Source organism: Myotis nattereri (genome assembly GCF_964212035.1).
Source record: "Myotis nattereri genome assembly, chromosome: 2".
Classification (NCBI taxonomy): Eukaryota; Metazoa; Chordata; class Mammalia; order Chiroptera; family Vespertilionidae; genus Myotis; species Myotis nattereri.
The window spans coordinates 169,401,975-169,940,740 of NC_138076.1; the positions used below are offsets into that span (position 1 = coordinate 169,401,975).

The 538,766-nt window shown below is 40.2% G+C and overlaps 2 protein-coding genes and 1 long non-coding RNA gene across 3 annotated transcripts; 2 read left to right on the forward strand and 1 right to left on the reverse strand.

The window, feature by feature from the left end:
• The first annotated feature begins 5,016 nt into the window (after window positions 1–5,016).
• SCAF11 (SR-related CTD associated factor 11) lies at window positions 5,017–93,262 on the forward strand. The gene is made up of 15 exons (XM_081084768.1): window positions 5,017–5,247; window positions 44,199–44,280; window positions 48,463–48,620; window positions 59,413–59,490; window positions 63,811–63,911; window positions 66,055–66,110; window positions 77,930–77,988; window positions 78,147–78,256; window positions 79,198–79,299; window positions 85,028–85,134; window positions 85,796–88,750; window positions 89,812–90,158; window positions 91,421–91,639; window positions 91,995–92,114; window positions 92,367–93,262. The coding sequence occupies exons 2-15, from the start codon at window positions 44,220–44,222 to the stop codon at window positions 92,511–92,513; spliced, it is 4,620 nt and encodes a 1,539-aa protein (XP_080940894.1). The 5' UTR covers window positions 5,017–5,247; window positions 44,199–44,219; the 3' UTR covers window positions 92,514–93,262.
• A 7,417-nt stretch (window positions 93,263–100,679) lies between these two features.
• On the reverse strand, window positions 100,680–298,238 carry ARID2 (AT-rich interaction domain 2). The gene is made up of 21 exons (XM_081084769.1): window positions 298,018–298,238; window positions 297,817–297,910; window positions 296,610–296,707; window positions 188,808–188,941; window positions 178,825–179,043; window positions 176,854–176,921; window positions 171,664–171,730; window positions 171,321–171,571; window positions 170,894–170,990; window positions 170,375–170,584; window positions 169,345–169,512; window positions 163,974–164,055; window positions 159,765–159,899; window positions 158,905–159,101; window positions 155,818–158,669; window positions 147,915–148,063; window positions 118,605–118,743; window positions 118,432–118,517; window positions 114,235–114,358; window positions 114,056–114,147; window positions 100,680–102,265 (listed from the first exon to the last, which is right to left on the reverse strand). The coding sequence occupies exons 1-21, from the start codon at window positions 298,107–298,109 to the stop codon at window positions 102,121–102,123; spliced, it is 5,499 nt and encodes a 1,832-aa protein (XP_080940895.1). The 5' UTR covers window positions 298,110–298,238; the 3' UTR covers window positions 100,680–102,120.
• Window positions 298,239–301,526: 3,288 nt separating this feature from the next.
• Window positions 301,527–301,997, forward strand: LOC308512958. The gene is made up of 2 exons (XR_013995501.1): window positions 301,527–301,649; window positions 301,848–301,997. It is a non-coding gene; the product is annotated as an uncharacterized lncRNA (long non-coding RNA).
• The last annotated feature ends 236,769 nt before the right edge of the window (window positions 301,998–538,766 follow it).

Genomic DNA, 538,766 nt, shown 5'->3' on the forward strand with positions numbered 1-538,766 from the left:
CGGGCCTCTAGTGTTGATAATAAAGATCTGTGTATAAATGGACCCATGTAGTTCAAATCTGTGTTGTTCAAGGATACGCTGTATTTTGTTCAGATTTGCTTTTATTAAATTGTCTTTGGTCCTTTTTATAGTCTCTCCCTCATTTGACATCCCCTACCTCACTCAACACTTTGTTTTCATTACTTTTATAACATTTATATCATCCGTAGTTTGCTTTTAGACTTGTCTTATCTACTAAACTGTCTTTGAAACAATATTCATTCACCTATAATCATTTCACAGTACCTCCCAGATTGTAGGCACCCAACTGATTGTTGCTGAAATAAATTTAATTACACAAAGAAAACAACTGGATGATAATCAGTATAATCCTGATTAAAATTCTTCACAGATGTGAAAACAAAAACCATTGGCTTTTAAAAATTCCTGTAAATTAACTTTTCCTAATAGCATGCATTTTTCATTCCTTACTAAGATATTGTATATTTGGTTAGATTTTGCTTAAACTGAATTCATACGTTTCTGTTATAAAAGTGCAACAAAGATCATTAAAATAAAAACTTGTAATAGATATGGAAACTCAGGATCAGAAAAATTAGGTGATTTGTTTCAAAACTGCAAAGGTCTTAAATGACAGAGTCCATATTTGTTTCCCACTTAATCTAATGTCTTTATACCTTGACTAGAGGCTTGGTGCACGAATTCATGCATGGATGGGGTCCCTCGGCCTGGCCAATCAGGGCCGAGGGAGGTTGGCCAGGGGAGAGGGGCCGGAGGGAGGTTGGTCGGCTGGGGGAGGGACCTTGGGAGGTTGGCTGTGGGAGGGCACTGACCACCAGGGTGCAGCTCCTGCAGTGAGTGTCTGCCCCTTGGTGGCCAGTGGGTGTCATAGCGACCAGTCAGTTGCTTAGGCTTTTATATATATATAGACTAGAGGCCCGGTGCACAAAAATTTGTGCACTCGGGGGGGGAGGGGGGGGTCCCTCAGCCCAGGCATTGCCCTCTCGCAGTCTGGGACCCGTCGGGAGATAACGACCTGCTGGCTTAGGCCTGCTCCCAGGTGGCAGAGGGCAGGCCCAATCCCTAGGTGCAGCCCCTGGTCGGGCTCAGAGCAGGGCTGATTGGGGAGTTGGGGCGCTGCCCTGTCATGCACAGAGTAGGGCGGATCGGGAGGTTGCAATGCCACCCCCAGTCACGCTCAGGGTAGGGCCCATTGGGGGATTGGGGCACCGCCCCTTGTCACACTCAAGGCAGGGTCGATGGGGAGGTTGTGGCGCCACCCCCTGTCACGCACAGAGCAGGGCCAATCAGGGGGGTTGGGGCACTGCCCCCTGTCACTCACAGAGCAGGGCCCATCAGGGGGTTTGGGGATCCGTACCCTGTCACGCACAGAGCAGGGCCGATCAGGGGGTTGAGGAGCTCCTGCCTGTCACTCACAGAGTAGGGCCGATAGGGGAGTTGGGGCACTGCCCCATCACACACAGAGCAGGGCGGATCAGGGGGTTGGGGCGCCAACCTCTATCACCCACAGAGCAGGGCCGATCAGGGGGTTGGGGAGCTCCCCCCTGTCACTCACAGAGTAGGGCCGATCAGGGGGTTGGGGCACCGCCACTGTCACACTCAGGGCAGGGCCGATGGGGAGGTTATGGCTCTACCCCATCACACACAGAGCAGGGCCCGTGGGGTTGTGGCGCCGCCCCCTGTCACACACAGCGCCACAGGGCGATCAGGGGGTTTGGGCGCTGCCCCTGTCACGCTGATCCCGGTGCCGGGAGGCCTCGCGGTTCCGTTGATCCCGGTGCTGGGAGGCATATTACCCTTTTACTATATAGGATAGAGGCCTGGTGCACGGGTGGGGGCCAGCTGGTTTGCCCTGAAGGGTATCCTGGGTCAGGGTGGGGGTCCCCACTGGGGTGCCTGGCCAGCCTGGGTGAGGGGCTGAGGGCTGTTTTCAGGCTGGCGGGTGACTGAAGCTCCCATCTGCTCCTTTTATTCTTTTTCTTTTTTTATTCTGGGCCAGCTTTAGCTCTGGCTCCAGCTCTGAGGCCTCTGCTGCTGAAAGCAGGTATCTGGGGTTTTGTTTAGCTTCTATATTTGTAACAATGTTTCAAACTGCAAGCTCAGAGGCCGGCAGCAGCAGGTGGGGAACGTTGGTTTCTTCCGTCACTGAAGCAAGCGAGCCTTATGTTAGCTTCAAGCTGCCTCGCTGCCGGCCGCCATCTTGGCTGGCAGTTAATTTGCATATTGCCCTGATTAGCCAATGGAAAGGGTAGCGGATGTACGGCTAATTACCATGTTTCTCTTTTATTAGATAGGATTCTCCCTCTTAATTTGAATTTTATTTTGTATTCAATTCATAATGGTAAATTAAGAATAGCAGTTATTTCTGATAAAGCTGTCAAAATCAATACACTGATTACCCTTCATTTTTAAAGATGCCACTATATGTTTCTGTTGCTCTGTGACAGGTTTGATATTTTAAGTGTCGGTTAAACTGCAACACACCAACTGGGCATTCAGTTGAATCTTGTTTTATGATGCATATCATCTGTGTTTTTTAATGGTTATAATCAAAACTAAAATATTGACGGTTATGATTGGTATGTCAATCTTTACTCCTGTATTTTATATTTCATATTTTATTTATTTAATCTGTATTTCTTTAATATAAGTAAAAATATTGAAACAACAGTGAAGATAATCAATAAATCTTCATCATGAAAACATAATTAGAAGAATGCTGCATGTACAGAAATATATATGGTCTTTTCCCTGGGGAGGCAAGAGGTGGTCTGTTACAAACCACCACCCTCTTCTATTTCCACATGAAAGTAGAAACTATTAGTACATGATCATTAAGAGCATTTTTTCTTTCAAAACATGCTCACATAATACCTAGGAGGCCAACTGTAAAAAATGAAAAATGTATGATCTGCCAGTAAATAAATATAAAAAAAGATTTGTATTGTTCAGTTTTGCTGAAACAGTATACTGTTAGTTTCAATTTAAAAATCATAGTTTTCTATTTGGCAAAAGTTATCATTTGACCTTTTAAGTTTTAAGACAGGACATTTCCCCCCAAATAGATTTTTATGTAAAATAACACAGAAGAATGCTGCAACAAAAGTCTCTATGTGGCCCTAGCCAGTTTTGCTCAATGGATAGAGTGTGGGCCTGCAGAACGAAGGGTCCCCAGTTCGATTCTGGTCAAGGGCATGCACCTGGGTTGTAGGCTCAAATCCCGGCCCTGGTTGGGGCAGGTGCGGGAGGCAGCATGTCAATGTCTCTCTCTCACATCTCTCTTTGTTTCTCCCCCTCCCTCCCACACTCTCTAGAAATCAATGGAAAAATATCCTCCGGTGAGGGTTTTTTTAAAAAAGTCTCTATCTGGAGTTACACTCCGAAAGGTCTGATTCCCTAGGATGAAGGCATCCATGCATCCAAAACAAAGCTATACCATAGTGTTGGATAGCTCCTAACAGTGTTATTTTTTATCTGGTTCTATCATACAATTCTTTGAACAAAGTCCTCAGGGATTGTATTATTCATCCTTGAAAACATTTCTTATAAATGTACTGCTTGCTCTCATAGTGACAGAGAAAGGCCCTTCATAAGAATTTCCTCCTGCCATCAGAAGAAAGCATTCTCACTACTCTAGATCATTGCTCAAATATCCCAAACACAGGAACGCCCATCTAAATGCCCACACCTCGTATCCAAAACGATACACTGTAAAACCCCAAAGACTTTGAAATAGAAAGAAACAAGGCTGCCACTCCCGTATTCCTTCAGCAATTATTTACCAAGTCATTGAGTGACAGGCACTGATGGTACAAGTGATGAGACACCCTCCCGGTGCTCACACCGTGAGACAGACAGGCCCGGGGCAGACCCAACACCACGCACCGGAGGGAGGGAGATGCCGGTGAAGCCGGCTCCCTCTTCAGGGCGCAGGGCGCCGGGCAGCAGGCCTCAGCGGGGCGAGTGCGGCCGGGGCGGGGTCTGGAGACCGTGGGAGGACAGTCCCCCTGGGCAGGGCTCAGTGAGGGAGGGAGGGGGCCGACGCAGGAGACGGGGCGAGCGGCCAGGCCGGCTGCAGCGGAGGCCGGGAAAGCCACGTGGCGGGGCGGCTGGCTGGACGATGGCATGGGCTGGGGGGCTGGCAGGACCACCCGGTAGAAGGGGCGGACACCGAGGGCAGAGAGAGCCGTCGGGAGCTTGAAGAAACTGTCCAGGAGAGTAAACATGGAGCGAAAGAGTCAGGGACTCTGCAAAAGTCTGGAGAGGGGCTTCCGAGGTAAGACGAGATTGGACCGCCCGCCGGGAAGCAGTAGGCGCAGGCAAATGATTGAGTGCATCATCATAAGTCACTAACCTCGACTCGGGAATTTTTTAGAAATGCCCACCAGATGGGAAGAACGAGGAAGGCTTACAAGTTACACAGACTTCAACCTTCGCGCAGAATGTATTTCAGGTGGGAAGGCTGCCGGGTAAAAACTCAACCCACCGCCAACACCTCATTAGCGCCCTTTTAACGTCGGATTACCATAACAATAGGGTAGCTAATGCCGCGCGAACCCTTTCACATCCAGGTCCCCAAGAGCCTCCTGGATTGTCTGCTGCCGCTACTCCGCCAAAGCAGGTTCCACGCCAGCTGTCCACGCAGGGCGCATGCGCACGCGCACAGCCCGCAGCGTGGAGGCGGGGGGCGGGGGAAGAGGCGGGACCGGGAGTGTTTCCCAGAAGTCCTCGCTGCCTGTCTCCTTCCAGCTCTCAGGCCGCGTGACGTGACTCCGCCCGCCACGTTCCTGTGTCGCAAACGGTGGTTTGCTAGCGCCCCCGTGAGGTGCTGTCTAGCGCTGCAGCGGCGCGCGCGGAGCCAGAGCTAGCGAGCAGGGGGAGTGCAGCGCGTCCAGCGGCCGCCGTCGTCACCGTAGTGTGTCGACTAGTAGCGGCGCGGCGGCGCGGAGCGGAGGGAGGGGGAGAGGGGGCCCGGAGGGAGGGAGGGAGGAGGCCAGACGAGGCGGGGGGAGGGGGAGCAGCGGTGGCGCAAGCCGCGCGGAGCAGCGCAGCTCGGGTCCGCTCCCTTCATTGCCTCCACCGCCTCCCGACCCGGCGTCCCCCGAACATCTCCAAGCGGACTAAGGAGTCCATGTTGGGGAACTTGGCAGCGGCGTGACGGGGACCTAAGGACCTGCCGTGGAGCCGCCGCCGCCGGCGGAGCCAGCGCTTCGACCTCGGCCTGAGGTAAACACGGGCCGACCTCAGGGCTGGATGGGCTCGCGCAGCTGTCGGGACGAGGTGGGGGTTACAGGCCGGCGGCGGGCGGGCGGACAAAGTTTCGGGACCTCGCGGGGCCCAGGCGACGTCCTGCGCTTGCAGGAAAGTTGGAGCCGCCTCTCGAGGCGGGGGAAGCGGCGGCGAGCAGGGGTTCGCTTCCCCGCAAGGGAGGCCCCGCTCCGGGCGCCGCCTGGCCGCCGCCTGGCCGCCGGCTCCCCGTCCCATTTCCTCCTTGTGGCCTAGCCAGCGCCTCCGCCGGCCCGGCCTGTGGCCGCTGGGCGCGGGGTGGGCAGGGGGCTCCCCCGCCGAGCCCGCACGCACAGCCTCTCCCCGCCGTGGAAACGTGTCCCGCCGGGCTTCCGGGAGCTCCCCGACCCCGGGTCCGCTTTCCCGGGGAGCCTGGGCTTTGTCGATTGCGCCCGAGCCCGCAAGTGAAACCAAACTTTACTGCGCCGTGACCTCTCCGAGCGCACGAATGGGGACGAGCCGGCGCTTTCTTCTCCACGCCGGCGCCTGCCCCGGGCTCTGCGTGTCAGACGGTTCTCCCGCCCCCCAAAGTTGAAATCCGTTTTCTGGGCTGACAACAAAAGGGTCAGGGGACCCAAACTTAGCTTCATCAGCCGCCCCTCCTCCGGCCCAGGGCTTTGGAACCATTAGAGACCTTCAGATCGCTGGCGGGCTTGCCCACCTACACACACATTCTGAAAACTTGTTTTTTAAAGTAAACACTTGATTCTCAAAGGAGTTGATTAAAACATTCACAGGTTCAAATGTTGAATTTTAAAATACTCCCAATATAGTGCCGCTAGAGGCCCGGAGCACAAAATTCGTGCATGGGGGGAGGGTCCCCCCCCCTCACCCCCCCCCCTCCCGCAGGCCGGGTCCCTTAGGGGGATGTCGCCTGCCTCAGCCCAATCCTAAGCCGGCAGTCAGACATCCCTCTTGCAGTTGGGACTCTTGCAGTCCGGGACCCCTGGCTCCTTTACTTCTGTGGAGGTAGGAGAGGCGCCTGCCATCGCTGCTGTGCTCCACAGCCATGAGCCCGGCTTCTGGCTGAGCAGCTCACCCTGTGGGAGAGCACTGACCACCAGGGGTCAGCTCCTGCGTTGAGCTCTACCCCCTGGTGGTCAGTGTACGTCATAGTGACGGTCCTTTTGCTGTCCAGTCGATTTGCATATTAGGGTTTTTATTATATAGAATAGGATACCACATTACGTACAGTGTCTCTGAGTTGTGTATTTTTCATTCATTTTTGGATTACATTTTTACTAACATCTTCATCATACTACCAGTGAACTATTTAAGCAGAAATGATCAGAAAGTTTTAAATATAATGCTTTGGCTAGTAAATGCTGATCTTAAATTTTCCCAAATTGGGTATTTTCACTGAATTTTGGAAAAGGCATTGAAATGTATTTTTCTCTTTTTAAAAGAAAGGTTAATTCATACAAATAACTACTTAACTTGGTAGCAGAATATTGAAAGCAAAACATTCTTAAATAACAGGTGGTTTTTTTATTTTACTGGTAATAGTATTCAAATTTTGATGTATAAGGAAGTTTCTTTATAGATCATTGCTTTCTCCCTCCTGCTTCTTTGGCAGTTGGCTTTATCATCTCACTTTTTTGTTATTGGTTAATAGCTGCAGTAAAATGTTTATGAGCATTTTGTTTTTGTTGTTACTTTAATTTACTGGGCAGAAGAAATTTTGAAGTTATCTTTGGATATTTCTATTTCATACTGCCATATCAAAAATAGTCTGAATTTACTTTATATTGTTTTTATGCGCTATGAGGTTGTGTGTGTGTGTTTGTTTTTTTAAAATTAGCAATTCTTATTGCTGCTGCGCTTTTTCACTATTTTTTTTTGGTGCTTGCAAGTATATTAATCACTTCGTTTTACATTCAAATAGTGACTGTACCTCAGTGAGAGTGGTAAAACCTAAGTAAAGAGAGAAGCAGGCATAAACGTAATACAAAGTCATACATCTCTAGCATATTCATTATAACTTATTTGGCAAGCTTTGCTATACTTGCTCTTGTCTTTTAGTGATGTAAATTGGATGTTGACTCGTGAAATAAAGAAGCTTAAAACCTGAATTTCTGTTTATATCCTCTGACCCAAAGAATAAGTTAATAGCCTTACATCTTGTTGCATCTGAATGGTGGTAACTGTTAGTAGCACAGAGTAGAGCTCAAATTTAAAATAGCGAGTATCATCTGTTGCTATTCCCAAAAACTAACTCATCTTTGCATTATTCTCATAGTCTTTTTTTTTTTTTTTAAGTTGTGGCTTTGTTAATTCCTAGTGCTTAGGCACATAAAGTTTCAATATAAAATGTGAAAACAAGAGAATAAAAGAAAAAACAAACAAACAAAAATAAAATGTGAAAACACCATCATCATCTCTCACTTGTGAAATAGCTTCATAAAATGTCTCACTGATCTTTGTTTACCTAGTCTCAACAGCCAGAGTGACCCTGTTAAAATTTGTTAGAGCTTGTCACTTCTTTTCTCAAATGGCTTCCTTTCTCAGCCATAGTAAAGTTCATAGTCCTATTATGGCTCAGCGTTTTGTGCCTCTTCTTCCTCTCTAACTTCATTACCTCACTCTTTTCTCCAGCCACACTTCTGTTGCTACTGAGGTTTTCTCTGACCACTCTGTATAAGACAGCAGGCCCTCCTCCCACATTCCCTTACCCTTTTAAGCCACATATTTCTCTGTAGCATTTATTACTTTCCAATATACTGTGTAATTTACTAACTTAAGTTCATTGTATTTCTTCATTCTAATGCAAGTTCTGTGAGAATAGTGTTTATCAATTTTGGTTACTATTTTTGGTTACCTGAACAATGCCTGACATATAGTAGGTCCCTAATATACTTTTAATGGGTTAACACCTTTCAGCTGGAAACATTTTAAAACTAACAATAGTCATTATGGTTTGAAACTTTAAACTGTGCAAGTCTCAGTTTTTGCACAAACTGCTAACTTCTCTCCATGCATTATGTTCAGGGGAAGGGGGTCCACATTTTTAGGGATTATGACAGCATGTGACCCTGAAACAGATTCAGGATATAGAAGGAACTAAGAATGCTTAGGTAAGAGTACAGTGGTGTTACTATCTTAACTGTTTAAAATGTTGTTTAAAAGCCAAACTAGACTGAATTTTGATAGTCTCAGAAGGCAGAACTAGTATTGTATTGTGTTGTGTATTGAAAGGGAGGAGAGGCAATAAGAATGGATGTGGGAAAATTAGTTAAAACTTAAACATAGTAGTCCAGAAGAGATGAGAATAGCTTGAATTAGGATGAGAAATGTGGAAATGGGCAACAGTGATTTAAGATCAGTAGCTCTCAGTTGAAGGATTGAAGGTGAGGGAGAGAAAAATTTCAAAGATGACTTCTGAGTTGATGGTGTTACCAAGTAAGAACCATGGTTCTTTTGATTCAGACATTGGGTTTGAACATAATTTTGGAACTTTCAGGGTGAAATGATTGTAGGCAATTAGATATATGGTTCTAAAATTCAGACAAAAGGTATGTTATAGAAATAGAAAATTGAAGTCTCTTACATAGGTATTTGAAACTATAGGTGGAATTGCCTAGGGAAGGGAATATAACTTGGAAAAAAAGAGGTGCTAGAATGCAATCATAATGGCCTCTAACATAAAAAAAAAAAGTTTGCAGGAGGAATATGAGCTCCCAGAGAATACTGAAAGTCAGAGAAGTGGGAAGATGAGTATGGTATTACAGAACCAAAGGATAGAGTAAAGCTCATTTTAATGCGCTTTGCTTACTTGCACTTAACAGTAGTTTCTTACAAATTGAAGGAAAAGACCCCCCCATCAACAAAAAGATTACAGCTTGTGTTTTTGCTGTGGTCTGGAACTAAACCTGCAATACCTCTGAGGTATGCCTGTATTTCAAGGAGAGAGTAGTCAATAGGGCCAGTGTTGATGAATTTAATAACATGGAGCTCATTGGCCTTTTGAATAAGCAGGATAGTAAGATTAAGAAATTATCCTCCCACATTACAGAAGAGACCTGATGTTTATCAGATATTTACTGTGTGCCAAATGCTCTGTCTTAGACATTTTACATACATTTTCATTTGATCTTTTCAGCAGCCTTGCAATGTTGGGTGTATTAGTCCATTTTATAGAAAGGAGTCTCAGAGTCTCAGGCTCGAGAGAAGTTAAATGACTTCCTAAGAATCTATACCCAAGTCCATATGACTCTTTGGCCTTAGTAAATTGACCTCCCAAACTCCATATCAATGTTATCTAGTAATAGAACTTAGTGCGTTTTTGGAAGTATTCTATATCTATAGTGCTTAATAGAGTAGCTGACAGTGACAGGTGGCTTGAAATATGTGTCCAGTGCAATCAGAATAATAGTTACATTATTTGGACAGTATAGATATAGATCAAAAGTCATTAAGAATCCTATAAATAATAGTCTCTTCTTATACAGTAATCCCCCCTTATCCGCAGTTTTGCTTTCTGTGGTTTCAGTTTCCTATAGTCAACTGCGGTCCAAAAATATTAAGTGGAAAATTCCAGAAGTAAACAATTCATAAGTTTTAAATCTCATGCTTTTCCTCTCCGTCCCACCTAGGACATGAATCATCTTAACGTATTCACACTGTATATGCACTACCAGTGGCTCGTCACTTAGTAGCTGTCTTGGTTATCAGATCAGTTACAGTATCACAGTGCTTGTGTTAAGTAATTCTTATTTTACTTAATAATAACCCCAAAATGCAAGAGTAGTCATATGCCGAAGAATATGACAAAGAGAAGCCATGAAGTGCTTCCTGTAAGTGGAAACATGAAAATTCTCGACCAAGTAAGGTGAAAAAAAATTGTATGCAGTAGGAAAGAAAAATAATTGTTTGCTAAGGTTGCTAAGGTCTACAGTAAGAACAAATCTACCTGTGAAATTGTGAAGAAGGAAAAATAAATTAGTGCTCTTTTGTTAAGAGGGAGAGAGACCACATTCATAGAACTTTTATTACAGTATATTGCAATTGTGTGTGTGTTTGTGTGTGTCTTTAAATTATATTAACTTGTTTCTGCCCTAGCTGGTTCCGACTGTGCCTAATGTATAAGTTAAACTTTATCATGAGTATGTGTATAGGAAAAAACAGTATATAGGGTTTCGTACTATTCATGGTCTCAGGCATCCACTGGGAATCTTGGAACATATCCTCTGTGGATAAGGGGTAACTATTATACCAAGAAGAGGAAACTTATGTATTCTTCATTTGAAAGGAGTACTGTTTTGCTTATATGCTAGTTTTAGCTGCTGTAAGTGAATATTGTAGGTAATCTTTTTTTTAAAAACAATCTCAAAATTTTAGAAAAGTTCCAAGTATAATACAAAAAACTTTTCCCCCTCAATCATTTGAGAGTGAGTTGCAGACAACATCTTCTTAATTCCCAAGTACAGGTACAAAAAACTCCCCCTTCCAACCATTTGAGAGTAAGTTGCAGATGTATTTGGACAAGGACTTTTTGTTACATAAACTATATCAAAATTAGGAAATTGACATTGCTATATTATTACCACCTAATCTTAAGACTTCCTTCAAATTTTGCAAGTTTCCACAGTAACTTCCTTTGTAACAAAAGGATCTAGTTCAGAATTCTGTTTTGCTTTTGTCTTAATGTCTTTTTACACTCTTTCAATGTAGGACTATACCTCAGTCTTTTCTTGATTTTCCTCACCTGGACACTTTAAAATATTACAGGTTAGTTTTGTTGTAAAATGTCTCTCTATTTGGATTTGCCTGATATTTCCTTACTAGAGGCCCGGTGCACGAAATTCGTGCATGGAGGGTGGTGTTCCTCAGCCCGGCCTGCACCCTCTCCAATCTGGGACCCCTCGGGACATGTCTGACCAGGCCTAAACTGGCAGTCTGACATCCCTCTCACAATCTGGGACTGCTGATTCCTAACCACTCACCTGCCTGCCTGCCTAATTGCCCCTAACCTCCTCTGCCAACCTGATGACCCCCAACTGCCCTCCCCTGCAAGCCTGATGGCCCCCAACCGCCCTGCACTGCCAGCCTGATGGCCCCCAACTGCCCTGCCCTGCCAGCCTTATGGCCCCCAACTGCCCTGCCCTGCCAGCCTTATGGCCCCCAACTGCCCTCCCCTGCAGGCCTGATGGCCCCAACTGCTCTCCCCTGCTGGCCTGATGGCCCCGAACTGACCTGCCCGGCCCCCAACTGCCCTGATGGCCCCCAGCTGCCCTGCCCTGCTGGCCTGATGGCCCCCAACTGCCCTGTTGGCCTGATGGTCCCAACTGCCCTCTCCTGCAGGCCTGATGGCCCCCAACTGTCTTCCCCTGCCAGTCTGATGGTCCCAACTGCCCTCCCCTGCGGCCTGATGGCCCCTAACTGTCTCTGCCTCGCCCCCTCCACTGTGGTTTTGTCCAGAAGGAAGTCGGACATCTGAAAGATGGCTGGTCACCCGGTCTAATTAGCATATTACCCTTTTATTAGTGTAGATGGTTGGATTGAGGTTGTGCCTTTTTTGGCAGGAGTATTACAGTAATGATGCTATGTTCTCATTGTATCCTATCAGATGGCATACAATTTCTGTCTCATTGCTGATATCCACTTTGATCACTTGATTAAGGTAAAGTCTCCCAAGCTTCTTTCCTGTAAAGTCCCCCCCCCCCCTTAGTAATTAAATAAGTGTGGGGAAGTATTTTGAGACTGTATAAATAATCCATTCTTTATCAAACTTGCTATTTATACATTTTCAGATTGTCTCAGCTTTGGCCAGTGAAAGTCCTTTCAAGGTAGTTTCTGTGTTCTTTTGACTTGCTTTGAGTACTTCCTTACTTTTTTGGCACAAGAAAATGTTCCAGGCTCACCTGTACTTTTCCTGTCACTACCCTAGAATCAATAATTTCTTCAAGGAAATTTTTTTTTTTTTTAGTGGAGAAAGGTATTTAGAAACCAAGATTTCGGTGCTATATTCATTTATATATTTGTATAGAAAAACCATGAGTTGGCACCAGTTTTGATCTACAGTGTTTATAATTTTCTCCCTTTCCAAATTTATAATTCCCTTCTCTTACAAGGAGCTACCTGGCTCTCGTTACCCTTAGTTTATTTGCTTACATGATCAATCCTCTGTTTGTAGCTATTTTCCATTGGCACTGTTGCTCTCTCCATGTTGTGTAACATTTTCACTCTACTTAGGCTCTGGTACCTTGTGCCAGGATTCATGTCTCACTCCAGACTTCTCATATGTTGTGGTAAGGATCTCACATTTCTGCTTGAATTCCTCATTCTGGGTTTCCTCACCATCCTTATGGCATTTTGCTCATGAATTTTGCTCGTGTGTGTGTGTGTGTGTGTGTGTGTTTAAATTATATTAACTTTTTTCTGCCCTAGCCGGTTTGGCTCAGTGGATAGCGCTTCAGCCTGTGGACTGAAGGACCCTGGGTTCAATTCCGGTCAAGGGCACGTATCTCTCTATCCAGCCTCAGTTGGGGCAGGAGGCAACCAGTTGATGTGTCTCTCTCATACCCATGTTTCTCTCGGTCTCTCCCCCTCCCTTCCACTCTCTCTAAAAATCAATGGAAAAATATCCTCAGGTAAGGATTAACAAAAAATAAAAACAGGTTATATTAACTTGTTTCTTTTTAAAAATATATATATATTTATTGATTTCAGAGAGGAAGGGAAAGAGAGAGAGAGAGAGAGAGAGAGAGAGAGAGAGAGAGAGAGAGAAAGAGAGAGAGAGAGAGGGAGAGAGAGAGAAACATCAATGATGAGAGAATCATCGATTGGCTGCCCCCTACTGGGGATGGAGCCTGCACCTGGACATATGTCCTGACTGGTAATCAAACCAGCGACCTCCTGGTTCCTGGGTTGATGCTCAACTGCTGAGCTACACCAGGCCAGGCTAACTTGTTTCTTATAGAAGGTTATTACACCAAAAATTTTAGTGAGAATTGGTGATGAAATATGTTTTCAACTTTACTTATTTAAACCTGAGACTCTTCTGTTAGTGATAAGACTAATCTTTCTCCTTTTTCTCCCTTTTATCATTGGATTTCTCAGTCTTTTTAATATAATTTTGACAATAAGATAAAAATTAGTTCACTTTTTTTGTATGTAGGCTTTGGAGTCAATCAGACCTGGCTTTGAATTCTGGTTGTCCCATATACTGATTGTCACCTTTATAGGTGACTTAATCAGTGTCCCAAAATTCTCATCTATTTTAACTAAGTACGTTTACCTAAGTCCAGTGGCAATAGCAGCTAACTCTTTCTCTATGTTTCATATCCTTGTTCCATTTAGTGAGTAATTTTCAAGCTTTTTAAATGTGGTGTTCTAGTGTTCAATGTTGGTGGTATCATAGTTTTTGAAATATACTGTGGTATGGAATTTTGAGGATTAAACATGCAAAGGCATGCAGTCATTACCTGATATGAAGTAAGCACTCTCTCAACCCATAATTCTGTATTCCAGGTTTGTTGATTATCTATGTCTGCAGGCCTTCTTTATTGTTCCACAGTGTTCTTTCCATATTTTCCTAACTCATTTTCTATACTTTCCTCTCTTCCCCCACTTTGTGCTGCTGCATTATCTTCAAAAGCCCCAATTTAAACATCTCAGGAACCGCTCCAAAATAGGTAAATGGGAAAGGGAGATTTTTCCTTAGTGATTCTCTGCTTTTTACAAAACAGAATTTAAGTCCTACCTTGGACTTAAAGTTTCTTTACATGGGCTTATAATTATGTCTTTGGCCTTATCTTCTATTGCTGTTTCAAATGAATTCATTCTGACTAAATTAATCCTGAAAAATGCCTCTACCTCATATTTGGTATTTAGCATATGCTATCTTACTGTTCATCTTTTGTATCCTATTTCTCCAACTCTACTTTTTTGCACCAGGAAGGGGTATAATATTTTAATAGGGCTTTTTGTGTGTGTGTAGTTAAAAAAAAAAAAAGTTTTATTTTTAGAGATGTCACCTTCGGCATTTAAAATAAGCAGTATATTCATTAGAGAAATTTTTTTACATTACAGTAATTTTAAAAATATTTCTCTGTGAAATGTTTTTCATTTAAAAAATACTTTAATAATTCTAAAAATTATTTTGGGAAGCATGGGGAGGAATGAAGGAGGTAAATTATTTTAGGGTCCCTGATTAGTGCTTTTTGTCCAGTTCAGTAATGTAAATAAAGGTTCATAAGGAAAATGTTTTAGGAAACAAAGGTGATCAAAATAATGCTCAGCCTGAAATCATACCATCCAGGAAAAAGAAAGATTGAGAAAACAGCTTGGAAAAGCGAGAGTAATATAATGAAATTATAATTCATTAGATCCCATTCTTAGTAGCAGAAGCACTTAGGATATGCAACAAAAACATAATTCTTACATTTATTCAATACCTGTCATTTGCCAGGCACTGTGCTAGGGTACTTTACAATCATGATTTCTAATTCTAGAAACTATTCTTAGGAAGATAGTTAAAGTTGTCTTTTTTTTTTTTTTTTTTAAACAGAAGAAAATGAAGCTCATTAAAATTTAATGACTCCTCTGAAGCATCATAGAGCTGGTAGGTATTAGAATTAGATTTAGAATCCAAGTTTTCTTCCACACCACACAGCACCTGCCATAAGGAAAATAGGCAGAATAAATTGCTCTTAGTATTTTATCCAAATTTTATTTGTACTGTTAAAATCCTGGACATGGCCTACTATTCTGATACAGCAATATCTGTCTTTCATAGTATTAGTAAGTACGAATACCTATTGTATTCTTATCATGAGTGTGGAAAACAGTGTTTCAGGTAACAATAAGCTATTCTTGTCCTCAATTCCAATGATTTAGAACCTTTTACTGAAAATAAGAAGCCCTATTTCAAATATAAAACACAATATTCTATATGGTAACAAACACAAAAACTCCATTTTTGACCTAGCCTGTATTTATCCATAATAGAGAGAATATTAAACTAAGAAGTCCCTAGAGAGGTCACAGTGTTGACAAAATTCAACATGATGGTGGAGCCTACACAGACACAGGAAACAAAGCTAGGCACATCCACAAAACCATAAGTCCTTGCGATTATTTCATTTTAAGCCAATGTCTCTTCATGTTGCACATACTAGTATTCCCCAGTGTCTGCTTGATGAAATACCACAATCGCCATGGGGTCTACTTTCCTGCAGTCTTGTGTAGACTTTGCTGCCTGCCAGGCTCAATATCCTAACCGCAGTAGTAGTTCAGCAGCTTAAAGTAAACAAGAACAAATATAAACTTTAAAGAGAGCAGTCACAGCAACACTGTTTTGAAAGCTGTTGTCAGTGAAACAGCTTACAAATGATACATGATCTGTTAACATAAATATAATTGTAACACTATTTTGTATGCCTAGATGGCCTGTGAAGAAATTATTTCTTTAAACTACTGTTTGAATGGGGAATAAAATATTAATAGTTTTAAAATTTGTAAGCTATCATTCACCTGAAAACCTTGTCATAGAAAAGCCTTCAGATAGGACAGCTCTGTTGCATTAGGCCATACTTCTTTAGGAACTGTTGTACATGTCCAGTTACTTAGACACCAGATATGACTAATATGAGGCAGATGCATGAAGCAAAATAATTTTATTGTTTCAAAACTGCTATAGAACTAGATAAAACTAAAATTGAAGGTGGAAAAACAAATCCAATCAAGCCCTTAAGAGAAGCTTAAACTGTATCTCATGTTAATATAGCCACTCCCGCTTTCTTTGATTATTATTTGCCTGGCGTATCTTTTCCACACTTTTACTTTTATCTGTCTGTGTCTTTATATTTAGTTTCTTGTAGACAGAATGTAATTTAGTTTTTAAAAAAATATATATTTTTATTGATTTCAGAGAGGAAGGAAGAGGGAGAAAGAGATAGAAACATCAATGATGAAAGAGAATCATTGATCAGCTGCTCCCACATGCCCCCCAGGCATGTGCCCTAACTGGGAATTAAACTGTGACCTCCTGGTTCATAGGTTGATGCTCACCACTGAGCCACGCTGGCTGGCTGGCCTGGCTAATTCAGTCTTTTTAAATACCAATCTGACAATCTCTCTTTTACTTGCTACTATGGGAATTATTATCTTCTATCTATCTACACTAATAAAAGAGAGAGATGCAAATTGAAAAAGATGCGATGCCCACCAGCCAATCAGGAGTGAGTATGCAAATTAACCCAACAAAGATGGTGGGCTAATTTGCATACACAGGTGCTGAGCTGCCTGGGGCAGGGCAGGATGCAGGCGTTCTGCGCCACCCCAGCTGCTCCGGGCCTCTGGGCAGCGAGGGAAGGTGGAAAGGCAGCTCTGGGCTGGAACGAAGGCAGAAAGGTGACTCCAGCTGGAGTGAAGGCAGTGCCGACAGCCAGGGGAAGGAAGGCCCATTCTTGCATGAATCTTCATGCATCGGGCCTCTACACTGAGTGGCCAGATTATTATGACCACCTGACGTTTGTAGGCAAATTAGCTATAATTTTGCGCTGAAGTTACTAGAGGGCCAGACCATTATAAATAGGGAAGCAGGTTGTTTACCACAACAGTAGAAGTGATTTTTTTTCTGAAGATATGGATAAACAACGTGATTTAACAGCCTTTCAATGTGGGATATAATATGTAATACACACACACACACACACACACACACACACTGAGTGGCCAGATTATTATGACCACCCCATCAGTACTTCGTTGGGCCACCTTTTGCCTTCAGTACTGCGGCGATTCTTCTTGGCATTGATTCCACGAGATGTTGAAAGGTGATGCGAGGAATCTGACACCATGCCTGATGAATAGCACTGTCCAGTTCTGTGAGATTTGATGGTTGTGGAACTAGCTGCCTGATGGCTCTTTTAACTTCATCCCACAAATGCTCAACTGGATTGAGATCTGGTGATTGTGGGGGCCACCTAAGCAAGGTAAGTCTCCCTCATGTTCTTGAAACCACTCCTGCACAATACGAGTACTGTGGCATGGCACATTGTCTTGTTGGAGGAAGCCATGTCCATTGGGATACACCATCAACATGATAGGATGAACTTGATCAGCAATGATACTTAGGTATGTTGTGCTATTCAGACGTTCCACACGAATTAAAGGGCCCAAATCATGCCAGGAAAACATGCCCCAAACCATAACACTGCCCCCACCAGCTTGAAGGGTTGTACTCATGCATGTGGGGTGCATGCTTTCATGCTGTTTCCGCCAAATTCTCACTCTGCCATCTGCATAATGCAACTGGAAACGTGATTCATTGGACCACATGACTTTTTCCCAATGCTTGACTGTCCAGTCCTTGTGTTCTGTGCGAGTTGGAGACGTTTTATCTTCGTAGCTGCAGACAGCAAAGGTGTTCGAACAGGCCTTCGGCTGTTTTGCTGATACTCGCTCCATGGCTCTGAGCGCCAACAATCATCAGATGTTCAAAGGCTGTTAGCTATTAAATCACGTTGTTTACCCATATCTTCAGAAAAAAATCACTTCTACTGTCGTAAACAACCTGCTTCCCTATTTATAATGGTCTGGCCCTCTAGCAACTTCAGCGTGAAATTATAGCTAATTTGATACAAACGTCAGGTGGTCATAATAATCTGGCCACTCAGTGTATATAAAAGGCTAATATGCAAATATCACCTTGGGAGTTCCACTGAGAGACTGGGAGTTGGTTCACTCACTATGATGTGCGCTGACCACCAGGGGGCGACGCGGAATGAAGGAAGGCTCTGGCCGGCAGCCGGAAGGCCCCGATCAGCCCTGATTGCCGCCCCGGCCTAGGGACTCTACCCATCCATGAATTTTGTGCACCAGGCCTCTAGTATATCTATACCTAATATTCAGTCTACTTAATATTTACCACTTGAAGTAAATACCCCCCAGTGACCTTTATGTTATAGTTGTCACATGTACTACATATACATGCAATGAAAACCCTATAAACAATTATATAATTTTTACTTTCAGTAATCATACATTTTAATGAACTTATGAGAAAAATAATCTCATCTATTTCTAGCTGTTTACTATTTTTCTTGTTCTTTGTTAATGAAATTTCAGGTTTCTCTCTGAAATTTTTCTTTAGCCTGAAGTTTATTAGCATACTAGAGGCCTGGTGCATGAAATTTGTGCATGGGGGGGGGGGGGGAGAAGGGTCCCTCAGCCCAGCCTGCGCCCTCTTGCAGTCTGGGACCCCTCGGCAGACATCCCTCTCATAGTCTGAGACCCCTTGCTCTTTACCACTCGCTTGCTTGCTGCTCCTTACCGCTTGGCTTGCTGTTCCTTAGCACTGCCACTGCCACAGAGGCAGGAGAGGCTCCTGCCACTGCTGCTGTGCTCACCAGCCGTGAGTCCGGCTTCTGGCTGAGTGGTGCTCCCCCTGTGGGAGTGCACTGACCACCAGGGTTCAGCTCCTGCGTTGAGCGTCTGCCCCCTGGTGGTCAGTGTGCATCAGTGACTCGTCGGTCTGCCATTTGGTTGATTTGCATATTAGGCTTTTATTATATAGGATCTTTTATAGTAGCCTTGCTGATAAACCTTTGTTTTTCTTAACCGGAAATGTCTTTTCCACTTTCATTTCTGATAGATTGCTTCACTGGATATAGAATTCTAGGTTAACAGTTCTTTTCTTTAGCAGTAAAGATGTCCTTCTGTCTTCTTGGATTCCATTGTTTCTGATGAGCAGTTTGCAGTAACTTCCTCTGTGTGTTGTGTTTCTCTACCTTAAAGGTGTTTTTGTTTTTTCTTTATTTTTGCTTTTCTGCAATTGATTATGATTTGTTAGGGCATGTTATCTTTTTTGAGTTATTCATATTTTGTATATGCTGAACTTGGTGAATTTTTAAATTTGTGCTTTCTCCAAGTTTGGGAGATTTTAGGGGCCTTTTTCCTTCAAATATTTTTCTGTACCTGTTTCTCCTCTTTTTTCTGGAACTCAGATGATATGAATAGAACTTTGGATGTTGTCTACAGGCCCCGAGACTCTTCATTTTCTTCCAGTCATTTATTTTTCTGTTCTTCAGATTAGATTATTTCTATTGATGTATTATCACATTCACTGAGTTTCCTTTGTATTTGCATTCTTTATTGAAACCCTATTTCAGACATGGTATTTTTCAGTTCTAAAATTTCCATTTGTTTCTTTTTAAAAAATATATTTTTATTGATTTCAAAGAGGAAGGAAGAGAAAGATAGAAACATCGATGATGAGAGAATCATTGATTGGCTGCCTCCTGTACCTCTTCTACTGGGGATTGTACCCTCAACCTAGGCATGTGCCCTGGCCTGGAATTGAACCATGACCTCAGTTACTGAGCTACACTGGCTGGGCGGTTTCTTTTTTTTTATAGTTACTGTTTCTCTGCTTAAAACCTTTGTCTTTCCATTCATTGCAGAAGTGTTAATTTTTTCCCTATGGAGCGTGCATGTGTGTGTGTGCGTGCATGTGCGTGTGAGTGTGTGTGTGTGTAGTTTAGAACCATGACCAAAAAATGTTCTGAGTAAATATTACCTATGGTTGTTATACATAAATCATTCATTCAGAACTATTTTATTGGGCACTCATTTGAAGACATGGTCTTCAAATACTCTAAGAGCTAAATTAGAGAACATATTATGTGTCAGAAGTAATAGCTAAAAATAGTTATAAAAGTATAACCAAAAATTCTGCTCTTGGGATGGTCAAAGCATTTGTAGTAACACTAGAGGCCTGGTGCATGAAATTCATGCATGGGGGTAGGTGCCCTCAGCCCAGTCTGCACCTTCTCCAATCCCGGACCCCTCAGGGGATGTCCGACTGCTGGTTTAGGTCTGGTCCCCGGGGTTGGGCCTAAACCGGCAGTTGGACATCCCTCTCACAATTCTGGACTGCTGGCTCCTAATCACTCACCTGCCTGCCTGCCTGGTCGCCCCTAACTTCCCCCCCTGCCTGCCTGATCACCCCTCACTGCCTCTGCGTGTTGGCCTGGTCACCCCCAAACTGTCCCCCCTCTCCCCTCTGGCCTAGTCGCCCCTCGCAGCCTGCTTGTTCAGTCGTTTGGTTGTCCCTCACTAACCGCCCTGCCGGCCTGGTCACCCCATGCAGCCTCCTTGTTCAGTCGTTTGGTTGTCCCTCACTAACCCTCCTGCTGGCCTGGTTGTAGGCAGCCATCTTGTGAGGGCATGAGGGTTAATTTGCATATCACCTCTTTATTAAATAGGATTATATTTAGGCCCGGCTGGTGTTGCTCAGTGGTTGAGTATCAACCTATGAACCAGGAGGTCACTGTTTGATTCCCAGTCAGGGCATATGCCTGGATTTGGGGCTCCATCCCCAGTAGGAGGTGTGGTGGAGGCAGCCAATGCCTGATGCTAATGTAGAAGAGTGTTGTTGTTTCTTTTTAAATAAGTTTCCATACTATGTAATAACATATTCCCAGATTAGAATATGTAGTAGTGTTTCATAGTAGGAGTAGAATTGTGAAATACCTCTTTAAATTGTGAAATATTCATTTGAGAACACATTGATTATATACTTATGTAACAAAATTGTATTTATCTCTATCTGAGAAAACTATCTAGGATGAGTTTAAGAAATTCAGATAATAGGCATAGCTAGAGTAAACAGAGTGGAAGCCCTATGTTCTGTACAACACAATTGCTTTTTATTTTCAATACTAGAGGCCCGGTGCACAAATTCATGCATGGGTGGGGTCCGGCTGGCCCATCCCTATCGGGGCCAATAGGGTTGGGCTGGTGGGGGGAGGGGACTGGGGAGGTTGGCGGGCTGGCCCCACCCCTAGATGAACTCTGGTCAAACTCTGGGTTGAGTGGATTATTTGTATATTACCCCCTTTTTTAAAAAAAAAAAAAATATATAGGATTAGTTTTGCTGTAGCAATTTGTACCAATTTAGAAGGGATTAGTGCCAAGAAAGTGACATTTCTTGAGGTACCAGTCAGAGTGACATTTAGCATTTGTGCAAAAAAAGACTAATTTCTAGAGTTGAAATTCTATAATGTAAAATTTTTAAAATTTTGTTTAAGCACAACAGCAATATTTCAGAAGCAGTGTTTTGAACATTGTTCTTTTTTCTCTGTTGTCATAGGTAAAATCCATTTCTATTTCTCCACAACAGGCATTTGCATGTGGTCATTAATTGTCACTAATTCCTCTCCTTTAATTCTTGGGATTTGTTTATTTGCAAGTGTTTCCTATGCCTTGCCTAATTTCCTCATCACCTTTTTGGGAAGGTTGGTAGACAGGGATTGCCTTTTCGGTTCATGAGTCTTGGCAAGGTAGACCAGGGTGAAATTAAAGACAGAGTTGAAAGTTTTTTTGTTTTGGTTTAGAGAAAAACGATACAAAGACACCATTTCTTTCTCTATTTCCATATATCCATCTAGGATGCCTTACTCCTCCTCTTGGCTCTTCTTATGAGGGTACAGTGCTCTTGATCCCAGGGGTCCTGTAGCCTTTTCAGGGCTTTTGGTTGTGAGATGAGTCTCCAATGCCTCACTGTTCTTTTGCTTTTTGTTTCTAATAGGCTTAATCTTTTAAATGTACACTTTTCCACACTTATAACTCTTTCCTTCAAGTGACCCATAATAGACATTGAGGAATTGCTGATGGAAAGAAACTAAAATGTAAGAGCTTTAGGTTTGCCTCTTTATCATTTAACTTAGTTATGTCATAATTCTTTAGTAAATGGGAATGAGAAAATGGAGATGAGAATCTCTAGGACAAATGAAGATGATGTAATCAGCTCCTCCTATTCCCTCTTTCATACCTTAAGCAGGAGTGGGATTATTAGAGAAGAATTACATAAATATACATTGAAATTATTGGAGGACATATAACATGCTGCCCTATAATTTTTTCATTTGGAGCAATAGTGGGAGCCTTCATATATTATGACTTCTCTGAGACTCGTTATGGTAATGTTCAGGAACATGAAAGGCAATCTTTTTTTTTTTTTTTAATGAAGTATTGCATTGTAGGTATGTTCTTCTCATAGAATGGACAACTGTTACAGAAGAGTATAACCCAAATGGAAGCCATTTGTAGTGCCTGGCTTCCTCCAAACAATGAAAAACTGGCCAACCCCATGCCATCACTAAAGTCTTTAAATTGACCTATTTCTACAACTATGGCTTAGAATTTAGTGGGGTTGTAAAATTGTGCCTATTGCTTTTAATCTCTGTCTCCACAGGCTGTTGATATGTATTGTCTGTCAGACCTTTTAGTGCTATAGGAATGCCAGGAACTGGAGATAGAAAATTCAAATATCTCTTCTCAGTCTTACCTGTGTTGATGTAATTTGGGTGGCCTCAATGTGCGGGAGGTGACCGGATGATCAGAGAAAGGCCCCACCCCCTCCACCCCACTGCTGCTGCCACTGCTGGCTTCAGTGTCTGTGAGGCCTGAGCCCTGGGCCTTGTAGCCACCAGGGCTCACGGCTGCCTGAGCCCCGGGCCTTGCAGCTGCTGTGGCTTTGTCTGGATGGATGTCCGGACAGACGTCCCGAAGACATCCACCCTAATTAGCATATTATCCTTTTATTAGTGTAGATGTTGTGATCACCACACTAAGTCTAGTAACTGTCACCATAAAAAGTTATTATGCTACTAGAGGCCTGGTGCACGAGGTGTGTGCATTCAGGGGGGTCCCTCACCCCAGCCTGCGCCCTCTTGCAGTCCAGGAAGAGTGGGCCTAGCCGGCAGTTGGATATCCTTAGTGCTGCCGTGGAGGCGGGAGAGGCTCCCACCACCTCTGCAGTGCTTATCAGCCAGCTGTGAGCCCGGCTCAGGGCTTCTGGCTGAGCTGTGCTCCCCCTGTGGGAGCACACTGACCACCAGGGGCCAGCTCCTGCATTGAGCATCTGCCCCGTGGTGGTTAGTACGTGTCATAGTGACCAGTCAGCCCATTGTTCAGTAGATTTGCATATTAGCCTTTTATTATATAGGATTATTGACTGTAATCCCCTATGCAGTACATTACATCCCTGTGACTTAATTCTATAACTGGCAGTTTGTATTACTATAGTTTAGTTTATTTTTATTGAATCCAGTATATCAATTATTTACCTTCTTATACTATCTTCATTTGTTTTTGGTATCAGGGTAATGCTGAACTCATAAAATGAGTTGGGAAGTGATTATCTTCCATTTTCTGAAAGAGAATATATTCAATGGGTGTTATTTCTTCTTTAAATGTTTAGTAAAATCCACCAGGGAAATTATCTGGGCCTGAAAATTTCCTTTTTGGAAGACTTTTAGCTATAAATTCAATTTCTTTAAATACTAGTAGGGCTATTCAGTGCTATTCTACTTAATCAGTCTTGCTAGAGGTTTACATTTTATTGATCTGTTGAAAGAGCTTTTAGTTTCATTGATTTTTTTTCTATTTTTCTGTTTTCAATTTCATTGATTTCTGCTCTGTTTCCTTCCTTTTGCCTGCTTTGTATACATTTTGCTTTTTAGTTTCTGAAGGTAGAAGTTCAGCTGATTGATTTGAGACCATTTCAGATATAAACTCTGTAATGCTACAATGCTTTCACTGTATCTCACATATTTTAATTATTGGTACATTTGTGTTTAGATTTATCATTTTATTTTCTGTTTGCTCTCTCTGTATTGTTCTGTAACCTTTTTCTTTGGGTTTTTGAACATTTTTTAGTGTTCCATTTTATTGTATTGTGTTTTTGCCTATAACATTTTAGTGGTTGCTAGAGCAGTGGTTCTAAGCCTTCCTAATGCTGCAACCCTTTAATACGCCGGGTACTCGTATGTGGGCCTATCTGCATGTGGGCGTATCTGCATGTGGGCGGACCCGCCTGGAGACGGATAGAGGAGCGATGTCTCGGTTCCTAAGACCATCGAAGATATGTGTTTTCCGATGGTCTTAGGCGACCCCTGTGAAAGGGTCGTTCGACTCCAAAAGGGGTCGCGACCCACAGGTTGAGAACCGCCGCTCTATGGATTATAACATATACTCAATTTTCATCTTGAATCAATATTTTACTAATTCAAGTGAAATACAGAAATTTTACCACCATATAGGTTCCTTTCCTCTACCCCTTTGTGTTGAAATTGTCTTGTATTACACCTGCATGTATTAGAAGCCTTATTAGAAAGTGTTATATTTGCTTTTAATTGCCAATCATATTTTAAAGAACTTAAGAGCCGATAGTTAATTATTTACCCAGATATTTACTACTTGTGTCGCTCTTTCATTGTTCCTCATGTTCCATTTCCTCTTCTGAAGAACTTCATTTAGAAGTTCTTTTAGAGCTGGCAACTGAAAACAGAGCATGTGTCTTAGTCCATTTGGGCTGCTGTAACAAAGTATTGCAAAACTGGGTGGCTTACAAACAACAGAAATTGATTTCTCAGTTCTGGAGGCTGGAAATCCAAGGTCAGGGTACCACTGTGGTTGGGGGAGGGCCCTCTTCTGGGTCGCAGACTTCCCCTTGCATCCTCACATAGTAGAAGGGGCTAGCATTTCTCTGGAGCTTCTTTTCTAATGCATGAATTCCATTTATGAGGATTTCACCCATATGACTTTTAAGTACTTCCCCAGGCCCCACTTACTAATAACCATTAGAGGTTAGGATTTCAGCGTATAAATTGGGTAAGTGGGGGGATAAAAACATTTAGAACTTAACATCATGTAAATGATTCCATTAAAACAAAAATTGAAATTCTGAGTTTCATATCCATCTCAGTTTTATTATTGGTTGGTATTTATAAAGTTGAGTGCAATGAAACTATTGGTAGAAATGAAAGTTTTGCTATTTTTATAAATGGGTATCGTAATTTACTGGTTCTCCATTTTGCTTCCTGATTAAGAATTTTATTTTTACGTGAAAAAAATCTGATGTTGAAAAATACATAATAACTGTGATCATGAATAGAGAGAACTTGGCGTGTTGAAGGGACAAATATTTTGCTTATTAAAGACCTATGTTTGTGTTTAATTCATGGCGTTCAGTTAGATAACTAATATACTCATATAATTTGTGAAAATGTACTATTTTATAAAATTTGAAGAAAAAAAAGAAAAGATACTTCTCTCCACCAATAAATTTGCTCAACAGTTAGTCTGATAAACTTTTTCTGGCCATAGGCCTTTATGATGTGGAGTCAGGCACATTTGCCTACTGGCCATTTCCATAGAGGAGGTCTAAAATGGCCACAACATTAACTGACCTGTGTGCTCTCATGTATCCTACCTTTCCTTTGTTTTGAAAATTAAAATCCTCAATATCATGTTAAAATTGACAATTCTAGTTCTGAGTCGTTTAGTGCTGGAAATTCTGTAATGGGAGGGGAAATAGTTAGAAAAACACATTTTTAATCCATTTGGTCTCAGTTGGGAAGTCTTTTTTCCAAACACACATATCTTGAATTTGGTGCTTATTGTGTGCTTCTGTAGTATCTTGTGCTATCCCCATTACTGCACATGCTATCCTATAATGTAATTATTGTTTTTTGTTTTTGTCAGGTGTGCCAGTGCTTAAGGCCTAGTGGTACTTAGAAAAAAGGGACCTGACTAAATATTTATTGAATGAATAAATAAGAAACAGACTGGAGAAATGTGGGGAGTCTGGTATAGAGCCGGTTTGGATAAAGAAAAGTGATGACGGGTTAAAGATACTTAAGATCGCCAGAGCCGGTTTGGCTCAGCGGATAGAGCGTTGGCCTGCGGACTGAAGGGTCCCGGGTTTGATTCCGGTCAGGGGCGTGTGCCTGGGTTGCGGGCACTTCCCCAGTGGGGGATGTGCAGGAGTCAGCTGATCGATGTTTCTCTCTCATTGATGTTTCTGGCTCTCTGTCTCTCTCCCTTCCTCTCTGTGAAAAATCAATAGAATATATATATATATATATATAAAAAAGATACTTAAGATCGTTATTTTAGCTCAGGAAATAATTTGAATTCTAATAGTTGAATTTCTGGATGTTTATCTTCTGTGTATTTTTTTCTAAATTGCCGTCTATTTGTTGGGATATTTTTTTTTCTAGTTTTCTGTTAGTTTTTTTTCAATTGACTTTTTCTTATATGCTGAAAGTGACTTCTTGTGCTTCTCCCTCAATGAATAGAGTATTTCCAGATAAACCAGAATCTTGATAAATATCAGTGTAGAATATATATATATATATATATATATATATATATATATATATATGAAGAGCCAGGGTCTGTAACATCCAAAACAACCAAAGGCTTGACCGAATGCCAGGCTGCACATGCAGCGGGCTCAGGTGGGAGAGGTCTGGCAAGTGGGCTGAACTGCTGACCTCTTGGAGAGAGAGAGGTGGGGCTGATCAGCAGCCAAGCCTCTCTCTCTCTCTGAGCCGCCTGGGGCGGCTACTGATCAGCCCTGCCTCTCTCATCAGGCCCGGAGATAGCCCCGGAGATGCTGACTGGCATAGGAACCGACCAGTCAGAACCAAATCTGGGTGAACTTCAAGGAGCCAATGGCTGCCTAGGAGGCGGAGCTTTTGATGCTGACTGGCATAGAAACCAACCAGTCAGAACCAAATCTGGATGAACTGCGAAGACAAAACATAAGGTGGGAGCTGAGGAGGGGTTTTAAGGGCAACAGCTATTTGGTGTAAGATGTAAGAAAGCAGTTCAATTTTTTAATGACCAGTTTGGCAGTATAGTGCATATGGCTGGCTATCAGTCCAGATATAGGGATGATGTATTTTTGTCTGCCAAGAGCATCTCCTCCTGCTGAAAAAGGCTCCCCACCCCCCCATTTAAGCAATCTTATCCTATATAATCTATCTATACTAATAAAAGGGTAATATGCTAATTAGGCCGGGTGGACTGGCCATTTTCCGGATGTCCAACTTCCTTCAGGACAAAGCTATGGTGTTGGGGGCCGAGGCAGAGGCAGTTAGGGGTGATCAGGCCAGCAGGGGAGGGCAGTTGGGGGTGAGATCAGGCCTGCAGGGGAGGGCAGTTGGGGGTGAGATCAGGCCGGCAGGGGAGGGCAGTTGGGGGTGAGATCAGGCTAGCGGGGAGGGCAGTTATGGGTGATTAGGCAGGCAGAGGCAGTTAGGGGTGATCAGGCTGGCAGGGGAGAGCAGTTAGGCGAGAGATTAGGCTGGCAGGGGAGGGGAGTTAGGGCCATTCAGGCAGGCAGGCAGGTGAGTGGTTAGGAGCCAGTGGTCCCAGATTTTGAGAGGGATGTTCATCTGCTGGTTTAGGCCCGATCCCACACCCGATCAGCAGCCAAGCTCTTCATATATATATATATATATATATTCTACACTGATATTTATCAAGATTCTGTGGGATCGGGCCTAAACCAGCAGTCAGACATCCCCCAAGGGGTCCCCGATTGGAGAGGGTGCAGGCTGGGCTGAGGGAACCTCCCACCCCACCCCTGTGCACGAATTTTGTGCTCTGTGCCACTAGTAAAGTGAATAATTTATGTTTGTACTATAAGATCTGTTTGAAAACTATTTGACAATTTGAATTTTGTGAACTTTTTACTCATACCATTTTTTCTGGATGTGATATTCTTTGAAATACAGGAGTTTTCTTTGTTTAATAATGAAAACCTATTTTTGGAGTCCTAGATTCATCATGATATACCTAAAATCCATTTGGGGTGGGGAGGTTTTCATGTGTTTGTGCATGTATGCTAGTTGAGGACTTTTGTGTTAAGCATTTTAAATGGATTATGTAGTTTAATCTTTTTAATGACTGAAGTCGTTACTACTATATCTCCATTTTATAGATGAGAAAACAGGCTTTAAAGAGATTAAAGCGTGAAGTTTGAATCCAGAGTTTTTTTCTGAACCCTGTGCTACAGGAATATTCCTGTAGGAAAAAACAAGTATTAAAGCTCCAGCACCAAACATGCATGTGAAGGATATTCTAGAGCAGTGGTTCTCAACCTTGGCTGTACATTAGAATCACCTGGGAATCTTTTTAAAATCCTGATTTCTGGGCCTCATCCTCTGGAAATTTTTTTGTTTTGTTGCTAATGTTGTAGCCCCACCCCATAACAAAGAAACAGAATTTCCGGGGGATGAGGCCCAGAAATCAGGATTTTAAAAAGATTCCCAGGTGATTCTAATGTGCAGCCAAGGTTGAGAACCATTGTTCTAGGCCAAAATATGTCAGAATAGCCCACTTGAAGCAAAGAAGTCTGCTTACAAAGTCTGACAAAATTGTTATAAGGTGGAAATCAAGTAAGAAAAAAAAAAAAACTTTGTGAGCATTCTGCAAGGAATTAAAAAATCGATAGTGGAATATCAGAAGCAGGAGTCCCTTGATTTACATAGCAAAGAAGCTGGAAAGGAAATCAGACTGAAGGAGTTAACTGCCTTCACCTTACTCTGAAGTGAACAAGTTGAAGACATTAGAGCAAATATTCATGATAACTTAAGCTGGATTGATAAAATAAATTAGATAAATCAACAAAATTACATAGCTTTCAGGGGAATTTTAAAGAAAATCAAAGACAGCATTGCAGAACCATTGACTCAAATGTGTAATAAATAGCTGTTGTGCTAGAGTACAGATTGATTACAAATGTGACTAGATGCCTATACTTGGTGTACCAGTTAATAATGCGGATGTTTTTCAATAGATGGAGTTACACATATGTGATATATATGCGATTTGGTATGTATGCTGTTTTGTTGTATTGACAGCAAGCTTCAAAACTTCATATGTCAGATTTGCTGAAGGTGTTAACATCATAGATATTTTTACGTTTAAAAATGTCGAATTTCGTGCCAAAAAAGAGCATTTGCGGGAAGTTTTAATTCATTATTTTGAAGAAAAAGTTGTCGTATACTTCAGGAAGCTTATGGTGAACATGCTCCATCTCAAGATACTTATGAACGCTGGTTTAAACGCTTTAAAAGTGAAGATTTCGATATGAAAGACAAAGAATGTCCAGGTCAATAGAAAATGTTTGATGACCAACAGTTACAAGCATTATTGGGTGAAGATGCGTGTCAAACTCAAATACAACTTACAGAAAGATTAAACGTTGCTCAGCAAACAATTTCTGATCGTTTACAAGCAGTGGGAAAGATTTTAAAGGAAGGAAAATGGGTGCCACATCAACTGAACGAAAGACAAATAGAAAGCCAAAAAGTCATCAATAAAATGTTGCTTCAACGGCACGAAAGAAAGTCTTTTTTGCATCAAATTGTGACTGGCGATGAAAAGTGGATTTATTTTGAGAATCCAAAATGCACAAAATCATGGGTTGATCCAGGTCAACCATCAACATCGACTGCAAGGCCAAATCGCTTCGGAAAGAAGACAATGCTCTGTATTTGGTGGGATCAGGAAAGTGTGGTGTATTATGAGCTTCTAAAACAGCAGTTCTCAACCTGTGGGTCGCAACCCCTTTGGCGGTCAAACGACCCTTTCACAGGGGTCGCCTAAGACCATCCTGCAGATCAGATATTTACATTACGATTCATAACAGTAGCAAAATTACAATTATGAAGTAGCAACGAAAATAATTTTCTGGTTGGGGGGTCACAACATGAGGAACTGTTTTAAAGGGCCAGAAGGTTGAGAACCACTGTTCTAAAACCAGGTGAAACTGTTAATACTGATCGCTACCAACAACAAATAATCAATTTGAACCTCGCTTTGACTGTGAAACGACCAGAATGGGCCAGAAGACACGGCAAAGTAATTTTGCTTCAGGATGACGCACCATCACACACTTCAAAACCAGTTAACGTTAAAAGATCTTGCCTGAGAAGTAGTAACCCACTCGCCATATTCACCAGACCTTGCTCCTTCAGATGACCACTTGTTCCTATTGATGGCACATGCACTTTCTGAGCAGCACTTCAAAACATACGAAAAAGTGGAAAATTGGGTCTCTGAATGGTTTGCCTCAAAACAAGAAAAGTTCTATTGGGACGGTATCCACAAATTACCTGAAAGATGGGGGAATGTGTAGCTAGGGATGGACATTACTTTGAATAAAGCACTGTTGATGTTTCTCTTGAAATTATCGTGTTTTCTTTGATTGCAAAATCCGCCATTATTAACCGGTACACCTAGTACTTAAGAAAGCTTGAGTAGCCTTCTATAATGAGAGACTGAACCACATCTCCCAAACTAGGCAATCTTCTATAGTCTTTAATAGGGTTGGCAAACTTTTTCTAACATGGACCAGATTGTAATTATTTTAGACTTTGCAGAGTTATATGGTTTCTGTTTCAATTACTCAATTTTGTAGTGCAGAAGCAACCAGGCAATATGTAAAGGAATAAGCATGACTGTGCTTCAACAACATTTATTTATAAAAATACTCAGCTAGTTTTTTGACCAGTATAGCCTATAATAATGGATAGAATATCTCCCTAGACATCATTAAAATATAGCCTTGTTTGTGGTTTCTCCAAGGGAAAATAACATACTTATAGGTAGGATCAAATTTTTGAGTAGATAATTGGGAGACACCTAACGGTTTTATTTTAAGACGGGTTGGGTGGAAGATTCTGCATTAATAGAAATGGACGGTTCGGTGGAAGATTCTGCATTTGAATGGTTATTATTCCTAGACAATGTCATAAGCACAAGTTTGCCCGACTCCAGTGTCCAAGTCATTAATCGCTGAAATACATTGCTTTGAGTACCTTCCTGAATGCCCCCTCTATTTTAATTGAAATTTTTTGGACAGAGGGTTGAATTTGGGGACTGATCTTGGATAAGAGATTAGAAAAAAAGAATAAAGATGAGTAGACTGTCTATGAGAGGTTCTGAGAATCATTGTGGATTCTCTGAATACTTTAGCCATACAAATCAACATAATGTTTAGTATTTTTATGAAGTGTGCTTGTCCTTAGTTTAAGTGTGCCCAACATAGTGACAGCTCTTACTTTTTCCCAATATCCCTTTCATTCAACCCTGGCTCCCATTTACTATTTCAGTGCCTCTCTATGGTAGAATCTGTGATGACAGGATTGGGTTTGGGAAGTGGGAAATAGAATTAAACTTCCTCATGGCCATTCTTATGCCCCTCTTCTGTCTTTTTTTTTTTTTAAATTAAATCTTTATTCAGATTATTACAGTTGTTCTTCTTTTTTCCCCCATAGCTCCCCTCCACCCGGTTCCCACCCCAGCCTCCGCCCTCACCCTCCACTCCCACTGTCCTCATCCATAGGTGCACGATTTTTGTCCAGTCTCTTCCCACATCCCCCACACCCCTTTCCCCCCACAAGAATAGTCAGTCCACTCCCTTTCTATGCCCCTGATTCTATTATAATCACCAGTTTATTCTGTTCATCAGATTATTTACTTGATTTTTAGATTCACTTGATAGATGTGTATTTGTTGTTCATAATTTGTATCTTTTCCTTTTTCTTTTTCTTCCTCTTCTTAAAGGATACCTTTCAGCATTTCATATAATACTGGTTTGGTGGTGATGAACTCCTTTAGCTTTTCCTTATCTGTGAAACTCTATCTGAACTTCAATTCTGAATGATAGCTTTGCTGGGTAAAGTAATCTTGGTTGTAGGTTCTTGGCATTCATCACTTTGAGTATTTCTTGCCACTCCCTTCTGCCTGCAAAGTTTCTGTTGAGAAATCAGCTGACAGTCGTATGGGTACTCCCTTGTAGGTAACTGTCTTTCTCTTGCTGCTTTTAAGATTCTCTCTTTGTCTTTTGCTCTTGGCATTTTAATTATGATGTGTCTTGGTGTGGTCCTCTTTGGATTCCTTTTGTTTGGGGTTCTCTGTGCTTCCTGGACTTGTAAGTTTATTTCTTTCACCAGGTAGGGGAAGTTTTTTGTCATTATTTCTTCAAATAGGCTTTCAATATCTTGCTCTCTTTTTTTTTTTTAAATTGTTTTATTGCTTAAAGTATTACAAAGAGTATTATATCTTGCTCTCTCTCTTCTTCTGGCACCCCCATAATTCGGATGTTAGTGCGCCTGAAGCTGTCCCAGAGGCTCCTTACGCTATCTTCGTATTTTTGGATTCTTTTTTCATTTTGCTTTTCCGGTTGGGTGTTATTTGCTTCTTTGTATTTCAAATCTTTGACTTGATTCTTGCGATCCTCTAGTTTGCTGTTGGAACTCTGCATAATATCCTTTATTTCAGTTAGTGCTTAATTTCTAGTTGGTCCTTTATCATAACCTTGAGGGTCTCACCAGACTTTTTGAGGGTCTTACTAAATTTATCGGCAGTTCCTAGAAAGTTCTTGAAAAACCTTAAGAGTGTGGTTTTGAACTCTATATCCAGTAGTTTGCTTTCCTCCATTTCTGTCATTTGTGTCCTGTTTCTTTGTCTCCACATATTTTATGCTTCCCTGTGTTGGTAGAGTGGCTTTGTGTGCTAGGTGTCCTATAGGGCCCAGTGGCTCAGCCTCCCCAATTACCTGAGGTGGACACTCTTGGTGCACCCCTTTGTGAGCTTTGTGCACAGTCTTGTTGTAGTTATGCCTTGATTGTTGTAGGTATCACTGGGAGGAATTGACCTCCAGGCCAGTTGGCTGTGAGAATCAGCTGTGTCTACAATGGGAGGACTTCTGTGCTGAAGACACCGTTCTGGGGCAAGACTCACTTCAGTGGGGCTTTGGTGCTCACTGAGTCTGCCCCCTGCATGTGTCCCTTATGGATCTGAGGAGTTGTGATCTGGATGGTCCCCCTCTGACCACTGGGCACAGTGGCTCTTGGATCTAAGGAGGTGCTAATTTAGCTTCTGCCTGAGGCTACCTAGCAGGAGCTACGAAGAGATCTGTAGATTCCCCTTCCTTGTTTGGGGTTTGGAGGTGCCCAAATGAGGCCCAGCTGTGAAGCAATGCAAGCTGCTATAGGGCCTTGGGCCTTCTCTTGGAAGTTCTTGGTCTGTCTGGCCCAGCTGCAGTTTGTTAGGTAATTTTCAGATTGCAAAGCCAGGGCATTCATATGCAAAAGCCTCTGCCTCAGCTTGGGTGGGGTGTGGTCTCATGGGATCAACAGGGCGGAGCAAGCAGCTATGAATGATCCTCAGCCCTGCCCTAAGGGGCCCTGCATCTCAGCGTCCCGGTAATGGCTGCAAGCACCTCCGAGAGAAAGCTGCCCTCAAGTTCTGAGTTCTGCCCGCTGCCAGACCGTCCAGTCTCTTCCCGCATGAGTCTGGGTCCCCAGATACTTCCCAGAACCAGAGTTCAGAGCAGTCGGGAGCTTGTGTCTCCCTCTTGATTCAAAAAGACAGCCACATCCTCAGTCGCCAGCCCTTGCCGTGTGCGCCTCCGTACCTCTGCACTCCACCTCTGCACCTCCTCTGAGTTTCAGTGTGCTTTTCCTTTTCCTTCTAGTTGTAGAATTTCACTCAGCCAGCCTTCCTGTACTTCTGGATGATGTCCGTTTTGTCTTTTAGTTGTATTTTTGAATTTGTTCCCTCTTCTGTCTTTGTACCCAAAGGATCTGATTGTACCCCTTTGACAAAATATTACTAGACTGTGAGCAGTTAGTCAGAAATGTTGATTTGTATTTTTTCAGTCCTATGTTTGCCTTTTGTCTTTCACTTTTGTCTAGGGAAAACAAAGAAATTGGGCGAACAACAATTTTATTACCCCTCCTTATTTTTCTATTCTTACTGGCAATGATAATAATAACTGCCATTTATTACTTGGCAGAGGAGTTGGGATTTTTATCTAAGTCTGTTGGACTCTAATATTGTAGTCATAACTAGAATGTTGATATTTTTAGATACTGTGGGATTGCTTGAAGAACAGGAGGAAGCAAGAAGAGGGAGTTTTGAAGTGAACTGGAAAGGAAAAGAGTTCTTTGTGTAGTGGATGGAAGGAAACAGACTTTGGAAGAGGAAAAGATGGGGAGAAGAGAAGAAGGATAGGAATTTTAAATAGAGCCAGCCAAAACAAAAAAGTTTAGTTTCTATTACCAGGAACCTCTTCTTCTGTATGATTTTTTTTGAAGCAACCCAGCAACTGCTGCAGTAGAAAATACATCGTTGGCATCGCTGGTATAACTTGAAGCAATTTCGTTTTATAGAGCATGGTAGTTATGTCCTAGAGCTGTGTTGTCTAACATAGTAGCCATTAGCCACATTAGACTACTTAAGTTAATTAAAACTTACATAAACAATTTAGTTCTTTACTTGCCACATTTCAAGTGCTTGATAGAACAGTTCCCTGTGGGGCAGCACTGTTTTAGAGAACTGAACGGTCTTATATGTTACTGTTTTTGAATGCCCTGTAATGGCTGGCCTGAGACTCTCACTTCCATGTATTCCCGGGTTTGTGTGAGAAAATTAGTATTAAGTACCTGAAAACTGTTTTATGTTAATGCCTTTTCCATTCCATATTCTAAAAGTTGATGGCTTTTATGATAAATAAAATTTTAAGGTTAGGTCATTTATTCTTTCCAAACTGTTTTATGAACATATTTGGAATACTGTTTCTAGTACATAACAGAGGCAATAGAAAAGGGCAACTTGGAAGGTAGAAGCACTTTAAGATCCTTATATTAGAGATAATAGACTTGAAAGATATTTTACTTGGAAAGGTAGACCTGGGAAGAGACATTATGAAATTTGCAAATTAAAATAATCTGAAAAGTTTACCTAAAATCTATATTGAATATCCATTCTTAGAAATTCATTTGAGGTAAGACAAAATTAAAATTTAGTTTCACTGATAGATATTTAACTTACAGAACTTATTAGCAGAACTAATAAGTAGCCTAGGTAGGCTATGACTTACAATTATAGCATCATAAATGATCATGAAATCAGGTTATTTCTAACTTTTAAAAAAATATTTTTTAATTGATTTCAAGAGAGGGAGAGAGAGGTAGAAAGAGAATTGTTGATCAGGTGCCTCCTGCACACTCCCTACTGTGATGGAGCCCAAAACCCTGGGCATGTGCCCTGACTGGAAATCAAACCATGACCTCCTGGTTCATAGGTCTATGCTCAACCATTGAGCTACACCAGCCTGGCTATTTCTAATTTTTCCAGAAACCACAAGGAAGGATAGCCCTGGCCACACACAGCTTATTTCTTAGGTCGTTTGTTGACCACAAATTACTGGCTAAGACCAGAAGTCTGTACTGTATTCCTATATTCCTGTTCCTGGAAGTTCAAAACAAAGCTGGTATTAAAAATCCTGGATTCTTAGATTAAAAAGTGGAGTCCAGCTGAACCGGTTTGGCTCAGTGGATAGAGCATCGGCCTGCAGACTCAGGGGTCCCAGGTTCGATTCCAGTCAAGGGCATGTACCTTTGGTTGCGGGCACATCCCCATTGGGGGGTGTGCAGGAGGCAGCTGATTGATCTCTCTCATCGATGTTTCTGGCTCTCTATCCCTCTCCCTTCTTCTCTGTAAAAAATCAATAAAATATATTTACAAAAAAAAAAAAAAAAAGTGGAGTCCAGGCAGCTAGAACAGGTAAACATGAACAAGTTGCAAGTTGTTGAACTGAAATTTATGGCTTTGATTTAGTGAAATGCTAAGACCCTGTCATTTTGAATGAATAAACTGGTAAGGTGGCATAATTGTTTTTAGGTCTGGAAACAGCTAATGCATGAAAAATTGCACACAACTTCTCAAAACTTGGAACACTCAAACAGCTTTTTAAGCAGATTTCTAACATATAAGGAAAGGCAGTCTGTAACTTGATTGAAGTACAGTGATAATGTACTTCACCACATGAGTTAAAAAGAGAAGACACTATTTATTGTAAAATTATCCTATATAATAAAGAGGTAATATACAAATTGACCATCACGCCCTTGCACAGGATGGCCGCTCCCATGTGGTCACAATATGGCCGCCACAAGATGGCTGGCAGGGGAGGGCAGTTGTGGGTGATCAGGGCAGCAGGGGAGGGTAGTTAGGGGTGACTAGGCCTGCAGGGAGAGCTGTTGGGGCTGACCGGGCCTGCAGGGGAGGGCAGTTGGGGGCAATTGGGCTGGCAGGGGAGGGCAGTTAGGGGCATCCAGGCCTGCAAGGGAGGGCAGTTGAGGGGGGAACAGGCCTGCAGGGGAGGGCAGTTGGGAACGATTGGGCTGGCAGGGGAAGGCAGTTGGGGTCGACCAGGCCATCTGGGGAGGGCCGTTGGGGGTGACCAGGCCTGCAGGAGAGGGCAATTGGGGGCAGTCGGGCCAGCAAGGGAGGGCCCTTTGGAGTGATCGGGCCGACAGGGGAGGGCAGTTGCGGGGGATCAGGCCGGTAGGGGAGGGCAGTTGGGGGCGATTGGGCTGGCAGGAGAGCAGTTAGGCATTGATCAGGCTGGCAGGGGAATGGTTATTGGGTGATCAGGCTGGCAGGCAGGCGAGCAGTTGGGAGCCAACAGTCCGGATTATGAGAGAGATGTCTGACTGCCGGTTTAGGCCCGATCACATAGGGATCGGGCCTAAACCGGCAGTCAAACATCCCCTGAGCGGTCCCATATTGGAGAGGGTATAGGCTGGGCTTAGGGACAAACCCTCCTCCTCTCCCCCCCCCCCCCTCCAGTGCACAAATTTGTGCCCCGGGACTCTAGTAATTTATATATTAATGTATTAATACTATAAGCTTAATATTCTTTTTTTTAGAGTGCACGTGTTTCCTTTAAAAAATTTTTAAATTGATTTTAGGGGCAGGGAGAGAGAGGGGAACATTTTGTTGTTTCACTTATTTGTGCATTCATTGGTTGATTCTTGTATGTGCCCTGACTGGGGATTGATCCTGCAACCTTGGTGTATCCTGATGATGCTCAACCAACTGAGCTACCCAGCCAGGGCTAACCTTAATATTCTAAAGGGAGGAAATATGAAAACATGTAGATTTAATTATTCAATGGGGCATAAATTATTTAGCTACATGAAAGAATGGTATATTTTCTGAAAATTTCCTAGGTTTTAAAAATATTGTTAATTTTCAAATTGACATTTTACCACATTGAATTAACTTGAAGTTAAATGTATTGTTATTTTTAGATATTTAGGATAATGGGGGAGAGGTTACAGTATGGCTTTCTCTAAATAAAGAATTATACTCAATAATAGACTTTCCCCAAATAAAGAATTACGATCAATTATAGATCATACAGGAACACAAGATGACTCTAAAATCAACTAAATAGTCAAGTTGTCTAGTGCAGTATTTCCTACGCTTCAATGTACATATGAATCATGTACAGATCTTAATAAAATGCAGATTCTTAGTCACGAGATCTGGGGCAGTGCCTGAGGTATCCTGCAGTTGTAACTAGTTCCCAGGTGATATAGATACTGTGGTTCTGAGTGAATATGAAGTAGAGTAACTTGTGACTGAATATTTTTAAAGTAATCTTCTGTCACAGCAAGTTCGTCATTTCTAGTTGCTCAGGTCAGAATACTTGGGAATTATCCTGGATTCTTGCTGTCTAACACATATCCCACATTCAATCTTGTCAGCAAATCTTTATGGCTGTAGTTTGCAAACACAGCTGGAATCTGAGTACTTTTCATCACCTTTGCTACTACTCTGGTACAAGCATTGTCATATCTCCTCTAGATTATTACAGTAGTCTTCTTGCTGGCCTTTGCTTTTCTCTTTGCTACTCGTCTGCTTAAAATCTATAAGCCCATCTCACTCAAAGAGAAAATGTATTTACCTGTCTTTAAGGTGTTGCATGACTTGATGTTCTATTACCTTTCTGTCCTCATCTGCTTTTCCTCTCTTTCACTCTATTCTAACTACGTTAATTTCTTTTTGTTTCTTGAACACACCAGACATCCTCCCCACTGCCTTTGAACTTTCATATTTGCTGTTCTTTTTGCCTAGAATACAGTTCCCACCTAACTCTCTCCCTTGCTTCTTTCAGATTGCTAATTCACATGTCACTTTATCAGAAAGGCTTTTTCTAAATACTATGTATGAAATAATAGCTTCTCCGCTTTGTCACTTATTAGCCATGCTAATTCTATGGCTTTAAAAAATCGTATTATTTCTTTTTCTCCACAACACTTCTCAACATCTAACATACCAGATATTTTACTTTATTTATTTTATCTTCCCCACTAGAATATAAAGGCAGGAATTTCTGTCTTAATTAGTTCTGTACTTAGGGCATTGCCTAATAGTATGGCTATAGCACTCAAATTTTTGAATTGAAAAAAAATCCCACAATATGTCATTGAGCCTATGTTTGAATACCTTTATTGATAGATTATTCTACCTCCCTTCAGAACAGCCCATTTCATTTTGAGATAACTGCTAACCTTCTCCTTAATCTTTAGGTTCTTACTGCCCTACCTTTCTGCATATGATATGATTTCCAGGACTGCCACCATTTTAGTCACCTTCCCTGGACATTCATTATTTTGTTTGTCCCTAAAGAACAGCACCAGCACTGAAACAGATGTTGCACATGTAGGCTGAGTGCAGCATCTTGTTTTTGACATTTAAGGTAGACTGTGATTGAATTAACTCTTTTTAAGTAACTCTAATCCTAACTCATTTCAAATTTTCCACTAAAACCTTTAAATTATTTTTATATATGCTACTAAATTTTTTATCTTCTACTTTACAGTTAGTTTTTTACCCAAAATCAGTCCTTTGCATTTCTTCTTATTTAACCTAATAGAAAATTTTCCTGGACAATAGATGTAGAAACTAGCATGTGTAAATTATTTAGGAAACTAATTATCCAAAATGTATTTGAATAGTTCATTGCAGTCATATCTTGCATCAATTCAAGAAAGAATTCTGAGTTGATTTAAAAAACAATATATACCTCATGCATTTGTCCCCCAAGATTAACAAATTAATTCCCATTCCCACATTTCTCATTTGCCTCTTGTAGTCACCATTTTTCTAGATCTCTAGGCCAGAATACTCTTTGATTCCTTCCCTGTATTTATTTGGTCATCATATCTTAGAAGTTTTCCAGCTCTTTACTTTCTTGCTTTTCTGTTCATTTCACAGCCAGTTACCCAAGCTATGCAAATCTCTTGGCTTCTAATATCCCCGCACTGTAATCTATCCTGTGCTTTGCTGGCAGATCATTCTTTTAAAATAATTATTCACATCACTATATCATGTCAGTTTTCTTCAGGGGAATCTATAAGATTGAATTTTTTAAAATTCTTTATTGTTTAAAGCAGTGGTTCTCAACGTTCCTAATGCCGTGACCCTTTAATATAGTTCCTCATGTTGTGGTGACCTCCAATTTCATTGTTACAAATTGAACATAATTAAAGCATAGTGATTACTCACAAAAATAATATGTAAATTATATATGTGTTTTCAGATGGTCTTAGGCGACCCCTGTGAAAGGGTCATTCGACCCCCAAAGGGTCGCAATCCATAGGTTGAGAACTGCTGGTTTAAAGTATTACATATTACATATGTCTCCTTTTTCCTCCATTGACTTCTTCCTGGCCTCGCCCCCCTAGTGTCTGTGTCTCTGTGTCCATTGGTTATGCTTATATGCATGCATACAAGTCCTTTGGTTGATCTCTTCCCCCCACCCTCCCACACCCTCCCTTGCCTTCCCTCTGAAGTTGGACCGTTTGTTCGATGTTTCTCTGTCTCTGGATCTGTTTTTGTTCATCAGTTTATGTTCATTATATTCCACAAATGAGTGAGATCATGTGATATTTATCTTTTTCTGACTGACTTATTTCACTTAGCATAATGCTCTCCAGGACCATCCATGTTGTTGCAAATGGTAGGAGTTCCTTCCTTTTTATAGCAGTGTAGTATTCCATTGTGTAGATGTACCACAGTTTTCTAATCCACTCATCTGCTGATGGGCACTTAGGCTGTTTCCAAATCTTAGCTATGGTAAATTGTGCTGCTATGAACATAAGGGTTCATATGTACTTTCTGACTGGTATTTCTGATTTCTTGGGATATATTCCTAGAAGTGGGATTACTGTGTCAAATGGGAGTTCCATTTTTAACTTTTTGAGGAAACTCCATACTGTTTTCCACAGTGGCTGCACCAGTCTGCATTCCCACCAGCTTTGCACGAGTGTTCCTTTTTCTCCACATCTCCAGCACTTGACGTTTGTCAATTTGTTGATGATAGCCATTCTGACAGGTGTGAGATGGTACCTCATTGTCATTATGATTTGCATTTCTCGGATGGTTAGTGACTTTGAGCATGTTTTCATATGTCTCGACCATCTGTATGTCCACTTTCGAGAAGTGTCTATTTAAATCCTTTGCCCATTTTTTGATTGGATTTTTTACCTTCCTTTTATTAAGATGTATGAGTTCCCTATAAATTTTGGAGATTAGGCCCTTATTGGATATAACATTGGCAAATATGTTCTCCCATGCAGTAGGCTTTCTTGTTTTTGTTAATGGTTTCTTTCGCTGTGCAGAAGTTTTTATTTTGATGTAGTCCCATTTATTTATTTTCTTCTTAGTTTCCATTGCCCTAACCGTGGTCGGCAAACTGCGGCTCGTGAGCCACATGCTGCTCTTTGGCCCTTTGAGTGTGGCTCTTCCTAAGCCTTAGGAGTACAGTGGGGCCTTGACTTACGAGTTTAATTCGTTCTATGACGGAGCTCGTAACTCAAATTACTCGTATGTCAAATCAAAAAGTGAACGGGTGAGATACGTGATGCTGGGCTGATGTTGTGGCGGTCGCTGTGACGTTCGCTGCGCCAACTAGCAGTGGGGTATCTGAAGCTGGCTTGTAACCCGAATTTTAGCTTGCACCTCAAAGCAAAAAATCGGCCGAGAGACGGCTCGTATCTCGAAAAACTCGTTAATCGGGACACTCGTAAGTCAAGACCCCAGTGTACCCTAATTAAGTTAATAACAATGTACCTACCTATATAGTTTAAGTTTAAAAAATTTGGCTCTCAAAAGAAATTTCAATCGTTGTACTGTTGATATTTGGCTCTGTTGACTAATGAGTTTGCCGACCACTGCCTAGGAGCTGTATCAGTAATAATATTGCTACGACATATGTCTGATATTTTGCTGCCTGTGGATTCCTCTCATATTTTTGTTTCCCATCTTATGTTTAAGTCCTTTATCCTTTTTGAGTTTATTTTTGTGTATGGTGTAATAAGTTGGTGGTCTAGTTTCATTTTTTTTGCATGTATCTGTCCAATTTTTCCAACACCATTTATTGAAGAGACTATCTTGACCCTATTGTATGCTCTTGACTCCTTTGTCAAATACTAATTGAGCATAATGGCTTGCGTCTATTTCTGGGTTCTCTGTTCTATTTCATTGGTCTATATGTCTGTTCTTGTGCCAGTACCAGGCAATTTTGAGAACAGTGGCTTTGTAATGTAGCTTGATATCTGGTATTGTGATCCCTCCAACTTTGTTCTTCTTTCTCAAGATTGCTGTGGCTATTCTGGGTCTTTTTGTGGTCCATATGAATTTTTGGAGAGTTTGTTCTAGGTCTGTGAAATATGCCATTGGTATTTTAATGGGTATTGCATTAAATCTATAGATTGCTTTGGGTAGTATAGCCATTTTAATGATGTTGATTCTACCAATCCGTGAACATGGTATATTCTTCCATTTGTTTATGTCTTCCTCTGTCTCTTTTTTTCAATGTCCTATAGTTTTCCGATTTACAGGTCTTTTACCTCCTTAGTTAAGTTTATTCTAGGTATCTTAATTTTTTTGGTGCAATGGTAAATGGGATTGTTTTTGTTGTTTCTCTTTCTGTGAGTTCATTATTGGTGTATAAAAAAGCCATAAAATTCTGGGTGTTAATTTTGTATCCTGCTACATTGCTGAATTCATTTATTAAATCTAGTAGTTTTTTGATGGAGTCTTTAGGGTTTCCTATGTACAATATCATGTCACCTGTGAATAATGACAGTTTTACTTCTTCTTTGCCAATTTGGATGCCTTTTATTTCTTCTTCTTGTCTGATTGCTATGGCTAGAACTTCTAGTAGTACTATGTGGAACAGGAGTGGTAAGAGTGAGCATCCCTGTCTTGTTCCTGTTCTTAGGGGAAATGGTTTTAGTTTTTGCCCATTGAGTGTGATGTTGGGTGTAGGTTTGTCATATAAGGCTTTTATTATGTTGAGGTATGATCCCTCCATTCCCACTTTGCTGAGAGTTTTTTATCAAGAACGGGTGTTGGATTTTGTCAAATGCTTTTTTTCCTACATCAATTGATATGATTATGTGATTTTGATCTATCAATTTGTTTATGTGATGTATCATGTTTATTGATTTGCAGATATTGTACCATCCTTGCGTCCCCGGAATAAATCCACTTGGTCTTGGTGTATGATCTTTCTAATGTAATGCTGGATCTGATTTGTTATAATTTTGTTGAGGATTTTAGCATCTATGTGTATCAGGGATATTGGTCTATAATTCTCTATCTTTGTAGTGTCTTTATCTGGTTTTGGGTTTAGGGTAATGCTGTCTTTAAAAAAAGAGCTTGGGCCAAAACCGGTTTGGCTCAGTGGATAGAGCGTCGGCCTGCGGACTGAAAGGTCCCAGGTTCGATTCCGGTCAAGGGCATGTACCTGGGTTGCGGGCACATCCACAGTAGGAGATGTGCAGGAGGCGGCTGATCGATGTTTCTCTCCCATCGATGTTTCTAACTCTCTATCTCTCTCTCCCTTCCTCTCTGTAAAAAATCAATAAAATATATTTAAAAAAAAAAAAAAAAAAAAAAAAGAGCTTGGGCTGAACCGGTTTGGCTCAGTGGATAGAGCGTCAGCCTGCGGACTCAAGGGTCCCGGGTTCGATTCCGGTCAAGGGCATGTACCTTGGTTGCGGGCACATCCCCAGTGGGGGGCGTGCAGGAGGCAGCTAATCGATGTTTCTCTCTCATCAATGCTTCTAACTCTCTATCCCTCTCCCTTCTTCTCTGTAAAAAATCAGTAAAATATATTTAAAAAAAAAAAAGTAAAAAAAGAGCTTGGAAGTGTTCCTTCCTCTTGAATTTTTTGGAATAGTCTGAGAAGGATAGGTTTTAGTTCCTTTTTCAATGTTTGGTAAAACTCCCCTGTGATTCCGTCTGGCCCAGGGCTTTTGTTTGCTGGAAGTTTTTTTAAATACTGCTTCAATTTCCTCCATAGTTATCAGCCTTTTCAGATTTTTTTTATTCTTCTTGATTGTGTTTTGGAAGGTTGTATTTTTCTAGGAATATGTCCATTTCTTCTAGGTTCACCAGTTTGTTGGAATATAGTTATTCATAGTAATTTTTTTCACAATCCTTTGTATTTCTGTGGGGTGTGCTGTTATTTCGCCTCTTTCATTTCTGATTTTGTTTATTTGGGTCCTCTCTCCTTCTTGGTGAACCTGGCTAGAGGTTCATCAATCTTGTTTATCCTTTCAATGAACCAGCTCTTGGTTTCATTGATCTTTTGTATTTATTTATTTATTTATTTATTTGTATAAGATTGAATTTAAACTTACTAGTAAACCATTAGTGATACCTCTATAATCTAATTCTACTTGATTTACATTGCTCTGCTTATTACTCTCATTACCCCTCATTGTAATCTTTCTGATGAACTTCTTGGCATACATGCTCATCCTTCCTCAGTACATACACACACGCACACTCACACTCTCTCAGTTTCACTTATTCACTCTTGTTCTTGTCAGATTGGCCTAGTAAATACTATTTTTTTCCTTTATACTATGTTGTTTCTTTGTTGCCTTGAACTCCTTAACATATATAACCTATCACCTTCAATGAAAAATCTAGTCCAAATTGAAATCTTTTTTTCTGTGTTCCAATTGTATTTATGTCTGACCACACAATTTATCATTTAGTCTTTGTTGGTTAATACTTATGTAAGGCTTTTCCTTTCAGTGTACTTGATGGCAAGGAGTATAAAAATGTACTGGATTATCCACAAAATTTACCAGCTTGTACTATGTTCTCTTATGTGTAAAATAATTTCTTATAGTGTTGGGTCTTTTTTTATATTATTGGGAGAAGGCATACATTAAAAGTCTCTATTATAATTCATCTTATAGGCAACCCCTTTTCAAGGAGAAATGAAGAAGAAAACTGTCTATACCTTAAATGTGGGAGATCAGGAGTATGAAGATATGGAAGGTAAATTTTCATTTTTATAAAGCTTATATGTTGAAAGCAAACTTAGTGTTTTCAAACTGTTCATTTTTATACATTTCAAAATACACAAGAAGTTTTTATTTTATTTATTTTGTTCTTAAATTCTCAAATAAGCTGCCTGAATAAGGAGTGTACACATTCTCTCCTTCTCCCTCATATCTTATTTTCAATTGATCAAGGGTTTTGGTTTCTTGACCTTTTTCTTCTTCTTAAATTTTTGCTCCCTACTTTTTTAGGAATTACATACTTTCTTTGTTTTGTTTTTAAAATAGCATTGGTATTTTCCTCTGTTTCTAAAGTTAATCTTTTAACCTTAGAACACTTAACTCTGATCGTCCTACTCTAGATTTATAGGTGATAGCCTCCATCATTTTGGTGTCTTGTGTTTATTTTTTTCAAGACATCACAAATTAAATGATATTTGATACAGTTAGTATTTGAAGGGTTTGTTTTTCTCTATTTCTTTTCTTCTGAAAAAACCTTAAGTTCCTTTTCTGCAAAGTCTAATGGTGATCAACTCTTAGGTTTTTGTATTTATTTTTTTCTCTTCAAAACTATTCAAAGATAGATATACAATTCTGGATTGATAGTTTTTTTACCCCCCCCCCCCTCCCCCCAGCACTTATTTCTTTTTCTTTTCTTTTTTTTCTTCTATTAGCCATTTTTTGTTTTCTTTCTTATTGTCTAGAAATCTCTTTTTAGCCTCAATTGTCATTCCCTTTTAGATAAACTGACTTTTCTAACTCTTTGCTTTTAATATTGTTTTCATCTTTAATGTTGTACAGTTTTACTACATTGTTTCTAGGCATGGGTTATTTTCATTTCTCCTGTTTAAGCATACCTTGTATATCCTTTATCTGTTGGATTGTGTTGTTTTTTGTTTAATTTTATGATTTTCTAGTCATTACTGCCTTAGCCATTGCCTCTCCTTTATTCTTTTCCTCTGGACTTCAATTAGTATGTTAGACTTTGGTCTGACCTCATTTCCCAACCTCTCTTTCACAGGTTACATCTCCTTGTCTGTCTCTTACAATCTTAGGTCGTTTCCTGAAATCTTTCTTCCAGTCACAAATATTATTTTCTTCTAGGTCTAGTCTGCTGTTCAAGCATTCTCTGTAGTAGTTGAAAATTCTTATATTTAAAGCCAGTGTGTATCTAAATAAATCCTACATAATAAAAGTGTAATATGTTAAGTGTCCGACAGATCGGACACTAAGTGACCATTCAGTCAGCCGCTTGACCAGTCACTATGATGCACACTGACCACCAGGGGGCAGACGCTCCGACCGGTAGGTTATCTTGCTTCTGGGGTCTGACCCATTGGGACTGGACGAGAGGGTCGGACATGCCCTGGAGTCCTCCGGCTGTCCCTCCAGGCCAGCTGGCCCCCATCGGCCCCAATTGGGACTGGGTGAGCCAGCCCTGATTGCCAGCCAGGCCAAGGGACCCCACCAGTGCACGAATTCGTGCACCGGGTCTCTAGTTTATAATAAATAAAGATAATATTCCTATCTAATAAAAGAGAAACATGGTAATTAGCCATACATCCGCTACCCTTCCCATTGGCTAATCAGGGCGATATGCAAATTAACTGCCAGCCAAGATGGCGGCCGGCAGCCAGGCAGCTTGAAGCAAACATGAGGCTTGCTTGCTTCAGTGACGGAGGACTCCAACGTTCCCCACCTGCCGCTGCCGGCCTCTGAGCTTGCAGTTTGAAACATTGTTACAAATATCGAAGCTAAACAAAACCCCAGAAACCTGCTTTCAGCCCGCCGGGATATCAGAGCTGGAGTTGAAACAGTGTTTCGATTATAGAACCCAAACAAACCAGATACCTGCTTTCAGCAGCAGAGGACTCAGAGCTGGAGCCAAGCCTCAGAGCTAAAGCTGGCCCAGAAAAAAAAAGAAAAAAAGGAGCGGTTGGGAGCTTCAGTCACCCGCTAGCCTGAAAACAGCCCTCAGCCCCTCACCCAGACTGGCCAGGCACCCCAGTGGGGACCCCCACCCTGAAGGGTTTGTGGCCAGCTGCAAACAGCCATCATCCCCTCATCCAGGCTGGCCAGGCACCCCAGTGGGGACCCACACCCTGATCCAGGACACCCTTCAGGGAAAACCAGCCGGCCCCCACCCATGCACCAGGCCTCTATCCTATATAGTAGAAGGGTAATATGCCTCCCAGCACCGGGATCAGCAGAGCCGCAACGCCTCCCGGCACCGGGATCAGTGTGACAGGGGGCAGCGCCCAAAACCCCAGATTGCCCTGCGGCTCTGTGTGTATCAGGGGGCGGGGCCACAACCTCCCTATCCGCCCTGCTCTGTGTGTGACAGCATGCAGCGCCCCCTGTGACAGGGGAAGGCGCCCCAACCCCCTGATCAGCCCTGCTCTGTGCCTGAAAGGGGGGAGCTCCCCAACCCCCTGATCGCCCTGCTCTGTGTGTGACAGGGAGCGGCGCCCCAACTCCCCTATCGGCCCTACTCTGTGCCTAACAGGGGGGAGCTCCCCAACCCCCTGATGGGCCCTGCTCTGTGCGTGACGGGGGAGCTCCCCAAGCCCCTGATCAACCCTGCTCTGTGCGCGTCAGGGTACGGAGCCCCAACCCCCCTGATGGGCCCTGCTCTGTGAGTGACAGGGGCAGTGCCCCAACCCCCTGATTGGCCCTGCTCTGTGCGTGACGGGGTGGCGCCGCAACCTTCCCATCGACCCTGCCTTGAGTGTGACGGGGCGGTGCCCCAACCCCCCAATCGGCCCTACCCTGAGCGTGACTGAGGGTGGCATCGCAACCTCCCAATCTGCCCTGCTCTGTGCATGACAGGGGGCGGCGCCCCAACTCCCCAATTAGCCCTGCTCTGAGCCCGACCAGGGGCTGCACCTAGGGATTGGGTCTGCCCTCTGCCACCCAGGAGCAGGCCTAAGTCAGCAGGTTGTTATCTCCCGAGGGGTCCCAGACTGCGAGGGCACAGACCGGGCTGAGGAACCCCCCTCCCCCCAGAGTGCACAAATTTTTGTGCACTGGGCCTCTAGTATAAATATAAAAAATAAATAAATTATTGTTTCTGCAGATTCTTACTCAAGGCAGTTTATTTTCTTGGGTTTGGTAATGTTTGATTATGAACTAATATTTGGTAAATTTAATCTGTGGACTCCTGGAGGGCTAAATTAGGGATGCTTCCTCCAGAGGTTGTATTTGTTTTCCCTTAACCCATTCTGGAACCACTAGCACCATTTGAGGGTCTTTGATTAATATGGGAGTTCTCAGAAACAGTTTCCCCACCTGGGCTGGTCCTAAGGTTTAATCTCCAGTTCTGAACACTGGTGTGGACATTTGCTCCCAGGACAATGCCAGATTTTCCATTTGTGTGATGTATACTTTTCATATTTCAGCTGACCATTTCTTTATTTTTGTTTTATTTTATGTTGAATCTTGGTGTTTCCTGTGTTTATTTTGAGTTAGCAATGTGTAACTTTGTATGTTGGTTACATGGCTGGCTGAGTGTTTAAATTAGTGCAAACTGTAAGGGGTATAATTTGGTGTATCTATTCAAATTAGAAATGTACATACATACTGATCTAACAATTTCATTTTTGTGAATTTAATCCTATGTACTATTAAAAACGTAAAGTTTTTAATGACAGAGTTTTTTGTTGCAGCATTGTTACAATAGCCAAAGGTTAAAAATAAGTGAACATTCAATAGGTCAAACAAACAAAAGCAGACGGTGTGTTATTGTGATCTAGCATTTGTATGAAGGAGGTTTGAAAGAACATGCATTAGGATTTGCTTGTCTATGCATTAAAAAAAATCCTTGAAAGGATAGAGAAGAAACTTAACAGTTGTGAAACATTGGGTAGAACTGGATGGTTAGATGTAGATATAAATGGAAGATTTGTCACTAGAAGTATAATCTTTTTTTTACTTCTAAATTTTTTAACCATGTCACTATTATTTTAAAATTAAATGAATGAAAAATTATTTTTACTTCCTTATTAAAAAACATAAATTAATATTGGGGATATTGTGCTCAATGAGTATATTTACTGTAATGTATCTAGATTGAATTACTTTGTAGTAGAAAGGACTATTACTTTGTAGTCCATGATACTGACACAGATATGTCATTTGGTCTGGAGAACTTGAAAGCATATATGGCTGCTTTACTTTACAGGTGAAGAAGACAAAGATAATACTGCTACCGCTGGTTTGTTGTACAGTGAAGCTGACAGATGTCCAATATGTCTTAATTGCCTATTAGAGAAGGAAGTTGGTTTTCCAGAAAGCTGTAATCATGTCTTCTGTATGACCTGTATTCTTAAATGGGCAGAGGTGAGTTTTAAATATTAAATGTTAAATAAATATTAAATGTGATTATATTTTAGTTTCCTACCATGATTTCATTCCACCTAATCTAAAATGACATTGCCTTTCATAAATTATTTCACAGTAATATGTGTTCCCCTTACTTTGGGAAAAAATTCCCTGTATTATTCTAATTCTGTCAGTATATTTTCTTCCTTTTATTTTTTTATTCAACTTTTTGTTCTTTTATTAAAAAAATTAAATGCATATCTTTAAAAAAAGAAATTTAACCTTATAAGCATAACAGATTATTTCGTTTTCTGTTAGAATACAGTAATTCATCTTCAGTGTAACTTGACCATCTTGGGATAATAACTGTTTATTACTAATAATCACATCTTCTGTCTGCTTTGTGTTTTATATTTTTCAGAGAATTTTTACATAGATTATTTGATTTCTTCTTTATATCAGCCTTGTGGGATAACCAGAGCAGATGTAATAGTGTCCTTCCATTTTACAGATGAGGAAATTTGGATTTTTGCATTCTATAACTTGGCCAAGGTTCATAGCTTAAGGTGCAGAAACGAATTTAAAACTTCACTTTCTAATTTAGTATGAACTAATTTCAGAATCTGAGTTAGAGATATTTCTGAATTTCTTCATAGATTTTAAATGATTAAAAACCAGAACATTTCAGACTTTAATGTATTTATTATGTTGACTCCGTTTGGGCCTACTTAAGTAGATCATGGTACTGGTACATTGAATATTCATTATAAGGCCCATTGTTATGGATTGTGAAATAAAAGTTTATTGTCATACTAATAAGGCTGTTTTCAGAATTGGTTATTTGTCAGTGTGCACATATTAGTAAAGGAGGCAGATCTCAAAAATATTTTTAACATTAGTTACATTCAAATTGTTTGATGTCCCTAAGCACATTGGAGTTAATCACTTATTTCATAATTGGGATTCCAGAGTTCTATGATTTACTTATATTTTCATTAATAGTGTGGAAAGGAGAATATAACTGAATACTGACTATGGCTGAGGTTTGGGAGAAGGAAAAAAGATTTGTACCAATTGAATTCATAATAGTATACTTGGAAACAGTTCTGTTTAGATTAAAACCTAGACTGGTCTTTGGCAGAAAGGGACTGAGGATAGGTGAAACGGTAGTTTGGGAAACAGTATTTTTAGTTTAATTATTTTATATAATTATAAATTTCTGTTTGCAGAAGCATTGACTAACGAAATAAGAATGCTTGTTTTTCTATGCCACTCAACTAAAGATTTCATCTGTGATGAGTTCAGTGCATCTTGGTTTGCTTTGTGATTACATTTTTTTAAATAGAGATTTTTGCTTCCAGTAGAGAAGCAGTATTACTGGATGGGCAAAAGGCTTCAATTCAGTACTTTTCATAAAATTGTATTCAGTGATTACATAATTGTGAAGTTCAACACATAATCTGAGTATGTGTTTTTCTCTATGAAAAGTACAGTTTATAAAATAGACACGATTCTCCATTCTTCCTTACACTCCACATGCATCTTTCACACAAACATAAGCTTTATTATAGTGTATGTGTTCTAGGTTTCTCTAGGATATGTATCTAGAGGTGTGCACTATCTACATAGTGAACCCTACTAGACAGTGCTAAACTTACCTGTGTTTTTAAATTGTTGACTATTTTAAAGTTGAAAATACTTGCTAACATACATAGTGTTACAATCAAAACCTTTCTTGCATGTAATATTTTCTTTTGTGTTACTTCTTTGGATATAAACATTTTGTTGAAGCCAAATTGCTTTTAAAAGACAGTACTTATCTGCTGTATTACCATAAATTGTGATGAGGGTGGGATGGAGGTGTCATGGTATTGTTTAAATAAAAGTAATTAACCATGAAAGTGGAGCATAAATAGAATATTCTGAATTATTTTGTTGTCCCTAATGGGGATAGCAGCCATCAAATCAGTTAAATAAACCATTAAATAGAGCATTAAGAAGAGCACAATCTACTAATAAATTATTCATTGTATATAATAAATTAATACTGGTTAACAAAATTACTTAGTCTTTGAACTAAATTTTTAGTTTGAATCTTTTATTGGTCTGTTAAAAATTAGATGTGTTTCAAAGTATATATATGCTTTGACAAATAGAATCAGATTTTAGATTTGTTAGTGGGTTTGCTTTTTTTAAACTTTATTTTTATTGATTTCAGAGAGAGGAAGGGAGAGGGAGAGAGATGGAAACATCAGGGATGAGAGAGAATCATTGATCTGCTGCCTCCTGTACACCCCACACTGGGGATCGAGCCCACAACTTGGGCATGTGCCCTGACCAAACTGTGACTTCCTGATACTTGATAACATACGTAGTGTTACAATCAAAACCTTTCTTGCATGTAATATTTTCTTACTTTTGTGTTATTCCTTTGGATATAAACATTTTGTTGAAGCCAAATTGCTTTTAAAAGGTTCATAGGTTGATGCTCACCCACCGAGCTACGCCTACAGGGCACTAGTGGGTTTTTTTTCATGACTGTTTGTTATTAAGGTCTTTCTTCTCATTTTCCTAAAACTCCTCCTGTTTTTAAAGAGAAGGCATGCAGTTTACTTTGGATTTCAGGATTAGGAAATAAATGTCGATATTCAGAGTCTCCTAATTGGCCTGGCCTTATGCTAAGGCTTTCCTATATATTCTTTCATTTAAATCACTGTGTCAATGTTTGTCTGATATAAGACATGGATTCTGAACGCTAATTTGTTTCTAAATACCTCAAGGGATAGTCTGAAGTTAAAATAATTTTTAAAAATTGATCCATAGTTTAAAATTTTGCTAATGTTCACGTTTAATAGGAAAATAGAAATCAAAGTGAGATTTACAGCAGTTGGAAATATACATAGTAAGAAAACAGTACAAAATGTATTCAGGATCATCTTCCTAGTCTTATGTGTCTTTCAGAAATTCAGCTGAGCTATTTCAAAGTTTGTACTAAAGGTTTACTGAAATATTCAGAATGGATATCAAGAACCAAAAAAGAAGGACTCATTTATTTATCTTCACGTTAACATTTTAGGCATTGAAGAAGTTGTGCTCTGTAAGGAACAAGTAAAGTTAAGGTATATAATAATCTAGTATATTTGTTTTGGACACATTCCTGAACTTTTTTTATGCTCTTAAAGTATCTATATCCAAAGTCAAAGTTAGTTTCAATCTCTTCATGGTCTAAAATTTGGGTTTATTGATTATTTAAAACAAAAGCCATGTAAGGACTTTAAAGTGATTAACTTAGTCTTTAGGTATTTCATAGAATCCACTTTACCTGGGTCAAAAAGATTCAGGATAATGGAACCTGTGGTGGCCTAAATGGCCCATAACCTAATTGCTTGCCCTTGAGGAAACTAGAACAAATCCAGGTTAAGAATATTCTCTATAACTATGTTTAGTTTCAATGAATTTATAATAGGTAAGTCTGTTGGTTTATAAAATTGTAGAAATAGAATGTTGAAGTAAACAAAGACATAGTATTTGACAAGTAATTAAGGAAAGTTGAAATATTAGTTAAAGCATCAGTATTAGAGCTGAGAATCTGAAACTAAATAAAAGATAGCCTTTAAACTAATGAAATATGTATAGAGCCAATACACCTCCTAAGTTTATTAGCCACTCAGAAAGTTACTTATTTTACCCATACTGTGAGCCAAAACACAGTCTAAATATATTGAGAGTTTTTAATTTGCACACAAGTTTATCTTAGCACATTTTAAAGTTTAGTTATGCACTGCATAATGACATTTTGGTCAACTATAGACTGTGTATATGACAGTGGTCCCATCTATATTTATAAAAGGCTAATATGCAAAGTGTCCCCTTGGGAGTTCGACTAGGAGACTGGGAGTTCGGTTCCTCGCTTGACCTGCGCTGACCACCAGGGGGTGTCGTGGAACGAAGGAAGGCCCCAGCCAGCAGCTAGGGAAAGAAGACCCCGGTCGGCAGCCAGGGAAGGGAGGCCCCGGCCAGTATCTGGGGAAGGAAGACCCCAACCAGCAGCTGGCAGCCAGGAAAGGAAGGCCCCGGCTGGCCCTGATCGCCGGCTAGGCCTAGGGACCCTACCCGTGCATGAATTTTGTGCACCTGGCCTCTAGTAAGATTATAATGGAGCTAAAAAGTTCCTTTTGCCTTCAAGTCATAGCCATCATAGCATTGTAGGACGATGCATTACTCACATATTTGGGGTGATGCTGGTATAAACAAACCCACTGTGCTGCCAGTCGTATAAAAGTATAGCACATACCATTATGTACATAATACTTGATAAGATAAATAACTATGTTACTGGGTTATAATTTACTGTGCTATACTTTTAATTGTTATTTTAGAATGTACTCTTTCTACCTATTAAAAAAGTTTGCTATAAAGCAGTATGCTGTGTTGAACTGGCAGCAGTATCATATATATTGTGAATATCATGTTTCTTGAGTGCACCATTTTATCTTGTGCTCGATTTAATCTCTGTCGTTTTGTATAGTCATATGCTGTACAGGCTTACAGCCTAGGAGCAATAGGCTATAACATAGTGTAGGTTTTCACAACAGTACAGTCTCCTAATGATGCAATTGCACTTTTCAGAATGTGTCCCCATTGTTAAGCGGCACTTAACTGTCAATAATTAGGCGAAAGCTAGAGAAGTCTGACACATGGCTATGGTAGTGACAACTGATTATAATTATGAACCCCTACAGACAAGAAGATACCCCCTTGACACACATACTAGTTAAGAAAATAGGGTTTATGATTTGGCAGGTTGCCAAGAAGTGGTTAAAATTTTGGCTCTTAAGAAGGTAAAGTTTGAGAACTTGGAAACATTTCATGCTTGAAGTGTTCAAGAGTTTTTACTGTATTTAAAGGGACATGCAATAATATATTGATTATGAGATTCTTGATATCCACCAGGGTTCTTTTCTCTTTTAAGAAATAAAAAATATTTTCTTATCTTTTAAGTAATTTTTGAAATGTCATTAGCTTTCTTACTATAAGCAAATTACCTTCCCTCAATTTATTTATCTCAGCCTTCCATTTCATATCAAATGCTAACAGCTTCAGTTTGAGAAAGTAAGGTTAATGAAATAAAAATTGGACAGTTGGGAAAAGTATGTTTTCTCTCATGAGACTAGAAATGAAGAAAGTCTTACTATGGTGACGTACCGTTCTTGAAGATGTCAAACAACAGTATTCAATGCAGACAGGTGAGGAGTATATTCTTGAATTAATATTAAATACCAAAAATCAAAATATGACTGACATATCTTAATTAGTGATGTATTTTATATACAGATGTTCCTTTATACAGCAAATATAAATCTACACATCATTCTGGTGATTAGATTATTTTTCAGTTACAAATTCAGCAAAATTTTGTCTGAATTTTTTAAATCAGTTTTTCTTAAAATGTATATTTTTCTTTATTCCTGAACCTCTCGGTTGTGTAGCACTCTGTAAATAATAATTTAAACATACCTGTGGAGTGCTACTGTTAGTCCTTACCTTTATCATTTATAAAACATTGTCAAATACATTATTTCGTTTAATATTACAAGTTGTGCAATCAATAAGTGATTTAGGGCTATCTAATCATCATCCTTAAAGTGGGTTAGAGAGGTTGCTAGTTCTGTTTTCACCAAAACTTGAAATGTGACTAATTTTTACAAATCCCCCATTGTTTTCACCTTGTAGATTAATCCTCTGGTAAAACCTTTGGTAGAACAAAGAAAATTTTTACATTGTGAACACTCATTACCTGTGTAATAGACTTTAACTTAATAGTCTATTTTCACCAGTTGGGTAAATTAATGTGTATTTCTGTATAGCCTAATTTTAAATGTCAGAGTTTGTAAAATGATTTATACAGGTTGTTTACAGAATTTTGTTTTTATATTAGAAAAAGTCTTAACTATTAAATGTCAAAAGAAATTAAGATTAAAAGTAATTCTACCCAACTGTGGTAATGTATTTTTGAGAACCCGAAAGGATTTTCTTTGAGTAGTTAGATAAAATGCTTTCTTGTGTTAATTTTCACTGATAGCCATTGTCCTTTAGGAATACATTCCTGAAAGCTGTTATAAAGAACCACAGTTTCACTAATGAAAGCTGTTATAAAGAACCACAGTTTCACTAATGTGGAATGATGAGGACTGTCTCCAGGACTGTCTTGACAGAACTGTTTAAGTGTGGTAGGGAACATGCAGGCTGACTACAGGTGAGCACTTACTTTGGAGGTCCAGGCTAGGTATCTTGGAACCATCAACTTGAAAGGATAGGTCCTGGTGAAAAACTTTAAAATAAGCATCAACCTGTAATGGTGAGCATTTCTAAATCATCTTTATTTGATTTTGAACTAAGTTTTATATAATGTATTGTATTTATTAGTAGGAGAGATAGATGTTCTAGAGATTCCCATGAACAGACAAACCTTGATGTTAAACATAGATACTGAGCTTTAGTCTTTAAGCACTTATCTTTAACACTTGCTTCTCTCTCTCTAGGAGGGGCTATCTGTAGGCAGCCTTTGTGATTGAGGATAGAGCAGCAGCAGGAAGCAAGAAATATTAGAAATCAAGAATCCTGAATTCCCAAATAAGGAAGGTTTCCTGTTCTTACATTTAAATATGGGTTTGTCTGAGCTGGGAATTTACAACGCTTCAGAATACTAGGGTATGTTTTACTGAAATCATTAGGAAGATTTTTTTTTTCTATCAAAATTGCCTCCTTAACTGATACAGAGCATTCACAGTAAAATGTAAATAAGCTCTGTTTTTTAAGTACACATTGCAATGTAAAGCAGTGATCAAATTCTATTATATTTACTAGCTGTATCACAGAGTTGAATGATGATATTGGACTGCTTTGATTATGAAACTAATTAAATTAGATACTTTAAAAATTATTAAAATGAAAGCCATGTTGATTTAAAAGCTGAATAATTAATGAAGAATATGTTTGTTGTATATAAGGAATCAAGATGGTGAATTATCAAGGGGTATTTATTTTTGTTTATAAGTAAAACAAAATTTGGGATAATTTTCCAAAACTAAAATCATCTTAAGCAGAAAGGGCAGTTCTGTTAGTTAAAAATATTCTACATTAGTTTTAAATGTGAATTTTTAAAACCATATAACCAAAAATTAAATTAGTTTAGTGATACAAACTCTGGAAACAGATTAAATTGTCTTTGAATTTTCCAAATCGGTATCTGCTGGATCTAAGGGTGAAGTACCTTTGGAAATGCCTTAAAATTAGGGCAGTACAAATAATTTAAAAAATCTATTTGTAAAACTTTTCTAATATAGCTATTTGATCATCACATTATATATGTAATTTTATGCTTTACTATCTAGTAATGATGGTGTCTTTGAACTTTGTGTTGAAATAGCTTATATTTTTCTTACAGTATAAATGAACAAAAATTGAAGATCTGCTTAATTTTTAAATATCTGTTTTAATTTATTGAAGTATGCTATGAAGATTTACTCAAAATAACTGAATTTCCTTTCTGTTTCTCCTTTGAAATGCTTTGCTAAACTGTTCTAAGGTCAGAAATGGATATCATCATTTCTCAGTAGCAATAGCAAAGATATTTTATCTACCCTAGGAAGCTTGTTCTCTGAGCTATTTACTTTTGTTAACTTGGAGACGATAACTTGGTTTTAAGAAATTTTTCGGATTGACTGAGCCTGAACCAAAGAAAATCTATTAACTTATTTTCTAGTGTTGACTAGATTGTTTTTAGGAAATGTAAGTATATGCAGATTGTGATAATAGATAGCAATGTTTTTCCAACTACTGCTTTTTCTTCTGTTTTCTTTCTTTTTTTTATGTGATAGCAGTAGAACCTTTCAAGTGAAATCCATAGATAAATTCATGGCAATTGTGCATAAGGAAAAAAGAATAAAAACAAAATCTTACTCAGAACCCCATTATTCAGAACAGATAAAAATGGAATGGCTCAGATTATCAGTTTGAACATTGTAAAGGAAAAAGTGCCATTTAGCTGATGTCAACAGAGGACATTTAATAAAGAAAATGGGATTGTGTAATTTCAGAGTTTTTGAAAGATTCAATACATCTGATATGGAATACATTTTTTGAACACAGAGTGGCTTTCTTTGGATCTTAGGGTTATATATTGAAATAGCTATAATAAAATGATAAAGTTTAATTTTCATGTCATGAATTTTGCAAATTCCAATAAAAAATTATTAAGGACTCATGTCTCTTACAAGTACACAGGTGGACAAAGAGGGTTTACAGTTGTTCATATGGAAAAAGATGTGCAGGTATGATTATCACAATAACTTTATTAACTCTTTTTAACATACTCACAACTGTAAACCTGCTTTTGCCCACCATGGTATATATACATCAGATTGTGGTTTATTAATGGACCAAGCTATTTTGTTGCTAGTCCAATAAAGCTAGTTGATGGGCTTTATACAATACTTAATATATGCCACACACTCTTCTAAGATTATTAATTCCTTTTTCCCCCCATAAACACCTTAGGAATAAGTTCTATTAGTATCTCCATTTCACTAATAAGGTAACTGAGAAACAGAGAGACTATGTTATTTGCTCAAGGTAATACCCAAGGACAGGCTATGAAAATAGAATATAAATCCAGAGCCTTTACACATCTTAATATTTTTTTAATAAACATTGAAGGGAACATATTTTCATTTATTATTTTATCTTTTTAGGAATGTTAATGAAAATTTACCTTAAAAATAGAAACAAAAATATATTTTGAAACTTTGGTAAAAATAAGTACTTGAAAGTTTTTACTTATAAATATTCTTTGGAATTATAAATGTACTAATATTACCTAGACTAACAATTACGTACAGTAAATGCTAATGTGGTAAATAACAATCACATTCATGATGTTGAGTTCTTTGAACTAGAATTGCTACTGGTTGTGCATTATTAAAAATATGTGGACAGCTTTGTCGCCGCTTGTAATAAAGCTTCTTAAGGTTAAGCTTTCTGTAGGGAAAGTAATAGCATCCTAAACCCATAGTACTGAGAAGTAAGCTGAGCTTACTTCTAGCAGTCTGAACCAATTTAATATAGTAAAATCACATTTCCTAATTCAGAATGTAGTAAAGCATTTTATAAAAGCCTACTTACTTAATTTTAACAGAGTAATAAGAGTAACACAATTTATATTTTGGTTGCTCCCAAAGTGAGTCTCGAGCTTTGTGAAAATGTATTATATAATCAAGGGCTGCACATAGTCTGGCCTATGTGTACTTGTACAAGCATACCTTGATGTGTGCCGAAGTCCAGAATGGTAAAAATCACACTTTTTTCACTGGGGAATATAAGATAATTTATCAAAATTCCATTACTATCTGTGGTCTTTTAGACTATTACTATTAAATTGTTAAAATCTTGTTTTACTTTTTGAAATACTTTTTTTAAGTTTTTTAAAAAATGTATGTATTTATTGATTTCAGAGAGGAAGGAAGAGGGAGAGAGAGATAGAAACATCAATGATGAGAGAGAATCATTGACTGGCTTCCTCCTGCATGCCCCTACTGGGGATCGAACCTACAACCTGAGCATGTGCCCTTGACCGGAATCGAACCTGTGGCCCTTCTGTCTGCAGGCCGACGCTCTATCCACTGAGCCAAACCGGCTAGGGCATTTTTTAAGTAATTAATAAATCATAGGTATTTATAATATCACCTTTTAGTATTTTCTTAATAGACTACTGAGTTTTTACCCTTCTACTCTAGTAGACAACTCCATCTTAAATTGTTTAGATAATATAAAAGAAACTCTTAATTATAGCTGATGTACATTAATTTTTAAGGTATAGGAAATATATTTACATCAAAATAAAGTTGACTTAGAATCACAGAGTGATTAAAGGAAAATTTTTCTTAATCTATAAAGAATGCCTGCAATTCCATTTGAAAAAGACAAGCAACCTAATAAAAAAAGCTAAGCAAAAGGCATGAATAGTTTTTAAAAAAGCAATTTGAATAGCTCTTAAAAACATGAAAATATGCTCAATCTAACTCATAAAAGGAAATATAAAATTAAAACTGTTGTGGCATACTATGCTGTTAAGAATGAGGCAGCTTTGAAATAGTAATATGAACTAAAGTATATAAGTAAGAAAAATAAAATTCAATCAGCATATGAATTAGATATATTTTATATTAAAAAGATACATACGTATGTATATGCATTGGTTATCTCCAAAAGGATATGTAGGAAACTACTGAAGAGAGCATCTAGATGGCTGCTGGGAGTAGAGGAATCCTTCATTTTCTTCATATTATTAAAAAATTTGTATTGCTGTGGCTTAACTACCTATTCAGAATAATTCATTTTTAGAGACAATATTGTCATAGAATACTAAAATCTGTAAGGGACCTGTATCTGCCATTCCTTTTACAGCTGATTTCGAGTTGCCCAAGAACTTTCGATCATAGAGCTGTTGATTTCAGCCCAGTAGTTATCACCTGGACAAGCAGGTCTTCCTAGGTATACAGAGATCTTATTTCTCTTCATCATTGTATTCCACTTACCTAGCATACAGTAGATGCTCAATAAGTATTTGAATGAATTCAACAAATTTAAGGTATTTATTACTCTGTGGCATGGTACTGGCAGAAAGTATTTCATCTTCACCTTTGAAAGAAGAAAAAAAAGTTTCTGTTTCCTGTTCAAATGTGTTTGTTATATATTAATTTTTATTCTAAAGAAACATTTCTGAAGTTATAAATTGTTAATCATTTTTCAGACACAGGCTTCATGTCCCATTGACAGAAAACCTTTTCAAGCAGTGTTTAAAATCAGTTCATTGGAAGGTTGTGTTAAGGTAAGGCTTAGATTTTATTTTGCAACATGAACAGTATAAATTCAAACTTAATTCAGTTTTGTTTTAAAAGAGTTCCAGTTTGAATAAATTTGTGACTTGTTCAACTTTAGCTTTAATATGTGATTAAAATTCCCCCTTAGTATGACAAACCCAGACTTTTCTACAAGAATTCAGAAATTCTCTTTTTTTTCCTTTGCCCGCTAAAGAGGATATATTGATGGTAGTCACATTATATTTTTCTACAAAATATATTAGATTTCTAAAAGAAGCTTCACATTAAGTCATAGTTACAGAATATTTTAATTTTTAAAATATTTTTAGTGTGAGGACCTTTATTTAAAAAACATTTACTGATTAATTATTTAGTGCTTTAAATATATTTTTATTTTATTTTTTTATTTCAGAGAGGAAGGAAGAGGGAGAGAGAGATAGAAACATCAATGAGAAAGAACCATCAATGGGCTGCCTCCTGCACAGGGGATAGAGCCCACAATCCAGGCATATGTCCTAACTGGGAATTGAACCGTGACCTTCTGGTTCATAGGTCGACACTCAACCAGTGAGCCACACCAGCTGGGCTGAATACATTTTTAATTGAAAAATATTTGAAATGGACTATTAGATTCAAAGGCCAACCCTCACAAAAACTTAAGTCCAAAATACCTGAAAAGTATGTTTTCATAAAAAAAAGCAATGTTGAGAAGAGTAAGCCAGTAAAAGTAAATATAAAGTGATGTCTTTGTTTTTAAATTCTGGTGTTTGAAGAAAAATGAGTAATTGGAGAAAGGGGGGTTTGTGGAGATTGAGAGGGACTTTTCAGTTTCATGATTGGCATAGGCAAATTAGTTTATTCTTTTATTAAGTATAGTTTATTGTAATGCTTAATCCTAATCACATCTCTGAGATGCACATACCATACATACCTCATTGATGTTAATTATTACAAACCATGATTATGATTTGTGTTTGCATTTTTGGCTTACAAGTAAAAGACATAGGAACATATTCCTGAGTTAATGAGTAAAAGGTGAAAAGAGAAACGGGCAGTAAGTAGTTAAATAAAATCTATAAGAAGGAGATTTTTAAAATAATTTATATATATATATATAATTATAATCAGATGTTACCATTTGTTCCAAGAATGTCCCTTATAGCAAAAGAAAGTCTGTAATCATGTGTTGCATTATGTCTCATATCTTTTAATCTGGAACATTTTCTTAGCCTTTTTTTTCATGACTGTTTTTAAGAGAAAATTATTTAATTTTATTGACTTTATTGAGATGACTTTGGTTAATAAATTTATATAGGTTTCAAGTGTGCAATTCTATAATACATCATCTGTATATTGTATTGTGTGTTCACCACCCAAAATGAAGTCTCCCTTTTGTCACCATTTACACTCCCTTTACTCTCTTCTACCTGCCTCACCACCCTTTCCCTCTGGTAATCACCATATTGTTGTCTGTGTCTGTGATTTTTTATTTTCTTAATCCTTTCACCTATTTTACCCAATCCTTTTTAAAAAGTTTGTTCTCTATGAGTCTGTTTCTATTTTGTTTATTTATTTTGAACATTTGATTTCACATATAAGTAAAATCATATGGTATTTGACTTTAAGAAAGAGATTACTTGAGGTATCTCTAAGAAGTCACAAAGGATATACAACTAAAAATGGGAATACTCAATATATAAATATGATGTCATTGATGTGAAAAAACTGTTCCTAGGTAGCATTATAAGTCTATGATAGCTTTGTTGCTCTCCGTGTGAGTAGGGAGGGAATGGAAGCAATGTACAACTATGTAAGCATTAGATGCTCTCATTGTAGGTATTTATAATTTGTTTTGAGATATATATATATATATATATATATATATATATATATTTAAATATATTTTATTGATTTTAAAGAGCGAGGAAGGGGGAGAGAGAGAGAAACATCGATGTGAGAGCGAGACATCTATTGGCTGCCTCCTTTGACCCTCTATTGGGGATCAAGTTGTGTGTCCCTGATCAGGAATCTAACCCGCGACCCTTTGGTGCATGGGTCAACACTCAACCACTGAGCCACACCGGCCAGGCTGTTATATTTTTAGATGAGTCTCAATATACAAATAAGACTGTAATTCAAATAAAAAGATACATGAAAAATTAATTTGCTTGTTTTAATTATGTAAGTCTGCACATTTAGGCAAATTAGTATATATTTTGGAGAAAAGATATAATTGTGTAATATTATAATCAAAATTAAAGCATGACTTCTCTGAAAGACGTTCTCCCTTTTTGTAGAGTATATGTTATGTTGCTGATGATTCATTAGCATGAGCTAGTTTCCAAATATATTTTCTTGTAAAATTTTGTTCTTTGGCTTCATGTGAAATTTTGTTCTTGGAATAAGAATTTGTTTTATTTAATGAGGCTTAAAAGTTTGGTGCACTATTCATCTAATTTTGTGAAACTTAAAAAGGTATTTCTTATATGTGATATTATCCTTGTACTCGCAATATTTTCCTTTGCTTCTTTTGAATCTTCACTTATTATCCTTTCCCCTTTATAGCTGAACTTGAATGAGACATCTACATTTACTTCATTTTTTCAATTCCCCAGTTCCATTACTAAAACTGTCCTCACTAAGGGCCAGAATAATCTCTCACTGGCCAGTCCCATCCTTTCTGCATGTAATGCTGTTGAGTACTTTTATTTCCTTTGGCTTCTAGGTTTACTTCTCTTATGGGTATATATGTAAGAATGTGTGTATGTATGTATGTTTGTTTCTTTTACCGACCTTTTACAACCTTCTTTGCCATCTCCCTGCTCTTCTTACCTTTTCTTAAGTCATTGGGACTCCTCATAGGATCTTCCTTTCAATTCTCTAGGTATACCTTCCCCTTAAGTCTTCTCAATACTTCAGTAGCTGTTAGTACTATCTATATTTATATAGCTCCTAAAATTCTGTTACTAGCCTAGATATTTTTCCTTAGAACCAGACTTGTATTTTTAACCACTTGTTGGATATCTCCATCTATAATACAAAAGGAATCAACATTAACAAATCCAAAAAGTATTGGGAATTTTCCTTTTTTTTTTCTCTGCCCATCCATCTTTTCCTATTCCTTTTGCTCAATTTCTTCTTAAATTTGTTTCTTCATGTCTCTGCTATTAACTCTTAGTAGGTTGTCATGCTGCCATCTAGACTGGTTCTGCCAATGGAAATATACAAGCCAACCTGTAATTTAAAAGTTGTTTTTGTAAAAATATATTTTTATTGATTTTTTACAGAGAGGAAGGGAGAGGAATAGAGTTAGAAACATCGATAAGAGAGAAACATTGATTAGCTGCCTCCTGCACACCCCCTACTGGGGATGTGCCTGCAACCAAGGTACATGCCCTTGGCCAGAATTGAACTTGGGACCCTTCAGTCCACAGGCCGGCGCTCTATCCACTGAGCCAAACCAGTTAGGGCTGTAATTTAGACGTTTTAATAGTGATGTGAAAAGAGTAGAAAAAACCAAATTTTTATAATATGTATTTAATCCAACATAACTATTTCAGCATGTAATATTTTTAAAGAATTGTTATTGAGAGATTTTCCCTTTTTGTCGTTGTCCTAAGTCTTTGAACTCCTCTGTATATTTTACACTTAGAGTGCATCTCAATTCAGACAAGCCACATTTCAAGTGCTCAATAGCCTTATGTGGCAAGTGACTATTTTCTCAGCATAAATCTAGACTATGCATTGTAAGAGCTTCTGGTTTTCATAGTTTCTCCTTATCTGCTTCATTCTTCACATTACTGCCAAAGTTAATACTAAAAAAAGAAATTATTTGATCATCTCATTTACTTGCTTTAAAAACCTCACTAATTCTCTGATTCCTATAGAATTGTTTTATTATTCAAAGCTCTTTATGATCTGGTCCTATACTTTATATCAACTTCCCCATCTGCATTGGCTTCTTTCCTTAATTTTATTCCTTAGACAAATTTTACACATTCTGTAAGGCCAACTCATAAAGCATCTATTCATTAAAGTCTTTTCTAGAGTTAATTTTCAATCAATGTATCTGCTGATCCTTGTTTTTATCTCTATTATGAGCACTTAATCTGTTTACATGCCTTATTTCCCCGTAATTTGTTTCCCCAGAGCTTAGCATTTATGTTAAGTTTATAATTTAGCATGCTTGAATGAATAAGCATATGTATTTGGGCTAGAGTTTCAGACAATTTTGTTTAATTTTTTTTTTCAACGGAGAATTGAAAAATAGGTTATTTTTTGTGATACTGCATTATCACTCTAAATAGGTCATTTTGCTTTTCTCATAGGTTCAAGTAAAAAGACAGTTGAGAGAAGCAAAAGACAAGATAAACGAAAGCTCTTTTAAGAAACAGCTCTCCTGTCATGAAAATTCTAAAAGCTGTATGAGGTTAGTAATGAACTTTAGAAGTGGAATCCAATGTGTAGAATCAGAAGGTAGCTAGTAATAAAAATGAATATATTTTTTTAATGATGTGGGTTTAAATATATTTAATTACTTCTTTTAAAGCATGTACTTGGTAATGTAAGGAATGACCAACTGAAATCTGAGAATATAATCTGAGCTCTATCTTTTATTAATATGTTTTTTAAAATTAATTTCAGAGAGGAAGAGAGAGAGAAAGAGAAATAGAAACATCAATTATGAGAGAGAATTATCGATCAGCTGTCTCCTGCATGCCCTCTACAAGAAATCAAGCTTGCAATCCGAGCATGTGCCCTGACCAGGAATTGAATTTTGACCTCCTGGTTCATAGGTTGATGCTCAACCACTGAGCCACACCAGCCGGACTCAGCTGTATCTCTGAGGAATTGGTTTTCTTAGTTTTTTTTTTTTTCTAATCTGGATTTAGATTGATAGTTTTATAAAATAAAAATGTTACAGCAGTGTAAAATTTTCTGAATGCTTATTCATTTTTGTACATATCACAACCAATAATGGAGAAGCACTGGTGCACAGACCACATTTTGAATAGCACTGCTCTAGTGTTTAGGGACAAAAAGTAGAAAGTTACTAATGGTATAACTCACCATACTTCATGAGACAGTTATAATTCAAACTACTTATTATTTTTCTCATTGTGCTTCTTTGTATTTTTGCTACCTAATATAACATGTTTATGTTTTTTAAAAAATTTAACGTTTGTATTTGTTTCTTTAATTGCTGTTGGTAAAACGTAATTGCCTAGAAATACAGTGCTTAGTATTCCAGTTTAATAGGTATCATATTTTTTTTCCAACTAAATTGTGTTAGTAATGTACTGGAAATTAATTTATTCTTCATACTTAAAATAACCTCTTCTGGTACATGTAAAATTTAAGCCCATTTTGATCTGAAATAAAGAGCTATCTAAAAAAGATTAAGTCAATATACTGTCAGATTCATAATTAAATTTATAATTCATTAGCATATTTCATCAGAATGCTAATTTCTTAAGAGAGTACATTTATTTTGTTACCAAAATAATTGACAGTCGTCCCTGAGATGTATTAAATCATGCAACTAATTTATAATATTATAGCTCTCTAGGTCTTAACTTTTGGGAATTTACAGACTTCTTTGGGAATTTGAAGAAAACTGCAGACATCTTCTAGAAAAACATGTCATAGAACTTACTTACAGACAAAACTTTGTGTAAGATTTTAAGGGGTTCATGAAACATCCACTGTAAGAACCCACCCATAAACCCACATTAGCTGAATTAGAGTAGATTTTATTTACATTTTCTTTTAACTTTATTAGAGTCAGTTTTGATTTATGTATATATGTTTTCATAGTAGGTAGCAGCACACTTTTCCTAGGAATAATGAAGAAATACCTTTGCTACCTTCATTCTTAATATAGCTGCTATCACTGGCTGTGACAACGTCATGGATATATATTTTTGTGTTTTCTCTGAATTACCCCAATTCTCTTAGCTATTGCTAAGAGTGCAGTGGTCATCACTATATGACCTATAACAAGGTTGCACAATGGGGCTAATTCAGCTGAGGTCGTCCACATGCTTAACTGCTTTTTCTCTTGGATATATGGTGGGGGGGATGGTGTATGGAAATAATATATAAAATAATAATTTGCTTTTGTCCAACAAGTCAGACCCTTAATGATTTCTCCCAAGGTGGAAAATCTCTCAGCTATTGGATATTTACAGTACATTTTTTAGAGCCTTTTGGAAGTTTTTTAGCATTCCTCCCATTCAGCCTGAGGTTTACTATCCATTCCTAGTCTCTTAACCACTTCAACAGTGTCAGTGTTGTTTCTCCTTTCTAAAGCGGTAAAACCCTGACAGAAACCCTTTCTTTCTGATTATTTCTGCCAGTTCTAGAGAAAGAGATTGCAATGATATTTTGTTTCTTGGTAGTAAACCTCCATTGTCAGTCACTGGGATGGTGAGGGGCAACTAGTTATATTTTCTTTGCTAGAATATAAAACTCTGCCTAATAAATTTCATTTTGGTGGGCAGGGCATTGAAAATAAATGAGCAAAATGACAGTTTTGTCTTAATTATTTCACCTTTTTTTGATGTTTACAGAAAAAACATAGGAGAAGATCTATTAAGTGCAAAGCTTTATGACTTGAAGATGCATAGTAAGTGAATTTTACTTTTGTTTTCTACCTTTTTTTGTTTCTTACTTTAGTACTTGTGCCAGAGTTCTTAATAGTAACATTTTGGTTTGGAAAACGGTCATGCACAGAACTCTACTGAGCTCTGTACATTGTTAAATCCTATATAAACTACTTTCATGGAGTTATTTATGCTGTTCCCTACCCATTTTGTGTGTTTTTTTATGCTCATCTTGGAGGAAGGGAGCAGGAGGAAGAAAGAGGGAGAGGAAAAGAAGAAGGATATTTTCAATTACTTGGTGGTTAGCAACCTCCATTACAGTCTTACTCCACTTATAAAAGCAGAAGAATTTAGGGGAGATGGGATAAAGTACAGTAAGCTGTAGCAAGGGAAGTTTGTGACAGTGAAGTTATTTCACAGTTCCCAGAGGAAGTGGTGGTTTGGTCTCTAGCCATACTTCTAATTTAAAACTTTGGAAATAAAGCACCTCTTACATATTTATCTACATGAGCAGTTAAATATTCCTGTCTTTCGATCTAACCTAGTACATAGTTGTCCAGTACAGTAAAGGTTTGGGGCAGGGTCTGAGAAAAATGATACCATAGTGCCCTGTGATTCCTCCTTGGAGCTCAGGCTGTGTATTCTATTCTAAAGAACAACTTACTTTTAACTGTTTGTAAGCGAGGAGGTGAACATTTAATTTCCAGGCTAGGTTACAATGAATTTTTCTTTATAGATATAAAGAATTAATGAATTTATTATTCTTAAAAGTTATCAACTTCATTGTTTTACATTATGAATACCAAGTTTGGTTGTTATTATATTTATGATTTGAATTAACATGATCACTTATGTCTATAGATCTCATATTTATAGGTTAATAAGTGCTCTTTTCTGCCTTTGATTAGTTGCTTTTAAAATGAAATTGTATTAAAAGGATTTAACTGATTAGATGAGCATTTTTCTTTTGTTGACAAACCATAGATATCAAACTTGTTTGTTTTTCTATGTCATTGCTGTTGATGAACATCCTTTTTTAATGGATGGACTTTGGTAACTCTAGGATCTGATATAAAATTTACTGTTGAGAAAGATTAAATGATGTGATAGATTTCTCTAGATAATTTGGCCTGCTCTCACTATGTTTATCTTAGTTTTAAGTCTACTATAATTTTCTTTAAGTGTATATCTCTTGCCTGGACTAATTTTAGAGAGAGAGACATGGGCAGATCTAACCTCAAGTGCTTCACTGTAGTGAAGACCATTTATAAGACTCTATGACTTATATGGATTTGAGAATTTGTTTTACTATTCAGAATATGGAATACTGAACAAGTTTTTAGTGACTATCCTAAGCTAATTTAATACTGAAAAGCTAATTTTAAATTATAGTTGTTAAAAAAAAAGTTTATTTATGCCAGAAAGTTAACATTGTCCAAGGCCTGTAACCTAATGTGTCTGCTTAAGTGAAGATGTCTGAAGTCATTTGTGTGGTTTAGGATAGGCAGAAATACTCATTTTAGTTTTATATGTAAGTTATCAAGGTAATTATGTGGAAATGTTTTAATTGAACAAGTTTGGATTCATTTGTGGGGTACTGGATACTTATTGATTATCCATTTGGTTCATTTTTCTATGATGTCGCTTTTTACTTGGAGAGTTTAATACATCTAACTTGGCCAATTTTTTTCCCCTGCATTGAAATACATTATATACTTAATGAAATAGTTTGTATTTAGGTATTATGTTTAATGAAATTACTCAGATTTAAATAAACATAAAAACTAATGGGTCTATTTTGGAGGATACTAAGAATTAACTCATTGTTAAACTGGTACATTTATAAAAGAAAAGACTCAAACATCTGTCTTGCCTTTCCTAAGTAAACTACACATCAGAATAATTGAACAGGTAGTAAAAGATAGTTAAATATTTTTAGAAGTATTTCCGCAAATAACTGAAGATAAAAGTATAGAATTTGAATATTAGCATTTTGTACACTAATGAATTAATGGATCTAGGAAGTGATCAGCAATGGCTGTTAGCATCACAAAAGGTGAGACAACAATACATTAAAAATACTCCTTGCCCTAGCCAGTTTGCCTCAGTGGATAGAGCATCAGCCTGTGGACTGAAGGGTCCTGGGTTCGATTCCGATTAAGGACACGTATCTCGGTTGCAGGCTCAATTCTCAGCCCTGGTCAGGGTGTGTGTGGGAGGCAACCAATCGATGTGTCTCACATAGATTTTTCTCTTTCTGTCTCTCCCCCTCCCTTTCACTCTCTAAAAAAAATTACTGGAAAAATATCCTCAGTGAGGAGTAACAAAGAAATTTTTAAAAAAAATATTTCTTTATGGAAGTAAATAACAGCAAATATACAATAGTGTGACCAAGAAAACCTGAAAGCCAAAACAAATAAACCTGCATTGTATTAAGAAATCTAACTACTAATTGACAAGATGTACAGAGTCAGAAATGTATGTTAAGTGACAAGGGGATGCAATCAGCAAATTTAGATCACAGACAAATGACCTGGTTTCTTTAGTCAAAAAATTCCAAGGAGTTTAGTAAAGGATGGAGCAGAACCTGTAGATTAAGAGACAAACATTCAGCCAGTCAGAGTATATGGATCTTATTTGGATCCATATTCTGACATGTTATAAAAAATAAAACTTTATGGACAACTGGAGAAAATCAAACATTGGTTATTTGATATTAAGGAATTATTAAAGTTAAAAAAATTTTTTTTACTTGGAATAATGGTATTAAGGATTTTCTCCCTCAAAGAACACTTATCTTTTAGACTTATATACTGAAATTAATAGATTAAGTGATCTGATGTCCAGAATTTGTTTTAAATTATTGCCTTATTCTTATGGCTTTGTTTGGATGCACTTTTGAGTTAAAAAATAATTCTTAATATAAAATTATCACTTTGATAACATAGTGTCTGCTCCCTACTTAATAGACCAACTAACCTTGATTATTTTGACTTATCTTTCAGAAATGTGATCAATATCAGTCTTTTTTTTTTTTTAGGCTAATGTTTATAAAGTTGATAAACCATAGAATTTTAACCTTTAGTTTTCACATTTCTTATGAGATTTCTTACATATTATTAACAAATGACCTTATTAGAAGACTGCGAGAACCTGTAAATGTTACTTATAATGGTCTCAAAGTTTAGGGAAAATGAACTAATAAGCAGAAAAATCATCTTTATTTACTCAAGTTACACTGAACAGGAATCATGGTGTATTAAGGATAATTTAAATATCTTTTTATAAAAGAACATTTTGAGAAAATGATGTCTCTTTATCTAGGATCGCTTGGCTATATTTTAGAAGAACTCAGTTTTAGCTTTTTAAAAAATATATATTTTTTATTGATTTCAGAGAGGCAGGGAGAAGGAGAGATAGATAGAAAAATCAATGATAGAAAGGATCATTGATCAGCTGCTTCCTGCACGCCCTCTATTGTGAATCGAGCCTGCAACCCGGGCTTGTGCCCTTGACCAGAATCGAATCTAGGACCCCTTCAGTCCACAGACCGACGCTCTATATCCACTGAGCCAAACCCACTAGACCAATTTTAGCTTTTTTAATTTCTTAAAAGTTTTTTTGAAGCAGGAAGGGGCTGTCTTTGAACATTTATGTGTGACTTCATTTTCTACCTGAAGTTATTTATATTACACATAAACTAATGAATAGAACATATGACATTGTGAATGAACTTCTTTTATCTGGATTAGAAATTATTAGTAGAACATTAGTTAAAACTTAGCAGGCCTACTAGATAATCTTATTGGAAGTTGGCCCTTTGAGTTTAGTACTGGTTTTTCCATTAAATCTATGACTCTAGGAAAGCTATATAAATTGTTTAGTTTTTTCTTTTAATGAAGATGGTGTTGCCTTACTAAAAAAGGTTAGCATACCTTTTGGCAAATTTGTTAAGGAAATGTCACTTTCATTCTTCAGCTAAATTTTTAACCTCCCTTATGTGCTTTGTTCTTTGGGCTAAGAGTTTATAATTATTGTAAAGTATAAAAGTATCCCCTTTTCATGTGTTTGTTAATAGAGTACTTCTTTAAGTACATGCTAAATCCTTTTAATTATACCTTTATTAACTTTTAAATAAATTAATCAAACTTTCATTGGGTGCCTGCCAATGACAGGGTTCTGAGCTATATGGGGTTATATTATAGGAAAAGACGTTTTCATGAAAACATCTTTTGGGATTAGTGGTTCATGAAACATATGTGAGATATGCTGAATTCAAACAAATAAGACAAGCTTTCAGTTAAGTATAGTGGATTGAGCACCTGTTTAATTCTCTAATCCCTCCCAGAACCCTACTAAAATGACAGAGGAAAGAAAAGAAAATTTTTAAGAGAACTGGAGAGAAGAGACAGCAGATAAGAGAATCCACAGTATAGAAGCTTGAAAGTGATTGTACAAGGTGAATGGTAATCTCTCTTAGCAGAAAGCTGGAACAAAAATCTTTTCATGGGGTGAATAGATCCTTAGACTGTCCTGGGTCTGGAGGTCTCCATTATCTCTGAAGGCAGGGATATAGGGTGGTGTAAAAAAAAATAGAATTGATTAAAAAATTTTAAAACAGTTTATCCTGCAGATTCTTGGTTAAATAGGGTAGGGGAAGGAGACTACCCAGGCAAAGATTGGAGACTTACTCTCTAGAGCAATGGTTCTCAACCTTCCTAATGCCGCTACCCTTTAATACAGTTCCTCATGTTGTGGTGACCCTCAATTTCATTGTTACAAATTGAACGTAATTAAAGCATAGTGATTAATCACAAAAAACTATGTAATTATATATGTGTTTTCCGATGGTCTTAGGTGACCCCTGTGAAAGGGTCGTTCAATCCCCAAAGGGGTCGCGACCCACAGGTTGAGAACCGCTGCTCTAGAGTGAGTAGTTGAACCAGATTAAACTATAGCACAAATGAGAGTAGAAGAAACAACAGAGTAAAGAGAGGGAAATTAAATATTGAGGTCTCTAATTCTCTACTTGTGCTCATTATTCAAAGCATTGGCAATCTTCCTTATTCCCAATGTGGGAGAAAGTTGGCATCTTCTGGGATATTCTGTTACTGAAGAGAAAAGACTTGTAGATAGTGATTGTTGGGCGTCTCTGAATGAAATAGCCAAATCTCTGCATGATCACTCTATGAAATACATTAGTTACAAGAAAATGATCACCCATTCACACCATTAGCAGTTTAGCATTTAGTGTCCCACAAATAACCAAGGATCACGAAATACTTGAGGGGAACCTTGGTCCAATATACTAGAGATCAAAGCAGAAAGAAAAGGAACCTGATGGAAAAACGCAGTGCTGGGAAACACTTTAAGGGAAGAACTTAAAAGTTAATATCCTCAGAGAGAAGAGAAAGGTTAATTCATCAATGAAACAAGACTAAAAGAAGAAACTTTTGGAAATTAAAAATATAGCAGAAATTTTAAAAATTCAACAGACCTTAAACTGAGAAATCTCAAAGTGGGATGAAAAGTACTAAATATAGAAAGGAGAAATAAAACAAAAGGCAGAAAGTTATCAAGAAAACTACTAGAAAGGAAAATTTCTCAGAATAGTAGTATGTAAGTATTAAGATGAAGAATAACCTAACACCTAGTAGATGAGGAAAGAACTACACTAAGTGCTTAATAAAATTACAGAACCTGCAGATCATAATATCCTAAGAGCTTCTAGAGAGAGAAAACAGACTATGTATAAAAGCATATTATGAATAAGAGATGGAACAGTGGGGCAATGCCTTAAGAATTCTGGGGAAAATAATTACTAATCTAGATAATTCTATACCCTGCCAAACTATCAATCAGGTGTTAAAAACATTCTCAAACATAAGAGCTCAAAAATTCATTCTCATGTACCTTTTCTCAGAATTGTACTGAAGGTTATGTATGCTTGACTAAATGAAAAAGTACTGAAGGAACAATGAGATTCATAAAATAAGTTCCAACTCAGGAAAAAGATGATAGGAATAATAGAATAATGATAGAGGAGTCCCGGAATGACAGTTGAACAGCAGCTTTTAGAGAGTTACCAATTCAGATTAGAGCAAGAAAAAGGAATGGTATTTCTGAGAGAGTGGGCAACAAACTTGATGGATGAGTTGATATGCCTGAGTGTATTAAGAGATTTATTTTTTGTTTTAGAGTTAGGTAAATTAATGATAGATAACATAAGTATGCAAGGAAAAGAGAAAACAAAGCAGTTGTTAACCCTAGGAAAAACAAGAATTTCTACAAGAACAGTAATAATTTAGCATATGGTTCAGCTGTGGATAATCCTATATAATAAAAGCCTGATATGCAAATCAACCAAATGGCAGAACGACCGGTCACTATGACGCACACTGACCACCAGGGGGACAGATGCTCAATGCAGGAGCTGCCTCCAGCCCGCAGGCCTTAGGCCAGCCAAGGTGGGTGCCAGCAGAGGTCCCTGGTCACCCTGCCAGTCGCCCCACAGACCGGTCCTGATCACCAGCCCGGCCTAGGGACCCTGCCTCTAGTGTTTATATAGTTATTAGAGGACCGGTACACGAAATTTGTGCATGGGGTGGGTGTCTCTCAGCCCAGCCTGCACCGTCTCCAATCTGGGACCCCTCAAGGGATGTCCGACTGCCCATTTAGGCCCGATCCCGGTGGGCCGTCAGACATCCCTCTCACAATCCATGACTGCTGGCTCCTTGCCGCTTGCCTGCCTGCCTACCTGATTGCCCCTAACTGCTTCTGCCTGCCAGCCTGATCACCCCCTAACTGCTTCTGCCTGCCAACTTGATTACCCCCTAACCGCTTCCCTCCTGGCCTGATAGATGCCTAACTGCCCTCCCCTGCTGGCCTGGTCACCCCCAACTGCCCTCCCCTGCAGGCCTGGTCGCCCCCAACTGCCCACCCCTGCAGGCCCAGTCACCCCTAACTTCCCTCCCTTGCCAGCCTGGTCACCCCCAACTGCCCTCCCCTGCAGGCCTGGTCGCCCCCAACTGCCCACCCCTGCAGGCCCAGTCACCCCTAACTTCCCTCCCTTGCCAGCCTGGTCACCCCTAACTGCCCTCCCCTGCAGGCCTGGTTGCCCCCAACTGCCCACCCCTGCAGACCCAGTCACCCCTAACTTCCCTCCCTTCTGCCTTCCCCTGCCAGCCTGGTTGCCCCCAACTGCCCTCCCCTGCAGACCTGGTCACCCCCAACTGCCCTCCCCTGCTGGCCTGATCGTCCCCAACTGCCCTCCCCTGCAGTCCTGGTTCCCCCCAACTGCCTTCCCCTGCAGCCCTGGTCCCCCCCCAACTGCCCTCCCCTGCTGGCCTGATCGCCCACAACTGCTCTCCCCTGCAGGCCATCTTGTGTCCACATGGGGTCAGCCATCTTGTGTGTTGGAGTGATGGTCAATTTGCATATTATTGCTTTATTATATAGGATAATGCAATATTACTTATATCAAGTGTTGATATATCAAAAAGGACATTAGGATGGAGACAGAAAAGGATAGGCCAGTGGTATAAGAGAGAAGTCTTTATCTTCTGTAGCAGCAATTTTCAATTGGTGTGTTGCAAGAATTTTTAAAGCATGTAATACCTGACTATTTAGTCAGCAGCACTGACCTCTTTTCCCTTAGATTGTCAATTAAAAGATGATAACAGCCAACAGAACAACAGCTGCCAAGTGTGAATGAATCAAAATTATACCTGTTATTTTTTGTCAAGTTGGCAAAAAATACAATATTTTTTGGAGTGCCACAGAATTTTGGTGATTAGTTTATGTGTGCCATGAAATAAAAAAGGTTGAAAATGGTGGTTGTAAGTAAAAAGAAAAAAAAAATTAGAAAATATCTGAAACAAAAACCCCAAAGTAGAATAGTAGTATAAGCATGTTATTTAGAAATAAAGAGATAAATATTAGAAGAAACAGCTAAAGGATTTGATGAGTGCTTTATGAAATAAAATCAAGAGTGTGGATTTTTGTAGTTTTTCTTTATAAGCCTAGCAGTGCTTTTTTTTTTTTTTTTAATGTTTTTATTGACTTAAGAGGGGAAGTGAGAGGGAGAGAGAGAAACATCAAAGATGAGAGAGAATCATTGATTGGTTGCCTCCTGCATGCCCCCTACTGGGGATTGAGCCTGCAGCCCGGGCATGTGCCCTGATCTGGAATCGAATCATGATCCTGGTTCATGATTTGACGCTCAACTATTGAGCCATACTGTCCAGACTAGAAGTGCTTTTTGACTTCTTTTATTTTATACTTTTAAATATTTTTTTATTGATTTCAGAGAGGAAAGGAGAGGGAGAGAGAGATAGAAACATCAGTGATGAGAGACAATTATTGATAGTGACGCTCCTGCATGCGTCACTTAGGAGGTCGAGCCTACAACCTAGGCATATGCCCTGACTGAGAATCGAACCGTGACCTCCTGGTTCATAGGTCAAGGCTCAACCACTGAGCCATACTGGCTAGGCAACTTTTTGACTTCTTAATGTATGTGTGTGCATTACTTTGATAAATATTAAGTGAAAACACATATCACTGCTGTCCAGAGGCATATAGATTAGTAAGGTAGATTTGTGAAATGATCTCCAGGAAACCACAATTTAGATAAATCCACACTTTTGATTTTTATTAGAGCTGCTCAGTTATTACTTCAAAATTACACAGAAATATGTGAAATACCTTTTGGACTAGATTTTCACACTGCATTGGCCAGAAAACTAACAGTTCTTCTCATAGCTTTTTGTCTAATGCTGGCTTCTTAAGATAGGTTTCCAAGTGAAGAAATGCTATGTAAACAGTACATATGCATTAAGTATTGAGTGAATGAAAAGAATTCAGCACCCTTAGGGCATAAAAGACACTCTGTAGGTACAACATTGCAATTCTTTGTCTAACTAAGGAAAGTTATTTCTAAGAAAGTGGCTGGTACCTATCACACATTTTTATTCTGGCTTCTTTAAGCAATTTAAAAAATCTGTATCATCTTTTATTTTATTTTATTTTATTTTTTTATATATTTTATTGATTTTTTACAGAGAGGAAGGGAGAGGGATAGAGAGCTAGAAACATTGATGAGAGAGAAACATCGATCAGCTGCCTCCTGCACATCCCCCACTGGGGATGTGCCCGCAACCCAGGTACATGCCCTTGACCGGAATCGAACCTGGGACCCTTCAGTCCACAGACTGACGCTCTATCCACTGAGCCAAACCGGTTTCGGCTGTATCATCTTTTAAATACACATCAAAGGGTAGGAAAATAAGTTCTTGGAACTCAGCCAGTATCGCTCTCTCCAATGTTGAAATTGTATTTGTTACAACGGTTCTGGGTGGGACATGTGTGATGGATGGGTAATAGCATAACCAAACAGCTGTTGTATAGTAATTTAAGAGGAAATTTGTGTGCTATTAAGTAGAAAGTAGGCTGTAACCACTGGGGTGACAGAAGAAACCCCAAATACATATGGTCTTCTAATAGCAGGAAACAAGGCTTCTAGTTTAGGTGATTTATTTTGAACAAAGTCAGTAAGCCCTTTGTGAGGTAAGAAAGACTGAAGAGTGAAAGACCAGTTGTCATTTGCACTATAGACTTTTTCCAGAGTTTTGAGAAGAAAGCAATGACAGTACCAGCAATAGTTTATTGCACACAAGTGTATTGATAGGTATAGATGACTAATAATGTAGACTCAATGGTAAAGAAAAACTAAGAGCAGTAATCTATAAAAGTGCTAACAGTTTTTGTCGTTAGCAGAAGCTATCCTTTATCATTCTTAACCTGGAAGTATCTATAATAATAAAAGCGTAATATGCTATTTAGACCAGATTGCCGAATGACCTTCCAAACGTCATTCTGGACATCCTTGTGGACGAAGCTGCGGCGGCAGGGGCCGAGGCAGAGGCGGTTAGGGGTGATCAGGCAGGCAGGTGAGCTGTTAGGGGCAATCAGGCAGGCAGGCAGGCGAGTGGTTAGGAGCCAGCAGTCCTCGGTTGCGAGAGGCATGTCCAACTGTCGGCTTAGGCCCGATCCCAGAGGGCCTTAAGCAGCAGTTGGACATCCCCGAAGGGCTCCTGGATTGTGAGAGGGTGCAGGCCGGGCTGAGGGATCACCCCCTGCTCCCGTGCATGAATTTCGTACACCAGGCCTCTAGTGTATCCATAGAAATAAATTTACAGATGGGACAGGTAATGCCAAAAAATACGTCATAAGCAGTGTAGCCAGAAACATTTCTATAACAGAAAGCTGTTTGACTCAACACTTCTATTTTTCCTAATTCTAATTATAAAGTTTGAGGAGGAAAGAGAATACTTATTTGAAGATGGTGCCAGTGGTTAAATGGTAATTTATGATTGTCAAGGGCTGATGGACCTAGTTCCCTCAGTCAGCTCTTATTTGAGGTGAGCTAACAGAACATGTTTTTTAGGTCATAGCTGAAAAAGGATATATATGAAGAGCATTATTGATGTTAACACATTGCGGACAGATCACGAGAATTCTCACTTAGTATTACACAGTGTTTTACAAAGTGTACTTTAAAAAGATATTAGCTTGTAAGAACATGTAATAAATAACTTCAAAATGCAATGGGGATTTAATTTTAAAGCGTGACTTTAACATTTATGTAAAAACATTTTTTGTACTCGTTCAGTAGAAACTAATCTGACCACTGGGTAAAGCTAGCAATAAAAGTACTGGTCTACAATGTGTTAAGTAATTCGAAATTATATATATATATATTAGAGGCCTAGTGCACAAATTCATGCACAGTGGGCCGGCTGGAGAGAGGCGTTGCGGGAGGTTGGCCGGTCGGCCCCGCCCCCATTCGGGCTGGATAGTCAGATAGTGAGTTAGTCGGCTGCAGTGTGTGTCATAGCGACCGGTCATTCTGGTCTTTCCGGTCGTTCATATTTCTCTCTCTCTCTCTCTCTCTCTCTCTCTCTCTCTCTCTCTCTATATATATATATATACACACACGTTGTTGTTGTTGTTGTTGTTACAGGGTGGTTTAAATTTTCATAGGGTGCCAGAAAATGTTGACTAGAATTCTAATGCTCATGCACTAAGATAGCAGTATTACATGCTTTACCAGTTTTCTCTATTGTGGTCTCTTAACATTTTTCATATATCTGTGGCTTAACGAGATAAGATAAAATTAGCATTTGGAAAATTTATGTAAATGCAGCTATTTTTTATTTTGTTTTTTTGTGTGTGTTTGTTAATCATTATCGAGGATATTTTTCTATTGATTTTTGAAGAGAGTGGAAGGGAGTGGGAAAGACAGAGAGAGAAACATTGATGTGGGAGAGACACATTAATTGGTTGCCTCCTGAACAATCCTGGACCAGGGCCAGGGATAAAGCCTGCAACCAAGGCACATACCCTGACTGGAATCGAACCTAGGACCCATTACTCCATGGGCTAATGCTCTATCCACTGAGAAAACCTGCTAGGGCTTATTTTATTTTTTTAAATATATATTTTTTTTATTTCACAGAGGAAGGGAGAGGGAGAAAGTGATAAAAACATCAATGATGAGAGAGAACAAATGATCAGCTGCCTCCTGTACACCCCACACCAGGGATTGAGCCTGCAACCTGGGCATATGTCCTGACCAGGAATGGAACCATGACCTCCTGATTCATAGGTTGACGTTCAACCACTGAACCACGCCAGCCGGACCAGTACTATAATTTTAAATGCAACTTTTCTACATATTTTAACTTTCTTTTGTCAATGTGTCAGTATCAGTACTGGTTTTACAACCTTTTAAAATAAACGTTAAGACAAGGTAACCAAGCCTTTTTGTGTCTTTGTACAGGAAAAACTAAATACAGTGAAATGGGAGGAAAGAAAAATGCAACAATGAAGATAAAGAAGGTGTGTTGAAAAATCTTTTTCTTAGATAATTTTATGGTTTTTAGTACATAACGTTAGTGCCTCCGGTATATAAAAGTCTTCAATACAACTTTTACCTACTATTTATATTATGGAGGTTTTTTGTTTGCTGTTTCACTAACCTGTTTTTACTTTTATAGCTTCGAAGATCAAATCAGTGTACAAGTCAGTCCTTCAGAAATTCTTTCTTCAATATGTTTTCTTCTACTAGTCACACTGGAGACTCTTCTTTTACCTGTAGAGCTTACTGGTTAGTATTTTCTACTTTTAATTTATGCTTTTTTCTACTTGATGTTTTAGTTATAATTAACTTTTGGTAAAAATTTAAACTTAGGCTCAGCAAACATTATGAAAGCCCACCTTGATTTTTGCTTTTGTTCCTTTGGAAAATAAACTAGTTCTAGCAAAGAGAAAACCTTTCATTTTGTGACATTCTCTGTTATGCAATGACTTGCCTATGCTAGTGGGCTTTGTTTTTATTAACAATAAATTATTCTACACAGGCGTTTTGTTGATAGAAAAAAGTAGGCTAGCAGTAAGCAGAGCCCTTTCAGAGTACATCCTTCTTTGAATCCATAGTGATAGGTGGAATTTGAAAACTAAGTGGGACTTTTAAAATCGCATAGAATTGGTTGAACTAACAAGACAGATTATGATGGTAGAATTCAATTTACGAGCTTGATTTACAAGAAAGCACTTACGTCTGAGTAGTCTTTGAAAAGCTGAACTATACCCTTTTTTCGTTATGTTTTGTTAGAGTAACTGTATCTTCTTTGATTTTCTTCTTTTTTCCTCTGCTTAGTTTCAGGTGGAAACTATTGCGCCTACAATTGCTGGAACTGCTTGCTGTAGCTTTGGTTCATGGGATAGAAATAGTGTTAGGGTTTTTTCTCTCTATAATGAGGATATTAGTCTGAATTGACTTTTTAAAAATTCTGTCCTTTAAATAGAAATTCAAGCATTATTTTATGAATCAGATAAACATAATTTTGTTTTGTAATATAAATATTTTACTGACTTTTAGGAATTAGTTCATTTTTAAAGTATTTAAATAGAAAAATGTTCTTATCCTTATAAATGTGATTTATAATGCTAGGTATGAAAACAACTGCATATATATCATGAACCCAATTGTTACTCCACACTTAAAATTTTTAGAATTCTGATGAAGGTGTAAAATTTATCTTTTAGTACAGAATTTATAGAAGTCAATGAAATCAGTGCATTAATTAGACAGAAGAGACAGGAACTGGAATTGTCATGGTTTCCTGAAACATTACCTGGAATTGGAAGGTAAAAAAATTGTTTCTGAAGTGTTTAATTGCTAACATGAATATAAGATATCATTAATACTTAACTACAAATGTATCTTATTTCGTGAGTATGTTTCTAAGAAAGTTTTGTGCAAATTATACTTTGGTGCTTCAGATGCCTAACAAAGATCGCTATTTAAAGAACCCCTTAAAGAACTTTTAATCTGTTTAATAAGTATGGACATTTGATTCATTTAAAAGGGATAGTGCCTAAATAATAAGATTCATTATTATTATTATTTTTAAAAAATATATTTTATTGATTTTTTACAGAGAGGAAGGGAGAGAGATAGAGAGTTAGAAACATCGATGAGAGAGAAACATCGATCAGCTGCCTCCTGCACATCTCCCACTGGGGATATGTCCGCAACCCAGGTACATGCCCTTGACTGGAATCGAACCTGGGACCTTTCAGTCCGCAGGTCGACGCTCTATCCACTGAGCCAAACCGGTTTCGGCTCAGATTCCTTATTAATAATAGCATTCATATCTGTCATTCTTCATCTATTCTTTTCCCCATTCCTGTGTGCTGTTAGCTGAATCACTACTTTTATCATGACATTTCCTCTCCAAAATGTTCTTTTTTTAAAATATATTTTATTGATTTTTTACAGAGAGGAGGGAGAGTTAGAAACATCAACGAGAGAGAAACATCGATCAGCTGCCTCCTGCACACCCCCTACTGGGCTGTGCCCGCAACCAAGGTACATGCCCTTGGCTGGAATCAAACCCGGGACCCTTCAATCCACAGTCTGACGCTCTATCCACTGAGCCATACCGGTTAGGGCCTAAATGTTCTTTTAAATAACTTTTGGATCAAACCCCCACTCTGCCCTGGCACTCATAGCTTTCAATAATCTAGCCTTTTCTTAATTTAAGTTCTAGCACATTGCTAAGTATAAGATATATACTTAAATCAAGCTTGTACGTAAAGATCAAGGTCATTTGTTGCCTATAACTTGAACTTTATTTTATACTAGTAGCCTGGTGCATGAAATTCGTGCACATTAAAAGGGAATTAATTAGCAGAAATATTTTAATATTGCTATTTGCCCTTCCTCTATAATAGAAGTGTGAAAGATGAAAGGAAATTAGTAAAATGTATATGAAAATAATATATAAATTTATTAATAAATAAACAGTAACAAAAGGATATAACAACAGAGGCATGATATAAAAACAACAAAAACATATGAAAACAACAAAAACATGATATAAAAACAACAGGGATGCAAACAATGACTGATAAAGTGATTAAACTTATTCTAATACCTCCCTGTATACCACATTAAGACTAAAAACACTTTCAGAGTTCTTGACTAATTTCCCTTGTGATAAAGTATTTAGAACTTTAATGTCACATGCTCTTCAAACTTGAGAGAAAGCAACATGTAACTGACCATGTGTGAAAACAGGTTTAGGTAGGAATGTTCCTACTCTGTCTAGAGTTTGTCCTTCTGATTTATTAATAGTCATCACAAATGCTGGCATCACGGCAAACTGTCATTGAAGAAATTTAAATGGGAGGCCAGTGTCAGATGGGGACAAATTCTTGGAATCAGAACAACCTCTCCCTCTGCAGATCATGTTAATACTTCAGCTTTGATAATGTTAGGTCCTAATCTTTTGATAATAAATCTGGTACCATTACAAAGACCCCATTTACTATTAAGATTTCTCAATAGCATGATGATAGCACCCACTTTCAATTTTAATTTGACATGGCATTCCCAAAGGAGTAATATGTAAGTAATTCGATGGGAAAATTTTCCTTTTCAGCATCATCTGTTGAATCAATTAAATCATCACTCAAAAATGTGTGAAAATCTCCGTTGAGTATATCCAAAATTTCTTGATTGAATTTTTGAACATGCTCATTTTTTGGACAAAGAATTGCACATTTAGATATATTTTTAATATTATCTATAGATACAGCATTTCCAAAGGTAGCTTCAATAATAGATCCATTACAAGTCATTTCACAGGGGGTTTCAATAATATCCATTCCTAAACGAAAACTGCTATCAAGTTTGCCATCTCCAAGTTTTACTAACCATCCACTATAAGCAGAATCCTCTGATCTCATTTGTTGTAAGAGACAACTTTTTGAAACACCCCCAAACATTGCAGTACTTTAAACTCGTTTGTACTATGACCGATCACATAGCATGTGGTACAATACTGAGACATTGTCGAAAATCTCCTCCAAGAAGGAGAACTTTCCCACCAAATACAACCTTCAAATTTCTCTTAGTAATCTGTCTATGGCGTTTATAGCATGACTGGATGCCATGGTGCATTCATCAGTAATGAGAAGGTGGGCCTTTTTAATAGTTTTAGCAACTTCACTGTTTATATCGAGTCTAGAAATTGAAGTGAAGTTTCATTTAACCCTTTGCGGTCATTTGTCTAAGCCACCAAAGCTTTTTTACCGTTCCGGTCGTATGTCTGCTCTCATCCATCACAGCAAGGAACCATACGAATCTTAACTCTATTCATTCATGTATCAGTTCATAATTTCTCTGAAAGCTCTTAAGTGTCTAAGTGACCTTGTCATGAACCAAAACATTGCCCCAACAAATCGGAGATATCGAAACTCAATATAAACAAATGCGGTTGTTCCACACTCGCCATGCAAAATACCGTGGCGAGTCAGTCGCCTTTTGAGAGCGAAGAAATCGACAAGCTTCGGAGATACTTCACAGAATTTCAAATAAAGCTTTACAAATTACATTTAACTGTAATTAGGCATTCTCACTTGTTAAGATACTTCAAAATAATACTCCAAAATGGCAAAAAGAAAGTTACCGAAAGAAGTGTACTGCGAATCTGAAAGTAACGATGAAGAGTTTTATTTTGGCACCTTGAATACTGACTCTGACGTAGAAAGGATAACGTTTGTAGTGATTCTACTAGTAGTGACGTAGTTCCAAAAAAGAATTAATAAATCTTGTTTATCCTTCATAATCTTAAATGTTATGTATCACTGCTCTTTCAATGGAAATTAATTCCGACCAGTACGACACCCATTTCCAAATTTAATATGACCGCAAAGGGTTAATGGAATCGGTAATTTATATTGGTAATGAAAGGTGCTTCCACCAAGAAGTAAATTTGCAGCAATTCCTATAGACGCTGTGGGTAAAACAGTACCACCACAACCTCTAATATAATGTATTAAAACTTTATACAGATATGCAGATGAATAGGATTCCTAGCTGGCAGGCCCCTGACAGCAAGCTGGCCACCTGTGGATTCCGTGAGGAATGGGGCTCCCTCCTCCCTCCTGTCAGGGTCCAGGGTGCAGGTGAATGGGGTTCCTGGCTGTCAGGCCACTGACAGCAAGCTGTCCAACAGCAGATTCTGTGAGGAATGGGGCTCCCTCCTCCCTACTGTCAGGGTCTGGTTTGAAGGCCGACCATGCCCCCTATTGGGCCAGACCCAGAGTTCTACCACGCCGTGGCCTCCTCCTCAGCAACTTAGGATTGACTGCTGCTGGGCGCTCCTGGCGCTCCAAGGGTGGGTTCTTCCCTCAGGCCTCGCGGGAAACAGCTTGGGGAGGGCACAGCCCTTGGCAGAGTGACCCAGGACTCAGTGGGGTCCACGCTCCGAGGCCGGTTCCTGCCTCAAACCTCGCCCTTGCCGGAAACAGCTCCGGGAAACAGCTCGGGGAGGGCACAGCCGTGGCCAAGACAACCCCTGTAGGACTGACTTCCTTCCGGTTGGTCGAGCCTCAGTCGTGACATTACACCCAGGATTTTTATATAAATAGATTCCACTGTAATGTAATTCTGCATAGGGTCCTTCACACTCTAGTACAAGCATGTCAAACTCAAAGGCTAACACAGGCCAAATAAACAAGGTTTAAGTTTATATGGGCTGCAAAAAAACAAAAGCTTCAATTTTCATAGAAACGTAGGTTTTTTTCGATAGAGACATGCTGAATACAAAGGGCTGAAATAAATGAATAATTGTTAACATAAAATAATAGAACATTTTAATAAAAATTAATAGTTTTTTGAACACTAACTTACCAGAAGCTGAATAACTGCACAAATTAATAAGCATAACGCAAATAAACCTATTTTTCTTGTTCTCCAAAAGCAAAATATTTCCTTTTGTGCATACCAAACAAGTCAGTGCAAGACTGATGATGTGGCAGTCAGCTGGTAAAATATTCGCTGCTAGTGTTAGTGGAGAGAAATGGTGTGCCAGTGCATAACGCACGTAAGGGAAATGAATGCAACGCGATTATAGTAATCGGTTATTCGTGAACTTTGCAATTTGTTATTATTAATTATGTATATAACAGGATATTGTAAAAGTTAAGTTACAAAATTTTTATTAAAACGTTTCTTACATACCGTTATATTGGCTGGGTCGCAAAAATATTCGTTGTGGGCTGCATGCAGCCTGCTGGTCGCGAGTTTGACATGCTTGCTCTAGGAATAATGCAACACAAATAGAAGTAAAATCAGGAAGCCCAGATGAAACTTTTTCTTAGTTATATATTTCTGTACATATACACTTTTTTTTTTTTTCCAAGCTTCTCTCCTCCTACTCCAGAATCTCAACTTATATTGGATAAAATAGTATTGTTAGGAGATTTGAAATGATGAGCAAATATGAATCAGAAAAGAAGCAGCTAACAGTGGATTGGGTTTGGATGCAGAAACTTCAGGATCTTAGCAGGTCCTTGTTGACACAGGGAACGTTGAAGAGTCATCATCTTTAAATGGAGGAATTTAAAAATATAATATAGCAACAGAAGCCAGGCTTTTCAAAAAGTGACATATTTTGATGCTTGGGGTCTTGAAATATGTTGTAAAACAAAGACATGTAACAAAAACTAATATCATCTATGAAATACTTCAGAATTCAAATAATAGTTCTGTTTCCAATATTTAAATTTGTTTTTGTTTCTTTTGATTGATTTCAGAGAGGAAAGAAGGGAAGAGAGATAGAAACATCAATGATGAGAAAGAATCATTGATAGGCTGCCTCCTGCACGCCCCCAATTGGGGATTGAGACTGCAACCCGGGCATGAGCCCTGACCGGGAATCAAACCGTGACCTCCTGGTTCATAGGTTGATGCTCACCCACTGAGCCATGCTGGCCAGGCCAATATTTATAATTTTTATTAACTCATGGACTGATTTCCCTTTGACCCTGCTAATTTCTTTAAAACCTTGATTTGAGTAATTCGACAAAATTATCTCTTCCGTTGCCTGAAAAGGGGATGGGGTGCCAGGGGCATGAGGTGCTTTCTGGAGTGGTGAAAATTATTATTTTTTTATTGGAGTTGTGGTTACACAGATACATATAGTGATCAAAAGTCATCAAACTGTACCCTTAAAATCTTTGCATTTTATTATTCAAGTGACTTTTTTTAGAATAGCAAAAAACGAATAACAACTAGAAATCTTGATAAAATATTATTTAAAAGAGAAACAACTATTTTATATTTACCTAGATCTCCCTTTACCATAAATTTATCTGAAAAACATGCACTTAGAGGTTTTTTTCTTTGCAGCCAATTGCCATCCTTGAACAATGAGTAATTTCGAATTTACATTTTTAACTATTTGGGCAAAAAATAATTAAAGCACCCTGTGTTTTCATATTGCAAACCTGATTTGGAAAGTTGCTGGTTTAATTTTTTAAACCTTTTAAACAAAAATGTTTTTATTTTGTTTCGAATTTACAGAATTGGTTTTATACCCTGGAATATTGAAACAGAAGTCCTTCCTCTCATCCCTTCTGTGTTGCCGAGAACTATTTTTCCAACAAGTACCATATCTTTACAGAATTTTGGTAAAGTTTGTGAAGTTCTTTTCTACTTTTAAAAAAATATGAGCTTCTTTCAATCTCATAAACTGTGTGTTGGAAAACTGATAAATAAGGTTTAAATAGTAAGTCTAAATATTTTTGTAAATATTTGGTCAGTGACTTGACTTTATAATTGTTCAAACCAGAAATTCCTTTTACTTTAAGAAATTACAAGTTAATGTTTTCGAGGACTGATTTGAAGTCTCCCTTCTATTTAGGGCTTCAGTGTCCAAACCATACATCTTTAGAAGTAGCATCTCATATCCCGTTAATTATAAACAAAGAATTTGAGTCTGTATTTGTGACAACTTGTTTTCTATTGCATTTTGCCAAGGTAATAACAATTCATAAAGCAAACAGCAGTTATCAGACCAAATGTATTTTCTTTTGTGTTTTTTCTCCCTATAAAATTGCCTACATTGATTCATATCTTGTGATAGCGTATTTCAGTAGCATTAAAAGAAGCTGGTAAATATCTGATATTACTCAGATATTAATAGCTATACATTTATTCATAATTTGATTCATAAGTATATTTTGTTTCACTCTGTTATAGATGTGTATTTTATGCTAAAATAAGCTGAAGCTAAACTATTCTCATTTATTGAAACATATACGTACTTTTTACTCTTTAAAAAAATATTAGGTACTTCTTGCAAGGGATATGCATTAGCACATACTCAAGAAGGAGAAGAGAAGAAGCAAACTTCTGGTACATCAAACACCAGAGGATCAAGACGAAAATCTGCAGCAGCAACTCCTACAAGGAGATCTACACGTAACACAAGAGCTGAAACAGTCACTCATTCTCAGAGATCCCCGGCATCAAATAATTCTGGGTGTGATGCCCCAGATAACAATAATCCATCTCTAAGTGTTTCTTCTTCAGCTGAGTCAGAAAAGCAAACAAGACAGGCCCCCAAACGGAAGTCTGTAAGAAGAGGAAGAAAACCACCTTTACTGAAAAAGAAACTTCGAAGCTCTGTACCTCCTTCTGGAAAAGCATCTTCCAGTGATTCAGTAGATGAAGAAACAGCAGAATCTGACACACCACCTGTGTTAGAGAAAGAGCACCTATCAGATGAAGAAAGTAGAAACACTTGTACTGTGCAGACAGATGTAGAAAATAAGTCTGCTAATGGCTTGAAAAGTTGCAGTGAGCAAATAGAAGAAAGTGAGGAACATACAGAAAACCATGACACAGAGGAAAAAGTAGAATCTTCATATTCTGAGTCTTGTATCCAAGATCCTCCTGTTCTAGTTGGAGAGGAGGAGGACATTCAGAAAGTTGAGAATACGGGTATTGAGGAAGTTCAAAAAGTTGAGAATGCAGGTATTGAGGAAGTTCAAAAAGTTGAGAATACAGGTATTGAAGTTCAAAAAGTTGAGAATACAGGTATTGGGGAAGTACAAGAAGTTGAGAATACAGGTATTGAGGAAGTACAAAAAGTTGAGAATACAGGTATTGAGGAAGTTCAAAAAATTGAGAATACGGATAATGAGTCTAATGTTTTTTGCTTAGAAAGTGATATTTCTAAAACTATTTCTGAAGAAGGAGGTGATGCATTAGAAAATGAAGACCAAATATCTTTACCTTCAGAATCAGAAGTAAAAGCAGATATATGTACAGATTATCCTCCAAATGATTCTCTTACATGTTCAGCATCTGAAATTGAAGTAAACCAACCTGTACCAAGCCTAGATGACTTATCTGAGAATGCAGAGATAGTTATGGTTAATGAAGAAAAAGTTGTAGAGGTCAATGAAGAAAAAGTTACAGATGTTAATGATCAAGAGGTTATAGAGAGTCCTATAGTAGAAATTATTGATCATAATGATTCTACAGTAGAAGCAGAACAGGTTGTAGACAGCCCAAGATTAGAATCTTCTGAGGGTGGAATTATACAAACAGTGGACAAAACCTCTATTGAGATCTCAGAGATTCAGTTGCCTGGGCATGTTGAAACTGGAGATACAGAAGTAATGTGTGATACTTCAGGGAATGAAAATTTCAGTAGTATTCAAGACTCTGAAAGTAATTTATTAAAAAATAATCTTAACACCAAATTAGACACATCTTTAGAAGAAAAGGCTGAGTCTCTGGTTGAACAACCCAGATCTACAGAATTGCCTAACACACACATTGAACAGATTCAGAAACATTTTAGTGAAGACAATAATGAAATGATACCCATGGAATGTGATTCATATTGCAGTGATCAGAATGAGTCTGGAATTGAACTGTCTGTAAATACTGATGCTAAACAACTGAACAAAAATTCTGCAGAGCACAGTTCTCAAAATAATATGCCATTTTCTGATCCTGTAAGTGAAAAAGTTGAAACTGTATCTCAGCCATTTGAAAACCCAATAGATGTGATAGATAAAGCCAAAAAGCCTCGTACTCGAAGATCTAGATTTCATTCCCCATCTACAACTTGGTCTCCCAACAAAGATACTGCGCGGGAAAAGAAGCGGTCTCAGTCTCCTTCTCCCAAAAGAGAAACTGGGAAAGAAAGCAGGAAGTCTCGGTCACCATCTCCCAAAAAAGAATCAAGAGGACGGAGAAAATCTCGTTCCCAGTCCCCAAAACAGGATATTGCAAGAGAAAGAAGGCAGTCACAGTCTCGATCTCCAAAAAGAGACAGCACAAGGGAAGGCAAAAGATCAGAGTCACTCTCCCCAAAGAGAGACACTTCTAGAGAGAACAGAAGATCTCAGTCACGAGTGAAAGATTCCTCCCCAACAGAAAAATCCAGGTCCCGGAGCAGAGAAAGAGAAAGTGATAGAGATGGGCCTAGGAGAGAGAGAGAAAGAGATAGAGAAAGGAGAACCAGAAGGTGGTCTAGGTCCAGATCTCGTTCTAGGTCACCATCAAGATCTAGAACAAAAAGTAAGAGTTCATCATTTGGTAGAAATGACAGAGATAGCTACTCTCCTCGGTGGAAGGAAAGATGGGCAAATGATGGTTGGAGATGTCCACGAGGAAATGATCGGTACAGAAAGAACGACCCAGAGAAACAGAATGAAAATATAAGAAAAGAAAAAAATGACATCAGTCCAGATGCTGATGATCCAAATTCTGCTGACAAACATAGAAATGACTGTTCCAGTTGGGTAACAGAAACAATAAATTCTGGACCTGATCCAAGGACCAGACATCCAGAAAAGTTAAAAGATTCCCCTTGGGAAGAAAATAGAAATGAAAATTCAGGGAATGCTTGGAATAAAAACTTTGGTTCAGGTTGGATGTCTAACCGTGGCAGAGGTAACCGGGGCAGAGGCACCTACAGAGGTAATTTTGTCCATTCAGATCAAAATGAAAATCGGTGGCAAAACCGAAAACCCCTCTCAGGGAATCCAAATGGTTCAGGGAATGAGTCTTTCAAGTTTGTGGAACAGCAGCACTATCAGCGGAAAAGTGAGCAAGAGTTCTCATTGGATACACCAGCAGATAGGTCCGGGTGGACATCTGCATCTAGTTGGGCTGTGAGAAAGACTCTTCCAGCAGATGTGCAAAACTATTATTCACGACGAGGGAGGAATTCCTCAGGCTCACAGTCTGGATGGATGAGACAGGAAGAGGAAACACCTGAACAGGGTAATGTATTCTGTTTATTAACACTTTCATTTGAGAAAAGAGACTATAAATTTAATGCCTTATTCATTTGAATTGAAATGATCTGTCTTTATAGTTTTACTAGAGGCCCGGTGCATGAAATTTGTGCACTTGGGGCGGGGTCTCCTTCAGCCTGGCCTGCGCCCTCTCGCAGTCCAGGAGCCCTCCGGGGATGTGTGACTGCTGCGGAGATGGGAGAGGCTCCCGCCACCGCTGCACTCGCCAGCTGTGAGCCCAGCTCAGGGCTTCTGGCTGAGCAGTGCTCCCCCTGTGGGAGCACACTGACCACTAAGGGGCAGCTCCTACATTGAGCCTCTGCCCCCTGGTGGTCAGTGCACGTCATAGTGACCAGTCGTTCCACCATTTGGTCAATTTGCATATTAGCCTTTTATTATATAGGATAATGTTAATTGAATCCCAATTGTTTACAGGTCACTTTATATTTTAAATAAATATATACACATTAGTATTTATTTTCTTCTTTCATTCTACCCCTACCTGAAACTTTGCAAAAACTTTAATATTTTAAGTATAATTTACTACAATAGAAAAATTTGGAATGTTTCTATGCAGGATTTAACTTCTATTTATTTTACTTCAGATGTGTACACTTGAATTATTTTGATGATTGTTCTCATATAAATCACTCTTTTAATAAAGATTTATCTTTCTTGGCTTTTTTTGTTAACAATGTGAGAAAAACGTTGTTGAAGATTAAAAGTTGATTAACTTTTCTTCTAATTTAGTAAACGAAATGAATTTGTATTTATTTCCTTAGTAAATTTCTTGAGCTACTTATTCTTTGCTCATATTGATGGATGTTATCATGTAACTCTATTCTTAAAAATTATTTTAGTTGCATGTTTTCTTTTAGAAAATCAGCCCACATTATTTAGAAATGACAAGCTTAAGCCAAATAATTGGAGATTGGTTTAGATGTTCTGAATCTGTTCATTGCTATTTAATTTTACTATAACCATCAGTTCTTTGCTTCTCTAAAGAAATTTGTAACATATTTTTCACAAGCCTTTTTCTTTTGATAGATTCTAACCTAAAAGACCAAACAAACCAACAAGGTGATGGTTCTCAGCTACCTATAAATATGATGCAACCACAAATGAATGTAATGCAGCAACAAATGAATGCACAGCACCAGCCTATGAATATCTTCCCATATCCAATGGGTGTTCATGCTCCTTTGATGAACATCCAACGCAATCCATTTAATATTCATCCTCAGCTACCCTTGCATCTGCACACAGGAGTACCTCTCATGCAGGTAGCTGCTCCGACCAGTGTATCTCAGGGACTACCACCACCCCCACCCCCTCCCCCACCATCCCAACAAGTCAACTACATTGCTTCACAGCCAGATGGAAAGCAATTGCAGGTATGTTTTTAGCAACTCAAGTTTAATCAACATAGCCATTGTAAACATTTAGCTGTTAGGGACAGATATTCAAGAAAGGGCTTCCTGTCATCCAAAACAATTATTTATTTGATTAGGTTTATGAAGCGATTTTCAACCTTTTTCATCTCATGGCACATGTAAACGAATTGCTGAAGTTTTGCGGCACAACAAAAAATACATACTTTGTCGATCTCACAAAAACAATAGGTGTAAATTTGATTCATTGACACTGGACAGCTATTGTTGTGTTAGCTGTTATTTTTTTATTTGACAATCTAAGGTCAGTGTCCCTGATTAAATCATCAGGTATTGTATGTTTTAAAAATTCTTGTGGTACACTGGTTGAAAATTGCTGGGTTTATGGTAAATCTTCATAACCCCTCTTTCACAGTTCTTCTCCTAAATCTCCCTCCCCACAAGTAAGAAACTGAATTAAATACTTATTACCAAGTCTACATATACTGTTATTAAATTCCAAACGGGTTTTTTCACATTAAGAGGACCAGATAATAATGAGCCAAACTAGAATTGTCGTGGATGCTTTAAATTTTTCCCTAATTTATTGGACTTGTTAGGGGGTGGGAACTTGTGATAAAGTACTGTTAATGAAGCTTGTATTGTCTTGTTTGGTCAGACGCCAGTTAAAGCTATTCACTAGCTATTACTGTCTCATTTTCACAAATTTACCATGCTAATAAGAATGAGGTGCCTCTGAGGCATACAGATCATTTGAATAATTTGTAAACATTGTGTTGCTTATAGTTTTATGTCTACATTTCAAAAATTCTAGAATCCTGATGGCAAGATATAGTTGGAAGAACAAGGGAATGGGATTCCAGAATATGGGATCTTAAATCTTTTTCTGCTATCTACTCACTGCAAGCCATTTGACTTCACTGCCTCATTTCCTCTGATCTTTAAAGGGGGGCACTTCAGTTAATTTCCATAAAGAACCTTGCAGGAAAGATACTATTCTTTAAATGCTCTTCTTGTTTTTAGTGTTGGTGTCAGAACATTACAATAAACATGCATAATTTAAAAGTCAGGTTGACATCTTTAACTAGGGCTCTGTTTTTAAGAATGTTACTCACTTTTCTTCATAAAAGACCTGAAATATGCATTTCTCCTAAGTACAAAGATTGAATTGCTTTGAATTTTTAAAATGTTATTTCTAATATGTAACTAAAAGATTTCTATTGAGTACAAGTAATTCATTAATTGATGATAACTCTTTAAAACAGGGTATTCCTGGTGCTTCTCATGTAACTAATAACATGAGTACACCAGTCTTGCCTGCTCCGACAGCAGCCCCAGCAAATATGGAAACAGTTCAGGGACCAAGTTCTGGTAATGCTTCGTCATCAAGTCACAGCAAAGCCTCTAATGCTGCTGTAAAATTGGCAGAAAGCAAAGTAAGTGTTACAGTGGAAGCCAGCGCAGATAGCTCGAAGACAGACAAGGCAAGTTCAAGGTTGAGAGCAACCTACATAATTTTGTTTCTGATAAAGTTGAAAAAATCACAGCTTTCTGTTGTATAAGTGGTAAAGGGAATTTATTGATAGTCTTAAATATGAATATTATTTGAAGGGTCCTATCTAGATATGTTGATGCCCAATGAGTTGCTAGTAATATTTCATAATTATTTTTAGAAATGTTTGATATGTATGTTAGTAAATAAATTTTGTGTTTACAACATATTTGAAGAGCTCCTTCTAATAATGCAAATGCACAGTGCTTTTAATTTTATATTTTTAAATAAAGTTTTTGGAAGTATTTAATTGGGCAAATAATAATTATACATTTTCTTCTTATTAGAAATTGCAAATTCAAGAGAAAGCAGCACAGGAGGTAAAACTGGCCATTAAGCCCTTTTACCAAAATAAAGATATCACCAAGGAAGAATATAAAGAGATTGTACGAAAAGCAGTAGATAAAGTAAGTTATAGCTTTAGTGTAGTTCTGTATGTATTGTTTTGAAATATCTCTATTTTAATAATGGGATGCTTAAGTCTAATTAAAATAATAAGAGCTACCTTCTAATTCTTGTCTGCTTTTTTAACTTTTGAATAAGTTCATATAAGATATGAAGAAACATGGAAAAATGTCTGGTTTGGGTTTTTTTTTCACAAAGCTTTCCATTTTATTCCTTTTAACTATGAAAAAAAAATTTCCCTCATTTTTTCATAGGTTTGTCATAGTAAGAGTGGAGAAGTCAATTCTACTAAAGTCGCAAATTTGGTTAAAGCCTATGTAGACAAATACAAATATTCACGGAAAGGAAGCCAAAAGAAAACTCTGGAAGAACCTGTGTCTACTGAAAAAAACATAGGCTGAAAGGAGAGCAGGATAAGGACACTGTCAAGATATCTGCAAAGTGCAATTTCAACATATACCTTTAACTGAAAATCATACTTAACTGTGATTGAAATTTGGTTTTGATAAAATTATTTTTTTTAACGTAGGATATGTTTTGTTCAAAATAAATAATAGTTCTGCACTGTAACTTCTATATCCTTTCCTCCCCCACCCCCAAATAAGAGAAATTCAAGGGAAACTAAAGGGGTTAAGGAATGCATTACTGCTAGGACTGTTGCAGTGTGGATGTGGAAGATGTACATACAGCTTTTTATTTCAACAATGGAGTGCACAAATTAGAAATTTCTAAGTGCACTGGTTTTGGAAGAGATATATATATATATATATAATACCTTTATTCTGTCAGGCTAAAAATAAAGTATGATCTATATGATTTTCCCCTCTAATTATAGAAAGTTAAGTAATGTATTACCATGAAAAATATTTCTAATAAGAGAACATACCAATTGCAGGATACCTAATCTGTATTTTTAAAAGCACACATCTGAATAAATTGCTTTGCTAGAAAACAAGTGATCACATGAGTAAAACTCAGTGTTCAAAACTTCGGAACACTGTTGACCTATTGTATCACCAAATAAAGGGTATGCTGCTTGTTTTTCTTTGTGCCTTTTTTTCCCCCCAGTTGAGATGAAGCTAGATTTACATTTGCTAGATTTACAGCTTTGGCAGTCTAAATTCTTTGTTGAATTTAGAAGATCAATGTGAAAAAGAGTGTTGACTTTGTAAAAGTTTTTTTTTTCATAATATTTCCTATCGATCAGAGATGATAAATTTTCTGTGCCAACCAGAGGCCTGCAGTAAGTGGTGGCCACGATCCTCTCTTTCTTGGGACTACGGTAGAATTGTGAGACTCACTTCAGTGGCTTTCCGGTTGTTGTTCATTTGTCTGTTCATTAATGAAATTCTTTTCACACTTGAGATATCCAAATGTTTTACAATGAATGAAGTGTTAATTTGGTGACCGTATGATGGCCATTAAGCATGTTGTAAAAATCTAGACATTCAAATCTGTGTTTTGGAAAGGGAGAGGAATTAAATAATGGAGTTTGGGTTAGGCCTTCAGGGACTAGGGATTTGGTTGTTTTTTTAAGTATTAGAATATGTTAATTTTTATAAAAGGTAAGTTAAAAGTATTAATAGTACCATTATTTTAATTGGCATTTTGGAAGAAAACAAGAGTTGTCTCCATGATAATCTGTCTTTAATTCTAGTAACAATTTTCAGTAGATACCAAATAACTGGAAAGTTATTCAGACAAAGATAGATATATGGCTCAATGAAACAGGCTGACCCTTTTACTAGCTAAACTAGCAAGAGCAATACTCTGTGGGACTGTGCTTTTCTGAAATAAAGATTGTGTTTCTCAGTTTTATGTGCATAATACTTTCCTGGTGCTAGCTTTGATAGGCAAAATATTTTGAAATGATGGCCCCAATAGTGATTGTGCTAGTTCATAATCTTTAATAGATTATGAGTATAATCCCAAAAAGTATTAGAAATATTTCCAAGCAGCTTTTGATCTTTATTCTGCATTTTTGGGCATTTGTAATATGGTATTCTACTGATTTATATATATATTTTTAATTAAAGTTTGTGTTTAGATTATGGGAAAGTGTAGAAGTATATTTCTTCTAATAAAATATTAAGACAGTATTTTAAATATCAATGCACACATCCTCACTTGTTTCAGTTTTGAGCTCTAGAAACAACTGTGTTAACTTTAAATCTATTTTGAGTTAAAGCTGTTTCACACTTTGAAAATTTTGTAGCAAATTGCCTAAGCCAATTAATCACACAATGCCTACTTTTCCTTTTATTTTCAGTGACTTTTGGGATTCTGGTGACATTTTAAAATTTGCTTTACTATTTATCCTTTGAAAACATGCTTAAAATAAATTTTAAAGAAAAACTAGGTGGCGTGATCAAATCTCAGATGTTTGGCAGCACTGTCATGAATTATTTCCACCTTTCCTGAAAATAAGGTGTAATCCATATCTGGTTGGCGTACTGGTTAGAACGCATTTAGAATAGCTAATGAAGAATGCTACTGCATTAGAATTCAAACTTTTAAAACTTTGAAATATTTGAGAACGTATTAGAAAGTGCATGCTTTATGTTAAAAAATACATTGCTTTAACATTCCCCATTCTTGGTTTTTCAGAAATTTATATTAATTTTGCATGTGTGCATACTTAAAAATATTTTGTGGTGTTACAGATTTCTCTTATTTATGAAGATTCAGTATTAACTTGACCTTTGAAACCTTGTCCCTTTAACTTACTAGTCACATTGACCAATGTTTTAAGAGGTAGGGATGTCTAGAATTTTGAGACGGAAGGTAGTTATTATTTGAACATTCCAAAAGTTTTGTGATTTCTTTTCCCTGGTAATTACCACATTTTCTTCATCATCTTCCTTTAAATGACCACAGTCTGTACTGCTTGAATGTTCATCAAAAAGGTGTAGTTTCGGGAGCACAGGGGTGGTTGCCCATGGTCCATGACACATTGTAGTGTGAGGATGGAGTGCTGTCTACTGAAACAATGCTCTTAAACAGATATGTAGTATGTAATATTTTCTAATAAATTCTTTTGATAAACAAAGTAGTGTCTTTAACATTTTATTAAGATTCCTGGGAAATGGATTTTTATCTCATAACTCTTTCCAAACATTTGTTGAAGTATTTCTTGGATTTGCACCAAAGTAACTAGCATCATAGTTACTTTAATGTCCAAGTTGTAAAGCAAGCTTTGAGTTAACTACAAGCATCTGTTTTAACAGCATTTTTCCTAATTACATAATCATTACAGGACATTAGAAACACTTAGAAAATAAAAAAATCCAGAAAGACAGAAGAAACGGAATAGCAAAAGGAGAAAAATCGCCTGTGATTGTACTGATCAAATTGCACATAATTGTTCTAAGTCCTCCTTTTCACTTAAAGATGTATTGAAAAGTTGTTTTAATAAAAATTGTAGAGTGTGATTTTTAATGGCTATATAGTGTTCTATTATATAGATATTAGTGGTCTGGTGCATGAAATTTGTGCACGGGTAGGGTCCCTAGGCCTGGCCAGTCGGGGCCTTCTGGCTGCCGGCCGGGGCCTTCTGTTTTGTGCTGACCCCTGGTGGTCAGCACACGTCATAGTAAGCAATAGAACTCCCGGTCAAACTCCAGTGGGGGCTACTTTGCATATTAGCTATATATATATATATATATATATATATATATATATATATATATATATATATACCTTAAACAGCCTCTGTTAGATATTGTTTTTACTAATATAATTAAATTAGTAAAATATAAATTGTACTAATATAAATAAGACTGATACAAACATCTGACTATATAAATTGTACCCATTTCAGATTGTTTTCTGGGGATTAACTCCTAGAAGTAGGATACCTTGGTCAATCAGTTTTTATTTTCCCATAAATTTTAAGATGTAATTATATACATACACTTAATATATAATTTTTAAAAGGTCAGTTATAGTCAGTATAAAACTCCATTTTCCTAAGCTGGTTTTCTATCCAGAGAGAACCATCAGAAAGATATTTTTATGTTTCCATACTCTTAAGCACATTTACAAAAATACTTTTTGAGATTCCGGGATAGTTACCCCAGCGCATAAATTATATTCTGTAAACTGTTCTACATCTCTTGTCCCCTTAAGAAATTGAAGATAGCCCTAGCTGGTTTGGCACAGTGGATAAGAGTGTTGGCCTGTGGACCAATGGGTCCAGGTTCAATTCCGGTCAAGGTCACATACCTTGGATGCAGGCTCCTGGTCGGAGCTCATTCAGGAGGCAACCAATTAATGTTTCTCTCCCATCGATATTTCTGTTTATCCCTCTCTCTTCCACTCTCTAAAAAAAAAAAAAAAAAATTAAGATGTAGTCTGTCACCCATGTCTATGTTATAATGGTTCTCTTGTTCTTTGGTTGATGAGTAACCTTTGGCTATTAGAAACAATGTTAATGAACATCCTTTTTGTCTATGAGGTTACATTGAATTTCAGGATATTCACATTTTAATTTGGATAGATGTCAAATTGCTCTCTAAAAGGAATATACTAATTTATAGTTCCACCACAGTTCCTGAGCTTTATAAAGGGGACATATGTAGTAATTTCAACAGATTTTTTTTTTTTTTTAATCCTGAAAACGTTGAACAAATCTGGCCAAAGAGTCAGCTAACAAACTATACACTAGCATGGATAGTAGTTGACTGGAAGCTGGTTTCAAGTTAGCATAACCTTCTGCCTAAGAAATGTTCCGTCTTTAAGGGAATTCCCAGAAAGTTTTGTTGGCTCTAAAAAGTGGAGTGATGTCAAATTAATAAATGAAATACGTGGAAAATAAATCTGAGGAATTATGGAAAACTTTAGAAAGATGATAAAATGCACAGGAAGAAAATACTTAATGGAACTAGTGAAGCAAATACAAAAATAATGATTGGCACCCAAAATTGGTGTCTTGTATGTACTAGCAACCAGACTCCCCATGGAAAGAATTCTAGTTTTTCTCTATAATTGGGCTCTGTGTGTGCTGGTGAAATGGCTCCACTTAACTTGGCATATGACCTTAGTCAAAGTACTTACTATTCTAAACCCTCCATATCCCACTTATAAAACAACTATTACATTGGGTTGTTAAGACTGATATGATACATGTAAAAGGCTTAACAGAGTGACTGGCAGAGGGAAGTGCTTAGCAAATGTTGGTGACCAGCATAAAGTGTGGAAACCACTTAAATGTTCATCAATAAGGGGTCTAGTTAAATAGATAATGGTACACCCATAAAATGGAGCTCTTCATACCAATATGGAAAGATCTTAAGATTTTCAGTTTTTAAAAAAGTACAGCAGTGTTAATGGTATGAAATACTTTGTGTAAAAATGAGAAAATATCCTAATTGCTTGTATGTAATCAATACCAGAGATGTACCACAGAGATATGATCAGTGGTTATCTGGCAACGGGGTGGGATCCAGCAGGTGGGGGAGGGCTTGGAGGGGGACTTCTCATTGACTGTCTCTTGAACTTTTAAAAAATTTATTGATTTCAGAGAGAGAAACATCAATGATTAGGATCATGGTTTGGCTACTTCCTGCATGCATCCCACTGGGGATCAAGTCTGCAACCTGGGCATGTGCCCTAATCTGGATTCGAACTCTGTGACCTCCTGGTTCATAGGTTGATGCTCAACCACTGAGCAACACCCGCCAGGCCCTCTGGAACATTTTGATTATTGAATTGTATGGTTGTTATCACCTACTCACAAAGGATACTTTAAAACAGTGGTTCCCAACCTTTTTTTTGGCCATGCCCCACCTAAGCATCTCTCAAATTCTGATGCTCATTCCTGTGACATACAGTTCTTATTATTCAAAAAGTGAACTCCTATTCACATGGAGGAAGCCTAAAAGGCCATTAACTTGGTCTACATAAGCTTCCAAAGAATATAGCATCCATGAAAAAAAAAAGAACAAAAGGACAGTTTAAGTACTGAGGAAGAATACTAGGAAGTGATATGAAAAAATAGCAGTTTCAAAACATAATAGAGAACCAAAATGCATAAATGTCACAATATATATTTATACACTGTATATGAGGCCCCTAGAATCATAAGTGCAAAAAATTCAGTTAACTCATTCTCAAATTGCCCCCCTTAAAAATCAAATCGTCCCCCTTTGGGGCTTGTGCCCCACATTGGGAACCACTGCTTTAAAAACTTCATTTCAGACTGAAATCCACAGGAACCAGGACTTAATGGCAGGTTTTTCACTTAATATTTCAGTAGGTCCCCAAGTAATGTTTTGAAATGCTGTAGGAACTTGTTTTTATTAGCTTGTGGTAAACTGGTTTCGGTATACACGTCGTTTCACCCCAGCTCCTAGAACCCATTAACATTGAGGACTTAACTGTAGTCTTAGAGCAGTGGTTCTCACCTTCCTAATGCCGCGACCCTTTAATACAGTTCCTCATGTGGTGGTGACCCCCAACCATACAATTATTTTCGTTGCTACTTCATAACTAATTTTGCTACTGTTATGAATCGTCATGTAAATATCTGATATGCAGGATGGTCTTAGGCAACCCCTGTGAAAGGGTCGTTCCACCCCCAAAGGGGTTGCAACCCACAGGTTGAAAACCGCTGTCTTAAGAGGAACCGAATCTGCTCACCTACCTATGTGACAATGTGCCTCAGCCTTTCTAAGTTATGTATAGTGCAATCCTATAACTAATTTTTAACAATAGAAGCACTTGCTCCTTATGAAGTGAGGATTCACAAATGCAACTAGTTTTGCAAATATCAAGGTAGTAGAAAAAGCCATGGCTGTAATGTAACTAGCAAGTTAGTACTGTCTTCATTTGTTTTGCTGCCTTAAGAGAAAGTCATTAAAACTGAGTATCTGACTACATTATGTTCTATGAAGAGTTAAAGTAATATGAGTGATTGATAAGCCAAATTTTCCTTGGATAAACACTGGATTTTTTTCTCAAATACTATTTGATGAAAATGATCCCAGCATCAAGCGCGAGGTGCCCATGTGGTTAATGCCATAGCTGTGCTCCTGCTGCTTCACCGCTTCTGTTTTGTGGAAAAAGTCTCACCATGCTTCCTTGGTGTCTAAAACTCAATCACAGTGATCAAGATCACAACAGAAGTCACTTATCCAAAACATTCTCATTTTAAAAATCATTTTTATTGTCATTTTATGGTTAAAAAAACATACATGGCATGACTATAAAGTAATGAGACAAGTTTCCATGTGTGGCTTGAACTACTGAGTCTCATTAGTATATAGTCACATCCTATCTCGAACTTGGAAGAAAAATATGCCTTGGCTATATGATTACCAATTTTGTTACTTAAAATTTATTGAGTGCCAACAGAGCACTAGGCACGTATATAACACAGAATTGTACAGTCTCTAAGTTGTAGACTATATAATTTACATAGATTTCTTAAAGATAACATTAAAGCATGTATTTACAGAACTTTAGACAAAAATAACAATACTGGAAATCAGCAAGTTTCTGTCTAGCGAGGAGCACCTTTTCATGAATGAGAGGGTTACGCAGAACTTGTGCGTGAGCACTTTAATTCCATTACCCAGCAAGTCCATGTTATCTCGTTATATAGTTATATAAAGCTGTAAGAAGAAAAGCCTAAGTGGAAAGCCATCACTGGTTTCTTAGGTCAAATACATATTTAGAAAACTCTCTGCTGAGACCAATGCTTCAAGGAGACTACAGACGTATTTACACATTATAGCACAAAAGCTAGAACTATGGCATGCGATTCCAATAAGGTGGAAGAATGGTGAACACGAAAATCATTTTTCTAAACCTGGTTTCTTTTCTATTAATTTACCATAGCAGTCTTAATTTGCAAAGAAACGTACCTTTAAAACAAACGATGTTACACAAAATTATTGATGTTACACAAAATTATGTTGGAAAAATTCAAGAGATTTTTAGGTAAATACAATGAATAGGAAATTCTCCAACTGACATCCACCATTGGTAGCCTTGTAAGTTTTGGGGGCTTGAGAGTGATTGTAGTGTTAACCACAGCATCTCCGGTGTGTCTATAGGCAGCCCTAATATTGGGAGGTGAGCCAAGAATAAACCCCACAACTCTAGGCAATAATTGTGACCAATGTTGGAGGAAAGGTTTCCTAAGCATTCATTAATTAATACATGGCAGAGTGCCAGGGAGCCCTCTTTAGGGAGAAATGAGGTTCTCCTTTGCTAATAGTTGAATCAAAATAGTGAAAAATTTTTTAGATCCAAACTAAGGCCCTTTTACTCTCAGAAGCTGCTCCCAAATTCAAGTTGAGTACTTGGATGCACTGTGGTTCTGAATGATTTGTCAAAGAAACAGTGTCAAACTATAATCCGGGTTTGCCTTGCAGTCTAATGGAAAATAAATACTCTCAATCTCCTGCCTATCTCCTGCACTCTCTCAGTAAAGGAACTCTCTTAGCTGTTCTCTGTTCAATGTATTATAAATCAACGTACATCAAATAGGTGACTGGCCCTTGCCTTCTGCTGAATTTTTAAAGAATGTCTTAAACCATACTCAGAAATGAAGGACTCAAGAAAATGTTCAGTCTTTTATTTAAAAACTATAAACAGTCACCAAAGTAAATAAAGCCATTCTATAACATAACTGTTAGGTCTCTATTTTTACTGCACATCCTAATGACACAGCAGAAATGGTGGCTGGAGGCCTTCCACACTTTTGGGTGCTAATAGAACAGGCAATAGGCAGTTATAAATGGATACATGTCACGCTGAGGAGAAAAGACAATTTAATAAGGAAGTGAGCAGTTTCTGAGCAGGAATGTGATACAGTATTAAGAATGGAAGAATAATACAATAAAATTCCACACTATATTAAGATAGAAAAAGTAGTGAAGAAAATATCATACCTGCACATAATGCATATATAACACAGGAGAAAACCTGTATAAAATTCCATGTATTTAAACCAATTTACAAATACAAAAAAATTCTGTCCAAGCTTTGAGCTTGCACATGACAAACGTTTACAGTGGATACATGTTAGGGAAAACCAAAAAATACCTTCAAATAGTTTTTCTTCTACAAAAATGACATGAGATATATTATTCATTACTCTTTCAGCCAGCAAAATGAGTTCTAACAAGGTGTATAATACAAAAAAAGAAAAGGAAAAAAAAAAAAATCACAGTTCCACAACTGTTTTGACTTTACAGCATCAGTACCTTTGCAGAAGTATTTACACAAATTTAAAGAACATTCATCCACTGCATAGAATATATCACAATTACTTACAATTGACAGGAAAGTCTAGAAAACTTTAGGACCTACCAGTAATGCTTCTAGGACACCACAGAATGTATTTCCAGTGGCTGCAGTGGCATGAAAGGTGTTCATTCTATTCACAAATATTTACAGGATCTATTCAGACTGGTAAATTTTTATGATAATAAATAAGTGAAAATATATTGGCTCAAGTAAGAAAACCAAGCTACTGATTTCTAAACAAAACACACAATCCATATCTAGATATTAGTGGCCCCCTTGGAGATATGGGGTATAGGTGTGCTGAAACTTTTTTTTTAATTATTCAAACCAGCTTAAACGGTTTTGTAAATATAAAAATGTGCTCCTTTTTGGATATAGATAAAAATATTTAATGCTTCTATTTCATCTGCTCATGTAGGTTTTACAATATTCCATGTATATTCCAATGTGGATGGTACTGAATTCTGATCATACCAGTTTCCATCAGGATTTATCAGATCTGAGAGACATCCTGCAGATAAGCTGGTTGACAATCCCACAGCAGTTTTTTTTTTCTTTTTCTTTTTAGATTTTTTTTAAAACAGAACAAAGGGATCACTCAGGGATCAGAATACGAAGCTTCCTCTCAGCATCATGGGAGGAGATAAAATAATTCATTCTATGGTCTCTGCTCCATTAAGACTTGGTGCTTTCTTCAGTAACATGTGAAATGTATCTGACTTTGAGTTCCCCACTACGAAGTGGAATTATTTTTCACTGCAGCATCTCTGAGTCTTTTTCTTGTTCTTTACTCTGAACTGTAAAGTTAAGTTCGTAAAGGCATTTGGCAAGGGTGGAGGACGCTTCCATGTTACTAATGGCTAGCACTGATAGGTTGTTTTCATGTCTCTTTAACAATCTGGAAGAAAACAAAGAAGTTTATCAGCATCCAAGGTCCCAGAGATGATTCCTTGTGGACTATGCAAGTTTAAAAACTAAAATTTTAAACGACATAATACAGAGTCCCACAGTAAATGTAGATATAAAATTGCTGGAAGATAAAAAGGAATTTGGGAAACTAGTTAAACCTATTCAATTTACAAAGTAAACTGAGGCATCTCAAATGGAAATGACTTTCTAGCTACTTAAATAGTAGTGTCAGAATTAGGCAACTTCTTGGCTTGTTTTCCTTCATGGTACCTTTCTAAATACAGGACACCACGTAGAATAATTTGCATTAATCTCCATTCATGCTTCTAGAAAATTCAGGCAGTATCTCTACAAGAGTGAAATTCATAGAATCAAAGAGTGGAATGGTGGTTGCCAGGGGCTGGGGGGAGATGGAAATAAGGAATTACTAATCAATGGGAATAAAGTCTCAGTTAAGCAAGATGAAAATCTCTAGAGATCTGCTGTACACTTTGTACCTCTAGTCCAGTGGTTGCCAACCTTTCAAGACCTCATGGACCTTCAGTGGTCCATGGACTACCGGTTGGCAACTGCTACAGCAAGAATGTATTGTACACCTAAAAATTTGTTAAGAGGACAGATCTCATCGTAAGTGTGCTTAACTCAATAAAAAAATTTAAAAAATTCAGATCCTGTCAGAAAACAGTTGTAGGGAAACAAAATGGTTGCTTTTAAGAGATTAATTGAAAATAAAAATTAGGTCCTAGTATGACAGTTTCTTTCTCTTCATTAAGTGAAAACATTTACCTTAACTATTATTTGAACACCACAATATTCCATAAAAGAAACTGGTTTTTAAAAAATTTACAAACCTACTGCGTGGTTCCACTTATATGCAATAAAAACTGTAAATATATTTTTTTCTTTATTATTTTCTTAATTTTTCTTTTCTCTAGTTTATTATAGGAATATTGTATTGTATATAACATATAAAATCTGTGTTAATCGACTGTTTATGTAAGGCTTCCAGTCAACACTAGGCTATTAGATTTTTAAAATATATATATTCCTATTTATTTGAGAGAGGAAGAGAGGAGAGAGGGAGACATCAATGATGAGAGGGAATCATTTATCAACTGCCTCCTGCATGCCCCCTACTGGGGATCAAGCCTACAACTTGGACATGTGCCCTGACCAGGAATCAAACCATGACCTCCTGCTTCACAGGTCAACGCTCAACCACTGAGCCACACTGGCGGGACTATTAGATTTTTGAGGGAGTCAAAAGTTTATATGCTGATTTTCAACTGTGCAGGGGAGGGGGGAGGGAGACCAGGGGGTTTAGGGGTTGTGCTCATCGTTCCTAACCCCCACGTTGTTCAAGGGTCAACTGTATTACTAAACTATCAATGGTAAAAGCTAGGTGATTGGTATATACTAGTTAAGTGTTCACTGCAAAATTATTCCATGTTTGCCTTATGTGTGAAAATTTTCACATAACATGTTAGAAAACAGCATGAGATTATTCAAGAACTTTCAGTGCCTTCATTAAAATAATCCTGGGTAAAAGGAACTGAAAGTGAAAAGGAGGGAGATGAAGACTTCTAAATTTTGAATGACAAACATTATAAGGAAGCAATAAATGGGAAAAGACAGAAATTCAAAGCCACAATTTTAACATGTGGGAACTGTAGTAATTTTTACCATAGCATAGCAAAGCACAGCAAAATAACTATAAAAAATTTGAGATTCACGACTAAGGAATTGAGCATTTTTCTGGCTATTTGCTTTTATGTAGTTTCCATATATAGATACTCCATAGACTGAAAAAAAAATTACTAAAATTAAACATTAAAATTATAATATCAAATATTGATCAGTATGTGGAGTAACTGAGACTCATACATTGCTGTAGGGAGTGATAAAACCTCTGGAATTGTTATGTACTAAAGTTCCAGTATCCTATGAATCACCAATCCTTCATAAAAGCTCAATAGAAATAAGTACATATATGGCCAAAAAACATGTACAGAATGTTCACAGCAGCATTCTTAATAGCCTCAAACTGGAAACAACCCACATGCCCATCAAAAGTAGAATAAAGTAAATTTGAGTATATTTATGCAATAGAATTCTATACAGCAATAATATGAACAAAGTACAGCTATATGCACTAACATGAATAAGTCTCACAAACAATGCTGAGTGGGAAAAAAAGTAAGAGAATATATACTATATGATTCTACTTATGTAAAGTTCAAAATCAGGCAAAACTCATCTGTGGTGTTTACAGATGAAGTGATACTCCAGGAGACGATGGGATTAAGACTTGCGGGGATTCAAAGGGGCTCTGTGGTACTGATACTGTTCTATTTCTTTTTTCTTTTTTCAAATATATTTTTATTGATCTCAGAGAGGAAGTGAGAGGCAGAGAGAGATAGAAACATCAATGATGAGAGAGATTATTGATTGGCTGCCTCTTGCATGCCCCCTATTGGAGATCGAGCTTGGGCATGTGCCCTTGACCGAAATTGAACCCGGGACTCTTCAGTCTGCAGGCCAACGCTCTGTCCACTAAGCCAAACCAGCTAGTGCAATGCTGTTATATTTCATAACTTGGATGGTTGGTTATAAGGGGGTTCATTCTGTGATAATTCATTGGGCTTTACACTTCTGAGTTTTATACTCTTCTTTAGACATAATGTATTTCACAAGTTTATTTAACAACTCTTTAAATGAACTATGAAATTTCTATGAAAGAAAGTCATAAAAATCTTTATTTAAAAATAGCATACAAAGTAGAATCAAAATATTTCGCCTTTATAAATTAAGACACTTTGACAAAAAAAGAACATTGTTTCAAAATCTTAAGATCATATTTTCCAAACTGACAGTCGCGTATTAAAAAGTATTCTTTGTTTTATTTTTATGTCACATGTATAAAACTAGAAAGACTAAATTTAAGTCACCAGGATGACTTTAAGGTAACAATTTCACTTAAATTTTTTTTTTTTTTTTTGATTTCAGAGAGGAAGGAAGAGAGGGAGAGAGAGAGAGAAACATCAATGATGAGAGAGAATCACTGCTTCCAGCACACCTCACACTGGGGACTAAGCCTACAACCTGGGCATGTGCCCTAACCGGGAATCAAACCATGACCCCCTGGTTCATAGGTGATCCTCCAACCACTGAGCCACACTGGCTGGGTACAATTTCACTTTTTATATAAATTAATATCTTTTATTTGGGGAGGCTTTACACAAATTAAATAAGCACTCACTAGATAAAAAATGAAATATGTCTGTTTTATTGTATAAAATTACACTTTCACTTTCATATTTCAAAAGTTCTTTTTGATATGTTTAACAAAGCATAAACATTGTGTCACTTTAATGCACTTAATAGATAATGTGAAACAGTTTTAAGTAGCATTATTGAAGACAATTTAAGTCACGAGTCAGGAGTTTGAATACAAGTGTATCTCCTTTAGCTTCCAAAATAAATAAATTTATTTTCTGGAGAAACTAAACTAGAAAGGCTTAAAGCTCACAGTGACAGACACTGGGAAGGTTAGGAGGTGATCGACTGGACAAAACCTGGGACTGGGTGAAAGTGAACACACATGAATACAGGGATAGCTTCCTGGCCCCTCCCCCTTTCTGTTTCCTGAATGCAGGATCTCACATTGACCCTCATCCAAACTGCCCACCTCCAAAGGCAAGAAAATCAGAGATTGTTCTCTGTAGAAACAATCTCTCTACAGAAACTGACATTTGGGGTGGAAGTGGGCTTCTAATAAACCAACTGGTTTATCAGGGGTCACCCTAAAATAGCAATCACTAGTGACAATGGAGGTCACACACCCAGAGGGCCCAATTGATTTTTAAAAATATTTTATTCTTATAATTTAATGAAGCCAAGGAATTTCAGACATTCAAGGAATTTCAAGGAAATGGCAACTATACTGCAAGCAGATGAAATTTCAAAAATACTAGAAATTAATATCCTCAGAGAGAGAAGGCACTCTCTTCAACATATGAACAGAATGTTACAAGACAGCAATAACTGGCAACTCAGAAAGAGCACTTAGAAATTAAAGCAGAATAGCTAAAGTAAAAATTCAATAGATTGATGATAAAGTCAAGAAAATTTCCAGAAAATAGACAAAAATTAAAGCTGAGAGAGAAAAGAAAATTAGAGACTCAATCTCTAAGGCTCTAGCATCCACAAAACAGAAGTTCAAGAAATGGGAACAGAGACAATGCTGCTTTTAAGCCTCTCTTTGCCTTTAAACTTGGCCATTTTAATTAGGATGTATCTTGGTGTTGGCCCCTTTGGGTTTATTTTGTTTGGGACACTGTGCTTCCTGGACTTGAATGTCTATTTCCTTCACCAGAATAGGAACATTTTCACTTACTATTTTTCCAAATAGGTTTTCAATCCCATGCTCTCTCCTCCTCCAGGTACACACCTACGACGTTAGGCTTGATGTTGTCCCAAAGGTCCCTTAAACTATTCTATTTTGGGATTCTTTTTTTTTGCTACTCCAATTGGGTGTTTTCTGCTACTTTGTCTTCTAAATTGCTGCTTTGATACTCTGCTTCATCTAATCTGATTCCTTCTAGTGTATTCTTCATTTCAATTATTGTACTCTGCATTTCTGACTGGTCTTTTTTATGGTTTTGTCCTTTTTTAATGGTGTTGAAGTTCTCACTAAGTTCCTTGAGTATCCTTGTAACCACTGTTTTGAACTCTGTATCTGAGTTGCTTACCTCCATCTCTTTCTTTTTTTTAAATCTATTTTTATTGATTTTAGAGAGGAAGGGAGAGGGAGAGATAGAAACATCAATGATGAGAGAGAATCATTGATCAGCTGCCTCCTACACGCCCCCTACTGGGGATTGAGCCTGCAACAGGGGCATGTGCCCTTGGCCAGAATCCAACCAGGGACCCTTTAGTCCCCAGGTGTCTGCTCTATCCACTGAGCCAAACCAGCTAGGGCTGCTTGCCTCCATTTCTTCTGGAGATTTCCCCTGTTCTTTTATTTGGGACATTTTTCTTTGTCTCCTCATTTTGGCTGCCTCTCTGTTTGTTTCTATGTATTAGGAAGATCTGATATATCTCCCACTCTTCATAAGGTGGCTTTATATAGTAGGTGTCTTGTAGGGCCCAGTGGCTTGTAAGGCCCAGTGGCACAGACTCCTGGGGTCTAGGTCCCCACTCCCCAAAAGTGGAGACTGTGTGCAACCTCCTATTGTAGTTGAGCCTTTGTTGTTGGTGTGTCAATGGGAAGGATTGACCCCCAGATCAATCAGCTATGAGGACTGGCTGTAACTATAGCAGAGGAGCTATGGTGTAAGGGCCAACCCATGGAGCAGGACTCACTTCAAGTAGGGTCCTGGTGCCTGCAGAGCCCACCCCTTGAGTGTGTCACTTGTGGAGGTTGTTGGGTGGTACTCTAGCATGGTTGAAGCTGGCCACTGTGTGAGCTGGGTCTGGGGCTTCCTGGGAGATGCAGGCCAAGGCCGGCTTCTGACTGTTCCCTGCCTGGGGCTACCAGGCATGAGCTACAGATTGATATGCAGATGGTTATCGCTTATGCTGGGCTTGCAGGTTCCCAGGGGAGGCCAAGCTGCAAACCAAGGCCAGATGTTGCTAGTGCCAAGCCTAGGGCCACTTAGCAAAAGGTATGTGGGATGCTGAGGCCAGATGCTGCTTGTTTGGGGTTTGTGAGCCTTTGAGAAAGTTTAGGAATGTCCGCAGCATGAGCTAAGACAGGCCATTTGTATGGAAAAAAACATTGGAAATGGCTTGGAAGAACCCACAAGTTGGGTGATGTGGGTCTCTCAAGGAATCACCAAGGCAGGGCAAAAAGTTATTAGCCAGAATAATGGAGACTCAGATTTGGAGGAACAATGGCCTCTGCCAGCACTTCTGTCTGGGATAAAGCTGCTCCTCCGGCCCTCACCCTCCTCATATGCCCCTGGTGCCTATCAAGCTACTACCCCAGTGCTGGAGCTCAGCATGAATCTGAGTAAATCGATGTGCAAGTTCTTTAAGATAAATGGCTGGGATTCCAGCAGCCCTCTGTCTCACTCAGCTGCAATCTTGCTGGTATTTACAGCTAGAAGTTATGGGGATTTCTCTTTTTGGTACTAGAACCCTAGACCAGGGAGCCTGGTGTGGGGCTGGGACTCCTGGCTTTCAGGAGAGTCTTCCACAGCTGAGATATCCCTCATGATGTTTAACCACCACACGTGGGTGTGAGACCAGCCTGTTCTGCATCTCGGTCCCACCTACCAATTCTTAAATGAGTTAGTACCCATAGTTATAGCACTTCTGTTCAGGGGTGGTTCTCAATGATGGCTATTCTGTACTTTAGCTGTTAGTTGTGTTTACCTACTCCATATTGACCAGAAGCTCTCATTCTTTTTAAAGGCTGAATAACATTCCATTGTATATACACACAAACCACATTTTAGTTATTCATTCATCTATTGATGGACGCGGGTTACTTCCACCTTCCAGCCAAGCTGCTATGAACAGTGGTACGTAAATATATGTTCAACTACCTGCTTTCAGTTCTTTTGTGTATGTACCCAGAAGTGGAATTGCATAGATAATCCTATGTTTAATTTTTAGAGGACTGCCATACCATTTTCATAGTGGCTGTCCCTTTTTATATTTCCACCAGTAATACACAAGGGTTCCAATTTTTCCACATCTATGCCAACACTTTTTGTTTTGTATTTTAATAATAGTCATCCTAATGGGTATGAAGTAGTATTTCACTGTGGTTTTGATTTGCATTTCCCTAATGATTAGTAATGTTGAGCATCTTGTCATGTGCTTATTGGCCATTTGTTTATCTTATTTGGAGGAATGTTTAAGTCCTTTGCTTATTTTTAACTTGGTTTGTTTGTGGTTGAGTTTTAGGAGTTCTTTATATTTTCTGGATATCAACCCCTTTATCAGATATATGATTTACAATTATTTTCTTCCATTCTATTGGTTGCCTTTTTATTGTCAGTAGTATCCTTTGATGCACAAGTTTCTAATTCTGATGAAGTTCAATTTGTTTTTCTTTTGTTGCCTGTGCCTTTGGTGTCATATCCATATATCTAAGAACTCATTGCCAAGTCCAATGTCATGAAGCTACAAAGTTTTAACTCTTACATTTACGTCTTTGATCCATTTTGAGTTAATTTATGTATATAGTGTTTGCTAAAGGGTTAAACTTCCTTCTTTTGTATGTGACTACCCAGCTTTCCCAACTCCATTTGTGGAAAAGACTGTCTTTTCCTTCTTGAAGCGAGAATTGGCACCTTATTGAAAACCACTTGACCATGTATGTGAGATCTCATGTCTGGGCTCTCTATTCTGTTCTTTTGGTCGGTATGTCTGTCTTTTCCCCAGTATTACAGTTTTGATTACTGTAGCTTTGAGTAAATTTTGAAACCAGGATGTGTAAGTCCACCAACTTTCTTTTTCAAGGGAGTTTTGCCTCTTTAGGGTCTCTTGAGATTCCAAATTTTAGAATGGATTTTTCTTTTAAAAAGAGTCATTTTGATTATGATAAGAGTTGCATTGAATCTGTAGATTGCTTTGGGTAGTACTGACATTTTAACGCTATTAAATCTTCCAAAAGGATATTTCCCCATTTATTTATGTCTTCTTTAATTTCTTTCAGCAATGATTTATAGTTTTCAGTATATAAGTCTTCCATATTCTTGGTTAATACGATTTCTATATATTTTATTCTTTTGATTTATTGTAAATGGAATTGTTCTCTTAATTTATTTTTTGAATCATTCATTATTAGTGTATAGAAAAGTACCATTTGATTTTTATTTATTTTTTTAAAAATATATTTTATTGATTTTAGAGAGGAAGGGAGAGGGAGAGAGAGATAGAAACATCAATGATGAGAATCATTGATTGGGTGCTTCCTGCATGCTCCCTACTGGGGATCAAGCCTGCAACCCAGGTATGTGCCCTTGGCCGGAATCGAACCTGGGACCCTTCAGTCCACAGACCGACGCTCTATCCATTGAGCCAAACCAGCTAGGCACCATTTGATTTTTAAATAAGACCCCGGTATTACACTGATACAAAATAAATGCATCAAAAGGAAAAGAAATACATTGCAATTCTCCAGTGCGCATGCTTAATCAGAATGGAGATAAACTGCATTTAAACATCTTAAACTATTCAAGCATTTTGAATTTCAAATTTTAAAAATACTGACATTTCATGTTGTTCAGTATGATGTACTGTAAGAATAAAGGTAAATATCCATGTATCTTCCTTTTGTGCTGCAGGGGTTTTTTTACTGCAAATAGAATTTGCTTTAGTCTAAGAAAAAAACAAACCACAACCAGTAACTTATTTCACCAGAGACGAGAAGTATCATCAGAGAACTATCTTGTGCAGCTATCTGATTTCCTACACTCTCTTCCCCACATATATATGTTTTGCCAGATTCTCTTTCAGTATTTTAACTCAAGCAAAACTCCTCATCAGTATAGATGTTCTATATGGGGATTCCAACCTGGACTGGGAAGGTAAATGGAAAGAATTTAGTGGATTGTGTTAATTCTTTTGCTTCTGCCATATTAAGATAAAAAAAACTGAAGATGCCAGAAGACATTTGGGAGGTTCAGAGTTAAATAAAATAACAAAATCAACAACAGCATAAAAACAGTAAAATGAAAACTTTTGGCCCAATAATTATATTCAAGCCAGCCAAAGTGTCATTGCTGTAAGCTTAAGAATGTGTAATGTGGCCCAGCTGGTATCGCTCAGTGGCATCCATGCACCAAGTCACTGGTTCGACTCCTGGTAAGGGCACATGCCTGGGTTTTGGGCTTGATCCGCAGTTAGGGGGGGCATGCAGGAGCCGATCAATGTTTCTCTATCACTGATGTTTCTATCTCTCTCTCGTTCTCTCTAAAAGTTAATAAGAACACATTAAAAACAAAAAGAATCTGAGGAAAGTCTGCATTCCCACCAGCCGCGTATTAGGGTTCCCTTTTCTCCACATCCTCGCCAACACTTGTTGATTTGTTGATGATAGCCATTCTGACAAGTGTGAGGTGATATCTCATTGTTGTTTTGATTTGCATCTCTTATGATTAGTGACTTTAAGCATTTTTCGAATTCTCTTGGCTTTCTGTATGTCCACTTTGGAGAAGTGTCTATTTAGGTCCCTTGCCCATTTTTTAATTGGATTGCTTGCCTTCATTTTGTTAAGTTGTATGAGTTACCTATACATTTTGGAAATAAACCCCCTTATCAGATGAATCATTGGCAAAGTACACTGCTGGTGGTAATGCAAACTGGTGCAGCCACTGTGGAAAACAGTATTATGGAGTTTCCTCAAAAAATTAAATATGGAACTCCCATTTGACCCAGTGATCCCACTCCTAGGAATTTATTCTAAGAATCCTGAAACACCAATTAAAAAGAATATATGCACCCCTATGTTCATAGCAGCACAATTCACCATAGCTAAGATTTGGAAACAGCCCAAGTGCCCATCAGCAGATGAGTGATTAAAAACCTGTGGTACATCTACACAATGTAATACTACCCAGCTATAAAAAAGAAAGACCTCTTACCATTTGTAACAGCTTGGATGGACCTGGAGAGCATTATGCTAAGCAATATAAGCCAGTCAGAAAGATAAGTATCACATGATCTCACTCATGTGAGGAATCTAATGAACAAAATAGATCCAGAGACACAGAAGCATGGGACAGACTGTCGAATTGCAGAGGGAAGACAGGGAGGGTGGGTAAAAGAGATCAACCAAAGAACTTGTATGCATGTATGCGTAACTCATGGACAAAGAAAGTAGGGTGATGAAGGCCTGAGGTTGGAGGAAAGGACGGGCTAGAAGTTAATGGGGGAAAACAGGGGACATATGTAATACTTTCAACAAATAAAGATTAAAAAAAAAAAGAATGTGAGGAAAAAGCCCTAAGAAAAAGTTTAAAATTACTTTTGTAATTCTAATTGCCTACACAAATTTCAGACAGATTCTACGAAAAAGTTAATTTGTGAGACTTCTTTTCTTCCATCTGTCTATCAATCAAATACTTACTGAATCACTATTACATTCCCAACAGTATGCTAGGCACTAAGGACACACACACAAAATAAATGTTCAACCCCTGCTTTCAAAGAACTCAGGTGGTAACAAGCAACGTGTGCAGTGGTAGAGAGTACCTACTGCACCCTAGGTCAGGAGTAGGTTTGTAAGAAAGATGTCAGGAAAGGAAGAGGTCACCTTGAGTTGAATCCTAAATATGAATAGGAAGTAGAGATTACCTATAATGTATTGGGCATTGTGCTAGGTGTTCAGGCTACAAATATTAATCAGAGAAAAGTCAGAACTTAGGTCAGTAAGAGAAAAAGGTAATATCAAAATGATTTACAAAGTAATATTAAATGTTGTGAGACAGAATGTTATAAAAACAGACAACAACAAACTCGGTGGGGAAGGGGAACATGGCATAAGAAAGGTGGCAGACAGAAGCTCATGTCTCAGTTGAATTATGAAGAGTCTGCAGATATTTAATAGGCAGGTATCACAGGGAGCAGGGTATTCCAGGCAAGGGGCAATAAACAATGAGCACTGGAACAAATGGACAAAAGTGTAACATGAAAGTCTAGCATGATTAGGAATTTGCATGTGACTTAGTGTGGCTGAAACTTAAACATAGGCTATGCAGCAAAAAGAAGAGTGGGAGGGCAAAACAGTGAGAAAGGTAGGAAGAAATCATGTTATAAATTAAACAGGAAGACACCAGTGCTCTCATGTGGTTACTAAACCTTCATATTTCTTTTGAAAAGCTTTATTTTTTAAAAATTCGAATATTAAGAATTTTTCATACTCATCTGAGAATACTTGATACACTAAATATAGTAACTTTTGTCATTGCAAAAGTTCTTTAGCTCTAAGAGTTTTAGTCATCTTCAATTTATAAAAGTTTTAAAATTTGATATAGTCAAATTCATTGCTTTCTTTGGTAATTGATACCATTGTTTTTATGTTTGGAAAATCCAGTTGCAAGGTTATTGCAAGAAATATCATAAAAGGCAAAATGAGGAGAAGGAAGGAGAACTAAGGTAGAATCAAGATATATTTAGGGAATAGGAATGTGAGAGAAGAGAGACTCAGTGAAAAAGTCACTATCTTCACTATCTGGAAGACAAGATGCCTTAGAGGACAACTTTTCAATAAAGAAGCTTGAGATATGGGAGGAATACTAGAGAAGCCAGTTAAGTTTCAAGGGAGACAAGGTCCAAAAGGCATCAAGAGAACATTTCATCGTTCAAGGACCTACAAAATCCCGAGTTTTCTCTTGGTTAAGTCCATTAGCAAGTAACTTTTTTTTAACACTTTAGCAATATCATAGTAAATGTTAACTTTGATAGCTTCATTAAAATGCCAATTAACAAACTGAATTTTATTCTAATCCCACATAATTCAAATGATTAATTCCTCCCTCCCTCCCTAAGTTTTCCCTGTAGCAGATATACTTTTTACTCTAAAGTCTATGGCTACCAAGAAAATTAACATAATAAAACAAGTTAAAGGAACACCTTTTGGTAGTTTCAACTTCTATTTTTTGGCTTTTAAGAGATCACAATGGCCTGACCTTGGCATAAGCTTTTTGACATACAAAGTTCCTGAGAAAAACAGTGAATAAAATATAGATATCTAATTTCATTACCTTATAAGAAAAGTAAAATAATCTAAATTCATTTCGGCTATGGAAAACAGATTACTCACCTGCGACCACATTCTGAATATTTACCAATGTTTTTTAATATTAAGGCAGCTGTTAGTCGGATGTGTTTAGTTATTGGTCCCTCTTTTTCATCCTTAAAAAGAAAGGAAAAGAAAAGAATAAAGATCTAAATCACACAGTGCTCACACCTTTACAGGAAAGGCTTTCAAGGCTTGCTTACTGTAAAATCTCGAAAGACGAGGTTTCTTGATCCTCTCCTTAGAGCCATAAGGGCAGCACTGGGATGATTCACAATGGCCTTTTGTGCTCTAGGAGTTGAGCTTGTGCCCCCTACAACTGGCTGCCTAAATTGTCAGACAGAAAAAGAGACTGTTAACATGATGCTGCAGACTGACCATAACCAAGCTGCCAACTCCAGGTGGATACAGGATGAATAAAATCTCCCATGGCCCAGCATTAATATTTATTCTTTGTGTCGCCTAGGCAAAGGGGCTCTTAGTTTCAGGTGAAATTTCAAGTGTTTTATTTTCCAATTTACCAATTTTAAAGCAAACAATAGATGTTCCAGCATAATCCATTTTTAAAGTTACTGTGCTAGTAAACATACAGTAAAAATAAATACAACATAAGTCAGATGGAAAAGGACAAAAACCATGATTATATTCATATGTGGGATATGAAACAGAAAGCAACAAATGGAAAAAAAACAATAAAAAACAAACTTATAGACACAGACAACAGTATGTTTGTTTTCAGAGGGGGAGGATGAAGAGGGTGAGGGGGCTTAAATATATGGTGACAGAAGTAGAGTGACTTTTGGGCAGTGAGCACACAATGCAATATACAGACGATGTATTATAAAGTTGTACACCTGAAACTTATATAATGTTATTAACCAAGGTTACCCCAATAAATTTAATTTAAAATTACACCATAGTACCAAAGTTTGTGGAGTTTACATCATTGAATGTAATGTGAAGATGTTAACAAATAAAAACATTGTCTGCAATTTGAGCTGCAAATTATTTTGGCTAAACAATACCAAGACTAAAATAATATTACCTAAGAATGTATTGACATAGGTATGGGTGATCCAGAAAAAGATAACCTAATATAATAATACTAGAGGCCCGGTGCACAAAACTTTGTGCACTCGGGTGGTGGTGGTGGTGGGGGGAGGTATTCAGCCCAGCATGTGCCCTCTCACAGTCTGGGACCCCTCGGGGGATGTCCACCTTCTGGCTTAGGTCTACTCCCCAGGGGATAGGGCCTAAGCTGGCAGTCAGACATCCCTCTGGCAGCAAGGGAGCCCTCGTGGGATGTCCACTTGCCAGCGGGAAGCAGGCCTAAGCTGCAGTCAGACATCCTTAGAGCTGCTGAGGAGGCAGGAGAGGCTCCCACCACCACTGCTGTACTGGCAGCCGTCAGCCTGGCTCGTGGGTGAGCAGAGCTTCCCCTGCGGGAGCACACTGACCACCAGGGGGAAGCTCCTGCATTGAGTGTCTGGCCCCTGGTGGTCAGTGTGTGTCATAGTGACCAGTCATTCCCAGTCGTTCTGCTGTTGAGGTCAATTTGCATATTACCCTTTTATTATATAGGATAGTGGACTGGTGCATGGGTGGACTACTGCTTTGCCCTGAAGGGTATCCCAGATCAGGGTGGGAGTCCCGCTGGGGTGCCTGGCCAGCCTGGGTGAGGGGCTGATGGCTGTTTGCAGGCTGGCCATGCCCCCCCCTGCAACCCAAGCTCCCAGCCTCTCCTTTTTTTCTTTCTGGGATTTATTTATCTTCTATAATTGGAACTTTGTAGCCTTGAGCGGAGCCCAGGACCAGCCAGGGCAGGCGGGAAGCTTGGCTTCCTCCATCACCGGGGCAACCCAAGCCTCCCGCTCACTCCAGCTCTGTGGCTGCCGCCATCTTAGGTGGGTTAATTTGCATACTCGCTCCTGATTGGCTTGTGGGCGTGGCTTTAGCATAGCAGAGGGGCGGTTAATTTGCATGTTTTTCTTTTATTCTATAGGATGAAATTATGTTAAACACCATACTTCAAAGTATTTGTTATATAATCTTATTTTCCACCATTATTTAATAACTCTAATCAACCCTTCCAGAATAATTCTAACATCCTTTTTAAAACTCAGACTGAAGGAATGAATTTTACCTAAAATTAGATTCAAGCGACTCTAGATTTCCTTGGCCAAGCAGAAAATTGCATTAATAGCTTTTGTATTCTGCCGAGGCCATGGTGTAAAGAGCACTGACTTGCATGTGGGGAAATCTGTCTATTTCTGGCACAATAACTAGTTGTATGACTTTGAATATTTCAGTTTGCCCCTCTATGCTTCAGGTTTCACATATGTAAAGTGGGGATATTTCTGGCACTTTTTTACATAAGTAAACTAATTCTGAATATTAAGTTAATGTAAAAGCAATCTTTGAATTGTAAACCAGTTTATAACTACATATAGTTGTCAAAGGAAAGAATATCTACATATTTACTGTTATTAGATTTTATGTGTAAACTAGAGGCCCGGTGCATGAAATTCATGCACTTGGGCGTGGGGGGGCCTTCAGCCCGACCTGCACCCTCTCGCAGTCCAGGAGCCCTCGGGGGATGTCTGATTGCCACGGAGGCAAGAAGAGTCTCCCACCACCACCACTGCGCTCACCAGCCATGAGCCCGGCTTCTGGCTGAGCGACGCTCCCTCTGTGGGAGCACACTGACACCAGGTGGCAGCTCCTGTGTTGAGTGTCTGCCCCCTGGTGGTCAGTGCGCATCATAGTGACTAGTCGTTCCGCCGTCGGGCCAAAACCGGCTTTCCGACATCCCCCGAGGAGTCCCAGATTGTGAGAGGATGCAGGCCAGGCCAAGGGACTCCATTGGTGCATGACTGGGGCCAGGGAGGGACGTGGGAGGTTGGCCAGCTGGGGAGGGATCGTGGGAGGGCTCCAGGGTGTGTCCGGCCCATCTTGCTCAATCCCAATTGGCCGGACCCCAGCAGCAAGCTAACCTACTGGTCAGTTTGTCTGCCCCCTGGTGGTCAGTGCATGTCATAGCAACTGGTCGACCGGTAGGCTGCCTGCCCCCTGGTCAGTGCACGTCAGCGAGCGGTGAGTGGCCTTAGCATTCATTAGTATATTACGCTTTGATTGGCTGAACATCTGACAGGACGACTGGACACTTAGCACATTAGGCTTTTATTATATACAATGACAAAGATTTTCGATTGATTGTAATCAACACATCAAATATCTCTTCCTCCAAACTTGAGCAAAACCAAACATATTCTAACATATTCTTATAAGCTACATAATATATACAAATTAAAGACAGTGAAAATTATAGGAAAAGATACTTGGCAGAAAAATGACTTTCTATTGCCTGTAGGATAAAACTCAAACTCATGATTATAGCTTATGAGACCTTCTACTATTTACTCCTTATTCTTTGGGTCTCAGTTTGGAGCTACTTTCTCTCAGAAAGCCTTCCCTGGATTAGTTTAGGTGAGCTCTCATAGTATCTTGTGCACCTTCATTTTAGTACTTTAATACTATATAGTAAGAATTACCTACACCTCTCACTGATGGATCTCCAGACACTTAAGAACAGCAAAATGTATCGTGGTCATGTATACCTCATTCTATACCTTAGTGTCTAGCACATAGTAGATGCTCATTAACAGAACTGAATAAAGTATATAAGCAGATTCTGTACTCCCATATTTCTAGTTCTCTTTCTAGAATATCAGCTCTAAAGTTAGAGACTATGTCTTATTCTTAGAATTCCCTAGGTCGGGCACAATGCCTAGTATATTGCAGTATCTTAGTAAGTGGTGGCAAATTAATTTTCACATTTTCAGAGTTAAAAATATTATTCAGGTTACAGAATCTACAACTAAGGCCCTCAGAAACAGAATAGGAGATACTATATAAATCTAATAAGGAACTTACAGAAATCTGCAACTTAGAACTCCACTACATTCATTACAAGTATATGAATTGTAAGAAGAAATCTCTTTGCCATTATCAAATACATGTTCAATTACTCTCAAAGAATAAAAAAAAAGGGGTGGGAAAAAGTAGGTGTACAGTTGTGAATGTGATAGTTTATTTTTGTATTAGTTATTAATTATTGCATTATTTTTCATTCAAACAACTATAAACCTACTTTTGTCCACCCCTGTATATAGTTACAGCTTACAAAATATTTCTCATATAAATATGAAAGTGATGCTTAGAGTAAATACTCTAAGCAATTTGAATAGGGTCACAGAGCTGGTGAATGGCAGAGCTGGACCAGAACTCAGGTTTCCAGTTTCCTACTATGCTAAAGTTAAATTTCATTGTTAATAAGTTTTGCCTACTTTCCTGATTTTTCTTTCTGTATATACAACAGGAAGTAAACTCATGTTCCTTACTTGGTAGAAGGTTTTTGACTTCCTGCTTGTCCTGGTTCATCTTGTTTTAATCCTGCAAGCAGGGCATCCTTTGAACAGTGCTTATCCTTTTTGAGAAAGAGGAAGTAAAAGAATATGCATCAAAACCTTTATTGCAAAAGAGTTACTGACCAAACAGTATTAAGAAAGTGTACCTGTAAGTGGGTAATAAAAGAAAACCTTTGTCGCTGAAAAGGCTCACAACCTTCCCACAGACATTGCCCTGGATATACATCTTTTCCTCCATGTTCAGTCGCGGCATGGTAGAAAACCTGTGAGGGTGTCTGAAACCACCTGCAAAAAATAAAAGTAACAAATTTTCTGACACTGAATATAGTCTTTATAACAGAACACTTGCTCTTTTAATACAAAAGCTCCAGATCAATATACAGAAATATTAAGAAAAATAGTGCAAGCAAATTTCAAGTTCATTTCATTTCAAAGAATATTTTGAAACTATTTGGAAACAAATTTCTCTGCATATATGTCCATGTTTCAATCATTACCATGAACACTTTCGGTCATTTGTTTTCAGTTTAATATGTTTCATTAATTCCCTACCTTCAATGAAGGTCAGCTAAGAATCTCTTGAAAGTAAATGAAATATCATTTTAAAACACAATAGAACATGCTTTTATATACAAATACCATACTCCATTGTACTTTTAGGAGCTGCTCAAACATTTACATATAATAAACTCTAGCATATTTAATTTAACAATCTAAGTGCTAAACATCTTGGTAGGTCTATTTTTTAGTTGAACTCACATTTTGTATGTTTGTCCATGTCTTGAATTTCTCCAACATCAAACCCTACTCACTCATATACCCTGAGGCTTAACGATACAAGTGTCTGAGTGAATGAATAAGTGGCCAAGTATACAAACGTGAAGCATGTCAGATACTATTTCTCTCATTAATTAGAACACATAGCAATGAGAGAGAATACTGGGATGCAAACAGCAAAGAATACATTGAAAGGCTTCAATTACTAAGTAGTAACTCAAATATTTGCACAATCCATATCTTTAAAGTTTATGGCAGAGCTCCCTTAGGATTTAATTTTTTTAATGTCATATAAACACACACACACACTATAAATAGAGAAATTTCATTGCAATGGTTCCTATTTTGTGTGTGTGTGTGTGTTCTTTTTAATTAATCCTCACCCAAGGATATTTTTTCCTTTCATTTTTAGAGAGAGAGGAGGGGAGGGGGCGGGCAGGGATCAAGCCTGCACTGAGGTAAGTGCCCTTGATCTGAATCAAACCCGCGACCCTTCAGTCCTCCAGCCAATGTTCTAAGCACAGAGCCAAACCAGCTAGGGCTAATAAACATGTATATATTTGAACCAATTTTTGATGTACAGTATCTATACAATATTTTAATCTAGTAATAACTTTAGGAAATAACTGACATATTAAAATAAATTTTAAACAAGAGTAAATACTGAATTATAAAAGACAATGTCAAAAATTAATATGAAGATTACATATTTCATATCATTCATATTCATTTATATAAATACCTACCAAAAGTTTATTGTGAAACTATAATGGGTTGGAAAATTAGTATTATTAAAATGTCCACAGTACCCAAAGCAATCTACAAATTCAATATAACCCCTGTTAAATTCCAATGGCATTATTCACAGAAATAGAACAAACAATACTAAAATTCGTATGGAACCACAAAAGACTCCAAAGAGTCAAAGCAATCTTGAGAAAGAAAACAAAAGCAGAGGCATCATGCTCCCTGATTTCAAACTATAAATAAAAAAGCTATAGTAATTCAACAGTATGGTATTGGCATAAAAAGAGAAATATAGATCAATGAAACAGAACAAAAGGCCCAGAAATAAACCTATGTATTATCAATTAATTACAACAAATGAGCCAAGAATATACAATAGGAAAAGGATAGTCTCTTTAATAAATGGTGAAGGAAAAACTGGATAGCCCATACAAATTAATGAAACAGGACAACAATCTTACACCATACACAAAAATTAACAAAATTAACTCAAAACTGATTAAAGACTTGAATGTAAGACCTGAAACCATAAAACTCTGAGAAGAGAACATAGATGGAAAGCTCCTTGATACCAAATCAAAGGCAACAAGAGCAAAAATAAACAAGTGGGACTATATCACATTAAGAACTACACAGCAAAAGGAACAACAAAATGAAAAGGCAATCTGCTGAATGAAAATATTCAGAAAGTTATAAATCTGATAAAAGGTTAATATCCAAAATATGTAGAGATCTCATATCAATTCAATAGCAGAAAATCAAACAATCCAATTTTAAAAATGGGCACAGAATCCTTATAGAAATTTTCCTAAAGAAGACATACACATGGCCAGCAGGTATATGAAAAGATGTCCAACATCACAATTCATCAGGGAAATGTAAATTAAAAAAAACAAAACAATGAGAGAGATTAAAAATGGTGGCAGAGTAGGAGGATGCTGCATGGTAATGTTCCCAGGAACAAGCTGGAATTACAACTGAAATACGAGAAGGCTTCCTGAATAATCAGTGGAAAATTCACAGGAGAGAACCCTGATACCCCAGGACCAAAGGTGGAGCCAGCATAGAGACTGTAGGAGGGGCAGAGACGTGACCCACAGAGGGGAACTGAAGTCCCAGAGAGATATCTCAGCCAGTGGTTGAGGGGAGGGAGGTGCCACAGAGAATTCTGGGATCTAATCCCAGAGCTGGGCACCCCAGCAGAGAGCACCAAGCTGAGGAGGGTATCCACATAACATCAAGCTGTGAAAAGCAGTGGGGAGCTGTCTGCCAGGGAGTGGCAGCTGAAAGTTCAGGCACCCTCTTAAAGGGCCAAGGCACAAACATTCCCTGTGGAGCCACCCACCTTGTGCTCTGGCAGAGGGAGGGTGAAGTGGACTGGAGCTGAGAGAGCAGAAGCCAACACTGGAGATTCGGGGGACAGAGCTCAGAAGGCAGACACCCCAAGTCTCCTCGGCTCAGTCATTCCCTCACACAGCCACATAGACATCTGTCTTGCCTGGGGAGATAGACATCTGCCTTGCCTGGGGGGAAGACAGTTGACACACCCTATTGGAAAACACCTTGCCCTGAGGCTGCTTAAGAGATTAAAAGTAACAATTCTAAGGGGTAGCAGTTGCTTGTGTAGTGCGCCCCCATCCAAGAAACAGCAGCCTCCTGATCACCACAACCTCTGTCTGAGGAACAGCAGCTGTGTGTGAAGCCTCCCCCCACCAGCCAGAGGCACCACCACAACTGTGAACAGCACCCACCAGAGGAGCTGCTACCAACTGAGGAGCAGCTGCTACCACAACCGCCCAAGGAACAACCGCAGCCTGAAGAGCCACTGCCATCCAAGGAGCAGCCACTGAACGACTCAACATCTAGATATGGCAGTACGATAAAACATGGGTAGACAAAGAAACCCCCAAAGGAAAGAAAAGGAGGACTCGCCAGAAAAACAGCTAAGTCATACAGAGGCATGCAACACGACAGAAAAAGAATTCAGATTAAGGGTTCTAGAGTGCATAAACCAGATGGAAGAAAAAATCAACAACTTATGCAAGAAGCAAGAAGAAACAGATGAAAAAATCAATAAATTCTGTAAAAACCAAGAAGAAATGAAGAGTGATATAGCTGCAATAAAAAACACCACTGAAAGTTTCAACAGTAGACTAGAAGAAGCAGAGGACCGAATTATTGAATTAGAAGACAGGGAAACAAAACACACCCAAACTGAACAGCAATTGGAGAAAAAAATTAAAAGACAGGAAGAGAGCCTAGGGAGCTATGGGACAGCATGAAACGAAACAACATACGAATAATAGGGGTGCCAGAACAACAGAAAGAGGAACAAGGGTTAGAAAACCTATTTGAAGAAATAATATCAGAAAACTTCCCAGAGGTGGGGAAGAAAAAAAATCACACAAGCACAGAGAGTCCCAAACAAGGTGAACCCGAAAAGACCCACACCAAGACACATCATAATTACCATGGCAAATGTTCAGGACAAAGAGAGAATCTTAAAGGTTGCAAGAGAGACAGAAAGTTACATTCAAGGGATCTCCTATTAGATTATCAAATGATTTCTCAACAGAAACACATCAGGCCAGAAAAGAATGGACAGAAATTTACAAAGTGATGCAAAGCAAAGGACTGAATCCAAGAATACTCTATCCAGCAAGGCTATCATTCAAAACTGAAGGGGAAATAAGAAGCTTCACAGACAAAAAAAGGCTAAGGGAGTTTATCACCACCAAGCCAGCAAGGCAAGAAATGCTAAAGGGACTGGTGTAAAAAGAAGAAATTAAAAGCTCAGAAAGAAAACAGCTACACAAAAAAAGAAATGGCTACAAACAAGTACCTTTCAATAATAACTTTAAATGTAAACGGACTAAATGCTCCAACCAAAAGACATCGAGTGGCTGAATGGATAAAAAAACATGACCCATACATTTCCTGTCTACAAGAAACCCACCTCAGAAGAAGGAACTCACACAGACTGAAAGTGAAGGGATGGAAAAATATCTTTCAGGCAAATAGAAATGAAAAAGAAGGTGGGGTAGCAATACTTATATCAGACAAAATAGACCTCAAAGTGAAGGCCATAACAAGAGATAAGGAAGGCCACTTCATAACACTAAAGGGATCAATACAATAAGAAGATATAACCCTGATAAACATATACGCACCCAATTCAGAAGCACCCAAATACATAAAAAAAATCCTGGAAGATATCAAAGGAGAGATTGACAACAATACAATCATAGTAGGGGACTTTAATACACTACTGACATCATTGGATAAATCCTCTAGACAAACAATCAGCAAAGAAACAGCAATCCTAAATGACTCACTAGATCAGATGGAATTAATTGACATCTTCAGAACACTTCACACCAAAGACACGGAATATACATTCTTCTCGGGGGCTCAGGGGACATATTCAAAAATAGACCACATATTGGGTCCCAAACAAAGTCTCCCCAAATTCAAGAAGATTGAAATCATACCAAGCATCTTCTCAGACCACAAGGGCATAATATTAGAAATAAACTACAATAAAAACAACCCAAAATACTCAAACACTTGGAAGCGGAATAGCATGTTATTAAATATTGATTGGGTTACCAATGAGATCAAAGAAGAAATTAAAAACAACCTGGAAACTAATGACAATGAAAACACAACAATCCAAAACCTATGGGACACAATGAAAGCAGTCCTGAGAGGGAAGTTTATAGCTCTACAGGCCTATCTCAAAAAACAAGAAAAAATGATAGTAAATCATCTAACTCTACAACTCAAAGAATTAGAAAGAGAGCAACAAGAAAAGTCCAGAGTGAGCAGAAGGAAGGAGATAATAAAGATTAGAGCAGAAATAAATGACATAGAGACCAAAAAAACAATACATAAAATCAATGAAACCAAGAGCTGGTTCTTTGAAAGGATAAACAAGATTGATGAACCTCCAGCCAGGCTCACCAAGAAGCAAAGAGAGAGGACCCAAATAAACAGAATCAGAAATGATAGAGGTGAAATAACAACAGACCCCACAGAAATACAAATGATTGTTAAACAATACTATGGACAACTCTACTCCAACAAATTAGACAACCTGGAGGAAATGGACATATTCCTAGAAAAATACAACATTCCAAAACTCAATCAGGAAGAATCTAAAAATCTCAACAGGCCAATAACTATGGAAGAAATTGAAGCAGTCATCAAAAAGCTTCCAGCAAACAAAAGCCCAGGACCAGATGGCTTCACAGGGGAGTTTTACCAAACATTCAAGGAAGAACTAAAACCTATCCTCCTCAGACTACTACAAAAAATTCAAGAGGAAGGAACACTTCCAAGCTCATCCTATGAAGCCAGCCTCACCCTAATACCAAAACCAGGTAAAGACAACACAATGAAAGAGAATTACAGGCCAATATCCCTCATGAACATAGATGCCAAAATCCTCAACAGAATCTTAGCAAATCGGATCCAGCAGTACATCAGAAAGATCATACACCATGACCAAGTAGGATTTATCCCAGGGATGCAAGGATGGTACAATATCCAAAAATCAATAAATGTGATCTATCACATAAACAAATTGAAAGAAAAAAACCACATAGTCATATCAATTGATGCAGAAAAAGCATTTGACAAAATCCAACACCCATTTTTGATAAAAACTCTCAGCAAGGTGGGAATAGAAGGATCACACCTCAACATAATAAAAGCCATATATGACAAATCCACAGCCAACATCATACTCAATGGACAAAAACTAACACCATTTCCCCTAAGAACAGGAACAAGACAGGGATGCCCACTCTCACCACTCCTGTTCGATATAGTACTGGAAGTATTAGCCATTACAATTAGACAAGAAGAAGAAATAGCCGAAACCGGTTTGGCTCAGTGGATAGAGCGTTGGCCTGTGGACTGAAGGGCTCCGGGTTCGATTCCGGTCAAGGGCATGTACCTCGGTTGTGGGCGCATCCCCAGTAGGAGATGTGCAGACGGCAGCTGATGGATGTTTCTCTCTCATCGATGTTTCTAGCTCTCTATCTCTCTCCCTTCCTCTCTGTAAAAAATCAATAAAATATATTAAAAAAAAGAAGAAGAAATAAAAGGCATCCAAATTGGAAAAGAAGTAAAACCGTCCTTATTTGCAGATGACATGATATTATACATAAAAAACCCTAAAGACTCCATAAAAAAACTATTAGACTTAATACAGGAATTTGGCAATGTAGCAGGATACAAAATTAACGCCAAGAAATCTATGGCATTTCTATACACCAATAGTGAACTTACAGAAAGAGAGACTAAAAAAACAATCCCTTTTACCACTGCACCAAAAAAATTAAGCTACCTAGGAATAAACTTAACTAAGGAGGTGAAAGACCTCTACTCAGAAAACTACAGGACATTGAAAAAAGAGATAGAGGAAGGCATAAACAGATGGAAGAACATACCATGTTCTTGGATTAGTAGAATCAACATCATTAAAATGTCCATACTACCCAAAGCAATCTATAAATTCAACGCACTTCCCATTAAAATACCAACGGCATATTTCACAGGCCTAGAACCAACTCTCCAAAAATTCATCTGGAATAAAAAAAGACCCCAAATAGCTGCAGTGATCCTGAGAAAGAACAAAGTAGGTGGGATCTCAATACCAGATATCAAGCTGTTTTACAAAGCCACTGTTCTCAAAACTGCCTGGTATTGGCACAAGAACAGACATATAGATCAATGGAATAGAATAGAGACCCCAGAAATCGGCCCGAACCAATATGCTCAATTAATATTTGACAAAGGAGGCAAGAACATATGATGGAGTCAAGACAGTCTCTTCAATAAATGGTGTTGGGAAAATTGGACGGATACATGCAAGAAAATGAAACTAGACCACCAACTTACACCATACACAAAAATAAACTCAAAATGAATAAAGGACTTAAATGTACGACAGGAAACCATAAAAATACTATAAGAATCCAAGGGCAATAAAATCTCAGACATATGCCGAAGCAATTTCTTCGCCGATACAGCTCCTAGGGCATTGGAAACTAAAGAGAAAATAAACAAATGGGACTACATCAAAATGATAAAAAGCTTCTGCACAGCAAAAGAAACCATCAACAAAATAACGAGAAAACCCATTGTGTGGGAAAACATATTTGCCAATGTTATATCTGATAAGGGCCTTATCTCCAAAATTTATAGGGAACTCATACAACTTAACAAAAGGAAGATAAACAATCCAATCAAAAAATGGGCAAAGGACCTAAATAGACACCTTTCAAAAGAGGACATTCAGAAAGCCAAGTGACATATGAAAACTTGTTCAAAGTCACTAATCATCCGAGAGATGCAAATCAAAACAACAATGAGGTACCATCTCACACCTGTCAGAATGGCTATCATCAACAAATCCACAAACGACAAGTGCTGGAGAGGATGTGGAGAAAAAGGAACACTTGTGCAGTGCTGGTGGGAATGTAGACTGGTGCATCCACTATGGAAGACAGTATGGAGTTTCCTCAAAAAACTAAAAATGGAACTCCCATTTGACTCTGTGATCCCACTTCTAAGAATATATCCCAAGAAACCAGAAACACCAATCAGAAAGGATATATGCACCCGTATGTTCATAGCAGCACAATTCACCATAGCTAAGATCTGGAAACAGCCTAAGTGCCCATCAGTAGATGCATGGATTAAAAAACTGTGGTACATCTACACAATGGAATACTATGCTGCTGTAAAAAAAAAAAAAAAAAGGAACTCTTACCATTTGCAACGGCATGGATGGAACTGGAAAGCATTATGCTAAGTGAAATAAGCCAGTCAATGAAGGAAAACACCACATGATCTCCCTCACTCATGGGTAATAAAGACCATTATAAACTTATGAACAAAACTAGATACAGGGGCAGAGGTGCCTCAAATAGATTGTCAAACAACACCGGGGAAGCCGGGGAGGATTGAGGGGCGGGGGGTGGGGGTGGGGTTAGGAGTGGGGGGAGGGTAAGAGATCAACCAAAGGACTTGTATGCATGTATATAAGCATAACCAATGGACATAAGACACTGGGGGGTAGGGGAGGCCGGGTGATTGTTAAGGGTGGGAAAAAAAGGAGACATACGTAATACTCTTTGTAATACTTCAAGCAATAAAACAATTTAAAAAAACAAACAAAACAATGAGATACCACCTCATACCTGTTAGAATGGTTTTATCAAAAAGACAAGAAATAGCTTGGCCAGTGTGGCTCAGTTGGTTGAGCATCTACCCAAGCACCAAGAGGTTGCCAGTTTGATTCCCAGTGGGGCACATGCCTGGGTTTCACTCAATCCCTATTAGGGTGCATGCGGGAGGCAGCCAATCAATGATTTTCTCTCATTGATGTTTCTATCTCTCTCTCCCGCTCCTTTCCTCTCTCTATAAAAATAATCAATAAAAACTTTTTTTAAAAAAAGATAAGAAATAACAAGTATTGGCAAGGATGGGGAAAAGTAGGAATCCTCATGTACTGCTAGCGGAATGTAGATTGGTGCAGCCACTGTGAAACACAGTATGGAGTTTCCTCAAAAAATTAAAAATAAAAGCAGATCATATAATCCAGCAATTCCACTCTTGGTTATTTATCAAAACAAAACAAAAAAATTAACTCAAAACGTGTATACACCCCTATATTCACTGTAGCATTATTTACAATAGCCAAGATTTGGAAACAACCTAAGTGTCCATCAATAGATGAATGGATAAAGAAAATGTGGTACATATAGACAATGGAATAATCTTCAGCAATAAAAAAAGAATAAAATGTTGCCATTTGGATGGACCAAGGGGTCATTAATGCTAATTGAAATAAGTCAGCCAAAGAAAAATATTGTATGACCTCACTGATATATGGAATCTAAAAAAAAATAAAAATAAAAAAAACCCTCTCAAAGCAAAACCCCAAGCTCCCAGATAAAGAGAACAGATTAGTGGTTGTCAGAGGTGGGGATCGAGGTCTGGGCAAATGAGTAAAGGGAGTCAAAAGGTACAAACCTCTAGTTATAAAATAAACAAATCATGGGAATGTAATACAAAAAATGTTTCAGGTAAAAGTAACATTACTAAGCACATTTTTGGTTTTGGAATTTCTTTTAATTTTCAGTACCATTGTCCCCTCCTTATCCATGATTTCACTTTTCACAATTTCAGCTTCCTATGGTCACGCCATTCTGAGTAGTATCATGAAATCTCGTGCCATCCCGCTCCTTCCTACCCAGACATGAATCATCCCTTTGTCCAGTGTATCCATGCCCTATACACTCCCTGCCAATTAGTCACTTAGCAGCTGTCTCAAAGTTATCAGATTGTCATAGCATAGCAGTGCTTGAGTTCAAGTAATCCTTATTTTACTTAATAATGGCTCCAAAGCATAAGAGTAGCAATGCTAAAAATTCAGCCATTCTAAAGAGAAACCACAAAGTGGTTCCTTCAAAAAGGTGAAAGTTCTCAACTTTATTAAGGAAAAAGATGTATGCTGAGATTGCTAAGATCCATGGTAAGAATGAATCTTCTATCCATGTAATTGTGAGGGAGAAAAAAAAATCCTGCTAGTTTTGCCGTTGAACCTCAAACTGAAAAAGTTACAGCTACCGCATGTGAAAAGTGCTTAGTTAAGATAGAAAGGGCTTTAAATCTGTGGGTAGAAGACATGAACAAAAAATATGTTCCAATCGACAGCAATGTGTTGCATCAGAAAGCATTGAACAAGACTTCAGCAAGTGATCCCGGAAACAACTGACAGCAAGCTATTTTACTGCAACTGCAAGTAAGGGATGGTTATGCAAATTCAGGAATAAGTTTAACATCCTACCATCTTAAAACATCACAAGAAGGGTGAGTCAGCACAATAATATATTTGAGAGAGACTACAGTCATATAACTTTTATTACAGTATATTGCTATAATTGGGAAAGAGAAACATGGATCTCATTCGCACTGGACCAGCAACCTGGGTATGTATGTGCCCTGACCAGGATTGAACCTGCCACCTTTTGGTGTATGGAACAATGTTCCAACCAACTGAACCACACTGGTCAAACTGTGCCTAATTTTTTTTTTTAATCCTCACCCGGGGATATTTTTCCATTGATTTTTAGGGAGAGTGGAAGAGAGAGGAAAAGACAGAGAGAAACACTGATGTGAGAGAAACACATCAATTGATTGCCCCCTGCACGACCCCCAACCAGGGCCCAGGCCAGGAAGGAGCCTGCAAACAAAGTACAGCATGACCTTGACTGGAATTGAACCTGGGACCCTTCAGTCTGCAGGACAACACTCTATCCATTGAGCCAAACCGGTCAGGGCTTTGCCTAATTTTCAAGTTAAACTTCATTATAGATATGCATGTAAAAGCAAAAACATAGTGTACCGGCATATAGGGTTTGATACTATCTGTAGTTTCAGGCATCCACTGGGAGTCTTGGAACATATTCCCTGTGGACAAGACAGGACCTACTGTACTCACAATGCTTCTTTAATAGTATGAAATAAATAGACTGGAGTTGTGCTATATAAACTAACAATTGTCACAAAAAGGCACTTTTTATTGAGTTTTTACAATTTTTACCTAAGTGTTATTAGATTAAAAAGGTAAAGCTGTTTATACACACACTCACACACACATAAATCAAAACCCAAATGTACTACTAGTAGTCACTAGTCCAAATGACAGCTACTTCTAAATGATTTTCCAATATATTAAATTAATCAAGTTTATTTATAATAAACAAAATTAATGAATTTATCAGACACAGGAAAAAAAGAATAAAGTTTATATTTCTTTAAGTCCATTTTAATTACTAAAATATACAACTCTGTGCATATGATTAAGACAACAGGGATTTTAAAGTACTTATTACTTTGCCTGCCCAACACAAGAGTCTATTATTTCCCTCTTACTTACCTTTCCCCTCATCCTAAGCCTATTTTCTTTCTATTTATCTAAACACTAAAGTGATTACAAACCATTCAAAATGGTGCAAAGTGAAGTTCTAATATAATAAATGAAGCTGGTTGCAATGATCATAAGAGTGGAAACAAATAAAGATTTCCAAATCCATTAAATAAAATATCTGAATTTAAAACATCTTATATAATAAAAGCCTAATATGCTAAGTGTCTGGTCATCTGGTTGGCCATTCAACCAATCAAACCGTAATATGCTAACAATATGCTAAGGCCACTCAACCGCTCACTATGATGTGCACTGACCACCAGGGAACAGACAACCGGTTGACCAGTCCCTATGATGTGCACTGACCAACAGGGGACAGATGCTCCGACTGGTAGGTTAGCTTGCTGCTGGGGTCCGGCCAATCGGGACTGAGCGAGACAGGCTGGACACTCTCTGGAGCCCTCCCACGGTCCCTCCCCAGGCCCTATTGTGCACTGGTGGGGTCCCTCGGACTGGCCTGCACCCTCTCACCATCTGGGCTGAGGGACACCACCACCACCCCACCACACACACACACACCACCTCCACCACCACCACCATCACCACCACCACCACCACCAACAACAACAACAACCCCAGTGCACGAATTTTGTGCACCGGGCCTCTAGTTTAAATATAATTTCAATGCAAAACAGATGTTGAGTTTTCAGAATTTTATGGATTCTTCTGGGCTGGAGTGGGAGAAAAAGAGATGAGGTGGGATGCCACTATTGCGTATTAGTATCTAAAACAATTTCTTACTACTATCCTTCCATCAATAACCTACCCAACACCCCACACAACAAACATGTTCATTTAAAGAAATTGGAAAAGTTCAAGAGTATCCACATGAAAATAAAAATTTCCTGCACCCAGCCAGTGTGGCCCAGTTGGTTGAGTGTCCTCCTGTGCACCAGAAATGTTGTCCAGTGCCGGTTTGATTCCCGGTCAAGGGCACATGCCCAGGTTGTGGACTAAATCACTGGTAGGAGGTGTGCATGAGGCAAATGATCAATGTATTCTCACAGCGATATTTCTCTTTCTCTTTCTCTCTCTCTCTCTCTCTCCCTGTTCCTTCTTCTCTTTCTAAAAATCAATAAAATATTCTTTAAAAATTTTGAAAATATTAAACAGTAATTGATGAATTGATGGAGGCCTAGTATGGACTGTCTTGAAAACTAAAAACTCCTGGTGGGTCACTCTCTGCAGAGAAACCATACTTTTTTGAGTTTTACTTCAAGGAACCCTACAAGGTTTTCATTGTGAAGACTGAAGAAAAACTCCCTAGCATTTCCGGCAAGGGGAGGGAGAAAATAATCATTAAAATACATGTCCAGAGTGTTCTTTTCTCCTTAATATAGGCCTGCCCTCCAAGAAAACTTCTTTATTAGAACCTTATCTGACCTAGGGGAAGAGCAACTAGTTAACTCCAGCTCCCTTATAACTCTGAATGTCAGAGGGGGCAGAGGAGGAGAGGGAAAAAAAGCTAAGAAACTCTTTTCAAAGTCACAGCCCTTAGAATCAAGGCCACTAAAACAGTGACTAAATCATAAGATTATATAATGCTTTCCCTCCCCAATCCCTTATCACCACATCAATAGGTCTCCAATATAACTGGGTTACAATGGAGAGACCTGTAAGATACATACTCTATTTAAAAAGAAGTTTCTAAGGAATCCCAAAGACAACAAGGGAGGGCAACACACACACACACACACACACACACACACACACGCACGCACGCACACACACACACACACACACACACACCAAAAAAACACACACACCAAAATACTAAAGGAAACTGAAGCCTCTGACACTTACAGTCACAGCAAACATTAAACACAGCAAACTCTAGCCAGGTAAACATAGATCCTCACACTGAAGGTCTATTCACCTCAGTTCCTATTAACTGATACAACATTTCTAGCTTTCAACAAAATTTGTAAGGCAAGTTAAATGTAAAACAAACAATACAACACAATAACAAAAAAACAAACAAACCAGAGTCTGAAGAGATAAGGCAAACATCAGAACCAGACACAGGTATGGCAGAGATTTTGGAATTAAAAATAAGTATTTAAAATAATTATGATCAAAATGCTAAAGCTCTAATGGAAAAGTGACAATCTGCAAGAGAAGGCTAATATAGGCAGAGATATGGAGACACTAAGAATCAAAAGGAAATGCCAGGAATAAAAAAAACTATAACAGAAATAAAGAATACCTTGATGGGATCATAAGTAGACTGAACATGGCCAAAGATAGAACTGGTAAACTTAAAGATATGTCAATTAGAAACTTCCCAAAATGAAGAACAAAGAGAAAAAAGAAGGGGCGGTGGGAGACAGAATATCCAAGAACTGTGAGACAATTAGAAAAAGTGCAATATACAAATAATGGAAAGGGAGAAAGAGAGAAAAAACAGAAGCAGTAGTTGAAGAATGGCTGATAATTTTCCAAAAAGTAATGATACACTAACTAAATCACAGAACTAGGAAACTCCGAGAACACTAAATATGACAAATGTTAAAACACACACACACAAACACACACACACACACACACACTACACCTAGGCACATCATATTAAAACTGCTGAAAATCAAAGACAAAATATCTTGAAAGAAACCAGAGGAAAAACACACCTTACTGATAGAAGAGAAAGGGTAACATTATACTGATGTCTCTTGAGAACCCTGCAAGCAAGAAGAGTAGAGTGAAATATTTAAAGTGTTGAAAGAAAAACATCCACCAACCTAGAAGTTTGTGTCCATGGAATTAGTTTTCAAAAGTGAAAGAATAATAAACACTTTCCGAGACAAACAAAAACTGAGGGCATTTGCACAGTAGACTTGCCTTAAGGGTGTCAGAGAAGGAATAAATGGATTTAAAAGAAAATATTTTATTTTTCTTACTCTTAACTGATCTAGTAAGTCAAGTTTCAAAATAATAGCAACAATATATTTGGTGATTATAGCTTTTGAAGAAATAAATGACAGCAACGGCATAAGGGAAGGAGTAAGAATAGCTGCATCACCCATGAAGGGACATTGATGTTTGAAAGTAGACTTACATTAGCTGTAAATACATATTTCAAATTCTATAACAAGCATAAAAAATGTTTTAAAAAAGTAAAATTGATATGCCAACAGAAAAAATTAAAACATAAAACAAAGAATGCAGAATAACATGGGAAGACAAAGGAGGCAAAAAACAAGTGAAATAGACATTTAAATATATGATATTCATGCAACTGTATCGATAATCATTTTAAATATGAGTGGATAATAAAAACATCCAACTATGTGTGGTTAAATATAAAGACAGATTAAAATTAAAGGGATGGTGAAAGATATACCATGCTAACACTAATCAAAAGAAAGTTGGGAGTTATTATATTAATTACAAAGCAGAATTCCGAGTAAGGATATTATGAGGGATAAAGAGGAATACTACATAATGATAAAGAGGTCAATTCTTCACAAAGACATACAATTCTTAAGGTATATGCTCCCAACACAAAGCATCAACATATGAGTCAAAATCTGATAGAACTGCAAGGACAAATAAAGAAATATTAATACGTAAAACTCTATCAGTAAGTGACAGATCCACCAGGCAGAAAATCTGTAAAGATAGAGATGAACTGAATAGCACCATGAATCAATTGAATCCAGCTGACATTTATATAATGCTTCAACAGCAGCAGAAAATACAATCTTCTCATGCCCACTTGGAACATTCACCAAGATAGACCACATTCCTGGATGCAAAACACACCTTAACAAATTTAAAAGAATAAAAATCATATAAAGTATGCACTTAGATCACAATGGAATTAAACGACGTCACTAACAATAAGATAGCTGGAATATCCCAAAATATTTTGAGATTATACAGCACTTCTAAAATATTTTTAACTAAGTGAAAATGAAAATACAATTTATAAAAATTTGTGGAATACAGGTAAAGCAGTATATAGAGGGAAAGTTATAGCATTAAATACATGCATTAGAAAATATCTAAAATCAATAACTTAAGCTTCCACCTTAAGAAACTAGAGTAAGAAGAGCAATATAAGCTCAAAGCAAACAGTAATAATAGAAGTTAGAGCAGAAATCAATTAAATGACAAGGGAAGCAATAGAAAAAAATATCAACCAGATCAAAAGCTGGATCTATGAAAAGATCAATAAAATAGATAAAACTCTAGTCAGCTTATCCAAGGGAAAAAAAAAGGGGGAAAGTCACAAATTTTAATATCAGTAGCTCTTGCTATTAAGCCCACAACATTAAGAGATAATAAAGGAACATTATGAATAACTCTATGCCACAAATATGGTAACTTAGATGATAGACCAATTCTCAAAAAGACACAATCTGCCAAAACTCACACAAGGAGAAATAGATCATCTGAATAAGCCTATGACTGTTAAAGTAAATGTATCATTGATTAATAACCTTCTAAAAAAGAAACCACCAGGACAAGATGATTTTATTGGTGACTTCTACCAAACATTTAAGGAGGAAATTGTAATAATCTATCTATGTCTATAATAATGAAAGCATAATATGCTAATTAGACCAGATAGTCGGACGTCCTTCCGGACGACCTTCCAGACAAAACCACAGTGGTCAAAGCCCCTTACCCGAATTTCATGCATTGGGCCTCTAGTTTTCTTAATTCCTAACAGAAAATCATGGAGTGAACATTTCCTAACTCACTATATGAAGCCAGCATTACTCTAATACCAAAAGCAAAGTCAGGAAAACTACAGACCATTATCACTCATGAACATAGGTGTAAAAATACACACAAAAAATTAGCAAGTTGAAGCAAACAATGTATAAAAACTGCTATGTAACAATGAAAAATGAGGATGCACTGTGTCACTGTATGCCACAACCTTGCTCAACTACCCTTTTGCTGAGCCATTGAGGCTAACTATGAGAGCAGTGAATAAATATCTTAAGCCAAGCTAAAAATTCATTCATTCATTCATTCACTCATTCATTCATTCATGCATTCCAGGTATACAAGATTATTTCACCATTCAAACACTGATTGATGTAATCCATCACAACAACAGGCTAAAAGGAAAATCATATGAACATATTAATAGAGACAGAAAAAGCATTTGACAAAATCTAATATCCATGGATTACTAAAAACTTAGCAAAATAATATCTTTTATCACCCCATCAAAGGTAATTTATAGATGGTAAATAAGCATATGAAAAGATGCTCAAGATCTTTCATCAAGAGGAAAACCCAAATTAAAACAAATATGGTGCACATCTATTAGAATGGCTAAAACCTAAAAAACTGACAATACCAAGTGCTGATGAGGATGTGGAGCACCAGGAACTCGCCTTCACTGTTGGTAGAAATGCAGTGGTACAGCCACTTTGTAAAACAGCTTGGCAGTTTCTTACATGCTAAACATGTCTTACCATAAGATCAAACAATTGTTATACTAGGTATTTACCCAAATGAGTGGAAAAATTGTGTCCATACAAAAACCTGCACACAAACTTTTATAACATCTTTATTTATTATTGCCAAAACCGAGAAGCAGCCAAAATGTCAACAGGTAAATGGATAAGTAAACTGGTACATCCATACAAAGAAATATTCAGCAAGAAAAAGAAATGAGCTATCAAGCCAGAAAAGACATGGAGAAACTTTCATTATATACAGAGTGGGGCAAAAGTAGGTTTATAGTTATTTGTATGGAAAATAATACAATAATTAATAAATAATAGTGGAAGACTAGAACTATGTTTCATGTACTCACAACTATACTGCTAGTGAAAGAATCCAGTCTGAAAAGGTTACATACTGTATGATTCCAACAATGTGACATTCTGGAAAAGACAAAACTATATAGAAAGTAAAAAAATCTGTAGGGTCTGGAATGGAGGTAGTGAGAAGAGATGAATAGGTGAAACAAGGGAGGGTGGTGAAACTATTCTGAGTGATTCTGTAATAGTGGATACATGACATTATGTATTATCAAAATCCATCTATCTATAATAATAAAAGCATAATATGCTAATTAGACCAGACCTTCTGGACGAAGCCACCGTGGCGGGGGCCGAGACAGAGGTGGTTAGGGGCGGCCAGGCAGGCAGGCAAGCAGTTAGGGGCAATCAGGCAGGCAGGTGAGTGGTTAGGAGCGATCAAGCAGGCAGGCAGAGTGGTTAGGAACTATCAGGCAGGCAGGCGAGCAGTTAGAGGCAATCAGGCAGGCAGGAAAGCAGTTAGGAGCCATCAGGCAGGCAGGAAAGCAGTTAGGAGCCATCAGGCAGGCAGGCAAGAGGTTAGGGGAGATCAGGCAGGCAGGTGAGTGGTTAAGAGCGATTAGGCAGGCAGGAAAGCTGTTGGGGCGATCAGGCAGGCAGGCAAGAGGTTAGGGGAGATCAGGCAGGCAGGTGAGTGGTTAAGAGCGATTAGGCAGGCAGGAAAGTGGTTGGGGCGATCAGGCAGGCAGGTGAGCGGGTAGAGGTGATCAGGCAGGCAGTCAGGCAGAGTGGTTAGGGGCAATCAGGCAGGCAAGCGGTTAGGAGCCAGCAGTCCGGATTGCCAGATGGATGTCCTACTGCCGGTTTAGGCCCGATCCCAAGGGCAGTAAGACATCCCCCAAGGGGTTCTGGATTGCTTGAGGGTGTTGTCTGGGCTGAGGGACCACCCCCCTGCCCCCGTAAACGAATTTCATGCATCGGGCCTCTAGTATATATAAAAAAGCAAAGCGACCAGAACAACAGGTTGCTATGATGTGCACTGCAGCTGGCCAACCTCCCGGGGCCCCTCTCCCTGGCCAGCCTGGCCCCGATAAGGGCAGGTTGGCTGGATCCCACCCATGCACAAATTCGTGCACTGGGCCTCTAGTTGAACTATATAACACAACGACTGAAACCTATTGGAAACTATGGACTTTAATTAATAACAACATATACTAGTAAATATTACTCATCAATCATAACATATGTACCACATTAATTCAAGATCAATATTAAAGGAAACTATGCAGGAAAGAGGCAGCATATGGATACTCTGTTCAATTTTTCTATAATCCTAAAACTGCTTTAAAAAATAGTCCACTAATTTTTTTAAAAAGGTAAGAATAAATACTATCACTACGAGTATGTAACTGCCTGGAAACATTAGATATTACAATTGGATGAGAGGATAAGCAGTATTAATATAGAAAACAACCACCAGTTGAAAAACATAATAGAAGCTAAGACCATTTATGACAGCAACAAAAAGAAACACAACTAGCAATAACCTTAATAAAGTTGCATAATATACACTGAGTGGCAAGATTATTATGACCACTTGACGTTTGTAGGCAAATCAGCTATAATTTCGTGCTGAAGTTGCTATAGGGCCGTGGTTGGCAAACTGCAGCTCGCAAGCCACATGCGGCTCTTTGGCCCCTTGAGTGTGGCTCTTCCTAAGCCTTAGGAGTACCCTAATTAAGTTAATAACAATGTACCTACCTATATAGCTTAAGTGTAAAAAATTTGGCTCTCAAGAGAAATTTCAATCGTTGTATTGTTGATATTCGGCTCTGTTGACTAATGACTTTGCCAACCACCGCTATAGAGCCAGACCGTTATAAATAGGAAAGCAGGTTGTTTACCATGACAGAAGTGATTTTTTCTAAAGATATGGGTAAACAACATGATTTAACAGCCTTTGAACATGGGATACACACACACACACACACACACACACACATTAAAGCTCTACTCAGGTAAATAAGACTATAATACCATGGGTTCATAGGTTTTACTTGTAAAGGAAAAATCAATATTGGGAAATGTTCACTATTAAGCACAAACAAAAAATACCTATTCATTAAAAGCAATTAAAATGAAAATCCCAACATGCTTTTTTGGAGGATCTCTAGAACCATTCTGAGGTTCATTTGAAATAAGAAATATCTATGCAGGTACCAACTTTGAATTATACATCATTCTAATTTCAAAAAGTAGGCCCTGGCGGTTTTTCTCAGTGGTTAAACAGCACCAGCCCACAGACCAAAGGGTCTGGGGTTCAATTCCCGGTCAAGCGCATGTACCTCAGGTGCAGGTTTCATCCTGGCCTTAGCTGGGTGGGTGCAGGAGACAACTAATCGACATCTCTCTCTCTGTCAATGTTTCTCTCTCTCTCCCCCTCTTCCCTCCCCTTTGCACTTTCTCTCTCTAAAAAAAGGAAAAATATCCTAAGGTCAGGATTTACAAACAAAAGCAAACCAAAAAGTAGCACAGTGCCTGGTACAAGATTAAGTGCTTGAAAAGATAATGGAAATATTCTGAAAAAAATAATTAAGATCAGGATCTTGCCATATCTAACATTAAAATTTACAGTGAAGGTATGATAAGGATACAAACCAGTGGAATAACAAATAATCTATATATAAAAAAAGAGCCAAGGTCCATAACGTCCAATACGACCGAAGGCTCAAACGAATGCCAGACTGTGCGCAACAGGCTCTGGTGGGCGAGGACTGGCGAGCGGGCTGAATTGCTGACCTCTCAGAGAGAGGAGGGGCTGATCAGCAGCTGCCTTGCCAGCAGCAGAGCCTCTCTCTCTACAAGAGATCAGCAGTTCACCCCTCGCCAGTAGCCTGGGGGAGCTGCTGATCAGCCCCGCCTCTCTGATCACGCCCAGAGATAGACCCAGAGACGCTGACTGGCATAGAAACTAACCAATCAGAACCAAATCTGGGTGAACTGAGAGGAGCCAATGGCTGCCTAGGAGGCGGAGCTTTTGACGCTGATAGGCATAGAAACTGACCAGTCAGAACCTAATCTGGGTGAACTGCAAAGACAGAACCTAAGGTGGCAGCTGAGGAGGGGTTTTAAGGGCAGCAGCTGTTTGGTGTAAGGTGTAAGAAAGCACTTCAATTTTTAAATGACCAGTTTGGCAGTATAGCGCATATATATGATTGGCTATCAGTCCAGTATAGGGATTATGTATTTTTGTCTGCCAAGAGCATCTCCTCCTGCTGAAAAAGGCTTCCCCACCCCTCATTTAAGCAATCCTATCCTATATAATCTATCTATACTAATGAAAGGGTAATATGCTACTTAGACCGGGTTGACTGGCCATCTTCCGACGTCTGACTTCCTTCCGGACAAAGCCATGGTGGTGGGGGCCGAAGCAGAGGCAGTTAGGGGCGATCAGGTCGGCAGGGGAGGGCAGTTGGGGGGCAATCAGGCAGGCAGAGGCAGTTAGGGGCGATCAGGCTGGCAGGGAAGAGTGGTTAGGCACGAGATGAGGCTGGCAGAGAAGGGATGTTGGGGGAGAGATCAGGCCTGCAGGGGAGAGCAGTTGCGGGCGAGATCCGGCCTGCAGGGGAGGGCCATTGGGGGCGAGATCAGGCCTGCAGGGGAGGGCAGATGGGGGTGAGATCAGGCCAGCAGGGGAGGGCAGTTGGGGGCGATCAGGTAGGCAGAGGCAGTTAGGGGTGATCAGGCAGGCAGACAAAGAGGTTAGAGCCAGGCAGGCAGAGGCTTTTAGGGGCAATCAGGCAGGCAGGCAGGTGAGCGGTTAGGAGCCAGTAGTCCCAGATTGCGAGAGGGATATCTGACTGCCAGCAGTCAGACATCCCCCAAGGGGTTCCCAATTGGAGAGGGTACAGGCTAGGCTGAGGGACCCCCCCCCTCCATCCATGCATGAGTTTCGTGCACTGAGCCACTAATCCAGAAATAAAAGCATACAGCAATTTAGTATATATCAAAGGTGAAAATTCAAATGCCCAAGGGAAAGATGAACTAGCTAACATGTTAGTCATTTGGAAAACAATAAAGTTAGATACATGAAACTAAATTATAGATGGAACAAAAAGTTAAAATATTAACCCCTAGAGTGCCAGGGAGTGCGATCGCGCTCCTCCTGTCTTTCGCCAAAAGTGCCAGGAGTGCTATTGTGCTCCTCCTGCAGTGTCACTATTAGATGCTAGTAGTTCACGCTTTATTGACAGATGGCACCTAAGTGCAGATTACTTATGATGCTGAATGTCTGTAGTTCTAAAATTGACCACTGGCATTTATCTGCCTAATTTTCATAATATTTTTTCTAAACTGCTGTAAAATCAGCAAAAATGCCTTGGCAATTTTAGCATAGTTCCTAGGAGATTGGTTGGCACTCAAAGGGTTAAAGTAGTGGAAGGCAATAAAATGTGTATTTTATGATCTTAGAGTTGAGAAGGTCTTTCTAAACATGAGATAAAAACCATTTATTTTTCTAGTCTGTCAACTGAAAAGTCTTTGAAGCAATAACCAACTTAAAAGTGATGAGAAGGAGCTTAAATACCATTTCTTATTAAAAGACACCAGATGTCCTTGTAGAAATACTTTATTCCAGGTATGGGGCAGGAAATGTACAAGAGAAGCCTGAAACATTCTGTCTAACAGAAAGGAAGGAAGCTATCAAAAAAATTATATTAAGATCACAACCAAAGGGACTTAGAATCCAGCTTGAATAGGCCTTCAGTGGCCAAAGATACCACAATTGCATGGAACATCAAGTAGTACATAACTAACTGCAATGGATTAAAACACCTCAAAATGTTTAAATTAATTTCGTTTATAATGATACTGAAATAAAAAACCACCAACCAACCAAACCTCATGGTCACCTTTGTATAGTGTTAGTAAATAACTCGTTATTTTAAAAATTGGTAAATAAGAGAAATAAAAAACAGATCTAACCTTTTCTCTAGAAACTACTTCTCAGAGAAATCAAAGTGTTGATAAAAGAACTTTTACATTTTAAAACCCTTAATGAAATAATGGATCTATGCAATGATTCTAATGGCTGTTTACCTCACAAAAATAGAAACAAGATATTACATATCTCCTGATGGAAGTACCCATGTCATTTCTAAAATGATGGAAGCAAGGAACAGAGTGCCGAATCTCAGAGGGAAGGCAGGGGAGGGTGGGTGGGTGGGAGGTAATCAACCACAGACCTTTAATGCATAAGCCATGGACACAGACAATAGGGTGCTGAAGGCCTGGGGAGGGGAGGGGGAGGACTTGGGCGGGTTGGAGGGGGTCAATGTGGAAAAAAGGGGACATATGTAATACCTTCAACAATAAAGAATTATTAAAAATAAAATGGTTTATAAAAATCAAACCAAAATCTGATCAAATAACTAGATCTAACTACCAACTGACAGAAAATACAGGGTCAGAGTAATATGCCAAACAATACCAGCAAAATCCAGATTGTGATGCTGTACAGGACAAATGAACTGCTTTTATCAATGAAAAATTGCAAGGAAAACAATTGAGAGAGAGAGAGGGGGGGGGGGAGGAGATAATCTACAGATTAAAAGAGATTTAAAGGACTTTAGCAACCAGCGGTAATCTTGCATACCAATTTAAACTCTAAATAAACGAAAGAAATGGAGAAATGTAAATACTGACTCGATACATTTAGAACTCAATAGAGTGGGCCAAAGGTAGGTTTACAGTTGTGAGTATGAGAAATAGTCATTAAGGATTTTGCATGCTCACAACTGTAAGCCTATTTTGGCCCACCCTGTATTGAAGGGATTAACATTCTTTTTCTGTAGAGGTGTAGATTATGTTTAAAGAGTGGGGGGCAGAAAGGGGGGGTCGTTTCCATTTTTTCAAGATACATGCCTGCAGATGAAAAACACAATCCTAGTATGCACTGATACCATGGTATAAGTGTGGGTGGCTTATGAAAACAATCTATATAATATACAGAAAAAAGAATTACAAATACAAATAGTCTCTGTAAAGTATGATCATACCACAGATACGATCATAAATACAGGTTAAATGTATATTCAAAACCACTTTAATTCTATGAAAGCAGTAAAGCATATGATTATTTCAACTTTAAATAGTAAGAATTTCACAATAAAATATCAGCAAAGGAAATAATTTTAGTTAGAAATCTTATGGAAACAAGGAATGTTGTTACATGTTTTTGATGTGATATTAGAGCACAGCCACTTAGTGGACAATATAGCTATGATGTATTTTTCCATGTGGAATTGAAACTAAATATGAATAATAGCCATTTCTCACTCTCTTCATGTGCTTATGCTCTTGGCATCCTAAGCTTCTCATAGGTCTCTGGGTGTACTAGTTCCTTAAATAATTCCCTACACTTGCTATTCGGATTAGAATTATTTTTGCTTAACAAACACCTACTCACTTTTCAAGACCCAATTCAAAAGTAATGTCTGTAGTGAAACTTTTCCAACTATCTCAGCATTATATTAACTGTCCATTATTCTTACTGGTACTGTACTTTATTTGTCTGGAGTTTTCTGGATCTGCTTCCTTAAGGACTGAGAGTGATCTCCACATTTCTAGCTCCTAGCACATGCACCCTCCATAAATATTTGCAAAATCAAACTGAATACTAATGAGTATCTAAAACTGGCTTTAAACATGGTTTTAAGAGGCTTGTTGAGTCTGTGTTATTCAGAAAAGGCTTGCAAAGAAAAGTTACATCATCAAATTTTGAAATATTGATCCAACTAGCAAGATAGAAAACTGTGCTGTGCGTTCACAATTCCAGTAAAAAAAAAAAATTATTTTTTTAAATGTACTGACAGAGAGAAAGAGAGAGAGAGAGAGGGGAGATACGTTGTTCCACATATTATGAATTCACTGGTTGATTCTTATATGTGCCCTGAATGGTGATTGAAACCGAAACCTTGGCATATTGGGGCAACACTAACCAACTGAGCTACTTGGCTAGGGTGATTTCTTAAAATACTCTAATACTTCAAGTAAAGCAGCTATTATTAAACTTTTTAGTCAACAAATAGTACCTATTCAGGAAGCTACACACACACAAAAGATATATGGCTGAATTAAAAGAATGAAAAAAAAAGTAATCAGAAACAGCCTAAAGCACTAATTTTTAAGCAACCTTTAAAAAAATTTTTTTTAAGAAAGAAAGAAAGAAAGGGAGAGAAAGAAACATCAATCAATTGCCTTTCCTACACATCCTGACTAGGGATCAAACCTGCAACCTAGGTATGTGCCCTGACTGGGAATCAAACCCAAAACCTTTCAGTGCATGGGACAATGCTCCAACCAACTGAGCCACACCAGCTAGGACTAAAGGACCTTTTTGACAAACATATTATACACCATGATCTAGCACACACACATATATATGTAATATACATATATAACTGGAAACAATACTTCCCCTTACTAACATGAATAGACTCTGATATATTTTATTCATTTTTAATTGCAAAGGAAAGAGGCAAAAACTCACTGGTAGAGACTGAACAAATGATTTCATGACCCCACTACTAGGTTGAGATTTTAAAATGAGAAACACTGTCCAAAGAAATTTTTCATACTGTTAACAATCCCTGGGCTATATTGATAGCCGCAATCATACAACAATATATGAAGTTCACAGTGAAATACAAAGTCTAAAGATAAATATTATGAAGAGCAAATATAATTTTTAAAAGGATCTGATTTCTGCTATCAGTTAGAAAAAGTGAAAGAGCATCTTTGATATCTAAAAGATGAGAATATTATTTCATTAAGATAAGTACATTAGTCTTAGAACTCTAAAGTGTGACATGGCAAAGGTTCTTGGCTGAGTATGTTAAAGGAACTAAGATTCTGTTTTAAACAGTATTATTTTCAAGTTTTCCTTCAAGTCGAAGAAAGCCTTGTTTAAGAAGTTCAGTTCTACTCATTATTCATCTTAGTTATTAAACTGTGAGATCTATGGCTTTAAAAAGAAGTTTCATGGGTTTTCCATCCCAAATTCAAATTTAAGACAAGTCATTTTTCCTAACAGATTATTAACTTTAAGTTTCAATATATAGAAATTCTTCAGTGTCCACTAACTTATAGTCACTTTAAGAAAAACTATCTCTTTTCATAGCCAAACAAAAAAATCAGATTCTCTCGTTGAAATCTAATACCTGGCTTCTAGTCAAAATGGTGATGTAGGTAAGTGCAGTACTAGTAACCTCCCACAACCACATCAAAATTACAACTACACTACAGAACAGAAATACTCATTTAAAAATATAGAGAATAGCCACATTGAGACTGGTAGGAGGGAAAGATATGCAGAATGGGCTGGTCCCCAACCCACCTGTGGTTAAAAAGTTGGAGGGATATCTCAGCAGCAGAGATCCTTCCTGGGTAGACAGGGGTCCCAGACCCACACCTGGCCCTGCCAAGCCCAGGGTTCCAGTGCTAGGAAGAGAAGTCCCCGTAACTTCTGGCTGTGAAAACCAGCAGAGATTGTGGCTGAGACAAAGTGCTGCTGGAATCCTAGGCATTTTTTTCTTTTTAAAATGTTCTTATTGATGTCAGAGAGGAAGGGAGAGGGAGAGATAGAAACACCAATGCTGGGAGAGAGCACTGAAAGACTGCCTCTTAAACATCCTGCACTGGAGATCGAGGCTGCAACCCAGGTATATGCCCTGACTGGGAATCAAACCTTGACCTCCTGGTGCATAGGTCGACATTCAACCATCGAGCCACCCCAGCTGGACATAAGGCATTCTTTTTAAAGGGTGCAGTCAGATGGACTTGGGCTGCATCTGAGCTCCAACGTTAGAAAAGCAGCTCAACTGCCACTGGGGACATATGGGGAGGAAATGAACTGTCTGGCATCAGGTCAAGAGCTGGAGGGGCAGCTTTCTCCCAGACAGTGGTGCTGGCAGAGGCCATTGTTCCTTTTCTGAGCCCTTCCCCCAAAGAACCCGAAGGCAGGCGCTATATCTGATTCTCCATCAACCTGATTAATTTAATAGTTAGCCCCACCCTGATGATTGCCTGAGACCCCACCCAACCCAATTTTCGGGCCCACCCAAGCCCTTCAGACTTTTTCATACAAAAGGCCTGTCTTGGCTCGTGCTGCCAATTTTCCTAAAAGACTTTCCTAAAATCTCTCAAACAAGCAGCATCTGCCCTCTGCATAACTATACCTTTTGCTAAGTAACCCCAGGCCTGGCACTAGCACCCTTGGTTCACAGCTTGGCGTCTCTGGACACCTCCAAGCCCAGCACAAGTAGTAGCCAAATGCAGATCATTTTGAAGCTCATGCCCAGTGGCCCTGGGCAGGGCACAAGCAATGGCTGACATTGGCCTCTACCTCCCAGGAGGCACTGATCCAATGTAACCAACAGACAGCTTCAGACCATAGTGAAACACCACCTACTACCTCCATGATCAACAAACTCAGTAGACTCATTGGGTATCTGAGACCTGCTAAAGTGAGTTCTGCTCTGTGGGGTCAGCCTGGGGGTAAATCACTCCCATTAATGTACTAACAATAATCAAGGCACAACTACACTAGGAGGGTGCACACAGCTCACATGGAGAGCACACTTGGAGCACCCAGTTCAGGAGACTGGGGAGGCTGGGCCACAGGAACCTACCGGACACCTACTACATAAGGTCACTATACCAAGACTAGGAGCCATAGCAGCTCTACCTACACATAGACACAAACACAGGCAGGTAACCAAAATGAGGAGACAAAGAAATATGTCTCAAGTGAAAGGAAAGAACAAATCTCCAGAAAAAGAACTAAACAAGATGGAAACAAGGAATCTATCAGATGCAGAGTCAAGAGTTCAAAACATTGGTTATAAGGATGCTCAATGAAAGTAGGGGAAGAGTAGATGAACTTAGTGAGAACTTCAACAAAGAGATAGGAAATAAAAATGGAGATACAAAACATTAAAAAAAAGCACCCTTCAGAAGCAAAGAACACAATAACTGAAATGAAATTACAGAGAATCAATAGCAGAGTAGATGAATCAGAGAATCAAATAAATGATTTGGAATATGAGGAAACAAAAAACACTGAATCAGAATAGCAAAAAGAAAAAAGATTCCCCAAAAATGAGGATAATATAAGGAGCTTCTGGGACAACTTCGAGTGTATCAACATTCACATCATGGGATGGCAGAAGGAGAAGAGAGAGGAGCAAGAAACTAAAAACTATTTTTAAAAATTACAAGAAAACTTCCCTAACCTGGTGAATAGAATAGAGATACAAGTCCAATAAGCACAGGGTCCAAAATAAGATGAACCCAAAAAGATCCATACCAAGACACATCATAATTAAAAGGCAAAGGTTAAAAAGACAAAAGAGAATCTTAAAAGCAGCAAGGAATAGCAGTTAGTTACCTACAAGGGAGCTCCCATAAGACTGTCAGCTAATTTATCAATAGAAACTTTGCAGGGCAGAAGTAATTGGCAAGAAATATTCAAAGTAATGAAAAGCAACCAAAATTACCCAGCAAAACTATCATTTAGGATCAAAGTACACATAAAGTGCTTCCTAGATATGAATCTAAAGCTAACGGGATCCATCACCACCAAACTCGTGTAAGACATATTAAAGGGTCTCATTAAGAAAATGATTAAAAATATGAATAATAAAATGGCAATAAATGCGTATCTATCAACAATAACTTTTTTTACTGATTTTAGAGAGAGAGAGAGGAATGGAAAGAGAGAGACACACAGGGAGAAAAACACCAATTTGGTTTTCTACTTACTCACTCACTGGCTGCTTCTTGTATGTACCCTGACCAAAGACTGAACCTGCAACCTTGGCGTATCAGGAGAACACTCTAACCAACTGAGCTACCCAGCCAGGACAACAATTACTTTAAATGCAAATCAAATGGATTAAATGCTCTAAAGACACAGGGTGACTGAATGGAAAAGAAAATGTAACCTTTACATATGCTGTCTACAAGAGACTCACTTCAGATGGAAAGACAAAGACTGAAAGCAAAGAGATGGAAAAAGTCATTTCATGAAAATGGAAACGAACAATAAAAAACCAGCTGGGGTAGCAAAACTTACACCAGACAAAATAGACTTTAAGCAAAGACTATAAAAGAGAAAAAAAAGGTTCAGGAATTCCACTTCTGGGTATTTATTCAAAGAAACACAAAATACTAAATCAAAAAGACATATATTTATATGTTTATTGTAACATTTTTTACAATAGCCAAAATATGGAAGCAACTTAAGCGTCCATCAATACACAGATAATGAAGTGGTGCATATATACAGTGGGGCAAAAGTAGCTTTATGGTTGTTCATATGGAAAATAATTAGTAAATAAAAATATAAGAATAAATTGTTTTGCACACTCATAACTGTAAACCTACTTTTGCCCCACCCTACATAATGGAATATGATTCAGCCATAAAAAAAGAATGAAATCTTGCCATCCACACAACATGGATCCACAACAAGAGGGTACTGTGCTGAGTGAAATAAGTCAGACAAAGAAAGACAAATGCCAAATGATTTCACTTACATGTGGAATCTAAAAAACAAAATAAACAAGCAGAACAGAAACAGACTCATAGATATAGAGGACATTTTGTGGGTTATCAAAGGGGAGGGAGCTTAGGGGATGGGTGAAAAAGGTAAAAGGATTTAGAAGTACAAATTGGTATAGAATAGTCACAGGGATATAAAGTACTAATATAATATTGTACACCAACTATAATTTAAAAATAAAAATATAATGAAATGAAATGAATTAACAAAAGCAAACAAACATACTAATGACTTTCTGCAAATTACTTTGTTAGAACCTTGGAAATAACATGACTCACATCTGGTATTAACATATGTCAGATGCTAGGACAAAAAAAGCAAAACAAACAAAAAGAGCTAATATCGAAACACATTCCCTAACAGCCTACCATTGAATCTCTTTCTGACATTTATATAAATTTCTTAGCTTAGGTGCCACTGGATCTACGTAAGCATCACTCTTAAATTAACATAAAATATTTTTGCTAAAAATGGTTTAAAACGAAAATTTTCATAAACTATAGAGGACAGAAATTGGAATGTAAAAGCATTCTAAAACAAAGAACATTTATGTATATTAAATAAAATTGCCATTTACTTTTTACAAGACTGCCACAGACACATGAAGTTGTGTCCAGGTTTTCTCACTGAATCCCCATGTTGACTAGATGCACTGAATGGAGAAGGCTGAGAACTGTTAGGCTGGCTCTGCACTTGTACAGCTGGTGAAGGCGTCATAGGAGTGTTCTGTGGAAAAGCACAACCGCATGATTTGTGAGATGACATTAGAAAACATTCATATTTTATAGTATAAGCTTCTAAGTTTGATTATGTTGACAGTTGTGCACTTCTAACATGAAATTTACATTTGTAGTTTTAATGACTATCTTTTAAAAATATTTTTTTAAATTTAAAAAATTATTTAAGATAGCTATTTTTACAGAAATATTTAGGAAGTCAGATTCCTTTATTTCATTTGACCACAGAGGCAAGATCACATTGTTGTTATTGTTACAGAACATATGTTATTTAGAATTAAGATTTTTTATATTAATAAATTAGGTAGCAACACACAATTATAGATTAAAATGACTATAAATGCACCCATTTGATTTACTTACGCATATTCTTCACAAGAACAAATCAACTACAAATTATTATTTCTTTGCATATTTCCTTTTAGATTTTGTAATAAATGTGACATAAAGCAGTGCACAGGAGAAAGCAAAGAAAATTTCAGAGTAAAAAAAATAATGTAACCATTTAAGTAAAATGTTGTCAATCTTATTTTGCAGTAAGATGTTTTAACTAAGAACTTTATTTTTTAAAGTTGCTCAGTTATAAATTTTGATGAATAATACAATTGAAAGGATTCTAATAGTAAGTAGTAGCCTTTTAAATATAAGGTGTCCCCCCCCCCTTCTATATCCCTCTCTCTCTGAAAAATACATAATTATAATGTAGCTTAAAACAATTTGAGGCAATACATTTTCTTTGAATCCTTAACTTAGATTTCACTTATAAAATGACAAAGGGAAAAATACCGACTTTCTCCTAGAAATGGTGGCACATTTTCAAAGCATTCTTTAAAGACAATAAATTTAAACTTTGAGAAAATATACGTGTTCATTTATAAGAAAATATTGAAAATGGTTGGGTAAAGTTTAGTTTAAAATTTCTGAAAGTCTCAGATTAAAAAGTCATAATTTTTTTAAAAAAATAGACAAAACACAAACATATAAGGCTACATAGCATAAAAGTTAGGAATAAAATAAAATGCTGAAAAAGTTCTCAGAAGTGTAAATTCATACAATACTGTGAGTTCCAAGCTCTAAGGAGAAACAATCCACTTTTGGGATATGATGAAATTGTTTCTATAATAGGATCCCACCCTTAAGAATGCATGAAAAACATGCATGTTAGGGCAATGCAGGTGTGTCATGGATAAGATGTGAACTTTCCAGCTTGACAGGTCAAGACTCAAATTTCAATATGCCTTTTTTTTTTTTTTTACTATATTTTATTGATTTTTTACAGAGAGGAAGGGAGAGAGATAGAGAGTTAGAAACATCGATGAGAGATAAACATCGATCAGCTGCCTCCTGCACATCTCCTACTGGGGATGTGCCCGCAACCCAGGTACATGCCCTTGACCGGAATCGAACCTGGGACCTTTCAGTCCACAAGCCGACGCTCTATCCACTGAGCCAAACTGGTTTCGGCTCAATATGCCTTTTTTTTCTTTATTGATTAAGGTATTACCTATGTGTCTTTATCCCCCCATTGCCTCCCTATCCCACTCCCATTCATGCACTCACCCCCCTGGTGTCTGTGTTCATTGGTTATGCTTATATGCATGCATACAAGTCCTTTGGTTGATCTCTCCCCTTATTCCCTCTCTCCCCTACCTTCCCTCTGAGGTTTGAGCATCTGATCGATGTTTCTCTGTCTCTGGATCTGTTTTTGTTCATCAGTTTATGTTGTTCATCAATATGTCTTTTAACTAGCTTTGTGACCTTGGGCAACCTGCTTATTCTCTCTGATCCTCGGTTCCCTCATCTATAAAGTGTAAGCAATAAAATCTGCCTTATGAGATGATGGGAAGACTAGAGAAATTATACATGAAGAGCCTAGCTCTAGATTCTCAATAAATGGCAAGTGTTACTATTACTGGTATTCTAATAGAGAAGTCCAGAAGGGAAACAAAATTTTGGAGGAAAGATGATTGATTTTGCTTTGGGGACAGTGACAGATCACCAACTACAAATGTCTATCAACACAAATTAATGCTGGAAACATGTATCTGACAATGTATTGTACTGCATATTTTTCAAAGTACAATTTAAATTCTGTTTTAACCCTTTTCGGTCCAACCTCGAGGCTGGCTCGACAGACCAGGCGCTAGGAGCAGGTCCAACGTCAAGCAATAATAACATTAAAAAGTTCAACATTCAATCCCGTCATTTAATTTGGACCAGACTGTTTGAATTCCAAAAATAACATTGGACCACAAAAGGTTAAGAAGTAGGTCGTTTACATAAGAATGCAAAATATATTTCTTTCTGGATATAAAAGTTTACTTTTTCTTTACATTCTTGTTTGCAGTGACTTGCCAAATCATTAACTGTATCCCTAACTGAAATGTAAATGTAAAGTAGATTTCCAAGAGATGTTTTTTGGAATGGTTACTCTCGAAGAATATTCTATATCAATGCTCTACTCTATTGAGAAAGAGCTAATTTTTACTATTAGTTTTTTCTTTTAATCAAGACAGAAAAGGCACACCTCCCACAGTGAGTGACCAGAAAAGTAAAATTACACAACAGATTTGTAACAATTCTGTGATTTTCGTGTATGTAAAATTAACATAAAATGTTAATGTAGCAGGTGTGTTGTTGTTTTTGGCAAACATATTGCTCTTTGTTAAAATGAGAAATTATAATCTTGCTTTCCTTTATCACCTTTTCAAGAGTAAATTATGGCTGAAAATTCTCGTTTACACTATTTCCTGATATAAAACTTGGAATCTCAGGCTCTTAAATCCTTATTTTCTTATTAATTAATATTAAACTTTAAAGACCTTAAAATAAATTTAGATTATTCTAAAACTTAAACATTTCAATCTGTTAGAAAAACTATAGCCATATCTATTTTTCTCAAAATCATTTTTATTAAATAATAAATTTTTCTTTGTTCAATTCTAAGCACACATTTTGAAATCATTTATAAAATGAAACTGGTTGAGGTAAATAAGATGATGAATAAACCAGACACCAGGATATCTAAGATCTAACCGAAGGAACTGGGAAAGTGCATTTTAATGACGAAGTAAGAAGAGAAAGTTCTAAACACTTGTAGAGAAGAAGAAATAGATTTACTCTAACTTTGTCTAAATGTACAGATCTTCAGACAGAATTAAGACAACAATAGAAATCATGGGAAACCAAATGTTCTTTATGTAGGTGGGAAATTTACTTCAACACTTAAAAATGAGGATTTTGTACAAGATAACATCTCAGGCTCTTCCTGCTTTAACATTCCCTCATTTTCTTAAACTATGAAGTTTTTTTCTCTTGTTAAATATAAACCAAGTTAATACATTCCAAGCCTCTCTTGTAAGAACACACTGAGATGTAAACAAAAAAACTGTTTAGTGGTAATGTCTTCCTTAGTTATGTACTTCTGGTCTACAAATTTGAACACTAGTACTCTAAAAAAAAACCCAAATCTTATTCTCCCGATTCTTGCTAAAGGGATCTATGCTGCCCCTTTAAGGCCACAGATCTGCTTGCTGATGGGTTGAGTAACTTTTTTAAGCTCAAATTTCTATATGCCAACTAAATACCAATTTTAGAAATAAAGAATGGTGCTATTTTCAATAAATTACATTCTTGATGAGAATACATAGAAGTTTAATACACAAAGAAAGGAACCAGGAAGATACCAATATTCACAGTTTACACAGTACCATTTTAGGAAAGATTCATGTGTGAAGGACAGGGAACTGGGAGCAACATATAAAAAATACTTTAAATAGGCACATTCTTAAGTAAACTGTTTTTACATACAAGAATTTGGCATATCATCAGACCATGAAATTAATAAATACAGGCATGTTCAACATGTGTTTTACATGCTCCTGAGAAAGACAAGTCTTTAGGTAAGTATTTGTAAATTAAAATGTTTCGTTTTTCAATTCATTTTTCCTTTTTCTTTATAACTTCAGAAGATATCAATTCCTAAAGAGTGGAAGAGGGTAGGATTTTGAGAAACAGTATCCTGTATCTTGCACTTTAACTAGCAAATACAACAGAATGAAATTAAGTAACTACGAATAAAAAAACTTGCCTTGAAGTAAATATAATTTATTTTGCATTTATATAAACTACTCATTTAAAATACTACTGAAATACAAAATCTATGATCATACAATTTACTTTCATATATTGTTCTCTCTTGCTAAATTTTTCCTGAAATTAAATTAATGCAGCTGATTAATAGGAGAAGGAATAAACTCAAAAAAATGAAATAACTATGATATTAGAAAGGATTAGCTGTGGCCATTCTCAGCAGGGACATTTCCTGTAGACTTTCTATACCCGAGCATTCTGCAAGTCTGGAAACCCCTTCTTGGGGTCCAGATGCTCCTTAACATCTCCAGATCCCTTAAACTTGTGAAAATAATGTTTGGCTAAAAAAAAAAAATAAAAAAAAAAATAAAATCACATTTAAAATCCTCTATTTCATCTACTCTTTTAAGGAACAAATTCAAATGTAAAATGGTGTTAAACCGTGGTCTAAAATGCAACTTTAAGAGTATATAAAGTAATTTAAAGAATCTGGGCAACAATGAAAATGGTTTTCTCTTAGCAGACTCTTTTTAAAAAATTTTATTGATTGATTTTAAAGATACAGAGAAGAAAGGGAGAGGGAGAGAGAGGGAAACATCAAATTGCTATTCCATTTATTGGTTGCTTCCCATATGTGCCCTGACTGAGGATCGAACCCACAACCTTGGTGTTATCAGGATGATGCTCTAGCCAACTGAGCTAGCCAGCCAGAGCTATTAGCAGGCTCTTAAGAAGGCCCAACAGTCTACCGTTCAAAGGAAACCTATGATGTCATCTTTAACAGTATCCTATACAGGAAGACAAAATATTACCTGCACCATAACTATGTAGCAGGCACTGTGCTAAGTACTATACATAAGAATGCTGGTTTTTTACTCTCATTCTCAGAGACACCATGTATACATCTCTTTTTCCTAGCAAATATTTAAATTTCTACATGCCAACCAAATGCCAATTTTAGAAATACACTACAATTTTAATACCCAGATTAGGAATAAATGGATGACTTTTATGGCTCAAATTAGATGCATATAAGTCCAATGTATTAAGAGTTTTAGCATTAATGTTCTAAAATTATCATTTAATGGTACTCACATCCTAAATCATAATAGTTCAATTAATGAGTATGTTAGATATAAAAGGGCTTTCTAGAATTTAAAAAGGAACCTTTTAGAATAATGGAGAAATAAGTTTTGGTTTCAGATACACACCCAGGTTTCAGTCCTTGTACCACTTCATATTTGTGGTGATCAATATGAAGTCAACATGTTGGTGACCCTGGATGACTTATTTACGTCCTGGGACCTCATCTCTAAAATATAATTAAAATTTTTACCTAATAGAGTTGTGAAAATTAAATGAGAAAATGCTTTAATACAAAGTTCCTAGCACAGGTTGTTGTATTAGCTAGTATTATTGTTTTTGTTACTTAGATATCATTATGGAATATAACCACATTGAAAGTTTAAAGATACAAAAAATAAGTGTTGAAACAATTCCACAGTAATGCAGTTTTTCTCTAATTTGGCTTACTTTATAGTAACTATTTAGGATTATAAAGGAATATACAGGGAATAAACAGCAGGCACATAATCAAGATGAACTGGGAGATTATTAAATATAAGAAAATTATAAAAACCCGACTAATTGAATGTTTATTACATGCTAGACATTGCACTAACATTTTTTTAGTGTTTAATAAAAAACTCAATTTGTAGAAGTTTGAGTAAAGATGATTTAGTATTTTCCATCCAAACTCAATATTAATTATTGCCATGTTCACAACATCCACTAAAGAATACTTAATGTATTTAGGTACCCTGAAATACATCTAAGCCATACTAACATATGGATTACAATCTCATTATGCCCCCAGAGCAGCATTGTCCAGCTTTATCCATTCACATGAACAAAGATATATATTATGGATGAACTATTCTGAAGCAAGGGATCCTCTGTTCTTTCATCTTTTTAAAAAATATATATTTTTATTGATTGCAGAGAGAGGAAGGGAGAGGGGGAGATATATAGAGACATCAATGATGTGAGAGAATCATTGATTGGCTGCCTCCTGCACGCCCCCTACTGGGGATCGAGCCCAAAACCTGGGCCTATGCCCTTGACTAGAATCAAACCTGGGACTCTTCAGTCCGCAAGTAGACGCTCTATCCACTGAGACAAACTAGCTAGGCCAGTGATGGCGAACCTTTTGAGCTCGGCGTGTCAGCATTTTGAAAACCCTAACTCTGGTGCCATGTCACATATAGGAATATTTTGATATTTGCAACCATAGTAAAACAAAGATTTATATTTTTGATATTTATTTTATATATTTAAATGCCATTTAACAAAGAAAAATCAACCAAAAAAATGAGTTCGCATGTCACCTCTGACACGCGTGTCATAGGTTCACCATCACTGGCTAGGCTGTTCTTTCATCTTTTGTTTGCTTCCTCTCCTTTCCCCACACCTAGGTTTAGTACTAATGATAATAACGACCATTGATCTGCTATCATCACCATAAGCACAGAGAAGAAACCCAAGCCAGGAGAGTGCTAGTTGAGTTGGCAAGTCACAGAAGGTTCTGGCTATGTGGTAATAATTAAGAAAGAAAAGAGTGAAGGAGAAGTGATCCAGGAAATAGGTGAGACACAACTGTTAAGTGAATCCCTAGTTTCAGTAGAAGTAGCTTATAGGATTGTCCTTAAAGTCTTTATAGGCTAATTGAACCCTCAATATAGTAGCACTGACCTAGAAAACACATTTCTTTACAAAGGCATGCAAACAGAATAGAAGATATTAAAAAGGAAGAGCAGAAACATGACAGTAGAGCAAAGGAATAATAAACACAAAATTAAAATTATCAAATAGTTGAAACAAATTGAAATTATACTAGTAAATAATATTTTTTAAAAAAACAAAGGCTACTGATTCAATACATAAATATAACAAGAACACACTTGATAATTCTTATGGCATTCATCCTTTTTACAGAAGTACTATGAAAAGAGCTTTAAAAAAGCCCACACATGTCAAAATCAAATACAGAATTCCCTTTTGGAATACTCTTAGGAGCAACACTATGCCACCCCAAACTCCAAGAGACAATTACATTTCAAAAATTCTCCAAAAGATTAGATTACAAGTGCTTCTCCACCTTGGGTCTACAGAATTACTAATTTGGATTTATAACAAAATAGAGTCCTTAAACTATATGCTAAGTCAGCGATTTTCAAACTCTTTCATCTCATGGCACACATATACTAATTCCTAAAATTCTGCAGCCCATTTGACAGAAGAATAGTTATAAATTTGATTCATTCACACCAGACGGCTATTGTGTCGGCCGTTGTCATTTTTTTATTTGATAATCTAAGGGAAAAAGGGTCGGTCCTCCTGACTAAATAGTTAGGTATTACAAGTTTTAAAAATTATTGGGGCACACTAGTGTCCCTTCTTGTGGCACACAGGTTTAACAACTGAAAAATGTTCAGCATTACAAAAAAAACAGAGAAAAACAACAGCTTGAGTACATTGATAACCTGACAGTTAACACTTCAAGGTGAGACAGAAAAATAGTACATTTTCCCCTAAAATAATATTTCCAGATCAGAATTTTTAAAAGAGCAATGTAATAGTAGAATGACTTACCTGTGGGACCACATTCTGTATGTATGATGATGGCTGCTGCTGCTTTTGCTGAACAGCACTTTCTATTGCTACTTTAGCTACAGTGCTTGGATCTGCTCCTGCTGGCACAGCAACCATTGTTGCACTGCAGCCAGCATTGTTGGGGTCACTGATTGTAACAATTCTAACACCTACTTTATTTGGAATTCCTGTGACTGTTTCCCTATCATTATCCTCTGCTGGCCTCTTTACAGTTTTGCATTCTGCTGTGCCATTTGTAGACCGAACATCAGATGGTAGGGCAGGAGAATGGGACACTCTTGATCCTGAGTGGGGAACTATGATTTGATGCCCCTGTATGACAGAGGTTGTAGAATGTGGTGAGACAACCACACTTGGGCGTTGCTGAGGCACATCTGAATTCAAACTTGAAGTTAGAGGTCCATTAGGCAAATCAGTACCACTAAATTGCTGTGTTGCCACATTTGAAGTCTCCTGTATACTGCTCACAGATGGTGAACCACCCAAAGTTAATACAGGTCCATTAGAAATTCTTTCTAGTTGATCACCTTTGGCAGTATCTTGCTGAGTGGCATCTAGTGTCCCTTGTGGTTCCATTGGAGATATCTCACCATTTCCTACATGATTGGAAGTTTTGTGATTTGGAATGTTTTTGCTTAAATGAGAACCATCTCCTTTATCAAAATCACAGATTCCATTAACTAAAGGTTTTCTCAAATCACTTTTGATATCCTGCATGTCCACTTGTTCTGAGTTCTGTTTTCCAGATGCTCCATTTTCACCTAATTCTAATGATGGCCCATTACTAATTAGTGAGCACTGATTAGCCTCACTTTGAATTTTCCCTGAGTTTGAAGGAGGTAGACTTGAGTCACTGTACTTTCTCCCATTTAAAAGACTTCCCACCTGCATTTCATTTTCTTTTGTATCCCCATTGCTGGTGTTCATGGTTCCTCGTCTGCAGGACGGGTTCTCCATGACTTCAATTTTACGTTCATGAACATGTAAACCTGTTGCTTCTTTTGCTTCCTCCTCCTTTTGGCAAATTATTTTATCACCTTTGAATGGGGGAGTAGCAGTAGTACAAGATGATTGTCCAGCTGGAGATGCTTGACTGGCTGGAAGTGTTTGCACCTGAAGTCCAACTCCTGCCTGGGTCCCGCTCATGGTAATTCCTGCTGGAGCAATTAGCTGAGTTCCATTTCCCTGACTCACAGTTGCAGTTGCAAAACTTGTATTTGGCACAACTGTTATGGTTACCTGGTTGCCTGAAGTCCCTTGGAAAATGGTTGCTGGGCTATTTGAGATCAGTGGACCTGGCAATATTTGTAAGTTCGAGATGGGCACGGTTTGCACTCCCCCTGTGGATGGCATTGCACCTTGGACCAACTGAACATTTTGCTGCCCAACTAACAGCTGCTGTGCTGGAGTTTGCCCCTGCATTCCAAAACCTGCTGCTTGGTTATTGGCCACCTGGTATACCACCTGAGGGCTAGGCGCTCTTGCATTATTAGGGGGAGGAACCTGTGGAGCTGGGAGAATAAGCTTACCACCTGGAGTTGAAGGACCACGTTTTGGAAGCAGCAACTGTTTTATTAGGCTTGACTCACCAGAAGCAGGCTGACCAACTGCATTTGTTTGCTGTGGTTGAACTTGCATCTGTACTTGTGGCTGCTGAACTTGTACTTGTACCTGCTGAGGTGGAGGTGCTGGTGAATGCTGCTGCTGCTGTCTTTTCACAGATAGCATTTGACTGACAGTAGGAGGTGGTCCCTGTGATTGAGGGGTGGAAGAAGATGACATGACAGTAGGGACTTGGTTATTAGAAGCTGGGACAGGTGATGGTGAGGAAGATGGAGTTATGTTTGGTTGTCCAGTTAGCTGAACTGTCTGACCAGCTGGAAGAGCTGCTGGATTAGCAAGAACAATTTGGTGAATGGCTGGTGCATAAGTCTGACCTTGTTGAGCTGGCTGGCTTACAATCACTACACTTTGTTGGGTTGGCTGCTGTGGTTGTTGAATAGGCTGTTGTACCACCGTTGATGAAACTTGCTGAGAAGGGAGAGGTTTTGGTGCAATGTTCTGAAACCCTACCCTTGAGGGTTGTGGACTTGGGACACCAGCAATAGTAACCATTTGTCCTGTAGCTACCTGAAAATTCTGTACTGAAGTTGCTGAGACAATATTAGATGCAGAAGTTGTTACATACTGTGGGGGTGCTATGATAACAGTGTCTTGTGGCTGGCTACCAGCTGATGTCTGTTGAGATGAAGTTTGCACAGGTTGGGGTGATGTGGTGATCAACTGTTGACCCTGTGAAACTGTAGAAGTACATGCTGGCATGGTCTGTACTCTGCCAAATATATGACTCTGTGGGACAGTTTGTTGAATTACAGTAACAGGAGTGCCAGAAGGTATCTGACCTGGTACCACGGTATGTAATGGAGACTGTTGTGGAATTACAGATGGATGATGAAGCAATGTCTGGGAATTTACAACTGTAACAGGCTGTGGCCCTGTACTATGATTCTGAACCACAGAACTCTGTGCAGCTCCTCCTCCTACAGCAAGACTAACAGGAACTGCTGTCTGGGGTATAGAATTCTGGATCATTGTAGCCTTAACAACTTCACAAGGAATTGGAGCTTTATTTTGAATGACAGTCACCGGAGCATTTTGTTGCTGGTGGGTATGAACTGAAGGATTTGGTGGAATTCTTGAAACAGTCTGTGCCATAGTATGAACACCTTGTACTGGAAAAGACATTTGTGTTGCAGTCAAATTTGAAGATTGATTGGTAACAGGAGTCCTCTGAAAATGGTTTCCTACAGTTTGTGGTCCATGAGGGATTCCTGAAAATATAGGGAAAAGTCAAACTTTATAATGAAATGACTGGAAAGCTGCATGTAGGAATTGTTTTACTTAAGACAAGAAAATAGTTTTAAGAAATTAGTATCTAACAACTTTGCATCATATGATTAAATAACAGAAAATGCTACTGGAAAAACAAGGAAAAGCTATACATTTTAATGTATACAATATACATTTCATTAACTTGGTAATATTTAAAACAATAAAAATTATTACCTGCAGGTGAAGGACTTGTAGATATATCAGGAACAGAATCAACACGAACAACAGGAGTAGAAACCGGTTGCTGCTGATAGTACATCTGAATGGGAAGTGGTATAGCCCTCCGTTTTACTCCTACCACATGAATATGCGCCTGCCCACTATTACTGGAATCCTCCACTCTCTTCACTGAATGATTTGGAAACACTGTTCTGTAAAGTACACAATACTCAGTTTTGATTACTAGCACACTAGCAAAAAACACTAACTTCTAACCATGTTTACACAACAGCAGCAATCTACTCACTGCTACTTAGGTATAAATCAGTGTGATTCAAACAGCTATATTCTGCAAGGGTGGGAAGCAGAGAAAGAAATATAAAAGATCAATTCTCCAGTTTTTAAAATAACTATTAACATTGTTGGGTTTTAAACAGTTCTACTGCATATATAATTAACAAAAAAGCTGCATCTAGGCAATGCCTATTTTATGAATTTTGTAAAATGTCAAAGAACTTTAATATTTGAAGAGTGTTAGTTATAGCTTATTATTCAAGATTAGAAAGGGCAAAAGTCATGTCTTTAACAAATAAAAGTAGGCAGAAAAAAAGCAAACTCAATTTCTTCCTTCGTTTTCTTTGATAAACCTCATAATGTTCAAACATAAACACCAGATGTGATGTCCAAAATTGCCCTGTATTTAAACTTCCACCATACTAACAACGTAATTCTATGAAATTTTAAGTAGTAGAGGTATTTAAAACTATATATATATATATATATATATATATATATATATGGTATTTTCTCAAGAATAAGAAGGGTTGTAAGTGATGTAAACTAACTTTACTTAAAGTTAAGAACGTGAATCCTACCTAAGACATTTATAAAATCCAGTTGATGTTAGGATTCCACCACGAGCTAATTTACTGCAAGTTGAGAGGTACTCAGAATACATTTCTGCTCGAGAGACAGAACAATCTGGATTTACTTCAAAATGAGCATTTAGCCTAAAAGAGGAGAAAAATAAATTGCATTATGCAATACACTATAGGAGAGTCTATATTTAAGTGTGCTACTACCATATGAAGGCAATGTATTATAAACTAATAATTATGCCTAGTCAAATTTTACTGCTTCATATATTATTAGCAAAAATACATGCTATCTTTTAGACAGACTAAATCAAATAAAGAGATTAACTATTTAATCATACTTATTTTAGTGTAAACATCATTAACAACAAAATAAAAACTGTGTTCATATTCCAGCAAGAACAGATTTGGTCTGTTGGCAACAAATAGTCTGCAACAAAAAGTTTTACTTAGTGAATAAATAAAACTCAGGTCCCTGTCTTGTAATATTCAAAATATAACAAGTTCTCAATTATGAGCTATTGCTATACACTCTCATTCCCCACTTCAGAGAAATCTATTCTTATAGATTATTTCAAACTTCAGTTTGAATTGAAGGCCTAGTTACCCTTATAGGACTCTGTCTAGGACTGATACATATAACAGGCCAACTTACAACTGTTTCTTGTAAACTGCATCAAATAATAAGTACGATAAAATAATGGCAAAATGAGTCTCTCCCCTCCCCCCAGAAGTGGCAGAAATGTGCAACTGAGATTTATAAGACCAAATTTATACCTAACACCACACATTTTACAGTGGATATGGTATATACTTTTTTTTTCTTTTTTTGAATTAAATCTTTATTATTCAGATTCTTACAGTTGTTCCTCTTTTTTCCCCCCATGGCTCCCATCCACCTGGTTGACACCCCACCCTTGCACTTACCACCGCCCCCCCCCCCACTGTCCTCATCCATAGATGTACGATTTTTGTCCAGTCTTTCCCCGCACCCCCCCACTCCTTCCCCCCCCAAAAAATAGTCAGTCCACTCCCTTTCTGTACCCCTGATTCTATTATATTCACCAGTTTATTCTGTTCATCAGATTATTTATCACTTGATTTTTAGATTCACTTGTTGATAGATGTGTATTTGTTGTTCATAATTTGTATCTTTACCTTTTTCTTCTTCTTCCTCTTCTTAAAGGATACCTTCCAGCATTTTGTATAATACTGGTTTGGTGGTGATGAACTCCTTTAGCTTTTTATCTGTGAAGCTCTTTATCTGACCTTCAATTATAAATGATAGCTTTGCTGGGTAAAGTAATCTTGGTTGTAGGTTCTTGGTATTAATCACTTTGAATATTTCTTGCCACTCCCTTCTGGCCTGCATAGTTTCTGTTGAGAAATCAGCTGACAGTCGTATGGCTACTCCCTTGTAGGTAACTGACTGTTTTTCTCTTGCTGCTTTTAAGATTCTCTCTCTGTCTTTTGCTCTTGGCATTTTAATTATGATGTGTCTTGGTGTGGTCCTCTTTGGATTCCTTTCGTTTGGGGTTCTCTGCGCTTCCTGGACTTGTAAGTCTATTTATTTCACCAGGTAGGGGAAGTTTTCTCTCATTATTTCTTCAAATGGGTTTTCAATAGCTTGCTCTCTCTCTTCTTCTGGCACGCCCATAATTCGGATGTTGGTACGCTTGAAGTTGTCCCAGAGGGTCCTAACACTATCTTCATATGTTTGGATTCTTTTTTCTTTCTGTTTTTACAGTTGGGTGTTTTTTGCTTCTTCATATTTCAAATCTTTGACTTGATTCTTGCGATCCTCTAGTCTGCTGTTGGAACTCTGTATAATATTCTTTATTTCAGTCAGTGTACGCTTAATTTCTAGTTGGTCCGTTTTCATAACCTCGAGGGTCTCACTAGATTTCCTGAGGGTCTTACTAAATTTATCGGCGGTTTCTAGAAAATTCTTGAAAAACCTTATAACCGTGGTTTTTGAACTCTATATCCAGTAATTTGCTTTCCTCCATTTCTGTCATTTGTGACCTGTTTCTTTGTCTCCGCATTTTTTATGCTTCCCTGTGTTGACAGAGTGGCTTTCTGTGCTAGGTGTCCTATAGGGCCCAGTGGTTCAGCCTCCCCAATTACCTGAGGTGGACACTCTTGGTGCACCCCTTTGTGGGCTTTGTGCACAGTCTTGTTGTAGTTAAGCCTTGATTGTTGTAGGTATCCCTGGGAGGAATTGACCTCCAGGTCAATTGGCTGTGAGTATCAGCTGTGTCTGCAGTGGGAGAACTTCTGTGCTGGAGACACCCTTCTGGGGCAAGACTTGCTTCAGTGGGGCTTTGGTGCTCACTGAGTCTGCCCCCTGAGTGTGTCCCTTATGGATCTGAGGAGTTGTAATCTGGATGGTCCCACTCTGACCACTGGGTACATTGGCTCTTAGAACTCTAAGGAGGTGCTAATTTAGCCTCTGTCTGAGGCTACCCAGCAGGAGCCCAACTGTGAAGCAATGCAAGCTGCTGTGGGGCCTTGGGCCTTCTTTTGGAAGTTCTGGGTTTTTCTGACCCAGCTGCAGTTTGTTAGGTAATTTTCAGATTGCAAAGGGCCAGGCCTTTCAAATGCAAAAGCCTCTGCTGCAGCCTGGGTGGGGCAGGGTGCCTGGGGAATCAACAGGGCGGAGCAAGCAGCTATGGCTGCTCCTCAGTCCTTCCCTAAGATGCCCCGCTTCTCAGTGTCCCCTTAATCGCTGCAAGTACCTCTGAGAGAAAACCACCCTCAAGTTCCGACCGATGCCAGACAGTCCAGTTTCTCCTGTATGAGTCTGAGTCCCCAGAGACTCGCCCAGAACTGGAATTCAGAGCAGTCAGGAGCTTGAGACGCCCTCCGGATTGAAAAAGACAACCGTGTCCTCAGCTGCCAGCCCTTTCCACGTGCGCCGCGTCCTCAGCTGCCAGCCCTTTCTGCATTCGCCTCCATACCTCTGCATTTTACTTCCACACCGCACCTCCTCTGAGTCTCAGTGTGCTTTTCTCTTTCCTTCTAGTAGTAGAATTTTCACTCAGCCAGCCTTCCTGTGGTTCTGAATGATGCCCATTTTGTCTGTTAGTTGTATTTTTGAAGTTGTTGTGCGAGGCAGCAATTTCCAGTGTTTACCTATGCCGCCATCTCGGTTTCTCGGTACATACTTTTTTCAACTTTCATAAACCTTTTAGTACAGAGTTTTCAAAACAACTAGACACAAAAAACTTTTTTTGTTTTCAATGTAGAAGATAAACATTTCCAAACATTATTGGAAGAGATTCATCAAGTATAAAGGGTCATGATATAACTATATAGAACGTGTGGAAAGCAAATAATTAGAGATATTTAAAAACATAAACCTGATTTAAGTAAAGTAGAAAAGTCTAGAGAAAATTGTCATAGGAACAAAGATATGAAAGCACCAAAAATATGGAACACAGAATGACAGAGTATGGAATGGAAAACAAATAATGTTGGAGAATAGAGATAGGTATCAAGGAAAGAATGTTTTAAAAGTAATACTTTACAGGAAAATAACCTTCATTTCAATCTGTTAACCTTCTAAATAAATTAAGTTAAAATTCATAAATAATGTAGAGGCAACTATCCAAGACAAAATGAAATCGAACTTTTTTTTTCCTTCAGAAAATGGCTGAGATATAACTACTCAATCTTCTCAAGAAAATATTATTTTCAAAGTTGCTCATTTCAATATAGACAAACTGCTAGTCTATCATTTGGTTAGTTTCCCCTTACTCACAAAAAGAAAAAATTAACTAGCAATGAATAAGAAGTTTTGCTTTTGATGAAAAAGATAAGACACTTAACAAAATGTGGTTTTATTTTCTTAATGTCAGTCCAATTTAGTTTAATAAAACCTTAATTTGAGAAAAACAAATTCTACAATCTGAAAAACTTTATTTTCTACAAAGTCAAAGAAAATTTTTTAACACAAGTTTTACTCTGAAATTAGGTGGTGTAATTTAATACAATTCTAGTCAAAGACTATTATAATTCTGAAGATTCTAATAAATATTTTTCTTTCAAATAATTCCAAAATATAGGTGAAATAGTTTTATATTGCCCATTCTTCGTATAAATGATATTCTATTCTAATTGAAAAGGATGACTGCTGAAATACATTTCCTTTTCTCTTTTGCTTTATTCTTCCCAAAGATAAAGCCTTAATAGAAATAAACCACTTACCACTGACAAGCAAACTTCTCACTATCTATTTCCACTATTCCTGGAGGTGGAGCAACATGCTGTGCTACAACTGCTCTGGAAGCTAAAGAAAAAAATACATTTACATCATTTTTAAAAATTTAGTCATTATATGACATATTTAGTTCATGGATACTGAAGCAATTAATATTCACAATGAATAACTTTTAAAAAGGTATATAAACATAATGAAAATGTCGAATTTGAGAAAGAAACTTATAATGGAGCACATATTATACCAAGCACTGTCTTAGATGCTTTATATGAACTATATTTTTTAACCTTACCATTATTAAAATAATAACAATAATATGGATTATATCGCTAATATAAACTTTCTCCCATGGGTCAGTCACTAGGTTAAATACTTTACATACATTATCTTTCTTAACTCTTTTGTGAGATGAGTACAAATAAGGAAACTCAGACTCAAAGTGATTACAATACCTAACCCAAAGTCACAAAGCTCAGCTTATCAGTAAATAAGTACCTCTTACTTTAGTTACAGAAGCAGATTGTATCAGAAATTACATCTCTTTTGAATTTAAAAGATGAATATTGACTCTATTAGTGGCATATATAAAATTTCTGAGATATGATTAACTTAAAGCTGAAATGCTATGCTATATAACAAAGGAAATAATAAAAACATTAAAAATATGAGTTAATATAAACATGTTATATATAATATGAATCTCACATATTTGTATGAACTATTTATATTATACTATTTCACCACTGAATCAGCATGATTTTATAATTTTTAAACTTATAAAATAATCCCACTTTTTGGCAGGTGACATTTTAGCAAAACTTCTCAGAATCCTCAAACAGAACAAATGCATTTCTAAGTTACTGGAAGTAGAGGCGCTCCATAGCAAAGCCAATCTGTGAATGATCGAAAGCAATTCTGACCTTTGTTTGATCAGCCCCCGCCTCCCCACATTAGAGTAGCAGCTAATAGCAGTCATTTAGTGAACATTTACTCTGTAATAAACCACTTACATTATTTGGTTCACTATTACGTATAGGTCTAAATTTAATTATCCCCATTTTGCAGATTAAAAAATTAAAGCTCAGAGACTAAGTTTACAAAGGAACACATGATAGAAAACAGCAAAGCTGGTGTAGATGAAAAGCCTTCTTTTAGGAGTGGTGGATTTGAATCCAGGTTTATTACATTTCAGAGTTTATACTGTGATATGCTGCTACTTTTTTTTTTTTTAATGGACTGATGGGGGGGGGGGGAGAGAGAGAGAGAGAGAGAGAGAAAGAGAGAGAGAGAGAGAGAGAGAAGGGAGGGGAAGAGGGAGAGGGGGAGAAATATCTATTTGTTGCTCCACTTATTTATGCATTCATTGGTTGATTTTTATATGTGCCCCGGGCAAACCTGAAATGGCGGTATATGGGGACAATGCTCTAACCAACTGAGCTACATCACCAGGACAATATGCTGCTTCTTTTTTTAAAATTTAAAAATTAAAATATTTCCATCACCTTTTATCCCCTCTATGCCATCTTCTACTTCCACCCATCCCCTCCAACCCGCAATCACCACACTACTGTCCATGTCCATGAGTTCTTTTTCTTTTATTTTTTGCTCAATCCCCTTCTCTCCCCAGCTGTCTGCCTACTCTTTATCTATGAGTCTGTCTCTATTTTGCTTGGAAGTTCAGTTTGTTCATTAAATTACACATATGCGTACAATCATATGGTACTTGTCTTTCTCTGACTGGCTTATTTCACCTAACACAATGTTCTCCAGATCCATCCATGCTGTCACAAGGGTAAAATTTTATTCCTTTTAATGGCAGAGTAGTACTCCATTATGTAGATGTACCACAGCTTTTTTATTTACTGATGGGCACTTGGGCTGCTTTCAAATATTGGCTATTGTAAATAATGCTGTAATGAACACAGGGGTACATACATTCTTTTGAATTAGTGTTCTGGGTTTCATTGGATAAATTCCCAGAAGTGGAATTACTGGATCATAAGGCTGCTGCTGCTTTTTTTTTTTTTTAAATATATTTTATTGATTTTTTTAGAGAGAGGAAGGAAGAGGGATAGTTAGAAACATCGATGAGAGAGAAACATTGATCAGCTGCCTCCTGCACACCCCCTACTGGGGATGTGCCCGCAACCATGGTACATGCCCTTGACCGGAACATCGAACCCGGGACCCTTCAGTCCACAGGCCGATGCTCTATTCACTGAGCCAAACCGGCTAGCGCGAAGCTGCTTCTTCTTAATAGAACATAATTAGAACCAAAATTACTTTCCTAGTGCAACCTCAGCTTATCTCTTCTTCTCCTCCTAACTTGAAAACACTGTTACAGAAAATACCTTTCTAGGGCCTGAACCTATGTAGAAATATTCCTTTTTCTTCACCAACTGTACATGAGAGTATAACCTACTTAGACTAAAATATACTGAATCAATTAACAATTGCATGAAACATTAAAAATTATGTTAGTATTATGAGAAACTTTACAAACATATTTAAGGAAGAATGATGCAGCCACAGTTAAATTAAGAATATAATCTGGAAACAGAATTACTATGAAAGTGGCTACAAACTGAGAAGCATTTTCCTCAGGATACCTGAAGACCTTTCAAAGGATACAAAGGTGCTTATACATTAAAAGCATATTTTTTAAAATATATTTTATTGATTTTTCACAGAGAGGAAGGGAGAGGGACAGAGAGTCAGAAATATTGATGAGAGAAACATCGATCAGCTGCCTCCTGCACACCCCCCCACTGGGGATGTGCCCGCAACCAAGGTACATGCCCTTGGCCGGAATCGTACCTGGGACCTTTCAGTCTGCAGGCCGACGCTCTATCCACTGAGCCAAACGGGTTAGAGCAGAAAGCATATTTTTTTTTTGCAAATTTTTTTTCTTTATTGATTTTAGAGGAGTGAGGTTTGGGGGCAGGGGGACAGGCTGCTCCACCTATCCATGCATCCATTGGCTGCCCCTTGCACATGTCCTATCTGGGACTGAAGGCACAACCCAGGCACACCGGGACAACACTCTAATCAGCCAAGCCTCCAGGCCAGGGCAGTAAGGAACTTATACTTTAAAAGGAATCAATTTACAGATACTCAACTTTTGTATATATTCTTTCCTAAAACTGTGTTGCCTGAACACATCACCTCCTCTTTGATAACTGCTCTTCTCCAACTTTGGAACAGAAAGTTTTAAATCTCACCCATTCTTAATAATACTGTAGGATTATGGAGAAGAAATTTAGATGTCAACCTAAAAATGGGTGAAAGATTACTTAACTTTTCATAGTGATGAGAGAAAGTGAGGGAAAAGTTTGCAGATGACCATTCCCTAAGAAAGCAGTATTAAACTAGGGGGGCAGAGGTGAAGGGTGTACACAAAACTATAAATGGTAACTAATCAAATAATTAAAAAGCTGTCATTCATAATGAGCAAGTAATAAAGTGCTCACTAGATCAAAAATGAACTCTTTTAGTCCTTAGAGACCTATTCACACCTTCTATAAATGAATGACTATATAAATAAACAAACTCAATGTTTAATTTCATCCACTTGTCAAATGAGGACCAAATCTTAGTGAGTTCATTCATTAAGGTCACAGGTTAGTGACAAGGCAAAAAAAATAGCAGCGTTCATCGAAAATACCCCTGAATATTTTTCAAATAGTCCATTATGACTCTGTATCACTGGTAATTTATTCCTTTCTTGGTTGGACAGTTTCTCTATGGCCCTCAATTAATTTAATCTTCAGTTTCTTTGAGGATAAACATAGACCTCCACCACTTTCTTAATTGGCAATATGAAGTATTTCACTTCTTTTTAAAGGTTGAGAAACCATTAATATTCTGACCACTGATTCCCCAATATGCACTGCCTATTTGACATCTATTGCCTGTGGGTGAAAGCTCATTGAATAGATTAGTAGTCAAAACTACCTATTTTTTTTTCATGCCTTCTATTATTTGTCCAGTCTGTTGGTTGAATTCAAATTACATGCACATGTGATACAACTCTACCATATATTTCTGAAGAACATAATGGAAATATGTGACATATTACATACTTTGAGTAAATACAGCATATAATCTTGATTCCATCATAGTAAAATAGAGATTGGGACCACAATTAAATAAAAGGGGAACAAGATGGCTGGAGAGGTATGATTAGAGTCTGAACTGAGTCATAAGCACTGATAATTGAAGAGGTCCAGGTATTTAGGAGACTCAACAAAATCTGGTGATTAAATGAATATTATAAAGATTAAGGATAATGAGATTTTGGTTTTAAGGGTAGTGTAGGAGGAGGTTGAGAAAGATCTTAATGTATTTCTAGCCTGAAATGAAGAAGCAGGTAAAGAGAGAGGTTAAGGCATAGGAATGAGAAAATGGGAAAGACTGGTATTTAGAGCACAGCTTCAGAAGAAGTTAACATGTCTTCCTATGACAAGGGGAAGCTGAAAGAGAATAAAGTTCAGATGACAACAAGCTTGTAAGTGAAGGATTAAAAAGTTTGAAGAAATTTATGCCACACAGCATGCATACTACCTGCAAAGTCAGAGGTAAGATCAACTGAGAAAATGAGCACCCTCCATTAAAAACAAAATACAAGAAAAGAGAAATGTCTTGGGAATAGTGAGAGGTGGGAGAGCAGGTAAAGTAAAAGATGGATTGTTTTTTATAGGACAAATGAAGGTGGAGAGAGCACTCTACAAAAAGGCTGAAAGTGGTAAAATATAATGACTGAGCCAGAAGAAAAAAATCCAAGGAGAATATTAGTTATTAGAGAGGTCTGAATTTTAATGAAAGATATTTGAGTTAAACAGAATTTACCCAAAGGACTCTAGGAAGGGTGTAGAATGCCAGTATACATGCTTGTACATGTGTTTGTGTACATATGCACATGTGAGTGATCCTAGGCTCTGGTTCTGTGGTGTTTGGGCCACGATTTAGAAGTATTAGGGGGGTACTGTCCTGATGTATTCTGATGACCACCTGAGAAAATTATAACATAATATATGATTAACCCATTCTTAGTTTATCAATTTCCAATGACCAAAATCACATGAAGCCCACTTGTGGCACTTCTTATTGCTCTCACAATTGTGAATCTAATCCTTAACAATCCTCAAAATGCCGCTTAACTTCATCTCTCTATTATATTATTATATTATACTGCTCCTGGAATGTATAACTAAGAAATTAAAGTACATACTCAAGTTCTCCTTTAGTCTACTCTACTATAAAATCTCAGTTCCCCAAAGTGCACATCTAAAATTATCCTTAGTATTAAACCTTACACACCAATAACCACACTGAAAAAGAATACGTAAAAACACTAACCTGGGGCAGCTGCTACATGGATCTGGGTTTGAACTTGCTCTACAGCTTGTGTCCTAATTTCAGATAAAACTTGATGACTGGAACTTGGATGTTCAACGAGTTTTACTGCAGCTAGTGCATCAGGGCCAAACATTTGAATATCCATAGAAACTAGACATACTAACATGTCTAAAATAAATTAAAAAACCAATAGTTATCAATCAATAATATTATTTTAAAAATCATACTGCTTAAAACCACATGCTGTACAGAATACTACTTCTCAAATCCAGTCTATAAATTGTTGTACATTAGACTTATTTGTGGATCTTTAAAATAAGATTTTAGGCTCAGTCTCTAAATAATGATTAGTAACTCTGAAGTGGGGGTTAGGTTTCCTTATTTTTAAGGAGCTTCCCAAGTGATTCTGATGTGTAGCCAGCCTCAGGAACTCTTATATGGAAAGTGACACAATATCTCCAAAATAATTTCATTCAAAATCTTTAACTCTGATTTTAAAATTTATATAAAAGAAAGAAAACATTGGAATCACTGAGTAAAATGTTAACATGACATACTTCATTTAGTAAGTATATTTAACACTCATAACCTGCCATGGAGGTGAGTTCACTGGTTTTAAGGATAGTACCACTATCAGCAACTTCTAGGGACAAAAAGAAGCTTGTTTTACTTAACTTTAGTTGCTTCATAGTAACAGCTGACCATCTGAACTAGAAAGACCTATTGCCCAGGGAGTCAAATATAGCAGTTCTGTTGATTTCAAATTTCACATACTAATATAGTAACAGCAATAAAGAGAAGGAATAGGGATTACTAGTCACATACATCCTGGACTGTATTATGATAGAAGTTTCTTGCTCATCTAAAATAAGCAGAATGAATAATACAAACAAATGTGTCTGAAAGGATGACTCCTCAAAATAAACAGTAAACCCCAAATATCAATTGTGATTTCATATAGCACATTACATATTTTCATCTCAATTAAAAAAACACACACAACTTACATGTGTCTTTGGTTTAGTCTTACCTATGCTCTTTTCTACTTTAGCAATTTTTGTACAAGCTACATCTCCCATTTCTGTGAGCATATATAGCACCTCGAGTGTTGAGATTACGAGCAGTACATCAGGTAAAGTGAGATGACAAATGATCTCTCTGTATGAGTCCTGATCGACATATTCACAAATCAAAACACCATTATCTTCTGCTTTGCAAAGATTTCCCAAAATTTCCATGCCTGAAAAGCATACACATAAAAAAATGTATTTGGGTTTTTTTTTTTATCCTCATCCGAGGACATATTTTTAAAATTATTCTAATTGATCTTAGGCAGGGGGGAACATCGATGTGAGATATATCGGTCAACTATTGCTTCTTGAACATGCCCAACTGAGGATCAAATCCACAACACAGGTATGTGCCCTGGCTGGGAATCAAACCCAAAACCTTTTGGTGTAGGGGACAGCAACCCAACCCACTGAGTAGCCAGACCAGGGCTATACTAGTATTTGTTTTTTAACAGATGATAAAAAGTTTGGGCACTTACCCCTCATCTTTAAAAATCTATCCCTTGACATTAGGCATTTTGTAACAGTATGAAACATCAGATGAGTAGTTTTGAAATCAACAGGATCCAATAAAAGCTGGTAAAAGAAAGGACACTATTATTGAGGTAGGCCTCTTCCAATGTAGTATATTTCACATTTAATAAAAGTGAATAGAATAATATTGCATAACTTTAAAAAATGTAATTACTGTGAGCACAGCCACCACTACATTTGGAGCATCAATTCAAATATTTCTTTTACTCAAAAGTGTGTGATACTTCTACAATACCATTTTAGGCACAAACTATATGTAAGCATTGAATACTCTATAAATATGGCAAATATAATAATGCCACATCCTGAAAATTTAAAGGAAATATTGTCACTAACTATTAAAACTGTTTCAAGTTACTGTCACATGCTTACCTCAGCTGCAATATTTCCTAATGTGTCAAGGCCTAATTGCCTTAGGGAAATAAAATGACTATGTGCAGAAAGTAATAGGAAACGAAGACAGGTACGATTAGCTGCCAAGAGCTTAACATTTCCCTCCTCAAAAGAAAGGTTTCGCAAAATCACTGCAATCTGAAGTACCCGCTGTCCTTCAATATCATTAATGCCCAGCTTTCGAGGTGGATGAAATAAAGACTCCCAAATCCATTCTCCTGATGTACCTTCTACAACAGAAAATATATATTATACTCATTAATATTTCATTTGTTATTATTGATATTTCAAAGTAATTTAAATTTTTTTCTTACTGACTTACCATGAGACTTGTTTCTATCAGAAATAAGGTCACGGACTTCATTATCATCAACAATGTCTTTCCAAAACTATAATGAGAAATTGTTATGCTTAATTCTGACAATTTCAAAGAACTATTCTATTACTTTAAAAGTAGTCACACATATGATAAAACTTTTTTTAGTTCATATAGGTATCACTATATTCTGTGTATTTAATTCATTAACATAAAAGCTTGATTTTCTATAGATAAGGAACTTATACAATACAGTATCATTCTGAACCAGGGGGTCTTGGCTTGGGATCCACAGATCCTTAAAAAGTCTGTGAAGGAAATTAGGGCATATATGAACTTGAATGAGTGGGGAAAATGACATGTTCATAACCTCTAACTAAAATTTAGCAGTTCCTTAGCATTTTCTTCAACTCTAAATGTTAGACAAACCATAGTAATATTAGCAGTACCTGTGACATTGTCAACAATAGGAACCAGATATTTTCCGATCACTTTATAGCTATGAAAAATATACAGAAAGTGTTTATGCTCATTAAAATTATAAGTCATTAATCCCACTAGTAAATTGCACATTATCACTGTCTTCCTGTTTATAGACACTCCAGAGACACAGTTACTGAGTAAATCAATATCTAGAAGGAAATCAAACAGCAAGTGGTGAAGTTATGTGTTCCTGAATTGGTAACCCAGATATTGAAGTTGCTTTCCAGTATTATGTATCTACAAACTATTTTTTTTAATCCATATGTGAGAGGAGATGAGTCAAAATCTCTTGTTTAATGTTCTTTTCCAGGCTAAGAAACAAATGCTTTTATACTGATATGTCTATACAAAATGACTGATATGTCTATACAAAATGAATTTCAATTTGTCTATGCCATTTAACTGCATTATCTTGTTATTTCTGTACCCAAAGAAGTACATGGGCTATTCACTTTTTATTTCTAAAACTTCTCAGATGTATGTTTCAAAATAATTGCATTTTACTTTGGGAAATAGGTTCTTTTGCAGTTAAAGTCACTAGTCTGAGAGAAAGTCCACCACCAAAAGGACCCCCAACCAAAAGAAAACCAAAACCCTCATGATTAAAAAATGTTAAGCAACAATAAAAAAAAGAACTAGGAATATGAAGAACAGAGACAATGTTCAATAACCAAGAAAAACAGGGCCACAGGAAATTCAAAGAAAGGTATCAAACCTGAGGCTGGTGCCATTTTTGGGCTCAGCCCATCTGTTTTGCAGATGACTTAATAAATTTATAAATCTTTACCAAAAAAAAAAAAATATTAAACATGAAATTTTAAATGACCATGGATAAATAAAAGCTGAGTCATCAAGAAAATATAACAATCCTATACATATATGCAACTAATAACAGAGGCTCAAAATACATGAAGCCAAAAATGACAACTGAAAGGGGATGTAAATATTCATAATTATAGTTGATAATTTCAACACTCATCTCTCAAGAAATCATAGAATAATTACATAGAAAAGTAATAATAATAGAGAACTCTTGAACAATACTATCAACCACCTTGATTTAATTGATATCAATAAATACTATATCCAACAATAGAACAAACACTCTTTTCAAGTCGCAGGAAACATTCATCAAGAAGACCATATACTGAACCCTAAAACAAGTCTTGATAAGTTTAAAAGAACTGAAAACATATAGAATATGTTCTCTGACAATAATGGAATGTGATTAAAAATCAGTAATAATAATGACAGTGAAAGCTATTTTGAAAATGAACAGTCAGAAATTAAACAGAATACATCTATATAACCTATTAATCAAAGACAAAAATCACAAGGGAAATAAGACAATATCTTGATTTAAATGAAAATAAAAAGTCAACATAAAATTTTGGGGACAAATTAAAGCAATTTATAGAGAATTTATAGCTTTATACACTGATATTAGTCAAGAAAAGTTTAGAACCAATGGTCTAAGATTCTATTTTAAGAAACCTGAAAAAGAGCAAAGTAATACATAAAAAAAGTAGTATGTAAATCGAAGTCAGTAAATGGAGATGGAGTCATTCCACTGTCCCTGAATTATTTAAAAAGTGTACAGTAGTAAAAGTACTAATTTACTAAATTAGTTAAGAATTTAACTATAATCTCTAGCGCAATCAATGAGAGAACAGAATACGTGTACAAATACCAAACTAAGAGGATGGAAAATTAATTAATAAACAATATTCATTCAAGTAAATTGAAAAAAAGGTAAGAAGGAAAAAAAATCCAAAAACTGAACAGGCAGAATGTATAGAAACCAATGCAAAATATGGTAAATTTAAATATAATAATACAATTACATCAAAATTACATTTAAGGTAAATGGAATAAATACACTAATTTAAAAACCAAGTTTTTCACACTGGAGAAAAATTTTTTTTTACAAAAAGTCATCTAAAAAATTAAGAATAAGGTTGAGCCCACCAGGTGTGGCTCACTGGTTACAGATTCTATTTCAGGTGGGGGAACATGCCCAGGTTGTGGGTTCTATTCCCAGTAGGGGGCATGCAGGAGGCAGCCGATTGAGGTTTCTATCTCTCTCTCCCTCTCCCTTCCTCTCTCTTTAAAATCAATTAAAACATTATATTCCACAAATGAGTGAGATCATGTGATATTTATCTTTCCCCAACTGGCTTATTTCATTAAGCATAATGCTCTCCAGGTCTGTTCGTGCTGTTGCAAATAGTAAGAGTTCTTTCTTTTTTATAGCAGCAGAGTATTCCGTTATGTAGATGTACCACTGTTTTTCAATCCACTCATCTGCTGATGGGCACTCAGGCTGTTTCCAAGTCCTAGCTATTGTAAATGTTGCTGCTATGAACATAGGGGTACATATATTCTTTCAGATTGGTGTTTCTGATTTCTTGGGATATATTCCTAGAAGATTACTGGGTCAAATGGGAGTTTCATTTTTAATTTTTTGAGGAAACTCCATACTGATGAACAAAAATAGAACCAGAGAATAGAAGCATCAAACAGAGGGAAGAGAGGGGTGGGCCAGGGGAAGTGGTGGTGGTGGTGGTGGGGGAGATCAACCAAAAGGACTTTTATGTATGCATATAAGCAGAACCAATGGACAAAGACAGTAGAGAGGTGAGGACCTGTGCGAGGGGGCAGAAGCGGGCAGGGAAAGGTCAATGGAGGAAAAAGAAGACATATATAATATTCTCAATAATAAAGAGTTTTTTAAAAAAATCAATTAAAACACACACAAAGAAAGGTTAAAAGTAAAATATGAACTATATAAACATCTACCAAATGAAAGTAGACATGGTTATACTGGTATCAGACAGGAAAAAAAAAGTAGATTTAAAGGCAAAAAAATATACTTTAGAGTATGTACAATAGACTAGAAAGCTATAACTATAGTGAAATTCAGTTAGATATTAATAAGAAATAGAAAACTAAAGAAAAAATTCATATGACCCTGACCGATGTGGTTCAGTTAGTTGGGCATTCTCCCATACACTGAAGGGTTGGTGGTTCGATTTCCAGTCAGAGAACATGCCCGGTTTGGGGCTCCATCCCCAGTTGGGGCATGCAGGAGGCAGCTAAATGCTGTTTTGCTCTCACATTGATGTTTTTCTCCCTCTCTCTCCTTTTCTTTCCCCCTCTCTCTAAGAATCAATATAAAGATATTTTTTTAAAAGTCCTATGTTTTTGAAAATTAAGAAAATCCCCTTCAACTAATCCATGTACCAAAGAGTAAAGCATAATGGTAATTAGAAGATATTTTAAGCAGAATTAAAGATGAAATATTAAAATGGAAAGAATTAAGTTAAATGTGTGCTTATAGGGAATTTTATGGATTTAAATGTATTAGAAAAAATAAAAACAAAAATCAATGATGTAAACACCAGATTAAGAAGTTAGAAATTGTGTAGCAAATTAAACCCAAAGAACATAGTTTATCGAAAATAATATAAACAGCAGAAATCAATAAAAAAATACAACAGAGATGATCATCTAATCATTCTTATTTATGTCTTTCTGATTTCATGTGATTAGTGATTATAATGACAGCCCCACTCTCCTTTGTGATTGCATATGTAAATATGTAAATAAACATTTTGGACATCTTATACTTAATTACTAATATTCTGAGTTAAAGAAAATTATCTGCTTAACTACAACCAAGAGGCTTAGATTTTAATGGGTAGGGTGAGGAGAGGTCTTTGTGTCGGCTTGTGAAGTGGAGATTTTGAAATGCAACTTCGTATCATGTGAGAAATGTGAAAGTCTAGTAACCTCAAAAGAAGGGAGATAAAAAAGATTGTCTCTACTTGAGCTTTGAGTTAAAAAACAATCCCCTAAATATTTCACTACTAGCCTGCTCTAGAACCCGCATGGGTTTTGTTTTACTATCAGAGTTATTTGAAAAGCTCCACTAAAGAAACTATTATAAAGTCATTCTGATCAGCATTTCTTTTCAGTTTTTTGGCAAGTGCAATACAGAAGTGGAGAAATAAACTCTCCATTTAATCTGTAAAAAGAGAAATCCCACATAAACAGGTCTGCTGAAATTTATAAACCAACATTATAAAACACAAAAGTAGAGTAGAAAGAGTTGCAAGAGGCTTAGCTATCAGAATTATCAGATATACATGTTTGTGTGTGTGTGTAATTTACAATTTATATATAATATATATTGTTTACTTATAATATGCAATTTATATATTAATAAATTTTATCTTTTTAATATACTTTGAATATATATAAATTAAAATTATTAAAAACATTAAAGGGCTACTTTGGAAAATTACAAAATGAATTTCTAGAAATTAAAACAATCACTAAAATAAAATTTAACAGATGAGTCAAGTGGAATATTAGACACAGCTAAAGAGTCATTAAACAAACTGAAAAACAGCCATTAGGAAATTACACTGCTGCTCAGAATCCGGGTTTCCTCAGATTTATTGTTTTATTAAAGATTTATCATTTTCAGAAATCAATGTTTACTAGAATAAGAACTTTATTTCCATTTATTAGCTATTCTAAAAGCACTTTATGCAACTTAATCACAACTTTTAAGTAGATATCTCTATGTATTGCGATAAAGATTAATGTATAGGTAGTATCATGTAAATAAATGATATATACATGATATTGGCCCTTGGGTACATGAATACAATGATTCAATATTTTAAAAAATGTATTCAAAATTACCTTAACAAAATCTCTATCAGTCTTCTCCTTCCATTCTTCTCCAAATACAGTAGAAAAGGATCCTAAAGCTAAAAGAATAGTATATTCAATAGCATGGAATTATTTTTATCACTTAATTCCTTAATAATAGGTAGGTGTAGAAAAATGGTAAAAACACATTTTAAGATATCTTCTTGTTCACTAAAAACTGTTTCATAGTAAATGACAGAAAGTCATAGTAATCTCTTTTGAAATAGTATTTCAAATTATGAAAACAAATATTAGATGGAAAATTAATTTTTTGTTACTTTTATTATATGTCTTCAAACACAAAGTGTACCAACATTCCACATTTTCAAAGGAAGTGGCAATATATTTATCGCTCAATTAAAATTCCATTCCTAAAAAATAAATCAAAACCTTCAAAAGCCTAACCAAATCAAATATACCCACAATTCTCAAATTCAAATAAATCATTTTCATAATGTTAAAACAGTGTTTTAAGTATGGGGACTTCAAAAAGTCTCTGTACTCTGGAATGCTAAACTTCTGACTTTCTTAAATTGCATTTTCTAAATTATTAATGTTTTAGATTGCTACACTGAATAATTTATTCTTTTAGGTAAATAAAAATGCTTAAAGAATGGAAGATAAACTGGGTCTAAAAAATATCATACTTCAGTGAACCAAAACTGTTAACATTACTTCTATCAAACATAATGTTTAATCCTTATTCAGTGATTAAATGATAAGACTTCAAAAAAGATTATTCTGGTTTGAGAATATTCTTTCTAAAAACATCATTTTAACGTTTCTAAAAATGTGGAACAATTTTAAACTTCATTCAATATTAAACGCTGAAGGTTAAATCTTTAAAATACCAAAATAACTAATTAAAAATAATACTGAATGCAAAGTAATTGAAAAATAAAATTTAAAAATAAAGAAAATATTAGGAATCAAAGAACATAAAATTGAGATGGAAATCACCAAATTTAGATCTTAAAAATTACGATATAAACTGAGAAGTACTGATCGCTGTCCCTTCCCCATGTAACCAAGAATAAGAATCGTTAAGTAAGAAACTAATTCCCACTATTGTTTAAGCTAATTTTGAAATTGCCTTCATATAAAATAAGTACATGTCAAATTTTAAGGAATCCTACTTAGATGATCCCTATAAATTTATGTTTGAAAGTATACTACTTGACACAAATCAAATCACAGAAAAAGAAACCAATTTGCAAACATGTTGCTATTTATAGATTTAAAAAATCGTGAATCTATAAAGTATTACAAGAAATTCTCAGGCTGTGTCAATTGTGCCATGTATATATATACATATACATATACATATACATATACATATACATATACATATATATATATATATATATATATATTTCCTATATGATAAAATCATTTCATCGTAAGTGAATACTTTACCTTTTAATAGCATATACTTCTGGAAAAAGAAGTTACAATGGTGTTGGGGTAGGAGGGTTGAGGAGCAAATAAATATTTGTATCAATAATATTCAGCTAACATGGATATTTTAAAAAGAAAAACTTTGAGCAAGAAAAGATTTCAAAAGATATTATCTCAATCTCTATTAAGCTATTACACTACAAGTAGAGAACTGAACTATTTGGTCTGAAGAAAACCTAGATTTAGTAAGAGATTAATTTCACAGAAAATAAAAAACTTGATTTATGAAAACCTATACCTCTGTAAACATTACAAGTATAAATGATATGAAATATTTGATAAATCCTATGTTGATTATTTAGGCAGCAAATTTTAAAATGCACTGATCTAAACTGTTTAGTTAAAAATGCAAACATTTATTATTTTAAATACATTTAAATAAAACAAATAAAAAATGTTATTATATTGACTAATAGAAAGTACTTTTCTCCTTAAATAACTTAAAAACAAAACCTATAACACCTTTATAGAATGATCATTCAATGTGTTCAGCTTAAAACTTACTGTCGTCAAACACCCCAGCATTAGCAAGTAATAAAGTGATGATTTTAGGGTCTTTTTCAAGTTGCATGACATGTTTGCTTTCATTTGACAGAAGAGTGCATACATTAATAGCAAAATCCACTTCATTTGGGAGTCCAGATAACAGTGAAAGCACCAATTTGTTATAATCATTTGGCGAATTGAAGTCCATAGATAGCCCATAACTTTGACGAAGATAATCTAACAAAGATAAAAACAAAAACACCTTATGTTTATCAAGGAATAGAAACCATTGTTGTTAATATCCGCTGAATAAAAGATAGTTTGTTGTGTGTGTTTTGAATATAAACTAAGTGAATTAAAGAATTCAACTTTTTTTAAGAGTTCAATTTTGTAAACTTCCTAAATTAAAATTATATTCTTCAGAAAGTATTAAAATAGAAAAATGTATGTGCCCTCTTGGATATAACTATCAAATTATTATTGGGTCGTTATTTTAATTGGTCTATACTTTTTATAAACTTGCATTTCAAAGGACTTATTCTGATTTTTATATAAGTATACTATAAATCTAGTGGACTGGTTCCTTTAAAATTTTTAACAATATCATGATTTTAGACACACTGCCTATCTTCTTTACCAAATTGTAGAATTATTTCTTTTTTGTAAATCGTCACCTGAGGATATTTTTTCCATTGATTTTTTTTTTTTTGGAGAGAATGGGAGGGAGGGAAGAGGAGAGACACATCCAAATGAGAGAGATCATCGATTGGTTACCTCTAAATGGGGGTCAGGGATTGAACCTGCAACCCAGGTATGTGTCCTTGACCAGAATCGAACCCGCAAACCTTCAGTGTGTGGGCCAACTTCTTAACCATTGAGAAACACAGGCCAGGGCAGAATTATTCCCTTTAAAGTTAGATTTATTATGATATAATTAACAAAGTAAAATTCATAACTTTTAGTTCTATAGTTATGAATTTTGATAAATACAGTCTTTTAACCACAACCACAACGAAGATATAGTAATTCAATCACCCAAAAAGTTTCTTTAAATGCTCCTTTGTAGTCAAATCCCTTATGCTTTCTACTCACAATCACTATCTCCTTTCTGTTCCTGTAACTTTATTTCAGAATGCCAAATAAATGGAATCATACAGTAAGTGTGTCTGATTTATTTTTGTTTTAATCCTCACCCAAGGATATTTTTCCATTAATTTTTAGAGAGAGTGGGAGAGAGGGAACGACAGAGAGAAATATAAATATCAATGTGAGAAAAACACATCGACTGGTTGTCTCCTGCACATGCCAGGGCCCGAAGAAGCCTGCAACCGAGGTATGTGCACTTGACCGGAATCAAACCCAGACCTTTGGTCCGCAGGCCGACGCTCTATCCACTGAGCCAAACTGGCTAGGCCTGATTTATTTTATTTAGCAAGATGCTTTTGAGGTTAACTGCCATGTTGATTTGTATGTCAGTAGTTTGTTCCTTTTTACTGTTATAGTATGGGTTAACAAAATCTGTTGATCCATTCCCCAGATGAGGAGCATTTGTACTCTGTCCGCTTTTGGCACTTAGGAATACAATTAGAGGCCCAGTGCATAAAATTCATGCACGGGTAGGGTCCCTAGTGGCTGCCAGCTCCTGGCTGGGTACTCCCTCCCTTCCCCTGTCACCTTCCCCCAGCTGGCCTCAGAAGAACTCCGGTTGAGGGGACAATTTGCATACTATGCTTTTATTATATAGGATTGCTATAAACATTCACATACAGGACCTTATGCAGACTTTTTCAAATTTATTTCTCTTAGGATGCTGAGTCATACAAAAGTGTATGTTGGCTCTAACATCTTGCCTTTCTACCACCAATGTGGAGAGTTCCTGTTGCTCTGCATCCTTGTCAGCACTTGATATTGTCAGTTTTAAATATTCTGATGAGTCACTTATTTGTTTTGTAAATATTTTTCCCAGATAATGGCTTATCTTTTCATTTTCTTAACAGTATCTTCAGAGTACAAGTTTTACTTTTATGAAGTCTGATTTATACATTTTCACCTTTACACTTCGTATGTCCTAAACATTTTTTTCCTAACCCAAGGTAAAATTTTCCGCAAGGGAATTAATTTCAAACAATTTCAGGATTTTGAAGATAGGGAAGATGGGGTTACAGAATGTTTAATCATAATATATGCATATAAGATGATGTTATATTTCTAGAAATACTGACTCTTAATTGGGGCAGTTTAGTCCTTGAAAGCTATGTCCTAAGACATCTAACTCAAGTATATTTTTCATATCTATAAAAATAAAAGCATAATATGCTAATTAGAGCAGACATACTTCTGGACAAAGCTGCAGCAGGCAGGAGTTGAGGCAGAGGCGGCAGAGGCCTCCGGCCATGGTGGTTGCAGGCAGGGGCCAGGGACAAGGACCTTGCATGATTTTTGTGCATTGGGCCCCTAGTCTATATATAGAAAAGCCTAAGCAACAGGTCAACCATTCAACCACTAGACCTATCATTATGATGCGCTCGACTACCAGGGGGCAGACACTCAATGCAGTGGGAGCGCCGATCACTGAGCTAATCCGAGCAGCGATGGCAGCAGGTGCAGTAGGGCCGGGATGAGTGGGAGCAGCGTGGGACCCACCCCAGGCTTGGGCTTCTCCCCGGCCACCTGCCACTTCACCACTACTACATCCCTCGGGGGATGGTCGGACTGACGGTTTCAGCTAGATCCCCGCAGTCTGACATCCCCCAAGGGGTCCCGGATTGCGAGGGCGCAGGCCAGGCTGAGAGACCCCACCAGTGCATGAATCCGTGCACCAGTTCTCTAGTAAGATATAACTAGTTAAATGGGAAGAGGCAAAAAGACAAGTTAAAGTGATTCTAGATAAAACATTTCAGAAACATGGATTAAGAAAAAACTAGAATACAAAGTAGGGATGCATTGCCACAACATGTCACTGAAGAAAATCATGTAGGTAAAGAAATTTATTTTCCAATATAGACATTTGAGGAGACACCTCTTCAATTCTAAAATATTCTAAGAATTTCTCCAATAATATAATAGTGAAGAAGTCCCACAATATAGTTATAACTAGCTATAAATAGATTCTTTACCATATTTAAGGTTGAACAATAACATGCTGTTCATTTTGATAATCTATACTAATAAAAGGGTAATATGCTAATTAGACCGGACATCTTCCAGACGTCCTTACAGACAAAGCCACAGTGGTGGGGGCTGGGGCAGAGGTGGTTAGGGGTGATCAGGCTGTCAGGGGAGCAGTTAGGGGGCAACCAAGCCAGCAGCGGGGCAGTTAGGGGGCAACCAGGCTGACAGGGGGGCAGTTAGGGAGGAACCAGGCTGACAGGGGGGCAGTTAGGGGGCAACCAGGCTGATAGGGGCAGTTAGGGGGTGACCAGGCCGGCAGGGGGGCAGTTAGGGGGCAACCAGGCCAACAGGGGCAGTTAGGGGGTGACCAGGCCAGCAGGGGGGGCAGTTACGGGGTGACTAGGCCAGCAGGGGGCAGTTAGGGGGTGACCAGGCCAGGAGGGGGACAGTTAGGGGGTGACCAGGTTGGCAGGGGGGCAGTTAGGGGGTGACCAGGCCTACAGGGCAGTTAGGGGGTGACCAGGCCAACAGGGGCAGTTAGGGGGTGACCAGGCCAGCAGGGGGGCAGTTACGGGGTGAGTAGGCCAGCAGGGGGCAGTTAGGGGGTGACCAGGCCAGGAGGGGGACAGTTAGGGGGTGACCAGGTTGGCAGGGGGGCAGTTAGGGGGTGACCAGGCCTACAGGGCAGTTAGGGGGTGACCAGGCTAGCAGGGGGACAGTTAAGGGGCGACCATACTGACAGGGGCAGGTAGGGGGTGACCAGGTGGACATGGGAGCAGTTAGGGGGTGATCAGGCTGGCAGGGGACCAGTTAGGAGGCGATCAGGCTGGCAAGCAGAGGCAGTTAGAGGTGATGAGGCAGGCAGGCAGGCGAGTGGTTAGGAGCCAGTGGTTCCGGATTGCGAGAGGGATTCCGGATGAAAGAGGGTGCAGGCCAGGCTGAGGGACCCCTCCCCCCACCCAATGCACAAATTTCGTGCACTGAGCCTCTAGTCTTGAAATGAAGTATTTCATAAATACCAGAAAATAAACACCTGTGAAAAAAATTAACAAAACTTCTGTGTAAAAGGAATAGATTTTGTTATTTCTATATTACATATGGTCACTGATTATAAGAACCCAAGTCTCAGCAAGAGTTTTTAGATTCCATGAAACCTTTAAACAAATCTCTTCAACAGAAAAAAAATTGGAACCTACATTTATTGTCTATCAAGTTTTAAGTGCTTTCAATAAGATCTTAGAATTGTTCTGTGACATCTGATACTCAATTCAATACATCCTTACCTGAATAACTTTGCCAAAGACACCTCCAATCAAAACAAAAAAATACCAAAATATTTAAAAATTTAAAAAATTAGAAACAACACAAATAAATAAATAATTATGAACAGTCCTTTAATTATATCAGGCTTGGTAATGATTCCTAAGATAATGTAGGAAAAAATGCTTATAAGGCCGAAACCGGTTTGGCTCAGTGGATAGAGTGTCGGCCTGCAGACTGAAAGGTCCCGGGTTCGATTCCGGTCAAGGGCATGTACCTGGGTTGCGGGCACATCCCCAGTAGGAGATGTGCAGGAGGCAGCTGATCGATGTTTCTGTCTCATCGATGTTTCTAACTATCTCTCTCCCTTCCTCTCTGTAAAGAATCAATAAAATATATTTAAAAAAAAATGCTTATAAGATTTGAAGAACCTCCCCTTTTTCTACCCAAGGAGATATGATCCAACAGCTACAGTTTTATACTCAAAATGGGATTGGAAATTATTTTCAACACTAGAGGCACGGTGCACGAAATTCGTGCACAGTTGCAGTCCCTAGGCCTGGCCAGCGACCGAAGCGCGGCAGAGATACCACTGCCACCTGCTGCCAGCGCCACATTGCCAATGTACACCATGTTCTGCACCGCCCCCTGGTGGTCAGCGCACATCATAGCGAGCGGTCAAACTCCGGGTCACCCAGTCAAACTCCCAGTAGAACTCCTGGTCGAGAGGACAATTTGCATATTAGGATTTTATTATATAGAATTCTTGACTCAAACTTTATATAAATGGATCATGGCTGACAAACTTATTAGGCAACCACATCTCTTTGTTTTCGGTTTAGAGGAAAAGGAGAATTGTTCCTAGAGAGCTTTCTTTCCATTCATAGGACAGTGATTGTTGTAGTGCAAATGTCTGTTAGAATATGAGACAATTAAGGGAAAATTTTTGCTCAAGTACAACTTATAGAACTAAAAAAACTAAATCTTCCAGTATGAAACTTTCCCAAATTTAAATACCAAAAATGTAAATGGACAGGGTACTTGGTCTTTTTTTATCAAAATAACTGGATTGGATTAAATAATCACTAAAATCATGGTTAGCTCTGAAACTCTATAGTTCTATTATTTTCAATATTTTTATCTTTCAGTTTTGCCTTCCATAATTTTTCTACTAAAGACATTGCAAAGAAACAATTTTATTTTAATTAAAAAATTGAATTTTAATTTTAAAAAATGTAAGAAAAGATGAACAAAACATCCTTAATAATTTTACTCTACAGTTCTGCAGAACTGACTGTATTGAAATCAATACCAAGGGGCAGGGAGGAGGGGAGGATAGAGAAAGAGGAAAGCCAAAGGATTAGGTGTTTATGACAAGAAAAACGATGCAAATAAATGATACAACCACATGTACTGATGCCAAAGTTGAATAATCCTGAAGTTCAAAGCAAAATCTTCTCAATATTTTTTGTCATTTAAAGTCATTGGGCTAAGGTAACCATTATCCTTAAAGGAAAATTTGGTCCCATATCAATGTACAGTATTCCATTTATTCTCTCAATTATGAAAATTATAAATAGAACTACACTTTATACCAAATACCCTGGAGGTAACTGCCAATCAAAATCTACTATTCAAAATATTGTTTTAGAATAGTTTTTTTTAATATCAACAATAAGTATCTCTAGATAAATACACTTACCTACCAGGAGAGAAAGGCTGTATAATCAAAGATGTAAACCCAACTCTTTTATAGGTTTTAACTAAAATTTCCTAAAAGCTCTTAAGCTATCACTATGTAATTCTGTTTGGGTGTTTATTTAAAAAAAACACACACACACTTTATTTTTCTTAATGATACTTAAAAAGAATCATCAATGAATAATTTATTTTACAAAGTGATAATCATGTTCATTTTTAGAACACTGTCATAATGTTGCTATGGCTCCTTCTAGAAAAATAAAAAGCACCTTAAAATTCATAAATGCTGCCCTCAAACACTACAACTTTTCAGTTTAAATTAAAAATATTATAGTTGGATATTCACCAGCAATTCCTAATTCCTAGTGTCTTTCCTTTCATGAGTTCCCAATCCTGATTTTATCAATCATGCAATATGTTACATAACTGCTCAGATTAGCCTTAAAAAACAACCACCGACATATCACACAGCCTATCAGAAAGAAGTTATAACACCCAGTTAAGCAATTCTGTCATTCCCTTAACTTGTATAGCTCTATAGATAATTTCCATTAGACTTGTGAAATACCAGAAATATTTTACATCTTGTTTCTTGAAGTAAATCTGTTTTAATTAAAGGAGGAAAAAGAGAACCAGATCCAGAAAAAAAATTCTCTTTAAACAACATCAAACATAGAAGTGGATCAGTTTAAGGATCTGTAAAAGCAAACATCAAACTCTTTTTAAGCTACAATAATGGACAGTAATGCTATCCTATCTAATAAAAGAGTAATATGCAAATTAACCATCACTTCTAGACAAAGATGGCGGCACCCACTGCCAATGAAGGAAGGAATATGCAAATTGACATGACAAAGATGGCGGTGCTGACCAGAACCACGGAGCCAAGCCGGCCGAAGAGCGGGCGCAGGAGGCCTGGCTTCCTTGGTTGCCCCAGCCAACTGGACAGCGGGCGCAGGAGGCTTGGCTTCCTCTCCAGCTGGCTTGGCTTCCTTGATCATCCCAGCCGGCTCCGTGGCAGCTGCCCAGACAAAGCCATAGTGGCAGGGCCGAGGCAGGGTCAGTTAGGGGCGATCAGGCCAGGAGGGGAGGGCAGTTGGGGGTGATCAGGCTGGCAGGGGGGTGTCAGTTGGGGGCAAGCAGGCCAGCAGGGGCGGCAATTGGGGCAAGCAGGCTGGCAGTGGGGGGCAGCTGGGTGTGATCAGGCCAGCGGAAGGGGCAGTTTGGGGCAAACATGCTGGCAGGGGGGAGAGTTGGGGGCAAGCAGGCCAGTGGGGGGGAGGGGGCAGTTGGGGCCAAGCAGGCTGGTGGGGGGTGGGGGGTGGCAGTAGGCGGTGAGCAGGCCGGCAAGGGGGCCATTGGGGGTGATCAGGCCAGCAGGGGGGTGCAGTTGGGGGTGATCAGGCTGGCAAGGGGGGCAGCTGAGGGCAATCAGGCCAGCAAGTTGGGGCAGCTGGGGGTGAGAAGGCCAGTGGGGGGACAGTGGGGGCGAGCAGGCTGGCAGGGAGGTGAACGGTTAGGAGCCAGCAGTCCCAGATTGTGAGAGGTATGTCCGACCGCTGGTTTAGGCCCAATCCCCCAAGGGGTCCCAGATTGGAAAGGGTGCAGGCCGGGCTGAGGGACTCCCCCTCCCACATGAATTTCATGCACCGGGCCACTAGTTACTTATAATATAGGAACCACAGAGTCATGAAGCTGAAAATGGTCTTAAAAGTCATTAGCACAATGACTCGTTCAATATAAGAATACCTCTATAATATCCCTGAATGAGATAATTAATGGCCACTAACCCTTGTTAGGATCAGGAAACATCACCTAACAAGTCACCCCATTTAATTTTCAACTAAACTATTAGCAAGATCTTCTACATGGTGACTTAAAATGTTCTTTAATTTTGGTTCTTCAGGTAATGACTACTCATTAAAAATGAAGCTAGACTTTCTGAGACAATGCATATCAAAGGATCGCTTTCTTTACCCTCATGCTTGAAAGACAACTTGTTTAAGTATAAATATTTTAATTGTTTTTTTCTTTAAATCTCTTTAGATGTTTGTTTCTCTGTTGTCTTGGAAAGGTGTTGTTGAGCAGGCATGCAAAGATGGCTTTTTGTTCCTTTCCATAGAGCCTACCTCGTTACTTCTGAGACATTTTTTTTAGGTCTTGACATCATAAATGTAGACAAATTTGGGTTGTATACCATTGATAGTGAAAAATTAATAGTTACTTTAACAAACATATTGACGCATTTCTGAGATTAGGGTAAAATATGGAACAATGGTATAATCAAAGGTTCTTTGAATCAAATACAGATGGTCTTGCTTAATAATCTGTCCTAATTAAAAGATGTCTTAATTTTTACATTGGCTTTTCTATGGAGTCAAAGTGAGGTTATAAATTAAAGGCATGTAAAAAGCTGGAAAAAAAAATTAAGGTAGGTTTGGTTTGCATTCATCACCATCTACCCCAATTATATAAAACCATCTCATATATGAAGCCTCTTCTGAAGGAGATCACAGATTGTTTCTTCAGTTTTTACTGATTGGGGAGAAAAAGGGAGTCAAATTCAACATGGAAGAAACTTTGAAAATAGATAATAGAAAATGAAATTTGAAAAGTACAAATAAAGTGTCAAAAATAAAGTAAAAAAAGAAACGTACATCTTCACTATGGAATACACAACTATTAAAAAGGATAAATTAGAGGGAGAGGTGTCCATGATACATTATAAAGTTTAAAAAGGAATTTATTGTATGATGTTGCTTCTATAAAAAAGAAAACCCTGTTATAAAAATACACAATAAAAAGCACAAATGAGTTTAAGGATTACCTATAAGAAACTGGGACTAGCACCAACAAAGAATAATAAATATCAGATCATTGTATATTTTATAAAGAATATACCCCTGTAAAAGACATTATCTCCTCTTTTTTAGGCCAAATGTTGGTAATTAAAGAAGACATGTTGCCGAAACCGGTTTGGCTCAGTGGATAGAGCGTCGGCCTGCGGACTGAAAGGTCCCAGGTTCGATTCCGGTCAAGGGCATGTACCTGGGTTGCGGGCATATCCCCAGTGGGAGATGTGCAGGAGGCAGCTGATTGATGTTTCTAACTCTCTCTCTCTCTCCCTTCCTCTCTGTGAAAAATCAATAAAATATATTTAAAAAAAAAAAAAAAAAAGAAGACATGTTTATCTCGTCAGAGCTTTCTTCCTAGTGATCACATTCTCAACCTCCAAACTCACTAAACACTAGAACTTCCATCTACTCTGCCTCAGGAACCTCTTTATTATTAGACTCCAACCTGATTATTTCCAACTTGAGTACTGTTCTTTTTAGCTGCAGATTCCTCTGTAACTATTACAAGAATGACTTAAATATAGAAAGAAAATCTTATTACTGGTACCACACCAAGAAAATAGTTGAATAGTTAGGAACATTTCTGAGGAATTCTGGTGCTGGAAATTTCAATAATTGTAGTAAATCTAGTAGATGCTATCTAAGTATTCTTGACTTCTCTAATCCTAACTGAATCTTTCTCTTCTCATGTTAGTAACTATTAAGGTTAAACTGATTATTAGCCAAAGAAGTAAGAGAAAAACTTCACTTAAAAGTATCGGCATTTGGTAGGGAGGTGGAGGTGGGGAGATAGGGATGGGGGGATGAAAAGAGAGGGGCAAAGGAGGATAATGGAAGATATCTGTAATACTCTCAACAGTAAGATAATTTTTTTTAAAGTAAAGGTATTTGTAAGTCTGGAAAATGCTACAACTAAAAACCTCATGAATCCTATGATAGAAAGGCCTTAATACCAATTAGATGTTGATCTTTGAACGTTATATTAAGTCTTTAATTAAGGGATTAAGTCATTGGATAATATTTATTTTCCTAATTCAAAACTGTGGACCTATGCCCTGTCAATTTCCAATTTACCTGATACGCTGTGTTGCTGGTAATTGTAGGAAGATGGAATTGCACCAATAGGAAGCTGTGGCTTTGGATTGCCTGGTGGTACTTCATCATCATCCTCCCCAAAATGATGAACTTTCTCGTACTTTTCTAGGTAACTGAAATAGAAAAACAGCACAGTAGAGATTTAAAAATAGATATACATCTTACTTTTGAACTCCTACCTTATATATGTTTTCCTTTTCTAGGTGCCCTAAATTTTTAAAAAATATTAGCATACTACAAAACTCTTATATTGTTGAATAACCACTTCAACAATAATACTGCAGACAAACTCAATTCAGTGATTCCAAAAGTGTGGGGTTTTTTTAAATTTATTTTAGAAAGAGGAAGGGAGAGGGAGAGAGAAACACTGATTGGTTGCCTCCTGGAAACACCCCGACTGGGGATCAAACTTGTAATCTAGGTTGTGTGCTCTCACCAGAATCGAACCAACAGCCTTTTAGTGCATGGGATGGCACTCCAACCAACTGAACCACCAGCCCAGGGCTGTGCATATTTTTATTTAACATATATTAGAAAGCTAAGCATGTTAATACATACAGTACCAGTTTAGTCTTTTTAAACAGCTGTATAATACTTACATGTATTGATATACATAATTTAATTGGTCTCTACAGATACATTTAACTATTCTGTTTTTATGCAGAAATAAGCTCAATCTGTGCACTTCTTCTCTGAAGAGGTTTTTGGAAATGAAATGCTCATTTTAAACAGCGGCACAGCCAACTTCACATCCAAAATTCATGTGCCTATCCCTGGCTGGTTTGGTTCAGTGGTTAGAACGTTGGCCTGAAGACTGAAGGGTCCCAGATTCAATTCCAGTCAAGGGCACATGCCCAGGTTTAGAGCTCCATCCCCAGAAAGGGGTGTGCAGGAGGCAGCCAATCAATAATTCTCTCTCATCATTGATGTTTCTCTCTCTCTCTCTCTCTCTCTCTCCCTGCCTTCCTCTCTGAAATCGATAAAAAAAAAACAATTTTAAACTTGTTTAAAAAAAAAATTCTTATGCCTAATACATTTTGACAAATTTATGAGACAGTTCTCATATCTCCTACTGTATTACCATTTCTGAGTAATTATCAATCTTCCTAATATTAATTAGAATTAAATTCACAATTTATCATCACCTACCAATTTATAATTAAGTTCTCAAGTAAAATTTTATTTTATTATTTTTAATTTATTCCAGAAAGGAAGGGAGAGGGAGAGATAGAAATATCACCGATAGTGAATTATTGATTGGCTGCCTCCTGCACGCCCCCTACTGATGATCAAGCCTGCAACCCGCACATGTGCCCTTGACTAGAACCAAACTTGGGACCCTTCAGTCTGCAGGCTGACACTCTATCCACTGAGCCAAACCAGCTAGGGCTCAAGTAAAATTTTAAAATGGGGAAACAACTGGTCATACCTCTCTGTCAAAGACAACACTGTAACAAAGTTGTTACTATACTTCACAAATAAGTTGATTAATACGATTTCTTATATTTATCATAGAAAAGTTCTAGATGTGGTTATTTTACAGATCTACCCTTCTACCATTCCTAATCCAGGCAGGTACTAAGTCCATTAGTAGCTATTTTAATGTTCCAGATCTTTGCTTTTTTAAATAACAGACATCTGAGATGAGGGAGGAGTGTATCAACAAACCATAGGATGAACTCAGAAGTATTATTTTGGTTTTAATACCAAATCTAAACTTTCAAGGTAGGATGAGTGGAAACTAAAACTTTACAAATATAAAAACTAATGACATGGAAAATCATTACCATTCCCCATTTTTCCCTTTTAGTTTTACAAGGTACAATAAATCACATCTTTAAAACATAGGGAAAAATTGAACCACCCTTTCATTCCTTCAAAGTTCTCCATATAAATTCAATTAGAAGAAGGAATTCTTTTCCTAGCTGACAGCTTGACAGCCAATGAGTCTAACACTTTTGTTTACTTTTAGAGCTACAGCATACTAAAGCAGGGACATACACACAGATACAACCCTTGAGCATTGAGTATGCAGCTGCACACATTTCACCCGATCCTGGTGATGTCCTCCAGCAAATAGCATTTACAGCCCAAAAAGATAAAACAAAAGGATGATTAAAGAGACGTTCTCTCTCCAGTATAGACTTAAATAGGTAAATAAATCAGGCCTCTTCTTTTTTAATTCCTAATGCAGGTATCATAAAAAAGAACAGTATATAAATTTAGACAAAAATAGCTGCTCAAAAATTATGTGACCCATTTTCTGTAAATGAAGGATCACATGAAGTCATTCAGGCAATATTATTGACAGAGGTATTTTAGAGAGTATGGTTTTTCAGAATTGAACTCACTGTGCAATGGTTCAAAACAAACTAAAGATAATCCTTATTAAATAAGTTTTAGCCAAACATAACAAAAACAACAATGAAATACAGAATTTTAAAATCAAAATCTTACACTAATAATATTTTTACAATGTTCTTTATAAATCTGTTACTCATAATTGAACACAGTAGATTTAAAATTTGTGTTTTTTATTACAGCTGAGAGAGAAAACATTACTAGTAAAGAAAGACAAAGCCCTAGCTGGTTTGGCTCAGAGGATATAGAGCATTTGCTATGGACTGAAGGGTCCCAGATTTGATTCTGGTCAAGGGCATGTACCTAGGTTGCAGGCTTGATCCCCAGCCCAGTCAGAGCGCATGCAGGAGGTAACCAATCTATGTGTCCCTCACATCCATATTCTCTCACTCTCTCTCTCCCTCTCCCTTCCACTCCTTCAAAAAAAAAAAAAAAAAAAAAAAAAAAAAAAAACGAAGAAGAAAATCAATGGGAAAATATCCTTGGGTGAGGATTAAAAACAACAAAAAAGACCATAAATATTGTATTTTCCCTCCTATTACACCCCAAATGGAGCATAAGTAATATGGAGTGACTGACAGCAACACAAGTACTATCCTATATAATAAAAGCCTAATATGCAAATCAACTGAATGGAAGAACGACCAGTCACTATGACTTGCACTGACCACCAGGGGGCAGACACTCAACACAGAAGCTGCCCACAGCCCAAAGGCCCCAGGCCAGCCAAGGCGGCTGCCAGCGGGGAGCCCCCTCCATCACCCCACAGTGGGGGATGGGGCTAGTGGGCAGGCAGCACCAGGTCGGCCAAGGTGGGTGCTAGCGGGCCCCCGCCAAGATCACCTTGCCGGTCACCCCACAGATCAGCCCTGATTGCTGGCCAGGCATAGGGACCCAACCCGTGCATGAATTTCGTGCATCGGGCCTCTAGTACCCTCAATAAAGAGAATACACTATATATATAAAAACTTTATAATTCAAATTTTCATAAAATTTTAAAAATATATGACTTCTGGTCCCTTGGAACATTCTAACCTAATTCCTTCAAGCAGGTTCTTTACATAATTCTAATCCCCTGAAATTTATGGTTTGTTTATTCAGATTGTTATGATTTGTGAAATTTTTATTTACCTGGCTTGAGGGCCAGTACTTGTTCTCATTGTCATAGTAAATATTTCCAATTGAGACTCAACCTTTCTTAGTTCAACTAAGGTTTTCACATCTAGTTCTGACCTCTTGTCCCTCTTAATAAATAAACACAGTCTGGCCAGGTGCAGTTCAGTGGTTGAGCATCAACCTATGAACCCAGAGATCATGGTTCAATTCCTGGTCAGGGCACATGCCCAGGTTTTGGGCTCAATCCCCAGTGTGGGGCATACAGGAGGCAGCTGATCGATGATTCTCTCCCATAATTGATGTTTCTGTATCTCCCTCCTTCTCTGAAATCAATAAAAATATATTTTTTAAAAAATAAAAAGCGTAAGTGTGACTAAAATAATCAGGAGTGGGGGAAAGAGTACATTCAAAATAGCATCAAATAATATGGGTAACACTGTTACGAATGTGGGAAATTTTAACCTCTAGTTGTATGACAGATTAAGAAGACACAAAACAATTTAGGTTATAGAAGATTTGAATATAATCACCAATAAGATTAATTTATTACACATACAGTGATTTTCCTTTACTGATCATTTTATCAATTCAAACAGAAAACAGCAAATATTAAGATTAACTATTATATAAGGCACATTCTCTCATTACAATACAACTCAAAAATTTTTTCTAAAATAGAAAGTAGGCAGAACCGCCCCTACCCTCCGTAAGTTACATGAAACAGTTGAACTAGGCTTGACTTCACTTCAAACTTAATTCCTAGATGATAATAAACAAATATCAGACTTTTGAAGAGAAAAGTTATTTCCTTTGATTAGAAATTCATACCCAATCATGTTGCTCAAATAAGAAAACAGAAATTCACTTTCAGATATGTAATGACTCAGAAGAAATAAAGCCATACAGCTCTCTAGAAAAAACAACAGTCAAATAAGTATTCTAATTGGTACGTATTAAGGAATGATTAAAACAGATAATTGATGATGTGCACAGAGACCATTTAAACTCAAGACATTAGTCTCAACCATAACTGTTACATTACAAAGGAGAATGCAAATGTCATTGGTAATTACAAAAGGAGAATGTAATAAAAATGTAAAATTATTAGTTTGAAAATGATACTCCTGATATGAAGTTAAAGAACTTTTCCACAAAAACAAAGGAGAAGGCAGTAGTAGTAAGAAGAATTAAAACTGTACACTGTGTTATTTATACAGAAAGCAAAACAAAATGGTTTCCTCTCATAGTTAATATTAAGGAAAATTTATTGTTGGCAATGTTGCTAATTTTTTTCATGCTTAACAGCAAAATTAAAATTTGGATAATTACTTTCCAAATCAATATAGGGAAATAAAAATATTAATGTACATAATAGGCAAAGAAAAGGAAAAAAACAAGAATTCCCTTTGATGTAGCAATTATACTCTTATGCATACCATCTAATAAAGAGGGAATGTGCAAATTGACTGTCACACCAGCACAAAGACGGTGGCACCCATAGCTACAAGATGGCGGTGCCCAGTCCCCTCAGCCCTGCCAGAGTCCCCCAGTCCTTTCAGTCCCACTTGGGGGAGGGGTGGCAGGTGCAAGGTGCAGCCGGACCCGCTCTCCGCCCCTCAGCCGCCCAGTGCTGGCCTGAAGCACAGGCAAGCCTTGGATGTCAGCTGCCCAGCCGCCCAGGATTGGCCAAGGCTCAGGTAACCAGGGCCAGCCAAGGCTTGAACTGCTGGCAGTGGCAGCAGCAGAGGTGTTATGGGCGTGTCACCTTCCCCTGATCGCTGGGTCATCTCCTGCCCCTGAGGGCTCCCAGACTGTGAGAGGGGGCAGGCTGAACTTAGGGACTCTCCTCCAGTGCATGAATTTTCATGCACCAGGCCTCTAGTATACTCTATAAAACTGAAAACAACTGACATATTCATAAATGATAGCATAAATAAAACACTGGGGCATATTCATGCAATGAAATATTATATGGCAGTGAAAAAATAAACTAATATGGAATAATGACAAAGGGCAATCAATAACAAACTTAAGTGAAATAATCATTTCAGAAAAATACATTATGATTCCATATATATACATGTATATATATATATATATATATATATATATATATATGTATAGATAGATAGATAGATATATGTATATATATCAAAAACAAGCAAAACAAATTTAAAGATGTTTATTAATAGGCAAGGTTGTAGTAAAAACACAAAGAAAAGCTAGATAATAATTATCACCTAGAAAATAAGCATGCAATTAAAAACTAAACAAAACAAAAAAAACCCTGGCTGGTGTGGCTCAGTTGGTTAGAGTGCTGTCCCATACACAGAGTGCTTGCAGGTTTGATTCCAGATCACGGTGTGTATAGGAAGACAACCGATTAATATTTCTCTCTCACATAGATGTTTCTCTCTCTAAAATCAATAAGCACGTCTTCAGATGATAATTTTAAAAAAAAGAAACATAAAGGGCATCAAAGGTATTAGCAGAGTTTTATTTTTTCTTATTTTGGTGTAAGCTTGTATGTATTAAGCTTTTGTTGTAAGTATATTTGATAATGTAAAAAATTTTAAAATCAGAAAAATAGTGACCATCTCAAACTTTCAAAAAAAAAAAAACCCCAGACATTTCCACTATGTAAAATGTTTCCAATTACAGAAAATATTAGAAGCCCCCTAAAAACAAATCTAGCAATACTGATAAATTTCATTAAAATTGCAGTTAAAAAACATTACATAATACTAGAAAAAACAACCTATTGATATATATCTTAAACACACATACAAAAGACTGAAGATTTTATTGCATAAATCCAATGAGAGTTCAGTATTGAAAATTTCATAATATTAAACTCACCTGCAGATTGAAGAAAATAATGATTTTATCTAAACAAAGGATGTCAAAGGTTATTTAGTCATAGTTATTTAATAAAATGAAGTATCCATGCCTAATTGAAAGAAATTAATTTATAATAAACAATTACAGAATATTTCTACTTTTGGATCTGCCCTATGGCCCCTTGTTTTGCCATGCATAACAAAGAATTCCCAATCTATCTCTTTTACCAATATAGGCTTTCTCAAAACATTACACCTCAACTTAATCCAGGGTTCTTGCTTCTGTAGAGGAATAACCTTCAAACTGGGTACACACAAAAGATACTCCAATAGGAAAAGACATTTATGGATTGACACTGCCTCCTCCCTCACTCAAAATATCAGGCACTCATATGTGAGACAATGTGAAAGGGCTAATAGTGGAATTCTCATTCATCCATTAACTTTTGACCAGTGGAACCTTAATAATTCATTAGATGCCATGGCTGTTAATGGATGTCCAGCTTTAGTGGATTTAAAGATAACATCTTATTTAACTCAGGTATCCTTCACAGAAATGATAAAAATTTTAAATAAATTCCTTCATAGAAACCACAGTGTGAATAATGCAAGCAAAAATAAACAGGAAAATGGCAGAGCTTACATTTCTCACCTAAACTCTTTATCAACAATACTATGAAGTAACAACAATGGCAATGGAATCAGATATGAAAGTAGTAGATCAAAATATTTCTAAATTACCAAATTATCTTAATTGTAAATTTACATGCCCTGAAGCTGATGAGGAACCTTGTCCTAAGCTAATGCTATACTGATTATGTTAGTGAAGATAAGTAAGATCTAAACATCTGGAATGTGAAGAAAAACCTCTACATTTTTCTCATCAGAATTTTTTAAGGCATTGAAACTTAATCAAAACTTCATCAAGTGTAAAGATATAGATTATTTCAAGTAAGTGTATTGATAAATATTTACAGGAGTCTTTCAATGGCTAACTTTTGATCACTGGGGAAACATTTCATTTTCTCATAAAAGTGGCTAATACATGGAAAATATGCCAAGAAAACAAAATACTGTTGGCAAATGATTAAAAAAAACAAAAACACTAAAGAGTTGAAGAAACAAGGATTCAAGCACATTACACTAGGTGGGAGGTTTTCTATATAGATGAACTCAAGTACGGATGTTTCTAAGATATCCAGGTTTAGAGTATTTACTAGACAGATTCTCTTTCAAAAATTTAATTCATGAAGAACTACTTTTTAGTGAGTCATTAAAGGAAAGATGTACCAGAGCAGATAAATTCTCATAAGCAGATGGCTTTTATTTTTTTAAAAAATATTGTTATTGGTTTTAGAGAGAGGAAGGGAGAGGGAGAGAAACAGAGAAAAACATCAATTAGTTGCTTCCTGCATGCATCCTAACTGGGGATCAAATCTGCAACCCGGCTATTAGCCTTGACTAGAAATCGAACTGGTGATCTTTCAGTGCACGGGAATATGTTTAACTAACTGAGCCACACCAAGGCACAAATGGCTTTTTTAGAAAAAGATTTTTCAGAAAAATATGTTAATTTTACTTAAAGCCACAATGACACAGTGCATGCTTGTAACTGGAAACGGAAAGCCATGGAGGAGGGGATAGAGGGAGATGAAAGAGAATGAGGGGTGGGGGGAGCAAAAGAGGTAAGGTGGAGGGAAGAGAAGGCTATAAAGTAAGTTTAGACATGAGAAAACCTTGACTGCATCATTAACAGACAGAGTAATATAGCAAAGCAGTTGAAGACAGAAGTACCAAAATACTACAGGATAATTTCAATATTGTCAATTGTATAAAATCAAAGTCTTTGAAATACGTTTTTCATAATGAGATGTGAAGTGACTAAAAAATATTTTGTACCACAGAGACTGAATGGCTATCTTATTAAAGAGTACTTAAAAGAGCTGGCAATCTTGGTAAGTTACCAATCTTAAAAGCGGGAAGAGAAAAGCAGTTAGTTACCTACAAAGGAGTGCCCATACAACTGTCAGCTGATTTCTCAACAGAAACTTTGCAGGCCAGAGGGAATGGCAAGAAATACACAAAGCAGTGAATTGCAAGGACCAACAAACAAGATTACTCTACACCAGTGATGGCGAACCAATGACAGGTCCCCCCCCCCACGCACCTCCTGGTGGTCAGCACATGTCATAGCGATCGGCTGCTCTGCCGTTCAGTCTATTTGCATAATAGCGTTTTATATATATAGAGGCCCAGTGCACAAAAATTTGTGCACTGGAGGGGGGGGGGGTGTGAGTGTCCCTCAGTCCCACTTGTGCCCTCTCACAGTCTGGGACCCCTTGGGAGATAACGACCTGCTGGCTTAGGCCCGCTCCGGGTGGCAGAGGGCAGGCCCAATCCCTAGGTGCAGCACCTGGTCAGGCTCAGAGCAGGGCCGATTGGGGAGTTGGGGTGCCGCCCCCTGTCATGCACACAGCAGGGCCCATCAGGGGGGTTGGGGCTCCATACCCTGTCACACACAGAGCTGGCCGATCAGGAGATTGGGGAGCTCCCCCCTGTCACGCACACAGCAGGGCCGATCAGGGGGTTGGGGAGCTTCCCCTGTCACGCACAGAGCAGGGCCAATCAGGGGGTTGGGGAGCTCCACCCAGTCACGGAAAGAGTAGGGCCGATAGGGGAGTTGGGGCACCACCCCCTGTCACACACAGAGCAGGGCCGATCAGGGGGTAGGGGCACTACCCCCTGTAACACTCAGGGCAGGGCCGATGGGGAGGTTGCGGCTCCACCCCATCACACACAGAGCAGGGCCCATGGTGGGGCTGGGGCGCCGCACCCCGTCACACACAGAGCAGGGCCGATTAAGGGGTTGGGGAGCTCCCTCCTATCAGGCACAGATCAGGGCTGATCAGGGGGTTGGGGCGCCTTCCAATGTCACGAACAGAGCAGGGCGGATAGGGAGGTTGTGGCCCCACCCCGTCACACACAGAGCCATAGGGTGATCAGGGGGTTTGGGCACTGCCCCCTGTCACGCTGCTCCAGGGGCCAGGAGGCCTCGCGGTTCCGCTGATCCCGGTGCTGGGAAGCCTCGCGGCTCCGCTTGACACAGGGGCAGTGAGGCCTCGCTGCTCCGCTGATCCCGGTGCTGGGAGGCCTTGCTGCTCTGCTGATCCTGGGTTGTGAGGCCTCGCGGCTCCGCTGATCCTAGGTTCGGAAGGCCTCGTGGCTCCGCTGATCCCGGTGCTGGGAGGCATATTACCCTTTTACTATATAGGATAGAGGCCTGGTGCAGGGGTGGGGGACGGCTGGTTTGCCCTGAAGAATGTCCTGGATCAGGGTGGGGGTCCCCACTGGGGTGCCTGGCCAGCCTGGATCAGGGGCTGATGGCTGTTTGCAGCTGGTCACACCCCCTTCAGGGTGGGGTTCCCCACTGGGGTGCCTGGCCAGCCTGGATGAGGGGATGATGGCTGTTTGCAGCTGGTCACACCCCCTTCAGGGTGGGGGTCCCCACTGGGGTGCCTGGCCAGTCTGGGTGAGGGGCTGAGGGGCGTTTTCAGGCTGGCGGGTGACTGAAGCTCTCAACCTCTCCTTTTGTTCTTTTTTTTTTATTATTATTATTCTGGGATTTATTTACCTTCTATGGCTGTCACTGGAGCTGAGAGCCGGCTTTAGCTCTGAGGCTCAGCTACAGCTCTGAGGCCTCAGCTGCTGAAAGCAGGTATCTGGTTTGTTTGGGTTCTATAATTGAAACACTGTTGCAACTCCAGCTCAGCCGGCTGGCTGAAAGCATGGGGTTTGTTTAGCTTCTGTAATTGCAACATTGTTTCTTAGACTGCAGCTCAGAGCCCAGTAGCAGCAGGTGGGGAACCTTGGCTTCCTCCTTCACTGGAGCAAGCAAACCTCCTGTTTGCTTCAGCTGCCTGACTGGCGGCCGCCATCTTGGTTGGCAGTTAATTTGCATATCGCCCTGATTAGCCAATGGGAAGCGTGTCGGAGGTACAGTTAATTACCATGTTTATCTATTATTAGATAGGACTAGAGGCCTAGCACACAACTGAAATTGCGCAAAAAGGTTCCCCGCCTCCCACCGTGTGAGGAGGCACTCCACAGGGTGCCGGGACCCGTACCTAACTCGTGCAGCACCGGCCGCCATGGGAGTCAGGCTGGATGGTGCCACAGGCGGCCAGGAGTCAGTCCACCATGTGAGGAGGCACTCCACAGGGGGCCAGGACCCAAGCCTGTCTCGTGCAGGGCTGGCCGCTCTGGGAGTCTGGCTGGATGGTGCCCAGGAAGCCGGGACCTGCGCCTGACTCGCGCAGCACCAGCTGCTGTGGGAGTCAGGCTGGATCAGTGCCATGGGAGGCTGGACTGGTGCCGTGGAGGGCCAGGACCCACGCCTGACTTGTAGCGTCCCCTGGCCCCCCTTCCTGTGTCTGCTCCGGGGCCACCTGAGCCACCATGATGGCTCAGGCAGGCCCCCCTGCCTCTGTCTCGTCTCCGCTCCAGGACTCACCTGTGCGAGCAACCTCCTCCTGTCTGGTTGTGACCCGTTATGGAGTCCTGGCCTAATTTGCATATATTAGCTCTTTATAATATAGATTATTTATACTTTGCAAGAATATGTAAGCTTTATATATTACTAGAGGCCCGGTGCATGAAATTTGTGAACGGAGGGGTAGGGGAGGAGAGAGAGGGGGTTCCTCAGCCTGGCCTGTGCCCTCTCACAATCCAGGACCCCTTTGGGGGATGTCAGGCCTAAACTGGCAGTTGGACATCCCTCTCGCAATCTGGGACGCGGCATGCACCAGTGACCATACTTTTCATACAGGTGAAAGGCATCTTGCTCTCATATGGGCAACTACATTTTTTTGCCCTGATTATAAAAAGTAGTACATAACACGACCCTTCGGAGGCAGTAGTACCATTTTCGCCACCTTATGGGTGGATAAACTGAAGCAGAGAGAAGTTAAGTAATTGGCTGGTCACACAGGTAAGTGTCAGAATCAGGGCTGACCACAAAATGTGCAAGCCAGAGGCCACACATATCATCGCTGCATCATCCTGTTTTTCAGTGTTAGAGTAGCCTTGCCAGGTTTTAATTTTTAAATCTAAGAGACTGTTCCCAATATATTGGGTAGGGTCCCTAGGCCTGGCCGGTGATCAGGGCCATCTGCAGGGTGACTGGTGGGTGGGGCAATTGGGGGGGACCCGCTGGCGCCTGCCTTGGCTGGCGGCCTAGCATCGCCTGCTGGACAGCCCCACCCCCCCGATCACCGCTGCCAGTCATCTCCCTCTCAGGGGACAGACACTCAACACAGGAGCTGCCTCCAGTTGGTAACAGCTCCTGCATTGAGCGTCTGCCCCCTGGTGATCAGTGCACATCATAGCAACCAGTCATTCTGCCAGTCGTTCCACCGTTCAGTTGATGTGCATATTAGGGTTTTATTATACAGAATTCTTTCACTTTTGTTGCCACCTATATTTCAGTCTTAGATCTATAGTTAAATATATTTAATACTCATTATAAATTCTTTGATGTTTTATTAGTCAATTAATAGTTGGATAAAGATCATGCTCTAGTACAGCAATCACCACCAGTGGTGTGCAGACCACCGTGAGATCCAAAAGGTTGGCGACCAATGATTTAAGGAAACCTTTGGAGCAGCAGACGCCAACCAGTGGTGGTGGTCCATGAGATCCAAAAGGTTGGCAACCACTGCTTTAGGAGTTTCCTCAATTCATGTGTATAGAATTCCGAGTTTCGCATGTTTAAGTCCTTTTCTATTATTGATATTTGAAAAACAGTTTTACAGAGTAGGACAAAAATAGGTTTACGGTTGTTCATATGGAAAATAATACAATAATAATACAAGAATGAATTCCATATTTCCCATACTCACAATTATAAACCTACTTTTGCTCCATCCTGTATGTAAAATTCATGGCTCACGTTCTTTATCCCTATAGTTTCTTGAAAACACTGCTCCATTGTTACTTTGCTTTGTATGTTTTTATTTAGAAGTCTATGCCAATATAATTCTCAAGCCATGTAGGTTCTTTGGTCTTTTTACCCCACTGGAGGCTCTCGGAATTTTTTCTTTACCTTTAAAGTCTAACAATTTTACAAGGATGTGACTCAAAACTGACTGCTTAATATCAATATCCCCGAGTATCCTACAGTCCTTTCAATATGTAGATGTGGGTTTCTTTTTTATGAAAAAAACAAGTTAATTATAGTTTTAAATATTTCTGTTCCTGTTGTAGTTTTGTAATTTTATTATACATGTTTTTTTTGTCTCATTTCCATCTCAACCACCTTCTCTTTTACCTGTTTTACTTTATTTTTTCTTCACCATTTATCCCCCATACCTTCTTGCAGCTCCACCCTTTACTTCTTTAATTCATTTTCACTTTCTATGATTATATTTTTGCCTTTCTTCAATGCCCTTCTGTAAGTTTTCAGTTGCGTCCACTCTCTCTTGGGCATCTTAAAATTTAGAATATATGTCTAAGATGATCTTTGTCTTCGTCTCTTTTTGGGGGGTTCAGTCAATTCTCCTATTTCAACCTAGAATTCATTCTAATTTTGTGAGGGTTTTTTTGTTTTAGAGATAATTTCTTTAGTTTTAAAAATTATAATTCTAGTTGGTTTTTCTTATCTCTAAATGCTTGTTTTACATTGTTTCAAATCTGAAGATGAGTTATCGTTTTCTTCTGCTCTTTTGGTTGTTTTCTTTTGTGGAGGAGGGTTTCATTTGCTGAGATAAATTTGATTTCTTCTTATGGTAGCTTTCCATAAGTTTAGGAAGAATTGAGAAATTGTGACTTTGAATTTGGGGTGGTTCAAAAGATTTCTGTTTTAAGAACCTCCACTTTTGTTAGTGTAGCAAGTATAATTTCTTTAATGGATGACTATTTCTTGGTGGCAATGGTAAGGAGGGACACTGTGTGTTCTCAAACTTGGAGGAAGGAGTTACTATTTTATATTGCTAGACCTTACATTTTCCCCCTTTTGCTTCTTTTTCCTTCACCAGCCAATCTCCGAAAGGTACCTTTCCTTGTCTTTAACTTTCTTCTCCATCAGAAAAAAATATTTTTCCAGATAGTTGAAATTAGAAAAATTAGAACTTTTAAGCCCAAGACCCATAACCAGTGCTCTGATAAACCAAGACTCTTTTGTATTTATGGTGTAGCTTCTATTTCTGATGGTGATTTTAGAACAATCCTAGTTTCCTCCACAGTTTTTCAGAACTTTCATTGTTGTCTATAAATGATTGTGTCAGGAGAGGTAGATTTCTATTCTGGGATTTGGTGCTTATTTATTCTGCTTACAGGAAACTTTAGAATTTGTAACATTCTGTCTTCTAGCTTTCTTGACGGTATGGATTTTGTAGTTTTATTTGTTGTTCTTGTTGATCTTTACTGATATTGGAGGATATATGAAGAGACTTGCATTTATCCTTATCTATCATTCTCAATACTTGCTCAGAAATTGGTATGAATCTTTTCTAAAAAATGTAAAAACGTGACAGTGTCCAAAAATTTGCAAGAAAAACTGATCTCAGGCCAGATGAAAAATATTTTAAATTTCAACAGAAAAACAATTGCATACTGACAAAAGGAACTGAAAAAAGGAGGATCATGCCCTGGCCAGTGTGGCTCAGTTGGTTGGATATCATCGAGCACAGACGGAAAGGGTGTTGGTCCTATTCCTAGTCAGGGCACATGCCCAGGTTGTGGGCTCAAACCTCGGTAGGGGGCATTCAAGAGGAAGCTGATCCATGTTTTCCTCTCACATGGATATTTCTTTCTCCCTCCCCCTTCCTCTCTCTCTAAAAACTAATTTAAAAAGGGAAGATCGTGTTTATTAAGAATAAACAATGATGCAATTGTTTCATTTTCATCCACATTTCATTCTTCCACAACAGAAAAGCAAATACCAAAATAAACTGAATTTAGAAACACTTCTGAATCAATGTATGACAAACCATTAAACTGACAATTTTGCCCTGCCCAGCTGACTCAGTAATTAGAACGTGGGCCCATGGATTAAAAGGTCTCGGGTTTGATTCTGAGACAAGTGCACATACCTAGATTGCAAGTTCCCGGCTCCAGTTAGGGCCCATTTGAGAGGCAACCAATGACTGTATCATTCTCATATCAATGTTTCTCTCCCTTATCCCTCTCCCACCTCTGTCCCTCCCTTCCACTCTTTCTAAAAACCAGTGGAAAAAAATATCCTTGGGTGAAGATAATAAGTAAATAAATAAATAGACAACTTTTTTTTTAAATTTAAAGCTTACTGCTCTCATAAAATACTATTCAGTCAGTAATTCATCAAATACTGATAAAGCATTCGCTGTGCATCTGGCATCATTCTAGATGCTTGAAATATAGACATTTATTAGGTATTTGTCTTGAGCACAGACAAATATTCCATCCAAACAGGGCTAACATTCTCATAGGGGAAGTCAAACAATGAAACTAATAATATACTTTTTCTTTAAATCACAAAAGCTTTATATTTGGCTAATAATAAAATTTTATATTTCACTTGTATTACCCTACCAAAAATTTTTTCTGTATTTCTATCTAACTATATTTAAGTTATATCTTGGGGAATATGCCTGTGATTTCCCATTGTTAGAAATATAATTACACCAATGGCCCAGTGCATGACATTCGTGCACATTGAAAAGGAATTAATTGAAGGATGTGAGCATTAGGCAGTCTGCGTTTCTGAAATTCAATGACATGAATTTTAGCTATTCCTTTGCCAAATAAATGGAATTTACAGATATGATTTAAAAGAGCATTCACCTTAATATTAAAAACTCGGGCTACCAAGTCAGGTCTCTTTTAAACTTTTTGCCAGCGTTGTAAATTGTTTGCAATAACTGCCCATTTGGGGTTGCATGTCATGGTTATGAATAAACTGGGCTTGCCATACTTCGTTACAATTGCCATAACATCCTGATATCGCTGCTGCATATTTCTGGGACTACCCTCAAAAGATGATGGAAGTATTATAATTTACCAAACGGCACATTGTCATTTTCAGATCTAGATTTGAGATAATCCATCAAATCACTGTGTTTTCAACTCTCAACTTAGATTTGTTTGCATTGATGAAATTTATCCTATTGGACTCCATTTTTGAAGATGAATCCACAATAAAATGTTAATTTTCCTGCATTTAAAATAGGATTGCGAGAAACCAAGATGGCGGCATAGGTAAACACCGGAAATTGCTGCCTCGCACAACCACTTCAAAAATACAACTAACAGACAAAACGAACATCATCCAGAACCACAGGAAGGCTGGCTGAGTGGAAATTCTACAATTAGAAGGAAAGAGAAAAGCACACTGAGACTCAGAGGAGGTGCGAAAGTAAAGTGCAGAGGTACAGAGGCGAATGTGGAAAGGGCTGGCAACTGAGCACGCAGTTGTCTTTTTCAATCGAGAGGGAGTCTCAAGCTCCCGACTGCTCTGAACTCCAGTTCCGGGCAAGTCTCTGGGGACCCAGACTCATACAGGAGAAACTGGACTGTCTGGCATTGGTCGGAACTCAAGGGCAGCTTTCACTCAGAGGTGCTTGCAGCGATTACCGCAGAACACTGAGACGCGGGGCCCTTTGGGTAGGACTGAGGATCAGCCATAGCTGTTTGCTCCGCCCTGTTGATTCCCTGAGACCCCCACCCCAACAAGGCTGTGAGCAGAAGCTTTTGCATATGAAAGGCCTGGCCCTTTGCAATACGAAAATTACCCAACAAACTGCAGCTGCGTCAGAGAGACCCAGAACTTCCAAAAGAAGGCCCGAGGACCCACAGCAGCTTGCATTGCTTCAAAGCTGGGCCTCATCTTGGCACCTCCAAACCCCAAACAAATAAGAGGAATTTGCAAATCTCTCCATAGCTCCTGCTGGGTAGCCTCAGGCAGAGGCTAAATTAGCACCTCCTTAGAGATCCAAGAGCCAGTGTACCCACTGGTCAGAGTGGGACCATCCAATTATAACTCCGCAGATCCATAAGGAACACACTCAGGGGGCAGACTCAGTGAGCACCAAAGCCCCACTGAAGCAAGTCTTGCCCCAGAAGGGTGTCTCCAGCACAGAAGTTCTCCCACTGCAGACACAGCTGATTCTCACAGCCAATTGACCTGGAGGTCAACTCCTCCCAGGGATACCTACAACAATCAAGGCTTAACTACAAAGAGACTGTGCACTAAGCCCATAGAGGGGTGCACCAAGAGTTTCCACCTCAGGTAATTGGGGAGGCTGAACCACTGGGCCGTATAGGACACCTAGTACACAAAGCCACTCTATCAACACAGGGAAGCATAAAAAATGCGGAGACAAAGAAACAGGTCACAAATGACAGAAATGGAGGAAAGCAAACTACTGGATATAGAGTTCAAAACCACGGTTATAAGGTTTTTCAAGAACTTTCTAGAAACCGCTGATAAATTTAGTGAGACCCTCAAGAAATCTAGTGAGACCCTCGAGGATATGAAAAAGGACCAACTAGAAATTAAGCATATACTGACTAAAATAAAGAATATTATACAGAGTTCCAACAGCAGACTAGAGGATCGCAAGAATCAAGTCAAAGATTTGAAATATGAAGAAGCAAAAACACCCAACCGGAAAAACAAAAAGAAAAAAGAATTCAAAAATATGAAGATAGTGTTAGGAGCCTCTGGGACAACTTCAAGCTTACCAACATCTGAATTATGGGCGTGCCAGAAGAAGAGAGAGAGCAAGCTATTGAAAACCCATTTGAAGAAATAACGACAGAAAACTTTCCCTACCTGGTGAAAGAAATAGACTTACAAGTCCAGGAAGCGCAGAGAACCCCAAACGAAAGGAATCCAAAGAGGACCACACCAAGACACATCATAATTAAAATGCCAAGAGCAAAAGACAAAGAGAGAATCTTAAAAGCAGCAAGAGAAAAACAGTCAGTTACCTACAAGGGAGTACCTATATGACTGTCAGCTGATTTCTCAACAGAAACTTTGCAGGCCAGAAGGGAGTGGCAAGAAATATTCAAAGTGATGAATGCTAAGAACCTACAACCAAAATTACTTTACCCAGCAAAGCTATCATTCAGAATTGAAGGTCAGATAAAGAGCTTCACAGATAAGAAAAAGCTAAAGGAGTTCATCGCCACCAAACCAGTAGTATATGAAATGCTGAAAGGTATCCTTTAAGAAGAGGAAGAAAAGAAAGGTAAAGATACAAATTACAAACAACAAATACTCATCTATCAACAAGTGAATCTAAAAATCAAGTGAATAAATAATCTGATGAACACAATAAACTGGTGAATATAATAGAATTAGGGGCATAGAAAGGGAGCGGACTGACTATTCTCGGGGGGGGGGGGCGGGGTATGGGGGGGTTGGGGAATGAGACTGGACAAAAATTGTACACCTATGGATGAGGACAGTGGGGAGAGGGGGGTAAGTGCAAGGGTGGGGTGGGAACCGGGTGGAGGGGAGCTATGGGGGGGGGGGGGGGGAGAGGAATAACTGTACCAATCTAAATGATACAGATTTAATTTAAAAAAAAATAAAATAAAATAGGATTGAATGTGTCACGCACAGAGAGATGAAATCCGTAATGCTGCATTTGTTTGACTTGTGTCCTTACATTTTGTCTAGAATTATTGTCGATTACAATGTTGTCTCTGAGTCTTAATGCAATTATCTGTTCCCTAGCCTTTTTCACCATGTTGAAAAAGAATAGGATATGTCATTGCATCTAATGTAGGAAACAGGATATTGATTTGTTTCATTTTAGTGGCATTTCGATTATTGGGATCTGGTTTACAATGAATGAGCAAGTTCCTTTCAAAAGGAGGTTCTCCATCTTTGTTTCTGAATATGACAGCAACCTCGGTTACACGGGGAGAATTATATCTACCTGGGTCACTGTTATGATCGTATTTAAATTGCCATTGTTACTTCTGTGGGAGCAATACGTTTTGCTGCTGCTTCAGATTGGGCTTTCTTTTCTACCTCATGTAGCATCGTCTACAATTTTGTTAATTCATTTATTTCATGCATGAGGTTGTTGATGTTGATCATGAGTCTTTCTGAGCATTGCTAATCTTTTACTTGTAGCTTTGGCTGTATCCAAAATATAGAGTTGAGCAAACTTCCGAGAAACACCATCCAAAGGATGTAAAGTTTCAGTACGGTGATAAACTTGTCCGTGCATTCTAAAACAGTATGGCCCATATCCTGATGGCGATGCGATATTTGCACCCACGAAAGCAAAAGCAAAAGAACTATTTATGGGACAAGTATTTTCCATGAAATTTTTACTGTCAGAATCTTCGTTTGTTATTACTCTTTTTAAATATGCCGGGTAATCTGGAAAATGTATATCATTTGGACAGACTTTCCCTTTGCTACAACATCGAGTAAATTTCCCATCGGATGGTTTTTCATCTGAGACATTTAGTGGCAGGCAAAATTCACATCGAACAGTCATTCCACCACAACTATGTTCGAGAATTGCATCCTCGTGTACTCCATTATTGCTGACAAGGCAGTTCCTACCAGAATTGGTAGTACTTGTTGATGACTGTTCTTTAGACATATTCTGTCGTCGCCACCTTCTTTCAACTTCAAAGGCACATTGGTTTTTAGACATTTTCTGTTGATGACGCTGGTGTTTTCGGCATCAGCGCGACGTTTTTCCAATAGCTGGTCTTCAGATACATTCTGTCGCAGGCACCGCCTTCTTTTAAGATCAGACACACGTTGCTCTTCAGACATTTTCTCTCAATAACACTGGCATCTTTCGGCTGCAGAGCTGCTACGTTGTATCAACAGTTGTTCTTTAGACATAGTCCCATCTCTCTACTGTCACTGTCTGAGATGCAGGTAAATGAGAGTCCTGGCTCTCAGGCCACTCAGAGCTGTCTGACCAATGGCTGATTCTGTGGGGGTGGGAATTCCTCCTCCCTGCTGTCAGTTTCCACAGCTGTGATGAGGAAGCTGGGGTGACAGAGGGAGCCACGCCCTCCAAGCCACCCTCTCTCTCGCTCTGCTCTATATCCAGCCGCCTCCTGCTCTGCCAAGTCTTCCAAATCTCCCGCTTTCCCGCTCTGCTCTCCACTGGTGAAGGTTCCCGGAGCCCGCAGGAGTGGCTTGGAACGGCCAGCCTCACCTCCAGGGGCCGGCGATGGTCCCAGGAGCCCATGGGCATGGCTAGGCGTGGCCGGTTTTGCTTCCCGGGGCTAGCAATGGTCCCAGGAGCCCGTAGCCACCATTGCCTCCCGGGGCGCTTGACACCTGTGCATGCAAATTAACCCATCATCTTTGTCGGGTTAATTTGCATGCCCACTCCTGGTTGGCTGGTCGGCGTGGCTTGTGGCCATCGTGGAAGGATGGTCAATTTGCATCTTTCTCTTTTATTAGTATAGACTAGAGGCCCGGTGCACAAAAATTTGTGCACTAGGGGAGGAGGGGGGTCCCTCAGCCCGGCCTGTGCCCTCTCACAGTCTGGGACCCCTCGAGAGATAATGACCTGCTGGCTTAGGCCTGCTCCTGGGTGGCAGAGGGCAGGCCCAATCCCTAGGTGCAGCCCGTGGTCGGGCTCAGAGCAGGGCCGATTGGGGAGTTGGGGCGCCGCCCCGTCACACTCTAGGCAGGTCGATGGGAAGGCTGCAGCGCCACCCCGTCACGCACAGAGCAGGGCCAATCAGGGGGTTGGAGCGCCGCCCTCTATCACCCACAGAGCAGGGCCGATCAGGGGGTTGGGGTGCCGCCACTGTCACACTCAGGGCAGGGCCGATGGGGAGGTTATGGCTCTGCCCCGTCACACACAGAGCAGGGCCCGTGGGGGGGGGGGGGGGTGTTTGGGCGCCGCACCGTCACACACAGAGCAGGGCCAATCAGGGGGTTGGGCCGCACCCTGTCACACACAGAGCCGCAGGTGATCAGGGGGTTGGGGAGCTCCCCCCTATCAGGCACAGAGCAGGGCCGATCAGGGGGTTGTGGCGCCTTCCCCTGTCACGAACAGAGCAGGGTGGATAGGGAGGTTGTGGCACCACCCCCTGTCACACACAGAGCCTCAGGGCGATCAGGGGGTTTGGGCGCTGCTCCCTGTCACGCTGATCCCGGTGCTGGGAGGCCTCGCGGCTACGCCGATTCCGGTGCTGGGAGGCATATAACCCTTTTACTATATAGGATAGAGGCCTGGTGCACAGGTGGGTGCCGGCTTGTTTGCCCTGAAGGGTGTCCTGGATCAGGGTGGGGGTCCCTACTGGGGTGCCTGTCCAGCCTGGGTGGGGGATGATGGCTGTTTGCAGCTGGCCACACATCCTTCAGGGTGGGGGTCCCCACTGGGGTGCCTGGCCAGTCTGGGTGAGGGGCTGAGGGCTGTTTTCAGGCTGGGGGTGACTGAAGCTCCCAACCGCTCCTTTTTTTCTTTTTTTTTCTCTTCTTTATTCTGGGCCAGCTTTAGCTTTCAGGCTTGGCTCCAGCTCTTAGGACTCCGCTGCTGAAAGTAGTTTTCTGGCCTTTGCTTACAATGTTGCGATCCTGCTGGCTGAAGCCCGGCGGACTAAAGCAGGTTTCTGGGGTTTTGTTTAGCTTCTATATTTGTTACATAGTTGCTTAGAGTTGCAGCTCAGAGGCCTGCAGCGGCAGGCGGGGAACGTTGGAGTCCTCCGTCACTGAAGCAAGCAAGCCTCATGTTAGTTTCAAGCTGCCTGGCTGCCGGCTGCCATCTTGGCTGGCAGTTAATTTGCATATTGCCCGGATTAGCCAATGGGAAGGGTAGCGGTCGTACGCTAATTACCATGTTTCTCTTTTATTAGATAGGATTCTTCAGGACACAGATGTCTAGATGTCTAGAGGACATAACCAAGAAGAGGTCCTGGATTTAGAAATAGCTTAGGAAACATCAGGTTTTCTCTTCTTGGAGAGTGCATAATAAGTGGTACATTTATGGGTGTAAGAGGAATCATCCCAATTTATTAGCTTTCATTGTTTCAAGTATGTTTAGGTGTGAGAAGAAGAGTTGTATACAGACTTTAAGCAGCCAAAATAAGAACTATAGTAAATGTTTTTTGGCTGATATCCAGCATTCAAGTAGCCTCGTATTTTGGGAACTTCCCAAAGTGATGAGTAGCAGAGCCTGGCCTCAATAAAGACAATAAAAGAATGGAAAAGTCTTCTCTCCACTTCATGGTAGCCACAAGAAGAAATACAAATCATTTTCGTCCAAATGTGAATCTTTGAAATTTTAGGAAATAACAAAAATAGGTTAGTTATAGTAGTAGCAGTAGGAGTTGAGAAACTTGATTTTACAGACTTCTTGTAAATTTCTTTTCTTCAGAAATTAGCCAGGGCTGAATTATGTTGCTTGCAAATGACTACAATTTGTAACAGTAATTCCATTTCTAAACATTTGCCCTATTATTGCATGTTGGCAAAAAATAGGATAAGGATTATAATAGTTTGTAATAACAAAAGACAGAAAATAATCCTACATGTTAATAGGAAACTATTGTTATAGACCAGGGGTGGGCAAACTTTTTGACTCGAGGGCCACAATGGATTCTTAAACTGGACCAGAGGGCCGGAACAAAAGCATGGATGGAGTGTTTGTGTAAACTAATATAAATTCAAAGTAAACATCATTACATAAAAGGGTACGGTCTTTTTTTTTTTTTTTTTTAGTTTTATTCATTTCAAGTGGGCCAGATCCGGCCCGCGGGCCGTAGTTTGCCCACGGTTGTTACAGACACTTAAATTGGATAACTATATAAATGAAAAAAGTGAGTTAGAACTGTATATGCTGATATGGAATAAAAAAGAATGTAGAACAATCATGTATATGGTATATTTCTACCTATGTAATTTAAAACAGATCAGCTGTATTTGCATATGAACAAAATAATTATAATAATGAGTGCCTTTGTAGGAGAAACTTTCTCATTTTTTATGTTATTTAAAAAAATGTTTTTAAACAGAGCTCTTGCCCCACTGGTGTGGCACAGTAGTTGAGCATCAACACAGGAATCAAGAGGTCATTGATTTGAGTCCCAGTCAGGGCACATGCCCAGTCTGCGGGCTTGATCCCTAGTAGGGAGGTGCAGAGGCAGCCTATGGATCTCATTGATGTTTTTCTCTCTTTATGCCTCTCCTTTCCTCTCTCTCTAAAAAAAACAAAAAGCAAAAAACCTCAAACAGTGCCCTTGATTACTTTAATAAAAAAGGCTAATTATAAATAAATCTATTAAAGGGTACAAGATTTGTCCTGACCAGTTTTTCTCAGTGGTTAGAGCATTGAACTAAGTGTCACAGGTTCAATTCCCTGACAAGGGCACATACCATGGTTGCAGATTCCACAGTCCTGGTAGTAGCATGCAGGTGGCAACCAATTGATGTGTCTTTCTCACCTCCATGTTTCTCTCTCTCCCCATCCTCCCTCTCTTCCATTTTCTGTAGAAATCAATGGGAAAAATGTGCTAGGTGAGGATTACAAATAAATAAATAGGATTGAAAGTGGAATGCGGAGATAAATTAATGAAATAGAACAGAGAAAACCATTATCTAACATAAAAAGGTAGCATTTCAAGTGTAGGAAACAAATTGTAAATAAATCATTAATTGTGGGATAACAGATTTATTATTGGAAAACAAGACCAATTAATTTCCAGGAAAGTTAGAGATTTAAATGTAAATTTTAAAAGAGCAAAGAACAAGCAAACACAACCAACAAAAGTAAATACACATTAATGTATTTATAATATTAGAATAGGAGAAGGCCCTTCTCAGCATGAGAGGAATCACCCACAAAGGAAGAGTAATATATTTACCTCATAAAAATTTTAAAAATTGTATATGGCAAAAAGTAACATAATACTAAATGATAAAAAAATAACCTGGAAAAATATTTCATATATATGTGTATATACATATGTATGTTATATTTTAGAGCATTTTAAGTCATTGTGAAAGGCACCAATATTACAATATTTTTAAAGGAGCAAATTATATAATTTGCAAAAAATGAGGAAATACACTGCTACAACCTTTTTTGAGGGAAATTTGACAATATGCACTAAAAAATGATTTTCATTTGATCTCAAAAATCTTTCCTCTAATCATTACCCTAAGGAAATAAACAAGTTATCCAAAGATATATTCAAAGATATACTCAAAAATTTACAAACCAACAACGAAACAAAAAAACTGTCCACTGCCATTTATATGATGAAAAACAACGTAACTATCCATCTGAGAACTGGTATACTAAGTTTTATGCAAAAGAATTCTATGTAGCCCATAAAATAGATGTTGCAAAAGAATACTAAATAACATCAGGCATATTTGATATCTATAATAATAAAAGTGTAATATGCAAATCGACCAAAAGACTGAACAGCAGAACGACTGTCTGAACAACCTTCCGGATTACCATGCTATGATACCCACTGGCACCAGGACAGCCAAGGCGGGTGCAATGCAATTGGTCAGAGGCCCGGCCATCACCCCATGATTGCCCTGCAGAGGGAGGCCCAGGCCACCAGCTCACAGATCAATGGGGGGGCTCCACAATAGCCCCAAGGAGGAGGCCAAGGCCATCAACCGGTGGGCTGTGGTGGGTGGGGCCTACCTCTTTGGGGCGATCGCGAGGCTCCTGGGCTGTGAGAGGGCACAGACTGGGCTGAGGGACACCTCCCACCCCCTCCCCAAGTGCATGAATTTCATGCACCTGGCCTCTAGTATTATAATAAAAAAATTTAAATATAATGGAGAATATTATTCTCTTTATTTAAATATACATCTCATAAGTAAATATATATAAATAAAAGTCTTAAAGCTATATAACAAAATGTTTGACAGCAATTAGCTTAAGTAGTATGTGATTTAAAATTGTTTAAATTTATAGTTACTAATTTTCTACAGTAACTATGTTTTATTTTATTAAGAAAATATAGAGTACAGGTAGAGAAGTTATTCCTTCTGAGTCTAGCATGATAAAAAAAAAACCACAAGTTAAGATATAGATAAGGTAGGAAAAGTAGTGCAACAAGAAATCATATATGTCCAACCTATGAGGGAAGGCGGGGGGTGAGGGGGTAAGATCAACCAAAGGACTTGTATACATGCATATGAGCATAACCAATGGACACAGACTGGGGGTGGGGTGGGGGAGGTGGTGAGGGCATGTGCTGGAGGGTGGGGATGGCCAGGGAGAGGTCAATGAGGGAAAAAGGAAACTTATGTAATACTTTAAACAATAAAGAATTTAAATTAAGAAAAAAAATCATATATGACAGTTTCTATTCTCTTAGTATATCAGAAGAATATATAAAAAGAGTACAGAAGATAGGAGTGGGAATTGCAGAAGTTCAGCAAAGTGACAAAACTTTAAAACAGTTTTTTTAGAGAAGGAGAATGTGATCATTTCTTGAGATGGTACGTAGGTAGTAGCAGTGTTATCTGGAGAAAGAGAGATTGTAGTTTAAATTGGAAGGAAAAAAACTGGGGTAGACAGGAAGTGGATACGATGGACAGAGAGGGGAATAGACAGAATTTAAAGGGGAGAGGAAAAGAAAGAAGGAAGAGAAGAGAGAGCAAAGAGGAGATACATGATAAAGAAAATGGACCGAGAGGAAATAAATTGGGTAGTATAAAAGAGGAAGTGGGAGTAAAGGCATAGGAAAGAAGAAAAAGAAGACTGGGGAGGAAGAAAGCAGAGTGCTCTAAGAAAATATTGAGAATATGAAAGTTCATTACAAAAAAAAAAAAGGGTTACCTAGAGACTGCAAGTATTATGGTTAGCTAGAAATTAGTGACTGCATTTGAGGTGGTTGTACAGTGAGTAGAAATATATTATCCTTTATACCATGAGGGTCCTAGATATAACTTTGTTACTGGCACATGTAGGGTCCAAAAGATGTGATGTAATATCCCGATACTAAAATATACCCTTCATATGTGTGTGGATTTATTTCATATATGTGTGTATTATAAAAGATAACATCTACTTATATTTCTTAAATAATCTAAGAATTCTTCCCGGTTTTAAAACTTAATAAAATATAGAAACACCAAGAAAAAAGGACAAGAGTGTAAAATTACAAGAAAGTTAAGCTTCAAGCTGAAATAGAAAAAAGAATGGCACTTGTGATAAAAAGACTTCTGGAGAGCTGAGAAAAGATAGGGCAAATATTATCATGCTAAATTACTCAAGACAAAAAACATAGCTAACTAGGCAGAATATTATGGAATTCCCTTTCAGAATCAGTTTTAACAGACCACATAATATATGTTTCATTACTAAATAAGCTGCACTTTTTCTAACGTCAGACAGTAAAACTGAAGGCTCTGACCAAATGAGGAAGAAAAATCTATGACCCTCAGGGGAGCTGCTCTTGTTTAACCTGTTAAAGTACACAGGACAAAGGCCCTCTATCATTAAAATAACACCATCAGAACAAAGAACACACTTGGAGCTCTCCCTGGTGCTGCAATTGGCTCCAGCTGTTAAAGACTAGTTTTTCTAATTATGAATCCAAGTTTACTAATTCTTTGCTCACCACTCTGCCTAAATTCGCATTAGCCTTATTTCAGCAAACTACACACTAACCCATGCCTCTGTAAGTATATTCTCTCAAACTTTATTAGGAAATGCGTAAAATATAGAGATAGAGCAATGGGTCTATAAAGACATTTTCTTTGTATTTTCCAATAATTTAAAAAAGTAATTAATAGACAAAAAATAAAATCATAGTACCAAAGAATCCAAAAAAAAGTGTATGTGCATACACACACACACACACACACACACACACATGAGATGCACTAGGTTAATCATATTCTATATGGTCAGCTAAATATCTCTAGCAAGTAATCTTCCTAGAAAAAATATTGACTATTGAGCTTACTTCATTTTACTGCTCTATCAACTCTTATAAAATACTAGAGGCCCGGTGCACAAAAATTTGTGCACTAGGGGGGGAGGGGGGGGTCCCTCAGCCCAGCCTGTGCCCTCTCGCAGTCTGGGACCCGTCGGGAGATAACAACCTGCTGGCTTAGGCCTGCTCCCGGGTGGCAGAGGGCAGGCCCAATCCCTAGGTGCAGCCCCTGGTCGGGCTCAGAGCAGGGCCGATTGGGGAGTTGAGGCGCCGCCCCGTCATGCACAGAGCAGGGCAGATTGGGAGGTTGTGATGCCACCCTCAGTCACGCTCAGGGTAGGGCCAATTGGGGGGTTGGGGCACTGTCCCCTGTCACACTCAAGGCAGGGTCGATGGGGAGGTTGCAGCGCCACCCCGTCACGCACAGAGCAGGGCCAATCAGGGGGTTGGGGCGCTGCCCCCGTCACACACAGAGTAGGGCCGATCAGGGGGTTGGGGCGCTGCCACTCTCACACTCAGGGCAGGGCCGATGGGGAGGTTATGGCTCTACCCCATCACACACAGAGCAGGGCCCGTGGGGGGGGGGGGGGATAGGGAGATCCCCCCTATCAGGCACAGAGCAGGGCTGCTCAGGGGGTTGGGGCCCTGCCCCCTGTCACACACAGAGCCGCAGGGCGATGAGGGGGTTTGGGCGCTGGCCCCTGTCACGCTGATCCCGGTGCTGGGAGGCATATTACCCTTTTACTATATAGGGTAGAGGCCTGGTGCATGGGTGGGGCTGGCTGGTTTGCCCTGAAGGGTGTCCTGGATCAGGGTGGGGGTCCCCACTGGGGTGCCTTGCCAGTCTGGGTGAGGGGCTGAGGGCTGTTTTCAGGCTGGGGGTGACTGAACTCCCAAACGCTTTTTTTCTTTTTTATTCTGGGCCAGCTTTACCTGGAGGCTTGGCTCCAGCCCTTAGGCCTCCTTGCGGCTGAAAGTAGGTTTCTGGCCTTTGCTTCCAATGTTGCAAATCTGCTGGCTGAAGTCCGGCAGTATTTGTTACAATGTTTCTTAAACTGCCTGATCAGAGGTCTGCAGCCGCAGGCGGCGAACGTTGGTTTCCTCCAAAGATCCTCCTTCACTGAGGCAAGCAAGCCTCATGTTAGTTTCAAGCTGCCTGGCTGCTGGACGCCATCTTGGCTGACAGTTAATTTGCATATCTCGCTGATTAGCCAATAAAAAGGGTAGCGGTCGCACACTAATTACCATGTTTCTCTTTTATTAGTGTAGATGTTAATCTTTAGATGTTTTTCTCCCTTTCTGATCTATAATAGACAATTATTCCACTGCCTAAATAGTATACATTTTATTGTATACTTACACATCTTGAAAAAGTCATATTAACAATCCTTCCAGAATCTAAGCACCTACCATGAACTAAGGAGGATAACCAGAATTCCCTAAGTCACAATGTGTAAATCACCAAGAGTAAATGTTTTGAATTTAGAAAATGGCTACTACTTATTTAGGGGGAGAGGAAGATAGAAGGTACTTTTCCATTGCACTTCAGAGTGTGCAACAAAAGGAAAACCCACAAAGAATCAAGATAATGCAAAACTTCGTTTGAATAACTTGGGCATTCCAAAAGATACCATGATTTTAATAGAGTTTACAGTAAAAACCATATTAAATTAAGCCATTAGTAAAATCATTAAGTTTGCAATGGAAACAAATATGAATAGGTTTAGGGAGGATTGTTTAAGTATATCAGAAAAAAAGAATTCTCATCAAATGTATCATTTTAGTTCAAATGGCCTACTAAGTGATTTAATTTTCCTCGGAACTGGTTGGTCCTTTGAAAAAGAGGTGATTCCTCTCATAAAGAGTTTAATCTGAGAAGTTCATCCATACAGTCAACTGTTGAAAATCTATTTGTCTAAAAATATTTACAATAAATACTACACTTCTTATACTATCTAGTGATCTAAAAATTATGTCAGAATAGTTTTGGAAATTTTTGACCATGTTTCTTATTTTTATTTGTTCCTGTTAAGACAGAGGGAAGAAGACATAACATAACAAAACTCTTTCTTGCCTGAAAGGATGGACAAGTAAAAGGAAACTGCTGGAGAATCCTGTCCATTTCTCCTATCCCAATACCATCTTCTTTGTGGCCTAAGGTATCTTTCCAAATACTTATGAGCTCTAAGTCTGAATACTTAATAGCTCTTAGAGCAGTCTGAACACTACTGCTTTAAGAATAAAATATTGAGGCTGATTATTGACATAACATCTACACACACACACACACACACACACACACACAGAGAATATGCTAATTAGCCAAGCATCACGACCACTCAGGAGGAGGCTGCATCTCGACTGCTCAGGAGGAGGAGCTTGCGCGCGCGCAGATGGGCGGGAGGGGACCCCATGCTACCCCCACCCCAGTGGCCACGAGGAGGCTGGGGCTGGGGGCGGGCCAGAGCAGAGACACAACACACAGAGAGGCTGGGGCTGGGGGCTGGGGGCGGGCCAGAGCGTAGACCAACACACAGGAGCGCCTCTCCCCACCCCAGCAGGGGAGTGCTCAGAGCAGCCGACCCGCAGCTCGAAGCACGCCCCCACCCCAGCGTACACAACACTGTGGCCGGCCGGCACTATGCGGGTCAGGCGTGGGTCCCGGCCACCCACAGGGTGCCTCCTCACAAGGTGGGAGGCAGGGCACCTTTTCGCGTGGCTGAACCTCTAGTTGTTTAATAAATCAGAACAAATTAGAATCAAAGATGATTAAGCATGTAATGTTGAAAAGCAAAACACACAAAAAAACAAAAAAAGTCCATCCTTAACCTTCCTAATTCTAAGAATTAAAATTCTGTTAAATGGTAAAAAGCTATTGTAAGAAAGTTGCTGATCTAATTCAGTGATTCTCAACTGAAGGCAGTACTATACCAGGGATAGTTTTGAGAAGTGTGGAGCCAGTTTTGCTTGTCACAATAACTAAAAGAGCCCTACTGCTAATCAGGAGGCAGGAGCCAGGGATGCTAAACATGCTACAGTGCACAGATAAAGATTTGTACTATCTCAAATGCCAACAGTATTCCACTGAGAAACACTGATCTCATCTATATATATATAAAGAGCCAGAGTCCATAACAACCGAAGGCTCGACCTAACACTGGAAGTCAGTGCTGGTTTGCCATGGTGGTGCAGCACTGACTGCAGCTGGTGCCAGGGCAGCAACCCAGCCAGCACTGACTGTGGAGGGGGCTGCGGATTAGGCCTGGAGAGAGGCCTGGAGAGAGAGAGGCAGGGTCTGATTTGCAGCCTCAGTAGCAGCTGTTGATCAGGCGTTGCCTCTCTCTTTCTCTCCGGGCTTCACCAGCAGCCTCAACTCTGTTTCTCTCCAGGCCTCCACGGGGCTGCTGATCAGCTCTGCCTCTTTGATCAGGCCCAGAGATAGGCCCTGAGACACTGACTGGCAAAGAAACCGACCAATCAGAACTAAATCTGGGTGAAGTGCCAGGAGCCAATGGCTGCCTAGGAGGAGGAGGAGCTTTTGATGCTGACTGGCATAGAAACCAACCAACCAGAACCTAATCTAGGTGAACTGCGAAGGCAGAACCTACGGTGGGAGCTGAAGGGCAACAGCTGTTTGGGGTAAGATGTAAGAAAGCAGTTCAATTTTTTAATGACCGCTTTGGCAGTATAGTGCATATGGCTGGCTATCAGTGTTTTTGTCTGCCAAGAGCATCTGCTCCTGCTGAAAAAGGCATTCCCCCTCCATTTAAGCAATCCTATCTTTTTTAATCTATCTATACTAATAAAAGGGTAACATGCTAATTAGACCAGGTCAACCAGCCATCTTCTGGACGTCTGACTTTCTTCCTGACAAAGCCATGGTGATGGGGTACCAGGCAGAGGCAGTTGGAGGCGAAATCAGGCCAGCAGGGGAGGGAAGTTGGGGGCGAGATCAGGCCGGCAGGGGGTTATGGGCAATCAGGCCAGTGGCGGTGGGGGTGGGGGGGGGCAGTTAGGGGCAAGATCAGGCCGGCAGGGGAGGGCAATTGGGGGCAACCAGGCTGGCAGGTGAGGGCAATTGGGGGCAAGATCAAGTCAGCAGGGGAGGGCAATTAGGGGTGATCAGGCAGGCAGAGGCGGTTGGGGGCAAGATCAGGCTGGCATGGGAGGGCAGGTGGGGGCAAGATCAGGCCGGCAGGGGGGGTCAGTTAGAGGCGATCAGTCAAGCAGGCACCAGCAGCTAGGGGCCATCTGGCAGGCAGGCAGAGAGGTTAGGGGCGATCAGGCAGGCAGGTAGAAGGGTTAGGGGCACTCAGGCAGGCAGGCCAAGGCAGTTAGGGGTAATCAGGCAGGCAGGCAGGTGAGTGGTTAGAAGCCAGCAGTCCCCGATCCCTATGGGATTGGGCCTAAACTGGCAGTCAGACATCCCCAAGGGGTCCCCGATTGGAGAGGATGCAGGTTGGGCTGAGGGAACCCCCCCCCCTTCCCCTGTGCATGAATTTCATGCACCGGGCCACTAGTTCAACTGCGAAGGTAAACATTAAAAATTTCCCATAAATTTCCAATGAACTGGGAAATTCCCAATGAATATTTTAAAATATATTTTATTGATTTTTTTTTTTACAGAGAGGAAGGGAGAGGGATAGAGAGTTAGAGACATTGATGAGAGAGAAACATCGATCAGCTGCCTCCTGCCCACCCCCAACTGGGGATGTGCCTGCAACCAAGGTACATGCCCTTGATTGGAATCGAACCTGGGACCCTTCAGTCCGCAGGCTGATGCTCTATCCACTGAGCCAAACCGGTCAGGGCATGAATATTTTACTCATTCTACAAAAGACCTCAAGAGTCCTAAGGCCCTGTCTCCAATGGAAATTAAAGCCCTAGAATAATTGAATTATACCATCTAGAAAATGACAATACATTATTTTATGCAGAGTTTAACAAGAAGCTGCTTCCTACAAGTATCTCTTGCCCAACCCAACCAACCAACAAACAAGATAACAAAACAAAAACCCCCAAACATTCCATAATGAATAAAGGGAGGAAGAGATGTTTGTAGAAGAAACTTACATATTAAAATATAGTATCAATTTCTGATTACTTTGCTTCAAAGTAGTAAAAAAAAAATTAAATCCCATTGTTTCCTTACAAGAAAGTATTGAAATGTTAAATCATTAGAAAAAAATGCACTTTGCTAAAATTTGGATTGCCAATCAATTTATAATTTTTCAAAATTATAGTAGGGCTTGGTAAAAGAAACCACTAAAATGAACATATGCTATTTCTACTATTATTGTTCTACACATTAGACTTCTTTAAAGTAAGATAATGAAAGGACACATTAAACTGGAAGTTTCAGGTTATTTTATCAGAAAATGTGTGTGTGTGTGTGTGTGTGTGTGTGTTTTAATTTTAGAATTTATTAAGAAAGCTGTCAATTTGAACAGGAGGGAAATTCTATTTTTAAAAAATAAGATCTACAGGAAATAGTCAAAAAGGCACAGCGTGCCTGTTAAGCCCCCCTACATCAAAAAGTGCCTGGAAAGACAACCTGGGAGAGACCTCATATGCCGGGAGCCAGTCCATGCTTGCTGTTTCAAGGGACCTGGCATATATGGCATACTGTTCTTAATATGTTTGCTCACCTTCTTGGCACTATGTGTTTTAATCAAGGTCTCTGAGAAAGGTTGTTTCCCCAGGTAGGGATTTTCCCCTGAAGTTAGGGAGGGAATAAAACCTCTTAACTAAGTGCCAGGTGGGAAATTAATCACTTTAACTACGAATAATCATGCTTAAGCTACATAATCTTTACTCCCTGGAATGGAGATAAGAAACGCCCTAACCTTTGGAATAGAGATTGATAGGATTGGAATCAACTGGTATAAATACAGTTGAAACAAGACAACAGCAGACAGAACTTAGGAGACAGAGAGAGAGACAGAAATTGGCACAGAACCTACACAGAACGTTCTCTAGAGACAGAAGAACTTCGCTGGAGAGAACATGGCAAAAGATCCTGGACAGAAACTGGCCTCAGAACCTAGAGACAGAATCTAGCGAGAGAACATAGCAAAAGATCCTGGACTGAACCTGACTACAGAAATTGGCAAGAGAACCTGACTAGAACCTGGTGACTGAACCTGGCTGGAGAACCTAGCGAGGGAACATGGCTACAGAACCTGGCTGGAGAACCTGGAGAACCTGGCTGGAGAACCTAGCAAGAGACCATGGACACAGAACCTGGCTGGAGATCCTAAACAGAACTTCGCTGGAGATCCAGACCAGAACTTGGCTGGAGATCCTGGCTAGGCTGCTGATCAACTGAACACTGTCTCCGTGTCATTCCTTCTTCGCCGACTCCATCCACACCTTTGGGGACCCCTGGACCCGCTGGGGTTGGACCCCAGCACTCATACTAACCCAGGAATGCTTTGCACGTCTTCAGAATTCCTGAATTCTAAACTTCATTATATTAAAGGCCAAAAACACTTTTTCAAACCCCGGAGGCTCCTAAAGAGGTGAATTTAGACGGTTTCAGTGTGGAATCTATGGCGACCTTTGTCTCTGCAGGAGAATAGCAGCATCTGCCAGGTGGGGTGTCCACACTCAGGCCATCAATCACAAGAGCCACCCCTGTGAAGGCTGCAACAGTGGACTGGGCTAGAAGGGGCACTGAGCAATGGCAAAAAGGCATGAGTCCCTGTCCAAAGCAATCATCTGAGTTTTGACTCATGTTTTTCTTTGAGGCAAAACTTCAAGGATGATGGATTGAATTTAGAATGAACGTTCTGGAATAAGAACGGATGACACACATCATAGAACTGTTTTCAAGTTCAGTAACTTTAAAAAGTAGGTGGCTTTTACACAAATGTCTCCTAGTAGACCACCCAGCCTCTATAACAGCAGGAAGTTCACCAGGAAGGAAGGGCTGCACAGAAACCTCAGGTGAGACTCTTCACTACAGAGCTGCTCCTCGTTGGGACTGGCTAATAATACTGATCTAGGTCATAAAATTGGTATCTCATGATAAATATTTTTACTGTGAAGACTGCATATTTAAAGACACAATGGCATTTTAAAATCCAGTAAGTCGTGACTTCAGGATGTAAACAAAGCTGCAAACTAGAAGCTTCTCAAAATTCCTCCTTGTCTTCTTTAATTTCACAAATTCTGTCTATAGATTTAAGGATTTCAGCAATAGGTTCAGCGTTTCAGCTCCAGAAACCAGCTGCTTTGTGGGGGCTGTGTGGGTTGTTCATGACCATGTGGGGGTCCTGCAAGGCCATATCCGTGTTCTGCTTGATCATCGTAAGACTGGTGCCCTGACCCGGCTTCCCTCTCGCACTTGAAGTTGGAAACCTGTGCCTGGAGCAAGTTTTATGTTTCATTACTTGATTTTATGCATGTTTGGTCATCAGTTCCAGGTTCTGCTTCATCTGCTGAACCACAGATTCCAGGTCGTGGTAGTCACTCTCCTCCTTGATTTTTTCTTATAATTTTCACTCAAGCATCCTCATCATTTTGGTTTGCGTCTCAGAGAAGCTCTGAACCTCGGCTAGCTTTCTTAGCTTAAAATTCTCATCTTTCAGTGCTTTGTAACTTATCTGCAGCGTTGGAAGGTGCCTGACCCTGAGATTATGCGAAGGCCGCAAAGTCTGTGCTGGGGCTCCCCACTGGAGAGACACGAGAGTCAGAGTCACTCAGCGTCCATGGGGGTAGGAACTCGGCCTTCCAGTGAAAAATGGCTGCTGGTATTCCTGGCCGAAGTCCACGGGTTGAGAGGTCGGAAGCTGCAGTGTAGTCCCAGTGAGTGCCTCATGGTTTCCTTTGAATGAAGTCTGCTGTGTTGGCTGTCATCTTTCATCAGGCTGAGGTTTTTGGTTTCTGGAAACTCATGGATTTGCCTCTTCGAGATCTCCAAGTTTATCTTTTCCAAAATGTGTCTCCTGGGTCCCTGATGCATCTTGCTTAGTGCACTTCCTCTATCTGTGCAGACAAAACCCTCTGGAATGACTACGCTGCTGGCCCAGGACAGCCAGGTAATGCCTGGGCAGCATGTAGCCCGCCATCGCAGCAGGTCTGGGGGGGTCCCCTTCCTAGCCCAGCAGCCTGGCCGTGGACCCAGGCCAAATGCCTTCTACTGCCAGAGATCCCGCTCTCATTACCTGCAGCTGGACCACCACTCCCAGCCTCTGACTGAGGCTTCTGCCCTAGAAAGTATGTTAATTGAAGTATAAATGAAAAAATTTAAAAGGGGTGTGTGTGCTTAAAGAAACACCAATCTGAAATTGTATTTTATTTCCAAAAATGGCATAACAGGTCATTTAGATCAATGCTCCCTTCTACTGAGAACCAAGAAATCTGAAAAATAATATATTCATTTTTTAAGTTGCTCAAAGGCATTAAAGAATGAGAATATAGAGAAAACTTATGGGATTAAGAGATAAGATAGAAATCCAGAAAGGGAAATTTAGCATGTGGGTTCATGTTTGCTCTGAGGGAATTGTAGCAAAGTTGGTTTGAGGCTAAAAAGTATGTTTGACAGCTAGAAAGCCTAGGGAGAAACAAACAAAAACAACCATTTCTTTTAACTTTTTAAAAAAATATATTTTATTGATTTTTTTACACAGAGGAAGGGAGAGGGATAGAGAGTTAGAAACATCGATGAGAGAGAAACATCGACCAGCTGCCTCCTGCACTCCTCCTACTGGGGATGTGCCCGCAACCAAGGTACATGCCCTTGAACGGAATCGAACCCGGGACCCTTAAGTCCGCAGGCCAATGCTCTATCCATGGAGCCAACCCGGTCAGGGCAAAAAAACAATCATTTTTTATTGTGATCCTGAAAAATTCCACTGTAGGAGTAAGGTGAACAAGAAGTAAAAGAATTGACTGATTTGGAGTCATCTAGGTAGCTCAGAAAATTCTAATCCCTGAAATTGGATTAAAGTGATCCTAGACTGCTAATGCCCCCCTGAGTACTGTCATAAGTAAACTATTCAAAATAAATTCTGAAGAAAAAAATATAACCCCAGGTCTCAAATTAAGTCTGCAAATGGTTTTCAAGTACAGTCCAGTATACAATCAAGAGACAACCAGAAAAATCAGGAAGCAATAGATACAAGAACCAACAAAAACAAAAGACAGTAAAAATACACTACAAGGAGATCCAGATATTGGGATTACCAAACACAGACAGTATTTTAAGAAATCTATACTTGATTTTTCCCATGTAAAATTACTTAAAACCAAAGATAAAAAAAATTTAGTAAAGACAGTAAGAAGAAAAACAGGACAGAGTTTCTTAGAAGTAGTAAGATAAGAAAGGCATTCAAGCATTCATCAGAAACAATGGGAAGTAGAGGTAATAAAATGAAATTTTTCATTGTGTTTTAAGAAAATAGCTGCAAATTTAAATTTGATAACCAAAAGCTAAATTTAATAATAATTCTATTTATAAATATCCATCAACTCTTGCCAGCCATATTACTTTGAATACCAGAGATGAATTATATAATAGTATTGTTCACCTATATAAAAATTAGGGGAAAGAGACTTTTGAGATTAAATCCCAAATTTAATCCAAATAAAAATTCCTATATTTTTTTTAACTAAAAGAACGTGACACAGTGAATCGATATGACACAAAAACATGTAATCAAAGTTATGGAATGATAAGAAAAAAAAGGTGGAAACAATCATCTTGTTTCCATCTCCTTTAAAATGTCTGTCTTATTGCTTCAAAACAAATATGGTGGTGGTCAGAATAGAGGAAAATGTTAACTCAGCTAAACTGAATTCATCCAGTCAGTAATTTTTCCTGTCTATATCATTTCCACTAAATTGTGCATCTTACTGATACTCTATGAAATTGATTTTCAACCTGTGTGCCACAAGAATTTTTAAAACATGCAATACCTGGCTATTTAGTCAGGGGTATTGACCTCTTTTCACCCTTAGATTGTCAAATGTTGTCCAGTATGAATGAATGAAAATTATACCTTTTTAAAATATTTTTTTGGAGTAATGCAGAATTTTAGTAAATTGTTTAAGTGTGCTATGAGATGAAAAAGGTTGAAAATTGCTTCTCTCTGGTTACAAGGGGGCAGGGCAGTAACATTCTGAACACACAGTTGGTGGTCAATAAATGCTTGCTGAGTACACAAATTATGTTTTAAAGTTTATTTTCTAGATTTAAAAATCTCCCATTTCTCTAGGTTTTCTTCATGTAGTTTAATATGCAAACTTTGATCCTTTTTGGATTCATTAGAAACTCCCCTGATAACATTTTCATTCTCCCCAAATTAGATCATGTATCAGCACTGGGGGATCTAAATTTAAGCTATCACAAACACAAGATAAATGTATTAAGAAATTCTGGTATTTTTATTCTCCAATAAATACAAATACTATCGATAAATCCATGCATACTTCCATAAACAGAATAGTGTCAATAGTGTAATCCATTGCCTAACAATAATACATACAAGTAGAAACAAGAAGAAATAAGGTATTGCTTTATACTTTCTACTAGAGGCCCGGTGCACAAAAATTTGTGCACGGGGGTGGGGGGGGGGCGGGGAGAGGGGGTCCCTCACCCCGGCCTGGGCCCTCTCGCAGTCTGGGACCCCTCGGGAGATAACGACCTGATGGGTTAGGTCTGCTCCCAGGTGGCAGAGGGCAGGTCCAATCCCTAGGTGCAGCCCCTGGTCAGGCTCAGAGCAGGGCTGATTGGGGAGTTGGGGCGCCGCCCCCTGTCATGCACAGAGCAGGGTGGATCGGGAGGTTGCGATGCCACCCTCAGTCACGCTCAGGGTAGGGCCAATTGGGGGGTTGGGGCACTGCCCCCTGTCATACTCAAGGCACGGTCGATGGGCAGGTTGCGGCGCCACCCCCTGTCACGCACAGAGCAGGGCTCATCAGAGGGGTTGGGGCTCCGTACCCTGTCACCCACAGAGCAGGGCCAATTAGGGGGTTGGGGAGCTTCCCCCTGTCACTCACAGAGTAGGGCTGATAGGGGAGTTGGGGCACTGCCCCCTGTCACACTCATGGCAAGGCCGATGGGGAGGTTATGGCTCTACCCCATCACACACAGAGCAGGGCCCGTGGGGGGCGGTTGGGGCGTCGCCCTCTATCACCCACAGAGCAGGGCCAATCAGGGGGTTGGGGCACCGCACCCTGTCACACTCATGGCAAGGCCGACGGGGAGGTTATGGCTCTACCCCATCACACACAGAGCAGGGCCCGTGGGGGGCGGTTGGGGCGTCGTCCTCTATCACCCACAGAGCAGGGCCGATCAGGGGGTTGGGGCGCCGACACTGTCACACTCAGGGCAGGGCCAATTGGGAGGTTATGGCTCTACCCCGTGACACACAGAGCAGGGCCCGTGGGGGGGAGGGCGGGGATTGGGGTGTCGCACCCTGTCACACACAGAGCCACAAAGCAATCAGGGTGTTGGGGAGCTCCCCCCTATCAGGCACAGAGCATGGCCGATCAGGGGGTTGGGGTGCCTTCCCCTGTCACGAACAGAGCAGGGCGGATAGGGAGGTTGTGGCCCCGCTCCCTGTCACACACAGAGCCGCAGGACAATCAGGGGGTTTGGGCGCTGCCTCCTGTCATGCTGATCCTGGTGCTGGGAGGCATATTACCCTTTTACTATATAGGATAGAGGCCTGGTGCATGGGTGGGGCTGGCTGGTTTGCCCTGAAGGGTGTCCTGGATCAGGGTGGGGGTCCCCACTGGGGTGCCTGGCCAGCCTGAATGAGGGGATGATGGCTGTTTGCAGCTGGTCACACATCCTTCAGGGTGGGGGTCCCCACTGGGGTGCCTGGCCAGTCTGGGTGAGGGGCTGAAGGCTGTTTTCAGGCTGGCGGATGGGTGACTGAAGCTCCCAACCACTTCTTTTTTTCTTTTTTTTAATTCTGGGCCAGCTTTAGCTCTGAGGCTCCAGCTCTTAGGCCTCCTCTGCTGAAAGCAGGTTTCTGGCCTTTGTTTACCTTCTGTATTTGAAACAATGTTGCGATCCTGCTGGCTGAAGCCCGGCGACTAAAGCAGGCTTCTGGGGTTTTTGTTTAGCTCAGGGGTGGGCAAACTTTTTGACTCGAGGGCCACAATGGGTTCTTAAACTGGACCGGAGGGCCGGAACAAAAGCATGGATGGAGTGTTTGTGTGAACTAATATAAATTCAAAATTAACATCATTACATAAAAGGGTACGGTCCTTTTTTTCAATAGTTTTATTCATTTCAAACGGACCGGATCCGGCCTGCGGGCCATAGTTTGCCCACGGCTGGTTTAGCTTCTTCATTTGTAACATAGTTGCTTAGAGTTGCAACTCAGAGGCCGGCAGCGGCAGGCGGGGAATGTTGGAGTCCTCCGTCACTGAAGCAAGCAAGCCTCATGTTCGCTTTAAGCTGCCTGCTGCCGGCCGCCATCTTGGCTGGCAGTTAATTTGCATATCGCCCTGATTAGACAATGGGAAGGGTAGCGGTCGTACGCTAATTACCATGTTTCTCTTTTATTAGAGAGGATTTTAATTAAATACTAGAGGCCCTGGGGGAGAGGGGGTCCCCTCAGTCCGGCCTGCACTTTCTCGCAGTCCAGGATCATTCAGGGGATGTCTACCTGCAGCTTTTGTCCCCTTCCAGGGGGATCGGGTCTAAGCTGGCAGTCAGATATCCCTCTGGCAGCCCGGGAGCTCTCGCCAACCGCTGCACTTGCAGCCGTCAGCCCAGCTTCTGACTGAGTGGAGTTCCCCCTGTGGGAGCGCACTGACCACGAGGGGGCAGCTCCTGTGTTGAGTGTCTGCCCTCTGGTGGTCAGTGCACGTCATAGCGCCCAGTCATAAGCATAATTCTTTTTCTCTTCCTTTCCTTAAGATCACCCACCAAGGTGGCTACTAAAAATGACCAGCAATAAAATAAAATAGCCAAATACAGCATACAAAAATATCATTATTTTCATTTTCAAATGAAAATCTTTCAAAGGTTCTTGAGAAAATAGTTACTAGCAAAATATAAACTCTTTCAATAATACATCTAAAGAATTTGTTCATAAACCACCAAATGCTAAACTATAAAACAATTTTACAAGTATATTTGTTTCATTCTAGAAGAACCCTATATTAAATTGTAAAATTGTTTATCTATATTACTAGATACACAGATGTGTAGACAGACACACATACATACATACTTGTGCACCTGCACAATTATGCACTAGGGCGGCATTTCATAAAATGGGAAGAAGAAATTATTTGGGGATGACAGAAGGTCAAGGCAAAAAATGAACAGATTTGTTCTCTTTACTTTCAAATACAGTTATTTAATAAAGGATCTAACATAAAGAAAAATATTAAGGAAATAAGAGTAAAAGTGATATCATAAAAATGCAGATGCAATTCTTCCCAGTAACAAAACCCTCAAATTTTCACTGGGCACATGCCATCAGAAAAAAGAATACATTTCACAGGCTTCTCATATCTAGGTATGGCCATGTGCCTAAAATTGGACAGTTTAAGATCTAAACAAAGTTACCTATGACAGCTTCCAGAAACCTTTCTTAGAAGAGAGCTAGCATTTATCCTCTCAGTCTTCCTCTTCTTCACTCCTTTTTCATTCCTGGTGATTAGAATACAGATGATGGTTGAAACTAAAGAAGCCATCTAGTTTTGTAAGGTGACCTTGGCAATGAAGGCTTATACATAGCAGAATAATGAGATAAAAGGAAACTGGCTCCCTGAATACTCTGTTTAACAGAACTACTACTACTATACTAGTCCTTTTTCACCTACTTCCAGACTTTTAGGTGATGCCAAAATAAACTATATTTTTTAAATCACTGTTATTGGATGTCTCTGTTATTTTAATCCAAATCTAACTCTAACTGCAAAATATGAAAAATCTTGTCAAAAAGGTATGTGAATGACTGAAGTTGGAAAACAATGAACTAAGGCACTGGAGTCCTCAGGATAAATTACTGTCAGTTAGTCTCTAGAATTGATCAAGCGATCCACAAATCTCTAGCAGTTTGAGAGGGAAAAACAGATGTGTACATATATATTATAAATTTGTATTGTAAAATTATTATTTCCACAGAAATTATATTATAGTTCTTAAAGGTTGGACACCTTACAAGAACTAACATTCAGTTCATCTGGACTATATTCAGAGTTTAAAATTACTATTTACTTGGTTAAATTTGTATTCTTTTGTTTTCCCATTGTTTCATCATGTCCCCTATTCACAAAATTAAATGGCCATCCAAAAAGCAATTCACTGAAGTGTAAAAATGTTTCTGAAAACAGTACCAAACACCACTACAGATTGAGATAATTAATGTGATAGTGAATGACTCCAATGATAGAGAATATGAATATTGTTGATACACACAAATCTGTAAGTCTGATGATTTCACACACATCAAAAAAGAAAAGCACAAAACAGAAGGTACAATCACTGTCATGTATTAGATAACATTTAACTGACTTTCATATGTCCCTGGAGCTCACTGTGTGGTCAAAATAAGATTTTAACAAATGGTGATATAAGGCTGCTAAAACCCTTCAGTTACTTTCAAAGAAAACAGTGACCTCTTTTTTTAATCTTTATTGTTGAAAGTACTACAGATGTCCCTTCTTTTCCCCAATTGACCCCTTCTAGCCCGCCCCTACCCCCCGCCCAATAGTGACCTCTTTGATACAACAAATGAATTTCAACAAAACAATTTCCCACCCAAATCCTTTCCAGATGGAAATTAGCAAATTTTGTCCAAAAAATTGAGGACAAACCAAGATTAAAGAACTTTTAACTTATACTCCTCAGTACAGAAACAAGCACAATTTACTCAATTGCCAAGAAGCTTATAAACTAAGCACAAACCACTTCACAAATTTTATGATTGGGAAAAGTCAGAAGAAACTATGGGCAAAAATCTATCAAATTACAATGCATAGTGTCATATAGTATCAGTGACATGATTTGGAAAAACAACTACCATCCCAAATGCATATCTGTAGATACTTCACATTGATACGCAAGGTATGAATCAACTCAATACATAGAGAACTGTTTATGAAAGAGAAATTTACTCAACACATTTAAAATCCATATATTGTTGAATATTTCTTTACTTTGTTTAGCAGGCTGAACACCATTTAACTTTTTTTTAAATATATTTTTATTGATTTTAGAGAGGGACAGAGTGGGAGGGAGATAGAAACATCAATGATGAGAGAGAATCACTGATTGGCTGCCTCCTGCACATCTCCTACTGGGGATTGAGCCTACAACCTGAGCATGTGCACCCTTGACCAGTATGAAACCCAGGACCCTCCAGTCCGTAGGCCAACGCTCTATCCACTGAGCCAAACCAGCTAGGGCAGGCTGACCGCTGTTTTAATGGAACATTATCCTCAAGTACATCCAGAGAACTACACATGAATTTAGTTCCACAATCTACTTTCTTTCATAGGATCAATTAGAAGCTAACAATATGGCTTTTAAAAATTATTAACATTCTCAGCCAGTGTGGCTCAGTGGCTGAGCGTCAACCCTTAAACCAAGAAGTCACTTGGGGGCATGCAGAAGGCAGTCGATGGATGTTAATCTCCCATCGATGATTATATCTCTCACTCTTCCCTCCACTCTCTCTAAAAAATCAATAAAAATATATTTTTAAAAGTTAACATAAAGCTCATGTAACATAAAATTAACCATTTCAAGTAAACAATGCAGTGATATTTACAACAATCCCAACACTACACACTACTGCCTCTAATTCCAAAATATTTATTACCAGAGGAAACACTGCACCCATTAAACAGTCACTACAATTCCCCTTTTACCCTTGCCCCTGGCAACCACTAATCTGCTTTCTATCTCTATGGATTTGCCTATTCTGGATTCTTAACACATTGTGTATCGCATAGAAATCTCTAAGACATACGCGAGGGACTGCACGTTTTTGGGCAAACTGCACGTTATTTAAATCATCATAATGCACTTTAGGTGTTGTTTTTCAATAATTATAGCATTTTTATTTACAAAAACAAACAATTAAAGTTCCTAGTACTTTTTTAACATATGGTACTGCGTAAAACATTTTCCTCTATGAAGAGGGACCAAACAAAATTTACGTAACTATCTAGATTCGCTCCTTTTTCCATGGGAATAAAAAGGAGAACACTCGTGAGCAGTCCTTAACAGATGGTGCGCGAAACACGAGAAAACTCCTGAGCGGTACGAAATGTGTTAATATAACTCAAGTCATACAACATATAACCATTTGTGTCTAGCTTCTTAGGCATGTTTTCAAGATTCATCCATGCTGCAGCATGTTATCAGCACATTGCATTTTATGGTCAAACTAGAGGACCAGTGCACAAAATTCATACATGGGTAGGGTCCCTAGTGGCAGCCGGCTGCCGGCCAGGGCCTCCCTTTTCTCCATGCCACCCCCTGGTGGTCAATGCACATCACAGCAAGTGATCAAACTCCTGGTTGGTTGAACTCCCCAGAGGACACTTTGCATGTTAGGCTTTTATATATATACTAGTGGCCCGGTGCACAAAAAATCGTGCTCTCGGGGAGGGGGGGGAGGGGGGTCCCTCAGCCCGGCCTGTGCCCTCTCACAGTCTGGGACCCCTCGGGAGATAACGACCTGCTGGCTTAGGCCTGCTCCTGGGTGGCAGAGGGCAGGCCCAATCCCTAGGTGCAGCCCCTGGACGGGCTCAGAGCAGGGCCGATTGGGGAGTTGGGGCGCCGCCCCCTGTCATGCACTGAGCAGGGTAGATCGGGGGGTTGGGGAGCTCCCCCCTGTCACGCACAGAACAGGGCCCATCAGGGGGTTGGGGAGCTCCCCCCTGTCACGCACAGAGCAGGGCCCATCAGGGGGTTGAGGAGCTCCCACCTGTCACTCACGGAGTAGGGCCGAAAGGGGAGTTGGGGCACCGCCCCCTGTCACACACAGAGCAGGGCGGATCAGGGGGTTGGGGTGCCGCCCTCTATCACCCACAGAGCAGGGCCGATCAGGGGGTTGGGGCGCCGCCACTGTCACACTCAGGGCAGGGCCGATGGGGAGGTTATGGCTCTACCCCGTCACAGAGCAGGGCCCTTGGGGTGGGGGGGTGGGGTTGGGGTGCAGCGCCCTGTCACACACAGAGCCACAGGGTGATCAGGGTGTTGGGGAGCTCCCCCTATCAGGCACAGAGCAGGGCCGATCAGAGGGTTGGGGTGCCTTCCCTTGTCAGGAACAGAGCAGGGCCAATAGAGAGGTTGTGGCCCCGCTCCCTGTCACACACAGAGCCACAGGGTGATCAGGGTGTTGGGGAGCTCCCCCTATCAGGCACAGAGTAGGGCCGATCAGAGGGTTGGGGTGCCTTCCCTTGTCAGGAACAGAGCAGGGCCAATAGAGAGGTTGTGGCCCCGCCCCCTGTCACACACAGAGCCGCAGGGTGATCAGGGGGTTTGGGCGCTGCCCCGTCACGCTGATCCTTATGCCGGGAGCCCTCTCGGCTCCGCTGATCCTGGTGCTGGGAGGCATATTACCCTTTTACTATATAGAATAGAGGCCTGGTGCATGTGTGGGTGCTGGTTGGTTTTCCCTGAAGGGTGTCCTGGATCAGGGTGGGGGTCCCCACTGGGGCGCCTGGCCAGCCTGGGTGAGGAGATGATGGCTGTTTGCAGCTGGTCACACATCCTTCAGGGTGGGGGTCCCCACTGGGGTGCCTGGCCAGTCTGGGTGAGGGGCTGAGGGCTGTTTTCAGGCTGGGACTGAAGCTCCCAACTGCTCCTTTTTTTCTTTTTTATTCTGAGCCAGCTTTAGCTCTGGCTCCAGCTCTGAGGCCTCAGCTGCTGAAAGTAGGTATCTGGTTTGTGTAGGTTCTATAATCGAAACTCAGTATCAGCTCCATCTCTGAGATCCCAGCCAGCTGAAAGCTGGTTTCTGGGGTTTTGTTTAGCTTCTATATTTGTTACAATGTTTCTTAAACTGCAGGCTCAGAAGCCGGCAAGGCAGGCGGGGAACGTTGGTTTCCTCTGTCACTGAAGCAAGCAAGCCTCATGTTAGTTGCAAGCTACCTGGCTGCCGGCCGCCATCTTGGCTGGCAGTTAATTTACATATAGCCTTGATTAGCCAATGGGAAGGGTAGCGGTCGTACGCTAATTACCATGTTTCTCTTTTATTAGATAGGACTAGAGGTACGGTGCACAAAATTCATGCACAGGGGGAGGGGTTGTGTCCTTCAGCCCAGCCTGCACCCTCTCGATTCTGGGACCCATCAAGGGACGTCCGACTGCACGTTTAGGCCCAATCCCGTGGGCACTTGGAACTCCCTCTCACAATCCAGGACTGCTGGCTCCCAACCGTTCGTCTGCCTGCCTGCCTGATTGCCCCTAACCACTTCTGCCTGCCAGCCTGATCACTCCCTAACCACTCCCCTGCCAGCCAGATCGACACCTAACTGCTCCCCTGCCGGCCCAATTTCCCCCAATAGCCCTCCTCTGAAGGCTTGGTCGCCCCTAACTGTCCTCCCTTGCAGGCCTGGTTCTCCCCAACTGCCCTCCCCTGTTGGCCCAGTCATCCCTAACTTCCCTCCCTTGCCAGCCTGGTCGCCCCTAACTGCTGCCCGCCCCTGCTGGCCTGATCACCCACAACTGCCCTCCCCTACAGGCCTGGTTCTCCCCAACTGCCCTCCCCTGCAGGCCTGGTTGCCCCCAACTGCCCTCCTCTGCAGGCCTGGTTCCCCCCAAATGCCCTCCCCTGCAGGCCTAGTCCCAACTGCCCTACCCTGCAGGCCTGGTTCCCCACAACTGCCCTCCCTTGCCGGCATGATCCCCTCAACTGCCCTGCCCTGCAGGCCTGGTTGTCCCCAATTGCCCTGCCCTGCAGGCCTGGTCGCCTCCAACTGCCCTCCCCTGCAGGCCTGGTTCCCCACAACTGCCCTCCCCTGCAGGCCTGGTCCCCTCAACTGCCCGCCTCTGCAGGCCTGGTTGCCCACAACTCCCTTCCCTTTCAGGTCTGGTTCCCCTCAACTGCCCTCCCCTGCAGGCCTGATTCCCCCCAAATGCTCTCCCCTGCAGGCCTAGTCACACCCAACTGCCCTCCTCTGCCAACCTGGTCACCCCTAATGCCCTCTCCTGCTGGCCTGATCGCCCACAACTGCCCTCCCCTGCCAGCCATCTTTGACCACATGGGGCGGCCATCTTATGTGTTGGAGTGATGGTCAATTTGCTTATTACCTGTTTATTAGATAGGACATGGTAATATTCCATTGTATGTTTTACCATATTTTGTTTATCCATTCATCAGTTGATGGACATTTGAGTTATTTACACCTCTTAGCTGTTGTGAATAGTGCTCCTATGCACATTTGTGAACAAACTGTTTGAATATTTGTTTTCAATTTTTATGGGTACTACCTAGGAGTGGGATTGCTGAGTCATTGGGTAATTATTTCTATGTTTAACTTTTTGAGGAACTGTAAAACTTTTTCTACAGTGACTGAACAAAATGCTTCTTGATCTCAAATCTCTATTGAGGAAAATAGTGAAAACAGTAAATCTGATCAACTTTTATCATTCAGTATACATTATGCCAGAATTGTTTTAATAAAATGGCAATGAATAAAAGAATTTGCTTTTCTAAATTGAAATGTAATCTAGCTATCAAGGGAAAATATGTTTAGTTTGGAAATAGCTAACAATTATTTAAATTCCATGATAATCATATCTGGAAAAATAATTTCTGTGGTTTTACAGACTGTTCAAGTATCATACCTTGAGTGATACATTTACTATTTTGAAATGTCTAAGAATTACTTCAAGGCTGAAATACCATGATTTTTAATGTTAAGGTAAGTTATGACATGTTAAGAATATTAACCTAGGAACTCTGAAAGATAGCTAACGTAGTTCTAGGTTAGAAGTAAGCCAACCCAAAACTTTTTCCAAGAAAATGCCTCAATTTGGGCAACCAGATTTTCTGAATAAAATAATGATGATGATGAAGATGTTATACACAAAGACCACCAAATACAATACCATGAGTGCTCATCAACATAAACAATAACCAATTCATTATAATAAAATATAAAATAAACACGCAGAAAACACTTAAAGAAATGTGGAGTCAAAGTAGTTAAAACCCCACAAAGCCAAAAATAAAAAAGAAAGAGAAAAAAATCTTAAAAGCAGCCAAAGAGGAAATGCAGATCACCAACAAATGAATGACAATTAGGCTTCAGCTGCCCATCACCAATAACTTAAAGCAGTAGATGTGGAATAATGTAATCAAAGTTCTATTAGAAAACAAAACTGTCATAGAAAATCATGTCTTCAGCAAAACTATCTTTCAAGAAAAAGGATAAAAAGAGGATTTTCATTCCAGCCCCCATGGCTCAGTAGTTGAGCACTGACCTATGAACCAGGAGGTCACAATTCTATTCCTGGTCAGGGCATATGCTTTGGTTGATCCCCAGTGTGGGGCATGCAGAAGGCAACAGATCAATAATTCTCTCTCATCATTGATGTTTCTGTATCTCAATTCTTCTCACTTCCTCTATGAAATCAATAAATATACATTTTAAAATTTTAATTTAAATAAAGGATTTTCAGACCAACACATACAGTTTATCCCAAAAAGACGTATACTAAAGGAAATGCTAAAGAATGAACTTCAAAAACTAAGAAAATAACAGGAGGAAGGTCTTAGAGGGCCAATAAATGGTAGACAAATTAACTGGTAAAACTGCAAGTAAATATAAAAAAATTCACATGTTGAAATAAAAATAAATGGGAACATTTGGGTAATGGTTATACCTGATAATAATTCATTAAACTGTATACTTATGCCGTGAGTACTTTTGTTTATAAAATGTTTATTGACAAATGTTTGCTCAAATGATTGAATATTTCCACCAAACCCCACATTGTTCAAATAAAATAATGAAGATAATTATAATCTCTTTTTTTAAAAAATATATTTTTATTGAGAGGAAGGGAGAGGGATAGAGAGTTAGAAACATCGATGAGAGAGAAACATCGATCAGCCGCCTCCTGGACACCCCCTACTGGGGACATGCCCGCAACCAAGGTACATGCCCTTGACGGGAATCGAACCTGGGACCCTTCAGTCCACAGGCCGATGCTCTATCCACTGAGCCAAACCGGTCAGGGCAATGTCTTTTTTTAAAAAAAAAGAGTACAGCAGAACCGGTTTGGCACAATGGATAGAGCGTCGGCCTGCGGACTGAAGGGTCCCAGGTTCTATTCCGGTCAAGGGCATGTACCTTGGTTGCAGGCACATCCCTACTGGGGGGCATGCAGGAGGCAGCTGGTCAATGTTTCTCTCTCATCGATGTTTCTAACTCTCTATCCCTCTCCCTTTCTCTCTGTAAAAAAATCAATAAAATATATTAAAAAATAAAGAAAAAAGAAGAGAACTGTCCAAAAATAACAGCATTAAGATCCATTCAAAAACACATACATACACAAAAAAACTATGATCAACGATCTGAAAGAAGACTTAAGAGTGAAAGTGTGCTATGGTCCTTTTATTGTTCAAGAGCAGATGAAGTTATAACTTGAAGACTGTTAATACATATGGCAACATTTCCAGGGATGCCTGAAAAACAACAGACATAAGAGCATACAATGTCTAAGTTAGGTGTTTATAAATGAAATAAAACATGATTAACCAAAACATAAGTATTTCTGTTAATCACAATCTAAAGCAGGAAAAATGAACAATTTAAAGAAAGGTAGTAAAAAAAAGTCCAAATATACCAGTAATCACAAATAATAATGATATTAAAGAACTCAAGAGTTTACAGCCAGATAATTAGATTGGATTAAAAAACAAAATAGAAGGATATGGTCCTATACAATAAAAGCTTAATATGCTAAGTGTCCAGTCGTCCGTTCAACCAATCAAAGTGTAATATGCTAATGATATGCTAAGGCTACTCAACCGCTCGCTATGACGTGCACTGACCACCAAGGGGCAGACACTCCAACCAGTAGGTTAGCTTGCTGCTGGGGTCCAGCCGATTGGGACTGAGCAAGACCGGCCAGACATGCCCTGGAGCTCTTCTGTGGTCCCTCCCTGGCTGGCCAACCTCCCACATCCCTCCCGGCCCTGATCGTGCATCGGTGGGGTCCCTTGGCCTGGCCTGCGCCCTCTTGCATTCTGGGACCCCTCGGGGGATGTCAGAGCACTGGTTTCGTCCCAATCCCACAGGCTAGGCCGAGAGACCCCACTGGTACATGAATTCGTGCACCAGGCCTCTAGTCCTATCTAATAATAGACAAACATGGTAATTAACTGTACCTCCAACACGATTCCCATTGGCTAATCAGGGCGAAATGCAAATTAACTGCCAACCAAGATGGCGGCCGGCAGCCAGGCAGCTGAAGCAAACAGGAGGCTTGCTTGCTCCAGTGAAGGAGGAAGCCAAGGTTCCCGCCTGCCACTGTCGGCCTCTGAGCTTGCACTCTAAAAAACAATGTTGCAATTATAGAAGCTAAACCATCCCCATGAGTTCAGCCAGCCGGCTGAGCTGAAGTTGCAACAGCATTTCAATTATAGAAGCCAAACAAACGCAGATCTGCTTTCAACAGCCGAGGTCTCAGAGCTGGAGCCGAGCCTCAGAGCTAAAGCCGGCTCTCAGCTCCATTGACAGCCATAGAAGGTAAATAAATCCCAGAATAAAAAAAAAAAAAAAAAGAAAAAAAGGAGAGGTTGGGAGCTTCAGTCACCCGCCAGCCTGAAAACGGCCCTCAGCCGCTCACCCAGACTGGCCAGGCACCCCAGTGGGGACCCCCACACTGAAGGGTGTGTGACCAGCTGCAAACAGCCATCATCCCCTCATCCAGGCTGGCCAGGCACCCAGGCGGGACCCCCACCCTGATCCAGGACACACTTCATGGCAAACCAGCCGGCCCCCATCCGTGCACCAGGACACTATCCTATATAGTAAAAGGGTAATATGCCTCCTGGCACTGGGATCAGCAGAGCCGCAAGCCCTCCTGGCACCAGGATCAGCGGAGCAGCGAGGCCTACTGGCCCCTGGAGCAGTGTGACAGGTGGCAGCGCCCAAACCCCCTAGTCACCCTGCGACTCTGTGTGTGACAGGGGGTGGGGCCACAACCTCCCTATCCGCCCTGCTCTGTTCGTTACAGGGGAATGCGCCCCAACCCCCTGATCAGCCCTGCTCTGTGCCTGATAGGGGGGAGCTCCCCAACGCCCTGATCGGCCCCGCTGTGTGTGTGACAGGGTGGAGCCGAAACCTCGCCATCAGCCCTGCCCTGTGTGTGACAGGGGGGAGTGCCCCAACGCCCCTGATGGGCCCTGCTCTGTGCATGACAGGGGGCGGTGCCCCAACCCCCCAATCGGCCCTACCCGGAGCATGACTGAGGGTGGCATCGCAACCTCCCGATCCGCCCTGCTCTGTGCATGACAAGGGGAGGCGCCCCAACTCCCCAATCTGCCTTGCTCTGAGCCCGACCAGGGGCTGCACCTAGGGAATGGGCCTGCCCTATGCCACCTGGGAGCGGGCCTAAGCCAGCAGGTCGTTATCTCCCGAGGGGTCCCAGACTGTGAGAGGGCACAAGTTGGGCTGAGGGACACCCCCCTGCCAGTGCACAAATTTTTGTGCACCGGGCCTCTAGTCTATATATATAAAAGCCTAATATGCAAATTGTCCCCTCGGGAGTTCAACCGGGAGACCAGGAGTTTGATTGCTCGCTATGATGTGTGCTGACCACCAGGGGACAGCACGGAATGAAGGAAGGCCTCATCTGGCAGCCGGAAAAGGAAGGCCCCAGCCGGCAGCCGGAAGGCCCTGATCAGTCCTGAATGCCAGCCAAGCCTGGGGACCCTATTCGTGCTTGAATTTCGTGCACCGGGCCTCTATAGTGTTATTTATAAGATACCTAATTCTTAAGTATAGAGAAAGATTCAATAGTTATAGCAGTTATATGCTAACCACATAAATTGAGAACTGCTGTATCGGTAAGAGAAAAAATAGGTTTAAAACAATAATATTTGGTTTAAAGAGGGTCAGTAAACAATGATAAAAGTTTCAATTTACCAGAAAGATACAATCGTTTTAAACTTGTATGCATTATAAAATAACATCAAAATATTTAAAGCAATAGTTGTTAGCATTTACAAATTTCAAACAGAATTTACAAATCTACCACTATTGTGGGAGATTTTAACACATCTCTTTTATTTATTGATAGTTCAGGAAGACAAAAAAATTAATAAATATATAGAACAGTAAAGTGACTATCAAGCTTAACCTAATAGAAATATTTAAATTAGAGAATACGCATTCTTCTCAAGCACATGGAAGAATATTTATAATAATTGACCACATACTAGGCCATAAAAAGTGTTTTCAACAAATACGAAAAGCAGGATCACATGAACCACATCTTTTGACAATGCTATTATATTAAGAAGTCAATAACAAAAGATAAACAAAGAATTACTGGCCCAGTGGAAAGGCTATAAATCAGAGGAATCAGCCTGAGACCCCCATGTCCTAACTTCCATTTAATCTAAAATGCACCAGCCTTCCACTAGGCAAATAAGAAATTGACTTTGCACATTATTCTCAGGGAGGGTATCTGAAAAAGGAAGATGGTGTTCTACTTTGTTTATAAAATAGTCACATGTTGTCAAGTGTATTTTACAGATGAGGAAACAGAAACTTAAGGTAGTGAGTTTTAGAGTTAGTAGTTGAACACTACTTGTCTATTTATTGAACCTATAACTTATACACTATTTTAAACTTTGTAGTAGGCATTTAATAAATGTCAAATGAGTGAGTAACAGGGTATCACACTTGCTTGAGTATCAGATCAGATCACTGAAGACAAATGAACAGAATAGTTACAATTTTGATGTGTGTTTCTCTGATTAAGTTTTTAGGTTGGAAAAGTCATTTGGATACACATATATACATAATCCTTTCTTAAGAGAAAACTACTTTACGTTAGGTGACTATCAATCTGGACTCTCATAAAAGATTGTCTTTAAGTTTACATTTATTTTCCACAAAGAAAAATCTTAAACAGCACCGAGTGTTATATGCTTTAAATAATATATATATATATTTTCCACGCGCCGCCCCACCCCCACCCCCCAATCACTTCTATCACTGCTAAAAAAGAAAGAAAAGACTCGTATGCTGGAAAATCTTCAGATTGAAGAACACAAAATAAAAGAAATTTCCTCAAATTATTTCATTATTATAAATACCCATACTGTAAAGGAGAAAAACAATAAACAAAGATAATATCCCATAAAAATGTTAACTAGAGCTTCATCTATATGTCTTTTTTTGAAACTTTTCAGAGATCCTAAAGTTAGTCGACTGTTCTGATATCATAGTAAAATACCTCTTTAAAAGAAAGGAGGGAAGAACTAGATAAAAGCATGAATTTTGGTATATGCCAAATAGCAGCATTGTGATAGAAAGAAATTTCTATAAGATGCAAGGCATGGCATGAATCAATACAATCTTCTTTCCAGGTATTACTGGAAAGAGAATTCTAGGCATTAAAAGATCCATTAGAGATTTATCTGTAGTCAATGCTTGATCCTCATGAGTGCTATTAATGGTATCTACATTTTCTAGACAGTAAATATAGGTTTCATAAAATAACTCAAAAGCTATTCTTTCCTCTTTTATTACATAAACAAATATTAAGGAATTCTTAAGGAAACTACTGTCGATTTTCTAAGGAACATAAAATGTCTCTGAAGCTAATGAGACTTTTCTTCCAAAGGAACCAGAGTGATGCACTGTTCACATTCCTGTACATTAATAATCAAGCAGGCAAATGTTAGCTTTTAGTCTTTTTCCTGAAGGCAAACAAATTTAACTTCAAATGGCAGATCACAAAGTAGTTTTATTTACTTATTAAACTAAACAAACTCAAGCACTAAAATATAGTGTAAATGGACTTAGTACTCAATTTTATAGTTCTTAATCAAGAACAAAAAAATTTCACATGAAAAGATTTATATGAGAAGATTCTATCTATTGTTCCAACTCCTAAGAACTGTAATCCATTTGTCATCCTTTTTCTAATAGTTCATTGTCTAATCAAATTCTAGTTCATTTCCCTGGCATGTGTGTGTATATGTATATATATGTATATATATGTGTGTCTGTGTGTGTGTGTGTATATATATATATATCTACACTAATAAAAGAGAAAAATGGTAATTGGCGTACGGCGATACCCTTTTCATTGGCTAATCAGGGCTATATGCAAATTAACTGCCAACTAAGATGGCAGTTAACTGCCAACAAAGATGGTGGCTAATTTGCAAATGTAGGCACAATGCAGGGAGGCGAAAGGGAAAGCAGGAAGAAGCCCCCTGACACTGACAGTGATCGGAAGCCCAAGGGGGAGCTAAGAGCTGGGGGGCAGGGAAAAGGCGGCCCTGCCCCCCAGCCATGATCGGAGAATCAGGCGCCTTTGCCGCCCTGGCCAGTGATAGCAGGAAGTAGGGGTGGAGCCAGTGATGGGAGCTAGGCACGGTCGAAGCTGGCAGTCCCGGGAGCTAGGGGTCCCTTGCCTGGGCCTAAAGCGGAGCCCACGATCACGGGGCCGCTGCAGCTGCGGGTCCCCGCTGCCCGAGCCAGATGCCTCAGCCAGAGGCGTCCTGCAGGGGCAGGGGTGGAGCCTGTGCGATCGCGGCGCCCCCCCCACCCCCCCCCCCCGCTGCCACTGCGGGTCCCCGCTGCCCGGGCCGGATGCCTAGGCCGGACGCCTAGGCCAGAGGAGTTAGGCCTGGGCGGGGCGGAGCCTGCAACCGCGGGGAGTTGGGGGTCCTCTCCCCAGGCCTAATGCCTCGGCCAGAGGCGTTAGGCCTGGGCAGGGGCGGAGCCTGCAACCGCGGGGAGCTGGGGATCTCCTGCCCAGGCCTGACACCTCTGCCGGAGGCCTCAGGCATGGTCAAGGGGCCGATCCGGTGTTTGGTGATCGGAGGGTGATGAGGGTCAACTCCTCTGGCTGAGGCATCAGGCCTGGGCGGGGAGCTGGGGGTCCCCTGCCCAGGCCTGATGCCTGGGCCAGAGGCATCATGCCTGGGTGGGGGGCGGAGCCGGGGATTGGGGGGATATGATGGTCCCCTTGCCCAGGCCTGAAGCCTGGGTCAGAGGGGTCAGGCGTGGGCGGGGGGTGGAGAAAGCGATCAGAGGGAGATGGGGGTCCCCTGCCCAGGCATGATTCCTGTGCCAGAGGCCTCAGGCCTGGGCAGGGGTCAGAGCCAGTGATCGGGGGGAGATGGGGGTTCCCTGTCCAAGCCTGACACCTCTGGCGGAGGTGTCAGGCCTGGGCAAGGGGCCGATCAGGCGATTGGAGGGTGATGGGGGTCTACGCCTTTGGCTGAGGCATCAGGCCTGGGCAAGGGGCAGAGCCAGCAATCAGAGGGGTCTGGGGGTCCCCTGCCCAGGCCTGACGCCTGGGCCAGAGGCATCAGGCCTGGGCTGGGGGCAGAACCAGTGATGGGGGGAAATGAGGGTCCCTTGCCCAGGCCTGACGCCTCTGTCAGAGGCGTCAGGTCTGGGCAAGGGGCCGATCCTGCGATTGGAGGGTGATGGGGGTCAACGCCTAAGGGCTCCCAGTATGTGAGGGGGCAGGCTGGGCTGAGGGACACTCCCCTGCGCCCCACACCCAGTGCATGAATTTCGTGCACCGGGCCCCTAGTATATATATAATTATTAACAATTTTTTGGAGGGCTACTTTATGATATTACCCAGGAAGACACTGCTGAAAGAAAAAATTAAGAAATTTTCATATGGCTTATCTTCTGAAAGATTTAATCTATGATAATAAAAGCGTAATATGCTAATTAGACTGGCATGCATTTCCTTCCAGATGAAGCTGGAGCTGCGAGGGAAGCCCGGGTCCCGGCTGCCGGGGGAACAAAGGCCTACTCTTGCATGAATTTCATGCATCAGGCCTCTAGTTTCTCTATAAAAGACATACTGTTTCCAAAAAAAACTGCTTAAATACAGTATGAGTTATGAAGTTAAACCTAGATTTGAATCTCAATGCTAATTATTAGATATATGAACTTGAGGTACATAACTTATCTCATGCTCAGTTTTCTTATATGTAAAACAGATCTATTACATAGTATTGTTGTAAAGGAGACTGTGCATTGAGCTAAGTACATGGTGTTTTGCATATAAATATTAGCTGCTAATATTATGTAATGTTCTCAGTGGTATCTAATAAAGTCATGTTACTTTGTTACAGTGATATCTAATCAAAGCTACATGCTCTAGATAAAGTTTCAAATTTAAATGCTGTGTACACTATAAATGCTTGATTGGATTAGAAAAGCAAGGTGAATGGAAATCTAATAGGCAGGGTCAAAAAACAATTATGGAATAAGTTAAATCTTGTTTCAAATTCTAGTTCTGTCTTTTAAAAGTTTTATGACTTTTGGTGCACAGGAAATGTGGGGATAATAATTCATAGCCCATGATGATTTTGAAGCTTTCATCAGGATAATGCAGGGTGAGGCAAAAGTGGGTTTACGGTTGTTCATATAAAAAGTAGTACAATACAATAAACTGTGTTTCACATACAACTATAAGCCTATTTTTGCAACAACTGTATATCCTAAAAGCCTACCTTTATGACTATCCATTTAAAATTTTTCCAGTTTAAAGAGAAAAAATGTACTTCAGGGAGTATATTAACATCCATCATCTCACTGGAACTTCATATGTGGATATTTTTATTTTAGTGATAATAAACATAAGCCCTACCAAGCAGTGGTTCTTCTAACAAAGCCCTTGCACTTAGGCCTTCTGAATCAAAAATCATTTCTCTTTGCTATCACATAAATTAGCAAGTTACGATTATTTTCCTTCATGCCAGGGGTAAAGGCAAAAATTCCTGTGCCTCTGACAAAGAAACTCAATTCTAAGGAACACTCTCAATGTAATTCATAATGATGACAATGACACTAATTACCAACTATGAAACACTAACTATGAGGTATGTGTAATGAGAAGCATTTAATAAGTTAGAAAACTAAGACCTAAAGTTAAATAATTTGTCCAAGGTCAAAATTAGTTAAGTCATAGAATCAGGACTTAAAGTTGTTTAACTTTAAAGCATTCTAGTGCTCTTATCACTATAGTTTACTGCCTTCATCTCATCTTCTGTTACCTCCCATTCTAGCCAAGGAAATCAAGAAAAAAATAGAGAAGATGGGCTTCTTAACAGTCTGAAAGACTTACAGGAAATACTCTGATTATAACAAAGTTTTCCTTTCTTATGCTCATTACAAATTTCAGCTGTTTACTCATAATTAGGTAATTTATTACAATGGGAAAATTAAGGCTCCAGCTTTTAAAATAACTAGTTGTAGGGTATTTTTACACCTCCCACCACTGATCATTTGTGCTAAGGAAGCAGCAGTGCTTCCAAAACTGGTCCACAAAATATTTGCTCCTCAAGATCTTAATACTCAATAAAAAGGATTCCATGGTTAATAACTTTGAGCAATACTAGGTTAGTTTTCTTTAGGCTAAGAACACAGTATGTTTAAGGTGCATAGTGAATTTCTAAGTAGGATACAATAGGCAGCTTTTCTCAGATTCACAGATCCTCTGAAAATCTCCACCCCCAAACCAACTTTATGAGACAGTTTGTGAAATGCTGCTCTGGGAAATTTCAAGGCCTGAAGGAGATGAATCATATTAAATCAGCAGAGATCACCTCAATTTTTAAAAGCCTGAAAACCAGAATTATGGTTTGGTCCTTTAAACCAACCCAAGGTATAAAAGAACTTCTAAGAAAAATCAGCTTACAACAGATGAAGTGAAGGTACCTTACCTTGTCTGAAATTACATCCCTTAATTTTGTGATAATTGGTATTTAAATGGAAAGCTGGCACAAATAATGATTACTGGTAATCTGAAATTTTTCTAAAATATAAAAAATAATTTATACTTTAAAGATTTAGTTTTATTGAGCAAAAATATTCAATTTTGATAAAATTTGAGACCTAAGAGTTACCCTTAATTGAAAAAAACATTCCAGAGAAAAATCGGTGAACTTCAACTATATGAATTTTATTATTTAATGTGTGTTCATTAGGAAATCAATGAAGCCTCAAATGAAATATTCTCACCTAGAAGTGGCCTAATTTGTGATTTTGGCACTCAGGTATAAAAGCTCCAGGAAATATCATGTAGACCTTGAGGGGCTGGACAATACTCACCCCTAAATTTTGTATCTCTTTATTTCAGTTTCATGCCTAGAAGAGTGACTCTTTGATATACCTTCAATGAAGTATTTATAAGTGAGTGATTTTCTTATATACTTACAAGTAGATATACCTTAAAAGGTACCTTTCCTAAATACCACAAGTCCTTCCATAACAGTAGTAGTACAAGGTGCAATCAGGAAAATATTTATTTTATTTTAATGCTAGTCGCCCGGTGCACAAATTCATGCACCAGTGGGGTCCCTCGGCCTAGCCTGCGGGATCAGGCTGAAACTGGATCTCTGACATCCCGAGGGGTTCCAGATCGCAAGAGGGCGCCAGCCAGGCCAAGCGACACCACCGGAGCACAATCGGGGCCGGGGTGGGACACGGGAGGTTGGCCAGCCAGGAAGGGGCCAGCAGCAAGCTAACCTACTGGAAATTAATTAGAAGAAATATATATTTTTAGCAGCCGGGGAGGGACTGTAGGATGGCTCTAGGGTGTGTCCGGTCCATCTTGTGCAGTTCCTATTGGCCAGACCCCAGCAGCAAGCTAACCTACTGGTTGGAGTGTCTGGCCCCTGGTGGTCAGTGCACATCATAGTGAGTGGTTGAGTGGCCTTAGCATATCATTAGCATATTACACTTTGATTGGTTGAACAGACAGCTGGACACTTAGCATAATAGGCTTTTATTATATAGGATGTTGAAAATATAGTTTAACATGTAAAATACTGAAAATAATTTGGTAAATATTACATTAAGGATTGAATATGAAAATGGGACAAAAATATATGTTGAATTTTGAAATTTTACTAATTAAATTTGTTATATCCTACCCTACACTGACTTAATTTCAGGATTAATCTAATTACTAATTACTTATAGATTAATAATTACTTATAGATTAATTGTAGAATATACACACATACATACTACACACACACACACACACACACACACACACACACAAACAAAACAAACTATATATATAAAAGCCTAAAAGACCGTTCAACTGTTCATTCAGTCGCCATGACGCGCACTGACCACCAGGGGGCTGATGCTCCAACCGGTAGGTTAGCTTGCTGCTGGGGTCCGGCCAATAGGAGCTGCGTGAGATGGGCCAGACACACCCTAGAGCCCTCCCCGGCTGCTAAAAATACATATCTCTTCTAATTAATTTCCATTCAATGTGCGCAAATCCATGTACTGGGCCTCTAGTATATATATCTAATTTCCCATTTCAAAAGCAAAGTTTATGAAATATATAATGCAATCTATAATGCATTATCCTAGCTGATTAATTTCTTTTATTAGGTTTTTTTTTATTACTATTATTACAATTTGAGGTGGGTCTTCATGGTTGATCAAATGCAGTGGTTTACTAACAAGTTCGCTGTAGCACTATTCAACACTTCTCTATAGCAGTGATTCTCCACTAGGGCTTATTCTGCCATCTACGCTACATCTAGCAATTTTTGGTTGTCACACAGAGATGCAGTGCTACTAGCCTCTAGTATGTACAGATCAGGGATGTAGCTACATATTCTACAAAGCACAGGACAGCCCCACAACAAATAATTATCTAGCCTCAAAATGTCAGAAATATCAAAATTGAGAAAACCTACTCTATATAGCAAAGTAGTACATACATTCCTAAAAGGAGCTATAGTAGACCATTATACAAGAAATATTCTAGATAAAAAGACCTATTATTCTTCCTATTCAAGGCTGCTATATTAAAGAATGTAATAAAATTCTAAACATTTATAGCACAATACTTGAAATAATTTGAGCCAATGAAGTACCTGAGTTAGAAATCTTCAAGAGAGAAGAAAATTAAAGTTAGCACCAATCCTTACGTCCATACCTTGCTATTGATTTTGTATGAAGCTTATTCTCTAATAAAGTTCTTTAGGGAATAGCTCATGGGAACAACATGCCCTGAGTTTTTTATATAGCAAGAAAGATTTTTCACAGCTTTCACACTTGAAAATCATTATATTGGATATAAATCCACTTATTACCCATTGACTCACATTTTCTTTCCTTTAATATCTTAAATAACTTATTCCATTTTCCTCTGGCATAAAGCATTGCTGTTAAAAATTCTGATGACAATCTTTCCTTTCCTTTAAAAGTCAGCTAGTCTTTTTGCCTGATGCCCAAACAACTACCCCCCCCCCCCCACTTAAAGTAACTGATATTACTAGCATTGTATCAGTTATCATTTTTCTGGGTCAAAATTCTCAGATACACCATGTGCACCCTTTCAATAAGTAGTTTTAAATCTTTTTTTTAAATTATAGTTTTTAATATCTGTTCATTTTCCTTGCTTTGGTTTTCTTCTGCATGGTTACTGGGACTTGAATTGTCCATACATTGGATTGGTTTTGTTTTTAATATTTGTTGCTCCCTCTTTTGTTGTTGTAATCGTCAATGGAGGATATTTTTTCCATAGATTGTTTTAGAGAGAATGAAAAGGAGGGGGAGAGACACAGAGAGAGAAACAATGATTGGTTGCCTCCCACACGTGCCATGACCTAGCCAGGGGAATGAGCTGCAACCGAGGTACCTGCCCTTGACCGGGAATTGAACCTGTGACCCTTGAGTCCCCAGGCCAATCCTCTAACCACTGAGCAAAACTGGCTAGGGCTGTGGCTCCCTTTTGAATCTTTTATCTCTCTTCATTTCTTCTTTGATTAAAATTTATTTTTCTTCTTTCACCTTGTACCTTTTCACAATTACCCATGTTTATTTACATTTTACTTTCTGCTAAGATTACTGTTTATTTATGAAATTTTAAACTTTTTAAATTTTTTCTCAAGTTCTATTACCTAATTTGAGTTTTTCTAATTCTAATTTGTTTGTTTTCATATATCACTGCATTTTCTTATTTCAGATTGTTTTGAAATTGATCTGTTTTGTGGGCACATCTTCCTGATTTGCATTCATTGTTTTTAAGAAGTTGTTTCTTATTCCCTTTTTCCTTTCTAATAAACTTTGTTTTTTTTTCTTCTATTATTTTCCGTTATTCGTTTTTAAATGAAACTACTTTTCCTGAATTTTTAAACCTGGTTCAGCAGAGCTTTTCCAACACCCCAAAGCTCATTCTGATGTATTTCTGTGGTCTTCAAAAAGCAGCTTGTTTGCCCTAGCCAGTTTGCTCAGTGGATAGAGCATCAGCCTGTGGACTGAAGGGTCCCAGGTTCGATTCCCAGTCAGGGCACATGCCCAGGTTGCAGGCTCGATCCCTAGTAGGGAGTGTGCAGGAGGCAGCTGATCCATGATTCTCATCACTGACGTTTCTATCTCTCTCCCTCTCCCTTTCTCTCCGAAATCAATAAAAAAGTACATATATTTTTAAAAAGCAGCTTCTTTTCTGAGACATCCTGGCTGAATCCTCCTCCCTCACTTTTATCAGAATCATCTCCCTTTTTAAAATTTAATTTATTTTTAATACTTTATTGTTTAAAGTATTACATATGTCTCCTTTTTCCCACATTGACCCCTCCCTGGCCACCCCAACCCCCAGCACATGCTCTCACCCTCTCCCCGCTAGTGTCTGTGTCCATTGGTTATGCTTATATGCATGCATACAAGTCCTTTGGTTGATCTCTTACCCCCACCCTCCCCCTGCCTTCCCTCTGAAGTTTGACAGTCAGTTTGATGCTTCTCTGTCTCTGGATCTATTTATGTTCATCAGTTTATGTTGTTCATTATATTCCACAAATGAGTAAGATCATGTGATATTTATCTTTCTCTGAGTGGCTTATTTCACTTAACATAATGCTCTCCATGTCCATCCATGCTGTTGCGAATGGTAAGAGTTCTTTCTTTTTTACAGCAGCATAGTATTCCATTGTGTAGATGTACTACTGATTTTTAATACATTCATCTGCTGATGGGCACTTTAGCTGTTTCCAAATCTTAGGTATTGTAGATTGTGCTGCTATGAACATAGGAGTGCATATGTCCTTTCTGATTGGTGTTTCTGATTTCTTGGGCTATATTCCTAGAAGTGGGATAACTGGGTCAAATGGGAGATCTATTTTTAATTTTTGAGGAAATGCCATACTGTTTTCCACAGTGGCTGCACCAGTCTGCATTCCCACCAGCAGTGCACGAGGGTTCCTTTTTCTCCACATCCTCGCCAGCACTTGTCGTTTGTCCTGAATCATCTCCTTTTACCTCTTATTGCCTCTGTACTGCTCATTTGTACATTATTCTAGTAATTTCTTGTCAGTGTTGTTTTAGAAGGAAGCTTTGGCTGCAGTTTTGAGAGTTCATAATATATGATCCAACCCCTTAAACTTTAACACATATCATTTGCAACCAGTCTAGTTCAGATTTCTAATAAGTACCTATAGAGTATTTTGGTTTATAGAGTATTTTAGGGATTTTCTACTTTCTACTCTGTCAGGTGATCCATTGTTTCTCTGTGCTTATTCCCTCCCAGACTGCTCAGGTCTTGCAACTGTGAGTGCCCCCAGCTTCTTGTATTTAGGGCTCACGTACATATTTTTTTCACTTAGCTTTCCATAGATGTTGTCCATGGATATTTTCTTTGCTCTCTGTAGTAGACAGTTTCTAAAAAGGCTCCCAGTGATTCCTGACTCTTGACAGCTAGTCATGTCCCTAGGTGATTTCTTCAAGTGTGGGCTGAACCTACTGAATTACTTCTAAGATATGAATACAATACAAGTGATGGGAAGTTACTTCTGACATTAGGTTACATAAAGATGCTGGCTTCCACCTTGTTTACCTTCATTTGCTCTCCTTGGATAAAAGCCAGTTGCCCTACTATAAGCTGCCCTATAGAGTAGCAAGAACTGAGGGCAACTTCCAACCAACACACAGCAAGGAACTAAGGCCCTCAGTTCAATACCTTTGAAAAACTGAATTCTACCACTTGATTAAGTTAGGAAGCAGATTTTCCCCCAAACCTTTAGAAGACTGTAGCCCTGGCCAACATCTTGACTGTTATTTTGATTGCCACAAATTGACTGTAAGACTCTTGGCCAGAGTACACAGCTAAATTGTCCCCACATTCAAAACCCACAGAAACTTTAAGATAAAAAATGTTTGTTGTTTAAAGTACTAGGTTTTGGTATTTGTTATGCAGCCATAGATAACTAGTACTTTCTCTTGCAGCTTTGTTTTTATGGGTTTGGGGTATTTATTTACTTTATAAATTTATCTTTATGGTTGAAAGTATTACAGATGTTCCTTTTTTTCCCCCCATTGACTCCCTCCATCCGACACCCATCCCAACCTCCCAGGCCTTCACCATTATATTGTCTATGTTATGTCCATGGGTTATGCATCTTATCTAATAAAAGAGAAACATGCAAATTGACCATACCTCCGCTACACTCACAAGCCACGCCCACAAGCCAATTAGGATCGAGTATGCAACTAAACCCAACCAAGATGGCGGCGGCTATGGAGCTGGAGCAAACAGGAAGCTTGGGTTGCCCCTGGCGATGGAGGAAGCCAAGCTTCCCGCCTGCCCTGGCCAGCTGTGGGCTCTGCTCAAGGCTACAAAGTTTCAATTATAGAGGCTAAATAAATCCCAGATACCTGCTTCCAGCCTCTGTGGCCTCCGCTCAAGGAGGGACTGAGAGCCTGGGTTGCCTGGGGCTGTGGCCAGCCTGCAAATAGCTATCAGCCCCTCACCCAGGCTGGCCAGGCACCCCAGTGGGAACCCCCAACCTGAAGGGGCTGTGGCAAGCCGGCAAACAGCCATCAGCTCATCACCCAGGCTGGCCACACCCTCATGCAGTGAGGGTCCCTGCTGGGGGGCTTGGCCAGCCTGCAAACAGCTATCAGCCCCTCACCCAGGCTGGCCAGGCACCCCAGTGGGGACGCCCACCTTGAAGGGGGTGTAGCCAGCCTGTAAATAGCCCTCAGCCCCCCACCCAGACTGGCCAGCCTGAAAACCACCACAGGCTCCTTGCCCAGGCCGCCCCATGCCCCAAGGAAACCTCCACCCTTATCTGTGACACCCTTCAGGGCAAACCAGCCAGCCCTCACCTGTGCACCAGGCCTCTATCTATACTAATAAAAGGATAATATGCTAATTAGACTGGGAGACCTTCCAGGAGACCTTCCGGACATTCTTCTGGACAAAGCCATGGTGGCGGGGCTGAGGTAGAGGCGGTTAGACGCCAACAGGAGAGGGCAGTTGTGGGTGATCAGGCTGGTGGGGGGGCGGGGCCATTGGGGGTAAGCAGACCAGCAGGGGGGCCAGTTGGGGGCAAGCAGGCCAGCAGGCAGAGTGGTTAGGGGCAATCAGGCAGGCAGGCAGGTGAGCAGTTAGGAGCCAGCAGTCCTGGATTGCGAGAGGGTTGTCCGAATGCCGGTTTAGGCCCGATCCCTGTAAACTGGCAGTAGGACAGCCTTCAAAGGGTCCCAGATTGGAGAGGCTGGAGGCCGGGCTGAGGAACACACACACACACACACACACACACACACCCGCATGAATTTCGTGCACTGGGCCACTAGTATGCATGTAAGTACTCTGGGGGTGGGGTATTTAGAGAGATTCAAAACTATCTCATGAGTAATTTTCTAACAAATATTAACCTTAAAAATAAACATTACATTTCTCTCTCATTTTAAGACCAACTTTACAGCACTGTTGTTAGTTAAGCAAAGAAAACTAATATTTTCTATTAATATATCTCAAAATGTACATGTACTCTGTTTAGTTCTCAACAAAGCAATTCCTTCTTTCTTTCTCAGAGAAATAATTATAGTATCATTAGCGTATTACCATAAAAACTAGATGCTTTATTTTCCAGCAGCTTGAGATTGCCAAATAAAAAAGAGTAGATACTAATCATATCACTTTACAAATGAATAAAAATTCAACAACAACAAAAAAACAACAGTGCAAAGGCATTCCTCCCTCAAAAGGCACAAGTCATTCTTTATCTAACTTATAAAGCCATTTTTAAATCTGAAGACATTTGTTGTAAATTTCAAAAACTCTTATTTGTGATTACTCTATTTTACAAGATAATAAATATCCCCTCCCCCTCTTGTCACTACTTACATTATAAGTTCCAATAGGGATTTTTTAAAGTTTGTTTCATGGCTTTCTTCTCAATGCCTAGAAAGTGTGTGGCACACTGTTTAAATACTCAGTAAATATGTTGAATAAATGAATCTATCAAAATCTGCCAAATAATGACTAGCACTTATTTGGCATTAACCAACTTCCAGACACTATGCTAAGTACTTTATATTTACTGTATTTCATAATCCTTAGGAAAAACTCTTTAATCTTCATTTAATAGATAAGGAAACTGAGGTCTAGAAACAAGATAATTTAATCCAATATAAACATAGTAATAAAGAGGGATAATCTTAATAAGACACTAAAGAGTCTAGTTTGAAAACTGTTCTCTTAAACGCCTATACTATAATTGCTATTCCTAAAACTTGATAAAAATATAGCAAAAACTTATTTTTCTATAGTAGAAAAATACCTTCTTAATATGTATTTTCTCTTGCTTTCACCTGCACTGTTCCAACAGTAATAATAAGATGGTATCCATGGACCCTCAGAGCACTACACTGAACAAATATTTCCAAATTTCCCATTGTTGAAATTTTTCCATTAAATTACATTCTAATTTAAATTCATAAATCCAATTAATGACTTTTCTAAAGTTCCACCAATCCACTTTAAACAGTAATATAAAAAACAGCAATTTTATTTTTGACAATATTTGATAGAATAAGATAATTTTTCATGAAGAGAACTGACACTTTTTAAATGCAATAATGATGCCTAGTGTTGATGAGTATTTCATAATAGGTATCTTACATACTACTGGTGGAAGTTCAACTGGATTAATGTTTTTGGATAGTAATTTAGCCATGCACATTAAGAATCTTGATAACATTTATCATTTCTGACTCAGTAATTTCCCATCTAGGAATCTAGAAGGAAGTAATCAGACACAAATACTTACAGATTTATACAAATAAAGATTTAGGAACAGTAAGATTCACTGAGTTTCTAATATTAAAGAAAAGTGGCAACAAATGTGTGACAACATAAAAATATTAAAATTATGACAAAAATATGCAATTAGTAAAATTACTTTAAAGACTAAAGATATGGAAAAGTTCTTGCAATGCATTAAGTTAAAAAATATGAAGATATGAGTGACCTCAAATTTAAAAAATTATTTTTAAGACTGGAAGGAAATATACCAAAACATTAAATGTGATTATTTCCGAGTGATAGAAACGTATGTAATTTACATTTTCTTCCAAATATTTTTACAGATTTTTCCATGTTTTAAATGCTAGCAAACTGAATACAGCAATATATTAAAAAGATAACACATCATGATCTAGTGGGGTTCATTCTAGGGACACAAGGATGGTTCAACATATGCAAATTGATCAATGTAATACATCACACTAACAAAATAAAGAATAAAAATCATATGATCACAATAGATGCAGAAAAAGCATTTGACAATATACAAAACCCATTTGTGATTAAAACACTCAATAAAATGGGTATAGAAAGAAAGTACCTCAACATAATAAAGGCCACATGACAAACATTCAGCTAATATCTTGCTTAATGGTAAGATATTAAAAAAAAAAAAAAAAACCTGAAAGTTTTTCCTCTAAGATCAGGAACAGGAAAACAATGTCCACTCTCACCACTGTTATTCAACATAGTACTGGAAGTCCTAGCCAGACCAATTAGGCAAGAGAAAGAAATAAAAAGCATACAAATTGGGAATGAAAAAATTGTCACTTTTTGCAGATGACATGATTCTTTACATAAAAACCCTAAAACTTCTGGTCAAGATGGTAGCATACATAAATGTGGTACTCCCTTCCTCCCACAACCACATCAAAAATACAAAATCAAAACAACCATCATAAAGAACCATCTGAAATCTAGCTAAATGGAAGTCCTACAACTAAAGATATAAAAAAGAAGCCACACTGACACTAGTAAAGAGGGGCAAAGATGCAGAAGGCTGGCCCCACACCAATGAGTAGTGGCTAAAAATCAGGAAGGATATCTCAACTGCAGAAGTCTCCCCTGAAAACTGAGGGGTCCCAGCCAACACCAGGCCCTCAGCCCAGGGTTCCAGTGCTGGGAAGAGAAGTCCCCAAAACTTCTGGCTGTAAAAAACAGAGGGGATTTTAACTGAGTGGAAACAGAGAGCTGCTAGAGTCCAAGGCAGTTCCTCCAGCAGCGGTTCTCAACCTGTGGGTTGCGACCATCGCAAAACACATATAGCATATCAGACATTTACATTACGATTCATAACAGCAGCAAAATTACAGTTACGAAGTAGCAACAAAAATAATTTTATGGTTGGGGGTCACCACAACATGAGTAACTGTATTAAAGGGTCGCGGCATTAGGAAGGTTGAGAACCACTGTAGGATCCCATCCATGAACGCACACTGACTCATGCCCTCTGAGTTCCAGCACTGGGGCAGCAGTTCCAAAGGCACCAGGGACTTGCTGGGAGGAACTGTAGTGTCTGGCATCAGGCCAAAAGCTGGAGGGGCAGCTTTCTCCCAGACAGAAGTGCTGGCAGAAGCCATTGATTCTTTTGAGCCTCTCCTCCAAGGGCCCAAAGGCAGGTGCCATATCTGAGTACGTATCCATCAACCTGGCTAACACTGTTCACTCCACCGTGGTGATTCCCTGGGACCCCTGCCCCACAAACTTTCTGACACACTCAAGCTATTTCCAGTGGCTTTTCCATAGGAATGTCCTGCCTTGGCTCATGCTTCAGTCTTTTCTAAAATCTCTCAAACCCGCAGCATCTGGCCTCAGCATGCCCTGTACCTCTAGCTAAGTGGCCCCAGGGCCAGCACTAGGGGCAGTAGGTCTTTGTTCACAACTTGGCCTATCCTGGGTACCTCAAAGCCCAGTGCCAATAAATACACATATGCAGATTGCTTTGTAGCTCATGCCAGGTGGCGCAAGGCAGTGGCTGACCTTGGCCTGCACCTCTTGGGAGACCCCAGAGTTAGCACACCCTGTGGACAGCTTCAGACCACACTGAAGCAACACCCAACCACCTCCACAAGCAACACACTCAAGAGGCAGACTCAACAAGTACAAGAGCCCCGCTGAAGTGAGTCCTGCTCCATGGAGTGGGGCCCCTGCATAGTTGACCCTCCATGGTGGTCTTAGCCAGTCCTTGAAGCTGATAAGCCGGGGGGCAAATTCCTCCCATTGACATGCCAACAGCAATCAAGGTTCAGCTACAACTGGAGGATATATACAGCCCACATGGGGGGGTACACCTGGAGTACCCAACTCAGGTGAGTGGGGAGGTGGTGCCACCGGACCCTACAGAATACCTACTACATTATGCCACTCTACCAAACCTAGGAGACATGGTACCTCTACCTAATAATATGTAGAAACAAACACAAGGAGGCTGCCAAAATGAAGAGACAAACAAACATGTCCCTAGCCCTGGCAGGGTAGTTCAGTTGGTTAAGAGCATCATCCCAAAACATCAAGATCGTGGGTTTAATCTCCAGTCAGGAAACATATAAGAGAAAACCAATGAATGCATAAGTAAGTGAAACAACAAATCAATGTTTTCTCTCTCTCTCAAATCAATAAATGAACTTAAAAATTTTAAAAGGAAAAAATAAAAAGAAACATGTCCCAAGTGAATGAACACATCAAACCACCAGAAAAAGAACTAAACACATGCATGTGATTGGCGCCAGCAAGAGCTTTATATATATCGTGCATGAGTGAGTCAACTTAGCCTTTTATATATATAGAATAAACTTGTTTAATTAGATCTGCTTTCTGATTTAGCTAAACTTTTTCCAGCCCAGTGAAGCACCCCAACTTCTCTTTTAGGTAATTGTCAGCAACACAGCAGTAAATATCAACATGAAGCAGATTATTATTGTAGATCACACAGGAAGAAGAAAGGGTACAATATTTAACTGCAGCAGTGTTTGGACTATATTCTGCACAGTGAGAAAACCTGAAGTCATTTTCAAGGTCCACCATTTCTTACTTCTTTTCAGTCGGGTCAAGTTTCTAAAGTTCCTGAATTTCCATTTCCAGGTAATGAAAAGAAAATAGGATTCCACCAAGTCTCCTATCTACCTACTCCAGGACTTCTGTGAGGATCAAATGAGATGAGGCACAGGAAAACGCTTCACAGACATTTGGTTAACGTGTGAAATGTTTGCACCTGGCTATAATGCAAGCTGTGTTCCTGGGCTGAAGAAACTGCAAGGAGGCTAGTCCTTGCTAGAGAGAGGAAGCCAGGTATTGCTACATGCATGACATCATTACCCGGCGCCCACAGCCACTGTTTCTGGCCTGGGCTGGACTGTGAACTGCATTTTGCACCATGGGGTCTCAGCAGTGTTGGCTGCAATTTGGTGGGCTGTCACTCCAGGGTGGTGGCGGGGCTGGTGTCCCACTTGGGGGAAGTTGGGTGTTGTTTTGTAGGTGCCAGGTCTGTGGTGCTGTTTCTCTGTAAATGGCCAGTGCACATCACAGCAGCTCCTGCATTCAGCATCTGCCCACTGGTGGTCAGTGCACATCATAGCGACGGGTCAGACAGTTGGACACTTAGCATATTAGCCTTTTATATATACTAGAGGCCCAGTGCACAAAATTCGTGAGGGTTGGGTCCTTAGGCCTGGCTGGTGATCAGGGCCGATCGGTCCAGCTGCTGGCTGGGACCTTCCTGCCAGCTGCCATCTGCCAGCCAGGGCCTTTCTGCCAGGCCAGGGCCTGCCGGACAGGGGGAAGGACCGTGAGGGGTTGGCCGGCCACAGGAGGTTGGCTGTGGGAGTGCACTGACCACCAGGGGGAAGCTCCTGTGTTGAGCGTCTGCTCCTGGTGGTCAGTGCACGTCATAGCGACCGGTTATTCTGGTGTTCCGGTAGTTTAGGCATTTATATCTATAAATTGTATTAACTATGTGTGGTGTCAGATGGGTACGAGATTTATCAGGATGATCACTTAGTAAGTTATAAAATGTCATCACTGGGGTGTACACCTGAAACTAATATAATATTGGAAAATAAAAAATAATTTTAAAAAAACCCCTACAGATGCTACCAAAAATTATTAGAAATAAACAAATAGACTAACGTTGCAAGATATTAATGTACAAAAATCCACTGCATTCCTATATACTGACAATAAAATTTCAAAAAGGAAAAAGCAATTATTTATGCAATGGCAACAAAAAGAATAAAATGTCTAGGAATAAAAAGATGTGAAGGACTTATACACTGAAAACTACAAAGCATTATTAAAAGAATTGGAAAAAGACACAAAGAAATGAAAAGATATTTCATGTCCATGGATTGGAAGAATCAACATAGTTTAAAATGGTCATGTTACCCAAAGCGATATACAGATTTAATGCAATTTCCACCAAAAAAAACCAATGTCATTTTTAAAATATATATTTTTATTAATTTCAGAATGGAAAGGAGAGGGGGAGAGAAATAGAAACATCAATGATTAGAGAGCATCACGGATTGGCTGCCTCCTGCATGCCCACAGTAGGGATCAAGCCCACAACCTGGGCATATGCCCTGATCGGGAATTGAAACATGACCTCCTGGTTCATAGGTTGACACTCAACCACAGAGCCATGCTGGATGGGCCCGGTGGCATTTTTTAAAGAAATAGAACAAAAATCATTAGATTTGTATAGAACTACAAAAGACCCCGAATAGATAAAGTAATCCTGAGGGGAAAAAAAAGCCAGAGATATCACACAGAGGTATCATTCTAATTATATTACAATGTGACAATAATCAAAAGAGCACGGTATTGGCAGAAAAACAGACACAAAGACCAATGAAGCCGATTTGAGAGCCCAGAAATAAACCCACATGTATATAGGCAAATAATTTTCAACAAAGGAGCCAAAACATACAATGGAGAAAATAAAGTCTCTTTAATAAATGGTGCTGGGAAAATTGGAAAGCCACATGCAGAAGAATGAAACTACACTGCTATTTGTCCCATCTACAAAAATTAGCTAAAAATATATCAAAGACGTAAATATACGACCTGAAACAATAAATTACATAGGTGATAACATAAGTACTAAACTGAAAGACCTTGGTCTTAGAGAGGATTTTATGAATTTGACCCCAAAGGCAAGGAAAGTAAAAGCAAATGTAAATAAATGGGATTATATCAAACTAAAAGTTTCTACACAGCAAAAGAAATCAAGGAAACAAAAAGGTTGCCCTAGTTAGTTTGGCTCAGTGAAAAGAGTGTCAGCCTGAAGAGTCCCAGATTTAATTCCGGTGAAAGGCACATGCTCTGGTTGTGGGCTCAATCAGTCGGGGGTCTGTGGGAGGTGATTCTCTCTCATCATTGATGTTTCTTACTCTCTCTTCCTCGCTGAAATCAATTAAAATATATTTTTAAAAAGGCAACCAACCAAATGGGAGAAAATATTTGCAAACAGCAGCTCTAACAAAGGGTTAATATTCAAAATATACACAATTCATACAACTCAACAACAAAGAAAAACAATCCAATTAAAAAATGGGCAAAGGACCTGAACAGACACTTCTCCTTAGAAGACATACAAATGGCCAACACATACATAAAAAGATGCTCAACTTCACTAGCTATTAGGAAAATGCAAATCAAAACTATAATCAGATACCAGCAAGACAAGTAATAACAAGTGTTGGAGAGGTTGTGGAGAAAAAGAAACCCTCATTCACTTCTGGTGCAAATGTAAACTGGGACTCCCAACATGGAAAACAGTATGGAGGTTCCTAAAAAAATTAAGAATAGAGTTACCATATGACCCAGCACCTCTATGTTCACTGCAGCATTATTCACAGTGACCAAGACAACTAAAGTATTCTTCGATAGATGATTAGATAAAAAAGATGTGATACATATATACAATGGAATACTACTAGCCAACATGTATGGGTCTTGAGAATATTACCCTATAAGTCAGACAGAAAAACTAAAAAACCACATGACTTAACTCATAAATATCCACATATGTAAAAGCCTAAGTGACTGCTACAAGAGAACAACCGGAACGACCGGTCACTATGACGCACAATGACCACCAAGGGGCAGATGCTCAATGCAGGAGCTGCCCCCAGCCCACAGGCCCCGATTGCCAATGGGGCCTGCTGGCCACCCTCCCGGTCCCTCCTCCCGACAGCAGGCCCCAGGCTGGGATGGAGAACTGGGGGGTGGGTAACAGTGGACACAGCCGCTTTCCCAAGGGGACCAAGGGCCGGCTCCCTCTTGAGGTCAACGGCCAACCACCTGGGTTCCTCCCCAAGCTGGCAGGCCCTGATCACCTTGGCTGGGATGGGGAACCAAGGGTGGGTGGAGCAGCAAGGAAAGGAGGAGGGGAGAGGGGATGCGGAGGGGGAGAACAGCGCAGTGGCAGTGTGTGGGCAGCGAAGGAAGGAGAAGGCAGGGAAACTGATCGGCCCTGATAACCAGCCGAGCCTAGGGACCCCAGCCGTGCACGAATTTCATGCACCAGGATTCTAGTATGAGTTATAAAACTGAAAGCAGCAAATGAACAAACAAAAACCCATAGACATACATATGAGCATAACCAATGGACACAGACAGTAGGGGGATGAGGGCATGAGCTGGGGGTGGGAGCGGCTGGAGAGAAGTCAATGCAGAAAAAAGGAGACTTATGTAATACTTTAAAAAATAAATAATTTAAATAAAAATAAAAAAACCTCATAGACACAGATAACAGTATGATGGTTTCCAGGGGGAGGAGGATGGGGAGGTAGTAAAGGATAAGGGAATCAAATATATGGTGATCAAAGAAGATTTCATTTTGGGTGGTAAACACACAATGAAATATACATCATAGAAATGTGCGTTGAAACCTATATAATTTTATTAACCAATGTCACTGCAATAAATTTAATTTAAAAAGAATTTTTCATGTTTTCTATAGTTAGCAAGGGTTAGCTTTAAGATTTAAAAGCTCATTATTTTCCAAAGTGCTGAATTCGGATGATTAAATAAAAGTCTTAGAATTTTATAATACAACAAATCATTATTTTGTAAATGAATTCATTTATTTTAAATTTTTAATTAATTTAAATTTAAAAGTATTAACTAGAAGTCCTGAAGAGACTGATTTTCTTTCAGACTTAAGAAAACATTGCTCAGTAAACTACATTTACTGTATATAACTTTGGAGCAAATACATATCAATCCAGACCCTGTAGTCTTTTTATTACTATTTCTCTCTACTTCTCCACCTGCTCCTCCTCCCCATTTCTCCACCTTTCTCTGCCTTCTGTCTATATACACACTAGTATAAAAAAATAGCACTCAGTACTAACAGACATCCAACTTATAAACATTGTTTTTTACAATGAAAGCAAATAGCCCTGGCCTCTATTCAGAGTTATGGAGGTTAGATGCCCCAAAGTTAGAAGTAAAACAAAAAATTAACAGTATATGAGACTACCCCACTCTGCTATGTATATCCTGAATCTATAATAAGGTGTTCAAATAAATAAATAAATAAATAAATAAATAAATAAATAAATAGCAGCAAGCCAGGCATTATCTGGGGTTTTAATCACTTTTATTAGCAAAATTTCTAAATAGTCAAATTTGTTAAAATCTTGTAGCATATAACATAAGCTTTAGAGATAATAGTCCCTGGACCTAGGACCTTACAATCTAAGACATCACTAATGTCTGAGCTAAACTAACCTTAACACATTGCTAACTAACTTTAAATATAAATTAATCCAACAAAAATAAATATAACACCTATACATGTAGCACCTGTATTGAAAGAGAATTTGCAAACTGACTCAAGTTGGAGCTTAGTACTATAACCTGCTTATGAAAAAAAAGAACTTGCAGAGAGAAAAATCAGGATTGAAATACCTCAATATTGATGCACTGCTTGTTCAATAAGAAGCAAGGCCCAAAGATTAGAAGCTATAGATAGCACAATTTTCTAAAATGAATGTTATTATATCTCTTATATGTTATAGGTAACAGACTATCATTTCAATGGTAATTTGGTCATTATAAATATCATAATTAAAGCATTAATAATAATTAAACTACAAATCTACACTAATAAAAGAGAAACATGCAAACTGGTGTCACTCCGCTACGCCCACCAGCCAATCAAAGCAACTATGCAAATTAACCCAACAAAGATGGCAGCTAATTTGCATATGCAGGCGCGGAGCAAAGACTGAAGGCTCCGGCCGGAGTGAAGACTGAAGACTGAAGACTGAAGACTGAAGAGGGTTGGCTTCTCCCCTGCGGCCGGACCAAAGGCCTGGGTCCCGGGTACCGGAGGAAAACCAGTGCCAGCAGTCGGGAAGAAAGGCCTATTGTGCGAATCTTCAGAAAATCTCTAATCCTATATAATAAAAGCCCAGCGACTGAAGAGCGGAACAACCAGAATGACCAGTCGACCAGTCGCTATGACGCACAATGACCACAAGAGGGGCAGACACTCAACTCAGGAGCTGCCCCCTCATGGTCAGTGAACTCCCACAGTGCAGCTGCTCAGAGGGCAGGTCCACAGCCGCTCAGCAGACCCAGGATGAGCGGCGCTCCCACAGTGAGCCCATCTCCACAGGCCATGCCCCCTACCAGTGCACAAACCCCGTGCACCGAGCCTCTAGTTAGAAATAAAATGCAACTCTAAATATTTGAAAGCAAATACTCTCTTGCCTTACAGTTACCAGAAATAAATTCTTTCAGAGAAAAATAGTACCATTTGGATTTTCACCAATCACTACTATAATAACAGGGGTTAATCACATTCTTCAGAAGGTTAACAGTTTACCTGCTAAAAACTACTGAAATACTAGTAAATGTCAGCTATAAACTGCTTCAAGCAAACAGGAAAAAAAGAGTCCTACATAAAACAAAGATTTGATCCTTAATATATTTAAAACTATAAATTCATGCATGAGTGGGGTCCAGCTGGCTTGCCCCAAACAGGGCCATTCGGGCCAGGCTGGCCCCACCCCCGATTGGGCAGGGGGCAATTGGATGCAAGGCCAGCTGGGGGAGGGACTGTGGGCAGTTGGTGGGCCAGCCCCACCCCTGTTTGGGGGTGGGGCTGGCCAGGGGAGAGGGGACACGGGCAGTTGGTTGTCTGGCCCCGCCCCCTGGTCCAACTTCCAGTTGAACTCCTGGTTGAGGGGACAATTTGCATATTAGCCTTTTATTATATAGGATAGGATAAGCTCTATTTGTATCTGAGTGGCAGTAGAATAAACACAGTATGCTTTTATGTGAGACACATAGATAAGGCTGCATCATGGCTTCACCAAACACTCAGCTCATGTGACACTGAGCTAACAGGACTTAATATATGTCTCCTCCTTTTAGATTTCCAATATGGCAGAGAGATATAGTTTATAATGTCTACCTTCCTTCCATTAAACTACTGATGTTCAGAGCATCAAGTTAAAAAAATAGGAATGAATAAATTTTAATAAGGCGTCAGAAGCTTTTATGAGGGAAGGAACTGAAATGATTTTTTTTTTCTCACTTGGATTAAATGATTAAATCTTATTAGGTAGAATGAGGGTGCTTTAACCAAAACCAAAGGGCAAAAAAACTGGCACTGATATATCTTGGATAAAGTTACTGGCAGTGTAGAAATAGACATTTTGGTAGACTGGGTCAGACAATATAGAGCAGTAGTCCAAAAATAGTTTTTTCAGGTTTTCCCTGAGATGGCATACACCTAAACCATTCCAGTTAAACATTCTGGTGGCCAACTTATGTCCTGAGAAATATTGGCATGGAAATATCATAGTTGAACCAAAAACTAAAAGAAAACATTCTCCCCCAAACTTTGGTCAATCTTCATAGGATGAGGGCAAAATCACCATAACCCAGAGATTCTCAATCTTGGCACTATTAACATTTTGGGGCAGATAATGTGTAGGAGGCCATCGGGTGCACTATAGGATGTTTAGCAGCATCCCTAGTCTCTACCCTCTGAGATGATAATACTCCCCAGTTATGGTATACAAAATGTTCCAGAGATTGCCAGATATTCCCTGGAGGTCAAAACTACCCTTCTTTGTTGAGAACCACTATCCTAACTTAAGATCAAGAACACCTGTAAATTTCAAATGTCTTCAAATAATGTAGATTTTAGCTAAAACAATTTCTGGTCACACTTACTGATACTTATGTACTCAATAAATGTCAGCTATTATTACTATTACTAGGGGCCTGGTGCACGAAATTCGTGCACTGGGTGTGTGTGGGGGGGAGGGGGGGCGAGTGTCCATCAGCCCAGCCTGCCCCCTCTCACATACTGGGAGCCCTCAGGCGTTGACCCCCATCACCCTCCAATCGCAGGATCGGCCCCTTGCCCAGGCCTGACGCCTCCGCCAGAGGTGTCAGGCTTGGACAGGGGACCCCAATCTCCCCCACGATCACTGGCTCTGGCCCCCGCCCAGGCCTGAGGCCTCTGGCCCAGGAATCATGCCTGGGCAGGGGACCCCCATCTCCCTCTGATCGCTTGCTCCACCCCCCGCCCAAGCCTGACGCCTCTGACCCAGGCTTCAGGCCTGGGCAAGGGGACCATCATATCCCCCCAATCCCTGGCTCCGCCCACCACCCAGGCCTGATGCCTCAGCCAGAGGAGTTGACCCTCATCACCCTCCGATCACCAATCACCGGATCGGCCCCTTGACCAGGCCTGAGGCCTCTGGCAGAGGTGTCAGGCCTGGGCAGGGGACCCCCAGCTCCCCGCGGTTGCAGGCTCCGCCCCTGCCCAGGCCTAACACCTCTGGCCTAGGCGTCCGGCCTGGGCAGCGGGGACCTGCAGTGGCAGCGGGGGGCGCCGCGATCGTGGGCTCCGCTTTAGGCCCAGGCAAGGGACCCCTAGCTCCCGGGACTGCCAGCTTCAACCGTGCCCAGCTCCCATCGCTGGCTCCACCCCTACTTCCTGCTATCACTGGCCAGGGCGGCAAAGGCGCCTGATTCTCCGATCATGGCTGGGGGGCCCCCCAGCTCTTAGCTCCCCCCTGGGTTTCCGATCACTGTCAGTGGCAGGGGGCTTCTTCCTGCTTTCCCTTTCGCCTCCCTGCATTGTGCCTACATATGCAAATTAACCGCCATCTTGTTGGCAGTTAACTGCCAATCTTAGTTGGCAGTTAATTTGCATATAGCCCTGATTAGCCAATGAAAAGGGTATCGTCGTACGCCAATTACCATTTTTCTCTTTTATTATACAGGATCATTTTGTATGAATATATGGTTGTGTGTGCACTTGCAATAACAACAATCAGAACAACCAGCTTCCTATAGTAGTTAACAAAAAAGTTATTCACACACACACACACTCAAAATCCCTATGTGTACATACATACAAAGAAAAAGAGGATAAGAGCTAACATACCAAACTCAAAAATTTATGAGACTCAAGTGAGATCTATACATATGATCTTTGACAAATATACTATATAAATGTAAATAAAGTCCCCTGCAAAAAGTGTTAGTTAAGATGTAAAGAAGAAAAAACCATAAATGAAACAAAACATGTACAAATAAAAACAGAATCAGCAAATTCAACCCTGGCTTGTACTCTAACCTTAACCAAAAATGGTACAAGGAACATGTAAGGATACTTTATACTAGTATTCTTATATTAGATCATAACACTAAAAATGAGAACAATTAAAAACATGAAAACAGAGAATTTACCTTTGCCTTCAGACTGGCAATATTATTAGAACCAATTAATACAACCAGTATTTACTATCTACACTAATAAAAGAGAAAAATGGTAATTGGCGTACGGCGATACCCTTTTCATTGGCTAATCAGGGCTATATGCAAATTAACTGCCAACTAAGATTGGCAGTTAACTGCCAACAAGATGGCGGTTAATTTGCATATGTAGGCACAATGCAGGGAGGCGAAAGGGAAAGCAGGAAGAAGCCCCCTGCCACTGACAGTGATCGGAAACCCAGGGCCGCCTTTGCCCTTACCCCCCAGCCATGATCGGAGAATCAGGCGCCTTTGCCGCCCTGGCCAGTGATAGCAGGAAGTAGGGGTGGAGCCAGCGATGGGAGCTGGGCACGGTCGAAGCTGGCAGTCCCGGGAGCTAGGGGTCCCTTGCCTGGGCCTAAAGCGGAGCCCACGATCGCGGCGCCCTCCACTGCCACTGCAGGTCCCCGCTGCCTGGGCCGGATGCCTAGGCCAGAGGTGTTAGGCCTGGTCAAGGGGCCGATCCGGTGATTGGTGATCGGAGGGTGATAAGGGTCAACTCCTCTGGCCGAGGTATCAGGCCTGGGTGGTGGGCGGAGCCAGGGATTGGGGGGATATGATGGTCCCCTTGCCCAGGCCTGAAGCCTGGGTCAGAGGCGTCAGGCTTGGGCGGGGGGTGGAGCAAGCGATCAGAGGGAGATGGGGGTCCCCTGCCCAGGCATGATTCCTGGGCCAGAGGCCTCAGGCCTGGGCGGGGGCCAGAGCCAGTGATCAGGGGGAGATGGGGGTCCCCTGTCCAAGCCTGACACCTCTGGCGGAGGCATCAGGCCTGGGCAAGGGGCCGATCAGGCGATCGGAGGGTGATGGGGGTCAACGCCTGAGGGCTCCCAGTATGTGAGAGGGGGCAGGCTGGGCTGATGGACACTCTCCCCCCCTCCCCCACCCCACACACACAGTGCACGAATTTCGTGCACCGGGCCCCTAGTTCTCTTATAAACTCAAAACCATCACTATTTTGTAATAAATTCAGATTCAATCATCAGTGGGATCTGTCTTTAAAGGTTTACCTCACTCAAGTAATACAATATTACTTAAGGAGGTGTATAAATTGAAGTCTTATGAACTAAATGCAGGTTAATAAATCCAGGAAGCCATTATATGAAAAGGTTTCTATTTAAAGCAAGTATCCCTAATTCTCCAGTCACTGCCTTCCCCTGATGCTCCTGTCACCCTCTCCACTCCACCAGTGTACAGAGTACACATATCCCCAACTAAATCCTTTTTTTTTTTTTTTTTGGCAAGTCTGTGAAGAATTGGTATTAACTTTTCTTTTAATGTTTGGTAGGGCTAGTGAAACCATCTGGGCCTAAGCTTTTCTTTGTGGATAGTGTTTTAACTACTAATCCAATTATTTTACTTATTATATAGATCTATTTGGATTGTCTACTTTTCTTGAGTCAATTCTGGTCATTTGTATCTTTCCTGGAATTTTTCCATGTCATGAAGTATCAATTTTATTGGAATGTAATTGTTATTCTTCCTTTACAATATTTCTTATCTCTTTCAGAATGATAGTAATGCCCGGCCAGAATGGCTCAGTTGGTTGAGTGTTGTCCCCCATGCACCGAAAGGTTGCTAGTTCAATTCCCAGTCACGGCACATACCTGGGTTGTGGGGTTTGATCCCGGGTCGGGAAGACAACCTATCTGTTTCTCTCTCACATAGGTGTTTCTCTTTCTCGCTCGCCCTCCCTTTCTCTCTCTAAGCATGACCTTGGGTGAGGAATGAAAAAAAAAAAAAAAAGATAGTAATGATGACCCATCTTTCAAGTTTGATCCTAGTAATTTGAATAATCACTCATTTTTCTTAATCAATAAAAGAAACCTTTTAAGAGGAGAAACCAAGATGGCGGCATAGGTAAACACCAGAAATTGCTGCCTCGCACAACCACTTCAAAAATACAACTAACAGACAAAACGGACATCATCCAGAACCACAGGAAGGCTGGCTGAGTGGAAATTCTACAACTAGAAGGAAAGAGAAAAGCACACAGACAAAGAGGAGGTGCAGAAGTGAAGTGCAGAGGTACGGAGGCGCATGTGGAAAGGGCTGGCAACTGAGGACACGGTTGTATTTTTCAATACGGAGGAAGACACACGCTCACGCTCTGAACTCCAGTTCCGGGGTAGTCTCTGGGGACCCAGACTCACATGGGGAGAAACTGGACTGTCTGGCAGCAGGCGGAACACGAGGGTGGCTGTCTCTCAGAGGTGCTTGCAGAGATTACCGCGGGACACTGAGACCCAGGGCCTCTTAGGGCAGGGCTGAGGATCAGCCATAGCTGTTTGCTCTGCCCTGTTGATTCCCTGAGACCCCGCCCCACCCAGGCTGTGAGCAGAGGCTTTTGCATATTAATGACCTGGCCCTTTGCAATCTAAAATTACCTAACAAACTGCAGCTGGGTCAGAGAGACCCAGAAGATCCAAAAGAAGGCCCAAGGCCCCACAGCAGACTTCACTGCTTCACAGCTAGACCTCATCTGGGCACCTCCAAACCTCAAACAAAGAAGAGGAATCTGCAGATCTCTCCATAGCTCCTGCTGGGTAGCCTCAGGCAGAGGCTAAACTAGCACCTCCTTAGAGATCCAAGAGCAAGTGTACCCAGTGGTCAGAGTGGGACCATCCAATTATAACTCCGCAGATCCATAAGGGACACACTCAGGGGGCAGACTCAGTGAGCACCAAAGCCCCACTGAAGCAAGTCTTGCCCCAGAAGGGTGTCTCCAGCACAGAAGTTCTCCCACTGCAGACACAGCTGATTCTCACAACCAACTGGCCTGGAGGTCAATTCCTCCCAGGGATACCTACAACAATCAAGGCTTAACTACAACAAGACTATGCAGAAAGCCCACAAAGGGATGCACCAAGAGTGTCCACCTCAGGTAATTGGGAAGGCTGAGCCACTGGGCCCTAGCACAGAAAGCCACCCTATCAACACAGGGAAGCATAAAAAATGCAGAGACAAAGAAACAGGTAACAAATGACAGAAATGGAGGAAAGCAAACTACTGGATATACAGTTCAAAACCACACTTATAAGGTTTTCCAAGAATTTTCTACAAACTACCGATAAATTTTGTGAGACCTTCAATAAAACTAGTGAGACCCTCGATGATATGAAAAAGGACCAACTAGAAATTAAGCATACACTGACTGAAATAAAGAATATTACAGAGTTCCAACAGCAGACTAGAGGATCGCAAGAATCAAGTCAAAGATTTGAAATACGAAGAAGCAAAAAACACCCAACCAGAAAAGAAAAAAGAAAAAAACTTTCAAAAATATGAAGATAGTGTAAGGAGCCTCTGGGACAACTTCAAGCGTACCAACATCAGAATTATAGGGGTGCCAGAAGAGAGAGAGCAAGATATTGAAAACCTATTTGAAGAAATAATGACAGAAAACTTTCCCTACCTGGTGAAAGAAATAGACTTACAAGTCCAGGAAGCACAGAGAACCCCAAACAAAAGGAATCCAAAGAGGACCACACCAAGACACATCATAATTAAAATGCCAAGAGCAAAAGACAAAGAGAGAATCTTAAAAGCAGCAAGAGAAAAACAGTTAGTTACCTACAAGGGAGTAGCCATACGATTGTCAGCAGATTTCTCAACAGAAACTATGCAGGCCAGAAGGGAGTGGCAAGAAATATTCAAAGTGATGAATACCAAGAACTGCAACCAAGATTACTTTATCCAGCAAAGCTATCATTCAGAATTAAAGGTCAGGTTAAGAGCTTCACAGATAAGAAAAAGCTAAAGGAGTTCATCGCCACCAAACCAGTATTATATGAAATGCTGAAAGGTATCCTTTAAGAAGAGGAAGAAGAAGAAAAAGGTAAAGATAAAAATTATGAACAAGTACATATCTATCAACAAGTAAATCTAAAACTCAAGCAAATAAAAAATCTGATGAACAGAATAAATTGGTGAATATAATAGAATCAGGGGCATAGAAAGGGAATGGACTGACAATTCTCAGGGGGAAAGGGGTGTGGAAGGTGCAGGAAGAGACTGGACAAAAATTGTACACCTATGGATGAGGACAGTCGGGGGGTGAGGGAGGGGAGGGGGTGAGAGTGGGGGGGGGGAACCAGGTGGAGGGGAGCTATGGGGGTAAAAAAGAGGAACAACTGTAATAATCTGAACAATAAAGATTTAATTTAAAAAATAAATTAAATTAAATTTAAAAAGAAACCTTTTTTGCTAAATGTTGTCAATTTTATTGATATTTTTAGAATCAACTTTTGTGTTTATTGATAATTCAAGTTTGGTCCTGGGAGAATGAGATAATTTTTATATTAGCCTCATATCTATCTCTTTTCTAGTTCCTATGGATTCAAGGTACCATCTAAGGTTATTTTCTTTTTCAGTTCAATACAGCTTTGCTTCCGTAAAACTCCTTTCTGCTGTTATTGGCATATACCAGGGGTGGGCAAACTTTTTGACTTGAGGGCCACAATGGGTTCTTAAACTGGACCGGAGGGCCGGAACAAAAGCATGGATGGAGTGTTTGTGTGAACTAATATAAATTCAAAGTAAACATCATTACATAAAAGGGTACGGTCTTTTTTTTTTTTTTTTTAGTTTTTTTTCATTTCAAACGGGCTGGATCCGGCCCGTGGGCCGTAGTTTGCCCACGGCTGGCATATACTGTATAATGCATTTTTGTGTTATAGACCCAGAATACATTATATAGATGTTATACAACTCTTTTAATCAGTTAAGAAATGTGCATTTATACTGTCTTTTATTACTACATAAAAACCTTTACTGGTATACTTTTGTGTATGTTTGTGTGTATTCAAATTACTGTCTGGGGGTCACTTGCTTTTAGCCTGAAGAGCTTTATTCAGTATTTTCTTGTGAGGTGGGTCTGCTAGCAACAAATTCTCTGTTTTGTTCATCTGGAAATGAATCTAACTTTGATTTTTGAAATACAGCTTCTTAGACATAGGATTTTTGGTTGGCAGGGTTTTTTCGTTAAGTACTTTGAATGTGTTATCCCACTGCATTCTGGCCTCTGTCTTAAGAAAAGTCTATTAATTTTATTGGGATTCCCTTGTAAGTGATGATTTGTTTTTCTCTTGTCAATTTTAATATTTTTTACTAATCTGCTGACTTTCAGCATTTTTACTAAGATATATCTATTTGTAGATCTGTTAAAGTTTATCCTACTTGGAGTTCATTGAGGTTTCAAAATATGTAGACTTACATTTTTCAATAAGTTTGGGGACTTTCAAGCTACTATTCTTCAAATATTTTTTCTGCTCCTTTCTCTCCTGGTACTCCTATTATCTGTATGTCTGGACTCTAACTGGTGTTCTCCTACAATGCTCTGAAACTGTTCAGTCTTTTTTTTTTTCTTTGTTCTTCATATTGCATAATCTCTATCAATCTATCTCCAAGTTGGCTAATTCTTCTGTCAATTCAAATTTATAATTTAGCCCCTCTACTGAAATTTTCATTTCATTTAGTACTATTCAAACCCATAATTTCCCATTTAGTTCTTTTTTATATTTTATCTCTCTTTATTGATAAGTCTCTATTTGATATAAACTGTAATCATACTTTACTTCTTTAATCATGATTTCCTTTCTTTCACTCACAAAAAGAGTAGATTCTCTGAGTTTACTCACTCTAAAAGAATTCTCTTAGAGTGAATTCTCTTAGCCTATATATATAAAAGGCTAAGTGACCGACCGCACGTCCATCCGTCTCACCAAATGACCAGCCAGTACATGTCATTTTATCAATCAGTTTTTATCAATGTTGTTTTTATGTTTTTGTTTTTATTTTTATATTATGTCTTCGTTGTTTTTATATCATGTTGTTATTGTTTATTTATTAATCAATTTATATATTATTTTCATATATATTTTACTTTCTTTCATCTCTGACACTTCTATTATAAAGGGTGAACAGCGATACTAAAATATTTTGTATTTTAATTTTATAATACTGTCAAAAGTAGTATTTTTTTTTTTACAGTAATGTAATTACCACAGGAAGCTTTCTTCGAATTAATTTCCTTTCAACGTGCATGAATCCATGTACCAGGCCACTAGTTACAACATGTTTATAATGGCTACTCTGAAATCTTTGTTAAACCAACATCTGGTCAATTTCATGGGCAGTTTGTTGCCTACTGTTTTTCTGGTCATACTTTCCTGTTCCTTTCCTTGTTTCATAATATTCTGTTCAAATCTGGGTATCGTATTTTAGATATCGTATCATATCATATCGAAATTTTAGATATCATATTACAGCAACTCTGGATACTAGTTGCTTCCATTTGGGTTTTGTTACTGTTATTCCCATTTGTTTACTTAGCCATTGTCTGGATTATTTTGGTGAAGTCTATTCCCCTGTGGTCCCTCAGTGTGAAGCCCCTAATATTCCTCTTCAGGAAGCACAGCCTTGGGTATTCCCCAAATTACCATAAGATGACAGTGGTTTTGGCAGGACTCCCTGTCTCTTCCCCTGGTCAAATCCAGCTGTTAAGCACCACTATTTGCCAGCTGATTGCTCTACTGTTTTCAGCAATGCTCTGAAGCATAAAATGTTCCATAGACTGATCCAAACAAATCTGGGCTCCTTTAAAAGGATAGTATCCAAAGTTAGTGTTTTAGTGTTTGAGTTTTATTCTAACCCCAGGAGATCTCCTAGCAGCTCTTTCTTTTACTGCTTCTCTCCAACAAACTAGCCAGCCTATGGTTTATTTCTTTCCAATGTATCCACCAATCTCCTCCTAATTACCTTTCACTGTTTTTGAGAGCACCCTTAAACCTGAAGTTCTCCACATACTGTTGCAAATGAAATTAGTTCCTTTGGAAGAAAATTTAGTTTGCTATTTTACAGCATGGTTCTCCCCCAAGGAAAATCTCTGAGCCATCAGGGCTCTGAGCTGGGGGAAGAGATAGTAGTGTACTTCTGAGTGACAGACAACTCATCTTTAGGCCCTGAACACTTGGTGGAGTGGTGGGCAGTAGACTAAGGTCTTCTCAACTTTCCTCCTTCACTGTGGAACTGCTCTCTTAACAGCTGAAGCATGGGTGACTGAATGTTATACCAGTATTTTCAGTGACACGGTGCACAAGTAGAGCCTCTGCGCCTGGAGTGAAAACTAGCCAGAAAAATTAAGGCTCTGTCTTGCAGCCCTATTTGCCCAGAACTTAGCCTCAGCAACAGGTAGCTGGGGACAGAATGAGAAATGCTGATGTATTGTTCCTCCCAAGAAGATACCTTCCAACTACGTAGAGGGTGGAGAGAGAGAATCCCGTGTTCTTGGCTATGCCAGTCTGGAATGAAGTTTTCAACTTACTGAGCTAGGAAAAGGGAGAGAGGAAGCAAGTCTTGATTCAAATACCACAATTTTGGCTGTTTTTACCATTTTTAGAAGATTTTCTTTCTTCATATGCTGTATGCCCTGAGGAAGACTTTAAATAAGTACTTTTAAAAAAATAATTTATACCAGAGAGCCTCATGCTGTCCTGCCAGAAGTGAGCTGTCCCAACAAAAGCTATACCTCAATTATCTTTTAAGGACTTCTTAATGCATTGTCCTCTCGCCCCTCCACAATAGGAAATGACTACCAACAGCAGAGGTAAAAAAAAAGTTGCCCAGCCAGATGTGGCTCAGCTGTTGAGCATCAACCCAGGAACCAGGAGGTCACCTGTTTAGTTCCCAGGCAGGACATATGACTGGGGGGTGTGCAAGAGGCAGCCAATTGATGATTCTCTCTCATCACTGATGTTTCTATCTCTTTCTCCCTCTCCTTTCTCTCTGAAATTAATAAAAATATTTTTTAAGTTTTTTTTCCTCAAACCCTCAATGACAAAGATGTATGAACTTTATTTCCACAGATACATCCCATATCACACACACCACCCTCCGGAGAACCCAGAGTTTGTTGATGTTTTTAGTGACTTGCCATTCTGTCCAGTCATTAGAGATTTTCTCATTTACTGAATTACTTAAAGCATGGAAAAAACACGTAATTTAAATTAACTCTATAAGAAACCATTTAAACAAAAACTGTAAGTTATATTCCCCTAAATATACCTTTTTTGTAAATATAGATTTTCACCCACCTAATTTTCCCAAAGAAGAAAACATCCATTTATTGAAGTTAGACTTAAAGAATGGCTTTAAGCCATTTAAGATACAATTATTTAAATTTAACTACTGAGGGAGATCCCAAACATATAAAACTACATTTTCTATAATAATGTTCATTTCTACTGGAAACTCCAATTCAGCAAGAGGACCTAAATAATCAGTAAAAATATATTCAACGAGATTATTTTTCTGTTTATGGTGAGAAGAGAAGGGAAGAAAAATAACAAGCGTTATTTCAAAGCTAAAATGACAAATTAGTCTTATATAAGAATATTCGAGTTAGCTGAACTATATAGGATTATCTATAAGAAACTAAATAAATTCAATACTGAAATCTTTGGGTTATAAGTATATATGAGAAAGGATAATTCTCATTTACTTACACTATCTTCAAAGAAGGAAAACTATCTTTCAGTGTGTGATGTATAAAGTAAAAAACAAAACAAAAACTGAACTAAAAAACATTAAGTTAAGGTATGTAAAAGCATATCAAGTGGGACCAATTAATTAATTTATAAATCATAAATCCCCAAAGCAAAGAGTATAGGTATAGATAGAGGTTAAAAGGAAAAAGTAATACCTCTACTTTCAGCCAGGATAGAATAAAGTGATAAAATTTTATGTAAATTTGGATGTATAACAAAAGAGTAAGAGAACTGGAAATGGCAACAATGAAAAAAATACATATTTTCCCAATACTTAAGTCTGTTTAAGAGATAACTTTTTAAAAATTAACTACCATGTAATGCTTAGTTTACAACATATATAAAAGTAACATGTAAGAAAGTAATAGTACAAAGAGCAAGGGCGGGGAAATGTAAGTGTACTACCACAAGGTATACATTATATGTACACTATCATTAGGTGGTAAACTATGGTAAGTTAAAGCAACCATTAAAACAAAGAGTTCTAACTAACCCAAAAGAAAGTAGGAAAGGAAAAAGAAACAAAGAATAAACAAGGCAAATAAAAAACAGCAAGATGGTGGATTTAAGTCGAACCAGATCATTAGTTACATTAAATGTATATGGTCTAAACACCCCAATTAAAAAACAGAGATTGTCAGATTAAAGGGGGGGAAAAGAAAACCCAATTATATGGTGTCTACAAGAAAGGCACTTTAAATATAAAGACACAAAGAGGTTAAAAGTAAAAGAATACAAAAATATGCCATGCTGGCATTAGTCAAAAGAATGCTAGAGTGGCTATATTAATATCAGACAAAGTAGATTTCAAGTCAAATAATATTACCAAGTATACAGAAGGCCATTTCTTGGTCACAAAAGGGTAATTTTACCAAGAGGACATATGATCCTAAATGTTCATGTACAAAATTAACAGAGCTTCAAAAATACATCAAGCAAAACTATTCAACTACAAGGTAAAAAAAGACAAATAAACAAATATACTGAGAAATTTAAATACTCCTCTCTCAATAACTGAAAGAACAAGTAGACAAAAATTCAGAAAAGGTATAGTAGACTTTAACAACACTGTTAAGTTATTTAACTTGATTAACATTTACAGAATACTTTAACAACAGCAGAATAAACTTTCTTCTGAAGTGCGAAAAGAACATTTACCAAGAAAGACTACATTCCAGGCCACAAGTCACCTCTCAATAAATTTAAAGGGGCCCTAGCTGGATTGGCTCAGTGAACCTCTAGAGTAGCGGTTCTCAACCTGTGGGTCGCAAACAATGAAAATACATCCTGTGTATCAGATATTTACATTACGATTCATAACAGTAGCAAAATTACTGTTATGAAGTAGCAATGAAAATAATTTTATGGTTGGGGGTCACCACAACATGAGGAACTGTATTAAAGGGTCGCGGCATTGGCCTGTGGACTGAAGGGTCCGGGGTTTGATTCTGGTCAAGGGCACATGCCTGGGTTGCAGGCTCGATTCCCAGTAGGGGGGCATGCAGGAGGCAACCAATTGATGAATCTCTCATCATTGATGTTTCTATCTCTCTCCCTCTCCCTTCCTCCCTGAAATCAATAAAAAATATGTTTTAAAAATTTTTTTAATATTTCCTACAACTTTTGTGATATACTAACATAGTACAGTTTTGGTAATATTATTATACTTAAAATCCTTTTTTCCTTGAAATATTAATGTTTACTGCATGTAATATTATATTTTAGATCATTTTTTTTTTGAATTGGTGTTTACTGCATGTAACTATTTAAAATCATTTTTCTTGAGATATTAAAAAATAAATTTAAATAAAAATAATTTTTTAAGGGATTAAAGACATAAAAAAATAAGCTCTCTCCAGGGTGGGTAGAAATGGGAAAAGGGGGGGAAACAGAAGGGACACTTGGCAATAATGTCAACATTAAAAAATTTTAATTAAAAAATGCTCCCCAATACAATGAAATGAGTAGTCAATAACAATCAATAAGATATTTGAAAAAAAAAAAAAAAGATATTTGGCAAAATCCCTAAAATATGTGGAAACTAAATACCTCTATATAATCTATGAGTCTTAGAATTAATAAAGGGAAATTAAAAAGTATGCTGAATGGAATGAAAATAAAAACACAAAATATCAAAATTTGTGGGATGTCACGAAGACATTTATTAGAAGGACACTGATAGTATTAAACAATCATAGGTGTCACCACATGCAAAATTTAAGTCAAGATGATCATACATTTAAATGTAAAACTAAAACCATATGTCATTTTACAGTATATCAAATCACATTGTATACTTCAAATATATACAATTATATCTGTCAATTATCCTCAATAAAATTTAAGAAAACCTAAAACTATAAAACAACTAGGGGAAGCTAATAGGAGAAAAGTATTTGTGACCTTGGGTTAGGTAAAGATTCCTCAGATATAACATCAAAAGCATAACTCTCATAAAAAAATGTGATAAATTTATCAAATTAAAAACTTCTCATAAAAAAAAAAGATAAGCTACAGAATGAAAAAATATTTGTAAGTCACATATCTGGTAATATTCAGAATATATTAAAACAACTCTCAAAGTTGAATATAAGGAAAACTAGTAATTCAATTTTAAAAAGTGCACAAAAAATTTGAACTGACTCACTACTTATTAGGGAAAAGCAAATTCTCATGACAATAAGATAGCACTACATACCTACTATGACAGCTAAAATGAAAGACTGACCATCAAGTGTTGGTGATAATGTGGATCAACTACAACTCTTAATACACTGTTGATGGGAATGTAAAATGTTACAATCACTCTGGAAAACAGTTTGGCAGCTTCTTAAAAGTTAAACATACATGTCCCATATTACTGAGCCATTTCACGCCTAGAGAAATGACAGTGTAAATCTATTATAAGGCTAGTGTTACTAATGTGCATAGTGGTTTTTGTAATAGCCAAAAATCAAGAAATAATCCAAATGTGGTATTATCCATACAACAGAATACTATTCAGCAATAAAATAAGAATGAACTTAAACTTTGATACATGCAACATAGATGAACTTCAAAACAATTTAACTGAGTGAAAGACAGCAGGCAAATAAGAAGCACATATTTTATGATTTCATTTATGTAAAATTCCAAAAAATGCAAACTAATTTGTACTAAAAAAAATAGTGCTTGCCTGGGGATAGGTGGGAGAAGGAAAGAATTACAAGGGAGCAGGAGGAGACTTTTGAGGGTAATGAATATGTTCATTATCTTGATTGTGGTAATGATTTCACAGATATATACACATATGTCAAAACTTACCAAACTGTATACTTTATACCTGTTCAGTTTATTGCATATCAATTGTTTTTTATAAAGCTGTTTTAAAAATCACATAGGAGAATAAAAGGACAAGCAATCGTTTCTGAGAAACTATTTATAAATCATACATCTGATAAAGAATTTATCCAGAATATTTGAAGAACTCACAAAATTCAATAAGAAAACAACCAATAAAGAAATAAGCAGAAGATATGAACAGATACTTCACCAAAGAAGACATATAGATAGCAAATAAACATAAAGATGCTTACCATCATTAGTCATTTAGGGAAATGCAATGAAATACTACACAACTTTTAGCATGGCTAAAATTTAAAAACAAACAAACAAGGATGAGGGGCAACTGGAACTCTCATACATTATTGATAAAAAATGCAAAATGGTCCAGCCATTCTCAAAAACAGCTGAGCAGTTTTTTTATACAATCCTATATAATAAAAGCCTAATATGCTAAGTGTCCGGTCATCCAGTGAAAGGTTGACTGTTCAACCAATCAAAACATAATATGCTAATGATATGCTAAGGCCACTCAACCACTCGCTATGACGTGCACTGACCACCAGGGAACAGTCGACCAGTCGCTATGACGTGCACTGACTACCTGGGGGCAGACACTCCAACTGGTAGGTTAGCTTGCTGTTGGGGTCTGGACGATCAGGACTGAGCAAGATGGGCTGGACACGCCCTGGAGCCCTCCTGTGGTCCCACCCCAGCTGGCCAGCCCCGATCGGGACTGGGTGAGATGGGGCCAGACATGCCCTGGAGCCCCCCCGCAGTCCCTCCCCAACCCAATCATGCACTGGTGGGGTCCCTCGGCCTGGTCTGCACCCTCTCACAGTCCAGGACCCCACAGGGAATGTTGAAGAGCCGGTTTCAGCCTGATCCTGCAGGCCACTCCCCTTGGGAGGGCTCCAGATGCAGGGCTCACGGCTGGCGAGTGCTGTTGCAGCAGCGCAAGCCTCTCCCGATTGGACTGATTGGGTGTGAGCCCGTGGCAGGCACAATGGGCCGGGATGAGCAGGAGCGGCAGGTAGAAGCTGCAGGCAGCGCTGGACTGCAGATTTCGGCCTGATCCCCACAGGCCACCCAGAAGGGCCCCACCCATGCATGAATTTGTGCACTGGGCCTCTAGTTAAATATATAGTCACTGTATAACCCAGCAATTTTATTCCTTCCTGTTTATCCAAATGTAGTGAAAATATAATAATGTTTCCCAAACATCACATTTTCATCAAATAGTTTTGCTAAAAATAGACACCACAAACATTACATCCTCATTATGAATCTATAATAATAAAAGGGTAATATGCTAATTAGACTGAACGTCTGTCTTCCGGATGTCATTCTGGACGTCCTTCCTGATGAAGCCAGGGCTGGAGGGAAGCCAGCCCGGGTTCTAGGTGACTGCGGGAGGCCCAAGGGAAGCCAGACCGGGTTCCAGGTGACTGTGGGCAGCCCAAAGGAAGCCAGCCCAGTCCTAGGTGCCTGCCAGAGGGAAGCCGGTGCCGGTAGCTGGGAGAAGGAAGGCCTACTCTTGCACGAATTTTCGTGCATCGGGCTTCTAGTAGAATAATAAAGGTCAAACACCTTGACCTGTTTCAAAATCCTCCACAATCTGGTACCAATCTTTGGTTCCATCTTACCTACCAACAATCACATGCAGCAGTTCATTTATGCAACTAAAACATCTTGTATATACCCTCATTTCCCCCTTTCCTCTTACCTAAGACAACCATCTCCTCTCCCCTACCTTTTTTCTAACTAAATCCAACCAGTCTAAATGCTAAGCTCAAAGCCTCTTCCATCAACTCCTCTCTACCCTCAAACCAGTGATTTCCTTCTTTTCTTATTTCAAATGACCCTTTCCAGCATTCATCCATTGATACTTTAAGCCACACATTAACTCCTACACATGCACTAATACTTCACTGTGTTATGATGACTATGATGAATGGGATACAAAGATACATAAAAGTTAAACCCCACTTCCTTAGGCTCACAGTGCAATAAGGGAGATAGACATGAAAAAAAGTCATTATAGCTGAGTCTATAACAGAGGTTTAAATGAGAGAAAAGTGGGATCGTAAAGGATCACTTTAAGCAGATTCAGGAAATAAGAAAAGGCTTTTTAGAAAAGGTGACATTTATGTTAAGTTTCAAAGATAGGTAGGAGTATATCAGGCAAAGAAGGGAAAGGAATTCCCGAAAGAGAAAATAGCACATGCAAAGACAGAAGCAACGAAAACTTGGCATGTTTAGAGAACTATAAATAGACAAGCATGGCTAGAGTTCAGAGTACATTAAGTCTAACAACACTGACTGCCCATTTACCAAGCCTTAAAATTAATAATATTAAAAAAAACTATGCTATGTGTCCTCAAAGAATGTACAAGGATTCAGCACCCAGTTAATTGACACAATTAATTCAAACAAAACAAGCAATATTGAACACTTATTACTAGTATGAACCAGATACCCAAGATAAAGAAATTAAAAAGCACAGCTCCTGCTCTGAAGGAGCTAACAATTTAGCAGGAGAAACGGAGAGCCAGTTTATTGTGGATAGATTTTAAGGTGTAATCTTTATAACAAAAGACTTGGGAAAAACATCCTAAGATAGTAATAGTGCTCATTATTTCCCTTTCTTTGTATTTTCTAAATTGTGTACAATGAGCATGTGTTAACTATACTTTAATAAGGAAAATAAAGCTTATAATTAAAAAAATATAAAACTTGATACCTGATGGGTTCTCAATAAGTAGTCTCTGTTAATTAAAGTCTTGAAAGTTTTAGATTTGAAACTTTAGATATCCAAAATATGGCTACTAGCACCATCTCAAGAGCTATCCTCACTACTACAAACCACCATCATACCATTTTTTTCACCTGGATTATTTTATAAGCCCCTTAAACATGTCTTGCTGCTTCTGTCTCTGATCCATGACCCCCGCTGGCCCCCACATACACATCTTCACCTATTTACAGCAAAACACTCAAAGAGATCCAGATAATGACAATTCACTACTCAAAATCCTCCAGTGGCATCAAGTAAAAGGCAAAGACCTTACAAAGGCCCTACCAAAATCTAGGAGCCGTGCTCTCTTATCTCTCCGATTCTAATTTCCAACTTCTCTCCTCTTTGCTCACTAACTCGAGCCACTATGGCCTCCTTACTGTTTCTTGAACATACCAGGCATGCTCCATTACTGTTCGTTCACTCTTAACCAGGTATCTACCTGGTTTGCTCCTTTATCTCCTTTGAGTCTTTATTCAAATGTCACCATCTTAGAAAAACTTTCCCTATTCACACTATCTAAAAACATAACACTCTCCCATTAGAAACCTTTATTTAAATAAAGGAAAAAATATCTCCTTTATTTTTCTCCCTGCATGTATTATTATCTAATATATACTCTGTTTTACTTATTTTTTTTCCCTATCTGTCTCTTGACTTTAGCTCCAAACAGGAAAATATTTTCTCTGTTTTCATCACTCATGCATTTCCAGTGCATAGAATAGTGTCTGGCAAATGAAAAATAATCAATCATGAAGGAAGGAAGGAAGGAAGGAAGGAAGGAAGGAAGGAAGGAAGGAAGGAAGGGAGGGAGGGAGGGAGGGAGGGAGGGAGGGAGGGAGGGAGGGAGGGAGGGGAGGGGAGGGGAGGGGAGGGGAGGGGAGGGGAGGGGAGGGGAGGGGAGGGGAGGGGAGGGGAGGGAGGGAGGGAGGGAGGGAGGGAGGGTACTATTCTTCATCATGCCTAAAAAGTTGGTCTCTGGAGGCAGAAGACCTGGATTAAATTCCAGCTTCCCTACTTCGTATTTACTGCAAGTTACTTAACCTCTCCAAATCTTAGTTTCCTCATCTATAAAATAATAATGATGGTATCAATCTTAAAGAATGCTTTTGAGGATCAGAATAATGCAGGTTGAGCACAGTACCTAGCAAATAATAAGTGTTCAATGAATGTTAGCTATCACTATGACAATAAACATTCCTAACTGCCAAAATGCCTCCACTGAGTTATCACATCATTCCCAGTATCCATCTTTTCAGAAATGGTAATTACCCTGCAAAATCCTTGGATCTTCACATTCTAGTTTGAAACACAATCCATATTACTCTAGATCAACTCTGACCTTACATAAAATTCTATTCTATTGTAGCTTGTAAAGAGAAGTGGGGAGACATTAATCTATTAGTGTCAACCTAAAAAAATGTTTTTAAGTGCTTTATAAAATTGCACGAAATGCTACAATTACCACAATGTTAATGCATATTCTACAACTAAAACTGACTCTTGGTGCTTGTTTCTTAAAACCATACAAGAAAAGGTTAAGGAAGCTTAGGGCCAAATCAATATAATGCCATATGCTACCAACTTTGTATTATAGAATTTTTCAATTCTTTCAGAACTTTCCAAATTAGATTTTCCAATGCTATGAGGCTCACCTTATCCACATGAGCTCATACTAGTAAATACCTTCCCAGAGACAAGGGCTCTGATTCAGGTCAACTACAATGTATCAAATGTTAAATTAGGGGCTTTAAGAGATAAATAAACATTTTATTAGTAAGTGTTTGATCCCAAAACTGTGGTAATGAAATAAGAGCAGTGAATTATAATTCACAAAGCTAAACTATACTCCTGACACCACTACTTATTAACAACGGTACTCAGAGGCTTTTTTCCCTCATCCTGTAAGATAGGATTATACCCATCTTGTAGAATTGTAAAAATCCAATAAAATAAACATCTGTAGAAATAAACTATACTACAAACTGTACTGTAGCACACAAGTTTCATTATAAAAAGATACAGTGAAGAAATTTTTAAAATAAAAAAATAATCCTACAACTACCCCAATAACTTTCATGTTTTGCTTATTTCCTTCAAGTTCTGTCTTCATATACTTTAAAAAAATGTAATCGTGCACTTGGAGGAAGACAAAATAGCATTATTTTTCTAGAGCTATATGACCCAGGTTCAAATATTAGCTCCTGAACTTATTGTACGTCTCCCTTTGTCCTGTTTATATAACATTGGGATAATAACAATACAGGGAGGTGTGAATTAGAAATTAGTTATTATAAAGCATTTAGTACAGTGCTTGGAACATGGCAAATTCAATAAATAGCTAAAAAAATCAAAATATAAACTTTGTAGCCTACTTTTCAAAAAATCTGTCAAACATAAAAGTATCATAAAATTCTTTTAAAAGGATTCTTGGATTTCCTATATTAACTATTTTAAAAATAAATCGCCCTACCATCCATTTGTCCACATACTTTATAATGTATAACAGAATCTATCTATTGCTTCATACTTCCAGTAGAGGTCTCCATCTAAAAAATAATGTACAGAACTGAAAACTTTAAATTAGTATTTCCTAGTTATTGAAAACACACATACACAAATTAGTGGCCAGCTTTATCAAATATGGAAGTTTAAGTTTTTCCAAGCAAAACATTTAAAATGAGGAATATATGAAGTAAAAAGGTATTTTTCCCTTATGGTTGTTATATGTTTTGCTAATAATTCTCACCTGTCTTATATAAACACTAGAGGCCCGATGCACAAAATTAGCGCAAGAGTAGGCCTTCTTTCCCCAGGCTGCCGACACCAGCTTCCCTCTGGCACCCAGCAGGCATCCCGGGCTTCCCTCGAAGCCCTGGCTTCCTCCAGAAGATCGTCCAGAAGGACAATTAGCATATTACACTTTTATTATTATAGATAATCCCTTGGACAGGAAGGGGAAATAGCTAAGACTGTTAGATACAAATGATAAATCAAGGGTGTATTTATCACCACTACTGGACAACAATTTAAAATCTATTCCTTACAGATGGTGTAAGTCAGTAGAATCATCTTAACATAAAAGTAAAGGTCACATTTTATAGTAGCAAAGAAATCTGGCAATCTTCTACATTTACCCTTTCTTAATCAGAATGGAGTGGCTACAGTATCAAAGGCAGCTCTGAATTAACTTTTAGTTTCCCTTCCAATCATTCAGTAATAGTGATCTTATGCAAGTTTATTATCCTTATTCAGGCCTACCAGAAAAAATATCTTTATTTATAGCCTATTAGAGAAAGCATGAGGCTGGATAACCTTCTTAAAATGCCCTCAGTTCTGCCCCACCTGTGGCTCAGTGGTTGAGTATCAACCTACGAACCAGGAGGTCACGGTTCGATTCCGATCTGGGCAAATGAGGGCTTGGGCGTGCAGGAGGCAGCCGATCAATGATGCTCTCTCATTGACCTACCTACCTTCCTTCCTTCCTTCCTTCCTTCCTTCCTTCCTTCCTTCCTCCCTCCCTCCCTCCCTCCCTCCCTCCCTCCCTCTCTCTCCTTTCCTCTCTGAAATCAATAGAAAAAAAATTTTTTTTAAATCCCCTTCAGTTCTAAGAATGATACTATGAATTGACAGGTTCAGTAGTCATATCCAATTACTGCTAACTGCATACTTTCTGCTCGTATCTTATTAACCTAATTTCAGGCTCAGTACACACTACTACTAGGCCTCTACAAAAGATTGAATTTACTTATAATACTACTATCTACTTCCACTTAGCCCTTTAAATTCATAAGACCTGATAAATATAGTTAAGATTTGGTATGCTCAGGAACTGATCAAGAAACTACCAAGCAATTTGCTTAAAGCTAATAAATAGTGCTGCATGCATGCATGCATGCATGCGTGCACATACACTCATCCACTTAAGCTAACCCCTATAGCAGGGGTAGGCAACCCGTGGCACGCATGCCAAACATGGCACGCCAGTAACTTTTGCTGGCATGAGAAAGTTATAACCTCTCTTATAACCTTCCATTTACAATTTTTTTCTTAATATCGACTTTTTTATTTTTCAGATAAATTCAGTGTAGGTGCATCTTAGATAGATAAATAATTTTACATAACAAGTTATCTTAAAGACCATAGACATGGATTGACGAGAGAGGGGAAGAGCAATTTCTATGCCTCTGCCTTAACTCTCCCTGCCTTCCTAGATCCCACCAGTGTTTTGGTTTCATCCACATACACTTGTGAATCTTTGTTCTCAGTGATGAATTTTGTTAAGTCTCGTAATAGGAGTAGCCTGACAGATGACAGTAGCCTGACAGTAGCTCGTGCATATCTCTGAAGGTCACGAAATATAAACCTGATGTAAAATCTCTGTCATCAGTGATGCAGCAGCAAAAGTCCCACTGATAATATCAAACGGAGTCATAAAGTTTTCTGTTGGACTAACAGCGTACGTGTATACATTAAAAAATAAATGTATTTTTTATTATCATATACTGTTTTTGTCGCTCAAATAAATTTTATTATTTCTTCAAGGTTCTTCACATACGTACACTTTAAGAGATATCGAGTAAGCGTAATATGTTCTCAAAAAATTAGGGTTGGCATGCAGAAGAATTTTGAGTCAGAGATTTTGCTGGTTTTGGCACGCACTCACAAAAGGTTGCCCACCCCTGCTCTATAGTTTATAAAGAGGGGGATAAAGAAGAAAAAGGGATGTTCTAATAAAAAATCAAAACTAGAAAGACTTTATTATCAAAATTTATATCTAATTCTGAGGATCTAATATACAATGCAACATAACACATTTAATTTAGGCATAATGGATTTAAATGGAGTCACCCAAACAAGCATATAAGATTTCTGATGTAACTAAAAGATAAATTTGCTTTTCATTTCCACAGGTTGGATACCCTAATAAAGAAGCCTTTTAAACTAAAATAATTACTTCTTACTTGGGTAGAGTATTAAAAAAAAAAAATCAAGCAATAATTAAATCATAGTTTGCACTAGTTTTAATATGAAAATCAAGCAATAAATTAAATTATTGCCCTGTTTTTGTATAACGAGTGATGCAATGACCAGCAAAGAACGAAACAGTAAAGTCTGCTTAATAAACAGATAGAACAGGAAAGATAATTTATATCTTTTACCATTTTAGCTGGAATATGAGAAATATTCACATTCAAATATAATCCACAAAATGGGATTTAAAATTTTTAACATTTGATCTAGCTCCTCTCTTGAATATAAATAAAGAAATAAATACAGATTTTAAAAATTAAAACCAAATGCTAGTAGATAAAACATATAAAAAAGTCACTAAATCTGATTTCTAAGTCCAATAGTATTGTTCATTCAATAAACAGATATAGAAATACTATATTAGTATTTCTATACTAATATTATACTAGTATTACTAATATTATACTAGTATTACTAATACTATACTAGTATTAGTAAGAAATGCAGAATTAAGACTGCAGTAAGAACACATAGCAGGCAGTATCTTACTCAATGAGGAAATACTAGAAATACCAAACTAAGATTAGCATCAAGTCAAGGAAAAGATGCCCTCATCTTCTCAACTGTTAAACAGTGGCCAATACAATTAGATAAAAGAAAATAATTAAAGGAGTAAAATTTAGAGAACAAGTAAAACTGTCCTTATTTGCAGATGACATGCTAGTGTCTCTAAAATTTTTTAAATCAATAGTAAAACATACAAACAGTAAAACAGTTAAGACAGATTACAAAAATAAAAAATCTTTCATATAAAAAAATGATTAACCAATTAGAAGATATAATGGAAAAGAAAACATTTGCAATAGCATCGCAAGTATAAAATAAGTATAAAAATGATAACATACTTAAGAATAAACTCAAGAAATAATGAAACTCTATAAAATTTTAGATTCTTGAGTGACACAAAAAAATTTGAATAGCCCAGCTGCTGTGGCTCAGTAGTTGAGTGTCAACCTATGAACCAGGAGGTCAAGGTTCTATTCCTGGTCAGGGCACATGCCCGGGTTGCGGGCTCGATCCCCAGTGTGGAACGTGCAGAAGGCATCCAATGAATGATTCTCTCTTATCATTGATGTTTGTGTCTCTCCCTTCCTCTCTGAAATCAATAAAATACATTTTTTTTTAAAAAATCACTGAATTTTTTTAGCACCATACTTTAGTGATGATATAGCTTCAGTATGAACACAAAAAAGAACTGCAAATCTTTACTTAGCAGGTTTCCTGTTTGTAGTGGCATGTGTATAACAATTCTGAAAGTATTCTCTTATGTATTATAAAACTGACAAAATGAGTAGTGGGAATTAGGATTCTCAATGCAGATGAAGGGAAATACATGGAATGGAAGAAGGCATCAAGGGGACTTGTGTAGACTAATAATTGGTGATATCAATACAGCCTTATGATTTTCAAAATATGTATATTTATATCTAAAATAAACAAAACTTCCTAGCTCTGCCCTCTGAAAGGGCCTAAGTAACAAGGAGCATACCTACTACCCAGATCTTGGTTTCTATATACCACTCCATACAAAAAGGAATCCGGACTCCTTGGAGAAATAGCTGATGCTAGAGAACTAGATAAGCAAAACACAAATTGAACCTGGAAGATCTTATCTTGTCAGAAAGCAAGAAAAGAGCTCAAAAAAATGGAAACATGTGAAAAATTCATAGAAGCCATCTTAAAAGGGCTCATAGTGGCCAAATTTAAAAAGCCAAATGCATAACATCATGGATTTTAATCCACTGTACAAAATAAAAATCTAATAAATAAGAATGAAAATACTTTTCTTATCATAGATTGCTAATAAATGTAGAAGGAATAATAAAGTTAGGAAATAAGCATTGTACATTCTTCATAATAACTGATTCAAGCAAGAATCATCAATGAATGTTGAAATTACTGGGTAAAAGTTTGATGGTGAGCAAGATATTTATATGGTCTCAAAGTATGTTCCCGCAAATTACTTATTAATTATAAAAGAGAAAATGGAAGCTTCACAGTGGAGAAACCAAGAGGACACCACCTTAACCAAAGTTAACATCAGCACTAATGGGACAAAGTGACATCACACGCCTCCTGCCAAAAATGTTTAACTTAATCTAATCCTGAAAAACATCTGACAAATCGAAATTTTATAATATAATTATAGGCTCACACTATTAAAAAACGGTAGTATCATGGAAGGCTGAAGAACTAAAGATATGTAATACTAGATCCTGGATTAGAAAGGTGGGAATGACTGCTAAAAAAGACGGATTTGGGATAATTAGTAATATTTAAATAAGCTCTGCATATTAGATAATACAATTATATCCATGTTAAGTTTTCTAAATTTGATAACTGTACTATTGTCACATAAGAGAATGTTTTTATTCTAAGGTGATATACACTTATATTTCTGAGTAAAGGGCATTAATCCACAATTATATCAAAGGATTAAAAAGTAGTAACACTAATAATAATGTATGTGAATACACACCCACTATCACATAAAAAGAGAAAAATATAAAATAAATGTGGCAAAATAACAATGGTTGACTTTAATGAAGTATAAACATGAGTTCACATAAATATAACAAAAAAACAACTTAATTTTTAAAAAAACATGGCAAGGAAAAAAGGTTCACCATTTCTCTTACCAATAGATTTTTTACTACTAGATTGAATTAATACATTGCAATATGGAACTACCTGGAAAAACTACTCAGAAATTCCTAAGTTTTTGATTTTAATGGTGCAAACTAAAAAGATTACACCAAAGCACTTAAGCACTCTTGACCTATTACTTGTGAGTGCACTTGGAGGTACAGCCTAAGGTACTAACTACTGTTTATGAAGCACTAAGTGGTCTGATTTGAGCTCAAGTACACTGAAAATTCACTTAATCTATAAACCATTATGGAAAGTGTGATCAACCTGGGCATTATTACTGACAAATTTAAATTCAGCCCCATCTCTAAAGAATTTTAAAAAGTTATGTATTTTCTGCATAGGGCCCTAACTTAGTCTCTATTTTGTCCTATTTTAAAAGAATGTCCCTACTGACCACATGTACGTTTAATATTTTACTTATTTAAAATTAACCAATGGACAAAATAAAATTTCATCCAAAATGACTAAAGATGAGTATGTCATGATTATATACTAAGCATCATCTTTGTGCACATAGCAACTGACCATTAAACACTGTAAGACTTTACCAAATAGTAAAAAATCAGAAAAAATTGTATACTTTCCATATCTCACAATAAGAGGTATGTATATTCAAACAATGGATTCTTATATAACTTCATTTGAATATTGCTTCATAAATAGCAACATTTTAATTACCCCATTATATGATAACAGAAACAAAGGTTAACATACCTAGAACATGAAATAGTACTTGAAGATATTTAACAACTATGGATAATGGAGGATTATGTTTAAGACAATGCTTTGTAAAATGTAAAGCAGGTCTATCACCAGGGAAGGGAATGGAAAGGTAAAGGGGAGAAAATGTGGCCTGAAAAGATATAAAATATACTTTCCTAACTGGCAATTATGGCTGACACTTAAAATGGAGAATTGAATATAACCTACAACCTTTTTTAAAAAGAAGTAACTCATATGCTTCAGAAGAAAAGTTGGAGTAGTGTAAATACATTTTTTTCTAAATGTTATTTTTCTAAGATTGAATAACAGCAATTACTTCTGAAATTTTAAATGATAAAAATAAAATCTCACATATGAAAATGGTTTAAAAAATGAAAACAAAGTGCATTTACCAAAACAGGCTATTGTTAGTTTTTTTATAGGCATTTATACAATGTAAGTTAACTCCCCTAAGCAGTGCTAAGATAGATCAACAAAATCCTCACAGAGAATAAAAGCATTCAGTAAATTCAATAAAACAAATGGTATCCCACTTGTAGAGAATATTATAAAGTACTATATAGAAAAAAAAAAAACCTAGATATTAAGGAAAACTTATTTTTAATTAATTTTTTAAAATCCAAATAATACAGTTAGGATAAGTTCGAATTAGCAGTCTCATTTACCCTTTTCCCCATTAACTGAAGTGGAGCCCTGTTATTTCTCTCTAGAGCCCAGAGACAAAATATAAGGGTGTGTCTAGGCCAGCCGTGGGCAAACTACGGCCCACTGGCCGGATCCGGCCCGTTTGAAATGAATAAAACTAAAAAAAAAAAAGACCGTAACCTTTTATGTAATGATGTTTACTTCGAATTTATATTTGTTCACACAAACACTCCATCCATGCTTTTGTTCCGGCCCTCCGGTCCAGTTTAAGAACCCATTGTGGCCCTCGAGTCAAAAAGTTTGCCCACCCCTGGTCTAGGCTCTGCTTAGAGATGACAGGTGCAGCTTGAGCAGGTGCCCTAGACCAGATGTCACCTAGAAGTTTTGTTCTGGATGTAGCCTTGGCCAACATGTTGATGCCAAGTTAAACCAGTTATCTCAGCAACTAAATTGGTTTCATTACAATAGTTAGATCAGCTGTTCTCAAACTTCAGCATACTTAAGGATCACCTGGGGCACACATTTTAAAAATACAGTGTTTCAGACTATTAATATCTAAAACTACTGATCAATCTTTGCACCACTAAAGCAGGACAACTAAACATCATACACCTCATGATCTACAAAACCTATTAGGAATACCTAAAATATTGAAACTGAATGTTATCAACCTTTAGATCTAACTATCAGTTTTCAGGAAATAAATACAGGGCACAGAGGAACAGGTTAATTGACACTAGGAGGAAGGGATGAACCAAATCCAGAATTTGGGACATTCTAAAGGGCAAAAGAGCCATTACTTCAACAAATCAATGGCATAATGGGAAAAGGAAAAGGAACTATTAAGAACTAATGAGATAAAACAGACAAAACAACAGATTCAGCCCCACTACAAAATTCTCTTTCAGTAAGATGTGGAGGACCCTGCAAACACTGACTTAGACAGTATAGCCATGTCATTTTTGGTCAACAATTCAGAATGTGAAGCTGTTGTTGCAATGTATTTCATCAACAGAGTATATCCTATATAATAAAACCCTAACATGCAAATAGACCGAAAGGCGGAATGACCGGTCACTACGATGCACTCTGACCACCAGGGGGCAGAGGCAACCGGCGGCGGCAACTGGGGAGCAGGGCTGGCCAGCAGGTGGCGCCAAGCCGCCAGTCACGCTGGGTGCCAGCAGGGGCCCCAGATCAACCCACCTGCCGATCGCCCCACCTGCCGATCGCCCCACAGATCAGCCCTGATCACGATCACCAGCCAGGCCTAGGGACCCTACCCTATATATTGGGAACAGTCTCTTAGATTTAAAAATTAAAACCTGGCAAGGCTACTCTAACATTGAAAAAACAGGATGATGCAGCAATGATATGCATGGACTCTGGCTTGCACATTTTGTGGTCACCCCTGATTCTGACACTTATAACTGTGTGACAAAGCCAATTACTTAACTTTTCTCTGCTTCAGTTTCTCCACCCATAAGATGGGGAAAATGGTTCTATTGCCTCAGAAGGATCATGTTATGTACTACTTTTTTTTTATTATTTATTTATTTATTTATTATTTTTAAATATATTTTATTGTTTTTTTTACAGAGAGGAAGAAGGGAGAGGGATAGAGTTAGAAACATCAATCAGCTGCCTCCTGCACACCTCCATTACTGGGGATGTGCCTACAACCAAGGTACATGCCCTTGACCGGAATCGAACCTGGGACCCTTCAGTCCGCAGCCTGACACTCTATCCACTTAGCCAAACTGGTTAGGGCTGTACTACTTTTTATAATCAGGGGGAAAAATTGTAGCTGGCCATACAACAGCAAGATGCCTTTCACCTGTATGAAAAGTGTCCTGGATTGGGACGGGGATGTCCAACTGCCAGTTTAGGCACGATACCCACGGGTGCAGGCCGGGCTGAGGGACACCCCTCCCCCCATGCACAAATTTCGTGCACTGGGCCTCTAGTATCTTATAGAAAGGCATTAATTTCTAATTTACAACATAATATGCAAAAAGTATCCAAGCACAAGTGAAATTTTTGAAACAGAAAAATATATATTAGACTCTATTTTTAATAACATAATTCTTGGAAAGTTTAATGAAATTCATAGATAACCTGAATAAGTGGCAATTTACTCTAAACCAACTATTCCAGGTCCCCCAAAATTTTATTTAATAAATTTATTTTAACAAACTTTATAATGTAAAATTTGGTTAGAGCGTTGTCCAGATACGCCAAGGTTGAGGGTTCGATCTCTGGTCAGGGCATACAAAAGGCAATCAATGATTGCATAATTTAGTGGGACAACAACCTGATGTTCCTCTCAAATTAATAAATTTTTTAAAAATCTTAATCATAGTCACGTTTTCATCAAATTATAGTTTACCCATTAGAGAAAGCATTATTATATTTCCCAAACTGTATTCCACAGAACTCAGCAGGCGTTCCTCAAACACAGGGTTTCACACCACACTCTGGTGATGTGTGGTAGGTGTCTGGGAAACACCATTTACTATGGGTAGGGGTAGGGAGGTAGTGTTTCTCCAGATTGTCAACAGTTCCACAATGCATACTAACAAACTGAAGTCTCTAAGAAGTCCTGCAATACAGTAACCAAGTTTAGCTTTATTGCTCAAATTCATTTAGCTTTTTTCAAGGAAACATAATGACATTTCAGGAAAACGAGTTTTTAATATAATACAAATTGGGAATTTCTACTCTAATTGATCCTGAATAACAAAGAATGTGGTGATGATGGTAGTGGCAGATCAACCCTGCCCCATATGTCTCTCTAATTCCCAATTCCAACAAACCCTATTTTTACCAGTAAACCTTAATAGGGCCTATACCACTCTGGAAAATAAGCAATAAGCAGCCTTTACCAAGTAATAAGTGCTCTACCTACAAATATGTATTGAATACTTGTTTGCTGACTAACGCACCTAAATTCCAATGAATTAAGGTGTTTGTTTTTCCTTCCTTTCCAACTTCTAATATCATTCAGTTTGGGAACATCAGAGTCACAGAAGAGATATACTTGTCTATCAAAGTTATAGTGGATGTCACACACGACCAACTATGAAAATACTGAATCCACAACAGAGTAGAGGTGGCATTATAAAAGAGTACTCCTATTTAGAAACAGACATTTTTAGTTAACATCTGAGGCAGAAAACACAAATGCAAAAAAAGCATATAAACACTTTTGAGAGTTAAGAGTTGTTAGTTTGAATCTTCGGTGAAATTTTTAACTTCAGTAAACTATCTATCTTAGAGATTTGTTTCTTCTTCAGGGCAAATTTAAGCTGCTTAAAATATGGTAAGACATAACACTAACCTAGCTGAGCTCTGATCAGTCTTTCAACTTTCTCCACTTTCTATTCTTCCTTTGAACAAATCTGCATGCTCTTTAAAGTCTAACAGAATATCAGGAGATAACAAAATCAGGTTTGTTCAAAATGAACGGATACAGTCTAAAAAATTAAATTTAAATACATGTATGAATAATTTATTTAGATACAGTTGTTCTTCCAGTCTCCATATTATTTTTACTTTCCTTCCTTGAATAAGGAGAGCAATCTGTTTATAAATTTTATCAACTCACAAACTCAATGTATTATTTGCATATTTATCACAATCTTGAAGCATTCTTTCACTTAACCTCAAGTAATTCATGAAAGGTTTTCTCTTAAAAGAAGTGATCTACATGGTGGACACTAACCACAGAACACATGAGTGTATCCATCTATTTAACTAAGAAATGTAAACTCTATAACTTAGGAAGGGCTTTATCAACCAAGGGAAACAGAGTAAACTTACAATGCAACTGAAAATTCACAATGGTGGGTGGAATTCTATAATTAAGTCTCTGACTATTCTAAAGGTATGAGTAAAAAAAATCATTTAATGTGCCCAACTGGCATGGCTCTGTGGTTGAGCATCGACCTCTGAACCAGGAGGTCCCAGTTTGATTCTGGGTCAGGGCACATGTCTAGGTTACAAGCTAGATCCCCAGTAGGGGATGTGCAGCAGGCATCCAATGAATGATTCTCATCATTTATGTTTCTATCACTCTCTCTCCTTTCCGCTCTGAAATCAATAAAAATATACTGAAAGAGACGGGGGAAAGAAATAAAATTGCTTAAAAAAATTATTTACTGTTATAAGAAAACCAGTAACGTATAAATTTGTACAGTAAGTTTTTAATGTCTAAGATATTTTACTTCCTTTCAAAAAATCAAATTTTATAATGTATACATCAAGTTAGCCTCGACTATAGCTGTACTACTGGAGTCAGTAGGTTAAACAAAATTCTTCAAGTAAGTATTTGAAATATTTACCTAAATCTTCATACCAAGGCTTCAAATTCTTAATGGAAATAAGAATAATATTTTTACCCCCAATCTTAATACCAAAACAGAACAACAACAACAAAAATTCACAGAATAAATAAAGAACACAATGGGTTTAGATACACTTGGGCATAAGTTTAACCATATGTAATTTCCAATTATATTTTAATTTCTTAAAATAATCTGTGACTAACAAACTGAATTTATAATAGATAGATTAAACATTACTAAATACATGTAAGGAATACAACCTTTCTGTCTAACTAATCAATGCCCCAACGCCATTTTGATTTTTTTTGCACTTTAATTTCTCCATTTATGAAATATAATACATGTCCTCTACTGTGAAATTATACCTTATGCATTTACACTTTAGGGATAATCTAATAATAAACTTTTGTGGAATATATTGAGGTGTACATGCCAAGAAAGGAATGAAGTGCAAACAAAATATGTAGACATCATGGATGATTAATAATCAATTTTTAAAGAGTACTTTTACACATCAGTAAACACATTTTTAAAATTAAATGCCAGCGTTGAAACAAATAATCATTTCAATTTTAGACTTTGAGAAATCTTTGTAGACAATCTACATGTTTGATACAATCAAGCTAACTTTTGGCAGATCACTAAATTCAAGTCTCTATATTTAATGACTATGTATGTTTGTATCAAAATAAACTTTAAAATGTTAGGATATATACATGGCCAGCATGCTAGTTTGATCTCACTTATCTAAATGTCTGTAATATCATGACGATATATCATAAAATACTAGGCTAACAGCCATTCTCCAATTAATCTATATATAAAAGCCTAAGCGACCGTTTGACTGGTAGCTATGACGAGCACTGACCACCAGGGGGCAGATGCTCAATACACAGGCATGGAAACATGGAAGAGACTGATGAATCTCAGAGGGTAGGGGGAGGGGGAGGGTGGGAAGAGATTAACCAAAGATCTCATATGCATACTAGAGGCCCAGAGCACGAATTCATGCACTGGTGGGGTTCCTTAGCCTGGCCTGTGGGGATCGGGCCGAATCCATGCACTGGGCCTCCAACATCCCCCGAGGGGTCCTGGATTGCGAGAGAGCACAGGCCAGGCTGAGGGACCCCACTGGTGCATGAATCTGTACACCGGGCCTCTAGTAATAAAATAACAGAGCAATGTCAGCAAATACTAAACTTGTAGAGTAAATGAGAACTACCACATGTAAGGACAGTCTTATAAGTCAAATTATTTCACCTATGATTTATAAAACACATTATCTGCTCATCAGAAACTATGACATTCAATTTTATATATGAAAGAGGAAACTTACAAAGTCACTTGATTACTATTTCTTACTATGAAGAGACACTTTTATGGTTAAGTAACAGAATCACTGTGAAAGCTTGGCATCCTGTCTGCCAGTTAAGATTTTTCAGAGGAAGGTGTAAAATCCAGCATAATACATGTCCTCTACTGTGCAATATTATACCATTATGAAAAAAAAAATCTTTCAAGTTTGGTAGTACCCAATTTTTGACCAATGTATTTCTTTAGAAACCATGCAAATCTTCACATGGTTTTATTTTCCAAAACAAATGCCCAACCTTTTTCCTAGTAGCCTAGCTACAACCCTGCAAAAACAAACCTAGAGAGTGACATCTGAAGGAAAAAAGTTTAGCTAAAGACAGATCAAAAAGCAGCTTCTAATAAGAACATAAAGCTCAAATTGATCTGAGAACAATGTAAAAAGTTGCAAACCTTGAAACTATCTAGTTAAAAATAGTACCTATAAGTATAGCCAGTGGATATGATCTCAAGATAGAAATCAAAACTGGAAAAACAGTATGTATGGAACTTGTAAAAAATCAGAAGTCTAAAACTCTGTTAGAATGAATGTAAATTCTTCAGAAAAACATACCTCTCATGAACCATATACATCATATAGTACCTTACGGATATTAAAGTTCAATCATTCAGTCAATTCAGTAAGCATCAGGCATAACTTTAAATGTGCATTTTAAACAGTCTAAAATCCAAATGGTTCAAACTGATGAGCAGAAAGCCAGGGTATGTATTAAGAGTATTCCTCTCAATATAATAAATGAAAATTAGCAAGTGAATATCACTATAAATATAAAGTATCAACTTACCATAATATTAAAGCAATGTTTTGGAGGATAATTTTGTTCTAGTTTGCTTTTAGTTTTAGTCCTTTATCTAAAAATGCACTCTAACACACATCACAGACACACAGTAGATAACAACTAACCATATATTTTCTAGACTTCTGTATAGCTCAGTAACTACCCACAAAGTTCTGTGAACTCTTCAGCTTCAAGCCTGAAGTCAATCTATGATAGCCAATAGAAAGTACACCTGTGTAATTACTACATTCCTATTTCAGAATGCTAAACATAACACAGACTATCCACACTATTGCTATTACATTTGGAGCAATAATAAATGCCAAGCTCAAATTATGCAGAAGCCACATTACTTTAAAAAGGCCATCTTATAATATCAGTATTATAAAATAATAAGTATAAAGAGCAATATTTTAGTTTTAAATAACCACCAACAACTAAGGGCCCTCTATGGCTAAGTAAACATTAAAAATAAAAGAGGACCTCATAATAAGTTACAATATAAAAAATATTTCTAGGAAAACAACTAGTTAAAAAAAAATAAAAAATAGCCGGTCACAAAATATACCATCTAAACTTACCACATACCAACTGAATAAGAAATTTACTTTGTCAAATAAAGTCAAAATAAAGGGGAGAATGGAAGAAAACTCCAAATCATAGCATTTCTTTTCACAGTATCCCTAATTCTCCTAACTATATAATAATTCTTTTGAATGTTTTTAAGTGACTTGATATTTAAAAAAAAAAAATCAATCCTGGTCACCTCGGGCACCAGCATGTTACGCTATGTAGAAATATTGCACTGAGAAACTACTCAGTGACAGGGTTCCACACAAGAGATTTCATTTTATAAAAATCTTAAAGTCAGAATTTATAAAGACAAAGAAGTTTCCAAAACAAAGAAAAAATTTTCCCAAGGGATACAAAGTTTCATTAACTATCTTAACTCTTTCACTAAACATCACCTTTCTGCCCCTCTTTGGATATCAAGCAATCAATAACAATGTCACAAAAAAAATGTTTACCAAGATGGAGGTAGGGTGTCACCTGTAATGATTCCGTATAAAAAAAATGTAAACAATCTTAAAATAGGTGAGGACAGCTCCCACCATCCTAAAGCCTCACTCTGTGGCTATTCAGTGTTTCCCAGACTAAAATTAACATGAGTTTAGAAACTGGTGTGCAAGGTTTGGGGTGTGTGTGTGTGTGTGTGTGCCCACACGCTATTTTTTATGTCCAAAAACAAATCTCCCCATAAGTCCCTCATTTCCAAATACTGTTCAAGAGTCACTACTACTCACCGCAAGTAATACTGTTTTAAAGCAAAGGCAGCGTTAGAACAACTTCTGGGAAAGTTGAACTCTTCAACAATTTCTCCCCACTGATTCTTCTCAGAAACCTGTTAAAAACACAACCACGCTTGTCTGCAAATGCACGACCCAAGAAAACTCTAACCTAACCATGAAATAAATACCCATTCTACAGAGATCTGCAGATACCCAGGCGTCAATGGGCGTTTCGGATCGACCCCTACGAGCTACCAAGCAGCAGAGCCTGCTCGTCCCCCTGTTTGCACCCGAGAGCCCTGGGTTTGGCAGCACTTGTGGTTTTTTTTGGGGGGGGGGGGCGGGGGGAGCGGGAGAGGGGGTCTGGTGGGTTTGTTTTGTTTTTGAAGCCCGGACAATAACCAATCGCAAGTCCCGCTGTCGCCCCCTTTTAAATCTCAACGCGGTCCGTTTACACGGAAAAAAAAAAAAAAGAAAAGAAAAAGAAAAAAAAAAGTTCCGAAGGATCAATAGTGTTCCGGACAGCGACGCCCGCAGGGTCCGGGGGGGCCGGGGCCGGGGCCGACTGCGCTCCCTCTCCCACAGCTCTCCATCTCCATAGGCCCTTCGTGAGGCCTACAGCTCCTGCCTAGCCTTGAAGCCTAAGATGGCTATTTGGAGACAGGTCCGGGTTTCTTTTGTTAGCGGCATAAACCCGGGGCGCCGGGGCCGAGGCCGTGCCCCCGGCCGCCGGGGCCGTTTCGCCGCCGATTATCGATGTGAAACCTGCCCGCGCTAATTTTGAGTTGCACGAAAACTGCTCGCAGAGTCTGTGTGCCTGTGTCTCCGCCTGTGCTAGAGCGGCGGCGGCGGCGGCGGCGGCGAGCGGCGGGCGGGCGGGCGCGGGGCGGGCGCGGGGCTCCGGCGGGCACCCCGCACGCCCGCGCTCCCCGCCGCGGCGCTCAGACCCCGCGGGCCGGCCGGGCAGCGGGCAGGGCGCGAGCCGGCGCCGGGCCGCCCGCCCGCCCGCCCCGGCCCCGCGCCCGCCGCGCGCACGCCAGCCACCACCAGGCCGAAAACAGCCCCGCCGCCGTCCGCCTCCGAGCCGCCGGCTGCGAGCGAAAGGGACGCCTCGGGCTCCCGCGGGCCGCCCCCCCCGGCCCCGAGCGCCCACCCCGGGGTCAAAGGAGACTTTTCGGAGGAGGCCAGCGAGAGGGAAATACAAATTAAAACTTCCACTCACCTTCGCGAATCCGCCTAAAGTAGTGACTCTGGTGTAGAGACCGTGCAGATCCAGCTCCTTCCCACCCACCGCGGGGATTTTCTTGAAAGGCGACCTGTGGGAGAGAGGACGCCCCGCACTTGTCAGCCGGGACCCCGCGCCCGGCCGGGAGCCCCGTTCGCCCCGGCTCGCCCCGCGCTGCCCCCCCGGTTCTGCTCTCACCCTCGGCTGTGGTGGAACTGCCGCAGCTCGTCCAGGAAAGCGAGTCCCTTTCTCCGCTCGTCCGGAGGCGCCTTCCCCGTCGAGTTTGCCATTATTTTTTCAAAGGAGGTTTTAAAGAAAACCCAGATCGGTGTTTTAAAAGCGCCCCCCGCTCCCCGCGCTTCCTACCAGAGCCCGGAGCCCATTCCTCGGCCGGCGGCGGCGGGGCGCAGTCATGGGCCGGCGGTGGCGGCGGCGGCGGCGGCGGCGGCGGCGGCGGCGGCGCAGGGAGGGAGGAGGGAGGGGGAGGAGGAGGAGGAGGGGAAGGAGGGAGCGGGAGGCCTGGGGGACCGGAGGGAAGGAGGGAGGGGAATTTCTAAAAAAGTTTAAAGAAATCGGAGCGAAACTAGAGGGGCAGGCGACGGCCGGATCCGCGCGAAGCGGCGGGGCGAGCGCGGCCCCCACCCCTGCCTTCCCTCCCTCCCCGCGGCCCGCTCTCGCCCGCCTCTCAGCGCCGCCGGCTCGGGCGGCTCGGCCTGGGGCCGCGATTCAACATGGTGCTGCTGCCGGGGGCGCGCGGGCGGGCGGGCGAGGGGCTGGGCGAGCGGACGGTGAGGGTCGGGAGGCTCGCGGCCCGGGAGTTTCGGCGGCGGCGGCGGCGGCGGCGGCGGCGGGGCTGGGGCAGGCGGGGCTGGGGGTGGGGAGGGGGAGGTCTGTGTGGTGGTTTGTGGAAAGCGGGGTGACAGCGTGTATTGCGGCCGCGGCTCGGCGGGGCCCTCGCACACATTCACGCGCGGCCTCGGCCGCCTCGGCCGGGGCGTCCGGGGCTGAAGGCACCGGCGGCGGCAGCCGAGCTGCTCCGCGCCGCCGCCGCCCGACCGCTTCCCTCCCCGGCAGCCTTCCTCGCTGCCGCCGCCGCCGCCACGGCCGGCAGCTGCGCCGCACAGCGCCCCCCGAGGGCCGGCCGCGGCACTGCGCCCAGCTCCGCACCGCCCCGGCAGCTCCTCGCGGGGAACAATAGACTCGGCTCGCCGGGTTTAGGGTTCATCTGCAATGTGCCGCACATTTCACACGCACACAAAGCCGGCGGGAAGGGGGGCGGCGCGGGGAAACGGCCACTACCGGCTGCTCCCGGGTGGGGGTGGAGGCGACGTTGGCCCCCCGGCCCCGCTCCTGGGAGGGCCGCCGGGCGCCCCCGGCCCGCCCCGCCGCCCGAGTGGCGCTCGGGAGGAGAGCGAGGCGCCGGGGGCAGCTCCGCACGCTCCGCATCGTGCACAGATTGGAATCAAGTCAAGTTGTTGCCTTTTTTTTTCCTTTTTTCAAGGTCTGAAGGAATCGGCTTCTTGTTTAAGCCTTGGGCTAGTATTTGGGGGGAATGGTTAGCACAATTTCCCCGAATCACCCCCTAACTTTAGCCAGCTACACCGTCGGCACGGGGAGCACCGCCCTGGCTCCGCGGCCGCGGAGGAATGAATGCTCCTGCTGCATCCTGCCCCGGGCCGGCTCCACGCATCCACCCCGGCGATGCTGCGCCCAGTTAGGCAAACGGTAATTAAGCTGGCTGGGAAGCAATCTTTTGAGCGTTGACAATACTTAACGTTTATATATTTATATTAAGGGATATTAAAGATAAATGCGCTTAAATATTGAATCAAACCTTGGTTTTCCATGCCTTCTCTCGGATGTCTTAAGTGTGATGCCCGCTTAGACATTTTTGAAGGTAAAAACGGGGGGCTGCTTCCCCGAGAGCCCCAGCATCTCGGCCAATACTAAGTTTGCATTTATTTACAAGGGGTGTTGGGCTCGACCCCTGGCTACCCACGTTCATGGAGCGTCACACCGTGGGGAGCGTGTCATTCTCCCCATTTTCGTGACGGCCACTGCGGGCAAAGTCACCCTCCAACCCAAGGTCACGGGCCAGCCCGCGCCTGGGCGGACGGGTGGCGACTCCCGGCGGTGGTTCCAGTGGGCACCTTTCTCCGGCGTCGAGAGAAACTGTGTCATGTGGCCCAGCCTGCTTCCGGCGCTCGCTCTAGGAAACGGCTTTATTTCCCGAGGAAAGTTTGCCTCCTCCGCGGGGTCGGCGTGAGGCCGCGGCCGGGCTAGGAGGTTCCCGGCACCCGCGGGCCAGTGGCCGTCTCGCCAGGCGCGGAGGGGCGGGGACCCGGCCGGGGGAGTGGAGCGGGCGGCCCGGGCCGGCGGCGAGGGGGGCGGGGTGGGAGCGGGGCCCGGCCGGTGCTGCTCGGGGCGGCGGCGGCGACGTGGGCCGCAGCGCAGCGCCGCGCGGCCTGGCCGTGCGGATCCCCTGAGCGCCGCACTTGCGCACAGCCCCTTACGTAACCGTCAGCGCCGGGGATTCCCTAGAGGGGGTCACTCTATTCAACCATTACACACACCCCGCTCCGCCGCCGCCTCACAAAATGGCGGCGCCCATGGAGGAGACGGCGGCCGCCGCCGCGGCCCCATTTTGTGGGAGGCGAGAGATCTGTCAACATGGAAAGCCTCCGCTGAGGATGCCTCGGAGTTTGGACACGCCGCTGAAGGGATGGAGTCGAGGGGGATCTCATTCGACGGAACACGACAACCACTTGCAGCGCCTCGACGCTCGTGAAAGAAATTTTTTTTCCGCCCATTTTCTCAAAGGAAACGCCAGAAGCCCCCGGGTAATGGTCACTAAGGGGAGCAGGCACGGCTGCGGTGGACTTCTCCGGGGACCGGCCGCGGCGGCCTTGTGGCGGCTCTCCCACGCGCCCGGGAGCTGAGCGCGACGCCGCGGAGGGTCGCCCGGGCCGCCGGGCCCCGACCGAGGGGACGGGACTCCCGGGCGAGGCGGAGCAGCACCGGCCTCCGCCGCCGCGCCCCTGGGGCAGCGAGACTTTTCGGTGGTTTTTCAATGCCAGCGTCCACGGCCCAGTCGGTACCCCTCGTCGGAGTCGTGGGCTGTGGGGGCTCCGGAGGCCCCTGCTCCGGGAGCCGCGGTCGCCGGGAGCCGCGTGGCCGGGAGCCGGTCGACTCGCGGACCGGGCAGCCCTGCGCGCCGGGGGGTCGGGCGCGGACCGGGCCGAAGTGGGGACGGGGCTCCTACCCTGACCTGTCCGTCGTCCGGTTCGGGACCGGGGAGTGTGTGCTCAGGTCTCAGGTCAGACGATGGAAAGTCTGTTCTAGTAGCTCACTCTGCAGCGGGCAGACCTGGTTCATCTTCTTTCTCATTCGAAGGGCGGAATGGAGGAGTGACATTTTATATTTTTTAATTTTTCAGGGGGAGGTCACCACTTTTAAGCCACTGACTGCTTGCTGTGCGTGTGTGTGTGTGTCTGTCTGTCTGCACACCTGCATGGACAGGAGTGTGTTTTCCTTCTCAGTACAGGTACACAGGCTCAAGACCCGGAGTGTGATGCTAACGTTTAAGCGCCTTTCTTGGAAATTTACGATGTGATATGTACCTGGAGAATTGACCCTGGGGGGAAAAAAAATCCCTTTCTGCAGAAGAAGCTGTCATCTACAAAATGGATTCCTAAAGTATGTCTGAAGGATAGAATCTAAATTCATAACACTGGATATGCTCGCGTCAAAGAAAAAAAAAAAAACCCTGATGATTAACAGATCACTATGTGGTTCAACTTCCCCACGACTAGGAAAATGTAAGGCAAAAAGTAAGCTTAATATTAACAGCATTTGCTTGTAAGAGGAACGTATAATAGTTTAAGGAAAAAGGAAATTCATCTGATGAAACATGAATTACACGAATAATTGACTTCAAATGGTTTTTCCCGAGTAGAAGCAATCATTTGTACTTTAGAAAGTGTCTTGTTTGTGTTGATTTTGACCCCCATCTGTCCTCTCTAATGCAGAACTGTGTCTGTCTGCATGTCACTGCGCTCCATGCCCATCCCCTGCCGCACGCTGGATGCTACTCCTTGGGTGTGAATTACCAAGATAGCTTCTGGTCCTCTCTGTTCCTCCTGATGTCCTTTATATTTAATAAATTTGGTTACCACTAATCAGTCTGTATCTCTTGCAAGAATACCTTATCCTAGCGCCCAAGTACCCAGCGAATATTTTTTTATGGGGTTGCACTAGAAGTAACCCTAATGCGGTGTATTACATTTCTGTATACCGTATATCATTTCCTGTAGTGGGCAGCATAGAGCAGGTGGGTCCTGGGGAGGAAATGTTAATTTCCCACAGTTTTACAATAGATATTCTCTAATTTGATGACATAAATAAAATGTACTTCGTAATTTTCAAACATTAATGGAAAAATTAGTCCTTTAAAAATTACTAACAGTGAAAATTACTGAGACTCAATTTGGATAGCTTACTGTTCTGATGAGAAATGTTGACAGAGTCTTTTGATGTAAAAAATGCAAACCATTTTTAATAGTAACTCCATAATTAGAAGTTTCTGTTATTTTAGATGAATCTCTGATCCTTATTAGTTTTAATATTATCTAACCAAGAAATTACAATGTTTAAAATTTCCTCATTCACGTAAACTTTAAGGAAACTATGCCAAATTACAAGTCAAGCATGTCAAGTATATGATTACAACAGCTGAAAAAAGTTAATTGAGGAACTGGTGTGTCAGTTCATTGGAGAAATACTTGGATTTTAGGTTACTGTAAAGCTTAAAGGAATTGGTTGAACAAGCTATTGAACTTAAATTTGTGTTTCTTTAAAGATGATCTTAAGAAGAAAGATAAGAACACTTTCACCACTTGCTGCTCTTTCTGTCTTTACTGCCATACTCTTTTAATGTAGGCTAACTTTCTGAATGATTTGCCCCTAAAGCATCTGATAAGTTTTTTGGTTTGTTTGTTTTTTGATAGATATTAGAGGTTATGTTTTGTACATAAATCCAGTGCAATTTATTTTTTTAAAAAAACTTTAATAAGCTGTAATAACTAAAAAATTAAATTTTAGCCAATTATAATATTCTTTGGAGAGGCATTCCCAAATGGGCTTTGGACTGGGAGCTGGTCTCATCAATTGTTTAGGTCATTTATCTAACCCTGAATGTTTTAAATTGGTATGAGTTTAAGGTGCTACATTTGTATTTATTTCATCTCTTTTGATCACTGAAAAGTAGGCCTCAACTGAAAGTGCTCATTATAGTATAATAACAGTTTATAGTAGATTAATCGATTGTTTATAGTATTTAATAACTTTGAAAATTAGGATAGCCTAAATAGGAAACATTTATTTTTATTATTAATTGTTGTATTATTTATTTGTATTACAACTGTAAACTTACTTTTGCCCACCTCTGTATTTATTGAATGCCTACCTTGAGCGAAAGGTGAGGGAGGAGAAATTGAGTTGACCCTTAAGGAATTTATACTCCAGTACTAGATTTTTCTTAACTGCTAGCTTCAAAAGATTATAATGAAATATTCAGACCATAGGGCTCTTCATTTTTAATACGTAAGCAGAATCTTTAACAGAGTTAAATTCAAAATTCTATTTAGAATACAGACAAATAAAATTATGTGCAAAAAAGCACTACATTAATGTTAAAATGTTATGTTATTTGAAGTGCTGTAAAAATATTAATAACAGCATTTAAATCATATTGTTTGAAAACTCAGATACACAAAACATCTGATTTTAATAATTAACTGTTCAATTATGGGAAAGGCAAGGGAATGTTCAATGAATGTAAAAAATGTACTACTGAGCAAACAGGAATTGTTTTCATGAATTTTGATTTTCTGTTTCAATTTTTTGGTACATTGACTCTTCTGACATTGCGTTTTACTATTTATTAAACAAATTAAACCCCAAAGACACATTAAGCTTTAAGGAGTTGGCAGTCTTGTTGAGGAAACAATAAAATAGGAATTAATCCAAAATGCAAAACTATGTAATAATTAGGTTTCATAAAACTCTGTTTAGTTTTTTCTTCCTAACTACATGAGTTAGAGTAGTATTGACTTAATAGTAATTTATTTCTTTAACTTTTGTTTTTCTCTGAAAAATCACAAGTCAAGTAGGGCCAGTGTAATTTGTTGAAGCTTACTGCTGTACATTAAGGGAAATTCTAACCAATGGTTCAGTGGCAACAATTTTTTTAAAGTGCCATGGTTCTTTGACATAATTAGTAGTATGTAGAAGTAAATTAAGACCAATCTAAAATAATCTTTGTGGAATGTACATGAAAAATGCTAATAAACAGTGTTTTAGGGTTACAAATTAACTGAATATTTTGCAGTTTACAATGCTTCCAGGTATTTTAATTGAAGATGAAAAATTTAAGAGTATTATGCTACATTTTTATAACCAAATTTCCCTTTTTTTTTCTTCTTTTTTTTTATTGCTAAAAGTACTACAAAGGGTATTACATACGTGTCCTTCTCCCACACTCCCCCCCACTTGACAATCCCCAGATTTCCCTCTTTTAGCAATACTAATATCAGTAGCAGTTAGCCATTAGTGATTATTGATAGCCCAAATAAATATGACCTTAGGGCCCAGCCGGTGGGCAAACTACGGCTGCGGGCCAGATCTGGCCAGTTTGAAATGAATAAAACTAAAAAAAAAAAAAAAGACCATACCCTTTTATGTAATGATGTTTACTTTGAATTTATATTAGTTCACACAAACACTCCATCCATGCTTTTGTTCCGGCCCTCGCTCCAGTTTAAGAACCCATTGTGGCCCTCGAGTCAAAAAGTTTGCCCACCCCTGCCTTAGGCCCTTCTAAATAATGTCTATTGCTTTTAACTGCATTTAAAGACAGATTTCCTCAAGGCTAATCAGGGGTTAAATGATGATCCTCCTGTTCTTCTGGAAACTGAAAAGAAGCTTCCCTCACTTTAAGGGTTTGCAGGAAATTGCTCTCTTCGCACTGAACTAAATGTATCCTTTACATAGCCATTTGCTAATCTCAGTTGTTTTCCTGCTCCATTCAAGTTGGGGCCACCAAAAGTAGTAAGTACTAAGACCAAAACCACTGTCCTGACTGGGCATGTGACCAGGGCAGATACTCCTTCCTCACCTATCCTGTTCTCAGTGTCAATTTCTGAAGAGACTTTTGAAATAATAGTATATTCCCAGCTAAATAAGTCAACTTGTGGTCTATTTATGGTGTTCAAGGAGTTCACTAACCCTGTGAAACAAGATGTGTTTATTGCATTTTTCTAGGGAGCTTTATTTGTTAAATACAAGTTCCAAGGATCACCTGAGGTGTTGTTTTTTATTTTATGTGTTGTTGGCCTCTGGGCTTGGAACTTTACTTAAGGGATACCACTTTAGTTCATGAAATTGTAAGAATTACAGCAAACAAGCAAAAACCTATTTCTGTTTTTAAAGAACTACAATAGATTTTAAAATGAAGTTTAATTAATTGCATTTAACTATTTTTCAATTTTCCCTCTGTTGAAAATGTACAGATAAGAGATTAAGTTTATTCAAAATAAATCCCAAATATAATTCATCAACTAATTGGGAATGCCTAAAGATTTATGTGAATTTATTACCATTGTGTACATAGTTGTGTGCACTTCGTGTTCATGGTTGACATTGATCAGAATGTTTCTAATGGTGTGTCCAAGACACTGCCATCTTCTTGTTCTCCTTTGTGTTCACTTGCTCTGCTGCTCTTTGCTGCAGTTTCTGATGAATGTACCTCGGAATTGACTCAGACCTTGCTTTTGTATAGATCTGTCGACAGAGCTACTTTATCCCACCGCAGGTTCCTGTAGTTTATTTGTGGGCCCAGTGTATAATAATTGGAACTTAAAGGATACTACATCAGACTGCAGTTCAGCGTAGCTCCTTTTTTTAAGTGCTAACTACTACTATCCTAAAAATTGCTCAGTGGATATTATGAATACATTAATTATTTCTGTGCCTGTTTTTCATATGTAGATTCTTATATGCATAATAATCGTTATTTAAAATCCACAATTCCATGCATTGTTTGAAGGGAGGGAAGCTAGCACCTCTTCATGTTTTACTTATAAACATTAAAATTAACTGAACCAAAGGGAAAGGGCATATTTGAGAGAAAACATGTGTTTTACTTAGACTCTAATAATTAGGCTGATGCATTTGATATATGTTATACATTAAGCTCATTCTTAAAAGGTAAATATTTCACAATATGCCTCCTGGCTTACAAATTAGTGCTTTTTCTACTAAACATTCTTTCTGTCTTGCTAATAAAATCCAATTTCCAGAATCATAGTTAGTTGCTACGCAGATATGCATAAAACCATAAATTTATCCAAGTCATTTATTATTGAAAGAGTAGCATATGAAAATTTAAACAGAAGTCATTGATCAGTGAAATGACAGAAAATAAGGAAAATAAAAATAGAACTATAGTAGAATAAGATAAAAGGCCTTTAAGGAATTATCTGAAAAACTGAGCTCAAATATGAGGTCTGGGTCTTCTTAAGCAATACTTTCTCTTAAATTAGAATGTGCAGGAACTCACTTATCACTTCTTAGGCTTTCTTTGCCAATGTGCACTATTTGTTTAGCAACTAACTAATTAAAAGATAATTATTTGAAATTAATCTTAAGGCCACAACTTATATAACATTTATTAATTTTCCTGCTACATATGGACTAACATTGTTTTGCTTCACTACAATACTTTGTACAATCTTATAACTGCTAAATGTCTTATAAAGAGGTACCAGCCCTTGTAAATAGGTCCCGGCTTTCAGTCTGGTGAAAGTTGGCAAAATTCTGACATAGCTTGAATTGTCAGAAACAGGGGCATCATTCTTTAGTAGTGAGCACACACCCTTTCTTTGCTAGCTAAGATGAAATCTGAGCTCTATGATTCTATAGAACATTAGTGCAATAGCTCTCCTCAGCAGTTATAGAGAAGTCATCTTATTGTTACTTTATTTTCATAGTTTTTTATTTTTCTGAGATTGCATATAACCTCACTTGGGAATGTTACTTCCCTAAACCATTGTGCTTCACGGATGTGACTATTTCCACCTGAGAAGTATAAGAAGATATGAAGCCTGGTCAAATGTCTACCACCAGATAAGAGATCAAGTTTATTCAAATGAGCTCAACAAATGAAAAGGGTATGTCTTTGCAAGTTACTGTACTTTCCTAAAGTCACGTGTTATAGTTGGAGGTTTCACCCAGAATCAAAGTGCCAGGTAGCATTTTTTTGTACAATTCACTTCCCATTAACATAAGAATTCAGGTACATCAACCGCTAAATGTAAGGCAGGTACTTCCATATTTTCCCACAAATTTTATCATGGCAAACTAAAGCCATATTTTGAACATTAAGGGCTATTTTTATCTTCAGCTGTCCAAACATTACACATATTGAGGCAAAAGACACATTGGGTTAGGAGTTTCTTCACTAGTATTTGTGGTAATTGAGAACAAACCTACATTTAAGGAATATATTGTTCTGTATCTTTTGAGTTGCCATCGCAAAGGATCCTATATAATAAAAGACTAATATGCAAATTGTCCCTTTGACCAGGAGTTCAATTGGGAGTTCGACCAGAGGGTGGGCCAGCCGGCCAACCTCCTGCGTCCCCTCCCCCTGGCTGGCCTGGACTGATAGGCCCTGATCAGGGTGGGCTGGCCAGACCCCACCCGTGCACATATTCATGCACCGGGCCTCTAGTATAATAGCAATAACCATGTACAGGTCCATTATTTTTACTAAAGTTAGGTTTACTCAGTCTTTGGTAGTAGGTGCTCCTCACCTTATAATTAAGACTCAATAACAAAGCCAGAAAGTTCAGGAAAGGTAGTATAGCAATTAACAACCTTCACAGTGTTTGTCATTGTCATGTACTTGTCATTCTAGTGGTGGTCATTTGCCAGTCTTATTTGATGAGAGATCAATAGTCTTGCTTTCCTTGTATTGACTGATAAGTCTCAAGTAAGGGTATCTTTTCCAAGAGGAAAAGTCATTAAATCGGATCCTTACAGAAAGATTTTCAGAGCAGTAGTTCTGCCTAAACAGTTCTGTAGTCTTTGAACCTAGTTCAGAAGTAGCCAAAGCCAAACCTCAAAGCATGAAAGCAAAAGGTGGACTGTAATTAAGGGAAACAAATTCTATTCTAGGTAAGATATCAAATCCAGTCAGAAGCAAGACCTTACTATTGACAGGTAAGTTAAGTGCTGTCTTCTGTAGATTTTAGTTGCTTCATGATGGATTTTCTTCGAATAGGACTGAAAGGTTTTGGACATGTTCGAAATATGAAGTTGAATTTTCTTGACTAGAAGGCCAAGGTTAAAACGGAAGGCCCACTAGCAATCTAAATAGATCCAGCACTACCAGGAGTTATCTGTAAGCTGACACCATGTCTAGAAGAAACCAAAAATTAATAATAAATTGTTTGATGGATAGGATATTCATCTTTTTAAACATTAAGCATAGATCCAAAACAGAAGAACTTTGCAAAATGAATTAAAATTGTACCTATTTTTTTATCAGATCAGCAAAAAATATATTTTTTGGTGTGCCACAGAATTTTAGTAATTAGTTTATGTGGCCATGAACTGAAAAAGGTTGAAAATTGCTGATATTTAATATTAAATATTTACTGAAGGCTTCCTGGAGGGGGGTGGTTTTATTTAGTTTATTTTATTTTTTAATTTAGTTTGTGGCCTGATCTTGAAAAAGAGTAACACCTGAATGAGTTAGCAGAGGAAATGAGTTGTTTAATAAAGATAAGAGCAACAATTCCTGTTGAACAAGAAATCACTACAGCCTTAGTTTAGTAAGATTAGTAGCATTTTCTAATAGCCACAGCTTAAGAAACTATAAGGACTATTAAATATTTTAGCTCCTCCAGAAGTGATGAACCTGTATTTTTATAATTGTCTGCAAGAACTAACAGCTTGATGAGAATCAGTAAGTTAATGACTTCTGAGAAGTACAAGTATAATCTCAGGTGAGGGCAGCACTTTCTGCCACCTAGAAAGAATTTGGAGAAAGCAAAACTTTTTATTACCTCGTGTTGAAAACAGACTGCATACCAGAGACCAATTTATTTTTTCTCTGAGCTACCAGTTCCCTCTTCAGTATTATACAGACGTCTTTTGTTTTGGTCATAGCAACTATTATTTAAACAAGATGAGGTAGTCAAAACTTTTTCTTTAAATATATCATACGTAAACAAAGATGTGTGTGTGTGTGTGTGTGTGTGTGACCATTTATATGCAAGAAAGGAGATATACCAATGATCTTTCCCCTCCGCTTAAATAAATTTGCAATAAAACGGTCAGAAGTCAGAATATATTAAATATTATTAACAAGGCTACAAATTATGTCAGACAACCAATCAGAATTACAGACTATAAAAGTTATTTTCACAAGATACAGCAACACTGAAATCCATTTCTCTAACAAGATTACTTTTTTTGAAATAATATTTGCAGGTGCAGTTTTATGATATAGAATAGAATTCTGTCTGCTTTTTAGAAGCTATAGGGAAAAAGGTACATTTTCCCCTTTTAATTTTGCTAGGATTTTTTAATTTTATTTAACTCACAGTTAAAAGTGCCTAAATACTGAAATTCCATTAGCTATCATCAAGAGAGAAGAGCAGGTATAAACTTAAAATTCATAAAAGGCAGATAGGTAATGAATGTTAAATGGAATATGGAGTATGTAGTGTCTCACCTCTATATGTAATTAATAATATAAGTAAAATTTATGGCAGATTAAGATGCTTGTTTTTAACCATCTGTATTCACAAGCGTAGATTTTTAGTAAAAGAATCACATTTAAATCACCTGTTTTTAAGTGTTAATGTATTTTTTTAGTCTTTATAAAATACTAGAGGCTCGGTGCATGAAATTTGTCCCTGCATCCTGGATTGCAAGAGGGCACAGGCCAGGCCGAGGGACCCCACCAGTGCACCATCAGGGCAGGGGAGGGATGCTGGCCAGCCAGTAAGGGATCACGGGAGGGCTCCAGGGCATGTCTGGCCTGTCTTACTCAGTCCCAATCGGCCAGACCCCAGCAGCAAACTAACCTGCCAGACTGAGCGTCTGCCCCCAGGTGGTCAGTGCACATCATAGCGAGCAGTTGAGTGGCCTTAGCACATCATTAGCATATTATGCTTTGGTTGAACGGACAACTGGACAGTTAGATCTTGGGCTTTTATTATATAGGATTATTTACAATTAAAAATAGTCTGTGGTTTGGGAAAGCTATCCTATTTGTTTTTCTCCCCCAATCATTTAATCCAATCCCTTCTAATTATTTTTATAATATTTTCCCAAGAAATATTTTATAATATTTTCCCAAGAATTTGCAAATTTGCTCTATTTTTCATGTATTTTCTGAAAATGTGAAAAGTGTTAGAAGTTTGTGTTTTCATTGCCTTTAATTGATATTAAAGACCATAATCATAGTGTCAGGAACAAATAGGAAAAGGAAAAATATATCAACAGATTGATTGAATTTAAAAAGAGAGAAAACAGGAAATAATACTCCAATCATTAAATCAGTTTCAAGATAGACACATTTTAAATGCCTAGCAAAAACATATTTTTCTTAATTGGGTTATAATGCTTTTTAGAGGACCCTTAGTAAGGAATGTGAAGTTCATATTTGACAATTTAGGCATCTTTATCACAGTTTTGTAAGAATTTCCTATGTGAGAAAGAACTTTAACAAGGGCTATCTGATACCAAAAAAAGTATTTACTGATAACACTTGAAGGCCTTTTAAAATAGATACTCATGGAGTACCTTAAATGAATGTCTTACTGTGTAAATGACAGAATTCCTTATGACCCTTAAAACTAGATGTTTTGTTGCTATTGTTTTCTTTTGTCTCCAAACTACCATTAATTGAAGGCTACCAGCCAAGCAATTTGTGCTGAGACCCAACGCTGTGTGAAGAACATGCAGAATCATTTTTAAATGTTGGAGTTTATAATGATGTGAGGGAGCAGTGAACATGTAAATAATCGTACTGCAATATGATCAAGGAGTATGATGGAGTATTGTATTGGCTGTGCTTGGGACAGCCTGGGAGCCTTATAGATAAGGGTTATTTGAGTGTATCTTAAAATAAGAAAGTTCATAGTTGGTGTTGGGGAAGGTAGGGTTAGGGTATTAAAAGTCTCAGAGGTATGAAAGGGTATGCTATGTTTTGGTAATGATGACTAGACAACTGGAAGAGCCCGTTTGCAGGGGCAGAGATGAGAAAGAATAAAGGTCAGAACGCTACATTGTGGTCAGTCTGGAAGAGGCATCTATGATATGGATTTTAAGCTTATTTCCTGAAGACTGTATTTCTCATCCATTTTTCCTTTGCCACATAAATGATAGACATACATATATGCAAGGATATGATGAAAGTAAGGGCTTTATTAACAGAATGAGAGGAGAGAGGATGGATTCAAGAAATAGTGCAGAAATACAACTGTGAGAATTTGACTAATTTCTACGACTCACCCAAAGTAGTGCATGGTTCCATTCTGGTAATACTGCTTTCTCAACGTGTTCTCTCTCTCTCTCTCTCTCTCTCTCTCTCTCTCTCTCTCTCTCACACGCACACACTCTACACATCTACTGCACCTACTTGCCTTCATACTGCTGTGGCCAATACATTATCATCACCATTCTTCTTTAAAACAGGACATTTATTTTTATTAGAAATAATACAATAAATAAATAAAATGACATTTTCCTGTAGCTATTTTGACATAGGTCATGCCTCTTTGGAATGACTGCTTAAAAACACTTTTTAAAAGTAATTAACAAGTGTGCAGCATATATCCTGCCCCTCATATTCTTTATCTTTGATTATCTCATCCTTCCCTCTTTCTCTGAATTTAAAAGATAAAGTAAGTACAACTTAAAGAAGTGGGAGGAGTAAGAGTGTCTGTTGCACATGTTACTTGGTATATTTAGTATTAAAAAATCCATAACATTTTAGGCATCTTCACAATGTCCCTACCATCAAAAGGAGTATTTCAGAATGTTATGTACTTCTCCATGAACATTTTCTAATCCAAAGAAATGAATTTTTTTCTTTCTCATTCAGAGCCACATTTTTCATCTGGATTCTCCTAATATTTCTTGTATAGACATGTTTCAGTTCTGTGTTGTCTTTCAAGGGTACAGCACCTTGCTTTGGTATAAGGATAAAATGAAGCTTTCTGTTCTTATATTTTTAATGCTAAGCAATTAGGCTGGTATTTAGATTTTAATATCACGTTGGTTTAGTGCTTTCAGGCAATGATTTTATAATTGACAGTTCACAGGACGTAATAAAACAGAGCTTACAGTTCAGGTAATCCTACTGCACATTTTTCTCTGCATTCGCTTATGTAATTTATATACATGCACGCATGCGTGCATGTGTGTGACCCCTAAGTGGTACATTTTTGTCAGTGAATTTTTAATGTACCCAGTCATTGTGTAAGCATCATTGGATTGCTTTATAAATATGTACCTTACATTGTACGCATAAAAGTAAATCTGCCACTTATCTGTCCTCTACTGTAGCCTTATTGGATGTTTGTCCATTTATTTATTCAGTGAATATTAAAAGTGCCCATTGCATGCTATCTTCAAGAAGTTGACACTTATAAAAGTTAAAAATGTACAAAGATAACTAATATAACAAAGTGCCATTAAATATTTACAAGGAATCATTCTGTTTTCTATTTCATGTCTTGGAAGACATGGCTAGCATAGGAAAACAATTTTAAATACATCATAGAAACTCTTTGATGCCATTTATTAAATTCAGTGTTTGATTAGTTTAAGGGTATTTTGACAAGACTAAGACTCCCCTTTAATTGACCATAACTAGAATATCAAAGCATTATAACTGAGATCCCCACCATTTTTGAGTTTATGTAAGCTTAAGGCTTAGCTTAAAGTTCTAATGTTAAGTCTTGCCCTGGCCAGGTGGCTCAGGTGATTGAAGCATCATCCTACACACCAAAGGTTTCAGATTTGAAACCTTTCTGCTCAGGGCACATACCTAGGTTGAGGGTTCGATCCCACTTGGGGCATGTACAGTAGGCAACCCATTGATGTTTCTCTCTCCCTCCCTCTCTCTCTGAAAAAAATTAATAGAAACATATCCTCAGGTGAGGATTTTTTTAAAATGTCAGTCTTAACAGCTATTTAAAAAAAACAAAACTTCAGAGTCAGGTAGAATATAGGTATTGCTGACACTAACCACAATCAGGTATCACCCACAATAAAAAAAATATGTAAAAGCATTTATTTGTCTTAGAATTTGTTCTGACACATGCAGTGATGAGAAACATTAAAAACCTTTGGATGTTGCCTAGCCAGTGGGGCTCAATGTTTGAGCATCAACCTATAAATCAGAAGGTCATGGTTCGATTCCCAGTCATGGCATATGCCCGGGTTTTGGACTCGATCCCCAGTGGAGGACGTGTAGAAGGTAGCTGATCAATGATTCTCATTATTGATGTTTCACTCTCTCTCTCTTACCCTCTCTTCCTCTCTGAAATCAATAATATATGTGTGTGTGTATATATATAGTATATATGTGTGTGTGTGTGTGTGTGTACAAATACATATATTTCAATCTGAGAAAAATTTCTGTATGTTTATTGATTTGATAGCTCACTCTAACTACTTCCTGATTCAGTCATGGCTTCTGGATATCTGAGCAGAGGAAATCCTGGATCAGGAAAATTCACTTAAAGAGTAGAATCTCGATTCAGATCTAACCATATGTGCAGAGTGCCTACCCTATACCAGATGCACTCATGGTTGAAATTTCATTCAGTCACTCCAGATGATTGAATCAGCTCTAAAAAGTTAAAATGATTTTATTTGACATGAGATTAATGTTCCCTGAGACCCAACACTATAAAAGAATTCTTTTTCCAGCATAGTCATTTATTACAGTTAAAAGGAAATATTATATTAAACATTTGGATATTCTTCATGCTTCTTGTGTAAGTGAACAAATTGAGATTTCTTTCAATATGATCAAATCCTAGAACGTAAATGCTTTCTTTTGTAAGTATTATAATTTATAATAATTATAGCAATAGTGAATATTTAAATATTATGGAGAGCAGCTACAGCATTTGGACAGGCTCAAGCCTCGGACTGACTTGCGGCAAAGCCACATACAAGTCCCAACTTGGAGGGCAAAGCCCTCCCAACACGATTATAGCCAAAAGGCTATGGTTGTAAGCTTGACCTTATAGTCCGACCCTGCAGTCCTAGGTAGCTAAGGGATGTGGGCTGCCGGGGATGCAGCAAGTGCTGCCTAAACAAAGCTTGATAGAGTTCAGAGAATGGCAACAATAGGAAAGAAGCAGATTTAAAACTTGCAAGAACATTGTAAACATCTTGCCCTTGTTTTGCTTTGTGTGATCTGATTATAAAATAAAGCTTCAGCTTACAGGCTGTGTCACTGTTTCCTCATCCAGGCACAATGATCCATCTGGTCACTTTAATCCTTGTCTGTCTTTTTTAATCCTTCACCGCCCCTCCTCAGGTTCACCCCTGGCCATGCTGGACGCAGTTCAAAATATACAAGAACTAGAGGCCCGGTGCACAAAATTTGTGCATGTATAGGGTACTTAGCCCTGGTTGGCAATCAGGGCCAATCAGGTTCCCCACCTCCTTCCCTCTCTCCCTCAGCGCCCTGCCACCGCCGCTGGTCGCCCGCCATGTTCCACACCACCCCCGGTGATCAGTGCACATCATACCAAGCAATTGAACTCCCGTTCTCCCTGGTGAACCCCTGAGGGGACACTTTACATATTAGCCTTTTATATATATAGACTAGCGGCCTGGTGCACAAAAATTGTGCACTTGGGGGGGTTCTCTCAGCCCAGCCTGCACCAACTTACAGTCCAGGAGTCCTCAGGGGATGTCCGACTGACAGGGGAGCGGGCCTAAACCATCAGTCAGACATCCTTAGCGCTGCCACAGAGGCGGGAGAGGCTCCCACCACTGCCGTAGTGCTCGCCAGCCGTGATCCTGGCTTCTGGCTGAGCAGCGCTCCCCCTGTGGGAGCACACTGACCACCAGAGGGCAGCTCCTGCATGGAGTGTCGCCCCCCTGGTGGTCAGTGTGTATCATAGCGACAGGTTGTTCTGTTCAGTTGGTTTGCATATTAGCCTTTTATTATATAGGATAGTTCAAAACAAAAATAGCTCTGGATCTTACTAGTCTCCAGTACTAGTTTACTTTTAAAGATTGAACAAGCAATTTTATATTTCTACTTCATATCTCTTTTAAATAGAGAAAAGATTTTCTATGGAATCTGATAAATTAGATTGAGAACCCTAGGTACAAGGTGCTGTATAAGTTTTAAGTGATAACTGCTAAAAGTATACCCTAGAGGGAACAGGTTTAGGTTGAAAGATAATACATAAGGTGATCATAAAGCACATACAGCCTCATTGGACTTTAAACAAAAATACTCTTTTCCTAGGAATGATAAGTATTTAAGAACAGTATTTTTAACAGCAAATATTGGTCTTTATATTTTTTTAAATATATTTTTTATTGATTAAGATATTACATATGTGTCCTTATCCCCACGTTGCCCCCTACCCCGCCTCCCCCTGCTCATGCCCTCACCACCACCCCCCACCCCCCACCCCGTTGTCCGTGTCCATTGGTTAGGCCTATATGCTTGCATATAAGTCCTTTGGTTGATCTTTCCCCCTTACCCCCACCCTTCCCTACTTTCCCTCCAAGGCCCGACAATCCAATCAATGCCTCTCCGTCTCTGGATCAGTCCTTGTTCATCAGTTTATGTTGTTCATTATATTCCACAAATGAGTGAGATCATGTGGTATTTATCCGCTCTCCAGTTCCATCCATGCTGTGGCAAATGGTAAGAGTTCCTTTTTCTTCTTCCTCTTCTTAAAGAATACCTTTCAGCATTTCGTATAATGCTGGTTTGGTGGTGATGAACTCCTTCAGCTTTTTCTTATCTGTGAAGCTCTTTATCTTCTATTCTGAATGATAGCTTTGCTGGATAAAGTAATCTTGGTTGTAGGTTCTTGGTATTCATCACTTTGAATATTTCTTGCCACTCTCTTCTTTCCTGCATGGTTTCTGTTGAGAAATCAGCTAACAGTCATATGGGTACTCCCTTGTAGGTAACTGACTGTCTTTCTCTTGCTGCTTTTAAGATTCTTTGTCTTTTGCTCTTGGCATTTTAATTATGATGTGTCTTGGTGTGGTCCTCTTTGGGTTCCTTTTGTTTGGGGTTCTCTGCGCTTCCTGGACTTGTAAGTCTATTTCTTTCACCAGGTAGGGGAAGTTTTCTGTCATTATTTCTTCAAATAGGTTTTCAATATCTTGCTCTCTCTCTTCTTCTGGCACCCCTATAATTCTGATGTTGGTACGCTTGAAGTTGTCCCAGAGGCTCCTTACACTATCTTCATATTTTTGGATTCTTTTTTCTTTTTTGGTTGGGTATTTTTTGTTTCTTCGTATTTCAAATCATTGACTTGATTCTTGGGATCCTCTTGTCTGCTCTTGGATCTCTGTATATTATTCTTTATTTCTGTCAGTGTATGCTTAATTTCTAGTTGGTCTTTTTTCATATCTTACAGGGTCTCACTAAATTTATCGGCAGTTTCCATAAAATTCTTGAAAAACCTTATAAACGTGGCCTTGAACTCTATATCCAGTGGTTTGCTTTCCTCCATTTCTGTCATTTGTGACCTGTTTCTTTGTCTCTGCATTTTTTATGCTTCCCTGTGTTGGTAGAGTGGCTTTCTGTGCTAGGTGTCCTTTAGGGCCCAGTGGCTCAGCCTCCCCAGTTACCTGAGGTGGACACTCTTGGTGCACCCCCTTGTGGGCTTTGTGCACAGTCTTGTTGTAGTTATGCCTTGATTGTTGTAGGATCACTGAGAGGAATTGACCTCCAGGCCAATTGGCAGTGAGAATCAGCTGTGTCTGCAGTGGGAGAACTTCTGTGCTGAAGACACCCTTCTGGGGCAAGACTTGCTTCAGTGGGGCTTTGGTGCTCACTGAGTCTGCCCCCTGAGTGTGTCCCTTATGGATCTGAGGAGTTGTAATCTGGATGGTCCCCCTCTGACCACTGGGTACACTGGCTCGTGGATCTAAGGAGGTGCTAATTTAGTCTCTGCCTGAGGTTACCCAGCAGGAGCTACGAAGAGAACTGCAGATCTCCCTTCCTTTTTTGGAGTTTGGAGGTGCCCTGATGAGGCCCAGCTGTGAAGCAATGCAAGCTGCTGTGGGGCCTTGGGCCTTCTCTTGGAAGTTCTTGGTCTGTCTGGCCCAGCTGCAATTTGTTAGGTAATTTTCAGGTTGCAAAGGGCCAGGGCATTCATATGCAAAAGCCTCTGCTGCAGCCTGGGTGGGGCGGGGTCTCAGGGAATCAAAGGGCAGAGCAAGCAGCTATGGCTGGTCCTCAGCCTTGCCCTAAAGGCCCGCGCATCTCAGTGTCCTGATAATTGCTGCAAGCACCTCTGAGGGAAAGCTGCCCTCCAGTTCAGAGTTCTGCCTGCTTCCAGACAGTCCAGTTTCTCCCCGTATGAGTCCTGGGTCCCCAGAGACTTCCCGGAACCAGAGTTCAGAGCAGTCGGGAGCTTGTGACTCCCTCCTGATTCAAAAAGACAGCCACGTCCTCAGGTACCAGCCCCTTTTTGCGCGTGCGCTCGAGCCTCCGTAACTTTGCACTTTACTTCCGCAGCTCCTCTGAGTCTCAGTGTGATTTTCTCTTTTCTTCTAGTTGTGGAATTTACACTCAGCCAGCCTTCCTGTAGTTCTGGATGATGTCCGTTTTGTCTTTTCATTGTATTTTTTAAGTTGTTGTGGGAGGCAGCAATTTCCCGGTGTTTACCTATGCCGCCATCTTAGTTTCTCCTCGGTCTTTATAATTTTTTGAGAGAAAATTAAAATGGGCATTTGTATGTGATTCCCATGTATTGACTCCCCAATAGCAGACAAATTGTCACTATTATTTGGATCTGAAACTATCAAGACGTCAAATGTTAATTAGGTCTCTTGTGTTCCTGTTAGAAAACATAGAACATAACTCAAAAAATAGTCTCAAGGTCTTGCACTGAAGTTAGAAGGAAAATAAACATTGGTAAACCAATTTAAAATATAAAACATAAAATTCAGTTACAATCCTTTCATACATATTTTAGTGCTTTATGACTTAGGTTTCAAATCTTGGCAGTAATTGTAAAATTCCTAATATGTGATATGTAACAGTATTGATACTAGGTTAGGTAAAGTTATATGGAGAAAAACATCAGGATATTTTAAATGAGATGAAGATTGCTTGGTAAATATGAAAAGAGGTTTTTTTGGTTTACTGAAGAAATGGAAAGAGAAAGACTAATGAAGAGTTAGAAGAGTTTGCCAATAGACTTGAAAGAGGTAAAGGCAGGGAAGAAAATTAGAAAGATGATAAAATTGACATATGCTTCTTCACAGATTTATTAAAGACTTTTAAAAAGAAAAATTGATATGATATCCATGAGAAAATTTTAGCAGTTTTATCTGCACGGGATAGGAAAAGCTGGAAGCCTTAAGTTGCTAACAACTTAAATGGAGAATAAAGATAATAAGACATCAAGAAAGGAATGGATCTTTAACGTGTTAAGGGGTTACTGTATAAAACTGTTTTAAGGCCTATTGAGTAATACCAATAACCAGAGAGCCCAGAACTTCAAAATATAACCACTCTAATGCTGTCCCATTAATTTTGCCACTTCCTTGCCTCTTACTACTTTTTTTGGACACTCTTATCTAAAACATTTGATTCTTTTTTTTTCTCCCTAACCCACACTCCATTAGAATGTAATTCCATTAGATTAAGAATTTTCCTGTCTCTTTTGGTAGATGTACAGCTGTATCCTCAGCCCCTACAATAGTGTTTAATAAATGAATTTTAGATCTAACCATCAGTGTCTGGAAATACAGCCTCTCAAATGATATTTAGGATCAATAAATGAAAATAAAATGATCTTAAATTTGTCAGGGATCTCAGAGGTCATGCAGCACACCATTTCTTTACTACCTATCTGTGGATCATTGAGGACGATTTTTTCCTACTCTGAATCTTGCCTCAGTCTTAGAAATGACATTGGTGATGTAGCGCTTTTCTCCTCTCTTCCCTTCTCTATTTCTCTCACTTTGGGGATCCAAAGTATGTAATTTAACTTGTTTTACAGTATAACAATACTGGTCTGGTCCAATATCCCATCTAATGCAGAATTTCTTATATGACATATGATTCCATTATACCCTTCTAGGAGTAAAGAGCACACTGTTGGTGAGAGAGAGAGAGAGAGAGAGAGAGAGAGAGAGAGAGAGAGAGGGATCCAACAAATATTTAGTAAACAGCTATTATGTCCTAGGCCAGTGATGGCGAACCTATGACACACGTGTCAGAGGTGACACGCGAACTCATTTTTTTGGTAGATTTTTCTTTGTTAAATGGCATTTAAATATATTAAAAAATATCAAAAATACAAGTCTTTGTTTTACTATGGTTGCAAATATTAAAAAATTTCTATATGCGACACGGCACCAGAGTTATGTTAGGGTTTTTCAAAATGCTGACACGCCGAGCTCAAAAGGTTCGCCATCACTGTCCTAGGCTAAGGATATAACATGATAAAAGATATGTTCCAGCCCTCACAGGGCTTGCAGTCTGGTGGAATTTTACAAACAACAAATGAACACTCTAAATTCTTTCCTATCCTCTCTACTCTCAAAGCTTCTTGGTGTGGCTCAGTTGGTTGAGTGTTGTCCATGCACCCAAAGGTTTCCAGTTCGATTTCAACTTGCCTGGGTTGTGGGCTCTGTCTGAGCAGGGGGCATACAGGAGGCAACCAATTGATGTTTCTCACATTAATGTTTCTCTTGCTCTCTCACTCTCCCTGACTCACCCTCTAAAATCAATAAAAACATTAAAAATAAAAAAGCTCCTTGGAAAGAAAATGCAGAATAGAAAGAAATAAAGAACAATGGGAGTTAAACTTCCAATAGACTATATTCAGGGTAAATAACCACTTTTAGTTTTCAGGGCCTTTAAATTCCAATCAATTCAGTCAACAAACATCGGCTGAGCATCTCTAGCCCTTGGCTAGATCTGAGGAATGAAAGCAGATAAGATACAGCCTTTACTCAGTAGGGGGGGAAATGCAATTGTACAAATACTCTTCAGTATGGTTAAGTGCTACGTGTAACTCTCTTTTGAATGATCCATTCCATTGGACAGCCCTAGCTAATTTAAAGTCCTTTTTTTTGGACTAAACTAAAATCTGTCTTTATTTAATTTCTATTTGTTGGTCCCAGTTTTGTCCTCCATTTACTTAACCCATAAACATCAATTGGGGTACTACCATGTACCATACATCATCAAGCTCTCTTCATAGACAAATAGGACATGATCCTTGCCCTCGGAAAGGTTAGGATATGATTCTGCAACATTGAGGAAGTTGTTTAACCTCTCTAAATTCAGTTTCCTCCCTAGGAGTCAAGGATAGTATTTAGTACCTACTTCCTAGAATTGTTTTGAGGATTAAGTGAATGATATGTGCAAAGCACTTATTAAAGGCCTGATCTTCAGCTTTCAACAAATTCTAGCTATTATTATATCCCTGTGTTTAAAGAGGAATCCTGGTTCATAAATTAGCAGTTGCAGGGTTGATATGAATGCCCTAAAAGAAGTAAACACAGAGTGCTATGGGAGTATACCCGAGAAACACCTAATCTTAGCTAAAGAGGCTAGGGAAACACCCTACAGGAAGAAGCATCTGAACTCAGTGGTGCAGGACTAAATAGTTGGGTTGGAAAGGGTACACCTAACTCAGGGAAAGAGGTGAGAGCCAGGAGCATTCAGGGCACTTCAGTTGTTCAGACTGGCTACTTTCAGGAAAGCTAAAATATGAATGGGCTTGGATGCCATGCTAAGTAACTAAAGATGTGTCATGAAGGTAATGGGGAACTAGTGAAAGCATGCTGCACAATTAAACTTTCAATTTGGTAAAATCTCTCTGGCAGTAGAATATAAAGTGGGCAAGAGAAGGCAGGAAAACCAGTTAGGACGCTATTTCTGTGTTACTATTGAGAAATGTCTTAAAAAAGGCAGTGATGTAGGGGAGAAGAACACTGATTCAAGAACGAATAAGAGCCTAATAACCAATTAAATGTAGATGTAGAAGGAAAGGAAGAGGAGGTGTTAAAGATAATTCTTAAAAGGTTACCTTGAATGAGTGAAAGGTGATGACACTGGTTCATAGTGAGCATGGAGGAGGGCAAGTAAACTCAACTATAGACATGTTGAGTTTGAGAAAGACTAGGCACTTGACCATTCATTCATATCAGGAGTTTGGAATTGGTCTAGGGCTGCAGATTTGGGATTTGTGGACAGGTATTAATTGAGCTTCCATGTAAATGTGTAGAGGAGGGCCAACATTAAGGGGTGATCGAAGACCTCATAATGTTGATTGAGAGTGAATGTCCAGGCATGTTAGAGGAAAACTGAGAAATAGCACTATCCCAGAAACAAAGAGAGAAGAGATTTTTAAAGTAAGTCAACAGTCACAAATGCTGCAGTGATAAGAGAAAATTGTTCTTTGGATTAAGCAACTTGGAAGTCACTGGGCAAGAGCTGTTTCAGAGTAGTGAAGGGACCAGAATCTAGATTGCCAAAGATTGTGGAGTTGAGATAGGAAGTGGGTGAAGAAGACATGCCTGGAGGCTCCCTCTTCAGAAACTGAAGAGTAGAGGAAAGATAGTGTAGAAGCTAGAGTGGGAAGGCTGGATCAAGGAGAGTTGCCCTTTTTCATTGTCCACAGAAAAGAGCGTGGAGAAAGGGAAAGTTGAAGGTATAGAATAGATAAAGGTAAATAATAAAAGAGGATTCCTGAGAAGACAGAAAGGGTGACATTTTGTGGAGGATTATGTCCTGAACAGGAAGAAGGGGCATCTCTTCCATTAACTAGAGCTATGTGCACAGAGGCACATCTGAATTGTTTACTGATGTCTCTGAAGCCAGGTCAACTTTTGAGAGGTGATAAGGAAAATGGAGGAGGGACTAAGGTACAGGAACCTGAACCGGTCTCTTAAAAAAAGAGGAGAAACCAGGAAAACATGGGAAGTGGCAGCATTGCCACTGGGGGCCCTATGCTTTGTCAATGTCTCCCTTTAGTAATGAAGACACCCACACTGAGCTGCAGTAAATGGGGTCTGACTAGCACAGTATAAAGTGCTAGTCACCTTTCAACTGTTAGTTCCCTTGTTTAAAATCTTACACTTTTACTAATAGAGCCTCTGATTGGATAAGCTACTTTTTTTAACAGCTCTTTCATACTGAAAGGCCAAGAAAAAGCATTTCTCCAGAAGCGAGGGTCAGAGGAAAATTTGAGTAATTATTACTGTTCAAAACAATGAGCCAGTTATGAAAGTTGGGAATTAATTCAGAAATTGTTGTTCAAATTAAGTTGGAAAACTTCCTAAACATTTTCAATACAGAGACAAACACAAGCAAGAATTAGTTGAAAATATGAAGGCCTGGTTTAATGTTTTTTTTGTTTGTTTGTTTGTTTTTTTCTTTTAATTAAATCTTTATTGTTCAGATTATTACATTTGTTCCTCTTTTTTCCCCCCAAATAACTCCCCTCCTCCCAGTTCCCGCCCCACCCTCCGCCCTCACTCCCCACCCACTGTCCTCATCCATAGGTGCACGATTTTTGTCCAGTCTCTTCCCACATCTCCCACACCCCTCTCCCCCCCAAGAATAGTCAGTCCATCCCCTTTCTATGTCCCTGATTCTATTATAATCAACAGTTCATTCTGTTCATCAGATTATTTATTCACTTGATTCTTAGATTCACTTGTTGATAGATGCATATTTGTTGTTCATAATTTGTATCTTTACCTTTTTCTTCCTCTTCCTCTTCTTAAAGGATACCTTTCAGCATTTCATATAATACTGGTTTGGTGGTGATGAACTCCTTTAGATTTTCCTTATCTGTGAAGCACTTTATCTGACCTTCAATTCTGAATGATAGCTTTGCTGGATAAAGTAATCTTGGTTGTAGATTCTTGGTATTCATCACTTTGAATATTTCTTGCCACTCCCTTCTGGCCTGCAAAGTTTCTGTTGAGAAATCAGCTGACAGTCGTATGGGTATTCCCTTGTAGGTAACTGAGTTTCTTTCTCTTGCTGTTTTTAAGATTCTCTCTTTATCTTTTGCTCTTGGCATTTTAATTATGATGTGTCTTGGTGTGGTCCTCTTTGGATTCCTTTTGTTTGGGGTTCTCCGCGCTTCTTGGACCTGTAAGTCCATTTCTTTCACCAGGTGGGGGAAGTTTTCTGTCATTATTTCTTCAAATAGGTTTTCAATATCTTGCTCTCTCTCATCTTCTGGCACCCCTATAATTCTGATGTTGGTACACTTGAAGCTGTCCCAGAGGCTCCTTACGCTATCCTCGCATTTTTGGATTCTTTTTTCACTTTGCTTTTCTGGTTGGGTGTTTTTTGCTTCCTCGCATTTCAAATCATTGACTTGATTCTTGCGCTCCTCTGGTCTGCTGTTGGGAGTCTGTATAGTATTCTTTATTTCAGTCAGTGTATGCTTAATTTCTAGTTGGTTCTTTATCACAACATCGAGGGTCTCATTAGATTTCTTGTAGATCTCATTAAGTTTATCGGCGGCTTCTAAACAGTTCTTGAGAGACCTTAAAAGTGTGGTTCTGAACTCTAGATCTTCCATTGACAATTTTGTCCTGTTTCTTTGTCTCCGCATTTTGTTATGCTTCCTTGGTGCACCCCCTAGTGGTCTTTGTGCGCAGTCTTACAAACCTTGATTGTTGTAGCTAATACCAGGGAGGGTTTGACCTCCAGGCCAAGTGGCTATGAGAATCAGCTGTGTCAGCAGTGAGAGAACTTCTGTCCTCTAGGGAGGTGCTAATCTAGCCTTTTACTGAGGCTATCCGGCAAATGCCTCTGTGCAGGGCTTGGGCGGGGCGGGTCGCACAGGATCAACAGGGTGGGCCGGAGAGAGCAGTTATGGCGGCTCTCAGTCCTGTCCCCAGGGGCTCTGCCTCTCTGAGTCCCAGCACCCGCTGCAAAGCTCGGAGAGAAAGCTGCACTCGCTCTGACGGAAGCCAGACAGCCCCGCTTCTCCCGTTTGAGTCTGGGTCCCTAAAGACTCGCCTGTATCTGGAGCTCAGAGTCTGCGACTCCCTCCCGATTGAAAACGCCAACCGCGCCCTCCGCCGCCAGCCCGCTCCGCACTCCGCACCTCAGAATTCGACTTCAGCACTGCACCTCCTCTGAGTGTCCGTATGCGTTTCTCTTTCCTCCTAGTTGTAGGACCTCCACTCAGCCAGCGTTCCTGTGGTTCTGGGTGATGTCCCTTCCGTTTTCTGGTTTCACTTTTGAAGTAGTTGTTCAAAGCAGCAAACTCCGGCGTTAACCTATGCCGCCATCTTGGTTCTCCCCCTGGTTTAATGTTTTAAAAGTCTATTGAATGTTAAATGCAGTTTACATAGAAATCCAATAAGCATTCTATATGGATATGCTATTATTTTCAACTCTCGGTGACTTAGTTGGAAACAAAATTGAACTATAGATGGATTTTGTTTTCCAGAACATTGTTTTAAAATGTTTTATTCATTCACTATTCTCTGTTTATCCTGCAACTAGCCATTAAACACTCTTATGTTCATTTCCTCACCACTAAAGCCATGAGTTTGATCTCCTGCTCCACTATGCTCTAAAATCTACCATTCAACTACGTCGGATGAAAGTTATAACCAATCGTTTTACCAACCTCAAGTAGAACTGCTTTTACTGAATTGCTATTTTGTGTGTAATCATCAGCTTGTATTGCAGAATGCAATAATAAAATGTCTTCATAAACTATGTCATTTGTTGTGAGTTGTGATTATTATAAGTACGGTGAGAGCATACATTTATATTTTGGGGCCAGTCCCAGTTTACTATGTTGTCCCAGCATAATGTTTAATAGTTCCCCTTTCACTCTCAAAACAATGCCACAAATCAGGATATTCTTCTATTCTTTATGCAATGTTCTCTTTATGAGCTGCTTTTTGACAAACTTTTTGACAAACTAATCCCTGTTCATAGGGATTAGTCATATCTGTGGTTATTTTGAGCAATTGAGCGCACACACACACACACACACACACACACACGGTGACTTACAACTACTCATGTATCCCTTTGTAAGTTGACCTCAGAAAACTTAGGGCCAAATTTGTCACCTGTAAAAATAAATGTATGACAAGCTCAATGCTATACATTTTTATTTTAATCTCACTTCTTTGTTTTTAAATCTTGTTCCTTTTTTTCTCACCCATTTCTAATTTATATCTAGAATTGTATGCATCCTTACTAGCTATCTTAAATTTCTTTAGACAAAGCAGAGAATAGCTTTGAAACACAAAAACAAATATATTGTTCTTAGAACTTATCTGATGTTCTTGTATGACAGCTCTTTTTCTGCTTGACTCATGTTTCCCATTTTTGTCTATTTCTTTGATCCCATGATAAATTTTGAAGAGATTGTCATATTTTGACCAAATTTGTTACATTATAAAGAGATGAAGATATTATACATCCATGTTGATCTGTGGTCAGTCTGCCATCTTTAAACAAAATATAGCTGATAATATATTTTTTTTCAAATTGTTATAACGTCTATGATTGCAGAGCTTGAATAGAGAGGCATTTCAGCTCAATAGTGGTGGGGGAGGGAGCACACAAAAATTTGTAATCAGACAAATTTATTTGTCTGCCATTTATTATGTAACTTTTGGAAAGTCTGAAGTCTTTCGCCTATAGCAGTGATGGCGAACCTTATGAGCTCGGCATGTCAGCATTTTGAAAAACCCTAACTTAACTCTGGTGCCGTGTCACATATAGAAATTTTTTGGTATTTGCAACCATAGTACAACAAAGACTTATATTTTTGATACTTATTTTATATATTTAAATGACATTTAACAAAGAAAAATCAGCCAAAAAAAAATGAGTTCGCATGTCACCTCTGACGCGTGTCATAGGTTCGCCATCACTGACCTATAGCTTAGAGATAATATTACTTCATCCTTAGAGTAAATGAGCCAACATACATAAAGTGCCTGACATATAGTTAGATACACAGTAAATTTTACCTACCATTATTGTAGTTATTGTAATTTACAAATCACTAACTGAAAATTTTGCACTTGGTAAGATCTATATTTTATTTCAAACAACAAAAAAGTTTGAAAATTAAACTAGTTATGACTTTTCTACTGGCAGCATAACAAGCTAGATGTTTTTGAAAAGGCTCTTCCACATCTAAACACCTAAGCACTGAATAAAGCGCAATAAACAAATATACTTTTAAATGTATTGGGGAGCTTGAAGGAAAGTCTCCATGAATCCCACTCACCCCCAATAAAATCAAACACTGAGCAGAAATAAGGTGATTAAATGAGGAACTGTGCTTACTTTGGGGACTTAGGCTAAGAGCAGAAACCTAGAGTTTGGGTGTTATATAGAATGCAGAAGTCCAAGAAGCTATGTCTCAAGGCCCATACAAATTGGGAACAGGGCTAATTCTGAGACACTCACACTGAATAAACAGACAACTTGAAGAGGCTACAGCCCCAAGTGAATGGGTGACCTGGAAAAAAATCACCTGCAGCAATGAGTAAATAAGAAAATGTGTTTATCATTGTCATAGCTTCAAGAGGAAATAATAAACATAGCAGAATGTATTATCTATTACCACATGGGTCTGGGGGAAGGTGGAATTTATACACATCTATGGCCAGAGCCAAGAAATTAAAATGATCCCAGAATGGTAGCACCTCCTGACAACCCAGCAGAAATAATCAGAAATCGTTTCTGCAGAAAAGTATTCTTTAAGCCCCTTAAGATTTCCTCAAAATAATTGCAGCCAAATATGAGTTCACTGTAAAAAAAAAAAATTTTTTTTTTAAATGCACAAGGGATAACAATGAACAAGAAATTTAGACCAGTAAGGATTTCAGATATTATCATTATGGGATGTAGAATATAAAATAACTAAATGTGAAATGTTTAGGTAAGAGATAGAATTAAAAACATGAGTAAGACAAAAAAGGGACTATCAATATACAACCAGGAAAATTTTAAAGTAACCAAATACAACTTCTAGGAAGAAAAATATAACCATTGCAGTTTAAAAAGAAATACATAGGCTAAACAGTGGATTAGGCATACTAGAAGAGAGAATTAGTAAATTGGAAGGTAAATCAGAAGGCTTTACCCAGAATGAATCACAGAATTTTAAGCAGATGGAATATCCTGTATAATAAAGAGCAAATATGCAAATGGTTGTCACACCTTCATGCCATCATGCCATAACGGCTCAGACACTCAACACTGGGGAGAGAAGAATGAACACCAGCCAGGCACAAATGAGTTCGTGAGAGAGGAATGGGGACCAGCCAAGCTGTGGCCTGGGAGAGGGACAAGCCACCCACCCCATGGTCCCGGGCGCCAGCGGCTGCACCTGCACCTGTGGCCCGGGAGAGGGACAAGCTGCATGCCCCATGGTCCCGGGCGCCTGCAGCTGCAACCTGGGTGAAACCACCTGCCCATGGTTCCCTGCGGCTGCAGCCGACCTCGGGCAAAGCTGGCCCAGGTCCTGGGTGCCTACAGCCGGCCAAAGGGAGAGAAGCCCGAGTCCTGGGTGCCTGTGACCAGCCGGAGGAGGGAATCCTGGGCCCTGGGTGCAGGGCAAAGCAGAGGAGGTTAGGGGCGATCAGACCAGCAAGGGAGCAGTTAGGGGCAATCAGGCAGGCATAGACTTATTATCAAAAAATCCTAGTAAGTATGATAAAAGGATGCGTTTCAGGAAGAAAGTCCAAATTGCATGTAGGAAAGACATCTAGAGAAATTGGTATGCATGTACACAAATTTAAGCACTGAATGTAAAAATAACAAAATGAACCAACTAAAAATAGGGGCCACAAGTTAGTTTGGTGTTTCCTTCTATAGGCTTTCTAAGTTTGATACTATAATTTTAAAGTTCTAAGCATAAAATATATAAAAAATAAAACACATATGTTTCTGCATGTCTCCTCTATGTATGAAGAAAATAATTAAAAATTTTTTAAAAAGAAACTGTCCTTTTTAAATAACTGAAGGTTCAAATTCATGAATCCTTGTGGGTTATTTTTAATCTTTATTGTTGAGATTATTAAAGATGTCCCTCTTTTTTCCCCCATTGTCCCCCTCAACAAGGATCCCCCTGTGCCCCAGGCCTTCGCCACCCTATTGTCTGTGTCCCTGGGTAATACCTATATGCATATAAGATCTTTGTTTAATCTCCTCCCACTTCCTTCACCCCCTTCCCTCTGAGATTCATCAGTCTGTTCCATTTCTGTAGGGAGCAGCTATAGGGGTAAGCCTCAGACTGACCTGTGGCAGGGTCACAAACAAGTCCCAGCTTGGAGGGCAGAGCCCTCCTAGCATAATTAAGCTTGACCTTATAGTCCTCCCTAGTTCCTTTCTAGGTAGCTAATGGACTGTGAGAGGTGCAGCAAGTGCTGCCAAAACAAGGTGAAACTCACAAGAACATTATAAACATGTTGACCACTTCCCTTGTTTTGCTTTGTGTGCTCTGACTGTAAAATAACTTCCCTTGTTTTGCTTTGTGTGCTCTGACTGTAAAATAAAGCTTTGGCTTACAGGCTGGGTCACTGTTTCCTCATCCAGGCACAGTGATCCGACCTAGCCCCAGCTGTATTCTCTTGTCTGTCTTCTTTAATCCTTCACCGCCCCTCCTCAGGCTCACCAAACCTGGCCATGCTGGTGTGGCACACATTTCCATGCCTCTGATTCTATTTTATTCACCAGTTTATTCTGTTCATTAGATTTCTTATTCGTTTATTTTTATTTTTAGATTCAATTGCTGATAGGTATGTATTTGAGAGTCCTTGTTTTAAGGAAGTGATAATTCAGTTGTAATGATACCAGTTAGGAAGTTCAGAACTATTCTGGTTTCTACTGATAAAAACCATGGTGAACTAGAAAAGAAGAGGAAATTTATGCAGGATATGTGTTCCCTACAACAGTTTTTCTAGCACATGCTTCTTTTTGGAGACTTTGGTGTTTGTTCGCTCTTAAACATCTCTGCTTGTATATTAGACCATTAAAATGGTGTAATACATTTTCACATTTTTTCAAATGTAAAAAAATGTAGGACATTAATTTTGTAGAACACTAAGCAAAATGTATAATCTGGTTCCAAAAGTAATCCATAATGATACACACCGCAGTAACTCAGGACAATTATTTCAAACTTGTCATAATAGATTCAGGATAGTTACGTTCAAGATTTCATTTGAAAAATGTGATAGATACTCCATTTGCAATAAGCAGTGGTTTTAGTATTAGCAAAAACACTTAGCTATTTATCTCTTCTTAATATGTTTAGATCATTCTTTGTGGTAGTGAAAACTGTTTTGCTTACTCAGCAGGAACTTAAATTGGAGACTTGCTAGAATTTTCTGCTGGGTACCTTTTTTAAAGGCTTGTAAAATGTGAGGAAGAATTCAAACATGTGCCTCTGGGTTTTTATCACTAAAGTTACATGCATAGCTCAATAGAAGGGGGAAATACAAATACACAAAAATAATTTTTATCTCATATAAAATTATTTGTTCATTTGAATATGATACCTGGAGATATTTTATGGTGACAGGTGCCTACACAGGACATCTGATATATTACGGGACAGAGTTTTATTCTAGCATTTTCAATAAAAGAGTCTAGGTTAAGCTTCCAATGCTCTAGTAGTAACAGTAAGAGGCTAGATAATTTAACAAGCAGGACATTGATAGTAGACAGAAAAAAAAAAAAAAAGATGGGTGTAGGACAGAGGTATTCAAGAAATGAAGTGGATACTCTTTCAAATTCCAGACCCTGACCCTGGCTGCAGCTATTTGGGCATCTGGATAATTCTTCAAAAGAAACTCCTTTGAGCCTTCTGAATTTCAGATCTGTGATACTGTAAGGTGTGGCAAAAGTAGATTTAGTGAGTATTGGAAACACAGTTTACTCTTGTATTATTGTTTATTAATTATTGTAATATTTTCCATACGAACAACTATAAACCTACTTGTGCCCCATCATGTATATTGTGTGATACTCAAAGTTTTCATCATAAGGAAAAAAACTTTTTTGTAACTATATGAGGTGATAAATGCTAATTAAACTTATTGTGATAATCATTTCATAAATAAAGTCATCATGCTACACATTGTACTCTGTGTACCTTAAAATTGTATGTTCAACATACATTGTGCTGTATGTAATTAGATTTCAATGGACCTGAAAAAAAGAAAATTATATATACAACACAGAATGGAACATTATTCAGCTTTTTAAAAAAGGGAATCCAGCCACTTGCAATAATCCAAAGGGCATTACGCTAAGTGAAATAGACCAGACACAAAAAGACAATCTCATAGAAGCAGAGAGTAGAATGATTGTTGCCGGGGGCTGGGGTGTGGGGGAAAGGAGAGATGTTGGTCAAAATTTCAGTTATGCAAGATGAATAAGTTCTGAAGATATAATGTACAGTAATATGACTATAGTTAACTATACTGTACTGTATACTTGAAATTTGCTAAGTGGTTAGACCTTGAGTGTTCTCACCACAAAATTTTTTTCCAAAGAGAATGGTAACTGGAGCATTTGGGAGCTTGCCCTCTGGCATATGTCATCAGTTTAGCTCAAATAAACTCCTATAAAAATGTTTAAAAAGAGGAAATGGTAACTAATGAGGTGATTAACATGTTAATTAGGTTGATTATGGTGATTACTTCACAATGTATATGTATATCAAAGCATCAAGTTGGTCCTGGCCAGCTAGAGCATAGCTGCTCGAAGGGTTGCCTGTTTGATTCCTGGTCAAGGGCACATACCTCAGTTGCAGGCTTGATCAGTGGCCCCAGTCAGGGCATGTGCAGTCGATGTTTCTCTCTCTCTCTCAAAAAAAAAAAAAAAAAAAAAAAAAAAAGGAAAAAATATCCTTGGGTATCTCATTTTTATCAACTATATCTCAATAAAGCTGGAAAAATAAAAAAATATTGACACTCAGTAAGTTAAAATAATATAGCATCTCATTTTATAAGGATACTAGAGGCCCCTTGCAGGAAGATTCCTGCAAGAATAGGGCTTCCTGCAACTGGAGTGAAGCAGAGAAGGGAGCGAGGCCCTGCCTTGGCAGGCTTCGTTCCCTTCTCCGCTGCCTTGCTCCCTCCCTTCTCCACTGCTTCACTCCCTTCTGCAGCACTTGGCTTCCTTCTACGCTGTCTTCAGTCTTCATTCCATGCATGTGTAAGCAAATTAACCACCATCTTTGTTGGGTTAATTTGCATAGTCGCTCTGATTGGCTGGTGGGCGTAGCAGAGGGATAGTCAATCTGCATGTTTCTCTTTTATTAGTGTAGACTAGTGACCCAGTGCACGGATCCGTGCACATTGAAAGGAAATTAATGAGAAGGTGGCTGGCTGGGCAGGTCTGGGCCAGATGGGCCAGACACGCCCTGGAGCCAACCTCCCATGGTCCCTCCCTGGCTGGCTGCACCTGGGGCGGCGCCACAGCAGAGTGAGCAGGGTCCCTCTGGCAGGTGGGTCCCTCGGCCTGGCCTGCAGGGATCCTGCCGAAACCTGCATTCTGACATCCCCCGAGGGGTCCCGGAGTGCAAGAGGGCACTCTGCAAAGTTGCTGTCATACAGGGTGTAGAACGCAAATGCAAGTGTGCAGGAAACCAGATTCGGGGCTGACAGTGCCCCAGCAACAACATAACCCACGGCCAAGGTGGAATCGCATGGCCCTGCGAGGAATTGAGCTCCCTCCTCTCTGGTTTCAGGGTGCATCACTTGAGAACAACCACTGCTAAGTCACTGCAGCTCGGCAGCTCCTGTGTTGAGCGTCTGCTCCCTGGTCATCAGTGCATGTCATAGCGACCAGTCAGACGGGTGGAGGGACACTTAGCATATTAGCCTTTTATATATATAGATATAGATTCTTAATTTGAAAAAGAGAGAGAGAGGTTAGTCTCTAAATAAAGGCCTGGCTAAGAAAGCAGAAAACATCAGTTTGGTACCAAACACAATGCTAAAACTGAGATTCTCCATAAATATTTGCCAATAACTATTACTTTGGACAAATCACCATTACCTTTTTATGCCTCAGCTTTCCTCTCTTAAATCAAAATAATAAGTTCCACCATTTTCTAATTAGCTAAGCATCAATTGTTAGCATGTTACTGTTTGAAAGTGGTTCTTATCAGAGCCCCCACAAAAGTATAAAGAACTATGTGTGTCCCTAGCTGGTTTGGCTCTGTGGATAGAGCATCAGCCTACGGACTGAAGGGTCCCAGGTTCAATTCCAGTCAGGGGCATATGCCGGGGTTGTGGGCTCGATCCCCAGTAGGGGGCGTACAGGAGGCAGGCAATCAATGATTTTCTCTCTTAGTTGATGTTTCTATCTCTCTCTCCCTCTCCATTCCTCTCTGAAATAAATAAAAATGTATTTTAAAAAAAGAACTGTGTGTGTGTGTGTGTGTGTGTTTTAAAGAGAGAAACTAAAAGGAGTGAGGAAAGACATCAAATTTGGATTGTACCCTTAACAAAACAGACTTTCTCTGAAGGATCAACAAGATTTGAAACAAAAGAAGCCACAGAATTGCAGAAACTTTGGAGAAGTCATGCACCCTGGAAATGGTAAATCTAGTTTGTTATTTGAGGCACAGGAAGAAAATTGAAGTAATATCTCTGTTGAATGATGTCACCCACTCTAGAATTACTGTTTTTGGTATGGTTATTTTTTTCTACTTTAAAGCAGGTCATGGAGGCATTTTCAGCTACTGCAGTTTCTTTAGCATGCCACTGAATGAAACTACTGACAGGTCTGAGGGCAGACGGTTCCCGGTTTCCATCCATTATGTACCTACCATTTCATAAAAAAAAAAAAGTCTATTTTAAGAATCCTTTTTAGAATCTTTAAAAGCCATGAATGTCTTTGAAATGGTGAAAAACTTCCTTGACAAGTAAAACTTCAGCTATGCTTCTTAACCCTTTCCATTATGTCCATGGCAGGTGCTGAAAATTGTAATCATTGTATGGTAAAATGGTCCTACATAGCTGATTGCTCACAGAGGAGACTGTCCCCATCCAGTTGCTCCAAAGACAGAGAGGATCGATGTGCTGTAACACCTCTAACTCATTTAGGCCAGGATATTCTCTAGAATATATGTGGTGTTTGGTGAAAAAAAAACAAAACACCACTTCACGCATCAGTGAATCTCATTTTTGATGCTTTGTCATCAAAGCCTCAGTCCTGTAAAAAGTCTTGCCTGATGCTAGGAAAGCCAGTGAGCCCATTCAAATAATTTTGTCGAGAAATGTGACACTCTTCTTTTTTTAAAAAAAAAAAATATTTTGTTGATTTTTTACAGAGAGGAATAGAGAGTCAGAAACATCTATGGGAGAGAAACATTCATCAGCCGCCTCCTGCACACTCCCTACTGGGGATGTGCCCGCCACCAAGGTACATGCCCTTGACCGGAATCGAACCTGGGACCTTCCAGTCCGCAGGCCGACGCTCTATCCACTGAGCCAAACCAGTTAGGGCTGTGACACTCTTCTTTACCACACAGAGATTGGCTGACTTTCCCCAAGAACAATTTTGAAGAGCTTGATTGAATTTCAGACAGACATTTTACTTTTGTTACTGCTTTTAGAAAGAAAACAAAGGTCGTTCTAAGAGCAGAATGACAGAGCAACACATGTCCTCTTTGGTAAGTTGCTGAGGTAAATTTTTAAATGTTGTTTAAGATTGTTAGGAGATTTGAGAGAAATAACTATGTAAACCATCCAGTGATGGAGGTAGCACTTCCACAACTGAAGTTTGGGGATGGTGATAGAGGGGGGGTTAGGGTGGTTTAATAACACTTTAGCATTTTTTCTGTAGACTGTAATCTACAAAAAAAAAAAAGAAAGAAAGAAAAAGGCAAGAAAGGAAAAAGAAACACTATAAAAATATCTTTTGAAATCTACATACTCCAATAATCTTAAAAATTGTTACAAATGTTATGAATGACCTGTGTTGCTATGGCAAAGACCACCACCCCTCAATGTCAGCTTCACAATCAAGACAAACAGAACCTTTATGAAATTTTTTTTAGCCGGATTAAAGCTAACTTTTTGTTTTCTCCAAACAATTTAAGATTTTTTGTTTTATTTTCAGAATGAAGCTTTAGTTTTTGTGTGAAGAAACAAGGAAGACGTAAATCTCAGTAAAGATTTTTTAAATGTTCGTTATGTAAGGAAAATCCATGTTCATCGTAATAAAATTAATGGTATGTGAACATTTTGGTGCATGCTTGCTTTATGTACATTTTCTGTAGAGAGGAACCATAGTTTTCATTTGACTCATATGAGGATTTATACCCTCAAAATTTGTTGGTTAAAATACAGAGTATCAGAATACTATATTCAGGTCAAACAACTCCCCTAAGCCTAATTGTTATCAGCACTCCTTTCATATCCTTTAGTAACACTTTTAGTGTTGGATATATTTTTTAGATTTATGTCTTATTTCTACAACATCAAATATTAAGGGTAGAGAGATGCCTTTTCTCCCAGCTGAATTGGCTCTACATGGCAATTTTTTATTTGGTTGCTAGCTTAACTTTTTAAAATTCTATTTTTGGACCAAATAATGCACTGATAACAGTATTGGACTGATCAATACAGTGTGTTAATTTTGCATTTTTGAGAATTTGAATTACAATGGCCACAGATTAGATCCTAAACATACCAGACCTATTTCTATTGTATATACATAATGTAAATGTGAAGTATTTTAATTTTATAGTATATATTCCTATTCCAGTAAAGGCAAATTCCTCTAGATTTTGTTAAATTAGATTTATTGGGGTGACATTGGTTAATAGAATCATATAGGTTTCAAGTGTAAACTTCCATGATACATGATCTGTATATGCATTGTATGTCCACACCCAAAGTCAAAATTTTGCCTGGATTTTCTCCAGCACCTAGAATTTTGCTTTGCACTTAGTAATTCTCAATAAATGTTTGTTGAATGAGACAAATGTAACAATTCAATGATAGATGGGTTGCCTAAAAAAATACCAGGTGGGGCCCTACCCAGTTTGACTCAGTGGATAGAGCTTTGGCCTGCAGACTGAAGGGTCCCAGGTTCAGTTCAATTCCGTTCAGTGGGAGGCAACCAATTGATGTGTCTCTCTCACATCAATGTTTCTCTCTCTCCATCTCTCCCCTTTCCTTCCACTCTTTCTAAAAAAATCAATGGAAAAATGTCCTCTGGTGAGGATTAACAACAACAATGATGACGACGACAAAAAGGGTGGGGCAAAGGTAGGTTTATAGTTTCGAGTATGCAGAACACAGAGTTTATTCTTGTATTATTATTTATTAATTATTGTGTTATTTTCTATATGAACAACTGTAAACCTACTTTTGCCAAACCCTGGTATAAAGTTCTTTGCCTTTCCCTATCCTATATAATAAAGAGGTGATATGCAAATTGACCATCACACACTTGCACAAGATGGCTGCCCCATGTGGGCACAAGATGGCCACCACAAGATGGCTGGCAGGGGAGGGCAGTTGTGGGCGATCAGGCCAGCAGGAGAGGGCAGTTAGGGGCAACCAGACCAGCAGAAGAGGGCAGTTGGGGGCAACCAGGCAAGCAGGGGAGGGCTGTTGGGGGTGACCAGGCTGGCAGGGGAGGGCAGTTGGGGGCGACCAGGCCGGCAGGGGAGGGAGCAAAGTTGGGGAGGACCAGGCCAGCAGGGGAGGGCAGTTAGGGGCAACTGGGCCATCAGGGGAGGGCAGTTGGGGGCTACCGAGCTGGCAGGGGAGCAGTTAGGCATCGATCAGGCTTGCAGGAGAGTGGTTAGGGGCAATCAGGCAGGCAGGCGAGTGAGCGGTTGGGAGCCAGCAGTCCCGGATTGTGAGAGGGATGTCTGACTTCCAGTTTAGGCCCAATCCTGAGGGGTCCCAGATTGGAGAGGGTGAAGGTTGGGCTGAAGGACCCCCCCCCCCCCCCCCGCACGAATTTTGTGCACCGGGCCTCTAGTAGAGTATAATTGTAAAAGCAGCATGAAGAGATAACTTTGCTATGCCTTACTTCTCTTTCTTTATATTTGAGTTTTTGGTTGAAGGGTTTATTAGCAGGACATAATATAGTCAACTTTGAAAACTGTGACTAAAAGTTTTGTCACCATTGATCCTGTACATTTTTTGTAATATTTTTATACCAAACTTTTTTTTCTACATCAGAGATTTTTTTGTCTCTCTATCAAATCTGGACACCTATACAAAAAAAACAGAGTAAGCAAAGTTAATATTTATTTCACACTTACTGTATGCCAAGGCACTGTGTTGTGTACTTTACATTAATCTCCTCATTGAATTCTGACAACAACCCTATAAAGGAGATACTGTATATTTTCCCCCATTTTACAGATGAGGATATAGGCCTAAGAAATGGTTAAGTATTTTGCGTAATGTCATTCCCATAAAATGAAACTGGGATTTGTAGCCAACACTGCCAAGCACTTCAGGTCCTTTCATTTAAAGTGGAAGCATGAAATGGCAAGGAGCTGTCTTCCTCTGCTTCTATTTTAACAAAGGCAGTGTCATACTTTCAACTGGCAAGGAGGAACTTTTGGGAACAAGCAGGTTTTTATACCTTACTTTCCTTAAGCCTCTTTGTGTGAGCTAAATTTGCAAGGCAAATTCCTTGGTATTTCCTCATATTTTAGTGTGTGCAGTTGTTAATAAAATGTGGGCCAGTATTTGAAGTTGAAGTGTTACACAATGTCATTTTAATAGGATAGATTTCAGTTCTATTTCAGGATTACCATAAATGTCCTTCTTCCTGACTTTAAAGTTAATGGCAAGTAGAGTTTCTCCAAAATTAAGATTTTTCTAGAGTCAGTATAATATCAATAAAGTTATTTCCTATTATTCCTTTGGGGAATAATAAATTGAGAACCTCAAAATAGTATACTTTCATTTCTCCCCTCCAGACTTGTATATTATTGTTGAACATGTTTTTTCTTATATGCATATTAAATATATATTATTTAGGTCTACAGATATCACAAGCTCACAATTCAGTACTATTGTTTTAGTTGAAACAGAAGTTTAATATATAGATCTTTACACATGAAACTAAGGCAATGCTCACTAAATATTAATTTTTTAGAGCTTATATTATATGTCTTGCCTCCCTGAATAGATTAAAGATACCATTTTTTATAAAACAACAAAATAACACCCCTCAAAGAATATACTCATATAGTCAAGTTCTGATACACACTATTTTAATAAAAACTAACTTAATGTCTATCCAAGAGAGTTTAAAAATGTTTCAATACATCTGCGCGTGTGCATGCACACACAGTCTCTCTCTCTCAAACCTGTAAGGTATTATAATAAAACCTACACCATTATTATGATTTTTTAAAAAATTCTATTTTATTGTTTAGAGTATTACAGGTGTCCTTCATTTTCTCATCTTTGCCCCCCTCGACCCCTTTCCACCCCAACCCAGGCCTTCACCTATCAATTGTCTGTGTCCATGGGCTATAACTAATTTGTACTTCTAAATCCCTTCTCCTTTTTCACCCATACCTCCAAATCCCCTCCCATTGGCAACCATCAAAATGTTCTCTGTATCTATGAGTCTGTTTATTTTCTGTTTGTTCATTTGTTTTGATTTTTAGATTCAATTTATGATAGATATGTATTTGATATTTTATTGTTCATATTTTTTTATCTTTTTTTCTTCTTCTTCTTAAAGAAGGCCCTTTAACATTAATACTGGTTTGATGGTGATGAACTCCTTTAGCCTTTTCTTGTCTGGGAAGCTCTTTATCCAGCCTTCAATAATAAATGATAGCTTTGCTGGGTAGAGTAATCTTGGTTGTAGGTCCTTCTTTTTCAACACTTTGTGTATTTCTTGCCACTCCCTTCTGGCCTGCAAAGTTTCTGTTGAGAAATCAGCTGACAGTTGTATGGGCACTCCCTCGTAGGTAATTAACTGCTTTTCTCTTGCTGCTTTTAAGAGTCTCTCTTTGTCTTTAACCCTTGGCATTTTAATGATGTGTCTTGGTGTGGGCCTCTTTGGGTTCCTCTTGTTTAGGACTCTTTGTGCTTCCTGAACTTGTACATCTATTTCTTCCACCAGGTAAGGAAAATCTTTTGTCATTATTTCTTCAAATAGGTTTTCAATTTCTCATTCTCTCTTTTCTCCTCACGGCATACTTATAATGCAAATGTTGGTACACTTGAAGTTGTCCCAGAGGCTCCTTACAGTATCTTCATACTTTTGTATTATTTTTTCTTTTGCTCTTCTGATTGGGTGTTTTTTGCTTCCTCCTATTCAAAATTGCTGATTTGATTCTCCTCGTTGTCCTCTACTGTTGATTTCCTATAAATTATTCTTTAAAAAAAATCCTCACCCAATAGATATTTTTCCATTGAGTTTTAGAGAGTGGAAGAGAAAGGGAAAGACAGAGAGAAACATCAATGTGAGAGAGATACATTGATCGGTTGCCTCCTGCACACACCCTGACCAGGGCCTGGGTTGGAGAGGCACCTGCAACTGAGGTATGTGCACTTGACCAGAATTGAACCGGGGACCTATCAGTCTGCAGGTTGATGCTCTATCTACTCAGCCAAACCAGCTACGGCCCCTATAAATTATTCTTTATTTCAGTTCGGGTATCTTGCATTTCTGACTGGTCCTTTTTTATGTTGATGTTCTCAAGGTCCTTGAAGTTCTTACTAAGTTCCTTGAAATACTCAGTAAGTTCTTTGAGCATCTTTATAACCATTGTTTTGAACTCTGTGCCTGGTAGTTTTCTTGCTTCCATTTCATTTAGTTCTTTTTCTGGAGATTTATCCTGTTCTTTCATTTGTGACATGTTTCTTTGTTTCCACATTTTGGCTGCTTCCCTGTGATTGTTTCTATGTATTAGGTAGATCTGTTATGTCTCCTAGACTTGGTAGAGTGGCCTTGTGTAGTAGGTGTCTTGTAGGGCCCAGTGGCTCAACCTCCCCAGTCACCTGAGCTGGACTCTCCAGGTGCACCCCTGTGTGAGCTGTGTGCATTGTCCTATTGCAGTTGAGCCTTTAAAAAAAAAAATATATATATATATATTTATATATATATATATATATATATATATATATATATATTATTGATCTTTTTTACAGAGAAGAAGGAAGAGGGATAGAGAGTTAGAAACATCAATGAGAAAGAAACATCGATCCGCTGCCTCCTGCACATCCCGCAACCAAGGTACATGCCCTTGACTGGAATCGAACCCGGAACCCTTGAGTCCATAGGCCGTCGCTCTATCCACTGAGCCAAACTGGTCAGGGCTGCAGTTGAGCCTTGATTGATGTTGGCATCCCTGGAAGGGATTGACCCACAGGCCAGTCAGTTGTGAAGATTGTCTGTGACTACAGCAGAAGAGCTGCTATGGAGGAGTTAACCCCAGGACTTGCTTCAGTGGATCTTTGGTGCTCACTAGACCCACCCCTGGAGTGTGTCACTTGTGGAGATGGTAGGGTTGTAAGCTGGTGTGGTTGAAGCTGACCACTGCATGCAGTGGCTCTGGATGCTCCCAGGAAGTGCAAAGTCAGCCACTCCCTGTGCCCTGCCCCAGGGCCACCACCCATGAGCTACAAAGCAACCTGAAGATGGCTGCTACTTGTGGTGGGCTTGAAGGTGCCCAGGAGAGGCTAAGCTATAAACCAAGTTGGGCTGCTGCTAGTGCCAGTCCTGGGCCCACTTATTGAGCGGTATAGGGTATGCTGATGCCAGCTGCTGCTTGTTTGGGAGATTTTAGGAAGGTTCAAAGCATGAGGTAAGAGAGGCCACTTGTATGGAAAAGCCACTGGAAATGGCTTAGTTACACCTTCAAGAAGGGAGGGATGGGGTTTCAGGAAATCATTAGGGTGGAGTGAAAAGTGTGAACCAGGTTGATGGAGATTCAGATATATAAGGCAACTGCCTGTTAACTCTGTAGCAGGGAGGGCTCAGCAAAAGAACAATGGCATCTGCCAGCACTTCTGTCTGGGAGAAAGCTGCCTGTCCAACTCTTGCCCTGGTTCCAGACAAATTAATTTCTTCCTGAATGTCCCAAGTTCCTTTCTAGCTGCTGCCCCAGCACTGGAGCTCAAAGGGAGTGAGTCCATGTGTGGGCCCTTTAAGAGGAGCTGCCTGGGGCTCCAGCAACCTCCCTGTCACCCAGCCACAATTCCCACTGCTTTTTACAGCCAGAAGTTGTGGGGACTTCTCTTCCTGGTGTGGGGCTGGAACCCCTTGCTCCTCAGAAAAACCTCCACTGCCAAGATATCTCTCCTGATTTAAACTGCCACACATGCCTGTGGGACCAGGCAGCTTTGCAATTCCAACCCGTGTCTCTGCCCCTCCTACCAGTCTCAAGGTACTTCTTATTTAATTCCCTAGTTGTAGGACTTCTTTCAACCAGATTTCAGGTGTTTCTGAATGATGGTTGGTCTGAATTTTAGTTCTAATTTTGATGTGGTTGTGGGAGGCGGCGAGTGCTGTTTTTACCTATGCCACCATGTTGAATGGAACTTATTATGATCTTTTAATTATTTCTCTGGTTCTTTCCTTACCAGTGGTTTGACATTTGAAGGATTCCATCAAAGTAGCAATGTGATATTTTACAGGAGAGCATGCACTACTACACATCCCCCAAGCTGGCTGCAATGAAGGAAATTTTTCTCCTTTTCTCACAGACTCAAAAGAAGTTGGAGGAAAAGTCATTGAAAATGGCCAGTTGGTGCCCAATCTCACAAACCAATAACACTAAATCTGCTCCTTCTACCCTCATCATCACCCCTGATGATGTCAAGTATGGAACACATCATCATGTTAGACCTGTGGGATTTGAAATGGAGTAGATGTACAAAAGGTATATGATAGAAAACAATTTTTTGTTTTCAATCTATAGAGACCTAGAAAAAATATATAAATACAGTATTTGATATGATTTATACATTACATTTTATAGGAATATAAAGAGCAATTGGGTAGAGAAACTAAGATGGCAGCATAGATAAATACCGGGAAATTGCTGCTTCCCGCAACAATTGATAAATGCATCAAAAACACAAGGTGGACATCATCCAGAACTACAGGGGGGCTGGCTGAGTGTAAATTCTACAACTAGAAGGAAAGAAAAGCACTCTGAGAGCCAGAGGAGCTGCGGAGGTGGAGTGCAGAGGTACGGGGGCTCGCGCGCCCGGAAAGGGGCTGGCACCTGAGGGCGCGGCTGTCTTTTTGAATCCGGAGGGAGACACAAGCTCCCGACGGCTCTGAAATCCGGTTCCGGGAAGTCTCTGGGAACCCAGGACTCATACGGGGAGAAACTGACTGTCTGGCAGCAGGAGAGCTTGAGAGCGGCTTTCCCTCAGAGGTACTTGCAACCATTGCCGGGACACTGGGACTCGCGACTCCTTAGGGCGGGGCTGAGGCTCCGCCATAGCTGCTCTCTCCGTCCTTTGATTCCTTGAGACCCCGCCCCGCCCAGGCTGCAGCAGAGGCTTTTGCATATGAATGCCCCGGTCATTTGCAACCTGTAATTTCCTAACAAACTGCAGCCGGGCCAGACAGACCCAGAACTTCCAAGAGAAGGCCCAAGGCCCCACAGCGGCTTGCATTGCTTCACAGCTGAGCCTCATCAGGGCACCTCCAAACTCCAAAAAAGGAAGGGGAATCTTCAGTTCTCTTCATAGCTCCTGCAGGGTAACCTCAGGCAGAGGCTAAATTAGCACCTCCTTAGATCCAAGAGCCACTGTGCCCAGTGGTCAGAGGGGGACCATCCAGATCACAACTCCTCAGATCCATAAGGGACACACTCAGGGTGCAGACTCAGTGAGCACCAAAGCCCCACTGAAGCAAGTCTTGCCCCAGAAGGGTGTCTCCAGCACAGAAGTTCTCCCACTGCAGACACAGCTGATTCTCACTGCCAATTGGCCTGGAGATCAATTCCTCCCAGTGATCCTGCAACAACCAAGGCATAGCTACAACAAGACTGTGCACAAAGCCCACAAAGGGGTGCACCAAGAGTGTCCACCTCAGGTAACTGGGGAGGCTGAGCCACTGGGCCCTACAGGACACCTAGCACACAAAGCCACTCTATCAACACAGGGAAGCAGCCAAAATGCGGAGACAAAGAAACAGGTCACAAATGGCAGAAATGGAGGAAAGCAAATGACTGGATATAGAGTTCAAGTCCACATTTATAAGGTTTTTCAAGAATTTTATGGAAACCGCCGATAAATTTAATGAGTCCCTCAATAAGTATAGTGAGACCATGGAGGACATGAAAAAGGACCAACTAGAAATTAAGCATACACTGACTGAAATAAAGAATAACCTACAGAGATCCAACAGCAGACAAGAGGATCCCAAGAATCAAGTCAAAGATTTGAAACACAAAGAAACAAAAAATACCCAACTGAAAAAGAAAAAAGAAAAGAGATTCCAAAAATATGAAGATAGTGTAAGGAGCCTCTGGGACAACTTCAAGCGTACCAACATCAGAATTATAGGGGTACCAGAAGAAGAGAGAGGGCAAAATATTGAAAACCTATTTGAAGAAATAATGACAGAAAACTTCCCCTACCTGGTGAAAGAAATAGACTTACAAGTCCAGGAAGCGCAGAGAACCCCAAACAAAAGGAATCCAAAGAGGACCACACCAAGACACATCATCATTAAAATGCCAAGAGCAAAAGACAAAGAGAGAATCTTAAAAGCAGCAAGAGAAAGACAGTCAGTTACCTACAAGGGAGAACCCATACGTCTGTCAGCTGATTTCTCAACAGAAACCATGCAGGCCAGAAGAGAGTGGCAAGAAATATTCAAAGTGATGAATAGCAAGAACCTACAACCAAGATTACTTTATCCAGCAAAGCTATCATTCAGAATAGAAGGTCAGATAAAGAGCTTCACGGATAAGAAAAAGCTAAAGGAGTTCATCTCCACCAAACCAGCATTATATGAAATGCTGAAAGGTATTCTTTAAGAAGAGGAAGAAGAAAGGAACTCTTACCATTTGCCACAGCATGGAGGGAACTGGAGAGCGGATAAATACCACATGATCTCACTCATTTGTGGAATATAATGAACAACGTAAACTGATGAACAAGGACTGATCCAGAGACGGAGAGGCATTGATTGGACTGTCGGGCTTTGGAGGGAGGGTAGAGGAGGGTGGGGGTAAGGGGGAAAGATCAACCAAAGGACTTACATGCAGGCATATAGGCCTAACCAATGGACACGGACAACGGGGGGGTGGATGAGGGCATGAGCGGGGGTGGGGGGGTAGAGGGTAACGTGGGGACAAGGACACATATGTAATATCTTAATCAATAAAAATATATTAAAAAAAAAAAAAAAGAGCAATTGATTTCTCTTAAAAGTAAGGACCTGGCCTGCTGATCTGGCTTGAATAATTTCTAAGAAAGAGGCTCTACAGTGTTATTATTCCTAACAAAAACACCACCAATTCTGAATAATTTTAAGAAGTTTATATTCTTCACAGCACCCCAGCACAATGCTGCACCTGGAGTAGGTGGCTAGGAATAGGTGCCTAGTATTTATTAAATACATAAATCAGCAGATATCTAATAGATTCTGCTATCTGGTGGGATTCTTTCATTTGTATATCAATTGACTTTATTTTCTGTGTTTGAAAGAATTCTTCCAAAAACATTACATCGAAAACATTAGAGTCCTCATTATGATCCTATAAGACATTTGAATTTAAAATCTTTCTGCATTTTGTAGAGTGTAGTACGCAGGGCCAGCCACTGTGAAAATCCATCGCTGACCTTCATCCTGATGAACAAAATAGCTTTTGCAAAGTTAAGATTTAGATAAGATTTAACTGTTTAAATGCTTTTTGTTTGTTTGTTTTTGTCCTAAACTCAAGAATTTTTTGTTTATTAATCTTCACCCAAGGGTACTTTTTTCCATTGATTTTTAAAAAAATATTTTATTGATTTTTTACAGAGAGGAAGGGAGAGGGATAGAGAGTTAGAAATATGGATGAGAGAGAAACATTGATCAGCCGCCTCCTGCCACCCTCCACTGGGGATGTGCCCGCAACCAAGATACATGCCCTTGACCGGAATCGAACCTGGTACCTTTAAGTCCACAGGCCGACACTCTATCCACTGAGCCAAACTGGTTAGGGCTTTTCCATTGATTTTTGAGAGAGTGGAAGGGAGGGAGGAAAGAGAGAGAGAGAAACATCGATATGAAAGAGACACATGTATTGGTTGTACTCCATGTGTGCCCAGCTGGGCCGGATTGAAACTGCACCCCAGGTATGTGTCCTTGACCGTAATCAAACACACAACCCTTCCATGTGCATGTTGACACTCTAACCACTGAGCAGCACTGACCAGGATTCAAGAATTTAAACATAGTAAATATTCAAATTATAATGCCAGTTGTACAGTTGTAAATAGGTGCTTAATAAATACTGCACTAGATAACAATGCTACGATCAATCTTCCTGCTGGGTTTCCAATGGATTGTTTTTCCCTATCTATACTAATAAATAGGTAATATGCTAATTATACCAGATAGACTGGATGTCCTTCCTGACAAAGCCGGGGGCGAGGCTGGCCTGCAAACCACCTGTGGCCCCTTGCCCAGGCCGGCCCTGCCCCCCAGCAGGAACCCCCACCGTGATGGGGGTGTGGATGGTCTGCAAACCCCTCAAGGCCCCTCACCCAAGTTGGCCCTGCCCCCCGCAGGGACCCTCACCCTGATCGGGGGCGTGGCCGGCCTACAAACCACCCACGGCCCATTGCGCAGGCCAGCCCCACCCCCAGCCAGGACCCCCCCCCACCCCAATCAGGGGCCCCCTCCAGGGCAGGCCAGCTGGCCCCCACGTGCACACTAGGCCTCTATTCTACATAATAAAAGGGTAATATGCAAATTGACCCTAACAGCAGAATGACCAGAATTATCGCTGGACCAGTCACTATGAGGTGCACTGACCACCTCTTGGTCCCTTTTCCTAGCCGGCAGGCTCCTATAGCCTGATGGCCACAAGTGGCAGGAGTAGAGCTGGAGAGTGGGAGAGAACAATCAACCTCTCGGTTCCTTCCCCTGGCCGTCAGGCACCGATCACCCGATGGTGAACAGGGAACCAGGGGTTGGTGGTGGTGCGGGGGCGGGACCGGCTGTGGGCCAGGCCTAAGGACTGTACCCGCGCACTGATTTTGTGCTCTGGGTCTCTAGTCTATATATATAAAAGCCTAAACGACAGGACAACTGGCCGGTAGCTATGATGCGCACTGACCACCAGGGGGCAGACGCTCAACACAGGAGCGGACCCCTGGTGGTCAGTGCACTCCCACAGCGGGAGAGCTGCTCAGCTGACAGACAGGCACCAGATGCCGGGCTCGCGGCTGGTGAGTGCAGCTGAGGCGGTGTGAGCCTTCCCCGCAGACACTTTCCCTGCATGTCCCAGCATCGCTGGCAGCAGGTCCACTGGAGTCCGGATGAGTAGGAGCGGTGCAGCACCTAGCCCTGGCTTGGGCTCCTCCCCGGCCACCTGCTGCTTCCTGCACTACTTTGTGTTGTGTGGGATCAACGTGGACAGGGGACTGGAACCCCATGAACTGGTGGGTAAGGCCAGACTTTAACGGCCCAGAGGTCCACTGATCCCCGCAGGCCAGGCCAAGGGACCCCACCAGTGCAAAAATGCGTGAACTGGGCTGCTTGTTTGTTATAATTCCTTACTTTAAAAAAATACATATTTTTATTGATTTCAGAGAGGAAGGGAGAGGAAGAGAGATAGAAACATCAATGATTAGAGAGAATCATTGATCATTAATGTATGCCCCACACTGGGAATCCGAGGCTACAACCCACGCATGTGCCCTGATCAGGAATTGAACCGTGACTTCCTCGTTTATAGGTCAACACTCAACCACTGAGTCATGCCGGCGGCTGCGCTTCCTTACTCTTTTAAAGCCCTCTTACTTGTTTTGTTTCTTTGAAAAACAGTGACTTGTAGGTTGCATTTATCATAATCATGATGAGAGCATGGCATCTTTTCATCTTCTGTCTTGTTCTGGCTGCTGTGGAAATGAAGGCTAATATATTTACAGGTTGAGCAATGCATCACTCCAGGGGGTGTTATTCGCATAGATTGCAATATAAATGAAGATCCCGCCCCCTCCCCTCCCAATCATAAATTGGGTTCTCCCAGAAGCCGACTCCAAGCTAAGGATCAAGAGTGAGCAGTTTATTTGCAAAGTGGAGAAAACAATAGGGCGGGAAAGTGAGGAAGTGATACCAGGAAGGAAGAGGGCTAATAAAGGGTGCCTTATTATGCTAGCTACTCTAAGGAGTGGCTGGAGCTTAATCCATGGGGAAACTGGGAAATAGTTCAAAATACATGCCTCAGAATGATCCCAACCGAGGGGGGGAGGAAACTGTAGTGTTTATATAACAACTCCTGGATGAGAGCTGCTAGGGTGGGCGTGGGAGAGCTGATTTCTTGGCACCCTGGCCTGCTGGAAGTAAGGGCTGGGGATTTTGGTGGTTCTGGGATGGGGTGGAGGGAAGGAACTTTCAGGGGCAAAGATCCAGACACGGAGAGTGGAAGGCAGAGCACAACAAAAGGCATGGGCATCCCGAAGTGTGCTACAATTCCCCAGAGTTGGGCGATTCAGCCCCTACAACAGCAGGTGTAATCTGATATTTTACACTAATCTGATTTCCATCACTAATCTAATTTTTACTTTTTATTCTTTTGTGTCTCTGGGCAAGGTATAAAATATTGTATTTTTTTTTTATGGTGGCCAGGCAGTGTTCAGTGTCCAAGTACTGTTTGACAAATGTTGCATTATACAGTGCTATCTGCTTGGACTAAATGTATTAAGAGTTATCACCCAGAGTTTTGACATAGACCAAATTTTTTAAGTTTCTATTGCTCCCTTTTTATTTCCTTTGCAGAAATCTTAAATATGTGTGCTGAATTCAACCCTGTTTCATTCTCTAGGGTATAACCATGGTTTCATTAACTTACATTTCTCTGGCATCTCTCTTCATATCCCTAAATATTTATTTTAAATGTTATACATGCTCATAATAATAATAAAAAAAAGACTGAATTAAAGAGTGTAACCAATACCCTCACTATAATTCCCCATTACCATCACCCCTCAGGGGTGGCAATGCTTAGTATTCTGGCTCCAACATTTAATTTTTGTGTGGACAAGGAATCCTATGAAATCTGTGCTCAATTTCCTCAGCTGTAAAACAAGGATAATGAAGTTCCATACCTCCCAGAAATGTTCTGAGAAGTTATGGAGGTAATTAGGAGAAGCTCTTAGGACAGAGGCATGTTTAATAAATGTTAGCTATTGTTATGTCTCTTTCCCACACGTGCAAGCACATATGTCAGCTTTATTTTTTTATATATATAAATGGGACCATACAATATAGGCAGTTCTGACAGCTGTTTTTATATACATTTGCCTTGTTCTTTTCTAACAGTGTTCCAGGCCTCTATTAATGAATCATTCCATATTTTTTACAATATTTATTACTATAAGGTAATTATTGTGATACCTAAATAAATTTAAAAATTTGATTTAAAAAACACTCCTCTTTTCTCCTGCCTAATTATCTGATGTTCAGCATTGAGCATACATTTGGAATTTGTTCACTTTTTTTAATAGTCCATATACCTCTGGACTCAGACGGTTATTGCTTATGAATACTTGGGTTATAAGATATGTATATATATATATATATATATATATATATATATATATATATATATGACCTATTATGGTATATCAGTTAGAATTAGGGTTGTTTACAAGTAACAAATCTAAAAGAACAGTGGTTCCAATAAGACAGAATATTTCTTATTTATGTAAATATCTATACATTCTATGTAAATGGTACCCTTAGACTTGCGCAAGACACAGCTTGTGAGGTTCAAGGAGACAGTTCCAGATCCAGCCATCACTTCTGTATTCCAGCCAGCGGGAAGGAGAAATGAACAAAGAAGAGAGGACAAAGGGTTTACCAACATTTTTTAATGCCTGTGATACAATACACATAACATAAAATTCATCATTTTAACAACTTTTAAATGTATGGTTACTTTAGCGACATCAAGTACATTCACATTTTTGTGCAACTATCACTATCATCCATCTCCAGAATTACTTTTCCATCTTCTGAAACAGGAACTTTGTGCCCATTTAACAATAACTCCCCATTTCCTACTCCCCCCACTTCCTGGCAACCACTATTCTACTTTCTATCTCTATGAATTTGCTACTCTACATATCTCATATGAATGGAATCAAACAATATTTGTTATTTTGTGACTAGCTTATTTCACTTAGCATAATGCTTTCAAGGTTCTTATCAAAGTATGTGTCAGAATTTCCTTACTTTTAAAGGATGAATAAGCTACTACATTTTGTTTTTCCATTTACTCAGAGATAGACACTTGGGTTGCTTTCACCTTTTGGCTCTTGTCAATAATGCTGCTATGAAACACGGGTGTCCCAATATGTTTTTGGGTCCTTGCTTTTAATTCTTTTAGGCATATAGCTACAAGTGGGATTGGTGAATTATCTGGTAATTCTATTTTTCAACTTTTTGAGGAATGGCAATTCAGGTTTCTTAGAGGTTGTATCATTTTACATTCTCATCAGCCATGTACAAGGATTCTTATTTCTCCACATCTTCACTGACATTTATTATTTTCTGTGCTTTTTTTTTTTTTTTTCAGAATAGCCATTTTAATGCTCATGTGGTAGTATTTTATTGTGGTTTTGATTTATATTTCCCTAATTATTAGTGATGTTGAGTATCTTTTCATGCAATTATTGGCTATTTGTATATTTTCTTTGGAAAACATCTGTTTAACTCCTTTGTCTATGTTTTAATTGGATTTTGTTGTTGTTGAATTTTAAGAATTCTTTATAAATTCTGGGTATAACTCCTAATTAGATATATGATTTGCAAATATTTTCCCCATTCTATGGGTGGCTGTTTCACATTGTTGATAGTGTCCTTTCATGCATAGAATTTTTTAATTTTGGTATAATGAAATTTATCTATTTTGTCTTTTGTTGATTGTACTTTTTAGATACCTAGTTCTCGCAATACCACTTGTTTAAAGACACTATCTTTTATAGAAAGGGTCCTATAAACTGCATGTAACACTTTTATTTACATCCTGTTGGCCAGAACTTAGTCACAGGGTTACACTGAGCTGTTAGGAAGGTTGGCCTGTGAAGTTGGTACAAACTATTTTAATTAAAAATAAAATTTTTAATCTTTTCCTTCTCTTATTTTGATTACCTTGAAGATACTATAATATAGTGTTGAATAATGATGTACTCAAGTTTCTGCATTAATTTTGAGAGCAGGACACTTGCATTTTATGCAGTGATATATTCTTGAAGACCTACTATCCCAATAGGAATAAATGGAAAATAAATGGTGGTGATGGTGGTAGGGAGGCATACTTTTTCAGAGCTTATAAATCTATTACAGTGATATTGATCTTGTAGCTGAGTCACCACTATTTTCCCCCCCATTATCCTTGCCCAGATACTCGAGGATTTTTAAAGATTAAAGATGTATCTGCTCCGTTTGCGTGTCTCAGCTGCATTTCTAATAGTTTGCGGTGTGCCTTCTTCCAAATGAACAATATTAGCTGTTGTAGAGTTTGGCCTTCTTCAGAGCAATTTATCACATTTAACTTCTGTTCCAAAGTTATTGATGTGGGAGTCAGTTTTCAAGCACCAGCACCAGATGACATTGTATGGGCAATTAAAAACAAGTTTACATTAATGTAATGAGGACTGTTAAGCAGCAAAATAGTCACCAAATTATTCAATTCCAAACCATAGAACTGAAATGTTCATAGTGTATAGGCACTTCTGTTGAGCAGTTGTGGTGACAAAAACATGAAACATGTTTACTTGCTTACCAGCAATTGTGCAGTTTTTAATAATTACACAATTCTTAAAAAAATTAAATTACTTTTTAAATTAGCATGTAAAATAAGACTTTATTAGTGTTTCTTTTGTGCTATTTCATTTTGTATAAAGTGGTGCCATACTATATTTTGTGCCTTGGTGATGTGATGGAGGAGAGACAGGTATATGAAGTATGCAATTACTAAGTATAAAAGTTCTTTTTTTTAGGAAGCTTATTTGCTTTAAAATATGAGGGGGTGGGGGTAGGGTTGAGGGGGGAGTATAGATGAAACAAAATTGGCCGTCGGTTGTAATTATTGAAGTGATAGGTACATGGGATGGACGTTTTACGTTAGTCTCTTGATTTTAGTGTGTGGGAAAATTTCCATGATAAAAAGTTAAAAACAAATAAAGAAGGCTTGCTCTGTTAGCATGAAGTTATTCGTAATTGGACTGGTGTCCTTTGTCTTCATTTTTCTATCAGAAAAATAGGGACAAAAAAGTGGTGAGGAGCAGTGTAACATACATGCCTTGGTCCGGGGCACCTTTTTTTAAAATATTTATTATTCTTTATTAGTTTCATATGTACAGCACAGTGGTTAGACAAATCATGTGCTTTACAGAGTAGTACCCCCTATATTTCAAGTACCCGCCTGGCCCCATAGATAGTTACTATGTTATTATTGACTATATAACCTATGCCATAATTTACATCTCAGTGACTATTCTGTAACTACCAATTTGTATTTCTTAATCCCTTCACCTTTTCCACCCAGCCCCTCAATTCCCCTCCCCTCTGTCATTCATCAAGTCAGAGACATCTTTTGAAAGGGACAGGTATTGTTTGTGAAATTAACCCCCCTGAAAGAATTGGGATTTTTGCTTGCTAATTCTAACTTGAACACTCACAGACCCAATGGAAACTTCTGTGGAAGGAGGTGAACTCTCTTCATGTGTGGCATCTGCTATTGGATGATGAAGGAAAAGCTCTGGCTTCAGTGTCTCAGCCTCAGGTGGAGGCCTGTGAGTAATTCCTACTAATAGCAACCAAGGAAAGGAACTATATTTAATTCCTGGGATTCGCCCTCATAATTTTCCCTCTAGACCAGTGGTTCTCAACCTTGGTTGCACATTAAAATCACCTGGGAATCTTTTTTAAAATCCTGATTTCTGGGCCTACTGAGGATTTTAAAAAGATTCCCAGGTGATTCTAATGTGCAGCCAAGGTTGAGAATCACTGTACTAGCCCCTTCCTCACAGCATGGAAATGTGTTCAAATCTCTCATAACTACCCATCCCCATCTAGCTAAGACTGTTCCAACCCCCTATTCCTTCCATTCCTAAACAGTTCTTAAAAATAATTGTATTTACTCCTGCTCTTCAATTTCTCACCTTTATCTGACTGTAATTAGACTACAATCACCATATCCCTGAAATTGCAATGAAGACCACTAATTGCCTAATTAACAAATCCAATGGCCAGTTTTAACCCTTGCCTTATTTAATCTCTCTAATTGCTTTTTGTTGTTGTTGTTAATCCTCACCTGAGGATATTTGTCCATTGATTTTCAGAGAATGGAAGGAGGAGGAGGACAGAGAGAGAAAAACATTGATGTGAGAGAGACACATCGATTGTTTGCCTTCCAAGCCCTGCAGGGATCGAGCCTGCAACCAAGGTGCATATCCTTGACCAAAATCAAACTTGGGACCCTTCAGTCCTTGGGCCGACACTCTATCCACTGAGCCAAACCCACTATGGCTCTACTAGTAATTGCTTTTTAAAAAACATTAGAAGCCAGACACAGTTATATGTGCTTCATAAATACTAGCTCAAGTAATCCTATAACAACCCTATAAAGTCGGTACCATTATTATCTCCATTTTGTAGATAAACAGAGGCAGAAAGAGAGATTGAATCATTTATCTAAGATGATCAACATCCTCCTCTATGTGTTTAATTCCTTTGGTTGATTGGTTTCTGAGATGACAGCTGGAACCTATGAAGATGGTGGGTTACATGGCAAAGAGGCATTAAAGTTGCAGGTGGAATTAAGATGACTAATCAGCTGATAGGGAGAGTAGCCTAGATTATTCAGGTGAACCCAATATAATCACAAGCGTCCTTAAAGGTAGAAGATGGAGGCAGAAGGAAGAAGTCAGAGAAGGCAAAAGATAAAAGTGAGGTGAGAGGCTGGCACTGCTTTTGCTGGCTTTGAAGATGTATGCAGAGGCCAAAAAATGCAGGTGGCCTCCAGGACCTGGGAAAGGACTCTTCCTTAGAGTCTCGAGAAGGGAATGCCGCTCTGCTGACGCCTGCACCTCAGACCAGTGAGACACATGTTGGACTTCTAACCTACAGAATGGTTAAGGTAATAACTTTGTGTTGTTTTAATAGTAAAGTTGTAATTTGTTACAGAATAATAGGAAATTCCTACAATCGCCTATTCCAGCTGCCCTCCTACTTCTCTGACCATTTCTTCCCCTGGCCCTGTCCTGGTTCCTCGTACTCTGATTCCCTCATTGGTTGTGTTCCCCAGAGCTCTGTCCTTAATACCAGTTCTCATCGTATACATTTCCTCGGGGTAGCATTACCCATTCTCATGATTTTGACCACTATTTATACTCTAACTTTCAAATCTCTAATTCTAATCCAAACGAAATCCTGAAGTCGAGCCAGTCTCGGGATATAATAGGGGGTTGGCAAAAGTAGATTTATAATTGTGAATATGCAAAAGAGTTTATTCTTGCATTATTATTTATTTATTTATTATTGTATTTTGTAGGGAGCGGCTATAGGGTCAAGCCTTGGACTGACCTGTGGCAGAGCCACATACAAGTCCCAGCTTGGAGGGCAGAGCCCTTCTAGCACAATTAAACTTGACCTTATAGTCCTCCCTTGTTCCTAGGTAGCTAATGGGCTGTGGGAGGTGCATCAAGTGCTGCCAAAACAAGGCTTGAGTAATGAAATAGATTTGAAACTCACAAGGACATTGTAAACATGTTGACCACTCTCCTTGTTTTGCTTTGTATGCTCTGACTATAAAATAAAGCTTCGGCTTATAGGCTGTGTCACTGTTTCCTCATCCAGGCACAGTGATCCCAACCTGTATTCTCTTGTCTTTAATCCCACACTGCCCCTCCACAGGTTCCCCTGGCCATGCTGGACGTGGTTCAGTATTTATTATTATTAACCTCACTTTTGCCCACCCCTGTGTATATGCAACAGCCTCCGTGACCTTCTACCTCAATACCCAACAGGCCACTCTAACTTACTGCATTACCCTCCTCCTCCTCTTGTTTTCTGCTTAGAATCTAGATAACTCAAGTCAGAAACTCAGAAGTCACTGTTGAATCGCTCCTCTTACTCATTCTCTAATACCAAACCATAGTAAATCCTGCTGATTTCCCCTCTTTGATATCTCTCCAAACCATTTCCCTCTCTCCATCCCCCACCACCACTCTACTTCATTACTTGCCTGGCTCTCATTACCTTCCTAGACTATAGGAACCTCTTGGTTACTTTCTGTCTACTCTGGGCCCTGTTGGCCACCCTTCCCCAGCTATTTTCCACCTAGCCACCAGAGGTACTTTTCAAAACACAAATCTAATCATGTTACTTCATTGCTCAAAATTCCTTAGTGTTTACTCACTCCCTCTAATGAAAGCAAGGCAAAATAAGATCTGGCTCCAGCTCAGCTCTCTAGCCTCCCTGTGCTTCTGTCATACTCAAGTACCTGCGGTTTTCTGATACTGCGTGCCATTTAATGCTCTGTACCTTTGCAATACTGTTTGCACTGCTTGAAATACTTCCTCATCTTTTCTACCTGCCATCAGCTCAAGCATTACCTCATACGTGAAGGCTTTCTTATTCTTACCAGGTAGAATTAAACACACTCTCTTGTTCCTCTGTGCACTTATGTTAAGAGTACCTTTTACTCACTATTACATTTCTTTTCCTGTCTATCTTCCCCAATTAGCTCTCAATAAGTAAAAAGCAGGTTTTATTCACCTTTCCACTCCTAGCACTTAGCATATGGCCTCGTGTATATATAAGGCAAGTACAAATTGTTGAATACAAGAATGATTTGAGAATAGAGTTAGAGGGAAGCAGAGAGATGAGGGGCTCTTGGAGAACTCTATGGCTGTTGGAGGACATGATAAGATATGGTTGAAGCAGATAATGTAGCGAACTTGAGTTTCATCACTCTCTGTGGTCCAGTCAGTAGAGTTTCATCCAGTCAGTAGAGTTTCATAACTCTTTGTGGTCCAGTCACTAATTTGGAAAATTAGTCAGTAATCCCTGTGCTTAGTCCAATGCCTGGTATACAGTACATGGTTAAGAAATATGTCCTAAATGAGGGATTGGATATATAAAGGGATGAAGAGGAAGAACAGACCCTGGTGGAGACAGAGTCAGTTGGGAAGAAAGTGTGGAGCTTAGATACTATTGCAGGGAGCAACGTCAAGCCCATAGGGATGGAGGTGAGACTGTGACAAGTTAGGTGCACAATTATATTCACACATATTTTCTATTTAGAAACATCTATACATATGTATAGATTTTTTTCATATGTATAGATTTATATGTATTGTGTATATGGATCTCATGCATACAAATGCATACATACATATACAATATGATCATAATGGCAGCATAGTAATCCGCATTATAAGTGTATTCAATACTCAGTTGCTGAACATTTAAATTTTAATTTCTGTGCTTTAAAAATAAAGAGCAATAAAGAGCATTCTTGCCCTAATTCTGACTTTATTGGGAATTCTTCTAGGGTTTCATTGTTAAATATAATATCAATTTAGATGTTCTTTGTCATGGTAAAATAAGCTTCTCCTATGCCAGCTGACTGAGATACTTTTCTTAAATTATAAATAGTTATCAAAGTTTAGCAAAGTTTACCTTTTGATGTCTAATGAGATGTATTACTTCTTTGATTTGTTATTGTGATAAATCCTTAATTTATTAATAGATAATCTTTCCTGCATTACTGGATTTACCTTTCTTGGTAAATAATTCTTATTCTTATTATTCTTTTAATAACAAACTATTGAATTTCATTTGTTCATACTTTATTTGGGGTTTTGAATCTATATTCGTTTGTGGATATTTTTAACTTGACCAGGAACTGGCTTCTAGATGTTTAAAGGATGTGTCACTGCAAATATCAGAGGCTTGAAAATAGACACACACCCGGTGGCCTAGGAATCTGGGATGTCTTCCATATAGCTCTCATAATAAGCAACTGCTATAGTCCCCATTAAAAACAGGAAAGAGAACTTCCAGCTCCTCCTGTCCTAAATGATTGCACCTCTTCTCCAGGCCTCTAATTTGGAGGGCAGGACCCAGAGAAACATCCATGCCAATCAGTGCATCCATGCCCGCCTCCACCCAGTGCCCATGGAGCCTGCAATCTCTGAGAGGAAGTGCTTCTTTTCTCATCTTTCTTTAAGGTTGGCCAACGGGGAGCCAGCACCTCTCAGCTTTTTGAAGAGAAACAGGATCTACACAAATATAGAATTAAATTAAAACTGTAATTCATTTGGACATCTTGAATCCTTGCTAGCTTTTCACAGAAAAAAAAAAAACTTAAGATGATTCTTATTCCGTTTTTAAAACTAAACTTTCAGTATAAAGATGTATTCATTTTTATAAATTATGTTAATGAGAAATAGTGATTTTTAAATATTAGTTAGTTGTTTAGGATTATTATTTTTCTTCACCTCCAGGACGAGTAGAGCTAGAGGGGGAGTTACGTTGAAGAAGTGCTGTTTGCCGTTAGCTAAAGAAGGCCCATTCTGTGAATAAGCCAAAAGATTCTTAAAGGGAATTGTGGTTATGGTAAAGTCCCTTTGTGACCATAGTTTTGAAGCTTTCTAACACACACTATCTCTGCTGGCATACAGGAAAGTGGCATTCTTCATTATTTCTACCCTTAAGTGTAAGCATGGCACTCCCTGTTATTAACGCATCTGTTGATTGGGGTTTGTGGTGTGGATTAAATGAATTGATATATGTAAAATATTTGGATCATTACCTGACACATAGTAAGCCCTCCGTAAACATTAGCTGCTGTTAGTTATTACAGGTTAAGCAGCTGCTGACATGACTCCCGGTGATCCTCACCGACTTGCTGCTATTGAGTAGGATATGGCAAAAGTGATAGAAGGCACTTCTGTGATTACACTAAAATATACAGCGACTTCCATTTTGTTGAACTCTCTATTGCCTTCCCAGCTTGCACACTTTTGCAAACTGCCACAGTTTGGCAGTTTGGCGCAGAATTAGGGTAGCTTCTGTCCAAAAGGCTGCAAAAATCTAAGTCCCGTCAACAACCAGGTGAGTGAACTTGGAAGTGGATTCTCTCCCAGCTAAGCCCTGAAATGGCTGCAGCCCCAGGTGACACCTTGATTACCGCTTGTGAAAGATCCTGAAACTGAGGACCCCACTAACCTATACCCAGATGCCTGACCCAGAGACACCTGTGAAGCTGTTTTAAGCCCCTAAGTTTTGGTGTAATTTAGTATGTGACAATAGATAATATAATTTCTATTAATATTATGATTATTAGTAGTAAAATAGAGTTAAAACAATAGACTCTATAGCCTGACTCTGGAGTTTGAATTCCAGTTCTGTCACTATCTGACCTGTGTAAACACTTAATCTCTCTGGGCCTCAGTTTCCTGTAAGATGGGCTTAATAGTTGTGAAGAGCCAATGAGATAGATAATACATGTAAAGACCCTGACAGGTAATAAGCGCTATATCTACTGGATATCCTATAGAATAAAAGGCTAAGGTGCAGATTGCCCCCTCGACCAGGAGTTGGAACCAGAGTTTGACCAGGGGGCAGGGCTGGCCGGCCAACTGCCCATGGCCCCTCCCTCCGGCTGGCTCCACCTCTGATCGCCCCGCCTCCCCCATGGGGGGGGTGGGGCTGGCTGGCCAACCGCCTGCAGCCCCTCCCCCTGGCCAGCCAGACCCCACCTGTGCACAAATTCATGCATCGAGTCTCTAGTTCTTTTATGAAGACGAGACTAGTACATAGACCTTGTTACCGCTACCATTAGCCATCAGCTCTGGTTTTCTATCAAAGTGCTTTACAGACAAGAATGTCTTCTAGTTCTGGTTTGTAAATGCATTTGGCTCAGTGCTTAAGTGAGAGACAAACAAAAAGAATAATGGTTTCTACATTATGTCATGAGGAAAAATTGGAAGTCCTTTCAAGTAGGTCTTAAAGATGAGGAATTGGTTTAGTTATCTGAAAAAGAAGTGCAATTCCATGCTATCTTGTGTTCCACCCTCTTTTTTTTTTTTCAAATAGTGCATGTTACTGAGATAAATTACAGTTGGCAGGGGAGTGTGCCCTTAGCTTTCACTCACAGTTCTTATGGTGGCAGGTTCAACCTAGGCCTAAAATTACTAGTAAATGCTAAGTCAAATGGAAGTCAGAAAAGTAATTAAGTTCCAGTAGTCCAAGGAAGAGCTGGGCAGAAGCAAGATCTAAAGAAATAACTTCCGTGGGTAAGAAATTAAATATGGAGTCAATGTAAGATAAGACAAAAGCAAGCTTGAGAACAAAGAGATCATTTGTTGAGGCAAGGATTAGGTGCCACAGACCTCCAAAACAAACAAAAAATTATACATTTATGTAGCACTTCAGAGTTTACAAATGTTTTCCCATGCACTATTTTATTGATCCTTACAAGGATTGGGTAAGGCGGCACCCAATGTGTTATCATTTTGAGATGAGGCAAGGAAAGCTCAGGGGGGTTAAGTTTCTTAGTCGAGATCACATAGGCACTAAATGGGATGAGCTTCAAAACTTCTTTCTGATCTGTGTGGTAAGACATTCGGTCTGCCATAGCTGTTGGGTTATTTTTATCAGTTTCCGTCTCATTCTGGATAGAATTATTTAGGACTTAACATTCCTGGCCAGGAATGTACCCTATGTGAACAGGGCAAGGCGGGCAGCCTGTAAGTGAGCTAGGATTTTTGAGTTCCACGTTCCAAGTAGGCTTACTTTATTCCAGTTAAGGAACCCTGCTTTTTCCTATACTATTCCTGCTTAGCAGCTATTTTTTGACACTTTCAGAATTGCCCTGAAATCTTTTGATTATAATCAATAAGAAAATGTTACATAGGCATTCAAAATTGACTCCCTGTTTAAGAACTACCTTGCGCCCTAGCTGGCTTGGCTCAGTGGCTAGAGCGTCAGCCTGTGAACTGAGGGGTCCCAGGTTCGATTCCAGCCAAGGGCACATGCCTGGGTTGCGGGCTCCATCCCCAGTGTGTGTGTGTGTGTGTGTGTGTGTGTGTGTGTGTGTGTGTCGGGGTGGGGGGGTGGGAGGAAGCTGATCAATGATTCTCTCTCATCATTGATGTTTCTATCTCTCTCTCCTTCTCCCTTCCTCTCTGAAATCAATAAAGAAATATACTTAAAAAAAAAAAGAACTACCTTGCATTTTCACAATATTTTATTTTGGTGATAATTTCAATACAGAAACACCATTTGGTATAATGAGAAAAATGGCCTCTGGATTATGCTTTTAAAAAAATTGTTGACACTATTTAATAAAGTATACACTAGCCGAAGCCGGTTTGGCTCAGTGGATAGAGCGTCGGCCTGCGGACTGAAGGGTCCTGGGTTCGATTCCGGTCAGGGGCGTGTGCCTGGGTTGCGGGCATGTCCCCAGTGGGAGATGTGCAGGAGGCAGCTGATGGATGTTTCTCTCTCATCGATGTTTCTGACTCTCTATCTCTCTCCCTTCCTCTCTGTAAAAAATCAATAAAATATATTAAAAAAAAAAGTATACACTACATCATATATTATTGCAATATAAGGGTTTTCATCTAACCTTAAATTTATCTTTTGAAGTAAACACTATATATGTCAGCTTTATCTTTCTTTGCCAAATACTATGCCTCAGTAATCTTTATATTTAATACCTAGAGCAGTGATGGTGAACCTTTTGAGCTCGGTGTGTTAGCATTTTGAAAAACCCTAATTTAACTCTGGTGCCGTGTCACATATAGAAATTTTTTGATATTTGCAACCATAGTAAAACAAAGATTTATATTTTTGATATTTATTTTATATATTTAAATGCCATTTAACAAAGAAAAATCAACCAAAAAAATGAGTTCGCGTGTCACCTCTGACACATGTGTCATAGGTTCGCCATCACTGACCTAGAGGCCTGGTGCACGAATTCGTGCACCAGTGGGGTCCCTCAGCCTGGCCTGCGGGATCAGGCTGAAACCGGCTCTCCGACATCCTCTGAAGGGTCCCAGATTGCGAGAGGGCACAGGAACCCCACCGGTGCATGATCAGGGCCGGGGAGGGACGCAGGAGGTTGGCCAGCTGGGGAGGGACCGCAGGAGGGCTCCAGGGTGTCTCTGGCCTGTCTTGCTCAGTCCTGATCAGCTAGACCCCAGCAACAAGCTAACCTACCAATTGGAGCATCTGCTCCCTGGTGGTCAATACACATCATAGCGACTGGTCGACAGGTTGACTGTCTGCCCCCTGGTGGTCAGTGTACATCATAGTGAGCAGTTGAGTGGCCTTAGCATATCATTAGCATATTACATTTTGGTTGAACAGCAGACTAGCCGACTGGACACTTAGCATATTAGGCTTTTATTATATAGGATAGATCATTTATAAACAGTGTGCTTGGAACTCAGAACCTTCCTAGTAACCACTACAAAAAAAAAAGATGGCCATGTTGATGCCTGGATGGTGTGGTTCAGTGGTTGAGTATCAACCTATGGACCAGGAGGTCAGGTTTGATTCCTGGTCAGGACACATGCCCGGGTTGTGGGCTTGATCCCCATGTGGGTTGTGCAGGAGGCAGCTGATCAATGATTCTCTCTCATCATTGATGTTTCTATTTCTCCCTCTCCCTTCCTCTAAAAACCAATAAAAATTTGTTAAAAAAAAAAAGATGTCCATGTCAAGAATTCTTCCTCTCCTCCTAACACTGAGTTCATTCAGGATGTAACTGAATGTGCCATTCTCTGGAATGGTCTCAGAATTCCAGACCTTTCTGTTACCCCCTGAGTGCCAGGGTACCAAATGCTGTTAGGTTCTTTGGGGATAAGGGGAAGCCATGTGCAAACTCATTCTTTTATTGAACAACTTTTTACTGCCCTCATGGAGCTTACATTCTGATGAGGGAGATATTTAATAAACAAGGTAATAAAATAATGAACTAAATGTATGGTGTGTAGTAGGAAGTAATAAGGACTTAAAAATCAGAAAAGGAGTTTTAAAGGGGGTGGTTTTTAATTTTTATATGGATAGGCTGGAAGCCCTCAATGAGAAAGTGAATTTTGAGTAAAGAAGTAAGCAGAGCCTTGGCTGGATGGCTCAGCTAGTTGGAGCGTTGTTCCCTACACCAAAAGGTTGTAGGTTTGATCCCGGTCAGGGCGCATACGAGAGGCAACCCAATGATGTTTCTTTCTCATATAAATGTTTCTCCCTCTCTCTTACCCTTCTCTTGCTCTAAAAATTAATTTAAAAGAAAAAGGAGAAAGGGTAAGTAATAGGATGAAAGTCATGCTACAGTGAAGGTCATCTGTAGGAGGTGCTTCAGAAAGAGCTTCCTACAGATGATGGTGATGCAGCCAACACTCCTAAAAAAACATTATATTCCAGGTGGTGTTCTATGCACTTTATATGGAATAATGCACCTAATCTTCAACCCCATTCTAAGGAAGCAATATCCCACAAAAAAGCAATTGACTTGAGGTGGGTTTTGGCAAAGGGACCAAGGAAGGCTGCACAGAGGGAGGACATTCAAGCTGGCCCTAAATTATGAGAGTGAGTGTTGGGGATGGGTAGCTGCTGGATGCTCGAGAAACAGACCACGGAAAACAGATATGCAAGTTGCAGAGCTGAATATACTTGGTATGACTGGGGAATGTGTCTGGGAGTGAAAGCCATTTTTAAAAAATAACTGTGCCTTGATATTTTGCTAAGGGGACAAATTGTTTTATTGAAGATAATAGCATAAAAGGACAGGGGAGGAACAGTTTATATTTATGAAGGCACAAAGGATCTTTTTGGGCTAGGCATTACTGGGGGGCCAGGGTGGAGGAGAAAAAGACGTTCTTCCACCCACCACTGCTGACTTGAGGGGCGGCGGGGAGTAGAATTCAAGAAATGAACCAGTAGAAGGGCTGTCTCATTCTCATAACTTCTTTCTCCAATCATATTTTATTTTTAAGAGCATGCCTCAGACAGGCTGCTGCAACAAGTAGAGTGGGCCATCCACAGCCTGCCACACCATTTCGCCCATGCGGGCACAGCCTGAGACTCTCAAATCTTTAAGTGGCTACCTCCTTGCCTAAATTTTGGGCCAACTTTGGAGGTACCACGTGGTATATACAAAATACCCCTGCCTTCTGATTTTTGTGTACATGTCATGTTGATTTTTAATGTCCAAGAGAGTTTTTAAATGTTCCCTGTATTTTCTCATACATTTTCCTCTCCAAATTAACATTGAGGTGCTTTGTGCCTCTTGATGAATATCATGCTAAAGAAATTCTCCCAATTTTGATGCTTCTTTAGTACAGGAGACAATGATGATTTGAACATTTTAATTCCATTATATTAGCTGGGAAATTACTTTAGCATGATGCTGTCACAGTTTTTATTACAAATATCAGTGAATGGGAGGAAGTTGTCCTTGTGAGATTACAAGGCTGTTAAAAGATATCATATTGTTCTGAAGTGATTTACAGAGCTGCCTATACTTCTGCAGTATTTTAATTTAACAAGTATCTTTAACTACTAAAAACAATCTTTCTTCTGGATGTTCTTATTTTTAAAGCATAAATGCCTCTGAGAATTTATTCAAATCACATAAACATTAATCTATTGGCTAAAGAAGAAAAAGCAGCAGTGGCATAAGTAGGTGACTGTCGGAATGAAAATAAGGAGTTTGACCTTATGTCTCATTTTATTAATGTGTTAATACCAATGAACTTGCTCCGTTTTGTAAATTTTTGTTCCAGCAGCTCTTTAAGAACTTTGAAATGGCAAATTGCCAGGCAACTTTTTCTCTCTCAAAAGCAGGGCACACTTGTAATATTTGAGTAATAAAAACCACAGTAGATAAGCAGAGGAAGGAAGAGGCAAGGAGGAAGTCATTTCAAGGTTCATCTGTGTCTACATGTTTATTTTTAATTAAACGAAAGATGTAAAGTGGCCATGATTTGTGCAGTATGTTAGGTTTTAGTTATACAAACAAATAATTAAAACATTTTAGAATATTAGCCTTGAGTTATTGTAAATAGCAGCAGTGTCAACACTGCATACTCATTACTAAAGTTAAATTATGGAATTCTCTAACAGAGTAAATAACTAAGTTATTAAAATTAAGTCAATGGGAGAAATTGACACCAAATAAGCCATGATTTGATATTGAAATGAATCGTACATATTCCACTTAGTCCCCTTTCCTTCTCCCATCTCTGTTTCCCTGGGCAATTCTCTACCCACATCTGTAACTACCTTCCATGGACTGATCATTGCCAAACATCACCTTCACCTCTGACTGCTGTCTTGTGTTACAGACTTATCTTTTCAGTCACTGTGTCATTCTCGTTTGGGGAACATAACAGGCAATATATCCCCAAATGTTCTCTTCTTTTCCATCCTAATTTTTGAATTTTTGGTTAATGGCATTATAGTTCATCTATGCTCAAGCCAGAAACCTATGAATCATTCAAAAGACAAGACACCTCTCTCCATCAGTCTCCACGTCCTATTGGTAACTATCTCCTTCTGCCTATTCTAATGTTTAAATATCCCCTGAATTTATTTTTATTTATTTATTTATTTACTTATTTATTTTTTACTGCCATTGCCACATTCAAGCCCTCATTATTTCTCACATGAATTCCAACTGTCATCCACACCTCTTTGCCCTCCCACCTTATTAGCTATGCTTTGGCCGGAGTGACCTTTCTAAAATGTAAATGTGATCATGTCATTCTCATGCTTGTCATCCCAAGCCTTGTCATCACTTCGGACAAAGCTAAAACTTTCAGCACAGTCTGGCCTTTGTCCTGGCTCCAGCCTCATCTGTTGTCACCCTGCGGCACCTTGTCCTGCAGCCATGTTGGATGACTCAGGATCCTTCAAATGCACCTGTCTTCATCTTTACCTATCATCTTCTGGAGTGTTTTTCCTCTATTCTTTATTCAGAAACTTGCTTGGCATACGTGAAGATTCAGCTCAGGTACAGTCTCCTTGAGGCGGCTTCTTTGAACCCCACAAGCACATTCTCCTCTGTGCTTCCACAGTGCCAGGTTGGTATTTCTAACACACGATGCATCTCACATTGTTGTAATTATTAATTGATATGTTTCCCTCTCTGAAGTTTAACTTCTGAAAGATGGGAACAGTGCTCTACTCATTTTTCTATCCCCAGTGCCTAGGCTATAGGCAACAAATGTATAGAGCTTCACTGTACACCGAGCACTATTGGAGGTGTTGGGCTACAAAGATAAATAACACAATAGCATAGGGCTTGGTACATCTACAAATCCTTCCATCCATCCATCCATCCATCCAATGAATACTTGCTGAGGGCCTACTAAGTGCCAATACTGTGTTCTCTAAAGGTAAACTAAACAGTATGATCTCTGTTCTCATGCAGTTTAAACTCTACTAAGAGAAATAGACCTTAAGAGAGTAAGTACAGCCCAGCCTATGTGGCTCAGTGGTTGAGCACTGACCCATGCCCCAAGTGGTCACCAGTTTGATTCCAGGTCAGGGCACATGCCTGGGTTGTGGGCTCAATCCACAGTGAGGGATGTGCAGGAGGCAGCCAATCTGTGTTGATGTTTCTCATCAATGTCTTATCTCTCTCTCTCAAATCAATAAAACAGTTTTTTTTTAAAAGAGATTAAGTACATATAAATTATTGCAAACTATGAAAAGTCTATGAAGAACAAGAATAGAATATTATTACAAGAGGCACAAGGACATAGGGAACCTTTAGATTGGGTGGTCAGGGAAGACTGCTCTGAAAACGTGGCAAATCAGTGGACAGTAGGCTCTCAGTGGTAAATGAATAAGTGAAGTTGTAAATGGTTGTTCTGGAGTATCACATTCCTTTCCTCTGACCTGCAAGAGGCCAGCAGGTTCCAGGGACTGAATGGTCATAGGTGCTGAAGTTTCTGAAGGTGGAGACTGCTTTCTGTCAGGCCCTCTTCCACGGAGTTGGTAAAAACTCAGCTGTGGGCAAAAGGGGAGAGAGGAAGGTATCTTGTGGCTCCTTCTCTGAGGTTTGAGTGGATACAGAGCACGAGTGGAGGGGATTTCTCAGGAAGGCTTGTGCAGCCAGACAACGTTACTGAGGACTAAGGGCACTTGCTGGTCTAAGTTGGATTTCTTTACTGTGTGACTCATTTCTTTCTCTTTTATTCCTACTTGTTTTATTAAAGACATACGCTGCTGATGAGCTCAGCATCCTGGCTTTATGTAACAATTTCTTGCTACCTATTTAATCTTTTGTTTTCCTGTTTTCACTTGCCTTACTTTGCCATACGTCCTCATTTCTAGACTTTAATGTTTATATTATACTCATGATATTTTATTATTTTCTGATTTTTATTTATATTTTTATCACTTTAATGTTTTAACTTTTTAACTGTGCATATGCACATCTTATGCATAGCTTATATTTTATTATATGCAGGTCCCTAGCATAACATATATTTTATTTATTTTTTATTGAATTTATTGGAGTGGAACATTGGTTAGTACAATTATTAGGTTTTAGGTGTACAATTCTATAGCACATCATCTGTATATTGTATTGTGTGTTTACCACCCCAAGTCAAGTCTTCTTCTATCACCATCACCACGCTCCTGTAGCTTCGTCTACCTCCTTCCCCACCCTTTCCTTCCTTCTGGTAATCGCCATACTGTTGTCTGTGTCTATGAGGGTTTTTTGTTTGTTTGTTTGTGTGTTTTTTTGTTATTGTTGCTAAACCCCACACCTTTTTTTCACCCAGTATTTTATTTATTTTTAACACTTAAAAATTCTTGACAGGAGAGAGATATGTCATTATTTGACAAGTCAGAATTTCTGAACTTGGATTATATAACTTATATGCTAGAACCTCATCATGCTGCAGAGCTGGCATCCTGAAACCTCTGGACGCCCAGGCCAGTGGCACTGCTCCTTGAATTTCTATTTCATGTTACTGTAGTATATTGTCAGGTAACTTTTTTTTTCTTCAGAAGACAACATGGTGCATACATTTTCTGAGTGCCTAAACCACAGATTGGCACCCTTGTGTAATAAGTAAGAGTTGCACTTCTGCGGCCCAGCGTCCTGGGTTGAAAGCCCAGATCTGCCTCCTGAGTGGCATGATCTTTGGCAAGTTTCCCAACTTCTTAATGCTTCTGTTTTCTCATCTGTAAAGCCAGGGATAACACTGGTACTAAATTAATTGGATTGTTCTGAGGACTAAATAAATAAGTTAATAATTGCAAAGAGCTTGGAGCTTTACTTGGTTCATAATAAGAGTTCAATAAATATTAGCCATTACTATCAGCCTGAAAATGTCATTATTTCCCCTCACTCTTGACTAACAGTTAATCTGAGTATAGAGTTCTAAATTCAAAGTTATATTCTCTTAAAGTTCTGCAAGAACTTGTGTTACTGTTGAGATGCTAGCTTCTATTTCCTTTGTAAATGACCTGCTTTTCTATTTTCATCTTATAACTATTCTGGGATCTTTTTGTATTTTCTCTTTATACTTGAAATTTTAAAATTTCACCAGGATCTGTCTAGATATAGTGTTTTTCTTTCATATTCATTAATATTCAGTGAGCTCTTTCATTCTGAGGATTCTGTTTTCTCCCAGTGCCGTTTTATTCTAATTAACATTATTAATGTTTCTTCCTTGCATTATCTCTGTTCGCTTCTTTGGTAATATCTACCATTTCTGAAACTTTATTTTTAAAATCACTAATTTGGTCTTTAACCTTGTTTATTCTATTCTATTACCTAGTTTTCCTACTTTTTCTTTTAACAGTCATATTTTAAGGCTTCTTTCTTATATTTTTAATGATCTGTTTTTATAGCAGCCTGTTCTTGTTCTATTTTTGCAATATCCTCTTAAATCTCCTTGGGAATACTATAATTTATGAAAGTTCTTTTTTTGTTCCATGTGTTATCTCTCTTTCTTCTTGATCAATTGGTGTTTGTTGCTTATTAATCTTTTTCTTTAGTGCTTTAAGTTTCTCAAATGTTTGGTTTCCTGTTTATATTTAAGCATAAAGGACCATCTTGATTAATATAACTAGGTAGCCTGGGTTTGTATTGATCTGAGTAGAGTTGTATAGGTCTGATTACCGAAAAGCTGACATTACCAAGCAAATGAGAAGCTGTATCTTTATTTAGCTCAAATATAACATACTATACACACTGTTCTATATTTTGTTTTCTTTTTTCTTAATAATGTATCCTATATATATTTTTTCTTTTTTTAATAAAAAGCTTCCTTGTGGGTTTTTGTTTGTTTGTTTGTTTTTTGTTTTTGTTTTTACAAACATGTAGGATTCAGTTTTGGAAATATGCTATAATTTACTTAATCAGATTCTTACAACAATGCCTCAGTGAATAACACTGTACATATGGTATTTTGCATTGTGCAAGTATACTATAGGATAAATTTAAATAAACACAACTATTGGGGCAAAGGGTAATGAATTTCATATTTTGCTAGATATTGCCAAATGGACCTCCATAGGGGTTGTCCCAACCTGCAATGTTTGAGAATGTCTTTCACCTTCCCATCCCCACAAACCCCTAATACAGTATATTATCAAACTTTGGGATACTTGTTACTATGATGTGAAAATTAGTATCAACATAGTTTTCATTTGCATGTTTCTTGTTGTGAGTAAGGTTAAACACAGTTTAAAACATTTAAGAGCCATTTTACTTCCTTTTCTAGAAATTGTCTTTATAAATCTTTTGCCCATTTTTTTAATTAGTTTTAAAATCATTTTCTTAATCAAGTTTACAAGTTTTTTTATGTGTTGCCTGTGATATGAGTTGCCAATACGTTTTTGCTTTGCTTTTATATTCTGCTTACAGTGTTGCTATGGTCTGGATGTTTGCGTCATATGTTGAAACCTATCCGCCATGGTAATGGCATTAGAAAGTTGGGTCTTTAGAAGGTAACCAGGTGATGAGGGTGGCGAGCTCCTGAATGGCACTGGTGCTATAAAAGAGGCCTGAGAAAACTCTCTTTCTATTTGTGAGCGAAACAGGAAGGTTATTACCCTCACCAGACACCAGATCTGCTGGTTCCTTGATCTTGGACTTCACAGCCTCCAGAACTGTGAGAAATAAATTTCTGTTTATAAGCTGCTCAGTTTGTGGTACTTGTTATAGCAGCCCAAACAGACTAAGTCAGATGTGTTTTTGCTATGCAGTTGTTTTTTATTTTGATGTGCTTAATTCACCTTAATTAAATGGCTTCTGGGTTCTGTGTATAGTTAAAGGCCATTCCTACTCCGAGGTTATTAAAAAAAATTCTATGTTTGATTCTAGTCCTTTAGTTTTACTTTTTAAAATAACAGAACAAAGTATGTTATTTAAAATTTAAATACGCTGTCCTGGCCGGTGAAGCTCAGTTAGTTGAGCATCATCCCATGCTCTGATAGGTCACTGGTTTGATTCCGGGTCAGGGCACATGCCAAGGTTGTGGGTTCAATCCCCAGTTGGAGTTTGTGCAGGAGGCAACCAATAGATGTTTCTCTCTCACATCAATGTCTCCTCTCTCTCTCTCTAAAAATCAATAAAAACATATAAAAATTTAAATACACCCAACAATACATAATTTGTTTCTTTTATAAAAATGTTTTTATTGATCTCAGAGAGAGGAGGGGAGAGAAAGGGAGAGAGAGATAGAAACATCAATGATGAGAGGGAATCATCAATCAGCTGCCTCCTGCTCGCCCCAACTGGGACTGAGCCTGCAACCCGGGCATGCGCCCTAACAGGAATTGAACCATGACCTCCTGGTTCATAGGTCGACACCTAACCACTGAGCCACACCGACTGAGTCATAATTTGTTTCTTTTCCCAACAAGTTAATAAAACTATCAAGTGTTGGGAAAATGCCAGGCTCTTGTTGAATGAGCATTATAATGTAGGTGAAACTACAAATTCCTTGATAGATTGCCAGTGATCCTAAATCTACTAAATTACAGAATCTCATGATTGGGAAGAACATTAAAGAATATTTAGAAAGGAAATAAACTATTAACATAATGAATAAAAAATAAATAATACAAGTGAAACAATGATCACTATACAGTTTAAAACATGTCTTTATATTTAACCATTGTCAAATATTTCAAAGATGAGGCATCATCATATTTTTTACAGTAAGAAAAAATATCAAGTACATCAAACTAATTAGTCTTCATATTATTTTAGCTGAGTCTAGCTATAGATGATAGTTTTACCTAATTTGGATTAATATAGACAGTATTTTAAATATTCTAAGTTAAAGTTTTTTAAGTTCATCAGCTTTCAGTTTTACTTTTTTACATTAAACATTTTGACCATGTTGGGTTTGGCTTCATGTTAAGTGTGAGATTTTAATCCAACTTCATTTTTTTTCAGATGGGCACCATTTGTCCCGACAATTTATGCACTTCTTTTATATATTGGTGTCTGGACCATTTCCCTTAACAGTGGTCAGTCAGTCTTTAACATTCCAGCTCTGAGTGTGAGCAAAATACTGTAACTTCTTCTAATTAGAATGGCTTGGGAGCCAGGAGCAAGGCCAGCGGAGGAAGGCAGCCCCTGGGCTCTGAGCCAGCGAATCTCAGTAATGAAAGCCACCAGGATCAGCACACCTGCGTGTCCTTCACGTGACTCAACAGTAGACTGAGTCCCTTCACAGTGGACTCTGCTAGGCCTTAGCTTGTTGCTGTTCTAAAGGTAAAGTTCCTTAAGCATTGGGTTTTCTGTTGGCTTTTTAATTATATGCTCAAAACAGACCCTGGATTTCAGAATATTCATTTTCTAATATTCTCATGTATTTTGAACTTTTATCTGTAGCTATCAGAGAAAAATCTTTGGCGAGAGAGTAGATTGGATGCCTTTTCCTAGTTAACCTCGGGAGTATGGATAAGCTCCCCAATTTATACACCGGGAATTTCTTTCTTTGGTTCTGATTTAATATCTTGGCAAGATGAATGCAATTTGCCTTCACACTTACATATTCTGTATCAAGGGATACAATGCTTAATTGGCTATATGCCATCTTTTTATAGGCTTTCAACTGTTATTTATTCTACATACCTTCCAATTGGTTGAATTGCTTCTGTTGGGGGATGGGAGAGCTCCTCCTGGAAGCCTTTTAAAAAGACAGATACATTTTTCTACAGAATATTTCTCTCCATACTTATTTGCTAACTTAATCTGATGGATTTAAGAGGAAGAACCTGGGATCAATCTGGAGAAACTTCTCCATACAGTGGGGCCTTGATTTACAAGTGTCCTGACTAACGAGTTTTTTGAGATACCAGTTGTCTCTTGGCAGATTTTTTTGCATTGAGTTGATAGAGTAATTTGAGTTAACGAGCTCCTTAACGAGCTCGGTCTCAAAATGAATTAAACTCGAAAGTCAAGGCCCCACTGTACTTCTACCGTGACTATTTTAGATTGTATGGAAAGTGATTATTTCTACCTCATTGTTTTCACCTCAGAGTCTGTCTGTATTCATGATTAGACCAGGGGACATTAGGAGATGAAGAGTAGCATGAGACGAAGGGCTGCAGACTATGGGTTACCATTCAATGTTAACACATACCTATACTCGCCTTGTTTTTCTGATACTTATTTTTTTCTTTTCCTTTACTTAATTACATTCCCGTTGTAAGTGCAGCCCATCCTCAATAAGTTTGCAAGGAGATGATGTATAAATATGTTTTAGTATTCATTTGTTCTAAAATAGCTCAGTTCTTATTTTCGAATGGTTCTGAGAGGGTTACCATTCTATGTTAACACATACCTATACCCTTGTTCTATAATACTATACTATGTCATTATACTGGTGCCATGCTCTGTCCAAAATACAGTTTTCTGTGATTGTGTCTTATAAAATGGTGTGATCAGCATTTTTGTAGACCATAAATTGCAAGTAATGTAAGCTTGAAAATCAATTGTGTACAATTTTCTGTAAGACTGATTTTTATCTAGAACAACTGCATTCCTTTTTTAGGTATCTGACATGTAATTTCTTACTTGTGGAGTTTATAGAATAGCGGGTTATAAATAGAACTGATTTTATTTTCAGACTGGTATCCTGTTAAGATACATCTAAGAAGTAATAATTCTCTATTCACTGAAGTTGGCGTACATTTTAAAAAGGACTTCTTAGCTCAGTTTTAGTACTCATGTAATTATACTGCCAACATTTTTTAAAAATTCAAACTCTTTTTCTTGAGGGATGAGAGTATATGGTGAGCTTATTCATTTATCTATTTATTGAATAACTAGAGGACTGGTGGGGTCCCTTGGCCTGGCCTGCGGGAATCAGTGGACCTCTATGCTGCCGTTGCCTGGCCTAACCTGCCAGCTCCTCAGGCTCCAGCCTGCTGTCTGCGTCGATCCTGCATAGCATGAAGTAGTGTGGGAAGTGGCAGGTGGCCGGGGAGGAGCCTGAGCCCGGGCTGGGCACAGCACCGCTCCCACTCATCCTGGCCCCACTGCGCCTGCTGCCACCGCCACTCAGGCACTCAGGGGGAATGTCCGTGGGAGAGGAGAGGCTCATGCCCCTGCAGCTGTGCTCACCAGCCTTGAGCCTAGTGCAGGGGTGGGCAAACTTTTTGACTCGAGGGCCACAATGGGTTCTTAAACTGGACCGGAGGGCCGGAACAAAAGCATGGATGGAGTGTTTGTGTGAACTAATACATGTTAACACTGCTGCTGGTGAAGGAGCGGAGGGGAGAGCAAGAGAACCCGCCACTCTTTCGGCTCCGCGGGCCGGATAGAACAGCCAAATGGGCCGGGATCCGGCCTGTGGGCCATAGTTTGCCCACGGCTGGCCTAGTGCCTGGCGCTCATCTGTCAGCTGAGGAACGCTCCCGCTGTGGGAGTGCACTAACCACCAGAAGCAGCTCCTGTGTTGAGCATCTGCCCCCTGGTGGTCAGTGCACATCATAGCTACCTGCCAGTCGTCCGGTCATCTAGTCACTTAGGCTTTTAAATATATAGACTAGGGGCCCGGTGCACGAAATTCGTGCACTGGGTGTGGGGGAGGGGGGGAAGAGTGTCCCTCAGCCCAGCCTGCCCCCTCTCACATACTGGGAGCCCTCAGGCGTTGACCCCCATCACCCTCTGATCGCCTGATCGGCCCCTTGCCCAGGCCTGACGCCTCCGCCAGAGGTGTCAGGCTTGGACAGGGGACCCCCATCTACCCCTGATCACTGGCTCTGGCCCCCGCCCAGGCCTGAGGCCTCTGGCCCAGGAATCATGCCTGGGCAGGGGACCCCCATCTCCCTCTGACCGCTTGCTCCACCCCCCGCCCAAGCCTGACGCCTCTGACCCAGGCTTCAGGCCTGGGCAAGGGGACCATCATATCCCCCCAATCCCCGGCTCCGCACCCCACCCAGGCCCGATGTCTCAGCCAGAGGAGTTGACCCTCATCACCCTCCGATCACCAATCACTGGATCGGCCCCTTGACCAGGCCTGAGGCCTCCGGCAGAGGTGTCAGGCCTGGGCAGGGGACCCCCAGCTCCCCGGTTGCAGGCTCCGCCCCTGCCCAGGCCTAACGCCTCTGGCCTAGGCGTCTGGCCCGGGCAGCGGGGACCTGCAGTGGCAGCGGGGGGCACCGCGATCGTGGGCTTCGCTTTAGGCCCAGGCAAGGGACCCCTAGCTCCTGGGACTGCCAGCTTCGACCATGCCCAGCTCCCATCGCTGGCTCCACCCCTACTTCCTGCTATCACTGGCCAGGGCAGCAAAGGTGCCTGATTCTCTGATCATGGCTGGCCCCCAGGGCCGCCTTTGCCCTGCCCCCCAGCTCTTAGCTCCCCCCTGGGTTTCCGATCACTGTCAGTGGCAGGGGGCTTCTTCCTGCTTTCCCTTTCGCCTCCCTGCATTGTGCCTACATATGCAAATTAGCCGCCATCTTGTTGGCAGTTAACTGCCAATCTTATTTGGCAGTTAATTTGCATATAGCCCTGATTAGCCAATGAAAACAGTATCGCCGTACGCCAATTACCATTTTTCTCTTTTATTAGTGTAGATTTTTTACTAATGGCCTACTATGCCACTTGGTGCTAAGATCTAGTAATTCAAGTTGAATTAAGGTACATTTCTTGATCTAGAGGAATTTATAGGCTAAAAACAAATATGCAAATAAGTAATTACAGTGTAATATGATAATTCCTATGTGGATACACAGACAACCTTCAGTGAACACAGGATAAGAGCCTTCAGCCTGTCTCGGTGTAATATGTTAGTGAGGTTTGAAGGATGAGAGGAGTTTTCCAAATGCAAAAGAAGCAGAGGGAATAATAGGTGCAAAGGAAGGAAATATGAGTGCTTGGTATATTCTGTAAAAAGAGAAAAAAAGGAAATTACCTTTTATTACAGATAAAAACTAGATTAGATGATATAGCTTAGATAAGCAATCTTTCATCTTTTTCATCTCATGGAACACAAACTGATTACTAAAATTCTGCAGCACACCAAACAATATATTTATTTATTTTTGCTGATCAGACCAAAAAATAGGTATAATTTTGATTTCATTCACACTGAACGGCTATTGTTGCATTGGCTGTTGTCATTTTTTTTTTTTAACTTGGCAATCAAAGAGAAAAGAGGTCAGTCCTCGTGACTGAAGAGTCAGGTATTGCACGTTTTAAAAATTCTTGTGGCCCCCCAGTAGGGTGGGAAGTGGCAGGTGGCCTGGGAGGAGCCCAAGGGCGGGCTGGGCACTGCACCACTCCCACTTGTCCTGGCCCCACTGCGCCTGCTGCCACGGCACACTGGTTGAAAATTGCTGACTTAGATGTAGGCATACTACGCTTCTCAATACTTGTTCCTGAATTATATTTGCTGCCTACACTGCCCCACCCCTTCCTCAAAGGGTCAGAGCCTGCCCCTAAAAAAATTATCCTACACATGGGGATGTAGTGTACAGCACAAGGAATATAGTCAATAATATTGTAATAACTTTGCATGGTGACAGGTGGTTACTAGACTTATGGTGATCATATCCTAAGGTATACAAATGTTGAATCACTGTTGTGCACCTGAAGCTAATATAATGTTGTCTGCCAACTATCCTATATAATAAAAGGCTAATATTCAAATTTTCCCCTTGATCGGAAGTTTGACCAAGTATTGGGGCTGGCTAGCCAACCACCTGCAGCCCCTCCCCCAACCCTAGTTGGGGCAGGCCAGCTGGCCAACCACCTGTGGCCTCTACCTCCAGCTGGCTTTGGCCCTCCCACCCTGAATGGGGGGGCAGGCTGGCTGGCCAACTGCCCGTGACCCCTCCCCCCCGCCTACCCGGCCCTTTCGGCCCTGATTGGGGTGAGCCAGCTGGACCCCACCTGTGTATGAATTTGTGCACCAGGCTTCTAGTATTGTAATAAAAGATTATTTTAATTACCCTGTAGATGAGCAGCAAATGGGGTATGTCTACGGTTTGGCTGACTCTCTAAAAGGCTAAGTCAGTATAGCAGGGAAATCTCTCAGGCTCCCATGGGAAAGTGTGAGTTGAGGGTGATAGGCAACGTGAAAGAGAACATGTATATTACTGTGGCAAAGTCTCCTAACCATGAGACCAAAGGGAAAGATGTAGGTGATGTTCATTGGCAAGTTTTGAATTGGGGTGTGGTTTTCGTTTTCATTATAAGGAGAGCATTTAGTGTGAAGTCTGAAGGAGTCAAAGGAGGCATGACTGAAACTTTCTTAGGGGTTTATGGTAGTACACTGACACAATGGTCTCAGCCTGCTGTGAGAGAATGCAATAAAATTTCTTAAAGTCTCATAACATCTCTTGGCCTGGCTCCTTTCCACATGGACCTAACATTTTGGTAATTTTTTTAAATGCCTGAAGCTGTCTATTGGATAAAATGTACTCCAAAAATTCTCGGCCCGTAACAGACCCAAATAATTTTTTAATATGTGTTTTTTTTATGTATTACTTTCCTTAGAAATAGCATGCTAAGGTTTGGGTGATAATGAGCTCCGCTCCTGGTAGTGGCAGGACTGTTAGGCAAGTGCCTGTATTTCTGCAAACAAGTGTCTGCAGTCTTATAGCAAAGACAGGATTAAACAGCTGCTGCTCCCTGGGACAGGGGTAGGGGGTGAGGGAGCAGGCTGTTCTGCCTTTGTGAGAGGCAGGAAGTTTGGGGGGTGGGACTCTGAGGAAAGTTTTCCTTACATCCCCATCTTGTTAAAGGCCTATAAGCATTAGCAAAATAAATTTAATTGGAGAACAGTGCTACAATTTAAAGATTCGTTTACAGGCCAGAGACTTCCCTGCTCTGGAGTTGCTATCGGGGAAGAAAATCAGTCTCTCTTTTTAAAGTTTAAGGGTCAGATTTTTCTAATTATTTAAGAGACAAATTTTGTGGTTTGTATTTGAAAGAGAAAAGAGGAGATTATAGGAGAGAATGTGCTATAGCTAAGAGAGAAGCAGTAGGTTTTGGGACCAAATGATCACCTCAGTCAAAGAGAGGTTCATCAGGAAGGGACTATGTCCAGGAAGGTTTGGAATGAAGAATTTGGTAAGCGGTGCAGTCCTGACAGAGAGAAGGGCGACTGCGGAGAAGGGAGAAGGCCTGGACATAGGGGATCTCTGACCATTTCCTGGTGCTTTGGCAATAGTTGTTTAAGTCAGTTGAAAGTGCCATTCTCAGGCCAGACAGACTCATTTTCATATTGGGGCCAGGCTGTGCTGCAGTAGAAAATGAGCCATTTGGGTTTGATGTTGGCTGTGAGTTTGAGGCGGTTAAGATTCCATAAGAGGCAACTCAAAGGGGTGCTGGTTCCCCGTAATGGATTGGTGTGGTGGAGAGGGAGGAAGGTGAGCAAGAAGTCTACCCTGGAGGTGCGAAGTCTGAAGGGAAGGCATCCCAACCGTCCGAACTAAGCACCAGAGTGAAGAGGAAGGCTACTGCTGTGTTAGGGCGTCCCACTAACAGTACTCTTGGGAGAGCTTCTATAGGGCTTGTAGAGAGGCTTACGAGGTAAAATGAGTAGGAACTGGAGTTTGTACAGGGAAAGCAAAAAAGAAGAAAAATCTAGAATGACTCTCAGATTTATGGCTTGGGAAATTGATTGTCATTCATTAATCTAGTTAATAGAAAATGAAAGCAAAAGGACAAATTCAGTTTGGAATGACTCACTGAGTTGAATATGCTTAGCGGAAATATGAGTATACATATTTATTGCAGATTGGATAAGTGGATCTGGAGGTAAGAAAAGGAATGTGATTTAGTGAAAGAGATTTGGGGTGATTAGCAATTTGGGGTGAAAGCCAAAGGGCATGATTAAGTGAGTTGAGAAGTTTGTAGAATAGGAAAAGAAGGTGACTGATTTTTTTTTCTTTCATCTGATACTACAAAGATCTGACATATATTACATAGCTATCTATAAATTATTCTATCATTGGCAATTTGAATATTAAACCCAGACTCTATACCAACTCCTTGAGCTTAGGGATTGACTCTTTCATGTGATGGTATGTGTACTAATCAAGATTTTTAAATTATGAAGATAGAAATGGCCTCTGCCTATGCTAAGTGCAACAGATTCCAATGGAAGGTGGTGGAGCCAGCCCTGAGCAGGTTCCAAGTAAGATGAGGCCCAGCCAAGCTCCTGCCAGGGCCTGCCTTTGTTTAGGATAATGCCACTGGGCACTGCCCCGGCCGCAGCTGGCAGCACCGCCTGCATGTGTGCTATCAAGAGACTGTGCTCCAAGGCCCTGCAGCTGCTGCGAGGCAGCTCTGACCCCCCGCCTTTGGTTGCTCTGTGGAATTTCAACGTTCAGGCAGGAGCCTCTGTGAGGGTCTGCTCTTCCTGCCAGGAGTCAGGGAATACTTACCCTTCTTTGACTTTCATAGTGAGGTGTAGGCGCTGCTCCCCACCTGTTGTGGGATTTTCCTGAAGTAGGATGGGAAGTTATATGCTGAGCAGTCAAAAGTGCTAACCGGCCCTTACCATATCAATAACTAAGATTTACATAACGCTTTGCAGAGTGCCTCAGAACATTTTTCACTTGATCCGTAGCAAAACTTGGAAAGTATTTCAGTGTTTGAGTTGAGGAGGCTAATGCTCAAAGAGGTTAATGGACTAGCCAAAGTGGCAATGCCAGGGAAGAAACAAGAAAATTTTGAGTGGCTGTTATATGTTAAATATTGTCCTAGATGCTTTCACACCCAGTATCTTTTAAAAATACATATGCTTTAAATATTTTATTTAACCACCTATATCTAAATATTAACATTTGAACATTTAATCAATATTTTAAAATTATCAGAGATAATTTACACTTTTTCATACTAAGCTTTCAAAACCCAGGGTGTATTTTCTACTTAAGACATTCTCTCAATTAAAAAAAAAAATCACCACACATACAAAAAGATCACCACAATGTAAGCCCCAAACCTATCCATCACCCTGTGCTCTCATTCATTATGATGATGATGATGATTTTGTGATAAGGACACAACATAAATCTACCCTTAGGAAAATGTTAAGCGTATAGTACAATATTACTAACTGTCGGCTCCCTGCCTTTTCCTCCCTGTGCCCAGCCCCAGCATGCGTTCTCAATGGGGCTGCAGAAGCTACCTCTCAAGTCCATCTCCCCAGGCTCCTCCCTGCAGCTGCAGAAAGGGCTGGCTTCCTCTTCCTATGTGGCAGGAAGCCGCCTTTTGTCACATCCTGCATCTTCCCATTCTCTGAGAAAACATCTGCCCTAGACCACCAGGCTTGGCTCACAGAGAGTTAAAATACCAGCACTGGGAGATTTCCTAAAACAAACAAACAAAAAATAAAAACAAAGAAGCAAACAAACCCTTTGCTCTCTCTCAAGTGTCTGGCTCTTAACATTGAAAACCAGAATTTTCATGCTTATTTCCTTTCCACTGAATTATTTTTAAGTGTAGTTTGAAAATCAAAGCTAGAGAATGACTTATTTGTTTTAGATCGTTGCTGCTTAGAGTGTGGTCCCCTCTGAGCAGTAGCCTCCCAGCCTACCCTGAGTGCTGGTTAAAAATACACTCAGCCCCCTTCCTATCCCTGTTGAATCACAATCGCACTTCAACAGGATCCCCTGGTGATTGGTATGTACATTAAAATTTTAAAAGCAACCATTCTTGGTAACTTCCGCTGTATTTCTGAAGTATACTCTCAGCCACATTGCAGAGAAGGGGACAGATTTACTAGGAATTAAAAATGCATCTGATATTTATATGTATCTTATCCCCAAAGGCAGCCTCTTATTTAATGAGGAAACACCTGCCAAAGTCAGGAATAACACAAAGATGGCCAATATCATCATTATTATTTAAAACCTTTTAAAAAAATGATCATCTAATGCTACTAGAGAGAGGCATACGAATTAGAGAGGAAGAGGTAAAATCATCTCCACTTACAGATGTTAAAATATATCTGGGGAGGAAATCATTGAAAAAATACCAAAACACTTTAAGATACTTTAGTTAGGCACCAGGCTCTAAAATCAATATATAGGAAGCAATGGCTTTCATATATAGAAAATAACTGGTTGAAAGACATAAAAAATTCCTTTTATAATTGTAACAAACATAACAAAAGTACCTAGACATAAATCTAATAAGAAATGACAAACATAGTTATGAAGAAACTATAAAATATACCTGAATGACAAAAATGTAAGCATGAGCAAATAGTAAGCCATACCATGGATATACATAGGAAAGACTCAATATTGTAATGATATTTATTCTGATAACACATATTATCAGGTTTTTTTTCTTGACATTGAACAAATTGATTATATTTAATTTGGAAAAGTAATTAAACATAAATAGCCTGGAAAACCTTAAAAAAGAAAAACAATGGTGGGGGCTAGATCTTAGACCAGATGTTAAAACATATTACTAAGTCTCTATAATTAAAAGAAAATCATATTGGCAAGTGAATAAACAGACAAAATAATGGAACCAAGTAGAAAATCCAGAAATAAACCTAATTGCACATGGAAATTCAAGCCATGATAAAAGCAGCATCTGAAATTAGTGGAAAATAAAGGCTTTACAAAAAGTGACGTTGGAACAACTGGATAGCCATATGAACCAGATTTAAAAAAACTAATCTGCATATCATATACTAATATAAATTCAAAATGAGTAAAAGATCTGAGTGTAAAAAATGAAACTGTACAAATAATAGGAGAAAACATGGGTGAATCATAACATGTGAGTGAAAAATTTTCCAAATTAAGGGAAAATGTTGATAACTTTGGATATGCTTTTTTTTTTTTTTTTTTTTTCAAATTCTGCATGGCAAAATGCCATTAAACATGAAAAAATACAGGTGATACCTATGAACAATATTTGCACTTCCTTTCACAGAAAAAGGGTTAATATCTCTAATATCTAAAATTTTTCTATAAGTTGAGAAGACAAAACCTTATAAAACTGGACAAGAAATACATATATATAATTCACAAGAAAAGAAATGCATATAGCATTTAAGATATGAAAAGATACTCAACCTTGCTCATAATAAGAGATATAAATTAAAACACCATCTCTTACCTATCAAATTGCTAAAAATCCCAGAGTGCAACAATTGGATTCTGTGGGCAAGGCTGAGGAGAAATACTTTGCTGGTGGGAGTACAGTCCTGGTGGAGGAACTTATCCATATCTAGCAATCTATATATATAAAACCCTAATATGCAAATAGACCAAACGTCTGAACAACCTAACAACCAGTCACTATGACATGTGCTGACCACAAGGGACATGCGTGGAACATGGTGGGTGTCTGCAGCAGGTGGCAGAGTGTGGAACAGGGCACAGTGGGATGGTGGAGCAGGTGAACGGGGGTGCCAGACCAAGGCGGGGTGCTGGTCGCTGTCATCGGGTCGTTACTGAAAATTTTTTGCTCCTGTGTGCCGTGGTCCTGCCAGGTGCTTGTACCTGCTGCCAGTGCTGGAGCCACCACTCGCACCCACTGCCGGCACCCGGCGCTGGTCCTGATCGCTTGGCGCCATCAGTGGGTGTGAGTGGCAGCTGCCAGCAGACTGTATGGGCCAAGACCCACCCCTGTGTCCACTGTAGCCTCATGACTCACAGTTCCTTTCAAGGTGCATGAATTTGTGCACTGGCCCCTAGTCTATAATAATAAAAGTATAATATGCTAATTAGACCGGACGTCCTTCTGGATGTCCTTCCAGATGACCTACCAGATGAAGCCAGGGCTGTGAGGGAAGCCTGGGTCCTGGGTGCCAGAGGGAAGCTGGTGCTGGCAGCCAGGGGAAGGAAGGCCTCCTCTTGCACTAATTTTATGCATCAGGCCTCTAGTATTACATATGCATTTGGCCTGTCAATCCACTTCAAGGATCTTTCCCAAATAGTTACTTGGGAAAGTATTCAATGACATATGTATAAGGCAATTCACAGTCACTCTATGTGTAATTGCAAAACAGAAAATAACCCAGATGTCCAACAATATGAGATTAGTTGAAATAAACTATAGTACATTCATACAAAGGAGGACCATGACGTGGTTGAAGGAAATGAAAATCCAGAAGTATAGATGATCTCTATATTCTTCTATGGATATAATTAGTTGAAAAAAGCCAAGGGCAGCCCTAGCCGGTTTGGATCAGTGGATGGGGTGTCGGCCTGTGGAACAAAGGGTCCCAGATTTGTTGGTCAAAAGCACATGCCTGGGTTGCAGGCTCGATCCCCAGTAGGGGGCATGCAGAAGGCAGCCATTCTATGATTCTCATCATTGATGCTTCTATCTCTCTCTCCCTCTCCCTTCCTCTCTGAAATTATATATATATATGCGCCAAGGGCAGAACAGTGTTTATAATATGCTACCTTTTATTTAAGAGGGGGTAGGATATGAGTACATATGATAATAATAAAACTTTGGAAGGATAAACAAAAAACTGTAAATGGTTTTCTGGTAAGAAGTGAGGAGGGTATTAACAGGGTGGTGGGGGATAAGGGTGAGTGTTAAACTTCTCTAAATGTAGTTTGTTTGATAGTTAGACATTGGGGACATGTAAATATTTTAAAACACAATGAGATAAAAATAAAGAAAAGAACCACCAATAAGGCAATCCATAGCAACTGGAAACAAAATGGAACGAAGTAAAGCATATGTATTTTAAATGTATAGGTTTGTGTCTTGGTAGCATAGAGGATTATTTCCTGTGTTTCACACATGAAGAACAGAGACTCAGAGGTCTAGTAAATGCTGAAATGCACTCATTTAGGAAGCAGCAGGGCTGATTTGAAAACTAGAAGTCTTTCCCCAGAATCGGAGCTCTTAACCACTAGAGTAGGTGTCTATAGAGAGAAAGCCTTTAAGGGAGAATGATTTGAGATGCCAAAGGCTAAAGCAGGAAAGGACCCACCCCGTCCTGCCAGAGCAGGTGTATAGGTATTGACTGTGTATGACTCAGAGTGGCAGAGAGCACGGTCCTCTGGAAAGGGGGCCCTCATCCCCAGCACCAACATCCAGGGAAGAGGAGACCCTGCCCAAGAAAAAGAGGGAAATTTGGGCAGCAGAGTAGTTGGAGTCAATGAGGTCACGGGGTGGATATTTGGGTAGTGGGTGTGCTAAGATAATAGTGACTCCCACTATCCCCACCATCCCTGCCTCCTGGGGACAGACTAGTCCAGTGATGGCGAACCTTTTGAGCTCGGCGTGTCAGCATTTTGAAAAACCCTAACTTAACTCGGGTGCCGTGTCACATATAGAAATGTTTTTGATATTTGCAACCATAGTAAAACAAAGACTTGTATTTTTGATATTTATTTTATATATTTAAATACCATTTAACAAAGAAAAATCAACCAAAAAAATGAGTTTGCGTGTCACCTCTGAAACCCGTGTCATAGATTCGCCATCACTGGACTAGGAATTTAAAAGGGATCCCTGTGGTGGACAACAAGCTGTGGAAGAGAAATCATGTCTTGTTAAACTGGAAAATCGAGTTTCATGCTATACCCTCCACCTATTTCCTTTAGTAAAGTCATGTATAAACATTCACTCTAGCAAAGAGATGCTCCAAGAATACTAAGGGAAGGGTCATGTGGCTGTTTGTGGTAATAACTTTCTAGGCCCAAGATGTGGTTGCTTCTACCCGAAACAGGTAACTTTCATGACTCTGTAAATACTCTGCTTAACCAGAAACACAGTATTTCCAGTCAGCCAACCCCCCAAATGCCAATCAACCTCTGGGTCTTCTCACTTTAAGCAAGGTCCAAACCAACTAGATGTTTTCTATTTTTTTCTCCTCCTTGTTCTTTGTTCTTCTTTTTTTTTCTCCTGTAAGACCTTCCTGCCTTCCACCCCATTTGCAGTTCTGAGAAAGGAGTCTGTCCACTTCATGAAGTGTTAAAAAGTTCGCTCTTCTCACCTAAAAAGAAACAAACACACACATGTAATTTGAAAATGCATTCTTTGTGAGATATATCCTAAGGACACAAAGAACAAAGGTGTCCTAAACTGCACTTAGTGATCATCATGTTGTTAGTTTTAATGTGGATATTACTAATATAGAGAGAGAGGGAAGAGAGAGATTCTGACCCCAAATGAAATGACTGGGGAGTGATAGTGGTATCATCAACTGGAATGGAACCAGGAGGATGAGAGGGATTATGGATCTGTTTCTCTATATTAGGATGGGAAGCTAGCAGGGAATTAGATATGAAGAATGTGACCCAGGAGAGAGGTCATCTCCAGATATAGCTTTGGGAATTGTCTGCAGAAAGTGCTAATTAAACCCATGGGGCAGATTGGAGGCTGCTCCAGGAGAGGCAGAGAGAGGGAGAGAGAGAGAGAGAGAGAGAGACAGACAGACTCCAAGCCAGGAGAGGAGCAGCCCAGGGAGGCAGGACGGTCCGTGTTGAATGCTGTTCCAAAGCTGCTGAGGATGAAGCTGATCAAGGCCCGTTGAATGTTGTTTTGACTCAGAGCATTTTCTGCTTTTAAAAACTTGCTTCGTTTCTCTACTATAGAAGTTGCTTATGTTTTCTATTAACCTACAGAAACTTTTCCTAAGATACAACACAACACAACAAAACAAAACAAAAATTCAGCTTTTCTTCACCTCTATCACATTCGAATCGTCACTCTTCACTGGGTGTCCTCCTTTTCTCAAATTGAGCCTTTTGCATGGCCGCCGCCTCTATCTTTTGCTGATCTGTTCATTAGCAGCACAACAGGAATAAAATAAGTATATGCCACTCTTGCAGGAAAAATCCGTATTTTCTTTCTTTTGTTGATTTTTTAATTTTACAAATGATAAATTCATCTTATTAAAAATTTAGACAATTAAGAACCATAAAGAGTAAAAAGTTATATTGTCCTTAAAAATCAACCAACTCCCCTTTCCAGAGCTGACTATTGTTTACCATTTGGTGTGTATTCTTCCAGAACTCTGTGTGTGTGTGTGTGTGTGTCTGTGTGTGTGTGTGTGTTTTAGATAAAGAAAAAAAAACTATCGCCGAAACCGGTTTGGCTCAGTGGATAGAGCGTCGGCTTGTGGACTGAAAGGTCCCAGGTTCGATTCCGGTCAAGGGCATGTACCTGGGTTGCGGGCACATCCCCAGTAGGAGATGTGCAGGAGGCGGCTGATCGATGTTCCTCTCTCATCGATGTTTCTAACTCTCTATCTCTCTCCCTTCCTCTCTGTAAAAAATCAATAAAATATATTTAAAAAAAAAAAAAAAAAAAAACTATAAATTTCAGGCCACAGACTCAGGCATGTAGAAAATATAAATTTATTCTTTTATAATTGAATTTAATTTGTATTTTAAGTTCCTTTATGTGGGGAGAGAAGTCACAGTTAGTCAGAGTTGCCCTAGTTGTTCTCTCTTCCCCCCAACCCCCTTCACTCAGGTTGTATCTAAATTCCAGGGGTTTCGAAGGTGTCAAGGTTTTGGAGGTTGGGGGAGAGGGCTGAGGTAGTCCCGGGTCTAACCGACTGGTCCGTGGTTATCCATTCAGGTTGTTTAGTCACCCCTGCTCATCCGGTCCATGCAGGGCACTGCTGTGTCCTTCTTATGCTCATTTTCAAACCTTCTTGCATTTGACTCTTTAAGCTCCTCTTGGGCATACGGAAAACACATAGCATTTTCCCTAAGAGCAAAAGTTTATTTGTAATTGGAGTTAAGGAATATTTTTCATGTATGCTGAGAAATAGTAATATTCCAAACTTCTAGGTTACAATCTGATAAGGAATACAAGACAATGTTGGAAGAGGCTTTGGCACACACAACCATTGGAACAAGATTATCAGAACACACTATTGGAACCTTATTATCAGAACACTTACATATTACCTACTTTTATGTCAGGCCAGCTTCATGGATAGCTCATCTTCTAATTTCTCACTGGCGATTTGAGGAAATAGCATTCAAGGTTAAACATTAAGACTAGGGTGTAGGGAAGAAATATGGAAGTGGCAAGCATCACATTTCAGATCCCACATATGCAGGGATTAGGAAACTGTTTCAGGTGGTCTCAGGCTCTCTTAGCCTAGACTCACCACAAACCCCTCTCTCTCATAGTCTGTACCACGTTGCCTTGCATTAGCAGGCTTGTCACTTTCTTTAGATTTTACCTTAGAGCAGCGGTTCTCAACCTGTGGGTCGTGACCCCTCTGGCGGTCGAACGACCCTTTCACAGGGGTCGCCCAAGACCATCCTGCATATCAGATATTTACATTTCAATCCATAACAGTAGCAACATTACAGTTATGAAGTAGCAACGAAAATAATTTTATGGTTGGGTCACAACATGAGGAACTGTATTTAAAGGGCCAGAAGGTTGAGAACCACTGTCTTAGAGTGAGGGCATAAGTTCCCTTGGCTCTTGCATTTCCCAAATCTACTAGTATTTTAGGTTTCCATTATTCTTCCTCTGCAGAGATTGGCTCCTCAAGACCCACAGCTGCAGCGAAATCTTTTGCTTCCCTTCTAATGCTCCCCCTATCCCAAGCCTGTGAATCATTTATTTAATCCGGGAGTAGGGTGACCAACTATCATTATTTTCTGAGATCAAGAGGGTTCTCAGAATGTGGGACTTTTATTGCTAAATCTAGGAAAGGTTGGGGCAAAAAGGCACATGTGGATCACCTTTTATGGGAGGGGAATGAGTGATGAAGGGGAAAACTGGCTCTGAATGATCAAGAATTCTTCAAAACCTTTTGTTTCTGGCATAAACTTTTTGCTCTAAATCTTTCAGGTATTGAATACTTTTTGAAATGCACAGTAAAGAATTGACTCCTATTTTCACACTTTCTGTTTCATTACCCCTTTCTGGCTTTTTCTGTTTTTCCCTGCTCCTTTGAACTGGTAGCTTTTTTGGGACACATTGTGTTGGGACACATTTTGTGTTTTAATTTCTTTCTTGGACTAGAGGCTTGATGCACGAAATTCATGCAAGAGTAGGCCTTCCTTCCCCCGGCTGCCGGCACCAGTTTCCCTCTGGCACCCGGACCTGGGCTTCCCTCACAGCCCCAGCTTTGTTTGGAAGGACGTCTGGCCTAATTAGCACGTTACGCTTTTATTATTATAGATGGTAGTGCCCTTTGTGTCACTTTTCTGGCCTCCATCCCCTGTAATTCATAGACAAGTCCCTTCTTCAATGGAGCAGCCCAGGAGCGGTCCCAGGACTCACCCCATCCTGATCTGGGGACCACCTTTCCTTACTTCTCTAGAGCAGAGGGGCCATCGCTAGTGCATCTTTCTCAGAGGTGTGCAAGGTCATTGGGGCAGGCAGGGGTTAGGGGCAGGATGGAAGATAAAAGTTACATTGATATTTATATTTTAGTCTAATGAAAAATAAGAAATTACATATTTTTGTTGTTGTTAATCCCCACCCCAGGATATTTTTTCCATTGATCTCTTTTTTGTTGTTGTTAGAGAGAGTGGAAGGGAGGGGGAAGGGGGAAAGGGGAAGGGGGAGAGAAAGACAGGGAGAGAGAGAGAGGTAAAGAGGGAGAGAGAGGAGAGAAACATCAGTGCATCAATGTGAGAGAGACACATTGATTGGTTGCCTCCTGCACCCACCCCAACCAGGGCTGGGGATCGAACTTGCAACCCAGGTACGTGTCCTTGACCAGGAATCAAACCTGTGACCCTCTGGTATGCAGGCTGATACTCTAATCACAGAGAAACACCAGCCAGGGCAGAAATTACCTGTTTTTAATATCAACTGATGAGCTGACACCAACACCCACACTCAATGTGATGTCAGATGGTCACAGAATATATACAATACTAGAGGCCTGGTGCATGAAATTCGTGCACTGGGGGAGGGGGCGGTCCCTCAGTCTGGCCTGCACCTTCTCACAGTCTGGGAGCCCTCGGGGGATGTCCGACATCCTTAGCACTGCCACGGAGGCAGGAGAGGCTCCCACTATCACTGCTGCACTCGCCAGCCCTGAGCCCGGCTTCTGGCTGAGCGGTGCTCCCCCTGTGGGAGTGCATTGATCACCAGGGACAGCTCCTGTGTTGAGTGTCTGCCCCTGCTGGTCAGTCTGCATCATAGTGACTGGTCGTTCTGCTGTTTGGTCAGTTTGCATATCAGCCTTTTATGTCTGTGGGATTGGGCCGAAACTGGCTCTCTGACATGCCCCAAGGGGACCTGGATTGCAAGAGAGTGCAGGCCAGGCCGAGGGACCCCAATGTGCATGATCAGGGCCAGGGAGGGACGTGGGAGGTTGGCCAGCCAGGGAGGGTCCTCAGGAGGACTCCAGGGCATGTCCGGCCCATCTTGTTCAGTCCTGATAGGCCAGATCCCAGCAGCAAGCTAATCTACTGGTCAGAACATCTTCCCCCTGGTGGTCAGTGCGTGTCATAGCGAGGGATTGAGTGGCCTTAGCATATCATTAGCATATTATGCTTTGATTGGTTGAACAAACAACCAGACGACTGAACATTTAACATATTAGGCTTTTATTATATAGGCTTTTATTATATACTAGAGGCCCGGTGCACAAAAATTTGTGCACTTCGGGGGAGGGAGGATCCCTCAGCCCGGCCTGTGCCCTCTCGCAGTCTGGGACCCCTCAGGGGATGACCACCTGCTGGCTTAGGCCCGCTCCTCGGGGGATTGGGCCTAAGATGGCAATCAGACATCCCTCTGGCAGCCTGGCAGCCCTCGGGGGATGTCCACTTGCCAGCGGGGAGCAGGCCTAAACTGCAGTTGGACATCCTTAGCGCTGCTGAGGCGGCAGGAGAGGCTCCCACCACCACTGCTGTACTGGCAGCCATCAGCCTGGCTTGTGGCTGAGCAGAGCTCCTCCCTTGTGAGAGAGACCTGACCACCAGAGGGCAGCTCCTGCATTGAGCATCTGCCCCCTGGTGGTCAGTGTGTGTCATAGTGACCAGTCATTCCCAGTCTTTCTGCTGTTAGGGTCAGTTTTCATATTACCCTTTTACTATATAGGATAGAGGCCTGGTGCATGGCTGGGGGCTGGCTGGTTTGCCCTGAAGGGTGTCTCGGATGAGGGTGGGGGTCCCGCTTGGGTGCCTGGCCAGCCTGGATGAAGGGATGACGGCTGTTTGCAGCTGGTCACACCGCCTTCAGGGTGGGCGTCCCCACTGGGGTTCCTGGCCAGCCTGGATGAGGGGCTGATGGCTGTTTGCAGCTGGTCACACACCCTTCAGGGTGGGGGTCCCCACTGGGGTGACTGGCCAGTCTGGGTGAGGGGCTGAGGGCCGTTTTCAGGCTGGCGGGTGACTGAAGCTCCCAACCTCTCCTTTTTTTCTTTATTCTGGGATTTATTTACCTTCTATGGCTGTCACTGGAGCTGAGAGCTGGCTTTAGCTCTGAGGCTCGGCTCCAGCTCCGAGACCTCGGCTGCTGAAAGCAGGGATCTGGGTTTGTTTGGGTTCTATAATTGTAACACTGTTGCAATCCTGCTGGCTGAAGCCCGGCTGGCTGAAAGCAGGTTTCTGGAGTTTGTTTAGGTTCTATCATTGCAACATAGTTGCTTAGAGTGCAAGCTCAGAGGCTGGCAGTGGCAGGCAGGGAACCTTGGCTTCCTCCATCACTGGAGCAAGCAATCCTCCTGTTCGCTTCAGCTGCCTGGTTGCCGGTCGCCATCTTGGTTGGCAGTTAATTTGCATATCTCGCTGATTAGCCAATGGGAAGGGTAGTGAAGTTATGGCTAATTACCATGTTTCTCTATTATTAGATAGGATTATGTGACCTATTCTGCAGGAAGAATGACAGTTCCACACTGCAGAAGGGGATGACAATGGCATCCTCATTCTTTATTTTCAGCTTATTGCAAAATACACAATTTATGCATGCCTGGGTAAGTAAGTTATATAGGTTGTGTTGTCTACATTCAGTTAAAGCAAACTTTATAAAATATCTAAATGACAAAATATTGAAGGTTATATTAATAATGTAAGCACAAGAATAGTAAGACCCATCCCCCTACATACTCTTCTCCAGACACACTGGTCTCTTTGCTGTTCTTCAGACACACTGGCCACATCCCACCTCAGGGCCCTTGTTCTGGCTTGTCCCTCTGCCTGACATGCTCTTCCCTCAGCTATTGGCAGGGCTTACTCCCTTACCTCCACCTAGTCTTTACTCACATGTCACCTGACCATCACTTAAAATTGCAACACCCACCTCCGTATGACTCAATCCCTTCATCTTGCTTTATTATTGTTTTTTTTACTCCAGCACTTATCATCCTCTAATATAGCTTATAATTTACTTATTTATTATCCTATTATCTGCTCTGATGTAAGCTTCAGGAGGACAGGGATATTTTCTTTGCTGCTGTACTGCCAGTGCTTAGACTAGTGCCTACAACATGGCAGAGCATGTAGATGTGTTGTATAATGGTGAAAAACTGCAGAACCAACACTCTTCCCTTCTCAGTACAAGCTCTTCATTAGCCAGGATAGCTGAAAACGTGCAAAAGTGCACACGCCTTTATCTCTGGGAGTTTCCATCGCGATGGCTCATCAGTGCCTCGCCATGCAGGCTGGTTTGCTAGGGGTGGTCAACACTTAGCATCTGGCCTGTTTGTCCCCCTGGTCCTTGTTCATATGACACCACCTGGAGAGGCCTCACCTTGGAGAAGAGCAATGTTCTGTCTATGGCAGGCACTTCCTGGGCTGTTTCTTCCCCAGACTTTCTTTAGAGAAGGAGCAGTCTGAATGGAAGACAGGGCTAGGGGATGGTCTTGAGCTATGTCTATACAGCAAGACCCCTGCGTTTTACTACTGAGATGTCTCATTTATTTGGAGTGACTGGAAGCTCCTTGGGCACCAGTTGCTACTGGAGTCTTAATAGTGGGGATACGGGTGGGGAAGGAATGTCTGTAGCCCCCCTGCCAAGCCTTGTTGGCTGAGTCTATGTGTTCAGAATATCACAAGCCACTTTGAGTAGATTCATCAGATTATTACTTCACTCCCCTCTCTCTATGGAGGGCACAAAACTAGTTTTGAAAGGATTAGATTCTCTCACATGCTTTTTTCTTCACTTTTTGTCCCTTATTCACCAAACACATCCTTTCTCTTTTCAAATGTAAAACATCTCCCGTGCTTCTGAATATGTGTGAATATCTATTTGCAGAGTCTGTTTTGGGGGAAGGGAAGACAGTGGCAAGAGAGAAGAAAAGTATCTCTATTGGCAACAGCCAGCAAAAGATGACCCATTGTTCATTTTTAAGTGGGATATGATTTGTAAGCCTTGTAGATGTTATACCCCAAGCTTTTTACCACTTCCAGAACGTGCATATTCTGCCCTTCTCTACAAGATATACTCCTATATCCTACCTCTCTCAAGATTCAACTCACATATCATCTCCTCTGTGAAGCTTTTCCAACTCTCCCAGGAAGAGAAGAAACTAAGTAATCATTGACTTGAGTAAGTAAAGTTGACTAAGTGAAAGTTTAATGGAGCAATCATATTATTATGTTGGTTTCTCAACATATGTATGAATAACGTGTGGAAATGAAGTGCTGTAAGAGGATCAGGTGGCTTTGAAACCACTAGAGGAACAGTTGCTAATTGCAGAAGGCTAGTTTAAATTCATTCGAAAAGCTGCAGCATCAATGACAGTAGGAAATAGTTTGCTTTGCCTGTTAGCATAGAGATGAATGATTTTACTCATCTGCCCAGGAGAAGTGGCATGTTGTAGTTGTGGGAAGAACTCCCAAATTCTAGGTCAGCTAACCTCTACATCTCAGCTGGGACAAGAGGACACTTTCTTCTGAATGTGTGTGTGTGTGTGTGTGTTTCCTTTGTTTTATTTTTAATGTTATGACCATTCATAGTATATACTATGCGCCAAGAGAAAGTCTTGTACAACATAATTTTTTTATGACTTCTTTTGAGACTTGAACTTATTTCAAACACTGGCCTGTTACACAGGGTATGTTCATGTTTTAATAATAGGAGGTGGTGTTCACTGAGTGCTTGCTATGTGCTCAGTACTGTTCTAAGTGATTGGCGTGTATTAAATCATTCACTACTGGAGCAACTCCATGAGGTGGGTATTGTTATTGCTGTTATTTACAGTCCAGGGACCGGAAGTGCAGAGAAGTTAATTAACGTGCCCAAGGCCATCCAGCTGTGGGAGCCCAGGCACTTTCGTTCTAGAACCTTTGCTCTTCATCACCATGCAGTTCACTGCCTCTCTTTAAGAAAACCATTAATACTGCCTTTCAACTTCACATTTTACAGGATAAATACAGAAAACTGTCTTTACTCTGAAAACTTTAGAAATGATAAATCTATCACAAACACACTATTTTTAAAGCAGATAATGATTAGGCTGGTTTTAGAGGGCAAGCTAGCATCCGGAGACACACACACCTACTTCTTATTGTCATTAATGCTTCATACCTCGCCAAGCCCCTTAGCATTCTATTGTTTTACATTTATTTGTTGCCCTCATTTGCCTGTAATGTGAGTCTTGTGAGGGCAGGGGCCTCCCTCTCCTTGTGTACTCTGTCTTCTTGACAACTAGAACATAGCCTGGAAGATAATAGGTACCAAGTAGGGAAGGCCCAGATTATATTTATTATGTATTTTTATTATGTTGCTATATATATTATTATATCTTTTTCTTTATGATATATTATACACATATAAAATATATTAAACACATGTTTATATATTTAATAAACATATATGTATATGTATACAAATATATAAAATTCTTATATACAAACTAATGCAAATACTAACAGCCCACTGTTGAAGTAAGTGCTTATTTCTTGGTTTTATTCTTCCCTATCTTTTGTCATTAACAATGTTATAGTTCTTATTTTATGTGTAGCACTGCATTATTAAAATCTCTTTAGAAAATGAAGGCATAGTCAACAACTTACCAGTAACTAACATTTAGTAGATTATGACAATTGTTTTTTTAAAGGAATTTTTCTTATTACTACTTATAAGTCTGAGTTTTAAAAAATATATATTTTTAATTGATTTCAGAGTGGAAGGGAGAGGGAGAGAGAGAAACATCAATGATGAGAGAAATTCATTAATTGGCTGCCTCCTGCACACCCCCTATTGGGGCCTGAGCCTGCAACCTAGGCACGTGCTCCAACAGTGAATCAAACCTCACCTCCTGGTTCATAGGTCGAGTCTAAACCACTGAGCAAAACTGGTAGGTGACAATTGTATTTTAATAAATGTATCCATTGTGGCATTAATAAGCACCTATCTTCACCTTTTATTGGGCCTCAGAAAACACAGCAATCCTGGAAAATCTCCAGTCATGCCTTTCTTTCTACCTTTCACTTGTTGAATTTTTGCTTTGTCTTCTGGACCGGGCTTGAATATCAGTTTCCATGAAGGCTTCCCCCCCTCCCCCGCCACCCCCCACACACAGCTCCCTAGAAGAATACTTTACTTGTCCTCTGGGATCTCAGAGCACTTTATAGTTACTTGTTTATGTGTCTGTCTCCCAGACTAGACTTTGCTCTCCTTTTGTATCCCTGGTAGCTGCCTCATAGTAGCTACTCAGTAAATGCTTCATGAATGCGTAATCTTAATGAGGTTCTGTGAGGGGAAGTCAGCCACTGTAAACAGTAAGCAGAATGAATGAAGATAACTTTTATTATGATATCACACAGTTGAAATATGTGTATAGCATTACATTTTAAGTGGTGGGATGCTAGATTTAAACCATCCTTAAAATATTTCTAAAATTTTGCAGTCAGATGAATTAGCCATTATTTCCAAATAATTACACACAAAAATCTGTTAATTGAAGCAAAAACTGAAAATGTTATATGCACTGGGCCAGTGGAAGCTGTTCTCAGTGTTGATAGTACACACATTTATTCAATGCAATTAGTAGGGCACATCAGCATTGAATTATAAATTATAAATTTTCCCTTGCAAAGGCAGCTCTTTCTCGTGCATTTATATATAGGCAAAAGCCACACCCACTATAGAAAACAAGATAAACATAACTGCATATGTTTATAAGCAATGACAGTTACAAACTAGTACATGTTCCTTTTGAGAAAATAGTGTAAATATCAAGTGTGGGTGATGGTTTGATTATGGAGATCTGTCATCTGCTTTCAGATCATTTCAATGAAACCACTGGCTAATTAAATTTATTATTCATCTTCTTTCTTCAAAGGAAAGCCTATGCAAATTACCAGAGGCAGATCGTGTTCATAAGGAAAAAGCACCATGCCCTGAGTTGTCCCCAAATCACAGCTCTTTCTAGTAACAAGAGGTAAGGGTGAATTGGGGAGGAAACTGTTTCGGCAGAATTTCCCATGAGTGGGTGCATTCTTTATTTAGTCTTCTTTCCCTTGGCAAAGTTAGAAATCTTTAGTGCTTTTCACAGGAATAACAGTCACATCGCGTTGGCTGCAAAAAGAAATCCCGGTCCTCATCTCCGTAACATTGCCTAGTAATGAGAAAGTCACCAGCTATTTCTCTGTGTATTTTCCTGGAGTTAAATAGTTATGCGCATCTGGTTTGGAAATTGAGAATTCTCCCTCTTTGAGGTTAACTGCAAGAGTGAAATAAGAAAAGTAAATCAGCCATCTGCTGAAGAGCTCGCTAGCCAGGCTATAGGGACAGGGCAGCATTTACCTCTCAAGGAATCTGGATTTCAATGTTTTCACAGTAACCTGTTTGTCTTCCTGATGCCATCTCGTCCTCTAGAGCCTGGCTAATGATCTACAAAACATATGGCTGGCTCTGCTTTCCTTATCCACTTTCATTATGATTTAAACTACTGGAGGGCAGGACTACCACGTGTGTGTGTGTGTGTGTGTGTGTGTGTGTGTGTGTGTGTGTTTTGTGGCTGCAGAACACCTGGAATACTTTTTTGCTCAATCTTAGGCAATATTACAGATGCTGCTGCTGGATTAGTCTTTTATTTTTTATTGATTTCAGAGAGGAAGGGAACGGGAGAGAGAGAAACACCAATGATGAGAGAGAGACATCATTGATTGACTGCCTCCTACATGCCCCCTACTGGGGATTGAGCCTCCAACCTGGGCATGTGCCCTGACTGGCAATTGAACTGTGACCTCCAGGTTCATAGATTGATGCTCAACCAGTGAGCCACACCTGCCAGGCTGGATTAGTCTCGAACAATTTCACTGAACATTGATAATTCCCTCTGATACCAAAATCATTCTCTGGGTGTCTTTCTAGGAGGGCACTAATAATATAAACAATAGCTTTTAAAGGTTTGCCAATACTAGAAATTTAGCATTAAAAATATAGATGGTTCCCTAAGTTTTACACATCAGGGGGTGGAGGAAAAGCACATCATTAGTTAGCAGGGAAGATGCATGCATTTTTATAATAAAATATTTACAGCACTTCTTGGTATTCTGGGAACATGTAATTAAAATCCTGATACCTTTTAACATTAATTACAAGAATGTGAACTAAACCCCCATATATTTGATCACTTAAAATTATAAGGAAAAAAATGCAATTGCCCAGTTGTACCTTATTTTAGTCCATTTTTCACTTTGAATTTACAAGTTGCAATTGAGGTTTGTATTTTGCTAAATAAATTTCAGATATTTCTAACAATATTGGTCAATGCTGTTGCTACTAAGAACTATAATTTTTGCATCAGCCCTTTCCAAGGAGTTGATTAAGGAACCTGTCTTCCAAAAGGAGAGCCTGACCCACAAGAAAAGCATTGAGTTATAACAATGTTCCTTTCTCCCATGTGAGCTGAGGCATACTTAACCACCCTTCCAACTGCAGCTTCCTTATCTACGAAACGCAATTAATAACTTCCATTTGCAGGGTGATGGTGAGGGTTAAACCAGGTAATATGTGCAGAGTGCCTGGAACTGGGTAAGCGCAACAAATAGTAACTACTCATAGAAAAGAATAGAGACATTCAATATCTTTTTAGTTCACAGCCACAGTCAAGGTTTATGGTTTACATTTTTAAAAAGGTAAGTGTTAAATCAGTGAACAGAATTCCTCAACTTTGCCTTCATTCAATTTTCCATATATACTTGAAGACAGTTTACATGACTTACATTACTTACTTCTCCCTGTTCCTAAAAATTTCCTTAATGGCAATTCTAGATTTCACTGTAACTTGTTCCAGGTTATGCATCTGTTTCTTCCTTCCATCCATTCATCTAGTCCAGCCAGTAGATCATTTGAGCTTATCCTTTGCACTGGGCATGATGAACCATCAACCCTCCCCACAGGAGAATGGGTGTCAGAGAGCCAGTGCAGTTCAGGGACATCAAACCTGGGAGTGAGTGTCACCTCCTGAACTTGCTACCTTTGGGGCTCAGGACATAACCTTACACTTTGCCTTGTCTGTTTCTTCTTCCATAAAATGAAAATACCTCCTCTCCTTCTAATAGGATTGTTATGATGTCCAAAGGACTTAATGCAGATAAAAGAATTTTATAAATAATAAGGCAAAAATAATTAGTATTGTTACTAATAATATCAGTTGGATTTAGGTCTCAGTAATATTTTGAAAGCTTTTTTTCCCCCTTAGAGACCAGACCAGCATTTCTGCCTTTGCTGCTTATAAATTTAATCCATTGATTATGTGTTTCTGCCAACCAGTTTGCCTTTCTCCTCCCTGCTACATTGGCAAGTCTTTGCCTTGCACTTATAAGATTGTATAGACAGGATTGTGATTCTGATTAAGCACAAATGGATTAGAATTAATGCTCTTATTCATCCTTGATGCCACTGGAAATTACATTTTTAGTAGGTGAGGAAATTTTGGCATGCATGTATGTGGCGGCGGAGTAGCCTTATACTTTGAAAACCCTCTTAAATTCCCCTTTGTGTAGGAATTAAGACACAAAAAATGTCAATTGCCTCAGGACTTTTCTAAAGTGTATTTTTATATTTTATTTCTAGTGACATGAATAATCTGCGATCTTGTTTCTAAAATATTTCTGGGAGGTGTCCAAAAAGTCCAAAGAACTTTTTAAACATACGCTGATAACCTGACTAATGCTTAACTCAGCTTTCTGGGAATGAAGTATAGAGCTCTCTAGCAGAAAACTTGGCATTCACATTTTCTAGCACATTGCATGACGGGACAGAAGTGAAAGAACTTTCTCCTAGGGGGCACACCTGCGCTCGTGAGGATCTTGTGGAATATGTGCAGGGTTGACTGTAAGCATAGCAGAACGAGTGAGTGGCTGCTTACAGAATGTGCTTGATATTGGGACTGTCAGGTTCTTGCTCTCAAATAGCTCCTCCCCCCGCCCGCCCCCCCCTCAAGTGTAATAGATCTATAGATCTTGAAATGTCACCACTTGGAGAGATAACACGTGGTTCCCTGAGGGAGGGGAGGGAGTGGATTTAGAAACAACTATAATTATAAAAACAGACCCTCTTTAATAAAAGGCATAGTACCCCTAGCACACAGAGAAGAACTTAGTATCTGGATTGGGATTAAGGTAATGATGAGGGTTAAACCAGGTAATATGTGCAGAGTGCCTGGCACTGGGTAAAACACAACAAATGTTGAATAGTTTATAATAAACTAGAGGCCCAGTGCATGAAATTCATGCATGGTAGGGTTCCTAGACCTGGCCAGCTATCAGGGCCCATCTGTGGGGTGAACGGCGGGGTGATTGGGGGCCCTCGTTTGCACCCGCATTGGCCGTCCTGGTGCTGCCTGCTTGCCAGCCCTGCCCGCTGCCACCGCCACTGGTCGCCTCCCTCTGCGGGATGACCGATGGGGCGATGGGGGGGGTCCCCCTCTGGCATCTGCCTTTGGCTGGCTTGGTGCTGCCCGCTCACCGGGCCCATCCCCTGCTGCCACCGCTAGTCACCTCCCTCTGCCGGGTGACCGGCGGGGTTATGGGGGGGGGGGGGCGCCTGCTTGCACCTGCCTTGGCTGGCCTGGGGCCTGCGAGTTGGGAGCAGCTCCTGCATTGAGCGTCTGCCCCCCCGGTGGTCAGTGCCCATCATAGTGACCAGTCATTCTGCTGGATGTTCTGCTGTTTGGTCAATTTGCATATTAGGCTTTTATTATATAGGATGGTAAATCAGACTGAACCCTTCCTCCTTCCTCAGCAGTCCACAGGATCCTGGGGAGGCCAATCCCTTCTCTAGCTCCAGGTCTGAGTCCTCAATCAGTGCTGGGAATTCCAAACCCCCTCATAGTGACTGGTTTGGGAGGAGCACAGCTGAAGGCAGTCATCACAGGGCACGCCACTGCCCACTGTGGGTACTTGATCTACGTGGGCTCTGATGGACTGAAAGGAAACTTTCATTTCATGGTTGGGTAGTTTCTCCCCCTCTTTCTTCCTTGCTAGATGTAACCAAAAGAGCGTGTTGGCCCATTGTTGCAGGCGGCCCTCCTGTCTGCCCGAGGACAAGGACAGCACACTGATGAGGGCAGAGCCAAGTGAATACCAGAGAAGCAGAGCCAGGTCCCTTTGCCTGGAGTGTGGACATCCTGTTACAGGAAATAATAATTTTCCTCATTGTTTCAAATGTTGCGAGTCAGTTTCCTGTATCTTTTATCCTAAAGCATTCTAACCAATAAAGCCCTAGGTAAATATTTATTAAATAATGTGTTAAATGAATGAATAAGGGTAAAAGTGAGTGGGAAGAAAGCCAGGGAGGCTGGGAGGAGAGCAGAAAGGTTGGTCGGTCGAGAGCAGTGATGCCTGGAGCCTAGAGTGGATTCCTGGACTGGGGCCTGGCCCAGACGCTGCTGTGTACATGGCCATGAGAGGAGCACCGAGAAGGCCCCGTTTGAGCACCCGGAGCTGTATTGGGCGAGAGTGCTTGCCAGGAGCCCACAGGGGTGGGAACTCAACACTGGCTGTGCCCCAGGCTTGCTCCAGGGTTCATTCTGCAGGAGCACGAAGTTAACTTTTATTTGTTTATTAATTTACTAGAATTGCAAATTCTGTGAGATTAAGTACTTGGTCTACTTTATTCGTTGCTGAATTCCCTCAATCTCTAGAAGAGTGTCTGCCAGAAGGAAGGTACATATTTTTTATTTTTTAATAACAGCTTTATTGCAGTATAATTCATGTCCCATAAAATTTACCCCTTTCAAATGGTACAGCTCAATGGATTTTAGTATATTCAGAGTTGTGCAACTATCATCACTATCGAATTTCAAAGCACTTCCATCACACCAAAAAGAAACCCATTAGCAGTCATTCCCCATTTCCCCTGTCCACCAGCTCCTGGAAACTGTAACTTTTTTTTTTAAGGAAAGGAGCATCCTTATCTCTGAAGATGAAGGGACACCAAGGACACTCCTAACAAACAGGCCTTGCTCAGTTTCCCCCAGTTTACTACACTCACTTCATACTCCTTAACCTGCCATGTCCCTCAGGGACTGTCCACTCTTCACCAGCCCAGCATGAAAGTACTCAGCTCTAACTGTTTCATTGGGTCTTCATTTCCTTATGAAGGCTTTTGTGTTACGTAAAACTTATCTTAAATAAATTTGTATGCTTTTCCCCTGTAAATAGGTTTTTACCACTTTAATTTTCAGACCCAGCTAGGGACCGACTTTAAGAGGGTTGAGGAAAACTTTTTTTCTTCTCTACAATATCAAGTCTGAATTAAAAAAATTAAAATATATTCCACACACCTTAAAATTCACTCTCTTAGTGGGTTTTAATATATTCATAAAGTTGTACAACCCTCACCACTGTCTAATTCCCGAATATTTTTATCACCCCCAAAAAGAAACCCCTTCCCCATTAGCATTGACTCCCTAATCTTTCCTATTCCTAGCCCCTGACAACCACTAATTTACTTTCTGTTTATGTGGATTCATGTATTCTTGACATTCTGTATAAGTGGAATAATATGGAGATGGCCTTTTGTGACGGACATTTTTTATTTATCATGATGTTTTCAAGTTTTATCCACGTTGTAGCATGCATCAGTATTTTTTTAAAAATATATTTTATTGATTTTTTACAGAGAGGAAGGGAGAGAGAGAGCTAGAAACATCGATGAGAGAGAAACATCGATCAGCCGCCTCCTGCACATCCCCCACTGGGGATGTGCCCGCAACCCAGGCACATGCCCCTGACCGGAATCGAACCCAGGACCTTTCAGTCCGCAGGCTGATGCTCTATCCACTGAGCCAAACCAGTTTCGGCATGTATCAGTATTTTTTTCCTCTTTGTGGCTCAGTAGTATTCCACTGCATGAATATACCACATTTGGTCTCCCATTTATCAGTTGATAGACATTTAGGTTTGTGGTTTTTTTTAATCTCAAGAAAAATGATTTTAAATATAATGTTACATGCATTAAATATTAATATTTCAAGAAAAAAAGGATTTTAAGTATAATAATATTCCCAAAACTGTACTAACATAGTACGATATCACAAAAGTAGTAGGAAATATTAAAATTCTGCAAATAACAGGATTACTTCTATTATATTTTAAAACTAGAGACCCAGTACACAGGATTCGTGCACTGGTGGGGGGCATGGCCTGCGGGGATCGGCCCACTGTGGAAGCACCGCTCATCCCATTCAGTGGAGCGGCTGTGGACCTGCCCTCTGAGCGGCTGCTCCCTGGTCTGGCATCTTCCGTGCAGTGGGAGCACTCACCTCTCCAGGGGTCCCAGTTGGGACTGGGCCCAGGGACAATAGCTCTGAGAGGTGGCGGAGTAGGCCTCAGTCCCCTGGCAGCCATGAACCTGCCTCCCAGTCTCCAGGGTCAGCTCTGTGAGCCTGTGGCAGCACTGCACAGCCTGTGGGTGTCTGGAGGAGGCGGCAGAGTGAGGAGGAGGAGCCTGGGGCGAGGAGGCGATGATTGCAGCCCAGGTTCCTGCCGGTCAGCCTGGGGTTTGTTAAGTTGTATGAGTCATTTGGGTTATTTTCAATTTGGGGCTGTTATAAAAACTTCTCTATAGGTTTTCATGTGGACATGTTTTTAATTCTCTTTGGTATCTGGGAGTGAAATTGCTGGATCATGTGGTAGCTCTATGTTTAACTTTTGAGGAATTGCTAACCGGTTTTCCAAAGTGCTTGCATCCTTGTACATCCTTGTACATTCCCAACAGCAGTGGGAAATTTCTCCACGTCCCCATTGACACTTGTTATTATCTTTGTAGTTGTAGCTATCCTAGTGGGTATAAAGCAGTATTTCACTGAAGCTTTCGATACCTATTTTTTAAAGTGCCAATCAATCTGGGTCAAGAACCTCACTTGATATGTGTTTTTCTCTGCCGCTCTCTGGTTACCCTGTGAGATTGCTCCCCTGAGCATCCCCAGAACAACTGGAAAATAAAAACTAATCCATGGCAAGCTAGTGGGCTGGCGAGGAGTTCGGCCTGGGCACAGAAGCCTTTTCTAAGCTGTAACTGTGAAGAACAGACACCATCAGTGCATGAAGGTAGTGCATTTTCTCAAATGGTGTCTTGCTCTATGTGCAGGATCAGATAAAACAGAGGAAAGGCTGGAAACATTAAGGGAAGAGTATAAGAGGGTCTGTCCTGGACCTCACAAGAGACCAGAGGAGGTGAGGTTCTCCCAGTGAAGTGAAGGCAGAGGTGAGGGGTAGTGATAGGAATAAAGGCGCCACATCTCTCCTTTAGCTCTGCCATCTCCAGCAGCCAGCCCTTGGGGTGGGGTCCTTAGCAAGGGTACTCTTAGTCTTTGGTTGGGAAGTTCGTCCTTGGGTGGAACTGTCCCATGGCAAAGCAGGGGGCTTTTATTGTCCCTGGCCTCTGCCCATTAAATGCCAGGTATCCAACTCCCATGCAGCATCTAGTCATTGTGACAACCCAAACTGTCCCCACCCAATTTCTAAACACCCTCCAGTGTGGTTGTAACTTCCCTGCCCTTGTCTATTAGAGGAACTAAAAAAATGAAAGCAGAATTATATAATGTGCATCTGTTGCAGCATGTAAGTTGTGGACATCCTGGAATAGTAAGTAAAATAGTTACTTTATCTCTATGAACTTATGAAATTATTCGGGGGTAATCTGATGTCCCCAGACAGAAGGAGGGCCGCAGTGGTAACGGGTCTCTGAGCTAACCGAAATCATACACGATTTAACTGTAAGGTTAACAAAAACATTCCATTTTCACTTTGGGCAGGAATTCTGTTAATGTCTTTAGTCATTCTGTTTTATGCTAAGTAGAAATTGTGCCTGACCAGTCAGTATATCTTGGTTAATGAAAATAGAAAATGAATTAAATACTACTTAGTAACTTTACTTACTTAGTAGAAAATATCTTTAGCAACACGGGCTTTAAAGGTTTGTTGGGCCGAAACCGGTTTGGCTCAGTGGATAGAGCGTCGGCCTGCGGACTGAGAGGTCCCGGGTTCGATTCCGGTCAAGGGCATGTACCTGGGTTGCAGGCACATCCCCGGTGGGGGATGTGCAAGAGGCAGCTGATGTTTCTCTCTCATCGATGTTTCTAACTCTCTCTATCTCTCTCCCTTCCTCTCTGTGAAAAATCAATAAAATATATTAAAAAAAAAGAAAAAAAAGAAATAGACAATCTTTAAAAAAAAAAATAAAGGTTTGTTGGGACAGAATAAGTTATTGAGGAGGTCTTGGCTGAGGCAATATTGCATGATGTTAAGGGCACAGCATCTGGAAAGTGCCCAAGTTTGAATCCCATCTCTGCTCCATCCTATGTTTAACTTTGGACAAGTTACTTACCCCCTTTGCCACTCATTCATCCATATCCACTTGGAAACTAAGGTAAATTTTTTTTGCCTATTAGTGTTGTGAAGGTTAAATCAGTCAGTTATGTAAAAATGCTTGTCCACAAATCAGTCATAGTAAATGCCATGTTAAATGCACCTCTGGTTATTATTCCTGGCTAAACTGCTGTGGCACGGTCCCTACTTTTAGAAATGAAGACATGGAAGGCTCGGAGTGATCCTAAGACTTGGTTCAAATTATAACCAAACTCAGCTTCAACCCAGAATGCACAGGCCTTCACCCTCACACCCACCCTCTACTGAGTAGCAGGTAGAGCAGCGGCTGCTCCATTTCCTCCTTACTTGAACAAGAAGCAAGTAAATCACAGAAGTGTCCAGACATTTCTTTTTTATCCCCATTACCATTTCTGCACTGTATCCGAAAGAAGGATTGTGGCAAAGAAAGTTGTATTTTTCATTAAGACTGTAAGCACAGCCTGGCCAGTGTGGGTCAGTGGTTGAGCATCAACCTACAAATCAGGAGGTCATGGTTCGATTCCCAGCCAGGGTACGTGCCTGGGTTGCAGGCTCGATCCCCAGTACGGGGTGTGCAGGAGGCAGCCCATCGATGATTCTCTCATCATTGATGTTTCTATCTCTCTCTCCCTCTCCTTTCCTCTCTGAAATAAATAAAAGTATATTTAAAAATAGAGACTGGAAGTATAAACATACTGGTTTTTTTGGTTTAACCAAATTGAGACTGTCGGTGCTTTGCACATGCCTCCAGGTTTGTGGATGGATCAGCAGGCTCTGCCTCGCTGATTGTGAGGAAAAAGGAACTCTGCCAGGGAATGTGAGATCCATGTGTAGATATAGCTAAGCTCTTCCTGTTATTGCTGTGCTCCCATAATTGAAGTAGTAAAGATAAGTAATGATGAAATGACTCTCTACTGGGTTTTGTTCAATTACTTAGCTAGGTAAAGTTATGTTGCAAAGAGAGTAGATTTGGAAGTAAGCCTCCGAGCCTTGATGGAAAGAGAACTTGGCATTGCACTTCAATGAGCCAAAGTGAAGGTGGTTCTCTGGGAGAGGCTTGGTTTAAGACAGCAAGGAATGAGCAGACACCTCCCTCTCCGAGAACACTTACACCTCATCGGAAGCCAGAGGCTGAATCAGATCAGAGACTTTCAGCCTTTTGTGCCCGTGATCCACAGTAAGGAATACCTCTGTCACAAACCAGTGTACACCCACAGGCACACACAGTGAATTTTTATAAACCTATTTTTACCCTCACTAAATGGAATGCATTCTGATACTTTCTTTTTTTATTTTATATATAAAAAAATACTGGTTGTAATCCACTAAATGGACCTTAGGGCCCACTTATCATTTGTTACCTGCAGTTTGCAAATAGCATAGTAAATGGATCTTGGGGTATCTTCCTTAGTTCTGACACTATAATAACCTTTAATAACAAGAATATTAAGAATATAACCTGGAAAGTCTCTGTCCCCCACCCCCCACCTTTATCTTAAAGTGTTGAAAGGCCATATGTGTAGGGGGTATTCTTATAGGGAAAAGCATTTACTCTTTATATATTCTTCACTTACTTCTGGAGAGATTATTACATTCCAACATTGAAATAAAGCACTTATATAGCCTGAAGTAAAGTTGGAGGGTATACTGTATTTATTAATGACTTATTAGTAATAAACTTAAGTGATATTATGAGAGAGCTTAATTTTAGTGTCTATGTTGTACTTTTCACTGCATACAGATTCATTATTTTAAAAGATATATCAAGTATCTTTTTTAAAAAATATATTTTATTGATATTTTACAGAGAGGAAGGGAGAGAGATAGAGAGTTAGAAACATCGATGAGAGAGAAACATCGATCAGCTGCCTCCTGCACATCTCCTACTGGGGATATGCCCGCAACCCAGGTACATGCCCTTGACCGGAATCGAACCTGGGACCTTTCAGTCCGCAGGCCGACGCTCTATCCACTGAGCCAAACCGGTTTCGGCGATATATCAAGTATCTTAAGTAAAAAATGCAAGCTGCAATGCAGTATTTATCTTATACTATTGTTTATATTTTCTAAAACTCTAAGTATGTTCTTATATTTACATAGAATTTTGTTTGTTTTTTTTTCTTTATAAAAGAAACTGGTAACTAGAAAAACTAGGGCACTGGTATTCTGTTTGGAAAGAGGACTTACTGTTGCTGTGTACATTTTTATATCGTTTTGGAGGAAAATGCCATATTAACTGTAATACAATGTTTATGCATACTTCCATGGAAAAATGGATTGGAATAGAATGCTCTTTGAGATTTCTTTAATTCTAAAGGCCAAGATTCTAAACTCTTATTGTGCACTCAGACAGCTATTCTCTATCCAAAGCAAATAGAACAAAACCAGTCCTTGCTAGTGAGGATTTTATATTCTCAAAAGTTTGGGCATTGGTGTATATATATAGATACATATACCAAGGAGGACATGAGAAATATTGTGCCATTTATAGAAAAGCTTAGTTATCTTTTGCAGATCCAGTTGTTCTAGATAGCCTTTTAAAAATAATAGCTATTTTAAACAACAAAAATTGAAAAACTATCCTAGATGGAAGTTCATTTAAAATAGATTATTTTATTCTTTGCCTCATGAGGAAACCATTAAATACAATGGACATAACATTATTATAAGCTGCAATGAATAACTAGAGCGTGGTGGTAGGTCACAGTAGGATCGTCAGAGTCATCTGAGATGCATGGGGCTATTTGTCCTAAGTGTAGTGACTTTGCAGTAGTGTTTAGTGTTTTGTTTTTCTGGGTACTTCTGGAATACATTGTTGACACCTCTCAGAATGATGACCTAGAGAAAGAAACTCTGCTTCATTTCAAATTCACAGGCCTAATAGACTTAGAAAACAGCTAATAATGTCTTTCAGAACTATATGCAAGGTGCTAAGGGGCCCTGAGCTTGGGCCTCCCCTTTGAAGAGCCTATATGCATTTTCATGAATGTGCTCTGTAATATCTACTTCAGTTGCTCAGAGCTCTTAATAATAAGAATCTAATAAATACTTATCTTAATAATTAATAATCTAATCAGGTTGATCAATTTAACAGCTAAAGATTTAGAGCGCCCCCAGGTTGCGTAACCCCAGAGGCACGATTCGCGGTGTGCTGGGAGTGAGGACACCAGTCACAAAGTACAGTGCGAATAATGTCCACTGGAGATGGGCACATGGCTATTGGCAATCACTACAAAACTTCTTCCTCCATGAAGTTGGCCAGTTTTGTGACAGGGTGGAGATATAGTCAGTGAGTTAGTCTTTTTTTATTTTTATTGGTTACTGATTTCAGAGAGAAAGGGTGAGGGAGGGAGAGAGATAGAAACATTAATGATGGGAGGAAATCATTGATTGGCTGCCTCCTGCATATCCCCTATTGGGGATTAAGCCTGCAACCCGGGGAATGTGCCCCAACCCGGAATCGAACAGTGACCTCCTGGTTCATAGGTGGACTGAGCCACACCAGCCAGGCATAGTCTTAAAGTAAGCCCTGGGGGTAGATTTGGTAGGAGAGAAGCATTAAGAACAACCACAAGTGGAACCAGCAGCTGTGCAGGGAGCTTTCTGACCTGCCAATGGAAGGAGATGCCAACCTCTATGGACACCACCAGAGCATTCAGAATATGAGCCTTTTGCCATACTTTTTTGAGCAATTTCTGGTTCTCTCTCAAGCTCCCCTGAAGATGAATTTGACACAACCAAAATGCATCACATGAAGTAATAACATCCTCTGGGGCAGGGATGCTCACAAGTCTAACCAAAACAAACTTCAAACTAATCTAAACAAAACTATAAAATAAAACCAATTCACACGCCCCAAATCCCTGTGAAGCAAGGTCATATTTTACAGATTTTCATCCATGGAGGAGAGAAGGGCCGTGATGGGAACTCAGCAGGACATTTATGTTATATTCAGACTTGAGCAAAACGTTTAATTTGGCACGCTGTACAATTTTCCTAGGTGCGTTAGTTCCGTGCGGCCTTGATGTCACCGCCGCCGCGCAGACTGGAGACGGCTGGCAGGCCACCTGTAGAAGATAACAGCAGCGGCCTTGTGCGAGGTTCTGAGGGCTTGTCTTTCAGCGGGTCACCGCAGTTGGTGCTTTGTGTATGTGTTAATCATCGGACAGAGGGAATGAGCAGAATGCTAACGACAGTTGCTGAAAAGACTGCATTGGGAGGTGTTACAAGCTTTGAGAAATGGCCAGGATATGAACAGCAGCTTGGTTCCAAAAGACCAAAACAAGTCAGAAATAGGGGAGGAGCAGAAAAGAAATTGCTCCCGGAAAGATACAAACATATCCGACCAAAATCACAGCAGAAGCGTTTGCCGGAGAAGAGCAGAGGGTCTGGAGATGTGGATTGCTGGTAGCAACCTAAACAGGAGGAAGCGCTGGGAGGCGTGGGGACGGGTGTGCAGTAAATGTCACAACAGGGAGGGCAGGACTGTCGAGGAGGCGGCGTGGCGCCGGGGGCAGGAAGGTTGGGATCTCTCAGCCCAGGGCGGCTGAAATGACGCTGGGACACTGTACTCAGTTTGGAGCACCTAAACAAACACATGATGTTGACAGCTTTGGAAGGAACCCAGAGATAAATAACAAAAACGATGAATGAAAGGAGGGCATTGAGTTATGAAGAAAGATCCGTTCGTGGAATATATTGTGTGGTTAAAGCCATGGCCAAAAAGACAGCATGGTGCAGTCTCAAAATGAGGACAATACTTACCTTTACATTTAGGTGTGATGCAGAGGAAAAAAATCTATAGACAGAGGAATAAAACAGGGTAGAATTAATTAGCAAGGTAAGAATACATTTTTAACAGTGCCGATTGAACAAATGCTAAGACCGTTACCTATTTTGATAGAGTACTGCTCAATTACAAATCATTTTTAAACATAAATGCTGAATCCAGGGTCAGTATGACATTTATAACCAGAAAGACCACGGAAAGAAATAATATCACCCTGGCAATAATATGGATGGATCTCTTTTACTTCTAATTTTGCTGTTTCTCTTCTTTGACCTTTAAGTAAACAAGCTTGCTTTTCACAGAATTCTAAGAGATGTTTTTGTCAGTGTAATAAGGGGAAATAGCAAGAAAAAACAGCCCTTTATTCCTATCATAAGCAAAACTGTAGTATCATTTTCTTTTCTTTTCTTTTTTTTGGAATCGCAACCATTTTATTATTAACCACATTAATGGGAGAGAATCATAATAGCAAGAAACAAGGAAATAATAGCAATGTCACCAGGAAAAAAATATGATATTCTGCAGTAAATTTGTATAAGTGTAGTAGCATGCATTTGTAGTATTATTTTCTACACTCACATTTTACTGAAGGAACTACCCCCAACCCATAAATAATGTGAAAAAGAAAAAGAAAGATGTCAAAGACTATACAGTTTTAAAAGATATCTGTCTTCATTTGAGTGGACAGATTTTTTTGACACTTATTGGGATTTTCTGTTATTGATTGAAAAGACAAATGTGTGTGTTTTTTTTTTTTTTATAAACTACATGAGTGGTCATTTTAAATGATCTTTTAAGACTGAGAATGCAAGATAACCTAATTTTGTTCCCTCTTTTCTCTTTCCCATATTAGAGGTAGGTATTATTTGTTGAAGGAAAATTAAGACATTCCACATAGCATCAAGTACAGAAAAAGACAAGTACTCTACCCACAGGTCTCCAGTCTGATGTGAAACACTTAGGGAAAATGAGGCCACTTCAGGATAATTATAAGTGGCACTTAGCATATTACTGGCAAAGTTAGACCATTAAGCTAGAATCTTAAGAAGATCTGGTTATGTTGTCAAATGTATAGTAGAGTAAACGACTGAGTGTTAAGGAGAATGAAACTACTTAGTTAATGGCAAGATACATTTAAATGTTCCAAGGTTTAACTTGAGCTTAACTTAAAACCCAGCTCTGACTCTGTAATATCTCTAATGAAATCATAACAAATTATAGTCATCCTATGGTTTCTTGATATCAGGCTACTGTAGGAGGTAGTGGTTGTCTAGCACACAGCTGGTACTCAGTAGATATTTTTTGAACGAATGAATGAATGAATGAATGAGGGAAATGACTGGCCCAAGTGGGAGAAGGAAGCGGTTCAATAGTTGACCTTAAAAAGCTCCATGTGTCAAATCTACCTACAGTTCTCATTTCCACAAGGTCAATCCAATGGGACTATTGTTCCTTCCATGTTGCTTTCTCATTCTTTCAAGTGATATGTATCATTTTCAATATCAATGTCACCAGGCATTTGCAGAGCACCTACTCAGTGCTAAGTTCTGGGCAAGGTGCTGGGGACACAGGATGAATAAGGCAATATCTCTTCTCAAGGACTTTGCAGTCCGTTTGGGAAGACAACAAGTAAGTAATTTCTCTATGTAACATTTAATATAATTATATAAATGTTTTATATGTCCAAATATGACATGCAATATATATTATACATATTAATATACAGATACTACTATGGTTTTCTAGATATATAACAAAAATACGTGACAAAAATCATTATAATTCATTGGGATGAATGTCACAGTAAGGGTTTGTGTCAGGAGCCAGGGAAGCACCAAGAAGACAGTGTCTAACTCCTGGGTAGAACTGAAATATGATCAAAGCCCATCCAAGGCTTTCTCTTGACCTTCACTTTAACCTGAGCATGTATGTACACACATTTAGAAAAAAGGCTGGTTCACCCCAGACCTCACACTTTTCTGCCTTCTGCAGGCTACAACACACAAGGACATTTCCTTTTCATAGGGAAGTTCGGCCTTTCATGCTCTTACAATGACTTACCTGCAAAGATAAAAAGGTTTGCTTAAAACTCATTTGTGATTTCTTTATACAGTGTTAACTTGTTTGTGTTGGTCTGTTTCCATTGCATCCTGCAGAAATTATTTAAAATGAAATCAATTGGCAGGAATGCTTGATTTCATGTGTCAAATAAAAGGACCCACTAAAAATTGTTTACTCGCAGCAAGATTGTAGCAGGTAAAATTGCTAGTTTGCAAAATTCATTTTAGTCTATTATTTTTATAAGCATATATTTGTTGTCAGTCAGTAGTAAAAGGTGCAGTGGATAAAAGTACAATACAGACTGTAGTCTGTAATATGGGAAAAAAATCTAGTTAGTGACATATTCGGTGTGCTTTATTTAGTCCACATAACACCAAGGTTTTTAATTTAATTTATGTTTCTGTTGACTGAATGTAAATAAATAACGAGTAGGAAGTTCTTTGCATACCACCCTCTCAGGGGGAAGGCAGTATAGAGACAACCTGCACTTTGATCATTTTATTTTACAATCAGTATCTTAGATGGCAGATTTAAGACAGGTTCTGTAGATTGCTGTTCGGCTTTTATTATGAAGACCTGATGTGAACAGGATATATACCACAATATAATATTACTATCCATCTTGTACTTCAACCACCTTTCAGTGCACAGCAGTAAATCACCTGTAGCAAGATACTAGATAATGTGTTGTGTAAATCCCCCTTCCTTGGTGTGTGTACGAGTTTAAATAGAAACGTATTATCTTGTTGAGGTACAGTTAGGCTATCATAAGCTCCATTATCTACTTCAAGTTTTAGAGTAGGAGTAGCGATACAGGAAGTGGAAATATGTATTCTTCCTTTTGAAATTTGTCAATTATATTATACATAGGCAGATACACTTGTAGATTTGGAGCCTACTGCCTGTCAAACTGTCCCAACAAGGAGAGAGATCAGTAAAGGACACCTGATGCAGTGTATCTTCAAAGAAAAACGTTACCATGCTTAATGTAGAGGAAAGAGCGCTGGATTTTAATGCGGGTGCTACGACTTCCTGTGAGATCTGGACTCATCACTTGACTGCTATGGCCTCATCAGAGGTCGTCTATAGCTGGGGCTTTACATTTATGATTTTCAAAAAACGTTTCCCACTTGGCCATAGTGGCTCATTTGGTTGAGCATCAACCTGTGCACTGAAAGGTTGCCAGTTCCATTCTGGTCAGGGCACATATCTGGGTTGCGGGTTTGGGGCACATAGGGAAGGCAACCAATCGATGTTTCCCTCTCTCTCTCTGTCTCTCTCTCTTCATTCCTCCCTCTTCCCATCTCAGCATGATCCTCCAGTGAAGATTAAAAAGCAAAACAAAACTTTTCCTGATTAGATCCAATTTCTTGTAATTCACTTGGACAGCATGTTATTTGTAGTCACAAGATTTCTTTAGCTAGGTTAATATATGCAGAGTGAATCAAACAGTGCCCGGACAGTAGGAGAAGCAGAGGCATTTTATCAGGGATGCAATTAGGGTGAGGCATGTGACATCTGCAGGAACCTGAGAGTGAGCGCCTCAGATTTTTCACCCTAAACACCTCATTGGCTTCACCCCAGTCCCGGCCTTGATTTTTAAATTATACTTTACTAATCCTGTATTAGAAATATCTCACAACTGGATAGTTATGCATTATGCAGTTTACACCTGTATGCTCTGCTGATAGCTATTATGTCTTAATTATGGACACCCGTAAGAATTTAGTTTTATACATGGAAGTCAGCTGAGGAGCGAGCCGTGTGGGTGCATAGCTGCCCATATCTTGTCTAACAGGCTTCCTCCAATCACGAGCCTTATTGTTACTGATGTCAGCTGATGCCCTAATTGGAGGTGGAGGTGGAGAGTGCGCAGATGCAACAGGGACCAGAGCATAAGATAAGTACCGGTAAGCGATTGTCTTACTCTACAAAATTCAAACTGAACCTCATCAGCTATGCAAAAGAGCATGGAAATAGAGCTGCAGAGAGGCAATGTGGACCTCCTCCCACTGAGTGTATGACCAGACATGGAGAAAACAGTAGGAACAACTCCTTAAGATGCCAAAAAAGAAGAAGGCCTTAAGAGGAAAACCAGCAAAATGGGCAAACTTGGAGCAGAGGTTTAAGACTTGGATTACGGAGTAGCGCCAGAGTGGCTTATGTGTGTCACCCAAGCTTATTCAATGTCAGGCAAGAATGTTTGCAAGTGAAATGAACATTGTTGATTTTACAGGAAAGGCAAAATGGTGCTTCAGTTTCAGGAGGAGAAAAGGGTTGGCCATGAGAACATGAACAAAGTTAGCTCAGAAAATGCCACCAGTTTATGAGGCTGATCTCACGTATATAGACAGTGACTCAGAAGACAGCAGTGATACAAGAGAAGTTGGAGAAATTGATATGTCTGGAACTAATAGTGATGAAGAAGAGAGCAGTATGCAACAGAAACTGAGTAAAGTGATATGCTGCATAATATCATAGGACTGGATATTATCATAATATCATAATGTTTATTTACATAAACATTACCTGCGGTGATTACTAAATAAAAATGTGTTATGTTTTATGTTTAAAATATTGATTTCTTAATTTTGGGTTGGAAAAGTAGGGGGTCTCTTATACATGGGGGCATCTTATACACGAAAAAATACGGTAATCTGGTTTGTGTGTGTGTGTGTGTGTGTGTGTGCGTGTGTGCGCGTGCACGCGCACACGCAATTTTATAGGGTCGGTGTCACTCTGGATAAACTGTTCAACGTTTTTCTCCCACCAGATTCCACAGATCTCCCATCTTTGGAGATCATGCCATGATAATACATAAGTATATTTAGATCTCTTTAGTTGCAGCACCATATTCTATAGTGTGTTTATACAGGAGTTTATTTAGCCACGCCCCAACTGAAAACCTAGTATGTGCTTAATAGGTATTTGTTGAATACATGACTAAATTTTCTTAGTGGGCAACAGACTGGGAAAAAAACCCTCTTTATAACTGGATACGTACATGTGGTGTATGTAATCAAGAGGAGATCACATCCTGTACTTAGTCATAGGATAATTTTCTCACATGCTATTAGTAATAACAGACATCCATTAGTTAGTTACTATGTGTCAGACACTATATAAACACTTCTCATGCATTTATTCATCTGTGATGCTGATATGATTATGATTGCCTTCATTTTACCCATGGGTAAATGAAGGCTCAAAAGGTCGGTCACTTGTCCAAGGCTCACTACTTGGAAGGGGCTGAACCTGCTTTCAAACCCAGAGACCAAGTCCTGAGTGGTTACCTACTCTGGTGCTATAATGAGAAAGAATGGAAGGGAAGGAAGGAAAGGGAAGAGAGAGGGAGAGTAGAGTAGAAAGTTTTGTGTTCTTTGCTTTTGTTTTTTCTTTTGCGTTCTACACTTTTTCTACTTCTTTTTTTTAATTTAAATTCTTTATTGTTTAAAGTAGTACATTAGTCTCCTTTTTCCTCCATTGACCTCTCCCCAGCTGCCCCCAGCCCCCAGCACATGCCCTTACTGTCCCCTCCCCCCCGCCCCATCTGTGTCCATTGGTTATGCTCATATGCATGCATACAAGTCCTTTGGTTGATCTCTTACCCCCTCACTCCCCGCCTTCCCTCATAGGTTGGATAGTCTTTTGATGCTTCTGTGACTCTAGTTCTATTTTTGTTCATCAGTCTATGTTGTTCATTATATTCCACAAATGAGTGAGATCATATGATATTTATCTTTCTCTGACTGGCTTATTTCGCTTAGCATAATGCTCTCCAGTGCCATCCATGCTGTTTCAAATGGTAAGAATTCCTTCTTTTTTACGGCAGTGTAATATTCCATTTGCACTTTTTTTTTTTTTTACTTGAAGATGAAGAGTAAGGGTTATAAAATGGGATGGGGAGCGGTAGGGGAGGAAGGACGTGAAATGAAGATTAAGTGTAGGCAAGGGAAAGCGGTAAAAGTAGTGGGTAGAAAAAAGAAAATAGAAATTTCCCTAGGTGTAGGCCTGAGTACCCAAACAATATTAAATAAATCTGATCTGGGACATAAACAGGAAATAAAATTTCGTGTATATATTAGTATATGCGTTTAGTAGACATTTAAAATGTACATGTTATCTAAAATACAATGTTTATATACACAATTATATTAAGGATCTCTCTTTTTTTTTTAAATCCATAAGAGATGCTTAAATACGGCAGCATTTGGAAACTTGTGAAGAGGTATTACTGAATGTCTGTTTTACGTTCTATGAGACTCTGGTCTGTTTGAACAAATATGACATAATATTTAGACCATAGGAAATTTAAAGGCAAGTTAGTGGGGGAGAATGGTAACTTTTAGGGAGAGTGAAGTCCCAGAAGGTCACATGGACGAGGGTGGGAAGGCGTCGTAAAACACAGCTTTCCGGATCTGATAGTCCAGAGAGGGATATCCAGAAAAATAAAGCAGTGAAGGGCGGCTTGCCATATAAGGGACTTATATGACTAGCCGACAAGACTCTAGCTTTGGGTCCGAAGGGCGCAGTTAAAGGAAGCACCTGACTAGTTGTGGCAGGGGTCGAAGGACCACAGGAGGGTCCAGTCTAAGCAGATATGATTCCCAAGAGGTGGCAGGGGGCAACATGGGAAGAGGCTTCATCCTTGACGATGTAGTTGAGCAGCTGACCTACCCACTCTTGGAACCGCATGCCACTGGCCTCTTGGTCTGTTAGACAATAAACTCACTGTCTGAGCTCCTCTTAATTAGTCCTTCTATTAATAACAACAGAAAGCATTTGGACTTATACAAACAGCATCATATGGATTTTGTCTATCTTTCTAAAGCCATCTCCCACCACTCTTCCCTTAGCTCCCTGGCCTTTTGTTTGTAGCTCTTTGCCATTGACTTATTTTTGCTTCTAACTCGTTGCCATTTGTTACTCCCCTTCTCCCCCCTTTGTATGGCCAGCTCCTTCCTGGTTCTTCAGGTCTGAGCATGAATGCAATTTCTTCGGACAGACTTGCTTAACCCCCGTTCCCCCTCCTCCCTCACCCCTGCCACTTTCTATTTTTCTGTTATTTCTTCACAGACCTTACCACCAATTACACTTAATAAATGTTTTCTTGGGTTAATTTTTTAATTTTAATTTTTTATTTCAGAGAGGAAGGGAGAGGGAGAGAGAGAGATAGAAACATCAATGAAGAGAGAGAATCATTGATCGGCTGCCTCCTGCACGGCCCCTAATGGGGATCAAGCCCACAACCCCGGGCATGTGTCCTTGACCGAATTGAACCCAGGACCCTTCAGTCTGCAGGCCAATGCTCTACCCACTGAGCCAAACCAGTTAGGGCTCTTGGGTTAATTTTTAAAATTTCTGCTCATTAGACTGCAAGCTCCAGGAGGGCAGGGGCCACGTGGTTATTGTGTTCCACGTTGTTATTGCGTCAGCACAGTGTCTGGCGTGGCGCTCGGGGAGTATTTGTTGAATAAACAAAAGCCTCACCTCAGCCTGGTTCTCTTTCAGCTCTCAGAAGAAGGTGAAATAGATTCCCTAGGAGGACATATCATAGCCTAAAGCCACCCCAAGAATCTCCTAGACTACTCTTATTAGTGTTTTGGCATTTACGCAAATACTAGTAAATAAAAGCCTAACTCAATTAACATAAATTGCACAAATAATTAAGGCAATGAGTCACTGGGATAGGATAGTTTAACTGAGTGGGAGAATAAATAATAACTATTAGTATAGGTGTGTATACAATAAAATATGCAGAAAACCTACTGATTTTTGGATATGGAGTGCATCCATGCACTTCACTAAAATTAGTTAATTCTAGTTTTCCCAGTACATTCTCATATTGTCTAACATGGTAATCTACAATGTGATAAATACATTTACTCTTCCAGTTGCTATCTCATGTCTGTTTCATGTCTTATTACATTGTCCAGAACTTTCAGAGCAATTTTGAATAATGGTAGCCGTATAAGGCACCTTTGCTTTCTTCCTGGTTTTACTAGGAATGTCTCTGGTCGCTATTGATGTTGGCACTGTGTAATGTTTTAAAAATAATCATATTAAGGATGTCTTTTTTTATACCCGAGAGATGCTTAAATATGGAAGCAGTTGGAAACATGTGAAGAGGTATAACTCAATTTCTGTTTTATGTTCTATGAGGGTCAGGTCTGTTTTCATATATAAAATTACATTGATGAGAAAATTTGACCCTTTTAAAAAATCTTGTCTCATTTTTCTATGTAAGTCTGTTTATGAATGTCCTATTTTCCTGCTGAGTGGTAGAGCTAAGGTTGCAGGGATGATATAATGGATTTGCTAAGTGACCCTCAGAACTACTGAGCATTATGGCTGAATGTATAACTGTTATCTACCCTTACTTTTATTGCTCCTTCCTAACATGAACTATGTATTTAATATATGTTTTAGGATATACTACCTATAGCAACTATGTAAGGAATACTTAGTATATGTATCCCCCTTATGCAAATCACTTTATATGGTTGATCTCATTTAATCTTCACTAAATTCTGTGAGGTAGGTGCTATTACTATAATTCCCATTTTACAGATGACAAACTCGAGTCTTAAGGAAAGTCAGTTTATTTGCCTCAGTATAGCTACTAAGTGGTAAAGCAGAGACTTGGACCCTGGCAGTCCAACTCCATGTCCTGTGCTACCAATAAATCACTGTTAATTTTTGAAATCTATTAGAAATGAGTTACCATAATTGCAATGATCCACAGTAAGAAGAAAGTAGTTTTGAACCAATTTTGAAATGAAATGACAGAAATATGCAAAACTGGGCATCATAAAATATTGCCCTTTTAAAGAATTTTAAAAGTGATTGACACATTCAAGTACAGCTTCATGGAAATAGCTCCTTTATATTAACATTTATAAAGAATCCTTGTCCTAAAAAAATCCCTGCCCTGGCCGACTAGGCTCAGTAGATAGAGCGTCAGCCTGCGGACTGAAGGGTCCCAGGTTTGATTCTGGCCAAGGGCACATGCCTGGGTTGCAGGCTCGATCCCCAGTGGGGGACGTGCAGGAGGCAGCTGATCAATGATTCTCTATCATCACTGATGTTTCCACCTCTCTCTCCTTCTCCCTTCCTCTCTGAAATCAATAAAGAAAAAAAAGTCCTTGCATTACTAAGAAGCTAAATATTATTGGAACTTTTTTGGTAGTGAGTTTATACAATGTTTCAAGTCTACATCCACCCCCAAAAGATTATCTAGAATTTCTAAGGTAATGTTGGCTTCCTGTGTTTATGGTAATGAATTCACATTTGTTTATTATCATTTATACTCAGAACGAGCACATTATCAAAATGAACTCAGGGTGTTTACATTTCCATTAGAATCAAAGGGTGTTTTTTGTTTTTTTTTAAATTCAAAAAATGAAACCTACAAACAACTGGAAACTGAAAACATTAAAGTCATTACCCAGATTTAGATTCTAAAGGGACAAAAATGATCTCATAAAGAGTGCTACTTAAAACAATAATAAAATTCCAGTCAACATAATAAATGATGAAATCTTCTGAAATGTAATAATGTCATAAAATAAAACATTTCACCCTGCAAAACCAAACAATCATGTTTGAATTAATATCTGGGATTATGGCCTTGAGAAATTGACTGTAAGGCCCTTTTCCTAGAGCTTAATAACCTCATGGCCTCATATGATATTCTTGTGGGATATACTCAACATTTAACTTAGATCATTCGTGCCTGCCCAGGTCAATGCTTTGCTGTTAGAGACACATGGAACCAGATCACTATTTTTAGTCCCACCAAGGGGTGCCATCAACCGGATGTGGCTTCCAAGACCATCTGATTATAGGAAGTGCTTGTGTCTTTATTGCAGATATAACTTACTCTGATCAAATTAATTTTATAAAAATAAATATTATAAGATTAAATGAAATAGATTTAATATTCTGTAGAAGGAGAATTTCCCCCACATCTTTAATAAATTTTTTTTCAAAACTTAACTCTGGCCCTGACTGATTTGGCTCAGTGGATAGAGCATCGGCCTATGGACTCAAGGGTCCCAGGTTTGATTCCAGTCTAGGGCCTGTACCTTAGTTGTGGGCACATCCCCCACTGGGGATGTGCAGGAGGCAGCTGATCAATGTTTCTCTCGCATCGATATTTCTAACCCTCCCTCTCCCTTCCTCTCTGTAAAAAATCAATAAATTAAAAAACAACAACCAACCAAACAAAAAAACTTAGCTCCGTTAGTGCATATAAAGCATGATTTAATCCTATGTAATAAAAGGCTAATATGCAAATTGACCAAATGGTGGAACAACCGGTCACTATGATGTGCACTGACCACCAGGGGGCAGACGCTCAATGCAGGAGCTGCCCCCTGGTGGTCAGTGCACTCCCACAGGGGGAGCACTGCTCAGCCTGAAGCTAGGCTCACGGCTGGCGAGCGAAGCAGGGGTGGTGGGAGCCTCTCCTGCTTACGCGGCAGGCGGACATCCCTCAAAGGGTCCTGGACTGCGAGAGGGCGCATGTTGGGCTGAGGGGACCCCACCTGCCCAATGCACAAATGTCGTGCACCGGGCCTCTAGTTTACAATAACTTTTAGAAACAAATCTGTTGCCAAAAATAACTGTGTCTAAATTGAAATCACTTAACAAATAGTAATTTACTACCTCTTATGTGTCAGTGGTTGTGAACTAAATGCTATAACTTCAGTTAACCCTTATAACAACCTTGTGAGGTAGATGTAATTCCTAATAGACAAACATGTTAAGGCTTACATAAACTAAGTAGAAGCCAAAGACTGAATTTCACTTACCTTTGTAGTCTGCATGCTCACAGGGGACTTGGTGCACAGTTAGAGAAACTGGAACAAAGGCAGTAAACACTATGGTTAAAATGGCGTCAAATCTGAGTATTCTAACTTTAATTCTAGTGTTTTTCCTATTACATCATTCTGCCTTTAAAAGCATTTTCTGTGGCAGTAGTCAGTGGTTTTATTAAGTAAAGCCAATGGAAATGAAATGTAGGGACTCTATCTGAAACAAGGTGGGCTGAAGATAGGCATAAACCAATTATGTTGAAATTAGTGCACCTTCAGAATCCTGTTATCACTATAGTTGCATTGACACGGGAAAGGCCATCAATTTCAAGGTGAGCCTGATGGCTGATGTTCGGCTGCAGAAATGACTAACATGATCCATGAATAAACAAAAATCCTAGAGAATTGTGTTTCCAACAATGGCAGACTAGGTTATTTAAATAAACTTTCTACTAAGGACAGAAATACTGGACTAATTTTATAAAAATCTGTTTGACAACATAAGACAGCTAACATGATATAACAGCATTGTTGTCGAGGATATAGAGGCAATAGAGGCATAGGGAGATGAGCCCAGAACTTGGGGCCATTTTTCCTTTGGAGGCACTTGCCAAATCTGGAGGTGATGTTGACAGCCCAAGAGGTTGATTGGAATTTTTTTGTTCATTGATTTTCCCAGTTTTGTTGAGACAGAATTGACATACAACTCTGGATAAGTTTAGGGTGCGCAGCATAATGACTTGACCTACATATATGGTGAAATGATTACTAAAATAAGTTTAGTTAATATCCATCATCTTATATAGATACCAAAAAAAAAAAAAAAAAAAGGAAAAGCGTCTGTTTTCTTTGTGACGAGACTTTGATAGCTTCATGGAAAATAAGGTCAAGGACTTGCCAAGTTGTTTGAGGTACTACTGGCGAAGCTGCCTCAATTAGGGTGTTTTTGAAGGTTCATACTCAAAATATAAGGGTAAACCTAAAGTAGACAGAAACCCTTTGAGAGTTCAGCTTAATTTAAAATTATCTCAGTCCCTGAAATTGGATTGAGGTTATCTCAAATTGCTCATGCCTTCGGTGGCCTGATACATGGATGCATTAAACCTCTTTGGAGAAAGGAGACAACATCCTTGGCTACAAATTAGTTCTAGGAACAGTTCTGTAACTATAGTGTGTAGCACAAAATAAAAAGCACACAAAGTGATAAAACTTTATGAACAAAATCTAGCAGAAACAACAGATAACAGGAAAAGGCCGACAAAGGCTATAGATATTATAGTTATCAGACACAGACTTTAAAGTAAATATGCTTACTATGTTCAAGGAGCAAAGACAAGATTGACAAATTAAGAATAAAACTGGGAACCATATGATACAATACAATAAGCAACACAAAAATAAAAATTAAGACTCTAATAAATGTGTTTGTACATTAGATGTAGATGAAGAGAGAAATAGAAAATCGGAAGAAAGTTCAGAAGAAAATATCTAGAATAAACAGAGAAAAATAAGGATGCTAAAGATATAGAGGATATTGTGAGAAGAGGTAACATCCATATTATGCAAGTCCAGAAGGATTGAAGAGATAAGAGAGTGAATGGGCCAGAAATAATATTCGGACTGATAATTGCTGAGAACTTTGAAAAATAATGAAAGAAATCAAGCAACAGATTTAAAAAATCTAGGAACCACAAGCAATATAATACAAAAAAAGTTTAATCTAGGCACAACAAAGAATAACCAATGAAAATCAAAGATAATATATTCTTAAAAACATAAATCTTTTACATGGATTTACATACATTCAAATCTTTGTTAAATTTTCAGCCATTGCCATTATTTGAAAGCTTGTTTTCTTTTGTGATTTTGTATCTGATCTGTCTACACAGTCTTTGATTGTGTATAAATATTTTTTTTTGTCTTTATTGAGAGATGGTAAATTTTTTTCTTCCGTTTGAGGATAAAATTAGCAATTCCATAATTCCTAACTAGTAGAAAATAAAATTTATCTCAAAGATTATAGGAAGGAAGAAGCTGACAATGGGTTGTTTTACTACCCCTGGTGGGGTTTTCTAAGGAAAATAGCCAGTCTAAATAAATTATTTAAGATTTATGTATGGACTATGCCCTCTGCAACCCCCCTGACACACACACAAAAGAAACACATATATAGTAAGACATTTAAAAGTAAAACATAACAGAAAAGAAACATAAACAGTAAATAATTTCCTGGCTCTGACCAGACTGTAAATTTGGAGCCAAGTATTCTGGCATAAAAACCAAGGGGAAGGATAAGCTTAAGGTTTCAGAGCTTTGATCTTTAATTTTTTCTGAAACATAAAACATATAGATCTATATTTTTCCTGGAAGTTAAGAAGATGAGACACCAAAAGTAGTATAAAAAGCACAGAATTTGGGTGTAAGATAATAGTTCTAACTTTGCTCAACTTAAAGCCCTAATGACTTCTAAAGAAAGAAGAATAAAAAGAATTCACCTACCTACCTCCTAGAGTTATTGTGAAGATACTCACATTCAAACTATATATATAAAAGCCACGGAACCGAATGACAGAATGACCAGTGGCTATGATGCGCACTGCGGCGGCCAACCGGTCCGATTGGGGGTGGGCCGGCCAGCCAATCGCCCACAGCCCCTCCCCGCTGCCAGCCCCACCCCCGGTTACCTCCCACACACCCCCCGATCACTGAAGCGTGACCTTCAGTGATTCCAAGTAAGAAAACACTCTCCAGCCTTCAGAGACCAGGAACCTGAATAAAGAGTGATCAGGAGGAAAACTACTCACAGTCTGGACCGTCAGTCAGGTGTCCAGGAGAGGCGCCCAGAACCTCCCACGTTCTCTCTCCTCTGCTTCCTACCAAAGAGGGCAGCCCCATCACACCACGGCCTCTCTCTAGAGGGTTTGTCAGCAGGGCACTAAACCGCATTACCTGCCTAGGGAGAGGCTTAGAAACGGAAGCTGTAAGTGTCCCTGACACTAAAGCACCTTTGAAGTTTCAACTCATCCGAAAGCCAACAGCAAATGTGTATGCACCCTGCAAAGATCTTTGACACTAGTAACTCCCCCTGGCCAGTCCCACCTCCAATCGGCCCCCCACACCCTGATTGGGGGCAGGTGGCTGGACCCCACCCATGCACAAATTCGTGCACTGGGCCTCTAGTTGGAAATAATAGATAAAACGATATTATTAAATATTCAAGTTTCTAGAGAGATAAAAGAATAGAAAAAAGTACCTGCCTGCTTTATCTGAGCCAAGGACTCAGATAGTCAGGGACTCAAGTTGGATTTCATTCCAGTGCACTGACTGCAGGTAAGGATCCAACACCAATGTCAATAATCTTAGAGAGTAAAAGGTATTAAGAATGAAGATAGCAAATGTCCCAGTTTTTACAAAGTGTGTATAGATGGAAGCAGGGAAGAACATGAATTCCAGAAACAAAAACCTAAATTACATTGATCTTTGGCAAGATTCCGTAGTGGATTTTGAGGTAGATTATTTATTAGGTTAAGAAAGAAATTGCAATTATCAGAAATATGGTTTCACCAAGAACAACTTACAATAGCTATTCTTTTCGTTCATATGTTTCCAGGCTCTCAGATTGGAAGAATGCACCATGATTCCAGCAAGCAGCTGACAACGTTACTGGGTATCACTGAGGACAAAAAGAAGGAAAGGGTCTAGAAGGTAAAAATAATTAGGTAGGTTCATAACTGGTTGAAGGCCTGCAGGGTATCCTGCTAATGAACTGTTATCCACAAGAAAAAGTGGGATGGTTTGTGGAGCCATTAAACTTGTGAAATGATCAACTTAGTGGAAGATATAGAAGACATGCTTACTTCATTTTCAGATGCTATTAAGGAAATAAATGTGTTGAGTGATCAAATAAAATTTAAAAAGATCTTGATAGCTTGGCAGGTACAGTGAATTGAAGATGATAAATTTAATTGGGATAAACACATGCCAAGTAAAATTTTCCTTACATTAGAAATCAACTGCCAGGCTGGTGGAGATTTGGTTTAGATGCAGTCTATATGCAGAAAGGTTTCAGGGTTTTATTGATAGCAGTCAACATGAAACAAGTCATGTGATTTGCCAACAAAACAAAACAACAAAACAAAAACCCCACCCACAAACAAACAAACAAACAAACACCCCTATCTTTTTAGGCCAGACTAAAAGAAATAGCTTTTCCACACCAAAGAAATAATAATCCTCTGTATTTGGTTAACTTAAATCTGCAAGCTTATGATTAGATAGGGTGCCACATTGGCAAAGTAGAGCTGACCAGAGGAAGGTAATTAAAATGTTGGAAAGTCTAGAAACAATCATATGAAAAAAGCTGTAAGATCTTGGTTTATTTTGCCTGGAAAAGGAATGGTGTGGGTCTGAGTTTATAGAGACGGATAACATTATAATGTCTATAAAGAATGTAGCACACGGTGCTATACATAGTAAACGCCCAGTAAATGCCAGCCGTAATTATGATTCCAACTGTAGAAGACTGGGCTAGTTTATGTAGGAACAATGTGTTTAAATATGGGAAACAATAGCTATTTTGATATAGAAAAGGAAGAAATTTCAGTTAGAACTATATAGGAAGTTTCAATGGATTGTTTCAGGACTTGGACATCACCTGAGATATTGTAGAAATTTTCATGTTTTTACAATAGTCATCGTAATCCCAAAAGGCAAAACTAGTTTGCATTATAAAATCATCTTGTGGCTTAAAGCACACCATCTTCTAATCACTGGCCATTTCTGAGTCATAAGCTTGTTTACTGAAATAAGATACTTCATTAGTGCTGAGTATGCTTGTTGTTGAGTGGGAGACATTTCTCCTGAAGGTATTATTTTCCAAGGAAGAAAACATTTCACAGGGCCATCAAACATCACAGGAATGTAAGGATCATTAGCACACAATGGCACCAACAAATACTTATTTAATGAATTAATTATCAAGACAATAAATTCAGTTGCTGTCACTGGAAATTCCAAAATAGAAATTGGCTATGAAAAAATGATCCGCTCCCTCCTCACCTTAGAGAAGATTTTTCCCTCCATTGTGAAGTAGTGTGTGCATGTACACGTGTGTGCATGTAGGCACACATGCATGAACTTTTTCCTACTTGGAGGCAAGGGCACTATCCCTGGTATTGCTTTGAGATGAGGCGTGCCTAGTGCACAAGGGGCTCTTCCAGCAACTGCCGTCACCTCCCTTCAAGGCTTACAGTGCCTTTAGAAGTAAACGCAACATGGAAATCTTCTTCTGTCTCTGCCTTTCTTCCCCTGAGGTGTGTTTTGGGAGGGGGTAGGTAGGCACATCTACCATATTGCTGATTGACAAACCTGAGAGCAAAGGGTTCTACTGCTGGTTGTATAGACCTGACCAGTAGTTTGCTTTTTTCAAGGGACACTTTAACAATCATCATTAATAACGGAGCTAATATCTTTCCACTGAGCTATACACTGTGATAAAGGGCCACTGGTAAACTCAGCTCTGAGCCCTGCACCTACGCAGTCACCGTGCTTTATAAAGACCAAATAATGTTAAGGTGTCTAACACTAAGGTGAGGTGTCAGATAATTTCAATGGCTGGGAAATACATACATATCAACTCTACTTAAATCTATTTGTGGTAAGGGATCGCATAGACACTTTCTATTTCTCAGTCTAGAAGAACTCTAGAGATCACACAGGTGTTTTTTTTTAAATACTCACCAGAGGATATATGTTTTTTTTTTTAAAAAATTGATTTTTTTGAGAGAGAGGAAGGGAGGGAAACACCAATCAATTGCCTTCAGTACACTCCCTACAGAGATTGAACCTGAAACCTTTTAGTCCATGGGGAGATGCTCCAACCAACTGAGCTACCCAGTTTTACATAACTCCAATAAAATGAAGTTGAAAGAGACAGTTTGATACTCAGGTCCAGGGGTTTACCACCAGCCTTAGCATACATATTTTATAGGTCTTATAAGAAATAGAATGCAGAAATAACAGTTTTTTAGAACCTGTATCCCATTCTGCAAGATGTGGTTTGGGGATCAGCTTCTGAGGTTCAATGGGGAGAAGATAGGTCTATGTTTGGGGAAATAGGTGGTGCCACGGTGAGATACTCAGATGCTGGGGAGGTTTCTTTTTACTATTTATTAATGGAATTGCGAGGCGGGTATTTTAAAACTCAGTCGGACTTTTTAAAAAGTAAGCAGTTATGAGCAGCATTAAGGTTCTGTTTAGAAATTATGACAACGATATGAAGTTGTCCATGTTGACTGTACTGGTAACAGTAATGAACCTTTTGTGTTTTCCTCTGGAATGCTTTCTCTTAAATTTTGAAAATTAACCCAAAGGCAGGAACTGAATAGATTTAAAAAGCATCAAGTTACAAGAACAAGGAAGAATCTAATTTATATTTTGTGCTTGGGACTAATGTGGAAGGTAACCATATATTCTCATGTACCTCCTACTGTGATTCTCTAACATGTACAGGGATTTAGAATTTCCTTCCCTTGTTAATATGATTCTTGCCTATAGAGCCATTTATCTTGTTGTGTTTTTGTTGTTGTTGTTTTTTGGTTTGTTTTTCTTTTGCAATTATTGACTTACAGGGTTTGAGAGTTTTGATTATTTTTAAAGCTGATATATGATCTCAATTCCAAATGTTTACTGTTCTTTAAGGTGAATTTTTGGGATATTTGGGAGCTATTTTGGCACATTCTTGGATTATACTCAATGTATCACAGGTGGCTTGTAATGTTTAGAATGAAAACTTTGCTGAGATGATTTTCGTCTCTGCAAGCAGAGAAGCATTATTGCTGTTCATGTTAACACTGGGACTAGGAGCCTCTAGGAAAGTTGAGATGTCTCTGATGTTATGTCCACAGTTAATTTGTGTTATGCCCAGATTTCAAGATTCCCAAGAGCCTACCAAGGAGCCAGCAAGTCCGATGCAAAAGCAAAGAGTCTTTTATTCAAACCCAGGTCTGGCTCCCCTACCCTCCTTACTGACACAGCAGCAGGTGGCAGAGAGAGACCTAGCCCGATGGGAAGAGGAGTTTTATAGGGGGGTGGAGTAAGGGCAGGAGAGGGGACTGTGGGCCCCGCCGATTGGCCAGGTGCAAGTCGGTGTCTCGTTACACAGGATGTGGTCATATCGATGGCGTGCACTTCCCTTGATTGTCATTGGTTAGTCCAGAGAAATCCTGGGTGTGGCTAGCAGAGGCTTGGGCTTCTGGGAAGAAGCCTTGCTGAGCACATGGCTCTGCCCAAAAATGGAGGACCCAGGGTAAGATGGAGGGCATAGCCTTCGCCCTTTTAATTTGGAAACAGGAAAACCAGTTTAAGAACCCTTTTCTTGAGATTAAATTATCTAAGATGTCAAGATACATGTTGTAATCTTGTTTCTTCGCACCTACTTCCATCACCTCTAACCTTTGAACACAATGACTTCCTAGTCAAGATAAGTGATTTGGAAAACAGTGATAGTTTATAATAGAGGCCAGCACAGTTGTGAGCCTGGGATGCCTTTAAAGTGGCATTTGGGTATCTTTGAAGTTTCCTGACTGTGATCTGAACAAATTGCCTGTGAGTTATAACTGGGGGGTGTTCTTCTGATTCCATGCCCTAACTGTGGCACATAAAAGTCACCATTCTCCGTCAGGGTGCGGAAAATGCAGGGAGACCTTTTGGAATGCTGGCATTAGGAACCTGGATGGGGCTTGGCCCTGCAGTCCAGCCATGCGCTCTGTAGATTTTATTGTGCATAAAATGTGGGAGATATATATCATGGCACTTCTCTTCTTTTGTAAAAGCCTAATATTATTTAAGGAATTGAGGGAGATACATTGGATGAAGAGAAGAGAGAAGGATTGCTTTGGAGGGCAAAAAAGAGAAGTAAAGAAGCATTTTTAAGGACAATTGGAGGAGAAAAAGACCATGTTCTCCAAGCCAGAGATTAAAGAAGAAAAACAAGATGGACTGAACATTTGCTCCCCAAACACTGTCAAAATGTCAGTAAAGGAATTTAAAATTATGTAAACCTATAAGAACTAAGAGAATAGAGAGACAAGAGTAGGTGAGAGATACCACTAAAATTTTAGGCGATGAAAAGTAAGTGAAGCTCTGGCCAGGTGGCTCAGTTGGTTGGAGCATCAGGTTCAATCCTAGGTAAGGGTGGGGCGTGGGGTGGGGGAGAGTATGGGAGGCAGCCGGTCCGTGTTTCTTTCTCACACGGATGGATGTTTCTCTCTCTCTCCCTTCGCCCCCCCCCCCCCCAAAAAAAAAATCAATAAAGATATATCTTCAGGTAAAGATTGAAAACAAACACACTTAAAAGCCAGTGGAAATGTGATTAATTGAGCAGAAGAGGGACCACTGAAATGGAAATTTTTACAGAGGGAGACAACCCAAAGAAACCGCAGAACCCGGACAAGTCTTAGACCCTGACACACGTGGAGCTGTGGAAGCAGAGGCGGAAGGTGGGGCTGAACCAGGAGGACTGGGGAATGTTTACACGAGAAGTAATTAGACCTCGGTTCTCCTACCAGTCACAGCAGGCTGCTACCCCTTCCCTACCCTGACTGGAGACGGAAGGCTCTTTCTCTCAAGAAATGGAACTAGAGTGAGTAGGAGGGAGGTGCTGGAAGGAACACAGGGAAATGAAGTCAGAGTGGAAAGGCAGCAGGCAGGGCAAAGGAGCCTGGATCTGTGGGAAGGTGTGCCAGCTCAAGGCTGGACCTGACAACTGAGCCGCCGTGAGGAAACACGGTCAGAAACCCACAGAGCAGCTGGGAGCTGGTGAGGAAAGCCTGTTTCGAGAAAAACTGGCAGCAGCTGTCCATGGAGGACCTGATAAGGGCGGAGAACCTACAAGCGGAGTAGGAAGAGAGAAAGAGTCTTTAGGTTACTGTTGAAATAAATGAATATTGTGCATTTAATCTCTTCAAGCATAACGAGGTTTGGAAAGCACGAATGTCCTTCATGCGCAGACAAGTCACAAAGGGGAAACACAACTGTTAGGTAAACGTGCAAAAATGTTCCGACTCACACATAAGCAAACGAGATGCACACAAACAATGAGATATCAGTTTCTGGTATAAATGATCAAAGAATAAGAAGGAAGAGAATACCTAATGCTGGCCAGGGTGTGTTGAAGTAGGCCCTGGCTACTCCCGGAGGGAGTGGAATAGGCTATTATTGAAACACAGTGATTGGACCAAATGTAACAACAGCTTTGAGTATATTCATTCCGTTGGTCCATAAATTCTGGAAGTCTCACGTAAGGAAATAACTAGAAATTTAAATAAATATAAGGATGAACGGTATTTACCGTTCATTATTTTTAATAGCCTTCTCTTGTGAAGTGCTCAGCAAATCTTCAATCATAAGGGTGGCCTTCTTTTCCCACTGTGCCCTGCCGCCCCCTGTTGGGTCTCTCAATGATCTGTGGAGGGTGTTCTCATGGGTGCTGGTGCGGGGCTGGCTGCCAGTGTGGCAGGTGTAACTGACGCGGAGGCCCTGCTGCCCAGGTGCATGTGGTCTAAGGCTGTCTGCTCTGAATTGGTGACGGCAGATGTGCAGGGTTTTTAAAGGCTCTTCCAAAAGAGGAGAAACAAAGCCTCGTACTGATTAAGTCAAAATTTGTTTCACCTGCAGACGGTTTATACTGAGCTTGTAATGAACATTATCCTCTAACCCTGTGCTTTAACCTTTCTTAGATTCCATATTTCTCTGAGAAGCTGACGAAAGTGATTGACCTTTTACCCTAGGAAAATAAACGCACATCCATACAAAATATTGTGTATTTTCAAAGGGTTGGTTCATGAAAGCCCTAGGGTTATGAGGACTCAAAGTAACCCCTCCCTCTCCTGTATCTATTCTAGTTTTTTTTTTTTTATGTATGAGGACATAGTGCCTTTTGGAGTTTGGCATTTTGGCATCCACAAATGACATCTATCTGAGATCTTCCTTATCAGTTTAGGACTCTACAGCATAAACATTCACTAATCTAGGAGATTAGTGGGTGGGAGTCGACTGGGCTAGTGCTCTGGCTCTGAGATGCACTCTCGCCCCATTTTAATCAACAAGCTCAGGTCAGGTCTCCCAACATCAGACATCTGCCCTGCCCTGCTGTTGAGGACCTTAACAGGACAAACCCTCCTGGGAACTTCTTTCCACCCAGCTGGCCAGGAAGGTAGTGAATACACATAGAATGGAATTAAGAGTTGTACAAAACAATATAATGGATTGCATCTTAATCTTTCTATTCTATTCCTATCCTATTCTATTCTATTCTATTCTATTCTATTCTATTCTATTCTATTCTATTCTTCTATTCTATTCTATTCTATTCTATTCTATTCTATTCTATTCTATTCTATTCTATTCTATTCTTCTAATTAAAAACCTCTAAGTTAATGGGTTCTGACCATAATTTGAAAAGCAGTCATGGCTAATGGTTTTCAAAGTAAATTCTTGCAATTCTTTGAGAGGTGTCCCAGGGCTGCCTGCAGTGGGGATAGAGTGAGGACGAGGACAAGGATAAAGGGGAGTTGTAGTGGGTTCTCCTCCTGGTACCATCCCCATCTGCCATCAGAGGGGCTCCATTAAATTTTTTAAAAATGTATTGGTATTCTGTATAATATTTTAAACACATTGAAATCACTGACTTAACCCGTTTTACAAGTGAGAAATTTAAATCCAAGATTCGGTGACTTATTCAAGTCAGGCCAGTAGTAGGTGATGGAGCACTACTCTGATTGCTTTTTATTCCATCATTCTTCTGTTTTTAATTTTAATTAATATCCATATGTAGTTCGTAAAATGTCAGATGGTTTAGAAGAAATTGTGAGGACAATCAAGACCCCCCCTTTCAGAGTCCCCCTGTCTGCTTCAGTTTTTAGACATTCATAGCTATTTTCATAATTCAAGATATCACGCTTGACTCTCCTTAATTTATTCATTTTAGACAACCCTATTGACTTCCCTCAACGAAGGGTGAGGGCTTAGCTCCCTTTCACTGTCACCCATCTCCTCCTCTCCTCTCCCTCCACCTGTTTTCTATTTATACTATTATTTTTAGTTCTATAATTAATTACCTATGTTATTTTAAGTAAAAAATGTAGTCCTCTATTTCTTATCACCCCCTAACCATTGATTTTTCTTTTGAACCACTTATAGTACCTCTAAAAACAACAATACTGAAAAGTTTTAGTTGACAGTAAGATGAATTAAAGTGTGATGTGGCTTCTTCTAGGAGCTAGAGAAACTTTACACTGTTATTAGAGATATAAAGTCAATATGCATAAAGTTTGAAATAGGTGGTTCACAAGAGAATTTTCATAACACTCCCAAACACACACGGTGACTGTCTGGTCCCTAGAAACAGGAAACAAATATTCTATATATTTCTACCTTCTATTTCACCTAGCTTTGCTCCTTCTGTTCAGCAACAAAGGGTAGAACTCCAACTAGTGAATGAAAAATGAGTCATGCCAGTTCTAGGCTCAAAATAAGAAAGAGCTTGCTAGTAAAAGTTTTACATCCCAAGATGGATGGGCTGCTAGGTAAGGTAGTGATTTCACCATTACTGTAAGTGTCCAAGCACAATGTAGATGATCAGTGGTCAAGGCTCTTACAGAAGGGTAAATGCCTTTATTTTCAATCCTGAGATTTTGCAGTTCTGTGAAATCAATGATATGTCTCACAAGGTGAGCAAAGTGTTGTGCTAGATCATGCATTCTCAATGGGGGCAGTATTGCCCCCAATAGGACAGAAATTTGTGGGGAGAGGGAAATGTGTGAAAAAAAAGTCTTAGCTATTACAGTGGGTTTGTGGTCTCCAAAGGGCCATATTGCATAAGCAGATTACAATATATCTGTGGTGTTAAAAGTTTATGGCAGGTGGGGATTAGGAGGAAAACGTCTAAAAAAGCTGGATGGAGGGAGTCAATGACTAGAGCTGAAAAATAGGTTCAGAAATACTGCTCTACACTCCACATTACATTGGTAGGTCCCAGTGATGGTTATATTCCTTCCCTAGGGACGTCTTCTCTGAACCTCATACCATTTTACCCCTGTGTAGCCCTTTTGGTCCCATAGCTCTAGGAGTTGTCTTAAGAGAGACTGTTGCAGGGAATGGTTAATAAATTTGGATTGCACCTATATCTGGAGTTGACTAGCTATATGACCACCAAGGAATTATGTAATCTCACCAAATCCTAGTTTCCTCATCTTTAATGGAGATAATGATAGTTCCTTCCACAAACTGTTACTGGAATGTTTAAATTCTTAATTCTCAAACTGTGATTCCAGAATCATTAGACTAGCCATCACCTAGAAGCGTGTTAGGAATGCAGAATCCCAGACCCCATCCCAGACTTACTGAATCAGGTCTGCATCTTAACAAAATTCCCAGATGATTATTCATAGATGTGTTAAAATCTGAGAAGAATTAGATTAAATGAAAAAAAAAAAGTTTGGAAAAGAGCTTATCATAGTACCTGATATTCCATATCATTGCTATTAACCTCACTCTGCTCTATCAGTTTTACATCAGGACTTTGTCCTATTCCTCTTTATGTCCCCAGCATCCAAAGCCGTGATTGACAGAAGGCAGCCACGCAAATTTCTATAGTGATTGGAAGCCTGTCAGATGAGTAGGTGAATGAGAAGTAGAGTGGGGAGAGAAGACAATGCTTGTTCTCTCAGTATGACGAGAGATAGTTTCTCTGCTCAGAGTCCTGTTATCTGACTCACAGCTACTTCCACTCCATCTGTAAATAAACACATTCCCCACAGAGGACTTTCTGCTTTTGTGTTTGAAGGGTGTGCACATTTAAGAAGCCTTCATGGAGTGCCTCTTTGTGTAAGTCTTGTGTTGTGTTGAGGAAAACAAAGATGAGTAAGCCCCATCCCCGCCCCCTGCCACTGTGAGTGTGTTTGTGAGTGTAGGCTATCACGGATCTCTAGCAATACACTAATTTCAACTTCATCTTGGCTTAAACGATAAGAAGAGAACCAAAACATATGGGGTTTGTTGGCACACTGGGGCTGAGTTATGAATACTGCCATAGGCACAGGAACCAAAAGATCCAGACGAGGAAAACAAACTTTCATAAAAGCTCCAGAATTCAAACACCTTCTTCTTTCCCCATCTACTCTCAATAAACCCTTGTTTCTCCAAACTAAGCTTTCTTGGGGCGAATTCCTTCAAGTTCTGGGAAACAGACCCTCACAGTCACATTCTTTCTCTGTCAGGATGGAGGATCCAACCCATTTACTTCTTTTCTATTTGCTCCTTGCAGTTAATTCTTTCTTAGCACAGGTAAGCCACCTGCTGACATGTGATCCTTAGTCCTCTGTGCGAACTATCCACCTCCTTAGCCACTGGAGTGGGAGACAACAAGCTTCCGTGAACTCCTCCTCATGCTGTGTGGGAAGTCTTGCACTGCTGGAAATCATCCCAACGTATTTTTTAATTAAAAAATTTTCTTTGCAAAAGAACTCTCTGTCTTGACTAATCTATTTGAAGTGATTTTCCCCCCTGAGGAACATAATTATAACAAATTTTTACTCTTTATTAAATATTCTTGATTTACTTTCTGAGGACATTTTATTTTTTCTTGTTAATCCTCACCTGAAGACATTTTTTTTCCATTGATTTTTAGAGATAGAGGAAAGGGATGGAGGGAGGGAGGGAGGGAGAGAGAGAGAGAGAGAGAGAGAGAGAGAGAGAGAGAGAGAGAAACATTGATGTGAGAGAGACACATTGATTGGTTGCCTCCCGTATGTGCTCCGGGATCGAACCTACAACCCAGGTACGTGCCCTTGACTGGGAATCAAACCTGAGACCCTTCGGTGTGTGGACAGATGCTATAACCACTTAGCAACACTGGTCAGGGCTTTCTGAGGACATTTTTTATCTCAATGGGAGCCTAGGGAGCGGCTGGGGGAACTCTTGGAGAAGAACATGAGACAGCCAGAACACCCTGGTATGGGTCATGGTAATTCAGGGCACTGGTGATTCAGGGTGCCAGCCTCCCCGAGTCAGCAAGAGGAACTTTGAGGTTCTGTAGCACCTTTCATCTGGGACGCTGAGGGCTTTCCACATATGAGGTCAATTAATGCTAAGAGCCAAGTATTATGAATGTTTACTTTGTTCTTTGTAGTCAACGACAGCAGGGAGGATAGTGTTACTGCCCAGGTGTTCACGTGGCTTAGAGCTCCAGGGAGGGCCTGTAATCTTGCCTCTCAGTCTGGCTCCTGCATGGTGCAGAGATGTAGATTTTGGAATCGATTCCAGATTGTGATTAGTATCTACACCTGTGTGTCCTATAAGCCCCCCAATTCAACAAGTGTCCCCGGTATTCCTCTTCCTTCTCTAGAGTCATTGTCTTGGTTGCTGGCATCACCACACACCCAACTGTTGGGATCTCCTGCAATTTAGCTTCTAGCACAGTACTTGGCTATGGGAGATGCTCGCTAAATGTTATCGAATAAATATATGACTGACTTCTCACCTCCCCCATTAACCTCAGCCCCCACAAAGAAGCAAAGATGTGCATTAATTTGTTCAACAACTATTTACTGAGCACTTATGTGCCAGGATCTATAGTAAGCTCTGGGGGATACAGCAGTGAACAAAAGCAGACAAAACTCCCTGGCCTTGTGGAGTTTATACTCTAGCTAGAGGACAGATAATAAAAAACAAATGAGTAAACTATATAGTGATAAATGCTATAGGGAAAATTAAGCAGGTAAAGGCACAGGGAGTGTGTTGAGAGGTGGCGTTCGATGTAAAATAGGGAGCTCAGGGAAGGCTTCACTGAGAAAATGGCATTTGACTAAACACCTAGGGCAGGTATGGAAGTAAGCCATGCAGATGGTGGCGTGGAGCTGAGGTGAGGGGGTGGGAAGGATATCTTAGCAGTGAGAACAGCAAGTGCAAAGGCTCTGAGGTGGAAGAGGGCCAGTCATGTTCAAGAAATGGAAAGGAGGTCCCTGTAGCTGGAGTAGAGTGAGCAAGAGAAGAAGAAGGAGATGTCAGAGAAGGAAGGGATGCGCAGATTGTATTGCATTGTATTGTATTGCATTAAAATTGGGTAATTTTAATGTCTCTGACTTTTACTTGAAAATGGAAAATCATTGAAGGATTTCGAATGGAGTGACCTGATTTATGCCAAAATAGGACCACTTTGTTGTTTTGAGAATAGGTGGAGTTGGGGGAATAGGAGAAAAGGATATGTGGAAGGCAAGGCAAGGCAGGGCAAAGGCAAGGCAAGATGCAGTCACTAAAATTATAAAAAACTAATCATGAAAGCTAGTATTGATTGAATGCTTACTATATTAATTGTGGATGATGTTCTCTTTTTAAATAACCCTACGAAGTATTTACAACAATTATCCCTTATCTATGAAAAACTGAGTCTTCTTAAAAAAATATTTTTATTGATTTCAGAGAGGAAGAGAGAAGGGAAAATAAAAACAGTGATGAGAGAGAATCATTGATCGGCTACCTCCTGCACACTCCCCACTGGTGATTGAGCACACAATCCTGGCAAGTGCCCTGACTGGGAATGTAACCATGACGACCTGGTTCATAGGTTAACACTCAACCATTGAGCCACACAGGTCAGGCAAAAAACTGAGTCTTAGAGAGGTCAATAACCTGACCTTAGCCAGGTCAGCACTCAAGGTGCAAACCTCGGTCTGCTTGTCTTGAGTCCAAACTGCTGCCCCTGAGACAGATACTAAAATTTTGAGGGCCTTTCTGGACTATTGCTCAGATCTGAAGAATTTTTCAGGTAAAGTCAGTACTCTACATACATTGGTGCTGACCAATAGAACTTTCTGTGAGGTTGAAGATGCCTTATAAATCCACATTGTCCGATATGGTAGCCAATAGGTACATGTGGCTATATTCAGCACTTGAAATTTGGCTGGTACCACTAAGGAACTGATTTTTATTGGTTTTAATCAATTTAATTTTAAATGACTACATATGGCTAGTGCCTATCATAACTGGCAGTGCAGCTCTAGAAAACCAAATAACTCTAGATAACCTAGGTCCGTGGTCGGCAAACTGCGGCTCGCGAGCCACAGGCAGCTCTTTGGCCCCTTGAGTGTGGCTCTTCCTAAGCCTTAGGAGTACCCTAGTTAAGTTAATAACAATGTACCTACATATATAGTTTAAGTTTAAAAAATTTGGCTCTCAAAAGAAATTTCAGTCGTTGTACTGTTGATATTTGGCTCTGTTGACTAATGAGTTTGCCGACCACTGAGCTAGGTGAAGACTATCCACAACTCTGAGAAAGCCATGAAAGGTTTTTTTATTCCCTCACTTTGTAAAAATATCCATGACCCCAAAATACTATATTATGTAGAATGTAGAATGTCATTTGTAATTGAAAGACACTATTATGTGCCAGACACATCCCAATTTTAGAGATTTTTAAATGTTGGGAAAAATTAATCTTCAAGTTAATGAAAAATGGTACCTTGGTTATTTCGGTGATTTCCAGAAAATTTCCTGGATAAATTTCAAATGTCAACCTTTTTTCTATTAACCGCTAGTATGATTTAGGTCAGTATTATCATAGAGAGTTAATAATGGATAGTATCATTTCTACTTCAGCCTAATTTTCAAAAATTAATTTTTTTGGCGTTAATCCTCACCTGAGGATATTTTTTTATTGATTTTTGGGGAGAGTGGGAGGGAGAGGGAAAGATAGAGAGAGAAACATTGATTTGAGAGATACATATCAATTGATTGCTTCCTTCACATGCCTGACCAGGACCAGGAATTGAGCCTACAACCCAGGTATGTGCCCTTGATCATAATCGAACCCAGGACCCTTCAGTCCACAGGCCATTGCTCTATCCACTAAGCCAAACCAGCTAGGGCTTTGGCTTAATTTTAAGGTAAAATATCTGGCTGTAGGAATTGAAATAACACCCACAACATTAATAGGTTTTTCCTAAAATGATCAAGAAATGACACGTGTATATTAATATTATGGGCAGGGCTAGGTATGTTGGCACCTATTACTATTATTTTTTTACTTAATTCTCCCCAACACATATTCACTAACTTTTGCTCTTTCTTTTAGTCAGCACATCATACATCTTGCCTAAGTGCCAGAGTATGCGGTGTGGTTAATACAGAATGCAGCTAACTTCAGAACTAAGTGATGCTATACTCTTTTCCTTGTGAGTTTGTGGTAGCATCATCTTTAAAGTTCAATAAGCCTGTAGCTTTTGGCTCAAGGCAGTTCAAAAGAAACTCTTACATTTATTTAACCTTGCTTTCGAAACTTTATCGAGGCCCCCTGTGGTTCCACCTTCAATTTCTGAGACATCTTAAAAGCCAAGGCAGAAATCTGGCTTCTATCACTAGAACCATCTCAAACTTTGAAGTGATTTAAACCCAAATGGCATGTCTTAATATTTAGAGCATTAAGTACTAACCCATCCTATTTAATGCTTTCATTTTATTTCTTAAGATGCAAAGAAAATGCCCTGTCCTTTACCCAGCTGCATCAAATTAATAAGTAATTTAAATCAAATGAAATCAGTTTGGTCCTGAAATTCACTTCACATTCTCCCATGCCTTTGATTTCAATAAAATTATTAAAATGTGTGTGAGATTAAAAAATATCTGAGCTTTGGAATTCAAAATCACCCATGACATATCATTTGGGTGGCATTTTAAAACTCCTGGTCCACAAAACTATTCTTTCACCCGATAGAAAATTAAGTCTGAAAACAGCCTCCTATTTGGGAATGATCACTTCAATCCAAGAACAGCGGGCAAGCGATAGGAAGGTGCTACCAGGCAGGCAAAATTAGAAACAGTCTGAATATGAGTCACAGTGCTTTTAAAAACAAAATCTGAAGAAGGGACACAAGACAAAACAACACACACGGAGAGTTTGGGATCCTTTATTTTAAAGGCAAAGAGCCAGTTATTCAGCCCCTCCTGCCAAAGGAGTGGCTGAAACTGAAACAAAGCCCAGAAGTCCCTATTATGTCTCCACACACACCCACATTTATTTAAAAAAAAGAAAAAAAAGAAAAAAGGTAAGTGCTGTTAATAGTATCAGTTGTCATCTGTGCCCTGCACCCAACTAGGAGCCTGGAACCCTCAGTGGTGTCTTTCCTGTAATCAACATGAGCAACCCACAGGCAGCCCGATTTACTCCCTCCGTGAGAGGGTGGCTGCCTGGCTGATGCTCAGCAGCCCCCTGTTTGACTCCATAACGAACAGAACCCCGTAAATCTCACTTCTGAGCACCTCAGGAAGAAAGCCGAGCGTGAAGCAGGTCTTTCCCCTCTGTGCCTTCCTGTTTTCTTTCAGGAAAGCGGTGCTGCATTAAGCTTGCCTTTTCTTTCTAACGCAGCAAGAGCTAATTACACCCCTTGGGTACGCCGTGGCCGCTGTGTTAAACACACCTAGAGTTGTTTTTGTATCACCGTGAAAAAAGTGTCTGACAGGCAAGACTACCTGTGGAGGCTCTAAGGGACGTTGGAATAAACCTTCATAATTTACAGGCTGAGCCACTCAGGGATGCTGAGCCACGGGATTGTGCTCAGAAAGAGATACAGTGAGGTCCCGCTTGTGCGAGTTTGTTTAAACGAGGAGATGAAATCAATACGAGGCAAAGGAAAATGCTCCGAGAGTAAGTGTGTGAGAGGGAGGTGGGGCCCCGTGCTTCTCCGAGCCACACTTCTCCACCTCATTTGACCCTTTAATGCATATTCCGTCTTGTTACTACTTCTGAAGTGGGTTAGAGTTTCAGTCCACTTGCTCAGGTGTGTAAGAGATAAGCCAACCGTCATTTTTCTACCAGCCAACTACAGTTTAATCTCAGAGACTGCCCCTCTGTGCTGGCTGCTGAGGGTTGCTTGGTCTCCGCCTTGTCAGCATCCCCTCGGGCATCCAGGCTGGCATCCCTGTTCCCAATGAGGCTTGTACTGGGTCCATGCAGGTCACCGTGACAGCTCTTGGGCACTGAACAGACGTCCTCAGACTGCCTTGGGGGCTCCTGCTCAGCCCCCTGGTGCAGACCTTCTGCTGCCTCTTGGGCTGGCATAGAGAAAGCTGGGCTGCACCTGGGCAAGTGGTGCACGCAGTCTCTGGAGCCCTTGCCGTTGCCACATGTTGCCAGTCTTCCCCTCCTCATTCAGTATCTGGGCTCAGAGCTCAGGGCTCAGGCCTCTTTCTGAGAACAGAATATTTTTTACTTCCCTTAAGGTTCCCCTCTTCAAAGCTCCCTCCAACCCCCCTACTTTTAGATCCCTATGCATTCTTCCAAAGCTTTTATCTTACACCCTGAGTTTACTCAGGGCTTAGATTTATACAATCCAAAAAAAACAAAGCATCAGAAACTCAAAAGCTATGGCTTTTAGTTGAGTCTTCTTATTCCAGAGGGAATCAATGATGCTTACCAAACATGCGAAAAATAGCAAGGGGTACTAGAATACAAAATGAGTTGGTAATAGGAGGAATCACACTAAAAATCTCAAAACATTGACTCAGAGTTTTCTTTTAAAAATTATATCCTTCCCCCTCCCCTGTTTCAGAGTTGAATTTATCGAAGGCAAATGCCAGCATCCTATTGCCTGGACACATGTTAACTCCTGGAGAGGAAACACTTTGACTCAGTAGTTCTGGGCAGGTTAAACTGCTCACCTCTCCACTCTCAGACAATAACCTCTCTTTTCTCAGAACATAATCGCCACCTCATCTTTGTTCAAATCTCTGCTGCATCATATTCTCCATGGAATCTTTCTGGACTAAATTCACCTGGTTTCACCACCACCCCGGGAAGTCCGGCCCTCCCTCAAACCACTCACCCTCCCCTCCTGGGAACAAGCCTAGTAGCTTGTCTGTCACTTTGGACTCATGTGATCAATAGCTTCTATTTGGGGAACTGGGATCATAACAATAACATGCACTTTACAGCTTACAAAGCACTTGTGCCTGGACAGTGGGCTCATAAGACAACGGCCCTGTGAAGCAGGTATTATTTTAAACTAGGGGCTCAATGCACGAAATTCATGCAAGAGTAGGCCTTCCTTCCCCCGGCTGCCAGCGCTGGCTTCTCTCTGGCACCCAGGACCCAGGCTTCTCTCGCAGCCCTAGCTTTGTCTGGAAGGTCGTCTAGAAGGACGTCCAGTCTAGTTAGCATATTATGCTTTTATTATTATATATGTGATGCATTGTAGGGGATAACTGGGCCCTTGTACTCGAGTAGTCAGGGACAGGGCCCAAGCTTATGAATTCAGGCGTTCTGACCTGGGGTCCCGTGCTTTCCCTACTGCCCATTCTATCAGCCAAGACTGATGTGAACTTGAGATCATTTGTGCATTCAGCAGGTAACTACTGAGTGTTGTGTCTGGACTGGATGAAGCATGGAAGACGACATGGTGATCATTACAGTCCTAGATTTTGCCCACATGGAGCTTATGATCAGAAAGGGAAAGAGACACTTAAAAAAAAATCACAGATCATATAATTTTAAAATGTGTATGAGCCTAGAAGGAAATCATAGGATGCTCAGAGAGCATATAAAAGTGTGCCTAATCTAGTTGGGGGTGGAGTGAATGGAGGGAACGTTGATGGGATGTTGGAGAGAGGGTGGGAGGAATTTCCTGAGGAGGGGGTGTTTGAAATCAGCAGGCACTAGCTAAGTGGAAAGGGGATGGGGCTTGGATTCCAGCATTTACATAGACTCTGAGGCAGAAGGGAACCTGGCCCTTGAAGGATGTGAGCAGAGCAGAGAGGATGATGGTCTGTGGTGAGGCTGGGGAGGACAACCCCGTCGATCGGAGCAGGCTCTGGGACGAGCACATTGGGATTGTAACCAGTGTCATGGGAGGCGTGACTTGGAGATTAGTAATGACAGGGCTGTAAAATGTCAGTCGCTGTGGCTTGGAGAAGTGTCGAGAACTTGGGCTTCTGAATCACACCGTGTTTGCGTTTTGACTCGGACATGTTATAGTTATGGCTCTTTGGCAAATTACTTAAGCTCCTTGGAAACTTAATTATATCACCTGTAAAATGGGAATCATTAATATTATCTTTGTTAGAGAACTATTACTAGGATTAAATATGACAATACGCATTAAGTTCCTAAAACATCATCATAGCTCAATACATTTTAGCTCTTCATTTTTATTATTGTCACAATTTAAGTAAATTTCCTAAGACAGAAATTTCCTAACTTTCTGAAAGGCCAAGAGGGCTCAGGTGTTCTCTCTTGCTTTGTGTAAAATACAGGGTAGGAGGAAGTACTCTGCTACAGAGCAAGAATGTTCTGGAATACATTCCTAAAACTTCTAGAACTTCTACCTGGTAATGAGATCTCTGACCACAAGGTGAAATAGTTGAAATATATGTCCTTTGTTAATGGAAGAGTTCCTGGAGCTGAAATAGTCTCTACTGTGCTATTCAACTTTCGATATGCTATGCAAGTAATAGCTTCTGTCATTTCCTCATGTATGTATCTCAAATGGAACTTTAAACAAGTCTTTGAAGCATTGCTAACTCAGCTGCTCTTTCAGTTTTGTGTGCTAGTGTGTCAAGATCTGTGCCTAGATATAAATAACTGGGAGTTGACTATACTATTTGGGTTTGACTATATGTAGGGCTTGGTCTACATATTTGAAGACCTAACATTTTTATATGCAGTTTTACTTTTACAAAACTTACTTTTGATAACCATTGGTAAAAAGTTACTAACCTATTTGTAAAATTAGTAGGTAGCTCTCAAGTACTAACAGGATAAAAATGGGGGCAGAATAATTTATTTAGTTGTTTAACCAGTTACAAGCAAGATTTCCTTTTATTCAACAACAGTGGATTGCAATTTATAATTCATCTGCTGATAGAGAAAAGGTTAATGGGAATTTTAATGAAAACAAAATAGTGAATAACAGTAATGGGCTCCTGAGGAGCTAATGCTCCCAAGATTGTACTTACTGAGCTTCTGAAATTCTAAAACCAAAGGTTAGGGGAAAAATCATAAACATAATTATAGCAAATGAAAGCTATTCATTATTTGATTTAAGTTCGGTGAATTTTTCGAAAATAAACAAGAAAGCATTATAGAGCACAAAGTCAGGAACAAGATATATAGGGTAATAAGTGAATGAGTGGTGTTAGGTGGGAAACATAATTGGGAATGGAACCATCCTTTTTTTTGGCCCTATAAAGACCAAATGGAAGGCCTCACCGTGCCCCCTAGAAGTATGGATACATTTGTCATTTGAAAATTCCTTTCTTTTATCAAGCTCCACGCTGATGAAAACCCAGAAAAGTGCTTTGCACAGACTAGCCATCAAGTACGTATTTGTTGTCTGATGGACCCAAGTGCATTCTTGGGGAGGCTGATCTTTCACTACTAGTGAAGGAAGAAGGGTGTTTGAAGGTAGGTCAGACTTGACCTGCTCATGTGCCCTGAGCTATAGTTTCACTTTTCATACGCTTAGTCAGTTAACAGAGCGATTCGATATGTGCATTTGGATGTCCCACTTGTCCCCAATTCTTTAGGAGCCACACAACATTCCAAAGAAGCTTCAGAGCAATGCTGGATAATTTGCTTCAATGGGTACCTTTAGGGACAGTCAGTACCGAAAGAGGATGATCAGGAAGTCATTAAAAGTGTGGCCTGCCCTGGCTGGTATGGCCCAGTTGGTTGGAGTGCCGTCCCATATACCAAAAGTTTGCAGGTTTGATTCCCTGTCAAGGCACATACCCAGGTTGCAGGTTGGATCCCCGGTCAGGCACGTGTAGGAGGCAACTAATTGATGTCTCTCTCTCTCTCTCTCTCTCTCTCTCTCTCTCTCTCTCTCCCCCTCTCCCTCCCTCCCTCCCTCCCCTTACTCTCTCTAAGATTAAAAAATTGTTGCCTAAAATATGCTTGGTTAAGTTTCACTAAGTATTCGTGGGAGCCTTTGCCTTTCTGTACCTGGTGGACCCCTAGTTATTCTTCAAGATTCAGTGGAAATATCTCTTTTCCGAAGTTCTGCCAAACTCTTACACCAGCAAAGTTAGTGGCTCCTCCACAGTGTCCCAACAACATTCTGTGGCTCCTGGTATACAGGGTGCCATAACTACCTGCTTAGATATTATACTGTTTTGAAATTATATGTAATCTGACTCAAGCTCCTTGATGTTCAACTTGATGTTAGCAATTACTGGTCCTTGGTTTCATGCCTGGCAACCAACCAAGAGTCAATCAGGCCCTTCCAGGTGCTCTGTAAGGATCAGTCAAATAAGTGAATAACACTATAGTCTCAAACTCAGTTCTCAAAGATTCAGTATACTTATACAGTCCTCTGTGCATCTGAGTAATACGTTACTGGAGTGAATGGATGCCTCCTGAGTAGGGTTGGGAAAACCATATCTAAGTGACTTTTCCAGTTTTACAGGCTCAGGTATGTTAATAAGCAATAATTTCCTTAAACTGTGGGTGGACCTGGAATATAAGTGAGGTGGAACCTAGTAAACTCCCCTCTCCTAACCCTGAATGGGCATTTAAATTTAGGTAGCAAAAAAATTGCAACCATACCATTCTCAGTCCTAGAACTTTAGCCATCTCTTTTGGGTAATTTAAGATTCTAATCAGAGAATATATTTGCTTACTTCTTGCTCTGTATACACATGTCTACTAAAAGCACTTACCTTGCAGTTAGTTATTTGCTTCCATGTCTTGAGGCCGGGCAAGGCTGTGAAATACTTGAGGGCGAGACCTCTGTCGTGTTTATTTTTATATTTCTATTGCCTGATGCAATAGTTGCTATACAGTATATAATCAACAAGGGCAACTAGATTGAAAATGACTCCCTGTCTTTGTTCACTATCCCGATTTGTGTTTTCTATACTCACCTCGTCTTTGTAGTTCTGGGCCTGAGTCTCTCATCCAGAGTCAGGCTTTTAAAGTTAAACTTTTAAAGTCACACAAAAAATCATCCAGTCTTTTGATAAATATTTATTGAATGTTTAGTATGTGTCAGGTGCCTTGAATAGCAATATGAATGAGACACGGCCCTGACCTCAATGAGCTCACTGTGCCATTAAATAGCACATAGAGCAGTTATTAGTTAATGGTCATCTAAGCTAATAGCTTTACTCAGAATTCAGCTATCACTAAGCTCTTGGGCACTCTGAGAAATTACTGGGATGGATCGTATACTTGTGTAAACCATTACTTAAAGGGAATAAGGTGCCATAGCCTTTTCCCATAATGGAATTGTTTTCACAAAAAAATATCAAGTCTCAGAGTTATGAATGTTGAAAGTTACACCAATACAAACACTTTAGTAAACAGAAAGAAGTAGGAAATGTATAGTTCTAGTGCTACCTAAGCTTAAAAAGAAGTGTTTTGTTTTAAGATTAAATGTCAGGTTTTCATTCAGTGGCAACAAATAGGGGCTTTTCAAGTATTTTTTTTAAAAAAATCACAACACATAGCCCTGGCTGGGTAGCTCAGTTAGTTAGCGTATCAATCTGATATGCCAAGGTTGCAGGCACAGACAAGAATCAACCAATGAATGCATAAATAAATGGAACAACAAAATGATGTTTCTCTCTCTCCCGCCACCTCCCTCTCTCAAATCAATAAACATATTCTTGGGTAAGAATAAAAAAAAATCATAACACATATAGGAAAAGTTTGTATTCAGTAATAACTTTCTCAGCACAGAGGATGTCTGGAAAGAATGCTGATAACATCATATTGTAGACTCAATTGCCTTGGTCTCAGCAGGCAGACCATAATTGTCTGAATGATGGAAGAGGGAAGAATATACCAGCCAGAATGTTGGTACCAGAAGTGAGAGGCAATTTTCCCACTTAGAATGTTAGTACATGTCAATAGAAACACTGGAGTTGCATCCTTCCCAAGGGTTGAGTTCTAAATACAGTACATAGGTAAACATTTCAGCCACACTATCTATGGATATCCTTAGAGAGAAGCCTGATGTTGGAGACTACAGTGTCTTTTTGTAGTGTGTCAACTTAGCAAGATTGGAATTATTTTCCCAGGATTCCTTTCTGTGTCTGGTTCTGGATTAGGGCTGGCTACAAGCAAAGCTTGCATGTGATCTGGAAGGCAGAAGGGAAGGGACAGTCATGCTTCTAAGGTTGGTCTGAGGCCCCTGTTGCCGTTGCTGTGCACATTATTGCTCACCTACTGCCTTACCTGTTGGCTGTGCTGCAGCTAGGCTGGTGGCTCCTTCAGCTGCTGCCAGATTTCCTCCTTTAGCTTCTCTAAGTCCTGGACCAAGTGCATGTGTAGCTCCGTGGTGAAATCAGTTTTAATCTTCCTTCTCCAACATCTACAATGGGAGCTTTTCGTGGTTGATACTTCAAAGTTGTAAACGGAGTAAATTGGAGGCGCAGATTTGTTACTGCAGGGAAATAAGCATGCCCAGGCCAATTGAAAACTCCATGGGAAACACCGCCAATCCTAAAAGGATTCTGGGAGGATTGTGATTTATCCCATTGTTCAGCAAGAACAAAGTTGCTTAGAAACAGATGCTATTTCAGTGCTGTCACTTCAGAATTGTGTAAATCTTATACTTGGCTGTGAGTTTTAATTAATGAACGGCTTACATTAAGGTTGGCTGTCTTGATTTATTGAGATTTTGTTTAACCTACATTCCACTTAACTAAACCCAAAAGCTTAAAGCTTGATTTACTGTCTCATTTCACTGAAAACACATTTCCCTGACAATGTTTATAGCTTTCTTGATAGGGTATTTATAGAAAAAAAGGCCTTTGTTCGCTGTAATGATATTAGAAAATTGTAAAAATTCAAAATATTCTTGTTTCATCTCCTCACTTCCCTATCTGAAAGCCCACAGAGGCTCCCCATTGCCTAGAAGAGAATGTCTCAACTTTTTTTTTGCCCAACACATGTCCTAATGATTTCCACTTGGCAGACAGACTCCCACGAGCATCACAGTCCAAGGAAGCACACACTCTGGATTGTATTTGTCACCCACACCCCTCTGGCCTCGATAGTGCAAACAGAGTCACAGTTTAACCTATCCTGATCAATAGTCTCTACCTGCATAAGAGAAGGATGCCCTTCTCAGGGTGCTTCTAGTTATTTCTTTTAGGGGGTCTCCAGGACTGTTTTACACGGGCTCCCAGCCCTCTGCACATGCCTACATTCCAGCCTGTTGATCCCTGTGCTGGCCAAGGATAGATGCTAGCTCTGCCACGCTGACTTCAAGGGGAGTTACTTCTTTATTACCAGACTGAGCACACACAGACCCTTTCCTTAAGTCTTCCCAGTCCTACTGAGTCCAAGCTTTGATGTTAACCAAAACTCTACTGAAAGGTGAGGAACGCAGAGGAAATTTCAGCAATAGAATTTAAACTGGTTATTAAATATGGAGGCTTTTGAAACCCCGGCCATAGAGTTTTCTATCCAACTATCTGCCAAACCGCTGCCCTTCGAGGATGCCAGCTACACTTACCACTATCCAAGCAGCCTGATATTTGGGGCTCTCAGAATAAGAGAGTAAAGCCCTGAGAAAAAGGAATTCCCTCCTCATGTCCCGTTTAAGGTCTGCCTTCCCAATTGTCGCTCTCAGTCCTTACATTTGCCTCTTCCCAGAGGACGGGGAGTGGCAAAGTCCTCTGCCATTAGGAGAAACCTAATTTCCTATCCACAGTGGAGGCCTTGTTGTCAAGAAATCATAACAGCACCCAACCATCAGCTTCAGACAATGGGTAAGCAGATGCAGGAGGGTCATTTCTTACATTTCTTCCTTCCAAATTACAAAAGGAAAAATGATGCCTCCTTTTCTAAGTTCTCAAAGTTTGGGTTTAAAAGTTTTAAATGACATCAGGTATGTTGCATTTTCCCAAATCTGGTCCAGCTTTTCTTTATGCATTTTCCAAGTATGAAGTGAAAATTGTGCCTGCATATTCTTATTGTCTCCGCTCCTAATATCCCTGTAGCAGCTACTCAGTCAGAAGCCCACGTATATCCATAACATGAGCAGTTTCTTCTTTGGATTGCAAGGTCCAATCTAGACCCATGCTTAGAAGGAAACCCATCTCCAGAGGAAATGATTTGCAGAATATAAATATGCTTTAACCATATAATTTTTTTAAAAATACATTTTATTGATTTTTTACAGAGAGGAAGGGAGAGGGATAGAGAGCCAGAAACATTGATGAGAGAGAAACATTGATCAGCTGCCTCCAGCACGCCCCTTACTGGGGATGTGCCCGCAACCAAGGTACATGCCCTTGACCGGAATCGAACCTGGGACCCTTCAGTCCACAGGCCAATGCTCTATCCACTGAGCCAAACCGGTTCTGGCCATATAAATTTTTTTTACTTTAGATTCATAGCTTCTCACACTTTTCACGCAATTTGCATAATTAAATAGCTCAGCTTTCTCAAATAAATTATTTCAGTGAGATAGAAGAATCAAATTTTCTTAATCTAGCTGTTAAAACTAAGTATGCCATAAAACCCTTGAAAATACAAACTAATAGCTAAAAAAAAATAAGAAAACTACAAACTAAGAAACCTCAATAGAGAAAAAAATCAATAGAAAAGTGCTATATCTATTAAATAAATTAAATCCATAGTTAACTCCCCCCCCCCCCCCACACACACACACACACAACACTTCAAAAAAAAACAAAACCTTCTAGGTCAGTGGTTGGCAAACTGCGGCCCTTTGAGTGTGGCCCTTCCACAAAATACCACGTGCGGGCACGCATGTACAGTGTGATTAAAACTTCATGGCCACACTCAAGGGGCCAAAGAGCCGCATGTGGCTCGTGAGCCGCAGTTTGCCGACCACGGTTCTAGGTCCAGATGTCTTAAATGTCTTCACTAGTGAATTCTACCAAATATTACATAAAAATAATATCAGTTATACTCAAAAGTCTTCCAGGAAATTGAAGAGGAGGGAATACTTCCAACTCATTTGTTAGATCAACATAATCTTGAGAGCTATTCAATATTCCTCATTAACTCAGATGTAAAAGACCTTAACAAAGTAATCGCAATTGAATCCAGCAATATATAAAAAGACTAATAAAATATGATGAAGTAAGATTTATCTCAGGAATGGAAGATTGGTTCAACATTTTAAAATCAATTTAATTCACTATATGGACAGTCTAAAAAAGAAAAACCATGTGATCATCTCAATAGATGCAAAAAAAGACTTTGACAAAATTTGACAAAATCAGCCCCGGCCGAGTGATTCAGTTGATTGGAGTGTCATCCTGTACACAAAAAGGCTGCAGGTTTGATTCCCAGTCAGGGCATATACCTAGGTTGTGGGTTTGATTCCCAGTCGGGGCACATACCACTCACTGTTTCTCTCTTACATCAGTGTTTCCCTCTCTCCCTTTCTCTTTCTCTAACATCAATAAACATTTCCTCAGGTGAGAATAGAAAAAAAAAAGATTCATTCATCTAGAAACTAAGAATAGAAAGGCATTCCCTTAACTTGGTAGAGTGCATCTACCAAAAAGAAAGCTGTAAGAATACTTAATGGAGATTGACTCTTAGATCTTACCGCCAAGAGCAGAAACAAGAAGGGTTTTTCATTATACTGGAGGTCTCAGCAAGTACAATAAGGCAAGAGAAAACAAATAAAGGCATATATTTTGGACAGAAAAATTTTTCCATGTTTTACATTTTCAGATGATATGATTATCTACATAGATGACCCCAAAGAACTGTCAAAAAGCTGCTTGATCTTATAAGTCAGTTTAGCCAAGTTTCAGGATACAAGTACAACACACAAAGAAATCAATTGTATTTCTAGATACTAGCAAGGGATAATTGGAAACAGAAAGTTTTTGAAAGTACCATTTTAAATAGGATCCAAAACATGAATAAACCTAACAGAATATCTGCAAAATTTGTATGTTAAAGATTAAAAAACATTGATGACAGAAATAACAGAAGACCTAAATCAGCCGTGGGCAAACTATGGCCCGTGGGCCGGATCCGGCCCGTTTGAAATGAATAAAACTAAAAAAAAAAAGACCGTACCCTTTTATGTAATGATGTTTACTTTGAATTTATATTAGTTCACACAAACACTCCATCCATGCTTTTGTTCCGACCCTCCGGTCCAGTTTAAGAACCCATTGTGGCCCTCGAGTCAAAAAGTTTGCCCACCCCTGACCTAAATGAATGGTGAACATACTATTCTTATGGATCAAGACTCAATACTGTCAAGAAGTCAATTTCCCTCAAATTGATTCATAAACTAATTATAATTTCAGTGAAAATTCTGGGAGGCTTTTTGCAGAAATTGACAAACTGATTATAAAAAACTATATGAAAAATGAAAAGATATAGAATAGCCTAAACAATTTTTTGAAGAACAGAATAGGAGGACTAACCCTACCTGATTTAAGACTTGCTTTAAGCTACAGTAATCAAGACAGCAAAGAACTGGCAAAACAATAGATACATAGATCAATTGAACAGAGTAGAGAGCATATATATAGGCCACAAACATTAACTGATTTTTAGCAAAGGTGTAAAGGCAATACAATATAGAAAGCATAGCCTTTTCAATGAATGGTGCTGGATAATTTGAATATACATTTGTAAAAAGTGACATCCATATGTAAAAATCAATTCATGCCTCACACTGTATTCAAAGTTAACTATAAATGGATAAAAGGCCTAAATTTAAATTTAAAACTATAAAATGTCTTGCCAAACCGGTTTGGCTCAGTGGATAGAGCGTCTGCCTGCAGACTGAAGGGTCCCGGGTTCGATTCCGGTCAAGGGCATGTACCTTGGTTGCGGGCACATCCCCAGTGGGGGGCGTGCAGGAGGCAGCTGATCGATCTCTCTCATTGATGTTTCTAACTCTCTATCCCTCTCCCTTCTTCTCTGTAAAAAAATCAATAAAAAATATAAATTAAAAAAAATATAAAATAAAACTATAAAATGTCTGGAAGAAAATATAGGAAAATATCTTTGCAACATTGGGTCAGGCAAAAATTTATTAAGACACAAAAAACATGATCCATAAAATAAAAATGTTGATAAAATTAGATTTTATTAAAATTGAAAACTTTTTCTCTTCAAATGACATTGTAAAGAGAATGAAAAGGCAGGCCACAGACAGGAGAAAGTATTTACAGAATACTCATCTGATTAAGGACTGGTAATCAGTATATACTCTCAGAACTTTCAAAACTCAATGAGAAAAGCAACAATCCATTAAAGTGGGCAAAAAAACTGAACAAATACTTCCTCAAAAATGAAAACCACATGGCAAGTAAGCACATAAAATGATGCTCAGTACCACTAGTCAGTAGAGAAATGTAAACTAAAAGGACACTGGGCTACCACTACACACCTGTTACAATAGCGTGAAAACAGCAACAAGCCAACAATGCAAAATGCTGGTGAGGGTGCTGAGCAACTAGAACTCTCATACTTTCACAGGTGGGAATGGAAAGTGGTACAGCCACTTAGGGAAAAAGTTTGACCATTTCTTGTAAGTCCAAAAAACCTGTGATGAATATTTATAGCAGCTTTATTCATAATTATCCAAAGCTAGAAACAACCAACCAACCAAATACTGACTGGATAAATAAATTGTGGTATATCCACATATTCATAATGAAATACTATTCAGCAATAAAAAGAAAAGAAATACATGCACAACATTGCTGAATTTAAAAGCATTTTGCTAAGTGGAAGAAGTCAGGTTGAAAAGGCTATTTACTGTATAATCCCACTTAGATGACATTCTGGAAAAGGCAGAAATAGAAATCAGACCTGTAGTTGCCAGATACCAAGGGCTGAGGTAGGGGTGTGGGATTGACTACAAAACAGCATGGAGGATCTTTTTAAGGATATAAAAATATCTCTACCTTCATGTTGAGGTGGTTACATGACTCAGGCATGCCTCAGAGATGATGTGGGTTTGGTTCCACAGCACTGAAGTGAGTTGTCATCTTTTTACTTGCCAAGGGTCTTGCCTTCCATTTGTAAAAATAAAACATCTGCCCTGACTGGTTTGGCTCAGTGGATAGAGTGTCAGCCTTCGGACTGAAGGGTCCCAGGTTCGATTCCGGTCAAGGGCATGTACCTTGGTTGCAGGCACATCCCCAGTAAAGGGTGTTCAGGAGGCAGCTGATTGATGTTTCTAACTCTCTATCTCTCTCCCTTCCTCTCTGTAAAAAATCAATAAAATATATATATTTTTTAAAAAGAATCAGTGTTTAAAAAACAAACAAACAAACAAACCTGAAACATCTATGAAATGCAATAAAGTGAAGCACAACAGAAAGAGGTATGCCTGTATAAACTCCTCAAAATACATGGAGCTATACATTTTAGAAGATGAATTTACTGTTTGTAAATTATACTTCAATTTAAGAGCAACACTTTCAGGCCTCATAAAGAAAGTAGGTGTGAATAAAATTATGAGGATCAACATCAGCTCACTGTGGCTGTTCCAACATCTCTTCTGCTCCGGCTGCTGCTCTAAACACTATCCCAACCTGGAGCTGGACCTGTGGTCACGAGCAGGTGGATTCAGGAGGGAAGGAGGAAACTCCACTTTCTGAGCATTTGTTCAGCACTGCTTGGCTGGGTATGCCTTGCTTCACCCAGGGAAGACAGCACCAAAAGCAAAAGCAAAACAAAACACCCCCGCTGGAACATAGTAATTAAAAAACTTTATCAAATTTAAAGGGGCCTCTCTGACTCGAATACTTTTTAATTAACCCCGTTTGCAGGTGAGTTAAAGTCATCTTCAGAAGGGAGGTTTGTCTTTTCCAATGTTCACATTTCATTACATTCTGCATTCTCTGCCTCAGATATTTCCTTCCCACATCTCAACGTGTGCATCTCAAAAGAAATAGTCTCATATTTAAGATACAAGGAAAATTTCCAGGGTGTTTTGCCAAAAAAACAAGAACAAAACCAAAACAACCCACAACTTTCATTGTGATAGGGAGCAATAACACAACACTGAAGAGTTGGGAGGCAGCACTCAAAAGATTCCTGCAGCTCTCCAAACTAGTTTCACAGCTGTGAAGAAATTCTGAGCAAAAGAGTGCAGGGCAAATATTATCCTGAATATTATTACATTTTGGAAGATTTGCTTTTTCCCCCCAAACAGTCTCAGTAGGAGGTCTCATCAAACGGATTGTATATCCATGTTGCCAAACACTTCTGAAAATTCAAAGCACCAAGGTGTCTTATTTCAAATGCTGGACCACACCATTTCCCATGGCAGCTGATTACTTCCCCTTCTGTGCTTGCCTGCGGCCTGACCGTTCACAGGGGGACGAGTGGAGATTCTAATGTTTCATGCCTTAGGATCTGGCATAGAAATATGGGACAACCATATTTCTGGTATTTTCTTGGACTTCCACAATCCCAAACATTTTTTTCCAGTTATCAAGCCTTGTGTCCTAGATTCTGACAGAGAAATACAGTCATTTTATTTAGAAGGATACAGTTCTTAACAAATTATACCTTACCCACAACAGGCCCATTCGTTTGTTATTTTAATGAGATCAATTGGACAGTATTTCATGGCATGAAAATACTGGGGGAAATGTGGTTGTATGAATAGTAAATCTTGAAAATGGATACATAATAATTGCTGGAGAGACTTAACTGCTCAACCAGGGAACTGATGTCTTTTCTCAGACCATCAGACTTTTATTATAATCTGTTTGCCTCTGTTTCTTTTAACTTTTGCTCAATTTTATAATTGAACTAGACTGAACTGAATTCTATTTGTGAGGACTTTCTGTGTGTAAAAATCAGTATGCCAAAGTGTGTGATGCTTACCGAGCAGGACTGATTACAATGTGGAATGCAAGGATTTCCATATTCTAACAGGAGAGGGACCGTAATATTCTCTCTCTCTCTAAGATACCTAAACTCAATATTGGTTAGACAGAACACTTGAACTTTACCGTCCAAAACTTGCCTTTTCATCTTCTTGAGTGCTATGTTTAAGTCTTTGTTCATATTGTTCTCTTTCCTTCAGCTCCCAAATTTAACACATCAGCACATCTCAAATATAACTCAAATCTGTCCACTTTTCTACACCCCTGTTGAACTAGTCCAAGCCACCATCTTCTCTTGTCTAGAGCAGCAGTTGGCACACTTGGCCAATGGTAAATATTTGTGCCTATGTGGGCCATGCAGTCTCTGTGGCAACTGCTCAACTCTGCCATTGCAGCACAAACGCAGCCATAGACAGTATGTAAGCAAATGGGTATAGCTGAGTTCCATTACAGTTCTATTTATGAAAACAGACCCTTGGAAGCAGTTTTCTGAGCCCTGATCTGGACTACTTCAAAAGCTTCTTACTCCCCCATCCCCTGCTGCTCCCTTCCCACTCCTTTATACCCAACCAGAATGATCTCTTCACACTGAAACCTGACCGTTTCACATGTACCAATGACTTCCCATTACTCTAAAAGTCTCAAATTCTTATCATGGCCAAAAAGCCCTGCATTTTCTCATCTGACTACTGCTCCAGCTTGATGAAGTATCATTTCCCTCAGTCTCCATATTTCATTCCATTCTTTCCTCCTGGAATGCTCTCTCTAACTGCTACTGCCCAGTTAATTTCTAATTATCCAAGTCTCAGTTCTCTCTCTCTCTCTCTCTCTCTCTCTCTCTCTCTCTCTCTCTCACACACACACTCACACACACTATATAATAAAAGCCTAATATGCAAATTGACCAAATGGTGGAACAACTGGTGGAACGATGGGTCGATATGACATGCACTGACCACGGAGGGGTGGGGAGAGGTGGTGGGCAGATGATCAATGCAGGAGCTGCCTCCAGCCCACAGGCCCCAGGCCAGCTGAGGCAGGTGCCAGTGGGGGCCCCCCTATCGCCCTCCGGTCACCCTGCAGAGGGAGGCAACTGGTGGCAGTGGCGGGGGATGGGGCCGGCGAGTGGGCAGCACCAGGCCAGCCAAGGCAGGTGCGACTGGGGGGCCCCAATCACCCTGCCAGTCACCCCACAGATGGGCCCTGATTGCCAGCCAGGCCTAGGGACCCTACCCATGCACGAATTCTGTGCACCGGGCCTCTAGTGTGTGTGTATGTGTGTGTGTGTGTATCAGAGAGGAAGGAAGAGGGAAAGATAGAAACATCAATGATGAGAATCATGGATTAGCTGCCTCCTGCACACCCCCTACTGGGGATAGAGCCGGAAACCCAGGCATGTAACCTGATCAGGAATTGAACCTCCTGGTTTATAGGTTGACGCTCAATCACTGAGCAACACTGACTAGGTCAAGTCTCAGTTTATATGTCACTTACTTTAAAAGGTCTTTTCTGACCACCACCTTCCTCCAGACTAGTTTAGATACCCCACTACTTACCCTTTGTAGTAGTTGTAATTAAATAGTTAATTCTTTAATTATTTGTTTTATGTTTCTCTCATTAAATAACAAGCTTCTTGAGGCTCAGGACCACATCTTGTTCACTGCTATATCTCCTGACACATAGTACATATATCAGTTAGTAATACTTCTGGCTGTAAATAACAGAACTTGATCGCAATAGCTAAACCAAATAGAGCTTTACTTTTATCACACAGGTGAAAGGCTGAAGATAGGCCATCTAGGGCTGGTACAGAATCTCCATAATGTCATCAAATCTCTATGATCCACCTCTTCTTCTGCCCTATATTCTCATGATTGTGAAATGGCTGCCACAGTTCTAGGAATTGCATCTTCATTCTAGATAGAAAAGTCAAAGATACTGCAAAACGAGTCTCTCCCCTTTAAAACAAACAACTCTTCCCTTAATATATCTTTGTCCAAACTAGGTCACATGCCATCCCCTAACTGCGAGTATATCTGGGAAGTTACTGTTTCAGCAGGACACATTGACATCTTGAAAAATATGGGATTATATTAGTAAGGAAAATGACTATGAATAGACAAGTATAATGCCTGCCCTACTAGACAGATTCAATAAATAGTTTTTGAATAAGCAAATGACCTCAAAACTGATTCAAAGTTTAAATAATTCTACTGCAGAAAAAGAATGTGAATAACAATGGCACCTGGACCTATATCAATTTCTTTTTTATTTTTAATAAATTTTACTCTTGTGCTTGATTTTATTGGTCTTCATTTGCTGTAACTGTTTTCAAGGAGCAGGAAAAAGGCATTAAGAGGGGGCAAAATCCAAACTTACAATAACTGTTTGGTGTTTTTGGCTTTTGCTCCTGCAGAGATTTTCAAACAATTCTATCCTGGAATAGCTTTACTAATACGTGCAGCTTAAACCAACATTATTTTCTTTGGAAATACCTTATTACAAAATTATAATATATAAATATTTTAGTAGTAATAACATGGGTAATAGTCCTCAACAGCCCGATCTTCCTCTGTGCTTCTAGTTCAGTATATGCTATTATTTTCAGGCAACACTATTAAAGATCTGATTTTATGTTGCCCCGCTGTGACCATCTTCAAGTCAAATGGCAGAAGCGATGCTCTACTCTTATTTAATATTTTAATAGTTCCCTAAGCTATATTCAGAAGAAGTTCTATATAAAATGTAACCAGAAGACAGTCTTAATAACAAAACCATCTAATGTTCGTCTGTCTGCTTTTCTTTTAGTGTGAACTTTTTTTTTTCAGTTCTGATTCAGTTTAGCAAAGTGAAAATTGGATTTTTCTGAGGTATGGAGGAATTGGAGCAAAGGCATGTTTTTAAGACTTGGGTATAATATTAAGGTCACGGTGCATAATAGCACTTGAGACCTTGTCATCTGGGAAACTTAAATCAGTTGACAAATATTGGCCCCTGGGACCATGCCAGGGACCTGCTGGACTTCTCCGTGACCTGGTCTCTTTTCTTGGTCAGTACTCTCTGACTTCCTTTGGGGAGACACCTCTCCCAATAAGTAAAGAGTCGGTGGGATTGCTAGAACCCAAGCCAGTAGTTGGACTCCTCTCTAAGACTTTGCACCACCTCTTCTGTGGCTGGGCTTTGTCTAACTAATGAGAGCCTTCAGAGGCTGCCTGGTTCCCATCCTTCCACAGCCTGACTCTCCAACTTTCCTTTGATATGAGAGCTGGTTTACATCCTTCCAACAAATTCCTTTTCTGTTGGTTCTAGTTGCTGCAACCACAGAGCCCTAGGGATACAACCCGCTCGACTAAATTATGAGCTCCATGACGCAGGGGCTGTGGCAGAGACTAGTAGGGAACCACCCAGAGCCCTTTCTTCTTTACTAGTACATTCTCATTTTATTTGGGGTGGAAATAGGTCCTCACATTCTGGTTTGCAGTTAGGGGTAGCTATGTGCTATAGCTCTGGTCAATGACCTGAGCAGAAGTCTGTTGGGGATTTCTGGGAAGTCTTTGCTTTTCTAAGATGGGCATTGCCTCTTTCTTCTACTCTTTTCTCCTTCTGCTTGTTTGGAATGCAGATATGATCCCTGGTAGTGGAATAGGTGACTTGTGACCATGAAATGACAAGTATGAGAATGAAAGGTAGCCCATTAAAGCAGGTAGTGAGAAACTGGGCCCCTGATGACATCACAGCATAGCCCCACAGCCCTGGCTGCCTCCTTTATGATTTCTTGTTACATGAAAATCATGAATCCCTGAATGGTAAAGCCATCGGCATGGGATTTTCCATTAATTTGAGCCATAGGGGTTCATAACTGATATGGGTGCTTTGTCTGTTTTATCCAATGTTTTACCCCTGCCCTTAAAACATTGCCTGGCATATAGTAGACATTAAATATATTTTTTGAATGAATGAATGAATGAATGATAATCACTGTCAAGAGAATCCTCATTTCTGCATATAATCTCTTAATCACCACCATCTCACAGACCTACATTTAATGTACTTGAAGATTGTGGCTGTATCACTTGACTTATTCATTCTGATGTATGGACTTTATCCAAGTAAGTTGCAGAAAAGAAAATTAATCTGTCTGAAAAGAATAAATCATTATTTAATAATAAATTCTGAACCAGGAATTATGGCAAAATGAGATATCTCAGAATTTGAGGATCTACTTTGTTTCTTCATCCAATTGCCCTGGGCTGTTCCTGTCAGTAAGTTGTATGTACTAACTTGTAGCTCATGCTCCATTTAATATACCAGCATCTTGACCTTCAGAGATGAAGATAGGACAACTGGTCTGCTATCTGTGAGACCTAAGCTCTGAGTTATTTTCTCAACAATCATGAAAATTCAGGCAGGATTATTCTCTTATTCTTATCCTCTAGTCTGCTCCTTCTTGTGGTCTGAGGCACCATTTGATTATGAAGCAAATGCTTCTCAGCTCTATCTTGACAACCTGCTCTGTGATGTTGAGGCTGGGACTCTGCATTTCACCTTTTTCGGAGCCAGCTGGCTTCCATTGAGTCCTACCAATGGGAGATGCTAAAGGGAGACTGGAAGACAGAAGGAGGGAAGGGGGACTTGATTCTTCCTGGTTATTTGGGGCTACCACGAGCATCACCCAGCAGTGGATTCTGAGTCCACGTTTTCAAAAATGTTGGAAAACCACCAAAATGAGCTAATTAGTCCTTAATATTAGTCCGTAATGAGAAGTGATTTAGGTACAAAACTTAAGAAAATTGTAGTCCATAAAAATTTTACTTTGAGGAAATTAAAGAATGTTAAATAATTAATAAGTCACCAAGACCTGTGAGATTTTCAAAACCCAAAGCTGTCCTCTCCTCAGCGTTCTCCTAACTGGATTCAATGCGTTCAGTTTCTCCTTTTGCTCCATGAAAATTCTGACCATCCTTCAGGGCCCAGCTCTACTCATATTTCTCTTTAGAGAGGTTTCCCTAACCTTGCAAGCCAGCACTCGTCTCTCTCTTTTGTAAATTTATATGATACAGGGTCAATTCACTTAACCAAATATAGCGCTGTTCTCACTCTCCAATAGTAAGAGTCCTTAAGGCAGAGAACAAGGACTATTCCTTAACATGTTGTGTTAGAGGCGATACTTAATACTGTCCAACGAGGCAGCAGAAAGTAGGGGAAAGAGCAAAGAATTGGGAATTAGATCTGGATTCATGTTTGAGGTGTAACCTCAGGTAAGTTATTCAGTTCACCAACATTCATGGAGCACCTTCCTGGTGCTCGTCACTTCTTTGAATCTTAGTTGTATCATCTGTGAAGTGGAGAGAATAAACAATATCTATCTTACAGGTTATGTTGGGCTCAAATGAGATAATAGATGTGAAACTGCTCTATAACTGTTAATTGTTGTGTCATAGTAAGTGCTCTAAATGTACCTATCGCATTAAATTTTATATGGTCAGTACTCTCAAGGCAATTACATGAAAAGACTTGAGTGTTTCTCCTGGTCACTTGATCTCCTTAGAGTTTTATGATATTCTAATTTGGTTTTGTCACTCACAACAACTGTTAAGGGCCTTAAAATTTTCTAATGAATGCTGACTATTATCCACATCATTGGACATACAGCCAAATACCCATGATATGGTCCCTCCAAATTATCCATTAGCCTCTGGAATGTTGCCAAGGCCCCATTCAGCCAAAGAGCTCAAGCTTGAATTAACCAGACAACCAAGTAGTTACACAGTAAATGCTCTCGAGAGCATGCAGCAGAAAGAACTGAACTGGGCCAATGATCTCCTGGCTCCTCAATGCAGAGCATGGGAATCATCATCACAGTATTGTTCCCATGATACTATGAACTTAGTTTACAAAAGGTCATGACTGATAATATTCTCTTTTCCATTTAAAATATTTTAATGTAAAACAAAAATAACCTGATATTGCCTTGTGTTGGGGAGCATCCATCTGACTTATTTCTAGTTTATATTGCTGGAAATCACTTAGATTTAGGGCAGTGGTCGGCAAACTCATTAGTCAACAGAGCCAAATATCAACAGTACCACGATTGAAATTTCTTTGGAGAGCCAAATTTTTTAAACTTAAACTATATAGGTAGGTACATTGTTATTAACTTAATTAAGGTACTCCTAAGGCTTAGGAAGAACCACACTCAAGGAGCCAAAGAGCCGCATGTGGCTCGTGAGCCGCAGTTTGCTGACCACTGAGTTAGGGAATGGAATTACTTAGTTTAGGTTCCTTTGAAAGCAGAGCCTGAGACAAGGAGTTGGGTGCAGGTGGTTATTTTGGGAGGTGAGTGACGGAACCAGGGGATTGGATGGGGATGAGTAATCTGCTGGGAGCCCTGTGGGGAGGGCCATTTTGCTGAGATTACTGAGCAGTTTATAGAACACTCAGAATTGTCTTTCTGAAAGACAATGGCTCCTACTCCCCATCAGTGGAGGGTTTCTCCACCTATTTCACCTCCCCTGCACTTCCAGCCTGTGCACTTCACGCCCAGGTGAGTAAGTTTCAAGGTATGCAGAATGCTGAGTGCAGTATTCCATTTGAGGTGGGCTACTGGTGAGATGGAGAGCTCACATATAACTGTCCATTGCTGCTATAGCTGACATCAGAGGTGGGCAGAGAACATATAACAAAGATACCAGAGGCTACAAGGAAGTTCTGCTTTTAGGGGTACCAGAGTATCCTGATTATAAAATAGTTACATGTAATTGGTAGTTGCTAGTTGTTTTCAACAATGATAATATCACCTAAAATATATTGAGTATTCTGTGTGCCAGGCCTCATAGTAAGCATTTTAAAAAGATTTCCTCCAAGTAACTCATTATTGCAGTTCTTCTTATTAAAATAACTATGGTTACATACAATTAATTCCTAACTAGAATAATTTTGGCCATTCTGGTCCTTTTTATTCCTAGTAACAATAAAGACATATGATACACATAGTCAAAACAACTTCAGCTTTTGGATTAAAGAGGAGCCTGACTCCTGGGTCAGATTTTATTTTAAAATATCCAAATATTATTGTGGTGTTTCATTGGTAGTAGTGAAGAGGGCTGAACTATATTCAACAAACCATATTCTGTGCAGAAACTCCTGGCTGGTTGCAACTTACTGTTACAGATGGGACATATGTTGTGTTGGAAAAAAGTCAAGAATTTTTGCTTGAGGCTATACCTTCCTAATTTTCTTTAACCTTAAACTTAAAAAAATGACCAAAAATGTTCTTTATAATGTTATGTATTTATAGTTTTCTAGTAGGTAGTGTTAGATCCCATCATTTTGAACATTTTCCACTTGGCTATTTTTTAATTTTAATTATTGATTTGAGAGAGGGAAAGGAAGGGGATGAGAGAGAGAGAGAGAGAGAGAGAGAGAGAGAGAGAGAGAGAGAGAAGAGAGAAACATCGATTTGTTGTTCCACCTATTTATGTATTTGTTGGTTGATTCTTGTATGTGCCCTGACTGGGGATTGAACATGCAACCTTGGTGTATGGAGAGGGCTCTCTAACCAACTGAGCTACCTGGTCAAAACTCTACTTGGCTCTTAACTATCGAATTTTCTCAGAGGAAGTGTTGAAGGGTTTTACCTTGGGGAACCATACACTGAACAAAGAGACAATCACATCAGGCCCCTCCCATTCAACGTTGGACTGTGCTGTGGAGGCGGCTCCAGGTACCTTATATATCAGGTACTTGCATACCCGATACATAAGTCAGGTATTTAGGCTTGACTTATGCCTGGTGGCTCCTTTTCAGAAAGCTTCCCATATGAACATTAAAGGCATAGAACAGCTAGAGGACTGATATCAGTGGGCAAATAATTGTGATTACACATTTATATGTAGATTTCTTCTTGCTGCCTTCCTGATTTGACGTGTGACTCATGTCTACAGATACCAGAACAAGTATGACGGCATTGCCTGATTTGTGATGCCAGTGGCGGGAGCTTTGTGTTAAAAGGAAGGAGATCTGCATTTCCACTCCTGGCTTAGCAGTTGACTAGCTATCTGTTCTTTAGCAAGTTACTTTCTTTATTTGGGACCTCAACTTCCCCGATGGTAAATATTGGGGCCAGAGTAGCTGAGCTGTAAACTCCCTTCTAACATCACATTCCCTGATTTATTGTCTACAGTTCAGTATTTTTTCTTGTTTGTGATATAGTTAGTCATGGAATGGAGCAGTGACAGAGAAATTCCCAAATCATAATGAATTCAAAGCTAAGTAGAAATATGTTGATAATAGATTAATGTACACACTTTTGCTCCACTCAGAATATTTTTCAAATATTCAGATTTATTTTAAAATTATATTTATTTAAAATATGCTCTGTGTTCATTTTTTAAAAAATTCCACTCTAAATTTTTACTACTCATTTTTTTGTGTGTCTTGAAATTCTAGTAAAATCCTAAAATGGAATGAATATTGATTTATGTCTGTCTCTTTCCAAGAGTGTGGAGGTGGCTTCTTGGTGTGTAGGTGTTGATGGTATTAGGCAACTGGCATTGTTACCCTGTTGTGCCTTCACCCAGTTGCTGGTATGTTAGGATTTTCTGATCCTTCCACCTGGTGATTTCCCCCCTGTTATGAATACTGTTTATTTTTTTTTTAACTCCCAGGTTTGATTCTAGTCAAGGGCACATGCCTGGGTTGTGGGCTCCATCCTGAGTAGGGAGCATGCAGGAGGCAGCCAATCAATGATTCTCTCTCATCATTGATGTTTCTCTCTCTCTCTCTCTTTCCCTTCCTTTCTGAAATCAATAAAAATATACTTAAACACACACACAAATTTATTATCTTAAAGTTTTGGAAGCTTGAAGTCCAAAATGGATTTCACTGGCCTAAAATCAAGATGTTGGCAGGGCTCTGTACCTTCTGGAGGCTCTAGGAGAGAATCCGTTCCCTTGTCTTTTCCATCCTCTATAGGCCACCAGTATTCCTTGGCTTGTGGTCTCTTCCTCCATCTTCAAAGCAAGTAGCACAACATCTTCAAATCTCTTTCTGACCCTGACTCTCCTATCTCCTTCTTTCACTTAAAAGAACTCTTGTGATTACATTGGATTCACCAATATATAATCCAGATAAACTCCCCACCTCAAGATTCTTAGCTTAATCACATTTGCAAAGTTCCTTTTGTCATGTAAGAAAACATATTTACAGATTCTGGTGATTAGAATGTGGACATCTTTGGGGTGGGGCATTGTTCTGTTCCACCTACCACACTGTGTAATTTGTAGGACACAGATAGTCCCAGGTACAAGGCAGCCCAATTGCTAAAACCTTCACTGTTGGTGACCTGGGTGGATGAAAACACCCTTGATGATTCAAATATTTGAAATACAATGAAGGGAACAAATGCATATAAGAGTATTGATGTTGGTTGGTGATTAGAGGTTGTATTACTGCTCTACAGAGAGATAATGAGAAGCCGAGGGCTGTTAATAAACCTCTAAAGGCTAAGTGTGAGGGGTAGAAGGCCTCTATTAGGGGCTCTTTGGGAGTTTACAAAGAGGCCTTGTCTCTTCGTGGCAGCATGGATGTAGTTGAGGAGCAAGTGCGGGACTTAGCAGCCAGAACTAAGGAGTTCCAGAGACCTTTAGATGCTCAACAAGCTGGGTTTGTAGTGCTAGGGACAAGGTCCTGGTTGGGAAAGCATGGGTCCCTGATATGTGGGATGAGGACACGTAGGTGGATGCTCACAAGGATTGTGGCTCTGTAGACTCCCCTGAACCCACACAACTTTCCACCCACCCCCGTCTGCAAAGAGTGAGCACTTCCCTCATTGAGACGACACTGCAGAGGCCTCGGCTCCGTAAGGAACAGGTGGCCCTCTAAGCAGTTGCCCCTGCTGCCTCTCTTGAATGCCAGCCTGCTAACCAGGATTAACTCCCCACAGAACCCAGCGGGGATGTGCTAGGTTTATATCTTAAAGTTTATTATCCAAGAAGGGAGAGAAGAGATTGTACCTCAAAGTGACTGCAAAGACCAACTGGCACATATTGGTGAGAGCCAGGGAAGTAAGCCTGTGAATAAAGTTTGGTGGGGCTTGATCAAGGAGGCAGAACAAAAAGCTGGATAAGTAATATTTCACTGACTTCAGGGAACTTTCTCAGGACATGGGATTTAATGCTGGCAAAAGACCCCAGAAGATGGGGCAAACTTGATGCTTAGTGTGGCTTTAGAAACTGGGGCCGTGGCCAGTGGTTCAGATGGCTGGTAGGGGCCTGGGAGGAAAAGGATGGGCACCATTCCTCAAGGAGACCACCAGCACCTTGGTGACAGCTCAACCTCATTGGGTCCCGTCCATCCTGAAAGGACTGGTGGTTTGTCCTTACAGGGATAGATACGTGTTCATTCTTGGTTTGGGTTAGCCTTTTCTATCTGCAAAGCTGCAGCCAAAACTTATGTAGGAGCTTACAGAATGCCTGACCCACAGTCGTGGAATCCAATATAGCATGTCAACCGATCATGGTCCCTACTTCACAGGAGGTAGGTTAACACATATGTCACTTGGACATATTTCTGAAATGTATTGTTAAGTGCAAAAAGCGAGATCTAGAGAAGTGTATATATAGTATGATTCCATTTTTAAAAAAGGAACAATGACAACCCCACCATATATGTGTATTTGTTTGTTTATGATTCTAGCAGCATGGAAATGTCATGAAATGATACATACAGATAATTAATGGGGCAGAGGGATTTCTTTTTCTTTTTTTAAAAAAATATTTTTTATTGATTTTTTTCCAGAGAGGAAGGGAGAGGGATAGAGAGTTAGAAACATCGATCAGCTGCCTCCTGCACGCCCCCCACTGGGGATGTGCCCGCAACCAAGGTACATGCCCTTGACCGGAATTGAACCTGGGACCCTTCAGTCTGCAGGCCGACGCTCTATCCACTGAGCCAAAGCGGTCAGGGGGAAGAGGGATTTCTTATAGAGAAGAGGAGAAAAGAGGTAGGAGGAGATTTAAAAGAAAAATACTACATTTTAAAAAAACTGTCCATGATGAAAAAGAATATGATATCCCATTTGTACAAATTGCTCTAAAGGTGGTCACTAAACACTAATAGTTGTTATCTCAAAGTGGTGGGATTTCATTGCCAACTTCTGTCATCATCTGTTGCTTTTTGGCAGCCACTCAGTTTTATACATGAAAACCTCTGTCCCTTATCTGCTCTGTTTTTCAGTGTTTTCATCTGTGAAATAAGAGAACCGAACCACGGCTCCTGTGATGTGCAAAGGCAATAATAGGGTTTCAATAATTTAGTTTAATTTCGAGTTTAATTCAGTAGAGCAAAAAAAAGTATTTAATGTGTACTGTGTGCCAGGTAGATTACAGAGTGTTGGGGTATAGAGATGACTAAGACAGTTTTATAGTATAGAGGGTATCTTAGTCCATTCAGGCTGTTATAGCAAAAATACCATAAACTGGGTGGCTTGTAAACAACATACATTTATTTCTCACAGTTCTGGAGGCTGGAAGTCCAAGATCAGGGTGCTGGCAGATTCAGTGTCTGGTGCAGACCCACTTCCTGGTTCATAGACAGCTGTCTTTTTTCTACAACTTCTTATGGTGGAAGGGGTAAGGGATCTCTCTGGGGTCTGTTTTATAAGGGCACTAATCTGATTAAAGAGGGCCCCATCCTCATGACCTAATTGCCTCCCAAAGGCCCCACCTCCAAACACTATCACACTGGAAATTAGGTTTTAACGTGAATTTTGTGTGGACTCAAATATTTAGACCACAACAGAGGGAGAATCACCTCTAATAACAGATTAACTTAGTACCATGTGGGAATTTCTATGATAAGGGTATTGCATGGTTGTATGGGGTCTCAAAATGTGACAAGGAAGCAGAGTTAAGGATAAATAGTACTCAATAGCTCTCCACCCCACCTATAGAAATGTCCATTTTCATTGCCTTAGGGATTTGCAATATGGTCTCAACTCTTTTTTAAAACAACAGTGCCTAAAATAAAGATTGAAAGGACATATGTCCAAATCTTGATAGTGGTGATGGAATTATGGGTGTGTTTCTACTCCTTTACTCTTTTCTGTATTTTCCTAACTTTTCCCAATCAATGTGTAATGGGAAACTTTTATTCTGTTGTACTGTAGCAATCCTACATGCTTGGAATGCTCTCTAATGAATCAAAGTGAGGAATTTAATACTTATTACTTAATATAGTCAACATGGTAGCTCCAATCTTTAAAACCATGGAGTTCATGATAGACAGCTAATAAAAGGTATCCTTAGTAGTGAAATGTTTGAAAGCCACTAGTAAGAACCCAAAGATATTTTCTCACCCCATGATTCTATGGAGAAAGCAACTGGTATTCCCCTAAGTGTTCCACTCCGACATGAGGTCTTCTAATCTTCTAAGGAAAGGTACATAGTTGATCTGACAGCTACCTATTGATCTCACTGCCAGGTTTTTGTGCCTTTATTGAATGGATTCTTTACAAATCATGGAATCCACACAGTAAATTTAATTCTTTCTCAGAGCAACCCTAGGAGATTCACATTTTATGTGTCTAGAAATGGAAACTGAAGGGTCAAATGATTTGCCCAGAAAGTTTCAGAATTAGGATTAGATATTAAATTTCTTAGTCTTCCTCATCGATATTGAAAATAGCCTGAGAGCTGTTGAGGGGCATTCCTTTTTTTGCTGCTGCTGATGTCTTAAATGCAGCTGGTATCCAGTCCGGACTCTGGCATTACCCACACTTACCGAGCTCCTAACCTCTCTCCCCTGTGCTGCTATAGCACCTACCTCTTCTGCTATAATAGTCACCACATTTCAACTGGAATTACATAGGTCTATCTTTCCCAATACATGACAAGACCCTTTTCATCGCTTTTCCCAAGTGCCTAAGACATACCTGACACAGTGATATTTAAGCAGTTGTTTTATAAATTAATAAATAAATATGTGACTTTGGGCCATGTAGGTACTATTACTATTCTTCTTTCATACATGAAGGAGATTAAAGACAGTTAGATTAATTAACTTGTCAGGTCACACAAGCTAGTGAGTGGTAAAGGTTGAGATTTAGATCTAGTCAGTCTGATTCTGCTACCTGTGCTCTTAACCATTATTTCACACTTAAAAAAAATGTCATTTGACTGCTATATATGTTTTTTTTCTAACAGAAACATGTATTCACTGGATTGTTGGAAGAATTAAAAACAAAAAGCACACATAAAGCTTTGTACACATGGGAAATTATTACTTTTATTTTTATCATTAATACCATTAATATGTTGTCACTGATATTGTTAACCATTACAGCACTTTTCTACCAAGAAAAAGTATGATTATAAAAACATATTGCTGAATTAGTAATATTAGTAATATTAGTGGATTAAAAATGTGGCTTTTTAATCTTAACATTTTTTAAAAGATTTTCTGAATGACTTTGGGAAAACAATTCCTTGTCACTTAGTTGAGTTTCATCCCCCATCGCATAAGTGGCATTTGCTGCCTGCCCAACTCTGTTCATCAGTTATTGAACCTGATGCTGTTCAGGAAATGTCCAAAGAGCATCAGGGTGGTGAGGGAGCAAGGAGATCCTTCTCTGCTGAGAGGTAGAGAGTCTCCCCCTAGTGTTGGTCTTTGTGCAGAAGGATCTGAACCCCCTCAGGCTCTAAACGGGGCCTTTGGGGTTACTTTGATCCAGAGTTTGGAGTCCCGGTTCTGCAGCAGCAGAAATGGGGATTTATCTAGCATACGAAGTGTTTTATATAAACTATGGATGATGCAGCCACACACTGTTAAATACTTATATATTTACAGATGTCCTGCCCATTTAGAAAAATCATTTAGTTTTAAGATACTTAACTCTTTATCAGTGCAGGATTAGTAGTAGTAGCTCGACAATCCAGTACAAGGTTGACTTGAACAACACCGGAGTAAGTAAAGAAAAGAAGCTAGTTTTCATTAGGTACCTACTAAGTCACAAGGTGCTTAACAACCATCGTCTTTTCAGTTCACCTAATAACTTTTAAGGCAGGCATTAGTCTGCCATAGTGATGAGGACTGAGGCTCGGAGAGCTTTAGGGGCTTACCCAATGATTACACATTGAGTACATGATAAAGGTAGTCTTCAAACTCAACTCCAAGGCCCATGCTCTGTTCTTTACACTTTGCTGCTCAACCTGCTGCCCTTGGCTTCCCTGGGGGCTCATGAGGGTGACTCAGCAGTTTCAGCCACCACTGAGTAGAGGCTGACATCTCATATTTTTCTGAATTCTTTCCTACAATTAACTTATCAGTCCTAGTACCCATAGTTTTTGGCCTCTATACTTTGATAGTTGGCCTGATAAATTGCCAATGTTATTATTCATGGAAAATATGTTAGTTTATGGCTAATAGTCTTAGAAAGTATCTTTTCTCAAAAGGGTGGTTGGTACCTTAGGTAGAATTGTAGGAAGTTAGAGCTGGATGGGACATTATTTAAACAACCTTAGTATTTGGTGATCTTTTAAAACCTGGGGTTGTGATGGCCAAATAATAGAAATGATGCTTGTTGGTGAAAAGGTAGGCCTTTTGTTATATCTTAAATTACAGCTTTTTCATTCTACACATGGGGCCTGTCATGACAGTAATTTATGATGGGCCTATGTATCCTATATAATAAAAGCCTAATATGCTAATTGGCTGACCATTTGTTTGACGGTTCGACAAGTTACAATGATAAACACTGACCACCAGGGGGCAGATGCTCTGACTGTTAGATGAGCTTGCTGCTGGGTTCAGCCGATCAGGACTGGGTGAGATGGGCCGGACACACCCTGGAGCCCTCCCGCGGTTCCTCCCCAGCCCTGATTGTGCACCGGTGAGGTCCCTCAGCCTGGCCTGTGCCCTCTCGCAATCTGGGACCCCTTGGGGGATGTTGGAGAGCTGGTTTTGGCTCGATCCCCACAGGCCAGGCCGAGGGACCCCCCACCAGTGCATGAAGCCATGCACTGGGCCTCTAGTTATCTTATATTTTTGTAGCAATTGAGTATTTAACTGGAAATGGGAGGGTGAGGGAAGAAGGAGGAAGGGCGATATTGTTTGGCAATTGGCCAGTTCTGTGAGGAAGTTTTGGGTTTTGTGGTTCTGTAGTTATTTTAGTGAACAAAGGGTGCCATTCATGGAGCCCGGAGGGTTAAAAGCTGGCAATGAGTGATGGCCAATTATAAGTTATTCACATTTGGATCGATATCCCAGACATGAGCGCATTAACCCCAAAGCCTATTATCTCACACATGTGAAGCAGATTGTTTTTAATGTGATGACATTTCCACTGTCTACAAACCTGAGTTCTGATGTAGTAAAAAAAACCTCAGCAGATATAAGCAGAAATAAGCAGCTGGGTTGATATCCACACAATCAGGGAAATGACATGTGCAAATTAATAGATGTCTCCTCGCATCACTGAGGGGTTCAGCTTGAGTGTTGATGACCTTGGTGAATTTCTTCTAGTTCCTCATCTATTCCCCATCTCCTTGGGATTCCAGTTCTCCCCAGCATCTAGAAACCTCTCTTCTTTTAATGTCTGTAGATTATAAATCCCTGTCTTTAAGCTATTTCTTTATTTTCCAAGATATTGATTTTTAGACCTGTTGGTGCTATAACTTTGATCTATTTTAATCTTCTTTGCATTTCTCCATAACAATTTTAAGTAATGGGCAGACTTTCTTTATAGATGGAATGCTCATACCTCCTAATGATATATCATCACACCTATTAGAGTCATTTATTCACACACTACCCCATTTTCCATCTCTGTAGGAGCAGGCAAATTTTTCTTAAAACCATTATCTCTACAGCTAATGAATTGAACCTAAAATTAACTGTGAAATACATGGCTGCTGCTCACACTTGTTTTTTGTTTAGAGGTTCCTCTTTGAGGCTGGCTGCATAAGCATCCCTTTTGTGGTCCTCAAGTAAGGAGGAAAAGCTCTGATTTTTTACTAAAATATTAAAAACAAAACCGCAGACGAATTTCTTCCTGTCTGATCCACAATGTCACCTCAATGATTCATAATTTAAATTTTGATTTTACAACACTTAGTATTATAGAGTCATGTTTTCCCAATCTATAAATTGGAGACTATCTACCCAGACTGCTCACACAGTTATTGTGAATATTAAATGCATTTGCCAAGTATAAAACACTATACAAAACATATATACATGTACATTTAAGAGTGGGTCTCATTTGGGGGTGCTTTTGCCTCCCCCAGGGAACATTAGCAATGTCTGGAGACATTCTGGGGGTCAAAACTTGGTGGGGGAAGATTGGTATCGAGTAGGTAGAGTCCACGGATGCTGCTAAATATCCTGTAATAGAACAGTCCCCACAACAAAGAATTATCTGGCCCCACATGTCAATATGCCAAGGTTGAGAAACCCTGTGTATGATTTAAAAAGCAGAAATTGAGTTTGTTCAATAATCATCCTCTCCCCAGCTCTTCTCCCATGTCTAACTGCTTCTAGACGCTCTGCTAACTAATCTCTCCTGTGGGCAGGCTGAACGAGGTAACGAAATGCGAATTGAAAATGCCACTCCTTCTACAGGTCATTAGACAGAGGAAGCAAATTTGATAAACACTATTTTTAACTTTTCTTATTAATTAACAAACATGTAGACAATTTTTAGCTGCTGGAAGAATCGGGATGAGCAGTTAGTCTATGTTTTTATTTCCAAGCTCTATTTTATCTTTAATGCAAGACCTAATCATTAAAGAGTAGAATCCTAGAATCCAGGGTGGTTGCTAGAGATATTTATTTCACCTTCCTTAGGTCAGTGACTAAGTCATCGAAGACAGATGGTGTCTAATCTGTCCCCCCCGTTAATTGCCATCCTAATAGCAACGATAGCATGTATTCAGCATTGACAGGGTGTGGGCACTTCACACACATGACCTTATTTTGTCTCCACAACAGCTCTGAAAAATCTGTAGGCATATCATACGAGTCAAAATCTTTTTTAGAACCTTTGGAAACGGTTTAGAAATAGAACTTTCTGTAATTGAAGCTCGCTCTGCTGCTTGTTCAATTCTCCTAAAATGGTCAATAAAGAAATATTTTACTCAGAAGTTCCTATCTGCAGAGCTTTTAGAAAATGCAATAATATTTCCTTCAAGAAACATGAGCTTTAGCTTGAACACTATAGTACAAGTCTTTATAAATACAGTATAACCAGCTAATGATCTACATGTTTGCTAATAAGGTAATGGTTATTTAAATTTTTGAATAGATCTTTATATGTTTTCTAGAGGCCTGGTGATTCGTGCATGGGTGGGGTCCCTCAGGGTGGCCTGCAGAGATCGGGCCCTAGCTTGTGCCCCCAGCCCCGCAGCCCTGTCTGACACCCTACCTTGTCCTGGTGCCTTCCACTCGCCAGCCCACCCCCTTCCACCACGATTGTCATGGTCTGTGGGATGATTGGCAGGGCGATTGGGCCCCCGCTCACACTTGGCCTGGCACCGCCCGCTCACCTGTACCACCATCCACCATGGTCCCGTTCTCCTCGGGCCCATCAGGGCTGGCAGTACTTCCACTGCTGCCTGCTGCCAGTGCCACTCTGCCAACGCCCACCATGGTCTGTGCTGCCCCCTGGTGGTCAATGCACGTCATAGTGAGCAATGGAGCTCCTGGTTGGTCGAATTCCTGCTCGAGGGGACAATTTGCATATTAGGATTTTATTATATAGGATAGATAGATGACCTCAACACGGTGAATTTAATAAATAAGCTATTTGTGGAGCAGTATGTATAGCATAATACTTATATGTTGAACATATATCATTTATACCTTCTTAAATAGGCAAATTGTCATGTGGAGGAAGTTTTGCCAAATTGTGAAGTGAGGTTTCAGAGACATATTCTCTTTGTCTATGTAATTTAAATGTTTTATAATGATCATGTATCATTTTAAAGAGCAACAAAGATATTCTTATTTAAAATATACAGCAGTGTAAATTAATAGTAGCTCAAGATAGCCATGCAAAATATAATTTACCACAAAGTGGAAATAATAAACTAAATAATAGCTAATATTAGTCGAATGCTTACTCTGTACCTGTTGTGGTTCCAAGCATTTTGCATACATGAACTCATTTACTTATCACAGCTCTTTGAGATTAGTCCAATATGCATCCTTATTTTACAAATGAGGAAACGGAGTCAGAGAAAAGGTGAATAAGTTGCCCAAAGTCACAGAACTAGTATTTGGTTGAGTCAAAACTTGAACTCAGGCAATCTGGCCTCAGAGCCCATAAGCTGAATCTTCATCTGCAAGTGGCAGATGGATGGCCTCAGGGAGCACTAGGGGCCTTTGGAGGGGAAGGGCTGTATAAACTTCAGGTCATGCCGGGTTCTCTCTGCAGGTAATAACCAGGTTCCTTCCAGACTCTGAGCCCCTGTGGGACAAACACAGTATCTGGGGCACATTTTCCCCTCAGCATCCAGAATCGAGTCCCCCGCTTATAGACAGCAGGTATTTGACACATACTTGTTGTATTTAAAGTAAGATGAGATGAATTCATTTTCTTAGTGTGGTTAGAATCCACTTTTATTCCTTGTCGTAGACAAGTTCTGCATGTGGAAGAGGGTTTGACTGTTCTGTGTATGGTAAGAGGTTAGAGGTGTGCATTTTGTTAGTCATCAATGTGAATTCTTTTTTTAAAAAAAATATTTTTTTTATTGATTTCAGAGAAGAAGGGAGAGGGGGAAAGAGAGAAACATCAATGATAAGAGAGAATCAGTGATTGCCTGCTTCCTGCACGCCCCTACTGGGGATCGAGCCCGAAACTTAGGCATGTGCCCTGACCAGGACTCCAACCGTGACCTCCTGGTTCATAGGTCGACGTTCAACCACTGAGCCATGCCAGCCGGGCATCAATGTGCATTCTTGAATGCCTGTCACATGCAGGCAGTGTGTTGGGGACACAATAAGACACAACGTCTTGGGTTTCACGGAGCTGACATCTCAGTGGTGAAAGTTGTAAACTGGGAATACACCGGGAACACTGATAGCGCTTGACCCTTAAGGATATCACAAACTGCCGTTTCGACAGTTGTCTGAAATGTTTATTCTGTAATAAAGTGTTACTTTAATAGATAACGGAGGGAAAAGTTCTAATGCCAGACAAGTCACTGATGCTGCATTATTAAAGCAAGAAAATTAAGCTTAATGGCACCAGAGGGAAAATAGTAAAAATGATTTTCTGGTCACGTGTTATTAACCATAATGAAATTAATAGAGGAATGGTGAGGGGGAAAGGGCTGGGTTGTTCCTACCCTCAAAGCCTGGCACAGGTGGCAGGCGAAGAAAGCGGCTGTGTCTTTCCAGCTTAACTCTTTCCTGGGCCGTACATCCCACCCCAAAATACATGTGTGGCCTTGGTATTCCCGGGGGCCATAAAGCCCACCTGAAATCATTCTCAGACAAGCCTCAGGGTTACCTTTTGTTGTCCTTGGAGACAGAAAATACGCTCTTACCCCTCTTCTGGATTCATTTTCAAAAATGATTCTTGGAAATGAGTTTTCCTTAGACACATTCATATATAATGACAGGCTAATATCTTACACACCATTACTGTATGTAATAACAGTGTGACAAAACTGACAAGAACTAGACTATAGATGTAAGGCAATTAGCTGTGGAGGGAGAGTCATCCGGCAGAAAGGATGAGCATCATCATACCGGGTGGTGACTTAATGGTTACTAAGTGATGAATGGGGACATCTCCCGAGGCGAAATTTCAAATGAATGAAAATTGTCCTTTTGGCCCCACTCTTCCTTTTGGCACACACTTTCCCGCTGCCGGGTCCTTCCTGCCATGGAGAAACGTGTCAGTAGCTCTCATTGACTGCTGATGGGCTCATTCACCATAAGGTACACGGGGCTCATCATGTCACCTGTAAGTTTCGGGAAATGCTTATGGCAGGTATGGGGGGTTAATGATGCGATTTTAGGGAACAGTGAGGAGATGTTTTAGATTTAAGGACTTGCTCAGGTACTCTGCAGCTCCCTTTGCAGCCTGGGTGTGGGGAGGAGCGGCTATGTAGCTTCCTGTGGAGCTGGTCAGTCTGGGATGGAGTCCCAGTCGGCCACTTTCTAGCTGTGCCATCGTCAGCATTTTCCTCTGCTGTGAACTGGGGCTAACCATCCGCTCTGCCTCCTAGAGCTGTTTTGAGGCTGAAATGGATGAATTTGGTGGAGCCTGCTGCATAGTTAGAGCCCCACAAACCCCAGCGGCTCTTTGGTTACATGTGCCTCACAAGGAGCGTGCGGATGACTCAGGTTCCTGAGAGAGTGAGCGGTGAGGGGAGGAGGGAGCACTGTCCCCTCTTCCCTTCTCGTCCTCCCGTCCTCGTGAGAGCCCAGTTACCTGTCAGGTCATTGTCTGCCTGAGGGATAGGGGAAGCTTCCCCTGCTCCTACCTGTTCCCTCGCTCAATTGCTCCTTCTTTTCCTCAGACACACCAGGTGGGCTCCCAGTGAGGTCCCTGCACTAGCTGTTTCCTCTGCCAGGGATGCATTGCCCACACACCCCTGGGCTACTTCCTTACCTCCTCCAGGTTCTTCCTCAAATATCACCTACGTGAGGCTTACTCCCACCGCCCTGTCACAGCCGCACCCACCCTCTCCCTGTCACTATTCCTGTTACCACGTGCCCTGCTTTTTTATTCATTTCAATAGCTCTCACCACTTTTGGATATACTAATATTTACTTCTATATTATGATTTTTGTTTATGTATTTCTCCCGCAACCAGGAGGTAAGTTCCTACAGGGTAGGGATTTTTGTGTTTGGGGTTCATTGATGCATCCCAAGTGCTTAGAACAATAGGTCCTGAACAAATGTTTGGTGAACAAATGAATGGTTAAAATGAATGCATGAACTGCAAAGCAGTTGCAAATAAATTGAAATGCAAAGATAAATCACCATCCCTCGTCACCTAACTAGGAAATCTAGGATTCATCTTTGAATCTTCTTTCCTCTTTCCTCTGCATATCCAACCATATTTTTTTCCCCTTCTCCTACACTTCCTTGCTACATTCTGATTCAAGGGTTATTTATGTAAAATACCAATTTGTTTAAGCCACTTCAACCCTTAAAAACCTCAGTGCCTCACTGTCAACCCAGGACGAAACCCTAACAGTTCTGCCACTAACAAACCCTGTGAGTTAGACAGAATAATTACACATACACACCCAACACACACAGATCTCCATGTCATAATCCTGAGAACCTGTGACTGTGTTAGATTACAGATGGAATTATTGTTGTTAGTCAATTGAACTAAAAATAAGGAGATTAATGTTGGTATATAGGTAGGCCTAATATGTCACAAAGGGTCCTTAAAAAGTGGAAGAAAGAGTCAGGGGAAAACATGACTACAGATGAAGGTCACAGTGATGCAATGTGAGAAGGACTTGACTAGCTAGCTTTGAAGATGGAGGAAGGAGACCACAAGCCAACGATGCTAGCAGCTTCTAGATTCTAGAAGCTGAAAGGCAAGGAAATGGATTCTAGAGCAACCCTCGAGCCTCCAGTGATAGAAAATTCATACACTGTGCAACTTTTCTCTTTCCTCTTTGGATTTAGCTTCTTTGAAGCTACACCAGCTATTGTGAGGTTTAAAAAACTATTTGTAAAATGCTTAACCATAGTAGGTGCTGAATAAATAATAGCTCTGAGCTCTCATCATCATTTCCTTCCAAACCATATTGTCATTTCCAAGGGTAACCCATCCCATCATTCACTCTTTTCTTTACAGGGAACAGCCCAATGCCTGCCTCGTAAACCTCATCTTAGTAAACCTCGTCCAGGGGCTGGGCGGACATCCATTGATCCCCCCGGACGGCAGCACCTGGCTGGCCGCCAAGGCTTCCCAAACCCCACTCCCATGCCAGGCAAGTAGTATCTACTCTCTCTCTCTGCTTCTTCACCTCCATGATTCATATAATAACCATGTGAAGTAGTTACTATTATTCCCAGAGGCTTGGATAATGGTGAGGCAAGCAAGGTGGCAGGAGTACAACATTTAAGGAGGCACTCACAGGTTTGCGCAAGTCCTGGTCCGGATTAGCCCATGTTATTTACAAGGAAACACAGGCTCAGGGAGATGAAGTATCTTGCTGCAGGCGGCAGAGGAGACAGTGCCCGTATTCTTACTTTACTTTCCGCAAGCTCTTAGAGCAGAGCCTGGCACACAGCTAATGCTCAGTAACTTCTCCAAAGAATAAAACTGAGGTGGTAGGTCGGGTAGCAAGTTGGCCTGGTGGTTGATGTACGGAGAAGTAGTAACAATGATGATGAGAACAATAAATATTCAACCCTTACCACATGTCTGCTGTGTGCTAGACACTGTGCTAAGTGCTTTGTGTATAATTCTCCTCACAACAACCCTATGAGTCAGGAATTATTATGATCATTTTCATTCCAATGGGAAGCAGTTGAGGCTCAGAGAAATGGACCCCCTCGACTGAGGTCATACAGCTGGTAAGTTTTTATTAAACCTAGTGTGTGAACCTGAGCGGCCTGGCTCAGGAGCCCTTAAACTTGATTTTGTTGCTTTCATTTGAAAGGACTGATTGACTGTGTTGTCTGACTAAGCATAATCAGCGGCTAGTTACCCATCTAAGGGTTAGCTCTGAAGTTTCAAGGGTCTGATGGTGTTTTAAGGACAGGCCTGTCTGATGGCAGCAGGGCCAGCGTAGGAATGAGATATTGAAGGAGGCATTGAAGTTGAAGGAGCCACACTCGGGAAAGCAGACATGCCAACCTCGTTCCTGTGAAGTGTGTTTACTCATCTGTTATGAGCTCACTCTAATGCAACTTTACTTTTGGTGTAATAAATTGTATTAACTTTATGCTTCAGTGAGTTATCTCTCAAAATAGAAAAATGTATATTTCCAGGAGTCTTCTTTCATTTACACATGGAAGTCTATGGGAGTTTTAAAAATGGCTTTTAAGAGCCTCACTGATGGCTAAGAAATTGCTATTTCAGTCTTGAAAATTGCCTTTTCTACCAGAAACACCGAGCAAGGAAATCAGACCGTCTGATCTTGCTGGATTGAAAAAAATTACTCAGGTGCTGAGATGGCCTTTCCCCTTTATGACAAAAATTAAACCTCGAGTTCCCTCTCTGGAATACTTAATAAGTACGATAACACAGGAAGCAAACGGTATCATTTCTTCCAATGAAAGAAGGCACCCGAATGTTCTGAGCCTGTTTTTCTCTCTTGTGGTGACATTCAGATAAGTCATGAGTTTATTGTTAACTTTCTCTAAGCAAAGAGCTTAATGTCCCATCTTTAGACCACAGCCACCTTCCTTAGGTTTGTAATGATATGGCTATATCCCTGTAATTTGAGTGGCCTAAGTCCAATAGCACCACCTAAACACATTCCTTTCACAGTCATGTGAAAAAGTTGAACACTTCTTTATACACAACTGTGGAAAGTGAAAGAGCCTTCCCAAATACTCCCCAGTGTGGGAAGACTTGATTGCGTTTTCCTGGTGGTTGCCTTCCACCCTTGATTGCAAATATCTTCTGTCAACACAATTCTTGATCTCCTCTTGGTTGTCTGCCAGCTACTGATCTCTCTGCTGCTTCAGCCCAAGGATGCTTTTCTTTCCTTCTTTGCAAAAGACTCTCTAACAATATTATGGAATGGGTTGGACTTTTAATGGAAGTTAGGGACTCAGTGGGAAATTACATCATAGAACAGGAAGCAACTAAAAACGAATTTTGGTTTCCAACTAGGATGTAGAAAGTTGAAGTGTTGTTACCACCCTACCATCAAGAAAAACTTAAATAGTTGAGAAAATCATAAATTTTCTTAAAGCTCTCAGAAAATTGAATTGATGGGGAAAACAACTAGACTAAAGTCTAAGGAAAGTTAAGGATTCCTAAGAAGAAGGAGGTTGTCAACCCCGGCAGAACTCAGGAGCCACCTGATAAAAAGAGTTGGGTTAAATTTGTTAATGAATTACTAAAGACTAGGTGCCACCCAAGCAAGAAAAATCCACATCTACTCATAGACCCTTCTTCACCAATGTTCACAAGAAAGATAAGGGAGAGGGTGGGAGCCTACCTCAGTGATGCAGGCTTAGAGGAGGGAAGTAGGTACTTCTCTGGAAAAGCCATAAAACTTTGCCTTAATTATTTTCTCTTTGAAGAACAAAGGAATATATATATATATATATATATATATATATATATACTAATAAAAGAGAAAAATGGTAATTGGCGTACGGCGATACCGTTTTCATTGGCTAATCAGGGCTATATGCAAATTAACTGCCAACTAAGATTGGCAGTTAACTGCCAACAAGATGGCGGCTAATTTGCATATGTAGGCACAATGCAGGGAGGCGAAAGGGAAAGCAGGAAGAAGCCCCCTGCCACTGACAGTGATCGGAAACCCAGGGGGGAGCTAAGAGCTGGGGGGCAGGGCAAAGGCGGCCCTGGGGTCGCCTTTGCCCTGCCCCCCAGCCATGATCGGAGAATCAGGCGCCTTTTCCGCCCTGGCCAGTGATAGCAGGAAGTAGGGGTGGAGCCAGCGATGGGAGCTGGGCACGGTCGAAGCTGGCAGTCCCAGGAGCTAGGGGTCCCTTGCCTGGGCCTAAAGTGAAGCCCACGATCGCGGTGCCCCCCGCTGCCACTGCAGGTCCCCGCTGCCTGGGTCGGACGCCTAGGCCAGAGGCGTTAGGCCTGGGCAGGGGTGGAGCCTGCAACCGTGGGGAGCTGGGGGTCCCCTGCCCAGGCCTGACACCTCTGCCAGAGGCCTCAGGCCTGGTCAAGGGGCCGATCCGGTGATTGGTGATCGGAGGGTGATGAGGGTCAACTCCTCTGGCCGAGGCATCAGGCCTGGGTGGGGGGCGGAGCCGAGGATTGGGGGGATATGATGGTCCCCTTGCCCAGGCCTGAAGCCTGGGTCAGAGGCATCAGGCTTGGGCGGGGGGTGGAGCAAGCGATCAGAGGGAGATGGGGGTCCCCTGCCCAGGCATGATTCCTGGGCCAGAGGCCTCAGGCCTGGGTGGGGGCCAGAGCCAGTGATCGGGGGTAGATGGGGGTCCCCTGTCCAAGCCTGACACCTCTGGCGGAGGCGTCAGGCCTGGGCAAGGGGCCGATCAGGTGATCGGAGGGTGATGGGGGTCAACGCCTGAGGGCTCCCAGTATGTGAGAGGGGGCAGGCTGGGCTGAGGGGCACTCTCCCCCCCCCCCCCGACACCCAGTGCACGAATTTCGTGCACCGGGCCCCTAGTGTGTATATATATATATATATATATATATATATATATATATACACACACACACACACACACACACACACACACACACACACAAAGGAAGGGAGAGGGAGAAGAGAAATAGAAACATCAATGATGAGAAAGAATCATTGATCAGTTGCCTCCTGCATGCCCCACACTGGGGATCGAGTCCACAACTTGGGTATGTGCCTTGACTGGTAATCAAATTGTGACTTACTGGTTCATAGGTCAATGCTCAACAACTGAGCCACACTGACCCGGCAAAGAACAAAGGTCTTAAGACACTAGGGGAGAGCAGCAAACCCTGAAACCCCTAAGGCATTGTGACGACCTGTGTGGCTGAGGGATGGGTAAAAGGAAAAAGAAAAAAGTCTTATATTTAAAGAGATAGGGCAAGCAACCACTTAGGACCCAGGACATTTGAGGTCTCTTATGCCTCTTATACCTAGGTGGGGGGTAAGATCATTAAGGAAGTCTTACCTCTGAGCCCAGCCGGTGTAGCTCAATGGTTGAGCATCGACCCATGAACCAGGAGATCACGATTTTATTTCCAGTTAGGGCACATGTCTTGGTTGCGGTTTTCATCCCCAGTGGAGGGCGTGCTGGAGGCAGCCTATTGATAATTCTCTCTCATCATTGATGTTTCTCTCTCTCTCTTTCCCTTCCTCTCTCTGAAATTAATACAAATTTTATATATATAGAAAGTCTTACCTCTGAGATCCAGAGATCCAGAGCCTGTCTAAGGCTTAGGCTGGACTAAAACAACAGACATTCCCCGCCCCCTTCTCCCCGCCTCCACTCCTACCAAGCTGGGAAGCACTGAGTAACAAGCAACAGCAGTCTTCTAGAGGAAGGACAGGTTCTTTCTAAGGCACAGGTGTACAGATAAAACACAAAGCTGAAGATGGAGTAGGAATGTTGAGAAAATCCCCTTGCCAAGCCAGCCTCCACATAAGTAATTTTTAATTGCTCTAAAAGTAAGTGACATTTTGTAAAGAAGTAGCAATGTAGTTTGGTTTAAAGCACGTGTAGAAGAAAGATATATGCAAACAATAGCACAAAAGGTGGGAGGATGAACTTGGAAATATATAGTTATAATGTTAAGTTCTTTTACTAAACATGAAATAGTATTATTTAAAGTAGCATGATATAAACACTAGGGTAACCGCTAAAAACTTAAAAATTAAGATTTTTTTTTCTAAAAAAACAACAACAGCGAATTGTGGAAATATAAAGCAAGAAGAAAAAAAGCAGGCCAAAGAACAAAGAACAGATGGAATAAATAGAAAACAGCTAGTGAGAGTGTCGATTATAGCCCAGTCATATCATTAATTACATTAAATGTAAATGATCTGAATATACCAATTAAAAAAACAGGGACTGCCAGAAGGGGGAAAAATGACCTGTATATAAGAAACTCATTTCAATAACGACATAGGTTGGTTGAAAGTGAAAGAAGAGAACAAGACATACCATGCAAACACCAACCAAATGAGCATTGGAGTGGTCATGTGAGTATCATACTAAGTGAAATTCAGAACAAGGACTATTACTAGGGATAAAGGAGGACATCACATGATGATAAGGGGTCAGTTCACCAGGAAGACATAGCAATCCTAAATGTAGTTGCATCTAACAACAGGGCCTCAAAAACTGGTAGGACTGGAAGGAGAATTAGAGAAACTCACAGTCACATTCGGAGGCTTCAGAACTCCTCTCTCAATAACTGAGAGAACACGATGGCAGAAAATCATTAAGGACACAGAAGACTTGAAGAACTCTGTCTTCGGTGTAAGTGTGTAACTGACAGTGACAGTCCTCTAAGCCCGACAGCAGCAGAAGGCTCAGTCTTTTCAGTTGCCCATGGAACACTCACTGAGATAGACTATACTCTGGAACATAAAAACACACCTCAAAAAAACACACACCAAAAAAAAAACCCAGTAGAAGCTTTGAAATGACAGCTTTTCTTTAATACTTAAAAGTTCAAGATCACATTTTAGAAAAAGGGCTCAGGTTAGAGAACTCTTGCTTCTCAGCCAGCCTGTAGTCTCTGTAACTGGAAGGGACCACTACTCCAGAGCAAATCTGGGGAGGCATGACCCCACCATTACATTGCAAATCAGTTGGTTATTCAAGTGGAAAGGGGCTAGATGTGAGGAAAGCACTCCAAAGGCTGAGCTGAAGGGCTTGTGTCATACTTCTTTAAAAGAAAATAAAAAAAAGGAAATACCAGTTCTCCCATTCCTGAAACTGGGAGTGTATTAAATCATTCTTCCACTTGACAAATATTTTAGGGCTTACTATGCATCAGCCACTTTTCTAAGGGCTAAGGATATTGTGCCGAGCCAGCTCAGCCAAGGGTTCCACAAGCCTGAGTGAGGGTGGTGAAAGATGGAGAAATGACAAAGAGAATAAGCTGGGTCTAGGTGGATCTTCCTGTGCCTGGCTGAGGCCACAGAGAGAGATCCATAGGCAAGCTGAGCCTTTATTTTATAGCCAGAGGTAAACAAGGTAGTGGTCACCATAGTTACAATGTTCTTGTGAGTTTCACTTGTTTTGGCAGCACTTGCTGCACCTCCCATAGCCCATTAGCTATCCAGATAAGATCTAGGGAGTGTCATAAGGTCAAGCCTAATTATGCTAAAAGGACTGTGCCCTCTAAGCTGGGACTTGTTTGTGGCTTTGCCAACAGGTCAGTCCCAGGCTTAACCCTAGAGCTGCGCCCTATAGATATGAAGCTAAAAAAAGCAGTGAACGAAACAATAAAGGAACTGGCTTCATGGCGCTTAAATTGTAGTGAGAGAGACAGACCCAAGCACATCAATATATAATTTAACACCAAATAGTGATAAGTGCTTGGAAGAAGAAGAAACAAACAAACAAAAATGGCATGGGCTGCTATTATGAGTGATGGTCTAGAAAAGACTCCCTGGGGCCTTCTTCTTCTGACCTTACTCGATTCCTTATTCTGTGTCTTTATTTCATCTTTGAGGAGTTGATACTTTTTAACTGATTTTTTTTTCTAGAAAGAGAAAGGGAGAGGGAGAGTTAGAATCATCAGTTAGCTGCACGCCCCCTACTGGGGATCAAGCCCCGAAACCTGGACATGTGCCCTGACTGGGAATCAAACTGGTGACCTCTTGGTGCACAGGGTGTCATTCAATCCACTGAGCCACACTGGCCCGGGCTGAGGGGTTGACATTTGAGCAGAGACCTGAATGAAGTAAGATAGCCAGCCATGCAGGTGTCTGATGGAAGAGTCTTCCAGGCAGAAGGAAGGACATATACCCTGATGTGTATACTTGGTACATGTGTGACTACTTGGCTTGTGTGAGAAATAGCAGTGTGGCAAGTGTGGCTGGAGCAATGCGTTAGAGGAGAGTGCAGGCTGATCAGGTCTGAAACACAGGTTGAAGCAGATGCTATAGGACTTTGCAGGCTGTGATAAGAAGTTTCTACAGTGTCTCCTTTCCCTGAAATGCCACGGGGAACTTATTGTTGGACACACATACAGGAGCATACCTCAAATGTAGCCTCCCGTAGAGTTTTTTGTGGGGACATTGTTGTCTTAGTTGTATTTTTTCATTATCAGAAGGACTCCTTTGCACTGTTACAAGGGAAAATTACAAGAGTTGGATAAATGCAGGAATCCATTGCTGGTCCTGCACATACCACAGGGAGGCTGGTGACGGCTGGGGTCAATGTAAGGGCTGCTTCAGGGGGATTCAGATTGGTATTAGATGCCTTAGTTCTGGGACCAATAAAAATAACGGGACCACTCTGGCATTGTTTAAACATCCCCCCTCCAGATCACTACTGGTTTCCCTCTTCTATTAAAACAGACATCTGCTTCCATGTGTAGAAGAGGCTTCAGGCCCTGAATTATGGTGAGGTAATTCACGCTTAACTGTGAATGGCTGCATAGCCCTCAGCCCTGCACCTCCTAATGCACAAGATACTAATTAGTAGACTATAATTCACACTGTGTGAGTTCACATTGCTTATCTTTCTTGTAGGAAACAGATAGCTAGGAACCTGTAGTGCCCGTGAATGACCAGTATGCTCACTCGGATAGCATCAGGCAAGCAATTCCGCATAAACTGAAAAAGGTAAGAGTGTAAAGAGACATAACAAAATGGCCTTTGAGAGACAAGGATTGTTTTTCACAAAGTGCATTAAATAACTGACAGTGGTCGCAATGGCACCGGGCCTGCTCAGACAAAAACTTTCTATTAAAACTTTAGTCCCTCTTGTAAGGAAAAGGGCCTATAAACTAATCATGCATTCTCTTTTAAAGTGATTCTAAAAAGCACTGAGACTTGTCTGTGCGTTCAACTACGGATCTGATGAAACTTTTGTGATGGATTTGGGAAACCTATCATTTTGTCATAGCTTAAGGAAAAAGCTGTAGTACCCTTTAATGGCTCAAGTACTAGAACTTGTGAAACCATGGGAATAATACAAATTGGTGGAAAACAATAACACTCTCACAGCTGGACCATCTGGTGGGTTATTCAGACATAACAGTGTATATCACGGAACGGCTGCCATAAACCACCAGATGAAGATAAGAGCTGGCATCGACTTCTAATTTTCCAAGGCTTAAATTGCCTTTAGTTCCTTAGGTTCTGGGAATGGTCTCAGAATCTTCCAAAATGTGATCTTTTTAAAAACAAGTTGTGATGCTAGCCGCCTTAGGACAAGAACCTGACATCCTCATGGTCAGTCCTATGCCAGTAAAGTGTGTCCTTCTTCAAATACATGTCCTGTGCTCTGTTATACAATTATATGCACACTGTCCTATTCAAAGAACGTCTTCTGCTTTTATTTAGCGCATTTTTAAAAGCTGCTTTATTTTTATTTTTTATTTTTTTAGCAGAATGTAGTGGATAGAAGGACACCTTTGATCCCATATTGTGTGAACCCTGGCTCCACCACCTACCAGCTATATAGCAAGTTACTTATCCTTTTGGGCTTCAGTCTTCTAATCTTAAAATGGGATAATATTAGTACTTAATCCAAATGGTTGTTGAGGGAAATAAGTAAGTTAATTGAGAGCTTAGAACACTGCCTGTCACACAGTGAGTCATCTTTGTAACAATGATAATCATTCATTTTATGAGTAAGTAGAATTGGAGGTAGCCTCACATTCTGGTTCTTTCTTGATGGCCAGTACAATGGTTTACACATAAAGAGATCTCACTAATAGTTAAAAAATCCAGATCATATTGTATAAATCTGAACAATAATAGTAATAGTAATAACATTAAAAATAATGCATTTATTGAGCTACTATTATGTAACAGGCATTGTTCTAATCTAGATGCTTTACACAGTCAACAGGTTATTTATTAAGTGACTGCTGGCTGACTAAGATATTGGGGATGCAGCAGTGAACCAAATAGACCTGGCTCTTGCCTTTTGAAGTAGTTACTGTTAGCATTCTTTTGTAGGTGACGAAATAGAAACTGCATGAATTTAACTTTCTTATTGCCACAATGTTAGGAAGCGGCAGCTTCCTGACTTGAAAGCCCAAGTTCTGACATACATATATTAGTTCATGTCTTTTATTAACTCATATACAATTACTTGTCATCCGGTTTGTTGAAGCAATAGGTCAGACAACATTTGCCATAATAATGTCTATCAAAGTGCCTGGCCATAAAACTCCAGCACCGCATTCGCCTGAAGGGCACTCCTGACAAAGGCAAGTGATTTTGCCATTCTCATCTACTTTGTAGTATTTCAGGACAGCCAGCTTAACCTTCTTTCTCTTATGCTTATTCTTCTTGGGAGTAAGACTTCTTCCTTTTCTTAGCACCACCATGAAGTCCCCACACAAGATGAAGAGTGGAGCCTTTAAAAAATATATTTTATTGATTTTTTACAGAGAGGAAGGGAGAGGGATAGAGAGCCAGAAGCAACGATGAGAGAGAAACATCGATCAGCTGCCTCCTGCATACCTCCTACTGAGGATGTGCCCGCAACCAAGATACATGCCCTTCCAGTCCGCAGGCTGACGCTCTATCAAGACCCTTTGGTGTGTGGGCCGACACTCGATCCACTGAGCATACCTGCCAGGGCTAGGAAGTAGATTTTTAAATCCATTAGGTGAACAGTCATCATGTTTACAACGTGACCTCTTAGAGTGATTTAAGGAGACTTGAGTCATAAGCTTTATTAGTTGCCCTCCCCAAAATGTCTTGTCTGTTTTTTTCTTTTCTTTGTTTTTGAATTATTTAAACTTTATTTTTATTACATCAACAGTCTTATTCCTTGTAAATTAAAATAAAGTAAGAAAAAAACCAGTTGTCCATAATCTGCATCAGAATGTGTTCCTATCTTCATGAATCTTCTTCCGGCCTGTCCTGTGCCAGTCTCTGTGTGGTCTGCACTTTTGGTCCTTGGTTTTCAGGGTTCTCTCCAGCGAGTCTTCGGTTCTGTTTTTTTCTTACATAAATAAAGTCTACCAGAATACTGTCATGAGCATCCAAACCTAGCATCAATTATGATCCCTCCAGGTAAATATGCCTTTCTCATACTATTCTGATGTTCAAAATTAGTAACTAAAGCAGTGTCCTATATATACTATGGAAAGATGTTCTATCGAATTGAATATGAAGCAACATTTTTTTCTGATAATTTTGGAAAAATATATATTTGGACATACATGGAATTTATTTTTTATGGGAATAATGGCAGTAATTACCCTTTGAGTTATATTGAAGATTAAATGAGATCATTTTAGAAAGTTCATTGGTATAATGCCAATACCTGGTAAGATCTCTAAAAGGTTTATTATTATTATTATTATTATTATTAATGTTGTTATTATTATTAAGCAATGTAACAGTATGTTATTGATGCCACCTTCTTGCTCCATCATAAGTAAGGAACAAGATAACATGGGCTTGGAATTCTTTTCTTCTTTCTCCAATTGTGGATTGGATGCCAGGTTGTTTTGACTCTGCAGCCTTCCTCAGAGCTGTCAGAAGATTTCACTGGGGTGCATAATGCATCATGAACGTGACCACCAGTCACAGCCTTCTGCTTGCGCCCTATTAGGACACTACAAAAGCAGATTGCATCCTTCCTCATCTTGCCGCATTCAGGCAGCTGTATTTCCCAAAGAAAACAGCTGCCGTTTGTAGGCAGTTTAGACATCTTATAGGATCCAAGATCAGGGTCCTGTGACCATGATCAGTTGCATGGAACAGTCTTGCCTCCTTATGAAAGGATGTAGACTTCTCTCTTTCAACCAATTTAGCCCCTTAAGCAAAATTGAGCTAGATACCAGCTGCAGAAGTCACTTTTGTAAAAATGTCTCAAAACACAGAGAAAGAGAAAACAACCCTTAACCCCCTTGGTCATAACAATAGTAGCAGAGCCATTATTTTAGCACCTCTGTAGTTAGTGTTTCAAGGGAGTGGGTAAATATCTTGTCACCCTGTTGGTCTCCCTATTTTCATCCCGAAGCTATGAAAGACTGGCCAATTACAAGAATAACAGGTAACTTGGATTTTTCCCCGGTAGCTGTTATTTTCTTCATCCCATAAATTTAAAGATCAATCTCAGAACAATCTGTGTTGCAGTTTGAGTCAAGTAGGTGTGATTATTAGGGTGAGTCAGGAGGACTTGACAATGTGAGTTCTTGTCACATTAAAGGAAGTACTATCCTTATGGTTCATAGAATGAAGGGTACTTTAAGGTAATTTGCTCAACTTGGGAGAATATTTCACTATGAGCATGGACTTTAGATTGACAAGGACAGTAGGCAGACAGATGTGTATCAAATAGCATCTATAACATATGAAAATTAATTTTTCACAACCAGTGATATAAATATAGTAATGTTTCTCATTTAAGTGTCATTTACATCAACCAGAAATGTGATATATTAGGGAGAAAATCACAGTCTTTAAATAGTACTGCCCTGGAGTCTTCATCTGTGGGTAGATGGACAAATGTGGTGGGAATTCCTTTCCATGAATATGAGCTTACATTCAACTGTCTACACAACATTTCTATTTGGTTGTCTTGAAAGCACATTTTACTCACCACCCTCTCTCCCAAACAGGAGGTCTTCCTGCATTTCCTCTTTGTATATGGCACCAACATCCATCTAATTGAACAAAACATAAACCCGGAAATCATCCTAGACACCTCCTTTTTTCTCACCCCCTTATCTAATCCATCCCACCTCTTCTGTAACTGTTCACTTCCTCTCCACTGAGACCATCAGAAGTCACCTGTCTTACCACCATGGCCTTGCATTTTAAATGTACCCGTAATTTATTTTAATCTGGTATGGTGAGGCCTGCTGTTGTGGAAATGACTGTCATTGTCATCAGAAAGGGACCAGGCCCAGACTGGATCTGCCTTGGGCCATCCTGTAGTGTGTAGATTCTTGATTTTGTGAGGAAAGATTTCACAACATGAGGCCAGGTGATTTTGAGAGTATGTTTATTAAAGCAAGGGACAGTGAAACATGGAAGGGCTTACATGGCTAGAAGAAGCAACACAAGAGAGCCTAAGTGAGGCTGCTTTGGCTCTCTAGAAAGAGTGTAAGAAAAAAGTGAGCCATGCGGGGCTGCATGGACTCATTGAGAAGTAAAAGTCACAGTGATAGAAGTGAGCCAAGGTGGGACTGCTGTCAGTTCACTGTAAAGTCAGAGAAAAGGGGGCCTTGGAGAGAGGTTCAGGGGGTTAGTCCAGGACAAGCAGCCTCTGCTCACTGCTCCCCTGGTTGCAAATCCTTGGGGACCCTTAGAGTTTAGGAGAAAGAAAGTTCATACCTGAAAAGGGGTAAGAAAGGCATGGGCATGCTCCAGAGAGAGAGCACACTGGCCTCCTTTGTTTTGAGTGTTTTTATCTCTTCTCAGGCGGCGGAGGGCGGGGGAGAGGGATTGAGGGAATTTTAGGGGAGGCTACAGGAAAGGGTCTCAGCAGAATATTCATCAACTTTCCAGGTATATTTTTTAATATGGTGATGTACTAATTGAGTGCATAGAGATACCAGAGTCATTTTCTGGTCAGCTTTACCTGATTTGTTTGGCTCTGTGTTTTTATTTTTTAATTGAAAGTGCTATTGGATGGCACTGAATAGTTTTTTATTTTATTTTTATCGGTTTCAGAGAGGAAGGGAGAGAGAGAAACATCAATGATGAGAGAGAATCATTGATTTTCTGTCTCCTGCACACCCCCTACTGGGGATCGAGCCCCAAACCTGGGCATGTGCCCAGACCAAGAATTGAAACATGACCTCCTGGTTCATGGGTTGACGCTCAACCACTGAGCAACTGGCTGGGATCTAATTTTTTTTTAATTCATTCCCCTGACTTCATCCATCCTTGGGTTTGGCTGGCACTAATGGCACTAATTGGGTTGTTATCTACCTCCCTGACTACAGTGATTTAAGCTATTTACTCTCTGGTTAGGGAAGAGAGGTGTAAACCATTTGCTCTCAAGTGTCTTTGCTTAGGGAAAATAAGATCTTCTAATATACTAGTCGGCTGCAAATTGCTCAAATTATTTGACTCCATTTGTCTAACCATCTGTCTCAGTTTCCCTTTTCCCACTTGTCAAAAATTCCCATAACATCTAACTCTCCTGCCTCATCATGAAGGAAGAAGTTTATAGTCCCAGATCTCTAGAAACAGGAGGCATGGTAGGCCACTCAAGGGGCCCACATGGGGGAACACCAGGATTGGTCTGGAGGCAGAAGGAGTGAGTGGAAATGTGAGCAAGAGCCTTTATTATGGAAAAAATGGGTGCTGCAGTGTAAGCAGGCTTAGCATTGGCTAGTTTGAATACTTCTGTTGGTCTCCGGGGCATGAGTGCTGTCGCTAGCTGTCTGGTACCTAGCCATGAGGTGATCAGGGCAGATGCATGGTGACCTGGAGAAAGGGGGTGGTTGGAGATTTGAGCTTTGGATTTGTTGGGTTGCATCTGAAAGGAGCCCTTGTAGGCAGGTCCTTTTACTATGTCTACAAATTGGATTGCTCTGGGAGAGGCAGTCTCTCCAAAGTCAGCAAGTCCCCAAATGCCCAAACCTCAGAAACACCTAGGTAATGCACCTTGTACCCACTCTCCCCACCAGAGTAAGATCCTTTAAAAAAATATGATGTCTCATGGAATTGTACACTAGAGCCTACGTAATCTTTTCAACCATTGTCACCCCAATAAATTTAATTTAAAAAAAAAGAAAAGAAACTTTAGCCGAAACCGGTTTGGCTCAGTGGATAGAGCGTCGGCCTGCGGACTGAAAGGTCCCAGGTTCGATTCCGGTCAAGGGCATGGTCCTTGGTTGCGCGCACATCCCCAGTAGGAGATGTGCAGGAGGCAGCTGATCGATGTTTCTCTCTCATCGATGTTTCTAACTCTCTATCTCTCTCCCTTCCTCTCTGTAAAAAATCAATAAAATATATTTAAAAAATAAAGGAAGAAAGAAAGAAAGAAAGAAAGAAAGAAACTTTAAAAACATAAATATGAACACATCACTCCTCAGTTCCAAATCCATCCTTAGCTTTCCATTGCTCTCCTCGAAGGCCCTGCATGAGCTGGTCCCTTGAGCCTACCTCATTTTGAATTCTCTTCCCTTTATGAACCGCAGCCATACTAGCTTGCTCCCAGCTCTTCAAAGGGGCATGTTTCCTCCCTGGACCTTTACATGTGCAGTCATCTGTGAGTGGAACATTCTTCCCCACTTCCTGTTCCCCCTGTTGGTGCCTAACCACTCCAGAGATATCAGCGGCAGCATCACTTCCTCAGCGAAGCCTTCCTCATCCCCAGACCAGGTCATGTCCCCCGTTTTAAACTCCCATCGCATTTCATGACCCTCCTTCAGTGTATTTATCAAAGCTTGTGATTATATGCTTATTTGTGAGATTAGTTTCTGCTGCCTGGGGCCCAGGTGGGCAGGATTGTGTCAATTTGACTTACATTATGCACCTAATTCCTAGCAGAGTGCCCCAATAAATAAGGAAGCCTTCAAGAAATATATGTTGGATGAGTGAACAAATGCCAGTCCTGGTTTAGGCTATAGACAATATTTTCAGATGAAAGACTGAGTTGGAGAAGCAAAATGGTTTTCCCGAGACCGCTTTTAAAAAACCACTCCAAGCTGGTGCATAATTGCTCTGCGTGATACGTTATGGGAAGTGATGGGAGCCATATCGAACTATCTCGACTGGGCACTGTGTGTCACGGCAATAAGACACCTGACGTGATTTGGAACATGAAGGAAATAGATTATGAAAAGTCATAAGTATATGGAATTTTCCCCCCTTTTCATGAGGGTCATCTGAACATTGTTCTGAGGCCAATGGCACATTTTTGGTTGACACTTCAGGAAAAATGAGAAAAGGTGGTCTGTAGGAAGCTCTTTTTAGATTGCACATAGAAAGGGAAACTTGGACTTGCTTTTTTAAAAATCATGCTTTACAAAAATGTAATTATAAAAACATGACACAATATTAACATTTCCACAGATGTTTATTATGAGGAAAGAATCCTCCAAAAAATCCACCCCCAAAACCAAGCATCTATACACTGGATTAGATCTGAGCTCGGGAGTAGTCTGGCAAGAGCACTTGGATTTCAAATTTCAAAAGCAGATAGAGGATATCAAGTGAGTAATCCACTTTAGCATAACTAAAGTGTCACAGGACAGAGCAGACAATTCCTTGTCTAAAAGTTTCCCCTGTCCCAACAGACATCATAGTGGTTCCGTTTATAGAATCCCTGAAGGCACAGTGGATTTTTAAAATCTTTCTTACAGTATGACTCTCCACTTCCCTGCTTCTCTCCTTCTTCCTCTCTAGAGCTCTTCGTCTCTTTGCATAGAGGAAGCAATACAAAAGTTGGACCAGGTGAGGCAGAGACTTGCTGTAATAAGCCAGATCAGATGTCGCAACTGGATGATTACCGTGCTGTGGCGAATGTTTGATCTGCAGAATACTTTTGATTTGTCCTGCAAAGGGTTTACAGTTCCACGAATAATCTGTAACACTTAAAATTAAGACACTGCACGTTAGGATCCATATCTTTAGTAGAAAACTGGGACGCTCTGGGAGACCTGTTCCTACTCGGCCCTGTTGCTCTTGCTGAGAGGAGCCCGTTTGAGGGCACTTGCTCGCCGGTGTGTCAGAGTCCCTGTGTGGCCCCTTGTCACACTTTGACATTATCTGCCTGGCTCCTGCAGGCACTGGACTTTGTGATCTTAAAATATATGATTTAAACAATTACATTAATTTTCCATTTGTTCCGACTGTAAAGAGAGTATTTTGCAGTGTAATCCACACCAAGAGCCCCTTCCTAAGATCCACAGGACTAGCACAGTTCACAGTGATCAGTGTGCGATGCCGTATTTTGTGGGTCACCTCTCTGTGAAGCTATACATATGTAATTCCCTTAGACTTTGTTTTCTTAAAGATTTAAAACACTCCTTACAAAATTCTCAGGTGTTTCTCTTTACTGTTGTGGCAAAAGAAGAAAAGTTACTGGGCTACTTGATTCCTAAGATGTAAAAGATGGCATGCTATTTATAAATGTCACGGGCCATTATTTTATTTCTGGAATAGCCTAAATACCTTAGCTTGTGAATATCCTACTGTTGTTTTAAGAAAAATTACAAATGGGCATGAATTACCTTAGGAGCTAGTTTGTGATTATTTGCTTTACTTTTCACTTCTACTTCATTCTCAAATAGCTGACATAAAATTAGAATAACTAGGTAACATAAGAGAAAAAAAAATGGAACCAAAATATAGATCAGGAGAAAACTGTATAAATACATAAATTAAGAAATACCATATTTGCTGCTTGTATCCTATAGGCTAAAATATATCTAATGTTAATGTGTCCCTAATGTTCTTACTTATTTATATGGTGATGAAAATTTGAATTCACAAAATTGGAAATTAGGTTATTTCCCACTGTATCTTTAGCACAGAGAACAGAAACTAACAAATAATAGTCACTCAATAAAATAGAAAAACAAATTGAAAGTGACTTTTTAAAAATATATTTTATTGACTTTTTACAGAGAGGAAGGGAGAAGGATAGAGTTAGAAACATCGATGCGAGAGAAACATCGATCAGATGCCTCCTGCACACTCCCCACTGGGGATGTGCCCGCAACCAAGGTACATGCCCTTGACCAGAATCGAACCTGGGACCCCTGAGTCCGCAGGCCGATGCTCTATCCACTGAGCCAAACAGGTTAGGGCTAAAAGTGACTTTTAACTTACAAAATAATTTTTAAATTAAAAAATAAATTAAAAGTGACTATTGTTAGTATTTTGCATGTTGACCAGCATGGCTGCCTCAGCCTATTTCTATAACGTGTTTCCTCAAGTTTCTAACACAGACTAGACTTCTGTGTTTCTTTGTTCAAAAACAGAACAAAGACTTCTGGTTTCTGTTTTCACATGTAAGGAACTTGGAAGTCACTGCTCCGTTCTAGCAACAAGTAAAAAGTAGATTGAAATAACAGACTGAAACATCAGCAGCTCTTCTAGGATCCATAAGAAAAGAGAGGACACAGGGAAACTACTGCCCCCAAGGTTGGAGAGACAGATGGGTGAATATAGGGAGGCGTGGCTTACTGGAACAGAGATTCATAAGCAGAAACTGCCACAGAAACCACTGCTAGGGTAGCAAAACCTGCAATTGGTTAATATTAATCCAACTATATCAGGAATCACTTTGTACATCTTTTAAATGTACCAATTAAAAGACAATGATTGTCAGAGTGCATAAAAAAACTTATATTGTCTACAATAAACTACTTTTAATATAAAGACACATATATATTAAAAGTGAATAGATGGAGAAAAATATGCTATTCTAAAATTAATCAAAACGAAGCAAGAATAGCTATCTTAACTTCAAACCGAGTAGACTTCAAAGAAGGGAAAGTTATAAGAGATAAAAGGGTTAGTTCTCCAAGAATACAATCCTTAACATGTATGTCAAACTACATGAGGAAAAAAACTGAAAGAAAAAAAAACTGCCAGGAGAAACACATGAATTTACTATCATGTTGGAGACTTCAATACCTTTTATTAGAAATGGGAAGATAAACCAGGCAGAAAATCAGTAAAGACATAGTTTAACTCAACAATACCTTCAATCGTCTGGATATAATTGACATCTATATTTCATCCAACAACAGCAGAATATACATTATTGTCAAGCTCACATGGAACATTCACCAAGCTAGACCATGTTCTGGGAGATAAAATACATCATAAAAAATGTAAAAGAATAGAAATTATACAATGTCTGCTTTCAGATAAAAATGGAATCAGTGTAGAAACCAATAATGGAAAGATAAATAGAAAATCTCTAAATAAGTAGAGTTTAAACAATACACTTCTAAATAGCACAGGGGTAAAAGAAGAAACCTCAAAATAAATTTAAAAATATATTAGACTAAATGAAAATGAAAACAAACTTACCAAACTTTGTTGGATGCAGCAAAAGCAGTGGTTGGAGGAAAATTAATAGCAGTGAATGTATATATTCAAAAAGAAGAAAGATCTAAAATAAATTATCTAAGTTTCCACATTAGGAAACTAGAAATAGAAGAGCAAATTAAATCCAAAGTAAGTGAAGAAAATAAATCATAAGAACAAGAGGAGAAATCAATGACATTGAGAACAGGAAATCAATAGAGAACATCAATGAAACCAAAAGCTGTTTTTTTGAAAAGATAAATGAAATTGTAAGCCTTTAGCCAGGCTAATGACAGAGAGAGAGAGAGAGAGAGAGAGAGAGAGAGAGAGAGAGAGAGAGAGAGAGAGAGGAGAGAGAGAGAGAGAGAGAACATAAAGTAGTAATATCCTAAATGAAAGAGAGGACATCACTACAGAGCTCATGGACAATAAAACAATTATAAATGAATACTATGAACAACACTATGCCCACAAACTTGACAAACTAGGTGAAATGGGGCAATTCTTTGAAAGATAATATCTGTGGAAACCCACAGAAGAAAATAGACAAAATATAGGCCTATATACATGAAAGAAGTAAAATAAATAATTAACAACTTTCCAAAACAGAAAGCACCTGTCCAGATGGGTTTGTTTTCTTATAGTTGTTTTAAGAATTATTTGAGTAACAGTCCTTTATCACATATGTTTTTTTGCAAATATTTTCTCCCAGTCTATATCTTCTCTCTCATTCTCTTGATATTGTCTTTTATAAAGCAAATTTTAATTTTAATGAAGTCTAGCCTATCAGTAATTTATTTCATATATCATGCCTTTGGTATATCTACAAAGTTATACCATACCCAAGGTCATGTCGGTTTTCTCCTACATTATCTTCTATGATTAATTTTGAGTTATTTTTGTGAAGGGTGTAAGGACTGTGTCTAGATTTATTTATTTATTTTGCATTGGATATCCAGTTGTTCCAGAATTATCTGTTAAAAAAACTGTATTTGCTCCATTGTATTGCCTTGCTTTTTTCTCGAAGACCAGTTGACTGTATGTATGTGGGTCTATTCCTGGGCTCTTTATTCTGTTCCATTGATCTATTTGTTTTTTCTTTTTGTTGTTGTTGTTGTTGTTTTGTCAATACCACATTATTTGAGTACTGTAGCTTTATAGTAATTCTTGAAGTAGTGCAGTGTCAATGTCAGAGAATGAGAGACAGGATGCAAACTGGGAGAAAGTATTTGCAAAAGACACACCTGTTAAAGAATTGGTATCTAAAACATACAAAGTCAACTATAAGAAAACAAACAATCCAATGACAAAAATAAGCCAAAGACCTTAACAGATGCCTCATCAGGAGGATATACAGATGGAAAGTAAGTATATGAAAATATGTTCCACATCAGGAAAATGCAAATTAAAACAACAATAAGATATCACTGTACATCTATTAGAATGATCAATTTGGGACATTGACACCAAATGTTGGTGAGGACGTGGAGCAACAAGAACTCTCATTCATTGCTTATGAGAATGCAAAATAGTACAGTCACTTTGGAAGAATTTTGGCAGGTTCTTACAAAACGAAACACATTCTTACCCTGTGGTAAGAATGATCCACCATCACGCCCCTTGCCATTTACCCAAAGGAGTTGAACACGTATGTCCACAAGGTAGGTATATGAATGTTTATAGCAGTTTTGTTTATAATTGCCAAAACTTGGAAGAAACCAAGTTGTTCTTCAGTAGGGGAACTGATAAATAAGCTGTGGCACATCCACACAATGGGCTAGTATTCAGCGCTAAAAAGAAATGGGGTATCAAGCCATGAAAATACATATTACTAAGCGAAATAAGTTAATCTTAAAAGGCTACATTCTGTGTGATTCCAACTCTATGAAATTCTGGAAAAGGCAAATCTATTGAGACATGAAAGGATTAGTGCAGTGGTTCTCAACCTTCTGGCCCTTTAATACAGTTCCTCATGTTGTGACCCAACCATAAAATTATTTTCGTTGCTACTTCATAACTGTAATGTTGCTGCTGTTATGAATCATAATGTAAATACCTGATATGCAGGATTTTCTTAGGCGACCCCTGTGAAAGGGTCGTTCGACCGCCAAAGGTGTCGTGACCCACAGGTTGAGAACCGCTGGATTAGTGGATGCCAAGAGTTGGGTTGTGGAGAGGTATGAATAGGAGCACACATAATTTTTATAGCTGTGAAAATAGTCTAAATGATAATTAATGGTGGGTTTATGTCATTATAAGCTTATGAAAACCCATAGAATGTACAACACCAAGAGTGGACCCTAAAATAAACTATGGACTTTGAGTGATTAATGTGCCACTGAAGGTTCACCAATTGTAATAAATGTACCACTGTAGTGGGGCTCATTGATAATGTGGAAGCTATACATGTGTGGGGACTGAGATATATGGCAAGTCTCTACCTTTCTTTCAATATTGCTGTTAACCTAAAACTGTTCTAAAAACTAAAATCTTTTTAAACAATAAAAAAAAGAAGGGATATGATTGGCTCAGGTTTCTCTGTAGATGTCTCTTTCTTTAGGTCAAATGTTCACTTCTTACCCGATTAACTGTGGTGGGAAGAGTAATGAGTCCCACTGCCCATTCAGCAGGAGGTATGGGTAAAGAAGGATATAATAGGGTCTTATTATGTTCCAACTGCTATAGCAAAATATCAGAGACTGGGTGGCTTATAATCAACAGAAATTTACTTCTCACAGTTCCAGAGGCCAGAAGTCTGAGATCAAGGGTCCCAGCATGGTCGAATGAGGACCCTGTTCTGGATTGCAGACTTCTTGTTGCATCCTCACATGGCAGAAGGGGGTATCTCTCTCTCTCTCTCTCTGTCTCTCTCTCTCCCATGTCTCTGGATTCACTCCGGAGAGCTGTCTTATAAGAGCATTAATCCCATTCATAAAGGTTGTGCCCTCATGACTTAATCACTTCCAAAAGGTCTCATCTCCTAAACCCGTGGTCGGCAAACTGCGGCTTGGGAGCGTGGTTCTTTGGCCCCTTGAGTGTGGCTCTTCCTAAGCCTTAGGAGTACCCTAGTTAAGTTAATAACAATGTACCTACCTATATAGTTTAAGTTTAAAAAATTTGGCTCTCAAAAGAAATTTCAATCGTTGTACTGTTGATATTTGGCTCTATTGACTAATAATTTTGCCGACCACTGTCCTAAACCATCACCTTGGGGGTTAGGTTTCAGCATATGAATTTGGGGGGACACAAATATTCAGACCATAGTAAGTGGTGTAGGTGGAAGCTTGAGCAAGGTGTCCACTCTGAGTCTACTTTCAGCCAAAGGCCATGTGCCTCTCCAAGGATACCACTGATGAAGAACACCATTAATATAGCCCTGTGTGGGGCTTGAAGAGCAATGGCAATTCAGGCACCCAACTACCAAAATTTGGACCATGATTTGATTCACTAGTGGTGCTATAATATTCAATGGCAGTGATGAATAATGGAAGCAATGAGGCAAATCAGAACATTAGCCCTCAGAAGAGATAGGAATCATTATGGATGACCCTGCCAGGTGGCTCATTTAGTTGGAGCATTGTCCCATACATAAAAATGTTGTGGGTTTGATTCCTGGTCAGGGCCCATAAATAGGTTGTGGGTTCAATGCCCAGTCAGGGTGCATATGGAAAGCAGCCGATCGAGTTTTTCTCTCTTTCTCTCCCTTCCTTTCTCTCTAAAATCAATAAAAACATATTCTTGAGTGAGGATAAAAAAGAATCATCATGTTTGGAGAAAAGGCTCATCTGTTGTACCAGAGTAAATGGTGACTGATAGGATGGAACTTTGAAGACCGGCAATTCAAATGCTCTTCTTGTGACTTAAAGCGGTGCTACCAAAAGTATGGTTTGTGAGCTTGATGGAAATGCACATTCTCAGACCTGAAGCTGGACCTAATGCATCAGAATCTCTGGTGGTGAGGTCCTGATTTGTCAGGTGACTTGGGTGCACACTGAAGTTCAAGAAGCACCGGCTTAGAAGACAGTCTTTCCTACCTGATTGGACACTACATGGAAGTCAGAGATAATGATGTCCTCCAGTCATGCCCACCTATGTGTGGAAGCAAGGACATGACTCTCTAGACCCTTAGACATCTAGACACGGCATCATGGATCCCACACTTATCAGCTAGTGCAGTGGTCAGCAAACGGCGGCGTGCGAGCCACATGCGGCTCTTTGGCCCCTTGAGTGTGGCTCTTCCACAAAATACCACGTGCGGGGGCGCGTGTACAGTGCGATTGAAACTTCGTGGCCCATGCGCAGAAGTCGGTTTTCGGCCTGGGCGAGTCTATTTTGAAGAAGTGGCGTTAAAAGAAGTGGGGGGTATGTTCGCTGAGGTCGACCCCTCAGATTGAGGACGTTTTTAGTAAAGGCCAGCTTAGGAGTACCCTAATTAAATTAATAACAATGTACCTACCTATATAGTTTAAGTTTAAAAAATTTGGCTCTCGAAAGAAATTTCAATCGTTGTACTGTTAATATTTGGCTCTGTTGACTAATGAGTTTGCCGACCACTGAGCTAGTGTTCTGTGGGGGCCGGGGGCAGGTTTGCCAGATGTAGCAAACGTTCAAGAGTTCCTCCTCAGCATGGATTCTTATAAAAGCTGTAGAAATTAAGGCTACCTTTCATTTTATAGTAGAGGATTATCATGAAGACCTTTCTGATTTTCTCTGAAGGCCTGAGAATATGTAAAGAATTGTTTCACATCCAAAGTAGATTTTTAAACTGTATGTTTTATTCTTGACACTATTACAAATGTAACCATTTTCAAAGTTGATAAAAAAAAATACCTGTACTGGTTTATCAAGTAGAATGTGATGATGTCCATCAACGTGGCTGGGTACTTTCCTTTAAGTCCAGGCTACTAGACAGAATTTTTATAAAAGCTGCTTGGTCTGCTATTCTGTTCTTGTATTTCCTGATCTACCTTAGTCCTAAATAAATATAAAAAAACACACAACAAAACAAAACACCAGATAATGTCCAGTTACCCTTGCAACCATGGAAATAGACAAGATGACCCAGACTTCCTACTTTGTATGATTACATGAAGATCAAACTGAATCAGAGCTTTTGCCATTTCTACCAGTTACAATTATTATAAATATCTTCATCAGTTCTTTAATAACATTCTGTAATGGCTTGCCTAATAAAATTGATGGACTTTGACATGTAATATTCACAGACACTAACAGAACTGTTATGATAGCCATGGTTATGATAAATTATTTTTGAAGATGCATATTTGGAGGGATGCTCTTATTAAATACTGTACTATAAGTCCAGGCCCAGATCTGTCTGCAGCATGGCCTCAGAAAATATTGATTTTAAATTAAGTATGACATTTAATCTTTCCTATCAAAACAGAAGACTATATGAAAACAAAAAGGGATATAGAGGTTGGATTTTTTGAAAAGAAATGAAAAAAGATGTGACAGTAGCTCTTAAATAAAACTGGTTGATATTTAAAAGGTAACCCATTCATGAATTAGTAAATTTAGATGGCATAGTTTAGAAAACTAGCTTATAAATGTAACTTCTTTATTTTGTGAACCATCTTAGCTGATGAGACAGGTTATGAAGAAAATCAAATTGAATTTATGATTTTTCATTTGTGTTTTACTGTCCTTAATGTTGTGGGTGAGAGGACATAGAATTCCATTACTTTCTCTCCAGCATAAGACTGATGGGACTTAAGGGTAGCCACAGACGTGGCTAATGGCTGGTCCAGTAGGTCACAGTTATCTCTACCTGATAGAAACCTGAAATAGTATTATTTTAAATACTATTTTAATAAAACAAATTATTATTTTAAATCTTTAAGAAACATGGGAAACTTTTTTATCCTTTTAGTCAGACAGGCCTGCCCAAAAGACTTGCCTTTGGAAATAATGACTACTATTTCAAGCCCTAGTGCTGGGCTGTGAATGGGCTTCATTAATAATTTGATATTTTGTGGAAATTTTTTGCAACATGTTTGAGATTGTATGACCCTGATGTATCATGTACTCGGCTGGAATCTTTTATATAAAATTGAGGACAGCTGGAGCTGGCCCTTTTCTTTTCCTGATAAAAGACGACTGACTAAGCATCAGGGAACCATAGTAACCAATGTCTAATGATCATCAAACAAGTCTACCTGGTTTATGACCATATTGGTTGTACTTACTTTATTTTTTTAAAATATATTTTATTGATTTTTTCCAGAGAGGAAGGGAGAGGGATAGAGAGTTAGAAACATCGATGAGAGAGAAACATCGATTAGCTGCCTCCTGCACACTCCCCACTTGGTATGTGCCGGCAACCAAGGTACATACCCTTGACCGGAATCGAACCTGGGACCCTTGAGTCCGCAGGCCGACGCTCTATCCACTGAGACAATCTGCTTAGGGCTGTTGTTACTTTATTTGACAAAAACACACACACACAAACAAACAAAAAAACATTGATGCTACACTAAGGGCAATGCACTGTGGAGAAATAAAATCTATATAATGAAAACCTAAGCAACTGTTACAGCAGAGCGACGGGAATAACCGGTCGCTATGATGCACACTGACCACCAGGGGGAAGACGCTCAATGCAGGAGCTGCCCCCTGGTGGTCAGTGTGCTCCCACGGGTGAAGTACCGCTCAGCCAGAAGCCGGGCTCACAGTTGGCGAGCACAGCTGCCATGGTGGGAGCCTCTCCTGACTCTGTGGCAGCGCTACTGAGGGGCAGCAGTAGGCGCAGAGGGCCAGGATGAGCATGAGCAGTGCAGCGCCTGGCCCCGATTCGGGCTCCTCCCTGGACGTCTGACACTTGGCACACTGCTACATCCCCCAAGGGGTCCCGGACTGCGAGAGGGATGTCTGCCTGCCAGCTTAGGCCTGATCCCAGTGTAGTTCTCTGTAGAAGGCAGTCAGTCTGAACAACTCAGTGACTCAGGGAAGTGCAGGGAACTCAGGGTGAGCCTGCCTCCATGCTTGACTCACTCACTGGATGGTGTTTGCAGGACAGACCATGGTGGCTCAGCCCATGCATGTGCAGCAGCTGCTGAAGCTCAAGCAGCAGGCTGTGCAGCAACAGAAGGCCATCCAGCCACAAGCTGGCAGGCGGACATCCCCCAAGGGGTCCTGGACTGCGAGAGGGCGCAGACCGGGCTGAGGGACCCTCCCCGCCCCTCAGTGCACAAATTTCATGCACTGGGCCTCTAGTGTAATTAATATAATATAATATAATATAATAGCGACAAATTGTTTTTAGTTCTTCATTATTTCCAAAATACTGGCACATTCATTGTCTCATTTGCTCTTCTCAACAACTCTTACCCCTTACAGTTGAGGAAACTGATACCAACAGGGGTGGAGTGACTTGTGCTGGTCATTGGTGCTGGTCTTTGTTGACAGAACATAAGTTAAAACGAACTCCCTCACCTTCTGATCAGAGTTCTCACCATCACTCTTACCTCTGCTCAACTTGCAACACAGCCATTGATTTGTTGCCACCCACTCTTTATTGATGAACATGATGTGGTGGGAAACATCATTGTACACAGGATTTCCTGGTTGCTGAGCCACTCTTCACCCTGGATGTGAAAGATGTTGCCTGCCAAGTGAGCCTGACCCAGGAGGCGAGAGGTTTATGGCATTAACAGGTGCACATCAAGTCGTCATCAGTCATTGTAACAGCACTGCTCGCTCTTTTTAATCTTGCTCTGAAGTGTGATGCCTTTGTTAAGACTTGATCTTGGATGGAAGAAAAAGAATATTTCTCTTCTGAAGAACATACTTACTTTATTTTAGGACAAGACAAAACCTCCTTCTTTTACACTGTGTAAAATTCTCTCTCTAGAGCAGACTGGAGATTCTTACCCAATTCCATCAAACATCAACATCTGGTTTCTTATTAACATTTACCCCCAAACCTCGGAGAACTCCATGACACTCTCTAATCGATCAGTAAGTCCCCATGGCTCTATCTCCAAAGTCTATCCCCTCTGTCCAACCTGGTCTCTTCTTCCCCGCTGCCTCTCCCTGAATCCAACCACCAATACGCAGCCTGCCCTTCTCGGTAGGATCCACAGCTCTAACAATTCCAGTCCTTTCACTCTTGCCCTGTTACTGTCCAGCCTCCACAAAGTGACCAGAAAAATGCCTTTAAAATCTTCTTGCTGTTTAAAATCTTTCACTGGCTTTCCATTAATTAAGTAAAAACCTGAATCCCTTACCCTGTCTCACAGGCCCTGTCTACTTCTCAACCCTCAACGCCTCCACTCCTCCCTTTGTGCGTGCTGCTCCAGCCACACTCTGTTAGAGCATGCAACCCTCTTCCCATGCTGCCCCGGCCACTCACTGTTAGAGCATGCAACCCTCCTCCCATGTTCCCTTGCTGCCCCGGCCACTCACTGTTAGAACATGCAACCCTCCTCCCATGATCCCTTGCTGCCCTGGCCACTCACTGTTAGAACATGCAACCCTCCTCCCATGCTCCCTTGCTGCCACAGCCACTCACTGTTAGAGCATGCAGCCCTCCTCCCATGCTCCCTTGCTGCCATGGCCACTCACTGTTAGAGCATGCAACCCTCCTCCCATGCTCCCTTGCTGCCATGGCCACTCACTGTTAGAGCATGCAGCCCTCCTCCCATGCTGCCCCGGCCACTCACTGTTAGAGCATGCCACAAACCTAGGAGAACTGTTAGAGCATGCCATACCCCTCCCTGTCTGTAGTAGGCTGAAAATTGCCCCCTGGAAATATATCCATGTCCAACCCCTGGAAACTGTAGATATTATCTTATCTGGCAAAAAACAAACAAACAAAAACAACCACAAAATAAAAGGGGGTGATTATTTATTATTTTTGCAGATAAGATTAAATTATGTGTCATGAGATAGGGGGATTGATTATTCTGGATCCCAAATGTCATCAGAAGTGTCTTTATAAGAGAGAGGCCAGGGGAGATTATTCAGACACACAATGAGGAGAGGATCTGAAGAGGCTGGCCTTGAAGACTGAAATGATTCGGGCAAAAGCCAAAAAATGCAGGACCTGGGAGAGGCAGAAATGGTTTCTCCCCCAGCATCTCCAGAGCGAGCCTGCCCCGCAAACACCTTGCTTTCAGACCTCTGGCCTCCAGCACTGTGAGAGGATGAATTTCTGTTGTTTGAAACCACCAAGTTTGTGGTAATTTATTATGGCAGCCATAGGAAATTATTATATCACAAGGCTTTTATGGTTGCTTCTGCTTGCGGCTTATTTCTGTGAGACCTTTTTATATCTGCCTCTTTCTTGTTCCTTAAAACTCAATCAAAGAATTTTGGAGCTAAGGTAGCCAGCTCCAGTCAGACATTCTTTATCACATCAAAGACTTTATTTTTGTGCTAGCTGACTTGGCTCAGTGGATAGAGCGTAGACCTATGGACTGAAGGGACCCGGGTTCAATTCCGGTCAAGGGCACATGCCTGGGGTTGTGTGCGCCGATTCCCAGTAGGGGGCATGCAGGAGGCAGCCAGTCAATGACTCTCTCTCATCATTGATGTTTCTATCTCTCTTTTCCTCTTCCTTCCTCTCTGAAATCAATCCTATATAATAAGAGAGTGATATGCTAATTAGCCCATATATGCTAATTAGTCACAGCTGAATATGCTAATTAGTCATGACCAGTATGCAAATTTACCATCACTACAACACACAAGATGGCCGCCCCCATGTGGCCACAAGATGGCCGGCAGGGGAGGGCAGTTGTGGGGGACCAGGTCTGTAGGGGAGGGCCATTGTGGGGGACCAGGCCTGCAGGGGAGGGCAGTTGGGGTGATCAGACCAGCAGGGGAACAGTTAGGCACCAATCAGGCTGGCAGAGGAGCGGTTAGGAGCAATCAGGTAGGCAGGCAGGCGAGCAGTTGGGAGCCAGCAGTCCTGGATTGTGGGATTGGGCCTAAATGGGCAGTCAGACATCCCTCGAGGGGTTCCAGATTGGAGAGGTTGCAGGCTGGGCTGAGGGACACCCAGCCCTCCCCCGCCCCCAGTGCATGAATTTCATGCACCAGGCCTCTAGTAATATATATCCTCTGGTAATATATATAAATGTTTTATTTTTTCATCCTTAAAAACATTATTTATATTTATTTTTTCTTTGACTTGCTTATTATCTTTCTCCATCACATAAAACAGTATCTGGCATGTAGCAGATGTTTGCTACATATTTGTTAAAGGAAGGAAGAAAACAAGGAAAGAATACTGCTAATTGCCTGGTAATAAAGAATTTAATAAACAGCTGGGGTTTGGAAAGACCTTTTGCTCCTATGGTGAATATTTTCTGTAGTTGGGTTGTCTATTTACAATCCTATAAGTAAAATATGGGCACCTGGTTACATATGAATTTCAGATAAACAAATAATTTTTAGTTTAAGTATGTCCCATGTAATAAGTATGTCCCACTAAATATTGCATAGAATTAACTTCTACTGAAAATTATTCATTATACAAATTCAAAATTCAAATTTAGCTGGGCATCTTGCTTTGTTTTGTTTTACAAATCTGTAGATTGTAATTGTAGAACACTACAGTTCTCTGTCATAAACAGAGATTATTCCATCAGGAGATGAGGGGAGAAACTACAAAAAAAGAAAAATTCTTTTAAAATCTTTTCTCATGTAATTATTCTTCAAAATCTTAGAACTGTACACACATCAGTCAGCTTGTCCTTCCCTCGTTGAAGGACAACTAAAGATGTGCTTATTGACACATCACCCAGGGAAGGAAGGCACCTGCCCTGATGGTTTCACGTGTATCAGTGCGTGTGAGGCCAGAACTGGGCATGGATCTCTTCTACATGGTGGGACCATTTACCTATGTGAAGGCTCACTGTGCATCTAGGATATGTTTTTTTTCCCTGTAGAGAGTGCTTTTGGGAGGTTTTGTGATGAGATTTTGCACATGCATCCTTTTACTCACCGCCTACCTCCCTGTTCCCCTGGATAAGCAGACAAAAGGGGGATTGACAGAGGGAACGAAGTATCACCGGAACTTTTTGGTCATGGTCAGCTTGGAGACTGGGGGCTCTTACCACCCACCCAACAGAAGGCACAGGCCTGCAGACCCCTCCCCAGCTGGTCCATGCTGAGCGGGAGAATGGAGACCCAGCGGCCCTGGCAGGGGCAGGCCCCGCTCGCCGTGCTGATGCAGAGACCAGATGAGTTACCTGTGCCGTGAGAGTGAGAGGCCATGCATCCTGCGTGCAGTGGCTGTTCGCTTGCCAGGTCCACTCAGCAGAGAGCGTGGCCCGAGAACGTCCATTCTGAGCAACCAGCACTCTTCCTAGGGGACGGGGAGTCAGGGGGTCGGGGGTGGACACTTTCTCTAGCACTTCCTCATTACAAGTGTCTGTGGATGTTCCCTTTTCTTTGGGTCAAGGGAGGCGTATGAAAAGCGGAACATAATTACTTCTCCCTAAAATGCGGCTGCAGGGGAAGTGGGTATTTATGGGACAGGGTTGTCAGTACTAATGGTAGATGTGAGCAACCTTCAAACCTGCTAACAGGAGAGAGTCACTGGGAAAACTGGAAGGTCCCCACTGAGCAGCAGATTTGTTCGAAGGCCCCATAAACCACATTCTAATAGTTGTGTTTATCTTGACGCCCCTTGGAAATCTAAAATGTTGAAAGGCTTCCTATCAGTAAAGAACAGAGGGTGCCAGCCATGCAAATCCAGAGCCCCAAACTCCATGCCTCAGTTTACCCACAGTCATACAATGGGGGCTCACTTCTGCACAGTTCTCCTCAATGAGTTTGCCCATCGCCATGTAGAAAAACACTCTAGAAGAAAAAATTCAAATTATGACTAAAAATGGAAATCTGTCATGAGGGCAATATAGTTTTCTTTTAAATATACAAACAAGGTTCCCCTCAATCATCTCAGGAGACAGGGAAATAAACAAAGTGTCTCTCTCCTTACCTCTCTCTTTAAAAATCAATTTAAAATTTAAAAAAAATATCACTGGTGATCCATATATGGTGATGTGTACATCCAGCTCTAGTGATATACATATTCTTTGTGGATAAACTTTTGAGTTTGTTGGTCTTGCAAGGAGATCCAAGAAGATTGGTATAGAGATACTTCGAAGTTTCCTAAGCAAATGTCCCTTTGTAATGCCGCTAACGTTATTTAACCTTTATATAGTCCCTGAAGTCGTGGAAGCCTGTAGGTCTTTTATGTAAGGCTAGCCTCCTGAGCTTGATGATCACACAGGGGTCTGAATTTAGGTACCCGTGCTTTGCTTGAAAACTAAGACTGGGATCGGCAGTTAGCTTTATATTTGGATAGGATTGGTGCCTTACTATGTCTGATTCACTTGATGTACTGGGCCCTGGGTAGGAATAAGAATGTGAATCAGAGCTGAACCAGGCAGCCTGAGGCACTGAGCAGCCTTGTTTCAGGGCCACTGAGATCCACTGCTCTCAACCAGACGACATGGAATGATTCCCCCTTCATGGCTCTGCGGTCAGCAGCTCATACAGCCTGGAATCAGGAGAAACTTTAATTCCTCTCCTCGGCGAGGAATCTTCTCCCTTTCTCCCCTAGTGGATTACAAGAGACCAGGACATGGCATTACAGCTCGCTTTTCTTTACCTGCTTTGTGACTCGGTGTCTCCATGCAAAAGTCCCTCAAACTCCAGCCCATGGACCAAATACTGTGGCCGTGTAGTCTGTGACCTAAGAATGGTTTTTTACACTTTTAATTGGTTGAAAAACTCAAAAGGAGGATTTTTGGGTGACTTGTGAAAATTATATGAAATTCAGAGTTCAGTGTCCACAAGTGAACTGGAATGGAAACAGAGCCAGGCTCGTTCGTGTACACGCTGTCTGTGGCCGCTTTGAGCTACCGCAGCAGAGTGGAACAGGTGCAACAGGGACGGTATCCGTCACCTGCAAAGCCTAAAGTATTTGCTCACTGCCCTCTTTCAGAAAACTCTGCCAAACTCTGAATTAGAAGGAAATGTCCACCTATGGATAGAGAAAGGAAATCTATCATCACAGTGATACACGGCGCTAACCAGATTGGGGTGCATATCCCACGTCAGTCTTCCGAAGGGCAGGGGCATTGGCCTGTGGTGCAGCACATGGGTGATCAGGCATTTCATCAGCGGAGCTCTTTTTTCAAATAATTTTCATTTATTTATTCAATGTGGATCCAGATCGATCGATATAGACATAGCTATCGATATACATAGCTATGATATAAACATAATGTGTGTACACTTATTTGGGCTTGGTCTCTAATCCCCCCTCGTGGTGGCTAAAGTGGTGAGGCTCTAGGTTTGCCTCGGCAGCCTCAGCCCCTTGCAGTCTATGCACCTGTGCTCTTAGTTGGACGGACTCTGTTGCATCGCCAGCAGGAGCTCTACTTGACAGCGGAGGCTCATTGTCCTCACCTTAGTCAACGGTCTGATTGTCCCTATAAATCAAAAACCTGCAAGCAACTGTAAGTCTTTTTTCTCCTTCATCCCCACGTGCAATCCATCACCAAACTCCATTCGCTCTGTCTCCTACATGTGTTGCTCAAATGTCCTTATCTTTCACTTTCCCATTGCCAACACCCTACCCAATGTTCCTGGCACCTGGACTCCTGGGAAAGCCTCCAGTGACATCATTCACTCTGGCTCCCCTCAAACCGATCCCCATAGAACAGCCAGAGTAGGTTGTTACAAACACAGATCTGATGAGAGATTCCATGAATTCCAATCTTCCAGGGTCTTCCCATTGACTGCCTCTTCAGGCCCATCTCCTCTCTCTGCCTAGGACACACCCTCGTTGGTCTCTCTTCGGTCCCTCTATTGAGTAGCGCTCTGTTCTAGCTCAAGGTCTCCACACCTGCTATTTCTCGCCTTGCCCAACCCTTTGCCTAACTATTCCATTGTATTCTTTAGTTCTCAGTTTTCATTTACAAAATGAAATAATGAGTACTTATTATGTTACGGTGTTAAGAGCACAGAATACAGGTATGGAGAAGACAGAATCTGTCCCACAGACTTTATATTCCAACAGGGGTACTGGCATTAAACAAACAATCCTCAGATAATGAGTTAATTACTATTGTGATAAGTGGCAGGAAGCTGGAAAACAGGAAGATTTCAGAGAATAAGAAAAGGCTATTGATCTACCCTTGGGGACACAGGGAAACCTTTGTGGAAGTAACATTTAATGTGAACCTCATAGGATGAGTAATAATTGTCAAAGAAAGGGAAATAAGAGAAGTCAAAGCCAAGGGGAGGCATGTACAAAGCGCCTGAGGCTGGAAGCAATGGAAAGAGGTCCGGCTCTGTTTCCGGGAAACCCCAGTGGCACAAAATAAAATTCAAACTCCTTTGCTGCCGTCCTAGACTCTTCGTGAATTGGCCCTGACCTACCTTTCCAGGCTCATCCCTTCCTCATTCCACATATCCTGAGTCCAATCTAGCAGTCCTCCCCAGCATCTCAGATGCTCAGACATGCCCCACTCTGGTGGTTGTGCCAAGCAGGAATGCTCTTCTCTCTCTCTTCTCTGCCTCTTCACATTTAGCTCATCCTTTGCCACCCACCTGGATCCCAGCATTCTGTTATTTTTACTCTGTTTCCATAGACCAGTGGTTCTCAAGGTGTGGTCCTTGACCAGCAGCAAACTTGTTAGATCTGAAAATTCCCAGGTCTTACCACTGACTTACTGAAAAACTGGGGGTGGGAGAATCTGTGGTTGAACAAGGCTTCCAGGTGATTCTAACACACATTAACATTTGAGTCACTTCCCCAGCCTAGCACATTGCTGTATTTCTAGTCTAGGATTTTTAAGTTCACCTTAGAGCTCATTAAGTTTGGGTTAATTGCTTATTTCTCAGTATCCCTTATCCCAGTGGTTCTCAACCTTGGCTGCACATTAGAATCACCTGGGAATCTTTTTAAAATCCTGATTTCTGGGCCTCATCCTCTGGAAATTCTCTTTCTTTGTTATGGGGTGGGGCCACAACATTAGTAACAAAGAAACAGAATTTCCGGAGGATGAGGCCCAGAAATTAGGATTTTAAAAAGATTCCCAGGTGATTCTAATGTGCAGCCAAGGTTGAGAACCACTGGTATATAATAAAAGGCTAATATGCAAATTGTCCCCTCTATCAGGAGTCCGACTGGGAGTTCAACCAGTTCAACAAGGGGGTGGGCCCAACTGGCAAACCATGCCTTGCTCCTCTCCCCAGCCGGCCCACCCCGATCAACCCCAATTGGGGCAGGCTGGCCAGACCCCACCTGTGCACGAATTTGTGCACCGGGCCTCTAGTTAGAATATAAGCAGCTTGAACCCGATCTTAGCCCTGTCCGGTTTGGCTGAGTGGATTAGAGCACTGGCCTGTGGACTGAAGGATCCCAGGTTTCATTCCAGTCAAGAGCACATGCCCAGGTTTTGGGCTCAATGCCCAGTAGGGGGCGTGCGGGAAGCAGCCAGTCAATGATTCTCTCTCATCATTGATGTTTCTCTCTCCCTCTCCTTTCCTATCTGAAATCAATAAAAATATATTTTAAAAAAAGAACCCGATCTTACCTATTGTATTTCCACCACAGTGAAATAAATACTGGATAGTTTTGGGTAGTTGATGCTACTCCTTTCATTCCTAGCACAATTTAAGGTTTCCTCGTCTACAAATAAGTGTATTTGGAAAGGAAGATAAGTTATAACTTATTATGTATATTTCACTATAGCAATTAATTTACCTGCACCATTCTCAATAATAGCTCCTGGACTCAAATCTCAGGAGCCCTATAAAGAGGAATGTGTTTTAGGGGGAGACTGGATTTAGGATTTTCAGCAGTGCTTCTCAGACTGCAGCATGAATATGAATCACCGGGGATCTTTTTAAACTGTAGACTCCTGAGTCAGTAGGTCTTTAGAGAGACCCACGTGTCTGCATATTGCATGAGCTCCCAGGTGGTGCTGCTGCTGCTGGGCTTAGTGGTCCCCAGAGAAAGTTTTGCAGACGACCTATCTTCTTGCTAACCGGCTCTGTAGCTTCTTTGGGCACAGGGAGACTTAGTGTGGGGTACATCTTCCCTGCGGTGTTTTCATTCATGCATGAGGGAAAGGCCCTGGCCAGCAGTTCTCGGCCCTGGCTGCGCTTTCGAGTCACCTGGAGATGCTTTTAAAAAATACCAGTGCTCAGGCTCTCCTCTCTGAGAGTTGGATTTAATGAACCACAGCCCTAGGCAATGAAGTGAAACAGGTGCATAAATTGCTGTTGTGTTCTACAGAGCAGGCCTATGAAATTTCTGCCCTTGAGAAGTTTTTCGTTTAAGTGGTAAGATGATACAACGCATATTAATTAGGACTTAGCATTAAAATTATTAAAAGGAAAAAAATTAAAGGCAAGCCTTGTTGTTGATATAAAATATGGCAGACTGCCTACTGCTTACGATGGGAACCACAGAGTAGGGTTGCTAAAATGTGCTCCTTTCTCTAGAAACACTCCAAAGGAAATTATTTGGAAGAACAGAAATGTTGCCTGCCTGCCTAGAGGATCATTATTGGTGTGGTGTGGCGCATTTGCAGATATTATTAAGCTGTAGCATCATGGATTCCGTTCCAATTCGTTATTCCCTCCCTCGCTATGGAATTAGGAGGCATCCCTGCCCTTGCTTTGTGACTTGTGACTTTTCAGTGTCGCCCACAAGAGCAGGGAGAGCATATTTCCTTGTCTCATTCGTGTCGGGCTGGGTCAATGGGATGTCACAACGCAGAGACATTGAATGTTCTTGAGTGATTTTGCTCGTCACTGCTGCCATTCCTCAGTGAGCTCACACCAAGGAGCATGAAACAGACGGACAGATCTCAGAGGGAAGGTGGGGTGGGAAGGTGGGTGGAGAGAGATTAACCAAAGAACCTATATGTATATATGCATAACCCATGGACACAGACATTAGTGTGGGGAAGGCCTGAGGGGATTGGGACAGGGTGAAAGGGGTCAATGGGAGAAAAAAGGGGACATCTTGAAGACTTTGAACAATAAAGATAAATTTTTAAAAATAACACCAAGGATAGAAGAGGTTCTGACTTACCCACAAAAGATCTGGGCTGCAGTTCAGACATCTGCATTTATCTATATTAAACACAGGTAATTCGCTGACCTCCTGGTTGAAGGGACTAGAAAGTAAAATGTACATGCATTTGGTCCTAAACATTTAATTTCTCACAATCAGTTAAATATCTAAAATATACCTCATATGATTATTTCTGTGATTGAGTTGTCACTGTTTAATTGGAAATTAAGGACAGAATGGATAGTATTTCATAAAGTCAAAGATTCAATTTAAATACTTTATTTTGAGATTGGGATATTTTCTTTTTGTTTAAATGATTTGTTTTATGATAACTAGTTAGCTATGTTTTTTTTCTTAGCAAAATAAAACGTTGGAAATTGAAAGTTAGAAATCTTATGTATGCTCCTAATTTTGATGGGGTTCAGAGTATTCATGATATATACACCCAAAGCTAGAAAACAAATTTTCAAACCTACTAACTTCACTCCATGTGAAGAAATCAAACTTAGAAGAATATTAGCTGAGGACTAAAACAGCCATTAGTCAAGGGTCTTTCCCAGTGGCTGATAACACAAGCACAATATGCCATAATAAACCCATACTAATTGGTGCTATATATACCTTAGGGCCATATATTGCCACCAGGTTTTTTTTTTTTTTTAACTTCATCTTAAGTTATGGGGTTGCTCTGTAGAAACCAGGGGTGGATAAAATAGATGTCAGCTAAGCAAATGCAGTGTTTATAATAAACCACACCTAATCATATAAAAATGTCAAAACCACTCTTCCTAATAGGGTTATGAGGTATTCTAAAATGTGAAGCTGCTAATTCCTTTTTCTGGGATTTCTAGCTGACTATCAAAATCATGGTAACATCACCTGCTACATTTTCAGTATTAAAAAAAGACTGGTAACATCTTCACAATCTGCAGCACTGCAGAACTGCCTTAAATTGTACCAGCTGGCTATAAACAGTCCCCCTGTTTATTGTCTGGGGGCTCAGGAACCACTTCAAACCCAGGAGGCAGCCGTGGGGTGGCAGAGACGCATTGTGAAGGGACAGGCAAGCCCTGGCCACCTGTGTGGCCTGGAACAACTCATTTAATCTTTCTGAGCCTCAGTTTACCTACAAAAGGAAGGGGTTAGATTAGATGTTTTTTAAGGCACATTACCAACTACGAAATTCTATTATATTATTTGCATTTCTATAATAATAAAAGTGTAATATGCTAATTAGACCGGACGACCTTCCGGAAGACCTTCTGAACTAAGTTGCAGTGCCGAGGGGGCTGAGGCAGAGGCAGCCGCTGCTGCGGTGGGGGTTGGGCCCCTTGCATGAATTTCGTGCATCGGGCCTCTAGTGTATAATAACATCCCCAAATGAAGAGAAAAAAATAAGGTGAGTTTGGCCGACTTATTCCTCACCACTTTCTCAGCAAGGCAATGTTTTTGCAAATGAGGAAACAGCCCTATATAAAGGTAAACTTGCCCCAAATCACACAAAAACTTTACACTTGATCTTTTGAATCCAGAACTTTAAACTATATGTCGATCTATTCACTCCCCTCCCCCCCCCAAAAAAAAAAGAACAGCTTCAAAAAAATACCTATATCTAGCTTTTACTTTAGGCAGATAACACAATTATCTTACCACTTTAAAGTGGATTGCTAGATCCAAAAGAAATTTTCTGATTTACAATGAAAATGAACTATTTCTAAATACTAAGTGCCCTGACTTTAAAAGGTCTTTATATCTTGCCTTTAAAAGATAAACAAAAACCAATTCAATGAGCAAGAAACCACTTTTAATCCCAACTGTTATCACCTGTGCATGTGTGTGCATGTACGTGTGTGCATGTATATGTGACAGAGAGGAGGAGTTTACTACAATCTAATTTTCTCCCATCACTTTTTACTCATATTCATTATTACATAAGGGTTATCTGAGGTCTGTGAAAGACTTGTTCAGGTGAAACCCTGCTATCATCAGTTTTCAGATAAGGAGATTAAAGCCCAGAAGTGTTAACTGACGTTCTCAAGGTCACACAGAGAATTGCAATCAAGGCTGGATTAGAATCTTAAATTCCCTGACCCGGATGTTTTCCCTCCATTCGGCTGTGGTTCTCTCCCAGAGTCAGCTGAGATGGCCGTTTCGTCTGCAGGACTTGGGGACTCTCAGGAGATGCATCATTAGTTGTCACCGCGTCCTTGAACGTGGACACAGGTGGCATTCCCAGGTAAAGCTCGACGGGTTTTGAACAGGACGTTAGGGAGCTTAGAGTATAAATTCACAAGAAAAGAAACTAAGTTGTGAGGACAGCCTGAATTTTACTAACAATCAAGGGCTTTCGCACAGGGATTCTGTCTTGTCCCCTGCGTGGACCCCTCCACTCCCACCAAGCCTTTGCTTTGACTGTGGTGCTGTCTCTGGGACGAACAGTCAGTGGCATCAAGGCCCCTCCTCTTCTGTTTACATTTTTTTTCTTGGTAAAAGCAGATTTCTGTGTATTTTGTGAGAACCCCTTTGGCGGTCCTGCACACATTGCATTCAAACAGGTTTCCCCAGTCCTAATGAGAATATCACTTTATTACTCTGCACACTTTCTAAATCTCACACTAATTAAATGTATATTGTACTTCATTATTACCAACAAACAACTAGCTGTACTCAAGATTTATGGTTGGGTACTGCGGTGGTTGATGACTGTATCAGCATTTCAATTTCAAATGCGTTTCAGAGTTTCGGGCTTATCTGGAAAATTAATTGCAGTTGAAAACCTGGCACAGGCTGTTCTTACACAGACCAGCCTGGGGCCTGCCTCCAGCTCCCTGCTCCTTTTTCTGGACCGGCTGCCAGGGAAGTGGAGTGAGGAGTGGAAGAAGGGGAGGTAGAAGGAGGATGGATGGGGGAGGGTGGAACGCCATCCCTTTCCCAGAGTTTTCCCACCAAGCTCTGGAACGGGTCTGGAGGGGAACTGAACATTCTTTCCTGCCTAATGAACACAGTAAGTGGACGGAGCCCCATGCTCCCCCCTCTCCATTAGCCAGCCAGCCAGACGTTGGCTGTCGTCAACACGGGCAGCTTTTTTCCTTTGTTATTTTCTAAGCAAAGATTTCAGGGCTTTGGAGTTTGTTTTTAGTAGATTCCAGATGCGGGTTTTCAAGGATGTATTTGTTGGCTAAGAAGCAGATGGATGACCCTTGAAGGCAATTGGACTTTTTCCTGCCAGCTTGTCCCTGGACTTGTCCAAAGGGAGGGCGGGAAACAGAAGACAGCTACTCTGGCTCCTGGCCTTGCAACCCATGCATTCAACATTTCTGCTTTGTGAGTTTAATTGAACTCAGCCTGCGAGCGTGAAAGAGCAGTTTTCTAAAAGAAAAAGCCAGGGGAGTTTATCTATTTTTGTTGTTTTACTCGTTTACCAGGAAGGTCCTGGTAGTAGACTAGGGACTTTTTTTTTTTGCTCATCTTGAACATTTAAAAGCAAAACATCCCTGCAGAATTCAGGGCTATTGGTTGGAAGGAGCAGAAACCAACAAACACCAGTTTAAGTAAGTGGCAGCTAAGAGCTGGAAGTGTAGTTGAACCTAATGAAAATCTGGAATTGTAAACTGGGAATTCTTCAGAGACCAAGATTCCTGTCCTTTTAATTTCTCTCTCATGCTCACATTTAGCTTCTCTTTCTCTTCACCATGTACTTCATTTCTACCTCTTTTAGGACATCTGCTTTCAGCTGTGATCTGGTCCTCTCTCCTGCTCATCCATCTGCACAGTCACCAAACTCCCCACTAGGAGGGTCGAAAGCAGTGGTTCCCAACCTTTGTTTTGGCCAGGTTTCACCTGAGCATCTCTAAAGTCCTGATGTCCCCCTCCCCCATGACACATAATTCTTATTCAAAAAGTGAACTCCTATTCATGTGGAGGAAGCCTAAAAGGCCATTAACTTGGTCTAAACAAGCTTCCAAAAAACATAGCATCCATGAAAGAAAAATAAAAGAACAAAAGGACAGTTGAAGTACTGAGGAAGAAATTGTAAAAAAAATAAAATATGAAGTGATATGAAAAAATAGCAAATAAAGTTTCAAAACAGAACTGAAATGCATAAATATGTCACAATATATGTTTATATACTGTATATGAGGCCCCTAGAATCACAAGAAATGCAAAAAAGTCACTGTTAATAACTCATTCTCAAATTGCCCCCCTGTGGAGCATGTGCCCACATGGGGAGCCACTGGTCTATACAATTCTCCGGTTCCAGTGACAACCACCCTTGCTACAGGGCTGCTATCTCAGTTTTAAGTCTTGAGAGAGGCTCTAATTTTGATCAGCATGGGTCAATGGCCAGCCCATCAGTGTTCATGGGCGTGAGGCACCATGAACACTAGATCATGACTTACTTTTGCGGAGTCTATGAGAGCAGTATTGCTAAAGAAGAGGGTGTTGTCCGGGCACCCATCCCAATTGTGATCTAATCAGATCCAAAATGATACCTACACACACACACACACACACACACACACACACACTCACTCACACACACACACACTCTCTCTCTCTCTAAAAATAGCTTAATGACAGGCAAGTAGTATCACCTGTGAAAGACGGCTCACATAAAATACTTTAATTCAGTGGCGCCTAAGTCTTCAAGGACTTATTGAAAATGCAGATGCCAGGGCTCCCTTCCCAGACCCTGACTGAGTGGGTGGCGAACAGGGACCAGTACTTTCTCATAAGCCCTGCCTGCGAGTCTGATGAGAGTGGTCCACATTTTGAGAAGCCCTGGTTTCTCTGCCGGTTCTTAATGCGTGTTCCAGGTGTAACAAGTACACAGTGAAGAATTTCTCTGGTGACACTTAGCTGTGGAAGTGCGTAGGGGCTGCTGACCCCCCCCCCCCCACGGTGCGGGGAACAGGTTAGGTAGTGAGAATCAATTGTGTCCTACATTTAAGTTTTGACGGGGCCTTGTGAGTGCGTGTATTAAACAGTTCAGGGGCCCATGCAGAGAAACCGCATGTGCTTTCCTGTTACTGCAGATGCAGTTTCTGTGGGAAAAATAAAAGATACATTGATTCTGAAATAACCTGGTTGTATTAATAACGCCCTACCAGTCAGTGCTGCATAGGAACATGCCAGGCTGGCTATGTCAGCTTGCCTGGGAGGACTGGTAACTAAGCTGTCGGGAGTGACGTGAAAGAAGTTGCAGTGCCATTATCCCCACCTCACAGGCGCATCGCTAGGGAGGATCATTTAATTTCTTTCATCCTTGTTTCCAGGGTTTCACATCTTCCTGAAAATGCGAATTTTAAAGAGCACAGATTTATAATTCTTCATCCCCAAAGTTAAAAATACACTCCACACTTGCAAGGGTGCTATTTCATGTGTGTTTAAGAACAGTTTTAGGTTTGCTGCTGGGCCAACTATCTCTCTTATTATAGCACCCAGGGTTCAGCGTTTTGTGCTGGGTGGAAAGCAAAGCAGTTGAGGAAGAATGAAATTAAAAAGAAATTAAGAGATGAGCTTTGTACCGCCAAGCGCATCCTCTTCTTTCCACACGGAGCACAGAGGGTGGTTTTGCCAGGCGCACGTGGGCGCGTGGCACCTGTGTTCATTTAAGTGATTACACATTCAACAGCATTTGAATGCGTGATGGGCAATCATTTGAATCGCTCATTATACATTAAAATAAACTGACACAAACACAGCTCGTTCTCAGCTGCTTCTGAGAAACCAGGTAAATTAAATGAAAGAACGAAATGAAGGTGCTGCTCGGCTGACGATGTGCCATACAATGGAGTCAGAGAATTTAGAATTTTGTCTTTGATGCGAGTAAGTAACTTCCAGGGCCGGGGTGGAGTTAGAAAAGCAGCAAGAGGAAGGGGAGTGCCCTGGACCACACCTGCGCTTACTTCTCACTGGGCGTTGGGCACTAGTGCCGAGGACCATGTAGCACAAAGGGAAAAACAGCAAAAAGAAAAAGAAAAGGCAAGTGCAAGGAATAGAGCCCTCCAAGGAAGTACAGGTGTTCCTCCCAGCTCTGCCATCATGGTTCCTGTCTCTTCTTTTTATTTTATTTTTCTATGGCTAATGATGTCTACACAGCCCACGTGAATGGGGATTCTGACCCCATCAATCCACTGAATTGTCTGCAGGATTATCATCGTGCCAAATCCACATGTGTCTTCCTTCTGACCTTTCTTGACCTACCAGCATTTGAAATGGACAGTCCTCCCTCCCACCCCGTCTCCTGTCTGAAACGCCTTCTCTTGCCTTCCACAGTAACACAGTGTTTCACTTTTCCTCCTTCCTTAGGACAATGTCTTCTGAGTCTCCGCCTCCTCCTCCTTCCCTGTTCAATGTTTCAATAGTTGACAAATGCCAGAGCCTGGTTTGGGACCATCACCTTTTCTCTCTGTAGGGGATCATATCCAATTTTAAACATACATGCAGATGAATCCAAACTTATATATCCAGGTCTAAAGGCATCCCTGAACTCCACATTTATGTACTCAATGCTTACTTGAGAGTCTGACTTGGAAGTCTTATTAAGATCTGAAGCTTATGCCCAGCCGGCATGGCTCAGTGGTTGAGTGTCAACCTATGAACCAGGAGGTCACGGTTCAATTCCCTGTCAGGGCACATAACTGGATTTCGGGCTTAGTTCCCAGAAGGGAGTGTGCAGGAGGCAGCCCATTAATGATCCTCTCTCATCACTGACATTTCTATCTCTCTCTCTCCCTCTCCCTTCTTCTCTGAAATCAATAAAAATATATATATTTTAAAAATATTTGAAGCTTAACATGGTGAAAAGAGATATCTTAATTTTATACAGACCTCTTCTAAACAATATCATCTCCACCTACCTAGTAGCTCAGGCAAAAAAAAAAAAAAGTTATTATAAACTCCTGCCTTTCTCTCTATTCATCCTACATTCAACCCCAAGTATTTCCCAAATCTATCAAGTGCCAACTACCATTATCCTCCACCTTGATGACTATGACAGCTGTCTAACAGGTTCTTTCCTAGTAGTAGCTAGAACATTCTTTCCTCCAGCTTCCCCTATCTTTATTGATATTACCTCGTCAATCCACCATCATGTGTTTCCTGGCTACTTCCTACATTTGCATTTGAACTGATGTCCGAACTTTGCAACCAAATCAGATTTGACACGTCCTATAGTTGCTTCCTCATACATTTAGAAAGAAATTGAACTTATCATGACCTGCAAATCCTTAAAAGATCTATTCCTGAATTCTATGACCACATTTTTTACAATTCTTAATTTTACGGAATGTTCTGTTAAAAACTTAAATCAGATTTTGTCATCCCTCAGATTAAAACCCTTCAAAGTCTAGTAATTCTTACCACATTGTACAATGTTATGTCTGTTAAGTGTCTTTTTGGCACCAAGTAATGGAAAAACTAATAGTGTCTTAGACAAAACGGTATTAATTTTTCCCATGGAACAAGAAATCCTGAGTAGCAATTGGTGGTATTTGGTGCAATTTTTTAATGATTCCATAAAGTGTCTATTTCTCTGTCCCTTTTCTCTGCCATCCTTAGCATGTTGGACTGTGACCTTATCCCTGTTGCCTCATGGTCCCGAGATGGCTCTTACAGCGACAGGCATCACATCTATACCATCCATGTTCAACACCATCACATCTACGCTAACCGTGTTCAAGGTAAGAAAATGGGAGAAGAGGTAAGAGCCGTAAAAGTAAACTTATTTCTGCTCCAAGGCCTTTGTGCTTATCCTTTCTTCTAGTAATGAATTTTCCTTAGATTTTCATATGGTTTGCTCCTTGTAACTATTCAGGCCACAGCACAAATGTCATCTCCGAGAGAAGAATTACACCTCCTAGTTGTTCACCATAGCTGAATGTTTTAGTTTTCTTCTAGAAATCTGTATCATTTTGCCATGGATGCTCAACAACGTATCACAGACTGGGCAGCTTAATGCCTTAGTCAGTTCATGATGCTATAACAAAAATACCATAGACTAGATGGCTAAACAGAAATCTATTCTCACTGTTCTGGAGGCTGAGAAGTCCAGGATCTCAGTGTTGCTGTTTCAATTCCTGTTGAGAACCCTCCTCTTGGTTTGCAGATGGTCACCTTTTTGCTATGTCCTCACATGACACAGAGAAAGAGGAAGCAAACCCTCCTGTATCCCTTTTTGTAAGGACACTAGTCCCTTCACAGAAGCTCTACTCTTATGACTGAAACACCTCCTAAAGCCCCATCTCCAAACACCATCACGCTGGGACTAGGGCAGGGGTGGGCAAACTTTTTGACTCGAGGGCCACAGTGGGTTCTTAAACTGGACCGGAGGGCCGGAACAAAAGCATGGATGGAGTGTTTGTGTGAACTAATATAAATTCAAAGTAAACATCATTACATAAAAGGGTACGGTCTTTTTTTTTTTTTTTTTTTTTTTTGGTTTTATTCATTTCAAACGGGCTGGATCCGGCCCGCGGGCTGTAGTTTGCCCATGGCTGGACTAGGGTTTCAACATATGAACTGGGAGGTGGGGGCATATTCAATCCATAGCATTTAAGCAGCAGACATGTAATGTTATGTTTCTGGAGTCTGAAATCAAGGTGCTGGCAGGGCGGGTACCTTCTGAGGGCTGGGAAGGAAGGAGATGTTCAGGTCTCTCTCCTCGGCTTGTAGGTGGTCATCATCACTCATCTTTAGTTTTGTAAGTTTTGCATCTAAATTTCACCCTAATGAGCTCATTTTAACTTGATTACCTCTATGAAGAGCCTCTCTCCAAATTAGATTATGTTCTCAGGTACCGGGGGCTACTAATTAAACATATGAATTTGTGAAGAGGGCAAAATTCCACCCATAACAAACTCAATCAACATGTGCTAAATGAATGGATGGATTTTCATCATGGCCACCATTTACTGAATATTTACAATGTGCCAAAGGCTACAGGAAGCGCTTTACCCTGTCTCCTTAATTCTCACAATAATACTACATATATTCTCTTTTAGAAATGAGAAAACCAGAGCTAGAAATTCTGGTATAGTGAGTAGTATAACAGTAGAGTGGAGGCAAGGAAGAAAATAAAGGCTGGGATGTCTCCAGCAAAATAGTGAGGAAAACATCCTTTATTATCTTTGGTCACATTGGATCATAATTAGACAAGAAGACTGAAACAGAGTTTAGACAGGGGTCAGCAAACTCGTTTCTGTGAAGTACTTCTTATAGGCTGTCCGGTCACATGGTTTCTGTCACCACTCTACTCTGCCATTGCAGTATGAAGGAACCATAGATACTAACATAAATGACTGTGGTTGTTTTCCAATAAAACTTTATTGATAAAAGCCAGTGGCTACCCAGATTTGGCCTAGGGGCCATAGTTTGTTAAAGCCTTGTTTAAGGAAATTTTCACTTCGATTTTCTTTCCTTTAGTTTTCCTAAAAGTAAATTAATTCTATGAATTTTAAAAACCTGTGTTGACCTGCTGTCTTAGAGATGCACAGCACCTACTTCCCTCTGTTAGAGAGGGTTGTACTAAACCATTCAAAACCCGAGGAAGTTCACAAACGCCCTCCAGAACATTCTCTTACCTGGGAAATTCTTTGACACCTCCTGTCACAGGGTGAACTGTTTCCCCAGTGATGGTGCAGGAGAGCTGTGGGGTGGAGGAGAGAGGAAAGGGACAGGGTACAAAGCCTGTCAATCCTGAGTTTTCCTCCTGGCTGAGGGATGGACAAGCATGTGGTTTTGATGCCAGTGATTTCAGTTCTCCCTGAGTTGTTTTCTTTCCTGATGAGATTATAAAACAAATCATAGTGACCTAAGGATGTAGTCCGTATGAAACTTTGGAGGTGACCTGGGTAAATGTACTTGATAAATAGACAGGGTCAGAGTAGCCTGAGTTAGAGGTGCTGAAGAATTCTCCCTGCTGCCTGATATTTATGTCTTTTCAGCGTAGGAGCCCCTGTGCAGTTAGCTGAATGCTTAGTTTGTTCTTCTGTTTCTAGTTTTTAAGATGTAAAGTTAGGTTACTTGAGATCTTCCTTTGTTTTTTCCTAATGTAGGTGTTTATTGCTATAAACTTCCCTCTTCGACTTGCTTTGCACCATGTAATAGGTTTTGGTATGTGGTGTTTCCATTTTTGTCTGTTTCAAAACAATTTTGTATTTTCTTTTGTATTTCTTCTTTGGCCCATTGGTTGTTCAAGAGTGTGTTTTATTTCCACATATTGAATTTTCCAGCTTTCTTCTCATTTTTTATTCCTAGCTTCATCCCATTCAGTGGAAAATGATGCTAGGTAGGACTTCAGTCTTATTAAATGTGCTAAGACTTTTTTGTGACCCACCATACGATATACGCTGATAATGGTTTATGTGCCCTTGAGAAGCATGTGTATCCTGCTGCTACTGGATGGAATGTTCTGTTTTGTCTGTTCTATCTAAAGTATGGTTCAAGTCCAATGTTTCTTGACTTTCTGTTTGGATGATCTGTTATTGACAGTAGGGTGTTGAAGTCTTCTACTATTTTTGTATTGCTGTCTATTTCTCCCTTCAGATCTGTCAGTATTTGTTAAATATATTTAGGTGTTCCAAGGTTATATGCATATATATATATTGACAATCATTATAATGTCTTTATGAATTGGCCCCTTAATCATGTTATAATGACCTTCTTTGTCTCTTGTTACTTTTTTTTGGCTTAAAGTCTATTTTGTCTGATATAAGTATAGTTATATAACATGCTCTCTTTAGGTTTCCACTTGTATGAAATACCTTTTTTCATCCCTTTTAGCCTATGTGTGTCTTTAAAACTGAAGTGGGAGGGGATCTGGGGGGCTGGGTGAAAAAGATGAAGGGATTAAAACAAACAGATACAAGCCTGGCCGGTGTGGTTAGAGCATTGGCTTATGCACAGAAGGACTGTGGGTTCAATTCCTGGTCAAGGCCATGTACCTGGGTTGCAGGTTTGATCCCCTGCACCCTAGGGCCTGTTCGGAGGCAACCAATTGATCTCTCCCTCCCTGCCTCTCTCTCTCCCTCCTTTCCTCCTTCCACTTTCTCTAAAACCAATGGAAAAAACATCCTGGGGTGAGAACTGGGGAAATAAAAATAAACAAACCAAACACAGACAACAGTATGGTTGCCAGAGGGAAAGGGGGTGAGGGGAGGTCAGTGGGGCGAAGCGGGGGATAAATGGTGGAAAGAGACTTGACTGGCTGGTGAGCGCTGGATGCAGTGTGCAGATGATGTGTGATAGAGTGCACTTGAAACCTGTATGGTTTTGTTAAGCAGTGTCACCCCAATAAATTCAATTTAAAAAACCTGAAGTGAATCTCTTGTAGGCAGCATGTGTTTGGGTCTTGAGTTTTTTTTTTTTTTTTTTTGAAATCCATCCAGCCTCTGTTTTTTGATTGAAGAATTCAATCCATTTATATACAGAGTAATTATTGATGGGTAAGGACTTGCTAATCCCATCTTACTAATTGTTTTCTGGTTGTTTTGTAGTTTGTATTCTTTTCTTCTTCTCTTGCTGCCTTCCTTTTTGAATTGATGATTTTATTCCCCTTTAAGAAGTCTTTTGTGAAGCTACTGTAGGTTTTTGCTTTGTGGTTATACATAGCTTGCATAAAACATCTTATTGATTTAACAGTTCATTTTACATTAACAACTTAACTTCAATCGCATACACATATCTTCCTTTTACTTCCCCTTCTTTTATGACTTGATGTCACAATTTACCTTTCTTTATTACTAGAGGCCTAATGCATGAAATTCATGCAGGAGTAGGTCTTCCTTCCCCTGGCTGCCGGCACCGGCTTCCCTCTGGCACCTGGCAGGCACCTAGGACCTGGGCTTCCCTCTCAGCCCTGGCTTCGTAGAAGGTCATCCGGCCTAATTAGCATATTATGCTTTTATTATTATAGATATAGATATTTCTGTTAACAAATTATTGTGGCGATAGTTATTTTTAGTGCTCTTGTTTTATACTAGAGCTAAGTGGTTAACATCCACGGTGTGACAGTATTAGAATTCTGAATCCAAATATATACTTACCAATGTGTTGTGTATTTTCATGTTACTAATCGAGTATTAAGCTGGGTCCCCATGTCTGTCTGGCTCAAGCTGCTGGGTCCGTAGCATCAACACCTGTGCCGTCTTTGGTGAGCATTGTGCGTTGTCTGCATGGCTGCGAGGGCTGTTGGTGTCCCCAGTGGTGCCTTTATGCCCAGTGGCTGGGAACCAGGGCAGGAAGCAGTGGTGGCTGGAGCCAGTGGCGTGCATGTGCTTGGCTGTGGGACCAGCTGCAGGTGTCTGTGTGGTGTCAGGGGCAGGTTGCAGACACACAACGTTGTGGTGGCAGCCAGAGCAGGCAGCAAGGGCCAGGGCCAATGACAGGCTCATTGCAGCTGCGTGACCCTGGCTGTCCGTGTGTCTCTCCCCCGGCTGCACAGTTGCTGCCTAGGCGTGTTCACAGCAGTGGAGCCCAGCGATGTGCAGCAGGCAGGCAGCCTGCAGGTGCACAGTGTGCGCCTGGCAGTGGGGGCCAGCCAGGCGGTCCATGCTGGTGTCTGGTACTCAAGGGCCACAGAGGCCTGGACTGGCTGCCAGTGCTGTTCCCGGGCTCTGGCTGGTGGGGGTTGGTGGGTAAGAAGCAGGAAGGGAGGGATTTGGTTGGTCGGCATCAGTGAATGTAAATCCATATCCAGTGAAAGCTGGGAGATCTGCAGGGTCCCCCAGAGCTGTGCTGGCTCTTGGTTCTGTCCTGGGTGGAAGCTGTTGGGTTTATCTGTGGAGCAGGTCACTGTGCGCTGAGATTGCTCTTGTGTGGCTGTTACAGGTAGCCCCTGCTTTTCCTCCTGGCTCCTGGCTCTGTGTCCCAGCCTTGCCGGTCTGTGTGGGTTGCTGCTGCAGTTGGTAGGTCCTTCATGTGGTGCCTCGAGAGGCTGCAAAAGCTGGTCTCTCTCCCCACTCTTCCCCAGCGAGGGAAGCTTTCTCGCTGTGGTGTTCCCTTTTGCACTGAGCAATGCCGGCTTGGGGGATGAGACGATGCAGGCAAAAGGAAGCTGTATTCTTTCTGCTTCTGTGCATTATCTCTGGCTTTTTGTTCTACGGTGTTGCTGAAGTTTCCTAATGGACTCCAGAGCTCTCCTGGAGCTGGTGCTGTCCATGGATAGCTGCCTAATTATGATCTTTGTTGCAGGGATGGAGGGAGGCTGGGCTCTCTTCTGTCACCATTTTGGTGATGTTGCCCCCCTATTTCTTTGTATGCCTTGTGATCTTTTATTGAAAATTGAGCATTAAAAAAACAACCACCAAAAAACAGCTAGGCTTTGCTGACTAGCTCCAGGAGGGGGAAGATAGCCCCTAACCAGGCAGTGAGAAGTGTTATCCCAAGAGCCTTGTATACACAGCTGTTCTTAAATATCTTAATTTCCCTGAGTCTCATTCCTGCTGCTTCTGGGGGCCTAGGTTCTCTATTGTATTCTTTTGCCTGCTCTCTCTTTCCCCCAGGGGCTCATGGTCTGCAGTCCCTTGTGGTTGTTCACATGCCCAGATACCTACCACTGCCACCCCTGGCTTTCAATCTAATGTCCAAACTATGCTGCCATTCACGCCTGTCCACTGGGTCAGGTAAGACAGAAACTAGTCCCCTGGCAGCCAACAGATAGGCTAGACTCGCAGTGGTTCTCAACCTTCTGGCCCTTTAAATACAGTTCCTCATGTTGTGACCCAACCATAAAATTATTTTCGTTGCTACTTCATAACTGTAATGTTGCTACTGTTATGAATCGTCATGTAAATATCTGATATGCAGGATGGTCTTAGGCGACCCCCGTGAAAGGGTCGTTCGACCGCCAAAGGGGTCACGACCCACAGGTTGAGAACCGCTGGTCTAGAGTGTTGTTAACACGTTTCCGTTTCCTTCCATCCAGTGGGAGGGAGCCTGGAATTGGGAGCCTCTTTCCAACCTTGCCATATACCACATCAGAGAAGGGGGGAGACAAGGTGGAATAAAAACACCCCTAAATTCCTGCCATTTTGCATGTGGCTTTTTCTTGATTTGATGTTCACTTGGTGCTGCGGATCCTTAACCATCCAGAGCCACTCCAAATCCATTGAAATCACCTGTGCTTGTTTACTTGGCGTTTCCTCGGGGGAACCAGGGTTTGGAGCTTCCTATTCTGAATGATGATCTCGCTGACATCATTTGAGAAATAAATTCTTGAGCACACAAAAGATATTTATAAAAATAGGTTTTATACCAGTTCAAAAATTAGGTTTCAACAAATGTAAAAAAAAAGTATTATAGTATACAGAGACTTTTCTTGCTATAATTCAATGTAGGTCAGACTTGATCATATGAAGAAGCTGTTACAAATTTCAAATCTCACAACCATATATCTTAGGCAAAAAAAGAATTAAACTCAAATTAACTTTAAGAATGAAAGTGGCATAAAGGCATTTCAATTAAAAAGCAAAACAAAATAGATAAAAATTTAAAGTACTTAGAATTTAATCACCCACTACCACAACAAAGGACTCTGCATATAAAAGCTCTGGATTATAGCTAAAATGGGATTTAGAGGGAAACTAATGGTCTTAAATGCCAATATTAGAAAATTAATGAGCCAAGAAACACTATCTCCAATATGTTAAACAATGCCTGTTACACAATAGCCACACAAATAGTTGTTGAATGAATTTAACTTAAAAAATTAGAAAAGAATATGGAATAAACCTGAAGAAAATAAAAAAAGAATAAAATAAATTGAATAGAAAATAAAGATACAATAGAGTGAGTCAACATAGTCAAAAGTTGGTTCTTTCAAAAGTCTAATTTCATAGACAAACCTATGTGAAATGTGGTAGTCAAATTATATATTGCATATCCTGGTGCCCATTGTTTGCAGCGAGGCTGAATGAAAATGAGAGCCAGCATTTACCTTTGAGTGTTTGTTTAAAGACCCGAATTCAAATGCTCGTGTGCTCAGAAAAGCTCCTGTTTACCATTCTCCTATGGAGGAGGAGTAGTAGGATTCCAATATCATGTTAGCCTTGCTGGGACTGCCTCCCAGATGGGTCCGTCTCCAATAGGAGAGACCAAGTGGGAATCAGTCATGAGAACCACACATAGATGCATCCAGGAGTTTGCTCAGTGCAGCATTTGGAGATGGGGATTGAGAATTTCCTAGTCCCAGATCTATTTTGTTGGTCTTTTACATTGACCTCTATATGTCCTATAGCAAAATCATTGTTGTCAACCCACCTCAGAAGGCTACTGTAGCTGCGTATTGGACTGATACTCACTTTAGTGGTTGGCTGGTGATTGGTGGCCAGCACTATATATAGTAAAGACATGGGACACACTTCCTTACAGCTCACAATCAGGACTTCTGACTGCTCAGTATTGTACCAAACCAATACCTCTAGCTTCACTCATCATGATTTCATATCTTGAACAATCAGTTGTCATTTCCATTCTACTTCCCTGGGTATGCTTTCTAAATCCCCTAGCAATATTCAGTCATTCAACGAGTATTTATTGCACATCTGCTCTCTGCCAGATCCGCTATGGATATAATAAACACACTACTTTCCTTGTTTGAAAGAAATATCTTTAATGAAGTTGCTTCCTGCCTCTGACTTGCATGATCAATGTGCAGCCATATTCTTGCGCTGGGCTTTTAAGTGATACCTGGATTTGTAGTTCTGACCACTGTTTTTGCATGCTAGTTGACTAATATTGCTGGTCACATTTCCTCCCTTGGAGCCCTAAGATTTCCAAGCAAAACAGAACCTGGAATCCAAAATATATACACAAATGTGTGCCAAGTATGGCAGGAAACAGAGTAAACTGCAGCAGAGCTCATCAAACTATGCAGCCCAGGACAGGCAGCTGGGAAATGGGGAACATCAGGCAGGATGACGGGCTTGTCTGAGCAGAAGCACCAATGCAGCCAGCCCCCTTGTGTTGGAGCCTGAGCTTCAGCCGAGGTCACTGACACTAACCAGAAGACAGATTTCATGTGCATTGAGAGTGGAAAGGGTGTATTTGTCTTTTCTGATATCTTCACACTTGAACTTTCATTGTCTAAATCAAATGTGAATGCCAAAGTTGGCTCTGGTTAAAGTATTTATTATTATGAAGCAGTGGTTCTCATAGTGTTTGGTTACCAGCCCTCCCTTTATACTCTTAAAGTATTGAGAACTCCAAAATCACTTTCATTTGTGTGAATAATATCTATTAACATTTAGTTTAATAGAAACTAAAACTGAGACACTAAAAATTTACTTATTAATTTAACATAACAACAATAAATCTATCACAAGTGAAACAAAATGTTTTAAAGAAAAGAAAACTGTCCTTTTCAAAATTTTAGAAGAGTGCATCTTTTGTTTGTTTGGTGTGTGTGTGTGTGTGTGTGTGTGTGTGTGTGTGTTTAAATGTCTGGCTTAATACAAAACAGCTGGGTGCTGATAACTGCTCCTGTGTTCAATCTGTGGCCTATTCAATGTTATGTAGCTTCTGGAAACTTCACTGTACACTTGCAAGGGAAAGCAAGTGAAAAAGGCAAATAATGTCTTCATATTATTATGAAAATACTTTTGCCTTTGTGGACATCCTGAAAGGGTCTCAGACCCTCAGAACCTAGATCACACTTTAACAACAGCTGTTCTAGAATTTCATCACTAAGTGTTTTCAATATATGTCAATATGTCTTAGAATTTTCCACCCAAGTTCCAAAAGTGGGGTCCAGGTGAAGCAGGTCACCATAGCATTCAATTTCTTTTAATATTATTTTACTTTTTAAAAATTTATAAAATTTCTGTTTTCTATCACACATGAGTGAAGTCATGTGGTTCTTAGTTTTCCTGGCTGACTTATTTCACTTAGCATAAAATTCTCAAGGTCCATCCATGCTGTCACAAATGGCAGTATTTCATCTTATGGCTGAGTAGTATTCATTGCATACTAGAGGCCCAATGCATGAAATTCATGCAAGAGTCCGCCTTTCTTCCCCCAGCTGCTGGCACTGGCTTCCCTTTGGCACCTGGGATTTGGGCTTCCAGCTTCATCCAGAAGGTCGTCCAGAAGGATGGCCAGTCTAATTAGCATATTATGCTTTTATTATTATAGATATGTACCACATCTTCTTTATCCAACCATCTATTGAAGGACACTTCAGTTGTTTCCGTGGTCACTGTGAATAGTGCTGGAATGGACATAGACGCACATTTATTTTTGTGTATACATGTTTTCAAGGGTTTTTTTTTTTTTTTTTTGGATAGATATGCAGGAAAGGGATTGCTGAGTCATATGGTAACCCTATTCTTAATTTTTTGAGGAATTGTCTGACTGTTTTCCATAGTGGCTGATAATAGCCATTCTAACAGGTATGAGGTGATATCTCATTGTAGTTTTGATTTGCATTTCCCTAATAGCTAGTGAAGTTGAGCATCTTTTCATATAACTGTTGGCTGTTTGTATGTCTTCTTGGGAGAGAGATTTGTTCAGGCCCTCTGCCCATTTTTTTAAAAAATATATTTTAATGATTTTTTTACAGAGAGAAAGGGAGAGGGATAGAGTTAGAAACATCGATGAGAGAGAAACATCAATCAGCTGCCTCCTGCACGCCCCCTACTGGGGATGTGCCCGCAACCAAGGTACATGCCCTTGACCAGAATTGAACCCGGGACCCTTCAGTCTGCAGGCCAACACTCTATCCACTGAGCCAAACTGGTAGGGCTCTGCCCATTTTTTAAAATTTTATCTTTATTGTTGAAAGTATTATAGATGTCCCTAGGCCTTAACCACACTATTGGCTATGTCTATGGGTTATGCATATCCTATCTAATAAAAGACAAAAAGGGTAATTGACCGTACCTTTGCTACGCTTCCCATTGGCTAATCAGGGTGATAATGCAAATTAACCTCCAACAAAGATGGCAGCTGGCAGCCACAAAGCTGAAGCGAGCAGGAGGCTTGCTTGCTCCAGTGATGGAGGAAGCCAAGGTTCCCTGCCTGCCATGGCCTGGCTCTGAGCTCTGAAAGCAACAAAGTTTCAATTATAGAAGCTAAACAAACCCCAGATACCTGCTTTCAGCAGGCTGTGGCCTCAAAGCTGTAGTGAGCGGCTCTCAGCTACAGTGACAGCAACAAAGTTTCAATTATAGAAGGTAAATAAATCCCAGAATAAAAAAAGAAAAAAAAAATGGAGAGGCTGGGAGCTTCCATCGCCAGCCAGCCTGAAAACGGCCCTCAGGCCCCTCATCCAGGCTGGCCAGGCACCCCAGTGGGGACCCCCACCCTGAAGGGGGTGTGACCAGCTGCACACAGCCATCAGCCCCTCACCCAGCCTGGCCAGGCACCCTAGCGGGACCCCACCCTGATCTGGGACACCCTTCAGGGCAAACCAGACGGCCCCACCTGTGCACCAGGCCTCTATCCTATATAGTAAAAGGGTAATATGCAAACTGACCATAACAGCAGAAAGACTGGGAATGACTGGTCACTGTGACACACACTGACCACCAGGGGGCAGATGCTCAATACAGGAGCTGCCCTCTGGTGGTCAGTGCACTCCCACATGGGGGAGCTCTGCTCAGCCACAAGCCAGGCTGATGGCTGCCAGTACAGCGGTGATGGTGGGAGCCTCTCCTGCCTCCTCAGCAGCGCTAAGGATGTCCTACTGCAGTTTAGGCCTGCTCTCCGCTGGCAAGTGGACATCCCCCAAGGGCTGCCGGGCTGCCAGAGGGATGTCTGATTGTCAGTTTAGGCCCAATCCCCCAGGGAGCAGGCCTAAGCCAGCAGGTGGTCATCCCCCGAGTGGTCCCAGACTGCAAGAGGGCATAGGCCAGGCTGAGGGACCACTCCCCCCCCCCCCCAGCCCCAGTGCACAAATTTTTGTGCACCAGGCCTCTAGTATGCATATAAGTTCTTTGGTTAATCTCTCCACAGCCATCCCTCACCCCTGCCTTCCCTTAGAGATTCCACAGTCTGTTCCATGCTTCTATGTCTATTTTGTTCATCAGTTTATTTTGTTCATTAGATTCCACATATGAGTGAGATCATGTGATACTTCTCTTTCTCTGACTGGCATATTTCACTTAGCATAATACTTCCAGTTCTCTCCATGCTGTATCAAAGCGTAAGAGTTCCTTCTTTGTTAAAGCATAGTATTTCATTGTGTATATGTACTACAGCTTTTAACCACTCATCTACTGATGGGCACTTGGGCTATTTCTAGATCTTAGCTATTGCAATAGAGCTGCTATGAACATAGAGGTGCATATATTCTTTCTGATTGGTTTTTTGGGATTCTTAGGATACATTCTGAGCAGTGGGATCACTGGGTCAAATGGCAATTCCATATTTAATTTTTTGAGGAAACTCCATACTGTTTTCCATAGTAGCTGCACCAGTCTGCATTCCCACCAACAGTGTACTTGGGTTCCCTTTTCTCCGCATCCTTGCCAGCACTTGTCGTTTGTTGATGGTAGCCATTCTGACAGGTGTGAGGGGATACCTCATTGTCATTTTAATTTGCATCTCTCTGTTGATTGTTGACTCTGAGCATCATTGTGTGTTTCTGAACATTTTCTCATATGTCTCTTGGCCATCTGTATGTCCACTTTGGAGAAGTATCTGTTTAGGCCCTTGGCCCATTTTTTAATTAGATTGTTTGGTGTTGAGTTTTATGAGTTCTTTATATATTTTTGATATTAAACCTGTGTCAGAACTGTTGTTTGCAAATATCATCTCCCACTCAATTGGTTGCCTTTTTGTTGGTGGTGTCTTTTGCTGTGCAGAAGCTTTTTAGTTGATATAGTCCAATTCATTTATTTTTGCCTTCCCTTGCCTTTGGGGTTAAATTAATAAAATGTCCTCTGTGTTGTTGCCCTAGCCTAGCCTGTTTGGTTCAGTGGATGGAGCATCGGCCTGCGGACTAAAGGGTCCTGGGTTCAACTCTGGTCAAGGGCACATGCCTGGGTTGTGGGCTTGATCCCCGTGTGGGGAGTGCAGGAGGCAGCCCATCGATGATTCTCTCTCATCATTAATTTTTCTATCTCTCTCTTCCTCTCCTTTCCCTCTCTGAAATCAATAAAAAAATATATTTTAAAAAAATGTCCTCTGTGACCAAGGTCCATGAGTTTAGTAGCAATGGTTTCTTCTATGTAGTTTATTGTTTCAGATCTTATATTTAGGTCTTTGATCCATTTTGAATTAATTTTTGTACATGGGGACAAAATGTAATCTAGTTTCATTCTTTTGCAAGTGGCTTTCCAGTTTTCCCAGCACCATTTACTGAAGAGGCTTTCTTTTCTCCATTGTGTGTTTCTGGCTCTTTTGTCAAAAATTATCTGCCCATATCCATGTGGTTTTATTTCTGAACTCTCAATTCTGTTCCATTGACCGGTATGTGTGTTTTTCTGCCAATACGATGCTGTTTTGATTATCATAGCTCTGTAGTGTAATTTGAAGTCAGGTAGTGTGATACCTCTGGCTTCATTCTTTTCTTATCAAGATTGCTTTGGCCATGCAGGGTCTTTTGTGGTTCCATATAAATCTTATGATTTTTTGTCCTATTTCTTTTAAAAATGACATTGAGATTTTGATGGGGATTGTATTGAATCTGTGTATTGTTTTGGGTAATATGGCCATTTTAACTATGTTGATTCTTCCAATCCATGAACATGGAATATATTTCCATTTTGTTGTGTCTTTTTCAATCTCTTTCAGTAATGCTTTCAGTAGTTTTCAGTATATTGTTCTTTCACATTCTTTGTTAACTTTATTCCTAGGTATTTCATTCTTTTGGTTGCAATTGCAAAAGAAATTTTTAAAATTTCTTTTTCCAAAGTTTTGTTGTTCGTATATAGGAAAGCAGTGGATTTTTGTACATTAATTTTGTATCCTGTAACTTTACTGTATTTGTTTATCATTTCTAATAGTTTTTGTTTTTGTTTTTGGTATGGAGTCTTTAGGGTTTTCTATGTACAGAATCATGTCCTCTGCAAATACTGATACTTTCATTTACTTCTTTCTTCCCAATTTGGATGCCTTTTATTTATGTCTCTCGTCTGATTGCTCTGACTAGGATATCTAGAACTATGTTGAATAAGAGCAGTGGGTCTTGTTCTTGATTTTAGAGGAAAAGCAATATCATACTCAATATTGGCTGAGTATGATATTGGCTGAGGGTTTGTCACATATGGCCTTTATTATGTTGAGATACTTTCCTTCTATACCTATTTTATTGAGTGTTTTAATCATAAACGGATGTTGTATCTTATCAAATGCTTTTTCTGCATCTAGTGATAAGATCATATGATTTTTTTATCCTCTCTTTTCTTAATGTGGTGTATTACATTAATTTATTTGTGAATGTTGAACCATCCTTGTGCCCCTGGAATTAACACCACTTGATTGTGATATATTATTTTTTGATGCCCAATTGTATTCGATATGCTAGTATTTTATTTAGGATTATTGCATCTGTATTCATCAGAGATAATTGGTCTGTAGTTTTCTATTTTTGTGTTATCCTTGTCAGATTTTGGTATCAGGGTTACTTTTCTTCACTTTTTTTTGAAGAGTTTGAGAAAGATTTCAAATCTTCTTTGAATTATCTGACAGAATTCACTGGTGAAGCCATCTGGTTTGGTCCTGGACTTTCATTTTGACGGGGGTTTCAATTTTCTCACTGCTGATTGGTCTATTTAGATTTCCCAGTTCTTCCTGATTCAGTCTATGAAGATTATATATTTCTAAGTACTTATTCATTTCTTTTAAGTTATTGAATTTGGTGGCATATAGTCTTTCATATTATCCTGGCTTGTTTCTTTGTATAGCTGTGATGTCTATGGTAACTTCTCTTTCATTTCTGATTTTGTTTGAGTCTTTTTCTCTTTTATTCTTAGTGAGTCTTGCCAGGAGTTTGTCAATTTTATTAATCTGTTCAAAGGACCAGATCTTTGTTGTATTAATTTCTTTGTATAGTCTTTTTGTTCTCTACTTCATTCAATTCTATAATTTTTATTATTTCCTTTCTCCTGCTGACTTTGGGTTGCTTTTATTCTTCTTTTTCTAGTTTTTAAGATGTAATGTTGTTTATTTCAGGTTTCTCTTATTTCTTGAAATAGGCCTGTAATGATGTAAATTTCCCTCTTATTACTGCTTTTGTTGTATCCCTGAAGTTTTGATATGTTGTATCGTCATTCTCATTTGTTTCTATATATATTTTGATCTCATCTTTTATTTCTTCTTTGACCCAGTCATTTTTAGTAGTATGTTATTTAATCTCCACATATTTGTGGGTTCCTTTACTTCCTTTATGAAGTTGATTTCTGATTTCAAGGCACTGTGGTCAGAGAATATGCTTGGTATAATTTCAATCTTCTTGAATTTGTTCAGGCTAATGTTGTGACCCAACATATGGTCTATGCTTGAGAATGTTCCACGAGCACTGGAGAAGAATGTATAATCTGATATTGTGGGATGAAAGGCTCTGTAAATATCAATTATTTTATATTAAAAATTCACATTTTACATGCAATTCCATAATATGTATGCATTTATTTTAATTTGGCTGTTTCTTCCCTAATAATTGAAACACTCCCCTCCAAGAGGACACCTCGTGTTTACCCTGTGGTTTCTCATACTTCGTGACATGCTGAATCCCCTGTGAGACATTAAGGACCTCAAAATGACATGGAGTGGTGGGAACTATTTAGCCCCACTTTATGGATTAGAAAGCTAGAGCCTAGAGACGTTAATAACTTTGTGGAAGTAAGCAAAGATCACCCAAGTGAGAACAAGCAGAGGCTGTATATTCTGAGCTAGGTGTAGCAAAAAGTCAGCCATCATCACATGCATTTTGGCGGAGACTCAAAGGCAGGCACAAGAGTGAGAAAGCTTTACAGGTGAACAGGGAAAGGCTTCATGTTTACCCTGATTGGAGCATGTTGGCATGGGGAAGCTGGACGTGGGCTAACTAGAAGTGGGGTGTCCTATATGACTGGTTAGGGATGCATATTTGGTTTTCTCTGGTTGGTCCTAAGTTGGAAGCAGGGATAAAAATTAGGAACATTAAATCCATTGTTAATCAAGTCCTGGCCATTTGCAGTTGATTGTTTCAGGGGTTATTGTTTGGTTTCCTACACTGTCACCAGAGATAGGAATATGATTTCCTACAAGTGTGACTTACAGCAGGCTAGCTTCCTGGTCTGATTATTGTAAAGGGTTGGTTTCCTGAGCAGGTTGCTATAGGTCGTGGGTCAGAGTTCTATTTTTATATATGGTCTGGACGTTGTCTGTTGGTATATTCAGTGTCTCAGCTTGCTAAAGGTTATGAGGCCAGTCAGTGGCAGATTCAGGACTTGAACCAAGGTCCTCTGTTTCTAAATCTTATTTGATGTCCTCCACTCCAGACAGGCTGCCTGGAACCCCAGTAAAATAATCATCAGCACTGTCTTCCACCCAAATATTGCCCTCATCTTTTTTCAGCGATTTTCTGCTATAGTCTACATGTACTCCTTGACTCTAATTAAAACAGGATACACTGTTGGCGAGGCCAACTATATTCTTGGGATCCTTAGATAAATAGATTAAAATCCTCATTCTGTACACAGGCAAAGTTTCTGTTCCCGTTTCTCCGCACTTACAATATGCAGGATGGTGGGGAGGGTGGGAATACATTTGCCCCAGGCCATGGCTCACAGAATATAAAGATTTGAATTCTTGGCATGGTGCAACTGGCTAGGTAGTTCATAAGAAAATGAAGGGCTGAACAAAAGAGATGTTTGACAGACTAGTCATCCAGGCTGCATCTGTGGGCTACAGCATCCAGCAGTGGTTTGTAAGCAGGATGCTGGTATGCCCTTCCTTCCTCCCTCCCTCCCTCCCTCTCTCCCTCCCTTTCCTTCCTTATTTGCTTCCTTCCTTCCTCCCTCCCTCCGTTCTCCCCCCCCCCCATTATTATTTTTTTAAAACATATTTTATTGATTTTTTACAGAGAGGAAGGGAGAGGGAAAGTCAGAAACATCGATGAGAGAGAAACATCGATCAGCTGCCTCCTGCACCGCCCCCCCGCCCCACTGGGGATGTGCCCACCACCAAGGCACATGCCCTTGACTGGAATCGAACCCAGGACCCTTCAGTCCGCAGGCCAATGCTCTATCCACTGAGCCAAACGGGCCAGGGCTCTTTATTATTTTTAAAGGTTTTATTGATTTCAGAGAGGAAGGTAGAGGAAGAGATTTAAAAAAACAATGATGACAGAGAATCATTCATCAGCTGTCTCCTTTATGCCCCTGACTGGGGATTGAGCCCCAAACCTGGGCATGTGCCCTGACTGGGCTTCGAACTCTGACCTCCTGGTTCATAGGTCAATGCTCAGCCTCTGAGCCGCACTGGCCGGGCAGTGCTGTCCTTCTTACCTTTAGGTGTGGCAGCTGGCAGAACGCAGAGGAACAAATATTAAGTATTTAGGGGCCATGAATGAACTGGGATGTTAAGCAGGACAAGGTTTGGGAAATGATACTGTGGTATTATCAGGGTTGACGACTGCAAAGGGTTGGAGGGTTTGGGATTGCACAGTTCACATTGACTGGGCGATAGAGCTTCAAACGGTAATGTAAAAGAATATTATCTGGGAAAAGTTTTATTCAAGGCTTTCAATGCAATCTCCAAATTAAAACAAGGAAGGTAAGGAAGTGATTTAACCTTGCAAAGGAAGTCCCCCAAACAGATTACCCACCTCATTATTTAAGGGTGAGCCGTAACACGATGGTTTTCTCTGGGCCCTAGTGAGGCTCCTGGGGTTGTATCTGACCCATCGCCACCACCAGTGAAAAAGGCAATCAAGTCAACTTCCTGGGAACTGCTCCGTACAGATGTTTGCTTTCAAGTACTTTGGGGTACACCCAAATGGAGTATGTTGGTAGTTACAGTTCATAGCAAAAAGGAGGGACCTGGAACCTCCCACTACTTGCTGAATCTCCTGAGAGATTTGCGCTTTTTCTTGATTGTCTGTTTCCCTGGACTCCTTGGGCTGCCTCCCACCTTCCTGTTCTAGCCAGTCCTTTAGAAAGGGTTGATCTACAATTTTGATTTTGAACCTACAGCACTGGGTTAGTGGACAATGCTTGCCCCAAAGGACCCACAATTCTTGAAGGTAAAATTTGATGTGTCTATTCAGAAACAAAGTAGAGAAGAGGTCCAGTGGTGAGGCCAGCCCTTGGATTTTAGTGCCATCGATGCTTGCAGCTCATCCTGGATCCCAGAGCAGCAAACTTCTCTGTGGTTTTCTCATTGGTAATAGAGGCTCATCACTCTGAGTCAGCACAGAGTACACTGGAGAGAGAAGGTGGTGGCAGGGTATTTTGTAACCATTAATGTGATTATGATCCCTAACGCTGTTCAGGATGGATAGTCTACTGACATGAGAGTTCTCATGCGGGTTGGTTCTTAATTGCAAGAACAAGGTGTGATCATGGCAAAGTGCCAGAGGAGTGAATGAGAAATGAAGGGTAGGGCCAGGGATCTTGGGGGTCCCTTCCAACAGGTTAAATGACAAAAATAATATCACGTTGGCATTGCAAAAGATCCCAGGTGCTAAATAGTTTAAGGAAACGACACAAGGGTTTAAAGGGCCATCTACTTTGTTTTCTGGTAGGAAACGGAAATGCTGGTCTTTTAAAGAACATTTGCAAAATCATCTGCTTCATAAGCAAAGGAAAACATCTCCCCAAATAGTCACGGCAACAGGTGGTTATCCCAGGATTGCTTTCCCTTTGCTTTGATTTCCCTTGGGATGTGAAGGCTCCAAGGTGGGTTTCCCTTGCCTCAGGAATGTTGCCAAGCAGCTTCCCTTCTGAAAACTGGTATCAAACTCCTCCTTGGCTCTGCAGGCGCCGAGGAACCTTTTGAACATCTCAGAGGAGTAAGTTTAGACCAGTGATGGTGAACCTATGACACACGTGACACGCAAACTCATTTTTTTCGTTGATTTTTCTTTGTTAAATGGCATTTAAATATCCTATCTAATAAAAGAGAAACATGGTAATTGGCATATGACCACTACCCTTCCCATTGGCTAATCAGGGCAATATGCAAATTAACTGTCAGCCAAGATAGAGGCCGGCAGCCAGGCAGCTTGAAACTAACATGAGGCTTGCTTGCTTCAGTGACGGAGGACTCCAACGTTCCCCGCCTGCCGTTGCAGGCCTCTGAGCTGGCAGTTTGAAACATAGTTACAAAAATAGAAGCTAAACAAAACCCCAGAAACCTGCTTTCAGCTAGCTGGGATCTCAGACCTGGAGTTATACAGAGTTTCGATTATAGAACCTAAACAAACCAGATACCTGCTTTCAGCAGCAGAGGCCTCAGAGCTGGAGCCTCAGAGCTAAAGCTGGCTCAGAATAAAAAAAGAAAAAGAAAAAAAGGAGCAGTTGGGAGCTTCAGTCCCAGCCTGAAAACACCTCTCAGCCCCTCACCCAGGCTGGCCAGGCACCCCAGTGGGGACCCCCACCCTGAAGGGTGTGTGACCAGCTGCAAACAGCCATCATCCCCTCATCCAGGCTGGCCAGGCACCCCAGTGGGGACCCCCACCCTGATCCGGGACACCCTTCAGGGCAAACCAGCCAGCCCCCACCCATGCACCAGGCCTCTATTCTGTATAGTAAAAGGGTAACATGCCTCCCAGCACCAGGATCAGCAGAGCCGCGAGGTCTCCCGGCACCGGGATCAGCATGACAGGGGGCAGCGCCCAAACCCCCTGATCGCCCTGAGGCTCTGTGTGTGACAGGGGGCGGGGCCACAACCTCCCTATCGGCCCTGCTCTGTTCCTGACAGGGGAAGGTGCCCCAAACCCCTGATCGGCCCTGCTCTGTGCATGACAAGGGGGTGCTCCCCAATCCCCTGATCGGCCCTGCTCTGTGCGTGACAAGGGGGTGCTCCCCAACCCCCTGATGGGCCCTGCTCTGTGCGTGACAAGGGGGTGCTCCCCAACCCCCTGATGGGCCCTGCTCTGTGCGTGACAAGGGGGTGCTCCCCAACCCCCTGATGGGCCCTGCTCTGTGAGTGACAGGGGGGAGCTCCCCAACCCCCTGATGGGCCCTGCTCTGTGAGTGACAGGGGGGAGCTCCCCAACCCCCTGATCGGCCCTGCTCTGTGCGTGACAGGGGGGAGCTCCCCAACCCCCCGATCGGCCCTACCCTGAGCGTGACTGAGGGTGGCATCGTAACCTCCCAATCTGCCCTGCTCTGTGCATGACAGGGGCGGCGCCCCAATTCCCCAATCGGCCCTGCTCTGAGCCTGACCAGGGGCTGCACCTAGGGATTAGGCCTGCCCTCTGCCACCCAGGAGCAGGCCTAAGCCAGCAGGTCGTTATCTCCTGAGGGGTCCCAGACTGCGAGAGGGCACAGGCTGGGCTGAGGGACCCCTCCCTCCCCCCGAGTGCACAAATTTTTGTGCACTGGGCCTCTAGTATAAAATAAATATCAAAAATATAAATCTTTGTTTTACTATGGTTGCAAATATCAAAAAATTTCTATATGTGACATGGCACCAGAGTTAAGTTAGGGTTTTTCAAAATGCTGACACGCCGAGCTCAGAAGGTTCGCCATCACTGGTTTAGACCGAAGGGCAATGAGTCTTCACCAGGGACAAAGATGAGATTCTTGCTGCCAGTTTTCCCTTCTGACGTCTTCATAGGCAAAGCTTAAGTTCATAGTTTCATGCCTGGTGGTCCAATCTACACTTCCAGAAGGTTCTTCTGCTGTAATTACCAGTCCTCCCTCCCCTTCAACCTCAATTATGACTCAGAGACAGAAGCTGGCCCAAGTAAGATTCCCAGTGTTTGTCCTACCCGCCTAGCACAGCAACCCCTCTTCACCTTTATCAGACAGTAATGTGAAATAAATGAAGATCAACTGAATGAGAACCAAAGGCTATTTATTCTGAGCTCCCTATAGCAATGGGAGTCAGCCACCATCTATTGCATTTTGACAGACTTAAGAGGCAGAAATAGAAACAGGAAGGCTTTATAGGGGTAACAGGGGAAGGTTTTAGGTGTGTCCTGATAGGAGGGTGTTGACACGGAAGCTGTGGGCAGGCTAACTAGAAGTGGGGTGTCCTATGTAATTGTTTAGGGGTACATAGTTGGCTTTCCCTGGTTGCTCCTCAGTTAAAATTGGGAATTGGGATAAAAGTTAGGAAAGCTGTTAGTATTAGTCAAGTCCTGGCCATTAGGGGCTGATTGTTTCAGGGGTTGTTTGGTTTCTTGGACTGTAACTACAGATAAAACAGTCTGACTTCCTGTCAGTTTGGCTGGCTTCCTGTTCTGATTATTGAAGATAAGAGGTTGATTTCCTGGATTGGTGGTTACAGGTTGTGGGTGTTATTTCTATATATGGTCTGGCCATTGCCCCCTTGCATATTCAGTCTCCCAGTAACACAGGGTGACAGGAGAACATGGGCTAAATGGCTTTGTGAAAGTGTCCCCTAAGGAGAGGAGCAGGAGAAAGAAGTCTGCATTCTCCTTACTTATGGCCTCTTGGCCACAGTTGGTCGGGAAACTGGAGTACTTAAAGGAAATAGAATAGACTAAACTTACAATGGTCATTTCTGATATTTTAAACCATTTCATTAATTTTGCAAGTAGACAAAAAGTTTCCTGAAAAAGTGATCATTTGCTACATTTATGAAAAGAATAGGATTTGGGCTGAAGAGCTGAAGGAAAGAACTAGCTTTTCTGATCTGCAACTTTAACACACAGAATATAATTTTTAAAACCAAAGAAAGTCTCTGGAGTGCCCTTGATGCCCCCAATTCACACTCCTAGGGCCTCTGGGAGTGGAGTGGGCTGGGGTGAGGGCAGGACTCCGGTATCCTGCACAGCCTTTCTGTACAGCTTGGGGTTGTTGTTGTTTTTCTAACATGCTGCATTTCTTTTATAGTCATGTACTTCTTTTATAATCATTTTTTAAAAAGCTACTTAAAACTTGTCTGTAAAAAATCATGTTAGCTGTGAGATAATGTGTAAATAAACATCGAACATGGTACTGAGGGGGCGGGCAGATAAATACCAATTACAGTAGTCTCCCCTTCTCCTTGGGGGATAGGTGCCAAGACCCCCCAGTGAGTACCTGAAACCTTGCATTAGTACTGAATTCTATACACACATATACTATGATTTTAGTACCAAACCCTATATATGTTTTTCTCCTATACATATATATCTATGGTAAGGTTTACTTTATGAATTAGGCACAGTAAGAGATGAACAACAATAACAAATAATCAAATAGAACAATTATAACAGTATTAAAGGCCTGGTGCACAGATTTGTGCATAGGTGGGGTCCCTCAGCCTGGCCTGCACCCTCTCGCAATCCGGGATCCCTCGGGGATGTCGGATGTCGGGCCAAAATCAGTAGTCCGACATCCCCCGAGAGAGGTAGCAGTGTGCGAAGTGGCAGGTGGCTGGGGAGGGGTCTGAGTTGGGGCCGGTACCGCACTGATCCTGCTTATCCCAGTCCTGCTGCAGCTGCTGCCACCACCACTCAGTAGCACTGCTGTGGAGGTGGGAGAGGCTCCCGCTTCTGCCGTAGCTGCGCTTTCCAGCTGTGAGCCCAGCTTCTGGCTGAGCAGTGCTCCCACTGTGGGAGCGCACTGACCACCAGGGGGCAGCTCCTGCATTGAGCATCTGCCCCCTGCTGGTCAGTGCGTGTCATAGCAACCAGCTGAGCGGTTGTAACAGTCACATAGGCTTTTATATATATAGACTAGAAGCCCGGTGCACAATAATTTGTGCACTGGCTGGGGGGAGAGGGTCCCTCAGCCCAACCTGTGCCCTCTCACAGTCTGGGACCTCTTGGGAGATAACCACCTGCTGGCTTAGGCCTGCTCCCCTGGTGGCAGATGGCAGGCCCGATCCCACGGTGTCTGCACCATCTCCCCCATCGCAGATGGCAGGCCTGGAGCCCGCACTGGGTTAGGGCAGCCGCTCGGATTGTGCTGCTGCCTGCCCCGCCCAACCCACCCTGCACAAGGCAGGCCCGGATCCCGCACTGGGGCAGGTGGCCACTCGGATTGTGCTGCCGCCCGCCCCACCCGCCTCGCCCCGCCCACGGCAGGCCTGGATCCCGCGCTGGGCCGGCCAGTCGCTGGGGATTGCGCTGCCACCAGCCCAGGTGGGGTGGCGCAGCGGGATCTGCCTGCAGTATGCAAATTAGCCGCCGTCTCTGTTGGAAGCTAATTTGCATATCATGCTGATTAGCCAATGGGAGGCACAGCGAACATACGGTCAATTACCATGTTTGTCTATTATTAGATAGGATATTGTAATCAAAATTATGTGAATATGTTTTCTCAGCAAACTAGCATGGATTTCTTTTTCCTTTCCACAGTTTCATGGTGTTCTTACCATAGATCTTAGCAACCTCAGCATATGACATTTTCTTTCCATATTGAGGCCTTTCATCTTTCATGTTAAGTGCCATGTCATTCACAGGTGACTAACACTATACTTTCCATCTGGACCTTGTCAGTCACTGGTGCAGTCAGTGTATCGATGAAATCGGATATTGCGGGCTAAACAGAAAGGAAGACAAAACAGACTTGGCGCTTAACGTGTTAAAGGAAGCACTTTAAGGTTTGGCATATCTGAATTACCAGCATCACTACTCTTGGGCTTTGGGGCCATTATTAAGTAAAATAAAGGTCACTTGAACACAAGCCCTGTGACACCTCAAAGTCCATCTAACTGCTTTGTGACTAATGGGCAGATGGCATACACAGTGTGGATATGCTGGACAAAGGAATGATTCATGCCCCAGGTAGGGTAAGATTTTATCATGACACTCAGAACGGCACACAATTTAAATATTACAAATTCTTTATTTGGGAAATTTTCCATTTAACATTTTTGGACCCCAGGTGACAGTAAAAAAAAAAAAAAAAATTGATGGGAAGTAAAACTGTGAATAAGGGGGAACTACTCATTCCCTGCCACCCCCAAATGAAAAGGGGGTACTGTGATTAGGAAATGAACTTCTAGTTGCCCTCTGCCGGACTTAAAATGTTATTCTTCCCTTCAAGCATTATTTGTTTTTTAAATATATTTTATTGATTTTTTACAGAGAGGAAGGGAGAGGGATAGAGTGTTAGAAACATTGATGAGAGAGAAACATCGATCAGTTGCCTCCTGCACACCCCCTAATGGGGATGTGCCCGCAACCAAGGTACATGCCCTTGACCGGAATCAAACCTGGGACCCTTCAGTCTGCAGGCTGATGCTCTATCCACTGAGCCAAACCAGTTAGGGCCATTCAAGCATTATTAGTACCAGTCCCATAGGCGTTATTTAGGAATCAGAAAAAGCTTCTTCCTGTTTGTTCAGTTATGGCCAATATTTTACTTACTTTGATTGGAAGCCTAATGAAAATTAAGCTGGTAAAAAATATTAAAGGGTGAAATGAGTTAAAATCTGGATTTTATATTGTCCAGAGGCAGAAATAGAAACCGGAAGTGCAGGATTTTTAAAAAAATTGATTTTTGTAATGAGATTAACTTTTAAATCCTACTAGAGGCCCAGTGCACGAAATTCGTGCACTGGGGATTGGGGCGGGGGGGGGGTCCCTTAGGCCGGCCTGTGCCCTCTCGCAGTCCGGGACCTCTCCCTCCTTACCACCCACCTGCTTGCTGCTTCCTACTGCTCGGCTTGCTGCTCCTTAGTGCTGCCTCGAAGGCTCCTGCCACTGCCGCTGCACTTGCCAGCTGCCCTGGCCCCTGCTGTGGGTCGGAGCTCCTCTGCTACAGCAAAGGTTTGGGTTCCATTCTGTCAGGGCACCTACTTAGGTTTCAGGTTTGATCCCCGGTTGGGGCTGACTGCTGCTCAGGAAGTGACTGAGGACTGTGTGCCCTAGTCATTCGGTGGGGAGCTGGGGTTCCATTGCCAACCTGGCCCACTCTGATCCCCACTACCCCCGTTTCCTACTTCAAGGACAACTTCAACTATGGCAGCTGCATGGCCTCCGCCAGTGTACACATCCACATGGTTAGGTCACCCTCTCCGTGGCTCGCCAGGCGTGGCTGCTGCACAGACGCCCCAGAGGCGAATTTCCAGGTTCTCAGGGAGAGCACCCTCCACGCCGGACTCCCAGGGAGAGCTGGGTCAGAGGGAAAGCACTTCGCCTGGAGCAGAACACCCGTCCTGTGCAGGGCTCACAGGGTTTGTGTCTCTGATCCTGCCCTCAGCAGCCCCAGCGCCGAGGTGGTGGGCTTTGGGGCTGCTGGGTGCCAGCCCCACCCCCCTGCGGGTTTGTGTCTCCGATCCTGCCCCCAGCAGCACCAGCACCTTGGTGGCTGGCCTTGGGTCTGCTGGGTGCCGGGCCCTCCTGTGTGTTGTGTCTCTCATCTGGCCTCCGGCAGCCCCAGCACCGCAGTGTGGCTGGCCTTGGGTCTGCTGGTTGCCGGGCCTGCGGGTTTGTGTCTCCGATACCCACAGCAGTCCCAGCACCTTTATGGCAGGGCTTGGGGCTGCTGGGAGCTGGGGCTGCGGATCTGTCTTCGATCAGGCCCCAGCACCAAGGTGGTGGGCCTTGGGGCTGCTGGGTGCTGGGCCTGCATGTTTGTGTCTCTGATCAGGCCCCCAGCAACCCCTGAAAAAATAGAGCTTCCTCGGGCGGATCGCGCCACCAAGCCCTGCCACCCAGGACCGCACATGGGGGTCCCGGCAGCCCAGGGCCGCACACGGGGGGTCCCGGCTGGGGGCGGGGCTTAGGCGGCACACAGAGGCCCAGATGGCTGCTCCCGCTGGCCCGCCTGCCTGCAGTATGCAAATTAGCCGCCACCTTTGTTGGTGGTTAATTTGCATATCATGCTGATT

Bases quoted from the DNA above. Each gene is read 5' to 3' on its own strand.
- ARID2 (XM_081084769.1), bottom strand. From the start codon at position 298,109: ATGGCAAACTCGACGGGGAAGGCGCCTCCGGACGAGCGGAGAAAGGGA. The intron at 296,708-297,816 runs GTGAGTGGAAGT...TGTTTTTAACAG, and splicing joins CTTTAGGCGGATTCGCGAAG to GTTTCTGAGAAGAATCAGTG. The intron at 148,064-155,817 runs GTAAGTCATTCT...GCTTTTCCACAG, and splicing joins TACAGAATGTGGTCCCACAG to AACACTCCTATGACGCCTTC.
- SCAF11 (XM_081084768.1), top strand. From the start codon at position 44,220: ATGAAGAAGAAAACTGTCTATACCTTAAATGTGGGAGATCAGGAGTAT. The intron at 44,281-48,462 runs GTAAATTTTCAT...TTTACTTTACAG, and splicing joins GGAGTATGAAGATATGGAAG to GTGAAGAAGACAAAGATAAT. The intron at 92,115-92,366 runs GTAAGTTATAGC...ATTTTTTCATAG, and splicing joins TACGAAAAGCAGTAGATAAA to GTTTGTCATAGTAAGAGTGG.